Here is a 555,664-nt window from a genome sequence, read left to right on the forward strand (position 1 = left end):
TGATATCAGTGATATATATATACCAGTTCTGTATGATATCAGTGATATATACCAGTTCTGTATGATATCAGTGATATATAATATCAGTTCTGTATGATATCAGTGATATATATATACCAGTTCTGTATGATATCAGTGATATATGTACCAGTTCTGTATGATGTCAGTGATATATATACCAGTTCTGTATGGTGTCAGTGATATATAATACCAGTACTGTATGATATCAGTGATATATATACCAGTTCTGTATGATATCAGTGATATATAATACCAGTTCTGTATGATATCAGTGATATATATACCAGTTCTGTATGATATCAGTGATATATATACCAGTTCTGTATGATGTCAGTGATATATATACCAGTTCTGTATGATATCAGTGATATATATACCAGTTCTGTATGATATCAGTGATATATAATACCAGTCCTGTATGATATCAGTGATATATATACCAGTTCTGTATGATGTCAGTGATATATATACCAGTTCTGTATGATATCAGTGATATATATACCAGTTCTGTATGATATCAGTGATATATAATACCAGTCCTGTATGATATCAGTGATATATATACCAGTTCTGTATGATATCAGTGATATATAATACCAGTTCTGTATGATATCAGTGATATATATACCAGTTCTGTATGATGTCAGTAATATATAATACCAGTTCTGTATGATATCAGTGATATATAATACCAGTTCTGTATGATATCAGTGATATATATACCAGTTCTGTATGATATCAGTGATATATATACCAGTCCTGTATGATATCAGTGATATATATACCAGTTCTGTATGATATCAGTGATATATATACCAGTTCTGTATGATATCAGTGATATATATACCAGTTCTGTATGATATCAGTGATATATATACCAGTTCTGTATGATATCAGTGATATATATACCAGTTCTGTATGATATCAGTGATATATAATACCAGTTCTGTATGATATCAGTGATATATATACCAGTTCTGTATGATATCAGTGATATATATACCAGTCCTGTATGATATCAGTGATATATAATACCAGTTCTGTATGATATCAGTGATATATATACCAGTTCTGTATGATGTCAGTGATATATATACCAGTTCTGTATGATGTCAGTGATATATATACCAGTTCTGTATGATATCAGTGATATATACCAGTTCTGTATGATATCAGTGATATATACCAGTTCTGTATGATATCAGTGATATATATACCAGTTCTGTATGATGTCAGTGATCTATATACCAGTTCTGTATGATATCAGTGATATATACCAGTTCTGTATGATATCAGTGATATATATACCAGTTCTGTATGATGTCAGTAATATATAATACCAGATCTGTATGATATCAGTGATATATAATACCAGTTCTGTATGATATCAGTGATATATATACCAGTTCTGTATGATATCAGTGATATATATACCAGTTCTGTATGATATCAGTGATATATATACCAGTTCTGTATGATATCAGTGATATATAATATCTGTCCTGTATGATATCAGTGATATATATACCAGTTCTGTATGATATCAGTGATATATATACCAGTTCTGTATGATATCAGTGATATATATACCAGTTCTGTATGATATCAGTGATATATATACCAGTTCTGTATGATGTCAGTAATATATAATACCAGTTCTGTATGATATCAGTGATATATATACCAGTTCTGTATGATGTCAGTGATATATATACCAGTTCTGTATGATGTCAGTGATATATATACCAGTTCTGTATGATATCAGTGATATATATACCAGTTCTGTATGATATCAGTGATATATAATACAGTCCTGTATGATATCAGTGATATATATACCAGTTCTGTATGATGTCAGTGATATATATACCAGTTCTGTATGATATCAGTGATATATATACCAGTTCTGTATGATATCAGTGATATATATACCAGTTCTGTATGATATCAGTGATATATATACCAGTTCTGTATGATGTCAGTGATATATATACCAGTTCTGTATGATATCAGTGATATATATACCAGTTATGTATGATATCAGTGATATATAATATCTGTCCTGTATGATATCAGTGATATATATACCAGTTCTGTATGATATCCGTGATATATATACCAGTCCTGTATGATATCAGTGATATATATACCAGTTCTGTATGATGTCAGTGATATATATACCAGTTCTGTATGATATCAGTGATATATATATAGAAGTTCTGTATGATATCAGTGATATATATACCAGTTCTGTATGATAGCAGTGATATTTATACCAGTTCTGTATGATGTCAGTGATATATATACCAGTTCTGTATGATGTCAGTGATATATATACCAGTTCTGTATGATATCAGTAATATATAATACCAGTTCTGTATGATATCAGTGATATATATACCAGTTCTGTATGATATCAGTGATATATATACCAGTTCTGTATGATATCAGTGATATATACCAGTTCTGTATGATGTCAGTGATATATATACCAGTTCTGTATGATGTCAGTGATATATATACCAGTTCTGTATGATGTCAGTGATATATAATACCAGTCCTGTATGATATCAGTGATATATATACCAGTTCTGTATGATATCAGTGATATATATACCAGTCCTGTATGATATCAGTGATATATATACCAGTTCTGTATGATAGCAGTGATATATATACCAGTTCTGTATGATATCAGTGATATATATACCAGTCCTGTATGATATCAGTGATATATATACCAGTTCTGTATGATATCAGTGATATATATACCAGTCCTGTATGATATCAGTGATATATATACCAGTTCTGTATGATATCAGTGATATATATACCAGTTCTGTATGATATCAGTGATATATAATACCAGTTCTGTATGATGTCAGTAATATATATACCAGTTCTGTATGATATCAGTGATATATATACCAGTTCTGTATGATGTCAGTGATATATATACCAGTTCTGTATGATATCAGTGATATATATACCAGTTCTGTATGATATCAGTGATATATATACCAGTTCTGTATGATATCAGTGATATATATATATATACCAGTTCTGTATGATATCAGTGATATATATACCAGTTCTGTATGATATCAGTGATATATATACCAGTTCTGTATGATATCAGTGATATATATACCAGTTCTGTATGATATCAGTGATATATACCAGTTCTGTATGATGTCAGTGATATATATACCAGTTCTGTATGATATCAGTGATATATATACCAGTTCTGTATGATATCAGTGATATATAATACCAGTTCTGTATGATGTCAGTAATATATATACCAGTTCTGTATGATATCAGTGATATATATACCAGTTCTGTATGATGTCAGTGATATATATACCAGTTCTGTATGATGTCAGTGATATATATACCAGTTCTGTATGATATCAGTGATATATATACCAGTTCTGTATGATGTCAGTGATATATATACCAGTTCTGTATGATATCAGTGATATATATACCAGTTCTGTATGATATCAGTGATATATATACCAGTTCTGTATGATATCAGTGATATATATACCAGTCCTGTATGATATCAGTAATATATATACCAGTTCTGTATGGTGTCAGTAATATATAATACCAGTCCTGAATGATGTCAGTGATATATATACCAGTTCTGTATGATATCAGTGATCTATATACCAGTTCTGTATGATGTCAGTGATATATAATACCAGTTCTGTATGATATCAGTGATATATATACCAGTTCTGTATGATATCAGTGATATATATACCAGTTCTGTATGATATCAGTGATATATATACCAGTTCTGTATGATATCAGTGATATATATACCAGTTCTGTATGATATCAGTGATATATACCAGTTCTGTATGATGTCAGTGATATATATACCAGTTCTGTATGATGTCAGTGATATATATACCAGTTCTATATGATATCAGTGATATATATACCAGTTCTGTATGATATCAGTGATATATAATACCAGTTCTGTATGATATCAGTGATATATATACCAGTTCTGTATGATATCAGTGATATATATATACCAGTTCTGTATGATATCAGTGATATATATACCAGTTCTGTATGATATCAGTGATATATATACCAGTTCTGTATGATATCAGTGATATATATACCAGTTCTGTATGATATCAGTGATATATATTCCAGTTCTGTATGATATCAGTGATATATATACCAGTTCTGTATGATGTCAGTGATATATAATACCAGTCCTGTATGATATCAGTGATATATATACCAGTTCTGTATGATATCAGTGATATATAATACCAGTCCTGTATGATATCAGTGATATATATACCAGTTCTGTATGATGTCAGTGATATATATACTAGTTCTGTATGATATCAGTGATATATAACACAGTCCTGTATTATGTAAATTGTATATAATACCAGTTCTGTATGATGTCAGTAATATATAATACCAGTCCTATATCGTGTCAGTGATATATAACACACTCCTGTATGGTGTCAGTGGTATAAGATACTGAATCTATATTATATCAATGATTCCAGTTCGCATGATATCATATCAGTCAAATCATGTAAAAATACCCATTCTGTATGACAGCTATGATATATAATACTGGTACTGTAACATATAAGTGAAATATAACACCAGCATTGTATGTTACTGCTTCTTTATGATACATACCAGTATTAAATATATCCTTTATGATACCAGAGCTATATAAGTGAAGTTCTGTATGATATCATTCATTAACACCAGTACTGTATGATATAAGTGACATATGATATCGATCCGGTGTGAAATCAATTATCTATGAAACCAGGCCTGTATGATACCATTGGTGAACATAACTCGAGCATTGTATGATATAAGTGATATATAATATCAATCCGGCGTGAAATCAATTATATATAATACCAGGCCTGTATGATATCATTGGTGAACATAACAACAGTACTGTATGATATAAGTGATATATGATATCAATCCGGCGTGAAATCAATTATATATAATACCAGGCCTGTATGATACCATTGGTGAACATAACAACAGTACTGTATGATATAAGTGATATACGATATCAATCCGACGTGAAATCAATTATATATAATACCAGGCCTGTATGATATCAGTGCTTTAAAAGGCCAGTTCTAAATGGCGGTGGCTCTTTGATACCATCAGTCCTGTATTATACCGATTTTGTAGGATATCAGAGATAAATAATATCATTCTGGTATGGTATTGGTAATGTATATTACCCCTCCAGTATAGTATCAGTAATATATACAATACCAGTCCTGTATAATAACAATGATACATAAAGCCAGTCCTGTATGATATCAGTGACATGATACAAGTCCTGACTGATATCTGTAATGTCAGTGATATATACTGACGGTCCGGTATGATAACAGTGATATATAATATCAGTGCTATGTAATGTCAGTGATTTATACAGTACTGACGGTCCTGTATGATAACAGTGATATATAACACTAGTGCTATGTAATGTCAGTGATGTATACAGTACTGACGGTCCTGTATGATAACAGTGATATATAATACCAGTGCTGTGTAATGTCAGTGATGTATACAGTACTGACGGTCCTGTATGATAACAGTGATATATAACACTAGTGCTATGTAATGTCAGTGATGTATACAGTACTGACGGTCCTGTATGATAACAGTGATATATAACACCAATGCTGTGTAATGTCAGTGATATATACTGACGGTCCTGTATGATAACAGTGATATATAATACCACTGCTGTGTAATGTCAGTGATATATACTGACGGTCCTGTATGATATCAGTGATATATAACACCAGTAATGTGTAATGTCAGTGATATATATTCTGATGGTCCTGTATGATATCAGTGATATATAACACCACTGCTGTGTTATGTCAGTGATATATATACTGACGGTCCTGTATGATATCAGTGATATATAACACCAATGCTGTGTAATGTCAGTGATATATATTAATGACGGTCCTGTATGATATCAGTGATATATAACACCACTGCAGTGTAATGTCAGTGATATATAATGACGCTTCTATATGATATCAGTGATATATAACACCAGTGCTGTGTAATGTCAGTGCTATATATACTGATGGTCCTGTATGATAACAGTGATATATAACACCAGTGCTGTGTAATGTCAGTGATGTATACAGTACTGATGGTCCTGTATGATATCAGTGATATATAACACCAGTCTTGTGTAATGTCAGAGATATATAATGACGCTCTTGTATGATAACAGTGATATATAACACTAGTGCTATGTAATGTCAGTGATGTATACAGTACTGACAGTCCTCCTGTATGATATCAGTGATATATAACACCACTGCTGTGTAATGTCAGTAATATATAATGACGGTCCTGTATGATAACAGTGATATATTACACCAGTGCTGTGTAATGTCAGTAATATATACAGTACTGACGGTCCTGTATGATATCAGTGATATATAACACCAATGCTGTGTAATGTCAGTAATATATACAGTACTGACGGTCCTGTATGATATCAGTGATATATAACACCAATGCTGTGTAATGTCAGTGATATATACAGTACTGACGGTCCTGTATGATATCAGTGATATATAACACCAATGCTGTGTAATGTCAGTAATATATACAGTACTGACGGTACTGTATGATAACAGTGATATATAACACCAATGCTGTGTAATGTCAGTAATATATACAGTACTGACGGTCCTGTATGATAACAGTGATATATAACACCAGTGCTGTGTAATGTCAGTAATATATACAGTACTGACGGTCCTGTATGATATCAGTGATATATAACACCAGTGCTGTGTAATGTCAGTAATATATACAGTACTGACGGTCCTGTATGATATCAGTGATATATAACACCAGTGCTGTGTAATGTCAGTGATGTATACAGTACTGACGGTCCTGTATGATAACAGTGATATATAACACCACTTCTGTGTAATGTCAGTGATGTATACAGTACTGACGGTCCTGTATGATAACAGTGATATATAACACCACTTCTGTGTAATGTCAGCAATATATAATGACGCTCCTGTATGATATCAGTGATATATAACACTAGTGCTGTGTAATGTCATTGATATATTCAGTACTGATGGTCCTGTATGATAACATAACAGTGATATATAACACGACTGTTGTTTAGTGTCAGTGATATACAGTATATAGTACTGACATTCCTGTATAATATCAGTTATATATAACACTATTGTTGCGTAATGTCAGTGATATGTAATGACGATCTTGTATGATAACAGTGATATATAACACAAGTGCAGAGTAATATCAGTAATATATACAGTACTGACGGTCCTGCATGATATCAGTGATGTCCCCATCCTGCCCACTTCACTAGGAAGTGGGCGGTATGCGGGAGATCCACCCACTGTTCCAGGGGACCCGAAAAATTGTGAGTCTTCTGGACCTTCCAGGAGAGAAAATAAGTATGCTTATATGATATCTGTGATAAATGTGTTATTAGTGTTATATAATACTGACCCAATACAATTCCGCTGATTCATAATATTACCCCTGTGTGATATCAGTGTCATATAATATTGGACCTGTGTAATATAAATCATGCTTAAAAACAATCCTTTACAATGTTGTGAAATCAGGATGACAGTATGATAACAGGCCAGGATATCTAATACCTCTTCTGTTTGGTATTAGTGATATGTAATATTGGTTCTGTATGTAATCAGTGAAATGTAATACTGGGTTTGCATTTGTTTTAGAAAACTAGCACAATGTATAAATACATTGACTGAGCTCATAGGGAAATTGGTTTGTTTAGGCTCATTAGTATTATTTGCCATCTGTAACTGATTAACCAAATTTCTATTTTAATTATAAAATATTGACGCCTAAATTTGGCATGCCACTTAAAACTGTTTGGCTTGCCGCACCTGGCACACGTGGCTGGTATCGCTGGCCATTGATATACACTAACAGTACTGATCAGGGATATTTCTGTTAATTTGTTTGTTACATGGATAATCTATAATGTACGATGTTTGCACTTTATCATTTCAGCAAATATAGGATATAGGGCCTGATTCAGACCCTTTCGCGAGCGGCTGTCCACTCGCAAGTGGGTCGATGTTATGCACTGAGCATGCGCACGACGGAGGGAGCTCCGTCGTGCGCATGCGCCAGACGCGACGAGCGAAGGAAAGTCCTTCGCTCGTTGTGTCTGCTCAAAGGGGGCGTGCTGTCAATGTTGATTGACAGCACGCCCCCTTTGGTGGGCGTGCCGGGGGCGTGCCTCCCTGACGGGGCGTTCCCACGGGAACGCCTCCCGTCAGAAGCCGGCCCACTGACATCACTAGTGATGTCAGTGGGAGTGATTTTGGCTCTGATAGAGCCAAAATCACTCCGGAGCTTGCGGTTGAAAACCTCAACCGCAGGCTCCGGCTCGCAATTTCGATGGTCGCGATGGTCTCGACCATCGCGGCCATCAAAAAGCACGCTCGTATAGCCTGTGGGTGGTGACTCACAGCTATACGAGCGTCCAGGAGGACGCTCCATGAAAATGGAGCCCAGCCCTCATTCAGAGCGTGCGCTCTGCTCAGAGCGTACGGCTCTGAATGAAGGCCATTGTCTGTAAAGTGGATCTGTCCTATCAGCCCTTTAATACGGGACACATATGAATTACACAGGTTCTGTGGCTGGCTGATTTCAAGTATCCGGTCCAGCCACAGAACCTGTGTAATACATATGTGTCCCCAATTAAAGGGATAATCTGGTAACCCTACATGTAAGTAATGTAAATACTGTATGATATTATTATGTGTATCTACTAATCTGTACTAATATAGTAAGAACGTTGGCACAAAAACTACTGAACCAATTTTCATGATTTGTTTTTTTTAGTGGAATCTCCCAGGAATAACCTGAACTTTGTTTCCTCTCAATCCGTCAAGTTAAAGCCGACCAATAACAAAAACATATAATGTATTGACATCATCAATAAGAGATAGGTGTAGCACCGTGCACGCCGCTGATAGGGGCTGGAGGGAGAAGGGCTTTGGGCCCGCGGTCACTTGAATAGAATAGGCTAGATAGGCTAAAATGTTGGCAGACCCGATTCATCGTGGGCGAAGCCGCCGGCAACAGCAAGTATATATATAATATTGATGGTGAATTATATCAATAGTATATGATGTAACTGTGTACTGTATGATATATATTGTATATAATATATGTTATACATATCTGAACTGTGTAATAAATAATATCAGCAGTATACAACATATGATATAAATTACACTGTACAACAAATTAATACTTTTAATTTATTTTTAGAAAGGAAATAGTCAGACATTACTAATTAGAGGTAAAAAAAACCCTAAAATGATTTCAGAATGTTTTTACTAGCTCTATATTTTGAGCTACACTACTTGCACTATACTGTATGTACATTAGTAATATAGTCATAGTGAAAAGCTATTTTAAAATAATCTGATATTTTCTTGATAGAAAGTAAATAACAGTTGTTTTAATTCAATCAATCACAAATAAGAACACAAAACAAAACAAACATACAGCATAGGAAACAAACATACAGCACACGATACAGACATACAGCATAGGAAACAAACATACAGCATACGAAACAAACATACAGCATAGGAAACAAACATACAGCATACGATACAGACATACAGCATAGGAAACAAACATACAGCATACGAAACAAACATACAGCATAGGAAACAAACATACAGCATAGGAAACAAACATACAGCATACGAAACAAACATACAGCATACGAAACAGACATACAGCATAGGAAACACACATACAGCATAGGAAACAAACATACAGCATAGGAAACAAACATACAGCATAGGAAACAAACATACAGCATAGAAAACACACATACAGCATAGGAAAGTACTATGTAATATAGTGGCCTATACATGGGGGTGCTTTCGCTTTGCTTGTGGCTTGTACTCCTCTTCTGGGGCGTCTCTTGTCACTGTCACCTACCCTGATATCTTTGTCCCATTGCTGAGATGTCTTGGTGGAATCGCTCCCTATGCTGTCACTCAGTGCACCACAGTTATCTTGTGTGGGTAATCCCGTGAATCTCATATATAGGAATAGGGGAGGGGACAAATAACTGATTAACTTAATTGGGTCATTAGGCCCCGCCCCCTCTGCGCGGAACGCAGATTGCTGGTAAGATTCTCTCCATTCTGCCCACGTCACTAGGAATACCCCGACATCGTCATACATGGGCTATATCTCGGCACTCAGAGCTAACTGAGAGTTTTACATGTCATATTCATTCTTTGCATGCTGACATCAATTAGAAGTAACTATTTTCACATCGGGAACATTTTCATTGTTGTGCAGTGTTATCAGTACTATGGGTCATATTTATCAATTATTAGGTTTTAGACCCAATAATTATAATTATATGGCAGTTTCTAGTATCAGTACTATGATATATGTTGTGTATGATATTAGTACAGTATGACATAAGCTGTGTATATTTAGTGCTATTGTATATTATATAGCAGTTTCTATTAGTATTATGATACAAGCTGTGTATGATATTCGTTCAGTATGACATACTGTAAGCTGTGTATATTTAGTGCTACTGTATATTATATAGCAGTTTATATTCTCAGAACTATGATATAAGCTGTGTATACTGTATTTAGTGCTACTGTATATTATATAGCAGTTTATATTATCAGAACTATGATATAAGCTGTGTATGATATTAGTACAGAATGACATAAGCTGTGTATATATAGTGCTACTGTATATTATATAGCAGTTTATATTATCAGAACTATGATATAAACTGCTATATATGATATTAGTACAGTATGACATAAGCTGTGTATATATAGTGCTACTGTATATTATATAGCAGTTTATATTATCAGAACTATGATATAAGCTGTGTATGATATTAGTACAGTATGACATAAGCTGTGTATATATAGTGCTACTGTATATTATATAGCAGTTTCTATTATCAGAACTATGATATAAGCTGTGTATGATATTAGTACAGTAGGACATAAGCTGTGTATATATAGTGCTACTGTATATTATATAGCAGTTTATATTATCAGAACTATGATATAAGCTGTGTATGATATTAGTACAGAATGACATAAGCTGTGTATATATAGTGCTACTGTATATTATATAGCAGTTTATATTATCAGAACTATGATATAAGCTGTGTATGATATTAGTACAGTATGACATAAGCTGTGTATATATAGTGCTACTGTATATTATATAGCAGTTTATATTATCAGAACTATGATATAAGCTGTATATGATATTAGTACAGTATGACATAAGCTGTGTATATATAGTGCTACTGTATATTATATAGCAGTTTATATTATCAGAAATATGATATAAACTGCTATATATGATATTAGTACAGTATGACATAAGCTGTGTATATATAGTGCTACTGTATATTATATAGCAGTTTATATTATCAGAACTATGATATAAGCTGTGTATGATATTAGTACAGTATGACATAAGCTGTGTATATATAGTGCTACTGTATATTATATAGCAGTTTCTATTATCAGAACTATGATATAAGCTGTGTATGATATTAGTACAGTAGGACATAAGCTGTGTATATATAGTGCTACTGTATATTATATAGCAGTTTATATTATCAGAACTATGATATAAGCTGTGTATGATATTAGTACAGTAGGACATAAGCTGTGTATATATAGTGCTACTGTATATTATATAGCAGTTTATATTATCAGAACTATGATATAAACTGCTATATATGATATTAGTACAGTATGACATAAGCTGTGTATATATAGTGCTACTGTATATTATATAGCAGTTTATATTATCAGAACTATGATATAAGCTGTGTATGATATTAGTACAGTATGACATAAGCTGTGTATATATAGTGCTACTGTATATTATATAGCAGTTTCTATTATCAGAACTATGATATAAGCTGTGTATGATATTAGTACAGTAGGACATAAGCTGTGTATATATAGTGCTACTGTATATTATATAGCAGTTTATATTATCAGAACTATGATATAAGCTGTGTATGATATTAGTACAGAATGACATAAGCTGTGTATATATAGTGCTACTGTATATTATATAGCAGTTTATATTATCAGAACTATGATATAAGCTGTGTATGATATTAGTACAGTATGACATAAGCTGTGTATATATAGTGCTACTGTATATTATATAGCAGTTTATATTATCAGAACTATGATATAAGCTGTATATGATATTAGTACAGTATGACATAAGCTGTGTATATATAGTGCTACTGTATATTATATAGCAGTTTATATTATCAGAAATATGATATAAACTGCTATATATGATATTAGTACAGTATGACATAAGCTGTGTATATATAGTGCTACTGTATATTATATAGCAGTTTATATTATCAGAACTATGATATAAGCTGTGTATGATATTAGTACAGTATGACATAAGCTGTGTATATATAGTGCTACTGTATATTATATAGCAGTTTCTATTATCAGAACTATGATATAAGCTGTGTATGATATTAGTACAGTAGGACATAAGCTGTGTATATATAGTGCTACTGTATATTATATAGCAGTTTATATTATCAGAACTATGATATAAGCTGTGTATGATATTAGTACAGTAGGACATAAGCTGTGTATATATAGTGCTACTGTATATTATATAGCAGTTTATATTATCAGAACTATGATATAAGCTGTGTATGATATTAGTACAGTATGACATAAGCTGTGTATATATAGTGCTACTGTATATTATATAGCAGTTTATATTATCAGAACTATGATATGAGCTGTATATGATATTAGTACAGTATGACATAAGCTGTGTATATATAGTGCTACTGTATATTATATAGCAGTTTATATTATCAGAACTATGATATAAGCTGTGTATGATATTAGTACAGTATGACATAAGCTGTGTATATATAGTGCTACTGTATATTATATAGCAGTTTATATTATCAGAACTATGATATAAACTGCTATATATGATATTAGTACAGTATGACATAAGCTGTGTATATATAGTGCTACTGTATATTATATAGCAGTTTATATTATCAGAACTATGATATAAGCTGTGTATGATATTAGTACAGTAGGACATAAGCTGTGTATATATAGTGCTACTGTATATTATATAGCAGTTTATATTATCAGAACTATGATATAAGCTGTGTATGATATTAGTACAGTATGACATAAGCTGTGTATATATAGTGCTACTGTATATTATATAGCAGTTTCTATTATCAGAACTATGATATAAGCTGTGTATGATATTAGTACAGTATGACATAAGCTGTGTATATATAGTGCTACTGTATATTATATAGCAGTTTATATTATCAGAACTATGATATAAGCTGTGTATGATATTAGTACAGTATGACATAAGCTGTGTATATATAGTGCTACTGTATATTATATAGCAGTTTCTATTATCATAACTATGATATAAGCTGTGTATGATATTAGTACAGTAGGACATAAGTTGTGTATATTTAGTGCTACTGTATATTATATAGCAGTTTATATTATCAGAACTATGATATAAGCTGTGTATGATATTAGTACAGTATGACATAAGCTGTGTATATATAGTGCTACTGTATATTATATAGCAGTTTATATTATCAGAACTATGATATAAGCTGTGTATGATATTAGTACAGTATGACATAAGCTGTGTATATATAGTGCTACTGTATATTATATAGCAGTTTCTATTATCAGAACTATGATATAAGCTGTGTATGATATTAGTACAGTAGGACATAAGCTGTGTATATATAGTGCTACTGTATATTATATAGCAGTTTATATTATCAGAACTATGATATAAGCTGTGTATGGTATTAGTACAGTAGGACATAAGCTGTGTATATATAGTGCTACTGTATATTATATAGCAGTTTATATTATCAGAACTATGATATAAGCTGTGTATGATATTAGTACAGTATGACATAAGCTGTGTATATATAGTGCTACTGTATATTATATAGCAGTTTATATTATCAGAACTATGGTATAAGCTGTGTATGATATTAGTACAGTATGACATAAGCTGTGTATATATAGTGCTACTGTATATTATATAGCAGTTTCTATTATCAGAACTATGATATAAGCTGTGTATGATATTAGTACAGTATGACATAAGCTGTGTATATATAGTGCTACTGTATATTATATAGCAGTTTATATTATCAGAACTATGATATGAGCTGTATATGATATTAGTACAGTAAGACATAAGTTGTGTATATTTAGTGCTACTGTACTGACTAGCCTATAGCAGTTTATAATTTATATTATCAGTTTTATATAATATATTTCTACTCTATGATATAAGCTGTATACTATCAGTAATTTTTTTTTTAATAATTTGCGTATAATATCAGCACTGTATTTAATAAGCTCTGTACAGCATATTATCAGTTCTGTATGCTATAAGATGTTTATAATAAGAGTACTGTATATAAGATTAGTATATGATGTGTATTGTGTTTAATATCTTTACTGTATGATATAAGCTGTATCATTATTGTATTATATGAAGTGTATATCAGCCCTGTATAATACACCTTGTATACAGTATGTGAGTACTATATGATATACAGATGTGTCCTTATACCATGTGGCTTCAGTCGTGCCATACAGCCCCTCTAGGCCTGCCAGAACCCGTGCAACTCCTCCGCATGTCTACACGGATGACATGTCGACATGATAGAATGTTGACCTAACGACCCTGGTGGCCCAGTGGTCACTTACCTGTATGCTGTACACTGTGTATAAATGTACAGTACTTTTTAAGATGTACATGGTGTATATTATCAGTATTGTATGATGTACACTGTACAATTGTCCTGATTCGGCAAGAAACTAATACGCACGCAATCGGACGATTGTTGCGTACTGCGTATGCATCGCAGTGTGTGCGTGCAAACTGGCCATTGTGATCGGGACTGGGATGGCCGTGACTGTGCAGACCCATCGCAGAGCAGAAAGTACCGTTTGTGGGTGGTGACGGGAGGGAGGTTAGCCGAACGCAGGCATGCCAGTGCGTTTCAATACCGTTGCAGGGGCGTGCATAAATTATCCGCTGCAATGCCCTGCGTAGCCTCATAGCATGCGTGGAAGTTAGCAATTTTTGAGTAAGGTCTGACCTTGTGCAAGTGTGCGTGAGGCTGCGATGGTCCTCGATTATACCGATGGGTTCGCAGTCTTGCTAAGCATTACGGATATGTGTAAGGTAAAGTGGGCGTCCTTATGTAGTGCAATGGATTAGCATACTATTCCAGTTGAACTGCGTACGTAAGCGCTATTGCATTCGCAGTTGCGTTCTGTAATGAATCAGGCCCAATATCAGTACTGTATAATATAAGTGTACTGTATGCTATACACTGTTTATAGTCTACATAGTGTATGATATTCACTGTGTATAATATCACTACTGTATAATAAAAGTATATTGTATGCTATACACTGTGTATAGTATCTGATATACACTGTGTACAATATCACTACTGTATACTATAAGTGTACTGTATGCTATACACTGTTTATAGTCTCCATAGTGTATGATATTCACTGTGTATAATATCACTATTGTATAATATAAGTGTACTGTATGCTATACACTGTGTATAATATCACTACTGTATAATATAAGTGTACTGTATGCTATACACTGTGTATAGTATCCGATATACACTGTGTACAATATCACTATTGTATAATATAAGTGTACTGTATGCTGTACAGTGTGTATAATATCACTACTGTATAATATAAGTGTACTGTATGCTATACACTGTTTATAGTCTCCATAGTGTATGATATTCACTGTGTATAATATCACTATTGTATAATATAAGTGTACTGTATGCTATACACTGTGTATAATATCACTACTGTATAATATAAGTGTACTGTATGCTATACACTGTGTATAATATCTGATATACACTGTGTACCATATCACTATTGTATAATATAAGTGTACTGTATGCTGTACACTGTGTATAATATCCATACTGTATGATATGCACTGTGTACAATATTAGTACTGTATAATATAAGTGTATTGTATGCTGTACGCTGTATAATATCCGTACTGTATGATATGCACTGTGTACAATATCAGTACTGTATAATATGTGTACTGTATGCTGTACACTGTGTATAATATCTGTACTGTATGACATACACTGTGTACAATATCACAACTGTATAATATAAGTGCACTGTATGCTGTACACTGTATAATATCTGTACTGTATGATATACACTGTGTACAATATCAGTACTGTATAATATAAGTGTACTGTATGCTGTACACTGTGTACAATATCAGTACTGTATAATATAAGTGTACTGTATGCTGTACACTGTGTATAGTATCTGATATATGCACTGTGTACAATATCAGTACTGTATAATATAAGTGTACTGTATGCTGTACACTGTGTACAATATCAGTACTGTGTAATATAAGTGTACTGTATGCTATACACTGTGTACAATAACAGTACTGTTTAATATAAGTGTACTGTATGATATGCAATATAAATATCAGTAATGTATAATGTAAGTGTACTGCATGCTGTACGCTGTATATAATCTTCATAATGTATGATATATACTGTTTACAATATCAGTACTGTATAATATAAGTGTACTGTATGCTATACACTGTGTACAATAGCGGTACTGTATAATATAAGTGTACTGTATGCTATACACTGTGTACAATAGCGGTACTGTAGAATATAAGTGTACTGTATCCTATACACTGTGTATAATATCCGTACTGTATGATACAGTATAAATTGTATGTACTATTAATGCTGTATTATATGAGCTGTGTATAAGTACTGTATAATGTGTGTACACTGGGCCTGATTCAGACCCGATCGCAAGCGAGTCGATTGTTAGACAGTGCGCACGAGTGAGCGCAAAAAGCACCTGCTCCGGCGCTCGCATCCAAAAGGGGCGGCAGGAACGCCTGCCGTTTGTGGGCGGCCCTACTGACATCACTCATGATGTCAGTAGGTGGACTTCCTGTTAGATCAGGAAGTCCACTGGGGCTTGTGGCAACGAGACCCTGCCGCAAGAGTCTCGTCGCAAGCCCGATGGTCGCGATGGTCTTGACCATCGCAACCATTACCTGGCCGCTCGCATAAGCTATGGGTGGTAACCCACAGCTATGCGAGCAGCCAAGAGGCCGCAACTAAAAGAACAAACGCCCGCCCTGATTCAGAGCGAGCGCTCGCTTTTTGCGAGCTCCTCTGAATCAGGCCCTGTATGCTATACAATGTGTATAATATCCGTACTGTATGATACTGTATAAATTGTATGTACTATTAATGCTGTATTATATGAGCTGTGTTTAAGTACTGAATAATATGTGTACTATATGCTATGCACTGCGTATAATATCCGTACTGCATGATACAGTATGCATTGTATGTACAATTAATGCTGTATTATATGAGCTGTGTATATGTACTGTATAATGTGTACTGTATTCTATACACTGTGTATAATATCCGTACTGTATGATACAGTATACATTCTATGTACATATTATATGAGCTGTGTATATGTACTGTATAATATGTGTACTGTATGCTATACACTGTGTATAACATCTGTACTGTATAATACAGTATACATTGTATGTACTATTAATGCTGTATTATGGGCTATGCATATGTACTGTATAATATCTGTATGCTGTACACTGTGTATAATATATGTACTGTAGGCTATATGTGTATAATATCTGTACTGTATGATACAGTATACATTCTATGTACATATTATATGAGCTGTGTATATGTACTGTATAATATGTGTACTGTATGCTATACACTGTGTATAACATCTGTACTGTATGATACAGTATACATTGTATGTACTATTAATGCTGTATTATGGGATATGCATATGTACTGTATAATATCTGTATGCTGTACACTGTGTATAATATCTGTACTGTATGATACAGTATACATTGTATGTACATATTATATGAGCTTTGTATATGTACTGTATGCTATACACTGTGTATAATATCCGTACTGTATGATACAGTATACATTGTATGTGCATATTATATGAGCTGTATATATGTACTGTATAATATGTGTACTATATGCTATACACTGTGTATAATATATGTACTGTATGATACAATATACATTGTATGTACATATTATATGAACTTTGTATATGTACTGTATGCTATACACTGTGTATAATATCCGTACTGTATGATACAGTATACATTGTATGTACAATAAACTCCCCATCGCCTGATGGGTGTTCCCTCGTAACAGTGCAGGGTAAACCATCAACCATAATCATAATGAAATAACGACACAGAGACGTGTATAAGGGGAAAGGAAGGTCAGCTTTATTTATTTTTAAACTAATTAAACTATTTAATATATCACTGAACTAACTAATAGAAGAAGAAAGAAAGACAGATAAAGTATGGTGGTGCTGAGAGAATGGCCCCACAATCACCAGCTGCATACTCACACCGACCTTCTGGGAGGCGAGCAGCCAGCCCATTACCACGCCCAGTGTACCCACCTCCCACCCCAATGACACGACGTGAGGCCCACCTGGTTAGGTGGTTGCCGCTGACCCCTGTAGGGTAGAATCAGCCTAAGCCATGTATTAGAAGGAGAGAGCACCACAAGCCCCAAAGACAGATGGCGACTACTACCGTTTTCTCCCGACACAAGAAAAGCCGACACCAAACAACTCTATGAATAAGGGAGGGAGGGCGGGAAACAACCGACCAGAGACATTTCTATGAACCGGCTGCCAAGCAGCAACTCTGAAATAGCACTGACCCGCCCTCTGCCCAATCCTATAGGCTAACCAAACCTAACCCCACCCCCTGCCAATCCTATAGGCTAACCAAACCTAACCCCACCCCCTGCCAATCCTATAGGCTAACCAAACCTAAGCCCACCCCCTGCCTAATCCTATAGGCTAACCAAACCTAACCCCATCCCCTGCCCAATCCTATAGGCTAACCAAACCTAACCCCACCCCCTGCCCAATCCTATAGGCTAACCAAAACTAACCGCACCCCCTGCCCAATCCTATAGGCTAACCAAACCTAACCCCATCCCCTGCCCAATCCTATAGGCTAACTAAACCTAACCCACCCCACAACGCTACCTCACTAAACAACTAGCCCCTTCCTGTCCAGAGGCCGTCACCCACAGACTCGGGTCTTTAATAAACTCCTTGCATATGAAATGCACTCCATCTTACTTAATACTGTATTATATAAGCTGTGTATAAGTACTGTATAATATCTGTACTGTATTCTATACACTGTGTATAATATCCGTACTGCATAATACAGTATACATTGTCTGTACAATTAATGCTGTATTATATGAGCTGTGTATAAGTACTGTATGCTATACACTGTGTATAATATACGTACTGTATGATATAGTATACATTGTATGTACTATTAATGCTGTATTATATGAGCTGTGTATATGTACTGTATGCTATACACTGTGTATAATATCTGTACTGTATGCTATACACTGTATAATATCTACTGTATGCTATACACTGTGTATAATATCTGTACTGTATGCTATACACTGTATAATATCTACTGTATGCTATACCCTGTGTATAATATCTGTTCTGTATGCTATACACTGTATAATATCTGTACTGTATGCTGTACACTGTGTATAATATCTGTACTGTATGCTGTACACTGTGTATAATATGTGTACTGTATGCTATATGTGTATAATATCTGTAGTGTATGCTATACACTGTGTATAATATCTGTACTGTATGCTGTACACTGTGTATAATATCTGTACTGTATGCTGTACACTGTGTATAATATGTGTACTGTATGCTATACACTGTGTATAATATCTGTACTGTATGCTATACACTGTATATCTACTGTATGCTATACACTGTGTATAATATCTGTACTGTATGCTATACACTGTGTATAATATCTACTGTATGCTGTACACTGTGTATAATATCTGTACTGTATGCTGTACACTGTGTATAATATCCGTACCGTATGATACGTATACAGTGTACTGTATGTACTATTTATTAATGCTGTATTATATGAGCTGTGTATATGTACTGTATAATAGGTGTACTGTATGCTATACACTGTGTATAATATCTGTACTGTATGACACAGTATACAGTGTATGTACTATTTTAATGCTGTATTATATGAGCTGTGTGTTAGTACTGTATAATAGGTGTACTGTATGCTATACACGGTGTATAATATCTGTACCGTATGATACAGTATACAGTGTACTGTATGTACTATTAATGCTGTATTATATGAGCTGTGTGTTAGTACTGTATAATAGGTGTACTGTATGCTATACACTGTGCATAATATCCGTACCGTATGATACAGTATACAGTGTATGTACTATTAATGCTGTATTATATGAGCTGTGTGTTAGTACTGTATAATAGGTGTACTGTATGCTATACACGGTGTATAATATCCGTACCGTATGATATAGTATACAGTGTACTGTATGTACTATTAATGCTGTATTATATGAGCTGTGTATATGTACTGTATAATAGGTGTACTGTATGCTATACACTGTGTATAATATCCGTACCGTATGATACAGTATACAGTGTACTGTATGTACTATTAATGCTGTATTATATGAGCTGTGTAAATGTACTGTATAATAGGTGTACTGTATGCTATACACTGTGTATAATATCCGTACCGTATGATACAGTATACAGTGTACTGTATGTACTATTAATGCTGTATTATATGAGCTGTGTATATGTACTGTATAATAGGTGTACTGTATGCTATACACTGTGTATAATATCCGTACCGTATGATACAGTATACAGTGTACTGTATGTACTATTAATGCTGTATTATATGAGTTGCTCCTGATGCAGAGGAGGACACAGCCGTGTATGTCTCTTTATGCTAATGCTACAACCAATTCTGTTAATAGTGAGACGCCCGCTTGCAGTGACGCTAATCCGCCTTTTGCGCCGTTATACGCACCATCGGTCTCACCATCAAAGCTAGCCCCAGACCTATTTCTCAGTTTAAAGTAAACCTGGCGTACTGTGTCAGCGCTGCGTCGTCTTTAGACGCAATCGCTGTCAGCCTAACCACCCTGTTACTTACAAGGAAACCCCCCACTGAAATCTATGGCTCTTGCGTTCAGATTCGCTCTGCAGCTCCCGGCAATAACCATCGGGAAGCGTGCACAGGGCGACTGGGACACATGAGCAGACTACAACCATCAGCCGCTTGCGTGCGGCTTTGATACGGCAATCACTTCTGAATGAGGACCACAATAAGGATGGATGTATATGGGAGTTCTCAGCTCTGGACATCAGGACAACTTCCTGCCGTCCAGCTAGCTATCATTGCTGGGGTTCCCTCAGATCGGCTGGGGACTTTCAAAGCACCCCACACTACTAATACAGTACTTATCATGTATCTAGCACGTCGATATCTAGAAGATAATAGCTAGAATATGGTTGCTATGGGCAACAACTCCGCTTCTAAAAACCCTCACTTTAGTAAATATACCCCCTGGTGTCGTCAGATGAGAGAAAATATTTAGCATATCACGTTATGTAGCGGCCAGAGAGACCGGCGATCCGGCAGTGATATAGTCTTTAAGCTCCGATTTTGCTCCCACATTCGGTGGAATTCTGCTCGGAGCTTTGTAAATTCACATCATGGAAATTCTATGAGTAGAGCTGAACACTGAAGAGCGATTTATTCTGCCGCGTGCGGTGGTTGGGACCGTGAACAATTTTACCTGTGAAACATGAAAACTGTGCTCATCTGTACATCAGTCTCCCGCAAATTAGGGGGTCTCCTGTATGTTTTCATGTGAGTCTCCTGCAACTGTGGTTTTATTTTATGCAGCTCTCTCTATAAAGCTGACATATGTGTGACATGCTCGGGCTGCGCTTATCCCATTTCTGCCATGGAAGATTTAGCGCTGATTCTGAGTTGCACACCGCTGCGACCTGTATAGCGTCTTTGGCTGTCGTCGCACCTGCAGCTTTCTGCTAATGCTATTAAAAGCCCTTCCTCTGGTGTACCTCCATGTGTCTTCTCTGGTGTACCTCCATGTGTCTCCTCTGGTGTACCTCCATGTGTCTCCTCTGGTGTACCTCCATGTGTCTCCCCTGGTGTACCGCCATGTGTCTTCTCTGGTGTACCTCCATGTGTCTCCACTGGTGTACCTCCATGTGTCTCCTCTGGTGTACCGCCATGTGTCTTCCTCTGGTGTACCTCCACGTGTCTTCCTCTGGTGTACCTCCATGTGTCTTCCTCTGGTGTACCTCCATGTGTCTCCCCTGGTGTACCTCCATGTGTCTTCCTCTGGTGTACCTCCATGTGTCTCCCCTGGTGTACCTCCATGTGTCTTCCTCTGGTGTACCTCCATGTGTCTTCCTCTGGTGTACCTCCATGTGTCTTCCTCTGGTGTACCTCCATATGTCTCCCCTAGTGTACCGCCATGTGTCTCCCCTGGTGTACCGCTATGTGTCTCCTCTGGTGTACCTCCATGTGTCTGACTGTGCAAGGGCTGAGACATCAACTTTGAGTGTCTGTAGCTGCAGCCACCAGACGCACCATAAGAACTTGCACCAGCCCCATGTTAGGCGCAGGAATGTGAGCGGTTAAGCGCATGAGTTTTCAACCAATTCAGCGACACCCCCACAACGCGCCCATCTCCATGCGTCGTCTGAATAGTCATCTCCCAGTCACCGCTCAGGACATTTCCAGTACAATTCTGAGACCGAGCGTCTCAATTGTTTCTGCAACTTCGCAGGACGGTTGCGCTGTGCGACTTTTTAGCTGCTTAGAACGAAGCACGCACATTGAGCATTTGTACAAATCCCTGCATTGCCTGCGACTAGGAATCAGTGTATGTATTTCGAAATCAATAGAAACGCTTTCATTGTATATCGGTGAATCCCAATTAACTAATTAACAGCTGATTAATAGTGGGCTTTTGTCAGACTACGTTTAATACTCATCCAATTAATTATTGACTTTTTTATTTGTAATTATTGATTGTTTTTGTAATTATTTGTATTCACAGGAGAATTCCCAGACAAAGCCATTTTGATACATTATGTAAAATGGTAACATGGAGACACGTTGCCGAGTCTGTGCCGCGGTACGGTATGCACGGGGACGCTGACTGCGCATGCAGACAGTAAAACCGCTGATGGCTCATCCATTGGTGGTTTCCAACCGGTGGTTCAAAGCCGCTGACCAGCGATGACGGAGCGGTTGATGGTTAATCCTATCCTAGGGCGTTTCCTGAGGCACCTGTAATGAGGCCCTGGGAGTCCTATTGGCTGCCCTGTAGCGTTACTGTTATTACAGCAATAAATCTGCGCTGAATGTGTAACAATGCGGTTATAGCGCTTCAGTGTTCAGTGTTAAGGGGCGTTTGGTTAGGGTCAGAACATTTGGTTTTATTCAGTCTAAACTGGCTACACACTGGGCGACATATTGGCCGATTTCTCATTTTAAGGCGAATCGGAAGGACAAATTGTCCAGTGTGTGCGCAGTGGCATTTGTCGTATCTCCTAACCTGGCCACCGACATTATGCTTCTGGATACGGCGGGGGAACGATATATCGCGCCATCGCTGGGTCCGCACATAAGGCCTGATTCAGCATTGCTTGTATGTGCAACGCTAAGCGCAGATTCCCCGATTATCGGGAATCTGCGCACGCGCAGGACCCGTTCTGCTCATATGCAGAACTGGGTCCAGTATGATCGCACGCAGACCCATCAATTGTTATATACCCAGTTTATTAGGCAACCAGCAGAATATTCACAGCAGCTCAGAGTATTTCAGGAAAGTAGAATACTGTTATTGTCGGCGTCACTGGCCAGCTCACTTGTGTAATTGTGCAAGTAAATGATAATAATTGTTTATAAATAATAGCAGATAAACTGTCGACAATGGCCCTCATTCTGAGCAGAGTGCACGCTCTGAATGAGGGCCGCCCTCCATAAAAATGGAGCGTCCTCCTGGACGCTCGTATAGCTGTGGGTCACCACCCACAGCCTATACGAGCGTGCAGTTTGATGGCCGCGATGGTCGTGACCATCGCGACCATCAAAACTGCGAGCCGAAGCCTGCGGTTGAGGTTTTCAACCGCAAGCCCCGGAGTGATTTTGGCTCTATCAGAGCCAAAATCACTCCCACTGACATCACTAGTGATGTCAGTGGGCCGGCTTCTGACGGGAGGCGTTCCCGTGGGAACGCCCCCGTCAGGGAGGCACGCCCACCAAAGGGGGCGTGCTGTCAATCAACATCGACAGCACGCCCCCTTTGATCAGACACAACGAGCGAAGGACTTTCCTTTGCTCGTCGCCTCTGGCGCATGCGCACGACGGAGCTCCCTCCATCGTGCGCATGCTCAGTGCAGACCATCGACCCACTTGCGAGCGGACAGCCGCTTGCGAGTGGGTCTGAATCAGGGCCAATGTGCGATGTGGTTATGTGAGATGGGGAAAATAAGATTCCACAGACCGAGGGGCAATATGACAATGAGGCTATAATACCAAGTGTGTAATGATACATTGTATCCAGGCCTGCCGAGGAGGCTCATCCACACCCCCATGATAACATAACCATGCCCCATCAGCGCAGCTTGTGAAGGGGCACCTGGTATTTAGAAGGGGATATGGTCATACCCCGACATGCTGCCTTGTACCAGGGGCGCCTAGATCTCCCAACGGCCCTGCTGGGTATTAATAATGTATAATGACATTGTAACACCCCAGTGCCTTCACCTCTGCAACTGGGATACAGAGAAGAGTAATGTAGCATAATGTAGGAGATTTCCCAGAACTCTCAGACAAAATGCTAATTAGCGCTGCAGATCGCAGTCCCCATTATTATCAATAGGGGCTACGATCTGATGACCGCTATGTAGTAAACTCCAGAAAGCAAAGCTTTTCGGAGTTTAGCACCAGTAGTTTATACCATCTTCAGATGGTGTATACTACTGTAACCTATGGGAGCTCCAGGGGCAGGAGAGAGATCTTTCGATCCCCGTGCAACCCCCGGCCAGTCCTGAAGCTGACGCTGTGAATATGCGTAGTGTCAGCTTCCCCAGGGAAAGTCACTTCTGTGAAAAACTTCTCTGAAATGCCGGGGATATAACTCACAGGGACAGCGGTTACTGCAACCACTGTCCCTGCGAGTTCCCCGTAGTACATAGCCGTGATATGGACCGTTAATAGTCGTGGCAGTGCCGCGATTATTAATACACAGATCCCTAAATATCCAATGTGTTATTACAACCATGTCTACATTCTCATGTCGACCTAATAAATGACAGACACAATGACCTAAAACCCTGTGTTTCTGGTTTTCACAATCATTTGGCAATAACCTGGTTTAAATTAATTAACTGATGCTAAATATTGTACTTTAATGCCAGATCCTGATCTCCAGCCTGATATTTGGACTATAGAAAGGAGGTGGACAGATAGTTTTATGCCTTACGTACATTGTAAATGAATAGGTAATGTCAGCCTTACACGATTTTATTATTAGAATTGATACAGTAATTGCTGCTGTGTTGTCTGTTATCAGCTCAGTACATGATCACTGCTGCTTTTTGTCTCAGCTTTGTAATATAATCCCACATAGGCTATAACCCCCAAAGGTTCACCGCAGACTAACGGATCCCACATAGGCTATAACCCCCAAAGGTTCACCGCAGACTAACGGATCCCACATAGGCTATAACCCCCAAAGGATCACCGCAGACTAACGGATCCCACATATGCTATAACCCCCAAAGGTTCACCGCAGACTAATGGATCCCACATAGGCTATAACCCCCAAAGGTTCACCGCAGACTAACAGATCCCACATAGGCTATAACCCCCAAAGGATCACCGCAGACTAACGGATCCCACATAGGCTATAACCCCCAAAGGATCACCGCAGACTAACGGATCCCACATAGGCTATAACCCCCAAAGGTTCCTGGCAGACTAACGGATCCCACATAGGCTATAACCCCCAAAGGTTCCTGGCAGACTAACGGATCCCACATAGGCTATAACCCCCAAAGGATCACCGCAGACTAACGGATCCCACATAGGCTATAACCCCAAAGGTTCACCGCAGACTAACGGATCCCACATAGGCTATAACCCCCAAAGGTTCACCGCAGACTAACGGATCCCACATAGGCTATAACCCCCAAAGGTTCCTGGCAGACTAACGGATCCCACATAGGCTATAACCCCCAAAGGTTCCCCGCAGACTAACGGATCCCACATAGGCTATAACCCCCAAAGGTTCCTGGCAGACTAACGGATCCCACATAGGCTATAACCCCCAAAGGTTCCCCGCAGACTAACGGATCCCACATAGGCTATAACCCCCAAAGGTTCACCGCAGACTAACGGATCCCACATAGGCTATAACCCCCAAAGGTTCACCGCAGACTAACGGATCCCACATAGGCTATAACCCCCAAAGGTTCCCGGCAGACTAACGGATCCCACATAGGCTATAACCCCCAAAGGTTCATCGCAGACTAACGGATCCCACATAGGCTATAACCCCCAAAGGTTCACCGCAGACTAACGGATCCCACATAGGCTATAACCCCCAAAGGTTCACCGCAGACTAACGGATCCCACATAGGCTATAACCCCCAAAGGTTCACCGCAGACTAACGGATCCCACATAGGCTATAACCCCCAAAGGTTCACCGCAGACTAACGGATAGGTGAGAGAAACCCACTTATATAAATGCTGCCTCCGTCCTCGTGTTATATCTGTGACATATAATAACATCGTGTCAGACTGTGGCCATTCTCTCACAGGATCTTTGTTCGGCTGAATGGATTTATGTTATAATCTATGCAATAATGAGTCACTCTTATTTCCCCCTGTACCTGTCTGACACGATAGCGAAACATCATGTTACAGCCATAGGGAGGTGCATTACAGCTGACGTTAGCTCAGTGTCCCAGCCCATATATTATTTACAGTTGTTCTGTACATTATATTCTTTGTGAGTGTGAGAGATACAAGGACTGCTCCAATTGGTGTACCTTATATTTTATTTTTACATTTTCTTCTACAATAACTATTATTTATTAAATAAGCCCCCTCCTCTTGCTGCAGCTCTTCTTCGCCTGTTCCCCAAGCCTCTGTGCAGATAATCTGGCTTGCAGCGGTTGTCAGCATTGCTCACTGGGGGTCTCGTGGTGCTGGGGGGATACACAAATTGCTCCTTTTTTGGAGCAAATGCTGTTGATTTTTTTATTTGTATGGGATGGGAGAGTTTCCTACACAACCTTTCCCATGCTAAGCTTCCTACACAGCCTTTCCCATGCTAAGTTTCCTACACAGCCTTTCCCATGCTAAGTTTCCTACACAACCTTTCCCATGCTGAGCTTCCTACACAAATTTTCCCATGCTAAGCTTCCTACACAACCTTTCCCATGCTGAGCTTCCTACACAGCCTTTCCCATGCTGAGCTTCCTACACAGCCTTTCCCATACTAAGCTTCCTACACAGCCTTTCCCATGCTGAGCTTCCTACACAGCCTTTCCCATGCTGAGCTTCCTACACAACCTTTCCCATGCTAAGTTTCCTACACAACCTTTCCCATGCTAAGTTTCCTACACAGCCTTTCCCATGCTAAGTTTCCTACACAACCTTTCCCATGCTAAGCTTCCTACACAGCCTTTCCCATGCTAAGCTTCCTACGCAACCTTTCCCATGCTAAGCTTCCTACACAACCTTTCCCATACTAAGCTTCCTACATAACCTTTCCCATACTAAGCTTCCTACATAACCTTTCCCATACTAAGCTTCCTACACAGCCTTTCCCATGCTAAGCTTCCTACACAGCCTTTCCCATGCTAAGCTTCCTACACAACCTTTCCCATGCTAAGTTTCCTACACAACCTTTCCCATGCTAAGCTTCCTACACAACCTTTCTCATGCTAAGTTTCCTACACAACCTTTCCCATGCTAAGCTTCCTACACAACCTTTCCCATGCTAATCTTCCTACACAACCTTTCCCATGCTAAGCTTCCTACACAACCTTTCCCATGCTAAGTTTCCTACACAACCTTTCTCATGCTAAGTTTCCTACACAACCTTTCTCATGCTAAGTTTCCTACACAACCTTTCCCATGCTAAGTTTCCTACACAACCTTTCCCATGCTGAGTTTCCTACACAACCTTTCCCATGCTAAGCTTCCTACACAACCTTTCCCATGCTAAGTTTCCTACACAACCTTTCTCATGCTAAGTTTCCTACACAACCTTTCCCATGCTGAGTTTCCTACACAACCTTTCCCATGCTGAGTTTCCTACACAACCTCTCCCATGCTAAGTTTCCTGCTCAACCTTTCCCATGCTGAGCTTCCTACACAACCTTTCCCATGCTGAGCTTCCTACACAGCCTTTCCCATGCTGAGTTTCCTACACAACCTTTCTCATGCTAAGTTTCCTACACAACCTTTCCCATGCTAAGTTTCCTACACAACCTTTCTCATGCTGAGTTTCCTACACAATCTTTCCCATGCTGAGTTTCCTACACAACCTTTCCCATGCTAAGCTTCCTACACAACCTTTTCCATGCTAAGCTTCCTACACAACCTTTCCCATGCTAATCTTCCTACACAACCTTTCCCATGCTAAGCTTCCTACACAACCTTTCCCATGCTGAGCTTCCCACACAACCTTTCCCATGCTGAGTTTCCCACACAACCTTTCCCATGCTAAGTTTCCTACACAACCTTTCCCATGCTGAGCTTCCTACACAACCTTTCCCATGCTAAGTTTCCTACACAACCTTTCCCATGCTGTTTCGTACTCAACCTTTCCCATGCTAAGTTTCCTACACAACCTTTCCCATGCTGAGTTTCCTACACAACCTTTCCCATGCTGAGTTTCCTACACAACCTTTCCCATGCTAAGGTTCCTGCTCAACCTTTCCCATGCTGAGCTTCCTACACAACCTTTCCCATGCTGAGCTTCCTACACAGCCTTTCCCATGCTGAGTTTCCTACACAACCTTTCCCATGCTGAGTTTCCTACACAGCCTTTCCCATGCTAAGCTTCCTACACAGCCTTTCCTACACAACCTTTCCCATGCTGAGTTTCCTAAACAGCCTTTCTCATGCTAAGCTTCCTACACGGCCTTTCCCATGCTGAGTTTCCTACACAACCTTTCCCATGCTAAGCTTCCTACACAGCCTTTCCCATGCTAAGCTTCCTACACAGCCTTTCCTACACAACCTTTCCCATGCTGAGTTTCCTAAACAGCCTTTCTCATGCTAAGCTTCCTACACAGCCTTTCCCATGCTGAGTTTCCTACACAACCTTTCCCATGTTGAGTTTCCTACACAACCTTTCCCATGCTAAGCTTCCTACACAACCTTTCCCATGCTAATCTTCCTACACAACCTTTCCCATGCTAATCTTCCTACACAGCCTTTCCCATGCTGAGCTTCCTACACAACCTTTCCCATGAATAGTTTCCCACACAACCTTTCCCATGCTAAGTTTCCTACACAACCTTTCCCATGCTGAGCTTCCTACACAACCTTTCCCATGCTAAGTTTCCTACACAACCTTTCCCATGCTGTTTCGTTCTCAACCTTTCCCATGCTAAGTTTCCTACACAACCTTTCCCATGCTGAGTTTCCTACACAACCTTTCCCATGCTGAGTTTCCTACACAACCTTTCCCATGCTAAGTTTCCTACACAACCTTTCCCATGCTGAGCTTCCTACACAACCTTTCCCATGCTAAGTTTCCTACACAACCTTTCCCTTGCTGAGTTTCCTACACAACCTTTCCCATGCTAAGTTTCCTGCTCAACCTTTCCCATGCTAATCTTTCTACACAGCCTTTCCCATGCTGAGTTTCCTACACAGCCTTTCCCATGCTAAGTTTCCTACACAACCTTTCCCATGCTGTTTCGTACTCAACCTTTCCCATGCTAAGTTTCCTACACAACCTTTCCCATGCTGAGTTTCCTACACAACCTTTCCCATGCTGAGTTTCCTACACAACCTTTCCCATGCTAAGTTTCCTGCTCAACCTTTCCATTGCTGACTGAGACACAAATTGCTCTTGCGACTCCTTCCTTTAAGGTGGATGGATCAGGGGTTGGAGGCGGTGTGTAAGTGCAACCAAAGTACAATCAGGGTGTGGTCACGCAAAACCCGTCCAGTTGCTGACCACAACTACAACTCATAGGCTTTAGTTTGGAGGCGGATTGTTTGCTGGCACTGAGCTCCTGCTGTAATAAGCGATATGATGGTGATCTGTGGGAGCTTCTGACTGGCTGAATGCATCAGATCCCTCCTATTTATTTTTATAATATAATAATGTTGCTCTTGCGATCCAGTCATGTGATCACAGTGATATGTGCAATCGGTTGGCAGCAATAAGGCAAATGTCTATTTGATTCTATAAAGGGGAGGGCGATGGATCTGTGTACTGATTGGAACTTAACGTTTTTATGCTTAATGTGACTTTATGCATTATTAAAAAACACTGTACTTTATGTACTATATTATGTATGTTATGTGTACTATAACTTTAGCACTTACTACTACCACCAGTACCGTAGCAGGACTTTAACTCGCCCTGTTCCAGCCTCAAACATGTGATATCATGACATCCTGTAGAGGGGCGAGGCCACTTGGACAGGGATGCAGATCTGCGGTAGCTCTACCGGTGGCAGGGTGCCATTCCCGGCACCCTACAGCCAAAAGCAGTTGACATGGGGCAGTGATGGTACCACCTCCCTGCTATTCTCTCCTGGAATAATCTAGGCACATATCAGAAACGTGCAGTCAGGGTAGGTGGCGTTGGCAGAGCCTCCCCTGTCACACTCCTGAGATTTTATATTATAAACAACTTCTTTGGTTATTGTAATTATTTGTATAGTTACACTCACCAGCTTTGTGGAGGTCCCTGGGACTGCAGGGAGACGAGAGATGAGGCAGCAACAGCTCAGCCTCTATTCTGTATAGTCAGACACTGCTTGCAGAGCTAGGGGTGGGGCCACACGATGGGCAGTAAGCTGCACAGAAAGAGAGCTAATAGAGGCATGCCTCTGAGTATAGGGGCGTGCTTTGAACACTGATGGACACCTTGCATGTGTCATGTATCCAGGAAGTGCACTGCAGTGCTCAGCAGCAAGAGAAGACAGTAGTGCAGGGTGGAGAATCAATAAACACTGAAGCTTAGTGTAGTGAGGGGAAAGTTACAGTGTGTAGGGGATGAGACAAGCTCCCAGCTCTCAGACCCATCTCCATGTGTGCCTCCCCAGCCACTGACCTCACTGCACGTGACTGGCCCATATACTACTGTTGTATTCTGGTTACCAGATGCATATACTACTATTCCGTCCTGAGTGCCTGTTCATCATTCAGCCACCCAACTCCCCGTTCACACAGAGTCAATACACACAGAGAAGTCACTAAAGCGTCTTACAGCTCTCTGTATAACACTGCGTCTCTCAGCTGTAAAACACCAGAAGAACCAATGAGATCTTCACCCCAATGCAAACCAAAAATATATACACCCTATGGCACTACACTCCGGTGCTGCAGAGGTTAATGATAAGTCACCAACTTATATCTAATAGCACATAACAAAACTTATATCTAATAGCACATAACAAAACTTATATCTAATAGCACATAACAAAACAAATCAACCTCACTTCCGCTCTGAATTGTTACAAGAAGTCAGCAATTAGTCCATCAAAGGAATTTTCCAGTGTCATCCGGTATCTGGTAACTCTCCGGTATATGGTAATTCTATGATATCTGGTAACTCTCCGGTATATGGTAATTCTATGATATCTGGTAACTCTCCGGTATATGGTAATTCTATGATATATGGTAACTCTCCAGTATATGGTAATTCTATGATATATGGTAACTCTCCAGTATATGGTAATTCTACGATATATGGTAACTCTCCGGTATCTGGTAATTCTACGATATATGGTAACTCTCCGGTATCTGGTAACTCTCCGGTATATGGTAACTCTCCGGTATCTGGTAACTCTCCAGTATATGGTAACTCTCCGGTATCTGGTAACTCTCCAGTATATGATAATTCTACGATATATGGTAACTCTCCAGTATATGGTAATTCTACGATATATGGTAATTCTACGATATATGGTAACTCTCCGGTATCTGGTAACTCTCCGGTATATGGTAATTCTACGATATATGGTAACTCTCCAGTATATGGTAATTCTACGATATATGGTAACTCCCCGGTATCTGGTAACTCTCCAGTATATGGTAACTCTCCGGTATATGGTAACTCTCCGGTATCTGGTAACTCTCCGGTATATGGTAATTCTACGATATATGGTAACTCTCCAGTATATGGTAACTCTCCGGTATCTGGTAACTCTCCAGTATATGGTAACTCTCCAGTATATGGTAACTCTCCGGTATATGGTAACTCTCCAGTATATGGTAACTCTCCGGTATGGTAACTCTCCAGTATACGGTAATTCTACGATATATGGTAATTCTACGATATATGGTAACTCTCCAGTATATGGTAATTCTACGTTATATGGTAACTCCCCGGTATATGGTAATTCTATGATATATGGTAACTCTCCGGTATCTGGTAATTCTACGATATATGGTAACTCTCCAGTATATGGTAATTCTACAATATATGGTTACTCTCCAGTATATGGTAATTCTACGATATATGGTAACTCTCCAGTATATGGTAACTCTCCGGTATCTGGTAACTCTCCGGTATCTGGTAACTCTCCAGTATATGGTAACTCTCCGGTATCTGGTAACTCTCCGGTATCTGGTAACTCTCCAGTATATGGTAACTCTCCGGTATCTGGTAACTCTCCAGTATATGGTAACTCTCCGGTATCTGGTAACTCTCCAGTATATGGTAACTCTCCAGTATATGGTAACTCTCCGGTATCTGGTAACTCTCCAGTATATGGTAACGCTACGATATATGGTAACTCTCCGGTATCTAGTAATTCTCCAGTATATGGTAACGCTACGATATATGGTAACTCTCCAGTATATGGTAATTCTCCAGTATATGGTAACGCTACGATATATGGTAACTCTCCAGTATATGGTAACGCTACGGTATATGGTAACTCTCCGGTATCTAGTAATTCTCCAGTATAAAAAATAAAGGGGAAACACAAGAATAGTGTAATAACGTCACTGTATGATGTAGCCACCTGGGGATGTGAATATGAGAAGAATATGGTGGACTATGAAGATCTCCCGGGTTAGTACGGTCCAAACTCCTGTAAGAATCACCCAGATGTGAATGAGGATAAGTCTCGAGTGGAGTTTCTCACATGTAGTGTATGCTTACTTGTAAGGGTGATATATGGGCACATAACGGAAAGCTCTGTTTTTAGCCTAGGCATCAGGTCCATGTGCTGTGATGCTCTGCTCAGGTCTGGTGATACGATGGGAATTTACTCTGCAATGCTCTGCAGGCATTTTATTATTTTCTCATATTCACAAGGGACAATGCTCTGCGAATGAATGCTCGTGGAATCTATCCATTGTGTAACTATATGCCAAGTTCCTATTGAGTGTGGTATACTGTACCTCCATCCATAGTACCCATGGGCACAGGCTTCTGCAGATGTCTTCCTGGCTGCGATGCTCTGCAGGGTTCCACGGCAGAGACAATTCATGTGTTCCTTTTTCCACGCAGAATGTCTTTTTGAGTTTTTTCTTTGTATTATTCTTTAACTTTTATATTTTATTTGTATTTATTTTGCATTGTTGCTTCTTTGGGCTCCTATTTTCTAAATATATATGATATGTATGTATATACACACACGCACACACAAACATGCATATATATATATACACGCACACATACATACGCACGCAGGAGTACATATATACGGGGTGATCCTCAGACAGCATGTGGGAGGGTGCACGGAATAAAGCCTGGAGAAGTGACAGATGTGTGTCAGTGCCTTATTGCCTCATTGGATGTATAATGTGCTTAGCTGGGAAGGAATCAGCGGTGATCGCTTGGAGGACTCATCGTAACAGCTCAAAGGTGTCTACACTTAAAATGTTTCATATAGTTTTTTGTGGAACTAAGGTTATTCTTACATGGGATGGTATGGCGCTCGCCCAACCCAGCATAGGTATTAACATTGGAAGCCCATCACCAAATAGTGGGTGGGCTTCAGACATCAAATCTTGCAATGTACTGATTACTTACCTTTGTATAAAAACCAACACGATGGTCCGCGCATGTGCGAGAGGTCCTGCGGCTGCGGCAGAGATGAGCTCACAGGAAGAATACAAGGGTCTCACATGGGAAGACCATCACTTATACACCATTTGATGGCAGCAAACATCAGAAAGACGCCGTTGATTAGAAAAACCGCTAACAATGGAGAAAAAAATGATGGATGTAAACCATCAAATATCAATGTCCTTCCCTAACCCAACGGGACCTACAATGCTCCCTTATTACCTGCTGCAAGCACTGATGTTGTCAATGCTCCTCCCAGCAAAACTTCCTAGTCATAGAGATTTATGTGGGGGTGGAGCATTGACAACACTACTGTGTGATTGACACAAGCCTGTCTTGGTAGCAGGGGAGGAGCAGGACTGTGCAATTGGATTCTTTTATAGGCCCAGCCAGCTGGAGTGAACATTGCCTCCCAAAACTAGATTTTGAGTTACTGGAGGATCTCTGGTGGGGGCGGAGCTTATCGTGTCAGGTGCACAATTTATTGATATTGCACCTGTTCTACACAGGTGACCTAAAAAGTCCGATCCTCTCCCTAAATGAGCAAATTTTTTTTATAACAGCGTAAAATATAACCTGACAGTTCAATGCATTGTAATTTATTAGACACAGACAGGTTTAGCTGTATGTGTGACGGACATTTTAAGACAGGAAATTATCCGTGTGCTGGCCCACTCCTCTCTGGCAGCGCAGTAGATTCCGGCTTGGTGCCAGAATGTACTGCGCATGTGCGGATGTCCAGGAAAATGTTGCCCATGCCTTATATCTATCTATCATCTCATATCTATCTCATCTATCGTCTCATCTATCTATCATCTCATCTATCATCTCATATCTCTCTATCATCTCATCTATCTCATATCTATCAATCTCATAACTATCATATCTAGCTATCATCTCATCTATCTATCTAATATCTATCAATCTCATAACTATCATATCTAGCTATCATTTCATCTATCTATCTCATATCTATCAATCTCATATCTATCAATCTCATATCTATCTATCTATCATCTATCTATCTCATATCTATCTATCATCTCATATCTATTTCATTTATCATCTCATCTATCTATCATCTCATCTATCATATCTATCATCTCATATCTCTCCATCATCTCATCTATCTATCAATCTCATAACTATCATCTCATATCTATCATCTCATCTATCTATCAATCTCATATCTATCATCTCATATCTCTCTATCATCTCATCTATAATCTCATATATATCTATCTCATATCTATCATCTCATTATCTATCATCTCATATCTCTATCATCTCATCTATATCTCATATCTATCTATCATCTCATCTATCTCATATCTAGCTATCTATCATCTATCTCATCTCTATTTTTCATCTCATATCTATCATCTCATCTATCTATCTCATATCTATCATCTCATTTTTATCTGTGTATCTATCATCTCATATCTATCTCGTATCTATCTATCATCTCATCTATCTCAAATCTATCATCTCATATCTATCTCATATCTATCTATTATCTCATATCTATCATCTCATCTATCTCATATCTATCATCTCATCTATCTATCATTTCATATCTATCTATCATCTCATCTATCTCATATCTATCATCATCTCATATCTATCTCATATCTATCTATCTATCTATTATCTCATATCTATCTCATATCTATCATCTCATATCTACCATCTCATCTATCGATCTATCTCATATCTATCTATCATCTATCTATCATCTCATATACAGTACATCTATCATCTCATCTATAATCTATCTCATATCTATGATATCTATCATCTCATCTATCTCATATCTATCATGTCATATCTATCATCTTATCTATCATCTCATCTATCTCATATCTATCATCTCATATCTATCTATCATCTCATCTATCTCATATCTATCTATCTATCTATCATCTCATCTCATATATATCTACTCCTATCTATCTCATATCTATCTATCATCTCCTATCTCATATCTGTATATCTAATATCTATTTATCATCGCATATCTATTTATAGTATATATCTATCTATCTAATCTATCAATGTATCTAGTATCTATCTATCTCATATCTATATATATCTATCATCTCATATATATATATATATATATATATATATATATATATATATCTATCTCATATCTGTCTATCATCTCATCTATATATATCATCTCATATATATCTATCTAGCTCATATTTATCTATCTTATACATATCTATCTATCTCATATCTATCTGTCTCATATCTATAATATCTATCATCTCATCTATCTCATATCTATCATCTCATATCTATCATCTTATATCTATCTGTGTATCTATCATCTCATATCTATCTCATATCTATCTATCATCTCATCTATCTCATATCTATCATCTCATATCTGTCTTCTCATCCATCTCATATCTATCATCTCATCTATCTATCTATCATCTCATATCTATCATCTCATTATCTATAATCTCATATCTCTCTATCATCTCATCTATATATCATATCTATCATCTCATATCATCTCATATCTAGCTATCTATCTCATATCTATCTTTCATCTCATATCTATCTATGATATCTATCTATCATCTCATATCTATAAACTCATATATCTATCTCGTATCTATCATCTCATTATCTATCATCTCATATCTCTATCATCTCATCTATATCTCATATCTATCTATCATCTCATCTATCTCATATCTAGCTATCTATCATCTATCTCATCTCTATCTTTCATCTCATATCTATCATCTCATCTATCTATCTCATATCTATCATCTCATTTCTATCTGTGTATCTATCATCTCATATCTATCTCGTATCTATCTATCATCTCATCTATCTCAAATCTATCATCTCATATCTATCTCATATCTATCTATTATCTCATATCTATCATCTCATCTATCTCATATCTATCATCTCATCTATCTATCATTTCATATCTATCTATCATCTCATCTATCTCATATCTATCATCTCATATCTATCTCATATCTATCTATCTATCTATCTATCTATCTATTATCTCATATCTATCTCATATCTATCATCTCATATCTACCATCTCATCTATCGATCTATCTCATATCTATCTATCATCTATCTATCATCTCATATACAGTACATCTATCATCTCATCTATAATCTATCTCATATCTATGATATCTATCATCTCATCTATCTCATATCTATCATGTCATATCTATCATCTTATCTATCATCTCATCTATCTCATATCTATCATCTCATATCTATCTATCATCTCATCTATCTCATATCTATCTATCTATCTATCATCTCATCTCATATATATCTACTCCTATCTATCTCATATCTATCTATCATCTCCTATCTCATATCTGTATATCTAATATCTATTTATCATCGCATATCTATCTATAGTATATATCTATCTATCTAATCTATCAATGTATCTAGTATCTATCTATCTCATATCTATATATATCTATCATCTCATATATATATATATATATATATATCTGATATCTGTCTATCATCTCATCTATATATATCATCTCATATATATCTATCTAGCTCATATTTATCTATCTTATACATATCTATCTATCTCATATCTATCTGTCTCATATCTATAATATCTATCATCTCATCTATCTCATATATATCATCTCATATCTATCATCTCATATCTATCATCTTATATCTATCTGTGTATCTATCATCTCATATCTATCTCATATTTATCTATCATCTCATCTATCTCATATCTATCATCTCATATCTGTCTTCTCATCCATCTCATATCTATCATCTCATCTATCTATCTATCTATCTATCATCTCATATCTATCATCTCATTATCTATAATCTCATATCTCTCTATCATCTCATCTATATATCATATCTATCATCTCATATCATCTCATATCTAGCTATCTATCTCATATCTATCTTTCATCTCATATCTATCTATGATATCTATCTATCATCTCATATCTATAAACTCATATATCTATCTCGTATCTATCATCTCATTATCTATCATCTCATATCTCTATCATCTCATCTATATCTCATATCTATCTATCATCTCATCTATCTCATATCTAGCTATCTATCATCTATCTCATCTCTATCTTTCATCTCATATCTATCATCTCATCTATCTATCTCATATCTATCATCTCATTTCTATCTGTGTATCTATCATCTCATATCTATCTCGTATCTATCTATCATCTCATCTATCTCAAATCTATCATCTCATATCTATCTCATATCTATCTATTATCTCATATCTATCATCTCATCTATCTCATATCTATCATCTCATCTATCTATCATTTCATATCTATCTATCATCTCATCTATCTCATATCTATCATCTCATATCTATCTCATATCTATCTATCTATTATCTCATATCTATCTCATATCTATCATCTCATATCTACCATCTCATCTATCGATCTATCTCATATCTATCTATCATCTATCTATCATGTCATATACAGTACATCTATCATCTCATCTATAATCTATCTCATATCTATGATATCTATCATCTCATCTATCTCATATCTATCATCTCATATCTATCATCTTATCTATCATCTCATCTATCTCATATCTATCATCTCATATCTATCTATCATCTCATCTATCTCATATCTATCTATCTATCTATCATCTCATCTCATATATATCTACTCCTATCTATCTCATATCTATCTATCATCTATCTCATATCTGTATATCTAATATCTATTTATCATCGCATATCTATCTATAGTATATATCTATCTATCTAATCTATCAATGTATCTAGTATCTATCTATCTCATATCTATATATATCTATCATCTCATATATATATATATATATATATATATATATATATATCTCATATCTGTCTATCATCCCATCTATATATATCATCTCATATATATCTATCTAGCTCATATTTATCTATCTTATACATATCTATCTATCTCATATCTATCTGTCTCATATCTATAATATCTATCATCTCATCTATCTCATATCTATCATCTCATATCTATCATCTTATATCTATCTGTGTATCTATCATCTCATATCTATCTCATATCTATCTATCATCTCATCTATCTCATATCTATCATCTCATATCTGTCTTCTCATCCATCTCATATCTATCATCTCATCTATCTATCTATCATCTCATATCTATCATCTCATTATCTATAATCTCATATCTCTCTATCATCTCATCTATATATCATATCTATCATCTCATATCATCTCATATCTAGCTATCTATCTCATATCTATCTTTCATCTCATATCTATCTATGATATCTATCTGTCATCTCATATCTATAAACTCATATATCTATCTCGTATCTATCATCTCATCTATCTCATATCTATCATCTCATATCTATCTATTATCTCATATCTATCTCATATCTATCATCTCATCTATCTATCTCACATCTATCTATCATCTCATCTATCCATCATCTCATATCTATCTATCATCTCATATCTATCATTTCATCTATCTCATATCTATCTATCTCATATCTATTATCATATATCTATATCTAATATCTATCATCTCATCAATATCATATCTATTATCATATCTATTATCATCTCATATCTATCATCTCATATCTATCATCTCATCTATCTCATATCTATCTATCTATCATCTCATCTCATATATATCTACTCCTATCTATCTCATATCTATCTATCATCTCCTATCTCATATCTGTATATCTAATATCTATTTATCATCGCATATCTATCTATAGTATATATCTATCTATCTAATCTATCAATGTATCTAGTATCTATCTATCTCATATCTATATATATCTATCATCTCATATATATATATATATATATATATATATCTATCTCATATCTGTCTATCATCTCATCTATATATATCATCTCATATATATCTATCTAGCTCATATTTATCTATCTTATACATATCTATCTATCTCATATCTATCTGTCTCATATCTATGATATCTATCATCTCATCTATCTCATATCTATCATCTCATATCTATCATCTTATATCTATCTGTGTATCTATCATCTCATATCTATCTCATATCTATCTATTATCTCATATCTATCATCTCATCTATCTCATATCTATCATCTCATCTATCTATCATTTCATATCTATCTATCTATCATCTCATCTATCTCATATCTATCATCTCATATCTATCTCATATCTATCTATCTATTATCTCATATCTATCTCATATCTATCATCTCATATCTACCATCTCATCTATCGATCTATCTCATATCTATCTATCATCTATCTATCATGTCATATACAGTACATCTATCATCTCATCTATAATCTATCTCATATCTATGATATCTATCATCTCATCTATCTCATATCTATCATCTCATATCTATCATCTTATCTATCATCTCATCTATCTCATATCTATCATCTCATATCTATCTATCATCTCATCTATCTCATATCTATCTATCTATCATCTCATCTCATATATATCTACTCCTATCTATCTCATATCTATCTATCATCTATCTCATATCTGTATATCTAATATCTATTTATCATCGCATATCTATCTATAGTATATATCTATCTATCTAATCTATCAATGTATCTAGTATCTATCTATCTCATATCTATATATATCTATCATCTCATATATATATATATATATATATATATATATATATCTCATATCTGTCTATCATCCCATCTATATATATCATCTCATATATATCTATCTAGCTCATATTTATCTATCTTATACATATCTATCTATCTCATATCTATCTGTCTCATATCTATAATATCTATCATCTCATCTATCTCATATCTATCATCTCATATCTATCATCTTATATCTATCTGTGTATCTATCATCTCATATCTATCTCATATCTATCTATCATCTCATCTATCTCATATCTATCATCTCATATCTGTCTTCTCATCCATCTCATATCTATCATCTCATCTATCTATCTATCATCTCATATCTATCATCTCATTATCTATAATCTCATATCTCTCTATCATCTCATCTATATATCATATCTATCATCTCATATCATCTCATATCTAGCTATCTATCTCATATCTATCTTTCATCTCATATCTATCTATGATATCTATCTGTCATCTCATATCTATAAACTCATATATCTATCTCGTATCTATCATCTCATCTATCTCATATCTATCATCTCATATCTATCTATTATCTCATATCTATCTCATATCTATCATCTCATCTATCTATCTCACATCTATCTATCATCTCATCTATCCATCATCTCATATCTATCTATCATCTCATATCTATCATTTCATCTATCTCATATCTATCTATCTCATATCTATTATCATATATCTATATCTAATATCTATCATCTCATCAATATCATATCTATTATCATATCTATTATCATCTCATATCTATCATCTCATATCTATCATCTCATCTATCTCATATCTATCTATCTATCATCTCATCTCATATATATCTACTCCTATCTATCTCATATCTATCTATCATCTCCTATCTCATATCTGTATATCTAATATCTATTTATCATCGCATATCTATCTATAGTATATATCTATCTATCTAATCTATCAATGTATCTAGTATCTATCTATCTCATATCTATATATATCTATCATCTCATATATATATATATATATATATATATATATATATATATATATATCTATCTCATATCTGTCTATCATCTCATCTATATATATCATCTCATATATATCTATCTAGCTCATATTTATCTATCTTATACATATCTATCTATCTCATATCTATCTGTCTCATATCTATAATATCTATCATCTCATCTATCTCATATCTATCATCTCATATCTATCATCTTATATCTATCTGTGTATCTATCATCTCATATCTATCTCATATCTATCTATCATCTCATCTATCTCATATCTATCATCTCATATCTGTCTTCTCATCCATCTCATATCTATCATCTCATCTATCTATCTATCATCTCATATCTATCATCTCATTATCTATAATCTCATATCTCTCTATCATCTCATCTATATATCATATCTATCATCTCATATCATCTCATATCTAGCTATCTATCTCATATCTATCTTTCATCTCATATCTATCTATGATATCTATCTATCATCTCATATCTATAAACTCATATATCTATCTCGTATCTATCATCTCATTATCTATCATCTCATATCTCTATCATCTCATCTATATCTCATATCTATCTATCATCTCATCTATCTCATATCTAGCTATCTATCATCTATCTCATCTCTATCTTTCATCTCATATCTATCATCTCATCTATCTATCTCATATCTATCATCTCATTTCTATCTGTGTATCTATCATCGCATATCTATCTCGTATCTATCTATCATCTCATCTATCTCAAATCTATCATCTCATATCTATCTCATATCTATCTATTATCTCATATCTATCATCTCATCTATCTCATATCTATCATCTCATCTATCTATCATTTCATATCTATCTATCATCTCATCTATCTCATATCTATCATCTCATATCTATCTCATATCTATCTATCTATTATCTCATATCTATCTCATATCTATCATCTCATATCTACCATCTCATCTATCGATCTATCTCATATCTATCTATCATCTATCTATCATCTCATATACAGTACATCTATCGTCTCATCTAAAATTTCTATCTCATATCTATGATATCTATCATCTCATCTATCTCATATCTATCATCTCATATCTATCATCTTATCTATCATCTCATCTATCTCATATCTATCATCTCATATCTATCTATCATCTCATCTATCTCATATCTATCTATCTATCATCTCATCTCATATATATCTACTCCTATCTATCTCATATCTATCTATCATCTCCTATCTCATATCTGTATATCTAATATCTATTTATCATCGCATATCTATCTATAGTATATATCTATCTATCTAATCTATCAATGTATCTAGTATCTATCTATCTCATATCTATATATATCTATCATCTCATATATATATATATATATATATATATCTCATATCTGTCTATCATCTCATCTATATATATCATCTCATATATATCTATCTAGCTCATATTTATCTATCTTATACATATCTATCTATCTCATATCTATCTGTCTCATATCTATAATATCTATCATCTCATCTATCTCATATCTATCATCTCATATCTATCATCTTATATCTATCTGTGTATCTATCATCTCATATCTATCTCATACCTATCTATCATCTCATCTATCTCATATCTATCATCTCATATCTGTCTTCTCATCCATATCATATCTATCATCTCATCTATCTATCTATCATCTCATATCTATCATCTCATTATCTATAATCTCATATCTCTCTATCATCTCATCTATATATCATATCTATCATCTCATATCATCTCATATCTAGCTATCTATCTCATATCTATCTTTCATCTCATATCTATAAACTCATATATCTATCTCGTATCTATCATCTCATCTATCTCATATCTATCATCTCATATCTATCTATTATCTCATCTATCTCATATCTATCATCTCATCTATCTATCTCACATCTATCTATCATCTCATCTATCCATCATCTCATATCTATCTATCATCTCATATCTATCATTTCATCTATCTCATATCTATCTATCTCATATCTATTATCATATATCTATATCTCATATCTATCATCTCATCAATATCATATCTATTATCATATCTATTATCATCTCATATCTATCATCTCATATCTATCATCTCATATCTATTATCATCTCATATCTATCATCCCATATCTATCTCATATCTCATCTCATGTCTATCTATCATCTCATATCTATCTCATATCTATCTATGTATCTATCATCTCATATCTATCTCATATCTATCTATCATCTCATCTATCTCATATCTATCATCTCATATCTATCTCATATCTTTCTATCATCTCATCTATCTCATATCTATCATCTCATCTATCTATCTCATATCTATTATCATCTCATATCTATCATCTCATCTATCTCATATCTATTATCTCATATCTATCTCATATCTTTCTATCTTCTCATCTATCTCATATCTATCATCTCATCTATCTAACTCATATCTATTATCATCTCATATCTATCATCTGATCTATCTCATATCTATTATCATCTCATATCTATCATCTCATATCTATCTCATATCTATCTCATATCTATCTATCTATCTATCTCATATCTATCTCATATCTATCTATCTCATATCTATCATCTCATATCTATCTCATATCTATCTATTATCTCATATCTATCTCATATCTATCATCTCATCTATCCATCATCTCATATCTATCTATCATCTCATCTATCTCCTATCTATCTATCTCATATCTATTATCATATATCTATCTCATATCTATCATCTCATATCTATCATCTTATATCTATCTGTGTATCTATCATCTCATATCTATCTCATATCTATCTATCATCTCATCTATCTCATATCTATCATCTCATATCTGTCTTCTCATCCATCTCATATCTATCATCTCATCTATCTATCTATCATCTCATATCTATCATCTCATTATCTATAAACTCATATCTCTCTATCATCTCATCTATATATCATATCTATCATATCATCTCATATCTAGCTATCTATCTCATATATATCTTTCATCTCATATCTATCTATGATATCTATCTATCATCTCATATCTATAAACTCATATATCTATCTCGTATCTATCATCTCATCTATCTCATATCTATCATCTCATATCTATCTATTATCTCATATCTATCTCATATCTATCATCTCATCTATCTATCTCACATCTATCTATCATCTCATCTATCCATCATCTCATATCTATCTATCATATCATATCTATCATTTCATCTATCTCATATCTATCTATCTCATATCTATTATCATATATCTATATCTCATATCTATCATCTCATCAATATCATATCTATTATCATATCTATTATCATCTCATATCTATCATCTCATATCTATCATCTCATATCTATTATCATCTCATATCTATCATCCCATATCTATCTCATATCTCATCTCATGTCTATCTATCATCTCATATCTATCTCATATCTATCTATGTATCTATCATCTCATATCTATCTCATATCTATCTATCATCTCATCTATCTCATATCTATCATCTCATATCTATCTCATTTCTTTCTATCATCTCATCTATCTCATATCTATCATCTCATCTATCTATCTCATATCTATTATCATCTCATATCTATCATCTCATCTATCTCATATCTATTATCTCATATCTATCTCATATCTTTCTATCATCTCATCTATCTCATATCTATCATCTCATCTATCTAACTCATATCTATTATCATCTCATATCTATCATCTGATCTATCTCATATCTATTATCATCTCATATCTATCATCTCATATCTATCTCATATCTATCTCATATCTATCTATCTATCTCATATCTATCTCATATCTATCTATCTCATATCTATCATCTCATATCTATCTCATATCTATCTATTATCTCATATCTATCTCATATCTATCATCTCATCTATCCATCATCTCATATCTATCTATCATCTCATCTATCTCCTATCTATCTATCTCATATCTATTATCATATATCTATCTCATATCTATCATCTCATCTATATCATATCTATTATCATCTCATATCAATCATCTCATATCTATTATCATCTCATATCTATCTATCATCCCATATCTATCTCATATCTCATCTCATATCTATCTATCATCTCATCTATATCATATCTATCTATGTATCTATCATCTCATATCTATCTCATATCTATCTATCATCTCATCTATCTCATATCTATCTCATATCTTTCTATCATCTCATCTATCTCATATCTATCATCTCATCTATCTATCTCATATCTATTATCATCTCATATCTATCATCTCATCTATCTCATATCTATTATCATCTCATATCTATCTATCTCATATCTATCATCTCATATCTATCTCATATCTATCTATTATTGCATATCTATCTCATATCTATCATCTCATCTATCTATCTCATAGCTATCTATCATCTCATCTATCTATCATCCCATATCTATCTATTTATCATCTCATATCTATCATCTCATCTATCTCATCTATAATCTCATATCTATGATATCTATCATCTCATCTATCACATATCTATCTATCATCTCATATCTATCTACTCCTATCTATCTATCTATCTATCTATCTATCTATCATCTCCTATCTGTATATCTAATATCTATATATCATCTCATATCTATCTACTCCTATCTATCTATCTATCTATCTATCTATCTATCTATCTATCTATCTATCTATCTCATCTATGTATCTATCTCATCTATGTATCTAGTATCTATCTATCTCATCTATATATATATCATCTCATATATATCTATCTAATATCTGTCTATCTATCATCTCATATATATATCTAGCTCATATCTATCTCATACATATCTATCTGTCTCATATCTATAATATCTATCATCTCATATCTATAATATCTATCATCTCCTATCTATATATCTATCTCATCTATCTATATATCTATCATCTCATATATATCTATGTATCTCATATCTGTCTATCATCTCATCTATATATATCATCTCATATATATCTCATACATATCTATCTATCTCATATCTATCTCTCATATCTATAATATCTATCATCTCATATCTATAATATCTATCTATCTATCATCTCATATCTATATATATATATATATCTAATTTCTATAATCTCATATCTATCATCTATCAATCTCATAACTATCTATCATCTATCTATCTCATCTCTATCATCTCATATCAATCTATCATCTATCTATCATCTCATACCTATCATCTCATCTATCTATCTCATATCTATCATCTCATCTATCTATCTCATATCTATCGATCATCTCATAACTATCTGTGTATCTATCATCTCATATCTATCTCGTATCTATCTATCATCTCATCTGTCTCATATCTATCTATCTCATATCTATCATCTCATATCTATCATATATATCTATCATCTCATATCTATCTATTTCATATCTATCACCTCATATCTATCTATGTATCTATCATCTCATACTGTATCTATCATCTCATCTATCTCATATCTATCATTTCATCTGTCTCATATCTATCATCTCATCTATCTATCTCATATCGATTATCAGATATCTATCATCTCATCTATCTCATCTCTATCATCTCATATCTATCTCATATCTATCTATTATCTCATATCTATAATCTATCTATCATCTCATATCTATCATCTCATCTATCTCATATCTATTATCATCTCATATCTATCATCTCATATCTATCTATTATCTCATATCTATCTCATATCTATCATATCATATCTATCATCTCATCTATCATCTCATATCTAGCTATCATCTCATCTATCTCATATCTATCATCTCATCTATCTCATATCTATCATCTCATATCTATCTATCTATCATCTCATCTATCTCATATCTATCATCTCATATCTATCATCTCATTATCTATAATCTCATATCTCTCTTTCATCTCATCTATATCTCATATCTATCTATCATCTCATATCATCTCATATCTAGCTATCTATCTCATATCTATCTATGATATCTATCTATCATCTCATATCTATCAACTCATATATCTATCTCGTATCTATCATCTCATCTATCTCATATCTATCATCTCATATCTATCTATTATCTCATATCTATCTCATATCTATCATCTCATCTATCTATCTCATATCTATCTATCATCTCATCTATCCATCATCTCAATATCTATCTATCATCTCATCTATCTCCTATCTATCTATCTCATATCTATTATCATATATCTATCTCATATCTATCATCTCATCTATATCATATCTATTATCATCTCATATCAATCATCTCATATCTATCATCTCATTATCTATAATCTCATATCTCTCTATCATCTCATCTATATCTCATATCTATCTATCATCTCATATCATCTCATATCTAGCTATCTATCTCATATCTATCTATGATATCTATCTATCATCTCATATCTATCAACTCATATATCTATCTCGTATCTATCATCTCATCTATCTCATATCTATCATCTCATATCTATCTATTATCTCATATCTATCTCATATCTATCATCTCATTTATCTATCTCATATCAATCTATCATCTCATCTATCCATCATCTCATATCTATCTATCATCTCATCTATCTCCTATCTATCTATCTCATATCTATTATCATATATCTATCTCATATCTATCATCTCATCTATATCATATCTATTATCATCTCATATCAATCATCTCATATCTATTATCATCTCATATCTATCTATCTATCATCCCATATCTATCTCATATCTCATCTCATATCTATCTATCATCTCATCTATATCATATCTATCTATGTATCTAGCATCTCATATCTATCTCATATCTATCTATCATCTCATCTATCTCATATCTATCATCTCATATCTATCTCATATCTTTCTATCATCTCATCTATCTCATATCTATCATCTCATCTATCTATCTCATATCTATTATCATCTCATATCTATCATCTCATCTATCTCATATCTATTATCATCTCATATCTATCTCATATCTATCATCTCATATCTATCTCATATCTATCTATTATCTCATATCTATCTCATATCTATCGTCTCATCTATCTATCTCATATCTATCTATCATCTCATCTATCTATCATCCCATATCTATCTATCATCTCATATCTATCATCTCATCTATCTCATCTATAATCTCATATCTATGATATCTATCATCTCATCTATCTCATATCTATCTATCATCTCATATCTATCTACTCCTATCTATCTCATATCTATCTATCTATCTATCTATCTATCATCTCCTATCTGTATATCTAATATCTATCTATCATCTCATATCTATCTACAGTATCTATCTATCTCATCTATGTATCTATCTCATCTATGTATCTATCTAGTATCTATCTATCTCATCTATATATCTATCATCTCATATATATCTATCTAATATCTGTCTATCTATCATCTCATATATATCTATCTAGCTCATATCTATCTCATACATATCTATCTCATATCTATCTGTCTCATATCTATAATATCTATCATCTCATATCTATCTATCTCATCTATCTATATATCTATCATCTCATATATATCTATGTATCTCATATCTGTCTATCATCTCATCTATATATATCATCTCATATATATCTCATACATATCTATCTATCTCATATCTATCTGTCTCATATCTATAATATCTATCATCTCATATCTATAATATCTATCTATCATCTCATATCTATATATATATATATATCTAATTTCTAGAATCTCATATCTATCATCTATCTATCTCATCTCTATCATCTCATATCAATCTATCATCTATCTATCATCTCATAACTATCATCTCATCTATCTATCTCATATCTATCATCTCATATCTATCTATCATCTCATATCTATCTGTGTATCTATCATATCATATCTATCTCGTATCTATCTATCATCTCATCTATCTCATATCTATCTATCATCTCATCTATCTCATATCTATATCTCATATCTATCTATCTATCTATCTATATATCTATTATCATCTCATATCTATCATCTCATCTATCTATCTATCTCATATCTATTATCTCATATATATCTATCATCTCATCTATCTCATATCTATCTATCTCATATCTATCATCTCATATCTATCATATATATCTATCATCTCATCTATCTCATATCTATCTATTTCATATCTATCACCTCATATCTATCTATGTATCTGTCATCTCATACTGTATCTATCATCTCATCTATCTATCTCATATCTATCATCTCATCTGTCTCATATCTATCATCTCATCTATCTATCTCATATCTATTATCAGATATCTATCATCTCATCTATCTCATCTCATATCTATCTCATATCTATCTATCATCTCATATCTATCATCTCATCTATCTCATATCTATCTATTATCTCATATCTATCATATCATATCTATCATCTCATCTATCTATCTATCTCATATCTATCTATCATCTCATATCTATCTATCATCTCATCTATCTCATATCTATCATCTCATATCTGTCTCATATCTATCATCTCATCTGTCTATCTCATATCTATCATCTATCTATCATCATATATATATATATATATATATATATATATCTTTCTATCTATCTCATATCTATCTATTATCTCATATCTATCATCTCATGTATCATCTATCTCATATCTATCTATATATCGCATATCTATCTACATATCCCATATCTATCATCTCATATCTATCTACTCCTATCTATCTATCTATCTATCATATCTATCTACTATCTATCTACTCCTATCTATCTACAGTATATATCATTCTATCTCATATATGAGATGATAGATATATAGATAGATGAGATAGAATGATATATACTGTAGATAGATAGGAGTAGATAGATAGTAGATAGATATGATAGATAGATAGATAGGAGTAGATAGATATGAGATGATAGATATGGGATATGTAGATAGATATGCGATATATAGATAGATATGAGATAGATGATACATGTGATGATAGATATGAGATAGATATGAGATAATAGATAGATATGAGACATATATGAGATGAGAGATATGAGATAGATAGAAAGATATATATATATATATATATATATATATATGAGATGATAGATAGATGATAGATATGAGATAGATATGAGATGATAGATAGATATGAGACAGATATGAGATGATAGATATGAGATAGATGAGATGATATATAGATATGAGATGATAGATAGATAGATAGATAGATAGATATTAGATGATAGATATGAGATAGATGAGATGATAGATATGAGATAGATGAGATGATAGCTAGATATGAGATGATAGATAGATATGAGATAGATAGATGAGATGATAGATATGATATGATAGATAGATATGAGATAGATGAGATGATAGATATGAGATGATAGATAGATGATAGATATGAGATAATAGATAGATATGAGATAGATATGAGATGAGATAGATGAGATGATAGATATCTGATAATAGTTATGAGATAGATAGATGAGATGATAGATATGAGACAGATGAGATGATAGATACAGTATGAGACGACAGATACATAGATAGATATAAGGTGATAGATATGAAATAGATAGATATGAGATAGATGAGATGATAGATATATATGATAGATATGAGATGATAGATATGAGATAGATAGATATGAGATAGATGAGATGATAGATATATATTATAGATATGAGATAGATAGATATGAGATGATAGATATTATAGATATGAGATGATAGATACTAGATATGAGATAGATAGATAGGAATAGATATGTTTTAGATAGATATTAGATAGATTGATATATATGAGATGATAGATATAGATGAGATGATAGATAGACAGATATGAGCTAGATAGATATCTATCTATATATCTATCTGTCTATCTATCATCTCATCTATATCTATCATCTCATATATATCAATCTATCTAATATCTATCTAAAACATATCTACTCCTATCTATCTATCTATCTATCTCATATCTAGTATCTATCATCTCATATCTATAATATCTATCATCTCATATCCAGCTATCTCATATCTATAATATCTATCATCTCATATCTATATATCTATATAATATCTATCATCTAATATCTATCTATCTCATATCTATCATCTATCTATTTATCTGTCTCATCTATCTATCATCTATATATCTATATATTGCATATCTATATGATATCTATCTGTATCTATCTATATATCTCATATCTTTCTATCTATTTATCTATCTGTTTATCAGTCTATCACATATCTATGTTTCATATCTATCTATGTCATATATATCCCATTTCTATATATCTATCTATCTCATATCTTTCTCCTCTCTCATATCTATCTATCTATCTATCTATCTCATATGTATCTCATAGCTTTCTCCTCTCTCATATCTATCTATCTATCTATCTATCTATCTATCTATCTATCTATCTATCTATCTATCTATCTATCTCATATGTATCTCATAGCTTTCTATCTCATATCTATCGCATATCTATCTATCTACCTATTTATCAGTCTATCTATATATCTCATCTATCTATCTACTGTATATTTATCTATCGATCTACTTTTTGTTATGCGCTATTGCTATAATACCGTAGGATGTAAACAATAAGCATTAGCAGAATGTGAATATGGCATTTCTGTCAGTGTTTGCAGGTTTATTGTAAGATACAGCGGTACAGACAGTAATGGCGGTAACAGAGGTATAAGCAGTGAGAGCGGAGTTAAGTGACAGACTATTCAGTCATGTAATACAGCAGTATAACAGGTACTCACACCCAGAGCTAAGAGCTACACGTCCATATAGCACTGTGACGATCAGCTACACTGGGTCATCAGTGCTAATCTCTGAGCCATAGGTGTAACTATAGGTGACTCTGGATCATCAGTGCTAATCTCTGAGCCATAGGTGTAACTATAGGTAACTCTGGGTCATCAGTGCTAATCTCTGAGCCATAGGTGTAACTATAGGTGACTCTGGGTCCTCAGTGCTAATCTCTGAGCCATAGGTGTAACTATAGGTGACTCTGGGTCCTCAGTGCTAATCTCTGAGCCATAGGTGTAACTATAGGTGACTCTGGGTCCTCAGTGCTAATCTCTGAGCCATAGGTGTAACTATAGGTAACTCTGGGTCATCAGTGCTAAACACTGAGCCATAGGTGTAACTATAGGTAACTCTGGGTCATCAGTGCTAAACACTGAGCCATAGGTGTAACTATAGGTAACTCTGGGTCCTCAGTGCTTAACACTGAGCCATAGGTGTAACTATAGGTAACTCTGGGTCCTCAGTGCTTAACACTGAGCAATAGTTGTAAGTATAAGTAAGTCTGGGTCATCAGTGCTAAACACTGAGCCATACATGTAAGTACTGTATAGGTACTGTAACTCTGGGTCATCAGTGCTAAACAATGAGCCATAGGTGTAAGTATAGGTAACTCTGGGTCATCAATGCTAAACACTGAGCCATACATGTAAGTACTGTATAGGTACTGTAACTCTGGGTCATCAGTGCTAAACAATGAGCCATAGGTGTAAGTACTGTATAGGTACTGTAACTCTGGGTCTTCAATGCTAAACACTGAGCCATAGGTGTAACTATAGGTAACTCTGGATCATCAGAGCTAAACACTGAGCCATAGGTGTAACTATAGGTAACTCTGGGTCATCAATGCTAAACACTGAGCCATAGGTGTAACTATAGGTAACTCTGGGTCATCAGTGCTAAACACTGAGCCATAGGTGTAACTATAGGTAACTCTGGGTCCTCAGTGCTTAACACTGAGCAATAGTTGTAAGTATAAGTAAGTCTGGGTCATCAGTGCTAAACACTGAGCCATACATGTAAGTACTGTATAGGTACTGTAACTCTGGGTCATCAGTGCTAAACAATGAGCCATAGGTGTAAGTATAGGTAACTCTGGGTCATCAATGCTAAACACTGAGCCATACATGTAAGTACTGTATAGGTACTGTAACTCTGGGTCATCAGTGCTAAACAATGAGCCATAGGTGTAAGTACTGTATAGGTACTGTAACTCTGGGTCTTCAATGCTAAACACTGAGCCATAGGTGTAACTATAGGTAACTCTGGATCATCAGAGCTAAACACTGAGCCATAGGTGTAACTATAGGCAGTGGCGTCTCTCCCCGTGGTGACACCCGGTGCGGGGAGAGACGCCATGTGCGCGGCACCTGACAAAAAGGGGGCGTGGCCTTCGGGTGGGGCGTGACAATAGGCGAGGGGCGTGACATCACGGCCCTGGTCTTCAAGGAAGGGGCGTGACACTGAGCGAGGGGCGTGGTCCTGCGGCCCGAACCCGGCCCGTGGCCGTGGTAACCAAAATCTATCAATGGGGTGGTGCCGGTGGGGGATGCAGGAGGCGCGGGCATGTGCGGTGCCGGCTCCCTCACTGACAGGAACCGAGTGCTGCACTTAATACTAAAGTGCAGCACCCGGCTCCTGTCACTGAGGGGGAGCCTGCACCTTGGTGTCACCCCTCGGCGGGTGACACCCGGGTGCGGGCCGCACCTCCCGCACCCCCCTTGTGACGCCACTGACTATAGGTAACTCTGGGTCATCAGTGCTAAACACTGAGCCATAGGTGTAACTATAGGTAACTGTGTCATCAGTGCTAAACACTGAGCCATACATGTAAGTACTGTATAGATACTGTAACTCTGGGTCATCAGTGCTAAACAATGAGCCATAGGTGTAAGTATAGGTAACTCTGGATCATCAGAGCTAAACACTGAGCCATAGGTGTAACTATAGGTAACTCTGGATCATCAGAGCTAAACACTGAGCCATAGGTGTAACTATAGGTAACTCTGGGTCTTCAATGCTAAACACGGAGCAATACGAGTAACTATAGGTAACTCTGGATCATCAGAGCTAAACACTGAGCCATAGGTGTAAATATAGGTAACTCTGGGCCATCAGTGCTAAACACTGAGCCATAGGTGTAACTATAGGTAACTCTGGATCATCAGTGCTAAACACTGAGCCATATGTGTCTATAAGTTCCTCTGGGTCATCAGTGCTAAACACTGAGCCATAGGTGTAACTATAGGTGACTCTGAGTCAACAATGCTAAACACTGAGTCACACATTTCAGTATAGATAACTCTATGTTAGGATTTAGCATGTACAAAGACCATTACTGGATACAGAAACAGATTACGGTGTGTAATAAAGGTCTATGTATTTTTAGCACATGTGTACGGAGCCCCCAAGGCAGGAGAGCACAAAAACAAACTCTGGATACAGTCTGTGGCATGAAGGCTGAATACGTAGGAAACAATATAGAATTGTGAGTTAGGAGCAGGCAGCAAACAAACACAGTCCACCTTCCGGGCAAAGATCAGGGCAGGAAATCCAGGCAGAAGTCATTTACAGACAGCAGAGAAATATAATTTAGGAGACAAAACCAAGGGTCAGAACCACAAACAATAGACATACTGTAAAAACACTGGCAGCAATAGGTACGGGGAACTACAGTGACCAGCAACGAGCTGTGCCAGAGATGGAATAAAAGACTTGATGAACAGGTGCAGCTGATGAGGAAGAGGTTACCTCCTCGCAGGTAAGATCACCATCAGTCCAGGATAAGAGAGCAGAGTCCAGGCAGCAGCCCCCGCTGGTGAACCACAGTACTGCTCAGACCAAGGTGTGCAAGACAGAGTCATAAGTGAATGCCCCCCTTTGAAAGTCGGAACCCAGACACCTTAGGGAACATCAAAAATATGAGGAAGTTTGTAGACTGGGTCAAACAAATTTTCTCTTCCAAATGCAAAACAATATATTTCTTTTCCTTTCTCTTGTTATGTCCCTGTTCAGCTTGTATGACAGAGCAAGATGTGGATAACCCTGAAGACGTAGACTTTCTCAATGTAGGTTCATGCTGAGGTTTGGCCAACCATTAGAAACTAAATGCAAAGATCAGGGCCCTTTTATAAAGAAAGAGACACAATTGTCTTAGGACCACTGACTTTGATTGGCAGGAGGGCTAATCTTGGTCTAGTTTCCACTCACTTTGATTGGCAGGAGGGCTAGTCTTGGTGGAGTTTCCACTCACTTTGATTGGCAGGAGGGCTAGTCTTGGTGGAGTTTCCACTCACTTTGATTGGCAGGAGGGCTAGTCTTCGTGGAGTTGCCACTCACTTTGATAGGTAGGAGGGCTAATCTTGGTGGAGTTTCCACTCACTTTGATTGGCAGGAGGGCTAGTCTTGGTGGAGTTTCCACTCACTTTGTTTGGCAGGAGGGCTAGTCTTGGTGTAGTTTCCACTCACTTTGATTGGCATGAGGGCTAGTCTTGGTGGAGTTTCCACTCACTTTGATTGGCAGGAGGGCTAATCTTGGTGTAGTTTCCACTCACTTTGATTGGCATGAGGGCTAGTCTTGGTGGAGTTTCCATAGAAACCAAGCACCCAAGTTCTTCCATGATTCTGAAACAAGAAATGTACAACCTGCGTGTAAATCACAGCAGCTTCGTCCTTTCCTTGAGCTTACACTAAACCCGAAATACAATATTTATACAACAAATGGAAAGTCCAAAATAAGTGTTGTTACTCCTATGTACATCCCGTTATCCTGTATGTATTGCAAATGGAATCGGAAACATCTGTCCACACTAGGCGGTGTCTTCCTCGCCGTTTACACAGTACATGGAATGAAATGGTAAGTCTTCACGATCTCAATGCACAGTCAACGAGATCCCTCTGGCACACTCACCCATGGTAAGTATTAGACAGTCACATAAAGGTATCTTTTTTGTAGTGATGGTCACACCTCCGCCAAATCAGCAAATACCCTTCTGATAGTCCAAAGCTGATGGATTTCACTGAAATGTCTGTTAGGACTCTCACTTAACTGATGTCTTACTCAGTTGGAGAGTAAATAAAAAATAGGTATTCCACAAAATATTAAATTTATTTGGTATAACAGACACCACAAAAACACATAAAAAACCATAAAATTATCAATAAAAAGGTAAAATTTGTTCCCTTTTCCATATAGGGACACACTCCTATACCCACACCGAAAAAAAATGTATGGTATCGTATACTTGCATAATCCATATCCATACAAGTCCTTTAGGATGAAATGAATGTGTCATCTGCAAGATATTCCAGCATGGTAGTGGAGGGTCGCCTATAGGGAACACACTGACGCGTTTCGGATCAACATCCTTTCTCCAAGTGTAGGAAACAACAGTGTTGGGGGCCATATTTATACCCCTTAAGATCAGGTCACATGACCATAATCACATAAAACATGGAATACCTATCTAATACAACAATCACACTCCTATACTAATTATATCCGTGACACTTCCTATTAGGTGCCATTACACATTATACATTAAAACAACATTATAATGCATAAAATAAATGTATTTCATAATGGTGATGTCACCGAGGGGCGGAGTTATCGCTCTGATTCCAGAACAAGCTTTTCACAGTAGTAAAAGATTCTTCAAATATATGACTACTTGTGTTTGGTGAATGCACTTCTATACACATCTTTTTAGAGTCACCAAAAGATGTTACAAAGTTATTTCCCGATCGCTGCAGCTAGCGTCTCACTTCAGGTCTTTGGAACACCTGCCGGAAGTGTGTGGTGACCCGCAATCGTCACTTCCATCAGAGATACTGACAATATTGATCTCCTCTATCCCGGTGTTATGCACAGGCTTTGCAGATAATAAAGCACCTCCCAGTGGTAAGCGGAGGAATCCTCCACATCTCATTGAAAGTTGGATATATTTCTCCCACAGAGAAGGATCTTTAAGTAATTCACATCCTCCATTTTTATGGTATACAAGTCAGAAAAAAGAGAAAATAGGGAGATTAAGATATCACGTGGAAAAGGTCACTTTATACATAGAATTTACAAGAACTCAAGAGAAATATTACAAAAACCACCTAACTTCAAAATCTACATTCAGACCTCGAGGCTTTATGGTTCTGAGCAAATAAATACTCTTCATCTCCATTTTAGCTAAGTCCTCCTCAATGGTATTAGTCCTCCACTTAGGTTTCACACTATGTATCCCACAAACTGAGGTCAAATGTTTTGGGTCACACTTATGAACATCTTTAAAATGTGATGAAACGTGTGGTTATCACTTTACGGATATTTCTAACATGTTCAGTTAGTCTCTCCTTTAATTGGCGTATAGTTTTGCCAACATATTGACTCCCACAGGCGCATTCTAATAAATAAATGACATTACGACTATGGGACATATTCAATTGGGTGGGAGAATAGCAAAAAACCCGCACAGCGCTTCACTCTTTCCAAATTTTGTTACAGTATGTTACAGCCTTATTCCAAAATGGAATAAATTAATTTTTGTCCTCAAAATTCGACACACAATACCCCATAATGACAACGTGTAAAAAGTTTTTTTGAGATTTTTGCAAATTTAATAAAAAAAAAAAAACACTAAGAAATCACATGTACATAAGTATTCACAGCCTTTGCCATGATGCTCAAAATTGAGTTCAGGTGCATCCTGTTTCCACTGATCATCCTTGAGATGTTCCTACCGCTTAATTGGAGTCTTCCTGTGGTAAATTCAGTTGTTTGCACATGATTTTGAAAGGCATACACCTGTCTATATAAGGTCCCACACTTGACAGTGCATGCCAGGGCACAAACCAAGCATGAAGTCCAAGGAATTGTCTGTAGACCTCCGAGACAGGATTGTCTCGAGGCACAAATCTGGGGAAGGGTACAGAAAAATATCTGCTGCTTTGAAGGTCCCAATGAGCACAGTGGCCTCCATCATCTGTAAGTGGAAGAAGTTCAGAACCACCAGGATTCTTCCTAGAGTTGGTCGGCCGTCTAAACTGAGCGATCATGGGAGAAGGGCCCTAGTCAGGGAGGTGTCCAAGAACACGATGGTCACTCTGTCAGAGCTACAGCATTACTCTGTGGAGAGAGGAGAACCTTCCAGAAGGACAACCATCTCTGCAGCAACCCACCAATCAGGCCTGTATGGTAGAGTGGCCAGACGGAAGCCACTCCTTAGTAAAAAGCACATGGCAGCCCACCTGGAGTTTGACAAAATGCACCTGAAGGACTCTTAAACCATGAGACACAAAATTTTCTGGTCTGACGAGACAAAGATTGAACTCTTTGGCGTGAATGCCAGGCGTTATGTTTGGGGGAAATCAGGCACCGCTCATAACCAGGCCAATACCATCCCTACAGTGAAGCATGGTGGTGGCAGCATCATGCTGTGGGGATGTTTTTCAGCGGCAGGAACTGGGAGACTAGTCAGGATAGAGGGAAAGATGAATGCAGCTATGTACAGAGACATCCTGGATGAAAACCTGCTCCAGAGTGCTCGACCTCAGACTAGGGCGACGGTTCATCTTTCAGCAGGACAACGACCCTAAGCACACAGCCAAGATATCAAAGGAGTGGCTTCAGGACAACTCTGTGAATGTCCTTGAGTGGCCCAGCCAGAGCCCAGGCTTGAATCCGATTGAACATCTCTGGACAGATATGAAAATGGCTGTGCACCGATGCTTCACATCCAACCTGATAGAGCTTGAGAGGTGCTGCAAAGAGGAATGGACAGAACTGCCCAAAGATAGTGGTGCCAAGATTGAGGCATCATATTCAAAAAGACTTGAGGCTGTAATTGCTGCCAAAGGTGCATCAACAAAGTATTGAGCAAAGGCTGTGAATACTTATGTACATGTGATTTCTTAGGGGTTTTTTTCAATTAAATCTGCAAAAATCTCAAAAAACTTTTTACACGTTGTCATTATGTGGTATTGAGTGTAGAATTTTAAGGACAAAAATGAAATATAATTAATTCTGTTTTAGAAATATTAAGTTTCAGATGGCGAGATGACATCCAAGATGAAATGGCAGAAAGACATTCAGTGACACGGACCAATACAGATGGTGATAAATCTGGGAAGGATGGGTAGATTTGAGTATCATCCGCATACAAATGGTACTGAAATCCAAAAGAGCGGATTAGTTTGCAAAGAGAGGTGGTATAGATTGAGAATAGCAGAGGACCTAAGACAGAGCCTTGCAGTACTCCAACTGATAGAGGTAGCGAAGAGGAGGCAGAATCAGAAAAACGAACAGTAAAAGCGATTAGATAGGTAGGAAGAGAACCAAGACCTAGGGATTGTAGTGTTTGTATGAGAAGAGAGTGGTCAACAGTGTCAAAAGCAGCAGAGAGATCTAGAAGAATTAGAAGTGAGTAATGGGCTTTAGCCTTGGCAGTGACCAGATCATTTGCTACCTTAGTCAGTGCTATCTCTGTGGAGTTTTGGGAATGAAAGCCAGACTGATGTGGGTCCAATAAGTTGTATGAGTTAAGAAAGTGTGTGAGGCGGGTGTAGACAAGTCTCTCAAGTAGCTTGGAGTGGCATGGAAGCTGGGAGATAGGATAGTAATTTGAGAGAGTGTTAGGGTCAGAATTTCGTTTTTTCAGAATGGGAGTAATCCCCACATGCTAGTAGAGAGAGAGATTACAGATTTTAGTTAGGGTTGGGATGACCACAGGACACAGAGCTTTACTGATTTGTGAGGGTATAGGATCTAGAGGAGAGGTAATAGAGTAGGAGGATGAGAAGAGTGTAGATACTCATCTTCATTTGGGGTATAATGAAGAGAATGTGCCAGAGGGTTCAGGTAGGGAATTGAGCAGGTCACTAGCTGAGGAAGAGTCTACCATTTCATTATGGATCTTATCAATCTTGTCCTTAGAATAGGAAGCAAGATCTTGTGCACAGATAGTAGCAGGTGGGTTGGGTGAGGGAGGGGTAAGAAGCAGTTTAAATGTATTAAAAAGTAGCTTGGGATTAGAGGCTTGAGCAGGAATTAGAGATTGGAAATATCTTTGTTTGGCAGCATCCAAAGCAGTTTGATAAGAGTGGTAGATAGTCTTATATGTGAGGAAGTCACTTGGAGTACGAGACATTCGCCACTGATGTTCTACTTCACGTGAAAGATTTTCTAGATGCCTTGTTAAGTTAGAATGCCACGGTTGACATCTAAGTCTACACAGAGTGTGATGGGTAGCTGGAGCTACTTCATCGAGGGCTTTGTCTAGAAGCTGGTTTAGGTGTGATGCAGCAGTCTCAGGAGAAGTGAATGTAGAAATTGGTGAGAGTCGTTGTTGTAGAGAGGTAGATAGTTGTTGGAAGTTAATAGCATTAATATATCTGCAGATTTTAGTAGGTTTGGTTGATTTAAATGGCACTGAGGTTAATGTACTGGAGGAGAGTGTGCAGGTGATAAGATTGTGATCTGAGAGAGGGAAAGGAGCATTAGTGACATCAGAGACTAAGCATAGTCTGGTAAATACAAGATCAAGGCAGTGGCCCTCCTGATGAGTAGAGGAGTGCAGGGTTGCCAAGAGAAATCCTGGGCCCCGATACAGCAACCTCCAAGGGCCCCCCCATGGAGGGTGTGTGTGTGGAGAGAGAGAGAATGAGAATTAATATATCAGGATTTTTACATTGTTCTAGGGTATTTATGGCCTCTTCATTCTGCCCAGTTATATTTTATTATCTGTGTGCTGCTGTAAGATCCCAATCTCACTTTCACGTTTGTACTGGGACACATGTACACTGGTGGTCGCAGCAGCACCCTACACAAAGAGACAACCACTGACCCAGCCACGGGGAAACAGGAGGCTGCTGGGAGCATGCAGCTGGAATTGGGGGCCTTGCCCTTGTTTCTCCTCTCTTTCTTGGGTGCACAGTCTCTGGCTGCTGTTTTGTAGTTGCTGTTCCTACTTTGAGCCGATTCTCCGGCAGCCATACGCAGCCCATGACATTTTCGCTGGATATAGGAGGGGGAGACAGGACAGAATTTTTTGGGCTGCAGTGCATAGCAGCTGGATGCAGGGGCAGAACTATGGGAGACAATGGAGGCGCCTGCCGCCGGGCTCCAGCTCTGAGGACTGTAACTATCTAACCAGGGTGTCCCGTCATGGCCGCCCAATACATGGCACACCTTCCCGCCACCTGAGAATCCACCATACACTAGTGGAGAGCTCCATGTCAGACTATCAGCTGCCGCCTTCCTCTATCTATAGACTGTCTGCATGCAAATTGCAATATTACAGTGTCAGCGGTACCAAATTATAGATTGGCGCCGGGGATCTGGAATGAACTTACGCCACTGGCTGCATGCTATTTTCTGCAGTGCATCTAAGCTGTCATCAGTTGCAGAGCGCATCCCCCAAGACACCATTATTTTGTGTACATAAATATATATATATATATACATACTATATATTGCACACACTCACATATATATCACACATATATATATACAGTCAGGTCCATAAATATTGGGACATTGACAGAATTTTCAGATTTTGGCCTCTATTCACCACCACAATGGTTTTGAAATGAAACAAACAAGATGTGCTTTAACTGCAGACTTTCAGATTTAATTTGATGGTAATTACATCCAAATCGGGTGAACGGTGTAGGAATTACAACAGTTTCAATATTTGCCTCCCACTTTTTAAGGGGCCAAAAGTAATGGGACTATCAACTCAAAAGCTATTTCATGGACAGGTGTGGGCTATTCCCTCATTATTTCATTATCAATTAAGCAGGTAAAAGGTCTGGAGTTGATTCTAGGTGTGACATTTGCATTTGGAATCAGTTGCTGTCAACTCTCAATATGAGATCCAAAGAGCTGTCACTATCTGTGAAGCAAGCCATCATTAGGCTGAAAAATCAAAACAAACCCATCAGAGAAATAGCAAAAACATTAGGTGTGGCCAAATCAACTGTTTGGAACATTCTTAAAAAGAAAGAACGCATCGGAGAGCTCAGCAACACCAAAAGACCCGGAAGACCACGGAAAACAACTGTGGTGGATGACAAAAGAATTATTTCCCTGGTGAAGAAAAACCCCTTCACAACAGTTGGCCAAATCAAGAACACTCTCCAGGAGGTAGATGTATATGTGTCAAAGTTAACAATCAAGAGAAGACTTCACAAGAGTGAATATAGATTGTTCACCACAAGATGTAAACCATTGGTGAACCACAAAAACAGGAAGACCAGATTAGAGTTTGCCAAACAACATCTAAAAAAGCCATTACAGTTCTGGAACAACATCCTATTGACAGATGAGACAAAGATCAACTTGTACCAGAGTGATGGGAAGAGAAGAGAAGGAAAGGAACTGCTCATGATTCAAAACATACCACCTCATCAGTGAAGCATGGTGGTGGTAGTGTCATGGCGTGGGCATGTATGGCTGCCAATGGAACTGGTTCCCTTGTATTTATTGATGATGTGACTGCTGACAAAAGCAGCAGAATGAATTCTGAAGTGTTTCGGGCAATATTATATGCTCATATTCAGTCAAATGCTTCAGAACTCATTGGACAGCGCTTCACAGTGCAGATGGACAATGACCCAAAGCATACTGCAAAAGCAACCAAAGAGTTTTGTAATGCTAAAAAGTGGAATGTTATGCAATGGCCAAGTCAATCCCCTGACCTGAATCCGATTGAGCATGCATTTCACTTGATGAAGACAAAATTGAATGAAAAATGCCCCAAGAACAAGCAGGAACTGAAGACATTTGCAGTAGAGGCCTGGCAGAGCATCACCAGGGATGAAACCCAGTGTCTGGTGATGTCTATGCGTTCCAGACTTCAGGCTGTAATTGTCTGCAAAGGATTTGCAACAAAGTATTAAAAAGTGAAAGTTAGATTTAGGATTGTTTAGTTTGTCCCATTACTTTTGACCCCTTAAAAAGTGGGAGGCACATATAGAAACCATTGTAATTCCTACACCGTTCACCTGATTTGGATGTAATTACCCTCAAATTAAATCTGAAAGTCTGCAGTTAAATCACATCTTGTTTGTTTCATTTCAAAGCCATTGTGGTGGTGAATAGAGGCCAAAATCTGAAAATTCTGTCAATGTCCCAATATCTATGGACCTGACTGTATATTATATATTTGAGTGTGTGTAAAATATATATATATATATATATATATATATATGTATATATAAAAATAACACACATTTTTAGATATACCTATTATATAAATATGATATATTAAATATATAGGGGCCTATTCATTAAACCTAAAAATTCTCTAGAGATAATTAGCTTTAGAATCATGGAGTTCTAGCTAATTATAGGTGGAATTCATCATTCCACCTCTCCATAAGTATCTATTCCGAAAAGCTGTCATTTTTGCGATGACAGCTTTTCGGGAAATAGATACTTTCCCTGCCTACACTACCTTATCGCATCTGGAAACAGTGCTGCGCATGCGCTGTTACATCTGTAAAACCAGCGCATGCGCAGAACTGCCTACAGATGCGTTAAGTTTGTGTACCCCCCCGACCCCCCCCCCTCCACCCCCCTCCGCTCACCTTCCCCCTCCCCCCGACTTACCTGTCCGCGCAGCAGCCTCCGGCTCCGTTCTGCTGGTCTGTCATGTGGTTTCCCAGCAGACCACATGACAGATTAGAAAAAAAAACAAAACTTTCTTTTTCTAAACTTTCTTGTGCTCTGCTGGGGAGCACACATGTCCGACCAGCCTCCGGAGCCTGAGGACGGAGCAGAGCGCCGGTGGGATTCGTCGGGGGACCTGCACCTGGAGCTGGTGCCTGCCGAGAGAGCCTCGCGAGACGATGACGTCATCATATTGCGAGGCTCTCTCTCAGCCGGCACCAGCACCGCAGCGGCGTGGCTACAGCCTGCATTTGTAAGTGAGTGACACGCACTGATTGTGACACTGACAGTCACACAGACAGTGCGGTTAAACCCTTCCCCCCCACCACCGAACTGACACCCGCCACCGCCCACGGTGAATTAGTGAAGGAGAATTAAAATAGAAAATAAGTTGGACAAAAAAACAGTGAAGTGCTGCTGGCGGCCCGGGCCCCCTGCTTTGCCCGGACCCGGGTCATCTGTACCCGCTCCCCACTCCTCTCGGTGCCCCTGGAGGAGTGAGTCCATTGGGAGAGGCCAAGAAAAGGAGGTTAAAGAGAGTAGTTTAGAGGCATGAGGAGATTGTGGACTGTCAATGAGGATATTGAAATCACCCATAATGATGGTGGAGATGTCTGAAGAAAGGAAGTGAGGGAGCCAGGCAGAAGAGTGTTCCAGAAATTGTTGAGGTGGCCCAGGCGGGCGATAGATAACTGCAATGGGCAGAGAGAAAGGGGTGAAAGTCCTAATAGAATGTACTTCAAATGATGTAAATGTGAGTGAAGGTACCTGTGGGAGAACTGTGTATGCGAAAGATTGGGAGAGTAATATTCCTACCCCACCTCCTTTACAATTACCAGGCCTGGAGGTGTGTGAGAAGTGTAGGTTACCATGTGAGAGTGCTGCAGGGGAGACAGTGTCTGATTGTGTGAGCCATGTTTCTGTTATTGCCAGAAGGTTGAGGTTAGTTGAAATAAAGAGGTCATGGATGGATGTTAGCTTATTGCAGACAGCGTGCATTCCATAGGGCACATTTTAGTGACTTGGATGGTGAAGGGAGGCACGCAATGTTTATGAGGTTAGCTGGATTTATAGTCCCTTGTAGGTGTGGCATGTGGATCGGGCCTGGATTTGGTGATATGTCACCAGCTAATAGAAGCTGCAGGAGAGAGATATAAATATATTTGTGGGATTTGTTTGAAAGATTTTTATGGTGACAGGTTGTGGATGTTATTGCTAATGTATATGTAAGCCAGAAGGCTGATATTTAAGCATGAGGGACATTAAACCACGAGTGTTTTGAGTGTTGCCAGTTTAATAACGTGTTGGCTATTGCCCCTTTAAGTTTAGCTGGTCTTATGCAGCCAATGAATGTTCATGGGGAGTGGTCTAGGGGTATATAATGGAGTGATGTATGTAAATCTGCCTCTTTGTTCCAGTTACTGTCAGGACAGGGAAGTGCATTTTGTCAGTTGGTTTTAATCTTCTGAATACATTTCCTTTTGCTGTTTTCTCTTTCTCCTGATCTCTTCCCTCCTATTATTCTGTTGTTCTCTTCCCCATATTCTTTTATTCTTTCCCCATATCAATCTTCTTTCCCTCACTGTGATTCTTTCCTTTCTTTCCCTGTCTCGCTCTCTTGCCCTACTTAATGTCTTGCCTTTGTTCCTCCGCCCGGCTGCCGGTTTATGTGCTGCCAGGGAACTCTGCAACTGGAGGGGGGTGTTACCACCCCCCCATGACCACAGCGTTTCGCTGCGGGCTAGGCCTGAGGCGGCGGCTGTTCATGCGCAGTTGGCTCTGCCCTTGGCTCTGGCATACGCTATCCACCTCCGATCCCACCTCTCTGCTGCGCGGCGCGGCCATCATGCCTCAGCACAGGCTAGGCCTGAGGTGACGCGCACCCGCGATTTGGACCTGTGAAGAGGGCGTGGCTTGCAGCGTGTCCGCCATTTTTTATACTGGGGCTGCTGCTGCCTGTTCTAAGCACAGTGTGCTGCCCTCCCAGGTACCGCAGATTGCCCCCAGTTGTGCCCCAGTACATAAGGGGCTGTAATTTTACTGTATAAGGTCTATGCTATTTGGCAGCCAGTTCAAGTGCCTGTTGCCCTAGGAAATGTGCCCACTGCTTTTGATCACAGCCAGCCCTCTTTAGTGTCTAAGGCAAGAGTGGGTAGGCAGACAGGTAACAGGGTTAGGTCCCCTCTGTCCCGGCCAGCTGTGCAACTGCATCGGTCCAGGGTGTTGGCCCTTCTGCGCTTGTGACCCCGTTGACCCAACTTTGTCTGGTGGCAATCCTGGGGAGGTGCTCCTTCAGGACCCCTCTGTCGCTACTCTCAGCCAGGCAGTATTACTGCCTGTCGCCAAGTGTACTGCAGCCCCTACATCCATGTCTGCCCCCACGGCTTTGGCTGTAGTGCGTAGGGGTGCGCAGGCATCTGACAGGGTTAGGCCGCCAAGGTCTGTGGCAGTTGTGGTGTTTTGCCTAGGGGTTGGTCCGTCGCCACCTGTGTCGACCCTGCGTAGAGCCAGGTGGTCCTCTTTACAACGGGCTCGGTTGCTCCCTAGGCGGCTGTCCACCCAGGCCATCTCGGTTTCACCTACATCACCCACAGTAGCCCCAGCATTGTGTGCTGGATCCTCTGATTCTGACGAGGCCATGACTGCGCTACAGTCGCTGGCGTCTTTGGTGGGCATGCTGACATCTTTGCTATCAGTAGCGTCAGTCTCTCCTAGTGCTCCTGCTGCACTGTACACATCTGCGCCCCCTCAGGTTCCTGCACAGCTTGGTCCTTTGGCTGCCCAGCTCCTCTCTGCTTTGCGCATCCAGGCCCCAATTTTCATGCCTCCTCCGGTTGTTCCTACACCTGTACCTGTTATATCTATTGCAGCCCCTATGTCTGCTGGTGTTGCTGCTGTTCCCGCAGGTACCCTGCGCCTGCTAGTAAGGGTGGTAAACGGGCATGTTCTTCGTCCTCTTTGTCTGGCATGGACACTCATAAGTCAGGGGATAGTGGCTGGAAGTTGTCGCGTAGACACCGCCACCATTCTTGCCGTTAGTCTAGGAGGTCACACTCGTCTAACAAGGATGGTTCGGTTTCCTCTGGGGTGTCTAAGGGTGGTGGGGTGCGCTGTGCCAATACAGCTGTGCTTAGAGGGCTGCATAGGAGGATCCGTGTCAAGATTCATAGGTAAAATATGTCAATGTTTTTACCCTTACATAAAAGCTAGGAAGGATATTAAGGTGGCTAAACGTCGTGGCGGTATGGGGGAGTTGGCGTATTGCTCACACTATAATTGTCAGGCAGGTTTCTTTATACAGTATTTGCAGCTTGCTATCTAGAATCCTGCCTCCAGGAAAACTTTAATGTCATCCGTTATCTTCCCCTGATGCATTCTGCGTTTCATTCTATGAGTAACTCCTCCTGGAGAATATAATGACGAGTACCTCAGACGTAAGCAGTCGGAATCCTTGGTCATTGATTTTGTTTGCAAGGACGTAGTAGGTTTGGCAGGAAGTAACTCTACCTGCCCCCACCCCCTTCGGCCACTGCTAATAGGCGTCAGCAAAATCCTCCCCCCCCTTTTCCCCCTCTTCCTCTCCGGTGGGCGTCGTCCCTGAGTAGGAACCAGGTAAAATTTAGGCTCATTCAACACCTGTCTTGCCCACATGGATCATCGGTCGATGACGCTATTCCTTCGGAATTCTGTCATGTGCAGTATCAGTCCCTTGATCAGGCTTTGTAACTGGTTCAGGCATCTGGCCCGGGATTCTTGTTGGTTAAGATTGATGTGGAATTGACTTTCCGCCTATTGCCCCTACACCTGGATTCTTTTAGATTCATGATTTTTCACCTGCAGGGTGGTTTCTACGCAACAATGTTTGCCTGTGGGCTGTTCCATATCATGCGTCTTTTTGCGCATTTTATTTTCAGCACAGTCCTGCATTGGCGTGTCGTTGCTGGCACAGTGGAGGCCGGGGTGGCGCATTACTTAAAAAATTTCCTGTGCATTGGTCCAGCTGATTCCCCTCACTGCTGTAACCTTCTATTTTCAATGCAGTTTTTTTCCTTTTCAGGGTCCCCATTGCGTCACAGGCCCCTCCTATGTGGGGGCCTGTGACGCAGCTCTCCTTCCTGGGTATCGTGATTCGATACCTTGGCAGGTTGCTGTGTCTTTCCCTGGACAAGTTCGCGGGTCGATCGTGGTTGTGTTAGGCATGTAAATTCCATGCTGTAATTTTCCACTTTGCCTGCAGGGTCATTCCCATGGGGAGGATCTTATGTCGGAGATTGTAAGGGTCTATTGCAGGCGTCCTCATCCCCCAGTATTTTTTGTAGATTTGACGGCCCAGTTCCAGCGCCACTCGCGAGTTTGGAAGGTGTTCCTTCCCCAGTTCAATGGAGTGTGTCTCTATCCTGCCCCATCCTGCAGTAACACTCAGCTACAACTTTTTACTGATGCTGCTAGCGTGACTGGCTTGTACTGTAGCTTACCTCAATGGTTTGTGGTGCGTTGTACCTTGACCGTTGACGTGGGCTGCGTAGGGGTTCACTAAGAACATGCTGTTGATTGATATGTTCCCCATTGTGCTTGCTTTAGAACTCTAGGAGGACCGTTTGTGAAACCCTAGTATAATTTTGGTGCAACAACCTGGGTGTAGTGCATGCGATTCCCCACCTGAGTTCGTCCTCTCTTCCGATTGTTAATTTGCTAGTGAGACCTGTTCTGCGTTGCCTGCTGCTTAATGTCCATTTTGTTGCCAGGTATGTGCAGAATGTACAGAATTGGGATTGCGGATGCACAGTCGCGTATCCACTGGCTTCGGTTGTTTAGGGAATTAGCCCCTCAGGCCAATCTGTCCGGTGACCAGTGTGTTTGGCGGGTCATCAGGCCGGTATGTAGGAATTAGCTTTGAGGGACATTGCCCCAGGACTTTGCGCTGTTATCAAGTGGGTTGGCTGTAATGGAAGCGTTTCTGTTTTTTTGGGAGGGGGCTCAGGCACGTAAGAGCTTGCAGCAAGTAATGCTGGCTTTTCTTTGGGTTCTTTTGGATTTTCAAGGGCGCTCGCTTGCTGTGTTGAGGCGTACTTTAGCGGTTTGTTTTTTCTTTGCGTTATATGACAGGCCCAACCTCTCCAGGTCCTTCATAATGTCGGGGGGCCTGGAGTGGTTGGGCCAGGTAAACCCCTACGCTGGTTGACTGCAGGAGTCCCATTGATATTTCCATGTTGCTTTACTTGGTGGCTGCGGTCCCTTCAGTTTGTTATTTTGAGTTGTCAATGCTGGCTGGTACAATTAGGTTTTGCCATGTCACTTCTTGGTGCGTTTTGGGTCTGCAAATTATTTGCCCCCTCTAAGAGGGCTGACCCACCACTCACTATTGCGGTCATAACTGTACGCACCAATGCAATGTTACGCAATATTATGCTTTCTACGGCGCTCCTGGATGGACCACGCTGGTAGAGGGTGCTGGCTTTCGCTTCGACCATATCCCATTCCTGCAGTATGTCCGGTGGCGCTGGCGCGCGCCTTTGGGCAGATGCATGGCTATCGGGATGGGGCATGGTTGATGCACTAGGATGGATCCCCGGTTACGAAATACCAGTTTTGTCATGTTTTGAAGCGTTGCTTGTCATCTTTAGGGCTCGAGCTGGGTGAGTTCGGTAATCACTCATCTAGAATAGGAGATGCTACATCTGCGGCTTCTGCTGGCTTATTCGAGGGGGATATCCAATCCCTTGGTCATTGATGTTCTGCTGCATTCCGACGTTATATTTGTCCGGGTTTAGCTATTTTGCTCCAACGTAGCTCACCGGAGGCCTAACTACTCGCCGACCTACTGCCGGAGTCTATGGGGAATTTTTTTTTTTTTCCCCCGTTGGCTCAATTGGCTTCTGAATTATATATAATGGTGTGATGGTTAGTTTACTTCGGGAGTTTTTTATGTTTTTTGCCTCAAGTTTGGTTAGCTAAGTTCTTCCCCTCCTCCTTCCCCTCTCTTTGTTACGTTTCCATGTCTTGTTAATATGGTGTGTCTGCGGTTCGCTGTTTTGTTCGTGTCTTTTCTTTCAGTGTTATAAAGTGCTGCATCTGCGTGTGAATGATTAGTTCAGCATACTGCGTTGGATTTGTGCTCTATTGTCATTAGACCCATTTGATAGCGGAAGCCCTGCCTTCTTGCAGGTTGTTGTGGTCTTTCTTTGTCCATAGGAGTGTTTGAGGTATGCTGGTTCTGGAGCGGTTGGATGTGGGTAGGAGGGAGGTCAATACTGCAGTGGTGAGGTACATGTTGGAGAATGTTGGTGGTGTAGTGGAACATGTGTTTATTCAATTCCGGGATGCACATTTGTTTCGTGGACATGGCGTGCATTTTAGTCCTGAGGGATTGGCTATTTTTTCTGAGTGGAATTTTTTCTCTGCTGGTTGAGGCGTTTCTTATTACAAAGTTGAGTTATGGTGGCGGCGCGTCGGTTTAGGCCCTGCTTGGTGGAAAAGAACGACACTTGGAGTTACTTTATGTTAATAGTTAGGCTTAGTGGGTGCGCTCTCATTGAAGTGGAGCAAGGCGACAGCCAATTGTCCTGGACGGGAAATGGCTATACCACCTGGACCGGTGGTTGAAGGTAAAGGAGAGTTGCTCACCAATGCTTGGCTTGTGTGTGTTTGTTTCAGCTGTTTGGTTGTTATTGTCCTGTGAGTTCTTTTTGTGCCGTCATCATTATTATTAGTATTAACTTATAGTCTAAAATTTAATGACTTGTCAAAAATAAATTTGACAAAATATTTAAATGCCAACACTGTTGTCTGTGTCTTTATTTTTGAAGTTAAGTTACATTGTATTTAAGAAGGCTGTTATATGGTAACACGATAATACACGTTCGTGCGTTTAAGATAAGTTAAAAGCTCATGTGTGTTTGTAAGAGGAGAGTCCGGCCAACATGAAGCCACTTTCAGATTTTTAGCAAAGGTCACTTTAAGTTTCCATCCGGCTCCTGTTCTCATGTTCGGAGCCAATTTTGAACAAATTCTGTCTGAATCAAAGCAAACAGACTTTAAGGTGCTTTATGCAACCTTAGTAACAATAACACACACATCTAAGATGTTTTATGTCCACTCATGTACCAGTAATCATCTTGAATTGGAATAAAATGTCTCATTGTACTCTGTATAGATTGGGTGTGGTGTGTGCACATTAATAACTGGTTGGTTTGAGATAGATTAAACTTCTTCCTTAATAGAGCATAAAATATATCAGAACAAACACATAGCATTAGCAACACATTTATTGTCCCTAGAATTATGGGCAACGGTCAAACCTCTGATTTACAATTGGGGTTGTTCATTATTCCAGTATTGCATCCTCTGGGCCCCAGGGAATAGCATCTCAGCACACAGGTATCAAAAGTGATTCAAATGTAAGAGGGGATTTCAGGGCAACTGGATATCCCTCCTAAGTGCACCCCTGCTGGTTGATGCGTGTTACTTCATTTGCTAGAGATCCAGTCACGTAGTGGTAACTTCTTGCATTGATGTATCAGATGAACTGCGATGTATTTTCTGAAATGTCTGACCAAACAGTAGCAACACACAGCTGTTCATAATCTGTTGAATGAGAAAATGTTATTGTAACAGATGCACCTTGATATTATATTGAGCAGCTGAGATTACTGTTGCAGACAATTCTAATTAAGTCAGGTATCAGTCATGACCAGTACAGCGATGAATAATGTAAGAGTACAGAGAGCAATGAGTGTTCTAATATTAGCATAGAGAGGAGACAATGCGGAATGCAAGAGGGAGAATGATTTATCCCTGATAATTACAGTTAATAAAAGCAGCCTGGTTCGCCTCACGGCTGTCAGGGACCATCGTATGACAATCCAGCAGGCAGGAATCTTAGCTGTCATCTGGGCATTGCTCTTAGGAGGTACAGAATAGAAAAAACAATCTTTCTATCACGTAATTTGGGGACAGACTTTTACAGATGTTTTCTTGTTGAAAGAAAAAAAAATATTTAATTAATGTTTGAAATTCATTGCAAAGAAATCCATATTGTGTAATGTTACCCCCTGCACTTAGTATCTTGGTTGGGTTATTGGTCGGCGACTTCTTTCTATAACACTTGCGCATTACGCAGATATCCGCAAGATTCAGGCCCATAAACTGCAGCTGTGTAACAGGCAGGGCTTACATAAATAGGGAAACATATAGTCACAGGTGCACGCAGCACCGATGTTGTTGGAGTTGAGCGATTATTTGCTACAGTGCATGCACAAAAAGTCTAGAAGGGCCTTACTGCGCATGCACCAACCAATGTGTGTGATGGAACATGCATTTGTGTACATATATACCAGAGATGAACGGTTCGGATTCCTTGGAATCCGAACCCGCCCAAACATCAGGAATCCGAGTCAATCCAAGCGGCGGCTCAGGTTTTCCTGTCTGATTCGGATTTCTCTTCCAGGCAAAACGTCCCTCACGACATCGGATTCTCAAAGGTTTTGGATCCTATATAAGGTGCCGTGGACGGGACTCTGCTCCATTTCCTAGTCAGGCACGCCGCTGTATGCTGTGCTTAACTCTGCTGTATAGGCTGTGCTGTGTCCAGACTTACAAGTGTCTGTGCTGCTTACTAACTGAATGTGTATAGGGGGGTGCACACTTCTGTAAGCTGTGCTGTATAGGCTGTGCTGTGTCCAGACACACAAGTCGCTGTGCTGCTTAGTGAAAGTGTGTAGGGGGTGCATGCTTCTGTATGCTGTGCCTTACTCTGCTGTATAGGCTGTGTCCAGACTCACAAGTAGCTGTGCTGCTTAGTCAATGGGGCAGACTAGATGGGCCAAGTGGTTCTTATCTGCCATCAAATTCAATGTTTCTATGTTTCAATGTGTATAGGGGGTGCATGCTTCTTTATGCTGTTCTGTACTCTACTGTATAGGCTGAGTCCAAACTCACAAGTGGCTGTGCTGTTTAGTCAATGTGTATAGAGGGTGCATGCTCCTGTATGCTGTGCTGTACTCTGCTGTATAGGCTGTGTCCAAACTCACAAGTGGTTGCTCTTCTTAGTCTATGTGTATAAGGGGTGCGCACTTCTGTATGCTGTTCTATACTCTGCTGTATAGGCTGTGTCCAAACTCACAAGTGGCTATGCTGCTTAGTCAATATGTATAGGGGTGCACGCTTCTGTATGCTGTGCTGTACTCTGCTGTATAGGCTGTCCAAACTCATAAGTGGTTGTGCTGCTTAGTCAATGTGTATAGGGAGTGCATGCTTCTGTATGCTGTGCTGTACTTTGCTGTATAGGCTGTGCTGTGTCCATCAGTAAGACATTCACGTGCATATATAAGCCCTGTGATTCCACACAGTTTGAATAGAGCTGTGCTGGCCACATAAAAAATTTTTGTTAAATAATTGCATTGTTTGTACTGTTTGGTGCACTTTGTTCACATGCATATATAAGCCCTGTGGCTGCAGTCCATGCAGAAATAGAGCTGCAACATCAAAAAAATTAATTGAATAATTGTATTGTTTGTACTGTTTGTTGTACTTTGTTCACATGCATATATAAGCCACGCAGTGATCTGCGAATTGAAAAATGGATAATGTTCCATTTAGAGAAGAGCATCCAAATACTGTTGTTGCTGCAGCCGCTGCTACCAGTCATGATGACGATGCTAGTCCTTCAACATCATCTAATAAGCCTATGCTCAAGGGTATAGAGAGTCTGTCAGGGTATCTAAAATAAAAAAAATATACAGTGCTAAAGAAAAAAACACATCTAATAAAAGGAAAGTGTGGTGTAGAAAAACATAAAATTGCCCACATGCCATTAACCACACGCAGTGTCAGTGAGACATCTTCCTCTGCCTTTCATAACGATGCAAGACCTTAGCACTAAGAGTTTAGAAAAGGTGTGAGAAAAATGAAAGCCACTAAGCAGTAGAACAAACTGTGCATTCAGAAACAAAAATGTCACAAATCTCTGAGGAGAGTCTAAGGGCCTGATTCTGACCCACTCGCAAGCGGCTGTCCGCTCGCAAGTGGGTCGATGGTGTGCACTGCGCATGCGCACGATGGCGGGAGCTCCGTCGTGCACATGCGCCAGACGTGACGAGCGAAGGACTTTCCTTCGCTTGTTGTGTCTGATCAAAGGGGGCGTGCTGTCGATGTTGATTGACAGCACGCCCCCTTTGATGGGCGTGCCGGGGGCGTGCCTCCCAGACGGGGGCGTTCCCAAGGGAACGCCTCCCGTCAGAAGCCGGCCCACTGACATCACTAGTGATGTCAGTGGGAGTGATTTTGGCTCTGATAGAGCCAAAATCACTCCAGGCCTTGCGGTTGAGAAACTCAACCGCAGGCCCCGGCTCGCAGTGGCGATGGTCGCGATGGTCAAGACCATCGCGGCCATCAACCTGCACGCTCGTATAGGCTGTGGGTGGTGACCCACAGCTATATGAGCATCCAGGAGGACGCTCCATAATTATGGAGGACGGCCCTCATTCAGAGCGTGCGCTCAGCTCAGAGCGTCCGGCTCTGAATGAGGGCCTAAGTGTGTCCATTAGTGTGATGTGTGAGCCTGACCTTCCTTATACCGTTGTACTGGCAGATAAGCTGCCTTCCACCATTTCTGCTCCCTTTGCAAATGTGGGGATGAGCAGCACAAATATAGCTGATGACATAGAAATTGAGGATGCCACCGAGGAAGTGCAAGAAAATAAGAGGGAAATTTGTGTAGCTGATGCCGGTGCTAATGAGGATGTTGAGGATGCCGTTTGTGTAAGTCAGGTACCAGTGGAAGCAGCTCTTGGCCATTATAAGAGGAAGGCCATTGTCATGTCTGGGCATAGGACCAACAAATGCTCCTCTTATGTGTGGAATTATTCTTACCCAAGTCCTGACAATTGTCAAGCCATCTGTAGCATTTGTAAAACCACGATAAGTAGAGGTAGGAATGTTAACCATCTAGGAGCCTCTTACCTGTACGTCATTTGCAGCTAACTCATGAAAAGTTTTTGACATCAGACAATGGTGCTAAAAAAATAACAATAAGGAGTCCAGCATCAGCTAGCTCCCTTCTCTCCATTTCAACTAGATCCCAGCACATGCAATCTCTGCCGCCAACACCTTTATCCTCAAGTAGGTTATAGGCCTGTTACAAGGCTGCATAGGTTTTTATTTCAAAGTGTTTTTTTTTTAAGTGGTATTACAAGTGCAGCATAACTTAAACAGTTAGACAAGATACCTTACCAGCTTTATCCTCTGCAATCAGTGAGGGATGATGATTTGACTGATTTTCCTATTCTTACATTGCAGGTAAAAAGTCTATTTGCACCAGGCATCTGTTATAGAAATACCAATGCTGTCTGGAATACACTGATTTTCTAGGTATATTGTCATTAATTAATATCTGCAAACTCCAGAGTGACTTAAGATCTGACCATATCAGTGTTGGCTAACCTTGACACTCCAGCTGTTGTGGAACTATATATCCCAGCATGCCCTGCCACAGTTTTAGCATGCCCTAATAGCAAAACTGTAGCAGTGCATGCTGGGTTATGTAGTTCCATAACAGCTGGAGTGTCAAGGTTAGCCAACACTGGACTATATAAATATATATAATCTCCTAGCATGGGATGCTGTTTAGGCTCAGTTTGTTTGTATTAGAATTTTATGACTTGCATTTGGTGTGGGGTGAGGTTATTGGGGGTGGGTTCAATTAGTAAGTACACATTTATGCTTCACAATAGATTGAGTAGGTTACAGGCTGCAGTCCTGTTACAAGGCTGCAAAGATTTTTAAGTCAAAGTGGTTTTTTTTCTAAGGGGTATTACATGTACAGCATAACTTAAAGAGTTAGACAGGAGTTAAACAGGAGGAACACAGGTGGAAAACGTTTTAAAAGAACTCTCTATACTTTGGAAAAGAATGAAAAAGATCTTCGAAGCTTCTGGATACCCTGCAACTCAGCCACCTGCTTTCATTATAACCTGGACACACTTTTTGCCAACACTTTGCTTCAGCATTGCAGGCAACTCACAATCTGCTGCACATTTAATATTTGTATGTATGTTTTTCTACTCTACACTGTTTAAATCATTCCAGTACCACTGTCTATTTATGTCTATACCACTGTAGTATCTACCATTGTTTCACACCTATACATTTTAGTATACTTTATCCTAATTCTAAAGACCTGCAACTTTAACAGCTCTAAACTCCTTGTGTTTATAATATACTATTGTAGTTGTTCCTTTTCATCTTCCAGCACTGTTCTTCCTTTTATCTGATTTTGACATTTGAACTGTACTGTTCCTGTATCTCACGCTCATTACTACTACTAACGTTTCCCACCATCCAACTATGGGCCTGATTCAGAGCCGGACGCTCTGACCAGAGAGCTCGCTCTGAATCAGGGCCCTCCTACATGAAAATGGAGCGGCCTCTTGGATGCTCGCATAGCTGTGGGTGACCACCCACAGCTTATGCGAGCGTCCATGATGATGGTCGCGATGGTCAAGACCATCGCGACCATCAGGCTTGCGATGAGACCTTTGCGGTAGGGTCTCGCTGCCGCAAGCCCTGGAGTGATTTTGGGTCTATCAGAGGCGGGGCCGGAGTGATTTTGGGTCTATCAGAGTGGGGCCGGCTTCAGACGGTAGGCGTTCCCATGGGAACGCCTCCGTCTGGCAGTCACGCCCTCGGCACGCCCACCAAAGGGGGCGTGCTGTCAATCAACATCGACAGCACGCCCCCTTTGCTGCGAGACCCGGAGCGACGGCTATCCCGTCGCTAGCTGGGTCTCGCGCTCCCTCCGTCGTGCGCATGCGCAGTAGGGCACCATCGACCCGCTTGCGAGCGTCCTGTGCTCGCGAGCGGGTCTGAATAACCCCCTATGTCTCTTTTCTTCTACTCCTCCCTCACTCAGCAGCTACATTATTCTCTCCTCTACCACAAATTCCCACCTCTTTCCTCCACCCATAGTCTCCTTCTCTCCCTCCTTCCTCTCCTCTGTCTTCATCCCATCTAATACTCTCCACTGCATCTCCCATAACTCCAGTATTATTCTCTTCTCTTCCACCATGGTCCTGCTGCACCACCACTAAACCCTGCACCCTCTCTTTTCTCCAAGTCACCTCTCCTCTTCTCCACCCACACCACACTAAACCTCCACCTTACTCACCACCTGCTGTCACCCTTCCTTATTCGGAAGCCTGCCACATACCCACACTCTCTTCATCCCCCCGCTCTAAATGAATCTCACCTCCACACTACATTAACCCTAATAATCTCATTCGCCTCTCGCCCATATAGTAATGCCCCTGTAGTAGTGCCCATATGGTAATGCTCCTGTAGTAGTGCCCATAAAGTAATGCCCCTGTAGTAGTGCCCATATAGTAATTCTCCCATAGTAATGCCCCTGTAGTAGTGCCCATATAGTAAATACCCCTGTAGTAGTGCCCATATTGTAATGCCCCTGTAGTAGTGCCCATATGGTAATGCTGCCATAGTAATGCCCTTGTAGTAGTGCCCATATGGTAATGCCTCTGTAGTAGTGCCCATATTGTAATGCCCCTGTAGTAGTGCCAATATGGTAATGCCCCCATAGTAATGCCAATATGGTAATGCCCCTGTAGTAGTGCCCATATGGTAATGCCCCTGTAGTAGTGCCCATATGGTAATGCCCCTGTAGTGCCGCTTACAGAAAAAAAAACACATTACTTACCTTAAACCCCGCTCTGACGTCCACCAACGTCCAGTCTGGCCGGCTGTTCCTCGGAACTATGAGAGAGACATAATGACATCTCTCCCGTAGTGCCCGTGGGGAGAGCTGGAGGCTGGAGTTCAGAAGGGAACTCCAGCCTCCGACTAGCGCTGCAGGGAAGGAGCCGGGCGCCCGCTGGTAATAACATCTCAGCGGGCGTCCAGCTAGGAGCCCCCCTGCGGCGCCGGGCTGGAGGACACTGGCGGCGGGTGCAGCAGAGCACGTGCACCTCCAGCTCCCCTCCCTGGTTGCGGCCGTGACCTGTGTAATTCCCTGTGTCACACGCTACTGCTGTTCTACCTGATTACTATTATTATGATCATTTATTTATATGGCGCCACAAGTGTTCCGCAGCGCCTTACACAGTACATAAACCAATAGGTGACCAGTGACTTATAGTACAATACAATACAGGACATGGATAATATACATTGTTACATTAGCGACCATAACACCCAGATAAGCAACAGAACATAAGCACCAAGTGTTAGGTGCCCTAGTGGGGAGTATGAATGAAGTAGATGAAAGTAAAGTAAGGAGAAGCACAAGAGGGTAGAGGGCCCTGCTCGTAAGATATATAACAAATCTAAGAACTGACGAAGCTGCACCACGTGTGGCCTAAGCGTTACCAGTATTATTGTCTGAACCTGCACAGCGTACAGTGAGCGCAACGTTTCGTGTCTTGGGTCTTCTGTAATGAATGACGTATTTAAACATAATTTCACTACTAAACAACCAAACGGAACAATCCAATTATATTATAAAATATTTTATTGTTACATAAATAATGTACTGAAGATTAGCAGAGGGTAAGGCAGGCCAAAATATGACCGGGAGACAGTAAGTGATGCTAACATTTGTGCAAGTGCGTTTCATTGTCATATATATGCTGTAAAGAGCAAGTACACCTAAAATACATTGATCCAAAATTCACAATGTTATGTATAAAAGCATCCGTACAGAGTCCGATTTTACATGTACAAAACGGTGGAGTGAGATTTACAAAACCGTTGTGTGATATATTCACAATCACACATTTCACAGCAAACCCTGACGCGTTTCACTGCACAGCTCTCTCCCCACCCTTTGTGTTGAGGGGCAGAGAGCCCACTACATGGCATACGGGCACAGGACTGCATTGGGTCACGCTAATCATCCTCCACAACCGCTAAACAAATGCACAGATGCATCAATAGGATCATAACATCAAAATGAAAAAGCAATAATTGTCTGCACCTGCTCTGCAATTACACATTGCCCCGACGTTTCATCTCTGTGTAGGGACATTACATTTGGCGTGGGATCACTCACAGCTCATTGGACAATGCTCAATCATTTTCTGTCTCGGTTATATAATAAGCCACGTGTGGTCGCGCAAACCTACGTATCGGTTTATCTCACACAATTCAGTCAGTGCAAGACTCCATAAAACCTCATTGTATCTTAGTAGAAAAATAAGAGCCTACAGATTATATAAATTACATAGACATATACAGTGTCCTTCAAGGTATCAGCTTTGCTTGTCATTTTCTTCGGTTTGCAGATGTAATGTAATGGCTGCTACCACCAGTGAGGTGCAGTTGGGTCAGGGAGGCACACATGGAGATGAGTCTGAGTGCTGGGAGCCTGTCTCACCCCGTACTCACTGTAACTCTCCCCTCACTACACTAAGCTTCAGTGTCCATTGATTCTGCTACCTGAATCACTGTGTCTTATTTTGCTGCTGCTGACTGGGCATCGATCTCTAAACACTTACAGTGTACTTCCTGGTCACATGACACTCTCCTACCCGCATCACTGTGTCTTCTCTTGCTACTGCTGACTGAAGTTCGATCTCTAAACACTGCAGTGCCCTTCCAAGGTGTGCATTAGTGCTCAAGGCACGCCCCCCATACTCAGAGGCATGCCTCTATTAGCTCTCTTTCTGTGCAGCTTACTGCCCATGGTGTGGCCCCATCCCCAGCTCTGCAAGCAGTGTCTGACTATACAGAAGTGAGGCTGAGCCGTTGCTGTCTCATCTCTCGTCTCCCTGCAATCCCCGCGTGCTCCACAAAGCTGGTGAGTGTTAACTATAAAAATTACAAAGTGGATGTTTATAATTTATAAATATCTTCTTTGTACTATTCTAATCAGTTCTACATCAAATCTTAGGTATGACAGGGGAGGCTCTGCCTCCCCTGACTGCACGTTCCTGGCTGTCACTGCATTAAGACTCAGTATGTGACTAAAATGAAAACTGGCAATGAGCAAAGTACAGTAGGAACTCCTTAATATATAATATTCTATATAATATGTATAAAATATGTAACATTTAGAAACAGCTTTACACACTGGGTATCAGTCAGCCATGAAACTGTATCAGATGATGATACAATGGTTTCCGTACCATAATAAGTGTTACAATCCATAAGCCAGTGGCTAGCTGTCATATCTTGTCATTGTCAGTGTAAATCTCAGACTGTAAAGTGTCCCCCATTTTGTGGGATGAACCAATACCGCCCTATGACATAATGCCTCATGCCTCCGCGTCGCGGCTGATTCCTAGTCATGTGATTGGCTGGATTTGCCTGGCTCAGCCCGGAAAAAGTCTGTTCCCTCGGTACACACCGTAGGTAGGGGTCTAACACATCATGGTTTCGTCAGGGTAAACCCCTCTTATTCAGTCCAAATCTCAATCTTACAATGTTTATTTTCCAAAGAATTCAGGCTCCGGCTGCACCCTGGTGTATAGGATACGTAGGATTTGGTGCTTATTACTCTTTCACTTTATCTGGCGCCTAACATGATATACATGGCGGATATTATATCCTGAGCAAGCTTCAGGTCACATGGGATTCCTGGACTGCAATTTCCAAATGACGGCGGCCCAATTATAGTACAAGGGCGCAACGCACTATTGCGTAGTCACTATTTTTCGTCATGTAATGTGGGACTTTGCAGTAAGCATTGGGTGGTGCGTTAGGTCTTCTGCGCAGTCACATAGGAGCTTCGGTGCTAAGCACACAGGTTATGGAGAGAAAAAGCCTGGTCAGAAATAACCACCTTCCTACAGGTAGTCTTGGGCGCAGAAGGAACCGCTGTGAGAGACATTATGATGTGTAATGTAAGGCACACAGGGGGAGAGGTAGAGAGAGAAGTCGCAAAGTAACCAATCAGCATCTAGCAGTTATTTATCTAGCACAGTTTTTGAAATGACGGTTAGATGCTGATTGGTTGCTGTTCCACCTTCTCTCTCTCCAAGCTTTGATAAATCTCCCCCATTATCTTCTAGTCTGCTCAACGATACATTAGAGATGATAAGGATTCCGTAATCATTGTGGTCACTGGCATCAGAACGCTGGGAGCCAGGGTCTTCTCAGGGAATGCAGAGTATTAAGATAGCTGAGAAGCTTTGAGACTGTTCCTTCAAATACTTGGTTGAAGTTCTTGTTGTACCGCAATACGGAGGCTCATTTTAGCGTCACAGGTTAGGTCATTATGTACATGTTCAGTAGCAGTATAAATGGCACGTACTTAATGTAAGTATGTAAAGCAGGTATAGGGATGACGGGGCAAACGGGACAGGAGATCACCGATGCCCACTCCGAGAAGCCTGTAGCCTACATAACATTCTTGGTGTGCTCAGATCCCCCGTTGGATACACTGTAGCCTCGCTCATAGATAGTGGAAGCCATATCATGCCCCATGGCATCTTGGCTTTACGTTACAGTGGCACCTCGTCTTCACTGTGCTCGGGAAACACCTGAAAGTCCCTCAGGATCTGCGACACGTTCTCTGATCCCTGACCGGAAAGGTCGTCTAGCTCGGAGTCTGGCGTCACTTCCGGCGTGGCTAGGATGGTGGGCTCGTCGGGGAGCATGGAAGGGTCGGGAGATGGAGGAGCCTTGGGAACCGTTCTCTGGGAATTCTTGTGAGACAGGGAGCGGCTGGCATCACGGAAGCTAGCAAATGGGGGGCGCAGACGGACGCCTGACTGGGCAGTGCCCTCTATGGCCTTTTGCAGCTGATGGAAAAAAAGAGACATACATTATTAATTAAAGTTCCTACAGACGATTTGTATTTGCTACTTGTATATCAGTATTCATACCTGATAAATGTGCATTGTATTCTGGATATATACCCAATGCTGTCTGTCCACTATAATGGTATTACAAGTCATTGAGTAGTGTTATATAAAGCACAAGGGCGCAGGCCCATAAACTAAGTGCTTCCATACAGGACAAATAACATCATTATTATATTACAGCAGGGGGCACGTTATTCCCTTTATTACCAAATTATTCTATAACAAAACCTTAATGATGACATCACAACTCACCGATTATAAGTCACAATCAAAACTCATCATTTATACTGAACTAAACAGACCCTATATTAGTTTCATTGTGCTGTAAATTAATATACATTGCCGCACTGACCTAAAATTCCTTTCTCCTGGCTGTGGTCCTCCTACATACTGTATATAAATATTATTATGATCATCCTCATCCTTCATTCATATACAGTAGCTCCGCAGCGCTTTACAGAGGATGTTTATTCAGCCACAACAAACCTCGCACCAATGGGTCACGTCGTCCCAATCATACTTGCAGGCTATAACCCACTCCCCCAGGAGGTGCTGGTGTCAGAAGTGGGAGGTGCGTCATTGTAACATTGGGGCCATTGGACCACACGGGAAGCAGGGTCAGTGTACGTTATGTTGCCAGATTAGTTGTAGGTGTTTCAGCCCCACATAAGCTAAGTGCGTGTGCCGGTAATATATATGAACAATGTGCAGTGATTTGCATAAACATAAAATATACAATAGATGCTGGATATAATCAGCCTGTTGTGTGTATAACACCTTATACTGTAACAAGGAGAACCTGATTCTTGAGGAAGTAAATGCTGATTTTTTTTTTCTATTATAGCTACAGATAAGGAAGGGCTCAGGCAGAGGGAATGTGGCCTAAGGTGCCATAGCAGTGGTGGATTGACCACTAGGCACATGAGGCATGTGTCTAGGGGCGCCACCTGCTGGGATGGCACACAATTCTGCTTACCTGCGTCAAAGCCGGTGATGCTTTTTTTTATGCAGCACCAGTGGTGGGAGGAGAGGCTGCCATGAGGGAATGGGTATGTAATGCTGGCGGTCGGGATGTCTCCTGCCACAATACCAACAGTGGCATCCTGATGGTTGGTATACCGACAGGGGCCAGTTAAGTATACTTACCCTCCTCCTTCTGCCCTTAACCCTCCCTTCTTGTAGCCTAACCCTAACCCTCCGCACCCCGCACCCTAACCCTCCCTGTTAGTGCCTAAACTTAAGTTACCCCCTTCGAGCCTAAACCTAACCCCCCTGCCTTAGTGCCTAACGGCCCCCATACATCAGCAATTGATTCCAGCAATTGTGCAATTTGCAATCAATTGTGTATAAAAATCTTTCCCTTTTTCAATCGATTGCAGAATTGCTGCAATCAATTGCTGATGTATGGGGACCTTAACCCTAACCGGCCCCCCAGTGATGTCTAACCCTCCCCCCTAGGGGTGACTAATCCTAATCTCCCCCCCAAGACCTAACACTAACCCATACTTGCCTACTCACTCGAGACCTGTGGGAGGCTCCCGATTTTTCGTAGTGAAGTGGGCAAAATAGGGAGAATTTTCATTTGGATCGGCGAGTTGGCTAGTAGGGGGCGTGGTCTAATGACATCATTTGGGGTTTGCTGTATTTTACCGCAAGGGGACGAGGCTTAATGACGCAGATTGTCTGGCGTCACCGCCACCCACCAGTATCTCATCTCTGACCAACTCCCGCAGAGGTAAATATTAAAGTCGGCAAGTATGTGCTAACCCCGCTAACTTACCTAAACCTAATCCTACCCTTCCCCCACGGCTAATGTTAAGGGTGCTCCGGCTTACCTTTGTTCGGGCACACGTCCTCCTGGATTCCGGCGTCGGGATGAAGATAGGCGTCGGTATTTCGATGCCTATTTTAACTCCATTGTCGGGACTCCAGCGTCGGGATTTAGACCGACGGCCGGTCTCATAATTACATCCCGTTGCGAGGGGGGTTCGACAATAATGTAGCGCCTAGGGGCGGCCTGAGCCGTAAGTCTGCCTCTGGGCAACAGGATGATAACACCAGACCTAGCTAATACCTGGAAATTCCATGTTCTATGTCCCAAAGGCCAAATTCATGTAGACTTCATGGTACAACATAAAATTAAGTGACAACAGTTTATTTAATTATGTCCTAGTGTGGAAAAGAACAAGTACAGTTATTATATAAGACATAGGTCTCATGAGCTGGGCGGTATTTGTAACCAGTGATGGCTCCAGAGAAATTTAAATAGGGGCGGGCCACACCAACTGCCACTCCAAACGCTGCCAAACACTACCAGCCGCACCGCAGCCCCACCCCTGGAGCCGCCGCTGTCTGTAACTGTGTTTACGTTCCGAGTCTCTGTTACTGGTCTCGGTGTCACTGCTGTTCCACTCACCTCTTTCAGGGCTATGACTCCTCTCAGCTTCCCCCCGCTGGTGACATAGACCTGGCTCAGACCCAGGAGTGAGAAGAGAGTGTGAGTCTGTAGGGGAGAAGGACAGGGCATAAGACTTCTCATGACAGAAAGTACCCCCAAAAAAGGTTCAATACTTTATAGAGGATAGCGGTCTGTCTCATCTTACCGTTATCTGATTGTCAGAAAAGAGTGTAAGCAGAAAAAAAAAAAACACAACATGTTGTTCAATGCATACTGCCATATATCTGTGGATGTCTGTACCACCTCACAAGTAATTGGCCAAAATGTGGTCAGCGGTTTTATTGTACTACCTCATTTACCTGTATAAACATGAAACTTTAAATATAGACAACCAGATAAGTCCCCCCGGCATACTGCGCCTTTAGCCTCCGGGGACACATCTCGGTCTGTAATCGCTATTGCATTCGCATTTGCGTTCCTTGCTGAATCAGGCCCTCTGTCCATATTCGGATACCTGATCCGGCAGAAGCCAGTTTGTTTCTTTGGCACCTGTGCAGTATTCTGTAGTCCACGAGATTCATGCACACTGCCCCATATGTGAGACTTAGGGGTACATTTACTAAAGGGAGTGTTTTTAGAAGTGAGTTTTAGAAGCGGAGATGTTGCCCATGGCAACCAATCAGATTCTACTAAACATTTAACTAGCACCTTCTAGAAGATAATAGCTAGAACCTGATTGGTTGATATGGGTAACATCTCTTATAAAACTCACTTCTAAAAACTCTCACTTTAGTACATGTACCCCTTAGATTCCGCCCCAATGACTGGATGTCACTTACAGGGGACACTCACATGTCTGCTATCTGCCTGGGCCGTGTTCCAGGTAACGCTGAGCAATGAGCACGTGACGCACCTTATGGAGTGACGTCCTCTCCACCAGCTGGAATGGTGATGGGTCTATTAGGCAGCTGTCAAATGAGGCCTTCTTCCCCAGCTCCTGCTGCTCCCAGACTGCGCTCTGTAAATGTCAAAGCTGTATAAATGATCTGTTCTGCCATTACCCTGCAGGGCATTACACAGTGCCAAACAGCGGCCTTGCAGCGCAGAAGCACAGGGGGAACGGCCATGAGTCTTAACTGGCGCAAGTGTGTCTAGATTTTCCCATCTTCCACAAGCAAGATGAGCGTACTTAGCAGGGCATACAGTGGCGGGAGCATGCTGCAAGTGGGGCACACAGTAGAGGTGGCACGGGTGGCACGCAGTGAAGTTGGCACACAGTAGAGGTGGTATGCAGTGGAGGAGGCACACAGTGAGTGGGGTACACAGCAGAGGGGGCATACAGTGGATGGGACACATAGTGAAGGGTGCGGCACACAGCAATGGAGAGCACACAGCTGAGGGGGCACACAGTGAGTGGGGTACACAGCAGAGGGGGCATGCAGCGGATGGGGCACACAACAAAGGGGGCACACAGCGGATGGGGCATGCAGCGACTGGGGTGTGCAGAGATGGGGTCACACAGCGGATGGAGCAGTTGGTGGAGGGGCAAACACAGTGGAGGGAGCACGCAGCAGAGGGGTTTCCGAGAACTCTCCACTGCTCTGAGGTCTCCTGAAGTGAAAGTGTCTATTGTATTGTATCATATTGTTACATGTCTCATGCACAAGAGCCAGCTCTGTAGGGTCCTGGGTAAGACCCTCCAACATGACCCCGTCCACCATGTACAAAACTCCCCGCACATGGAATTCCCACTTCATTTATAATTGCAGTCACCTGTGTTATACTAATTAATGGAGGAGAAGGCTGCTTAGACACAGGTGACTACAATCATGAATTAAGTGATCAGTTCAAGAGCGTAGAATTGTGTGCCTAGAGGGGAGGGGTCATATTGGATGCCATTTCTCAGTCATTGGGCGGGGGGTACCCCAAATCACATTGAAAAGTTGGCTCCAATGGTTTATTGGAGGGGAATTCAAACCCCAAAACTAATTCAATTCCCCCCATGGAGTTTCAGACTGTGAGGACACCGCTAATACTCCATTGTCTGCACAGGCTCATGGTCTGGAAGAATGTTCCCAACTACAATTACTGTCAGAGGAGCTCCATTATCATGGAAACAACTTTCTTCTCCCGGTACCGTGTTGCTGTCCATCAGCACCGACCATACGTGTCCCTTCGTGTCTCACTCATAGCAATTTATCTACTGCTGTCTCCCATCCCTACAGCCTCTCACCTCCTCTGGTGTCATCGTGTCCTCAGGTTCCAATTCCTGCGGGGAGACAAGAAGTTACCGTCCTGTGACTTCACGTGAATCCCTCTCATGCAGACTGTGGGGTTTGTACAATTCGCGATCATCGGCAGCTTTGGCTGATAATTTTACATTGGCAATAGGAATAAACCAGCACAGTTCATCATTTGTTCCTAGTGCCCTTTTATAACTATTAGTCACAGCTGCCGATGACCAGCGACTTTGACAAACCGCGTCTTGGTAAATCTAGCCCACTGCACCTATCTGACACCAGCAACACAACTCTGCGCACCTGTGGGGGGTCTTTGGGTTTGGCATCCTCAGTACGGAAGATTCTTGCAAAAGAAGATCGAAACCTCTGACAGCAACTGGCTGAAATGTGACGTTTACAATTAATACATCTAATGAGGAGAGATGCAAATTACATAAATACATAGATAAAAAAATACATAAGAAATATCATTAAATGCATTAGTGCTTACTTTGGGTACAATTCAATCTGGCACAATGAGTAAAAATGTTTGTTAGTGCAAATATAGTGTCCCCCTATTACACCCAAATTGTCACTTCTATGCTACCCAAAATTTAACTGCACCCTGCATAAAACCTCTGGGGTTTGGCGAGTGACAAACTAACAATCTGGCATCCAATGTTCCGCAGTTAATTGTCAGTACGGTATGCAGTCGGGAATCTGGTGGACCTAATTCCGACAGCCAGCTTCCGACTGTCATATCCCGGCAAGGGTCTAAAGACAGGTGTCGATATGCCGACGACTGTCATTAGACATATGCCGGGAGCCCGACGCCGGCATCCCGATGGAAGGGACGCCGGGCGCCGAGAGCGGATAGCCGCGCAGGGGGGGGGGCTTAGGGTCATGCACCCCTCCCCGGGAGGTTAGGTTTAGGCTAGGGGAAGGGAGGGTTAGATTTAGGCACCCCCGGGGGGGACTTAGGGTTAGGCACCCCCCAGGGGACTTAGGTTTAAGCGGCGGGGAAGGGGGGGTTAGGTTTAGGCACTTAGAGGGGGGATTAGGGTGAGGCACTGGGGGGGAAGGGAAGGTTAGGGTTAGGCACCCCTAAGGGAGGGTTAGGGTTAGGGGGTAGAAATAGTTTTTCTGGTACCCCTGATTTCCATGATGACCCCAATGCTCAGGATTGTACATAGCATAATGGCCGTGTCATCTCCCAAATGCAGCATTACTTAACCTGAGCAATCCTGGGCCCCTGCCTAGCTGTACTAACACTGTGTAACTTGTAGCCAAGCCGGAGACCTGTGACTGCACTTATTAGTGGAAGTGTTATAAGGGAGCTGGCGCCAGTACTGCGCCATGAAGAAGCCATTACCAGCCATTGCGGCGTTCCTTGTGGTGTGACGGGATCACAGTAATGACATCTCTATATGATGGGACTGATATGCAATGTGGCATTTCTGACCTGATTCTCACCCACACACTGATTTTCACGTATTGAGCAATTATTTGTAACTTTGCAAACTTTTCTGAAAACCGCGACGGCACAAGCTTTACACCGTTACTAAACAAATAAATACCTGGTTGTGGTGCGGTCGTCGCCTCCTCCGCTGATCTATGTGGGGTGATGGGGCCGTTGCATTCCTCAAGCTGCAGTAAAGAGTCACATAGAGAAATTGGTCTTTCTGGGTATTTTCTTATAGCGGCAAATCGCTTGTTATAGTATTATTGCTGTCTGCCCTGCCTGTTACTGCAGTATTATTGCTGTCTGCCCTGCCTGTTACTACAGTATTATTGCTGACTGCCCTGCCTGTTGCTACAGTATTATTGCTGACTGCCCTGCCTGTTGCTATAGTATTATTGCTGTCTGCCCTGCCTGTTGCTATAGTATTATTGCTGTCTGTCCTGCCCCTTGCCATAGTATTATTGTTGTCTGCCCTGCCCCTTGCCATAGTATTATTGCTCTCTGCCCTGCCTGTTGCTATAGTATTATTGCTCTCTGCCCTGCCCCTTGCCATAGTATTATTGTTGTCTGCCCTGCCTGTTACTACAGTATTATTGCTGTCTGCCCTGCCTGTTACTACAGTATTATTGCTGTCTGCCCTGCCTGTTACTACAGTATTATTTTTGTCTGCCCTGCCCCTTGCCATAGTATTATTGCTCTCTGCCCTGCCTGTTGCTATAGTATTATTGCTCTCTGCCCTGCCTGTTACTACAGTATTATTGCTGTCTGTCCTGCCTGTTACTACAGTATTATTGTTGTCTGCCCTGCCCCTTGCCATAGTATTATTGCTCTCTGTCCTGCCTGTTGTTATAGTTTTATTGCTGTCTGCCCTGCCTGTTACTACAGTATTATTGCTGTCTGCCCTGCCTGTTGCTATAGTAGTATTGCTCTCTGCCCTGCCTGTTACTACAGTATTATTGCTCTCTGCCCTGCCTGTTACTACAGTATTATTGCTGTCTGCCCTGCCTGTTACTACAGTATTATTGTTGTCTGCCCTGCCCCTTGCCATAGTATTATTGCTCTCTGTCCTGCCTGTTGTTATAGTTTTATTGCTGTCTGCCCTGCCTGTTACTACAGTATTATTGCTGTCTGCCCTGCCTGTTGCTATAGTAGTATTGCTCTCTGCCCTGCCTGTTGCTATAGTATTATTGCTCTCTGCCCTGCCTGTTACTACAGTATTATTGCTGTCTGTCCTGCCTGTTACTACAGTATTATTGTTGTCTGCCCTGCCCCTTGCCATAGTATTATTGCTCTCTGTCCTGCCTGTTGTTATAGTTTTATTGCTGTCTGCCCTGCCTGTTGCTATAGTATTATTGCTGTCTGCCCTGCCTGTTGTTATAGTATTATTGCTGTCTGCCCTGCCTGTTACTACAGTATTATTGCTGTCTGCCCTGCCTGTTACTACAGTATTATTGTTGTCTGCCCTGCCCCTTGCCATAGTATTATTGCTCTCTGTCCTGCCTGTTGCTATAGTATTATTGCTGTCTGCCCTGCCTGTTGTTATAGTTTTATTGCTCTCTGCCCTGCCTGTTACTACAGTATTATTGCTGTCTGCCCTGCCTGTTACTATAGTATTATTGCTGTCTGCCCTGCCCCTTGCCATAGTATTATTGCTCTCTGCCCTGCCTGTTACTACAGTATTATTGCTGTCTGCCCTGCCTGTTACTACAGTATTATTGCTGACTGCCCTGCCTGTTACTATAGTTATATTGCTCTCTGCCCTGCCTGTTACTACAGTATTATTGCTGTCTGCCCTGCCTGTCGCTATAGTATTATTGCTGACTGCCCTGCCTGTTACTATAGTTATATTGCTCTCTGCCCTGCCTGTTACTACAGTATTATTGCTGTCTGCCCTGCATGTTGCTATAGTATTATTGCTCTCTGCCCTGCCTGTTGCTATAGTATTATTGCTGTCTGCCCTGCCCCTTGCCATAGTATTATTGTTGTCTGCCCTGCCTGTTACTACAGTATTATTGCTCTCTGCCCTGCCTGTTACCAGTGGCAGGCTGGGCCGGGGGGCAGGGTGCCATGTGCCCCCCGGGCAGCGGGCCGTCTGTGTCACTGTAACACAGATTGCACCGCGTGTGTAGCGCTGACCGGACAGAGTTCGGTCAGCGCTACACAAGTGACAAACACACAGCCGCCGGCTGCAGCAGCTGTGTGTTTGTTGTGAGCAGCAGCCAATGAGAGTCTGACAGACTCTCATCGGCTGCTGCTCCCACTGCCAGAGCCGGACACTCCCATGACGCGTCACTCCCATAATGCAAAGCGTCGGACGGAGGAGCTGATCTCGGCGGCGGCACCAGGAGCAGGAGCGGGTGTCAGGTAAGTGGGTTTTTTTTAATGTTATGTGTGTCTACTGCGGGGGTCTGGCACTATAAGGAAGAGACCACTACTGGGGGCACTACAAAGGGGGGGACTACTACTACTGGGGCGCTACAAGGGGGGGAGGACTACTACTACTGGGGGCACTACAAGGAGGGGGGAATACTACTACTGGGGGCGCTACAAGGGGGGGGGACTACTACTACTGGGGGCACTACAAGGAGGGGGGAATACTACTACTGGTGGCACTACAAAGGGGGGACTACTATTACTGGGGGCACTACAAGGGGGGGGACTACTACTACTGGGGGCACTACAAGGGGGGTACTACTACTGGGGGCACTATAAGGAGGAGACCACTACTGGGGGCACTACAAAGGGGGGGACTACTACTACTGGGGCGCTACAAGGGGGGGAGGACTACTACTACAGGGGCGCTACAAGGGGGGGAGGACTACTACTACTGGGGGCACTACAAGGAGGGGGGAATACTACTACTGGGGGCGCTACAAGGGGGGGGACTACTACAACTGGGGGCACTACAAGGAGGGGGGAATACTACTACTGGTGGCACTACAAGGGGGGGACTACTACTACTGGGGGCACTACAAGGGGGGGACTACTACTGGGGGTACTACAAGGGGGGTACTACTACTGGGGGGGACTACTACAAGGGGACTACTACTAGGGGCATTGCATAGGGGGGAGGGGACTACTACTAGGGGCACTACATAGGGGGGAGGGGATTACCACTGGGGGCACTGCATCGAGGGATCACTGCTGGGGGCTCTATATAAAGGGCAATAGTGGGGGTATTGCATAGGGGGAAGACTACAACTGGGGCCACTATTTAAGGGGCACTGCATAAGGATTACCACTACTGGGGGCACTATATAAGGGGCTTACTACTGGGGTCACAAGGGGCACTGCATAGGGGGGATCACTACTGGGGGCACTACTCGAGGCCTGCATAAAGGTGTCCTCTCCAGAGGGGGGGGGCGCCGTAGCACGCAGGTTCTTTCGGGCACCCTGGCTACACGCTACTCCTCTGCCAGGGCCGCCTGCATGCATTTGCCCCCCAGGCTAAAAGTTGCCAGCCAGCCCCTGCCTGTTACTATAGTTATATTGCTCTCTGTCCTGCCTGCTGCTATAGTATTATTGCTGTCTGCCCTGTCTGATGCTATAGTATTATTGCTCTCTGCCCTGCCTGTTGCTATAGTTATATTACTCTCTGCCCTGCCTGTTACTATAGTTATATTGCTGTCTGCCCTGCCTGTTGCTATAGTTATATTGCTCTCTGTCCTTCCTGTTGCTATAGTTATATCGCTGTCTGCCCTGCCTGTTACTATAGTCATATTGCTCTCTGTCCTGCCTGCTACTATAGTATTATTGCTCTCTGCCCTGCCTGTTGCTATAGTTATATTACTCTCTGCCCTGCCTGTTACTATAGTTATATTGCTGTCTGCCCTGCCTGTTGCTATAGTTATATTGCTCTCTGTCCTTCCTGTTGCTATAGTTATATCGCTGTCTGCCCTGCCTGTTACTATAGTCATATTGCTCTCTGTCCTGCCTGCTACTATAGTTATATTGCTCTCTGCCCTGCCTGTTACTATAGTTATATTGCTTTCTGCCCTGCCTGTTACTATAGTTATATTGCTCTCTGCCCTGCCTGTTACTATAGTTATATTGCTCTCTGCCCTGCCTGTTACTATAGTTATATTGCTTTCTGCCCTTCCTGTTACTATAGTTATATTGCTCTCTGCCCTTCCTGTTGCTATAGTTATATTGTTCGCTGCCCTGCCTGTGACTAGAGTTATATTGTTCTCTGCCCTGCCTGTTACTATAGTTATATTGTTCGCTGCCCTGCCTGTGACTAGAGTTATATTGCTCTCTGTCATGCATGTTGCTATAGTTATATTGCTTTCTGCCCTGCCTGTTACTATAGTTATAATGCTCTCTGCCCTGCCTGTTACTACAGTTATATTGCTGTCTGCCCTGCCTCTTGCTATAGTATTATTGCTGTCTGCCCTGCCTGTTACTATAGTTATATCGCTCTCTGCCCTGCCTGTTGCTATAGTTATATTGCTCTCTGCCCTGCCTGTTACTATAGTTATATTGCTCTCTGTCCTGCCTGTTACTATGGTTATATTGGCTCTGCCATGCATGTTGCTATAGTTATATTGCTCTCTGCCCTGCCTGCTACTATAGTTATATCGCTCTCTGCCCTGCCTGTTACTATAGTTATATTGCTCTCTGCCCTTCCTGTTATTATAGTTATATTGCTCTCTGCCCTGCCTGTTACTATAGTTATATTGCTCTCTGCCCTTCCTGTTATTATAGTTATATTGCTCTCTGCCCTTCCTGTTACTATAGTTATATCGCTCTCTGCCCTGCCTGTTACTATAGTTATATTGCTCTCTGCCCTGCCTGTTACTATAGTTATATCGCTCTCTGCCCTGCCTGTTACTATAGTTATATCGCTCTCTGCCCTGCCTGTTATTATAGTTATATTGCTCTCTGCCCTTCCTGTTACTATAGTTATATTGCTCTCTGCCCTGCCTGTTACTATAGTTATATTGCTCTCTGCCCTTCCTGTTACTATAGTTATATTTCTCTCTGCCCTTCCTGTTACTATAATTATATTGCTCTCTGCCCTTCCTGTTACTATAGTTATATTTCTCTCTGCCCTTCCTGTTACTATAGTTATATTGCTCTCTGCCCTGCCTGTTACTATAGTTATATTGCTCTCTGCCCTGCCTGTTACTATAGTTATATTGCTCTCTGCCCTGCATGTTATTATAGTTATATTGCTCTCTGCCCTTCCTGTTCTAATCTGCCTTTTCATTTTAATTTCAGTGTTGTTGTTGCCGCTGTACTGAGGAATAGTCGGGAGACTTATAAACACACAGTGGTAATTATCATATATTGATCCCCATATGTCACTGATGTCTGTTTATCAGATGCTGCAGTCAGAGCCTCTTAGTTATTCCACTTATCAGCTACTCGCCCGGGATGACAGTACTATTTATGCTTAGCAAGTAAAACCATTATTGTACATTATTAAATATGGAGAAGGGAAGATCCTGCACCAAACTCAAACATATAGCACACGGCAATAATCAGTCAATATGTACCAACAATACTGTTACAGCATGAAGTGGCTCATTACCCAGTGTTACGTACTCAGTGTTGCTGGTGCTCCCCAGGGCTAATGTTTCTAGGCTATACGAGTAGGTTATGACAAGAAAGTAAAACAAAGGAAGTAACATCTTTTTGAGGGATCTCTTATTTGTAATTTTGTTTCAAATATTATTTTTATTAGGTATACATTATAATAGAAAAGTGAAAAATATTATAATCGTCTTTCTGGTGATCAAAAAGACACACAGAGGCCTTATCAGTATCCTCCTTAAAAAAACAAAAAACAAAACAATTAAGCAAATAAGTTTTCTATAATAATGGAGATAATTTCCCAATATTGCTCTGTATATGGGCGAAAATATTTATTAACACCAACGCTATAATGCAGGTGTTTTTATATAGTGATACTTAGGCGCATATCATTTATTTATTTGTTAATACATACAGTAGTACATTACCACAGGTAACCAGGTTTTCTCCAGCAAGGACCTAAAGCAAAGACCTCAGAAAAGCCTGAGAGAGACTGAAAAAAGGCCAATAAATATATAAAATAATAGAACACTAATATACACAATCCTGTCAGATATCACATCCGTTACCATCATGTGTTACATTCTCAGAGACAGCATATTACGTTTGCACATCATTGTTTCTGAGGCAGATAGCGAGCAGCTGTAATGTTCCTATCCTGATTAATAGTTTCATGCAGTGTCAGACAGACAGGCTCCTGCTTATAGACATAGTATACACACATAACAGGTACGTCATAGTGTATGAATAACGCAGGGTCAAAGAGACAGGTTCCTGCTTATAGAAATAGTATACACACATAACAGGTACATCATAGTGTATGAATAACGCAGGGTCAGCGAGACAGGCTCCTGCTTATAGAAATAGTATACACACATTACAGGTACGTCATAGTGTATGAATAACGCAGGGTCAGAGAGACAGGCTCCTGCTTATAGAAATAGTATACACACATAACAGGTACGTCATAGTGTATGAATAACGCAGGGTCAGAGAGACAGGCTCCTGCTTATAGACATAGTATACACACATAACAGGTACGTCATAGTGTATGAATAACTCAGGGTCAGAGAAACAGGCTCCTGCTTATAGACATAGTATACACACATAACAGGTACGTCATAGTGTATGAATAACGCAGGGTCAGAGAGACAGGCTCCTGCTTATAGACATAGTATACACACATAACAGGTACGTCATAGTGTATGAATAACGCAGGGTCAGAGAGACAGTCTCCTTCTTATAGACATAGTATACACACATAACAGGTACGTCATAGTGTATGAATAACGCAGGGTCAGAGAGACAGGCTTCTGCTTATAGAAATAGTATACACACATAACAGGTACGTCATAGTGTATGAATAACGCAGGGTCAGCGAGACAGGTTCCTGCTTATAGAAATAGTATACACACATTACAGGTACGTCATAGTGTATGAATAACGCAGGGTCAGAGAGACAGGTTCCTGCTTATAGACATAGTATACACACATAACAGGTACGTCATAGTGTATGAATAATGCAGTGTCAGAGAGACAGGCTCCTGCTTATAGACATAGTATATACACATAACAGGTACGTCATAGTGTATGAATAACGCAGAGTCAGAGAGACAGTCTCCTTCTTATAGACATAGTATACACACATAACAGGTACGTCATAGTGTATGAATAACGCAGGGTCAGAGAGACAGGCTCCTGCTTATAGACATAGTATACACACATAACAGGTACGTCATAGTGTATGAATAACGCAGGGTCAGAGAGACAGGCTCCTGCTTATAGACATAGTATACACACATAACAGGTACGTCATAGTGTATGAATAACGCAGGGTCAGAGAGACAGGCTCCTGCTTATAGACATAGTATACACACATAACAGGTACGTCATAGTGTATGAATAACGCAGGGTCAGAGAGACAGGTTCCTGCTTATAGACATAGTATACACACATAACAGGTACGTCATAGTGTATGAATAACGCAGGGTCAGAGAGACAGGTTCCTGCTTATAGACATAGTATACACACATTACAGGTGCGTCATAGTGTATGAATACAGCAGTGTCAGAGAGACAGGCTCCTGCTTATAGACGTAGTATACACACATGACAGGTACATCATAGTGTATGAATAACGCAGGGTCAGAGAGACAGGCTCCTGCTTATAGACATAGTATACACACATAACAGGTACGTCATAGTGTATGAATAACGCAGGGTCAGAGAGACAGGCTCCTGCTTATAGACATAGTATACACACATAACAGGTACGTCATAGTGTATGAATAACGCAGGGTCAGAGAGACAGGTTCCTGCTTATAGACATAGTATACACACATAACAGGTACGTCATAGTGTATGAATAACGCAGGGTCAGAGAGACAGGCTCCTGCTTATAGACATAGTATACACACATAACAGGTACGTCATAGTGTATGAATAATGCAGTGTCAGAGAGACAGGCTCCTGCTTATAGAAATAGTATACACACATAACAGGTACGTCATAGTGTATGAATAACGCAGGGTCAGAGAGACAGGCTCCTGCTTATAGACGTAGTATACACACATGACAGGTACATCATTGTGTGAATAACGCAGGGTCAGAGAGACAGGCTCCTGCTTATAGACATAGTATACACACATAACAGGTACGTCATAGTGTATGAATACAGCAGTGTCAGAGAGACAGGCTCCTGCTTATAGACGTAGTATACACACATGACAGGTACATCATAGTGTATGAATAACGCAGGGTCAGAGAGACAGGCTCCTGCTTATAGACATAGTATACACACATAACAGGTACGTCATAGTGTATGAATAACGCAGTGTCAGAGAGACAGGTTCCTGCTTATAGACATAGTATACACACATAACAGGTACGTCATAGTATATGAATACAGCAGGGTCAGAGAGACAGGCTTCTGCTTATAGACATAGTATACACACATAACAGGTACGTCATAGTGTATGAATAACGCAGGGTCAGAGAGACAGGCTCCTGCTTATAGACATAGTATACACACATAACAGGTACGTCATAGTGTATGAATAACGCAGGGTCAGAGAGACAGGCTCCTGCTTATAGAAATAGTATACACACATAACAGGTACGTCATAGTGTATGAATAACGCAGGGTCAGAGAGACAGGTTCCTGCTTATAGACATAGTATACACACATAACAGGTACGTCATAGTGTATGAATAACGCAGGGTCAGAGAGACAGGTTCCTGCTTATAGACATAGTATACACACATAACAGGTACATCATAGTGTATGAATAACTCAGGGTCAGAGAGACAGGTTCCTGCTTATAGACATAGTATATACACATAACAGGTACGTCATAGTGTATGAATAACGCAGGGTCAGAGAGACAGGTTCCTGCTTATAGACATAGTATACACACATAACAGGTACATCATAGTGTATGAATAATGCAGTGTCAGAGAGACAGGCTCCTGCTTATAGAAATAGTATACACACATAACAGGTACGTCATAGTGTATGAATAACGCAGGGTCAGAGAGACAGGCTCCTGCTTATAGACGTAGTATACACACATGACAGGTACATCATAGTGTATGAATAACGCAGGGTCAGAGAGACAGGTTCCTGCTTATAGACATAGTATACACACATGACAGGTACGTCATAGTGTATGAATACAGCAGTGTCAGAGAGACAGGCTCCTGCTTATAGACGTAGTATACACACATGACAGGTACATCATAGTGTATGAATAACGCAGGGTCAGAGAGACAGGTTCCTGCTTATAGACATAGTATATACACATAACAGGTACGTCATAGTGTATGAATAACGCAGGGTCAGAGAGACAGGCTCCTGCTTATAGACATAGTATACACACATAACAGGTACGTCATAGTGTATGAATAACGCAGGGTCAGAGAGACAGGTTCCTGCTTATAGACATAGTATACACACATAACAGGTACGTCATAGTGTATAGCTTGATGCAGTGACATGTTTTCAGGTCTCAAGAGATCTCAGATTTTTCCATATCCTGTAATGACAGCAGTGGTGATTGTAGTATTATTCCATATAATTGGTAATCTCATACAGCTTCAGAAGCACAACGTCCTGCTTTATTATAAATGAATGTATGCATGTCAGGTTTGTCACATTGTACGGTAAACAACACCACCGATAACGCCATAATTTAGCAACCCGATACAGTGGTCTCAGTAGTATCAGGTTTTGTCATATCATATAAATAGAAGAACAACCACAGACATATACAGTATTTCCATCTGATCAGCAGCCTGATATTCTGGCAGCGATACAAAAAGAGCCAGTAACAGTATTATTCCTATACACCTAATAGCTTCATGCGGAATGATTCTAGGATTGCCAGCAGTAGTGTTATTCCATATACTAAGTAGCCTGATATCCTCACAAAGATACAGGGGTCTATTTACTAAGTAGTGTTAGGAGACAGAGGGGGTCATTCAGACCCGCTCGCGAGCGGCAGTACGCTCGCAAGCGGGTCGATGTTCCCCACTGCGCATGCACACGACGGAGGGAGCTCCATCGTGCGCATGCGCGAGACCCGGGGAGCGACGGGCTTTCCATCGCTCCAGGTCTCGCACCAAAGGGGGCGTGCTGTCGATGATGATTGACAGCACGCCCCCTTTGGTGGGGGTGCCGGGGGCGTGCCTGCCAGACGGAGGCGTTCCCATGGGAACGCCTACCGTCTGAAGCCGGCCCCACTGACATCACTAGTGATGTCAGTGGGAGTGATTTTGGCTCTGATAGAGCCAAAATCACTCCAGGTCTTGTGGCAAGGAGACCCTACCGCAGGGGCTCCGTCGCAAGTCCGATAGTCGCGATGGTCAAGACCATCGCGACCATCATCATGGACGCTCGCTATAGCTGTGGGTGGTCACCCACAGCTATACGAGCGTGCAGGAGGCCGCTCCATTTTCATGGAGGAGGGCCCTGATTCAGAGCGAGCTCTCTGGTCAGAGCGTTCAGCTCTGAATCAGGCCCAGAGTGAAAAGTGATAAGAAAGTGATAAGGTGCCAGCCAATCAGCTCCCAACTGTCATCTCACAGGCTGTGTTTGAAAAATGACAGATGGGAGCTGATTGGCTGGTACCTTATCACTTTCTTATAATTTTTCACTCTGTCTCCTCACACAGCTTAGTAAATAGACCCCACAGTGTAGCGTGAGCGTTGGCTTTTACTCATCGTGGAGAAAGAATACCTGACACCTATAATCCAGTTACCTCTGCGTCCTTACCGTGTGGAAACCAGTCCAGAGAACAGGAGGTGGGAGAGTAACTGGTAGGGAGGATAGAAGGGAAAGATAAGAGACCCGCTCCCTCCTCCAACTCTATTGTTCTAAGACATTGCAGGGAGTTAAGATTAAAATGATAGTGTTACTGACACTGCGTTATTCATACACTATGACGTACCTGTTATGTGTATATACTATGTCTATAAGCAGGAGCCTGTCTCTCTGACCCTGCGTTATTCATACACTATGACGTACCTGTTATGTGTATATACTATGTCTATAAGCAGGAACGTGTCTCTCTGACCCTGCGTTATTCATACACTATGACGTACCTGTTATGTGTATATACTATTTCTATAAGCAGGAGCCTGTCTCTCTGACCCTGCGTTATTCATACACTATGACGTACCTGTTATGTGTGTATACTATGTCTATAAGCAGGAACCTGTCTCTCTGACCCTGCGTTATTCATACACTATGACGTACCTGTTATGTGTGTATACTATGTCTATAAGCAGGAGCCTGTCTTTCTGACCCTGCGTTATTCATACACTATGACGTACCTGTTATGTGTATATACTATATCTATAAGCAGGAGCCTGTCTCTCTGACCCTGCGTTATTCATACACTATGACGTACCTGTTATGTGTGTATACTATGTCTATAAGCAGGAGCCTGTCTCTCTGACACTGCGTTATTCATACACTATGACGTACCTGTTATGTGTGTATACTATGTCTATAAGCAGGAGCCTGTCTCTCTGACCCTGCATTATTCATACACTATGACGTACCTGTTATGTGTGTATACTATGTCTATAAGCAGGAACCTGTCTCTCTGACCCTGCGTTATTCATACACTATGACGTACCTGTTATGTGTGTATACTATGTCTATAAGCAGGAGCCTGTCTCTCTGACCCTGCGTTATTCATACACTATGACGTACCTGTTATGTGTATATACTATGTCTATAAGCAGGAGCCTGTCTCTCTGACCCTGCGTTATTCATACACTATGACGTACCTGTTATGTGTATATACTATATCTATAAGCAGGAGCCTGTCTCTCTGACCCTGCGTTATTCATACACTATGACGTACCTGTTATGTGTGTATACTATGTCTATAAGCAGGAGCCTGTCTCTCTGACACTGCGTTATTCATACACTATGACGTACCTGTTATGTGTGTATACTATGTCTATAAGCAGGAACCTGTCTCTCTGACCCTGCGTTATTCATACACTATGACGTACCTGTTATGTGTGTATACTATGTCTATAAGCAGGAACCTGTCTCTCTGACACTGCGTTATTCATACACTATGACGTACCTGTTATGTGTATATACTATATCTATAAGCAGGAGCCTGTCTCTCTGACCCTGCGTTATTCATACACTATGACGTACCTGTTATGTGTGTATACTATGTCTATAAGCAGGAGCCTGTCTCTCTGACCCTGCATTATTCATACACTATGACGTACCTGTTATGTGTGTATACTATGTCTATAAGCAGGAACCTGTCTCTCTGACCCTGCGTTATTCATACACTATGACGTACCTGTTATGTGTGTATACTATGTCTATAAGCAGGAGCCTGTCTCTCTGACCCTGCGTTATTCATACACTATGACGTACCTGTTATGTGTATATACTATGTCTATAAGCAGGAGCCTGTCTCTCTGACCCTGCGTTATTCATACACTATGACGTACCTGTTATGTGTGTATACTATGTCTATAAGCAGGAACCTGTCTCTCTGACCCTGCGTTATTCATACACTATGACGTACCTGTTATGTGTGTATACTATGTCTATAAGCAGGAGCCTGTCTCTCTGACCCTGCGTTATTCATACACTATGACGTACCTGTTATGTGTATATACTATATCTATAAGCAGGAGCCTGTCTCTCTGACCCTGCGTTATTCATACACTATGACGTACCTGTTATGTGTGTATACTATGTCTATAAGCAGGAGCCTGTCTCTCTGACACTGCGTTATTCATACACTATGACGTACCTGTTATGTGTGTATACTATGTCTATAAGCAGGAGCCTGTCTCTCTGACCCTGCGTTATTCATACACTATGACGTACCTGTTATGTGTATATACTATATCTATAAGCAGGAGCCTGTCTCTCTGACCCTGCGTTATTCATACACTATGACGTACCTGTTATGTGTGTATACTATGTCTATAAGCAGGAGCCTGTCTCTCTGACACTGCGTTATTCATACACTATGACGTACCTGTTATGTGTGTATACTATGTCTATAAGCAGGAGCCTGTCTCTCTGACCCTGCGTTATTCATACACTATGACGTACCTGTTATGTGTGTATACTATGTCTATAAGCAGGAACCTGTCTCTCTGACCCTGCGTTATTCATACACTATGACGTACCTGTTATGTGTGTATACTATGGCTATAAGCAGGAACCTGTCTCTCTGACACTGCGTTATTCATACACTATGACGTACCTGTTATGTGTATATACTATATCTATAAGCAGGAGCCTGTCTCTCTGACCCTGCGTTATTCATACACTATGACGTACCTGTTATGTGTGTATACTATGTCTATAAGCAGGAGCCTGTCTCTCTGACACTGCGTTATTCATACACTATGACGTACCTGTTATGTGTGTATACTATGTCTATAAGCAGGAGCCTGTCTCTCTGACCCTGCGTTATTCATACACTATGACGTACCTGTTATGTGTGTATACTATGTCTATAAGCAGGAACCTGTCTCTCTGACCCTGCGTTATTCATACACTATGACGTACCTATTATGTGTGTATACTATGTCTATAAGCAGGAACCTGTCTCTCTGACACTGCATGAAACTATTAATCAGGATAGGAACATTACAGCTGCTCGCTATCTGCCTCAGAAACAATGATGTGCAAACGTAATATGCTGTCTCTAAGAATGTAACACATGATGGTAACGGATGTGATATCTGACAGGATTGTGTATATTAGTGTTCTATTATTTTATATATTTATTGGCCTTTTTTCAGTCTCTCTCAGGCTTTTCTGAGGTCTTTGCTGTTTGTCCTTGCTGAAGAAAACCTGGTTACCTGTGGTAATGTACTACTGTATGTATTAACAAATAAATAAATGATATGCGCCTAAGTATCACTATATAAGAACACCTGCATTATAGCGTTGGTGTTAATAAATATTTTCGCCCATTTACAGAGCAATATTGGGAAATTATCTCCATTATTATAGAAAACTTATTTGCTTAATTGTTTTGTTTTTTGTTTTTTTAAGGAGGATACTGATAAGGCCTCTGTGTGTCTTTTTGATCGCCAGAAAGACGATTATACATTTTTTCACTTTTCTATTATAATGTATACCTAATAAAAATAACATTTTAAACAAAATGACAAATAAGAGAGCCCCCAAAAAGAGGTTTTTACATTATTAAATATCGCAATCTGCACTGTTACCTTAATTAATAATATTTAAATATTACAGTGTACAGAAGTCCAGAGCGTCATAAAGATAAGTGACTGGTTTCCAGTCTACTTGGTAATAGAAAAGTTCTATACAGATGGGGTGATTTAAACATAAGTGAGTGCTTGGCGATTTGAGCTTTTTACCTCAGAAGCAATGTCAGAATACTGATATACATAATGTAGTACTTCTAATAGAAATACTCTAAAAGTGCAAAAGAATATGCTGCGTTATAAGAGAAACTGTTAATAATAATAATAATAATAATACTGAAATGAAGATCACAATAAGACCACATTTATATTCACCTTACGCTTCATCTAACAAGAAGTAGGATGAATGGATCACAGGTTAGTCCTGAAAGCTTAATAAAGCGATGATTGTATACAGATTGGTCTATCCATGAGAGCACTCCAATGCTCAGATTGGCTACTGATTGGTCTAGCCATGAGAACTTTAGAAATCTGATTGGCTACTGATTGGTCTATCCAACGTTATAAAGCTCTGATTGGATACATTCTGTTTTCGTCTGCCCTGCCACTTTAGAATGTAAGCTCTTACGAGCAGGGCCCTCCTCCCTCTTGTGCTTCTCCCTACTTTACTTTCATCTGCTTCTTACTCCCCACTAGGGCACCTAACACTTGGCTGCTTACGCTCTGCTGCTTATGTGGGTGTTATGGTCGCTAATGTAGCAATGTATATTATCCATGTCCTTGTTCTGCATTCTATTGTATTGTGCTGTAAGCCTTTGGCCACGTAATTGTTTATGTACTGTGTAAGGTGCTGCGGAACACTTGTGGCGCCAGATAAATAAATGATAATAATAATGGCGTTAACGTGGGGAGTGAATGAGAGAACAGAGTTGGGGATGATTCACAGACAGCAGACTTGGGGCATAGAAGAGAGGGTGATACTATTAACAGAGAGACATGGGAAGAGCTGGAGGGGGATTAGTTCTGTCTTGGCCATGTTAAGTTTCAGGAATCGATGGTGTTGATGGTGGGAGAGAGGTCAGGGGAGGAGAGGATGTTCTCATACACTAATTGGCTGCAGGTTGGTCCAGTCCTGTGCGTGCCTTGTGACATAGTCCTCTCACCTCTTTCTTCTCTTCCTCCTCACCACCTGTCTCTTCTTCATCCACGTACCGGAACGAGTCCCGTTTATCCCCAGACACGGCAGACCTCTGACCTTTGTACGGGGGCGAAGCCATACGCAATCGTCTCTCTCTACTTAGGACTCTGTCCAGCAAAGCCATAATCTCTGTTCTCTCAACTGACCCCAGAAGAACCATACACTCTGCAAGAAAGGAACGTCTCTTAGGCGGGTGGGCAACAAAGACCCTGACCCATTTACTTTTATATATACATGTGTGATTCTATGGATGGAGAACTGTTGCATGCCCAAGCACTGTATGGCTGCCATGGCTTGCTGGAACCAGTAGTACCACATATGCCAATGCTATCTTTTTACTTTAAAACACATTTTTACCCTAACCCATGCTGAACAGGTTGGGGTGCGTCTCGTTGTTACAGTGTGACAAGCTGAGACTGGCACTGCCTGGAGCTGGCTGTGGCTTTGGCAGGGGACCCCATGCTGTTCACCCTCTGGCATTAATGACAATCAGACCAGGCTATAGGCGTGATGTACTAAGGTCTAAAATGCAGTAAACCCCCCCAAAAAATTTACTTTACGGGGGTTTTATCGCATTTCTCATGTACCATAGTCCGGAATACGATACATTCTGGAGTTTTACCCGGTGGGTAACGCCATCTTTATATGGCGATACCCAGTAGAAGCCTATGGGCTTCTTTTCGCGATGCCCGCATGGCACGCCTCCAAATAACGTCAGGCTGGGGGGAGCCTCACTAGCTGGCCTTCCCCCAGCCCTCTCTCGTCACTGAATGGATGCCGCGAGCATGTGCGCAGCATCCATTCAGACTCCGAGGTTCCGGCGCCACTGCACAGTTGCGGCGGTGGGGGACCCCAACCTCCCGATTTTACCACCCGCGGGCCACGCAGTACTGTCCCGCTGAAATCGGGATGTTGGGGAGGGGTGGGCCCTCTATGGGTGGCACCCCTGTGCGACCGCACTGGTCGAACACCCCTAGAGCCGGCCCTGCACATACCAGCGATATTATCGCCAGTATGTGCCCAATAATAGGCGGTATGTACGGATGCGAAGTTTAGTACATTCCTCTTCTATGAGCATTGGTGGTTCACTAACTTTTGCGGAGGGACGTGCAGGTTTTCTATTTTTTGTTTATTGAATTAGATTTTGTTAACACTGCAGAGATCTGGGCTGTTGTACCACAAATAGGTTAATACACCCTTAATTTACTGGGCCTGTGGCGTAATTTTGCGCACGCAGGTCCAGGTGTGTCGCATTCCAGATTTTGGTACATATGAGAAATGCGGTAAAACCCCTGAAAACTGCATTTTTGACCTTATTACATTCCACCTATATAATATAACATATAATATAACATAAAAATTACCAATTAAGTTGGCAAACACCAGAATTTGAACCATGGATGTTTGGTTGTCTTACCTGCTGACTCCACTAGGGGCAAAGATTTGTGCGTGCAATTCCTCAGGACATCAAGGAGGTCTTTATAAGTGCAGTGGGATGATATATAGCAGACGTCCCGCACCATAATATCCTCCACAAAGATGTTGTACTTGCTATAAGAGCAAAGGACAGGTTTACACAGGAACAGGGGTATTTATGCCATGCAACAAAGGATAATCACACTCATGTACAAAAAGTAAAGTGATATCTTTTGTGGATGCCGTTACTACAGACAGTGGGCCTGATTCAGAGCCGAACGCTCTGACCAGAGCGCTCGCTCTGAATCAGGGCCCTCCTCCATGAAAATGGAGCGTCCTCCTGGATGCTCGCATAGCTGTGGGTGACCACCCACAGCTTATGCGAGCGTCCATGATGATGGTCGCGATGGTCAAGACCATCGCGACCATCGGGCTTGCGACAGAGACCCTGCTGTAGGGTCTCGCTGCCGCAAGCCCTGGAGTGATTTTGGCTCTATCAGAGCCAAAATCACTGCCACTGACATCACTAGTGATGTCAGTGGGGCCGGCTTCAGACAGTAGGCGTCCCCAATCAACATCGACAGCACGCCCCCTTTGGTGCGAGACCCGGAGCGATGGAGAGCCCATCGCTATCCGGGTCTCGCGCATGCACGCGACTGAGCTCCCTCCGTCATGCGCATGCGCAGTGGGGCAACATCGACCCGCTTGTGAGCGTCCTGCGCTCGCGAGTGGGTCTGAATGACCCCCAGAGTCCTGCTGGGTACAACAGCGCAGGACTCAGCTGGGCGTAAAAGCCTCCATGAGAGTACCTGGAAGAAGATGAGCAGTTGGTTAGGAGACCAGAGGGCCATGAATGAGTCAGGACACTACGAGAAGGGTCAAACTCGCGTTTCGCCATGTGCGAGGTTTGTTCACTGAAAGATACCACTTTACTTTCCTCCATATGGCTGGGTCTCTGGTGGGGTACTCTCATCCTGCGTTCACTGCTGTACAGCATCCACAGGAAAGCAGAAGCCCCCTTCATGTTTCCCAACCATATACTTTAACTTCAACTTTGCAGATAATTACTCTTTAGCAGACTGGTGTGTTTTTCTCATTTGTAATCCTAGGACAATTACACCTTTAGGGGGAACTTCATATTTGTGGGTTCCCCCCGAAAATGGGTGTTTTGGGGGATAATCTGCAAATATTATTTGTGAAATAGGCCAGTAAGTGTCTTGTACCAGAAAAAAAGATATATTTGCAAGTTTACCTAACCTGAAAAATACTCATAGTTCTGTCACAATTTTGCACCCACCACAATTGCCCTTACTCTATTACATGTGCTTCCAGTACACATAACAGTGGCATAAAGCAAAATCTATAACTGCGGATATGCATTTTTGCAGCATCATAATAACTATTAGTGCACTTGACAAAAAGTTTAAAAAAACTTTTTTTAAATGAATTAAAGTGTCTGTGTAAGATTCTTGCAATATTGCATGTTAAGCAGTTTTCCCTCACATCATCGCATATCTCGCAGAAGATACCACGGAGTATTTATAGATGCAGATGAAATAATTCCTGGCATGCGGAACGCCTGGGACCCATCTAATTAACGGATGTATGTCCCTCAGAGGCACACTTCTAGAATAACTACTTTTTAGAAAATCAGACAAGGCTGTGAGTGACAGGCGTGCTGTAATAAATCCTTCTTTCTTGTGGGTATACATTGTGTGACAGCAGCCTAGTTACATTTCAATCATTGTGGCCTCTCTTACAGCACAACGTCAGACAGAATCTTACTATTGAGCATATAGAAAATAGCTGGACCCACGCTGCCTGGTGCGGGCAATTATCCAGATCAGTGCAGACATTAGTTGTTTCCTGATAATGATACTGGATACAGACTGTGACGTATAAATGAGACTGTGCTCAGGAATGGCTACATTAATAAAAGTATTAAAAACAACAGCCTGGAGGAAACGGCAAGTTCCAGGCGATACCTGAGTGGGGTCCATATCTACATTTAGGGGCTTATTCATTACCGGCGATGGATACTACTACAAAATGCAGCCGTCCCCGCGATACTCGCCACAGATGATTCCACCATTAGTTAGTAGCAGCGGGATTGTACACGGCTGGGACCGACCTAGCAGTGTTTGTGCACATGCATGACCTGGCTTTACACATGCACGCTACCGGATGGGATGCCGACCCGGAGGGGGAGGGAGCTGAACGGATCCCTCTTCGCAAACCCAAACCTCCATCCCGCAGGAAGAAGAGAGGCTCGGGGATCCGCAGGTGTCATAGGTTCCCAAAGGCAAACTTTCAGTTTCTGGAGTTTGCTGAACACTGAATGGTCACATCGGGCCCCTGATAATGAATGACCCATTACTGCGGAAGCGTGTAACAGGCCCCTTAGTGGTCATGTGTAGGCCTGTTAGTCTTACTGATCATGTGGGGTCGGGATGCACTAAAGCAAGAAATGTGGTCAAACTCCGAAAATGCTGTTTTCAGGCGTTTGATTGCATCTCTCATATGCACCAGGCCTTGGCGTGTGATGCCATCCGGGGCCTGGCTACAGTAAGTAATGCCATCTTCTGACGACATTACCCTATTGAAGCCTATGGGCTTCTTTTCGCAGAGTGCTGTGAAAGGGACCCAATCAAATGCCTCCCAGCACCTCCCGCGGCACGTGCCTCCTTCTGCGCATGCGCAGAATGACAACAGAGGGACTTCTGGGTCATAGACCGGGAAATCCCTCATTCGCAAAGGACAGCGCTTACCGAGAGAGATGTCCGCTGGGTTTTAGTTCATGCATACCGGAGTAACTACGCATACATGCGGAGAGCGGCGGGATACCATTCTGTGTGCGCTTTCTTCCTATTTCCTTGCTCATCATCCTATCAGACAGATCTATAACCAGAATCAGGAGAAGCGAGGGAAGACGGAGAAGCAGCGCACGTGGCTGCCGTTACAAAGTGGATGAAAGAGCCGGGACGTCGAAAATAGAGATGGGTCTATGTTTTCCTGTCCATGCTCCGACATCCAACTTCCTAACATGGCTGTGTGCGCTCTGCGGGTATCACAACATACAGTTCTCCGCCCGTCACCTGTGACACACGGGATGGTGGATACTTTCCCATGATAACGGTGGTAGATGACCAGAAGAGTACAGATATACGTAGTGACCAGGGGAGTTTTCTAGAGAGGAGGGGGCCTGTGTACAGTCTCCGACACGGGCCCCCTCCTCTCTATCCGGCGGCCGGCAGCGTACTGAGCTGTGCGCGGCCAGCGCCGGAGTTATAGACTCTGGGCACTATAGAGCGCCCAGAGTCTACAGAGTATGCACAGGTCACTGCGGTGGCCATTTTCCCTGTACTGAGCATGCGCAAACGACAGGAAAATGGCCACGGCACCCATTTTCCAGTCGTTTTTTACAGCGCCGGACCCCCGCACCGACGTGGGAATCTGGAGAGGTATGTAATACTGTGGGTACAGAGTGTGCGGTGCAGGGCCCCCCTGGACTCAGGGGCCCATGTTCCCCGCACACCCTGCACCCATTATAGATACGCCCCTGGTAGTGACTGAGGGCCTGATTACGAGTATCACGGGAAACAGTAGCAGTTGTGACAGTCTACATTTACTCAGAATGGGCGACGCCATGGCCAGGAAATCTGAGTCAGGAAGACGCAGACCCTAGCAACGCCTACAACACAGAGGCGACACCCCCCATTTTGTAGAACGTTCCCTGTGGGGCACTGCGAGCGAGAAAGCAAATCAGGATCTGCACATGCGCAGTGTGAACCCCTGCGCATCCGCAGATCAAAAAACATTGCGGTATTGCCAAAAACATCTGAATACCGTAATACCGCGAGTCACGCCCTGAGATGAAATAGAGGTCTGTAAATAGAAATGGTCGCTGCTGGGCTGTTATTACCCGGGTATAATCGGGAAACCGGCTTCCCGACTGTCATATCCTGGCGAGGGATGAAATGCCGGGCGTCTAGATGTAGACGCCTGGCATTTCCCCGACGCTGGGAGACCGGTCCCGATCGAAGCGATGCCGGGCGCCGCGACCGGACAGCCGTGGGGGGAGAGGGTTAGGTTTAGGCCTCCCGGGGGGCACTTAGGGCTAGGCACCCCCCCCGGGAGGGTTAGGCTAGAGGGAGGGAGGGTTAGGCACCCCCCCGGGGGGTGGACTTAGGGCTAGGCACCCCCCTCGGGAGGGTTAGGGTTAGGCTAGAGGGAGGGAGGGTTAGGCACCCCCCCGGCTGGCAGTATTTCATACCGATTCCAATTACCCGTTAGACTGTAGAGCTGTGGAATCTGGAAATTATAATGTTAAAAATTAGATTTCGGTACTTTGCTGGTAGTTCATAGGGGGACACTGGCACATCATGGGGAACAGAGAGCAGTTCATGTTCACTTTATATTGTAAATGTAACAGGAAAAAGCAAACGCTCTCCCCCCTCTATACCCCAGAGGCTGCTGGGAACTTCAGTTTTGTCTAACAAAGCCCCAAAGGACAGAGCAGAAGGTACAGAGCAAGGCAGAGGAGAAAAATAACACTATAACCAGAACACTCAGCCTACGGAGGAGAATAGGGAAAGAGACATTGCACAAGGGCACAACACAAACAAAGGGCCTCATTCATTACACATCGCTACTGCGATAGCGGCTGCGATTACACACACAGGTCTGCTGAGAGAATATGCTAATGAATGCAATTGCAAAGACGTCACACAGCCATGACAGAGACGCCCACTGCCGCTATCTGACATCCGTAACACCCCGCAGACCTGCGTATACATCGGGAACATCGAGCAACATCGGCCCCTCACCCACAATTACAACAGGTCTGATCTTACTCAGAAATTGATAACCTCGTCGCACGCAGTGAGTACTCGGGCTGCGTATGCCGTCGCAGTGGCTAATTTATGCACGCCCATGAAACGTCGTTCAAACGGACAATCACGCCTATGTTTCTCCAACCTCTTCCCCCGTCACCACCCCCAAACGCTGACGTCTCGTCCCTTGATCTGCGATGGCTTTATATCTGCCAACTCACGCACTCGCTCTGCGATGCACGTGCACTTGCAGTACGCACCATCGGACGTGGACGCAGTGCCTATATTTACGCAGATTGAGCAATTGTTAGCCATTGCGCATGTGTTTAAATAATTGCTTTGCAGTTCCGCTGACACAGAGGATTAATTTGCAAAGTGCAGTGTTTGGTGGAGGTAACGAGGGGGGGGGGGCGGGTTAGAGAAACGCAGGCGCGTCACACCATTTAAACACTGTTTTCTGGGCGTCCATAGCCCCTGCGTACTTGCTGACAGCCGAGAGGGGTTATAAAGAGAGGAGGGAGCCCGTGTGCATTCCCCTTCCGGGGCCTCCTCCTCTCTCCAGCAGACGCAGTAGACTTTGGGCACTAGTCTGAGCCCAGGGACTACTGCGCATGTGGCCGGAAAAATGGCGCAGTCACCATTTTCCCGGTGATTTCCTCACTGCGCATGCACAAAACACGGGACCTCGGAGAGGTAAGTATTAGAAAATATGGGTCCAGGTTATTCGGTGTGGGTCCCCCTGGTCACAGGGGCCCGTGTGCACCGCCCACCCTGCGCTATTATAAATACGCCCCTGTGTCTGCGTGTCTGGAGACCCGCTATGTCTGCGATGGACCTGCAGCTGCGATGGCATTTCTGTCCACAATTGAATCAGGGCCTATGAGAGCAGTCTGTAACGTAATTACAAAGATCCCGTTTTCTCAGCCTGGCACTGGGGGAGCATTGGAAGTACCACAGAGACTTGGTGGTTGCCTTGCACCACTGCTCACTATAGGCCACGTGCAGTGCCACACAGGAGGCTCCCACCCACCTGGAGGAATGTGAACTCACCAGTACAGAAATGAGCAGTTGTGTCTCTAGATAAACATGAGGAATTACCAAATTACCGGCCCCTCCTATGGACAACCACCCACAGTGCCCTGACAATAAACAGTGCCCTCATGGTAACATCTGGTGTCAGGCGCCTCCTGCTGCATTTTAGATGCTTGTGGGCGGCTTTGCGATTCCGTCCCCTGCTGAATCACGCCCTATGACATCGCATGAGAACACATGACATCATATGACATCGCATGACAGCACATGACAGCGCATGACAACACATGACAACACATGACAACACATGACAACACATGACAGCACATGACAGCACATGACAACGCATGACAACGCATGACAGCACATGACAACGCATGACAGCGCATGACAGCGCATGACAGCTAGGCTACTCTTAATGGGGCCTACACACAGACCAATTGGATCCTTCTATACAAAGTCAAAATTTTTAATAATTTCAGTCTACCACCGAGAATTGAGCGGTTCCCCTGCGCTGTATAGGGCGCCCCCTTTGGTCACTATTAGCCCTGACCAGCTCTTACGCCAGATGGAATTAGGGGTGATAGGTGAGAGGCTGTGACCCTGGCTTTCTCTCCTCCCCATTTTATATTTTTAGTTATTAATATTGCTGACTTCCTTTGGAATCGGTATGAAATCCCGGCAGCGGTAGCCCGACATCAGCAGAGTTCCCGGCAGCGGAAGCCCGACAGCACTGGAAATCCCGATCGTGGATAGGTAAGTATTGTCTAACCTAACCTAACTCCCCTAACCCTAAACCTCCTTAGGGGTGCCTAACCCTAACCTCCCCCCCAAGTGCCTAACCCTAATCCCCCCTCTAAGTGCCTAACCCTAACCACCCCCTTCCCTGCTGCCTAAACCTAGGTCCCCCGGGGGGGTGCCTAACCCTAAGTCCCCCCCGGGTGGCCTAAACCTAACCCTCCCCCCCTGCGGCATACATCTAGACGCCCGGCATTTCACCCTCGCCGGGTTATGACAGTCGGGAAGCCGGCTGCCGGTATTAAGGTAGCCGGCTTCCCGATTGCATACCCTTCCTTTGTATGCTGGATGCATTAGGGGAGATGTACCAAGTCTTGGGGAGTGATAAAGTGTAGAAGTGGCCCAAATCTTCCAATCAGCTTATGTCCACTTTATCTCCCTCCAAGGTTTGGTACACTTCCCCCTGTATGTGAGATGTAGCCTCGTGTTCCTTCCCAATTCAAGACTTGTGTTATTCTTCTCCAGTATTATGGTCCATTTATTCATGAGGTATTTGCCTGCAGTACATTGGTAGCTCATATATACGAGTTTGTGTATTTCTGCTAGTGTATATTCTACTCCTATATGTTCTCTCTCTTATTTATATTATACACGCGTTACAATGGGAAGCCCGGCTTTACCGCGCCACCGGATTTCTGTTGTTCTCTTGATTTGAGAACGCTATAAATCTTTGATTGCGATGCCAGTGTGTACACGACCCCCAGGACGGGGACGCCCGGCTCTCACCTCACATGGCACGAGGACAGGTCCGGCAGGTACGGCAATCTCTTCGTTTGGATGATGGAGTCGTACAGACTGGGCTGCAGGTTCTGAGCCACCACGTTTGCCATGATGACGGAGATCAGCATCGGGAGGATGTGAGAAATCTGACCCGTCAACTCAAAGCAGATGACGGCGGTGGAGACGGTGTGCGTGACAGCGCCCGTGAGAGCAGCCGCACCTGGAAGACAGATGAGGAGAACGGACAGCTCAGCACCAACACGGGAAAAGCGGCGTAAGGACATATCACTGACACTCTGACACCATACATAGCGCGCTATTTATTATCATTATATTTACTAAAATAAAGTGATAAAGGCGGTTTTGTGTTATCACACCCTTTTCACATTATTTTAGTATCACCTACAGTTACTAAATGGCAATTCGTAAAATTCTACTCCAACCCCTAACTATCACTTATATTTAGTAATCAGATCGCATTTCCCATAATTGTAATGGGAAATGTGATCTGTCTGGTAGTTACTAAAAATAAAATTGTGAAAAAATACTGGGGAAAGACCTGTGATAATAACGTCACCTGGAGGTGGCGTTATCCAGGGTCTCCCCCGGTTACCGGGCTCCTGCTCTAATGGGCAGAGCAGAGCCCGGAGCCGGCCCCAGTGATCAGCTCTGTGGTCTAAGCAGACCCCACACTGATCACTGCTAAAAGAAAAAAAAAATATATATATCCATGGACCGGTGACCGGGGCTCCGTTGAGGTCCTCCCTCCGGTCAGCTGGTCTCCCATCCTGCACTGGGGCCCGGTCAGCTGACTGGGTCCCAGTGCAGGATGGGAGATCAGCTGACCAGAGCCACGGAGGACATCACCGGAACCCCGATCACCGGAGGTATGTGCAATTAAGGGAGGGGGGGAGTCGCGATCACAGGGGGGCAGGGCTTAGCGGCAAGGGTGGGGCAATGCAAATTCAGTCGGTAATATCACACTACAATCTGCATTCCAAATGCGGATTGTAGTAAATAGAGCCCATAGAAGTTTAACTAAATGGGAGAGTGAGATTAAAATATTATTTACTATAAACCAACAAATACTTCTATAGCTTCTACTGCACAGTGACGTCTCAGTACAGCTCTGTACAAAGGTGATTACAGGTTATTTGCTATACAGGTTTGAATCACCAACTAGAGAGAAACTATTCACATTTCCATGCACAGTATGCAATAAAATATGTAATAGAAAGAGAATATGCATCTCAATATATACATATATAGCAGCACCTTAAGTTTTCTTTGTTAGTTATGTGCACTTTGCGTTTTGCACATCGCATCTAAGATTACCGCTGTTTGTCCCAGCATCGCTCTCACCATCTTCAGCAAAGCCTTCCAGGCACTGCCGGGTCCCCGTGTCATGCACATGCGCAAGACGGACCGACGTGCCAGCAGCCGAGCGGAGGACCTCGCTGGCGAGGATGACTTCCCGGGCCCTCGCCGGAAGGGATAACTATTGATGAATACCACTGGCCTATTCCTTTGTATCACTGTGATACTAAACAAAAAATGCAGCTGGTATATAAGTTCATTCATAAATGGGGCTTGTGTTTAAAAATGACAGCTAGGAGCTGATTGGTTGGTAGTTTATTATTCTCCAATGTCTCACTTTTCCAGAGCTTAGTACATCTCCCCCTTTATGTATTTATGATGTATGGTTGCAAGTTTTTGAATAAAACGAAGCCTTTTATGACTGAGGGGCCTATTCATCAACACTAAAATAACGTTTTTAAGGACATTTTCCTTAAATAACGTTATTTTGGTATTCATGAACAGACTTAGCACAGGAGATATCACAGATATCTCCTTGCTAAGTTCCCCTGCGTTAATTTCCACTCTCCCCATACATTATTACATTAGTACATTAGTACATTAGTATGGGGATATTAGTACATTAGTACATTAGTATGGGGATATTATTACATTAGTACATTAGAATGGGGATGTGGAAATTGTGGTATTCATCAAATTCCGAAAATTATGAATTTTCGGAATTTGATGCAGTTACTATTCGCCACTGTGAGGTGGCGAATAGCGGAATCGACTTACCTGTACCCGCGTGTGCAGGTCCCCCGACGAGTCCCTCCGGCGCTCTGCTCCGTCCTCAGGCTCCGGAGGCTGGTCTGTCATGTGTGCTCCCCAGCAGAGCACAAGAAAGTTTAGACAGAAAAAAAAAAGTTTTGTTTTTTTTCTAATCTGTCATGTGGTCTGCTGGGAAACCACATGACAGACCAGCAGGACGGAGCCGGAGGCTGCTGCGCGGACAGGTAAGTCGGGGGGGGGGGGGGAGGTGAGCGGAGGGGGGAGGTCGGGGGGGGTACACAAACTTACCGCATCTGTAGGCAGTGCTGCGCATGCGCTGGTTTTACAGATGTAACAGCGCATGCGCAGCACTGTTACCAGATGCGATAAGGTAGTGTAGGCAGGAAAAGTATCTATTTCCCGAAAAGCTGTCATCGCAAAAATGACAGGTACCGGAATAGATACTTATGGAGAGGAGGAATGATGAATTCCACCTATAATTAGCTAGAACTCCATGCCAGTTCTAAACCTAATTATCTCCATCGAATTTTTAGGTTTAATGAATAGGCCCCTGAATCAGGGTTTCATAGTAACCCGCACAGGACAAATGTCATTCTCACCGACTCCACACTGGGGTCTTGGTTAATGTGGGTAATGCCATCACCCTATGGGCTTTTAAGGGGGGTGTGCTGTGAAAGGGATCCCTCCCAGCTCCCCCCGCGACACATGCGTACTTACCGAGAGAGAGCGGTCCTTTGCGGTGATCTCTATGCATACTGGCGTTGCCAACGCCATCATACATGTGAAGGGTGGCGGGATGTATCACATCCCGAATGCCATGTGTCGTGCACCCTGCCCCCAATGTATAAAGACTGCCTGTGCTTATTATTTATAACTGGGTTTTTATTTACAATAAGAATGAGAAAAAGTAAAACTTTGCCAGAAAACAGGGTCTTAGGTGTCTCCAAAGATGGGATCTGCCAAACGGTAGAGTTTCTGGCGTGTTTCGTTGTGGAGTAACCCAAGACCTCATCAGATAAAGTTGTGGGTTAGTCCCCCAAACGTCAGGCATACTGTACTGCTGTCCCACCGTATGGATCTGCACAAAACCCCCAACTTACTCTTTACAATCAGGATCTTATATGACAGTATTAGTATGACCATGTCACAGGGCAGAGCCGTGCTTCCCGGTGCTGGTGACCCGGCAGTGCTGCCCTGTTACGACACTGTCTGCATGTCACCACCTGTGCGGTCGGACGCAGCGTGGAGGGGCAGCCCTGGGGGTCCTCTCTCCAGAGTCTCCGCTAAGTGGGACCAATGGCGTCATAAGGGAGGTGTGGGGGGTGCGTACCGCACTCGGGTGTCACCAAAGTGCATTACGTGCAGCACGCGGCTCCTGACACAGTTAGGGATCCGGCACTGCACACACTATGGGCGCCAGGGGCAGTCCGTATCTCCGGGACCCCCACAAGGCCATGCCCCCTTTTTTGCCAGTGCTCCGCCATGCGCACACTACAAGCTGTGCCCACCCCTACCCGCCCCGTGTTTCATAAGAAGTAGGAACACCACTGCCTGGGACTGAAGTGTGGTCGAGCTGCCTAAGTCACCGCTCACTTCAGGTAGTTGTTAAGAGCGCCCTCTGCTGGTTGGTGCTCTATGTACCAGTGTAGTCGGCGTATCGGTCGGCCTGCCCCTGTGCTATATAGGTGTATTGAGTAATAATATTGGTGTACTCAAGATGTACTTAGTAGCCCAGAGACTTGTGGTTATGAAATAAATTGATACATTTCAGCAGCTGGGTTTTTGGATAGCCAATAAGATTCGGTAAAAAGAACCGAACGGAACCGAGTAGAACCGAGCCTGCACATCCCTAGTAACTACGATACATTTCTATCAGCGAGGAGATAATTACCGATCACAGCGTAACCCCCAGGTAGGATCTGGTACACAATTCCATCAAACAGGATTCCATTGGGGAAGAGATAGGCCATTAGCTCTCCGACCGTCCTCCCGAAGGCAGCACCTACATGGCAGGGATAGTATAGGCTGAGACAAGGTCATTTCATGCTGTATTTCTGCATTGTCAGCAGTCATTCTGAACTCCTTTCATGAGCGGAAGTGGCTTTAATGCAGGGTCAGATGAAGTGTGTAACTAATGGGTGTTATGCCTGAGTCAGTGTAAGTACTCCCAGTTCATGTGCCCCTGTCATTACACCACCCGCACCCATAGCAGATTAGTTCCTTACATCTCTATGTAATTAGGACATTAGCTGTATGCAAATGTGCGTGTTATATAATAGTTAAAGTTCTAACAGGATGGCATAGTAGCATGGTGGCATACTGGTTAGCATTGCTAACTTAAGCTGGGTACACACTAGGATGACGGATCGGCCGTCCTATCTGACGATTGTTAAGTGCATACAAACTTACCAATCGTCAGCCCGATTTGTTGTACCGGACGTCACAACTTGCCGGGAATTTACATGTGCCCGCCCACTTGCGATGCCAGTCACTGGTGACCTGTACAGCAAGTGTATGGGAGGTCGGCTGACCACCCGTACCCACAGCACGATGAGCAGATATATCAGCCAACAGCTGTGCTGCACACCCGGCACCGTATGTCTGTGAATGATGTGTGCGTGTGTGTGCGCCTGTAGCATGGAGAATAGAGTGTAAGCTCCAGTGACTCAGGGAAGGATGTGAATGATCGCCCAATTCAGACCCGTTCACTAAGCCGCGGATGCACACTATGGGCAATTGTTACCTGTCTGCGCATGCGTATTTGGCAAAATATGCATGCGCGAACCAGTGACTGCGTCCGGGAATCGTGCGCTCATAGTACACAGACTGGACGCTACTTTGAGTAACAGATAGCGCCGTTTGTGGGTGGTGACAGGGAAAGGTGATTGTGAACGGAGGAATGGATTTGTGAACGCAGGCATGCTTGGGCGTCTTAACGGCGTTTTATGGGTGTGCATAATTAGCAAAGATGCGTCATTGTACACGTCACCTGGTTGTATTTCAGCCAGCAGTGATCGCAGTGCTTGCAGTGAGGTAGGATCTACCTCAAGCGCTGCGAACGCATCCGATGGTACCCAATGTACTGATGGTTACATACACTTCCTGGAGATGACGTGCGCCAGTGGGCGTCTTAAGACAGGCTGGTTGGTGTCTACATACACAAAGCGATCACACGCCAAGACATAGTGGGCGTGCTTATGCCTTGCCGCGCGATCACCTGCCATACCGTCACTTTGCCGAATTTGAATATGCTGGGAGCGAGCTTACGCAGAGAGCGGGTCTGAATGTGCTCCATGGTCTGATTGTACAGTGCTGCAGAATATGTTGGTGATACATAAACAGATACAATAACTATAGATTACGAGACACCTATACATCTGTTACCAGTCCTGAGACCCCAGAACTGATGTCATACAGCCTTATACCCTGCACTAAGGGACTGGCTGGATCCTTTTAGTACATTCCATCAATCTCTGCATCATACATAAAGGACGGAGTATATCTCCTATCTGCCATCTCACCGAGTATAAAGACGGGCATGAAGGCACCACATGGTATTGGCATTGTAGTGGCAATGACAGACATCAGGAACTGGAAGAGAGAGAGCAGAGAGACAGCCATTATATAACGTTCCATGGGGGGACTCTCGCTGCAAATCATACCTTGCCCATTACACTTCTCCAACTCTTCCTCCCAACGCCCGCCCCACCCACTGGCGCCATCTTAGGGGTCACAGAAATCCATGAGAGACATGGGGCATTTTCTCTCAAGCTTCCTTTTGGGAGCCAGATACTGCGACACAATGATACCAGCAGAACAAAGTCACCCCAGAATAAGCGCCAGGCGGGACAATTATAGACGTCCAACATCTGTCACCTGTTTATATCCTGGGGGGGAGGGAGGGAGGGGGTTCTGTTGTTTCATGACCTGGTCACCTGGTTCCCCGGGAGAGCCCCAGCACACAGGTGACACGGGAGAGCCCCAGCACACAGGTGACACGGGAGAGCCCCAGCACACAGGTGACACGGGAGAGCCCCAGCACACAGGAGACACGGGAGAGCCCCAGCACACAGGAGACACGGGAGAGCCCCAGCACACAGGTGACACGGGAGAGCCCCAGCACACAGGTGACACGGGAGAGCCCCAGCACACAGGTGACACGGGAGAGCCCCAGCACACAGGTGACACGGGAGAGCCCCAGCACACAGGTGACACGGGAGAGCCCCAGCACACAGGTGACACGGGAGAGCCCCAGCACACAGGTGACACGGGAGAGCCCCAGCACACAGGTGACACGGGAGAGCCCCAGCACACAGGTGACACGGGAGAGCCCCAGCACACAGGTGACACGGGAGAGCCCCAGCACACAGGTGACACGGGAGAGCCCCAGCACACAGGTGACACGGGAGAGCCCCAGCACACAGGTGACACGGGAGAGCCCCAGCACACATGACACGGGAGAGCCCCAGCACACATGACACAGGAGAGCCCCAGCACACATGACACAGGAGAGCCCCAGCACACGTGTCACAGGAGAGACCCAGCACACAGGTGACACAGGAGGAGAGCCCCAGCACACAGGTGACACAGGAGGAGAGCCCCAGCACACATGTGACACAGGAGAGCCCCAGCACACATGTGACACAGGAGAGACCCAGCACACATGTGACACAGGAGAGCCCCAGCACACATGTGACACGGGAAAGCCCCAGCACACATGTGACACGGGAGAGCCCCACCACACGTGACACAGGAGAGCCCCAGCACACATGTGACACAGGAGAGCCCCAGCACACATGTAACACGGGAGAGCCCCAGCACATACAGTATGTGACATGGTAGAGAATCTGCGGGATGTTACCTTCATGATGAAGAAGAGGGGCAGGGTGACGAATACACTGACGGTCGGGTGGATGAAGGCAGCTGAGCGTCCCAGGACTGAGAGGTTCCCCATAGGCTTTGTCCAGGTGTGATTATCAAACAGGACGCTGATGCTTTCCCGAGGCATGAGCTGCGAGAGGGCCCAGGTAGTGGGAGACAGCCAAGACAGAGAGCGTCAGTGAGAGCAGGACAGCCTTACACAGAGAGAGACAGAAGCGGCCTCTTCCATTCATCTATACACCATAGAGGGCTCACTAGCTGCTATGTATTATCTACAGTATGACTGGCTGAGAGTTACTGAGCTGGATCACTTACTGTACCTGGAATAACAGGTGTACTGTACATACTGTACCTGGAATAACAGGTGTACTGTACATACTGTACCTGGAATAACAGGTGTACTGTACATACTGTACCTGGAATAACAGGTGTACTGTACATACTGTACCTGGAATAACAGGTGTACTGTACATACTGGAATAACAGGTGTCTGTAATAATCATGCCTAATATCTTAACTGAATGGAAATTTAGAATTTTTTATTTTTACCTTTATCTCATCAGGATACTTCCTCACTACATGGATTACTGTGATATAAGTTGTCTGCTATGGAGTGGAAGGGGGGTAACATGATTGTTGTTTGTTTTAGCAGAACTGCAGCGGAATATTAGACGGACACTGAACATTGGCCCTGATTCAGAGCCGGACGCTCTGACCAGAGCGCTCGCTCTGAATCAGGGTCCACCTCCATTAATATGGAGCGTCCTCCTGGACGCTCGTATAGCTGTGGGTCACCACCCACAGCATATACGAGTGTGCAGGATGATGGTCGCGACGGTCAAGACCATCGCGACCATCGAAACTGCGAGCAAAAGCCTGCGGTTGAGTTTTTCAACCGCAAGGCCAGGAGTGATTTTGGCTCTATCAGAGCCAAAATCACTCCCACTGACATCACTAGTGATGTCAGTGGGGCCGGCTTCAGACGGTAGGCGTTCCCTTGGGAACGCCTCCGTCTGGCAGGCACGCCCCTGACACGCCCACCAAAGGGGGCATGCTGTCAGTCAACATCGACAGCACGCCCCCTTTGATGAGACACTCCGAGCGAAGGAAAGTCCTTCGCTCGTCGTGTCTCGCACATGTGCACGACGGAGCTCCCTCCGTCGTGCGCATGCGCAGTGCAGACCATCGACCCACTTGCGAGCGGACAGCCGCTCGCGAGTGTGTCTGAATGAGGGCCATTGTGTTTTAGGAATTTCCTGTGTACATGTACACACACATATGGGGCTCAGCAGTCCTTGAATTTAGGAAATGATTGAGGGCCATATTCAATCAGGGAGCGAAAAGTCAGTGCTGGACTTTTCGCACCACATCGGAGCTTTTCTGGAGATAAAGTATCAGGCGCGCGCCTGCTTTATCCCTGTATTCAAATTAAAAGGAGTGAAAACAGGACATGGCGAATTTGGATCTATGAAAAAAAAACGGGAATTTTTGGGAAATGTGCCTGGGACCCCCCTAAAGATGTCCAGCCGTGGGGGATCACTATATGTACCCCCATTTTTGCCTGCTGAAGGAAGTTGGGGTTTGTAATAGCTGCGGCAGGTGCATATTTGCGGCTATGAAGAAGTGATGAAGAATAACTATTCCTATTAAATTTGGGGTACATGGAAATGGGGGTAAGCATTTTTTTAAGTCCCAAAAGTGATTTTTAAAAATTCTGCAAAAATGCACCTGCCTCTTGTCCCCGCAATGAAGAATACACCTGCCGCATACATGGGAACCCCTCTGAATTTATTTTTGGCTATTTTAGAAGTGTGTCCCCTATTTTTTTTTACCACCAAAATTAAAGTTAATTGTTTGGGGTGTCCCGATTTTTTTTGTTACTTTTTTTGACACAGTTTATTTTTAAATGACACTCCCAGGGGTGCAGGCTATTTTTTTTAAGCCTGCACCCTTAAACCCCAATTCTGCACTTTTTTTCGCCACCTATTTCAGTGGTGAAAAGTTATCCCCGTTTTATTTCAAAGACTTTTCGAACCTGCGAAAAGTCTTTAGGTGCATACACACACAACGATTTTTTGAACGATTATCGTTAAATAACATCGTTTAACGATAATCGTTTGAAAAAAATCGGTCACTTTCTGAGTCAAACGATGAACGATTACTGTTCATGCGCGTTCACGTTTGTAGTTCAGTCAGACTTGTCAACTCAACGATTTTCATTAAGTTAATATGCAAAAATCGTTTGTAGTTCATAAAAATCGTTCATTACCTTTAAATGAACATAGTAAATGAACAACTTTAGTAAACGATTTTAGTTCATTTTTTCAAGGTAGAAAGTCGTTTACTAAAATCGTTCATTAACTCAATCGTTGTGTGTGTATACAGCTTTAGAGATTGAATACGGGGATAATTGAAATAGGCGAAAATGACGTCATTGCCGATTCCGACATTTTGCACCAAATTGAATATGGCCCTTAATATCACAGTGCTCTAATGGGTGTAATTTGTGTAAATTCCCCATCAAATCTTACTGACAAAGAATAACAGCCGGGAGCAAAGCAGAGAACTCAACACAAAGTCTCACTCATCCCTGCAGCAGGGTCACAGTCACATTCATGTAACCAATCAGGACAGGGGACAACAGGTGACAGTGCTGACAAGGAACCACCGCTAATTACTAATGCTGGAACTGAATGCAGTACATCTAAACAGGCTTCAAACACACTCAGGGACTTCGCTGTACTCTCCCTATAATCAGAGATCATATACAGTAGGTACAGAAATCATACATACAATGCATCCGAAAAGTATTCACAGAGCTTCACTTTTTTCACATTTTGTTATGTTACAGCCTTATTCCAAAAATAAATTCATTTTTGTCCTCAAAATTCTGCACACAATGGGGTAGATGTACGAAGCCCAGAAGCGGTACCAGCGCACGTTATGTGCGCTGGTAGTGCTTCTCCCCGATGTATGATCGAGGGTCTGGGCGGTAAATGGCAGTATGCGCCCCTGTCATTATCGGCGCTGCTATCTACAAGATAGCAGCGCCGAGTGGCAGGGCCATGTACGAACGGTCATACCGCATGACCGTTCGGCCGGCTGTAGCTGTCGTTATGGACAGCTACAGCCTGGCGCTAGCCTATCCCCACAGCAGGGACAGCGCTGTCCCTGCTGCGATGGCTGCCGGCTCCAGGCTGCGCGTGGGGATCTCTCGATACTGGCGAGATCCCGCGCACGCTCAGTGGAGCCGGTCGGGACAGAGACACAGCGCATCAGCACTAGGCTGATACGCTGCTGTCTCTAACGGGCAGGGCTGCCATCAGAAATTATGGGGCCCAGGACTGACAGAATAGACAGGGCCCCCCTTCTGTGTTTCCCCAGCCAGACCTCCTTCTGTCTCTCCCCTGTCACCCCCCTCCTCTCAGCATAGCGGCGCGGCGTGAAGTCATACACGTCGGGCTGAGTCTCAGAGGTGGATTAAGACCCTGTGGAGACCTAGATAAAGTACTGGCATGGACTCCCCTCCTCTGTGTGTGTATAATTGTATATATAAGCTATATGTGTGTGGACCTATACTACAACCACTAACTGCTTGCCTTTCAAAACAATGATCTCTTTTTCTGGACAACTACTTCATTCACCCCCCCCCCCACCGCCTGATTCATTGCTATACCCCACCCAACCCACCTCACTCCCCAGGATATTAATGTTTACACTTCTCTTAATACATTACATCCCTCTCCCCACCCATTAATACAAGTATACACCCCCACCTCACCCACATAGCATGAATAAGTATGGTGATCCATAATTATGGGGTCACCTCACTTGGTTATGAGCACCCCCTTTGTCCAGGGATATTGTAAATGATATGCTGCCCTTGTATAAATATAGGAGACACCCCACAGTTTTCTAGGTGTCCCCTTGATCCCCTAATTCTCACCGCTGTTTTTTTTTAAATCAGGGAGCTAACCTATAGGAGTGCCCTATGGACATGTTTAGAAGCCCCTATATTTTTGTAATGTGGTGCCCCACAGTTATAGGGTCACCCCTTTGTTAGGGAAAATTTCTTTGAGTAATGGCTCAGCCCTGTCCCCAGGGATATTGTAAGTTATATGCTGACCTTGTATAAGTACAAGGGGACACCTGGAAAAACATACCCTCCAACATTTCTCATACAGAATCCGGTACAGGGGCGTGACAAAGGATAAAGGGGGCGTGACAAAGGATAAAGGGGGTGTGACAAAGGATAAAGGGGGCGTGACAAAGGATAAAGGGGGCGTGACAACGGCTAAAGGGGGCGTGACAAAGGATAAAGGGGACGTGACAAAGGATAAAGGGGGCGTGACAAAGGATAAAGGGGGCGTGACAAAGGATAAAGGGGGCGTGACAAAGGATAAAGGGGGTGTGACAAAGGATAAAGGGGGCATGTCCACGGGTAGTGTACCTGGGGTCCGGAGGTACAGCGGCGCTGGAGTGATTATGGCAGCATCGGTACAGACTGCAATTGCATTGCAGAGATCCATGGGGGGAGATGCAGAACCGCCTATCACTCAGCAGCGCTGCGGGAGTCCTGTGTCCCAGCAGCGCTGCTAAAAGAACCAGGAACTCGGTACAAACGGTACAGCCCCTGTTTGCCGGTACAGACCATTAAGAAACGGTACTGTACCGGCTAAAACGGTAGAGTTGGAGGGTATGGAAAAAATGTATACTTATACAAGGGCAGCACATACTTTACAATATCCCCGGGGGCAGGGTTGAGCCACTAGGGAAAGGTGGTTTCCCTAACTAACAGAGCTTAGTCCGGGACACCATAACTCACCACATAAGTACAGAGCCCCCCTAAGGTACTTACCTCTGCTAGCAGCATCGCAGGAGGCTCTGTGTCCCTCACACAACGGCTGCAGACACATGCAGGCCAGGAAGAGCATGAGGGGGCGGGGACTCAGGGAGGGGGCGGGGACTCTAGAAAGGGACAGGGAGGGACCTAACACTCCATCTGAAGGGGAGATGGACAGGTAATACAGAGCAGGGGAGAAAGAGGGGCTGGGACTCGGGTAGGGGGCGGGGAAAGTGTTACACATCCGTCGGCATGGAGGATAGTCGGGCAGAGTGAGAGACACTAATGGTGGGTACACACTAGACGATATGCTCCCTGAGCGATATCGTGTAGTGTTGTCCCCGGCAGGCTGTGCTCAATGTCGTTCATGACATTGAGCACAGCCGCTGAACGATATCATTAACGATATCGTTCAGCGCCGGGCTCTCTCCCCCATTCCCTGACATGCAGCAACCTGATGACATCGTCAGGTTGGCCTGCATGTCAGCCCGATGAACGATGATGACGAACGACCCGCGGGAACACGTGTCATCGTCATCGTTCATCTTTTTGGGGTTAAAAATGGACGATAAAGTGGACGACTGAACGATAACGATATCGTTATCATTCAGTCGTCCACTTTATCGCCCAGTGTGTATGCACCATAATAAGCAGTGCTAAATGCAAAGCCTCAGTTCTGCCCTCCTATGAGAAGGGGCCCTGCAGCTGCTGGTAGCCACATAGTGACTGACACTGACAGGGGGCCCTGCAGAGTACCGATCCTTCAGCAAACTGCTTTGTACTCACAGGCAGTCATCTGCCTGTGACTGGATCATCTGCACTCTGCGGGCCCCCTCTGAGCCCGGGCCCGGTACAATAGTACCGGCTGCACCCCCCTGATGGCGGCCCTGCTAACGGGTAGCGCCGGAGGGGGGAGTTAACGCTCCCCCTCTCCAGCCGATGAGAGTGCTTCTCATCGGTAGTGCTTCCTGCTTCGCATCGGTAAAGAGGCGTAGCGGGAAGCGGTATAGCGGCACGTTAAGTGCCGCTATAATACATCTACCCCATTACCCCATAATGACAATGTGTAAAAAGTTTTTTGAGATTTTTGCAAATTTAATTGAAAAAAAAACCTAAGAAATCACATGTACATAAGTAGTCACAGCCTTTGCTGAATACTTTGTTGATGCACCTTTGGCAGCAATTACAGCCTCAAGTCTTTTTGAATATGATGCCACAAGCTTGGCACACCTATCTTTGGGCACATGCCTCTAAGATACTGTAGAACATTCTACACTACGTGACGCAAGTATTATTATTTACCTAACTATGGGCCTCATTTATCAACGAGCCAACCAATCAGCTCCTGACTGACATGCTTGAAAAATGACAGTGATTGGTTGGTGCACCATATAAGATTAGTAACAAGTGATAACAAGAATATCACTTGTTGAACCGTCCATAACTCTAACCGTACACCGTGACAGCCTTATTTTATAGATTCAATAAACACACATAATATAAGCGCAGCATCCAGAGACCACACCCACAGCGCTCACCTCTCCTGCCATGAACTGGCCGAATCCTGGGGGAAATGTCAGGGTCGCTATACAGAAGGTGATCACAGCCGGGTAAATGAAGCGACTGTCAGGGAAGAGAATAAACGGGGGAGAGAAATAAGATGATTTGCAAACGATAAATGTTGGAAAATAATAATTCCTGAAGAAAGCAGCGTATTAGGCGTCTTCACTTAATTTGTCCAACTCGTACAAATGTCCCTACAGTACTGTAATGAGCTCGCTAAGATAAGGACAGAGTAGTTATACAATGAGACTGGCTGCGCTAGGCTCGCCCATCTCTTCCTACACTGGGCTACATATGGACACCGGAAGATACTCGGATCATCATCAAATGCATCTGATTAGACATAATTACTATCACTGTAAAGCTGCATACACATGCAGCGATCAGATAACCAGCACACCACCAACAAGCCAACCACTATAACAACCCGCATTCAACGATCGCGGGTCCCTATAGTAAACCGGTCAATAGCGACCAAGTTGACCTGCATGCACGGGCGATGGATGATATCGCTATCGTCCATACGTTCCCGCGCATCGCTGGTCGATTGTGAGTTGGTAGAGACCATTTCAATGACCGATTTGAACGATAATGGTAATGATAACGATATCGGTATCGTTCAAATCACTCTTTTATATCGCTACGTGTGTATGCACTATTAGCAGGTATTATTTAAACAACCTATAGGTGTATGCACACGTGTGTACAGGAACATTACTGCCTACACTCCCGATATGTCCAGGAGACTCCCGAATGCTGGGGAGTTCCCTGCACTTCCGGAAGAGCAAATCACCCTCCTGCATCTCATCTGCTTCCTAGCAAAATAGGCGGGGCAGAGGGCGTGTCTCAGCAAATGGCGCCACCGTGGCTGTTGGATGAGAAGCACTCTGGCGCTGCCCCCCATCCCAGTGCAGACAGGTAAGCTGAGCAGGCGCTCTCTAGGACAGGTCTGACCTCTCTCATGTGCTGTGCTGCGGCGTCTCCGAGCAACTTTCCCCCTGGTATTTATGCCGACGAGACGTGACTGCAAGACTCTCCAACATACTAACTTATACAGACACCGCAAGTACTCTATAGGGTTCATTTATCAATAATCACATACTCACGATGTATCACAAAGCACATGCAGGGGAACCTAACGGAGCTCGTCCCGGTGATGTGCTCGGAGTGAAATGACCGTATCAGACGTCTCTTCACTCCACTATCGGGACTCCTCCGCATGCGCGGTCTACAGACGACACATGTGCGGCAGCCATTGCTGGGGAGGGTTCTCACTCTCCCAGCAAATATTGTAAAGTGAAGCCTATAGACTAAAGCGGATAATGCCGTCTTCTGGAGCTTAGTAATTCTGACAGCATCGCATCCCCCATAGAAACCTGCGGGGGTTGCAGCTGCTATCAGAAATGGAAAGACCGCAACACACACACACACACACACACACACACACACACACACACACACACACACACACACACACACACACACACACACACACACACACACACACACACACACACACACACACACACACACACACACACACACACACACACACACACACACACACACACACACACACACACACACACACACTACCTGTCATTATGTTGCTCTACCTGGTTTGATAAAGTTAAACTAGATAAGCTGCACCAAACAGCTGCACAACACACTCTACATGATATATACTTTGGCCAAGTGTATTCCCGCCTGTGGGTAAATTGTCTGGGGGGCTACTTCATCCAGAAAAACCTGGTAATGTATGGGAGAAAATGACAATGGTCCATTTGCTCACAAACACTGGAAAATAGCCAAAAAATGGTCGTTCAGACAAATTGGATAAAACACAGAAATATAACCAATTTGAACAATTTTTTTGTCCTTTTTTCAGTGATTAAAACCATATGATGGACTGTCATTGGCTCCCATACATTACCAGGTTTTCATTCCAACCAGCCAGATTGGACAGATATCTGACAGATAATTGTATAGTGGATGCCCAGCATTACTGTCACCAGGGAGTATAGGATTTTGGTGAAGGCCAAGAAGTAAAGATCAAATACATAAAAAGAATGGATTTGCCTAGCTGCCGTATACGGTGAATGTGACTGTTATCCTTGTCCTGCACAAATGATGTACGTTTTCCTGAAACGCAGATTGTGGTGACAGAAGGCAATTACTATGTTCCCCGTCTGTCCGCGTCGTACTTACTAACGGCTCAGGAAGCCGCTCAGGGTCTGGTTCCTGCGGATCCCAAGCACCACCTGTCGGTTCAGGTACACAAAGAAAGCCCCAAGGAAGCCGCAACAGATTCTGCAGAGGAAGAAACGTTGTTATAGCGCCAGGATCTAACCGCAGCCAGCGACTTCTTCCTCCTGAGAATGGGAGATCTTACCCGATAACCGCAAACGCTGGTAACTCCTGGAGATCGAAGGGAAACTCCATCCGGAAGTTTGTGCGGAAGAGAGCGGTGATGGTGACTGGAAGAGACAACAAGGGAATTACCTGCGGCCGCCATATCCATTTCATGCTCAGCCGGGAAACCATAGCTATTTATTTATCGGGGAGTCTCCGAAATTAGGCAGAGATCTACCCTACATCCAATTCTCCTGACAGGCCGGTTACCTGCCTGCAGGGCAGGCGGAGACATTGGTACGATTACACAAATTGCGCCATCCAGCCACGCCCACCTCAATGACCAATGAGTGGGTGGTGGTGTGATGATGTCATCTATAGCATCATACATATTGCCCCGCCCATTTTTGATAATTAAAATAAATGATTGCGCTCCCAGTTAGGGTTTTAAGCAGCTGTCTATTATTTTATTCTATTCTTTACACATCACTATCACCTTTTTTCCCCTTTTCGTGTGATGCCCTGGGGATGGTCCCTGGCTGGAATTTTTTGGGGTACCTTGCTTCTCGGACGTGAACCCCTTAATGTTAGGGACGCCAGTATAGAGGAGCCTTGATGATGACCTGGCGCTTATTCATATATTTGCAAATGTATGTAACTAATACCTCTGAATCTCTATTATCATGTAGGATTTAAGTATTTTTTCTTGTTGATATTGCTGCAGTGAGCTGGGGGGCTAATCCCTTTTTTCTGTGCTCAGTGTGAACCCCGCCCTTTACAAGCACCTGTAGTATGTCATTAAGCTGATATGAGCGACCACCATATTTTTTGCTTGCAGTTTGGAGGCATGAAGGGAGCCAGCATTAGGAGGAAGTGCTGGTCCTTATAGTGCCATGTGGAGGTTTCTGGGGTACCTCCAAGGTGAGTCAGCTCTCAGCTCATATATGTACTGTTATCATGCAGTACATCAATTGTAATTATATGACCCAGAGTGGGTGCTACTATTATGTAGCAATAATTATTTTGGGGTGAGCGTTTGGAAGTGGGGCCCCCGGGGTTGTTCTGACTGGACCTTTCTCAGGGCATCACCACTTAATTCACATAGAATATTTGTATCACTTTTCTAATTGTTTGTTTATTATTTATGTCATTTTAATCCTTTCACATTTCATTAACTCTTATTGATTTATCCTTACACATCTATATATATATGCTGTTTTGTTTATGTTTAAATGTGAGTGCAATTTATATAAATAAATGTTATATCTGTGTGATGGCAATATTGCACTATTAGTTTCTCTCTTTTATATTGAGATATCAAACATCTGGAAAGAACAAGTTATTCCGTGACAACTCCAATTGAAAAATAGAGACGTTTTTCTGGTGAACTGACTACAGAAATCATATCTTGAAATCCAAAAGGAGGTGTTCCTTGTAGGTGCGGACTTGGTTATTATCTGAGCGCCATTTTGTGTCACTACTTGTGTGTAATGTTTGAAATACAACGCACTCAATACATAAACGCAGACACAAAATGCTTATAGCGCTTTCTGAGACAATTCTATGGCTTGTGTTAAAAAGGTGCCACTGATATGCTCACGACCGTCACTAACAAGACTATTCATGAAACCTAAAACTTCTCTGGAGATAATTAGGTTTAGAACTGGCATGGAGTTCTAGCTAATTGTAGGTGGAATTCATCATTCCACCTCTCCATAAGTATCTATTCCGGTACCTGTCATTTTTGCGATGACAGCTTTTCGGGAAATAGATACATTTCCAGCCTACACTACCTTATCGCATCTGGTAACAGTGCTGCGCATGCGCTGTTATATCTGTAAAACCAGCGCATGCGCAGCACTGCCTACAGATGCGATAAGTTTGTGTACCCCCCCCCGACCTCCCCCCTCCGCTCACCTCCCCCCCCCCCCCGACTTACCTGTCCGCGCAGCAGCCTCCGGCTCCGTCCTGCTGGTCTGTCATGTGGTTTCCCAGCAGACCACATGACAGATTAGAAAAAAAAAAAACTTTTTTTTTTTTCCTAAACTTTCTTGTGCTCTGCTGGGAAACCACATGACAGACCAGCAGGACGGAGCCGGAGGACGGAGCAGAGTGCCGGAGGGACTCGTCGGGGGACTTGCACACGTGGATACAGGTAAGTCGATTCTGCTATTCGCCACCTAACAGTGGCGAATAGTAACTGCATCAAATTCCGAAAATTCCTAATTTTCGGAATTTGATGAATACCACAATTTCCACATCCCCATACTAATGTACTAATGTACTAATGTACCCATACTAATATACTAATGTACCCATACTAATGTACTAATGTACCCATACTAATGTACTAATGTACGGGGAGTGTGGAAATTAACGCAGGGGGACTTAGCAAGGAGATATCTGTGATTTCTCCTGTGCTAAGTCTGTTCATGAATACCAAAATAATGTTATTTAAGGAAAATGTCCTTAAAAACGTTATTTTAGTGTTGATGAATAGGCCCCTAAATCTTTTGAGCCATTCAAACACATGTGCGCGTGACATACAATCTGCCCCCTAAGCCTCGGTTAGCATACGGAAGGGTTCGGTTGTCGTTTTGTTCATTTTTAAATTAACATGTTGCTCTAGTTTTAAACTAGGCATTTGTATGACGCACAGGAAAAACACAACTTCTTTGAACGCTGTGTGACAGCAAACTATCTGTGCGAGAGGGGTGACCAGGGCCGGCCCGCCCATTACGCCATGTATGCTGCTGCGTACGGCGCCAAGCTGTAAGGGCGTTATTTCCTGGGTGAGTCCCGCTGCTGTGCTGTCCCCCACAGCCGCCGGCATTACAATGAGTCAGACTGACTCAGTGTATGTGCTGCGCAGCCACCCGCCAGTGACGCAGCCGCTACCTGAACATCTCACAGGCTCAGCCTCACACATGAATTAAAGTCCGGGGACGGAACGGCCGGAGGGGGAGGAGTGGCCGCTCTCTACTCAGCTCCGCCCCCCCAAATGACACAGCTTACAAGTGGCTGGAGGGGGAGGAGGGGGTCACGCTCTCCCCTTTCCTTAGCTCCTCCCCTTTCCACATCCAACCCCATCAGCCTCTCTCTCTCTCTCTGATGCTGTGATTGGGCACCGGCATTACGTCCAAGGAGGAGCCACCTGCGATCCACGCGCTGCATTTCTGGCACCAGGTGACAACTGAAATACTCTGCTTTTGTCATACACTGGCTGTCACCCAACCCCTGTCACTCATAGGTCACCCTGTCCCTGTCACCCAGTGCTGTCACCCTCTCCCTGTCACTCATAGGTCACCCTCTCCCTGTCACCCTCTCCCTGTCACTCATAGGTCACCCTCTCCCTGTCACCCAGTGCTGTCACCCTCTCCCTGTCACTCATAGGTCATTCTCTCCCCGTCACCCAATGCTGTTACCCTCTTCCTATCACTCATAGGTCACTCTCTCCCTGTCACCCAGTGCTTTCACCCTCTCCCTGTCACTCATAGGTCACCCTCTCCCTGTCACCCAGTGCTGTCACCCTCTCCCTGTCACCCAGTGCTGTCACCCTCTCCCTGTCACCCTCTCCCTGTCACTCATAGGTCACCCTCTCCCTGTCACCCTCTCCCTGTCGTCACCCTCTCTCTGTCACCCAGTGCTGTCACCCTCTCCCTGTAGTCACCCTCTCTCTGTCACCCAGTGCTGTCACCCTCTCCCTGTCGTCACCCTCTCTCTGTCACCCACTGCTGTCACCCAGTGCTGTCACCCTCTCCCTGTCACCCAGTGCTGTCACCCTCTCCCTGTCACTCATAGGTCACCCTCTCCCTGTCACCCAGTGCTTTGACCCTCTCCCTGTCACCCAGTGCTTTCACCCTCTCTCTGTCACCCTCTCCCTGTCACCCAGTGCTTTCACCCTCTCCCTGTTACCCAGTGCTTTCACCCTCTCCCTGTAGTCACCCTCTCTCTGTCACCCAGTGCTTTCATCCTCTCCCTGTCGTCACCCTCTCTCTGTCACCCAGTGTTGTCACCCTCTCTCTGTCACCCAGTGCTTTCACCCTCTCCCTGTCGTCACCCTCTCTCTGTCACCCAGTGCTGTCACCCTCTCCCTGTCGTCACCCTCTCTCTGTCACCCAGTGCTGTCACCCTCTCCCTGTCGTCACCCTCTCTCTGTCACCCAGTGCTGTCACCCTCTCCCTGTCACCCAGTGCTTTCACCCTCTCCCTGTAGTCACCCTCTCCCTGTCACCCAGTGCTTTCACCCTCTCTCTGTCACCCAGTGCTTTCACCCTCTCCTTGTCACCCAGTGCTTTCACCCTCTCCCTGTAGTCACCCTCTCCCTGTAGTCACCCTCTCCCTGTCACGGGGTGGGTGGGTCGACAAGGGCGGTCGTCCCTGGGCCCCTACACAATGTGATCTTGCCGAGAACAGGTGTCGAGCGGCACCTGTTCCCGGGTAGAGGCTCTGGAGCCGCGCTGTTCGACAGACTGCATGCAGCAGCACAGTGAGTGCTGCTGCATCAGATGTCTAATAGAGAGAGAGGGCCAGCTTTACTGTGATTAAATCCATCCGATCCCCGCCGATGCCTCAGCTGACCGTATTGGGGGTGGAGCCAATACGGCAAGCCCCGTCCCCGTATCCCGGCGAATCGCGTCATTACTCGCGAGGGGCGGAGCCTAACGAACTGAGGAGGTGCCGGCCAGGTCCTTTTGCAACCTGCTGCTGCTTCAAGTGTAAGTGCACTGTTTTCATGTGTGTATGTATGTACAGTATGTACGTATGTATGTGTGTATGTATGTGATATTGTGTATATGCCTTGGTGTGCATACTGTGTATGTATGTGTTAATGTGTATATATGTGTTAGTGTGTGAATACTGTTTATGTGTATGTGTGAGTGGTGCCTTTGTGTGTGGTTTTCGGGGGGGGGGGGAGGGGGGGTGTGCTAGGTTCTGTGTGGCTTGAAGGGGGCCCCCACAGCTAAGTTGCCCTGGGGTCCACGCAAGCCTTAATCCGGCCCTGTCTGTCACCCAGTGCTTTCACCCTCTCCCTGTTGCCACCCTATCCGTGTCATCACCCTCTCCCGGTCACCCAGTGCTGTCATCATCTCCCTGTCACCCTCTCCCTGTCACCTAGTGCTGTCACCTCTCTCTGTCACCTAGTGCTGTCACCCTCTCCCTGTCACCTCTCTCTGTCACTCTCTCCCTGTCACCCAGTGCTCTCACCCTCTCTCTGTCACCTAGTGCTGTCACCCTCTCCCTGCCACCTCTCTGTCACCTAGTGCTGTGACCTCTCTGTCACCCAGTGCTCTCACTCTCTCTCTGTCACCTAGTGCTGTCACCCTCTCCCTGCCACCTCTCTCTGTCACCTAGTGCTGTCACCCTCTCCCTGTCACCTCTCCCTATCACCCTCTCCCTGTCACTCTCTCCCTGTCACCTAGTGCTGTCACCCTCTCCCTGTCACCTCTCTCTGTCACTTAGTGCTGTCACCCTCTCCCTGTCACCCTCTCCCTGTCACCTCTCTCTGTCACTTAGTGCTGTCACCCTCTCCCTGTCACCCTCTCCCTGTCACTCTCTCTGTCACCCAGTGCTCTCACTCTCTCTCTGTCACCTAGTGCAGTCACCCTCTCCCTGCCACCTCTCTCTGTCACCTAGTGCTGTCACCCTCTCCCTGTCACCTCTCTCTGTCACTTAGTGCTGTCACCCTCTCCCTGTCACTCTCTCTGTCACCTAGTGCTGTCACCTCTCTCTGTCACCCAGTGCTCTCACTCTCTCTCTGTCACCTAGTGCTGTCACCCTCTCCCTGTCACCTCTCCCTGTCACTCTCTCCCTGTCACTCTCTCCCTGTCACCTAGTGCTGTCACCCTCTCCCTGTCACCTCTCTGTCACTTAGTGCTGTCACCCTCTCCCTGTCACCCTCTCCCTGTAACCTCTCTCTGTCACCTAGTGCTGTCACCCTCTCCCTGTCACCTCTCCCTGTCACTCTCTCCCTGTCACTCTCTCCCTGTCACTCTCTCCCTGTCACCTAGTGCTGTCACCCTCTCCCTGTCACCTCTCTCTGTCACTCTCTCCCTGTCACTCTCTCCCTGTCACCTCTCCCTGTCACTCTCTCCCTGTCACTCTCTCCCTGTCACTCTCTCCCTGTCACTCTCTCTGTCACCTAGTGCTGTCACCCTCTCCCTGTCACCCTCTCCCAGTCACCTAGTGCTCTCACCCTCTCCCTGTCACCCTCTCCCTGTCACTCTCTCCCTGTCACTCTCTCCCTGTCACTCTCTCCCTGTCACTCTCTCCCTGCCACCCAGTGCTCTCACCCTCTCCCTGTCACCTCTCTGTCACCCTCTCCCTGTCACTCTCTCCCTGTCACCTAGTGCTGTCACCTCTCTCTGTCACCCAGTGGTTTCACCCTCTCCCTGCCACCTCTCTCTGTCACCCAGTGGTTTCACCCTCTCCCTGCCACCTCTCTCTGTCACCTAGTGCTGTCACTCTTTCCCTGTCACCTCTCTCTGTCACCTAGTGCTGTCACTCTTTCCCTGTCACCTCTCTCTGTCACCTAGTGCTGTCACTCTTTCCCTGTCACCTCTCTCTGTCACCTAGTGCTGTCACCCTCTCCCTGTCACCCTCTCCCTGTCTTTACCCTCTTGCTGTCACCCACTGGCTGTCTCCCTCTCCCTGAATACGTATCTTAGGGTATAATTGTAGCTTAGCACCCACGGTGGTCCTGATGTATAGGAGCCCTATAACACTTAATACATTTTCATGTGGGCTCTATGTGTGTGCTTAATTATTTTTCATGTAGGGGCCTATGTGTGTGCTTAATTATCTTCATGTAGGGGCCTATGTGTGTGCTTAATTATCTTCATGTAGGGGCCTATGTGTGTGCTTAATTATCTTCATGTAGGGGCCTATGTGTGTGCTTAATTATCTTCATGTAGGGGCCTATGTGTGTGCTTAATTATCTTCCTGTAGGGGCCTATGTGTGTGCTTAATTATCTTCCTGTAGAGGCCTATGTGTGTGCTTAATTATCTTCATGTAGGGGCCTATGTGTGTGCTTAATTATCTTCCTGTAGGGGCCTATGTGTGTGCTTAATTATCTTCATGTAGGGGCCTATGTGTGTGCTTAATTATCTTCCTGTAGGGGCCTATGTGTGTGCTTAATTATCTTCCTGTAGGGGCCTATGTGTGTGCTTAATTATCTTCCTGTAGAGGCCTATGTGTGTGCTTAATTATCTTCATGTAGGGGCCTATGTGTGTGCTTAATTATCTTCATGTAGGGGCCTATGTGTGTGCTTAATTATCTTCATGTAGGGGCCTATGTGTGTGCTTAATTATCTTCCTGTAGAGGCCTATGTGTGTGCTTAATTATCTTCATGTAGGGGCCTATGTGTGTGCTTAATTATCTTCATGTAGAGGCCTATGTGTGTGCTTAATTATCTTCATGTAGAGGCCTATGTGTGTGCTTAATTATCTTCATGTGGGGGCCTATGTGTGTGCTTAATTATCTTCATGTAGGGGCCTAAGTGTGTGCTTAATTATCTTCATGTAGGGGCCTATGTGTGTGCTTAATTATCTTCATGTAGAGGCCTATGTGTGTGCTTAATTATCTTCATGTAGGGGCCTATGTGTGTGCTTAATTATCTTCCTGTAGAGGCCTATGTGTGTGCTTAATTATCTTCATGTAGGGGCCTATGTGTGTGCTTAATTATTTTCATGTGGGGGCCTTTGTGTGTGCTTAATTATCTTCATGTAGAGGCCTATGTGTGTGCTTAATTATCTTCATGTAGGGGCCTATGTGTGTGCTTAATTATCTTCATGTAGGGGCCTATGTGTGTGCTTAATTATCTTCATGTAGGGGCCTATGTGTGTGCTTAATTATCTTCCTGTAGAGGCCTATGTGTGTGCTTAATTATCTTCCTGTAGCGGCCTATGTGTGTGCTTAATTATCTTCCTGTAGAGGCCTATGTGTGTGCTTAATTATCTTCATGTAGGGGCCTATGTGTGTGCTTAATTATCTTCATGTGGGGGCCTATGTGTGTGCTTAATTATTTTCATGTGGGGGCCTTTGTGTGTGCTTAATTATCTTCCTGTAGAGGCCTATGTGTGTGCTTAATTATCTTCCTGTAGAGGCCTATGTGTGTGCTTAATTATCTTCATGTAGGGGTCTATGTGTGTGCTTAATTATCTTCATGTAGGGGCTTATGTGTGTACTTAATTATCTTCATGTAGGGGTCTATGTGTGTGCTTAATTATCTTCATGTGGGGGCCTATGTGTGTGCTTAATTATCTTCCAGTAGAGGCCTATGTGTGTGCTTAATTATCTTCCTGTAGAGGCCTATGTGTGTGCTTAATTATCTTCATGTAGGGGCCTATGTGTGTGCTTAGTTATCTTCATGTGGGGGCCTATGTGTGTGCTTAATTATCTTCCTGTAGAGGCCTATGTGTGTGCTTAATTATCTTCATGTAGGGGCCTATGTGTGTGCTTAATTATCTTCATGTGGGGGCCTGTGTGTGTGCTTAATTATCTTCCTGTAGGGGCCTATGTGTGTGCTTAATTATCTTCCTGTAGAGGCCTATGTGTGTGCTTAATTATCTTCATGTAGGGGCCTATGTGTGTGCTTAATTATCTTCCTGTAGAGGCCTATGTGTGTGCTTAATTATCTTCATGTAGGGGCCTATGTGTGTGCTTAGTTATCTTCATGTGGGGGCCTATGTGTGTGCTTAATTATCTTCCTGTAGAGGCCTATGTGTGTGCTTAATTATCTTCATGTAGGGGCCTATGTGTGTGCTTAATTATCTTCATGTAGGGGCCTATGTGTGTGCTTAATTATTTTTCATGTAGGGGCCTATGTGTGTGCTTAATTATCTTCATGTGGGGTCCTATGTGTGTGCTTAATTATTTTCATGTGGGGGCCTATGTGTGTGCTTAATTATTTTTCATGTAGGGGCCTATGTGTGTGCTTAATTATTTTTCATGTAGGGGCCTATGTGTGTGCTTAATTATCTTCATGTAGGTGCCTATGTGTGTGCTTAATTATCTTCATGTAGAGGCCTATGTGTGTGCTTAATTATCTTCATGTAGGGGCCTATGTGTGTGCTTAATTATCTTCATGTAGGGGCCTATGTGTGTGCTTAATTATCTTCATGTAGAGGCCTATGTGTGTGCTTAATTATCTTCATGTAGGGGCCTATGTGTGTGCTTAATTATCTTCCTGTAGAGGCCTATGTGTGTGCTTAATTATCTTCATGTAGGGGCCTATGTGTGTGCTTAATTATCTTCATGTGGAGGCCTATGTGTGTGCTTAATTATCTTCATGTGGAGGCCTATGTGTGTGCTTAATTGTTTTCATGTAGCGGCCTGTGTGTGTTTTGTTTCATGCAAATCCTATGTGTATATTACTTTTATGTCCATGCTAATGTGTGTATTTTTCTCTCATGTGGGGGTCTATGTGGGGTTTTTTCCTGCAAAGCTTATGTGTTTTCTTTTCACGTGGGGACTAGTGTGTTTTTTTTTCATGCACAGTTTATGTGTTTTATTATTTTCATGCGTGGGCCTATTTGTTTGTTTTTTCATGTTGTGGCCTATGTATGTGTTTTATTTATCATGTGGGGCCCCTACAGTGGAGGTTAATGTGCATGTTGTTTTCCCGTTCAGTCCATTGTATATTATTACTAAGGATTCTGTATGGTCTGATGCAGGAGAAGGGCCATATGGGGTGACACCATGAGTTACTGCTCTCGGTTAAACCAACCATAGTTACGCCACTGAGTATAGTATTATATTATAACCATATGTATATATAAATCTGGTCTTTTGATCTTCAAATTCCCTTTTGTCATTGTTACATTATCACATGTACTCCTGATATTTCACACATCGAAATATGAGGTTTTAGTTCAACAGGGGGTGCCAAAATCTATATCCTATTACCAAAAAAATGAGGCTCAGGCAGGCCCTGGGGGTGACACTTGCTAAACCGTTGTCGGATAGTCCAAGGTCAATGTTAACCCACTCCCTTTTACCTCACGCAGTATGGTTTATTTTTTACAAGCATAGTCTGGTTATTTGATAGCCTCAACTCGCATGTCATTGGTGCCAGTGGGACTCTGTAAACTATTATTTCTTATAACAGTGATAGCAAATTATTTTAGGTGCCAATTTATCGAAATCCTCTTGATGGGACTGTGGGCCTGATTCAGAGCCGCTCGTAAGCGGCTGCTCGTTCGTTCCGAGCGATGTTTGCCCAACTGCGCATGCGTACGGATCGTAATACGCATGCGCGAACCAGTCAGTGCGGCCGAAAATCGTTTGTTCGCTAAATAGCGAATGCCTGCTATTTTGAGTGACAGGAGGAGGCGTATGTGGGTGGCAACAGGGGAAGGTGCTTGAAGACGGGGAGTGGAGATCAGAACGCAGGCGTGCTTAAAGGTCAAAACGGGCGTTTTATGGGTGTGCATAATTAATACAGCAGCGTCATTGACAACGTCACTGGGTTATTTTGTAGTCAGAACTGCTCGCAAGATTGCGGTAGGAAAAACCAACCACAAGAATAGCGAGCAGTTCATACGCTGGTCGATGTACTCGATTAATCTAATAAATAGCGGACATGACGTATGATGCGAGCGGCCAGGGGGCGTAGTTTTCCAAAAAACGACCGCATGTTTTGTACGCTCGTTCAGACCTAGAGGCGTGAACAGACCGCAAAGAGCGAACGGTTCATTTGAATAGCCACCCCTTTTTTTCTGAACGAGCGAGCGCAAATAGTGTCCGGCTCTGAATCAGGCCCTGTGACTTGGATAACAGCGTGCACCAGTGAAAAGTATAGTGAAAGCTTGCTGGGAATAGTCATGTTCTGCAGGTCCTTACTAAATGCAGGAGATATATATGATGACTCCAAAATATATATATACTGTATATTATTAATGATAAATAGGACCCAATGCCCTTACAGGTCATTAGCAGCTAGACAATACGCACTAACGTCCGTGGTGACGTTAGGAGTCTATTGTGAAGCTAGAGATGTACGGACTGTACACAAAGCACATTGTCAGCAAAAACAACTGACTAGAAGAATAGTGTATTATCGGGCTAAACAAGTCACGCAGCTCTGCGAGGTTCCACCATTTAGTAAATGACCCCTCCTGGCAGTATAAAGGCTTGTTGATTCTTTAATAATATGTGGATCATTTATCTATGTAAATATGATTTTTTAATTTTTTTAAATAAATTCTTTGTTACTGTACATTTTTAAAACAATACATTAAAACACAGAAATATAGACACTATGGACACTACTGGCAGCATTTGTACTGTCTACGGGAGAGCAAAATACTCAACCTACCTGCATCTTTGTTCCACACAGCGAGAACGCGGAAGATGAATGCGCTGAAAGTCGCGGCAAAGAATCCACGCCAGTAGTTCCTCACCGCAAAGTAGGAGGAGGTGACCTCAATGCTGAACAAGACACCTGTACGACAACATACATCAACAACACTGACACTAAGACATAATATCACACCAAGACGGACACTACGCTACGAACTACAGCTACAGCACTATGTTCATTCACCCACATTGGGGCAGATGTACTAAGCTCTGGAAAGTGATAAATTGGATAGTGATAAACTACCAACCAATCAGCTCCTGACTGGCAATTTTCAAACACAGCCTGTAACATGGCAGGAGCGGAGTGGCTGGTACTTTATCACTCACCAATTTATCACTTTCCAGAGCTTAGTAAATCTCCCCCATGTATGGTAAGTAAAGTGGATTGCTGACTGTGCCAATTGATTTTGAAGTTGGATTGTCACAAGGATAGGTGACGTGTGAAATGGAAAAATTATTGAAAAAAAAATAAATATGGAAAATGTATTAATTAATTACAAATAAAAATTAGACTCTTTCCCAAAACTTACGCACAGCTATGCAACTGAGTATTCCAGTAAATACATAAGTGGCATATCATGAAATCACTATGGTACTATCGATGTCATAGGTCAGTGAAGGGTAACAAGTGGCCCGAAGGCCACATTACAGCCCCCTGAGCCTTTACTTAGAGTACAACCGGATCCTTTTTGCTTTTTTTTGTCATATTTGTTTGTTATAGCTTGTAATACTTGTTTACAATGCCCTCTGCTATGCTATTACAGATAGGTGCCTCTTTTTTAGATTACATTTATTTTTTAATTTATTACTGAGATTGGGGGTAATGTGAGACCCTTTTCAAGGTTAGAGAGCCACCAGTGGGTCTACTGAAGTGTATCAGTTGGGGCCGTAACTAAGGGTGTGACTTCTTTGGTCTGCTCTTCTTTCTGGTCTCGGCAGTCCCACCCCCTCACCATGACATCATTATGACATCACGATTTTCTGCCATGTTACGGAACTGGTGTCAGGTTGCCTATCACTGCCATTGGTAGTGTTGGAATGTATTATTATAAGGTCCTTGTGCTGTTTTTGGTTCAGATATGACTACGATAGACCTTTGGCCACATTCTTCAAACATCATATTTTAAATATGTGCAATATGCTAGAAATCTCTAAGAGGTCATTTTGTTAACCAAAAATATGTATACAGTGACTACTGTATAAGCGATCAACAGGCCCACAGCAATGATCTTCTGACTGCCACAATGGTTCTATGAGTTCTGATGATCTCTATCAGGATTGACAGTCGTGCCTATTCCAATAACATTGTCCTCATGTGGTGTTTTTGTTTGAGAACACAGATAGTTCTCAGACAGCAGCTAAGTTTTTGACCAGCCTAAGGGCTCAATTCCAAATGGAGAAGAGCTATTGATGGATATAGAACATCAATGTAAGCCCATCTTTCTCCTGCATTTCTGGTTGGCCTCATCCGCTACTTGTCCCACTGGATGCTTTATCGATGCTTCAAGCAGGATGCCCAGGAAATGCTACTGCCCATCTTATTCCAAAATAAGAAGATGCAGGGCTTACTAACTTCCATGGTAAACTGACCAATTCTGATATACATTTTGGAATATACGCATCAAATTTCTAACCATAGATTAGTTAGCAAATGAATGACAATAATGTTTGAGTACACAGCCAGCAATTCTTTAGACAGATTAGAGCCACACTTGCCTCCTAGCGGGGTCCCAAAGCAACAGCCGACACCAACAGCACATCCCACCGTGAGAACATCAGTGTAATAATACGCCTGCTACTGATAGGCCATGGGCGACCACAGGACACAGCCAGAAGAAAGCAAGACCACCAAGACGTGGAGGACCACCACCGAGGAATTAGGTAGGAAGGATACAATGAGCCAAACGTTGGGGAGGAAGATGTTGGTGATGTGAATAAAGGCATTATCGATGAAATGAGGGAATCAGAAAGAGCAGAAGACAAGGTGGATGTTGGAGGTAAGAAATGGACAGGTATCAATGGTATTATCAGTTGACATTAAACATATGAGTTGAGGTTAAGCATGAACATGCATGAATTCAAAAGAGCACAACATGAGATACACGGTAGACAGTCGTGTGCACACGCACAAATATGACAACACAAACATTAAAAACAAAGGAGAAAAAAAATCAAAATGTGAGTGAAATACCTTCAACCCAACCCTGATTATCACAGACCCACATCTGCATGCTGCTACATCCCTTTTTCTAGCCCGAGTAGATGTCAGCTCCAAATGAATGAGGCTGAGATGTCCTCCAGCAGAGGAATATTAAAGAGCTCAGTTGTGTCAACCAAAATGACCACCGTTAGTAAGTAGGGAAATATTAGACTGGACAAAAGGCAAAATGCATTGGGCTCCAGTGGAGTTAGACAGGCAGGATGATGATGGAAAGAAAGAAACCACTCAAGTGACTGACAGACAAAGAGTTGATCAGTTAGAAAGACGTCATTCTGAAGGAATCTACACAAGATGGAACCAGAATAAGCAGCTGGTGGCCCTGATGGTCCAGAACTGCAGAGTTTAGTGGCAACTCACTGTGAAATCATTGCCTGGTGCAGGCCATGATATCAAACTTTGCCCAAAGACTACAATAGCTTTCAAAATCATATATTTAATAAAATATAATTTGCCTATCAGCGAAAGATTTCTGAGGACTATTGTGGCAGAATATATGGACTTTTTTTTGGAAGATTACATTACATTTTAATATAAAGAGAGCATACACAAAAGTTTAACAAATACTAAATGATTATAGTTCATATGGTTTACAAACCCTACACGATGAATGTAGAATGTTTGACTGGAAGGTCTCCACGTCCTGGTCATTATATGATACAGTCATTATATTGCATCATTTTCTTTCATTTGCTTTTGAGCAGCATTCCTTGGCTTGGCCATGGGGCCTGATTCATAGAAGGACACTAATGCGATCGTCATAAAGACGACCACTGCAGCCTACCTGTGTGCGGCGATGCATACCTGCGTAAATATCGTTACCATTGACACATATCAAGAGGCCATCTTGCCCTTGCGGAAGGTCTGACCAGTTGATCATGTAGTTCCCTCAGAGTGACAGGAAGCGACAGGAGGAAACAGGAAGTGACAGGGGGGACAGGAAGTGACAGGAGGAAACAGGAAGTGACAGGAGGCAACAGGAAGTGATAGGTGGGAACAGGTCAGAGGAAGCCATCATAGATGCAGGTAGACAGAAGTTAATATACAAAGGCAGCACTTGCCTCCAAGTGGTGCAGCAAAGCAGCATCCAACCCCCACAGCACAGGCAGCGGCCAAAAGATCCAGTCGTCGATAGGGGTCCTGAGTAAGGGCATTATATATGTGAGGGTATGCAATATTTCACAGATGGAATCTAGTAGTTACATCTTGGCTTTACACAGTAGTTGACATCTTCCAGAATCTTTACTAGCTCAAGGTACCCTAACGTCTGGTGCACATACTGTATGTACTATGATCTCACCATGAAGCGGCTCACACCAATATAAATACTTCGGAGTTAGCATGTCAGCAGTGTTTATATATAAAATATGAAAGCAATGTATTGCTTAATGTGGGGGGCAGCTGTCATGCATGTAATGCACGTCCCCCCACCCCCCCCAGTGGCCGAAGTATGATCTACAACTTGCTTGTATGAGGTGATGCTCATACAATATCTCAAATCTAGGTGTATTTTGCCTTCACTGCCAGTTATATATTCCAACATGGCGCATGTTCAGTCTGTTTCCTATAGCGTACCTGTCAGATAAACGCTGCGAGAGCAGCCATGTTGTGGGCCGGGCTAATTTTCAGCTCCTAACTGCCATGTCGCAGGCTGTGTTTATAAAATGACATTTAGGAGCTGATTGGTTGGTACTTTACCTCCGTTCACTTTATCTCCACCCAAGGCTTAGTAAATAGACCCCATAAAACCAGTGTACATTCCAGAGTTTAGCAAACAATTGCTGCTGAAGAAAAGACTGAAATATTGGGCCTAACAATAACTAGTGTGATAAGGCTCCGTTATAGAGTGCATGAGGCACGTCCGTTTGATATTGAGGAAAATGTGACAACCTACAATACAGACATACGTTATTTAGTTAATACAGTAGCTTTCAGGCATCAGAGAATGAGTAAGATTTGGATAAGGGCCCTTCGGTGACGCTCTTCCCTTCCAGGCCACAAACTATCCTGATTGTTACTGATCTGCTCACCGCCGCCCCAGCAGCACCACACAGTCATTGTTCTGTCTTCAAACAACGCACCTGACCTAGCACTGACCGACATCTGAGGACCAGCAGCACCACACAGTCATTGTTCTGTCTTCAAACAACGCACCTGACCTAGCACTGACCGACATCTGAGGACCAGCAGCACCACACAGTCATTGTTCTGTCTTCAAACAACGCACCTGACCTAACACTGACCGTCATCTGAGGACCAGCAGCACCACACAGTCATTGTTCTGTCTTCAAACAACGCACCTGACCTAGCACTGACCGACATCTGAGGACCAGCAGCACCACACAGTCATTGTTCTGTCTTCAAACAACGCACCTGACCTAGCACCAACCGACATCTGAGGACCAGCAGCACCACACAGTCATTGTTCTGTCTTCAAACAACGCACCTGACCTAGCACTGACCGACATCTGAGGACCAGCAGCACCACACAGTCATTGTTCTGTCTTCAAACAACGCACCTAACCTAGCACTGACCGACATCTGAGGACCAGCAGCACCACACAGTCATTGTTCTGTCTTCAAACAACGCACCTGACCTAGCACTGACCGACATCTGAGGATCAGCAGCACCACACAGTCATTGTTCTGTCTTCAAACAACGCACCTAACCTAGCACTGACCGACATCTGAGGACCAGCAGCACCACACAGTCATTGTTCTGTCTTCAAACAACGCACCTGACCTAGCACTGACCGACATCTGAGGACCAGCAGCACCACACAGTCATTGTTCTGTCTTCAAACAACGCACCTAACCTAGCACTGACCGACATCTGAGGACCAGCAGCACCACACAGTCATTGTTCTGTCTTCAAACAACGCACCTGACCTAGCACTGACCGACATCTGAGGACCAGCAGCACCACACAGTCATTGTTCTGTCTTCAAACAACGCACCTGACCTAGCACTGACCGACATCTGAGGACCAGCAGCACCACACAGTCATTGTTCTGTCTTCAAACAACGCACCTGACCTAGCACTGACCGACATCTGAGGACCAGCAGCACCACACAGTCATTGTTCTGTCTTCAAACAATGCACCTGACCTAGCACTGACCGACATCTGAGGACCAGCAGCACCACACAGTCATTGTTCTGTCTTCAAACAACGCACCTAACCTAGCACTGACCGACATCTGAGGACCAGCAGCACCACACAGTCATTGTTCTGTCTTCAAACAACGCACATGACCTAGCACTGACCGACATCTGAGGACCAGCAGCACCACACAGTCATTGTTCTGTCTTCAAACAACGCACCTGACCTAGCACTGACCGACATCTGAGGACCAGCAGCACCACACAGTCATTGTTCTGTCTTCAAACAACGCACCTGACCTAGCACTGACCGACATCTGAGGACCAGCAGCACCACACAGTCATTGTTCTGTCTTCAAACAACGCACCTAACCTAGCACTGACCGACATCTGAGGACCAGCAGCACCACACAGTCATTGTTCTGTCTTCAAACAACGCACCTGACCTAGCACTGACCGACATCTGAGGATCAGCAGCACCACACAGTCATTGTTCTGTCTTCAAACAACGCACCTGACCTAGCACTGACCGACATCTGAGGACCAGCAGCAACAGCTGCTACATCCAGAGAGTGTGTTTCTTCTCTCACTACCCTGGACGAGGTCATTTGCTGATTTGCCCCCTCTCTACTCTACTGTCCTCTTATTAACACTCAGGAAGTTATTTGCTGCCTTCACTCTGTAACTGCAATAGCCCCAAATCTGTCAGGACAAGTAGGATCTTTTACACCTTCTCTTCTAGTCCTCAGTCCTTCCCATCATTTAAGTCTGCCCCAAGGAACACACTCTCTGCTTGTATCAAACTATCCTCCATCCATGACCTCTTCTTAACCATCATCATCAACCATCAGTTACAGAGACATGGGGGGTCTATTTACTAAGCCTTGGCTGGAGATAAAGTTGACAGAGATAAGGTACCAACCAACCAGCTCCTAACTGTCATTTTTCAAACACAGCCTGTGACATGACAGTTAGGAGCTGATTGTCTGGTACTTTATCTCTGTTCACTTTACTCCAACCAGGGCTTAGTAAATAGACCCCCTGATTCCCACAGTGAGGCTCGTCCTCTCCTGCAGCCCTTTCACATGATGGTCTCAGATCTGGCTACAGCTCCCGGCCAGGAAGAAGACAGTAAGTTGTGTGTGGACTCCTCCGCTCTCCCTGCTGCACAGTCCTAACAATTGTTCAGTCCATCTTTTAACCAACATATAATCTGGAATTTCAATACTTTTCTTTCTGCCTTTTGCTTTGATCTATAATTCCCCACAATGACCATTTACCTGTCTGGTGCCCTCATCTCTTATCATCAGTGAATTAAACATCTGATTTGTTATTCACATTACAGTTACGCTTCCTAAAGCTGGGTACACACTGGAGTGATGTCCGGCCGAATCCAAACGACATATAATGGCCGGATCACGTATGGCCAATCTGCGCGGTCCCGTGATCGTAATGATATCTTCCGGTCAGCCACACTGCACGGGCAACCGGACGATATCGCATGCGGCCGTGCAAGGTAATGAAGGATGGAATGAGGGATCGTGCCCTCCTTCGTTACATCGTTATGATGTGTACCGCGGATACGATATGTTGGCCGCCAGATGGTTCTGCTACACATCGTCTAGTGTGTACCCAGCATTGTTCTCTAACCTTAGTGGAACGCCTCTTCTGATCACAGTGATTGCCAATTCCCTGTAAATCAATTTTGTGTCTTTTTTCTTTACAATGTCCCTCTGTCTGTCAGACCTTGTCACGCGCCGGCTCTCCTGCGCCACCTGAACCGCCTTCCGCTCAGTCATGTCGCTTCATGCTCTCAGAAGTATCAGTTATACATTTGGGACTACTTTCCACTTCTCGCCCATCTGGGCAATAGTAACCACATGGTCTTGTCTTGTCCCACACCAGCTCCATCACTCCCCAAAGACTAAACATTTTGCTATCTGAATTTTTACACTGAATTAAAATATTCTATAATATACTACTTATTTCTTCGGCATTTGTTTTTATCAGCTGACATCGGGCGTGATTCAGACCCGGTCACAAGCGCTGAGCGCTCGCAACCGGGTCGATGTTTGCCCACTGGGCATGCGCACAACGGAGCCGGCTCCACTGTGCGCATGCGCGAGACCCGGCTAGCGACGTGCGCTCAGTCGCTCCGGGTCTCGCGCCAAAGGGGGCGAGTTGTCGATGGTGGTTGACAGCTCGCCCCGTTTGGTAGGCGTGGCCGGTGGAGTGGCTTCACAAATGGGCGGCCCCACTGACATCACCAGTGATGTCAGTGGGAGAGCTTCCAGCTCTATTACCACAAGGGTCTCGTCGCAAGCCCGATGGTCGCGATGGTCTTGACCAGGAGGCCGCACAAAAAAAAAAAACGCTCAGAGTCAGAGCGAGCGCTCTTTCAGAGCGTCTGTCTCTGAATCAGGGCCACCCAGCGGTGCCCAATGTTGCTGTAAGAGGGGGCGGTGGGGGATCAGGCGCTATGCGCAGTGTGAGCGAGGTAGCGTCTGACTGAGGTAAATTTGCTGGAGAATGAAATGAATGAGGTAGAAAAGCTGTAAGTATTGTGCAAGAACAGTGTATAAGCAGCTGTGACCTGTATTTATCATTGTCACTGTCTGATATGGGTAAGATGCGTCCTAAAATTGTCACTATAGTGAAATATATTGTTATCTTTGGCTAGTGACGCCATTTACAAAAGCGTTTGCCGTCACTGTTTCTGCCTACTCCCGTACCAAGTGCATTTCAAGGTCCACACCTGCGTAATAGTCTTAGTAACCTCCCATCGGGGTAGGTGCCTGACCCTAACCCTCCCTTCTAGTGCCTAATCCTAACCCTCTGGTAAGTGCCTAACCATCCCTCCTAGTGCCTAACCTTAACCCTCCGGTAAGTGCCTAACCCTAACAAATGTGTCAACCATTTTTATGTCGACTATCTGCATGTTGACCGTTTGACGCTGTCGACCATCTGTACATGTCGACCCCTTTACACGTCGACCTTTAGTGTGTCGACTTTTTATCCCCATCGACGTTTTGTCCCTGTCGACCTATTGCCTGTCTAACATCTGGTGTCTATCTAGACATTGTCTACCTTTTTATCGTAGATCTTTAGACCGGATACCTTCTGCGTCAGACACAATCTGTAACCTGAGTCACCATCAATCTACACTAGGTGGCGCTAGATGCCATACTGTATATGTATATAAACTGCACTGCAAATGACGGACCTGTTTCATTTCATTTTACATTAAATGCTAAAAAGTTACATAAAGTACATAAAGCTAAATAGATCTGAGTTTTCAAACTGAGTTTATGAAAATGTAGAAAGGAACTCTGTGCTACAGTATAACGGGATTAGTAACCAGCTCAATTCATTCTAAACATTCTCCTGGCACACACACAGGAGCCACAGCCAACTGGTACGACCATCCAAGTAAGACGCCAACGCAGGCAGCCCAAGCCAGTCCAAGGCATTGTGGGTATTCAGTCATTGGCAGCCAAAAGGGCAAGAAGCCGATCGCAGTAAGACAAGCAAGGGTCCATTAACTCCAGCTCCTTACCTCATAGACGTCGCTGAACACGGACATGAAGTTGCTGAGGACGGCGGCGCAGATGCTGGCGATGTGCACGAAGGGTCCCTGGAAGACAAGCAGACACAGGCGCGTGAATACAGCATACAATCAGGGGAAGGGGGGGGATCGGACAAGGGAATTCAGGTCACAGTTTATACAGTATATAAAGCAGGCTTCAGCGCATATTGTTGCACGGAGAACCAGCCGCGCTGGGAGGTGTAATTAGAGCCGTGATGGGTATCAGGCCTCAATTAAAGTTAGAAACAAATCCAACTGGTGCAAGTTTGCTCCTCTGTAAAACCGTCTAGCGCAGCGGCGGCCATTTTAATCACACGGACAGCATTAGGAGTCAGAAGGAGGCAGTGGGCCTGATTCACAGTCATAAGCAAGTTCAAATGCGGCTGTATCTATCGCTTTGCGCCAGACTGTGCAGGTGGTGTCGCGAGGCTGAATGCACACCATTAAGAACCTAACAGAGGTGTGCGCTCCGTAGTCATTTCTCAGCTCTGAGTAACAAGTCAACAGTAGGGATGGCCATCGACCATCGATAGTTACCAAACTACAGATGGTCGATGGTTTTGCCATCGATGGCAAAGTGGAATACTATGGGGGGGGGGGGGGTTTCAGCTCCCGACAATGAGCTTAGCCCAGCCCCCTCATTTTTGATTGGTCCTCAGCCCGCCGTGCACCCAGCAGTGGTGGCCGTTGAGTGGTGCAAACCATCCGTGGAAACAGTTATTGTACCATCAATGGTTATCATCGATGGTGACCATTGATGGAAAACCACGAAAGGCCTATCCTAGTCAACAGCAACAGGGCATTCCCGCATTAGAGAAACGTTCTGGGGGGGTGTCCTGGGGCGTGTACATTCCGAGTCCTGCGTACGCACACTGCACGGCATTTTTAGTTATGGGGGGAGGAATAAGCGCAGATGATAGTGATAATGGCTGATCTAGTGGACGGACGACCGTATACATGCATGAGACTCAGAATACTGGTGTATAGTCGTATTAACATGCTGTTTACTATAGGCGTCCGGAACTGCAGTCACAAGACGTTTGAGTCATAATCAGGGCCAGCGTGTTCAACTCTAATGGCCCCCATACAAGGTGCGATATAGCAGCCGTTCCGACGGATTGGTACGATATCACTGCTGTATCAGACCGTGTGTGGGCGTGATATCGGACAGAGGGCCTGATTCAGAGCCGCTCGTAAGCGGCTGCTCGTTCGCTCCGAGCGATGTTCGCACAACTGCGCATGCGTATGGGTTGTAATACGCATGCGCGAACCAGTCATTGCGGTCGGAAATTGTGTGCTCGCAAAATAGCGAGTGCCTGCTAATTTGAGTGACAGGATGAGGCGTTTGTGGGTGGTAACAGGGGAAGGTGCTTGAAAACGGGGAGTGGAGATCCGAACGCAGGCGTGCCAAACGGTCAAAACGGGCGTTTTAAGGGTGTGCATAATTAACAAAGCAGCGTCATCGACCACGTCACTTGGTTGTCTTTTAGTCTGAACTGCTCGCATGATTGTGGTAGGAAAATCCAACCAGAAGCACTGCGAGCAGTTCATAGCCTTTCGATGTACTCGATTAATCTAATAAATAGCGGAGATGACGTAGGATGCGAGCGGCCAGGGGGCGTTTTAAAGAAAATAGGGAGCGCATGTTTCGTTCGCTCGTTCAGACATAGAGGCGTCAACAGACCGCAAAGAGCGAGCGCTCTATTTAAATACCCGGCCCCTTTTTCTGACCGAGCGAGCGCAAATAGCTTCCGGCTCTGAATCATGCCCAGTGGGCGCTCCCATGGGGTCGTACATCGCACCTCCAGATCATACTGCATGTCCACTTGATCTGGGGATGCGATGTACGATCCCATGCCACGCTATACGGGTGGGGGAGGGGGGGTGTCGGCATATCAGGCGGTCGGGCAGCGGTTTGCTCCGTGTGTGGGAACTGCCCAACATGTTGGCCATTGGATCGGCCGTCGCGTCGCAAGGTGCATATTGCACCATGTATGGGGGCCTGACAAGTACAAAGTACATTTAAATATTCAGTCCAAGTATTTGTGTAACGCAGCACAAGAGCAGCCAGTGTTCTCCCTGCATGATCACATGTGCACCACTTCTATCGCAAAATGGTTTGTCAAGGGGCAACTAAGCCCCCATTTGCTGGCAGGGACGTGCAGTCATGGTAGCCGAGCCTCCCCTCTATTAGTCCACTTGGCATTGCGAGTGCTGAGACCCTACCACAAGGGTCTCCTCGCAATGCCGATGGTCACGATAATCGCGACCATCACCAGGCCGCACGCGCAAGCTATGGGTGTTCACCCACAGCTGTGCGAGCGGCCTGGAGGCCAGAATTAAAAAAAAAAGGACGCCCTAATTCAGAGCGAGCGCACGCAAATAGCGTGCGCCTCTGAATCAGGCCCTGTGTTTTTATACATCTGTGCCTCCCCAGCCATTCACCTCACCATACGTCACTGTGTGCTGGATGTGCTCCTAGCTCTAAGGGAGGCGTATAAGGGCTTCATTCTGAGGCGGCCGTACGGTCTACGACCGCACGGCCGCCTCGATGTTTGTCCAGTGCGCATGCGCACGAGGGAGCCGGGTCCTTCGTGCGCATGCGTGAGACCCGCTACAACCGACAGCGCCGCTCGTAGCGGGTCTTTTTCCAAAGGGGGCGAGCTGTCGATGTTGATTGACAGCTCGCCCCGTTTGGAAGGCGGGCCGGGGGGGTGGCAGCCCAAACGGAGGCGTTCCCATCGGAGCCAGAAGCTCTCCGGGGCTTACAACAAGTGAGACCCTACCCTAGGGTCTCGTCGTAAGCCCCGATGGTCGCGATGGTCTATGACCATCGCGACCATCACCCTAGCGGTCGTTAGAGCTGTGGGTATAAACCCACAGCCTAACGACCGAAACAGAGGCGGCTGGTCAGGATGCAAGCGGCCGCCCAGTTTCTGAGCAACCGCTTGCATCCTCCGACCGCCTCTGAATGAGGGCCATAGTCCCACTGGGGGGACCTAACTGCTGTGTGAGTCTCTTGTAGAGACCCATATCGCCTCATAGCGTGGAAGGCGTTAGCGTTAGAGCGTAGAACATACACAAAACGTATATAAATCTGACATGGAACATGCGCCGTTGTGGCGTGTAACACTTGTCGCTCCTGCTAGTGTCGCAGAGCTGCACGCATGACGAGATGCTTCGTTCTCCGTGAAACATACGCACATTAATGCGCTTTACATGCGTGTGTCTTTTGCTGCCCAAATGGCGTCACCTGTACATAGGTAATCCTCGTCCCTTATAGAACATTTTTGCATATGTAACATATTGATGTGGCCGTCCTCCAGCCAGTATAACGGTGATGCCAGCTCGTTATGTTATTTGCAGAATAGAATTTCGCGGAGTCTGGGGGAATCCCGACTGACTCAGGCCGATCTGCTGATCTATTAAAACCATCACAACTTATCAAGTGACTAACCTGCTGAACAGTAAACTATTTATAGATGTAATTATCGTGAAAACGAAATGAAGAGCCCCTTCTGCCGCGTGTTTCTTATGGCCTGGTGCAGATTGTGTCATAACCTCTTGTATCATATTACCCCCAATTAATGTGATATTAGTAATCCCTGGCCGCACTTAAAGAGACACCATGTTTCTGCCATGTTGTGCGCAGTTCTGGTTCAGTAAATGTGGTACTAGGGCTTGAATAATTGGGACCAAGGAAAAGCTGCTCGGAGGGACTGTATATAGGCAGTTTGTTCTACAACAGCCTAAAGTGTAAAGCTGGGTACACACTATACAATGTATCGTACGATATACAGTTCTGACGCGGATTGGAATGAGATATAGTACAAATCATATAGTGTGTTCCGCACGGCAGATGGGACGATGAAATGAACAACGCATTACTGTTACATGTAACGACGCATCACGCCATCGTACACCAGATCGTGCGGTGTGCACGGTGCGTTCGATGTATCGTTACATCACATCACACCATTTCTGTGTCGCACCATTGTATGGTGTGTACCTAGCGTTACAGTTGTGTCTGATTGCTAGTCTGTTGCTGGTAATAAGGGGAACTTTGAGGGAAAGGGGGACCCAAATAAGTGTAGCCATTCTCGTCAGGGCCGGATTAATAATGGGGCTGATGGAGCTACAGCTCCAGGCCCACCACCAGAATAGGCCCACAGCAGCATCTTACAGGATAAAAAAAAAAATTAGCTTCATCCTTCATTAGCCTGCCAGTTCGATGCCCCGCCCCCACAACCCCGGCCGAGACCAACCCTCCTCCCCAGACTCGGACTGAGCTGCCCGGGAGGTAATTCCCTGGTGAGTCCCGTTCTGTGAGGGGGCGGGGCTTAGCGGGCCACGAAAGGGGGGGCTCGCTGCCATCAGGGCTGGATTAACAGCTGTGTGGGCAGCTGTGTTAAGATCCAGCCCCCTGCCCATACAGCCCCCTGCCGCCCGAAGCCCCGCCCATGGTCAATGTAGCTCCGCCCACCGGCGCCATCCAAAGCTCCGCCCACTCGCGGGTAGGCAACTCAAAGTTTCATCCCTTTACCTCAGCAAATGAGTCAGGTGGACTGGAGACTGTACTGTAGTGGGCACTGATGGTATGAAAATAAGTGGGGCCGCAGAGGCTGAGCTGTCTTCAGAAGTAGGACAAGGAAAATACCGACCATCCCTACTGGTCAGTGTAATATGATCTGGTGCTGCTTTGTGTTCTCTGAGTTCTAGAGTGTGAACTTTCCTGGGGCCATGTGTACTGTATGTTTTAGTATGTGTGTGTGTATATATATATATATATATATATATATATATATATATATGTAACTGCAGTCTAAAATTAAGGTAAGTGCAATCTAAAATTAAGTGGAAGTCCAGGAACAGAGCATTTTGTCCGCCAACACTGACCACTCGCTCACTGCCCACAAGGTTTGCCTATTAGTGCTATACAGAGCACGGAACCAGCGTTAAGTGCCGCTATATCGCTTCCTGCTTCGCCTCTTTACCGAGGCGAAGCAGGAAGCACTAACAATGAGATGTATGAACATCTCATCGGCCGGAGTGGGGGACTCCTGCCTGAATACACAGCACATCAGCCTAGTGCTGATGCGCTGTGTCTCAGTCCCGCCCGGCTCCACTGAGCATGCGCGGGATCTTGCAAGTATCGCAAAATCCTGCGTGCAACCCTGGAGCCGGCAGCCACTGCAGCAGTGACAGCGCTGTCCCTGCTTTGGGGATAGGGCATTGCCAGGTTGTAGCTGTTGATATCGACAGCTGCAGCGAGCGGAATGGTCAGGCGAACTGACCGTTCATACATTGCCCAGGCTATAGGCACTGCTATCTTCTAGATACCAGCGCCGATAATGACGGGTGCATAGCGCCCCTGTCATTTACCGCCAAACCCCCCATCATACATTGGGGAAAAGCAATAGCAGCGCGATACCGATTTGGCGCTTAATACATCTCCTCCACTGTCTCTGAAGCACTGGAAGTTTCTGACGTGTGTTTGACTACTGCATATCTTCAATAAATGATTCCCGCAGCAGCATCAGGGGACGTGGCTGGGTAGAGCTCCGAAGAAGGTGGAAGGAACAGTAAAGACACAGGCGGCCTAGCAGAAGCGTCTTAAGAGAGGAGGGGGCCCGTGTGCACTCCCCGTGTGGGGCCCCCTCCTCTCTCCTTGGTGGCCGGCAGCCGACTGACACGGCTGGCCAGCCACCGGTGCATTAGTAGACTCCGGGCACTAGAGTGTGCCTGGAGTCTACTGCGCATGCGCAGAACACCAGAAAAATGGGCGTGGCGGACATTTTCCGGTGTTCTGAGCAGCACTGACAACTGACGCGGGACCACGGACAGGTGAGTGTAAAATAATATGGGTCCAGGGTGTGCGGTGTGGGGCCCCCCTGGACCACACTGCACCCATTATAGATACGCTACTGCGGCCTAGATAAAACAGTGTCTCAAGTTTAATTAGAGTTGGGGACTAATTATGGGTACACACTGCACAGATATATCTGTAGATTGAGTGATCTGCAGATATTCCTGTAGATGATGGTCATTCAAATACACTAGAATGACCATCATCTTCCAAGCAGCTGCAGGTTCTGCTGGCCGGGGACGCTTCGCGACCCCCTCCTCACGTCTGTCGCTGCTTGAGTATGGGCGATCGGGTGATCACTCGTACTCACTTGCCGATGGACAGATATATCTGCAGATATGTGGCTATCGACTGTGCAGCACAGCTGACACGATGTGTCTGTGAACTATGTCATTTACAGACATATAGCTGGTGCACACTGGCCAACGGGCACCCAATATATTGGCCGATCAATTGATCGGCGAATATATCTGCCAGTGTGTACCCAGCTAAGGGAAATGTTTAAGACCAGCCTGGCCAAAGGGACAACTATCGCAACAGATGGTCGGGATTGCTCCGATGTGATTCCAGGCTGTGACTTCGGTCACAGCGCTGGAATCACGCAGGTGCAGCAAGGAGGTGACTGACACCTCCTTCTGCATTTGCATTTTAGATTGATGGAATTACACAGACGCTTTTTCTTTTAATCTAAACTATTCTAGCACTCAAGGAAAGGCAGACTATACAGTACATAGCCTTTCACAAAAACAACAATTTTTTTTTTGTTATAGCTTCAGTACTGGGCAGATACAATTAGCTGCAGGATTGCTAAAGCTCCATCCTGCTATTCATTTGAAGGGTCACTACCCTGCAGGTTAAGCCCAGAGGGTGCACTTAATGTAGAAAACTCTGAGTTAAATGCACCCTCTGGGGCTTAACGCTCAGGATAACCATAGATTCCAGACACCTAATGCGGAATCTATGGGCTAATAACACAAGTTAGCCACAGGTTTACCGCGCATGTAAAATGCATAATTGAATAGTGCCGGCCGTTAAATCCGGACCTTTACCTGCACTGTAAACACTGTGGCTGATGAATCTACCCCTATAAATTAAGGTAGTTGAAGGTAGACGCTAGCTATGCCCCATGAAACTAGACACACCCCATAGCAGAAACTACACACCCTGTGCTGACCATACCCACACAGCTCTGGTCACGCTCCCACATCACTAGTCACATCCCCTGTAGTGGCACACAATAGGCCCTTAATAAATTTCAGCTCCAGGCCTATGTGGACCTTAATCTGGCACTGATTCTCGTGCAGTATAAGTAAACACATACACATGACATCTCTATGGCAATTCCCCATCAGCTGGGTTTTAGCCACGTAGAGCGAGTAGGCAAATCTGTCAGTCACTCTGAGCCTGATTCAGAGCGCGCACGCTAATGCAATATTTGCGCTAACATGTGGCATTGACTTAGCGCGCATTTCTAAATCAGGCCCTCTGTGTCAACTCTATCTGGGCTCTGAGGCCCTGATTCAGAGCCGGACGCTCTGACAGAGCGCTCGCTCGGAATCAGGGCCGGCCTTCTGTTTTTTTAGAACGGCCTCCTGGCCGCTCGCATAGCTGCTACAGCGAGCGGCCAGGAAGATGGTCGCGATGGTCAATACCATCGCGACCATTGGGCTTGCGACGAGACCCTTGTGGTAGGGTCTCGTGGCCGCAAGCCCCAGAGAGATTTCGGCTCTAACAGAGCCGAAAGCTCTCCCACTGACATCACTCGTGATGTCGGTGTGGCCGCCCCCAAACGGAGGCGTTCACATGGGAACGCCTCCGTTTGGGCAGCCACTCCCCTGGACCGCCCACCAAAGGGGGCGCTGTCACTCAACATCGACAGCTCACCCCCTTTGTTGCGAGACCCGGAGCGACGGAGTGCCCATCGCTATCCGGGTCTCGCGCATGCGCACGACGGAGCCGGCTGAATCAGGCCCTTAGTACGACAGCCAGCTGCACTGGAGCGGCAGAGAGCATGGCGACTGCATTACGTATAAACACGTCAGGTGTTACTTGTATCATTCATCTTGGTAATACCCAGCATTTATAATGTTTTCATGGCTTTAGTTGCTCGTTTAGGACTGTTATATAATAATAACGCTGCCCGCATTCTGCATTGGTGTAGATTGTATATTCGGTTATTTCTTACTAGTCTTTGTACGCCTTATTGGATTGGCCATAGGAATTTCCTGCAGTTGCGTCTCACCTCTTTCCCTAAGGGCATCCCACTCCCCAAGGAGGCTGTCAGTCCAATCACTTTGGCTATAAACGCTTTGAGGGTCAAATATTCTTTCAGCACAACCCCTCGGAGGATGACCTTCAGCTCCGGAATGCCAGAACCTCGGAAAACAATAATCATGTTAGTAAAACCGCTGAGGACGCCATACCGTCTGCAAGTCCGGCAGGCGAGAGAGAGCAATCGGATTAGCTAAACATATATATATAAATTAATAATCAATGAATCAATATTCTATTCCGACAGCTCTGACTTGGCCGGTTCATGCATTAACAATAAAATACAGGCTTAGTATGTACATGAGATGGGGACACAATGCACAGATGGTTTAAATCAAAAAGTCAATGCGCTCAAGCACGGATATCTTACATATTGGAGCATTAGTGAGCATCGAGGACCAAGTTTGGGAACCACTGGTCTATTACATAAAGTATACCCCTAAAACGCTCAGATTGGGAACACCATGACCCATTTGGAACTTTCCCTGCAGCCGTATACCCTGGCTCTGCCCGTGCTGACATACTGCAGCCGTATACCCTGGCTCAGCCTGTGCTGACATACTGCAGCCGTATACCCTGGATCTGCCCGTGCTGACATACTGCAGCCGTATACCCCGGATCTGCCTGTGCTGACATACTGCAGCCGTATACCCTGGCTCAGCCTGTGCTGACATACTGCAGCCGTATACCCTGGATCTGCCCGTGCTGACATACTGCAGCCGTATACCCTGGCTCTGCCTGTGCTGACATACTGCAGCCGTATACCCTGGATCTGCCTGTGCTGACATACTGCACCCGTATACCCTGGAGCTGCCTGTGCTGACATACTGCAGCCGTATACCCTGGCTCTGCCTGTGCTGACATACTGCAGCCGTATACCCTGGATCGGCCTGTGCTGACATACTGCAGCCGTATACCCTGGCTCTGCCTGTGCTGACATACTGCAGCCGTATACCCTGGCTCTGCCTGTGCTGACATACTGCAGCCGTATACCCCGGATCGGCCTGTGCTGACATACTCTGTGCTGACAGTGTAATATTCTGATTGGGTACCGGATGTTCGTCCAGGCATAAACCAGCTTTACAGGTATTATACGGCAATTACACTGGTTGTCTTACAGAAATGAGAATGGGCCTGATTCAGCAAGGAGCGCAACTGCGATTTTACACGCAATCGGCCAATTGTTGCGTTCTGCGCATGCGTATGCATCACAGTGCTCGTGCGCGAACCGCCCCCTGCGATCGGGACTGCGATCGCAGTGAGTGCGCAGACCCATTGCAGAGTGATTGACAGGAAATACTGTTTAGGGGAGGTGACGGGGGGGGTGGTCGGCGAAACGCAGGCGTGCCAGTGCGTTTGAATGCTGTTGCAGGGACGTGCATAGATTAAGCACTGCAATGCCATACGCAGCTTGGTCTTACACTGCGTGCACTGAGGTTAGCAATTCCTGAGTCAGACCTAGTGCAAGTTTCCGTGAGGTTCCGATTGTACTCCATGTTACCGATGTTTTTGCAGTCTTGCAGAGTATTACGGATGTGTGTAAGGTAAAGTGGGCGTCCTTATGTTGTGCTGTGACGGCAGTGGATTAGCATATCTTTGCAGTAAGACTGCGCGCGTAATCGCTATTGCAATCGCAGTTGCGATCCATGCTGATTCAGGCCCAATGATTGTGCAACCCTCCAGCCATCTCTGCAGGATACCGTCAGTATCAGGCGCACATAGGACATAATACTGTATATAGAGGAACAGGGCAGATAACGGCCATCTCTGCAGGATAATGTCAGTATCAGGCACACATAGGAGATAATACTGTATATAGAGGAATAGGGCAGATAACGGCCATCTCTGCAGGATACTGTCAGTATCAGGCACACATAGGACATAATACTGTATATAGAGGAATAGGGCAGATAACGGCCATCTCTGCAGGATACTGTCAGTATCAGGCACACATAGGACATAATACTGTATATAGAGGAATAGGGCAGATAACGGCCATCTCTGCAGGATACTGTCAGTATCAGGCTCACATAGAACATAATACTGTATATAGAGGAATAGGGCAGATAACGGCCATCTCTGCAGGATACTGTCAGTATCAGACACACATAGGACATAATACTGTATATTAGGGATGTGCGCCGGACCATTTTTGCCGGATTTGGATTTGGTTCTAATTCGTCGTCCGGCTTTGGATATGGATTTGGATTTGCCAAACTGCGGTGACTGTCTTTGGATTTGGATTTGGATTTGGATTTTTTTACAAAAATTGACAAAAAAAGCTAAAATCACATAAATTGTTCTTTTTTTTCTTCCTAGAGTATTATTAACCTCAATAACATTAATTTCCAGTCAATTTAGACCATATCACAGCTTATAATATTGTTTTCAACATTATTGGCCAAAGGTTGCAGTGAGCTGACTGGTTACTAAGCGACAGAGCAGCGGCACAACGACACAGACACCACAGTATAAAGCACATCTATGACACATTGCCACACAGCAGTGGCAGAAATGAAAAGTAGTGCACCCACCCAGTGGGGTACGGCCAGCAGAGTCACAGTACTTGTTTACATAGTGGGCTACGGCCCAAGGAGTCACAGTGCACAATCTTATTAGCATTACACCGCACATAGGGCCTGATTCACATTACACCATAAAGTAGTGTCTCTTATTTATGTTACGACACACAGTAGTGCCCCTTTTACACAATGCCCACAGTAGCGGTGTCCCTTACACAATGTCCCCCAGCAGTGGTGCCCCCTATGCAGTCCCCTTAGTAGTAGGGTCCACTATGCAGTGCCCCCAGTAGAATGCCCCCCATTAGCAGGCCCCCCCAGTAGTATGCCCCCCATTAGCATGCCACCCAGCAGTATGCCCCCCATTAGCAGGCCCACCCAGTAGTATGCCCCCCATTAGCATGCCACCCAGTAGTATGCCCCCCCAGTAGTATGGCCCCCCCAGTAGTATGGCCCCCCCAGTAGTAGGCTACCCCAGTAGCAGGCCCCCTCCAGTAGTAGGCTGCCCCAGTAGTAGCCCCCTTTGTAGTATGGGCCCCCCCTGTAGTATGGCCCCCCTATAGTAGGCTGCCCCAGTAGCAGCCCCCCCCAGTAGTAGTAAGCCCCCCCAGTAGTATGGCCCCCCCCAGTAGCAGGCCCCTCAGTAGTATGGCCCCCCCAGTAGCAGACCCCCCCAGTAGTATAGCCCCCCCCCCAGTAGCAGGCCCCTCTGTAGTATGGCCCCCCCAGTAGTATAGCCCCCCCAGTAGCAGACCCCCCCCAGTAGTGCAGACCCCCCCAGTAGTATAGCCCCCCCCAGTAGCAGACCCCCCCCCAGTAGTATAGCCCCCCCCAGTAGCAGACCCCCCCCCCAGTAGTGCAGATCCCCCCCAGTAGTATGGCCCCCCCAGTAGCAGACCCCCCCCCAGTAGTATAGCCCCCCCCCAGTAGCAGGCCCCTCTGTAGTATGGCCCCCCCAGTAGTATAGCCCCCCCCCAGTAGCAGACCCCCCCCAGTAGTGCAGACCCCCCCCAGTAGCAGGCCCCTCTGTAGTATGGCCCCCCCAGTAGCAGACCCCCCCCAGTAGTGCAGACCCCCCCCCAGTAGTGCCCCCGGCCCTTGCACAAATAAAAAAATAAAAAATAAAAACTTACCTGTATCCCCGCTCCCACGCCGTCCGCTCTGTCACACGCTGAGGAGGGAGCCGGAAGACGGAGCTCATGTGTGAGCTCCAGCCGGCTCCCTCCGTGCAGCAGCCAATGAGAGTCTGTGTGACTCTCATTGGCTGCTGTAACAAACACACAGCTGCCGCTGGCGGCTGTGTGTCTGTGTCTGTGTAGGGCAGAGCGCTATCACAGCGCTCTGCCCTACACGCGAGGAGACCTGATGTCGGATTCTCTAGTGAGAATCCGACATCAGGCGGCCGCCGTTCGGCCCCGAACGGGGATCCGAGTCAGGCGGTGAACACCCGAACAGGGTTCGGGTGGATTCAGATCCCCAATGTTCGGAGCGGTTCGGATTCCACAGAATCCGAACCGCTCATCTCTACTGTATATAGAGGAACAGGGCAGATAACGGCCATCTCTGCAGGATACTGTCAGTATCAGGCACACATAGGACATAATACTGTATATAGAGGAACACGGCAGATAACGGCCATCTCTGCAGGATACTGTCAGTATCAGGCACACATAGGACATAATACTGTATATAGAGGAACAGGGCAGATAACGGCCATCTCTGCAGGATACTGTCAGTATCAGGCACACATAGGACATAATACTGTATATAGAGGAACAGGGCAGATAACGGCAGAGGGTGCCATGAGTGATAGCTACTTACCAATGGCCTGAGGCGACACTAGGTGGCAGAAGACTGCGGCAAATAGTATGAGGATGAGTGGGTACGTCACCCAGGCCATATACTGGTACCAGACATTGTGGGACGCGCCCTGATACATCCACTTGTATGCTGGGAAGATAGAGAGGGACACAGGTATAGGATCCATACATTACTTGTTTTTATTATTATTGTTTATATGTTTATTTCATCTGCAGTTTTGCTAAAATTGCAATATAATGGGCGTGATTCTGATTTGGACGCCAGAGGAAATACAAACACGTGTCCCATGGATATTTGTAAACTGCACATACGGCGTACATAGCAATGGCCAATGGCGCTTGTTCCGCCACACTGTGCCCACAGACGGAGATTGCAAGTGTGGACGGATCGACCCGTTCCGCCAATGGACCACCTTTCCGTGAAATTGGCGTTTCCGGTCGGGAACCGGGCACAGACCATGTGATCGCACAGAACTGATCGGTTTATCGGGAGTGTCGCCGGCGTGTAGGCAGACTTCCGCGCTCATTCGTAGTTTTAGGCAGATGTTTTGCACCCAGCTTGCACCCAACTCAGTATCAGGGCTGATGTGTACAGAAAGGGGTCGCTTACCATCATTACACTTAGGTATAAATGTGCAACTAATCAGCAATGTACCTACAGCAGGACAGACAGCGCAGCCACTTTCTGGATGACGCGGTTTAATTCAAGGTTTTCGTCTAAGTGCAGTGTTAGTAAATGAGCCCTAAATAGCCCATGCAGCATGATATGTATATTGTGTTGTTCATGCTGATGGGTCCCACAAGGCCAATCATGCCTCATACTGTAGCTGGAAGGTTGGTAGATCCAAGCTACAAATCAGTTTGGGTCAGGTTATATTATAATTATATTGGCCACCTCGGTGGAAGAGCCGGACAAAGACCATCCATGTGGCTTCTCCTACTGAGCTCCCACCTTACGCCTGGCTGGGGCCTTGTAGTGCGGTCAGACGATGGCTGTGTGGACATCTCAAGTCACCTTCTGACCACATGTCCAGCAGTGATCCATATGACTTCAGATGGATCATTAATGCACATCAACATTGTTTTTGGGTCTCAAGGGCTACAGTATGGGGTCATTTGCTGGATATCAGCTGCAATCCTGCAGCATGCATGGCCAATGTATTGATCCATGGCATTTATATTGCTTCCTGGAGGTAAACAGACGCGTTGCGTTCCAGTGTTTTCAGAGTTCCTCTCCGCAGGTAGATTTTCCTTCCATAGAGGACAGACTAGATACAATAAGCAGTCATAGGAGTTACCCTGTAAACTTTTTGCACTGGCGTAATCCATGCTCCAGCTGACCAGCGCCATGACCAGACCGAGCAGAACAAGGAAGATCCAGTCTTCTCCCAACTTTTTGATGAGATACTTCTTCACCCGCTGCAAACAGACTGCAAGACAACACAAAGGTATAAGGCCCAAGGGCGCAACCAACACAAGACTTACAACAAGAGACACCAAAACATTGTTCCACTTTGCATCCAAAAAGGGTCATTTATGAAGCAGCCAAACTGCATTCCTGTGTGCAAATGTTTCAGCTCTAGCACCATTGTTTAACACATCAGAGCCCCTGTCCCTGCGTACGATCAATGACACATCTGAGTGGTACAAAGAGCAGCCATAAGAAATTATAATTATAGGGTCAAAAAATAGATAATAAATGGGCCCCTTAGAAACGCAAATCTAAGCTGCAGTGTAAAAATAAAGCTGCCCAGCATGTGTGGGCTACATGTAACAGCCGCCTGTATTTACCCTGCATGCAAACATAATAAATAATGGAACATGGTTTGTGCAGGTGCAAAGTTACTTTTTTATTTGCTTTGAGCCCATCTCAGAACCAGCCCCTCAATGGCCGCTGGCTCCTGGGCAGGAGCCTAGATTGCCTAATGCACGTTCCAGCTGTGAGTGGGACAGTAACTGATTGTGACCTACGGACTGCGAATCGGCTGCGATAAATGATTTCTCACCGTGGCACTTGGAATAACACTGTCGCTGGACATCGGGGGGTTTGCTCACACTCACTCTCTGCTTTTCCTGCTGTAATTTTGCAGTTTCTTTTCGGGCAAACTGCGAGAGTTCCTCGGTGTAGTGGCCATAAGTCTATAATGAGAACACAAAGACACAACAACCAAACCGGGTTAACGCACAAATGACCAATGCTCCAAAAACATTCACATCGTCATTTTCATTGGCCCCAAACCACATTCATCATTCAGACCTAATAGAGGAATATAGAGGAATGTGCCGGGCTGTACGAGTGCATGGGACTGAGCGAATGTGAGACCATCTCAGGGAAATCGGTCAAATCATTTCAGAATGACATCAAATAATCGGTAACTTTTGTGCCGACAAACAAAAAATGAAGCATAAAAACGCAGAAATTCTAGAAGATTCACCCGATCCTCCAACACATAGTGACCCCAAAACTTCAGCTACACGTACATAGGAGGATGGCTGCTAACAGACACCATCATTACTTATTTATTAACAATTTCTTATATAGCGCAACATATTCCGTTGCGCTTTACAATTGGGAACATTAATAGAGCAAAACTGGGTAATAACAGACAGATTTATAGATAGGAAGGTAGGAAGGCCCTGCTCGCAAGCTTACAATCTGCTACAGTGTACGCAAACAGTGAGCAGGGATCACACAAAACTAAAAGTGCCTCTGAAGAAGGCCTAGGGCTACCGTTAGGCAGTTTTAGGCAGTTGCCTAGGGTGCCAGGACCGAGGGTCACTACTGAGTCACTCCCCCTTGGACTCCCTCCTCCGTCCCCGCTGTGATCCACAGCAATATTGAATTGTCAGGCCGGCATCTGTACAGTCAAAGGATGCTTCCAGCATGACAGCAGGGGTGTTCTATATCTGTATCGTAAAGGTATACAGGCATTTCAGTATAATACAATAGTAATTTAATGATATAGCACTCACCTTTTCTATTTACCTTAGTCTATCGGAGATATTTATTTTAAAACAGACTCACTTGTATAGATTTAAGTATTCATTTTATTTAAATTACAGCAGTGTGCATAGAATGGCACCTATGGGTGTATGATATACAGGGAGATGATAAAACACGATGGGATATGGGTGTACAGTAGGTTAGTGTATCCTATCCTACACATCTCCCTGTATATCATACACCCATAGGTGCCATTCTATGCACACTGCTGTAATTTAAATAAAATGAATACTTAAATCTATACAAGTGAGTCTGTTTTAAAATAAATATCTCCGATAGACTAAGGTAAATAGAAAAGGTGAGCGCTATATCATTTAATTTGTACTGTGTTATACTGATAACAGACGTGGTGATCTTCTTAAATGTGGCAGATCCCGGACTATCGCCCCAATAAGTTGACATAAGCGCAACGTAAATCCATTAAATACAGGCATTTCAGATTGCCTTTTAATAAGTGCATAATACTGTACATAGACAAAAGACTCAAATCTAATCATCAAATTGCATCAATTTTTTTTTCCTCTGGGCAGCAGTGAAGCCTGGACAGAGTTCTGTATCAGACATCAGTGCATCTGGACAGCTGCCTCGCCGGCCATCTACTGTACAAGAAGTGTTAATATGTTTTACAAAAATCAAGTATGTGAGCTGCTGGGTTGTGGGTTTTGGGTGAAGGGGGAGAAAGGGGCTGAAGCTTTGACTAGGGCACCAAGAAGACCTGGTACAATGACTGGTCCTGAGGGGTTTATGTATCAAGCGTGGAGAAGTTGCCCATAGCACAGTACAGTCTACAAAATAATAGGTAGGAGCTGATTGGTTGCTATGGGCAACTTCTCCACTGCTCCACGCTTTCACTACTTGATACTAGGGGTGAGCGGGTTCGGATTTCTGAAATCCGAACCCCCCCGAGCCCCCCCGATCCGAGTCCGATCCGAGTCAGGCTCGACTTTTCCCGCCTGACTCGGATCTGACATCGAGGCAAAACGTCATCATCCCGCCTTCCGAGTCTCGCGGGTTTTGGATCCTATATAAGGTACCCGCGTCGGCGCCATTTTCTCACTCGGCTGTGGACAGTGAAGAGGGAGGGTGGGAGTTAGTGCTGTGTAGTGTAGTGTAGTGTAGTGCTGCTGTTGTCCACTACTTCAAAGTCCATAGGGGCTGGCTGTGTTGTGCTGTGCTGCTGTTGTTAATAGGGGCTGTGTCCACTACTTCAAAGTCCATAGGGGCTGGCTGGACTGTGTTGTGCAGTCAGTTCTCCATAGGGGCTGTGTCCACTCCAAAGTCCTGTGCAGTGTCCCAGTCCTAAAGGGGTGCTGTAGTGTTGTCCAGGGGGTGCTCTGTCCATCAGGGGTGCTCCCCCCAAGTGCTAAAAAAATAATATATTTTCTGTGTTTGTGAATTGTGTGCGCAGTAGCCGCACGTGCATCAACAAAGTAGTGCCAAGCGTGCGCCTGTGTCATAAGTAAAGGGCCGGCTGGCTTGACCGTTAAGGGTGCTGTAACCCCCGAAAGTACACTCCAGTCCAAACCTAAAAAAAAATTATTTTCTGTGTTTGTGAATTGTGTGCGCAGTAGCCGCACGTGCATCAACAAAGTAGTGCCAAGCGTGCGCCTGTGTCATAAGTAAAGGGCCGGCTGGCTTGACCGTTAAGGGTGCTGTAACCCCCGAAAGTACACTCCAGTCCAAACCAAAAAAAAAATTATTTTCTGTGTTTGTGAATTGTGTGCGCAGTAGCCGCACGTGCATCAACAAAGTAGTGCCAAGCGTGCGCCTGTGTCATAAGTAAAGGGCCGGCTGGCTTGACCGTTAAGGGTGCTGTAACCCCCGAAAGTACACTCCAGTCCAAACCTAAAAAAAAATTATTTTCTGTGTTTGTGAATTGTGTGCGCAGTAGCCGCACGTGCATCAACAAAGTAGTGCCAAGCGTGCGCCTGTGTCATAAGTAAAGGGCCGGCTGGCTTGACCGTTAAAGGGTGCTGTAACCCCCGAAAGTACACTCCAGTCCAAACCAAAAAAAAATTATTTTCTGTGTTTGTGAATTGTGTGCGCAGTAGCCGCACGTGCATCAACAAAGTAGTGCCAAGCGTGCGCCTGTGTCATAAGTAAAGGGCCGGCTGGCTTGACCGTTAAGGGTGCTGTAACCCCCGAAAGTACACTCCAGTCCAAACCTAAAAAAAAATTATTTTCTGTGTTTGTGAATTGTGTGCGCAGTAGCCGCACGTGCATCAACAAAGTAGTGCCAAGAGTGCCCCTGTGTCATAAGTAAAGGGCCGGCTGGCTTGACCGTTAAAGGGTGCTGTAACCCCCGAAAGTACACTCCAGTCCAAACCAAAAAAAAATTATTTTCTGTGTTTGTGAATTGTGTGCGCAGTAGCCGCACGTGCATCAACAAAGTAGTGCCAAGCGTGCGCCTGTGTCATAAGTAAAGGGCCGGCTGGCTTGACCGTTAAAGGGTGCTGTAACCCCTGAAAGTACACTCCAGTCCAAACCAAAAAAAAATTATTTTCTGTGTTTGTGAATTGTGTGCGCAGTAGCCGCACGTGCATCAACAAAGTAGTGTCAAGCGTTCGCCTGTGTCATAAGTAAAGGGCCGGCTGGCTTGACCGTTAAGGGTGCTGTAACCCCCGAAAGTACACTCCAGTCCAAACCAAAAAAAAAATTATTTTCTGTGTTTGTGAATTGTGTGCGCAGTAGCCGCACGTGCATCAACAAAGTAGTGCCAAGCGTGCGCCTGTGTCATAAGTAAAGGGCCGGCTGGCTTGACCGTTAAGGGTGCTGTAACCCCCGAAAGTACACTCCAGTCCAAACCAAAAAAAAAATTATTTTCTGTGTTTGTGAATTGTGTGCGCAGTAGCCGCACGTGCATCAACAAAGTAGTGCCAAGCGTGCGCCTGTGTCATAAGTAAAGGGCCGGCTGGCTTGACCGTTAAGGGTGCTGTAACCCCCGAAAGTACACTCCAGTCCAAACCTAAAAAAAAATTATTTTCTGTGTTTGTGAATTGTGTGCGCAGTAGCCGCACGTGCATCAACAAAGTAGTGCCAAGCGTGCGCCTGTGTCATAAGTAAAGGGCCGGCTGGCTTGACCGTTAAAGGGTGCTGTAACCCCCGAAAGTACACTCCAGTCCAAACCAAAAAAAAATTATTTTCTGTGTTTGTGAATTGTGTGCGCAGTAGCCGCACGTGCATCAACAAAGTAGTGCCAAGCGTGCGCCTGTGTCATAAGTAAAGGGCCGGCTGGCTTGACCGTTAAGGGTGCTGTAACCCCCGAAAGTACACTCCAGTCCAAACCTAAAAAAAAATTATTTTCTGTGTTTGTGAATTGTGTGCGCAGTAGCCGCACGTGCATCAACAAAGTAGTGCCAAGAGTGCGCCTGTGTCATAAGTAAAGGGCCGGCTGGCTTGACCGTTAAAGGGTGCTGTAACCCCCGAAAGTACACTCCAGTCCAAACCAAAAAAAAATTATTTTCTGTGTTTGTGAATTGTGTGCGCAGTAGCCGCACGTGCATCAACAAAGTAGTGCCAAGCGTGCGCCTGTGTCATAAGTAAAGGGCCGGCTGGCTTGACCGTTAAAGGGTGCTGTAACCCCTGAAAGTACACTCCAGTCCAAACCAAAAAAAAATTATTTTCTGTGTTTGTGAATTGTGTGCGCAGTAGCCGCACGTGCATCAACAAAGTAGTGTCAAGCGTGCGCCTGTGTCATAAGTAAAGGGCCGGCTGGCTTGACCGTTAAGGGTGCTGTAACCCCCGAAAGTACACTCCAGTCCAAACCAAAAAAAAAATTATTTTCTGTGTTTGTGAATTGTGTGCGCAGTAGCCGCACGTGCATCAACAAAGTAGTGCCAAGAGTGCGCCTGTGTCATAAGTAAAGGGCCTGCTGGCTTGACCGTTAAAGGGTGCTGTAACCCACAAAGTACACTCCAGTCCGAACCAAAAAAAAATTTATTTTCTGTGTTTAGCCGCACGTATATATCAAATCGATATAACATAAATGGAGGACCAAACTTTCTCCGATAAAAATAAAATAGAGAAAGATCAAGAACCACTTCCTCCTAGTGCTGAAGCTGCTGCCACTAGTCATGACATAGACGATAACATGCCATCAACGTCGTCTGCCAAGGCCGATGCCCAATGTCATAGTAGAGGGCACATACAATCCCAAATGGCAAAGTTCAGGAAAATGACCTTGAAAAAGACATTTAAATCAGCTGAAGAGAAACGTAAACTTGCCAATATGCCATTTACGACACGGAGTGGCAAGGAACGGCTAAGGTCGATCCCTAGTATGTTCATGACTAGTGGTTCAGCTTCACATGACGATGGAAGCACTCCTCCCACTAAAAAAATCAAAAGAGTTAAGCTGGCAAAAGCACAGCGAAGAACTGTGCTTTCTAAGAAGATATCACAAATCCCCAAAGAGAGTCCAAGTGTGGTGGTGGTTGCGATGCCTGACCTTCCCAGCACTGGACGGGAAGAGGTGGCTCTTTCCACCATTTGCACGCCCCCTGCAAGTGCTGAAAGGAGCACCCACAGTCCACTTGCTGATATGCAAATTGAAGATGTCACTGTTGAAGTACAACAGGATGAGGATACTGGTGTAGCTGGCGCTGAGGAGGAAGTTGGCGAGGAGGATTCTGATGGTGATGTGGTTTGTTTAAATCAGGCTCCGGGGGAGACAGTTGTTGTCCGTGGGATGAAAAAGCCCATCACGGTCATGCCTGGGCAGAAGACCAAACATTCCACCTCTTTGGTCTGGCAATATTTCTATCCAAATCCGGACAACAACTGTCTTGCCATATGTACCATATGTAAAGGTGAAATAAGTAGGGGTAGGGACGTCAACCACCTAGGAACATCCTCCCTTATACGGCACCTGCAGCGCGTTCATAAAAAGTTACTGTCAAGTTCAGAAACTTTGGCTCAGACCGTAAGCAGTCCAGGGACACCTAAATCCCGTTGTCCTGTTGTATCCAAGCGCCTGCAAACCACACCGTCAACTCCCTCCTCGTCAATTTCCTCCTTAGTCAGGATCGGAAGTAGTCCTGCAGGCCATATCACTGGCATGACTGACTCTCCTATCCGGGATTCCTCCGGAGGATCCTGCATTGCTACGCCTACTGCTGCCGCTGCTGCTGTTGCTGCTGCTGCTGGGAGTCGTTCATCATCCCAGAGAGGAAGTAGGAACACCACTACTTTTACTAAACAATTGACCCTCCAACAGTCCTTAGCGAGGAGGATGAAGTACGACAGCAGTCATCCTGAAGCAAAACGTATAACTGAGGCCTTGACTGCTATGTTGGTGTTAGACGTGCGTCCGGTATCCGCCATTAGTGCAGTGGGATTTAGACAATTGATGGAGGTAGTGTGTCCCCGGTTCCAAATCCCGTCTAGATTCCACTTCACTAGGCAGGCGATACCGAGACTGTACAGAAACGTCAGAAAAAGTGTCCTCAGTGTCCTGAAAAATGCCGTTGTACACAATGTCCACTTAACCACGGACATGTGGACAAGTGGAACAGGGCAGACTAAGGACTATATGACTGTGACAGCCCACTGGGTAGATGTATCACCTTACGCAGCAACAGCAGCAGCGTCACCAGTAGCAGCATCTCAGAAACGCCAGCTCGTTACAAGGCAGGCTACGCTGTGTATCACCGGTTTCAGTAAGAGGCACACCGCCGACAACCTCTTAGAGAAACTGAGGGAAATCATCGCCCAGTGGCTTACCCCACTTAGACTCTCCTGGGGATTTGTGATATCTGACAACGCCACCAATATTGTGCGGGCATTACATCTGGGCAAATTCCAGCACGTCCCATGTTTTGCTCACACAATAAACTTGGTGGTGCAGAATTTTCTGAAAAGCGACAGGGGCGTGCAGGAGACGCTTTGGGTGGCCCGAAAAATTTCTGGCCACTTTCGCCATTCAGCGACTGCGTACCGAAGACTGGAGCGCCAGCAAACACTCTTGAACCTGCCCCGCCATCACCTGAAGCAAGAGGTTGTGACGCGGTGGAACTCAACCCTCTATATGCTTCAGAGGATGGAGGAGCAGCAAAAGGCCATACAAGCCTATACATCCACCTATGACATAGGCAAAGGAGGGGGTATGCACCTGACTCAAGCGCAGTGGAGAATGATTTCCGTGTTGTGCAAGGTTCTTCAGCCCTTCGAACTTGCCACACGTGAAGTCAGTTCAGACACTGCCAGCTTGAGTCAGGTCATTCCCCTCATCAGGCTTTTGCAGAAGCAGCTGGAGAAAGTGAAGGAGGAGCTAAGACGGAGCGATTCCGCTCGGCATGTGGGACTTGTGGATGAAGCCCTTCATTCGCTTTGCCAGGATTCCAGGGTGGTCAATCTGTTGAAATCAGACCACTACATTTTGGCCACCGTGCTCGATCCTAGGTTTAAAGCCTATGTGGTGTCTCTCTTTCCGGCCGACACAAGCCTGCAGAGGTGCAAAGACCTGCTGGTGAACACACTGTCAGCTGAAGCGGAACGTGACACGTCAACGGCTCCTTCTTCATTTTCTCCCGCAACTGGGGCTGCCAGGAAAAAACTTAGGTATCCTAAGCAACCCGCTGGCGGTGATGCAGGGCAGGCAGGACCAAGTTTGGACATCTGGTCCGGACTGAAGGACCTGGCAACAATTTCTGACATGTCTACTGTCACTGCATATGATACTGTCACCATTGACAGAATGGTGGAGGATTACATCGGTGACAGCATCCAAGTAGGCATGTCAGACAGTCCATACCTGTACTGGCAGGAAAAAGAGGCAATTTGGAGGCCCCTGTACAAACTGGCTCTATTTTACCTGAGTTGCCCCCCCTCCAGTGTGTACTCCGAAAGAGTGTTTAGTGCAGCCGGGAACCTTGTCAGCGAAAGGCGTAGGAGGTTGCTTCCACAGAATGTGGAGAAGATGATGTTCATCAAAATGAATTATCAGATCTTCCAGGGAGACCAGCCTCCAGAAGGTACAGAGGGACCTGTGGTGGTGGATTCAAGTGGGGACGAGTTAATACTTTGTGAGGATGAGGATGTACACACTGAAGAGGGTGAGGAATCGGTGGATGAGGAGGATGAGGATGACATCTTGCCTCCGTAGAGCCAGTTTGTGCAGGGACACATTAATTGCCAGCTTGTTTTGTGGGGGCCCAAACGAACCAATCATTTCAGCCACAGTTGTGTGGCAGACCCTGGCGCTGAAATGATTGATTTGTTAAAGTGTGCATGTCCTGTTTATACAACATAAGGGTGGGTGGGAGGGCCCAAGGACAATTCCATCTTGCACCTCTTTTTTTCTTTGCATTATGTACAGTTTGGGGCCTAGTTTTTCTAACTGCCATCCTGCCTGCCACTGCAGTGTCACTCCTAGATGGGTCACGTGTTTGTGCCGCCCACTCGTGTCGCTTAGCATAGTCATCCAGCTACCTCGGTGCAACCTTTTGGACATAAAAACACTATTGTGAGGTGTGAGGTGTTCAGAATAGACTGGAAATGAGTGGAAATTAAGGTTATTGAGGTTAATAATAGCATAGGAGCAGAAAAACCTACAAATTCTGTGATTTTAGCTGTTTTTATGCTTTTTTTCAAAAAAATACAGATCCAAAACACAAAACCCAGAACCCAAAACACGGAAGGGTGGTTTTGGCAAAACCAATCCAGATCCAAAACACGAAGAAAGATCCAGATCCAAAACCAAAACACAAAACACGAAAAGTGGCCGGTGCACACCCCTACTTGATACATAAACCCCTGACTATGGAAACTACTACGTATAAATCTTGCAACTACAGCAGAGTACCAGTACCTATTGCCATAGAAAAAAGCATTGGTAAGAATGAATCACCCCACTCAGCCAAACATTTAACCCAGTGTGGTCCTTGTATGTTGGAGCAGATGCAGGACAGCACGCAGACGCACGTGGATGACGTTTGAAAGTGCAGATGACTCGTGCTGGATCACTCCTTCTGTGAAACGAGCACGTAGGGCGTCTTCTGCAGTGGTATCGCTAAGGGGGTGCGGACTGCATCGGCTGACACCGTCTGAGGGGGTGACACCAAAATGCACGATATCGTCACAGTGCAGCGCCTGGCTCCTGGTCACTGAGGAGGAGCCGGCAAAGTGGGGAAAGTCTCTGGGGGCAGCCTGGCACCCTCCCAGAGTGATGAAGATGGCAGACTCCATTTCCATTTTCGTGGGTGACACCCACCATAGTGACGCTACTGTGTTTCTGACAGATCTTTTGCACCCAGCAAGTCCAGCTACTGATGACGGCTACAGCTGCAGAGGGAAGAACAATGGGCGTCCCGCCATCCGCGTGCAGACGCTCAGATATGCGGCATAGACTCAGGATAAGCCCCTTTATGTCTTCTTATGTTTCCACTGTATCTATTTGCCCTTTTGTTTAGCACTGAAGACCCCTTGTGCGATGCCTGATAAATAAAGATAAGTATAAGTTACGCACCTCTGTCTGGATATTAAAATATTGATTAATTATGGCGATAAATAAATAATTTGTAGCCATTATTAACCATTATGATAATTTGAGTTCTAATTCTCATTTATGAAGCTGACGTGACAGTTTGTGGTGCCATGCGCCTCCGCTGGCAAATATGCCTACACACATACAGGCTAGACGGGCACATTGGCACTGTGTATCATCTGATGGCAGAAGCGGTAATGGATCCCGTCATAATCGGTACCCGGAGCTGTGCCCACATGTGCCAATGAAAGTTTGTAGGACAAGAAGTTTTAATGACATAGACATGGCGGTGGGGCAGCCAAATAGACACACGTTTGTGTAAAATTAAATCTACGGCACTTCAGGACGCATCACTTCAGCGCTTCTTTGTGGCTCATTACGTCATCGTATTTTTACAGGAGGATGAAACTATTGTAAGAATAAAGCATAATGGCAGGAAAGCAAATAAAAAGTACGTAGTAAGAAATATAGATGTACCATTTACCCAGGACCAAATAATCCCTGCCCCTAAAACTGCCCATACTATTCACTAAACCCTGCCCAATACGCCAAATCGCGCCCACTTCCTGACAACTCCCCATCCTCTTACTTACTTACCCAATCACTACTTCTGGGGGGGGAGGAAATGTCTGCGTAGTACAGACTGAAGCCCATCAATCATTGCTCTATTATAGTTTTGGTAATCAATAAAAATTCAGAACAAGTTCCCAGCAACACAGCCCCCCTTTTATCCTTACAGGGGGGGTTAAGTAATTTATGACACCACAATGGCAACCGGATGAATTTCTTGGATCAATCATCCCAGCAATGCTATTTACTAATAATAGCCACAAAGAGCATTTCTTGTATGAAAGGCATCTAATCCATGTTTATATCCAATTAGTGAATGTGTTACCACCACGTCCCTCATAGGAATTCCTCAGCCTGATCCCTCTCCTGAGATTGTCCCTTCGCTGCTGATGGTGAGAACACTTTCTTACTTGGTCCCAGGACTCTTCCCTTTGTCTATAAAGTCCTGGGGAGCAGAAGCTCATATGACAGCTCGTTGGGGTGTATTCACTAATGGTCGATTTTATCGATTTTAATCAATTCACAATTGATGAAATTCGACCTTTAGTAAATATACCCCTTAGTATGGACTGTGAACATATTTGCTCATATTATTATATACTATAAATGTCTTTTTTAAATTGTTTCACCCCCTAAATAAAGTCCCCAAGGGCACGGATCTATTTGAGGTGCTCAAGGCCGTACCATATATGAGACGTAGACTAACCAGTTATTTACATGGCGGGAAAAAGCATATTTGTAGACATGACGGCATTGTATGAGCTACCTGACGCTGGTACTCCCAAATACCTTACGTTTCCCTCATTTACAGTCCATTATACTCTGTTATACTATGCCCAGGTAATATAGGCTCTTGTCTGCTGTTTAATAAGGGCTGCAATATGTGTATCTTTAGGTGCTGCTATAACGTATGCTCTTTCTAAAGCCGGGTATCCACTACCAGACTGTGAAACGACAGCACGGTAACGACATTGTAATCGTGCAGTCGTTTCACAGTCTGTGATGTGCCTACGCTGAACGCTCAGTCACTCAGTGTAGGCACATAAGTCATCCCCGAACATGGTCAACATGGCGATGGTTGACCAGCATGTTCGGGCGATGATAGATGTCAAAAATGACCAGTGGGCGCGCGCATTGCTGGTCATTTTTGACATTTAAATGCCCGATTTGCGGCCGATTACTGAGTGATTGCACGATTACGATGTCGTAATCGTGCAATCGCTCAGTAACGTCGCGTAGTGGATACGCACCTTTAGTTCTCACAAACAAAATCTCACCATAAAACATATGTCACCAACTGAAGGGCTTGGCTCTACATACAAAGCAATGCAAAAGTATACATAAATCCACACAGCATTTTGGGCCTGATTCAGTCCCGCTCGCAAGCGGGTCGATGTTGCCCAAGTGGGCATGCGCACGACGGAGGCGGCTCCGTCGTGCGCTTGCACGGGACCCGAATAACGACAGACAAGCCGTCGTTATGGGTCTCGCACCAAAGGGGTGTGCTGTCGATGGTGATTGACAGCATGCCCCCTTTGGTGGGCATGTCAGGGGCGTGGCTACCCAGACGGAGGCGTTCCCATGGGAACGCCTACCATCTGGGGCCGGCCCCACTGACATCACTAGTGACATCACTAGTGATGTCAGTGGGAGTGCTCTCGGCTCTGATAGAGCCAAAAGCACTCCAGGGCTTGCGGCAGCGAGACCCTACCGCAAGGGTCTTGTCACAAGCCCGATGGTCGCAATGGTCTTGACCATCGCGACCATCATTTTGGCCGCTCGCTATAGCTGTGGGTGGTAACCCACAGCTATGCGAGCGGCCAGGAGGCCGCTACAAAAGGTAGGAGGGACGGCCCTGATTGAGAGCGGGCGCTCTGTCAGATCGTCCGGATCCGAATCAGGGCCTTTGTTCTAATTTCTCATTGAAAGCGTTTAATGTGCTACATGCACAGCGCCGCCAACAAAAATAAAAATCATGAAAGACTTGGAGGGGATTCTGCTTCCTTTGCATTTTTTTCCTACATAGGGCCATATTCAATTAGCCGTGAAAAGCCTTAATTGGCGAAAAAGTTTTGCCTATTGCCGCTTTTCGCCTGTTTGTGTCTTATCTCCAAATTCAATTCCGGGACCAATTTGCCTAAGCGGAAACTCAATGCACTGAAAAAGTTTCTCCATTGAATGTCAGGTGGAAAATAGTGTAAAATCTCTATTTTGGGGTGCAAATGTGGGGAATTGATTCAGAACCCTTTGGACACCCCCCCCAAAGGACAAATCTGAAAAGTTTTTCAGAGTTTGCTGGCGAGAACAAGCGCCATCTTCAGACGGCGCTTGTCCTCGGATCCCAGCTCCTTCCAATGGGAAGCAGTACCGGGGATGCGAAGAGGAATCCGAGCGGATCACTCCGCCGCCTCCTCACTCCCTCCCGGCGGCTTTGCGCATACATGACCTGAGGTCACGCATGCGTTGCCGGGACGACGGGGAGTAGGTAAGTAGCGCAGCTACAGATGTAGCTGTGATACTTTCCACGGGGACAACTGCTTTTCGGAGCACTGATGAATTGCTCCGGTGTCAGGCTGTGATTTGCATACTAAAGTATCCCTCGCAGCGACTTCTAATCATCATCATCGGAGGCCATCGATGATGAATAGGCCCTCGTCACAGAAATATGCAGTAACCTCAGTTGACTTCATAAAACAGGCATAGAACAGTCTGTGTGTGTCTAAATTAAATAGGAAAATGATTTTCCTTTTGTTCCAGTCCTTCCCTTTACAGGACTTCCCCCTGACCCCAGTGTTACTTGTTCTCTCTGGACCAGTGTACATGGGTTATTGCACCCCAGATGTATAGTGTATAAGCCTCACCCAGCCATAAGTCATCATCCAGAAACACGCGAGATAAAAAAAAAAAAATCCCATTAAAGTTCCATTAATAAAATAATATGAGAAAGTATTGAGTGAAAGGAGCGAGGTTTCTGGGTTAAGGTGGAAATGAGTCAGGAGAAAATACATTTTGGTATGTACAGTACAGAGGTCAATGCCCAGGACGGCAGACAGTAGCTCAGTCAGAAGTAGGCAAATGCCTGTGATAGCTTTTTGTCCTCCTATCTTCCGAGTTATTAAATGCCATTCACCAAAGTGCCGGAGCGCAGTGCAAACAAACTTCTGTGACATTAAACGCCCTATCATCTGATATGTCACCGCCCCCTACCTCTGCTAGGTAAACGTACACATATCTATAATAAAATAATAACACAGAGGCGCATATATGGGGAAAAGAAAGGTCAGCGCTTTTTTTTAGAGTAAATCAATAAGTAACTAAATAATTGGGCAAAAGGGGGAAAAGGATAAAGTATGATGACAAAGAAAGAACGGTCCCACAAAGCAAGATCACCATCTGCACCAACTCCATAGGCCTAGAAGGCAACTGCCAACCCACCACCACCACTCAAGGTGTCCACCTCCCGCACCAATGACATAACATGATGCCCACCTGGACCAGTGCCAACCCACCGCCACCACTCAAAGTGTCCACCTCCTGCACCAATTACACAACATGATGCCCACCTGGACCAGTGCCAATCCACCATCACCACTCAAGGTGTCCACCTCCCGCACCAATGGCACAACATGATGCCCACCTGGACCAGTGCCACCCCATCACCACCACTCAAGGTGTCCACCTTCCACACCAATGACACAACATGATGCCCACCAGGACCAGTGTCAACCCATCACCTCCACTCAAGGTGTCCACCTCCCACACCAATAACACAACATGATGCCCACATGGACCAGTGCCAACCCATCACCACCAATCAAGGTGTCCACCTCCCACACCAATGACACAACATGAGGCCTACTTGGACCAGTGGTGCACCTGACCCCAGTATGGTAGAATCAGTCTAGGCCATGTATTGGTGGAGAGAGCAACTAAAGTTCTAAAGGCAGACAGCGACTGCTACCGTTCTTTCCCGCCACGGATAAAGCCGACACGAACTGACACACAGCCCAAGCGAGAGTGGATGGGAAATGACACAGACAAAGATGTTGAAACCAAAATCTGTACTACATTAGAAGCATAAAATGGCCCTGAGAACCCTCCCATAGACCACATTTATAGGCTGACCTCCCCTAAGCTGCACCTACCAAACACCTCACAAACAATTGCAACCCTTGCCTGTCTAGTAACCACCAGGCAACGAGTATGAAACTCCCTGGCAATGAGCATGAAACTCCCTGGCAATGAGCATGAAACCACCTGGCAATGAGCATGAAACCCCCTGCCAATGAGCAGGAAACCCCCTGGCAACGAGCATGAAACCCCCTGGCAACGAGCATGAAACCCCCTGGCAATGAGCATGAAACCCCCTGGCAACGAGCATGGAACCCCTGGTAATGACCATAAAACCCCTGACAACGAGCAGCTAATTTTAAAAGTAATTAGAAGCCTTACTGTGGGGCATAAAATGGTGTCGGGCAAATATGTAAGTGGCACTTTGGTAATAGGCATTACAGTGTGTGGCATAATGTGTAATGGGTATTATGGTGTGTGGAATAATGTAAGTCACTATACCAGGGGGCGTCTGACTAGTGCTCTGCCTTATGGAGAAGCAAGGACAAAATCTAGGTACGAGAAAGGAGGGGGCGTAAAATTTCTGCCTTGCACCGGGTGACAGATATCCTAGTTTCGGCCCTGGTGTTGAAATCATCCGTATAGTCCATATAAAATGTATGTTTTCGGCTCTTGCAGTTTTTCCCAGTGGATATGAGGAACGGCGAGGGCCACCAGCTTGTACGGCACCTGATAAAGCCGGCAGCCGGGGAGACTCAGGGATAATGCTGCAATGGATCTTCCAGGGCAGTTGAGGCCTCTAAGTTCACACAAATCTCAGGGCTAAATATAGTAGTGGAAGCTGAGGCAGAGGAATGGGGAGAGCCGCGTGTTATTACAATCCGATCCGCAGCACACAGCCAGCTCTGGTTTGGGAAGTTCCTGTTTATGCCAAATCCCCAGGAGACAAGAAAAATACATAAAACTTTAATTACTACGCTGCCTAATGCCGTCTGCCATAGTGCGCACGGAGCATCCATTGTACGGACTGAACCAGCGGTCAGGAGACTGCATTGTTCCACAGTGGGCGGTACGGGGGCTTGATTACGTAATTTGCGGTAAATCACATAATTATGGCTGTGGCGGGGCCGAAATGGTACAATTCGCACACCACGACCCCCACACTTCCCGCCATAACCTCCCCTCCATAAACGCCATGGGGCGAGAAAATCCAATATCGCCAATTATGCGCAGTCTTAAGATGGGCTTTTGGAGGAATCAACGAATACAGTATCGGTGAGCACTGATCATCTGCATTCCAGAGAAATAGGTACAAGTTATACCATAACAACATGGAGCCCAGGTACAGTATGGGGAGAGGCATCCAGAGAAATAGGTACAAGTTATACCATAACATGGAGCCCAGGTACAGTATGGGGAGAGGCATCCAGAGAAATAGGTACAAGTTATACCATAACATGGAGCCCAGGTACAGTATGGGGAGAGGCATCCAGAGAAATAGGTACAAGTTATACCATAACATGGAGCCCAGGTACAGTATGGGGAGAGGCATCCAGAGAAATAGGTACAAGTTATAACATAACATGGAGCCCAGGTGCAGTATGGGGAGAGGCATCCAGAGAAATAGGTACAAGTTATACTATAACATGGAGCCCAGGTACAGTATGGGAGAGGCATCCAGAGAAATAGGTACAAGTTATACTATAACATGGAGCCCAGGTACAGTATGGGGAGAGGCATCCAGAGAAATAGGTATAAGTTATACCATAACATGGAGCCCAGGTACAGTATGAGGAGAGGCATCCAGAGAAATAGGTACAAGTTATACCATAACATGGAGCCCAGGTACAGTATGGGGACTGTCATCCAGAGAAATAGGTACAAGTTATACCATAACATGGAGCCCAGGTACAGTATGAGGAGAGGCATCCAGAGAAATAGGTACAAGTTATACTATAACATGGAGCCCAGGTACAGTATGGGGAGAGGCATCCAGAGAAATAGGTACAAGTTATACCATAACATGGAGCCCAGGTACAGTATGGGAGAGGCATCCAGAGAAATAGGTACAAGTTATACTATAACATGGAGCCCAGGTACAGTATGGGGACTGTCATCCAGAGAAATAGGTATAAGTTATACCATAACACGGAGCCCAGGTACAGTATGGGGAGAGGCATCCAGAGAAATAGGTACAAATTATACCATAACATGGAGCTCAGGTACAGTATGGGGAGAGCATCCAGAGAAATAGGTACAAGTTATACCATAACATGGAGCCCAGGTACAGTATGGGGACTGACATCCAGAGAAATAGGTACAAGTTATACCATAACATGGAGCCCAGGTACAGTATGGGGAGAGGCATCCAGAGAAATAGGTACAATTATACCATAACATGGAGCCCAGGTACAGTATGGGGAGAGGCATCCAGAGAAATAGGTATAAGTTATACCATAACATGGAGCCCAGGTACAGTATGAGGAGAGGCATCCAGAGAAATAGGTACAAGTTATACCATAACATGGAGCCCAGGTACAGTATGGGGACTGTCATCCAGAGAAATAGGTACAAGTTATACCATAACATGGAGCCCAGGTACAGTATGGGGAGAGGCATCCAGAGAAATAGGTACAAGTTATACTATAACATGGAGCCCAGGTACAGTATGGGGAGAGGCATCCAGAGAAATAGGTACAAGTTATACCATAACATGGAGCCCAGGTACAGTATGGGAGAGGCATCCAGAGAAATAGGTACAAGTTATACTATAACATGGAGCCCAGGTACAGTATGGGGACTGTCATCCAGAGAAATAGGTATAAGTTATACCATAACACGGAGCCCAGGTACAGTATGGGGAGAGGCATCCAGAGAAATAGGTACAAATTATACCATAACATGGAGCCCAGGTACAGTATGGGGAGAGGCATCCAGAGATATAGGTACAAGTTATACCATAACATGGAGCCCAGGTACAGTATGGGGAGAGCATCCAGAGAAATAGGTACAAGTTATACCATAACATGGAGCCCAGGTACAGTATGGGGACTGACATCCAGAGAAATAGGTACAAGTTATACCATAACATGGAGCCCAGGTACAGTATGGGGACTGTCATCCAGAGAAATAGGTACAAGTTATACCATAACATGGAGCCCAGGTACAGTATGAGGAGAGGCATCCAGAGAAATAGGTACAAGTTATACTATAACATGGAGCCCAGGTACAGTATGGGGAGAGGCATCCAGAGAAATAGGTACAAGTTATACCATAACATGGAGCCCAGGTACAGTATGGGAGAGGCATCCAGAGAAATAGGTACAAGTTATACTATAACATGGAGCCCAGGTACAGTATGGGGAGAGGCATCCAGAGAAATAGGTACAAGTTATACCATAACATGGAGCCCAGGTACAGTATGGGGAGAGGCATCCAGAGAAATAGGTACAAGTTATACTATAACACGGAGCCCAGGTACAGTATGGGGACTGTCATCCAGAGAAATAGGTATAAGTTATACCATAACACGGAGCCCAGGTACAGTATGGGGAGAGGCATCCAGAGAAATAGGTACAAATTATACCATAACATGGAGCCCAGGTACAGTATGGGGAGAGGCATCCAGAGATATAGGTACAAGTTATACCATAACATGGAGCCCAGGTACAGTATGGGGAGAGCATCCAGAGAAATAGGTACAAGTTATACCATAACATGGAGCCCAGGTACAGTATGGGGACTGACATCCAGAGAAATAGGTACAATTATACCATAACATGGAGCCCAGGTACAGTATGGGGAGAGGCATCCAGAGAACTAAGTACAAGTTATACTATAACATGGAGCCCAGGTACAGTATGGGGAGAGCATTGAGAGAAATAGGTACAAGTTATACCATAACATGGAGCCCAGGTACAGTATGGGGATTGACATCCAGAGAAATAGGTACAAGTTATACCATAACATGGAGCCAGGTACAGTATGGGGACAGGCATCCAGAGATATAGGTACAAGTTATACCATAACATGGAGCCCAGGTACAGTATGGGGAGAGGCATCCAGAGAAATAGGTACAAGTTATACCATAACATGGAGCCCAGGTACAGTATGGGGAGAGGCATCCAGAGAAATAGGTACAAGTTATACCATAACATGGAGCCCCGGTACAGTATGGGGAGAGGCATCCAGAGAAATAGGTACAAGTTATACCATAACATGGAGCCCAGGTACAGTATGGGACTGACATCCAGAGAAATAGGTTCAAGTTATACCATAACATGGAGCCCAGGTACAGTATGGGGACTGACATCCAGAGAAATAGGTACAAGTTATACCATAACATGGAGCCTGTCAGGTTTGACGTACTGGAATCTCCTAGTGAGGGGTTGTGATGGTAGTTTGGAAGAATTCGGGGAACTGGCCTGGACATCAGGACTCCTCATCCACAGGTCTTGGACGTTGACGAGACCTGGTCAAAGGTGCGGAGTCTAACCTGCAGGGAGGTGTTCACCAGTGACCCCTCCAAGTGGGATATGGGCTTAGCTGCACCCTGCAGGCATGTCGCGGTCCTTTGACCAGGTATCCAAGCCCCGTGGGAATAGAGACTCGAATGTCAGTGGCCCAAGGGAAGTGCCTAACCAAGGCACTATTGCACCGGGAGATTCACCAGGAGATGCTGTTTGTGAGGTACTTGTAAATAGCACTTGATCTGCGGGGTGGCACACAAAGGATGCACAGGGAACGGTGTGTGGACACACTTAGCCACACGGAATGGCACTGGTAATATACACAGGTTGAGATGGAATGGTACTGTAGCTCACAGGAGACACTGGTAACTTTAATGTTCAGGCAGAGATGGAATTGCACTGTAGCTCACAGGAGACACTGGTAGCAAATATTCAGGCAGAGATGGAATTGCAGTGTCACTGAAAACAAAGCTCTCAGGCTGGGATGTAATCAGCACTGTTGCTCACAGGAACACTTGCAGCTTGTAATTGGTGCAGCTGTGAAACACTGAGGATAACCTTGTAGCTGGGAATCACAAAACAGCATGCACAGGTAGAGATATAAATCACCCTGGTGCTGAAAGGAGACACTTGAACTCCAACACACACAGAGCTATAAAAGCACTGTAGCTCGCTGGAGCCTAGATACACAGGCCAGGAGTGTTATAGCTCTGTGGCTCACAGGAATACACAGGAGACTGGGAACACAGGCCGGAATGTTATAGCTCTGTGGCTCACAGGATAATACACAGGAGACTTGGAACACAGGCAGGAATGTTATAGCTCTGTGGCTCACAGGATAATACACAGGAGACTGGGAACACAGGCAGGAATGTTATAGCTCTGTAGCTCACAGGAATAATACACAGGAGACTTGGAACACAGGCAGGAATGTTATAGCTCTGTGGCTCACAGGATAATACACAGGAGACTGGGAACACAGGCAGGAATGTTATAGCTCTGTGGCTCACAGGATAATACACAGGAGACTGGGAACACAGGCAGGAATGTTATAGCTCTGTAGCTCACAGGATAATACACAGGAGACTGGGAACACAGGCAGGAATGTTATAGCTCTGTGGCTCACAGGATAATACACAGGAGACTGGGTACACAGGCAGGAATGTTATAGCTCTGTGGCTCACAGGATAATACACAGGAGACTGGGTACACAGGCAGGAATGTTATAGCTCTGTGGCTCACAGGATAATACACAGGAGACTGGGTACACAGGCAGGAATGTTATAGCTCTGTGGCTCACAGGATAATACACAGGAGACTGGGAACACAGGCAGGAATGTTATAGCTCTGTGGCTCACAGGATAATACACAGGAGACTTGGAACACAGGCAGGAATGTTATAGCTCTGTGGCTCACAGGATAATACACAGGAGACTGGGAACACAGGCAGGAATGTTATAGCTCTGTAGCTCACAGGAATAATACACAGGAGACTGGGAACACAGGCAGGAATGTTATAGCTCTGTGGCTCACAGGATAATACACAGGAGACTGGGAACACAGGCAGGAATGTTATAGCTCTGTGGCTCACAGGATAATACACAGGAGACTTGGAACACAGGCAGGAATGTTATAGCTCTGTGGCTCACAGGATAATACACAGGAGACTGGGAACACAGGCAGGAATGTTATAGCTCTGTGGCTCACAGGATAATACACAGGAGACTTGGAACACAGGCAGGAATGTTATAGCTCTGTGGCTCACAGGATAATACACAGGAGACTGGGAACACAGGCAGGAATGTTATAGCTCTGTAGCTCACAGGAATAATACACAGGAGACTTGGAACACAGGCAGGAATGTTATAGCTCTGTGGCTCACAGGATAATACACAGGAGACTGGGTACACAGGCAGGAATGTTATAGCTCTGTGGCTCACAGGATAATACACAGGAGACTGGGAACACAGGCAGGAATGTTATAGCTCTGCTGCTCGCTGGAAAGCACTGGAACAAAGGCTTGGAATCTGAGGGAACCTGAAACAAAACTCAACTAGTAAACTAGGATTGACAACTGTTGATCACGCAACTTCCTGGAGTTTTGGAGGCGGATTTATACCCAGGGGTAGCAGATTACTGGAGCACAGCGTCAGCTGACTGAGATCATGCTACCATTGGTTAGGAGGACTATCACATGAGAGGAACTGTCATGGCGGCGCCCATGATGGGAACTCCGATCCCCAAAACACACAGCCAACACTGGAAGTCCGCAAAAGCGCCTAAGGTAGAATACTCAGCATCACACCCCTCATTGCACCAGGCGTCTGACCACAAGGAAGTCAGGGGAAGCCGGCACAGAGGTAAGAGATAACCGATCCTAGGCTGAACCCTGACAGTGCCCAGGTACAGTATGGGGAGAGTCATCCAGAGAAATAGGTACAAGTTATACCATAACATGGAGCCCAGGTACAGTATGGGGACTGACATCCAGAGAAATAGGTACAAGTTATACCATAACATGGAGCCCAGGTACAGTATGGGGACTGACATCCAGAGAAATAGGTACAAGTTATACCATAACATGGAGCCCAGGTACAGTATGGGGAGAGTCATCCAGAGAAATAGGTACAAGTTATACCATAACATGGAGCCCAGGTACAGTATGGGGACTGACATCCAGAGAAATAGGTACAAGTTATACCATAACATGGAGCCCAGGTACAGTATGGGGAGAGGCATCCAGAGAAATAGGTACAAGTTATACCATAACATGGAGCCCAGGTACAGTATGGGGAGAGGCATCCAGAGAAATAGGTACAAGTTATACCATAACATGGAGCCCAGGTACAGTATGGGGAGAGGCATCCAGAGAAATAGGTACAAGTTATACCATAACATGGAGCCCAGGTACAGTATGGGGAGAGGCATCCAGAGAAATAGGTACAAGTTATACCATAACATGGAGCCCAGGTACAGTATGGGGGGTGTCATCCAGAGAAATAGGTACAAGTTATACCATAACATGGAGCCCAGGTGCAGTATGGGGAGAGGCATCCAGAGAAATAGGTACAAGTTATACCATAACATGGAGCCCAGGTACAGTATGGGGACTGACATCCAGAGAAATAGGTACAAGTTATACCATAACATGGAGCCCAGGTACAGTATGGGGAGAGTCATCCAGAGAAATAGGTACAAGTTATACCATAACATGGAGCCCAGGTACAGTATGGGGAGAGTCATCCAGAGAAATAGGTATAAGTTATACCACAACATGGAGCCCAGGTACAGTATGGGGAGAGGCATCCAGAGAAATGGGTATAAGTTATACCACAACATGGAGCCCAGGTACAGTATGGGGAGAGGCATCCAGAGAAATAGGTACACGTTATACGATAACATGGAGCCCAGGCACAGTATGGAGAGAGGCATCCAGAGAAATAGATACAAGTTATACCATAACATGGAGCCCAGGTACAGTATGGAGACTGACATCCAGAGAAATAGGTACAAGTTATACCATAACATGGAGCCCAGATACAGTATGGGGACTGACATCCAGAGAAATAGGTACAAGTTATATCATAACATGGAGCCCAGGTACAGTATGGGGACTGTCATCCAGAGAAATAGGTACAAGTTATACCATAACATGGATCCCAGGTACAGTATGGGGAGAGGCATCCAGAGAAATAGGTACAAGTTATACCATAACATGGAGCCCAGGTACAGTATGGGGAGAGGCATCCAGAGAAATAGGTACAAGTTATACTATAACACGGAGCCCAGGTACAGTATGGGGACTGTCATCCAGAGAAATAGGTATAAGTTATACCATAACACGGAGCCCAGGTACAGTATGGGGAGAGGCATCCAGAGAAATAGGTACAAATTATACCATAACATGGAGCCCAGGTACAGTATGGGGAGAGGCATCCAGAGATATAGGTACAAGTTATACCATAACATGGAGCCCAGGTACAGTATGGGGAGAGCATCCAGAGAAATAGGTACAAGTTATACCATAACATGGAGCCCAGGTACAGTATGGGGACTGACATCCAGAGAAATAGGTACAATTATACCATAACATGGAGCCCAGGTACAGTATGGGGAGAGGCATCCAGAGAACTAAGTACAAGTTATACTATAACATGGAGCCCAGGTACAGTATGGGGAGAGCATTGAGAGAAATAGGTACAAGTTATACCATAACATGGAGCCCAGGTACAGTATGGGGATTGACATCCAGAGAAATAGGTACAAGTTATACCATAACATGGAGCCAGGTACAGTATGGGGACAGGCATCCAGAGATATAGGTACAAGTTATACCATAACATGGAGCCCAGGTACAGTATGGGGAGAGGCATCCAGAGAAATAGGTACAAGTTATACCATAACATGGAGCCCAGGTACAGTATGGGGAGAGGCATCCAGAGAAATAGGTACAAGTTATACCATAACATGGAGCCCCGGTACAGTATGGGGAGAGGCATCCAGAGAAATAGGTACAAGTTATACCATAACATGGAGCCCAGGTACAGTATGGGACTGACATCCAGAGAAATAGGTTCAAGTTATACCATAACATGGAGCCCAGGTACAGTATGGGGACTGACATCCAGAGAAATAGGTACAAGTTATACCATAACATGGAGCCTGTCAGGTTTGACGTACTGGAATCTCCTAGTGAGGGGTTGTGATGGTAGTTTGGAAGAATTCGGGGAACTGGCCTGGACATCAGGACTCCTCATCCACAGGTCTTGGACGTTGACGAGACCTGGTCAAAGGTGCGGAGTCTAACCTGCAGGGAGGTGTTCACCAGTGACCCCTCCAAGTGGGATATGGGCTTAGCTGCACCCTGCAGGCATGTCGCGGTCCTTTGACCAGGTATCCAAGCCCCGTGGGAATAGAGACTCGAATGTCAGTGGCCCAAGGGAAGTGCCTAACCAAGGCACTATTGCACCGGGAGATTCACCAGGAGATGCTGTTTGTGAGGTACTTGTAAATAGCACTTGATCTGCGGGGTGGCACACAAAGGATGCACAGGGAACGGTGTGTGGACACACTTAGCCACACGGAATGGCACTGGTAATATACACAGGTTGAGATGGAATGGTACTGTAGCTCACAGGAGACACTGGTAACTTTAATGTTCAGGCAGAGATGGAATTGCACTGTAGCTCACAGGAGACACTGGTAGCAAATATTCAGGCAGAGATGGAATTGCAGTGTCACTGAAAACAAAGCTCTCAGGCTGGGATGTAATCAGCACTGTTGCTCACAGGAACACTTGCAGCTTGTAATTGGTGCAGCTGTGAAACACTGAGGATAACCTTGTAGCTGGGAATCACAAAACAGCATGCACAGGTAGAGATATAAATCACCCTGGTGCTGAAAGGAGACACTTGAACTCCAACACACACAGAGCTATAAAAGCACTGTAGCTCGCTGGAGCCTAGATACACAGGCCAGGAGTGTTATAGCTCTGTGGCTCACAGGAATACACAGGAGACTGGGAACACAGGCCGGAATGTTATAGCTCTGTGGCTCACAGGATAATACACAGGAGACTTGGAACACAGGCAGGAATGTTATAGCTCTGTGGCTCACAGGATAATACACAGGAGACTGGGAACACAGGCAGGAATGTTATAGCTCTGTAGCTCACAGGAATAATACACAGGAGACTTGGAACACAGGCAGGAATGTTATAGCTCTGTGGCTCACAGGATAATACACAGGAGACTGGGAACACAGGCAGGAATGTTATAGCTCTGTGGCTCACAGGATAATACACAGGAGACTGGGAACACAGGCAGGAATGTTATAGCTCTGTAGCTCACAGGATAATACACAGGAGACTGGGAACACAGGCAGGAATGTTATAGCTCTGTGGCTCACAGGATAATACACAGGAGACTGGGTACACAGGCAGGAATGTTATAGCTCTGTGGCTCACAGGATAATACACAGGAGACTGGGTACATAGGCAGGAATGTTATAGCTCTGTGGCTCACAGGATAATACACAGGAGACTGGGTACACAGGCAGGAATGTTATAGCTCTGTGGCTCACAGGATAATACACAGGAGACTGGGAACACAGGCAGGAATGTTATAGCTCTGTGGCTCACAGGATAATACACAGGAGACTTGGAACACAGGCAGGAATGTTATAGCTCTGTGGCTCACAGGATAATACACAGGAGACTGGGAACACAGGCAGGAATGTTATAGCTCTGTAGCTCACAGGAATAATACACAGGAGACTGGGAACACAGGCAGGAATGTTATAGCTCTGTGGCTCACAGGATAATACACAGGAGACTGGGAACACAGGCAGGAATGTTATAGCTCTGTGGCTCACAGGATAATACACAGGAGACTTGGAACACAGGCAGGAATGTTATAGCTCTGTGGCTCACAGGATAATACACAGGAGACTGGGAACACAGGCAGGAATGTTATAGCTCTGTGGCTCACAGGATAATACACAGGAGACTTGGAACACAGGCAGGAATGTTATAGCTCTGTGGCTCACAGGATAATACACAGGAGACTGGGAACACAGGCAGGAATGTTATAGCTCTGTAGCTCACAGGAATAATACACAGGAGACTTGGAACACAGGCAGGAATGTTATAGCTCTGTGGCTCACAGGATAATACACAGGAGACTGGGTACACAGGCAGGAATGTTATAGCTCTGTGGCTCACAGGATAATACACAGGAGACTGGGAACACAGGCAGGAATGTTATAGCTCTGCTGCTCGCTGGAAAGCACTGGAACAAAGGCTTGGAATCTGAGGGAACCTGAAACAAAACTCAACTAGTAAACTAGGATTGACAACTGTTGATCACGCAACTTCCTGGAGTTTTGGAGGCGGATTTATACCCAGGGGTAGCAGATTACTGGAGCACAGCATCAGCTGACTGAGATCATGCTACCATTGGTTAGGAGGACTATCACATGAGAGGAACTGTCATGGCGGCGCCCATGATGGGAACTCCGATCCCCAAAACACACAGCCAACACTGGAAGTCCGCAAAAGCGCCTAAGGTAGAATACTCAGCATCACACCCCTCATTGCACCAGGCGTCTGACCACAAGGAAGTCAGGGGAAGCCGGCACAGAGGTAAGAGATAACCGATCCTAGGCTGAACCCTGACAGTGCCCAGGTACAGTATGGGGAGAGTCATCCAGAGAAATAGGTACAAGTTATACCATAACATGGAGCCCAGGTACAGTATGGGGACTGACATCCAGAGAAATAGGTACAAGTTATACCATAACATGGAGCCCAGGTACAGTATGGGGACTGACATCCAGAGAAATAGGTACAAGTTATACCATAACATGGAGCCCAGGTACAGTATGGGGAGAGTCATCCAGAGAAATAGGTACAAGTTATACCATAACATGGAGCCCAGGTACAGTATGGGGAGAGGCATCCAGAGAAATAGGTACAAGTTATACCATAACATGGAGCCCAGGTACAGTATGGGGAGAGGCATCCAGAGAAATAGGTACAAGTTATACCATAACATGGAGCCCAGGTACAGTATGGGGAGAGGCATCCAGAGAAATAGGTACAAGTTATACCATAACATGGAGCCCAGGTACAGTATGGGGAGAGGCATCCAGAGAAATAGGTACAAGTTATACCATAACATGGAGCCCAGGTACAGTATGGGGGGTGTCATCCAGAGAAATAGGTACAAGTTATACCATAACATGGAGCCCAGGTGCAGTATGGGGAGAGGCATCCAGAGAAATAGGTACAAGTTATACCATAACATGGAGCCCAGGTACAGTATGGGGACTGACATCCAGAGAAATAGGTACAAGTTATACCATAACATGGAGCCCAGGTACAGTATGGGGAGAGTCATCCAGAGAAATAGGTACAAGTTATACCATAACATGGAGCCCAGGTACAGTATGGGGAGAGTCATCCAGAGAAATAGGTATAAGTTATACCACAACATGGAGCCCAGGTACAGTATGGGGAGAGGCATCCAGAGAAATGGGTATAAGTTATACCACAACATGGAGCCCAGGTACAGTATGGGGAGAGGCATCCAGAGAAATAGGTACACGTTATACGATAACATGGAGCCCAGGCACAGTATGGAGAGAGGCATCCAGAGAAATAGATACAAGTTATACCATAACATGGAGCCCAGGTACAGTATGGAGACTGACATCCAGAGAAATAGGTACAAGTTATACCATAACATGGAGCCCAGATACAGTATGGGGACTGACATCCAGAGAAATAGGTACAAGTTATATCATAACATGGAGCCCAGGTACAGTATGGGGACTGTCATCCAGAGAAATAGGTACAAGTTATACCATAACATGGATCCCAGGTACAGTATGGGGAGAGGCATCCAGAGAAATAGGTACAAGTTATACCATAACATGGAGCCCAGGTACAGTATGGGGAGTGGCATCCAGAGAAATAGGTACAAGTTATACCATAACATGGAGCCCCGGTACAGTATGGGGACTGTCATCCAGAGAAATAGGTACAAGTTATACCATAACATGGAGCCCCGGTACAGTATGGGGACTGACATCCAGAGAAATAGGTACAAGTTATACCATAACATGGAGCCCAGGTACAGTATGGGGAGAGGCATCCAGAGAAATAGTTACAAGTTATACCATAACATGGAGCCCAGGTACAGTATGGGGAGAGGCATCCAGAGAAATAGGTACAAGTTATACCATAACATGGAGCCCAGGTACAGTATGGGGACTGACATCCAGAGAAATAGGTACAAGTTATACCATAACATGGAGCCCAGGTACAGTATGGGGAGAGGCATCCAGAGAAATAGGTACACATTATACCATAACATGGAGCCCAGGTGCAGTATGGGGAGAGGCATCCAGAGAAATAGGTACAAGTTATACCATAACATGGAGCCCAGATACAGTATGGAGAGAGGCATCCAGAGAAATAGGTACAAGTTATACCATAACATGGAGCCCAGGTACAGTATGGAGACTGACATCCAGAGAAATAGGTACAAGTTATACCATAACATGGAGCCCAGGTACAGTATGGGGACTGACATCCAGAGAAATAGGTACAAGTTATACCATAACATGGAGCCCAGGTACAGTATGGGGACTGACATCCAGAGAAATAGGTACAAGTTATACCATAATATGGAGCCCAGGTACAGTATGGGGAGAGGCATCCAGAGAAATAGGTACAAGTTATACCATAACATGGAGCCCAGGTACAGTATGGGGAGAGGCATCCAGAGAAATAGGTACAAGCTATACCATAACATGGAGCCCAGGTACAGTATGGGGACTGACATCCAGAGAAATAGGTACAAGTTATACCATAACATGGAGCCCAGGTACAGTATGGGGACTGACATCCAGAGAAATAGGTACAAGTTATACCATAACATGGAGCCCAGGTACAGTATGGAGACTGACATCCAGAGAAATAGGTACAAGTTATACCATAACATGGAGCCCAGGTACAGTATGGGGAGAGGCATCCGAGAAATAGGTACAAGTTATTCCATAACATGGAGCCCAGGTACAGTATGGGGACTGACATCCAGAGAAATAGGTACAAGTTATACCATAACATGGAGCCCAGGTACAGTATGGGGAGAGGCATCCAGAGAAATAGGTACACATTATACCATAACATGGAGCCCAGGTGCAGTATGGGGAGAGGCATCCAGAGAAATAGGTACAAGTTATACCATAACATGGAGCCCAGATACAGTATGGAGAGAGGCATCCAGAGAAATAGGTACAAGTTATACCATAACATGGAGCCCAGGTACAGTATGGAGACTGACATCCAGAGAAATAGGTACAAGTTATACCATAACATGGAGCCCAGGTACAGTATGGGGACTGACATCCAGAGAAATAGGTACAAGTTATACCATAACATGGAGCCCAGGTACAGTATGGGGACTGACATCCAGAGAAATAGGTACAAGTTATACCATAATATGGAGCCCAGGTACAGTATGGGGAGAGGCATCCAGAGAAATAGGTACAAGTTATACCATAACATGGAGCCCAGGTACAGTATGGGGAGAGGCATCCAGAGAAATAGGTACAAGCTATACCATAACATGGAGCCCAGGTACAGTATGGGGACTGACATCCAGAGAAATAGGTACAAGTTATACCATAACATGGAGCCCAGGTACAGTATGGGGACTGACATCCAGAGAAATAGGTACAAGTTATACCATAACATGGAGCCCAGGTACAGTATGGAGACTGACATCCAGAGAAATAGGTACAAGTTATACCATAACATGGAGCCCAGGTACAGTATGGGGAGAGGCATCCGAGAAATAGGTACAAGTTATTCCATAACATGGAGCCCAGGTACAGTATGGGGACTGACATCCAGAGAAATAGGTACAAGTTATACCATAACATGGAGCCCAGGTACAGTATGGGGACAGGCCTAGAATAGAACAGTGCTGTCATTTAGAAACCGCTGCAAAACCGCCACCAAACTCCCGGGGTTTAGAACAGAATAGAAAGCGCCACCAAAACGCCGGGGTTTGGAATAGAAGCCGCAGTCAAACCGCCGCTTAGTAAATTTTGCCCAATGTGTCAGTATTACAGGGACCCATCTGATGCTGGTCACCATGTCTTGATAGGTGTGCACACATTTTTGGCCCAGCATGTTCTAAGAATCTCCTTTATAATCCATGTTAATTTTAGAGTTTATTATAATTGTTTTAGTGCTTGGCGTGTGCACCTGTATTTTCCTGAATGCTCCATACTTGACCAGAGCCAGACATAGTTAGTGACTTGCAGCATACTGGGAGGGGGAAGGGGAAGAAGCATACTGGTAGGGGGAGGGAGAAGGGTCCCTTTCTTCCAGTTGCGCTCACAGTGGCAGGCTCAGCACATGTGCATAATTATAATGTGGGATAATAGTGCAAAGTAGAAAGTTAGGAAGGCAGAGGGTGAGAGTTAGCCCTGTAACACTGGTGATGAGCGTAGTCACATTACGCCAACATGACCGCCATATATAAAGGAAGTTTCCCCACTGCATACTTGCTGACATTCAGCTACCTCCTTCTGGGGGCGTGGCCAATCACTGACTAAGTATTGGGGGTGCGCGATCACGTCATCGATGACACAATTCTGCGCAAATCGCATCACCGCCCCCCCCTTGTAAGGGTTTCTACCATTAGTGCAGGGGGGGGTCAGACGGGTCTGCGGCTCCCGGGGGGCTTGCCTGCCTTTCCAGGGGGCTGGGAGCAGCACCCAATATTTGGGAGGCTCTCGGCCAAATCGGGAGGGTAGGCAAGCCTGCCTCAATGCGCACAATGCCTCCAGCACTGGTCCGAAGATTGAAGATAAATGCATTGGTCCTTTAGATAGAAGGTGGGACCCTTACGGGACAATATCTCCCACATTCTTGCAACCGCCCTCCTAGAGGAGGGGGCTAAAGACTTGAGTCCCCAGCCTTAGGAAAAGTGGCCACCTGAGTCACGTGGCATCCAGCATTCCAAGCAGACAGTCGTGACTCGTGAGAAACGTCCTTGGGAAGGTGGGGGCTCTTCTCCAGAATAGGGACTGCCCTGCCTTGTTAGGAACTGTTGTAAGAAATGGCCCAATAGTGGTGTGTCACCCCCAGTCTTGGGCTTTCATAGGTCTGTCTTGGAGGACCAGCTTGCTGTGGAGATCGATCATGGGGCAGCGGAGAGTAACTAATAGTAATATGGCAGAGGGCATTATTACAGGGAGTGCGCCTGAGAGGATGTTTAATATATTGGGGGGATATTATGGCAGAGGAGGTGTAATAGAGGGGAGTATAGCCGTGGGTGTATAATACATTGGGGTATTAAGGCAGAGGGAGTGTAATATGCCCTCCCGGGCCGGTACACTTTTCCTTCAGTGAGGGCCGGTGTCACTGCACATGCAGGACTGACGGCCGGGTGACAGGCAGGAAGTGCTCTGCTGTCGCTCCGACAATAGAACCATCAGAGCGGCTGGGCAGCATTCTCTGCCTGTTACCCGGCTGTCTGTCACATCCATGGAGCTTGTAGCTGCACACTGAGCGCTCCTTCCGCGTCCGCTCCGCAGCAGGGGCTGTGCACTGTGCATTGGTACACTACCTGCTTCCTGTCTGAGACGAGACTGTGTCAGTCCCTCCCGGAATGAGATAGATCCCCTTCCGTTTGTGCACGATGACATCCTCAGCCAGTGTCCAATGTCATTCCCTACCATCTAAGTGGGCATAGAGGGGGAATATCACCATGTGGCAAGCGTAGCATGGTGAGCGAAGCGAGCCCGCAAGGGGACAAATTTCTTATTTTCCTGGAGAGTCTGAGCAAAAACATGCACATCCGCCCTCGCTCACGTCACTTCCAGGTACAGCTACCGAAGGGGTTTTATACTCTTCCAGTCCCTCCCTGCTTGAAACCCCTGAGTCTCCACCCCTGCTATCCCCTGCTACTGAAACTACTCCCGTCACCTGTCAGTGTTCGGGCAAGACCCCACCCCCTCCTCTACCCTCTCTAACCTGTTTCCTGTCCCCGGCTAATCCTCCGCCCCTCACAGGAAACCCCGCCCTCTCTGCTACCCTGTCTATTTTAATCCACCTCCTCCTGTCCCTGCCCAAGACCCTGCCCCCTCACCCGCGTCTCCGCCTCCTCTCAAATCTATCTTGTCTTTTTTATTTCTTCCTGTACCTGCCAGGTTTACCCGGAGCTCTGCAGGGACCAGACAGATCCTTCCACACAGGTAAGTGACAGTGGAGATATGAAATGTTTCAATTATATTTGAGGGGGGTGGGGGGAGGGTGGAATACTTGCAATGGGGAGAGGTGTTTTTTCTTTTTTTGTGGGGAGAAGGGTGTTTTAATAGTGTCTGTGCTGGGGTTGGTGTAATAATGTGTGTTTATGGGGGGTATTATTATTTTGTGTTAGGGGATAATTAAAATATCTGTGTTATATGTGGGTCTCTGTTGGTTTCTGCATTATTTGGCAGGCACTGTGATGCTCCCAGATCTAGCAGCTACTGCAAGCCTCTCTGCATTATATGGCACATCACTGTGACGCTCCCTGATCTGTCGGTCACTGCGAGCCTCTCTGCATTATATGGCACATCACTGCACTGCTCCCTGATCTGATGGTCACTGCGAGTCTCTCTGCATTATATGGCACATCACAACACTGCTCTCTGATCTGATGGTCATTGCAAACCTCTCTGCATTATATGGCACATCACAGCGACGCTCCCTGATCTGGCGGTCATTGCAAGCCTCTCTGCATTATATGGCACATGACTGTGACGCTCCCTGATCTGACGGTCACTGCGAGCCTCTCTGCATTATATGGCACATCACTGTGATGCTCCCTGATCTGACAGTCACTGCGAGCCTCTCTGCATTGTATGGCACATCACTGTGACGCTCCCTGATCTGACTGTCACTGTGAGCCTCTCTGTATTATATGGCACATCACTGTGACGCTCCCTGATCTGACGATCACTGCGAGTCTCTCTGTATTATATGGTACATCACTGTGATGCTCCCTAATCTGATGGTCACTGTGAACCTCTCTGTATTATATGGCACATCACTGTGACGCTCCCTGATCTGACTGTTACTGCGAGCCTCTCTGTATTATATGGCACATCACTGTGACCCTCCCTGATCTGACGATCACTGCGAGTCTCTCTGTATTATATGGTACATCACAGTGATGCTCCCTAATCTGATGGTCACTGTGAACCTCTCTGCATTATATGGCACATCACTGCGACGCTCCCTGATCTGACGGTCACTGCAAAGCTCTCTGTATTATATGGCACATCACAACACTGCTCCCTGATCTGATGGTCACTGCGAACCTCTCTGCATTATATGGCACATCAGTGCGACGCTCCCTGATCTGACAGTCACTGCGAACCTCTCTGTATTATATGGCACATCACTGCGATGCTCCCTGATCTGATGGTCACTGCAAACCTCTCTGCATTATATGGCACATCACTGCGATGCTCCCTGATCTGACAGTCACTGGGAAACTCTGCATTATATGGCACATCACTGCGACGCTCCCTGATCTGATGGTCACTGCGAGCCTCTCTGCATTATATGGCACATCACTGTGACGCTCCCTGATCTGACAGCCACTGGGAACCTCTCTGCATTATATGGCACATCACTGCACTGCTCCCTGATCTGATGGTCACTGCGAGTCTCTCTGCATTATATGGCACATCACAACACTGCTCTCTGATCTGATGGTCACTGCAAACCTCTCTGCATTATATGGCACATCACAGTGACGCTCCCTGATCTGGCAGTCACTGCAAGCCTCTCTGCATTATATGGCACATCACTGCGACGCTCACTGATCTGATGGTCACAGCGAGTCTCTCTGCATTATATGGCACATCACTGTGACGCTCCCTGATCTGACAACCATTGGGAACCTCTCTGCTTTATATGGCACATCAGTGAGATGCTCCCTGATCTGATGGTCACTGGGAACCTCTCTGTATTATATGGCACATCACAACACTACTCTCTGATCTGATGGTCACTGCGAACCTCTCTGCATTATATGGCACATCACTGTGACGCTCCCTGATCTGACGGTCACTGCAAGCCTCTCTGCATTATATGGCACATCACTGTGAGGCTCACTGTTCTGATGGTCACTGGGAACCTCTCTGTATTATATGGCACATCACTGTGACGCTCCCTGATCTGATGGTCACTGTGAACCTCTCTGCATTATATGGCACATCACTGCGATGCTCCCTGATCTGAAGGTCACTGGGAACCTCTCTGTATTATATGGCACATCACTGTGACACTCCCTGATCTGATGGTCACTGCAAACCTCTCTGCATTATATGGCACATCACTGCGATGCTCCCTGATCTGACGGTCACTGCGAGCCTCTCTGTATTATATGGCACATCACTGTATCGCTCCCTGATCTAGCAGCTACTGCAAATCTCTCTGCATTATATGGCACATCACTGCGACGCTCCCTGATCTGACGATCACTGCGAGCCTCTCTGTACTATATGGCACATCACTGTGACCCTCCCTGATCTGACGATCACTGTGAGTCTCTCTGTATTATATGGCACATCACTGTGATGCTCCCTGATCTGACGATCACTGCAAACCTCTCATTATCATATGGCACATCACTGCGACGCTCCCTGATCTAGCGGCTACTGCAAACCTCCCTGCATTATATGGTACATCACTGTGATTCTCCCTGATATAGCAGCTACTGCAAACCTCTCTGTATTATATGGCACATCACTGTGATGCTCCCTAATCTGATGGTCACTGCGAACCTCTCTGCATTATATGGCACATCACTGCGACGCTCCAAGATCTAGCGGCTACTGCAAACCTCCCTGCATTATATGGCACATCACTGCGATGCTCCCTGATCTGATGGTCACTGCAAACCTCTCTGTATTATATGGCACATCACTGCGATGCTCCCTGATCTAGTGGCTACTGCAAACTTCCCTGCATTATATGGCACATCACTGCGATGCTCCCTGATCTGATGGTCACTGCAAACCTCTCTGTATTATATGGCACATCAGTGTGAAACTCCCTGATCTGACGGTCACTGCGAGCCTCTCTGCATTATATGGCACATCACAACACTGCTCCCTGATCTGATGGTCACTGCGAACCTCTCTGCATTATATGGCACATCAGTGCGACGCTCCCTGATCTGATGGTCACTGCAAGCCTCTCTGCATTATATGGCACATCACTGCGATGCTCCCTGATCTGATAGTCACTGGGAACCTCTCTGCATTATATGGCACATCACTATGATGCTCTCTGATCTGATGGTCACTGCGAACCTCTCTGTATTATATGGCACATCACAACACTGCTCCCTGATCTGATGGTCACTTCGAACCTCTCTGCATTATATGGCACATCACTGCGATGCTCCCTGATCTGATGGTCACTGCAAACCTCACTGTATTATATGGCACATCACTGTGACACTCCCTGATCTAGCAGCTACTGCAAATCTCTCTGCATTATATGACACATTACTGTGATGCTCCCTGATCTGACGGTCACTGCAAGCCTCTCTGCATTATATGACACATCACTGTGATGCTCCCTGATCTGGTGGTCACTGTGACCTCTCTGCATTATATGGCACATCACTGTGACGCTCCCTGATCTGGTGGTCACTGTGACCTCTCTGCATTATATGGTACATCACTGTGATGCTCCCTGATCTGATGGTCACTGCGAACCTCCCTGCATTATATGGCACATCACTGTGACGCTCCCTGATCTGACGGTCACTGTGAGCCTCTCTGTATTATATGAAACATCACTGTGATGATCCCTGATCTGGTGGTCACTGTGACCTCTATGCATTATATGGCACATCACCGCGACTCTCCCTGATCTTACGGTCACTGCGAACCTCTCTGCATTATATGGCACATCACTGCGACGCTCCCTGATCTGATTGTCACTGGGAACCTCTCTGCATTATGTGGCACATCACTGTTATGCTCCCTGATCTGACAGTCTCTGCAAACCTCTCAGCATTATATGGCACATCACTGCGACGCTCCCTGATCTGGTGATCACTGGGAACCTCCCTGCATTATATGGCACATCACTGCGGTGCTCCCTGATCTGGTAGTCACTTGGAACCTCTCTGCATTATATGGCACATCACTGCACTGCTCCCTGATCTGATGGTCACTGCGAGCCTCTCTGCATTATATGGCACATCACTGCCATGCTCCCTGATCTGATAGTCACTGTGAGCCTCTCTGTATTATATGGCACATCACTGCACTACTCCCTGATCTGATGGTCACTGGGAACCTCTCTGTATTATATGGCACATCACTGCGACGCTCCCTGATCTGATTGTCACTGGGAACCTCTCTGCATTATATGGCACATCACTGCTATGTTCCCTGATCTGATGGTCACTGCGAGCCTCTCTGTATTATATGGCACATCACTATGATGCTCCCTGATCTGATGGTCACTGCGAGCCTCTCTGCATTATACAGCACATCACTACACTGCTCGCTGATCTGACAGTCACTGCGATCCTCTCTGCATTATATGGCACATCACTGCGACACTCCCTGATCTGATGGTCATTGGGAACCTCTCTGCATTATATGGCACATCACTGCAACGCTCCCTGATCTGATGGTCACTGGGAACCTCTCTGCATTATGTGGCACATCACTGTTATGCTCCCTGATCTGACAGTCACTGCGAACCTCTCAGCATTATATGGCACATCACTGCAACGCTCCCTGATCTGGTGATCACTGGGAACCTCCCTGCATTATATGGCACATCACTGCGATGCTCCCTGATCTGATAGTCACTGGGAACCTCTCTGCTTTATATGGCACATCACTGCACTGCTCCCTGATCTGATGGTCACTGCGAACCTCTCTGCATTATATGGCACATCACTGCGATGCTCCCTGATCTGATAGTCACTGTGAGCCTCTCTGTATTATATGGCACATCACTGCACTGCTCCCTGATCTGATGGTCACTGGGAACCTCTCTGTATTATATGGCACATCACTGCGACGCTCCCTGATCTGATAGTCACTGGGAACCTCTCTGCATTATATGGCACATCACTGCTATGCTCCCTGATCTGATGGTCACTGCGAGCCTCTCTGTATTATATGGCACATCACTGTGATGCTCCCTGATCTGATGGTCACTGTGAGCCTCTCTGCATTATATGGCACATCACTGCAACGCTCCCTGATCTGATTGTCACTGCAGGCTCTCTGCATTATATGGCACATCATTGCGATGCTCCCTGATCTGATTGTCACTGCGAGCCTCTCTGCATTATATGGCACATCACTGCACTGCTCCCTGATCTGATGGGCATTGGGAACCTCTCTGCATTATATGGCACATCACTGCGATGCTCCCTGATCTGATTGTCACTGCGACCTCTCTGCATTATATGGCACATCACTGTGACGCTCCCTGATCTGATTGTCACTGCGACCTCTCTGCATTATATGGCACATCACTGCGATGCTCCCTGATCTGATGGTCACTGGGAACCTCTCTGTATTATATGGCACATCACTGTGACGCTACCTAATCTGACGGTCACTGCGAACCTCTCTGCATTATATAAATATGGTTTACTGTCTGTTAATAAAAATCAGGCTCAGATAAAATATATAATTTTAATAATCTATAGATCACATATCCATTAGATGGACATATAGAACACAGACAAACAATATGAAAATGTAGAATATAAAAATGACATAAACAAAAATGATGCAATGATAAAAATTGAGGTGTGATCACAAGATGCTAATGACAGGTAGCCATCACTGGCTGAAAAAAACTATAATCTGATACTCATGTATCTGTATCATGCAGAGGTCCCAACACACTATGTAACTGTATGGTTGTTACTTTGTAGCAGCACTTCCGCTGTCAGTATGAATTCATTGTATCCTGTTTATCTACTTTTCCAGTGGGCCGGGACCACCACCTGATTTTTCAGAAGCTCCCGGCCAAATCGGGAGATTAGGTAAGTATGATTATGGGGTAAGTATGATTATGGGGTGCATGTAAGAGAATGTGCAATACAGGGGGTGTATGGCAAAGGGTGTATAAAATATATAAATATGGGGGCACATAGAAGAAACAGTGTGATATAGGCAATATAGTGCCTGATTCAGAGTCGGACGCTCTGATCAGAGCTCTCGCTCTGAATCAGGGCCCTCCTCCATTAAAATGGAACGTCCTCCTGGACGCTCGTATAGCTGTGGGTCACCACCCACAGCATATACGAGCGTCCAAAAAGATGGTCGCGATGGTCTTAACAGTTATTACAGGGCAATTGGAGTAGAATTAGTAAAATTCTACTCCAACCCCTAGTATCACTTATTTTTAGTAAAGCAGATCGCATTTCCCATAATTGTAATGGGAAATGTGATCGACCATAGTTACTAAAAATAAATTGTAAAAAAATACCGGGGGAAGCCCTGTGATAATAACGCCACCTGGAGGTGGTGTTGTCCAGGGTCTCCCCCGGTTACCGGCGGGAGCCGGTACCAGTAATCAGCTGTGTGGTCTAAACAGACCGCAAGCTGATTGTTGTAAAAAAAAGAAAAAAAAAATGTAAACATTTTTTTTTACTTACCTGAATCCAGGGACCGGTGATCGGGCCTCCGGTGATGGCTCCTCACCGATCACCGGTCCCTGGAGTCAGGTAAGTTATTTTTTTTTTTTTTACTATTTTTTTTTCTTTTTTTTACAGTAATCAGCTTGCGGTCTGTTTAGACCACACAGCTGATTACTGGGGCCGGCTCCCGGCTCTGCTCTCCCCGTTAGAGCAGGGCAGGAGTCCGGTAACCGGGGGAGACCCTGGATAACGCGACCTCCCTATGGGCTCTATTTATTAACATTATTTTTACTAAAATAATGTGAAAAAGGGTGTTTTCACACCCTTTGCACATTATTTTAGTATCACCTATAGTTATTACAGGGCAATTGGAGTAGAATTTCGTAAAATTCTACTCCAACCCCTAAGTATCACTTATTTTTAGTAAGCAGATCGCATTTCCCATAATTGTAATGGGAAATGTGATCCGACCAGAGTTACTAAAAATAAAATGTGAAAAAATACCGGGGAAAGCCCTGTGATAATAACGCCACCTGGAAGTGGTGTTATCCAGGGTCTCCCCCGGTTACCGGACTCCTACTGCGCTCTAACGGGGAGAGCAGAGCCCGGAGTCGGTCCCAGTAATCAACTGTGTGGTCTAAACAGACCACACCCTGATACACTGCTAAACAGATCACACGCTGATTCACTGTAGAAAAAAAAAATTAAAAAAAAAACAACCTTACCTGAGTCCAGGGACCGGAGTTCGGGGCTCCGGTGATGTCCTCCCTCCGGTCAGCTGGTCTCCCATGGTGCGCTGGGGCCCGGTCATCACCTGACAGGGTCCCAGTGCAATATGGGACATCACCGGAGGCCCGATAACTGCATGTAAGTGTATTTAAGGGAAGAGGGGGTCGCGGGGGATCCGCAATTGCGAGGGCGGGGCTTAGTGATGGCGGCGGGGCTTGGCGACAGGGGGGGTAGCAGCGGCGGCCGGTCGGCGCATGCACGGGGCACTTGTCATGGTATTTTTTGCAAAAATACCGTGATAAGGCTCCAGAGGGAATTCACAGGGACAGAGCTTTATTGCAAGCTCTGTCCCTGCAAGGGATTTGTAGTAAAGGTATAAAATCGTGAAACCAGCTGCCTTAATACCGGCAGCCAGCTTCCCGACTGTCATATCCCGGCGAGGGTGAAATGCCGGGCATCTAGATATAGACGCCTGACGTTTCCCCGACGCCGGGCGCCGCGAGCGGACAGCCACGGGGGGGAGAGGGTTAGGTTTAGGGCACCCGGAGGGGACTTAGGGTTAGGCACCACCCTGGGAGGGTTAGGGTTAGGCTAGGGGGAGGGAGGGCTAGGGTTAGGCACCCCCCCCCCGGGGGTTTAGGCAGCGGGGAAGGGGGGGTTATGGTTAGGTCATACCGATTCCGTAGTAAATCCCTGTGATATTGCCTGAATTCCCAATGCAAATTCACTCGGTAATATCACACTACAATCTGCATTACTAATACAGGTTATAGTAAATAGAGCCCTATAGGAGTGAGAATTTAACAGCTCTGTATGCATACAAGGTTTTCTATATAAGTCCACTTCAAAAAGGCAATTTTATTATACTAGAATCAACACTTTTTTATATGCTGTTACATTAATTGTGAAATTATTAATTGTATTTTACTTTTAGGTTGTTTATTGTTTAGATTTGATTAAAATCATTGATGTTCAGTTATACATAAGCCTCCTGTGTATAAAAGATCTCTTCACTTTTTGAGATTCCCTGAAATAGCAGCAATCTCCCTGCAAAGTCCAATAACCTCCCTTATTGCATCTTACCCCCATTATGAAGCTGTTATATATAAAAATAAAAAACAGATATAGACACATTCAAATGGGATCATTAGTATCATTTCCCTGCACTGGGTATAGGGCACAATGATCCCTATGGCTACATGTATTGTCTGATAAGTATCAGTGTGTTCTCATCAACAGATACAGTAGATCTTACTGACTGCTTTTGGGCAAATTTACATTTGGATGTAAGTCAGTTATATGACACGTCTCTCAGATGTAGCAGTACACGCCTATCACATGTATGACACGCCTCTCAGATGTAGCAGTACACGACCATCACATGTATGACACGCCTCTCAGATGTAGCAGTACACGACCATCACATGTATGACACGCCTCTCAGATGTAGCAGTACACGCCCATCACATGTATGACACGCCTCTCAGATGTAGCAGTACACGACCATCACATGTATGACACGCCTCTCAGATGTAGCAGTACACGACCATCACATGTATGACACGTCTCTCAGATGTAGCAGTACACGACCATCACATGTATGACACGTCTCTCAGATGTAGCAGTACACGACCATCACATGTATGACACGCCTCTCAGATGTAGCAGTACACGACCATCACATGTATGACACGCCTCTCAGATGTAGCAGTACACGACCATCACATGTATGACACGCCTCTCAGATGTAGCAGTACACGCCCATCACATGTATGACACGCCTCTCAGATGTAGCAGTACACGCCCATCACATGTATGACACGCCTCTCAGATGTAGCAGTACACGACCATCACATGTATGACACGCCTCTCAGATGTAGCAGTACACGACCATCACATGTATGACACGCCTCTCAGATGTAGCAGTACACGACCATCACATGTATGACACGCCTCTCAGATGTAGCAGTACACGACCATCACATGTATGACACGCCTCTCAGATGTAGCAGTACACGACCATCACATGTATGACACGCCTCTCAGATGTAGCAGTACACGACCATCACATGTATGACACGCCTCTCAGATGTAGCAGTACACGACCATCACATGTATGACACGCCTCTCAGATGTAGCAGTACACGACCATCACATGTATGACACGCCTCTCAGATGTAGCAGTACACGACCATCACATGTATGACACGCCTCTCAGATGTAGCAGTACACGCCCATCACATGTATGACACGCCTCTCAGATGTAGCAGTACACGACCATCACATGTATGACACGCCTCTCAGATGTAGCAGTACACGACCATCACATGTATGACACGCCTCTCAGATGTAGCAGTACACGACCATCACATGTATGACACGCCTCTCAGATGTAGCAGTACACGACCATCACATGTATGACACGCCTCTCAGATGTAGCAGTACACGACCATCACATGTATGACACGCCTCTCAGATGTAGCAGTACACGACCATCACATGTATGACACGCCTCTCAGATGTAGCAGTACACGACCATCACATGTATGACACGCCTCTCAGATGTAGCAGTACACGACCATCACATGTATGACACGCCTCTCAGATGTAGCAGTACACGACCATCACATGTATGACACGCCTCTCAGATGTAGCAGTACACGACCATCACATGTATGACACGCCTCTCAGATGTAGCAGTACACGACCATCACATGTATGACACGTCTCTCAGATGTAGCAGTACACGACCATCACATGTATGACACGCCTCTCAGATGTAGCAGGACACGCCCATGACATGTATGACACACCTCTCAGATGTAGCAGAACACGCCCATCACATGTATGACACACCTCTCAGATGTAGCAGGACATGCCCATCACATGCATGACACGCCTCTCAGATGTAGCAGTACATGCCTACTTTACCGCCGCGCTCATAGGTGCTGCTTTCACAATCTCCCTGACATGCTTTTTAAAAAGTAGGCAAGTATGGGATGCATGGATGAGAGCAATGCTGGTGGGTTATGGCAGAGGGTGTATAATACAGGGGGGTGCATGGAGGAGAATGTGTATTTAGGGTGAGTATGGCAGAGGGTGTATAATACAGGGGGGTGCATGGAGGAGACTGTGTAATCAGGGGGAGTATGGCAGAGGGTGTATAATACAGGGGGTGCATGGAGGAGACTGTGTAATCAGTGGGAGTATGGCAGAGGGTGTATAATACAGGGGGTGCATGGAGGAGACTGTGTAATCAGTGGGAGTATGGCAGAGGGTGTATAATACAGGGGGGTGCATGGAGGAGAATGTGTAATCAGGGGGAGTATGGCAGAGGGTGTATAATACAGGGGGTGCATGGAGGAGAATGTGTAATCAGGGGGAGTATGGCAGAGGGTGTATAATACAGGGGGTGCATGGAGGAGAATGTGTAATCAGGGGGAGTATGGCAGAGGGTGTATAATACAGGGGGTGTATGGAGGAGAATGTGTAATCAGGGGGAGTATGGCAGAGGGTGTATAATACAGGGGGGTGCATGGAGGAGAATGTGTAATCAGGGGGAGTATGGCAGAGGGTGTATAATACAGGGGGGTGCATGGAGGAGAATGTGTAATCAGGGGAAGTATGGCAGAGGGTGTATAATACAGGGGGTGTATGGAGGAGAATGTGTAATCAGGGGGAGTATGGCAAAGGGTGTATAATACAGGGGGGTGCATGGAGGAGAATGTGTAATCAGGGGGAGTATGGCAGAGGGTGTATAATATAGGGGGTGTATGGAGGAGAATGTGTAATCAGGGGGAGTATGGCAGAGGGTGTATAATACAGGGGGGTGCATGGAGGAGAATGTGTAATCAGGGGGAGTATGGCAGAGGGTGTATAATACAGGGGGTGCATGGAGGAGAATGTGTAATCAGGGGGAGTATGGCAGAGGGTGTATAATACAGGGGGGTGCATGGAGGAGAATGTGTAATCAGGGGGAGTATGGCAGAGGGTATATAATACAGGGGGTGCATGGAGGAGAATGTGTAATCAGGGGGAGTATGGCAGAGGGTGTATAATACAGGGGGTGTATGGAGGAGAATGTGTAATCAGGGGGAGTATGGCAAAGGGTGTATAATACAGGGGGGTGCATGGAGGAGAATGTGTTATCAGGGGAAGTATGGCAGAGGGTGTATAATACAGGGGGAGCATGGAGGAGAATCTGTAATCAGGGGGAGTATGGCAGAGGGTGTATAATACAGGGGGTGCATGGAGGAGACTGTGTAATCAGGGGGAGTATGGCAGAGGGTGTATAATACAGGGGGTGCATGGAGGAGACTGTGTAATCAGGGGGATTATGGCAGAGGATGTATAATACAGGGCGTGCATGGAGGAGAATGTGTAATCAGGGGAAGTATAGCAGAGGGTGTATAATACAGGGGGTGCATGGAGGAGAATGTGCAATCAGGGGGAGTATGGCAGAGGGTGCATGGGGGAGTATGGCAGAGGGTGTATAATACAGGGGGTGCATGGAGGAGACTGTGTAATCATGGGGGGTATGGCAGAGGGTGTATAATACAGGGGGTGCATGGAGGAGACTGTGTAATCAATGGGAGTATGGCAGAGGGTGTATAATACAGGGGGGTGCATGGAGGAGAATGTGTAATCAGGGGGAGTATGGCAAAGGGTGTATAATACAGGGGGGTGCATGGAGGAGAATGTGTTATCAGGGGAAGTATGGCAGAGGGTGTATAATACAGGGGGAGCATGGAGGAGAATGTGTAATCAGGGGGAGTATGGCAGAGGGTGTATAATACAGGGGGTGCATGGAGGAGACTGTGTAATCAGGGGGAGTATGGCAGAGGGTGTATAATACAGGGGGAGCATGGAGGAGAATCTGTAATCAGGGGGAGTATGGCAGAGGGTGTATAATACAGGGGGTGCATGGAGGAGACTGTGTAATCAGGGGGAGTATGGCAGAGGGTGTATAATACAGGGGGTGCATGGAGGAGACTGTGTAATCAGGGGGATTATGGCAGAGGATGTACAATACAGGGGGTTCATGGAGGAGAATGTGTAATCAGGGGAAGTATAGCAGAGGGTGTATAATACAGGGGGTGCATGGAGGAGAATGTGCAATCAGGGGGAGTATGGCATAGGATGTATAATACAGGGGGTGCATGGAGAAGAATGTGTAATCAGGGGAAGTATAGCAGAGGGTGTATAATACAGGGGGTGCATGGAGGACAATGTGCAATCAGGGGGAGTATGGCAGAGGGTGCATGGGGGAGTATGGCAGAGGGTGTATAATACAGAGGGTGCATGGAGGAGAATGTGTAATCAGGGGGAGTATGGCAGAGGGTGTATAATACAGGGGGGTGCATGGAGGAGACTGTGTAATCAGGGGGAGTATGGCAGAGGGTGTATAATACAGGGGGGTGCATGGAGGAGACTGTGTAATCAGGGGGAGTATGGCAGAGGGTGTATAATACAGGCGGTGCATGGAGGAGACTGTGTAATCAGTGGGAGTATGGCAGAGGGTGTATAATACAGGGGGGTGCATGGAGGAGAATGTGTAATCAGGGGGCGTATGGCAGAGGGTGTATAATACAGGGGGGTGCATGGAGGAGAATGTGTAATCGGGGGGAGTATGGCAGAGGGTATATAATACAGGGGGTGCATGGAGGAGAATGTGTAATCAGGGGGCGTATGGCAGAGGGTGTATAATACAGGGGGGTGCATGGAGGAGAATGTGTAATCAGGGGGAGTATGGCAGAGGGTGTATAATACAGGGGGTGTATGGAGGAGAATGTGTAATCAGGGGGAGTATGGCAAAGGGTGTATAATACAGGGGGGTGCATGGAGGAGAATGTGTTATCAGGGGAAGTATGGCAGAGGGTGTATAATACAGGGGGAGCATGGAGGAGAATCTGTAATCAGGGGGAGTATGGCAGAGGGTGTATAATACAGGGGGTGCATGGAGGAGACTGTGTAATCAGGGGGAGTATGGCAGAGGGTGTATAATACAGGGGGTGCATGGAGGAGACTGTGTAATCAGGGGGATTATGGCAGAGGATGTATAATACAGGGGGTGCATGGAGGAGAATGTGTAATCAGGGGAAGTATAGCAGAGGGTGTATAATACAGGGGGTGCATGGAGGAGAATGTGCAATCAGGGGGAGTATGGCAGAGGGTGCATGGGGGAGTATGGCAGAGGGTGTATAATACAGGGGGTGCATGGAGGAGACTGTGTAATCATGGGGGGTATGGCAGAGGGTGTATAATACAGGGGGTGCATGGAGGAGACTGTGTAATCAATGGGAGTATGGCAGAGGGTGTATAATACAGGGGGGTGCATGGAGGAGAATGTGTAATCAGGGGGAGTATGGCAAAGGGTGTATAATACAGGGGGGTGCATGGAGGAGAATGTGTTATCAGGGGAAGTATGGCAGAGGGTGTATAATACAGGGGGAGCATGGAGGAGAATCTGTAATCAGGGGGAGTATGGCAGAGGGTGTATAATACAGGGGGTGCATGGAGGAGACTGTGTAATCAGGGGGAGTATGGCAGAGGGTGTATAATACAGGGGGAGCATGGAGGAGAATCTGTAATCAGGGGGAGTATGGCAGAGGGTGTATAATACAGGGGGTGCATGGAGGAGACTGTGTAATCAGGGGGAGTATGGCAGAGGGTGTATAATACAGGGGGTGCATGGAGGAGACTGTGTAATCAGGGGGATTATGGCAGAGGATGTATAATACAGGGGGTTCATGGAGGAGAATGTGTAATCAGGGGAAGTATAGCAGAGGGTGTATAATACAGGGGGTGCATGGAGGAGAATGTGCAATCAGGGGGAGTATGGCAGAGGGTGTATAATACAGGGGGTGCATGGAGGAGAATGTGCAATCAGGGGGAGTATGGCAGAGGGTGTATAATACAGGGGGGTGCATGGAGGAGAATGTGTAATCAGGGGGAGTATGGCAGAGGGTGTATAATACAGAGGGTGCATGGAGGAGAATGTGTAATCAGGGGGAGTATGGCAGAGGGTGTATAATACAGGGGGGTGCATGGAGGAGACTGTGTAATCAGGGGGAGTATGGCAGAGGGTGTATAATACAGGGGGGTGCATGGAGGAGACTGTGTAATCAGGGGGAGTATGGCAGAGGGTGTATAATACAGGGGGTGCATGGAGGAGACTGTGTAATCAGTGGGAGTATGGCAGAGGGTGTATAATACAGGGGGGTGCAAGGAGGAGAATGTGTAATCAGGGGGAGTATGGCAGAGGGTGTATAATACAGGGGGGTGCATGGAGGAGAATGTGTAATCAGGGGGAGTATGGCTGAGGGTATATAATACAGGGGGTGCATGGAGGAGAATGTGTAATCAGGGGGAGCATGGTAGAGGGTGTATAATACAGGGGGTGTATGGAGGAGAATGTGTAATCAGGGGGAGTATGGCAAAGGGTGTATAATACAGGGGGGTGCATGGAGGAGAATGTGTAATCAGGGGAAGTATGGCAGAGGGTGTATAATACAGGGGGTGCATGGAGGAGAATGTGTAATCAGGGGGAGTATGGCAGAGGGTGTATAATACAGGGGGTGCATGGAGGAGACTGTGTAATCAGGGGGAGTATGGCAGAGGGTGTATAATACAGGGGGTGCATGGAGGAGACTGTGTAATCAGGGGGATTATGGCAGAGGATGTATAATACAGGGGGTGCATGGAGGAGAATGTGTAATCAGGGGGAGTATAGCAGAGGGTGTATAATACAGGGGGTGCATGGAGGAGAATGTGCAATCAGGGGGAGTATGGCAGAGGGTGCATGGGGGAGTATGGCAGAGGGTGTATAATACAGGGGGTGCATGGAGGAGAATGTGCAATCAGGGGGAGTATGGCAGAGGGTGTATAATACAGGGGGGTGCATGTAGGAGACTGTGTAATCAGGGGGAGTATGGCAGAGGGTGTGTAATACAGGGGGGTGCATGGAGGAGACTGTAATCATGGGGAGTATGGCAGAGGGTGTATAATACAGGGGGTGCATGGAGGAGACTGTGTAATCAGTGGGAGTATGGCAGAGGGTGTATAATACAGGGGGGTGCATGGAGGAGAATGTGTAATCAGGGGGAGTATGGCAGAGGGTGTATAATACAGGGGGTGTATGGAGGAGAATGTGTAATCAGGGGGAGTATGGCAGAGGGTGTATAATACAGGGGGTGCATGGAGGAGAATGTGTAATCAGGGGAAGTATGGCAGAGGGTGTATAATACAGGGGGGTGTATGGTGGAGAATGTGTAATCAGGGGGAGTATGGCAGAGGGTGTATAATACAGGGGGTGCATGGAGGAGAATGTGTAATCAGGGGGAGTATGGCAGAGAGTGTATAATACAGGGGGTGCATGGAGGAGAATGTGTAATCATGGGGAGTATGGCAGAGGGTATATAATACAGGGGGTGCATGGAGGAGAATGTGTAATCAGGGGGAGTATGGCAGAGGGTGTATAATACAGGGGGTGTATGGAGGAGAATGTGTAATCAGGGGGAGTATGGCAGAGGGTGTATAATACAGGGTGCATGGAGGAGAATGTGTAATCAGGGGGAGTATGGCAGAGGGTGTATAATACAGGGGGTGCATGGAGGAGAATGTGCAGTCAGGGGGAGTATGGCAGAGGGTGCATGGAGGAGAATGTGTAATCAGGGGGAGTATGGCAGAGGGTGTATAATACAGGGGGGTGCATGGAGGAGAATGTGCAATCAGGGGGATATGGCAGAGGGTGTATAATACAGGGGGGTGCATGGAGGAGAATGTGTAATCAGGGGGAGTATGGCAGAGGGTGTATAATACAGGGGGTGCATGGAGGAGAATGTGTAATCAGGGGGAGTATGGCAGAGGGTATATAATACAGGGGGGTGCATGGAGGAGAATGTGTAATCAGGGGGAGTATGGCAGAGGGTGTATAATACAGGGGGTGCATGGAGGAGACTGTGTAATCAGGGGTAGTATGGCAGAGGGTGTATAATACAGGGGGTGCATGGAGGAGACTGTGTAATCAGGGGGATTATGGCAGAGGATGTATAATACAGGGGGTGCATGGAGGAGAATGTGTAATCAGGGGGAGTATACCAGAGGGTGTATAATACAGGGGGTGCATGGAGGAGAATGTGCAATCAGGGGGAGTATGGCAGAGGGTGCATGGGGGAGTATGGCAGAGGGTGTGTAATACAGGGGGTGCATGGAGGAGAATGTGCAATCAGGGGGAGTATGGCAGAGGGTGTATAATACAGGGGGGTGCATGTAGGAGACTGTGTAATCAGGGGGAGTATGGCAGAGGGTGTATAATACAGGGGGGTGCATGGAGGAGACTGTGTAATCAGGGGGATTATGGCAGAGGATGTATAATACAGGGGGTGCATGGAGGAGAATGTGTAATCAGGGGGAGTATAGCAGAGGGTGTATAATACAGGGGGTGCATGGAGGAGAATGTGCAATCAGGGGGAGTATGGCAGAGGGTGCATGGGGGAGTATGGCAGAGGGTGTATAATACAGGGGGTGCATGGAGGAGAATGTGCAATCAGGGGGAGTATGGCAGAGGGTGTATAATACAGGGGGGTGCATGTAGGAGACTGTGTAATCAGGGGGAGTATGGCAGAGGGTGTATAATACAGGGGGGAGCATGGAGGAGACTGTGTAATCATGGGGAGTATGGCAGAGGGTGTATAATACAGGGGGTGCATGGAGGAGACTGTGTAATCAGTGGGAGTATGGTAGAGGGTGTATAATACAGGGGGGTGCATGGAGGAGAATGTGTAATCAGGGGGAGTATGGCAGAGGGTGTATAATACAGGGGGTGTATGGAGGAGAATGTGTAATCAGGGGGAGTATGGCAGAGGGTGTATAATACAGGGGGTGCATGGAGGAGAATGTGTAATCAGGGGAAGTATGGCAGAGGGTGTATAATACAGGGGGGTGTATGGTGGAGAATGTGTAATCAGGGGGAGTATGGCAGAGGGTGTATAATACAGGGGGTGCATGGAGGAGAATGTGTAATCAAGGGGAGTATGGCAGAGAGTGTATAATACAGGGGGTGCATGGAGGAGAATGTGCAATCAGGGGGAGTATGGCAGAGGGTGCATGGGGGAGTATGGCAGAGGGTGTATAAAACAGGGGGTGCATGGAGGAGAATGTGCAATCAGGGGGAGTATGGCAGAGGGTGTATAATACAGGGGGGTGCATGGAGGAGGATGTGTTATCAGGGGGAGTATGGCAGAGGGTGTATAATACAGGGGGTGCGTATGGAGGAGAAGAGGGTGTATAATAACTGCGTTACAACACATGAACAGAACAACAAACGCGTCATGAACAAATCTCTCCAAGTCTGTTCTACCAGGAACTGAAAACCGCAGCTTAGACTGAATGAATTGATTGAGCATGAGCTACTATATTTATTCAAGTGACAAGTGCTGTAATGAGGGTGATGAATGACGGACACGTTACACAACTAATGATTTGTATGTGAGAGCATCATAAATGTTAAATCAATTTAGATTACGTTAATAAATGTTAGAATATTTCTTCCGGATAATGTCCATCAATGACTTAGTTATTATTAGAGGTGTGCGCCTGTTACCATGTTTTGGTTTTGGTTCTAATTCATCTTCTGGTTTCGGTTTTGCCAAAACCACCCTCACGTGTTTTGGATCTGTCATAAAATTGATAAAAACAGCTAACATTGTGTAATTTGGGCCTGCTTTTTTTTCTGCACTATTACTAACCTCAATAACATTAATTTCCAGTCAATTTTGATCACCTTACAGCTCACAACATTGTTTTCACACAGTTTAGGCCAAAAAGTTGCACCAAGCTAGCTGGCTGACTAACCTAACTGTCAGCAGTGGGTGGCACAAGCATGTGGCAGTTCAATTTCAAACATAGTACATCTAGGAAAAAGAGTGGCACTGCAGTGTCAGACAAGATAGCAGTTTAATAAACTATACGACCCCATGGAAGCTTGAAAGCAAAAATGTTTTGTTTAATCAAGAACAAGATCAGAGGTCTGAGGGAGGTTGAGCATGTATGTAGTGGAAAGCAGGTAAAGGAAGGAAGGGTTGATTCATTAGTTAATTTAATTGTTTGATTCAGAAAAATGTATCATTGGAGACCTTAGCGATGGTCTGTGTTGCATTAACCAACATTTGTATTGGCTATTATTGCTCTTATCTATTACTAATTTGCAATATATTTTTTTAAACCAAAAAAATGATCCAACTTTAAAGTCTAGGATTTCTGACAAGGCTTACAATGTCAAGACAATTAATAGCTGCACTGCAGAGCTGCAAATATTAAAAAATTCCCCAACCCCCCCCCCCACATAAATATAGCCCATACAGCCTACCCTCACCCAAATGAAGAATACCAGAATGATTGGTAGATTTTGAACAATTAGTTAAAATATCCATCCATCAAAATCACTTTAATAGGCATTGCCTTCCCTACCCCTTTTCCCTCTGGCATTTCCGTTCTGAGGCCAAGAGTGCCAATGATGACCTTCCACTCACCCTAGTGGAGGTCATCCTGTTTTAGTCCATGTCCATCAGAGGTTCCAGGACTGTCGACCTTGAGGGCAGTGACGACCTTGAAGGTGTGACCACATGGCAGACCTGCACCGCAGCAGAGTTTTTGCAACACCCCCTTGCCACCCCTCCACCTTTAAGTAGCGTACTAGAATGATCAATTGTTTGCTTGACTAATAGATTAATTAATTAAAAAAATAAGATGTGAGGCACATTATTTTTGTTTAAAAATCTTTTGCAAGTGGTGCTACGGTGGATACAATAGCTTTGTACGCAGATGATATGCTTCTGTTCTTGGCTCATGCTGACTCCCTGCACAATTTTCTAAGCATGGTAGATACATTTTGACTGATCTTTTGATTAATTGGAGCAAATCCACTATTTTGTCTCTTAAGGGCTCCATTGGGTCTGCTCGGGCTTTAGCTCACTCTCTGCAAAATAGACCATCATCAATGGCCCCAAACAGACCATAATTAAAATAAAAGCGGTGCAAATGGAACTGTCCTAGGGCCCTCCCACCCACCCTTATGTTGTATATTAAAAAGGACATGCACAGTTTAGCAAACCAAGCACTTCAGCAACAGGGACTGCCACTTTTGTGGCTATAGTGTCTGGTTTGTTTGGGCCTCCACAACACAAGCTACCAAATGGGCTTAAGGCAGCTAACAGTGTTGTTAGTGATGGGCTAAAGGCAGCTAACAGTGGGGCCTATTCATCAAACGATAAATGGCCCGGTAACCATGCAGAAACGCTTGTTTCCCAATTTTTAAGTTACCATTCATCATTAGGGGTCCTATCAGATCCCCCCCCCTCCCCCGGTATTCAGCAAACTACGAAAACTGAAAGTTTTAGGAGTTTGCTGCCGAGAACAAGCGCCATCTTCAGACGGCGCTTGTTTTTGGATCCCCGCTCCTTCCTATAGGAAGGAGTTCTGGGGAAGCGAAGAGAGTTCTGAGCAGATCCTTCCGCCACCTCCTCACCAGCGGCTGTGCGCATGCGTGACCCGAGCTCACGCATGTGTTGCCGGGACGACGGGGAGCAGGTAAGAAATGCAGCTACAGAAGTAACTGCGATACTTTCCACAGGGACAACTGCTTTTCGGAGCAGTTGTCCCCTCACCAGAGCAATGATGAATTGCTCCGGTGTCAGGCTTCCCCCGCTGCGAGTTGGATACTAAAGTATCCCTCGCAGCGAGTTCTAGACTTCATCATCGGAGGCCATACAGCCTTCAATGATGAATAGGCCCCTGTGTTGTTAATCATGGGCTTAAGGCAGCTAACAGTGATGTCATTGATCTCTACAGTGATAAGATATCAATGTCATTATCATTCTCATCAGTGTTTACAGATGTGCTCACATACATCTATCTTTCATGCGCTACACGTCGCACCACACATAACGCGGAAGCTCATTATAACTCGGTAGCGCCGTGCTTCTTTTCATGCGTCTTTTTACCTTCAAATGCGTCTGATTCGCACAACAATGCTAATAGATAGCTTCTGCTGAGTAAAATGATATGCAGCATGCCTATGTTCTCTGAGCGAGTGCGGGGGGATCTGCATGCGAAATGCTACGTTACACTGCCAGCGGCTGTAACATTGTAACATAGTGTTTAGCATGCAGATACAGCCGCAGTCACGCGCAGAGAACTTAGGCATGCTGCATATCATTTTAATCAGCAGAAGCTGTATTATTCATCTTTATACGGTATGGTACTATAAGTTTTGGCTATCTCCTAACAAATGAGCAAAACAATAAAACAGCTACTGTACAGTAAAAGACAATGCAGGACAAGTACTGCAGAGTACATGGTACAGTATACAGTCTAAACATTGCTACACCAAAGGTCATGACACTGTATTAAGCATCAGGGTGGCAGACACAGAGGGTTACTGTAGGTGTGGAGTAGATAATAGTCATTAAATTGTGGGAGGTTACTGTATGTGGGAAGATGATCAGCTACAGTAAGTCAGAGACACGTACTGTAAAGTGTAAGAATACCTGTATACAGTATATATTTAACTCTTTAATTACTGTACATCCAAAATACCGATATACAGTACTGTAAAGTGTAAGAATACCTGTATACAGTATATATTTAACTCTTTAATTACTGTACATCCAAAATACCGATATACAGTACTGTAAAGTGTAAGAATACCTGTATGTAAACAGTATGTATTTAACTCTTTAATTACGGTACATCCAAAATACCGATATACAGTACTATTAAGCTAGTGTTTTACAAAATGAAGTGGCCATTTTGTCCCTCCTGCGTAGGCTTATAGTGCTGTATTTTATAAAAATGTACCATTAAGCTCATGCAGATGTACTATGGAGATTGGTTGCTGCAGTAATATACCCCCAAAAATTAAGCAGGAACAAGAGATACTGTAATGTAGAATACAGTAGAAGTGCTGGAGCATGGTATTGGATAATATCCCTGTGTATAAATTATGAGATTAGTGGTGTACTCTCATATTTTATTTATGCAATTCATCAATAAAATGTATCTACAGTATAATTATCTTAAAATATAAACAATGAGACACTCTAGTTATTCCGGGAGAGGAAGGTAAGCAGGAGATATCTGTTATACTAGTGTATGGGGACAGCGGGCCATTCCAGGAGAGGAAGGTAAGCAGGAGATAGCTGTGATACTAGTGTATGGGGACAGCGGGACATTCCGGGAGAGGAAGGTAAGCAGGAGATATCTGTGATACTAGTGTATGGGGACAGCGGTACATTCCGGGAGAGGAAGGTAAGTAGGAGATATCTGTGATACTAGTGTATGGGATAGCGGCCATTCCAGGAGAGGAAGGTAAGCAGGAGATAGCTGTGATACTAGTGTATGGGGACAGCGGGACATTCCGGGAGAGGAAGGTAAGCAGGAGATATCTGTGATACTAGTGTATGGGTGCAGCGGGCCATTCCGGGAGAGGAAGGTAAGCAGGAGATATCTGTGATACTAGTGTATGGGGACAGCGGGATATTGTGGGAGAGGAAGGTAAGCAGGAAATATCTGTGATACTAGTGTATGGGGACAGCGGGCCATTCCAGGAGAGGAAGGTAAGCAGGAGATAGCTGTGATACTAGTGTATGGGGACAGCGGGACATTCCGGGAGAGGAAGGTAAGCAGGAGATATCTGTGATACTAGTGTATGGGGACAGCGGTACATTCCGGGAGAGGAAGGTAAGTAGGAGATATCTGTGATACTAGTGTATGGGATAGCGGCCATTCCGGGAGAGGAAGGTAAGCAGGAGATATCTGTGATACTAGTGTATGGGGACAGCGGGACATTCCAGGAGAGGAAGGTAAGCAGGAGATAGCTGTGATACTAGTCTATGGGGACAGCGGGACATTCCGGGAGAGGAAGGTAAGCAGGAGATATCTGTGATACTAGTGTATGGGTGCAGCGGGCCATTCCGGGAGAGGAAGGTAAGCAGGAGATATCTGTGATACTAGTGTATGGGGACAGCGGGATATTGTGGGAGAGGAAGGTAAGCAGGAAATATCTGTGATACTAGTGTATGGGGACAGCAGCCATTCCAGGAGAGGAAGGTAAGCAGGAGATAGCTGTGATACTAGTGTATGGGGACAGCGGCCATTCCAGGAGAGGAAGGTAAGCAGGAGATATCTGTGATACTAGTGTATGGGGACAGCGGCCATTCCGGGAGAGGAAGGTAAGCAGGAGATATCTGTGATACTAGTGTATGGGGACAGCGGCCATTCCGGGAGAGGAAGGTAAGCAGGAGATATCTGTGATACTAGTGTATGGGGACAGCGGCCATTCCGGGAGAGGAATGTAAGCAGGAGATATCTGTGATACTAATGTATGGGGACAGCCATTCCGGGAGAGAAAGGTAAGCAGGAGATATCAGTGATACTAGTGTATGGGGACAGCGGGCCATTCCGGGAGAGGAAGGTAAGTAGGATATATCTGTGATACTAGTGTATGGGGACAGCAGCCTTTCCGGGAGAAGAAGGTAAGCAGGAGATATCTGTGATACTAGTGTATGGGGACAGGGGGACATTCCAGGAGAGGAAGGTAAGCAGGAGATATCTGTGATACTAGTGTATGGGGACAGCGAGCCATTCTGGGAGAGGAAGGTAAGCAGGAGATATCTGTGATACTAGTGTATGGGGACAGCGAGCCATTCCGGGAGAGGAAGGTAAGCAGGAGATAGCTGTGATACTAGTGTATGGGGACAGCGGGATATTCTGGGAGAGGAAGGTAAGCAGGAGATATCTGTGATAATAGTGTATGGGGACAGTGGGCCATTCCGGGAGAGAAAGGTAAGCAGGAGATATCTGTTATACTAGTGTATGGGGACAGCGAGCCATTCCGGGAGAGGAAGGTAAGCAGGAGATATCTGTGATACTAGTGTATGGGGACAGCGGGATATTCTGGGAGAGGAAGGTAAGCAGGAGATATCTGTGATACTAGTGTATGGGGACAGCAGCCATTCCAGGAGAGGAAGGTAAGCAGGAGATAGCTGTGATACTAGTGTATGGGGAGAGTGGGCCATTCCGGGAGAGGAAGGTAAGCAGGAGATATCTGTGATACTAGTGTATGGGGACAGCGGCCATTCCGGGAGAGGAAGGTAAGCAGGAGATATCTGTGATACTAGTGTATGGGGACAGCGGCCATTCCGGGAGAGAAAGGTAAGCAGGAGATATCTGTGATACTAGTGTATGGGGACAGCCATTCCGGGAGAGAAAGGTAAGCAGGAGATATCAGTGATACTAGTGTATGGGGACAGCGGGCCATTCCGGGAGAAGAAGGTAAGCAGGAGATATCTGTGATACTAGTGTATGGGGACAGGGGGACATTCCGGGAGAGGAAGGTTAGCAGGAGATATCTGTGATACTAGTGTATGGGGACAGCGGCCATTCCGGGAGAAGAAGGTAAGCAGGAGATATCTGTGATAATAGTGTATGGGGACAGGGGGACATTCCGGGAGAGGAAGGTAAGCAGGAGAAATCTGTGATACTAGTGTATGGGGACAGCGAGCCATTCTGGGAGAGGAAGGTAAGCAGGAGATATCTGTGATACTAGTGTATGGGGACAGCGAGCCATTCCGGGAGAGGAAGGTAAGCAGGAGATATCTGTGATACTAGTGTATGGGGACAGCGGGATATTCTGGGAGAGGAAGGTAAGCAGGAAATATCTGTGATAATAGTGTATGGGGACAGCGGGCCATTCCGGGAGAGAAAGGTAAGCAGGAGATATCTGTGATACTAGTGTATGGGTACAGCGGGCCATTCCAGGAGGGGAAGGTAGGCAGGAGATATCTGTGATAATAGTGTATGGGGACAGCGGCCATTCCGGGAGAGGAAGGTAAGCAGGAGATATCTGTGATACTAGTGTATGGGGACAACCATTCCGGGAGAGAAAGGTAAGCAGGAGATATCTGTGATACTAGTGTATGGGGACAGGGGGACATTCCGGGAGAGGAAGGTAAGCAGGAGATATCTGTGATACTAGTGTATGGGGACAACGAGCCATTCTGGGAGAGGAAGGTAAGCAGGAGATATCTGTGATACTAGTGTATGGGGACAGCGAGCCATTCCGGGAGAGGAAGGTAAGCAGGAGATATCTGTGATACTAGTGTATGGGGACAGCGGGATATTCTGGGAGAGGAAGGTAAGCAGGAGATATCTGTGATACTAGTGTATGGGGACAGTGGGCCATTCCAGGAGAGAAAGTTAAGCAGGAGATATCTGTGATACTAGTGTACGGGGACAGCGGCCATTCCGGGAGAGAAAGGTAAGCAGGAGATATCTGTGATACTAGTGTATGGGGACAGCGGCTATTCCGGGAGAGGAAGGTAAGTAGGAGATATCTGTGATACTAGTGTATGGGGATAGCGCCATTCCGGGAGAGGAAGGTAAGTAGGAGATATCTGTGATACTAGTGTATGGGGATAGCGGCCATTCCGGGAGAGGAAGGTAAGCAGGAGATATCTGTGACACTAATGTATGGGGACAGCGGCCATTCCAGGAGAGGAAGGTAAGCAGGAGATATCTGTGATACTAGTGTATGGGGACAGCGGGCCATTCCGGGAGAGGATGGTAAGCAGGAGATATCTGTGATACTAGTGTATGGGGACAGCGGGCCATTCCGGGAGAGGAAGGTAAGTAGGATATATTTGTGATACCAGTGTATGGGGACAGCGGCCATTCCGGGAGAGGAAGGTAAGCAGGAGATATCTGTGATAATAGTGTATGGAAACAGCGGGCCATTCCGGGAGAGTAAGGTAAGCAGGAGATATCTGTGATACTAGTGTATGGGGATAGCAGCCATTCCGGGAGAGGAAGGTAAGTAGGAGATATCTGTGATACTAGTGTATGGGGACAGCGGGCCTTTCCGGGAGAGAAAGGTAAGCAGGAGATATCTGTGATACTAGTGTATGGGGACAGCGGGACATTCTGGGAGAGGAAGGTAAGCAGGAGATATCTGTGATACTAGTGTATGGGGACAGCGGGCCCTTCCGGGAGAGGAAGGTAAGTAGGATATATCTGTGATACTAGTGTATGGAAACAGCGGGCCATTCCGGGAGAGTAAGGTAAGCAGGAGATATCTGTGATACTAGTGTACGGGGACAGCGGGCTATTCCGGGAGAGGAAGGTAAGCAGGAGATATCTGTGACACTAATATATGGGGACAGCCGCCATTCCGGGAGAGGAAGGTAAGCAGGAGATATCTGTGATACTAGTGTATGGGGACAGCGGGCTATTCCGGGAGAGAAAGGTAAGCAGGAGATATTTGTGATACTAGTGTATGGGGACAGTGGGCCATTCCGGGAGAGAAAGGTAAGCAGGAGATATCTGTGATACCAGTGTATGGGGATAGCGGGCCATTTCCGGGAGAGGAAGGTAAGCAGGAGATATCTGTGATACTAGTGTATGGGGACAGCGGGATATTCTGGGAGAGGAAGGTAAGCAGGAAATATCTGTGATAATAGTGTATGGGGACAGCGGGCCATTCCGGGAGAGAAAGGTAAGCAGGAGATATCTGTGATACTAGTGTATGGGTACAGCGGGCCATTCCAGGAGGGGAAGGTAGGCAGGAGATATCTGTGATAATAGTGTATGGGGACAGCGGCCATTCCGGGAGAGGAAGGTAAGCAGGAGATATCTGTGATACTAGTGTATGGGGACAGCGGCCATTCCAGGAGAGAAAGGTAAGCAGGAGATATCTGTGATACTAGTGTATGGGATAGCGGCCATTCCAGGAGAGGAAGGTAAGCAGGAGATATCTGTGATACTAGTGTATGGGGACAGCGGGCCATTCCGGGAGAGGATGGTAAGCAGGAGATATCTGTGATACTAGTGTATGGGGACAGCGGGCCATTCCGGGAGAGGAAGGTAAGTAGGATATATTTGTGATACCAGTGTATGGGGACAGCGGCCATTCCGGGAGAGGAAGGTAAGCAGGAGATATCTGTGATAATAGTGTATGGAAACAGCGGGCCATTCCGGGAGAGTAAGGTAAGCAGGAGATATCTGTGATACTAGTGTATGGGGATAGCAGCCATTCCGGGAGAGGAAGGTAAGTAGGAGATATCTGTGATACTAGTGTATGGGGACAGCGGGCCTTTCCGGGAGAGAAAGGTAAGCAGGAGATATCTGTGATACTAGTGTATGGGGACAGCGGGACATTCTGGGAGAGGAAGGTAAGCAGGAGATATCTGTGATACTAGTGTATGGGGACAGCGGGCCCTTCCGGGAGAGGAAGGTAAGTAGGATATATCTGTGATACTAGTGTATGGAAACAGCGGGCCATTCCGGGAGAGTAAGGTAAGCAGGAGATATCTGTGATACTAGTGTACGGGGACAGCGGGCTATTCCGGGAGAGGAAGGTAAGCAGGAGATATCTGTGACACTAATATATGGGGACAGCCGCCATTCCGGGAGAGGAAGGTAAGCAGGAGATATCTGTGATACTAGTGTATGGGGACAGCGGGCTATTCCGGGAGAGAAAGGTAAGCAGGAGATATTTGTGATACTAGTGTATGGGGACAGTGGGCCATTCCGGGAGAGAAAGGTAAGCAGGAGATATCTGTGATACCAGTGTATGGGGATAGCGGGCCATTTCCGGGAGAGGAAGGTAAGCAGGAGATATCTGTGATACTAGTGTATGGGGACAGCGGGATATTCTGGGAGAGGAAGGTAAGCAGGAAATATCTGTGATAATAGTGTATGGGGACAGCGGGCCATTCCGGGAGAGAAAGGTAAGCAGGAGATATCTGTGATACTAGTGTATGGGTACAGCGGGCCATTCCAGGAGGGGAAGGTAGGCAGGAGATATCTGTGATAATAGTGTATGGGGACAGCGGCCATTCCGGGAGAGGAAGGTAAGCAGGAGATATCTGTGATACTAGTGTATGGGGACAGCGGCCATTCCAGGAGAGAAAGGTAAGCAGGAGATATCTGTGATACTAGTGTATGGGATAGCGGCCATTCCGGGAGAGGAAGGTAAGTAGGAGATATCTGTGATACTAGTGTATGGGGACAACCATTCCGGGAGAGAAAGGTAAGCAGGAGATATCTGTGATACTAGTGTATGGGGACAGGGGGACATTCCGGGAGAGGAAGGTAAGCAGGAGATATCTGTGATACTAGTGTATGGGGACAACGAGCCATTCTGGGAGAGGAAGGTAAGCAGGAGATATCTGTGATACTAGTGTATGGGGACAGCGAGCCATTCCGGGAGAGGAAGGTAAGCAGGAGATATCTGTGATACTAGTGTATGGGGACAGCGGGATATTCTGGGAGAGGAAGGTAAGCAGGAGATATCTGTGATACTAGTGTACGGGGACAGCGGCCATTCCGGGAGAGAAAGGTAAGCAGGAGATATCTGTGATACTAGTGTATGGGGACAGCGGCTATTCCGGGAGAGGAAGGTAAGTAGGAGATATCTGTGATACTAGTGTATGGGGATAGCGCCATTCCGGGAGAGGAAGGTAAGTAGGAGATATCTGTGATACTAGTGTATGGGGATAGCGGCCATTCCGGGAGAGGAAGGTAAGCAGGAGATATCTGTGACACTAATGTATGGGGACAGCGGCCATTCCAGGAGAGGAAGGTAAGCAGGAGATATCTGTGATACTAGTGTATGGGGACAGCGGGCCATTCCGGGAGAGGATGGTAAGCAGGAGATATCTGTGATACTAGTGTATGGGGACAGCGGGCCATTCCGGGAGAGGAAGGTAAGTAGGATATATTTGTGATACCAGTGTATGGGGACAGCGGCCATTCCGGGAGAGGAAGGTAAGCAGGAGATATCTGTGATAATAGTGTATGGAAACAGCGGGCCATTCCGGGAGAGTAAGGTAAGCAGGAGATATCTGTGATACTAGTGTATGGGGATAGCAGCCATTCCGGGAGAGGAAGGTAAGTAGGAGATATCTGTGATACTAGTGTATGGGGACAGCGGGCCTTTCCGGGAGAGAAAGGTAAGCAGGAGATATCTGTGATACTAGTGTATGGGGACAGCGGGACATTCTGGGAGAGGAAGGTAAGCAGGAGATATCTGTGATACTAGTGTATGGGGACAGCGGGCCCTTCCGGGAGAGGAAGGTAAGTAGGATATATCTGTGATACTAGTGTATGGAAACAGCGGGCCATTCCGGGAGAGTAAGGTAAGCAGGAGATATCTGTGATACTAGTGTACGGGGACAGCGGGCTATTCCGGGAGAGGAAGGTAAGCAGGAGATATCTGTGACACTAATATATGGGGACAGCCGCCATTCCGGGAGAGGAAGGTAAGCAGGAGATATCTGTGATACTAGTGTATGGGGACAGCGGGCTATTCCGGGAGAGAAAGGTAAGCAGGAGATATTTGTGATACTAGTGTATGGGGACAGTGGGCCATTCCGGGAGAGAAAGGTAAGCAGGAGATATCTGTGATACCAGTGTATGGGGATAGCGGGCCATTTCCGGGAGAGGAAGGTAAGCAGGAGATATCTGTGATACTAGTGTATGGAAACAGCGGGCCATTCCGGGAGATTAAGGTAAGCAGGAGATATCTGTAATACTAGTGTATGGGGAGAGGAATGTAAGTAGGAGATATCTGTGATACTAGTGTATGGGGATAGCGGCCATTCCGGGAAAGGAAGGTAAGTAGGAGATATCTGTGATACTAGTGTGTGGGGACAGCGGGACATTCTGGGAGAGGAAGGTAAGCAGGAGATATCTGTGATACTAGTGTATGGGGACAGTTGGCCATTCCGGGAGAGAAAAGTAAGCAGGAGATATCTGTGATACTAGTGTACGGGGACAGCGGGCTATTCCGGGAGAGGAAGGTAAGCAGGAGATATCTGTGACACAAATGTATGGGGAAAGCGGCCATTCCGGGAGAGGAAGGTAAGCAGGAGATATCTGTTATACTAGTGTATGGGGACAGCGGGCCATTCCGGGAGAGAAAGGTAAGCAGGAGATATCTGTGATACTAGTGTATGGGGACAGCGGGCCATTTCGGGAAAGGAAGGTAAGCAGGAGATATCTGTGATACTAGTGTATAGGGACAGCGGGCCATTCCGGGAGAGGAAGGTAAGTAGGAGATATCTGTGGTACTAGTGTATGGGGACAGCGGGCCATTCCGGGAGAGGAAGGTAAGCAGGAGATATCTGTGATACTAGTGTATGGGGACAGCGGGCCATTCCTGGAGAGGAAGGTAAGCAGGAGATATCTGTGATACTAGTGTATGGGGACAGCGGGCCGTTCCGGGAGAAAAACGTAAGCAGGAGATAGCTGTGATACTAGTGTATGGAAACAGCGGGCCATTCCGGGAGAGTAAGGTAAGCAGGAGATATCTGTGATACTAGTGCATGAGGACAGCGGCCATTCCGGGAGAGAAAGGTAAGCAGGAGATATCTGTGATACTAGTGTATGGAAACAGCGGGCCATTCCGGGAGAGTAAAAGAAGCAGGAGATATCTGTGATACTAGTGTATGGAAACAGCGGGCCATTCCGGGAGAGTAAGGTAAGCAGGAGATATCTGTGATACTAGTGTATGAGGACAGCGGGCCATTCCGGGAGAGAAAGGTAAGCAGGAGATATCTGTGATACTAGTGTATGGGGATAGCGGCCATTCCGGGAGAGAAAGGTAAGCAGGAGATATCTGTGATACTAGTGTGTGGGGATAGCGGGCCATTCCGGGAGAGGAAGGAAAGCAGGAGATATCTGTGATACTAGTGTTTGGGGACAGCGGGACATTCCGGGAGAGGAAGGTAAGCAGGAGATATCTGTGATACTAGTGTATGGGGACAGCAGGCCATTCCGGTAGAGGCAGGTAAGCAGGAGATATCTGTGATACTAGTGTGTGGGGACAGCGGGCCATTCCTGGAGAGGAAGGAAAGCAGGAGATATCTGTGATACTAGTGTTTGGGGACAGCGGGACATTCCGGGAGAGGAAGGTAAGCAGGAGATATCTGTGATACTAGTGTATGGGGACAGCAGGCCATTCCGGTAGAGAAAGGAAAGCAGGAGATATCTGTGATACTAGTGTATGGGGACAGCAGGACATTCCAGGAGAGGAAGGTAAGCAGGAGATATATGTGATACTAGTTTATGAGGACAGCTGGCTATTCCGCATCGGACACCCGCGGGGTGGGAAGCCGCATCAGACACCTGCGAGGGGGATGCATCTGACACCCGCAGGGGGGGGAATGGGGCGCCGCATCAGACACCCGCAGAGGGAAGGGGGGCCGCACTGGACACCCGCGGGGGGAGGCCTGATTGGACACCAGAGGAGGCAGTGGGTGTTAGTCAGTGGGGAATAGAGAGGGAGGGGGGGATACACGCAGCAGTGAGTAAATCCTTGTGGATACCTCACTTACATGGGGAAAAGCATCACTTTTCTGATAAGCTGACTCCGCAAAAAGAGCAGCTTTTCGAAGTGATACTTTTGTGAGGGAGGAATGATGAATGCCTCCAAAACATCTTTTAAACTCACGGCGAGTTTAAAACATAATCATCACTAATGATAATTATGTCATGACGAATAGGCTCCTAAGTGATGATAAATATAGCCATAGCTCTCTTCAATCTTTCCTTTCTCTCTCCCCAAACTATCTCTTCTCTGTCTTACAACCCTCTTTCCACCCACTGACCCTACCCTCTTTCTCTACCCTCTCAAAACCCACCCTCCATCTCTCTCTCCACCTTCTCCCTTCAACCTCAATCTACCATCTCTCTTCACTCTCTCTCCACCCTCTCAGCCTCTACCCTCTTCTTCCTTCCTCCACCCTCTCTCCCCACAACCTCTCTTCACTCTTTTCCTCCTCACTCTGGCCCTGATTCAGAGCCGGATGCTCTGACCAGAGCGCTCGCTCTGAATCAGGGCCATCTTAGTAAAATTTGGACCATCCTCCTGGACGCTCGCATAGCTGTGGGTTACCACCCACAGCTTATGCGAGCGTCCATGATGATGGTCAAGACCATCACGACCATCGGGCTTGCGACGGAGACCCTGCGGTAGGGTCTCGCTACCGCAAGCCCTGGAGTGATTTTGGCTCTATCAGAGCCAAAATCACTCCCACTGACATCACTAGTGATGTCAGTGGGGCTGGCCCCAGACGGTAGGCGTTCCCATGGGAACGCCTCCGTCTGGCAGCCACGCCCCTGGCACGCCCACCAAAGGGGGCATGCTGTCAGTCACCATCGACAGCACGCCCCCTTTGGTGCGAGACCCGGAGCGACAGCTTGGCTGTCGTTGTCCGGGTCTCGCGCATGCGCACGACGGAGCTCCCTCCGTCGTGCGCATGTGCAGTGCGAGCGGGTCTGAATGACCCCCTCTGTCTCCACCATCTCTCCTCACCCTGTCTCTCCAAACTTTCTTCCCAACTTGTCTTTTCTACTCTTCCTTTCCACCATCTCTCCTCCCCCTAAGTGATGCTCCTCCATCTTTGCACAACAATCATTTATGAACAAATCATCCTTTGCTACAAGAGAAGATTAGGAACCTCAGGCCACAAGTACAATAGCCCGATCAGACTCTTGCTTTCTTTTTCTAAACTGTCCTAGAAAACAAAAAGATCAACTCTTGTCTTAGTGGTTGCTGTGGGCAGATCACATTTGTGCAATCCATACTCTGCAGTTCTACATTGTTCCTATGTAATGAAATTAGAATGGAATATTTTAGCATTCTATAAGTAAGTTTGGAAGTTCCAATATACAAAATTTACTATTTCACAATAGTAACAAGATTGACCCCCTGATTACCTCCTGTCCTGGAATAAGAAGCTTCAAATGGCCCATTGTCCTTTCTTAAGGGGAAGATATTAAACATAATAAATCAGGGGATGGTGATAACGTGTTGGTAAATTGGTCTTTCCTGGGACGTTTTCACTGTTTATACTCAGCTCATTTGATGGAGCATTCACCTCAGGGGCGTTTTAAGAGAGGAGGGGGCCTGTGTGCAACCTCCGTTCATGCCCCCTCCCCTGTGTTAGCGCAGTAGATTCTGGCTTAATGCCAGAACTATCTACTGCACATACATGGGTCTCCGGGAAAATGGCGCCTGCACCTTATGCCCAGGGACATCTTTTCTATGCATGCACGAGTCACCAGGAAAATGGCCGCCATCTGGAGACTGTGGAAAAGGTAAACTAACTAAATATGGCTGCACCCATTATAGATATGCCCCTGATTCACCTGTAAAACTAAGCATATTGATTTTACTATGGTGTTTGCGAAAACCAGGATTAAGTGTTGTCAGGAGGGGCAGTGAGTGTAAAGTGTTGGGGCCTTGCCCAGCCAGAGAGCAGCCAAGCACCCCATGGTGTGGCCATATGCCCTTTTGTTCCTGGGCCCCATATTTCTCATGGTGGCCCTGTGGGCGGTTGCACCTGTCCGGATTAGGAAGCATCACAGTTTAGTAATTTTTCCCTCAGCCTTCCATCTAAGGTGCACATTCATTATGTTAATTATCGGTGGCCAGGTGGCACCCGATATTCTCCAACTCGCTGCAAGTAGCAGCGTGGATACAAAATCACCAGAGCAATTCAACAATGCTCTGGTTGAAGGGAGTTGATCCGAAAAACATCTCTCTCCGAGACCCCTTCACTGCTACTGTACTTCCTTAGCAATGATACTTAGGGCGGCCGAGTCTGACTCGGCAGGGTTAGTGCATATGTGTGAACTGGGCTCCATGCAGGCGCACAAAACCCCGGCGTCCAGCGGAAGGAACCGACGGGTGGAGGTATCTGCATGGACTTCACAACCCAGGACTCCTTCTCATAGGGAAGGAGCAGGAGTATGGGAGCAAATTTGGGGAGCATGAAGAATTTAGGGCCCCATACTAGTGTATGGGGACAGCGGGACAGATAGGGACTGAATAGTAAGCAGGAGATATCTGTGATATCTTCTGCATTACTTTGATAATGAATAGCCCCGATAATTAATTTCTACAAAAGTAGGTAAAAAAGTGACGATGAATTAACCCCTAAGTGTATGTAAGGAAATAGCTTTAACAATAGTTTAAATTGTTTTTTAGGGGGGGTTGGGTACTGGAGACTGACAGTCGGGATGCCCGCCGTCAAAACACAGACAGCGGCATTCCAATGCTCAGAATCCCAACAGGAGCTCCGTAAGTATGCTAACCCTCCCCCCTTCACCCTCTAAATCTAGCCCTCCCTTCCTGCATCCTAACCCTCCCTGTTAGTGCCTAAACCTAACTCTCTCCCTTAGGCCCGTATTCAATTTGAAGCGTTAAGTCCGGATCGGCGTTAAGTTATCGCTGATGACGTCATTATCGCCTGTTTTGGTTTTACCCCGTATTCAATTTGAAAGACTTTCCGCCTAGGCGGAAATTCAATGCAATGTAATAGGCGGTGAAGTTTTGCCTATGAATGGCAGGCGGAAAAAAAAAAATGTTGGGGTACAAAGTTAAAAACTAGCGAACTTGACTCTGGGGGGGGGGTCCCCAAGTATGCCCCAAGTGTTTATTTCATTGCAGGTGTTTGCAGCAGGTGGATTTTTCATGATTTTTCAACTTCACTTTAGCAAGTTAAGCTATTTAGCAGCTATTGACCCCGTTTAAAAACACCAAATACCTTCAGCAAGCCAAATCGGGGGGTAGCCCCATGTCAGAGCATCATTTAGGGGGTGACAGGCTGATTTCCCCAAAAATGACAGTACTTTCCACTTGTTACAGTATCGCCGGGTGCCGTTTACGCGTACTTTCAATTTGAATACGGGGTAAAGCGTGCACGCGCACGATACTTTAACGCCTACAAAACAGGCGAAGTCGGTGTTAAGTCCGGGCGGCATTAACTTAACGCGGCTCGGCTCAAATTGAATATGGGCCTTAGTGCCTAACCCACCCCAGGTGGTGCCTAACCTTAACCCTCCCTGTCTGCAGCCTAACCTTAACATCTTCCCGGAGCCTAACCCCCCTCGTGGTGCCTAAACCTTACCCCCTCTCCCACGGCTAAAAGTTAACCCGGCCCGCTATACTCTCTTTCGGCATGCCGGCTGTTGGGATTCTGGTGTCGGCATCTCAACTAATTTTCGTGTTTCACTACATCCCGTATTTTTGGATGTGTACATCCAAAATGTATGGTTTCACCCCCGTCGGGCCAGTTACTACACATAGTGGCAGCTGCCATATTGAGTGATGAACTAATATTTTTTTGACACTGTTGTCTATCAATTCATTATTAACTAGGGACATCACAAAGCCATAAAGCATTTGGTACTGTACCTCGTGCCTCAGTGAGGTTACTAGTTCTTGGTGAATTAAATATTGGCTGATCCATAAAAATGCTGTTCTATATCGTGCAACAGGGGCGTACCTATAATAAGTGCAGGGTGTGCGCTGAACACGGGCCCCCCTGGGTCCAGGGGGGCCCACACCGTACACCCTGCACCCATACTTCCTAATACTCACCCCTCCGCAGTCCCACATCGGCTGGAGAGGCGCTACACAAAATTCCTGGAAAAAGGCAGTGGCGGCCATTTTCCCGGCTTTCTGCGCATGTGCAGTAGGAAAATTGCTGGAAAATTGGCTGCTGCGCCATTTTCCCGATCTCCTGCGCCATTTTCCCGATCTCCTGCGCCCGGATCTCCTGTGCCCGGAGTCTACTGAAACTATAAGTGCGCAGCGGCCGCCGGAGAGAGGAAGGGGCCCTGGACGATGAGTGAACACGGGCCCCTGCCGTGCAATATAGGCCCACCATGTCAGTCCAGAAATGACAGCTTTATGCTACATGCTAATAGGAGACAGCTTTAAGGCTGGTTTTATCTTTAAACTTATTGCTGCTTTAAATCTAGTGACTATCTCACCGGGATCGCGCCAGCTCCTGCAAATCGCCGCATTTTACATTTGGCCCATGGAACTGGTACATTTACGCTGATTAATATAGGGACGTATTCAATTAGAAGCAAAAAGTCCGTTTCCGCGATACTTTTTCGCAGATGACGTCATTTTCGCCGATTCCACTTTCCCTGTATTCAAATAGTCGGACGTTTCGCCGCTGCGAAAAGTTTGCGCCTTGCAACCAGTGGATAAGTTTCGCCTATGAAGACCCAGCGGAAAAAAGTGCAGTATTGGGGTTTTGGGGTGCAATATTTCGGAAACCACCCTGCACCTTTTGGATATCCCCCTGACGCTAACTGCGTCAAAAACCCCCACAAAGTACACCCCAAAAAAGCACTTTGAAAAGTGGGTGAAAAAAAATCAAAGTGGGGGTACAAATTCAAAAACTAGCGAAATAGACTCTGGGGGGTCCCCAAGTATGCCCCATGTTTTTTTTTGTTTTAGCTGATTGCTGAAGGTACGTTTTTAGCGCTATTTAACACTTCACTTTAGGCATTTAAAAACATGCTTGCACCCATTTTCATGTACCCCAAATTTGATGGGAGTTGTCATTTTCACCAAAAAAAACCCCTCAAAATGCTATTCTTCACCACTTATACAAAGATGCTATTTAGCACCTATTGAGCCCGTTTAAATTCCCCAAATACCTTCAGCCGGGCAATTCGGGGGTACCCATAGTGATCCCCCATGTCAGAGCATCTTTTGGGGGGTGTCAGGCTGATTTCCCCAAAAATGACAGCACTTTTCACTCATTTACTTTTCGCCGGGTCCCGTTTTTGCCGATTTGGAATTGAATACGGGGATACGCGGGGACGAGTGCAATACTTATTCGCGCAGAAAAGTGGCGAAGACGGCAAAAATTCTAATTGAATACGGCCCATGGAGGTGAATCTTTAGATATTAGTAAATTGTTAGGGTACAGAATGTTGGAATCTATGTGTACACACCAGCGGATACCCTGAGCCCAACCAATAGCCCAGATTGCCTAACCAGTGGGGTGATTTATTGATAGCAATGGCAGTACAGCCATACTCACTGTTATACACACTGATTATGGAGCGGTTGCAGGATGTCATACAGCTAACCTGCCGGTGAGAATATGTGGGTAGCAGTGCAGTCAGAACCAGACAGTGGATGGGATGCATCAATGAGAAAAATGCGGTCAAACCCCGAAAATGCGGGTTTGACTACATTTCTTACATGCAGCAAGCTTGGTTGTGGTGGATAACGCCATCTTTCTGATGGTGTTACCCACAGAAGCCTATGGGATCCCTCCCAGCACCCACCGCGGCACGCGCTTCCTTCTGCGCATACGGATGTCCCTCCATCCCAAAGGGCCGCTCAAACCGACAGAGCGGTCCTTTGCGGTGATCGCCAAGCATCCCGCCCTTTGTGGTAGCAGAGGATGGTTGTATCGGGCATTATATCACAGGTCTCATGGTGCTAAGTGGTAGACTTGCGTCATCAGCTCTGGTGCACGAACGCAGCATAGAAGATGGCGCTGCGCACGCGCAGTACTAGGTTCAGAAGCCATCTTGGTAAGGGAGTGAAGACTCCGGTTCCAATATGGAGTCTGCGCAGTAGTGCTCCTCCTCATCTTCAACACAAAACACGTGGAATTGTACATTAGGATCTGAAACGTTAGAAAAATAAAATTTCAAACTATCATGGCATATTAATTAGAAGAGACCTTTGAGTTTTCCAGGCGCCCTGAGGTACAGGGTAATCTCAGTTTATCAAATGTTTCCATAAAGCCTAGTGGTTGGCAGCGAGCTGGCAGCGGGGGTGATGGCTGTGGTAACAGCTGCTGCTAAGCCCTCACATACTGATCCCAGGTGTCCTCCGCTCATTAATATGTGCAGTCACCAGTGTGAGACATGCGTCCCCTTCTGTACTCACAGCTAGTTACACAGTGTCCCCCCGAGTAATGTGAGCAGCACTGCCAGCCTGCAGGATCTCTCCTCTGTCCTCCTGCACCTCACTGCTGGTGGTTATATTATCTCACCTCCCTCCTATATAATACAGGTGCCAGTCTGCAGGATCTCTCCTCTGTCCTCCTGCACCTCACTGCTGGGGGTTATATTATCTCACCTCCCTCCTATATAATACAGGTGCCAGTCTGCAGGATCTCTCCTCTGTCCTCCTGCACCTCACTGCTGGGGGTTATATTATCTCACCTCCCTCCTATATAATACAGGTGCCAGCCTGCAGGATCTCTCCTCTGTCCTCCTGCACCTCACTGCTGGGGGTTATATTATCTCACCTCCCTCCTATATAATACAGGTGCCAGTCTGCAGGATCTTTCCTCTGTCCTCCTGCACCTCACTGCTGGGGGTTATATTATCTCACCTCCCTCCTATATAATACAGGTGCCAGTCTGCAGGATCTCTCCTCTGTCCTCCTGCACCTCACTGCTGGGGGTTATATTATCTCACCTCCCTCCTATATAATACAGGTGCCAGTCTGCAGGATCTCTCCTCTGTCCTCCTGCACCTCACTGCTGGGGGTTATATTATCTCACCTCCCTCCTATATAATACAGGTGCCAGCCTGCAGGATCTCTCCTCTGTCCTCCTGCACCTCACTGCTGGTGGTTATATTATCTCACCTCCCTCCTATATAATACAGGTGCCAGTCTGCAGGATCTCTCCTCTGTCCTCCTGCACCTCACTGCTGGTGGTTATATTATCTCACCTCCCTCCTATATAATACAGGTGCCAGCCTGCAGGATCTCTCCTCTGTCCTCCTGCACCTCACTGCTGGGGGTTATATTATCTCACCTCCCTCCTATATAATACAGGTGCCAGTCTGCAGGATCTCTCCTCTGTCCTCCTGCACCTCACTGCTGGGGGTTATATTATCTCACCTCCCTCCTATATAATACAGGTGCCAGTCTGCAGGATCTTTCCTCTGCCTCTCCTGCACCTCACTGCTGGGGGTTATATTATCTCACCTCCCTCCTATATAATACAGGGGTCTAGTTACTACATACTTGCCTACTTTTGAAAAAGCATTTCAGGGAGATTGTGAAAGCAGCACCTATGAGCGCGTGTTACAGTGGGCGTGTACTGATATATCTGAGAGGCGTGTCCTACATGTGATGGGCGTGTACTGATATATCTGAGAGGCGTGTCATACATGTGATGGGCGTATACTGATATATCTGAGAGGCGTGTCATACATGTGATGGGCGTGTACTGATAAATCTGAGAGGCGTGTCCTAAACCTGACTTACATCCAAATGTAAACCCAGCCCAAAAGCAGTCAGTAAGATCTGTTTGCTGATGAAAACACACTGATACTTCTCAGAAATTCATAGGGAACATGGGGCCTGATTCAGAGCCGTTCGCTATTTGCGGTCGTTCGTTCAAAAACAAGGGGTGGCTATTCAAATGATCCGTTCGCAAATTGCAGTCTGTTCACACCTCTAAGTCTGAACGAGCGAGCAAAACATACGCTCGTTTATTTGATAAAAACGCCCCCTGGCCGCTCGCACCATACGTCATGTCCGCTATTTAATAGATTAATCGAGTACATCGTACAGCGTATGAACTGCTCGCTATTCTTGTGGTTGGTTTTTTCAACCGCTATTTTGCGAGCAGTTCTGAGTTAAAAAAAACCAAGTGACGTGGTCAATGACGCTGCTGTATTAATTATGCACTCCCTTAAAACGCCCGTTTTGACCTTTAAGCACGCCTGCGTTCGAATTCCACTCCCCCGTTTTCAAGCACCTTCCCCTGTTACCACCCACATACGCCTCATTCTGTCACTCAAAATAGCAGGCACTCGCTATCTAGCGTACAAACGATTTTCGGCCGCACTGACTGGTTCGCGCATGCGTACTAAAAACCGTACGCATGCGCAGATGTGCGAACATCGCTTGGAACGAGCATACTGCCGCTAGCGAGCGGCTCTGAATGAGGGCCATTGTGCCTTATAATAACCAATGCAAGGAAATGACACTAATGATCCCATTTGAATGTATATATCTCTGTTTTTTAATATAACAGCTTCATAATGGGGGTAAGGTGAAATGAGGGAGATTAGTAGGCTCTTCAGGGAATCAGGGAGATTGCTACTATTTTAGGGAGTCTCCCTGACAATGAGGGAGAGTTGGCAAGTATGAGTTACTAAGCACTGCTAGGAGACAGAGGGCCTGATTCAGACCCGCTCGCATGTTGCGGCCGCTCGCATCCTGGGTATGCTCATTTTTAAAATTGACGTAATGGGATGCGATCGCTCGCCAAGACAAAAGCACACCCACTTTGGCTATGCGGGCCATCGCCCTGCGTATGCAGCCGCCCATCAGAGCGCACGTCATCTCATGGAAGTGTCTTAAAACACTGGTACATCGAGCACCATCGGAAGCTAACGCAGCACTTGCGGTTGCCTTACCCTACCGCAATCACTGCGAGGACTTCAGTGTAAAAAACAGCCAAGTGACGTGGTCTATGACGCTGCCTGTTAATTATGCACGCCTTAAAAACGGCCTTGAAACACTCTGGCACGCCTGCGTTCGCACCTCCTGTTACCACCCACAAACGGCCTCTCCTGTCACTCACTCTGCTGGGCTGTCTTTGCTGGTTGAGCGGTCGGTATGCAATCGCAATGTGTATTTCGCACACTGCGGTGCCTGCGTATGCGCGGACGCCGACCATCGGGCCGCTTGCGAGAGCAAGCATATAGTGACCGGGTCTGAATCGGGCCCAGAGTGAAAAGTGATAAGAAAGTGATAAGGTGCCAGCCAATCAGCTCCCAACTGTCATTTTTCAAACACAGCCTGTGAGATGGTAGTTGGGAGCTGATTGGCTGGCACCTTATCACTTTCTTATCACTTTTCACTCTGTCTCCTAACACTGCTTAGTAAATTGACCCCACAGTCTGACTGGGCCGACGTTAAACTCGCGTGCTATCATCTACAGATGTGCCCTTCTGTACTGTGGCTCTTCACGCGCCAGGCCCCATGTGACTGGGAAGTGCCAAGCGTCTTTTACGCTCAAAATATGCATCTGATGCGCAGAAATAAAGCAAATGGAAGTAACATAGCTGCGTTGCTAGCATACACAGACCACCGGGGCTTGTGACATTTGTATGTCTGTGCAAAAGGGGGTCCGATGTGAGCGACCGCAGATCTTCCACACACCAAATTCCATAGTGCCTCATCTGCGACTGTGTTCGTGAGTTATACCAATTACTGCGCGGTTAAAGCCACAGCCCGGCGTGTCTGGAACACTGTGAGCGCCTGTTTGCTGCATCTGTGATGCAAATAAAATGCGAAGGAATGTAGGGAGCGCTACTTCTCAGTCACTTTAAGGGGTCTTGCGCCATATGGCGTACAGGCGTCCAGTGTATGAGGACACATCTGTACCCCATGTATTTCCAGAGAATCCTTTTCTGTTATTATTCCATGATAAACGTTCTCTTTATCCTCCAAATATTATTGTATTAGATCTGCTCACTCTGGGGCTAATTCAGCTTTACCCTCAGCGCAGATTCCTGATCATCGGAAGCAGATGTGCAGACCGCGTCCTGCATGATTGCACGCTGCTCCTTCTTTGCCTCTGTCTGATTGACAGGCGCGGGCATGGATTGCCGGTGCTCCTGGAAACGCTCTCCCCCATTTTCCGGGAGTGGCAAGGCTAGGGGCTACGTCCCTTGACGCAGTTTCCTGGCCTCGCAAGCCGGCCAGCTTGAGTAGGTTGAGGCTTATTCAGCTGGCCAGTGACCTGGTGCCATCCACCATTTCGACTGATGGTCTCGATGGTTATCCCAGCAGGCGACCTTAGTCACAGTGCTGGGATCGCAAATGCAGAAGGGGGTGTCATATAGGGGGGTGTCATACACAGCACAGGGTGTCATATAGGGGGTGTCATACACAGCACAGGGTGTCATATAGGGGGTGTCATACACAGCACAGGGTGTCATACAGGGGGTGTCATACACAGCACAGGGTGTCATATAGGGGGTGTCATACACAGCAGAGGGTGTCATATAGGGGGTGTCATACACAGCAGGGGGTGTCATATAGGGGGTGTCATACACAGCACAGGGTGTCATACAGGGGGTGTCATACACAGCACAGGGTGTCATATAGGGGGTGTCATACACAGCACAGGGTGTTATATAGGGGGTGTCATACACAGAAGAGGGTGTCATACACAGCACAGGGTGTCATATAGGGAGTGTCATACACAGCAGGGGGTGTCATTTAGGGGGTGTCATACACAGCACAGGGTGTCATATAGGGGGTGTCATACACAGAAGAGGGTGTCATACACAGAAGAGGGTGTCATATAGGGGGTGTCATACGCAGAAGAGGGTGTCATATAGGGGGTGTCATACACAGAAGAGGGTGTCATATAGGGGGTGTCATACACAGAAGAGGGTGTCATATAGGGGGTGTCATACACAGCACAGGGTGTCATACACAGCACAGGGTGTCATATAGGGGGTGTCATACACGGCAGAGGGTGTCATATAGGGGGTGTCATACACAGCAGAGGGTGTCATATAGGGGGTGTCATACACAGAAGAGGGTGTCATATAGGGGGTGTCATACACAGCACAGGGTGTCATACACAGCACAGGGTGTTATATAGGGGGTGTCATACACAGCAGAGGGTGTCATATAGGGGGTGTCATACACAGCAGAGGGTGTCATATAGGGGGTGTCATACACCTCCTGCATTTGCATGTTTGCAAGGTCAGAATTGCAAAGCTGCCTGCGTGCATAAATCATATATCTATAGCCTGCGTGTATACATCATATCTATAGCCTGCGTGCATACATCATATCTATAGCCTGCGTGTATACATCATATCTATAGCCTGCGTGCATACATCATATATCTATAGCCTGCGTGTATACATTATATCTATAGCCTGCATGCATACATCATATCTATAGCCTGCGTGTATACATCATATATCTATAGCCTGCGTACATACATCATATATCTATAGCCTGCATGCATACATCATGTATCTATAGCCTGCGTACATACATCATATATGTATAGCCTGCGTGTATACATCATATATCTATAGCCTGCGTGCATACATCATATATCTATAGCCTGCATAAATCATATATCTATAGTCTGCGTGCAGCTTTGCATTTCCGTCCAGTACTGAATCACCCCCTCTGTGCATATACCTCAAGTTTTTTGCTAGAACCAATTTAACAAGTATCATTCGCTCTGCAAAATAAGATTTCTCATTTGCGCTGCTCTGCAGAACTAGGCTCACATAGGAGACTGCTCCGTGCTTTGTGCTGAAGACTCATACAGTACTCTGCCCAACCCCCCAACTGGCCGGTGCAGTTTCTCCAAACCTTCCAACATGACCCATTCCACCAGGTACACAATGCTCTGGTCCTGAACTTCCCTCTTCATTTATGCATAGTTGCCGACATTCAGCTCCCTCCTTCCGGGAGGGAGCTGAATGCCTGCACACAGCGGGGGGCGTGGCCGGGTGCTGACTCCTCATGGGGGCAGGGCCGCACGATCGCATCATCATGGCCCCGCCCCCTCTTCACAATGCCGAAAATAAAGGCATTGTGAAGCAGGGGGCGGAGCCACGATGACGCAATTTAGCGCAAATCGCGTCATCGTGCCCCCCCGCTGCAGGGGGTTTCTAGCTGTAGTCAGGGGGTCAGGCGGCAGCCGAGAGGCTTGCCTGTCTTTCCGTGGGGTCAGGAGCGGCACACGATATTCGGGAGGCTCCCGACCAAAATGGGAGGGTAGGCAAGCCTGCATTTATGATTGTCATCACCTGTGTTAAATTAGTTAATTGGTGAGAGTTGTGTTTAAACACAGGTGGCTGCAATCATAAATCAATGGGAAGTCCAGGACCAGATCATGTTGTACCTTGTGGAAGGGGTCATGTTGGAGAGTCTGCGTCTCCTCTACAAAAACTGCCACCTTTCCCCATACCCCCGGGCATTTCAAATCTAGATGAACCTGCCCAAACTGAGGGGCCTATTCATCAACCGATAAACTACCCGGTAACCATGCGGAAACGTTAAGTTACCGGGCCATTCATGTTTAGGGGTCCTATCGTACCCCCCGGTATTCAGCAAACTCTGAAAACTGAAAGTTTTCTGAGTTTGCTGCCGAGAACAAGCGCCATCCTCAGACAGCGCTTTTTCTCGGATCCCTGATCCTTCATATGGGAAGGAGTTCCGGGGATGCGAAGAGGGATCCGATCGGAACCCTCTGCCGCCTCCTCACCAGCTCCCCGGCGGCTATGCATTGCCGGCGACGGGGAGCAGGTAAGTAACGCAGCTATAGAAGTAGCTCCAGTACTTTCCACGGGGACAATTGCTTTTCGGAGCAGTTGTCCCCTCACCGGAGCAATGATGAATTGCTCCGGTGTCAGGCTTCCCCGGCTGCGAGTTGGATACTAAAGTATCCCTCGCAGCGAGTTCTAGACTTCATCATCGGAGGCCATCCGGCCTTCAATGATGAATAGGACCCACAGGTATATGGCATTACCAAAGAGGATGTAGCAAAATTCACTCAGGGCCCGATTCAGAGGAGTATATTTACTAAAGTGAGAGTTTTTAGAAGTGTAGATTTTGCTCACAGCAACCAATCAGATTCTACTTAACATTTAACTGGCACCTTCTAGAAGATAATAGCTAGCATCTGATTGGTTGCTATGGGCAACATCTCCACTTCTATAAACTCTCACTTTAGTTAATATACCCCAGAGTGTCACACAGGACCCAATGTGGCTGCATCTAGCAACCATTAGCAAAGCGCGTTAATCGCGGGCGGCATACGGGCATATGGCCAACATCTCAGACTTTTCCCTGTGACAGCTGAGTGGGCGATACTGGGTGACTACACAGGACGCAGCAGAAACGTCGTCCGGATAAATAGCGTTAAATTCATTCATGTTCAATTCGTGTGTATGCACAACGCACGCCAATTTCAGTCGCATCTTCTAGTACGTAAGCGCCAATGATAGTGATGACGGCTGCGGATCCCACATGAGGCATATTGCATCATTTGCCGCAACGAGAAAACAGCGAGGGGGACTGTAACCGGCCACAACGGCAGATTCCCCGCTGTCTCTCACTGTCAGATGTCGCCACATCGGTAACAAGAATTATACATCCCCTATAAATCACCGCACATACTCCAGAGCGGAAAGCTCAGTTTACTGACGCACTTCTCTGTACATATTCGCCATCTCTGGATGGCGTAATGAGATGAAAACACCCCCGTTATTCCCTGCCTCCTCCCCGTACTGGGCGCTCACGGCCAGCGCTGCCTGTGTGTACATTAGCGTCCAGCTCTAGATCAGGCCCAGCGATGTACAAACCTGGAGGTGTGTGTGTGCACTATCCATCATTCTGTGCAATGCGTCTGCCGCTGACGGCTACAAGAGAAGAGGTGCAGCACAGACCGTGTAATGCTTAGCAATAGCATCACTGCCTCACTGCACCAGGATCAGCTATTTCCTTCCTAGGTTACTATAAAGTAGTTATCTATGGTCCCCCATCCCGATAACCCATCACCGGCACTACAGTATTATACATTTATAGTCTCAGGGCCTGATACTGACAGAGGTCTCGTTACTCCCGCATTGTGTGCACGGAAATAAATGCGCATATTCTCGTGTTTGTGTGCATCTTTGTGGTCCGCCCGGCCCCTATCTGTACCCCTGGGCCCATACTCATCATTCCTAGGACGTACTTTGCAGGTATGCTGGTATGCCCTCACTACAGGTACGCCGATATGCCCTCACTGCAAGTACGCCGATATGCCCTCACTGCAGGTACCCCAATATGCCCTCACTGCAGGTACGCCGATATGCTCTCACTGCAGGTACGCCGATATGCCCTCACTACAGGTACGCCGATATGCCCTCACTGCAGGTACCCCGATATGCCCTCACTACAGGTACGCCGATATGCCCTCACTGCAAGTACGCCAATATGCCCTCACTGCAGGTACCCCGATATGCCCTCACTGCAGGTACGCCGGTATGCCCTCACTACAGGTACGCCGATATGCCCTCACTGCAGGTACGCCGATATGCCCTCACTGCAGGTACGCCATTATGCCCTCACTGCAGGTACGCCGGTATGCCCTCACTGCAGGTACGCTATTATGCCCTCACTGCAGGTACGCCGGTATACCCTCACTGCAGGTACGCCATTATGCCCTCACTGCAGGTATGCCGATATGCCGTCATTGCAGGTACGCCGGTATGCCCTCACTGCAGGTACGCCATTATGCCCTCACTGCAGGTACGCCGGTATGCTCTCACTGCAGGTACGCCATTATGCTCTCACTGCAGGTACGCCGATATGCCCTCACTGCAGGTACGCCGATATGCCCTTACTGCAGGTACGCGGATATGCCCTCACTGCAGGTACGCCGGTATGCCCTCACTACAGGTACGCCGGTATGCCCTCACTGCAGGTACCCCGATTTGCCCTCACTGCAGATACGCCGATATGCCCTCACTGCAGGTACGCCATTATGCCCTCACTGCAGGTATGCCGGTATGCCCTCACTGCAGGTACGCCATTATGCCCTCACTGCAGGTACGCCGGTATGCCCTCACTGCAGGTACGCCGGTATGCCCTCACTGCAGGTACCCCGATTTGCCCTCACTGCAGGTACGCCATTATGCCCTCACTGCAGGTACGCCGGTATGCCGTCACTGCAGGTACGCCGATATGCCCTCACTGCAGGTATGCCGATGTGCCCTCACTGCAGGTACGCCGATATGCCGTCACTGCAGGTACGCCGATATGCCCTCACTGCAGGTACGCTGATATGCCCTCACTGAATTGTGCCTAAGTGCAGATGCCCCGTTATAGCCCAGTTACCGTTCTTCAGTCGTGAGCGAAGATGCAACTGAGGAGAGTAAACTGCCTGTATCTGCGCAGCCCGGGTTCTGGAGTCTGCTCAGTGCAATACATGCAGCATATACACTGCAATACACAGGCTTAGGTCCAGTATCACACCCATAATGATTCATTCCCATCGGGCGATGACTGGGTCACTGAATAACATGTGGAGCGCAGACACGAACGGTGGAATAACGTCTAAGCAGCAATGGTTCTCTTGGAATAATAATGGCTGTGTGCGTAGGGGAAAGGGATTTCATGGAAATACTGGGGCAGAGCCCCCTCCCCACTCCCCTTCATGTTAACCGGCCCCAAAATTGTATCCTTGCACCCTGTTATTTCTCTATTCCCCCAATATCACTTCATGGTAACCCTTCCTGGAGTCCTGCCTATGGGCCCATGTTTCTCTCCCAAACACATGTCAGAATCCCACACACAGCTATAAATAGCACCACATGCTCGGGCCAGGGGTATGTATCCTGGGACCCCGTGTTCCCCCATTCTGCTTGTTTGCACCATACCTTTGCTTGGGTTGGAGGGTGCTCCCCTGACGTCTCCTGCAGGGGAGGCATTGCCTGGCTGGGAATCCCATAACTGGAGCAGTCTCGCAGCTGCATGTACTGATACTGAGGGTCATCTCCCCACCAACCAGACTTGCAGGCATTATTTTGTGACTCCTTGGGTGCTTCCATATTCTGGAGTATCTCTCGCCCCTGAGTCTGACGCTTATCTCCTGCTCTCTGCCTCTCACTGACTGACCCTTGTTCCAAGAGGTCTAATAGATAAAGGCTGTCTCCTGTACTTGCTTGTGACCGTGTCTCTTTCATGAGCTGTTTCTTTTCTTCATCTGGAAATGTTGAGTCCTTCATTAAATGACTTTTGCCCTTCACAAGCTGCTTCCAGGGTCCTTCATTGCCTCTGTCCCCTGGTATAAAGTCTGCTCTCTGCCCTTGGCTGTCTCCTAATAAATATTCCCGGTCGCTCTCACAGGTCTCCGTACTTTAGGTCTGTGTCTTCCTCAGGGGCTTCTGGAGAGGGAGCTGGGTTACGGCGGAAGCACAGGTATATAGATATATAGATATATATAGAATGTCACGTGACTAGTTACAGAACCTGAGATATTAAATATCAGTGAGGTGGCCAGGGAGTAAGTGTCAGTCTGTGAGGAAGGAGAGGCAGGGGAACCGGAGAAAGCAGAGAAGGAAATTCATGGTACGTGGAAGTGAGTGAGAGGACTATAACACATGTTTATAATGTGACCGAAGGGGATGAACAGCGTTGACATCAAATTTTTATTAAGTCGAAAAATAATCAAATAGTAAAAAAAAAATAAAGGGTTGGGATGATTTACTAACAATGTAGTGTGCGATATAACATAACCTCACCCAATCAGCAATTAGGGGCAGATTTATCATAGGGCCGCAAAACCCATATTGCCTCAAATTTCATCCCAAACCTCCTCGGGAGAGAGCGCTGCCATCACTGTGACTGGGGAAAGATAATCAGCTTATTATATGGATAACACCATAGTTTTTGTTTTTCATTCATGCAGATTTTATAATATGGTTTACATTTCCTAAATGTACATTCTGTATACAGCAGCTGTGCGAAAATATGCAAATGTCGCAGGCGCCGGGATGCGTATTGAGATGCCCACTGACGGAATCGCAAATCCAAGAGACTGCGTAAAAGAATGCAGCATGGATCACCGACGGGCGTATTTATAATGGGTGCAGATATGAGTGCACACCCGGCACCCATATTATCTAAAAATTACCTCTCCAAGGCCCCACATCAGGTCTCGCAGCGTTGCTCAAAATGCCGGAAAATGGCCGCCGGGGACGTTTTTTTCTGGAAATTTGCACATGCGCTGTGAGGAAATCGTGGAGAAAATGGCGTCTGCGCCATTTCCTCGGCGATCTGTGCATGTGCAATAGACTCTGGTAACACTCTAGTGCCGCCGAGGTGAGAGGAGGGGGCCTGTGACAGGGGATGCACACGGGCCCCCTCCTCTATAAAGATGCCTCTGGTCACAGATCCTTTGATAAGTGACCTATGATCGCTCAGAATGGTCGCCTGTACTCAGAGGTGTTGGGGCCATTTTTATTGCATACAAAAGGCGCAGACTGTGACACACGGTTGCGACAGGCCTACACGGCATTGCGGAGATCTCTCATCAGGCCCGCGCTGCCTCAGTACACCGACTTTTGCAGTAAAGTACAGAAACAAGATTTTATATTTTGGCATTGCATTATTTTAATGAAATATAGGGGCAAGCAAGGAGCATTTACAGGAGTTACCCCAGGAAAAAGGGTGATACGTGTATATAGTACCTGGGTCTGGGCTGCTAAGGGCATGCAGACCGGCCCCTAAGACGTCATGACCACATCCTTTTCAGCATGTTCCGGGGGGCGCCTGGTACTCACTATGGGGCCTATTCATCAACACTAATGGACGGACACAGAGTTACCGCAGCTCTAATCTGTGCTGCGCTTGCACCGATTTTGTGAATTTAACAGTGCATGCGCAGCACAGATTACAGCTGCGGTAAGTTAGTGTAGAGAGGGAAAAGTATCTATTTCCCGAAAAGCTGTCATCGCAAAAATGACAGGTACCGGAATAGATAGTTATAGGGAGGAGGAATGATGAATTCCTCCGGTATATGTACAACTCCATGCGAGCTCTAAACCTAATTACCTCATACTTGCCAACTCTCCCTCATTGTCAGGGAGACTCCCTGAAATAGTAGCAATCTCCCTGTCTCCCTGAAGAGTCTAGCTATCTCCCTGATTGCATCTTACCCCCATTATGAAGCTGTTATATAATAAAAAAACAGAGATAAATACATTCAAATGGGATCATTAGTGTCATTTCCTTGCATTGGTTATTATAAGGCACAATGATCCCTATGAATTTATGAGAAGTATCAGTGTGTTTTCATCAACAAACAGATCTTACTGACTGCTTTTGGGCTGGGTTTACATTTGGATGTAAGTCAGGTTTAGGACACGCCTCTCAGATTTATCAGTACACGCCCATCACATGTAGGACACGCCTCTCAGATTTATCAGTACACGCCCATCACATGTAGGACACGCCTCTCAGATATATCAGTACACGCCCACTGTAACACGCGCTCATAGGTGCTGCTTTCACAATCTCCCTGAAATGCTTTTTCAAAAGTAAGCAAGTATGTATTACCTCCATCAAGTTTTTTATTAATAATGAATAGGCCCCTATGCCGTAACATACTTGGCCAAGCCCCTAGCACCGGGGTCCGATATTTCTCGCAGCAGCCCTGCAGGTAACAGACAGTCCCGAGGTCACCTCACTCATCATCATCACTGTGAGAGATCATGTAGGCTAAGCTGTATTATTATAGGAGGGAAAATAACAGTGATATGAATACAGCGAGTGGTCAGGGATTGGTTGTAGTGGATGAAATATAGAGTGCGCTACTGCGTTGTCTCTGTGTGGATCTTCCATCATACTAATTACTCTGCATACCATCGCCAAGCACTACACACAACCGCTGCGGAATATGTGTGCGCTATATAAATAACTAGTAATAAATAAATAAATAAAATACCAACAGTAGTCTGAGACCTTTATGTGGCTTATTTACCGCTTACACTCTCTGCATTTTCTGAAACCAGCACATTGATGTTACAGGGTGTTTACAAAGGCTGCGAAGTGGGCGTGCACCTGGAAATACAGAAGGCGGATAAGGGAATAGAGAAATATCACAGGTGCGCAGATTTTGCAGCGCAGAGATCAATCTACAAACACATTTCCAAAATCATTTGTATTGTTATTATTTGTATTATTATTATTTGTATTATTACTCGTATTATTATTTGTATTATTACTTGTACTATTATTTGTATTATTATTATTTGTATTATTATTATTATTTGTATTATTATTTGTATTATTATTATTTGTATTATTACTTGTATTATTATTTTATATTATTATTATTATTTGTATTATTACTTGTATTATTATTTGTATTATTATTATTTGTATTATTACTTGTATTATTATTTGTATTATTATTATTTGTATTATTACTTGTATTATTATTTGTATTATTATTATTTGTATTATTACTTGAATTATTATTATTTGTATTATTATTATTTGTATTATTACTTGTATTATTATTTTATATTATCATTATTATTATTTGTATTATTACTTGTATTATTATTTGTATTATTATTATTTGTATTATTACTTGTATTATTATTTGTTTTATTATTACCATGAGGGCACGTCTTTATGTAGCCAGCACTATAATAACATATATTAGTGACGCATGGCAAAGTGGAAGGAAGTCTGTAATAGGTGTAATATTTAATAGACTATTAATGGTTTTATGACAGCTAATAAAAGACAGGAAGATTAATAATGACCACTCCACACCTAGAAAGGGCACAAGACTGGCTCGTGCCAGGCATCACGCAGATCAGCAGAATCATTACTGAGAGCTTCAGATTGAGTTAGGCGCATCCAGTGATGGACAAGCCATGGCGCGACTCAGGGGCGAATAGGTAATTTGTCTGCTTGCAGGGGTAATACTGGCCATGACTGCTTGTGGTGCACAGATACTGGCCAGCATCATAATCTAGAGATGACCAGGGATGTGCATACAGCAATGCAACAGGATTGTCTGTACGCTAATGCCCCGGCTGACGGCTTCAAATCTGAGGCACCCACGTGCAGCCTCTTAGCATCTGTTGAAATCTATCTCTGTTAAATCGCCGGAACGCCAACTAAAATCTGTGATAGCCCAAAGTTTGGGGTCTCCCATTTAATTATTAGGAACTGATTTGCTGTTTGGGCAGCAGTTGCTGTTTTTTTAAAAGCAGTGATAGATAGCCTTATAGATAGGACTGGCAGGTTACAGTGACCTTTTCCCTGTCAGTCCCTACTGAGCATGTGCAGACAGGGGGAAGACTTCATCTCTTGGCCAGTAACCCCTTTTTGCGGGAAAAATACCCCCCATTCATTGGTAGCCTGGTTGACTAGGCAGAGAACCCTGAGGGCGGTCTGTTGCTGGGGGTCCTCTGTCCACTCAGAGAATCTGGACAAGCAGGGAGGAGAAAGAGGGGAAGTTTATAAAAGGTTGGCTGTATTTCCCCTTCTTGCTAAGGACCTGGAAGTGACGTCAGTGAGGGCGGAAGTGCAGTTCCTGCCCATGAAGGCCAGCTAACCAAGTAAGTTGTCCCCAGTTAAAAAAAACTCGGCCCCTCTCAGACTCGCTGCGCTCGCCACTCTTCGGGCACGGCGGCTCGCCAGTTATATTCCCCTTCTATGCCCACTTGGCTGGTAGGGAATGACGCTGGACACTGGGAATGAAGCTGGACACCGGCTGATGACGTCAGGGTCCTCTCCGTGAAGGGGATTTAGACACTACCGTTTATAAAATAGCAATACCCTGAGGGCCCGGAGAGGAGAGCCCTCATGGGAAGGAGCTGGGCAGCAGGTGATGCCATGTAGTTAATATGGAGTTTAGAGATCCTGCAGTTGGGGAAAGACTGCCTGGCCCCGGAGAAATAGCTGTCACTAAAGGAGAGTCCACATAGGGGAAAATACTGTGCAGCAACCCCGTTATGTCGCTGAGAAAAATCAAAAGTGTGCGACTGATGACACAGATAGATGCCTCAGTGAAGGGAATCCCGGCTGCGCTATGCCGGCGCAAGACCCCCCCTTGCAGGATACTGACTTCTGGGATGGTACTGCTAATCAGCTGCTGGAGAAAGTGCCCGGACCATGGCTGTTATGGGCTGCTGCTGTATGAGTGGAGAGGTGCCTGCCCCTGCCAGTTACCGGTCAGGAGATCTGACCACATTGATTCCCTTACTGCCGGAGGACAGAAGCTGAGAGGACCCCAGGGATTGTCTACTTACCGCTGCAGGAGATACACCACCGTATACCTGTCCCAGGGAAAGCTGCTGTGCTGCCCGGCTGTAGAAAGAGACAGCCACAGGAATCCTTGGGAGTGCTGAAGGACCCGGAGGACGACCCCATCAACAGCCGGCTGCCCAGGGGAGTGCCTGTGCACCAGCAGACCTACATCGAGGAGCCTGCTGCAGGACCAGAGGGAGGAGGCCTGCACTGCAAGGGTGCCCATCACTGCTGCTGACCTGGGAGATGCCTGCAAGAAGAAGACCCCGTCCTGGAACCCAGGAGAGAGCATCCGACAGTAACAGGGTAAAGAAGGGACAGCCCTTGAAGAGAGCCTGTGAGGACCCCTGGAGGCAAGCAGGGCCCTGGAAGAGACAGAGTGCCCCATTTACAAATGAAAAAAAATAACCCTTTAGCGCTCGCTAAAGCGGTTATGCCGCTTTTCTGTGTTTGTACGGACATCGTTCTCGCCATCTTTTAGATGGACGAGAGCGATTCAGGCTCCATTGCCGGCTGTGGAGACCCAGCGGTGCCTTTCCGGCTTCAGCGAATCCTTCCAGGCACTGCCGGGACTCCCTGTCATGTACATGCGCAGACAGACCGTCGCGCATGCGCATAACACTGGAGCCCTGTCGCTGGCAGCGTTAGGCTGCCAGCAGCCCAGCTGAGGACCTTGCCGAGGACGAGGATTCCGCTGGCCTTCGCGGGTCCTCGCCGGAGGGGTAAGTATTACTAAATACCAGTGGAATTTTCATTTGTATCACAGTGATACTAAACGAAAATTCCCGCTGGTATTTTGTTTCGTTTGTAAATGGGGCCCAGAGTGCCCGGATCCAGGGATTATATAGTTGTGCCTGGCCTGGAGGAGGGAGCAGCAGTGGAATATCCGGACCCTAGTCCCACTTAGCACAGCCTGGCAACGCTAGAGATCATAGGTGGCAGAAGCGTCGCAGCTTGTGGTGAGCCTGCTTAGTTAAACCACTTACCCCTCTAGTGTTAGTGCCTCTGTATTATCTCCTGCCCTCCCTTAGGAGTAGGGCAGACTTGCTTGTTCCTAGTGGATTGCTGTTGCATAGTGGGGTTATTAGGGGTTAAATCTGAGTAGCCCTGAGGTATCTAAAGGTGCATACACATGTAAAGATTTTCTGTCCAACCATCCAACTAGTTGATTGGTTGGAATGAAAATCTGGTAAGGTATGAAAGCAAATGACAATCAGCAATTTGCTCCCAAACGCCGGAAAACAGATGAAAATGGCGTCAGATAAGTTTGTTAAATGTTTGATCTAAACAATTTGTTCAAACAACAGTTTTTGTCCATTTTACGGAGTTTGGGAGCAAATTGCTGATCATCAGTTACTCCCATACGTTACCAGATTTCCATTCCAACCAATCAACTAGTTGGATGGTTGGACAGAAAATCTGTACGTGTGTACCCAGCCTTTGCCTCTGCTAGGTGTCCCTTAGGCACCTGAGGGGTGGAGTTAATGGAGTAGAAGTGAATCCTAATTTGATTGAAGTTTTATATTACATTTAAATGCTGTGTAATACCCCTTTTCCACCTAAATTCCGGGTCTGACCCGGAGTTGGAACAAAGTTCCTATCCAGATCAGACCCGGAATTTTGCCGGCGCCGACTCGGGATATTCCCGAGTCAGCGCCGCTCACACCGCAGTCGGGTCTGCATAGACCCGGCTTTTGCGGAGTGAAAGTGGTCGCTTGGAGATGACGTCATCTCCAAGTGCCACTGAAGCCGGACCAATCGGCCGGCTAGCAGCGCACTCCAGGTCATCGTGACCCGGAGTGTGCTGTTCTCACAGCAGGGTTTCACGGGCTACGCCCGTGTTACACCCTGCTAGTTACCTGGGTTGGATTGCCGGGTCACTCGACCCGGCGATCCAACTCTCTCCCCTTTTACACCAGGGAGCTGCCCGGGTTAACCCTTCAAAAACCCGGATTTTAGCTCCGGTGTAAAAGGGGTATAAGTGTCATATCTGTGCTCATGCTGATTGGTAACTGTATTGATGTAGTTGGTAAATGCTCTTCAATGGGGTTCTGAAGTGTAAACAGTTCTCATATTAAAACAGTTTTTGGTGAGACGATACCCGCCGTGGCATTCACTGTTTTAAATGCTCAGTTGATTTAATTTACCTTTGTGTGGCTGACATTGTAACTGTACAATCACCTGATGAGTTATAAATGCTTCCCTGATTTTATTCCGCAAAAAATGTATGCAATCCCTATTTCTCTCATGCTGGACTGTGCTTGCTAAAGCCACAAAACGTATGCAATCCCTATCTTCTCTGTAATTCTGCATGATGTTTGTTATAACCAGAAATGTGGTGGGTTTTTTTGCATAAAAGAGTTGTTTTAATAGTTGCAATTGAGTTTCAAGTGTTGTAACAAGTCACATATAAGGAAAGCTGAGCTAATATAACAAATGTACTGTTATGTGTTGTACCCTCTTTAGGCATACATGCCGACATTTCACTCCCTCCTTCCGGGAGGGAGCTGTCAGGCTTTCTCGGCGGGGGACGGGTCACGGCGAAAAGGGTGTGTGGCCTGGTGGTGACAAGCATTTTTAAAAGGCATTGTGAGGCATGGGGCTGGGCCGTGTGATGACGCGATTCATGAGTTATAATGGGTCCCTGAGTTATAATGGGATATCACAAATCCACAATCCCTGCGTCCATATTTGCTCTGCGCCGTAACAATTGGGACGCATGCGCCCTTCGACTTTGCATCGGGATTTATATAGAGCTGCACTGAGCGTCAACATTTTTCGTTAAGAAGCCATTTTCTGTAATGCGCGTGCACGCAGGAAATGCAGACACAGGTGTTACTTACATCCCTTACACCTGGTCAGGGGCTGGCACAGCGGCCATGATAAATCCCAGGCGGTATATGTCTTACTGCTGCTGGTGCAATGACACGCCATAATGACCATGCGCATGAGTAGCGCCATATAGCTGCTTCTGATTGGCCAAATTGATCCCACCAGCTGACAGCAGTTAAGTCATTAGTGTGTCACTTATATTATATCACGTTGCAGCTGTCAATTCTCATTATTTATCATTTCCATTTGGATTACTGCATGTGTCTGGACTTCTTGAAACCAGCGCTTCAAAAGACACAATGGCCCTCATTCAGAGGCGGTCGGAGGATGCAAGCGGTCGCTCAGAAACTGGGCGGCCGCTTGCATCCTGACCGCCCGCCTCTGTTTCGGTCGTTAGGCTGTGGGTTTACACCCACAGCTCTAACGACCGCCAGGGTGATGGTCGCGATGGTCAGAAGACCATCGCGACCATCGGGGCTTACGACGAGACCCTAGGGTAGTGTCTCACTTGTCGTAAGCCCCGGAGAGCTTCTGGCTCTGTCAGAGCTGGAAGCTCTCCACTGACATCACTAGTGATGTCAGTGGGGCCTCCCCCAAACGGGGCAAGCCCCCCCCCAGCCCGCCTTCCAAACGGGGCAAGCTGTCAATCAATATTGACAGCTCGCCCCCTTTGGAAAGAGACCCACTACGACCGGCGCTGTCGGTCGTAGCGGGTCTCACGCATGCGCACTGGCCAAACATCGAGGCGGCCGTGCGGTTGTAGACCTTACGGCCGCCTCTGAATAAGGTCCACAGCGCCTTACTGACCCTGGTGTTACCAAGACCAGCTAATAAACGGAGATTGTCTCTACCCTACTGGGGACATTACTGCCTATTACAGCCTCCACACGCAGATCCAGGCTCCCTTCCAAACAGGGGAGAGCCTTGAATAGTGACACCGTGATCCAGACTGTACAAACTTACTACAGGTATAACTCTACTACTAAAGCCTGTTAATTCACACAGGACCGTTGTGCCGCTTAGATTCTGTTTGCAGCTGGCAAACATTACAATATCCTGAATTATTGAAAATTATTAAATTAGTATATTTTGGAGATCATTGTCTGTGCAGGTTACAGGACCTCATGCTAATTCTTTGTATGTATATATATATATATATATATTTTTTTTATTATTATTTTTTTTTAAATGTTTCAAATATGTAACATGTGCAAATAAGGACTAATGCATATTGAATTCTATTGGTATTTCATTTAATAAAAATAACCTTTTAGAAATTCGAACCTTGTTATATTGTATTCACCCTCTGAATAACCAGCTGCTTTTGTAACATATTATATATTTAATTTGGGATTGACTACCCCAACCAGCTGAAGCATTGAGGGTGTGGCATTAACTCGTCAAGCGCCTAGGTATTTTTCTTGAGGATGACTGCAGGAAAGACTATTCTCCAATCATTTTTAAAAGGAAAAACAACAGACGCGTAGGTGTTTGAATTTAATTACATTTTAAATGGAAATTGTGACTTTCCCATATAATAACCACCCCCCCTCCCCGCGCCACTGAGGCTTCTCTCACCCCTGTGCTGAGTCTATATTGGTGCTCTGCGGACTGCTCACATTCCAACATCCATATCAGTAATTGTTTTATGCAGTAATAGAAATGATACCTTGAGATTTTCAGAATTATGAGTCTAAGAAAATACCATTATTTGGCTCGTACCGCAAACACAATCTACCCAAGATGGGCAAAAACGTTTTAATAAAATTGCAAGTAAAGTAAACTAAAACCAGTTGTATGCATCTATTTATTTATTCTAACTACCATCAAAAAAACCCTGTGAGGCCCCTACCTCGGCACTAATCCACCTATACTAAAAGCGGTGCGATTTGCTAGTTTGCAACGTGTGATAATAATATGAAGAGCTCAAAATAACATTACTAAAAAATACACAACATAATGCATAAAATGAGAGCGCCCCTGAGATCAGTGACGACATTCACCGCCGCTCGCTGCTGCACACTTTCTGAGTGAAGTGGGTGTTTCGGGCAGCTTGAATTGCGTCATCCGTGCCCTGTCCCCTGCTTTACAATGTCATAATCGTGTCTTCATATAGCGTGCGGCGAGGCCACGGTGATGGTGCCACGCCCCTCCTTTCCTCGCGCACCTCACACCTGGCTGCCTCTTCCTAGAAATATCAGCAAGTGTGGTGCAAATGCTACAGGTTTGTAGCTAAACTTGAAGAGCTCAACAAGCGCGCGTAACTATGCATTTATTCCTATGTTCTTTCAGCGCACAAATGCGTCCACGTGTCCCGTATACAGTACTTCAGTTATCTTAGGAATCTCCTATTGTCCAAGGAAAGGTTCATCTCCCATTGACCGTGAGCTCTTTAAGGTCGACAGAGAACTGAAATTAAAACAGTTTTATAAAGACGTCAAGGGGTTCATTTACTAAGTGTCGCGTTCTAAAACGCGAAGCTTCCGATCGTGTTTATGCCCAAAATGGAAAAAGGGCAATAATTTTACTAACCAAGCATGGCTAGCAAAACCATCACCCTATTACATTTTGGACATAATAAACCCCAAGTCCACAAACCATACAGCTCATCTTTATATAGAACCTGCACTTTGTGTCATGCGCTGCCTGTATAACCCCTGCCTGTATAACCCCTGCCTGTATAACCCTGCCTGTATAACCCCTGCCTGTATAACCCCTGCCTGTATAACCCTGCCTGTATAACCCCTGCCTGTATAACCCTGCCTGTATAACCCTGCCTGTATAACCCCTGCCTGAATGACCCCTGCCTGTATGACCCCTGCCTGTATAACCCCTGCCTGTATAACCCCTGCCTGTATAACCCTGCCTGTATAACCCCTGCCTGTATAACCCCTGCCTGTATAACCCCTGCCTGTATAACCCTGCCTGTATAACCCCTGCCTGAATGACCCCTGCCTGTATAACCCCTGCCTGTATAACCCCTGCCTGTATAACCCTGCCTGTATAACCCCTGCCTGTATAACCCTGCCTGTATAACCCCTGCCTGTATAACCCTGCCTGTATAACCCCTGCCTGTATAACCCTGCCTGTATAACCCTGCCTGTATAACCCCTGCCTGAATGACCCCTGCCTGTATGACCCCTGCCTGTATAACCCCTGCCTGTATAACCCCTGCCTGTATAACCCCTGCCTGTATAACCCTGCCTGGTAATCGGACTTCAGTCACAGCAAATTAGTCTGTAATTGGCTCTGTTCCATAGTATTTATCTCAATTTGTAGATGTTTTATTTACAGATTGCGGTGATATAATTAGTTACCTCCATGCCTTCCAGGGTTTGGTGATTTTTATTACAAATCGAATTCTCCCGACTTGCGGAGAACTGAGGTGAACATGAGAACGTTGGGTATTATTTATTATCGCTCCCGTATCTGTTATAACTTGTAGTGATATTTCACAAACATTAAATGTCTCCCTTTCCCATCGTGCTACACTAATAATATAAGAACGTTGCGTCCGCCTGTTTGTTCCAATTTGGTGCAGAAATTACTGAGCCAATTTTCAGGAAAACTGCATCATTTTGTAGCGGAAACTCAGAGACATAATCTGCACTTTGTTATTCTGTATTTACGCCTGATTTGGTTTTGCACCATAGGTATTCATCTAGTGCTAATTATATTTATTAATCATGGTCTTACCCTGATAAAGGTGCATTTGTAAAGCAGCGGAAAAGCTATCCCTGTTGCAGGGCTGGCGCAATGCAGTCCGCGGGGTGAGCATTGGAGGGGGCACAGGGCTGGAGAGGCCCCCTCCCCGCTACTTGCTTTCTGAGCACATTTACTGCTGCGTCTGTGACAGACAGGCTACGGCAGCCAGTGTCATGGGCGGGCCTGGCAGGGAGAAACTAAGGGGTGGTCCGCCGGTGGACCTGGCGCCCGCGGTCTTAAATTATATTTAAATTATGGCGGATTGGTAATCTGGCTAATGGGTGGGCCTGATTGTGATCCATTTGAAATTAAATGTAATTTATGTCCGCTGCCGCCCGGTCAGGAACTTATATCACTGCCCGGCATTGCCCGCCCTTGAGCGAGAGGAGCTAGTTTGTTCCCCTGCCTTGTGACGTTCTTATAAGCAGCGCCATTGCCAGCAATAGCATGCAGACTGGGAGTTTACATGTGTGACGTATGTGATGATGTCACGCCGCACACGCGCACAACCAGTCTCTCTGTGTGTGCTGTGCCCAGAAAGAGGAGAAATGGAAGAGCTGCCTCAGCTGCACACCACAACGCCAGGAGGAGCACCCACCGAGCAGTGAGTGAGAGAGAGAGACAGCTGCCCGTCACTGACGGAGGTAACGAGGGCGCAAATTTACAGTTTGCAGGGGGGGCGTCGAACACCCTAGCACCGGCCCTGTGATAAGTATTCCTACACACTATACATTATTCTCTAATGGAAATTCATGAGACAGATACCTCATCTGCCCAAACCCCCCTCCTGCCTGCCCAAACCATACCCCAGCCTGCCCAAACCACACCCCAGCCTGCCCAAACCATACCCCAGCCTGCCCAAACCACACCCCAGCCTGCCCAAACCACACCCCATCCTGCCCAAACCATACCCCAGCCTGCTCAAACCCAACTCCAGCCTGCCCATGCCACACCTCATCCAGCCCCAAAAATATGCAAAATTGCCCATACCATACCCCAGTTCCCCAAACCATACCCCAGTCTGCACAAACCATACCCTGATTTCCCCTAACCATAACCCCACTTGCACAAACCACACCCATGCCTGCCCACACCATACCCAGCCCTGCCCCAACAACCAACACCCCCCCCCTTTTGAAATAGAAGATCTATACAGAGCTATACATTAGGCCTAGGTGAGGGGCTTTCGGAGACAGACAAAACACTGTTAATGTAAAGGCACCTACACACAGAAGCCGTTTCACATTATGCTGTTATATTGTATCAACCTTACACTATTGCTCCCTGTATAGCACATGATGGACGTTAATAGAAAAAAACATAATTGGAATGATTTATATTTAGTACTTGAAATCATTTGTATTTGTCAAAATATTAATTGCCAAAAGATATTTGAGTCCATATAACCAGCTGGGAAGTATGCTCATATCTGCTGTATATTGTACATAGTTGTATCTTACACATACAGTACTTATCAACTATTTAGAGGAGATTGAGAGGACTGTCCTGTCATGCTGTGGATCAGTATATTAGCGGCTGTGACATGTGCCATGGTAATGGGGGCCCCTCCATTGCTAATCTTACAAGTTGAAGGCATGTTTTTAGGGGAGGTATAGCGGAGGAGGGGGGGCACATTGTCCTGCTTAGTTACATATACAACTTGAGAGTTATGTCTCATAGTTAAAATTTGCGTATTTCACACATAGACACGACTCCTATATCTCTGTACATCCTGCTGGTGGCTCCTTCATACAGCAGCACAACACTTGTTACATAGCTATGTCTCATGCATACAGGGCTGGCCTGAAACTATTTTTTTTGTTAAGCGGATATAGATTTTGGCGCACAGCTACCTCATCCCCCCATGGAGCACCTCACAGGACTCCACATCACAGCCCCTCACAATACCCACCCATCATAGCCCCTCTCATCCCCCTCACAGCACCCCTCTTCACAGCCCCTCATCCCTCTCATCACAGCCCCTCACAGCACCCCTCTTCACAGCCCCCCTCATCACAGCACCCCTCATCACATCCCCCTTCATCACAGCACCCATCACTGCCCCTCTCATCCCCCTCATCACATCCCCTCACAGTACCCCTGTGAGGGGGCCCATCAAAGCCCCCCTCATCACAGCCCCTCATCACAGCCCATCACAGTACCCCTCATCACAGTCTCTCTTATCCCCCTCATCACAGCTCCTCAAAACACCCCTCATCACAGCCCCTCTCATAGCACCCTCATCACAGTCCCTCTCATTCCCCTCACAGCTCCCTCATCACAGCCCCTCACAGCACCCCTCATCACAGCCCCACAGCACCCCTCATCACAGCACCTCACAGCACCCTCATCAGAGCCTCTCTCATCCCCCTCATCACAGCTCCTCTCATCCCCCTCATCACAGCCCCTCTCATCCCACTCATTACAGTCCATCTCACCCCCTCATCACAGCCCCTCACATCCCCCTCATCACAACCCCTCTCATCCCCTTTATCACAGCCCCTCACAGCACCCCTCTTCACAGCCCCTCATCCCCCTCATCACAGCCCCTCACAGCACCCCTCATCACAGCTCCTCTCACCCCCCTCATCACAGCCCCTCTCACCCCCCTCATCACAGCCCCTCACAGCACCCCTCATCACAGCCCCTCACAGCAACCTCATCACAGCCCCTGTCATCCCCCTCATCACAGCACCCGTCATCACAGCCCCTCACAGCACCCCTCTTCACAGCCCCTCATCCCCCTCATCACAGCCCCTCACAGCACCCCTCATCACAGCTCCTCTCACCCCCCTCATCACAGCCCCTCTCACCCCCCTCATCACAGCCCCTCACAGCACCCTAATCACAGTCCCTCTCATCCCCCTCATCACAGCCCCTCACAGCCCTCTCATCCCCTCACAGCACCCTCATCACTACCCCTCATCGCAGCCTCTCTCATCCACTTCATCACATCCCCTCACAGTACCCCTGTGACGGGGCCCATCACAGCCCCTCACAGCACCCCTCATCACAGCCTCTCATCTCCCTCATCACAGCCCATCACAGTACCCCTCATCACAGCCTCTCTTATCCCCCTCATCACAGCCCCTCTCAGTACCCCTCATCACAGCTGCTATCACCCCCCTCAACACAGCCCATCTCATCCCCCTCATCACAGCTCCTCACAGCACCCCTCATCACAGCCCCTCTCATCCCCCTCACAGCACCCTCATCACAGTCCCTCTCATTCCCCTCACAGCACCCTCATCACAGCACCCTCATCACAGCCCCTCTCATCCCAATCATCACAGTCCCTCTCATCCCTCTCATCACAGCCCCTCACAGCTTCCATCACAGCACCCTCATCAGAGCCTCTCTCATCCCCTTCATCACAGCCCCTCACAGCACCCCTCATCACAGCCCCTCACTGCACCCCTCAACGCAGCCCCTCTCATCCCCTCCATCACAGCCCCTCTCATCCCCCTCATTACAGCCCATCTCACCCCCTCATCACAGCCCCTCACATCCCTCTCATCACAACCCCTCTCATCCCCTTCATCACAGCCCCTCACAGCCCCCCTCATCACAGCCCCTCATCCCCCTCATCACAGTCCCTCACAGCACCCCTCATCACAGCCCCTCACAGCCCCCTCATCACAGCTCTCTCATCCCCCTCATCACTGCCCCTCACAGCACCCTCATCACTGCCCCTCACACCCCTCATCACTGCCCCCCACACCCCTCATCACAGCCCCTCTCATCCCCTTCATCACAGCCCCTCACAGCACCCCTCTTCACAGCCCCTCTCATCCCCCTCATCACAGACCCTCACAGCACCCCTCATCACATCCCCTCACAGCACCCCTCATCACAGCCTCTCTCATCACCCTCATCACAGCCCATCACAGTACCCCTCATCACAGCCTCTCTTATCCCCCTCATCACAGCCCCACTCATCCCTCTCACAGCACCCTCATCACAGTCCCTCTCATTCCCCTCACAGCACCCTCATCACAGCCCCTCACAGCACCCCTCATCACAGCCCCTCACAGCACCCCACATCACAGCCCCACAGCACCCCTCATCACAGCCCCCCACAGCTCCCATCACAGCACCCTCATCAGAGCCTCTCTCATACCCTTCATCACAGCCCCTCACAGCACAACTCATCACAGCCCCTCACAGCACCCCTCATCACAGCCTCTCATCCCCCTCATCACAGCAACCCTCATCACAGCCCCTCACAGCACCCCTCATCACAGCCTCTCATCTCCCTCATCACAGCCCATCACAGTACCCCTCATCACAGCCTCTCTTATCCCCCTCATCACAGCCCCTCTCAGTACCCCTCATCACAGCTGCTATCACCCCCCTCAACACAGCCCATCTCATCCCCCTCATCACAGCTCCTCACAGCACCCCTCATCACAGCCCCTCTCATCCCCCTCACAGCACCCTCATCACAGTCCCTCTCATTCCCCTCACAGCACCCTCATCACAGCACCCTCATCACAGCCCCTCTCATCCCAATCATCACAGTCCCTCTCATCCCTCTCATCACAGCCCCTCACAGCTTCCATCACAGCACCCTCATCAGAGCCTCTCTCATCCCCTTCATCACAGCCCCTCACAGCACCCCTCATCACAGCCCCTCACTGCACCCCTCAACGCAGCCCCTCTCATCCCCTCCATCACAGCCCCTCTCATCCCCCTCATTACAGCCCATCTCACCCCCTCATCACAGCCCCTCACATCCCTCTCATCACAACCCCTCTCATCCCCTTCATCACAGCCCCTCACAGCCCCCCTCATCACAGCCCCTCATCCCCCTCATCACAGTCCCTCACAGCACCCCTCATCACAGCCCCTCACAGCCCCCTCATCACAGCTCTCTCATCCCCCTCATCACTGCCCCTCACAGCACCCTCATCACTGCCCCTCACACCCCTCATCACTGCCCCCCACACCCCTCATCACAGCCCCTCTCATCCCCTTCATCACAGCCCCTCACAGCACCCCTCTTCACAGCCCCTCTCATCCCCCTCATCACAGACCCTCACAGCACCCCTCATCACATCCCCTCACAGCACCCCTCATCACAGCCTCTCTCATCACCCTCATCACAGCCCATCACAGTACCCCTCATCACAGCCTCTCTTATCCCCCTCATCACAGCCCCACTCATCCCTCTCACAGCACCCTCATCACAGTCCCTCTCATTCCCCTCACAGCACCCTCATCACAGCCCCTCACAGCACCCCTCATCACAGCCCCTCACAGCACCCCACATCACAGCCCCACAGCACCCCTCATCACAGCCCCCCACAGCTCCCATCACAGCACCCTCATCAGAGCCTCTCTCATACCCTTCATCACAGCCCCTCACAGCACAACTCATCACAGCCCCTCACAGCACCCCTCATCACAGCCTCTCATCCCCCTCATCACAGCAACCCTCATCACAGCCCCTCACAGCAACCCTCTTCACAGCCCCTCATCCCCCTCATCACAGCCCCTCACAGCACCCCTCATCACAGCTCCTCTCACCCCCCTCATCACAGCCCCTCTCACCCCCCTAATCACAGTCCCTCTCATCCCCCTCATCACAGCCCTCTCATCCCCTCACAGCACCCTCATCACTACCCCTCATCGCAGCCTCTCTCATCCACTTCATCACATCCCCTCACAGTACCCCTGTGACGGGGCCCATCACAGCCCCTCACAGCACCCCTCATCACAGCCTCTCATCTCCCTCATCACAGCCCATCACAGTACCCCTCATCACAGCCTCTCTTATCCCCCTCATCACAGCCCCTCTCAGTACCTCTCATCACAGCTGCTATCACCCCCCTCAACACAGCCCATCTCATCCCCCTCATCACAGCTCCTCACAGCACCCCTCATCACAGCCCCTCTCATCCCCCTCACAGCACCCTCATCACAGTCCCTCTCATTCCCCTCACAGCACCCTCATCACAGCCCCTCTCATCCCAATCATCACAGTCCCTCTCATCCCTCTCATCACAGCCCCTCACAGCTTCCATCACAGCACCCTCATCAGAGCCTCTCTCATCCCCTTCATCACAGCCCCTCACAGCACCCCTCATCACAGCCCCTCACTGCACCCCTCAACGCAGCCCCTCTCATCCCCTCCATCACAGCCCCTCTCATCCCCCTCATTACAGCCCATCTCACCCCCTCATCACAGCCCCTCACATCCCTCTCATCACAACCCCTCTCATCCCCTTCATCACAGCCCCTCACAGCCCCCCTCATCACAGCCCCTCATCCCCCTCATCACAGTCCCTCACAGCACCCCTCATCACAGCCCCCTCATCACAGCTCTCTCATCCCCCTCATCACTGCCCCTCACAGCACCCTCATCACTGCCCCTCACACCCGTCATCACTGCCCCTCACACCCCTCATCACAGCCCCTCTCATCCCCCTCATAACAGCCCCTCTCATCCCCTTCATCACAGCCCCTCACAGCGCCCTTCTTCACAGCCCCTCTCATCCCCCTCATCACAGACCCTCACAGCACCCCTCATCACATCCCCTCACAGCACCCCTCATCACAGCCTCTCTCATCACCGTCATCACAGCCCATCACAGTACCCCTCATCACAGCCTCTCTTATCCCCCTCATCACAGCCCCACTCATCCCTCTCACAGCACCCTCATCACAGTCCCTCATTCCCCTCACAGCACCCTCATCACAGCCCCTCACATCACCCCTCATCACAGCCCCACAGCACCCCTCATCACAGCCCCTCTCATCCCCCTCATCACAGCCCCTCACAGCTCCCATCACAGCACCCTCATCAGAGCCTCTCTCTCTCATACCCTTCATCACAGCCCCTCACAGCACACCTCATCACAGCCCCTCACAGCACCCCTCATCACAGCCTCTCATCCCCCTCATCACAGCCCATCACATTACCCCTCATCACAGCCTCTCTTATCCCCCTCATCACAGCCCCTCTCAGTACCCCTCATCACAGCTGCTATCACCCCCCTCAACACAGCCCATCTCATCACAGCTCCTCACAGCACCCCTCATCACAGCCCCTCTCATCCCCCTCACAGCACCCTCATCACAGTCCCTCTCATTCCCCTCACAGCACCCTCATCACAGCACCCTCATCACAGCCCCTCTCATCCCAATCATCACAGTCCCTCTCATCCCCCTCATCACAGCCCCTCACAGCTTCCATCACAGCACCCTCATCAGAGCCTCTCTCATCCCCTTCATCACAGCCCCTCACAGCACCCCTCATCACAGCCCCTCACTGCACCCCTCAACGCAGCCCCTCTCATCCCCTCCATCACAGCCCCTCTCATCCCCCTCATTACAGCCCATCTCACCCCCTCATCACAGCCCCTCACATCCCCCTCATCACAACCCCTCTCATCCCCTTCATCACAGCCCCTCACAGCCCCCCTCATCACAGCCCCTCATCCCCCTCATCACAGTCCCTCACAGCACCCCTCATCACAGCCCCTCACAGCCCCCTCATCACAGCTCTCTCATCCCCCTCATCACAGCCCCTCACAGCACCCTCATCACTGCCCCTCACAACCCTCATCACAGCCCCTCTCATCCCCCTCATAACAGCCCCTCTCATCCCCTTCATCATAGCCCCTCACAGCACCCCTCTTCACAGCCCCTCTCATCCCCCTCATCACAGACCCTCACAGCACCCCTCATCACATCCCCTCACAGCACCCCTCATCACAGCCCCTCACAGCACCCCTCATCATAGCCTCTCTCATCACCCTCATCACAGCCCATCACAGTACCCCTCATCACAGCCTCTCTTATCCCCCTCATCACAGCCCCTCTCATCCCTCTCACAGCACCCTCATCACAGTCCCTCTCATTCCCCTCACAGCACCCTCATCACAGCCCCTCACAGCACCCCTTATCACAGCCCCTCACAGCACACCTCATCACAGCCCCACAGCACCCCTCATCACAGCCCCACAGCACCCCTCATCACAGCCCCTCTCATCCCCCTCATCACAGCCCCTCACAGCTCCCATCACAGCACCCTCATCAGAGCCTCTCTCATACCCTTCATCACAGCCCCTCACAGCACACCTCATCACAGCCCCACACAGTACCCCTCATCACAGACCCTTTCATCCCCCTCATTACAGCCCATCTCACACCCCTCATCACAGCCCCTCACATCCCCCTCATCACAACCCCTCTCATCCCCTTCATCACGGCCTCTCACAGCACCCGTCTTCACAGCCCCTCATCCCCTTCATCACAGCCCCTCACAGCACCCTTCATCACAGCCCCTCTCATCCCCCTCATCACAGCACCCCTCATCACAGTCCCTCTCAGCACCCTCATCACAGTCCCTCTCATCCCTCTCATCACAGCCCCTCACAGTACCCCTTGTCACTGCCCCTCACAGCACCCTCATCACAGCCCCTCACAGCACCCCTCATCACAGCCTCATCACCCTCATCACAGCCCATCACAGTACCCCTCATCACAGCCTCTCTTATCCCCCTCATCACAGCCCCTCTCAGTACCCCTCATCACAGCCGCTATCACCCCCCTCATCACAGCTCCTCACAGCACCCCTCATCACAGCCCCTCTCATCCCCCTCACAGAATCCTCATCAAAGCCCCTCACAGCACCCTCATCACAGCCCCTCACAGCACCCCTCATCACAGCCCCTCACAGCACCCCTCATCACAGCCCCTCACAGCACCCCTCATCACAGCCCCACAGCACCCCTCATCACAGCACCCCTCATCACAGCCCCTCTCATCCCCATCATCACAGCCCCTCTCATCCCCCTCATCACAGCCCCTCACAGCTCCCATCACAGCACCCTCATCAGAGCCTCTCTCATCTCCTTCATCACAGCCCCTCTCATCTCCCTCATCACAGCCCCTCACAGTACCCCTCATCACAGCCCCTCTCATCCCCCTCATTACAGCCCATCTCAACCCCCTCATCACAGCCCCTCACATCCCCCTCATCACAACCCCTCTCATCCCCCTCATCACAGCCCCTCTCATCCCCCTCATCACAACCCCTCATCCCCCTCATCACAGCCCCTCTCATCCCCCTCATCACAGCCCCTCTCACCCCCCCTCCCCCTCATCACAGCCCCTCACATCCCCCTCATCACAACCCCTCACAGCTCCCATCACAGCACCCTCATCAGAGCCTCTCTCATCCCTTTCATCACAGCCCCTCACAGCACCTCTCATCACAGCCCCTCTCATCCCCCTCATTACAGCCCATCTCACCCACCTCATCACAGCCCCTCTCATCCCCCTCATCACAGCCCCTCTCATCCCCCTCATCACAGCATCCCCCTCATCACAGCACCCCATCACAACCCCTCTCATCCCCCTCATCACAGACCCTCTTATCCCCCTCATCACAGCCCCTCTCACCCCCCTCACCCCCTCATCACAGCCCCTCACATCCCCCTCATCACAACCCCTCTCATCCCCCTCATCACAGACCCTCACATCCCCTCTCATCCCCCTCACAGCACCCCTCTTCACATCCCCCTCATCACAGCCCCTCTCATCCCCCTCATCACAACCCCCTCTTCACATCCCCTCATCACAGCCCCTCTCATTCCCCTCACAGCACCCCTCATCACAGACCCTCTCATTCCCCTCATCACAGCCCCTCATAGCACCCTCATCACAGCCCCTCTCATCCCCCTCATCACAGCCCCTCTCATTGCCCTCATCACAGCCCCTCTCATCCTTCTCATCACAGCCCCCCACTCACACTTACCTGCCAGCTCCTGTCGAGAACAGCGGCAGCAGAGGGCTACTTTATATGTCGCTGGTGTGGCCAGGCCTGGGCGCCCTCCTCTATGTGGCGCCCTACTTGGCCGTGTAACCAGCATATATGTAAAACGGCTCTGCATACATATGAACACTAAACGAATCCTTATACATCATTATATACAGTAAAGGCATCTATGGGGTCTATTCAGCATCAGTGTCGATATTTGCCCGAATATATCCAGACAACATCGACACAATGTTATTCTATGTCTCAATACTTATGTATCACATGGAAATGTTCAGCGACTGTAATCTATAACTGGAAGCACATTCATTAAACCTGTTTCATTTACACTAATGCTCCCGACGTCCATCTGTCCTCATGCACTCACATTCCCAATAGCATTCAGCTTATTCCTACTGACTTACTAAGTATAACTCTTCATTCCAGCCAAGATACATTTACTGACATGGGACAAATGCAGTGATATAAAAGTTCTGTAACCCACAGTAACCAATCGGGCGCAGAATTACTTTTAATGTACCTTATCAAAACTCTTATCTGATTGGCCGCACTGTATGTAAGTAAATCAGTATAACTGCAATGGTTATTTGTCCTGTACATGTGAGAAGCTGTATTCTCTGTTTCTTCCAATATACATCCCAAGTTATTACTGTTTTATATACTAGGAAAAGCGTCTATGAGCACTTACCCAGACCTGTGGTAGCAGAGCTCTCATAGACATCCCTGCAGTCTCTGTATACAGTATGCTGTCTCTCTCTCTCTCTGGATGTCTCCTCAGTGATCCCTCTGCTCTTTATACTCAGGTGGCATAAACTTTTAACTTACCTGTAACTCCCCTCAGCCCTTATTTATCGCATAGTGACCGCTCCCTCCCAGGAGAGACCGATCCTCATTCTCCCAGCAGTTGCCTTATGACCTAAATTTGATTTATGGCCTTATTTTACCTGTAGCCTTGAACGAGCCGTTTACATCATTCTACATCCGACTGGCACAGTTGTAGTATGTTTATAACATTATCCCACATTGTGACAGTTACCTCATCGTCACTGAGTAGAAACCAGCCAGCTCCATACACTGCACTAAATGCCCCACACTGGCTGATGTGAAGCTACACTGTACCTACTGTACCTCACATGTAACCTGTGATATGCTTCACTGTACAAAGAAGGGCAACTAAAATGGTGAAAGGTCTACACCACAAAACATACCAGGAAAGACGAAAAGTTCTTAATATGTAGATTATAGTTTGGAGCAGAGAAGAGAAAGGGGGGACCTAATGATCTTTATACCCAAATGTCGCTATTTAGCGTTGTAAGTCGCACAAGAAATAATTGCTTTCCAGACTTTCATTGTGGTTCCAAAGCACAAAAAAGATATTATTCACATAAAAGCATATAGTTACACGCCTTGATCTATAATACAATTAGCGCAAAGGTTATACAATCACAAGGTACAGTCGATACATATGCAGGTGCTCTGGATCCAGATTTCCCGGCATCAAAGGTGAAGCCTCTGTCATAAGCTGACTGCCTTCTGGAAATAGAGTGTCTGTATATATACCAGTACACAGAGAGTGGCAATACAATGGAAACGAGTTGGCATAATCCCATTGGTTCTTCTTCTTGGTTATTCTGTTACGATGTAGTTCATAGGTCAGTTTGTACAGTTGTAGTTCAGCCCTCCAACGGCTCTGTGTATTTTTCCCGCCGAAGAACAAGTCTAAACTGGCTAATAAACATTACATTACAGAGTACATTTCAATACCTAACTCTCTATAATTCATAATTTGCGGACGCATGTTGCGATCTCCTTGCTGATGGAACTGGAGATCTGCAAATAAATAGTGTATTAGAATAGCACCAAACACGGTCTGCTTATCATGTACTAAACCCTAGATATCAAATACCTGCATTTCACAACATAATTGATAACAAATAAAACTTCTAATATTAACCTTAATGCTAGGGAACCTTTATGTGTAAGTATGCAGTGTGTCGGTGTGGGGATATTAAGAAAAGACACTAGTATGCGTTGTGCGTCTACGTGTTTGTGGAGTACACCATGGTACATGCTTTGCTGGGTTGTTCATATTATACGTAGTAATAAATTTACGTATTTGTATAATGAGGACTTTTAACCTAGGTCAGTGACAGACGCACAACGCTAATAATCATAATAGCGCTGTACACGGATACTATGTGGGATTCGCAAAATGTCGTTGTGCTACCATTCACAAAATGTCGTCATGCCGATATTAATTTTTACAAATTAGGTCTCAGCCAATCATCCGGCTTCAACAGTCCACCCTTTGATAGCAAACAATACGCTATCACACTCTTGTCTTAAAGTTTTATTCAGGCTTACATTTTGAAATATTATTTAATGTTATATTATGGGATGGCACAATTTGGTCATTAAACCATCAATAATGTGTCTCTAGGAAGGACATAAAACTACCCTTATATGCACACCACGGATCTTGGGAGATCATGGGAAAGATGTGGGGATGCACCTAACCTATAATGGAAGTCTTGAAGGGGATAGGGACTTACATTACTTAGGATGTTAAAATAACATCTAATAATACATTTCATACATGGCTAAATCCTATACATCATCTGATGGTACATTCTAGTTCAGGGTTGTAATGCAGTTATTCATTTACCTTGGTATTCATATTATCATTGCTTACCACCATCATGATTTAATTCTCACGGTTTACTTTAGCATTACATTTTCCACATTTCAACACAATATGAACACACCTGACACATATGCCAATTACTATGATGACACCCAGTATGAGGATCAGGAGTTTACCTATACTCGCAATCATTTCCTGGACCCACTCTCCTAGACCTGAGAACCATTTCACTGGGTTCAACCAAGAGAACCACTCTTCTACCCTTTCCTCTACTTCAACCACTGAAGCATTATGGTTCTTCCAATATTCCCACTTCAGCTGCAGAATTTCGTCCATCTTCCGGTCTATCACCTCCTTGGGGTCACTAGTATTATTTGTGATGTATGTGCAACACTATACACCTAATTGGGTGGCTAAAGTCACACAGTACCCTCCAGTGACAGTTGTTAAATAATTTAACACTAGTCTATGTTGCACCAGTTCTTTTTTATAAGTCTGTAACTCCTTACCTGTATATCTGACTGTGTCATCATACATTTGGTGATATTGTCTATTCATTTAGCAAGATCTTGGATATACCTAATATTTAAAGTACCACGAGCGATCCTGGTGGGATCCAATGCTACTGAAACTTGAAAGCCAGTTGTCTCACTAATCAACTGTGTGGCTTTATGTACATCACCAGGTATCATATTTATTTTGTCTCTGTGTTCATACTGTGTCTGAAGATATGGTGATGGTGTATTTTTATGAATACCAAGCATTTCACCATGTGTACGGGTCATAACCTCTGGGAGTACCCTTCCCAGGTAACCTAAACCTTCGGAGCTCAGAGAGAGCCACTTATACGCTTTCCTTCCACATATAAAATACACATCATCGGGGAGAACGTAAGGGATAGAATGCATCATAATCATTAAACACATTTCCCTAGCAAATGTTTCTCTCTCAGGTTCGCCCATCTGACTAACATACATTTCTGGCTGTATAACCCTGGCACAATACCCTTCTGGTACCCTACCAACCATTTCTTTGGTGTCACTAAGTGTATACCGATACTGGAAGTGTCTCCCACCTAGTCTAATTGAGCGTAAAAGTTCAAAATTTATAGGTTCATTATCAGCTCTTAGTGCGAAGGTCATTGTCTGGTTATTCCCAGTCACCTCCCAACTTCCAGGTTTGTTGAATTTGGTGATGTTCAAACACAAAAGTGATCTATCTACCTGGTACTGGTGGAGTTTAAAATGAGGTGGCTTGGACATAAGAAATTTTCCATCCAGTGTCTTCTCTTGTTGCAATTCTAAGACCTCAGAGACATTTAATGGAAATTGCACTAACCCTACATTATGTTGTCCCTGAGGCACATGAAAGGACACCCAACAGTCAGTCTGGTTTAAAACTTTACCCACCATGGTATGATAATCTTCTAAAGGATACCCACCCCAATACTGGTTATACTTAGGTTGTTACCGTTGGGTGCATCTCTCATCAATTAGGGACCCACAAAAAAATCACAAATACATTATTCCTCATACGATAAACCTTCACACTGTCTACAAGTTTCCAGGCTAACAGATCTCTTAACAATTACTGTATTGAGTTTGGTCAGATACTCCCCGATTGGTCTAGCACTTATTCTCCTAACTCCACTCCATCGATATCACCATCAGCTCCCCTCTCCATCATCTGTCCTCCATCACAGAAACCAGAAATCCCGAAACAAACTAGGATGATGAAAACTCTGGAAGAAGACACAAACATAACCCCAGCACACCACTCCACTCCATTGCTGGAACAGTAATCTACAAATATCTTTAGCTCAGGTGTCTCACTGCAAATCTTAACCCTCCCGGAACAGGCTTGCAATTGACAGGTTTAGGTTATCTGCCTCGACTCCACCTCGTATCTCCACCGGTTGGTTGACCCTTTTGCAGTGAGTGGAATGGACCCAGGTATCTCTCTCTGCCACTTTCAAGGAAGTTGTACTCATCAGCAACACTTGATACAGGCCTTCCCACCGATGTGTCAGACAACCTGAACGTAAGAAATTTCTGATCATAACAAATTCTCCAGGTTCAACATCATGACAGTTTCTTTCAGGCATATCAGGTGACAACAATTTCAGTTTCTGTTGCTGCTGCTTCAACTGTTTACTCATTGTTATAAGATAATTTACAGTAACCTCGTTGTTACTCTTCAAGTCTTCCTACAGACTTATAATCAAATGAGGTTGTCTACCAAACAGTACTTCAAAAGGAGACAGATTGAGAGGGGGTCTGGGAGTTGTCCTGATGCTACGAAGGACTAGCGGTAGGGCTTCTGGCCATCCTAGTCCAGTTTCTGCCATGATCTTACTCAGTTTATTTTTAATAGTACCATTCATCCTCTCCACCTTGGCGCTGGCTTGTGGTCGGTAAGGGGTGTGAAGTCTACTATTAATACCCATCAACTTACACATGTTCTGGAAGACATCATCTGTGAAATGAGTACCCCTATCACTTTCAATAATTCTAGGGATACCGTATCTGCATACAAATTCCTGAACAATCTTTTTAGCAGTAAACGCAGCAGTATTAGTGGCAGCTGGATATGCCTCAACCCACTTAGAAAACACATCTGTATAAACTAATACATGCTTGAGATTCCTGCAGGGTGGTAATTGGATGAAATCAATTTGTATTACCTGAAAGGGTCCGTCTGTCAGAGGGATGTGGGATGGCTCGGTTGGTATTGTTTTTCCAACGTTCTTCCTCAAGCATGTCAAGCAGGACATTGCCCTCTTTTCAGCTTGGGAAGAGAAACCTGGTGCACACCAATATGCCCTGGCCAACTTGCACATACCTTGCTTTTTCAGGTGAGTCAGACCGTGCGCTGCCTCAGACAAGCTTGGGTAGTATGCCTTGGGTGCCACCGGCTTACCTTGTCCATCTTCCCAGAGTCCAGAGGACTCTTGCTCACATCCCTTGGATCTCCTGATGGTATTTCCTGAATGGAACACAAATTTTGCATCTCAATTAATTTCTGCATATCAATCATTTGGAACATCATCATTTGGTTAATTGGCATGTTAAATTTTAAACTTGCTGCCCATTTGGCAGCTTCATCTGCCCTATTATTGCCCAGTGACACCGGATCGTCCTCACATGTATGGGCTTTACACTTAATGACGGCTACTGCCTTTGGCATTTGAATCACTGCCAATAGTCCTTTTATATGTTTTGAATGTGCAACTGGTGTGCCTGCTGCTGTCATAAAATTTCTTAGACGCCACAGAGCACCAAAATCATGTACTACCCCGAAGGCGTACCTAGAGTAAGTGTAGACATTAGCAGATTTGCCTTTTGCTAATTCACATGCTCTTCTTAGTTCCAAACTAACTAGGATGATGAAAACTCTGGAAGAAGACACAAACATAACCCCAGCACACCACTCCACTCCATTGCTGGAACAGTAATCTACAAATATCTTTAGCTCAGGTGTCTCACTGCAAATCTTAACCCTCCCGGAACAGGCTTGCAATTGACAGGTTTAGGTTATCTGCCTCGACTCCACCTCATATCTCCACCGGTTGGTTGACCCTTTTGCAGTGAGTGGAATGGACCCAGGTATCTCTCTCTGCCACTTTCAAGGAAGTTGTATTCATCAGCAACACTTGATACAGGCCTTCCCACCGATGTGTCAGACAACCTGAACGTAAGAGATTTCTGATCATAACAAATTCTCCAGGTTCAACATCATGACAGTTTCTTTCAGGCATATCAGGTGACAACAATTTCAATTTCTGTTGCTGCTGCTTCAACTGTTTACTCATTGTTATAAGATAATTTACAGTAACCTCGTTGTTACTCTTCAAGTCTTCCTACAGACTTATAATCAAATGAGGTTGTCTACCAAACAGTACTTCAAAAGGAGACAGATTGAGAGGGGGTCTGGGAGTTGTCCTGATGCTACGAAGGACTAGCGATAGGGCTTCTGGCCATCCTAGTCCAGTTTCTGCCATGATCTTACTCAGTTTATTTTTAATAGTACCATTCATCCTCTCCACCTTGGCGCTGGCTTGTGGTCGGTAAGGGGTGTGAAGTCTACTATTAATACCCATCAACTTACACATGTTCTGGAAGACATCATCTGTGACATGAGTACCCCTATCACTTTCAATAATTCTAGGGATACCGTATCTGCATACAAATTCCTGAACAATCTTTTTAGCAGTAAATGCAGCAGTATTAGTGGCAGCTGGATATGCCTCAACCCACTTAGAAAACACATCTGTATAAACTAATACATGCTTGAGATTCCTGCAGGGTGGTAATTGGATGAAATCAATTTGTATTACCTGAAAGGGTCCGTCTGTCAGAGGGATGTGGGATGGCTCGGTTGGTATTGTTTTTCCAACGTTCTTCCTCAAGCATGTCAAGCAGGACATTGCCCTCTTTTCAGCTTGGGAAGAGAAACCTGGTGCACACCAATATGCCCTGGCCAACTTGCACATACCTTGCTTTTTCAGGTGAGTCAGACCGTGCGCTGCCTCAGACAAGCTTGGGTAGTATGCCTTGGGTGCCACCGGCTTACCTTGTCCATCTTCCCAGAGTCCAGAGGACTCTTGCTCACATCCCTTGGATCTCCTGATGGTATTTCCTGAATGGAACACAAATTTTGCATCTCAATTAATTTCTGCATATCAATCATTTGGAACATCATCATTTGGTTAATTGGCATGTTAAATTTTAAACTTGCTGCCCATTTGGCAGCTTCATCTGCCCTATTATTGCCCAGTGACACCGGATCGTCCTCACATGTATGGGCTTTACACTTAATGACGGCTACTGCCTTTGGCATTTGAATCACTGCCAATAGTCCTTTTATATGTTTTGAATGTGCAACTGGTGTGCCTGCTGCTGTCATAAAATTTCTTAGATGCCACAGAGCACCAAAATCATGTACTACCCCGAAGGCGTACCTAGAGTAAGTGTAGACATTAGCAGATTTGCCTTTTGCTAATTCACATGCTCTTCTTAGTTCCACCAACTCCGCCACTTGGGCCGAGTGAGGTGGACCAAGGTGTTCGGCTTCTATGATCTCTTTGTCATTTACAACAGCATAACCTGTACATAACTCTCCACGGAATGGGTATGAAATACCGCCGGCGGTTCAATTCCTGTCAGCGGCAGCCCGACATGAGCAGAGTTCGAAGCAGCGGAAGCCCGACAGCGCTGGAAATCCCGATTGTGGATAGGTGAGTATCTACTAACCTAACCCCCCTAACCCTAACCCTCCTTAGGGGTGCTTAACCCTAACTTCCCCCCCAAGTGCCTAACCCTAATCCCCCCTCTAAGTGCCTAACCCTAACCACCCCCTTCCCCGCTGCATAACCCTAAGTCCCCCGGGGGGGTGCCTAACCCTAAGTCCCCCCCGGGGGTGCCTAACCCTAACCCTCCCTCCCCCTAGCCTAGCCCTAACCCTCCCGGGGGGTGCCTAACCCGAAGTCCCCCTCGGGAGCCCTAAACCTAACCCTCCCCCCCGCGGCTGTCCACTCGTGGCGCCCGGCATCACTATGATCAGGATGCCGGGCGCCGGTCTCCTGGCATCAGGGAAATGCGGGCATCTACATCTAGATGCCCGGCATTTCACCCTTGCCGGGATATGACAGTCGGGAAGCCGGCTGACGGTATTTAGGCAGTCGGCTTCCCGATTGCATACCCTCTCCACTGTCAGTTCGGCTTCCCGATTGCATACCCTCTCCACTGTCAGTTTGTCTATGATAACTTCCATCTGTGTAAAATGTCACATCTACATTTTCTAAAGGTGTATCACGTTAGTCAGGTCTTGCAGTAAAGGTCTGATTCAGATATTCCATACAATCATGTGCATCAATATACCTGCAGAACTCACCTTCCGCCAGTGACTCGCCTCTCTCCACCCTTTGTGCATCCTGAGGCAAATATGGTAAATACGTTGCTGGATTTAACGTACTGCACCGTTTAATGGTGATGTTTGCAGGTGCAATTAGAGCTAGTTCCCATTTTGTGAATCTAGCTGAGGAGACATGTCTGGTTTGGGCAGAATTCAGCTAAGCAGATACAGCATGTGGTGTATAAACAATCATATCATGGCCTAATACTACATCCTCACTCTTGCTGACCAATAGAGCAGTAGCTGCTACACTTCTTAAACACGTTGGTCCAATTGTGCACTGTACTATGCTACTGGCCTACTGGCATCACCATGTTTTTGTGTGAGGACACCTGCTGCGCAACCATTAGCTTCCGTACAATACAAATCAAAAGGTTTTTCATAATCAGGTATTCCCAATGCAGGTGCTCTTGTCAGACTGTCCTTAAGGTTAAGGAAAGCCTGCTCTGTTTCCTCTGTGTATACGACACGATCGAGCTTTGAGGAAGAGACTAAGGCCTTCATTCAGAGGCAGCCGTACGGTCTACGACCGCACGGCCACCTCGATGTTTGTCTAGTGCGCATGCGCACGAGGGAGCCGGCTCCTTCGTGCGCATGCGTGACACCCGCTACGACCGACAGCGCCGGTCGTAGCGGGTCTCTTTCCACAGGGGGCGAGCTGTCGATGTTGATTGACAGCTCGCCCCGTTTGAAAGGTGGGCCGGGGGGGGCAGCCCAAATGGAGGTGTTCCCATGGGAACGCCTGCCGTTTGGGGGAGGCCCCACTGACATCACTAGTGATGTCAGTGGAGAGCTTCCGGCTCTGACAGAGCCAGAAGCTCTCCGGGGCTTACGACAAGTGAGACCTTACCCTAGGGTCTCGTCGTAAGCCCCGATGGTCGCGATGGTCAATGACCATCGCGACCATCACCCTAGTGGTCGTTAGAGCCTAACGACCGAAACAGAGGCGGGTGGTCAGGATGCATGCGGCCGCCCAGTTTCTGAGCGACCGCTTGCATCCTCCGACCGCCTCTGAATGAGGCCCTAAGTCCTGTAATGGTAAAGCCAAAATTGAAAAACCTGGGATCCACATTCTGCAGTATCCACAAATTCCCAAGAATGTACGGATTTACTTTTGGTTCTGCGGCAGTGTCATGGTCTGTATGGCCTGGATTCTGTCAGTAGTCAGATGTCATAATCCCTGGGTTAGACAGTGTCCCAAGTATTTAACCCTGGACGGGCATGGCTGTAATTTGTCCTTAGCAACCTTATGCCCTGTCTGTGAGAGATGAAGCAACAGTAGTTTAGTATCATTTAAACATGACATAAATGAATCAGAACACAACAATAAATCATCTACATATTGTATTAGAACATATCTATTGGCAGGTTGAAAAGATTATAAACAGTCATGTAAGGCCTGGGAGAAGATACTGGGGCTGCTCTACCACAGCCTGTATACCCAAACGGTGTATCCTGAGAATGCTCTAGGCACTGCTCTACCACAGCCTGTATACCCAACCGGTGTATCCTGAGAATGCTCCAGGCACTGCTCTACCACAGCCTGTATACCCAACCAGTGTATCCTGAGAATGCTCCAGGCACTGCTGTACCACAGCCTATATACCCAACCAATGTATCCTGAGAATGCTCCAGGCACTGCTCTACCACAGCCTGTATACCCAACCGGTGCATCCTGAGAATGCTCCAGGCACTGCTGTACCACAGCCTGTATACCCAACCGGTGCATCCTGAGAATGCTCCAGGCACTGCTGTACGACAGCCTGTATACCCAACCGGTGTATCCTGAGAATGCTCCAGGCACCGCTGTACCACAGCCTGTATACCCAACCGGTGTATCCTGAGAATGCTCCAGGCACCGCTGTACCACAGCTTGTATACCCAACTGGTGTATCCTGAGAATGCTCCAGGCACCGCTGTACCACAGCCTGTATACCCAACCGGTGTATCCTGAGAATGCTCCAGGCACTGCTGTACCACAGCCTGTATACCCAACCGGTGCATCCTGAGAATGCTCCAGGCACTGCTGTACCACAGCCTGTATACCCAACCGGTGTATACTGAGAATACTCCAGGCACTGCTGTACCACAGCCTGTATACCCAACCGGTGTATCCTGAGAATGCTCCAGGCACTGCTGTTCCACAACCTGTATACCCAACCGGTGTATCCTGAGAATGCTCCAGGCACTGCTGTACCACAGCCTGTATACCCAACCGGTGTATCCTGAGAATGCTCCAGGCACCGCTGTACCACAGCCTGTATACCGAACCGGTGTATCCTGAGAATGCTCCAGGCACCGCTGTACCACAGCCTATATACCCAACCGGTGTATCCTGAGAATGCACCAGGCACCGCTGTACCACAGCCTATATACCCAACCGGTGCATCCTGAGAATGCTCCAGGCACCGCTGTACCACAGCCTATATACCCAACCGGTGTATCCTGAGAATGCTCCAGGCACCGCTGTATCACAGCCTGTATACCCAACCGGTGTATCCTGAGAATGCTCCAGGCACTGCTGTACCACAACCTGTATACCCAACCGGTGTATCCTGAGAATGCTCCAGGCACTGCTGTACCACCACCTGTATACCCAACCGGTGTATCCTGAGAATGCTCCAGGCACTGCTGTACCACAGCCTGTATACCCAACCGGTGCATCCTGAGAATGCTCCAGGCACTGCTGTACCACAACCTGTATGCCCAACCGGTGTATCCTGAGAATGCTCCAGGCACTGCTGTACCACAGCCTGTATACCCAACCGGTGCATCCTGAGAATGCTCCAGGCACTGCTGTACCACAACCTGTATGCCCAACCGGTGTATCCTGAGAATGCTCCAGGCACTGCTGTACCACAGCCTGTATACCCAACCGGTGTATCCTGAGAATACTCCAGGCACTGCTGTACCACAGCCTGTATACCCAACTGGTGTATCCTGAGAATGCTCCAGGCACTGCTGTACCACAAACTGTATACCCAACTGGTGTATCCTGAGAATGCTCCAGGCACTGCTGTACCACAGCCTGTATACCCAACCGATGTATCCTGAGAATGCTCCAGGCACTGCTGTACCACAGCCTATATACCCAACCGATGTATCCTGAGAATGCTCCAGTCATTGCTCTACCACAGCCTATATACCCAACCGGTGTATCCTGAGAATGCTCCAGGCACTGCTTTACCACAGCCTGTATACCCAACCGGTGTATCCTGAGAATGCTCCAGGCACTGCTGTACCACAACCTATATACCCAACCGGTGTATCCTGAGAATGCTCCAGGCACTGCACTACCACAGCCTGTATACCCAAACGGTGTATCCTGAGAATGCTCCAGGCACTGCTCTACCACAGCCTGTATACCCAACCGGTGTATCCTGAGAATGCTCCAGGAAATGCTGTACCACAGCCTATATACCCAACCGGTGTATCCTGAGAATGCTCTAGGCACTGCTCTACCACAGCCTGTATACCCAAACGGTGTATCCTGAGAATGCTCCAGGCACTGCTCTTTCACAGCCTGTATACCCAACCGGTGTATCCTGACAATGCTCCAGGCACTGCTGTACCACAGCCTATATACCCAACCAATGTATCCTGAGAATGCTCCAGGCACTGCTGTACCACAGCCTGTATACCCAACCGGTGCATCCTGAGAATGCTCCAGGCACTGCAGTACCACAGCCTGTATACCCAAACGGTGTATCCTGAGAATGCTCCAGGCACCGCTGTACCACAGCCTGTATACCCAACCGGTGTATCCTGAGAATGCTCCAGGCACCGCTGTACCACAGCTTGTATACCCAACCGGTGTATCCTGAGAATGCTCCAGGCACTGCTGTACCACAGCTTGTATACCCAACCGGTGTATCCTGAGAATGCTCCAGGCACTGCTGTACCACAGCCTGTATACCCAACCGGTGCATCCTGAGAATGCTCCAGGCACTGCTGTACCACAGCCTGTATACCCAACCGGTGTATCCTGAGAATGCTCCAGGCACTGCTGTACCACAGCCTGTATACCCAACCGGTGTATCCTGAGAATGCTCCAGGCACTGCTGTTCCACAGCCTGTATACCCAACCGATGTATCCTGAGAATGCTCCAGTCATTGCTCTACCACAGCCTATATACCCAACCGGTGTATCCTGAGAATGCTCCAGGCACTGCTTTACCACAGCCTGTATACCCAACCGGTGTATCCTGAGAATGCTCCAGGCACTGCTGTACCACAACCTATATACCCAACCGGTGTATCCTGAGAATGCTCCAGGCACTGCACTACCACAGCCTGTATACCCAAACGGTGTATCCTGAGAATGCTCCAGGCACTGCTCTACCACAGCCTGTATACCCAACCGGTGTATCCTGAGAATGCTCCAGGAAATGCTGTACCACAGCCTATATACCCAACCGGTGTATCCTGAGAATGCTCTAGGCACTGCTCTACCACAGCCTGTATACCCAAACGGTGTATCCTGAGAATGCTCCAGGCACTGCTCTTTCACAGCCTGTATACCCAACCGGTGTATCCTGACAATGCTCCAGGCACTGCTGTACCACAGCCTATATACCCAACCAATGTATCCTGAGAATGCTCCAGGCACTGCTGTACCACAGCCTGTATACCCAACCGGTGCATCCTGAGAATGCTCCAGGCACTGCAGTACCACAGCCTGTATACCCAAACGGTGTATCCTGAGAATGCTCCAGGCACCGCTGTACCACAGCCTGTATACCCAACCGGTGTATCCTGAGAATGCTCCAGGCACCGCTGTACCACAGCTTGTATACCCAACCGGTGTATCCTGAGAATGCTCCAGGCACTGCTGTACCACAGCTTGTATACCCAACCGGTGTATCCTGAGAATGCTCCAGGCACTGCTGTACCACAGCCTGTATACCCAACCGGTGCATCCTGAGAATGCTCCAGGCACTGCTGTACCACAGCCTGTATACCCAACCGGTGTATCCTGAGAATGCTCCAGGCACTGCTGTACCACAGCCTGTATACCCAACCGGTGTATCCTGAGAATGCTCCAGGCACTGCTGTTCCACAGCCTGTATACCCAACCAGTGTATCCTGAGAATGCTCCAGGCACTGCTGTACCACAACCTATATACCCAACCGGTGTATCCTGAGAATGCTCCAGGCACTGCACTACCACAGCCTGTATACCCAAACGGTGTATCCTGAGAATGCTCCAGGCACTGCTCTACCACAGCCTGTATACCCAACCGGTGTATCCTGAGAATGCTCCAGGAAATGCTGTACCACAGCCTATATACCCAACCGGTGTATCCTGAGAATGCTCTAGGCACTGCTCTACCACAGCCTGTACACCCAAACGGTGTATCCTGAGAAAGCTCCAGGCACTGCTGTACCACAGGCTTTATACACAACCGGTGCATCCTGAGAAAGCTCCAGGCACTGCTGTACCACAGCCTATATACCCAACCAGTGTATCCTGAGAATGCTCCAGGCACTGCTGTACCACAGCCTGTATACCCCACCGGTGTATCCTGAGAATGCTCCAGGCACTGCTGTACCACAGCCTGTATACCCAACCAGTGCATCCTGAGAATACTCCAGGCACTGCTGTACCACAGCCTGTATACCCCACCGGTGTATCCTGAGAATGCTCCAGGCACTGCTGTACCACAGCCTGTATACCCAACCAGTGCATCCTGAGAATACTCCAGGCACTGCTGTACCTCAGCCTGTATACCCAACCGGTTTATCCTGAGAATGCTCCAGGCACTGCTGTACCACAGCCTGTATACCCAACCGGTGTATCCTGAGAATGCTCCAGGCACTGCTGTTCCACAGCCTGTATACCCAACCAGTGTATCCTGAGAATGCTCCAGGCACTGCTGTACCACAGCCTATATACCCAACCAGTGTATCCTGAGAATGCTCCAGGCACTGCTGTACCACAGCCTATATACCCAACCGGTGCATCCTGAGAATGCTCCAGGCACTGCTGTACCACAGCCTGTATACCCAACCGGTGTATCCTGAGAATGCTCCATGCACTGCAGTACCTGGATACCCAACCGGTACATCCTGAGAATGCTCCAGGCACAGCTGTACCACAGCCTGTATACCCAACCGGTGTATCCTGAGAATGCTCCAGGCACTGCTGTACCACAGCATATATACCCAACCAGTGTATCCTGAGAATGCTCCAGGCACTGCTGTACCTCAGCCAGTATACCCAACCGGTGCATCCTGAGAATGCTCCAGGCACTGCTGTACCACAGCCTATATACCCAACTGGTGTATCCTGAGAATGCTCCAGGCACTGCTGTACCACAGCCTGTATACCCAACCGGTGTATCCTGAGAATGTACCCGGCACTGCTGTACCACATCCTGTATACCCAACGGGTGTATCCTGAGAATGCTCCAGGCACTGCTGTACCAAAGCCTGTATACCCAACCGGTGTATCCTGAGAATGCTCCAGGCACCGCTGTACCACAGCCTGTATACCCAACCGGTGCATCCTAAAAATGCTCCAGGCACCGCTGTACCACAGCCTGTATACCCAACCGATGTATCCTGAGAATGCTCCAGGCACCGCTGTACCACAGCCTGTATACCCAACCGGTGTATCCTGAGAATGCTCCAGGCACCGTTGTACCACAGCCTGTATACCCAACCGGTGTATCCTGAGAATGCTCCAGGCACTGCTGTACCACAGCCTGTATACCCAACCGGTGTATCCTGAGAATGCTCCAGGCACCTCTGTACCACAGCCTGTATACCCAACCGGTGCATCCTAAAAATGCTCCAGGCACCGCTGTACCACAGCCTGTATACCCAACCGGTGTATCCTGAGAATGCTCCAGGCACCGCTGTACCACAGCCTGTATACCCAACCGGTGTATCCTGAGAATGCTCCAGGCACCGCTGTACCACAGCCTGTATACTCAACCGGTGTATACTGAGAATGACCAGGCACTGCTGTACCACAGCCTGTATACCCAACCGGTGCATCCTGAGAATACTCCAGGCACTGCTGTACCACAGCCTATATACCCAACCGGTGTATCCTGAGAATGCTCCAGGCACTGCTGTACCACAGCCTGTATACCCAACCGATGTATGCTGAGAATGCTCCAGGCACTGCTGTACCACAGCCTGTATACCCAACCGGTGTATCCTGAGAATGCTCCAGGCACTGCTGTACCACAGCCTGTATACCCAACCGGTGTATCCTGAGAATGCTCCAGGCACTGCTGTACCACAGCCTGTATACCCAACCGGTGTATCCTGAGAATGCTCCAGGCACTGCTGTACCACAGCCTGTATACCCAACCGGTGTATCCTGAGAATGCTCCAGGCACTGCTGTTCCACAGCCTGTATACCCAACCAGTGTATCCTGAGAATGCTCCAGGCACTGCTGTACCACAGCCTATATACCCAACCAGTGTATCCTGAGAATGCTCCAGGCACTGCTGTAGCACAGCCTATATACCCAACCGGTGCATCCTGAGAATGCTCCAGGCACTGCTGTACCACAGCCTGTATACCCAACCGGTATATCCTGAGAATGCTCCAGGCACTGCAGTACCTGGATACCCAACCGGTACATCCTGAGAATGCTCCAGGCACTGCTGTACCACAGCCAGTATACCCAACTGGTGTATCCTGAGAATGCTCCAGGCACTGCTGTACCACAGCATATATACCCAACCAGTGTATCCTGAGAATGCTCCAGGCACTGCTGTACCTCAGCCAGTATACCCAACCGGTGCATCCTGAGAATGCTCCAGGCACTGCTGTACCACAGCCTATATACCCAACCGGTGTATCCTGAGAATGCTCCAGGCACTGCTGTACCACAGCCTGTATACCCAACCGGTGTATCCTGAGAATGCTCCAGGCACTGCTGTATCACAGCCTGTATACCCAACCGGTGTATCCTGAGAATGTAGCCGGCACTGCTGTACCACAGCCTGTATACCCAACCGGTGTATCCTGAGAATGCTCCAGGCACTGCTGTACCAAAGCCTGTATACCCAACCGGTGTATCCTGAGAATGCTCCAGGCACCGCTGTACCACAGCCTGTATACCCAACCGGTGCATCCTAAAAATGCTCCAGGCACTGCTGTACCACAGCCTGTATACCCAACCGGTGTATCCTGAGAATGCTCCAGGCACCGCTGTACCACAGCCTGTATACCCAACCGGTGTATCCTGAGAATGCTCCAGGCACTGCTGTACCACAGCCTGTATACCCAACCGGTGTACCCTGAGAATGCTCCAGGCACTGCTGTACCACAGCCTGTATACCCAACCGGTGTATCCTGAGAATGCTCCAGGCACTGCTGTACCACAGCCTGTATACCCAACAGGTGCATCCTGAGAATGCTCCAGGCACTGCTGTACCACAGCCTGTATACCCAACCGGTGCATCCTGAGAATGCTCCAGGCAGTGCTGTACCACAGCCTGTATACCCAACCGGTGCATCCTGAGAATGCTCCAGGCAGTGCTGTACCACAGCCTGTATACCCAACCGGTGCATCCTGAGAATGCTCCAGGCACTGCTGTACCACAGCCTGTATACCCAACCGGTGCATCCTGAGAATGCTCCAGGCACTGCTGTACCACAGCCTGTATACCCAACCGGTGCATCCTGAGAATGCTCCAGGCACTGCTGTACCACAGCCTGTATACCCAACCGGTGCATCCTGAGAATGCTCCAGGCACCGCTGTACCACAGCCTGTATACCCAACCGGTGCATCCTGAGAATGCTCCAGGCACCGCTGTACCACAGCCTGTATACCCAACCGGTGCATCCTGAGAATGCTCCAGGCACCGCTGTACCACAGCCTGTATACCCAACCGGTGTCTCCTGAGAATGCTCCAGGCACCGCTGTACCACAGCCTGTATACCCAACCGGTGTCTCCTGAGAATGCTCCAGGCACCGCTGTACCACAGCCTGTATACCCAACCGGTGTATCCTGAGAATGCTCCAGGCACTGCTGTACCACAGCCTGTATACCCAACCTGTGTATCCTGAGAATGCTCCAGGCACTGCTGTACCACAGCCTGTATACCCAACCGGTGTACCCTGAGAATGCTCCAGGCACTGCTGTACCACAGCCTGTATACCCAACCGGTGTATCCTGAGAATGCTCCAGGCACTGCTGTACCACAGCCTGTATACCCAACCGGTGCATCCTGAGAATGCTCCAGGCACTGCTGTACCACAGCCTATATACCCAACCGGTGTAACCTGAGAATGCTCCAAGTACTGATGTACCACAGCCTGTATACCCTACCAGTGTATCCTGAGAATGCTCCAGGCACTGCTGTACCACAGCCTGTATACCCATCCGATGCATCCTGAGAATGCTCCAGGCACTGCTGTACCACAGCCTGTATACCCAACCGATGTATCCTGAGAATGCTCCAGGCACTGCTGTACCACAGCCTGTATACCGAACCGGTGTATCCTGAGAATGCTCCAGGCACTGCTGTACCACAGCCTATATACCCAACTGGTTCATCCTGAGAATGTTCCTTGCACTGCTGTACCACAGCCTGTATACCGAACCGGTGTATCCTGAGAATGCTCCAGGCACTGCTGTACCACAGCCTATATACCCAACCAGTGTATCCTGAGAATGCTCCAGGCACTGCTGTTCTTCTGGACGCTGATGGCCCCATCCCCGTGTGGCCATCACAGATATCTCCTGCTTACCTTTCACTCCTGATCTAGCCCGCTGTCCCCCCGCACTAGTATGAGGACCTAAATTCATCAAGCTCCTGCTATCTCGCTTCTTTCCTTTGGGAAGGAGTTCCAGGTTACGTAGGGGGACCCTAACACCTAGCACCAGAGCCGCAACTAGACATTTTAGTGCCCTGTGCCAGAAAGAGCATTGGTGCCCCTACCCATATCATAAACAGGGACAAATCCCCCTCCCCTTACATATAATGGAACGCAGTACAAATCTTCCCCCCCCCCTCCACCTCACAATGTCTCTCTCCTAAATGCAGCCCTTACGGTCACTATGTGAGCCAGTCTCTGCCTCCGCCTCTTCTGCAGCCCCATGTTGTAGGAATGGCTGCTCGGCACAGGGCACTATGGGGTCCGTACCTGAAGACACTACAGGAGACGGGGGGAGCACATGGGGCAGGCAACACTGCCCGCTGTAATGTGTATAGGTAGTGGTGTAGCAGGTGGTCTGTGACCACGGGTGGAGACAGCCGGGTTCCGCCCACAGGGAATGTGCGCTCTGTGCGGGCACACCGGCCTCACCACCCTACTTATGGCCCTGGCTAGCACCCTTCCTGCCTTGCTTCCTCTTTCTCCAGCAATGCATCAGCAGTCTGCATACCCTTCCTGTCTGCCCTTCTCCTTTCTAACCCTAACCTCTCTGCTCTTTGTAAGTGCTCACACCCTGTAATTATGTTATTTGAATTATTTCGTTACCTTGCATGGTGCTGCATATATTTTGTGGCACCATAAAAAGTAAAAAAAATAAAATAAAATAAAATATATATATATATATATATATACTGTATACAATACTGTGCAAAAGTTTTAGGCAGGTGTGGAAATAATGCTGCAAAGTAAGAATGATTTAAATAAGGTAGAAGTGTTAATAGTTTATTTTTATCAATTCACATAATGAAAAGTGAATGAACAGAACAGAAATCTAAATCAAATCAATATTTGGTGTGACCACCCTTTGCCTTCACAACAGCATCAATTCTTCTAGGTACACTTGCACACAGTTTGTGAAGGAACTCGGCAGGGAGGTTGTTCCAAACATCTTGGAGTAGTAACCACAGATCTTCTGTGGATGTAGCTTGCTCATATCCTTCTGTCTCTTCATGTAATCCCAGACAGACTGGATGATGGTGAGATCAGGGCTCTGTGGGGGCCATATCATCACTTCCAGGACTCCTTGTTCTTCTTGACGCTGAATATTGGTTCCTAATGACATTGGTTGTATGTTTGGGGTCATAGTCCTGCTGCAGAATAAATTTGGAGCCAATCAGACGCCTTCCTGCTGGTATTACATGATGGATAACTACTTATACATATATCAAACCGACAGGGCCGGATTAACAATGGGGCGGGTGGAGCTCCAGCCCCCCCCCTCTCCCCCATGAAAATAGGAGCAGACAGGACCGGGTGCCTTGTAAATGATTTGGGTCGGTGTTCAGCCAGTTAAGTGGTCTTGGATACGGCCACATGCTTGTAATACCCGGCAGAGCCAGGCTTAAGCTCCGCCCCCGCAATTAAGCCCCGCCTCCTGGTGACATCATCTGTCAATCACCAGGAGGAAGCACGCTGCAAAGGGGGCATGGCCTCATGGGGAAAAGGGGGCGTGGCCTCGCGGGAGCGCTAAAAGCTCCTTAGGGAGAAGAAGGAGTGTGGCCATCTTAGGCTGGCGCCGCGGGACGGGAGGAGGGAGGTCCAGCGGTTCCCTGAGATTCAGGGGATGGTGCATGGCAAGCTGCCATGAGCCACATGTTATATGTACAGGGGAATGCCCCTGTAATACAGTAAGGACCCCCTGCGAGAAGCAGTTAGGCTATAAGGAGCCTTAGAGAAGCCCCTGGGTACAGACAAGGGGGGGAGTCACCCTTCCCCACAGTCCTGCAAGGGAGCTGCGGATAAAAGCAGTCCCACTGATACTGAGCCCCTTTTAAGAAGAGGATTGGGGAGTGCTGCAGAGGTAGCAGCTGGAAGCAGAGCGCCTGTTAGAGTGAGGAAGTCACTGCAGAGGATCTCAGGGGAAGTGCTGCCTGGTGCCACAGTGGAGGATGAGAGATCTCCTGTGAAGAGACAGCCCATGTGATGAGAGGGTGAGTGTCTGTCATGCATAGTGCTGGATCCCTGGTTGATAGTCCCTGGAGAAGTGCCCCATAGTGAGGGAGGGCTCAGTGCAAAATGGCAGCGTGACTAGAGGGGAGTCCTATAGAAGAATTCTGTGTAACCATGTGTTGAAGTAGAGAAGCCCAGCAGTGAAAGGGTTAATGGTCTGCATGAAGTTGCCAGCATGTCAGATGAACGGTCCCTGGATAGTGGGACTTGTACTAGAGGCAGAGTCCTGGGATACACAGGACCTCAGTATGTCTGAAGAAGGTGTATGCGGGATGATGGAAGGAGAGAGGGTCCCTGTGTAATGGGATGTGCCGCACGTTAGCAGTCTCTCGTGAGGATAGAGATGAGTGCGATGAACTTCGAATCTGGAGTCCCCTGTATGCTGTATGAAGTTTTTGTTGGACTGACATGCGTAGAACTACTGAGCCCAGCAACTCCAGGTATGTGCTACTATTTCACTGCTGTGTCATATGTTTAAGTCTGCGCTGGAGGTGTTCGTTTGGAGTGGAACGTAACTAATCTTCTGTAACCATTAAGCATAAAATACAGCATTTACCATCTGCTGCAAGAATTGTGCTGGAGGAAGTTGGTGAAGTAGAGCTTGTAACCGTTACGCGTACTGTGCTGGAGGATATGGAGGAGTGTAAATAAAGTTTTCCTGTTATTGCATTATGAGATGGTCTGGGCCCAACATTTCTTTATTGCACCGCACCTGTTGTCCACATGTGTTCCCTCCATCAGGTACTTTGTGCTAAGCACCCGAGTATTCGGGGGCCCTGCTGGTCATGGATGCCATACCCACGCCATAGCCGGAGCAAAGAAGAGGTGAGAGACAGTATTCAGGTACTCCATGTAAGTGTACCCCAGTACCAGTAGGGTTTCACATGCTGCTGGTTCAAATCCCAACAGTGACAGGCCGACAGGTGAAGATCCCAACGCCCAGTGGTAAAAATGCTAACCCTCTTCTCTCCCCCCTAACCCTCCCTTAGAGGTGCCAACGCCCGGTGGTAAGTATGCTAACCCTCCCCTCTCCCCCCTAACCCTCCCTTAGAGGTGCCAACGCCCAGTGGTAAGTATGCTAACCCTCCCCTCTCCCCCCCTAACCCTCCCTTAGGGGTGCCTAACCCTAACCTCCCCCCTTAGTGCCTAACCCTAATCCCCCTTCCCCTAACCTAACCCCCCAAAGTCCCCCCCGGGGTTCCCTAAACCTAACCCCCCAATCCCCGGGCTAAGTGTATACTTACCCGGCAGAGAGGACGATCGGTCCGGCGTCCTCGGCATTTCGGAGTTGGGATTAACATAGGTGTCAGTATTTTGACGCCTATGTTAAATCCCTTGCTGGGATTACGCTGTCGGGATTGAGACCGGCGGCCTCTCATAACAGCATCCCGTGTGTGGCTACGTCCCAGACTGTGCTGTAGGGAAACTATTAGCTGACAGTGCACCCAGCAGTCACCAGGGGGCGCTGTACAGATTTTTTTTACATTTTTTTGGGATTTGTCATGATCCGCGCTGGCACCCACCGCCCACTATGTTTCTGGAGCTCTTCAGCTGCAGAGGGGGTTATGCAGTGGTTTTCGTGACTCCACCTCCTCTCCTGCTCCACTAGCTTGCAGCATCTAAGGACACTCCTGTACTCCCCTGTGCATGGAACAAGGCAAAGGAAAGTATATGATAGCCGAAGCTTCCTTCCCCTTTTCTATGTCTCTCCTTTCTGTGCCATCCCCTCTGCCCGTTTCCAGCCTATGTCAGCTCCTCTGCCCCTTTCCAGCATGCTAGACTCCCTGCAATTTTACTTACTATGCCAGCCTCTCTGCCCTTTTCCTGCCTATGCCAGCCTCTCTGCCCTTTTCCTGTCTATGCCAGCCTCTCTGCCCTTTTCCTGCCTATGCCAGCCTCCTGTCCATTTCCTGCATCTGGTAGTCTCTGCCCTTTTCCTGCCTATGCCAGCCTCTCTGCCCTTTTCCTGTCTATGCCAGCCTCTCTGCCCTTTTCCTGCCTATGCCAGCCTCCTGTCCATTTCCTGCATCTGGTAGTCTCTGACCTTTTCCTGCCTATGCCAGCCTCCTGTCCATTTCCTGCATCTGGTAGTCTCTGACCTTTTCCTGCCTATTCCAGCCTCTTTGCCCCTTTCCTGCATATGCCAGCCTCTCTGTCCTATTCCTGCCTATTCCAGCCTCCTGCCCATTTCCTGCATATGCCAGCCTCCTGTCCATTTCCTGCATCTAGTAGTCTCTGTCCTTTTCCTGCCTATGCCAGCCTCTCTGCCCTTTTCCTGTCTATGCCAACCTCTCTGCCCTTTTCCTGCCTATGCCAGCCTCCTGTCCATTTCCTGCATCTGGTAGTCTCTGCCCTTTTCCTGCGTATGCCAGCCTCTCTGCCCTTTTCCTGCCTATGCCAGCCTCCTGTCCATTTCCTGCATCTGGTAGTCTCTGACCTTTTCCTGCCTCTTTGCCCCTTTCCTGCATATGCCAGCCTGTCCTTTCCCTGTCTATGCCAGCCTCTGCCCTTTCCCTGCCTATGCCAGCCTCTCTGCCCTTTCCCTGTCTATGCCAGCCTCTGTCCTTTTCCTGCCTATACCAGCCTCTGTCCTTTCCCTGCATATGCCAGCCTCCTGTCCTTTTCCTGCATGACAGCCTCTGCACATTTCTTGCATATGCCAGCCTCTGTCCTTTCCCTGTCTATGCCAGCCTCTGTCCTTTTCCTGCCTATGCCAGCCTCTGTCCTTTTCCTGCCTATGCCAGCCTCTGTCCTTTCCCTGCATATGCCAGCCTCTCTGCCCTTTTCCTGTCTATTCCAGCCTCTCTGTCCTTTTCCTGCATCTGGTAGTCTCTGTCCTTTTCCTGCCTATGCTGGCCTCTCTGCCCTTTTCCTGCCTATGCCAGCCCCTCAGCCCTTTTCCTGCCTATGCCAGCCTCTCTGTCCTTTTTCTGCCTATAACAGACTCTCTGTCCTTTTCCTGCATATGCCAGCCTCTCTGTCCTTTTCCTGCCTATGCCAGCCTCCCGACCCCCCAGAAAGGCAGGCAAGCCTCCCGGCTGCCGACTGCCCCTGGGTACTAATAGAAACCACCGCAGCTGGGGAGGCCGGAGACGCGATTCGTGCTGAATCGCGTCATCGTGGCCCTGCCCCCTGCTTCACAATGCCGTCATTTTTGGCATTGTGAATAGGGGATGGGGCCACGATGACGCGATCCTGCCCCCAATGCATCATCATAGCCCAGCCACGCCCCCCGCACTATGCAGACATTCAGCTCCCTCCCGGAAGGAGGGAGCTGAATGTGACAGAATGAGCTCCACTGTGCCTGATTCAGCAAGGATTCGCTATTCTGCTTATACGCCCCGCAATGCAGTATATCAGCAGTGATATGTAAATGTTTGCATTCGCAATGCGATCGCAGGCTGACATAAGGACGCACACTTCCCTTTACTCACATCCGTATACTTGGGCAATACAGCAAAACAATCGGTAACATCGAGAAACATCGGACCCATACGCACAGGTAAGGCAGGTCAGACCTCACTCAGGAATTGCTCATTTAAGTGCACGCTATGAGGCCTCAGGCAGTGTATGGTATCACAGTGACTAATTTATGCACGCCCATGCAACGCCGTCCCAACGCACTGACACGCCTGCGTTCGACCGACCATCCTCCCTGTCACCACCCCAAAACGGTACTTCCTGTCCATCACTCTGCACGCTGCATTGGGTCTGCGTACACACTGCGCTCTAATTCCCGATCGCAGAGGCTAGTTCATGCACGCGCACTGCGATGCATACGCAGATGGCGAAAATTGCCTCCTAGCACTTGCGACCCTTGCTGAATCAGGCCCCCAGTATATAAGAATTAATGCTTGAGCATAAAAGTATGATGATGAAAATGTTGGCTTTTATTTAGTTTTTCCCATACATGAGAGGGTTATTACTGGTGATTGCACTGTTATGACTGGTGTTATGTACGCTTCCTCATGGTAAAGACTATTTAACAAGTGTAGTGGCAGCGCTAGTTCTACGCATCTTTGCGGTACACCTGCCACCTTTGCATACACTTGCTTTGCTACCAGTCATCGCCATTAGCGCAAATGATATGCCTGGAAACTCACGTAGTTGTGCTGCATAGTTTTGCGTAAGCTTAAATACGCCGTTCTGACAACGCGCCCTACATATTACATTACCACGCCTCGTTATGTCTCTGCTCGTGAGGTGCGATTGAAACGCATACAGCTCTGTACGTCCCATACTGGCGTTCAATCCCAGATATTGTGCAGTGCGAAAACACGCCAGATACCTGTATGCTCGGCACACAGGCATACATTTACAGGTGCTCTGAGTGCTGTATAACTACAAGTCCCAGCATGCACTGACAGAAATACATGGGAAAGAGGAAATAGGATAAGATGAGATTGACAACTGTTGGCTCTCCATCTGTTGTGTAACTACAAATCCCGCATACACTGGCAGATAGAGGCTGGGACTTCTAGTTGCCCAGGAGCTGGAGACTGACAGGCTGCACACCACTAAGGTAGAGAGACTGGAGACTGACAGGCTGCACACCACTGAGGTAGAGAGACATTGAGAGACTGACAGGCTGCACACCACTGAGGTAGAGAGACTGGAGACTGACAGGCTGCACACCACTGAGGTAGAGAGACTGGAGACTGACAGGCTGCACACCACTAAGGTAGAGAGACTGGAGACTGACAGGCTGCACACCACTGAGGTAGAGAGACATTGAGAGACTGACAGGCTGCACACCACTGAGGTAGAGAGACTGGAGACTGACAGGCTGCACACCACTGAGGTAGAGAGACTGGAGACTGACAGGCTGCACACCACTAAGATAGAGAGACTGGAGACTGACAGGCTGCACACCACTGAGGTAGAGAGACTGGAGACTGACAGGATGCACACCACTGAGGTAGAGAGACTGGAGACTGACAGGATGCACACCACTGAGGTAGAGAGACTGACAGGCTGCGCACCACTGAGGTAGAGAGACATTGAGAGACTGACAGGCTGCACTCCACTGAGGTAGAGAGACTGACAGACTGCACACCACTCAGGTAGAGAGACTGGAGATTGACAGGCTGCACACCACTGAGGTAGAGAGACTGGAGACTGACAGGCTGCGCACCACTGAGGTAGAAGACATTGAGAGACTGACAGGCTGCACACCACTGAGGTAGAGACACTGGAGACTGACAGGCTGCACACCACTGAGGTAGAGAGACTGGAAACTGACAGGCTGCGCACCACTGAGGTAGAGAGACTGGAGACTGACAGGCTGCACATCACTGAGGTAGAGAGACTGGAGACTGACAGGCTGCGCACCACTGAGGTAGAGAGATTGGAGACTGACAGGCTGCACACCACTGAGGTAGAGAGACATTGAGAGGCTGCACACCACTGAGGTAGAGAGACTGGAGACTGACAGGCTGCACACCACTGAGGTAGAGAGACTGGAGACTGACAGGCTGCACACCACTGAGGTAGAGAGACTGACAGCCTGCACACCACTGAGGTAGAGAGACTGGAGACTGACAGGCTGTGCACCACTGAGGTAGAGAGACTGGAGACTGACAGGCTGCACACCACTGAGGTAGAGAGACTGGAGACTGACAGGCTGCGCACCACTGAGGTAGAGAGACTGGAGACTGACAGGCTGCGCACCACTGAGGTAGAGAGACTGGAGACTGACAGGCTGCACACCACTGAGGTAGAGAGACTGGAGACTGACAGGCTGTACACCACTGAGGTAGAGATACTGGTGGAGACTGACAGGCTGCACACCACTGAGGTAGAGAGACTGACAGGCTGCACACCACTGAGGTAGAGAGACTGGAGACTGACAGGATGCACACCACTGAGGTAGAGAGACTGACAGGCTGCGCACCACTGAGGTAGAGAGACATTGAGAGACTCAGGCTGCACACCACTGAGGTAGAGAGACTGGAGACTAACAGGCTGCACACCACTCAGGTAGAGAGACTGGAGATTGACAGGCTGCACACCACTGAAGTAGAGAGATGGGAGACTGACAGGCTGCGCAACACTGAGGTAGAGAGACATTGAGAGACTGACAGGCTGCACACCACTGAGGTAGAGAGACTGGAGACTGACAGGCTGCACACCACTGAGGTAGAGAGACATTGAGAGACTGACAGGCTGCACACCACTGAGGTAGAGAGACTGGAGACTGACAGGCTGCGCATCACTGAGGTAGAGAGACTGGAGACTGACAGGCTGCGCACCACTGAGGTAGAGAGACTGGAGACTGACAGGCTGCGCACCACTGAGGTAGAGAGACTGGAGACTGACAGGCTGCGCACCACTGAGGTAGAGAGACTGGAGACTGACAGGCTGCACACCACTGAGGTAGAGAGACTGGAGACTGACAGGCTGCACACCACTGAGGTAGAGAGACTGACAGGCTGCACACCACTGAGGTAGAGAGACTGGAGACTGACAGGCTGCACACCACTGAGGTAGAGAGACTGGAGACTGACAGGCTGCACACCACTGAGGTAGAGAGACTGGAGACTGACAGGCTGCACACCACTGAGGTAGAGAGACTGGAGACTGACAGGATGCACACCACTGAGGTAGAGAGACTGGAGACTGACAGGCTGCACGCCACTGAGGTAGAGAGACATTGAGAGACTGACAGGCTGCACACCACTGAGGTAGAGAGACTGGAGACTGACAGGCTGCACACCACTGAGGTAGAGAGACTGGAGACTGACAGGCTGCACACCACTGAGGTAGAGAGACTGGAGACTGACAGGCTGCACACCACTGAGGTAGAGAGACTGGAGACTGACAGGCTGCACACCACTGAGGTAGAGAGACTGGAGACTGACAGGATGCACACCACTGAGGTAGAGAGACTGGAGACTGACAGGCTGCACGCCACTGAGGTAGAGAGACATTGAGAGACTGACAGGCTGCACACCACTGAGGTAGAGAGACTGGAGACTGACAGGCTGCACACCACTGAGGTAGAGAGACTGGAGACTGACAGGCTGCACACCACTGAGGTAGAGAGACTGGAGACTGACAGGCTGCACACCACTGAGGTAGAGAGACTGGAGAAGTTATACAAAGGGGAAGTGATAAAGGAAAGAGAGAGGGACGCTGGAAATAGCAAAAGGGAAAGCACGGAATAATCTGAGTGCCTGGGGAGAGCACGCTCTACCAGCAGCCTGGAATATGAGACCCTCTGTTATACTACACGGACTGCCCAACGTGAGCAGTGAGACCCCCATAGGTCAAATCCCTGGGGATGAGGGAACGCTCAGGAGATGACGGCATCTCGCTCCAGGAGATCCCCCAAAAACAGAACAGCCCCAAAGTATTTGACAGGTGTAAGACAGAGATCCCCTCATAGCCTGCACACCCAAAATACAACACATACTGCAACTATAACAGGCGTATGGTCATACTGACTACAGCCATGCCACAGCGATCTCCAGGCAGCAATATATGCAGGGAGCAAAGAACACATCATAATAATAATAATAATAATAATAATAATCAGGTTGAAGGGAAAAAAACACAAATTAAGATGCAGCTTTATGAATGGGTGAATCGCCGGGAAGCAGCGGCTTCGTACAGTATATACAGCTAAATGTCTCATTATGGGGCCTATTCATTAAACCTAAAAATTCTCTAGAGATAATTAGGTTTAGAACTCTCATGGAGTTCTAGCTAATTATAGGTGGAATTCATCATTCCACCTCTCCATAAGTATCTATTCCGGTACCTGTCATTTTTGCGATGACAGCTTTTCGGGAAATAGATACTTTTCCTGCCTACACTACCTTATCGCATCTGGAAACAGTGCTGCGCATGCGCTGTTACATCTGTAAAACCAGCGCATGCGCAGCACTGCCTACAGAGGCGGTAAGTTTGTGTACCCACCCCGACCCCCCTCCCCCCACCTCCCCCCCCCCAACTTACCTGTCCGCGCAGCAGCCTCCGGCTCCGCCCTGCTGCTCTGTCATGTGGTTTCCCAGCAGACCACATGACAGATTAGAAAAAAAAAAAACTTTTTTTTTTTTTCTAAACTTTCTTGTGCTCTGCTGGGGAGCACACATGACAGAGCAGTAGGACGGAGCCTGAGGACGGAGCAGAGCGCCGGAGGGACTCGTCGGGGGACCTGCACACGCGGATACAGGTAAGTCGATTCAGCTATTCGCCACCTCACAGTGGCGAATAGTAACTGCATCAAATTCCGAAAATTCATAATTTTCGGAATTTGATGAATACCACAATTTCCACATCCCCATACTAATGTACTAATATATGGGGAGTGTGGAAATTAACGCAGGGGGACTTAGCAAGGAGATATCTGTGATATCTCCTGTGCTAAGTCTGTTCATGAATACCAAAATAACGTTATTTAAGGAAAATGTCCTTAAAAACTTTATTTTAGTGTTGATGAATAGGCCCCTATATCTAATTTCTGTGCAATGTTTCCACATATTTGGTTGATAATTCTCTGTGATTCCATGAATCGCATCATCAAACCCCCAGGTCGCCCTCTACACATGGGAGCTGGAGACTGGAGCACTCTTACGTTAGTCTGGGAGAGTCCCAAATTCTGGGGGGGGAGAGTTGGTGATCAATGCGATATACTAACACGTGAGCCGGAAATCATTGTAATGACAAATGTTTCATATTCTGTCCATTGTTCATCTTTCTTCTACCAATATCCCTGTATCGTTTTTATTAGAATAGATTTTGGGGGGGATTTGGTAACCCTGTTTGGTGATGGATTGGTGATAAGTATTTATTATGATCAGTTATTTATAAAGCACACACATTCTGCAGTCTCTGTCGCTGTGGCGCTTACAATCTATATTCCCTATCACATGTACAGTACACACACATACACACTAGGGTAATTTTTTTGTCAGCAGCCAAATAACCTACCAGAGAGGAAACCCATACAAACATGGAGAAAACATACAAACTCCACACATATGGATATTATGTTCATTACCATGGACATGCAGTTGGAAGGACGAATGTTGATGTATGGTAAAAAAATTTCAGCTCTAAAAAGCTGCGCCTAAAACTTTTGCAGGAGCGCTCAGTGCTGCCTCTTAGCGACATTAGCCGACGGGCACTAGTACCTTGGTAATATCTAAATCCCCTTCACGGAGAGGACCCTGACGTCATCAGCCAGTGTCCAGCGTCATTCCCTGCCATCCAAGTGGGCATAGAGGGGGAATATAACCATTTGGCGAGCGCACCGTGCCCGAAGCGAGGCGAGCGCAGCGAGCCTGCGAGGTGACAACAAACTTGTTTAAGTGGGGACAAAGTACTTCTGTAACTGCACTTCCGCCCTCACTCACGTCACTTCCAGGTCCCTAGCGCAAAGGGGAAACACAGACAACCCTAATACCTTCTAGCAGTTACCAGCGCTTTATCCAACCCGCTGTACTGCACACGCGTGGCTTCCACCACGCCATTCTCCTCGTCCGCCCACATAAATGACCATGCCACTGAGTAATCTCCACAGCAGAGGACATACAGCACAGTATACACAGACCCCACAGTTCCACTGTGCCACCACCCGCTTACTATATGAAGCATTCCGCTGCCTCCACTGCATAAAGCCACGTACAGTGAGTGCGCCGGGTGCACCACAACGCCCAGCTATATCCTAACGCTCCTGGCTGCAACTGGGAACTCCTGATATGATGTGCCTGCTGTTAGCCCATACCTGCCTACCCTCCCGCATTCCGCGGGAGCCTCCCGCTATGAGCTGGGAGCTCCCGCTACCCCGGAAAGAATGAAGAATCCCCCGGTTTTCCACACTGCCCAGTTTAACTCCATACTGCGCTTGCGCAAGTCTGCTATGGCAGGGACGCGTCCAAGGCGTGAGGACGTCGCAAAGTGTGACATCATTACGTGTAATACGATGGGCCGGCCACCGCGGGGTTGCAAGTAGCGGTGGCCGACTAGCCCTGCCCCTGTGACTTACTGTCATTCAGTGAGTCACTGCCCTCCGAATCTGAGTGATGGCAGCGGCTGTAGCTTCTCTCCTCCCCGGCAGCCGGCCCACTGTGAAGGATTTGGGGCTGCGGCTAGGAGTCAGGCAGAGGACGCTCCCCAACCGCGATTGCAGCAGCCAAACAACATTCTCTGCCTCCCAGGGTCCTGCCATTACCACAGTCCTCCTGCCATGCAGCGTTACAGGGCCAGGCTGCTAGCATATAGATTGGTGGATTGCTCTGGACATCCACCAATCACAGTGTTCGGAGCATCTAAACGCTGATTGGTGGATAGCTGGAGCTATCCACCAATTAGTGAAAGCTGCAGTGCAAGCAGCCACATTGACTGGGAGAGTGCCGGAGTCAGAGAGATAGGAGGGAGGAGTCAGAGAGATAGGAGGGAGGAGTCAGAGAGATAGGAGGGAGGAGTCAGAGATATAGGAGGGAGGAGTCAGAGAGATAGGAGGGAGGAGTCAGAGAGATAGGAGGGAGGAGTCAGAGAGAGGAGGGAGGAGTCAGAGATATAGGAGGGAGGAGTCAGAGCGATAGGAGGGAGGAGTCAGAGAGATAGGAGGGAGGAGTCAGATATATAGGAGGGAGGAGTCAGAGCGATAGGAGGGAGGAGTCAGAGAGATAGGAGGGAGGAGTCAGAGAGATAGGAGGGAGGAGTCAGAGACATAGGAGGGAGGAGTCAGGCCACTGCAGCAACAGAAAGATGGTGAGTACTGAGGTCTCATTTAAAATGTCATTTTCAATCATTTAAAGCACTTGTAACATGATTTTAATTGAGGGTGAAAGGGGAGGTGTGGCAGGTAAGGGAAGGACACTGCTGGGACATGCTATTAGGTGAGGGAGAAGGGGGGGTTGTCAGGTATGAGGGGGCACTGCTGGGACATGCTATTAGTTGAGGGAGAAGGGGGGGGTTGTCAAGTGTGGGGTATGAACATAATTGAGGGAGGCTGATGTGGGGTCTGATTTGAGTAGGAAGGGGATGTCAGATCTGGAAACTGATTTTTAATGAAGAGGGGAGGGGGCATGCGTCAGATTTGAGATTACCACAGTTGCAATGACTTAGGTGAGACTTCCAATTCCCGGGACTCCGTTTCATATGCTATTATTCTGCTGACTTTGGGTTGGTACACCCGTGTTACTGGTTGTGTACAAACTGCTGTTAGATCGCAGGTGTAAAGCTGAGTACACACTAGACGATTATTTAAACAATTTGCCATTTTCCAACAGATCGTAACGCCAAATTGTTCATGCACTATGCGCACTCCTGTGTCATCCTTTGCATCTTCAGATATGCGGTACATGTGTCAACTATTTCCCGCAAATCGTGCAGTATGTACACACTACCGGACAGCCAGGAAATATGTTAACTTTATATACTGTAGTTAACGATCTAAAGACCAAACAATGCAAGATATATCGTTTGGTCGTTTTGAAGATGGCTCAGTGTGTATGTACTATTGTTTGTCTCTCAGAATGCTCAGTTCAAGGGAAATCGGTATGTCCATCACATCGTTTGCACATCATTTAATGTGTACCCAGCTGTTTTTATTGTTGAGCACTTGTACAAAACCAGAGCCACTTGCTTGTATCAGACTATAGGCTTATATGATTTGATACCAGTTGATGTATATACTGTAGCAGAGTTGTGGTTGGAACCTATTGCATACACATATTCTAATATGCTTATGACTTTAATATTCCTGATGTATAAATTCCAGGTTTTTATATGTCCTTAGTTACAACCCATACACACACCTGTTCTGGCAGCATGCTGCTCATAGTACTATAGTTTTCAACTTCCACTACAGGACACACCCCTTAGTGGAAATGGATACGCCCATAGGTGGAGCTAGACACACCCTTTGGGCAGAGCTGATCACGCCCCCTTGGTGGCGCGCTGCGCATTCTACTACCATCTACAATCTCCCTGAAAGTAGTTTTCAAAAGTAGGCAAGTATGTGTTAGCCCTGTGTTGACCAGTGGCTGTTTCTACCTGACTAATAAACCCATACATGCCTACCCTCCCGGTTTTCGCGGGAGGCTCCCGATTTTTCGGGTAACCCCCCGCACCCCCGGAAGGGTAGGCATCTCTCCCGCTTTCTGCCCACTTCCTAGTGAAGTGGGCAGAATGCGGAGAACTTCCGCAGCACTCGCGGGTCTCTGTGTAGGGGGCGGGGCTTAATGACGCGATTCTGTGGGAATCGCGTCATTTAGCCCCGCCCCTTATGCAAATCTACGCCAATCGCGGCAATTTGCCGCGAAGGGGCGGGGCCTAATGATGCAAGATGTCAGGCCCCGCCCCCATCACGACCCGATCTTTCTCCTCTCTCCAAGTCTCCCGCAAAAGAGTACTACAATGTAGGCAAGTATGAATAAACCTTCTCCTTAAGCTGACCTGTCGTGTGGGCTAACCTCTGTACATCGCTGCCACCTACCCCCATAGTGCCTACTAATAGCAATATAAGCTGAGGTATCTCCATCCAGCTGGCCATCAGTCACATATACATCAGTCACATATACATCAGTCATATATACATCAGTCACATATACATCAGTCACATATACATCAGTCACATATACATCAGTCACATATACATCAGTCATACATACATCAGTCACATATACATCAGTCATACATACATCAGTCACATATACATCAGTCACATATACATCAGTCATACATACATCAGTCACATATACATCAGTCACATATACATCAGTCACATATACATCAGTCATACATACATCAGTCACATATACATCAGTCATACATACATCAGTCACATATACATCAGTCACATATACATCAGTCATACATACATCAGTCATACATACATCAGTCATACATACATCAGTCATACATACATCAGTCACATATACATCAGTCATACATACATCAGTCACATATACATCAGTCATACATACATCAGTCATACATACATCAGTCATACATACATCAGTCACATATACATCAGTCACATATACATCAGTCATACATACATCAGTCATACATACATCAGTCATACATACATCAGTCACATATACATCAGTCATACATACATCAGTCACATATACATCAGTCACATATACATCAGTCATACATACATCAGTCACATATACATCAGTCATACATACATCAGTCACATATACATCAGTCACACATACATCAGTCACATATACATCAGTCACATATACATCAGTCACATATACATCAGTCATACATACATCAGTCACATCTACATCAGTCACATATACATCAGTCATACATACATCAGTCACATATACATCAGTCATACATACATCAGTCACATATACATCAGTCACATATACATCAGTCATACATACATCAGTCATACATACATCAGTCACATATACATCAGTCATACATACATCAGTCACATATACATCAGTCACATATACATCAGTCATACATACATCAGTCACATATACATCAGTCATACATACATCAGTCACATATACATCAGTCACATATACATCAGTCACATATACATCAGTCACATATACATCAGTCATACATACATCAGTCACATATACATCAGTCACATATACATCAGTCACATATACATCAGTCATACATACATCAGTCACATATACATCAGTCATACATACATCAGTCACATATACATCAGTCACATATACATCAGTCATACATACATCAGTCACATATACATCAGTCATACATACATCAGTCACATATACATCAGTCACATATACATCAGTCATACATACATCAGTCACATATACATCAGTCATACATACATCAGTCACATATACATCAGTCATACATACATCAGTCACATATACATCAGTCACATATACATCAGTCACATATACATCAGTCATACATACATCAGTCACATATACATCAGTCATACATACATCAGTCACATATACATCAGTCACATATACATCAGTCATACATACATCAGTCACATATACATCAGTCACATATACATCAGTCATACATACATCAGTCACATATACATCAGTCATACATACATCAGTCACATATACATCAGTCACATATACATCAGTCATACATACATCAGTCATACATACATCAGTCACATATACATCAGTCATACATACATCAGTCACATATACATCAGTCACATATACATCAGTCATACATACATCAGTCACACATACATCAGTCACATATACATCAGTCATACATACATCAGTCACATATACATCAGTCATACATACATCAGTCACATATACATCAGTCACATATACATCAGTCATACATACATCAGTCACATATACATCAGTCACACATACATCAGTCACATATACATCAGTCATACATACATCAGTCACATATACATCAGTCATACATACATCAGTCACATATACATCAGTCACATATACATCAGTCACATATACATCAGTCATACATACATCAGTCACATATACATCAGTCATACATACATCAGTCACATATACATCAGTCATACATACATCAGTCACATATACATCAGTCACATATACATCAGTCATACATACTGTACACCCAATCAGGTCATAAGCACAAGGACAGATTGCTGTTGTGATAGCGGGAACATGCATTAGATATTTGGTTTGAATTAAATAAAAGATCCCTCAATAGGATTTTTCTTTAAAATGTTCTCATATAACGTGTACAATCAATGACGATCAGCTTCCCAGGCCAATCAGCCAATCAGAAGCGGCCATCTAGTACTCTGCGCCGTCATAATTGTCACAGTGTATTCGCACAAATCCTCAGCCACCGTTCAGTGGCAAACGCAGGATTTCTAGAGGGGGGTTTCCAAATGCTTGATTTTATTGTGAGTGTGGCCAGTCCATGAAGAGGACATAATTATCAATTATCCAACTTTAATATGCGTCATACATAGTGTATTGTGTGTCATAATTCCAGCATATACAGGACCAGTGATCACAGTAACCCATTATATGTGTCATACATAGTGTATTGTGTGTCATAATTCCAGCATATACAGGACCAGTGATCACAGTAACCCATTATATGTGTCATACATAGTGTATTGTGTGTCATAATTCCAGCATATACAGGACCAGTGATCACAGTAACCCATTATATGTGTCATACATAGTGTATTGTGTGTCATAATTCCAGCATATACAGGACCAATGATCACAGTAACCCATTATATGTGTCATACATAGTGTATTGTGTGTCATAATTCCAGCATATACAGGACCAGTGACCACAGTAACCCATTATATGTGTCATACATAGTGTATTGTGTGTCATAATTCCAGCATATACAGGACCAATGATCACAGTAACCCATTATATGTGTCATACATAGTGTATTGTGTGTCATAATTCCAGCATATACAGGACCAGCAATCACAGTAACCCATTATATGTGTCATAATTCCAGCATATACAGGACCAGTTATCACAGTAACTCATTATATGTGTCATATATAGTGTATTGTGTGTCATAATTCCAGCATATACAGGAGCAGTGATCACAGTAAGCCATTATATGTGTCATATATAGTGTATTGTGTGTCATAATTCCACCATATACAGGACCAGTGATCACAGTAACCCATTATATGTGTCATACATAGTGTATTGTGTGTCATAATTCCAGCATATACAGGACCAATGATCACAGTAACCCATTATATGTGTCATACATAGTGTATTGTGTGTCATAATTCCAGCATATACAGGACCAGTGATCACAGTAACTCATTATATGTGTCATACATAGTGTATTGTGTGTCATAATTCCAGCATATACAGGAGTAGCGATCACAGTAACCCATTATATGTGTCATAATTCCAGCATATACAGGACCAATGATCACGGTAACCCATTATAAGTGTCATACATTGTGTATTGTGTGTCATAATCCCAGCATATACAGGACCAGTGACCACAGTAACCCATTATATGTGTCATATATAGTGTATTGTGTGTCATAATTCCAGCATATACAGGACCAGTGATCACAGTAACCCATTATATGTGTCATACATAGTGTATTGTGTGTCATAATTCCAGCATATACAGGACCAATGATCACAGTAACCCATTATATGTGTCATACATAGTGTATTGTGTGTCATAATTCCAGCATATACAGGACCAGTGATCACAGTAACTCATTATATGTGTCATACATAGTGTATTGTCTGTCATAATTCCAGCATATACAGGACTAGCGATCACAGTAACCCATTATATGTGTCATAATTCCAGCATATACAGGACCAATGATCACAGTAACCCATTATATGTGTCATACATAGTGTATTGTCTGTCATAATCCCAGCATATACAGGACCAGTGATCACAGTAACCCATTATATGTGTCATACATAGTGTATTGTGTGTCATAATTCCAGTATATACAGGACCAATGATCACAGTAACCCATTATATGTGTCATACATAGTGTATTGTGTGTCATAATTCCAGGATATACAGGACCAGTGATCACAGTAACCCATTATATGTGTCATACATAGTGTATTGTGTGTCACAATTCCAGCATATACAGTACCAGTGATCACAGTAACCCATTATATGTGTCATACATAGTGTATTGTGTGTCATACATAGTGTATTGTGTGTCATACATAGTGTATTGTGTGTCATACATAGTGTATTGTGTGTCATAATTCCAGCATATACAGGACCAGTGATCACAGTAACCCATTGTATGTGTCATACATAGTGTATTGTGTGTCATAATTCCATCATATACAGGACCAGCGATCACAGTAACCCATTATATGTGTCATACATAGTGTATTGTGTGTCATAATTCCAGCATATACAGGACCAGTGACCACAGTAACCCATTATATGTGTCATACATAGTGTATTGTGTGTCATAATTCCAGCATATACAGGACCAATGATCACAGTAACCCATTATATGTGTCATACATAGTGTATTGTGTGTCATAATTCCAGCATATACAGGACCAGCAATCACAGTAACCCATTATATGTGTCATAATTCCAGCATATACAGGACCAGTTATCACAGTAACTCATTATATGTGTCATATATAGTGTATTGTGTGTCATAATTCCAGCATATACAGGAGCAGTGATCACAGTAAGCCATTATATGTGTCATATATAGTGTATTGTGTGTCATAATTCCACCATATACAGGACCAGTGATCACAGTAACCCATTATATGTGTCATACATAGTGTATTGTGTGTCATAATTCCAGCATATACAGGACCAATGATCACAGTAACCCATTATATGTGTCATACATAGTGTATTGTGTGTCATAATTCCAGCATATACAGGACCAGTGATCACAGTAACTCATTATATGTGTCATACATAGTGTATTGTGTGTCATAATTCCAGCATATACAGGAGTAGCGATCACAGTAACCCATTATATGTGTCATAATTCCAGCATATACAGGACCAATGATCACGGTAACCCATTATAAGTGTCATACATTGTGTATTGTGTGTCATAATCCCAGCATATACAGGACCAGTGACCACAGTAACCCATTATATGTGTCATATATAGTGTATTGTGTGTCATAATTCCAGCATATACAGGACCAGTGATCACAGTAACCCATTATATGTGTCATACATAGTGTATTGTGTGTCATAATTCCAGCATATACAGGACCAATGATCACAGTAACCCATTATATGTGTCATACATAGTGTATTGTGTGTCATAATTCCAGCATATACAGGACCAGTGATCACAGTAACTCATTATATGTGTCATACATAGTGTATTGTGTGTCATAATTCCAGCATATACAGGACTAGCGATCACAGTAACCCATTATATGTGTCATAATTCCAGCATATACAGGACCAATGATCACAGTAACCCATTATATGTGTCATACATAGTGTATTGTCTGTCATAATCCCAGCATATACAGGACCAGTGATCACAGTAACCCATTATATGTGTCATACATAGTGTATTGTGTGTCATAATTCCAGTATATACAGGACCAATGATCACAGTAACCCATTATATGTGTCATACATAGTGTATTGTGTGTCATAATTCCAGGATATACAGGACCAGTGATCACAGTAACCCATTATATGTGTCATACATAGTGTATTGTGTGTCATAATTCCAGCATATACAGTACCAGTGATCACAGTAACCCATTATATGTGTCATACATAGTGTATTGTGTGTCATACATAGTGTATTGTGTGTCATACATAGTGTATTGTGTGTCATAATTCCAGCATATACAGGACCAGTGATCACAGTAACCCATTGTATGTGTCATACATAGTGTATTGTGTGTCATAATTCCATCATATACAGGACCAGCGATCACAGTAACCCATTATATGTGTCATACATAGTGTATTGTGTGTCATAATTCCAGCATATACAGGACCAGTGATCACAGTAACCCATTATATGTGTCATACATAGTGTATTGTGTGTCATAATTCCAGCATATACAGGACCAGTGATCACAGTAACCCATTATATGTGTCATACATAGTGTATTGTGTGTCATAATTCCAGCATATACAGGACCAATGATCACAGTAACCCATTATATGTGTCATACATAGTGTATTGTGTGTCATAATTCCAGCATATACAGGACCAGTGACCACAGTAACCCATTATATGTGTCATACATAGTGTATTGTGTGTCATAATTCCAGCATATACAGGACCAATGATCACAGTAACCCATTATATGTGTCATACATAGTGTATTGTGTGTCATAATTCCAGCATATACAGGACCAGCAATCACAGTAACCCATTATATGTGTCATAATTCCAGCATATACAGGACCAGTTATCACAGTAACTCATTATATGTGTCATATATAGTGTATTGTGTGTCATAATTCCAGCATATACAGGAGCAGTGATCACAGTAAGCCATTATATGTGTCATATATAGTGTATTGTGTGTCATAATTCCAGCATATACAGGACCAGTGATCACAGTAACCCATTATATGTGTCATACATAGTGTATTGTGTGTCATAATTCCAGCATATACAGGACCAATGATCACAGTAACCCATTATATGTGTCATACATAGTGTATTGTGTGTCATAATTCCAGCATATACAGGACCAGTGATCACAGTAACTCATTATATGTGTCATACATAGTGTATTGTGTGTCATAATTCCAGCATATACTGGACTAGCGATCACAGTAACCCATTATATGTGTCATATATAGTGTATTGTGTGTCATAATTCCAGCATATACAGGACCAATGATCACAGTAACCCATTATAAGTGTCATACATTGTGTATTGTGTGTCATAATCCCAGCATATACAGGACCAGTGACCACAGTAACCCATTATATGTGTCATATATAGTGTATTGTGTGTCATAATTCCAGCATATACAGGACCAGTGATCACAGTAACCCATTATATGTGTCATACATAGTGTATTGTGTGTCATAATTCCAGCATATACAGGACCAATGATCACAGTAACCCATTATATGTGTCATACATAGTGTATTGTGTGTCATAATTCCAGCATATACAGGACCAGTGATCACAGTAACTCATTATATGTGTCATACATAGTGTATTGTGTGTCATAATTCCAGCATATACAGGACTAGCGATCACAGTAACCCATTATATGTGTCATAATTCCAGCATATACAGGACCAATGATCACAGTAACCCATTATATGTGTCATACATAGTGTATTGTCTGTCATAATCCCAGCATATACAGGACCAGTGATCACAGTAACCCATTATATGTGTCATACATAGTGTATTGTGTGTCATAATTCCAGTATATACAGGACCAATGATCACAGTAACCCATTATATGTGTCATACATAGTGTATTGTGTGTCATAATTCCAGGATATACAGGACCAGTGATCACAGTAACCCATTATATGTGTCATACATAGTGTATTGTGTGTCATAATTCCAGCATATACAGTACCAGTGATCACAGTAACCCATTATATGTGTCATATATAGTGTATTGTGTGTCATACATAGTGTATTGTGTGTCATACATAGTGTATTGTGTGTCATACATAGTGTATTGTGTGTAATAATTCCAGCATATACAGGACCAGTGATCAGAGTAACCCATTGTATGTGTCATACATAGTGTATTGTGTGTCATAATTCCAGCATATACAGGACCAGCGATCACAGTAACCCATTATATGTGTCATACATAGTGTATTGTGTGTCATAATTCCAGCATATACAGGACCAGCGATCACAGTAACCCATTATATGTGTCATACATAGTGTATTGTGTGTCATACATAGTGTATTGTGTGTCATACATAATGTATTGTGTGTCATAATTCCAGCATATACAGGACCAGCGATCACAGTAACCCATTAAATGTGTCATACATAGTGTATTGTGTGTCATAATTCCAGCATATACAGGACCAGTGATCACAGTAAACCATTATATGTGTCATACATAGTGTATTGTGTGTCATAATTCCAGCATGTACAGGACCAGCGATCACAGTAACACATTATATGTGTCATACATAGTGTATTGTGTGTCATAATTCCAGGATATACAGGACCAGTGATCACAGTAACCCATTATATGTGTCATACATAGTGTATTGTGTGTCATAATTCCAGGATATACAGGACCAGTGATCACAGTAACCCATTATATGTGTCATACATAGTGTATTGTGTGTCATAATTCCAGCATATACAGTACCAGTGATCACAGTAACCCATTATATACATCATACATAGTGTATTGTGTGTCATAATTCCACCATATACAGGACCAGTGATCACAGTAACCCATTATATGTCATACATAGTGTATTGTGTGTCATAATTCCAGCATATACAGGACCAGCGATCACAGTAACCCATTATATGTGTCATGCATAGTGTACTGTGTGTCATAATTCCAGCATATACAGGACCAGTGATCACAGTAACCCATTATATGTGTCATACATAGTGTATTGTGTGTCATAATTCCAGCATATACAGGACCAGTGATCACAGTAACCCATTGTATGTGTCATACATAGTGTATTGTGTGTCATAATTCCAGCATATACAGGACCAGAGATCACACTAACCCATTATACGTGTCATACATAGTGTATTGTGTGTCATAATTCCAGCATATACAGGACCAGTGATCACAGTAACCCATTATATACATCATACATAGTGTATTGTGTGTCATAATTCCAGCATATAGAGGACCAGCGCTCACAGTAACCCATTATATGTGTCATACATAGTGTATTGCATGTCATAATTCCAGCATATACAGAACCAGCGATCACAGTAACCCATTATATGTGTCATACATAGTGTATTGTGTGTCATAATTCCAGCATATACAGTACCAGCGATCACAGTAACCCATTATATGTGTAATAGATAGTGTATTGTGTGTCATAATTCCAGCATATACAGGACCAGCGATCACAGTAACCCATTATATGCGTCATACATAGTGTATTGTGTGTCATAATTCCAGCATATACAGGACCAGAGATCACAGTAACCCATTATATACATCATACATAGTGTATTGAGTGTCATAATTTCAGCATATAGAGGACCAGCGATCACAGTAACCCATTATATGTGTCATACATAGTGTATTGTGTGTCATACATAGTGTATTGTGTGTCATACATAGTGTATTGTGTGTCATACATAGTGTATTGTGTGTCATAATTCCAGCATATACAGGACCAGCGATCACAGTAACCCATTAAATGTGTCATACATAGTGTATTGTGTGTCATAATTCCAGCATATACAGGACCAGTGATCACAGTAACCCATTATATGTGTCATACATAGTGTATTGTGTGTCATAATTCCAGCATATACAGGACCAGTGATCACAGTAACCCATTATATGTGTCATACATAGTGTATTGTGTGTCATAATTCCAGCATATACAGGACCAGCGATCACAGTAACCATTATATGTGTCATACATAGTGTATTGTGTGTCATAATTCCAGCATATACAGGACCAGTGATCACAGTAACCCATTATATGTGTCATACATAGTGTATTGTGTGTCATAATTCCAGCATATACAGGACCAGTGATCACAGTAACCCATTGTATGTGTCATACATAGTGTATTGTGTGTCATAATTCCAGCAAATACAGGACCAGTGATCACAGTAACCCATTATATGTGTCATACATAGTGTATTGTGTGTCATAATTCCAGCATATACAGGACCAGAGATCACAGTAACCCATTATATGTGTAATAGATAGTGTATTGTGTGTCATAATTCCAGCATATACAGGACCAGTGATCACAGTAACCCATTATATGTGTCATACATAGTGTATTGTGTGTCATCATTCCAGCATATACAGGACCAGAGATCACAGTAACCCATTATATACATCATACATAGTGTATTGTGTGTCATAATTCCACCATATAGAGGACCAGTGATCACAGTAACCCATTATATGTGTAATAGATAGTGTATTGTGTGTCATAATTCCAGCATATACAGGACCAGTGATCACAGTAACGCATTGTATGTGTCATACATAGTGTATTGTGTGTGATAATTCCAGCATATACAGGACCAGAGATCACACTAACCCATTATACGTGTCATACATAGTGTATTGTGTGTCATAATTCCAGCATATACAGGACCAGTGATCACAGTAACCCATTATATGTGTCATACATAGTGTATTGTGTGTCATACATAGTGTATTGTGTGTCATACATAGTGTATTGTGTGTCATAATTCCAGCATAGACAGGACCAGTGATCACAGTAACCCATTGTATGTGTCATACATAGTGTATTGTGTGTCATAATTCCAGCATATACAGGACCAGCGATCACAGTAACCCATTATATGTGTCATACATAGTGTATTGTGTGTCATAATTCCAGCATATACAGGACCAGCGATCACAGTAACCCATTATATGTGTCATACATAGTGTATTGTGTGTCATACATACTGTATTGTGTGTCATAATTCCAGCATATACAGGACCAGTGATCACAGTAACCCATTATATGTGTCATACATAGTGTATTGTGTGTCATAATTCCAGGATATACAGGACCAGTGATCACAGTAACCCATTATATGTGTCATACATAGTGTATTGTGTGTCATAATTCCAGCATATACAGTACCAGTGATCACAGTAACCCATTATATACATCATACATAGTGTATTGTGTGTCATAATTCCACCATATACAGGACCAGTGATCACAGTAACCCATTATATGTGTCATACATAGTGTATTGTGTGTCATAATTCCAGCATATACAGGACCAGTGATCACAGTAACCCATTGTATGTGTCATACATAGTGTATTGTGTGTCATAATTCCAGCATATACAGGACCAGAGATCACACTAACCCATTATACGTGTCATACATAGTGTATTGTGTGTCATAATTCCAGCATATACAGGACCAGTGATCACAGTAACCCATTATATACATCATACATAGTGTATTGTGTGTCATAATTCCAGCATATAGAGGACCAGCGCTCACAGTAACCCATTATATGTGTCATACATAGTGTATTGCATGTCATAATTCCAGCATATACAGAACCAGCGATCACAGTAACCCATTATATGTGTCATACATAGTGTATTGTGTGTCATAATTCCAGCATATACAGGACCAGCGATCACAGTAACCCATTATATGCGTCATACATAGTGTATTGTGTGTCATAATTCCAGCATATACAGGACCAGAGATCACAGTAACCCATTATATACATCATACATAGTGTATTGCGTGTCATAATTTCAGCATATAGAGGACCAGCGATCACAGTAACCCATTATATGTGTCATACATAGTGTATTGTGTGTCATACATAGTGTATTGTGTGTCATACATAGTGTATTGTGTGTCATACATAGTGTATTGTGTGTCATAATTCCAGCATATACAGGACCAGCGATCACAGTAACCCATTAAATGTGTCATACATAGTGTATTGTGTGTCATAATTCCAGCATATACAGGACCAGTGATCACAGTAACCCATTATATGTGTCATACATAGTGTATTGTGTGTCATAATTCCAGCATATACAGGACCAGTGATCACAGTAACCCATTATATGTGTCATACATAGTGTATTGTGTGTCATAATTCCAGCATATACAGGACCAGCGATCAAAGTAACCATTATATGTGTCATACATAGTGTATTGTGTGTCATAATTCCAGCATATACAGGACCAGTGATCACAGTAACCCATTATATGTGTCATACATAGTGTATTGTGTGTCATAATTCCAGCATATACAGGACCAGTGATCACAGTAACCCATTGTATGTGTCATACATAGTGTATTGTGTGTCATAATTCCAGCATATACAGGACCAGTGATCACAGTAACCCATTATATGTTTCATACATAGTGTATTGTGTGTCATAATTCCAGCATATACAGGACCAGAGATCACAGTAACCCATTATATGTGTAATAGATAGTGTATTGTGTGTCATAATTCCAGCATATACAGGACCAGTGATCACAGTAACCCATTGTATGTGTCATACATAGTGTATTGTGTGTCATAATTCCAGCATATACAGGACCAGAGATCACACTAACCCATTATACGTGTCATACATAGTGTATTGTGTGTCATAATTCCAGCATATACAGGACCAGTGATCACAGTAACCCATTATATACATCATACATAGTGTATTGTGTGTCATAATTCCAGCATATAGAGGACCAGCGCTCACAGTAACCCATTATATGTGTCATACATAGTGTATTGCATGTCATAATTCCAGCATATACAGAACCAGCGATCACAGTAACCCATTATATGTGTCATACATAGTGTATTGTGTGTCATAATTCCAGCATATACAGGACCAGCGATCACAGTAACCCATTATATGCGTCATACATAGTGTATTGTGTGTCATAATTCCAGCATATACAGGACCAGAGATCACAGTAACCCATTATATACATCATACATAGTGTATTGCGTGTCATAATTTCAGCATATAGAGGACCAGCGATCACAGTAACCCATTATATGTGTCATACATAGTGTATTGTGTGTCATACATAGTGTATTGTGTGTCATACATAGTGTATTGTGTGTCATACATAGTGTATTGTGTGTCATAATTCCAGCATATACAGGACCAGCGATCACAGTAACCCATTAAATGTGTCATACATAGTGTATTGTGTGTCATAATTCCAGCATATACAGGACCAGTGATCACAGTAACCCATTATATGTGTCATACATAGTGTATTGTGTGTCATAATTCCAGCATATACAGGACCAGTGATCACAGTAACCCATTATATGTGTCATACATAGTGTATTGTGTGTCATAATTCCAGCATATACAGGACCAGCGATCAAAGTAACCATTATATGTGTCATACATAGTGTATTGTGTGTCATAATTCCAGCATATACAGGACCAGTGATCACAGTAACCCATTATATGTGTCATACATAGTGTATTGTGTGTCATAATTCCAGCATATACAGGACCAGTGATCACAGTAACCCATTGTATGTGTCATACATAGTGTATTGTGTGTCATAATTCCAGCATATACAGGACCAGTGATCACAGTAACCCATTATATGTTTCATACATAGTGTATTGTGTGTCATAATTCCAGCATATACAGGACCAGAGATCACAGTAACCCATTATATGTGTAATAGATAGTGTATTGTGTGTCATAATTCCAGCATATACAGGACCAGTGATCACAGTAACCCATTATATGTGTCATACATAGTGTATTGTGTGTCATCATTCCAGCATATACAGGACCAGAGATCACAGTAACCCATTATATACATCATACATAGTGTATTGTGTGTCATAATTCCACCATATAGAGGACCAGTGATCACAGTAACCCATTATATGTGTAATAGATAGTGTATTGTGTGTCATAATTCCAGCATATACAGGACCAGTGATCACAGTAACGCATTGTATGTGTCATACATAGTGTATTGTGTGTCATAATTCCAGCATATACAGGACCAGAGATCACACTAACCCATTATACGTGTCATACATAGTGTATTGTGTGTCATAATTCCAGCATATACAGGACCAGTGATCACAGTAACCCATTATATACATCATACATAGTGTATTGTGTGTCATAATTCCAGCATATACAGAACCAGTGATCACAGTAACCCATTATATGTGTCATACATAGTGTATTGTGTGTCATAATTCCAGCATATACAGGACCAGTGATCACAGTAACCCATTATATACATCATACATAGTGTATTGTGTGTCATAATTCCAGCATATACAGAACCAGCGATCACAGTAACCCATTATATGTGTCATACATAGTGTATTGTGTGTCATAATTCCAGCATATACAGTACCAGCGATCACAGTAACCCATTATATGTGTAATAGATAGTGTATTGTGTGTCATAATTCCAGCATATACAGGACCAGCGATCACAGTAACCCATTATATACATCATACATAGTGTATTGTGTGTCATAATTCCAGCATATACAGGACCAGAGATCACAGTAACCCATTATATACATCATACATAGTGTATTGTGTGTCATAATTTCAGCATATAGAGGACCAGCGATCACAGTAACCCATTATATGTGTCATACATAGTGTATTGTATGTCATAATCCCAGCATATACAGGACCAGCGATCACAGTAACCCATTATATGTGTCATACATAGTGTATTGTGTGTCATAATTCCAGCATATACAGGACCAGTGATCACAGTAACCCATTATATGTGTCATACATAGTGTATTGTGTGTCATAATTCCAGCATATACAGGACCAGTGATCACAGTAACCCATTATATGTGTCATACATAGTGTATTGTGCGTCATAATTCCAGCATATACAGGACCAGCGATCACAGTAACCCATTATATGTGTCATACATAGTGTATTGTGTGTCATAATTTCAGCATATACAGGACCAGTGATCACAGTAACCCATTATATGTGTCATACATAGTGTATTGTGTATCATAATTCCAGCATATACAGGACCAGTGATCACAGTAACCCATTATATGTGTCATACATAGTGTATTGTGTATCATAATTCCAGCATATACAGGACCAGTGATCACAGTAACCCATTATATGTGTCATACGTAGTGTATTGTGTGTCATAATTCCAGCATATACAGGACCAGTGATCACAGTAACCCATTATGTGTCATACATAGTGTATTGTGTGTCATAATTCCAGCATATACAGGACCAGTGATCACAGTAACCCATTATATGTGTCATACATAGTGTACTGTGTGTCATAATTCCAGCATATACAGGACCAGTGATCACAGTAACCCATTATATGTGTCATACATAGTGTATTGTGTGTCATAATTCCAGCATATACAGGACCAGTGATCACAGTAACCCATTATATGTGTCATACATAGTGTATTGTGCGTCATAATTCCAGCATATACAGGACCAGAGATCACAGTAACCCATTATATGTGTCATACATAGTGTATTGTGTGTCATAATTTCAGCATATACAGGACCAGTGATCACAGTAACCCATTATATGTGTCATACATAGTGTATTGTGTGTCATAATTCCAGCATATACAGGACCAGAGATCACAGTAACCCATTATATGTGTCATACATAGTGTATTGTGTGTCATAATTTCAGCATATACAGGACCAGTGATCACAGTAACCCATTATATGTGTCATACATAGTGTATTGTGTGTCATAATTTCAGCATATACAGGACCAGTGATCACAGTAACCCATTATATGTGTCATACATAGTGTATTGTGTATCATAATTCCAGGATATACAGGACCAGTGATCACAGTAACCCATTATATGTGTCATACATAGTGTATTGTGTATCATAATTCCAGCATATACAGGACCAGTGATCACAGTAACCCATTATATGTGTCATACGTAGTGTATTGTGTGTCATAATTCCAGCATATACAGGACCAGTGATCACAGTAACCCATTATATGTGTCATACGTAGTGTATTGTGTGTCATAATTCCAGCATATACAGGACCAGTGATCACAGTAACCCATTATATGTGTCATACATAGTGTATTGTGTGTCATAATTCCAGCATATACAGGACCAGTGATCACAGTAACCCATTATGTGTCATACATAGTGTATTGTGTGTCATAATTCCAGCATATATAGGACCAGTGATCACAGTAACCCATTATATGTCATACATAGTGTATTGTGTGTCATAATTCCAGCATATATAGGACCAGTGATCACAGTAACCCATTATATGTGTCATACATAGTGTATTGTGTGTCATAATTCCAGCATATACAGGACCAGTGATCACAGTAACCCATTATATGTGTCATACATAGTGTATTGTGTGTCATAATTCCAGCATATACAGGACCAGTGATCACAGTAACCCATTATATGTGTCATACATAGTGTATTGTGTGTCATAATTCCAGCATATACAGGACCAGTGATCACAGTAACCCATTATATGTGTCATACATAGTGTATTGTGTGTCATGCATAGTGTATTGTGTGTCATAATTCCAGCATATATAGGACCAGTGATCACAGTAACCCATTATATGTGTCATACATAGTGTATTGTGTGTCATAATTTCAGCATATACAGGACCAGTGATCACAGTAACCCATTATATGTGTCATACATAGTGTATTGTGTATCATAATTCCAGGATATACAGGACCAGTGATCACAGTAACCCATTATATGTGTCATACATAGTGTATTGTGTATCATAATTCCAGCATATACAGGACCAGTGATCACAGTAACCCATTATATGTGTCATACGTAGTGTATTGTGTGTCATAATTCCAGCATATACAGGACCAGTGATCACAGTAACCCATTATATGTGTCATACGTAGTGTATTGTGTGTCATAATTCCAGCATATACAGGACCAGTGATCACAGTAACCCATTATATGTGTCATACATAGTGTATTGTGTGTCATAATTCCAGCATATACAGGACCAGTGATCACAGTAACCCATTATGTGTCATACATAGTGTATTGTGTGTCATAATTCCAGCATATATAGGACCAGTGATCACAGTAACCCATTATATGTGTCATACATAGTGTATTGTGTGTCATAATTCCAGCATATATAGGACCAGTGATCACAGTAACCCATTATATGTGTCATACATAGTGTATTGTGTGTCATAATTCCAGCATATACAGGACCAGTGATCACAGTAACCCATTATATGTGTCATACATAGTGTATTGTGTGTCATAATTCCAGCATATACAGGACCAGTGATCACAGTAACCCATTATATGTGTCATACATAGTGTATTGTGTGTCATAATTCCAGCATATACAGGACCAGTGATCACAGTAACCCATTATATGTGTCATACATAGTGTATTGTGTGTCATGCATAGTGTATTGTGTGTCATAATTCCAGCATATATAGGACCAGTGATCACAGTAACCCATTATATGTGTCATACATAGTGTATTGTGTGTCATAATTTCAGCATATACAGGACCAGTGATCACAGTAACCCATTATATGTGTCATACATAGTGTATTGTGTATCATAATTCCAGGATATACAGGACCAGTGATCACAGTAACCCATTATATGTGTCATACATAGTGTATTGTGTATCATAATTCCAGCATATACAGGACCAGTGATCACAGTAACCCATTATATGTGTCATACGTAGTGTATTGTGTGTCATAATTCCAGCATATACAGGACCAGTGATCACAGTAACCCATTATATGTGTCATACGTAGTGTATTGTGTGTCATAATTCCAGCATATACAGGACCAGTGATCACAGTAACCCATTATATGTGTCATACATAGTGTATTGTGTGTCATAATTCCAGCATATACAGGACCAGTGATCACAGTAACCCATTATGTGTCATACATAGTGTATTGTGTGTCATAATTCCAGCATATATAGGACCAGTGATCACAGTAACCCATTATATGTGTCATACATAGTGTATTGTGTGTCATAATTCCAGCATATATAGGACCAGTGATCACAGTAACCCATTATATGTGTCATACATAGTGTATTGTGTGTCATAATTCCAGCATATACAGGACCAGTGATCACAGTAACCCATTATATGTGTCATACATAGTGTATTGTGTGTCATAATTCCAGCATATACAGGACCAGTGATCACAGTAACCTATTATATGTGTCATACATAGTGTATTGTGTGTCATGCATAGTGTATTGTGTGTCATAATTCCAGCATATATAGGACCAGTGATCACAGTAACCCATTATATGTGTCATACATAGTGTATTGTGTGTCATAATTTCAGCATATACAGGACCAGTGATCACAGTAACCCATTATATGTGTCATACATAGTGTATTGTGTATCATAATTCCAGGATATACAGGACCAGTGATCACAGTAACCCATTATATGTGTCATACATAGTGTATTGTGTATCATAATTCCAGCATATACAGGACCAGTGATCACAGTAACCCATTATATGTGTCATACGTAGTGTATTGTGTGTCATAATTCCAGCATATACAGGACCAGTGATCACAGTAACCCATTATATGTGTCATACGTAGTGTATTGTGTGTCATAATTCCAGCATATACAGGACCAGTGATCACAGTAACCCATTATATGTGTCATACATAGTGTATTGTGTGTCATAATTCCAGCATATACAGGACCAGTGATCACAGTAACCCATTATTTGTCATACATAGTGTATTGTGTGTCATAATTCCAGCATATATAGGACCAGTGATCACAGTAACCCATTATATGTGTCATACATAGTGTATTGTGTGTCATAATTCCAGCATATATAGGACCAGTGATCACAGTAACCCATTATATGTGTCATACATAGTGTATTGTGTGTCATAATTCCAGCATATACAGGACCAGTGATCACAGTAACCCATTATATGTGTCATACATAGTGTATTGTGTGTCATAATTCCAGCATATATAGGACCAGTGATCACAGTAACCCATTATATGTGTCATACATAGTGTATTGTGTGTCATAATTTCAGCATATACAGGACCAGTGATCACAGTAACCCATTATATGTGTCATACATAGTGTATTGTGTATCATAATTCCAGGATATACAGGACCAGTGATCACAGTAACCCATTATATGTGTCATACGTAGTGTATTGTGTATCATAATTCCAGCATATACAGGACCAGTGATCACAGTAACCCATTATATGTGTCATACGTAGTGTATTGTGTGTCATAATTCCAGCATATACAGGACCAGTGATCACAGTAACCCATTATATGTGTCATACGTAGTGTATTGTGTGTCATAATTCCAGCATATACAGGACCAGCGATCACAGTAACCCATTATATGTGTTATACATAGTGTATTGTGTGTCATAATTCCAGCATATACAGGACCAGTGATCACAGTAACCCATTATGTGTCATACATAGTGTATTGTGTGTCATAATTCCAGCATATATAGGACCAGTGATCACAGTAACCCATTATATGTGTCATACATAGTGTATTGTGTGTCATAATTCCAGCATATATAGGACCAGTGATCACAGTAACCCATTATATGTGTCATACATAGTGTATTGTGTGTCATAATTCCAGCATATACAGGACCAGTGATCACAGTAACCCATTATATGTGTCATACATAGTGTATTGTGTGTCATAATTCCAGCATATACAGGACCAGTGATCACAGTAACCCATTATATGTGTCATACATAGTGTATTGTGTGTCATAATTCCAGCATATACAGGACCAGTGATCACAGTAACCCATTATATGTGTCATACATAGTGTATTGTGTGTCATGCATAGTGTATTGTGTGTCATAATTCCAGCATATATAGGACCAGTGATCACAGTAACCCATTATATGTGTCATACATAGTGTATTGTGTGTCATAATTTCAGCATATACAGGACCAGTGATCACAGTAACCCATTATATGTGTCATACATAGTGTATTGTGTATCATAATTCCAGGATATACAGGACCAGTGATCACAGTAACCCATTATATGTGTCATACATAGTGTATTGTGTATCATAATTCCAGCATATACAGGACCAGTGATCACAGTAACCCATTATATGTGTCATACGTAGTGTATTGTGTGTCATAATTCCAGCATATACAGGACCAGTGATCACAGTAACCCATTATGTGTGTCATACGTAGTGTATTGTGTGTCATAATTCCAGCATATACAGGACCAGTGATCACAGTAACCCATTATATGTGTCATACATAGTGTATTGTGTGTCATAATTCCAGCATATACAGGACCAGTGATCACAGTAACCCATTATGTGTCATACATAGTGTATTGTGTGTCATAATTCCAGCATATATAGGACCAGTGATCACAGTAACCCATTATATGTGTCATACATAGTGTATTGTGTGTCATAATTCCAGCATATATAGGACCAGTGATCACAGTAACCATTATATGTGTCATACATAGTGTATTGTGTGTCATAATTCCAGCATATACAGGACCAGTGATCACAGTAACCCATTATATGTGTCATACATAGTGTATTGTGTGTCATAATTCCAGCATATACAGGACCAGTGATCACAGTAACCCATTATGTGTCATACATAGTGTATTGTGTGTCATAATTCCAGCATATATAGGACCAGTGATCACAGTAACCCATTATATGTGTCATACATAGTGTATTGTGTGTCATAATTCCAGCATATACAGGACCAGTGATCACAGTAACCCATTATATGTGTCATACATAGTGTATTGTGTGTCATAATTCCAGCATATACAGGACCAGTGATCACAGTAACCCATTATGTGTCATACATAGTGTATTGTGTGTCATAATTCCAGCATATATAGGACCAGTGATCACAGTAACCCATTATATGTGTCATACATAGTGTATTGTGTGTCATAATTCCAGCATATACAGGACCAGTGATCACAGTAACCCATTATATGTGTCATACATAGTGTATTGTGTGTCATAATTCCAGCATATATAGGACCAGTGATCACAGTAACCCATTATATGTGTCATACATAGTGTATTGTGTGTCATAATTTCAGCATATACAGGACCAGTGATCACAGTAACCCATTATATGTGTCATACATAGTGTATTGTGTATCATAATTCCAGGATATACAGGACCAGTGATCACAGTAACCCATTATATGTGTCATACATAGTGTATTGTGTATCATAATTCCAGCATATACAGGACCAGTGATCACAGTAACCCATTATATGTGTCATACGTAGTGTATTGTGTGTCATAATTCCAGCATATACAGGACCAGCGATCACAGTAACCCATTATATGTGTCATACATAGTGTATTGTGTGTCATAATTCCAGCATATACAGGACCAGTGATCACAGTAACCCATTATATGTGTCATACATAGTGTATTGTGTGTCATAATTCCAGCATATACAGGACCAGTGATCACAGTAACCCATTATGTGTCATACATAGTGTATTGTGTGTCATAATTCCAGCATATATAGGACCAGTGATCACAGTAACCCATTATATGTGTCATACATAGTGTATTGTGTGTCATAATTCCAGCATATATAGGACCAGTGATCACAGTAACCATTATATGTGTCATACATAGTGTATTGTGTGTCATAATTCCAGCATATACAGGACCAGTGATCACAGTAACCCATTATATGTGTCATACATAGTGTATTGTGTGTCATAATTCCAGCATATACAGGACCAGTGATCACAGTAACCCATTATGTGTCATACATAGTGTATTGTGTGTCATAATTCCAGCATATATAGGACCAGTGATCACAGTAACCCATTATATGTGTCATACATAGTGTATTGTGTGTCATAATTCCAGCATATACAGGACCAGTGATCACAGTAACCCATTATATGTGTCATACATAGTGTATTGTGTGTCATAATTCCAGCATATACAGGACCAGTGATCACAGTAACCCATTATGTGTCATACATAGTGTATTGTGTGTCATAATTCCAGCATATATAGGACCAGTGATCACAGTAACCCATTATATGTGTCATACATAGTGTATTGTGTGTCATAATTCCAGCATATACAGGACCAGTGATCACAGTAACCCATTATATGTGTCATACATAGTGTATTGTGTGTCATAATTCCAGCATATATAGGACCAGTGATCACAGTAACCCATTATATGTGTCATACATAGTGTATTGTGTGTCATAATTTCAGCATATACAGGACCAGTGATCACAGTAACCCATTATATGTGTCATACATAGTGTATTGTGTATCATAATTCCAGGATATACAGGACCAGTGATCACAGTAACCCATTATATGTGTCATACATAGTGTATTGTGTATCATAATTCCAGCATATACAGGACCAGTGATCACAGTAACCCATTATATGTGTCATACGTAGTGTATTGTGTGTCATAATTCCAGCATATACAGGACCAGTGATCACAGTAACCCATTATATGTGTCATACGTAGTGTATTGTGTGTCATAATTCCAGCATATACAGGACCAGTGATCACAGTAACCCATTATATGTGTCATACGTAGTGTATTGTGTGTCATAATTCCAGCATATACAGGACCAGTGATCACAGTAACCCATTATATGTGTCATACATAGTGTATTGTGTGTCATAATTCCAGCATATACAGGACCAGTGATCACAGTAACCCATTATATGTGTCATACATAGTGTATTGTGTGTCATAATTCCAGCATATACAGGACCAGTGATCACAGTAACCCATTATGTGTCATACATAGTGTATTGTGTGTCATAATTCCAGCATATATAGGACCAGTGATCACAGTAACCCATTATATGTGTCATACATAGTGTATTGTGTGTCATAATTCCAGCATATATAGGACCAGTGATCACAGTAACCATTATATGTGTCATACATAGTGTATTGTGTGTCATAATTCCAGCATATATAGGACCAGTGATCATAGTAACCCATTATATGTGTCATACATAGTGTATTGTGTGTCATAATTCCAGCATATATAGGACCAGTGATCACAGTAACCCATTATATGTGTCATACATAGTGTATTGTGTGTCATAATTCCAGCATATACAGGACCAGCGATCACAGTAACCTATTATATGTGTCATACGTAGTGTATTGTGTGTCATAATTCCAGCATATACAGGACCAGTGATCACAGTAACCCATTATATGTGTCATACATAGTGTATTGTGTGTCATAATTCCAGCATATACAGGACCAGCGATCACAGTAACCCATTATATGTGTCATACATAGTGTATTGTGTGTCATAATTCCAGCATATACAGGACCAGCGATCACAGTAACCCATTATATGTGTCATACATAGTGTATTGTGTGTCATAATTCCAGCATATACAGGACCAGCGATCACAGTAACCCATTATATGTGTCATACATAGTGTATTGTGTGTCATAATCCCAGCATATACCGGACCAGTGATCACAGTAACCCATTATATGTGTCATACATAGTGTATTGTGTGTCATAATTCCAGCATATACAGGACCAGTGATCACAGTAACCCATTATATGTGTCATACATAGTGTATTGTGTGTCATAATTCCAGCATATACAGGACCAGTGATCACAGTAACCCATTATATGTGTCATACATAGTGTATTGTGTGTCATAATTCCAGCATATACCGGACCAGTGATCACAGTAACCCATTATATGTGTCATACATAGTGTATTGTGTGTCATAATTCCAGCATATACAGGACCAGTGATCACAGTAACCCATTATATGTGTCATACATAGTGTATTGTGTGTCATAATTCCAGCATATACAGGACCAGTGATCACAGTAACCCATTATATGTGTCATACATAGTGTATTGTGTGTCATAATTCCAGCATATACAGGACCAGTGATCACAGTAACCCATTATATGTGTCATACATAGTGTATTGTGTGTCATAATTCCAGCATATACAGGACCAGTGATCACAGTAACCCATTATATGTGTCATACATAGTGTATTGTGTGTCATAATTCCAGCATATACAGGACCAGTGATCACAGTAACCCATTATATGTGTCAGTAGGGCCATCCTGCCTGAGCTGAATGTTTTTATTTTAGATGTGGGCACCATTCCAGGGCATTAGAGCAAGTCCGGGAGTCTGGGGGAGCAGCAGAATAACCTAGCACTGCCCTGGACATATATGTACATATTGGGCTCTATAGCAGTGCATCCCTAACAGTGCATGTTTTCCAGATCTCCTAGTTGGTGCACAGGTTATTTATTACTGACTGATACATGTTAAAAGATCCACAGGTGGTGCTAATTATTTCATTTGTGGTACTGAGAAGAACATGCAGCGCCAGTAATATTCTTTTACATTACTATTTCTATTGTGGTCATTTTGTGGGCTGGGGAGGGGGGTTTCCAGGCAGACAGAAACCCCCCTGCGTTTGCCTATGCCGTTCCCACCCCAGGGCCATCTCTCCCAACATTAGGAGGCGCAAGTCCCAAAACCGCATAGAACTAACTTGTATATTTTATGCTGCGACCAGGTCATAGTTGCTGACCTTTCGGCTGACCCTTCCAGGTCGGGGTTGTGGGAGGTCATGGCACAGCCAAGTGGGCGTAGAGGAGAGCCATCTGAGATTCGAACGGCTCCTGGATGTACCGGGAGAGTATGAAAGTGTGATACCACAATGCGACACTAGGTCTCTTGTGGCTTCCTCGTACAGCATCCAGAAGGGGACCAACTACAGGCGAGTCCACACAGTGCCTAGGTCTGCCTAGGATCATCCCACCTGTCCCAGGGCCAGGGACTCTTTATATTCTGACCCTCGTCAGACCCCCGTAGCCGGGTACAGTGGCAGATTCCCTGGTGTAAGGAAACTGCGTAAAGTAACATATCACTGTGATGGGTGAGAATAGCAAGAACAATGAAACCAACAAGCCGGTGAGCCACCAACACATAACTGCATCCCTCATATATTAATAAGCAGGGCCGGCAGATAGGCACACTTGTATAATGAGACCTTGAGTATGTATAACCTCGATTAACAAGGGAGCAGAGAGACCGCCAGAGAGTCACCGAACAGATCCGGAGACAGCAAAACGTTAAGAACAGCGACAGCCCAGAGACGGCCCCCCCCCCCCATATCTTACCTCTATTAATGTTCGAAATTCGGAGGCTTCATTCTTTTTACCCATCGCACTTTTGTCCGAAGGAGACAATGGCAGGTGGGATAAAAAAAGAGAAATATTTGGAGGAAGAAGACGGGAGAATTGAGGAATTTGGACCGTCATATAAGTAGGATAACGTCTCTGTCAGCACGTCCTCATTCAGAAGATAATCTCCATATTATTATTACCTGCTCCAGGTCGCAGATACAGACACAAAGGATGAGGAATGGAGGAGGTAAAGTGATCCCATTGTGATAACACAGAGACCGTTCTAACGTCATGGTCGTTACAAATCAGCAGCCGTAGGAGCCCCAATCTCAGCCTAAGCAGGGGGCACCCCAATTCTGCACCCCCCCCCAAAACCTTCCACTGGAACCTCTCACGATGCAAATTGTGATAATAGTTCAAAGCCCACCCTGCTACCACTTTACGTTCACCCCAAATACTCATTTCAACTTTCCCAAGCTTGATTTTGTTTTTAAATTGAGTATTTAATTTTTTTTATTGGAGTTTTCACAAAACCAACACTAAATACAAACAGTAACAATAATAATTGCATATTTCAGTAAAAAACATATACATCATCGTATCAAATAAGGGTATATTTACAACGTAATATGGTACATAAATATTCAGTATTTTAAATAACCCTAACATGTCTTCAAATTTTAAACATCATCTCGACTTTATAAAAATGTTGCATATATTACAAACATATCCAATTGGTACCACTCAGTCCTAAACACAAAATATTCTAATACAATGGGCTCTATTTATTAACATTATTTTTACTAAAATAAAGTGAAAAAGGGTGTTTTCACACCCTTTTCACATTATTTTAGTTTCACCTGTAGTTATTACAGGGCAATTGGAGTAGAATTAGTAAAATTCTACTCCAACCCCCAGTATCACTTATTTTTAGTAAAGCAGATCGCATTTCCCATAATTGTAATGGGAAATGTGATCTGTGTGCAAGTTACTAAAAATAAATTGTAAAAAAATATCGGGGGAAGCCCTGTGATAATAACGCCACCTGGAGGTGGCGTTATCCAGGGTCTCCCCCGGTTACCGGGCTCCCACTCAGCTCTAACGAGGAGAGCAGAGGCGGGAGCCGGTACCAGTAATCAGCAATGTGGTCTAAGCAGACCGCAAGCTGATTACTGTAAAAAAAAAGAAACTTTTTTTTTCCTTACCTGAATCCAGGGACCGGTGATCGGGCCTCCGGTGATGGCTCCTCTCCGGTCAGCTGGTCTCCCACAGTGCACTGGGGCCCGGTCATCAGGTGATCGGGTCCCAGTGCAGTATGGGAGATCACCTGATCGGGAAGCCCGGAGAAGATCACCGGAGGCCAGGAGGTGCAGGTAAGTGTAATGAAGGGGGGGGTCGCGGGGGGGGGGAGGGGGGGTCGCGGGGTCCGCGATCGCGGGGGGCGGGGCATAGCGCCAGGGGCGGGGCTTAGCGTCGGTGGGGGGGTAGTAGCGACGGTGGGTCGGCGCATGCGCGGGCTCTTAGTCGCGGTGTTTTTTCCGAAAATACCGCGACTAGAGTGCGGATGGGATCCGCAGGGACAGAGCTTTATCGCAAGCTCTGTCCCTGCAAGGGATTTATAGTAAATCCCTGTGATATTGCCGGAATTCGCAATGCGAATTCACTCGGTAATATCACACTACAATCCGCATTCAATATGCGGATTGTAGTAAATAGAGCCCTATATCACAATTAGGACATCTATTCCACCATATTATTTAATACACACACCCATATCCTACGGTAAACAAAACCTACTTTTATTATAGAAAAAACGATATCTTATATATTGTATATATAAAAAATAAAATAAAAAAATAATAAAATAATAGAGAGAAGAGGAGCTTCTCCCAAGCCTGCGGTAAATCACACAATCATTTAAACAATAATTGGCCATTACACTTCAGGGAGAGCATAACTGGACCTGTACCAACTACCCCAAATACGGTCATATTTAAATTCAGCCTTTCGAGTTAAATACAGATATTTCTCTTGTCTGGCGGTGGGGCGAACCAGCGCCAGCCAAGCACGGAAGTCCGGACCCTGAGAGGCCAACCAATTGCGAGCTATACTGACTTTAGCTAAACTACACAAGTTGATAACCAACTGCCTTTCATATTTATCAAGAGTGGTATCGTCCAGAACACCCAAACAGCATACCAACGGGGTGAAGAGAGGGGCTTGAATCCCAATCTTGGAAAGAACCTGTATAACCCTGCGCCAAAATGTCTGAACTGTGGGGCACTCCCAGAGTAAGTGCCAGAATGTACCAACAGCCATCCGGCATCTTGGACAAACATTAGAGGCAAGGCCCCCAAATTTCACCAGCCTAGTTGGAGTTAGATAGACTCTATGCAAGATATATAGCTGGATTTGCCGGAATCTCACGGAGGCAGTGGAGATTCGGGAGACTCAAAGCCATATCCCAGTGTTTGTCATCTATTAAGCCCACATCTGCCTCTCATTTTCCTTTAAGATCAAGTAGCCTGGATTCATGTTGAAAAGACAACAGATATGAATAAATAAAGGACAAAGACCTACGGGGACCCAATGAAGTAAGTACTGTCTTGATGGGAAAAGGCTGAATATCAGGCGGACTAGCACCAAACTGAACACTTAGGGCATGCCGCAGTTGCAGATATCTGTAAAAATGAGTTCTCTGTAAGGAAAACTCCTCCTGTAATTGAATAAAGGATTTAAGTGTAGAGCCGTCATATAACTGACCCAGTGAGTTAATACCTTTGGTGCCCCACACTTGTCTAACCTCAAGTGAACTCAATTCAGATAATGCCCTGGAGTTCCATAAGGGTACATCAGGATCCAGTCCAGAAGAGTGCGTGATATTAATGGTAGCCCGCCAGACCTTAACAGCCTATATTAGTATCTGAGAAAGAGGTTTATTAACCCTGTCACTCAACAAGGCCTGTAAGGGTGTGTGACCAGGGGAGGCCCGAGACACCAACAGTGAGTGTAATGCATTAGGGGAGTTATCTTGAAGCCATTCTCTCACATACGTTAGTTGTGTCGCGTAATAGTTTAGTCGAAAATTAGGGAGCGCTAACCCACCGGCAGACTTAGGTCTCATCAGTATTTTAAGTCTAACTCGAGGTCGTCCGTTCACCCATATCAAGGAAGATAGCCTGTTGTCCAGTCTACGGAATACTGAGGCTGGAATAAACACTGGGGACTGTTGAGGTATATACACTATCTTAGGTTTATCCTGCCTGTAACCGTGAGGGGCAGCTTACTCCAAATTTGAATTTTGACTTTTAGGTAGTCAAATAGTGGATCCAGATTGAGCCTTATAAAGTCAAGCGGGGAGTTTGTAATGTAGACGCCCAAATATTTAAATTGGGATACCCATCGCAGGGGGAAGAGGTATGGGAGGAAGTACAGGTGGTGGTCCTCTAAGAGGAAGGATATAGGATTTATTCCAATTAATTTTTAACCCAGAGTAAACACCAAATATATTAATAACCTGTAAAACTATAGGCACTTTCCCAAGCTTCTAAAACACTGCTGGCTTTCCTTAAATGTGCATATAGAGGGTGGACACAGTGTTATGCCAAAAACGTAGGCGTGCATGGCGTCCTAAATATATATATATATATAAATATATATATATAGGCATATAGCAGAGTAAGATACGGGACAGTGGCAGGTGGGGAGTCTGACTGGGGCACTACACCTGTAAAGCCGTAATGCAGGTGTCCTCAGAGGGAGAAGGGGGCTCTGGTCATTTTTAAAATTTTTAAATTTATTTCTGTTTTTACAGATACACGCGATATGCGCTGGCGATCATCATACACCGTATGGATCTTGCACAAGGGGGTCAGCAGCTGCAACAGATACCCCTCCTACTGCTGCATTCTCTGTACATAATACGTAGGGTGCGAGTCACCCCACCCTCCCCTCCGATAGGCGTGTCTGTGCAACGAGGGGCGGAACCCACTGAGCTGTGATTCATTCTGCTACACGTGCGCAGTACATAAAAGCGTTTGCTCTTAACTGTCAGACGCACATTCAGCTCTACATGAGCCCAAGAAAGTGGAAAATTGGAAGAAGCAAATGAATCCCAATGGGGGATACGCACTGAGGAGCTTTATAGGGAGGGACATGCTGTAACTATAAGTGTAGCAGCCCTTTCCCGGGGTCTGCTGGGTAATGTTGTGTAGAGATTTACCACTTGTAATGTGTCTCACCTTGGGGTTCTCTTAGCTTCATCTCCTCCATACGGGACCCTGACACAATGTGCTGGGAGTGTTCAAGGTCAGGAACCCCAGAGGGAGATTCGGGGAGCCCCCTGCCCAACACGTACTCAGACCACAAACACCACAAGACTGTATCACACAGATATGTCACAAAAGTTACAAACAGACAAAAAAGAAAAAAAAATACATGTAGAAGCAGCTGCTCCTATCTATCTAACACCTTTTACATTTCACCTTTCCTCACTGGAGTGATGCCCTGGGGTGGCTCAGCCGGGCTGGTTTGGGCTGCGCTCTGGATTTCAACCCCAGTATGTTGGGGACCTACCCTTAGAGATTACCTGGGTGCGGTGGGTAGGCCCATAACCATGGCCACGATTATGCCAAAACCTCTATCTATTTATTGCAAAGTGTATTATTATATATAATGAGTAATGTTGGAGTTGTGCATCTGTAACTCTTTTTTGTATGTTTGCAACATTAGTCTCCACAGGTAGCACCTCCCATTATATATATGTTCAGGGTGTGCAGTGTAAGGCCCCCTTCCCACATGTTACAAAAGTCACCCTGGCACATTATTATTATTATTATTATTATTATTATTATTATTTGGATAGCGCCTGTTTTTATGGGTTTTATGTCAAAAGTAACTTTGCAAGATCAATACAAGAAAACATATATACAAAATGGACTTAGAAAGATAAACTGAACAGTCGGTAATGTACACAAAACCGCTAAGGGGCAAATAATGCATTAATCACAAAACAGACACAGCACATGTACCTGGCCTCACCTGTCATTCCTTCCTAGAACCGCTCTTCTGAGTACAAATAACACTGAGGGGCCTATTCATCATACCTAAACTTTCTCTGGAGGTAATTAGGTTTAGCACTTGCATGGAGTTCTACCTAATTACCAGAGGAGTTCATCATTCCTCCTCCCTATAACTATCTATTCCGGTAGCTGTCATTTTTGCGATGACAACTTCTCAGGAAATAGATACTTATCCTTGTCTACACTAACTTACCGCAGCTGTAATCCGTGCTGCGCATGCGCTGTTATATCCGTAAAAGCAGCGCATGTACAGCACTGCCTACAGATGCGGTAAGTTTGTGTGTCCTCCGCTCCCCTCCCCCCCGTCCCTGACTTACCTGCCCGCGCAACAGCCTCTGGCTCCGTCTGCTATGCTGTCATGTGTTCTCCCCAGCAGACCTCAGTAGTTTAGGAAAAAAAACAAAAAATGTTTTTTTTTTCTAAACTTTATTGTGTTCTGCTGGGGAGAACACATGACAGCATAGCAGACGGAGCCAGAGGAGAGTCCAGAGCGCCGGAGGGAGACGCCGGGGGACCTCACCAGCTGGAAGCAGGTAGGTGTTACCTACTATACGCCACCTCACAGTGGTGTTTAGTGACACCATCAAATTCTGAAAATACATAATTTTTGGAATTTGATGAATACCATAATTTCCATATCCCCATACTAATGTACTAATGTATGGGGAGTGTGGAAATTAACGTAGGGGGACTTAGCAAGTAGATATGAATATAAATACTAAAATAATGGTAATTAAGGAAAATGTACTTAAAAACGTTATTTTAGTGTTGATGAATAGACCCCATAGACATTTACAATCACAGGCTGGGTAATAACAAGTATCACATATACAGATACGTCCTTTTGCATCTTTGTCGCAAACAGGTACGCATGCTGCATAGGATTGCATGGTGCAAACACAGCGAGCGAAATGGCGGAGCGTTGCGCGCGAGGCTAATCGCATGGTGCGATGCGTGCGCACGTTTGCAGCGTGATCGGCATAGATGCAATAGGACACGTCTGTAACTTCTACACACCACACTCAGCACCAGACAATACCAAAAAACATGGATCCAAAATGTCGATGTTTTGTTCCCCGAGCCACTTTATCACTTTAGCCTTATGGCAAGGTTCTCCATCATGCTGGAGAAGGCATTGTTCCTCACCAAACTGTTCTTGGATGGTTGGGAGAAGTTGCTCTTGGAGGATGTTTTGGTACCATTCATGGCTGTGTTCTTAGGCAAAACTGTGAGTGATCCCACTCCCTTGGCTGAGAACTAACCCCACACATGAATGGTCTCAGGATGCTTTACTGTTGGCATGACACAGGACGAAGACTATTGGAGGATGGCCTGGTGTCAAGAAGGGCAGCAAAGAAGCCACTTCTCTCCACGAAAAACAACAGAGACAGACTGATATTCTGCAATAGGTACAGGGACTGGGGTAAAGTTATTTTCTCTGATGAATCCCATTTCAGATTGTTTGGGGCATCTGTAAAAACGCTTGTCCGGAGAAGGAAAGGTGAGCGCTACCATCAGTCCTGTGTCATCCAACAGTAAAGCGTCCTGAGACCATTCATGTGTGTTGTTGCTTCTCAGACAAGGGAGTGGGCTCACTCACAATTTGGCCTAAGAACACAGCCATGAATATAGAGCAGCACTGAGCAGCAGCCACAGCAGTCTCCTATGCCAGTGGGGGGGAGCGATCACACTGATCGCGCCCCCCCTGGCTTTGCGCCAGGCTGAGGGGCTCAGCGCCCCCCCTCCCCAGTGCGCAGCCCCGCTGCAAATTTTTTCTCTCTCTTGGCAAGGGGGCATGGCCACGCCTACAGTGATTAGGCCACACCCCCTATTACCGGGGCCTGCCATGGCTCTTGGCGGGCCTGGGTGTACAAACAATAACCCACAGATTCTGACAAACTCCAAGCATTGATTAGGCAAGAATGGGGGCGGCCATCAGTCAGGATGTGGCCCAGAAGGTGAGTGACAGCATGCCAGGGCGAATTGCAGAGGTCTTGAAAAAGAAGGGTCAACACTGCAAATATTGTCTCTTTGCATAAATTTAATGTAATTGTCAATAAATGACTATGGGCTCTATTTACTACAATCCGCATTGCGAATTCAGGCAATATCACAGGGATTTACTACAAATCCCTTGCAGGAACAGAGCTTACTATCTCCCCAGTGTGCCACGGCCATGCCTTCATCCCCATTACTATCTCCCCAATGTGCCACGGCCATGCCTTCATCCCCATTACTATCTCCCCAGTGTGCCACAGCCATGCCTTCATCCCCATTACTATCTCCCCAGTGTGCCACGCCTTCATCCGCATTACTATCTCCCCAGTGTGCCACGGCCATGCCTTCATCCCCATTACTATCTCCCCAGTGTGCCACGGCCATGCCTTCATCCCCATTACTATCTCCCCAGTGTGCCACGGCCATGCCTTCATCCCCATTACTATCTCCCCAGTGTGCCATGGCCATGCCTTCATCCCCATTGCTATCTCCCCAGTGTGCCATGGCCATGCCTTCATCCCCATTACTATCTCCCCAGTGTGCCACGGCCATGCCTTCATCCCCATTGCTATCTCCCCAGTGTGCCACGGCCATGTCTTCATCCCCATTACTATCTCCCCAGTGTGCCACGGTCATGCCTTCATCCCCATTACTATCTCCCCAGTGTGCCACGGCCATGCCTTCATCCCCATTACTATCTCCCCAGTGTGCCACGGCCATGCCTTCATCCCCATTACTATCTCCCCAGTGTGCCACGGCCATGCCTTCATCCCCATTACTATCTCCCCAGTGTTGAGAGCTATGGCGATAGTGAAAGCTGTCCCTGTGCTGGAATAGCATCTTATTGGATGGGATGTCCCAGGTGGAGTTTCTCTCTCATAGGACGGGATGTATTAACAGGGAAAATGCGGTAATGCCCCCAAAAATGCTGTTTTCGGGGGGGGGGGTGCTTAGCACATCCCGCCCTTACACGTATAGAATAAGGTGTTTTTAGGTTTTCTTACACGTATAGAATTGAGGTGTTTTTAGGTTTTCTTACACGTATAGAATTGAGGTGTTTTTAGGTTTTCTTGCACGTATAGATTTGAGGTGTTTTTAGGTTTTCTTGCACATATAGAATTGGGGTGTTTTTAGGTTTTCTTACACGTATAGAATTGAGGTGTTTTTAGGTTTTCTTACACGTATAGAATTGAGGTGTTTTTAGGTTTTCTTGCACGTATAGAATTGAGGTGTTTTTAGGTTTTCTTGCACATATAGAATTGGGGTGTTTTTAGGTTTTCTTACACGTATAGAATTGAGGTGTTTTTAGGTTTTCTTGCACGTAAAGAATTGAGGTGTTTTTAGGTTTTCTTGCACATATAGAATTGAGGTGTTTTTAGGTTTTCTTGTACATATAGAATTGAGGTGTTTTTAGGTTTTCTTGCACATATAGAATTGGGGTGTTTTTAGGTTTTCTTAAATGTATAGAATTGGGGTGTTTTTAGGTTTTCTTGCACATATAGAATTGAGGTGTTTTTAGGTTTTCTTACACGTATAGAATTGAGGTGTTTTTAGGTTTTCTTGCACGTAAAGAATTGAGGTGTTTTTAGGTTTTCTTGCACATATAGAATTGAGGTGTTTTTAGGTTTTCTTGTACATATAGAATTGAGGTGTTTTTAGGTTTTCTTGCACATATAGAATTGGGGTGTTTTTAGGTTTTCTTAAATGTATAGAATTGGGGTGTTTTTAGGTTTTCTTGCACATATAGAATTGAGGTGTTTTTAGGTTTTCTTGCACGTATAGAATTGTGGTGTTTTTAGATTTTCCTGCACGTATAGAATTAAGGTGTTTTTTCCATGGCAACTGAACGGGTAGCTCACCAACACACACTTACCCCCATAGATAGAATGGTGTCTATGAAGTTTATATAATAATAAGCTGCCTGTGTAACATGTAGAAGGGGTGAGTGATACATACTGTATGTGGGTAATAATTACACAATATCATGTTTATGTGGCTGCACAGATAATGTGCACACAATCCTTCCCTTACAGAACTGCATAAAACATGTATTTATTCCACTAAACCATCTGTGACATTTATATTAGACAGTAACAGCCTTATTTATAGACGTTTCATCACTGAAGAAGAAGCATAAATCTGGCATAAATAAGCACATAGAAATGGCTCGGAAATAATAACACATTTTGTTAAAGCTCAACAGCTTTAATTAGCCAGGATGTGACTACATATAGGGGCATGCTTGGACTTGTAGTTCCACATCTGCTATTCATCAATGATACAAACAAGTCAATGTTGTCTTAAAATAACAATATTATAACAAGAGATCCTAACCATATTGCAGTCCATCCCCACTCATCATTACATTATTATCATTATTATTATTATTATTTATATGATAACTTCCTGAGTATCTGAATAACCACAAACTCTGCCTCCTAACACAACTGAATAAAAAATCAGGACAGAATAGGCAGCAGCCCAATCAGCACAGCCTCGGCAATCCCAGCCACGTGCATATATAATATATCTCCAACACGGGTGTGCGCAGAAAAATGGGAACTCCCGTAAACCTAAAACCTGGGGCCAGAGTACTGTAGATATCAGACGGCTTCTCCTGACATGCAAATGCTGGACAAAGAGGCTGACAGGTCTCCAAACGTTACTGCTGCAAGTGATTAGAGTGTCCCCCTTTTTTTTCCTTTTGCTAATAGGTCCATTGCACCATTTCTCTATACAGTGTGTTTACAGTAACGCTACTCAGAGCCTTATAGCAAATGATCTATAGGTTGGATTTCAGCAAAAGTTGCAGGATATATAATGAAAGCATACAGAGGAGATTTATGGAAGAAACACAATTGTGACAATTTCCCATAATAAAATAACACAAAATCATACAAAAGCTGAGATTAGGCATAAAGTACTACTAATTGCTACAAATGACCTATTCTCCCATTAGATTCTCAATAGCGCTGAAAATTGTTACTCATTTCTATAAATCTTTTCCGCATACTTTCATTTATACACTACAGTTCATACTTTCATTTATACACTACAGTTCAAAAGTTAAAAATTCTTATTTTTGAAAGAAAAGCACTGTTTTTTTCAATGAAGATAACATTAAATTAATCAAGGTGCGTACACACACACACAACGATTTTTGAACGATTTAACTATAACGACGTCGTTATCGTTCAGTCGTTCCAAAAATCGTTCATTGTAAAACGATGAACGATTATGGTTCATGCGCGTTCACGTTTGTCGATTGTAGTTTGTAGTTCAGTCAGACTGGCCAACTGAACGATTTTCAATAGAAGTTGCAACATTTTTCCTTCAACACACAGAAAAAAGTTAATTATGTAAAGTAAAACCAACTACATTGTAAACTGATTTTCGTTCACTTTTTCAAGGGAAAAACTGAACGAAAACCATTCAATAAAAAACGTTCATTACTTACATCGTTGTGTGTGTACGCACCTTCAGAAATACACTCTATACATTGTTAATGTTGTAAATGACTATACTAGCTGCAAACGTCTGGTTTATAAAGGAATATCTACATACTGTAGGTGTATAGAGCCCATTTCAAGCAACCATCACTCCAGTGTTCTAATGGTACATTGTGTTTGCTAAGTGCGTTAGAAGACTAGTGGATGATTAGAAAACCCTTGAAAACCCTTGTGCAATTATGTTAGCACAGCTGAAAACGGGTTTGCTCGTTAGAGAAGCTGTAAAACTGGCCTTCCTTTGAGCTAGTTGAGTATCTGGAGCATCATATTTGTGGGTTCGATTATACTCTCCAAATGGCCAGAAAAAGAGAACTTTCATGTGAAACTCAACAGTCTATTCTTGTTCTTAGAAATGAAGGCTATTCCATGCGAGAAATTGCCAAGAAACTGAACATATCCTACAACGGTGTGTACTACTCCCTTCAGAGAATAGCACAAACAGGCCCTAACCAGAGTAGAAAGAGAAGTGGGAGGCCCCGGTGCACAACTGTGCAAGAAGACAAGTACATTTGAGTCTCTAGTTTGAGAAATAGACGCCTCACAGGTCCTCAACTGGCAGCTTCATTAAATGGTACCCGCAAAATACCAGTGTCAAAGTCTACAGTGAAGAGGCGACTCCGTGATTGCTGGCCTTCTGGGCAGAGTGGCAAAGGAAAAGCCATATCTGAGACTGACCAATAAAAGGAAATGATTAATATGAGCAAAAGAACACAGACATTGGACAGAGGAAGATTGGAAAAAGTGCTATGGACAGACGAATCGAAGTTTGAGGTGTTTGGATCACACAGAAGAACATTTGTGAGATGCAGAACAAGTGAAAAGATGCTGGAAGAGTGCCTGACGCCATCTGACAGGCATGGTGGAGGTAATGTGATGGTCTGGGGCTGCTTTGGTGCTGGTAAAGTGGGAGATTTTTACAAGATAAAAGGGATTTTGAATAAGGAAGGCTATCACTACATTTTGCAACGCCATGCCATACCCTGTGAACAGCGCTTGATTGGAGCCAATTTACTCCTCCAACAGGACAATGACCCAAAGCACACCTCCAAATTATGCAAGAACTATTTAAGGAAGAAGCAGGCAGCTGGTATTCTGTATGTAATGGAGTGGTCAGCGCAGTCACCAGATCTCAACCCCATTGAGCTGTTGTGGGTGCAGCTTGACCGTATGGTACGCAAGAAGTGCCCATCAAGCCAATCCAACTTGTGGGAGGTGCTTCAGGAAGCGTGGGGTGACATTTCTTCAGGTTGCCTCAACAAATGAACAGCTAGAATGCCAAAGGTCTGCAATGCTGTAATTGCTGCAAAAGGAGCATTCTTTGACGAAAGCAAAGTTTGAAGGACAAAGTTATTATTTCAAATAAAAATCATTATTTCTAACCTTGCCAATGTCTTAACTATATGTTCTATTCATTATGCAACTCATTTGATAAATAAAGTCAGTTTTCATGTAAAACACGATATTGTCTGGGTGACCTCAAACTTTTGAATGGTAGTGTATATCCTGCAAATGTTGCTGTAATCCAGTTTATACAGCATTTGCTATACTGCTCTCAGTAGTGTCAGTTATTTTATGAACACACTGTATATACATAATTCATAGAAAAATGGGAACTCACCAGAACACACTTACTGAAAATCCAGGTGCCAGAAAAGCTAATGTAATATATTCCATGGAAGAGATGGCCTCAGGTATATTGCTATAAACCCAGATGCTTATTAATGCAAACAGCTACAAAACACCTGACTATAAATAAATCTATACATAAGCCCGGGATCCACAGGCCATAAAGAAACACCCTCATTAAATGAATGAACAACTAATATAATAAAAGATAAACTCCCAGGATCTGTGTGTATGACAGACACAGATATACCCAGGCTGAAGGAAATACTACACCGGATTGCAGCAGCGATTACACTGTGTAACATATAAGGGTATATTAATAACCAGTTCTGATTTGTAACTCTGCATATATAGACACATTGTCTCCAGCCATGGACGGCTACACAGGAACATGGTGCCACCACCTAAAGTTAGGAGGTGACACAAGAGTAATAGTAACTCTGTATAAGTGCGGAGTAATAGAAACTCTGTATAAGTGCACAGTAATAGTAACTCTGTATAAGTGTGCAGTAATAGTAACTCTGTATAAGTGCGCAGTAATAGTAACTCTGTAAAAGTGCACTGTAATAGTAACTCTGTATAAGTGTGCAGTAATAGTAACTCTGTATAAATGTGCAGTAATAGTAACTCTGTATAATTGCGCAGTAATAGTAACTCTGTATAAGTGCGCAGTAATAGTAACTCTGTATAAGTACGCAGTAATAGTAACTCTGTATAAGTATGCAGTAATAGTAACTCTGTATAAGTACGCAGTAATAGTAACTCTGTATAAATGTGCAGTAATAGTAACTCTGTATAAGTACGCAGTAATAGTAACTCTGTATAAGTATGCAGTAATAGTAACTCTGTATAAGTACGCAGTAATAGTAACTCTGTATAAATGTGCAGTAATAGTAACTCTGTATAAGTGCGCAGTAATAGTAACTCTGTAAAAGTGCGCAGTAATAGTAACTCTGTATAAGTGTGCAGTAATAGTAACTCTGTATAAGTGTGCAGTAATAGTAACTCTGTATAATTGCGCAGTAATAGTAACTCTGTATAAGTGCGCAGTAATAGTAACTCTGTATAAGTATGCAGTAATAGTAACTCTGTATAAGTACGCAGTAATAGTAACTCTGTATAAGTACGCAGTAATAGTAACTCTGTATAAGTGCGCAGTAATAGTAACTCTGTATAAGTGCGCAGTAATAGTAACTCTGTATAAGTGCGCAGTAATAGTAACTCTGTATAAGTGCGCAGTAACAGTAACTCTGTATAATTGCGCAGTAACAGTAACTCTGTATAATTGCGCAGTAATAGTAACTCTGTATAAGTGCGCAGTAATAGTAACTCTGTATAAGTGCGCAGTAATAGTAACTCTGTATAAGTGCGCAGTAATAGTAACTCTGTATAATTGCGCAGTAATAGTAACTCTGTATAAGTGCGCAGTAATAGTAACTCTGTATAATTGCGCAGTAATAGTAACTCTGTATAAGTGCGCAGTAATAGTAACTCTGTATAAGTGCGCAGTAATAGTAACTCTGTATAAGTGCGCAGTAATAGTAACTCTGTATAAGTGCGCAGTAATAGTAACTCTGTATAATTGCGCAGTAATAGTAACTCTGTATAAGTGCGCAGTAATAGTAACTCTGTATAAGTGCGCAGTAATAGTAACTCTGTATAAGTGTGCAGTAATAGTAACTCTGTATAAGTGCGCAGTAATAGTAACTCTGTATAAGTACGCAGTAATAGTAACTCTGTATAAGTGCGCAGTAATAGTAACTCTGTATAAGTGCGCAGTAATAGTAACTCTGTATAAGTGTGCAGTAATAGTAACTCTGTATAAGTACGCAGTAATAGTAACTCTGTATAAGTGCGCAGTAATAGTAACTCTGTATAAGTGCGCAGTAATAGTAACTCTGTATAAGTGTGCAGTAATAGTAACTCTGTATAAGTGCGCAGTAATAGTAACTCTGTATAAGTGTGCAGTAATAGTAACTCTGTATAAGTGCGCAGTAATAGTAACTCTGTATAAGTACGCAGTAATAGTATCTCTGTATAAGTGCGCAGATGCTTCTTATATTCATTTCTGAAATTATGTCACTGATTTATTAAAAGAATGTAAAATTAGACCATAAAAGGTGCCAGTACTGCATATCCTGAGTACCAGCACAGATAAAGCACTGTGGGCCAGATGTATTAAGCTCTGAAAAGTGATAAACCACCAGCCAATCAGCTCTCAACGGTCAATTTTCAATCACAGCCTGTGACATGACAGTTGGGAGCTGAGTGGCTGCTGGTTTATCACTTTTCAGAGCTTAGTACATCTCCCCCTGTATATATAAATGTCTCAGCACACGGCCTGGTGTAGTAGAACAACTTCTCACCTCTAGGGAATTCCCAATACCTGTAACCACCTCTAATAACACATATGGGGCTGATTCACATTTGGAAGCAAAGAAAAATGAAGCTGTAACTTTGCACCTGGGTAACGCCAAGCTGCACTGCATGTGGGGCAGATGTAACGGGTTGGGTACAGGATGCCGGCACACGCATGACCGGTGACCGGAATGCCGATGCCAGAATCCCGAATGGTTCGCAAAACCGACACCTGCAGGTAAGTTGTCTACCCTAACCCTCCACCGCATCCTAACCCCCCCTAATGCTTAACCCCTTCCCGTAGCCTATCTCTAAACTCTCCACCCCGCAGCTTAACCCTCCCCCTAATACCTAACCATAATAATTGCCGTCGGGATGTCATTGGCCGGGATTCTGACTCCTATCGGGAATCCGGTGCCGGCATTCTGAGCGCCGACCTACGGGATGCCAACTACATCCCAACGTAACATGTGGATATAGAGTTATATGTGGGAGGGGCGTGTCCTAGCTCAAATCTAAATTGCAGCGTAAGAATAAACCTGCCCAAAATGTGTGGGCTGCATGCAGAAGCCGTCAGTATTTACCCTGCATGCAAACATAATACATGTATTTGCATCCCGTGCATTGCATTATGGTTAGCTTCAGGTGCAAAATGACTGGCTTTTTTCGTTTTGCTCCCAACTCACGATCAGTTAGATAGAAAGATAGATAGATAGATAGATAGATAGATAGATAGATAGATATGAGATAGATAGATAGATAGATAGATAGATAGATAGATAGATATGAGATAGATAGATAGATAGATATGAGATAGAGAGATAAATAGATAGATAGACAGATAGATATGAGATAGATAGATAGATATGAGATAGATAGATAGATATTAGATAGATATGAGATGATAGATAGATAGATAGATAGATAGATAGATAGATAGATAGATAGATAGATAGATAGATAGATAGATATGAGATGATAGATAGATAGATAGATATGAGATGATAGATAGATAGATAGATAGATAGATAGATAGATAGATAGATAGATAGATAGATATGAGATGATAGATAGATAGATAGATAAATAAATAGATAGATAGATATGAGATGATAGATATGAGATAGATAGATAAATAGATAGATAGATGGATATGAGATAGATATATAGATTTAAGATAGATAGATAGATATGAGATAAATATGAGATAGATAGACAGATATATTTGGAGCAGTGGTTCCTAGTAGCGATATAATGCTGATCCCGGTAAGGTCTCGGTCCTGCAGTGAGTATCTAGGATTAGCAGAATAGGCTTCTCCTAATCACAAGTACAGTTTACAACACTTCAGGGTCTCAGCGCCCAAGGGGTAAATGATTCCAGCTCTCCCATTCCCAGGACACTGCCCCCCTCCGCACTGCTCACCATAGAGGGGTGACCACCTTTTGGCACTCACCAGAGTATGTTGGTATGTGAAGGTTTTGCTAGGCAGATCCACCCCAGGCATAACCAGCAGTCACAGGAGGGAGAGGCAGGCGGAGGGTAGCAGCACTGGCAGTGCCGTCTTCAGCTCAGCCCCCTGCCTGACTCTCAGACCCTCTGTACACATTACTCATTAAGAGCCTGTCTCTAGGGGGCTAGCACATTGGTAGTGTAGGGAAACATCCGGTTGTCACACGAGACATCACCTGCTGCTCGAGACATCACCTGTAACTTGAGACATCCGTCCCGTCACATGGAAACCCAGGAATAACCGTGCATTACTGTGTCCATTGCTCTATACACAGTTCCAATGGGCCAAATGCTGGTGGGGTGTATTATATACCAGATATCCATTGTCAGATTGGGGCACTTTCTGGCCACTAAAAGATGGGGATAATAATAGTTGCAGTCAGCATGATAGTTTCTGCATCTGTATAAAGACTTTTGCATTGTTCCTTGTAATGTAATTATTACTGCATTGTGGTGTGAATCTGTGTTTCATACAGTACATAGGGTTATCACCTCAGCCCTTTAATAAGGGACACATATGAATTACACAGATACTATGGCTGGCTAACTTCTTTTCATCTGGTTTTAATTAGGGGTGTGCACCGGCCACTTTTCGTGTTTTGTGTTTTGGATCTGGATCTTTCTTTGTGTTTTGGATCTGGATTTGTTTTGCCAAAACCACCCTTCCGTGTTTTGGGCTCTGGGTTTTGTATCTGTATTTTTTTGGAAAAAAACATAAAAACAGCTAAAATCACAGAATTTGTGGGTTTTTCTGCTCCTATGCTATTATTAACCTCAATAACATTAATTTCCACTCATTTCCAGTCTATTCTGAATCTGAACACCTCACACCTCACAATGTTGTTTTTAGTCCAAAAGGTTGCACAAAGGTAGCTGGATGACTACGCTAAGCGACACGAGTGGGCGGCACAAACACGTGGCACATCTAGGAGTGGCACTGCAGTGGCAGACAGGATGGCAGTTTGAAAAATTAGGCCCCAAACAGTACATAATGCAAAGAAAAAAAAGAGGTGCAAGATGGAATTGTCCTTGGGCCCTCTCACCCACCCTTATGTTGTATAAACAGGACATGCACACTTTATCAAACCAATCATTTCAGCGCCAGGGTCTGCCACATGACTGTGGCTGAAATGATTGGTTCGTTTGGGCCCCCACAAAACAAGCTGGCAATTAATCTGTCCCTGCACAAACTGGCTCTACGGAGGCAAGATGTCGTCCTCATCCTCCTCATCCACCGATTCCTCACCCTCTTCAGTGTAGTGTACATCCTCATCCTCACAGAGTATTAATTCGTCCCCGCTGGAATCCACCACCACAGATCCCTCTGTACGTTCTGGAGGCTGGTCTCCCTGGAAGAATTGATCATTCATTTTGATGAACATCATCTTCTCCACATTTTGTGGAAGCAACCCCCTACGCCTTTTGCTGACAAGGTTCCCGGCTGAACTAAACACTCTTTCGGAGTACACACTGGAGGGGGGGCAACTTAGGTAAAATAGAGCCAGTTTGTACAGGGGTCTCCAAATTGCCTCTTTTTCCTGCCAGTACAGGTACGGACTGTGACTTGCCTACTTGGATGCTGTCACCGACGTAATCCTCCACCATTCTGTCAATGGTGACAGTATCATATGCAGTGACAGTAGACATGTCAGAAATTGTTGCCAGGTCCTTCAGTCCGGACCAGATGTCCAAATTTGTTCCTGTCTGCCCTGCATCACCGCCAGCAGGTTGCTTAGGATACCTAAGTTGTTTCCTGGCAGCCCCAGTTGCGGGAGAAAATGAAGAAGGAGCTGTTGACGTGTCACGTTCCGCTTCAGCTGACAGTGTTTTCACCAGCAGGTCTTTGCACCTCTGCAGGCTTGTGTCGGACGGAAAGAGAGACACCACATAGGCTTTAAACCTAGTATCAAGCACGGTGGCCAAAATGTAGTGGTCTGATTTCAATAGATTGACCACCCTCGAATCCTGGGAAAGCGAATGAAGGGATTCATCCACAAGTCCCACATGCCAAGCGGAATCGCTCCGTCTTAGCTCCTCCTTCACTTTCTCCAGCTGCTTCTGCAAAAGCATGAGGGGAATGACCTGACTCAAGCTGGCAGTGTCTGAACTGACTTCACATGTGGCAAGTTCGAAGGGCTGGAGAACCTTGCACAACATGGAAATCATTCTCCACTGCGCTTGAGTCAGGTGCATATCCCCTCCTTTGCCTATGTCATAGGTGGATGTATAGGTTTGAATGACTTTTTGCTGCTCCTCCATCCTCTGAAGCATATAGAGGGTTGAGTTCCACCACTTCACAACCTCTTGTTTCAGGTGATGGTGGGGCAGGTTCAAGACTGTTTGCTCGCTCTCCAGTCTTCGGCACACAGTTGCTGAATGGCGAAAGTGGGCAGAAATTTTTTGGGCCACCCAAAGCGTCTCCTGCACGTCCTTGTGTTTCAGAAAATTCTGCACCACCAAATTTATTCTGTGAGCAAAACATGGGACGTGCTGGAATTTGCCCAGATGTAATGCCTGCACAATATTGGTGGCGTTGTCAGATATCACAAATCCCCAGGAGAGTCTAATTGGGGTAAGCCATTGGGCGATGATTGGTCACTAGCATGCTCTGTGTATTGTATAGCAGTCACTGTAATGCTCTCTGATTTATGTATCAGTCATTACAATGGTCACTGTGTTGTATATTGGTCACTAGCATGATCTGTGTATTGTATAGCAGTCACTGTAATGCTCTCTGATTTGTGTATTGGTCATTACAATGGTCACTGTGTTGTGTATTGGTCACTAGCATGCTCTGTGTATTGTATAACAGTCACTGTAATGCTCTCTGATTTATGTATCAGTCATTACAATGGTCACTGTGTTGTATATTGGTCACTAGCATGCTCTGAGTATTGTATAACAGTCACTGTAATGCTCTCTGATTTATGTATCAGTCATTACAATGGTCACTGTGTTGTATATTGGTCACTAGCATGCTCTGTGTATTGTATAGCAGTCACTGTAATGCTCTCTGATTTGTGTATTGGTCATTACAATGGTCACTGTGTTGTATATTGGTCACTTGCATGCTCTGTGTATTGTATAGCAGTCACCGTAATGCTCTCTGACTTGTGTATTGGTCATTACAATGGTCCCCATGTTGTATATTGGTCACTAGCATGCTCTGTGTATTGTATAGCAGTCACTGTAATGCTCTCTGATTTGTCAGATGGGGCTGGTAAATGTTGTTTTTGTTTATAGCTCTTTGACATAAATTATTTATTGGACTATTTAATTCACATTAGACAAACCACACACAGGGGTTTTTGACATCCATTTTTCCTTCGCAGTGTCCTGGTATAAATGCCAGGACCATATGCTTGTGTTTGCCCCCTGGGCTAAAGATTTCGAGCCAGCCCCTCCATGGGTGTGACCGACAGTGGCTTCTAAAGATGCAGAAAGCGGTATTTCAGTGCATACGGGCGCTGACAGTGGGCGTCTCAGCCCTTGCACAGTCAGACACACGGCTGTACACCAGGGAAGATCCTCTGCAATGCAATTTACATAAAGTGGCAGACATGTGACCAGCAGCTGACGCAGTCAGGGACGCGGCTGGGCCCAACTCAGAATCAGGCTCTCTGTGTGCGGCCCTCAGCACTTCCCTGACTATGTGGCCCCTGTGCTATATGGGCCTGGTTCTCGCTAATCCTGATATTTATATTTCCCTCAGGAAACGGCTTCTGAGAGGATTCGGTCCACATCTACCACCGTGATGCCAGGGTAACTGGGTTAATGTTTGTGTGACCATCGCCATGGGTTACGGCGTTTCAGCAAAGCCACGTGTCATGACTGCATGTATTTTGTGTGCCATGGGTAAAATGTATTATTATAATTCCCCATAAGTATATATTTCAGAAATGGCTGCTTGCTATGAATGGGCACAGTATGTTAAAACTGGATTGCATAAGCTAATCAGAACAAGTGGCCAGGTGACGCCTAGCCTTTGAAGACAAAGCTTCATGGATGTAACGTCTGCTCTCACCCTAGGTGGCCATGGCTGAAGACCAGCGCACAGACACACTGGCTGCTAAGAGGATCAGTTGTAGCACCTTACATTACCTGGCTTCCTACAATAAAATATCTTCAAAGCCCAGTGTTATATGAGGTTTAGGTCTTGTAGCTGTGCTAATTTACATCTACACAGACCCTGGGAGAACAAAGGACAGTCCTTTTGAGCCTGGGAAGAATGGGGACTACTGAGGGAAAGGGGCTGTAGAACCATAAGTGTCAGCTACTCCTGCCTGTCTGTGATCACTCTGTAAGGGAGTAGCTGCGTGCTAATAGTGCTCCCCATCTGCGTTTATCGCGGTCTCCCTACACACAGGTCCCCTAAAGATCTCTGCGTAAGACAACTTAAGATTCTGATTCTTTATCATTTTCTTTTATCTGAATCATACCTGTGCATTTATATATGTATGTATTGTTTATTTACCTGTTTTTTTGTAACTTAACCCTGGAGAGATTTTCTCAATAAATCCTAAAACCTTATCAGCGTTTTCTCTGTGCTCTAATGAATTCATGGCCTGGAGAGGCCCATGCTATATTTGTGTAATAATAGTGAGTTTAAGGGCTCTATTTATTAACATTATTTTGACTAAAATAAAGTGAAAAACCTACAGTTATTACAGGGCAATTGGAGTAGAACTCGTAAAATTCTACTCCAACCCCTAATTATCACTTATTTTTAGTAATCAGATCGCATTTCCCATAATTGTAATGGGAAATGTGATCTGTCTGGTAGTTACTAAAAATAAATTGTGAAAAAAATACCTAGGGAGGCCATGTGATAATAACGTCACCTGGAGGTGGCGTTATCCAGGGTCTCCCCCGGTTACCGGACTCCTACCCTGCTCTAACGGGGAGAGCAGAGCCGGGAGTCGGTCCCAGTAATCAGCTGTGTGGTCTAAACAGACCACCCACTGATCTCTGCTACACACACCGCAAGCTGATCTCTGCTAAAAAAAAAAAAAAAAAAAAAATAGTAATAAAAAAAAAATTTACTTACCTGACTCCATGGACCGGTGATCGGGCTTCCGGTGATGTCCTCCCTCCGGTCAGCTGGTCTCCCATGCTGCACTGCGTTCCAGTCATCAGGTGTTCGGGTCACAGTGCAGTATGGGATATCACCTAACCGGAGGCATGGAGGACATCACCGGAGGCCCGGATCATGCAGGTAAGGGGGGGAGCGCGATCACGGGGGGCGGGGCCAAGCGCCGAGGGGGAGTAGCAGCGGCGACCGGTTAGCGCATGCGCGGACACTTTGTCACAGTATTTTTTCCGAAAATACCGTGACTAGTGTGCGGAGGGGATTTGCAGGGACAGAGCTTAATCACAAGCTCTGTCCCTGCAAGGGATTTGTAGTAAATCCCTGTGATATTGCCTGAATTCGCAATGCGAAATCAGTCAGTGATATCACACTACAATCCGCATTCAATATGCGGATTGTAGTAAAAAGAGCCCTAAGTGAGATTTCGTGATGGCAGCTTAAAAAAAATCCCACATCACAACCACCCAGCTGCATCAGGTTGGCGTATCTGAGCGTAGGTTGGGGCACGGTGTCGTGACAGTTTGATGTGGGAAATATTGTGGGAACCGGCTGTGATGATGTCACAGAGGAATGTTTGGAGGTGACGAGTGACATCACTGTACTTCTTCTCACCTCGGAATGTTCTGTGTTGCAGAGCTGGGATCAAACATTAACAGATGACCCTACACACTTCCGAATATCTGAGAGCGTATTGTAAAGCTGTTCACACACTAGTACATTGTCCCCGTCCTGCTGCATAAAGGATACAAATCAACGTGTTTTACTCTGCGCTTTCAACGTGACAGAACAATGACAGAACCAATACAGATATGGTTCAGAATAAATCTGTTTCTGCTTATTGTCTCTTGGCAGAATAATGCAATAATTGAAGCCATGGATGCAGCATGAAATCATCGGGATCCACAGCGACATTTTCCAGGGGGTCTAGCAATACGGCCCAATAACTCTGGGGGTTCCTCTCTATTCCCCTGAACATGCGCTGCCTGAGACTGGTGCAGAAATAAACAGCGTAGCCAGGCGTAGGGGCATAGACCAGCAGTGCCGCATCCGCGTGCTCGGCTTTATTTTTGTTTTACTGTTATGGTCACTGGGAATCCTCTGACAGAATGAAACACCCTAAAAGGTGACACTCATACCCCTTTCAGACATACTGAGATTCCCGGGATTTTGGCCTGCCTCGGCCAAAATTCCCGGGTCTCATGTCTGTGTTCCCGGGTAGCCGCCCCTGCAATCGACCAGGGTTTTTCCCGGGACTTAAGTCCTGGGAAATTACCCTGCTTCTGTCTGAATGGTGCTACCCGGGAATTTACTACTCCCTGGCAGCACCAAGCAGCTTTTGCATGTAGCTGACAGCGCAGAGCGTCCTATAGGACGCTCAGCGCTGCTGCTCACAACCCCCGCACTCCCGCTGGACCACCAGAGAATTAAAATAAATGTTAAAATAATAATAATAATAATAATAATAAAAAAAAAAAAAACTGCATTACGATTGGCCGGCTTTTGGCTGCTGAATGATGACATCATCATCATCAGCAAGAGAGGGGATAGGCTAGGAGGAGCAGATGGCAGAGAAGAGGCAGGTAAGCAGAAAAACCCTGCTCTTGTCTGAAAGGGGTCTACCTGGGAATTTCCCGGGTAGACACTGTAGTGTGAAAGGGGGGTCTCCACCAAATACCCGGGAATTTGCACAGGAGAAATTCCTGGGTCTGAGCAGGAAATTTCCCGGGTTGTATGTCTGAAAGGGGTATAAATTGCCAAAATAAAAACACCTTAAAGATCCAGATTAGTAGCATCTATACGGAACTAATAAATTGTATTTTACAATGACTGACTTCAGTTCTACAGTCTTACCCTATGCTGACGGGATCCAGTCATATTGTGGACAGTTTCTGTGTCGACATTCATGGTGTAAATACCACAATATCGGCATCCTCAGAATGTCGACATTTTCACAATGTTGACATCTAAAATGTCGCCATGTGAAATATAAACATTCTCTGAATGCCGGTGGTTAGGGTTAGGATGTGCCGGGAGATTTAGGCTGCAGGGGGAGGTTAGGGTTAGCCTGGGAAAGGGAGGGAGTTAGGGTTAGGCCCCGCCAGGTGGGTTAGGCTGCAGGGGGAGTAGAGGGTTAGGCTGTGGAGGGGAGGGAGTTAAGGTTAGGCGCCGCCGGGAGGGTTAGGCTGCAGGGGGATGTGAGGGTTAGGCTCGGCCGGGAGGGTTAGGCTGCAGGGGGAGGTTAGCGATAGACTGCGGAGGGCAGGGAGTCAGGCATAGGCGCTGCCAGGAGGGTTAGGCTGCGGAGGGGAGGGGGTTAGGTACCACCGGGAGGGTTAGGCTGCGGAGGGGAGGGAGTTAGGGCTAGGCACCGCTGGGAGGGTTAGACTGCAGGGGGATGTGAGGGTTAGGCCCGGCCGGGAGGGTTAGGCTGCAGGGGGAGGTTAGGGATAGACTTCAGAGGGCAGGGAGTCAGGCATAGGCGCTGCCAGGAGGGTTAGGCTGCGGAGGGGAGGGGGTTAGGTACCACCGGGAGGGTTAGGCTGCAGGGGGAGGTTAGGGTTAGGCTGTGGAGGGGAGGGAGTTAGGGCTAGGCGCCACCGGGAGGGTTAGGCTGCAGGGGGAGGTTAGGGTTAGGCTGCGGAGGGGAGGGAGTTAGGGCTAGGCACCGCTGGGAGGGTTAGACTGCAGGGGGAGGTTAGGGTTAGGCTGCGGAGGGGAGGGAGTTAGGGTTAAACACTAGGGGGAGGGTTAGGGATAGGTAGGGTAGAGGTAAGGGTTAGGGATAGACAGCGGAGGGCAGGGAGTTAGGCATAGGCGCTGCTAGGAGGGTTAGGCTGCGGAGGGGAGGAGGTTAGGTACCACCGGGAGGGTTAGGCTGCAGGGGACGTTAGGGTTAGGCTGCGAAGGGGAGGGAGTTAGGGTTAGGCACCGCCGGGAGGGTTAGGCTGCAGGGGGAGGTTAGGATTAGGCTGCGGAGGGGAGGAGGTTAGGTACCACCGGGAGGGTTAGGCTGCAGGGGACGTTAGGGTTAGGCTGCGAAGGGGAGGGAGTTAGGGTTAGGCACCGCCGGGAGGGTTAGGCTGCAGGGGGAGGTTAGGATTAGGCTGCGGAGGGGAGGGAGTTAGGGGCTAGGCACCGTTGGGAGAGTTAGACAGCAGGGGGAGGTTAGGGTTAGGCTGCGGGGGGGAGGGAGTTAGGGTTAGGCACCGCTGGGAGGGTTAGGCTGCAGGGGGAGGTTAGGGTTAGGCTGCGGAGGGGAGGGAGTTAGGGTTAGACACTAGGAGGAGGGTTAGGGATAGGTAGAAATTACTTATCGAAACTGATGCTCCATTAGATGTTTGCGCCAGAAGTGATGGGCTGGAAACCGCGCTGGAGCCACTGCATCCGTTGAGACCTAGCAAGTGATCTTTGGGCCAGCAAGGTCGTTAGGTTGACATTCTATCATTGCGACATGTCATCCGTGTACACGTAATAAATGTTGTGAGGATACGGGGTTCTCTCAATAACCCAGACACCGAGCAGATGAAACTAAAGGGGTGGTTTATTTTTCATGGCACAGATAAATAGATGTTCCACATGGACAATAGGTAAATACAGCGAACAGTCAATATGCAGATAGCAGTCCAGATAGAGCCAGTCCCTTGAGAGGGTAAAGTTCCATCACAATTCCGCAAAATAGTTGGGAGACACTCAGGGGGTCATTCAGACCCAGTCCTTAGCGCCGATGCGCTCGGACCGGGTTGATGGCCCCCCACAGAGCATGCGCACGACGGCGACGGCGCCGTCGTGCGCATGCGTGAGACCCGCTAATACCGACAGCGCCGGTCGTAGCGGGTCTCGATCCAAAGGGGGCGAGCTGTCGATGTTGATTGACAGCTTGCCCCATTTGGAAGGCGGGCCTGAGGGGTGGCAGCCCAAACGCGGGCGTTCCCATGGGAACGCCTACCATTTGGGGGCGGCTCCACTGACATCACTAGTGATGTTATTGGAGAGCTTCCGGCTAAGACAGAGCCGAAAGCTCTCCGGGGCTTACGACAAAGGAGACCCTACCCTAGGGTCCGTCGTAAGCCCCGATGGTCGCGATGGTCTTGACCATAGCAACCATCACCTTAGGCGGTCGTAAGGCTGTGGGTGTTACGTTGGATAGAATACATTTTGGAATGAAAATGGGAGGCAAAATCAAAAAGGGAGGCTGGAAGTGGGAGTGGATGAGTTAAAGGTGGTGAAAAGGCCATGAGGGTTGGAGGATTGGGGGAAATGATGGACATACAATAGGATTGTTTAGCTAGTGAGAGGGCATCTTAGCTAGTGAGAGGGCCGTTTAGCTAGTGAGAGGGCCGTTTAGCTAGTGAGAGGGCATCTTAGCTAGTGAGAGGGCATCTTAGCTAGTGAGAGAACCGTTTAGTTTGTGAGGGCAGTTTTAGCTAGTGAGAGGGCCGTTTAGCTAGTAAGAGGGCATCTTAGCTAGTGAGAGGGCCGTTTAGCTAGTGAGAGGGCTGTTTAGCTAGTCAGAGGACCTTTAGCTAGTCAGAGGGCCGTTTAGCTAGTCAGAGGACCGCTTAGCTAGTCAGAGGGCCGTTTAGCTAGTGAGAGGGCCGTTTAGCTAGTGAGAGGGCCGTTTAGCTAGTGAGAGGGCATTTTAGCTAGTGAGAGGGCATCTTAGCTAGTGAGAGGGCATCTTAGCTAGTGAGAGGGCATCTTAGCTAGTGAGAGGGCCGTTTAGCTAGTGAGAGGGCCGTTTAGCTAGTGAGAGGGCCATTTAGCTAGTGAGAGGGCCATTTAGCTAGTGAGAGGGCATCTTAGCTAGTGAGAAGGCATCTTAGCTAGTGAGAGGGCCATTTAGCTAGTGAGAAGGCATCTTAGCTAGTGAGAGGGCATCTTAGCTAGTGAGAGGGCCATTTAGCTAGTGAGAGGCCATCTTAGCTAGTGAGAGGGCATCTTAGCTAGTGAGAGGGCATCTTAGCTAGTGAGAGGGCCATTTAGCTTGTGAGAGGGCCATTTAGCTAGTGAAAGGACATCTTAGCTAGTGAGAGGGCCGTTTAGCTAGTGAGAGGGCCGTTTAGCTACTGAGAGGGCCGCTTAGCTAGTGAGAGGGCCGCTTAGTTTGTGAGGGCCGTTTAGCTAGTGAGAGGGCCATTTAGCTAGTGAAAGGGCATCTTAGCTAGTGAGAGGGCCATTTAGCTAGTGAGAGGGCATCTTAGCTAGTGAAAGGGCATCTTAGCTAGTGAAAGGGCATCTTAGCTAGTGAGAGGGCATCTTAGCTAGTGAGAGGGCCGTTTAGTTTGTGAGGGCAGTTTTAGCTAGTGAGAGGGCCGTTTAGCTAGTAAGAGGGCATCTTAGCTAGTGAGAGGGCCGTTTAGCTAGTGAGAGGGCTGTTTAGCTAGTCAGAGGACCTTTAGCTAGTCAGAGGACCGTTTAGCTAGTCAGAGGACCGCTTAGCTAGTCAGAGGGCCGTTTAGCTAGTGAGAGGGCCGTTTAGCTAGTGAGAGGGCCGTTTAGCTAGTCAGAGGGCCGCTTAGCTAGTCAGAGGGCCGCTTAGCTAGTCAGAGGGCCGTTTAGCTAGTGAGAGGGCCGTTCTGTAGAACAAGAGGTAAAATAGAAGAATCCAGCAAGAGAGCGGGATTTGCTCCAAGGTGCTCATGTTACTCTTACATGAAAGTTTTGGGAGAAAAGACTGATACCTCTCCACTGTAATAGTGTAATTCTAGAGCAGCCCCATTGGATTGCAGCCAGTGCAGAGATGGAGGAGTCCAGTTGCCCCTCATGGCAAAATAATGGACAGAACGTCTCTTAGTGCAGGTGTACAGAGACAAAGAAGAATTACAGTATAGTGTTGTTCGTTCTGAGGGCCTGATTCAGAGCCGCTCGTAAGCGGCCGCTCGTTCGCACTGAGCAATGTTCGCACAACTGCGCATGCGTACGGATTGTAATACGCATGCGCAAACCAGTCAGTGCGGCCGAAAATCGTTTGTTCGCTATATAGCAAATGCCTGCTACTTTGAGTGACAGGAGGAGGCGTATGTGGGTGGAAACAGGGGAAGGTGCTTGAAAACGGGGAGTGGAATTCAGAACACAGGCGTGCTTAAAGGTCAAAACGGGCGTTTTAAGGGAGTGCATAATTAATACAGCAGCGTCATTGACCACGTCACTTGGTTTTTTATTAGTCAGAACTGCTCGCAAAACAGCGGTTGAAAAAACCAACCACAAGAATAGCGAGCAGTTCATACGCTGGTCGATGTACTTGATTAATCTAATTAATAGCGGACATGACGTATGGTGCGAGCGGCAAGGGGGCGTATTTTTCTAAATTTCGACCGCAAGTTTTGCTCGCTCGTTCAGACTTAGAGGCGTGAACAGACCGCAAAGTGCGAACGGTTCTTTTGAATAGCCACCCCTTTTTTTAAAACGAATGACCGCAAATAGCGAGCGGCTCTGAATCAGGCCCTGAGTGTGAGCGACTCACCTAATGCAATGAGGTGAGATGTGAGAGGAGTGAGATTGCCGCTTTGTTGGTGATAACTCTTTCTGACCAGGAAATAAAGGGAATTCTTCCAGCAACAATCTTTTGTTTTTCACTTTATTTCATCGCAATTATTGAATGACTCAGAAATGCCATATTGGTGGGGCTTGCCGTATACTAGCATAATTTCTCACAAGCTCCCAGATACAGCAGGCAGGAAAGTAATCGCTGCAGATACTAAATCCTTAGTAAGATTCTCTGGATCAGACAATGGAAATCCAAGGGACAGAGGCAAATGGCGTAATTGTGAGGCGGCACGCAATAGCGATGTTGATGAAGTTGAGCAATTGTTTGCAACTGCGCTGTTGCAATCAAGACAGACGGTATTAGAATAGTTGTAGAACAGTGAAGGGCGTTCCTGGCCGGTGACTGGGGAGTGGCTAGTAATGCAATAATGGGCTGTTTAGGGGGGGTGTTATGGGAGTTTTGTGGGCGTGTCAGTGGAAGGAACTTGTAGTGGCATTTGCATAAATTTGCAGACGGGCAACCACCAAGCGATGCTGCTGCGGGCACTTTTGTGTCAGAATTGGGACGAATGTTTTAAAGCGCATCAAATACTTCACATAGTAACAGCCGATCAGGCGCCACTGTAGTAGATGACATAATATTGTTAGGCCTCCCTCACCTCTAGGGCCCCATAGCCACCACACATGCTGCAACCAATATAGCTCCAACCTTGTACCCACAGTGATTAAGCGGCATGCGGCGGGGACAGCATCACGCACTCTAGTAACATGCTGGCTGTAGTACAATACAACACGTGGCCTTTAGCATACGTACAGTCAATTCAATCAGATGCGAGTTTGGGAATGCGAGTGAAACATGTACACACGAATGCAAGCACCACGAAATGCGAGATTCATTTAGAAATACCAATTTGCGGTACTCAAGGCGGGCAGGGGGTGCAACCTGGGAGAAGGGCATGAACAAGTGGGGAAACAATCCTGTAACCCCAGAAACTTGCAACTGAGATAGCAGAACCATATTGAAGGCTGCTAGTGGCCATTTGGAGATTCTTACATGGTGTCACATAGCTGATATCTGCACTTTTTATTATAGGTGGAAAAGTTTTTTACAGCAAATTAAATGTACAGTGATTTTCCAGTGTTTTTATACTAGTTTGTAAAAAGTTGAAACAAACACTTTTATCTCTCATCTGTAAGTTCAAAAATCCCTCTCACAACACCTCCACATACCTATTCGACATAATTTACCCCTTAACATACCTGTCCCACATCATTTACACCTCCACATACCTGTCTCACATCATTTACACCTCCACATACCTGTCCCACATCATTACACCTCCACATACCTGTCCCACGTCATTTACACCTCCACATACCTGTCCCACGTCATTTACACCTCCACATACCTGTCCCACATCATTTACACCTCCTCATACCTGTCCCACATCATTTACACCTCCACACCTGTCCCACATCATTTACACCTCAACATACCTGTCCCACATCACTTACACCTCCACATATATGTCCCACATCACTTACACCTTTACATACCTGTCACACATCATTTACACCTCCACATACCTGTCCCACATCACTTACACCTTCACACACCTGTTCCACATCATTTACACCTCAACATACCTGTCCCACATCACTTACACCTCCACATATCTGTCCCACATCACATATACCTTTACATACCTGTCACACATCATTTACACCTCCACATACCTGTCCCTCACCACTTACACCTCCACACACCTGTCCTACATCATTTACACCTCCACATACCTGTCCCATATCATTTACACCACCACATACCTGTCCTACATAATTTACACCTCCACATACCTGTCCCACATCATTTACATCTCCACATACCTATACTACATCATTCACACCTCCACATACCTGTCCCACATCATTCACACCTCCACATACCTGTCCCACATCACTTACACCTGTACATACCTGTCCCACATCATTTACACCTCCACATACCTGTCCTACATCATCTACACCTCCACATACGTGTCCCACATCATTTACATCTCCACATACCTGTCCCACTTCATATATATTCCTCCAAATACCTGTCCCACGTCATTTACACCTCCACATACCTGTCCAACATCATTTACACCTCCACATACATGTCCCTCATCATTTACATCTCCACATACCTGTCCACCATCATTTCCAACTCCACATACCTGTCCCACATCATTTACACCTCCACATACATGTCCACCATCATTTACACCACCAAATACCTGTGCTACATTGTGTGTACCTCCACATACTTGTCCCACATTAATTACATCTCACCATACCTGTCCCATTTCATTTACACCTCCACATACCTGTCCCACATGATTTACACCTCACCATACCTGTCCCACATCATTTACACCTCCACATACCTGTCCCTCATCATGTACACCACCACTTACCTGTCCCACATCATTTACACCACCACGTACCTGTCCCACATCATTTACACCACCAAATACCTGTCCCTCATCATTTACACCTCCAAATACCTGTCCCACATCATTTACACCTCCACATACCTGTCCCCCATAATTTACACCTTCACATACATGTCTTACATTATTTACACCTTCACATACCTGTCCCCCATCATTTACACCCCCCACATACCTGTCCCCCATCATTTACACCTCCACATACCTGTCCCCCATCATTTACACCTCCACATACATGTCCTACATCATTTACACCTCCACATACCTGTCCTACATCATTTACACTAAGGGCCATATTCAATATGGGAGCAAAAAGTCAGTGCTGGACACATCTGAGCTTTTCTGGGGATAAAGTATCGGGCGCGTGCCCGCTTTATCCCCATATTCAATTTGGAGCCGGCGAAAACAGGAGCCTGCGGAAAGATAAGCATCGGGAAAATAGGGGGATTTTCGGGAATTCATCCTAGGATCCCCCTAATGAAGTACTGACGTGGGGGATCACTGTGGGTACCCCCGCTTTTCCCTGCTCAAGATAATTAGGGTTTTTAACTAGCTGTGGCAGGTGTTTTTTTGTCGCTATGAAGAAATGATGAAGAATAGCACTTAGGAATAACTAATTAAAAAAAAAAAATCTATCAAATTTGGGGTACGTGAAATGGGGGTAAGAATATGATATGCAATATCAGCTGTACCCGTGAGCGCCTTTTTGGAGCAGTGACGGGACTGTGCATGCACAACCTACAGGTCATGCAGGTGCACAAGTGCTCTGACGTCCGGCGGAAGGAGCCGGACTGGGGCGGAGGAATCCGAAAAGGATCCCTAATTGCAACCTGGACCTCTTTCCCATTGGGAAGGAGTGGCTTGTGATCCCGGAGCAGGAGCCAACTGAAGATGACGAATGCTCCCGCAGTAGAGCTTGATGAATTATGTCACCATATTAGTGTATGGGGACAGAGGGACATTCCGGGAGAGAAAGGCAAGCAGGAGATATCTGTGATACTAGTGTATGGGGACAGCAGGCCATTCCGGGAGAGGAAGGTAAGCAGGAGATATCTGTGATACTAGTGTATGGGGACAGAGGCCATTCCGGGAGAGGAAGGTAAGCTGGAGATATCTGTGATACTAGTGTATGGGGACAGCGGCCATTCCGGGAGAGGAAGGTAAGCAGGAGATATCTGTGACACTAATATATGGGGACAGAGGCCATTCTGGGAGAGGAAGGTAAGCAGGAGATATCTGTGATACTAGTGTATGGGGACAGAGGCCATTCCGGGAGAGGAAGGTAAGCAGGAGATATCTGTGATACTAGTGTATGGGGACAGCGGGCCATTCCTCCAGGGGAAGGTAAGTAGGAGATATCAGTGATATTTCCTGCTTTACCTTCTTGATGAATGGCCCGATAACTTATTCATTGTCACTTTAAAGCAGGTGAAAATGCTAATTTTCACCTGCTTTTGTGAAAATTAAGTGATGATGAATAGGCCCCTCAGTGAGTAATTAATATACCTGGAAAATGTGAACTGTGTGGGGTCCGCAGGTACGAGTTCGAGAACCACTTACTTAACGGAAGTGGGATGACAGTCAGTGGACTGAAACTGACCACCAGTCCCCTCCACAGACTGTATGGGGCAAATTTACTAAAGTGAGAGTTTTTAGAAGTGAGTTTTAAAAGTGATGTTGCCTATAGCAACCAATCAGCTTCTACTTAACATGTAACTAGCACCTTCTAGAACAGGGGTCTTCAAACTTGGCCCTCCAGATGCTGTGGAACTACACATCCCAGCAAGCACATAGTTTTAGCATGCTGTTATATCAAAAAGGTGGCAGTGCATGCTGGGATGTGTAGTTCCACAGCAGCTGGAGGGCCAAGTTTGAAGACCCCTGTTCTAGAAGATAATAGCTACAATCTGATTGGTTGCTATGGGCAACATCACTTTTAAAACTCACTTCTAAAAACTCTCACTTTAGTAAATTTACACCTTTGACTCTCCAGTGGCTGCGCAAAGCATATGTCCCCAAATTTAATTTGAAAACTAAATTATCTGCTTACTTTAGAGCAGAATGCTGTGCAATGTGCTGCTGCTCCAGAAGGGAAAGGGTTAAATGTCGGCATGCTGTGCAGACAATCTGCGTGAAGAAATAGAAATTCCAATGAGTTTTTAAGTGTTCACAAGGGCAAATGCTGGGTAAGAACTGCAGTGATTTACAGATCTATAGGAGGCCAATTACCACAATAAATCAGGCCCACTTCACAAATGTGTCACACACACAGATAAGGGTGCAGGAACTCAGACAGAGCTCCCACCGGCCCACAACAGACCTTCAGTGAAAAGAGGAAGGAAGATGACATAGATACTCAATCTCTGACATCACTACTGGAGTCAGCAATGTGCGCTGCCCAGCCTGGTGCTGGAGCACATTAACTGCTTGTGTCCTAGATAAATACATAAAATATTCCTGTATTACACTGTATACTGCACCAGGAACCTACTATGCCTCGCAATGTTAGGCTGCACACATCGCCATATATTATGGTAGCCAAACATCGCTAATTTCCCTGCGCATATATATCAAGGGGGGAGGGAAAATTAGCGTTGCTACTTTCCGCAAAGCGCCTTTGTTCGACCGATCTGGAAGGCACCTTACGGCCATGACGGAAAATTGAATCTCCCCTTTAGTATATCCCTGATTTAATTGATGTAGTTATATCTTAAGGGACAAGTAAATAAAGAAATACAGCGCTCATCCTCTGCGTATGGTATTAGGGATAAAGTGATTGATCCACCGTTGATATGCAAATGAGGGACACGCTGCAGTCTGAGTATCATGCAGAAAAATCTTTACTAAACACTTCTTAAAGTACATACATTTACATGTCTCATATCAATAGTCATAAATGAAACAAAATAGGATGCTGTATTAATTGGTGCAAGTATCACAACAGCAGACTGTGAAGTCCTCTGTCTGCAGAATTAGCGCATGGTTAGCGCAGATTTCCAATTGTTAGAGGACTGCGCATGCACAGGATGTATACTGCAGGGGATACGTTCACAATGCCGACACTGTATTCTCCACACTTATCAGAATACCGGCGCTAGCATTCCGACCGCTGGCATCCTGAAGGTATGTATGGGTTAGGGGGAGGGTTAGGCACTCTGGGGAGGGGAAGGTTAGGGTTAGGAACCGGGGGGGAGGTTAGGTTTAGACAACATGGTGGGAGGGTTAGGTTAGGGTTACTTACCAACAGCCGTCAGGATTGTAACCTGGTCGGGACGCCGTCATCAGGATGCTGACCGCTGGGATCCCGAGCACCGGCATCACGTACTGCGCATGTGCCTCCCAGCCGCAGCCTGATAGGCAGGCTGCAGTGTTTGGGAGGCAGAGCAGGGGTGTTCCCGGAAGGACAAGGACGTTTCCGGGAGGTACAAGGCCGAGGTCTGCATCAATGGACACAGATTTCCTGGCCCCGCCAACTGCCGGTCAGGCTGTGGTAAGCTTTAGCTAATGCAGCCTGGCCAATGGGGGAACCATGGATACTAGGCTGTGACCTCGGCTGCAGTGCTGTGACCGCAGATGCAGCAAGGATATGCCAGTTTCCTACAGGCACCTGCTGCAATTGCATTTTAGATGGACAGAATTGCACAGATGCTTGTGTGCGGCTCTGCGATTCTGCCCATCTCTGAATCAGGCCCTCAGATCGCTGCTTCTGGTGTCCTAGAACCGTAAGTGCCCAGATAGGTTTACAGGGGTCAGGAGAACTTCCAACCACTTTAGAGAAAGTCTATCTATACTATCGGATCCTTTGCATCAGAAAATTTGTATCATTTTGTTACTCCAGGGCGATTCCTAAACTTGAGCATTTATTATATGAATACGTGTACAGAGAAAGACTTCGTTCCTTAGGGCACAGGCCTGGTGAGGATTATTGTGCTGTGTTCAGGCGATGGTTACTTTTCACAGCTGCTACATTGTTTCCTGTTGCAATATTCAGCTCCTGGGAGTTTGGAGACCTTCATGCCTTATTGATCAATTGATAGACCTATAAAAGGAGAGACTTTATTGTGCTTCCAACTCCACTACATCCCCGTACAGTCCCTCTCCGGTGCAGACTATGCACACTGAGGGCTTCCTGTTGTCGGCTTAGGAGTAACTGAGGCAAAGAACCTGAGGCCTTTCCTGTGGAAATACGGGTCACTAGGCACATCCTGCCTTAAGAAGCCTAGTTGTGTACAGCGAGGTCCACACTGCAGGTATCTACGTACACACAGAGGGCCTAAAGCTGAGTTGGATACATCTGTGGTGACCATCCCTTATGGCCGCAGCAGCCTGCTCCCTAACACTAATGCCAGTATCACCCGTCTATGCCGAATATCTGTCCATCTTTATGCGGAACGCCGGGTCATCCACTTTTATGCCATCTGCAGCCGTCATCATTAGTACCGAGACTTACACCCACCCCATGCTGGGTTCAATAGATCCATCAGAAACCGGCGCCCAAATGAGCACGAAAGTCTGTCTACATGCCCATGGCACTCCCACGGATCAACTCACATGGCAGCTGTCCAGCTGGCACCCAGAAATGCCCATTTCACAGAAAGAGTTGATCCATCAAGCCGTCTGTATTACCCATCCCCGTCCGTGTGTGAATGGAGCAACACATGCCCAGTCGCCAATTGCTTTCTATGGCGCATGCCCAGCTTGCAGATATCTGCGGTTCTTGTCCACATTTGGACTTGGCGTCCAGCTCTGAATCACGCCCAGAATAAGCCATTGCTATGTCACGTTACGTTTTGGGGAGTTGTCTATGGGCAATGATAGTGACTCCGCACAAAGCTCATGGACATAGAGTTACAGATACTAAAAATACCCAATTTACCACCTGAGACGGGTATAGAATCATCGGAAGGTAGCCCATTATCAGGGGTTCTATTGGTTGTTATACTCCTCCTGATGTAATACGTGTTGGTTCTCTGCACAAGGAAACCCTCTCCTTTCCCTCATTACCTGCTGTGTCTGGATTTCCACGTGTGAGTACACGAGATCCTGAGTGAGACTGGAAGGGAGCCTGTAAAGTGGGAGCACGGAACGTAAAGAAGTCTTTGTCCGGGCCCATCCAGATGGCTACTACATGTCCAGTATAAAAAATGTTGCTGCCAAAAATACTATGATGTGTTTTACAATACAAAATCTGCATATAGGCTGTCTCCGCATTGAGGCTCTGATTCAGCCGGTGCACCCCCAGTACTAGATGGTCGGGAATCTGAGCAGAGGCCTGATCCATCCTGCGTGAATGCCCAGTGCCTAAACCTAACCTCCCCCTCCCAGCACCCTAAACCGAACCCTCCCCCTAAACCCCGCTATTTACTTTCGGGGAGCCACCGGCATTCTGAGCGCCAAAATCCCCACGGTCGGTATTATGACCGCATCCCACAGGTTCTGTGGCTGGCTGGCTTTAAGTCTCCATTTCACCTGGCTTTAGTCAGCCACAGAAGCTGTGTATTTATTGACGGGATGACCTGGCATATATATAACAATGGTTATATAACAATACACAGAAATAATCTAGCACTCACCTTTTTTGTGTATGGTGTAGTATGTTATTCTCATATTTCTATGTTTATTTTTATATATGTTCGTACAAATAAAATCCAATAACGTGTTATATATTATTTATCTATGCCTGCAGAATGTAACCCTCTTGCACACCCTTTAAGGGTATGTGCAGTTATTATGTCTATAATGTAACCCTAATGGAAATAATCCAATGGACAAATTATTTTAATTTTTACTTCTAAATGTTTCTTAGTTTTTATGAATGTAATAAGACAGACATGACAACATAGACAACACAGGGAAAGCAGAATGTGAAGGGAACAGGGTCAAAGGGTGGGGTGGGAAAATATAATAAAAATACAGATGCTTTAAAAATCCATTTAAAAATGATGCAGTTCAATGAAAAAATATTGCTTGTAATCCTAGATACATTCTTAGTTCCCACTTGTTACAAGGTTGCCAATGCAGGATTGCGGTACAATGTATCAAGTAGTGTCCTGATATGAAGGAATAAAGGTGTTCCAAATGTATCCACACAGTAAATCCTATCTATGGTAGGTACACTTGATATTTGTTGGTAGAGTAAAGTTGTGTTTAGGAGGATCGGTTTCACCCACTTGTGATGTAACCGAGATGCCAGCCCTGCAGTGGCGGACAGTTTCTTTTGATGACGGTTAGTGAGGAGGTAAGTAGCGGGCTAGCGCTAATACATGCTGTAATCGCTGCAGCCTATATAACGGTCCCTATGTTTGGGGCTCGGAGGGGTCACTGACGGCGTGCTGCATGGAGTGCCGGAGAGCCCAGGCAGGGGTGTATCTAGGGGTCCGAGCGCCCCTGGCAAAGTAATAGACTGGCGCCCCCTCCCCCCCATATTTTCGGAATAATTCTCTGTACTTCCTTGTGTCTGTCCGTGCTTCTCTTTTCATCCGTCTGCCTCTCTGTGTCTCTATATGTACCCCCCACTGACTCTATACGCCATATTCGTCTCTGTGCTCCATTCTGCCTCTCTGTGCCTCTATATGTATCCCCAATTCATCTCTGTGCCTCTATCTGTATCCCCAATTCATCTTTGTGCCTCTATCTGTGCTCCATTCTGCCTCTCTGTACCCCCTATTCTTTCTGTGCCTTTAACTGTACCCTCTTCAGCCTGTCTGTACCCTGTATTCCTCTCAGTGTCATATGTGCACCCTTCTGCCTCCATCTGTGCCCCCTTCCCCCTTGCTAAATTCCCAGCTGCCTGCTGAATGCAGCTTACCTGCTCCAGTAGTGCAGCAGTGCCCAACTTGTGGATTACTTGATCCTGATGGATAGCGCCCTCCACGGTGGGTAGGTGCGTCCCGGGAACCTCATCTCTCCAGTCCAATCTCCTCCACCCGTCTGAAGTCATATGCGCGTGGGTATGACGTCACACGCATGACTCTTGTTGGGAGCGCGGAGGGGGGAAGCTTACGTGGCTCAGGCGGCTGTCTGATTAGACAGCTGTGACCTGTATACGGCCATGCAGTATCTGTTGTAGCAGAGTCGAGCTCCGACACACCCTCTATTCTTTACGGTGCCTGGAGCTACGCCCCTGACTGTACCAGGCAGCCGTCGGAAAGTGATGGCGGCTGCCCGGACCTTGACATCTAGGAACTTCCATTGCGGCTGCCTTGTACAATAGAATAAATAAAGTTTTTTTTTTAACAAGGCGCTCTTGACGTTGTGACGTCATGTGCGTCTCATCGATGCTGTTGCTGCACTAAGGAGCCGCCGAGCCACAGGGGCATACACGGGACTGCAGCCCTGGCAGCCCTATTTTCATTCTACCCCTTGGCCACAGGTGGCACCCCGGATGGCGTCCCCCCTTGGCTGGCGCCCCTGGCGAGTGCCATCCTGGCCATCAGGTAGATACGCCCCTGAGCCCAGGCGGCGGGTCCGCCGCTGACTCTTAGCCCTCCGTCACACTCACAGCGCCGACAGTTCTCCCTGCTGATGCACGCAAAACTCCTTACCTTCACTCGCAGCTTGAACTTGAGTGTCGGTCGTCCTGCACAGGCCGCTTTCGTCTCTCTATGGGCTGGGTGATGCCAATATTCTCCGGTTGCTCATACGGGAAGCTATAGAGGCCAACGCGTTTCTGCCGTCTTCTGCAGCCTTTTTCAAGGATGTATGATTTCTTAGTGTGTCCTCAGGATATACCCTGTATAGTCCCGACCCTTGGCTCCTATTGGTTCAAACTCCTTGGGTTTTGATATGTCCCAATTATATTAAAAAGAATAAATATATAAGGTTTTAATTGTTTATATATACTTAGCATATTAAAAAGAAGAGGGAATTTTTAACTGCTGTGTATTGTCTATTTTGTACAAAATATGCTGAATATAGTAGTTCCTACACAAATTCAACAGAACTGTGTACACTTTTTAATTAAATCATATTTATTGTCTGAAAGATTCTATAGCCAAATTAATATTAAAATTATATTTACTCACGCTTAAACTATGGCTGTAGTTAAGTGGAATCAAGTTAGAACCATAAGTTAGTGTTCACTAATTGTGCTTATGCTCATTGAATTATTACTTTGCCCTAGTTATATAACTCTTCCCAGGCACTTCTGTATACATTATGTCACAGTACAAGCCTACTGTATATTGATTATCTATTACCCGGCAACCTCTAAGCCATCCAAAGATTCCTAGGGTTTCCCTATGCAGACATTTCACCAAGTCCTTTCCCACCATTGTGGTTAATATCACAGCCGTTACATGTCAGAGAGCCAGTCCATCTGTTGGGTCATCTGAGGCTTCCAGACTGTTGAAAATCAGTTTGATCTCAGGACTTATCTGGAAGGATTCAGGCAGGGTGAGGTGCGACCACTGAATAGTAGTGTAGATGACAAACTACATCCTTGAGCCTTCATGTCTAGAGAGTTTGCATCAGCAGACATGAATTGTGATGTGGGTATGAGGGTGCACTATTGTGGTGTCACAAATATCTACCACATATTGAGCCAGTTATAATAAGTAATCTCTGGGCCGTGTTCTTTTCTGGATTTTATTTCACCATCTATGTCAGACCAGGGCGTAACAAGGCTGGGGCTCTTTCCTGTAACTTTTTAGAAGAGCGTGCCGAGGGCATTAGAAAGTGTAAAGAAAAGAAGGAGTTTGGAAATCGCACAGGACTAATATACAGTGTATGCTACCACACTGAGATCAAGAAATCGCAGTTGGTAACTTCCAAAATATTAGGACCAACTATATCAGTAGGGTACCCACAAATAGTGGATCAGTAATTACGTTGGTGATGCTCCCAGGAGTCAATATAGGGTTTGTAAATAGGCAAAAAGAGAAGAAGACTCTTGGGTGGGGGCACAACTTAGTAGTATCAAATTAAATTAAAAATGAGCTTTTAATTGATTACTTGATAAAATACAAGATAATACAGATACAAAAAAACACATAAATCACATGTGACAAAAATCACTAATCTGGGATCTAAGCCCAGTTATGACGCTATAGATACCCAGAATCAATCTGTTAGTGCGAATGAGAAGGAGGAATTTTCAATTGTTATATTAGCCTAATTGGCTTGATACTAGTATACACAGCTCTGTGATTAAATACCAGTAATCTCTACATAGTCCCAATACATAGTCCCAATACATAGTCCCAATACATAGTCCCAATAGTCAGTACATATTACATCACCTGATTTTTAACATGTGTGGAATATTTCTCCATAGTCAACAGATATATGGATGTACCAGAATGTCAACTCCGCACATAATTCATCACCGCCATAGAGGCATACATATAGTCTATTACTGAATTATGCACAGATATTATCTAAACAGCAGACATATATATCTATATCTGCACTATAGAATCATGCATACACCTTCAAAAATAATAAGCAATGAATTGTGCATAATCCCTAGTCATTCGTTATGTAATTAAACACACATATTCTCTGCAATCGTGAATAAATATGCCCCTTGCTCCACACATGAATAGCAGTGGTCTCACGCGTAATTATCAATCGGCTCAATACATAATTACCAACATATTTGTGCAGTGTGAAACTAAATGTCATATGACAATTAAGACAGTACAAATATTAATGTCCCAAATAGTAGTCACAAACAGCTGCATATGTGAGAGGCGCAATCATATGTAAGTTAATTGTGTGTTAAAAACACCTTTAATCATATTATAGAGTATTATTGACCACACTGTAAAAATATTTTTTTCATCAATGTTACAAGTATATATACCATTTACAATAACACAGCAAGCTCTAGTATATATCAGTCAAGGTTTAATATATACAACGATCTCTTAGCTCAGATCTGCATATTGTTTCACGAGAGCTATAAATGTAAATATACTTATATTGTATTTATATCACATGTACTTATACCCAGTATACCATACATAATAGCAAGTGTTATGTCCTCCGGACATCGCCTCCAGTAAAAATGTAATACAGTGGTCTCAAATGGCAACACTATTGCACGTTCCGCACAGAAAGCATGTAACAGTGTAAGAATTTTGCTATAAGATACTTAGTGTATCCGTGTAATACTGGTCACCCGGCACTTATATAGCTGTTCATTCTCTGAGTGTGCCCATCATTCTTATATGATGTATCATTTTTGCATTAACTTAATATTTGTACTGACAGGAACCAGGTAACCAATTACTCATAACTGAAGATCTTAGGCAGGCTATTTTGTCTGGGGTTCCATGATGGAAACATTTAATTTTTTGCTCTTCTCTCTCAAGAAGTATGATGGCCGTTTATTCAGAAAGGCACACAGGAATATATGTAGCTGCATGTCGTACAGTACTCCAGGAATAATTTTGGCAGTAGACCATTAGAATAGCCTTTGCCGTTATGTGCCCTACAGACCTTGGACACATTTATTTAGAGTCTGTCGTACAGTTCCAACACCCTATCAATACCATAGCGATCATTGTAGACTTTTCAGGAACCTGAGTATTTTTTGGTAAATTTAGGAGGTTTACCATCGGCTAAGACATTGGAATCTATATTCTTCCATAAATTAGTTAGACTTTGTAACATTCCAGTCAATATAGTGTCTGATAGAAGCTCAAGATTTGGGAAATAATTTTTTCTTAAATAGGGTATTCCTTGTCAGCCTATCACCCTAAATCAACAGAACAAACCAACCAGAATCTTGCCAGTACTGTACCTGAGATGTTTCATCTCTAATACACAAGATTAGTCATTTGCAATTGTAGCATGGGATGAGTACGCTTATAACAATCTGGCACATTGGTTGATAGCCATACACACAGAGGGATGAGAAAAAGAACTTGTTAGAAAGTCTTGCTCGTTTTCTCCGGTATGACCTTCAGATTTGCCTGAGTTGCCTCTCACAACCGTTGAGTACTGTTTGTAGGAAAGATATAAACTTCTCTGTTTCCTAATGCTAAATATTTTCCGACAGATATACAGGTTTGTGGTAACAGATCGAGAGAGGTCCAAGATATGTTGGTCTGTTTAAATGAAATTGGTATGAAATACCGCCGGCCGCCGTAAGTATCCACTAACCTTACCCCCCTAACCCTCCTCAGGGGTGCCTAACCCTAACTTCCCCCACAAGTGCCTGACCCTAATCCTCCCTCTAAGTGCCTAACCCTAACCACCCCCTTCCCCGCTGCCTAAACCTAAGTCCCCCGGGGGGGTGCCTAACCCTAAGTCCCCCCCGGGGGTGGCTAACCCTAACCCTCCCTCCCCCTAGCCTCACCCTAACCCTCCAGGGGGGGTGCCTAACCCTAAGTCCCCCCTGGGAGCCCTAAACCTAACCCTCCCCCCTGCGGCTGTCCGCTCGCGGCGCCCGGCATCACTACGATCGTGATGCCAGGCGCCGGTCTCCTGGCGTTGGGGAAATGCGGGCGTCTACATCTAGACGCCCGGCATTTCACCCTTGCCGGGATAAGACAGTCGGGAAGCCGGCTGCCGGTATTTAGGAAGTCGGCTTCCCGATTGCCTCCCGTTTAAATACTCTAGGATTATCACAGTGGCTTTACATCTAAAATGACCTATGCATGAGAATACCCGGTTTGTGACCCGGCCTAATCTGTTTAGCCATCTGCCACGTATTTGGACCGTACCTGATTATTTTACTTTGGTATTTACTGTGTATTGGTTCAGGGTTCTAGTTTTCAGTATAAACCTGTACTACAGCACTATAAAACCTGGTACTGGTGAGTACTGTGACACAGTTAGGTTAGGGGGTCCCTCTCCTGGGTAGAGGACTCCTTCCTTTCACACACAGCAGCTGGGAAACAGTACGCCAGACTGGATGCAAGTACAAGCTGGTCGGCGCCAGTCTTTATTGTACAATGTCAGAAATAACGTAAAGAAAACATAAACATAAATCCTAGCCCTGGCCGGGCTCTAACTTCACAGGTAGTTCCCTCACTACCAGAACCTGGCAGGGCCTAATGCCCTCACCAGCAACAAAGGCACAGCACAACACTCAGGTAGGTTTTCAAGTGTCTCTGAGCAAACTCCCTGTCTGCTCTCCCAGGTGAGACCATCAGCCCTAAACACACTAGGCTTATATTGGCTACTCTCAGGTGGGAACCCTAACAAGCCTGTTACCAGGCTGCGAGAACCAAAACCTGGAGTGGCCGTGGGTGGAGCCCTCCCTCTCCTCTCACCCACAACCCCCAGGTCTAAAACCGGCTTTTCAAAAAGCCGAGACTCAAGCCTGCTTCACTGCAGACTTTCTCCTGGGGATTTTAAACACATAGGACAGGAATCTGGGATAAATGACCCTGTCACAGACCACTTTACCAGTGATCCTATCACAGTACATACTCCTTTATAGGAAAAAGTCCAGATGCGGATCTATAGGTGTAACAGGAAGTAGTGTCATACAGAATATTGCAGAACTTATTTTGGGTATGACACTACACAGTGTTTGCAAAGCAGACTGACTCCTGGTATTGGTCTGACGTCTGATGTAGATAACCACAATTGCATTGTCTGAGTGTATGGAGGTAGGAGAGTCATGCAGACGTTCCATACACTGCATTAGTACAAGGTAGTCTACGTGCAGTGTAAGGGCATTAATAGTTGGAAGACATTGAGCCAATGGTCAGTCTGTGGGTGCATCACTGGTTTCCATCCATCCAATCTCACATTTAATAAAGCATTTGACCTACAGTATAGATTAGGTGTGATAAAGGAGTCTGTTAATTTGTCATCTTTAAGCCATTAGAGAATGTGAAAGGTGAAGGCTGTGTATGTAATAACATACATAGAGACTCAATCGGCAAAGGGAAGTCATGCGAACGCACATACAGTAGGTGGCAAAAAAAAAAAGAAAGCACATATTGCCTTTCGTGGAGCAGAGAGGATGACTTAGCGGGACTTGCAGCCATGGCGTTTTCATCTATAGGCCGGCAGGTATAATAAACAGATAAGAGGTCAAAGCCGAAACAGACAGAGGTCAGAGCACCCCAACCCCATGCTGGGTTCTATAGATCCATCTGAAACAGGCGTCCAACTGAGCACAAAAGTCTGTCTACATGCCCACGGCACTCCCACGCATCAACTCTGCGCCATCACTTGGCAGCTGTCCAGCTGGCACCCAGAAATGCCCATATTACAGAAAGAGTGATCCATTAAGCCGTCTGTATTACCCATCCCCGTCCGTGTGAGAATGGAGCAGCACATGCCCAGTCGCCAATTGCTTGCTATGGCGCATGCCCAGCTTGCAGATATCTGCGGTTCTTGTCCACATTTGGAATTGGCATTAAGCTCTGAATCACGCCCAGAATACACCATTACTATCTGTCACGTTATGTTTTGGGGAGGTGTCTATGGGCAATAGCGCTTTCACTGGCAGGGACTCCGCACAAAGCTCATGGACATAGAGTTACAGACACTAAAAATACCCAATTTACCACCTGAGACGGGTATACAATTATTGGAAGGTAGCTACAGCCAGTATATGCCCTGTGGAGGCCCCTAGGCAGTCGAAATCTTGGGGTCCCTTCTGAAATGATTTCCTCCTAATACATTTTTTTATTTTACCAACCAACAATTTTAATAAACCGTACGTAGGTTGCACTAATATTATTTTACACACTGACAGCTGACACGAGATGAGCTTATAAGAGACAAACTGTAATGTGATCTGATGTCTATGGTTTATGTACTGTAAGTTGTTATTGGGTACATTACATGAATACAGTATTTTATCTATAGAGTCTTTAATGTAAAGTTTTTGTTTCTTTGAGTTGATTATTTTTTTTCTATCTTTTGGAAATAATCTAAGAAAGCTTGATAGGAATTTTCTTTCAACATCAAATCAATATTATTTTTAACCATTGTTGTGGGGCCCCTAAAAGGCGCGGGGCCCATGGGCCGGTGCCTACTCTGCTTATTTGGTAATCCAGCACTGTAGGTAGCCCATTATCAGGGGGTTTTATTGGATGTTATACTCCTCCTATTGTAATACGTGTTGGTTCTCTGCATAAGGAAACCCTAAAAGTTACATTTGGCAACCTTGAATCTCAGGCCATGGAGCCAGATCCCATAGAGCAGGGGTTCCCAACCAGTCAGAGGCAAAGAGACAAAAAACAACTGTAGTCTAGTTAATGAGCCCATAGCAATAACGTGCCGAAGGTGTAGGCGCAAAAAATGGGGCGTGGCCAAGCTGTCACAAAGCCACACCCCATTTCTGTGCGCACGCCTTTCCCATGACATTCGCAAGAGCATGACCTTGGCTTTAGTTACACTGGGGGTGAGCCCAGCACATTGAAAATACACAATTACATAAACTGTTGAAGTGAAAGAAAACGCTGGAGCAATATAGAAAACATTGAAATAGCCACGTTCATATAACATACACAGAAACAAGCCAGATCCACGTAAATACACAGAAACAAGCCAGATCCACATAAATACACAGAAACAAGCCAGATCCACATAAACTACACAGAAACAAGCCAGATCCACATAAATACACAGAAACAAGCCAGATCCACATAAACTACACAGAAACAAGCCAGATCCACATAAACTACACAGAAACAAGCCAGATCCACATAAATACACAGAAACAAGCCAGATCCACATAAATACACAGAAACAAGCCAGATCCACATAAAATACACAGAAACAAGCCAGATCCACATAAATATACAGAAACAAGCCAGATCCACATAAACAACACAGAAACAAGCCAGATCCACATAAAATACATAGAAACAAGCCAGATCCACATAAACTACACAGAAACAAGCCAGATCCACATAAATACACAGAAACAAGCCAGATCCACATAAAATACACAGAAACAAGCCAGATCCACATAAATACACAGAAACAAGCCAGATCCACATAAACTACAAAGAAACAATCCAGATCCACATATATCCACAGAAACAATCCAGATCCACATAAAACACAAAGAAACAAGCCAGATCCACATAAACTACACAGAAACAATCCAGATCCACATAAAATACACAGAAACAAGCCAGATCCACATAAATACACAGAAACAAGCCAGATCCACATAAACTACACAGAAACAAGCCAGATCCACATAAAATACACAGAAACAAGCCAGATCCACATAAATATACAGAAACAAGCCAGATCCACATAAACAACACAGAAACAAGCCAGATCCACATAAAATACACAGAAACAAGCCAGATCCACATAAACTACACAGAAACAAGCCAGATCCACATAAATACACAGAAACAAGCCAGATCCACATAAAATACACAGAAACAAGCCATATCCACATAAATACACAGAAACAAGCCAGATCCACATAAAATACACAGAAACAAGCCATATCCACATAAATACACAGAAACAAGCCATATCCACATAAATACACAGAAACAAGCCAGATCCACATAAACTACAAAGAAACAATCCAGATCCACATATATCCACAGAAACAAGCCAGATCCACATAAAACACAAAGAAACAAGCCAGATCCACATAAACTACACAGAAACAAGCCAGATCCACATAAAATACACAGAAACAAGCCAGATCCACATAAATACACAGAAACAAGCCAGATCCACGTAAATACACAGAAACAAGCCAGATCCACATAAATACACAGAAACAAGCCAGATCCACATAAACTACAAAGAAACAAGCCAGATCCACATAAAATACATAGAAACAAGCCAGATCCACATAAATACACAGAAACAAGCCAGATCCACATAAAATACACAGAAACAAGCCAGATCCACATAAATACACAGAAACAAGCCAGATTCACATAAATACACAGAAACAAGCCAGATCCACATAAAATACACAGAAACAAGCCAGATCCACATACATATACAGAAACAAGCCAGATCCACATAAACAACACAGAAACAAGCCAGATCCACATAAAATACACAGAAACAAGCCAGATCCACATAAATACACAGAAACAAGCCAGATCCACATAAACTACACAGAAACAAGCCAGATCCACATATATACACAGAAACAAGTCAGATCCACATAAACTACACAGAAACAAGCCAGATCCGCATAAACTACACACAAACAAGTCAGATCCACATATATACACAGAAACAAGCCATATCCACATAAATACACAGAAACAAGCCAGATCCACATAAATACACAGAAACAAGCCAGATCCACATAAATACACAGAAACAAGCCAGATCCACATAAATACACAGAAACAAGCCAGAGCCACATAAATACACAGAAACAAGTCAGATCCACAAAAATTACACAGAAACAAGCCAGATCCACATAAATACACAGAAACAAGCCAGATCCACATAAATACACAGAAACAAGTCAGATCCACATAAACTACACAGAAACAAGCCAGATCCACATATATACACAGAAACAAGCCATATCCACAAAAATTACACAGAAACAAGCCAGATCCACATAAACTACACAGAAACAAGCCAGATCCACATATATACACAGAAACAAGCCATATCCACATAAATTACACAGAAACAAGCCAGATCTGCATAAATACACAGAAACAAGCCAGATCCGCATAAACTACAAAGAAACAATCCAGATCCACATATATCCACAGAAACAAGCCAGATCCACATAAAACACAAAGAAACAAGCCAGATCCACATAAATACACAGAAACAAGCCAGATCCACATAAAACACAAAGAAACAAGCCAGATCCACATAAACTACACAGAAACAAGCCAGATCCACATAAAATACACAGAAACAAGCCAGATCCACATAAACTACACAGAAACAATCAAGATCCATATAAATACACAGACAAGCCAGATCCACATATATACACTGAAACAAGCCAGATCCACATAAAATACACAGAAACAAGCCAGATCTACATAAAATACACAGAAACAAGCCAGATCCAAATAAATACACAGAACAAGCCAGATCCACATAAACTACACAGAAACAAGCCAGATCCACATAAATACACAGAGACAAGCCAGATCCACATAAATACACAGAGACAAGCCAGATCCACATAAACTGCACAGAAACAAGCCAGATCCACATAAATACACAGAAACAAGCCAGATCCACATAAACTACACAGAAACAAGCCAGATCCATATAAATACACAGAGACAAGCCAGATCCACATAAACTACACAGAAACAAGCCAGATCCACATAAATACACAGAAACAAGCCAGATCCACATAAACTATACAGAAACAAGCCAGATCCATATAAATACACAGAGACAAGCCAGATCCACATAAACTACACAGAAACAAGCCAGATCCACATAAATACACAGAAACAAGCCAGATCCACATAAATACACAGAAACAAGTCAGATCCACATAAACTACACAGAAACAAGCCAGATCCACATATATACACAGAAACAAGCCATATCCACAAAAATTACACAGAAACAAGCCAGATCCACATAAACTACACAGAAACAAGCCAGATCCACATATATACACAGAAACAAGCCATATCCACATAAATTACACAGAAACAAGCCAGATCTGCATAAATACACAGAAACAAGCCAGATCCGCATAAACTACAAAGAAACAATCCAGATCCACATATATCCACAGAAACAAGCCAGATCCACATAAAACACAAAGAAACAAGCCAGATCCACATAAATACACAGAAACAAGCCAGATCCACATAAATTACACAGAAACAAGCCAGATCCACATAAATACACAGAAACAAGCCAGATCCAAATAAATACACAGAAACAAGCCAGATCCACATAAACTACACAGAAACAAGCCAGATCCACATAAATACACAGAAACAAGCCAGATCCAAATAAATACACAGAAACAAGCCAGATCCACATAAACTACACAGAAACAAGCCAGATCCACATATATACACAGAAACAAGCCAGATCCACATATATACACAGAAACGAGCCAGATCCACATAAAATACACAGAAACAAGCCACATCTACATAAAATACACAGAAACAAGCCAGATCCAAATAAATACACAGAAACAAGCCAGATCCACATAAACTACACAGAAACAAGCCAGATCCATATAAATACGCAGAGACAAGCCAGATCCACATAAAATACACAGAAACAAGCCAGATCCACATAAACTACACAGAAACAATCCAGATCCATATAAATACACAGACAAGCCAGATCCACATATATACACTGAAACAAGCCAGATCCACATAAAATACACAGAAACAAGCCAGATCTACATAAAATACACAGAAACAAGCCAGATCCAAATAAATACACAGAACAAGCCAGATCCACATAAACTACACAGAAACAAGCCAGATCCACATAAATACACAGAGACAAGCCAGATCCACATAAACTGCACAGAAACAAGCCAGATCCACATAAATACACAGAAACAAGCCAGATCCACATAAACTACACAGAAACAAGCCAGATCCATATAAATACACAGAGACAAGCCAGATCCACATAAACTACACAGAAACAAGCCAGATCCACATAAATACACAGAAACAAGCCAGATCCACATAAACTACACAGAAACAAGCCAGATCCACATATATACACAGAAACAAGCCAGATCCACATATATACACAGAAACAAGCCATATCCACATAAATACACGGAAACAAGCCAGATCCACATAAACTACAAAGAAACAAGCCAGATCCATATAAATACACAGAGACAAGCCAGATCCACATAAATACACAGAAACAAGCCAGATCCACATAAACTACACAGAAACAAGCCAGATCCATATAAATACACAGAGACAAGCCAGATCCACATAAACTACACAGAAACAAGCCAGATCCACATAAAATACACAGAAACAAGCCAGATCCACATAAATACACAGAAACAAGCCAGATCCACATAACTACACAGAAGCAAGCTAGATCCACACAACTACACAGAAACAAGCTAGATCCACATAAAAACATATTGTAATCCAGAACCACATAAAACACATTAAAAAAGTCAGATCCACATAAAATGTTTTAAAAACCACATCCACATAAAATACTTTGAAATCCAGAACCATATAAAATACATTGAAAAAGCCAGATTCACATAATACACACTTCAGCTCCTCCATGTGTCGCTCCAGCCCACATTCATGTTTCATTGCAGCCCCTCATGTGTCACTCCAGCCAGCACCCAGTCCCCCCCACCCCCCAGAGTTATCGCAACAGCCCCACTCTGCCCCCATAAGCATGAAAGGAGGCATCATCCCCCCAGCTATCAGGCTGCCACCGCCCCACTGGTTCTCAGGTAGTGCCCATTATGCTGTGTCCCCTGTAGTTGTGCCTATTAAGCAAGCCCCCAGTAGTTGTGGCCCTTATGCAATACCCCCTGTATTTCTGCCCATTAACCAATGCTCCCTGTAGTCGTGCCCCCTAAGGTAGTACCCCCAATACTAGCTCCCCCTCCCCGCCCACACCCCTATGAAGAAACTTACCTGTCATCATGCTGGCACCGCTCCATGCCGTCAGGGCTCCCGAGTCCCGCCGTCACTGATGCTGCTTCAGTTGCCTGTTGGATCTGACTGGATCCAGCATGAGCGCACTGCATCACTGGGAATGCTGGCCTCTGAATTGATTAGAGGCTTCTTTAGTCTCTGATCGCTTCAGAGACCAGCATTCTCAGTACCACTGGGGCATGGTGGGAGCCACAAGGGAGACACAAAAGAGCCGTATGCGCCTTGAGAGCCGCGGGTTGGCCTCCCCTGCCATAGAGGATTTGGAAAGGTCGTTCTTGAGACCATCCATGTCCCTAATAGGGCAGATGGGGTGGGGGCTTGGATTGCACAACCTAATTTTAAGCATAAGAAGAGGTGCTGCCATGCTGAGACTTGTAGTACAATACAGAGGACATAGAATGCAGATGCACACTCTAGGTACAGTACTAAGAACAATGATAATCAAAATAATTCTGATAAACGCTGCAATTCATATGGAGTATAAGTGAGGTTCTTAGTACATGTTTGCCCATTCACCAAATCAAGGTAAAGCCCATAAGATGGGATCCTAACTCACACATTTAGTCAATTTATCCAGGACTTCCCTGTAATAATGGCCATTCTCATATGTAGACAGCAATTAAGTAACCTGGGCTGAAGATTAAAAACACCTTAGGGCAGATGGGTGGGGTGCAAACACCAAACAGAAAGAGCCTCAGCCTTCAGGGGTACTATATACACACATATAGTGGAAAGGGGGGGGGGCTTGGACTGCACACCCTAATCTGTGTCATTCCCACCTGTTCATGCTAAAATTTCCAGCATGAAGCACATCTATTATTTTGGGAATTTGGTAATAGATTTGGACATGGGCATGAAAAGAAATCACTATTCAAACTCAAACCAAATCTAATTTTAGTAAATGTGGGAATTTGACAGGGATTTCTACATTCAATTTGATTCGATTTCGGGTGAGCTAAATCGAACATAAAATCGAACTTTAATAAATATACCCCCTGCTATTGGTCTGATGTAAATAACCACAATTGCATTGTCTGAGTGTATGGAGGTAGGAGAGTCGTGCAGGAGTTCCGTACACTGCATTAGTACAAGGTAGTCGCCATGCAGTGTAAGGGCATTAACAGTTAGTAGACATTGATCCAATGGTCAATAACCTCTGTGGGTGCATCACTGGTTCACATCCATCCAATCTCAGGAGGTTTAAAGCATTTGACCTACAGTATATAGATTAGGTGTTATAAAGGAGTCTGTTGATTTGTCATCTTTAAGCCATTAGAGAATGTGAAAGGCAAACGGAAGTCACGCGAACGCACATACAGTAGGTGACAAAAATAAAAGCATCACATATTGGCTCTTGTGGAGCAGAGAGGATGACTTAGCAGGACTTGCAGCCATGGAGTTTTCATCTATAGGCCGGCAGGTATAATGAATCACTGATATGTGCTGCAGGCCAAGCATTACACTTACATTACATATAGACTATGGTGCTGCAGGCCAAGCATTACACTTACATTACATATAGACTATGGTGCTGCAGGCCAAGCATTACACTTACATTACATATAGGCTATGGTGCTGCAGGCCAAGCATTACACTTACATTACATATTACAGTATTCTATGGTGCTGCAGGCCAAGCATTACACTTACATTACATATAGTAGCGTTCCCGCTAGGCTGTTTTAGCGCGGCGCGGCGCCCTGCCCTCCTTCTGGAGGGCAAAAAGCACCCTGCCCTCCAGGAGGAGGGCAAAAAGCGCCCTGCCCTCACAGCTTGCGGGAGCCGTTCTCACCCGCGGGACGCAGTGTCCCGCGGGTGGAGAAACATGCGGTGACCCGGTCACCGCCGGAGAATAGACGCCGGGCGCATGCGCCCGGCATCTATTCTCCCTGTCTGCAGGGCTTGGGGGCTGCCCGGCGTGTCCGTAAGTGCCGGGCACGCCCCCAAGAGTGACGAAAAGGGGACGCGTCTTATAGACACGCCCCCTTTTCCGATGACCGCGCCCCCTTCTCGGACGCGCGCGCGGGCATGCCCTCTCTAGCTCCGGCGCCCTGCCTCCCGCCGGAGCTAGAAGGAACACTATATAGGCTATGGTGCTGCAGGACAAGCATTACACTTACATTACATATATTCTATGGTGCTGCAGGCCAAGCATTACACTGACATTACATATAGGCTATGGTGCTGCAGGCCAAGCATTACACTTACATTACCTATATATTCTATGGTGCTGCAGGCCAAGCATTACACTGACATTACATATAGGCTATGGTGCTGCAGGCCAAGCATTACACTTACATTACATGTATTCTATGGTGCTGCAGGCCAAGCATTTCACTTACATTACATATAGACTGTGGTGCTGCAGGACAAGCATTACACTTACATTACATATTACAGTATTCTATGGTGCTGCAGGCCAAGCATTACACTTACATTACATGTACTCTATGGTGCTGCAGGCCAAGCATTACACTTACATTACATATAGGCTATGGTGCTGCAGGCCAAGCATTACACTTACATTACATATAGACTATGGTGCTGCAGGACAAGCATTACACTTACATTACATATATTCTATGGTGCTGCAGGCCAAGCATTACACTTACATTACATATATTGTATGGTGCTGCAAGACAAGCATTTCACTTACATTACATATAGACTATGGTGCTGCAGGACAAGCATAACACTTACATTACATATATTCTATGGTGCTGCAAGACAAGCATTACACTTACATTACATATATTCTATGGTGCTGCAGGCCAAGCATTACACTTACATTACATATATTCTATGGTGCTGCAGGACAAGCATTACACTTACATTACATATATTCTATGGTGCTGCAGGACAAGCATTACACTTACATTACATATAGGCTATGGTGCTGCAGGTCAAGCATTACACTTACATTACATATAGGCTATGGTGCTGCAGGCCAAGCATTACACTTCCATTACATATAGGCTATGGTGCTGCAGGCCAAGCATTAAACTTACATTACATATAGGCTATGGTGCTGCAGGCCAAGCATTACACTTACATTACATATTACAGTATTCTATGGTGCTGCAGGACAAGCATTACACTTATATTACATATTACAGTATTCTATGGTGCTGCAGGACAAGCATTACACTTACATTACATATTACAGTATTCTATGGTGCTGCAGGCCAAGCATTACACTTACATTACATATAGGCTATGGTGCTGCAGGACAAGCATTACACTTACATTACATATTACAGTATTCTATGGTGCTGCAGGACAAGCATTACACTTACATTACATATTACAGTATTCTATGGTGCTGTAGGACAAGCATTACACTTACATTACATATTACAGTATTCTATGGTGCTGCAGGATAAATATTACACTTACATTACATATTACAATATTCTATGGTGCTGCAGGACAAATATTACACTTACATTACATATTACAGTATTCTATGGTGCTGCAGGACAAGCATTACACTTACATTACATATTACAGTATTCTATGGTGCTGCAGGACAAATATTACACTTACATTACATATTACAGTATTCTATGGTTCTGCAGAACAAGCATTACACTTACATTACATATGACAGTATTCTATGGTGCTGCAGGCCAAGCATTACACTTATATTACATATTACAGTATTCTATGGTGCTGCAGGACAAGCATTACACTTACATTACATATTACAGTATTGTATGGTGCTGCTGGCCAATCATTACACTTACATTACATATGACAGTATTCTATGGTGCTGCAGGTCAAGCATTACACTTATATTACATATTACAGTATTCTATGGTGCTGCAGGACAAGCATTACACTTACATTACATATTACAGTATTCTATGGTGCTGCAGGCCAAGCATTACACTTACATTACATATTACAGTATTCTATGGTGCTGCAGGACAAGCATTACACTTACATTACATATTACAGTATTCTATGGTGCTGCAGGTCAAGCATTACACTTATATTACATATGACAGTATTCTATGGTGCTGCAGGTCAAGCATTACACTTATATTACATATGACAGTATTCTATGGTGCTGCAGGACAAGCATTACACTTACATTACATATGACAGTATTCTATGGTGCTGCAGGACAAGCATTACACTTACATTACATATTACAGTATTCTATGGTTCTGCAGGACAAGCATTACACTTACATTACATATTACAGTATTCTATGGTGCTGCAGGACAAGCATTACACTTACATTACATATTACAGTATTCTATGGTGCTGCAGGACAAATATTACACTTACATTACATATTACAGTATTCTATGGTTCTGCAGAACAAGCATTACACTTACATTACATATTACAGTATTCTATGGTGCTGCAGGACAAGCATTACACTTACATTACATATTACAGTATTCTATGGTGCTGCAGGACAAGCATTACACTTACATTACATATTACAGTATTCTATGGTGCTGCAGGACAAGCATTACACTTACATTACATATTACAGTATTCTATGGTGCTCCAGGCCAAGCGTTACACTTACATTACATATTACAGTATTCTATGGTGCTGCAGGACAAGCGTTACACTTACATTACATATTACAGTATTCTATGGTGCTGCAGGACAAGCGTTACACTTACATTACATATGACAGTATTCTATGGTGCTGCAGGACAAGCGTTACACTTACATTACATATTACAGTATTCTATGGTGCTGCAGGCCAATCATTACACTTACATTACATATGAAAGTATTCTATGGTGCTGCAGGCCAAGCATTACACTTATATTACATATTACAGTATTCTATGGTGCTGCAGGACAAGCATTACACTTACATTACATATTACAGTATTCTATGGTGCTGCAGGACAAGCATTACACTTACATTACATATTACAGTATTCTATGGTGCTGCAGGCCAATCATTACACTTACATTACATATTACAGTATTCTATGATGCTGCAGGACAAGCATTACACTTACATTACATATTACAGTATTCTATGGTGCTGCAGGTCAAGCATTACACTTACATTACATATTACAGTATTCTATGGTGCTGCAGGTCAAGCATTACACTTACATTACATATTACAGTATTATATGGTGCTGCAGGACAAGCATTACACTTACATTACATATTACAGTATTCTATGGTGCTGCAGGACAAGCATTACACTTACATTACATATTACAGTATTCTATGGTGCTGCAGGACAAGCATTACACTTACATTACATATTACAGTATTCTATGGTGCTGCTGGCCAATCATTACACTTACATTACATTTGACAGTATTCTATGGTGCTGCAGGTCAAGCATTACACTTACATTACATATTACAGTATTCTATGGTGCTGCAGGACAAGCATTACACTTACATTACATATTACAGTATTCTATGGTGCTGCAGGACAAGCATTACACTTATATTACATATTACAGTATTCTATGGTGCTGCAGGCCAATCATTACACTTACATTACATATTACAGTATTCTATGGTGCTGCAGGACAAGCATTACACTTACATTACATATGACAGTATTCTATGGTGCTGCAGGCCAAGCATTACACTTACATTACATATTACAGTATTCTATGGTGCTGCAGGACAAGCATTACACTTACATTACATATTACAGTATTCTATGGTGCTGCAGGACAAGCATTACACTTACATTACATATTACAGTATTCTATGGTGCTGCAGGCCAAGCATTACACTTACATTACATATTACAGTATTCTATGGTGCTGCAGGCCAAGCATTACACTTACATTACATATTACAGTATTCTATGGTGCTGCAGGACAAGCATTACACTTACATTACATATTACAGTATTCTATGGTGCTGCAGGCCAAGCATTACACTTACATTACATATTACAGTATTCTATGGTGCTGCAGGACAAGCATTACACTTACATTACATATTACAGTATTCTATGGTGCTGCAGGACAAGCATTACACTTACATTACATATAGGCTATGGTGCTGCAGGCCAAGCATTACACTTACATTACATATAGGCTATGGTGCTGCAGGCCAAGCATTACACTTACATTACATATAGGCTATGGTGCTGCAGGACAAGCATTACACTTACATTACATATTACAGTATTCTATGGTGCTGCAGGACAAGCATTACACTTACATTACATATAGGCTATGGTGCTGCAGGACAAGCATTACACTTACATTACATATAGGCTATGGTGCTGCAGGACAAGCATTACACTTACATTACATATAGGCTATGGTGCTGCAGGCCAAGCATTACACTTACATTACATATTACAGTATTCTATGGTGCTGCAGGTCAAGCATTACACTTACATTACATATTACAGTATTCTACGGTGCTGCAGGACAAGCATTACACTTATATTACATATTACAGTATTCTATGGTGCTGCAGGACAAGCATTACACTTATATTACATACAGGCTATGGTGCTGCAGGCCAAGCATTACACTTACATTACATATTACAGTATTCTATGGTGCTGCAGGACAAGCATTACACTTACATTACATATTACAGTATTCTATGGTGCTGCAGGCCAAGCATTACACTTACATTACATATTACAGTATTCTATGGTGCTGCAGGACAAGCATTACACTTACATTACATATTACAGTATTCTATGGTGCTGCAGGCCAAGCATTACACTTACATTACATATTACAGTATTCTATGGTGCTGCAGGACAAGCATTACACTTACATTACATATTACAGTATTCTATGGTGCTGCAGGACAAGCATTACACTTACATTACATATAGGCTATGGTGCTGCAGGCCAAGCATTACACTTACATTACATATAGGCTATGGTGCTGCAGGCCAAGCATTACACTTACATTACATATAGGCTATGGTGCTGCAGGACAAGCATTACACTTACATTACATATTACAGTATTCTATGGTGCTGCAGGACAAGCATTACACTTACATTACATATAGGCTATGGTGCTGCAGGACAAGCATTACACTTACATTACATATAGGCTATGGTGCTGCAGGACAAGCATTACACTTACATTACATATAGGCTATGGTGCTGCAGGCCAAGCATTACACTTACATTACATATTACAGTATTCTATGGTGCTGCAGGTCAAGCATTACACTTACATTACATATTACAGTATTCTATGGTGCTGCAGGCCAAGCATTACACTTACATTACATATTACAGTATTCTATGGTGCTGCTGGCCAATCATTACACTTACATTACATATTACAGTATTCTATGGTGCTGCAGGTCAAGCATTACACTTACATTACATATAGGCTATGGTGCTGCAGGCCAAGCATTACACTTACATTACATATTACAGTATTCTATGGTGCTGCAGGACAAGCATTACACTTATATTACATATTACAGTATTCTATGGTGCTGCTGGCCAATCATTACACTTACATTACATATGACAGTATTCTATGGTGCTGCAGGCCAAGCATTACACTTATATTACATATTACAGTATTCTATGGTGCTGCAGGACAAGCATTACACTTACATTACATATGACAGTATTCTATGGTGCTGCAGGCCAAGCATTACACTTACATTACATATAGGCTATGGTGCTGCAGGACAAGCATTACACTTACATTACATATAGGCTATGGTGCTGCAGGCCAAGCATTACACTTACATTACATATTACTGTATTCTATGGTGCTGCAGGACAAGCATTACACTTACATTACATATTACAGTATTCTATGGTGCTGCAGGACAAGCATTACACTTACATTACATATTACAGTATTCTATGGTGCTGCAGGACAAGCATTACACTTACATTACATATATGCTATGGTGCTGCAGGCCAAGCATTACACTTACATTACATATAGGCTATGGTGCTGCAGGACAAGCATTACACTTACATTACCTATATATTCTAGGGTGCTGCAGGCCAAGCATTACACTTACATTACATATAGGCTATGGTGCTGCAGGCCAAGCATTACACTTACATTACATATAGGCTATGGTGCTGCAGGCCAAGCATTACACTTACATTATATATAGGCTATGGTGCTGCAGGACAAGCATTACACTTACATTACCTATATATTCTATGGTGCTGCAGGCCAAGCATTACACTGACATTACATATTACAGTATTCTATGGTGCTGCAGGCCAAGCATTACACTTACATTACATATTACAGTATTCTATGGTGCTGCAGGCCAAGCATTACACTTACATTACATATTACAGTATTCTATGGTGCTGCAGGACAAGCATTACACTTACATTACATATTACAGTATTCTATGGTGCTGCAGGACAAGCATTACACTTACATTACATATTACAGTATTCTATGGTGCTGCAGGACAAGCATTACACTTACATTACATATTACAGTATTCTATGGTTCTGCAGGACAAGCATTACACTTACATTACATATTACAGTATTCTATGGTGCTGCAGGCCAAGCATTACACTTACATTACATATTACAGTATTCTATGGTTCTGCAGGACAAGCATTACACTTACATTACATATTACAGTATTCTATGGTGCTGCAGGACAAGCATTACACTTACATTACATATTACAGTATTCTATGGTGCTGCAGGACAAGCATTACACTTACATTACATATGACAGTATTCTATGGTTCTGCAGGACAAGCATTACACTTACATTACATATTACAGTATTCTATGGTGCTGCAGGACAAGCATTACACTTACATTACATATTACAGTATTCTATGGTGGTGCAGGACAAGCGTTACACTTACATTACATATTACAGTATTCTATGGTGGTGCAGGACAAGCGTTACACTTACATTACATATTACAGTATTCTATGGTGCTGCAGGACAAGCATTACACTTACATTACATATTACAGTATTCTATGGTGCTGCAGGACAAGCATTACACTTACATTACATATTACAGTATTCTATGGTGCTGCAGGACAAGCATTACACTTACATTACATATTACAGTATTCTATGGTGCTGCAGGACAAGCATTACACTTACATTACATATTACAGTATTCTATGGTGCTGCAGGACAAGCATTACACTTACATTACATATAGGCTATGGTGCTGCAGGCCAAGCATTACACTTACATTACATATATGCTATGGTGCTGCAGGCCAAGCATTACACTTACATTACATATATGCTATGGTGCTGCAGGCCAAGCATTACACTTACATTAGATATAGGCTATGGTGCTGCAGGCCAAGCATTACACTTACATTACATATTACAGTATTCTATGGTGCTGCAGGACAAGCATTACACTTACATTACATATTACAGTATTCTATGGTGCTGCAGGCCAAGCATTACACTTACATTACATATTACAGTATTCTATGGTGCTGCAGGACAAGCATTACACTTACATTACATATTACAGTATTCTATGGTGCTGCAGGACAAGCATTACACTTACATTACATATTACAGTATTCTATGGTGCTGCAGGACAAGCATTACACTTACATTACATATATTCTATGGTGCTGCAGGCCAAGCATTACACTTACATTAGATATAGGCTATGGTGCTGCAGGCCAAGCATTACACTTACATTACATATTACAGTATTCTATGGTGCTGCAGGACAAGCATTACACTTACATTACATATTACAGTATTCTATGGTGCTGCAGGACAAGCATTACACTTACATTACATATTACAGTATTCTATCGTGCTGCAGGACAAGCGTTACACTTACATTACATATGACAGTATTCTATGGTGCTGCAGGACAAGCGTTACACTTACATTACATATTACAGTATTCTATGGTGCTGCAGGACAAGCATTACACTTACATTACATATTACAGTATTCTATGGTGCTGCAGGACAAGCATTACACTTACATTACATATTACAGTATTCTATGGTGCTGCAGGACAGGCATTACACTTACATTACATATTACAGTATTCTATGGTGCTGCAGGACAAGCATTACACTTACATTACATATTACAGTATTCTATGGTGCTGCAGGACAAGCATTACACTTACATTACATATTACAGTATTCTATGGTGCTGCAGGACAAATATTACACTTACATTACATATTACAGTATTCTATGGTGCTGCAGGACAAGCATTACACTTACATTACATATTACAGTATTCTATGGTGCTGCAGGACAAATATTACACTTACATTACATATTACAGTATTCTATGGTGCTGCAGGACAAGCATTACACTTACATTACATATTACAGTATTCTATGGTGCTGCAGGACAAGCATTACACTTACATTACATATTACAGTATTCTATGGTTCTGCAGGACAAGCATTACACTTACATTACATATTACAGTATTCTATGGTGCTGCAGGACAAGCATTACACTTACATTACATATTACAGTATTCTATGGTGCTGCAGGACAAGCATTACACTTACATTACATATTACAGTATTCTATGGTGCTGCAGGACAAGCATTACACTTACATTACATATTACAGTATTCTATGGTGCTGCAGGACAAATATTACACTTACATTACATATTACAGTATTCTATGGTGCTGCAGGACAAGCATTACACTTACATTACATATTACAGTATTCTATGGTGCTGCAGGACAAATATTACACTTACATTACATATTACAGTATTCTATGGTGCTGCAGGACAAGCATTACACTTACATTACATATTACAGTATTCTATGGTGCTGCAGGACAAGCATTACACTTACATTACATATTACAGTATTCTATGGTGCTGCAGGACAAGCATTACACTTACATTACATATATTCTATGGTGCTGCAGGCAGAGGAACAAGATCGCTGTCAAAGCCAAAATAGATATAGGCCAGAGTGCAGCGAGGTTATAATATAAAGGCATTAAGGTAGCACAGTAGGGTCATGGGTTAAATGCTGACCAGCAATCTATATGTATGGAGTTTGTATGTGCTCTTTCTGTGTTTGTGCTGGGATTACACGGTCTCTCTATAGTTGCTGAGCTATATAAAAAATAATAATACAGAAGGAGTAAGAGTTAATTTCCTGCATACTAGTAAAAATCTAAAAACGTTCCCTAAAAGAAACAGAATTAAAGAAATAACCGAAACGCCAATGAAAGGAAGACACGAGTTTTGTACAACTTGACACCCGACAGACAGCTTCCGTGGGTTTCGTAGCGCAGGTAAAGCGTAGATTAAAGCACAACACTTCCAGACTTCTACATTCTTAGAGTCCGTGCGCCTCATAAATAATCTCCAGGAAAAATATAAGTGTTGTGTGTCCCCAATTAGTAGAAATGCAGATATCGGATGTAAGGGACGGGTGCGCCTGGCATAGGAGCATGAAGAAGATGTAAAATATAGGCCGCAGAGAACCGCTGATGGTGCATGAAGGACCTGAACGGCAGGAAAATAACGGATATATATATAAGAGCATACATACATAGATTATCCCACTCACTGTAACCTATGCAGTGCGCCCAAGATGGCTGCCTCACACGGTACTTTTGCGGTGGGATGAAGAATCCGCGGAGGAACTAAATGATTCTGCGGGTCCTTGTGCCTTGCGCACAGCCCGCCATGGTTAATATTCTCCCGCCGTAACCTTTGTGGTGCGGCCAAGGTGGCTGCCTCCTTGGTAATGTTTCTTTGCCTGCAAATGTAAAAGCACTTTCAGTCATTTTGGAGCAATGCGCTATAAAAATATTACTCTTATTATAATTCTCAGATGGAGAAATAAGCTGAACAGATATAATGTCAGTGATGCATTTTACAACATCTACGAGTCACTGCGTCCATAAAAAAGAAAAATAATGCAGGCGCCCAGCAATACATAGTGCCGCCCATCTCCCTTTACTCAATGCTCAATTAGTACGGAGGATAGCGCAAACATCGGTAACATCGAGAAGCATCGGACCCAGACGCACAATAGAGGATGACCCGAACCTGGTGCAGGATTTTGGCCACTTCCTGCGTGCATCAAGTCGTCTGGCTGCGTATGCCGCCTCACTGCCTTAATTATGCATGCCCCTATAACGGCGTCCCGACACACAGGCACGCCTGATTCGCCCGACCACCCCCCCATCACCACCCACAAACGGCATTTCCTGTCAATCAATATCAGAAGGGTCTGCATATGCACTGCGCGTAGTCTGCATACCCTAACCCGATCGCACTGGCTAGTTCGTGCATGCGCAGTGCGATTCATACGCAGTGCATAAACATCGTCCGAGTGCGTGCGTTCCCTCACTTGTATTCCTTGCTGAATCAGGCCCTCTGTCATGCCCCTATTCTCTATCATGAATGTGACACTTCCGTCCATTATTATATTGTGTACGAATAGGTTAAAGTCACTTTCACATTTCCTTGTAATACTGCCCAGCCACATCTACAGTACTACTACACTACCATCAGGCTGACGTGCACACGGCTGCTCATGTAGAAATACTGGGGCGGAATTCAATTCAGTGCGAAGTTATATAGCCGTGGGAGGGAGGTCCCGCAGCTATTCAATACGACGCGCTGTTTGGGCGGGCTAAGGATTTCTTCTCGCACCCCCCTGGGGATGCGAGGAAAAATCCGACCAAAGTACTTTGCTCAGTGAATGCCAATGCTGGTTGGAATGAAAACCTGGTAATATATGGGAGCAAAGGATAGTCGATCATATGGTCTTAAACATTGGAAAACGGAAAAAAAAAAAAAAAAATTGTTCAAATAGGTTAAATTTGTGTGTTTTCACCAATTTGTCTGAACGACCATGTTTGTCTGTTTTCCAGTGTTAGTGAGCAAATGGACCATTGTCGTTTGCTCCCATACATTACCAGGTTTTCATTCCAACCAGCCAGATTGGACAGATAATTGTATATTGCACAGGTTCTCAAACTCGGTCCTCAGGACCCCAAACAGTGCATGTTTTCTAGGTCTCCTCACAAAATCACAAGTGAAATAATTAGCTCCACCTGTGGATCTTTTCAAATGTGTCAGTGAGTAATGAATACACCTGTGCACCTGCCGGGTCACCTGGAAAATGTGATCTGTGTGGGGTCCTGAGGACCTGATTCAGAGCCGGACGCTTTGACCAGAGCGCTCGTTCTGAATCAGGGCCCTCCTACTTTAAATTGGAGCGGCCTCCTGGCCGCTCGCATAGCTGTGGGTGACTACCCACAGCTTATGCGAGCGGCCAAAAAGATGGTCGCGATGGTCAAAACCATTGCGACCATCGGGCTTGTGACGAGACCCTTGCGGTAGGGTCTCGCTGCCGCAAGCCCAGGATAATTGTATATTGCACAGGTTCTCAAACTCGGTCCTCAGGACCCCATGGGAACGCCTCCGTCTGGGCAGCAACGCCCCCGGCACGCCCACCAAAGGGGGCGTGCTGTCACTCACCATCGACAGCACGCCCCCTTTGGTGCGAGACCCGTAGTGGCGGCTGGCCGTCGCTATGCGGGTCTCGCGCATGCGCACGACGGAGCTCCCTCCATCGTGCGCATGCGCATTAGGGCACCATGGAACCACTTGCGAGCGCTCAGCGCTCGCGAGCAGGTCTGAATCAGGCCCTGAGTTTGAGAACCACAGCATTATACTTTCACTTACTCCTCACCCCACTAGGGCCCCTAACATTTGATTGCTGACTCCCAGCTGCTTATTTTGAGTGTAATAATTGCTAATGCAGCAATGTGTATAAACCATGTCCTTGTCCTGCATTGTATTGCACAGTAACACTAGGTACACACTGGCAGATATGTTGGCCGATATATCGGGTGCCAGTCGGCCAGTGTGTACCAGCGATATGTCTGAACGACGTACTTCACAGAGTGTCGGCTGTGCTGCACAGCCGATGGCAGATACATCTGCACACTGCCCAGACACTTGATGCAGAGTCCACGGCAAGCGAGACTCGCACCCAGATGATGGATGGTCAGTGTGTATGAACAACCATCATCTGCAGATATAGCTGACTGGTGTGTACCCAGCTTAAATCACTGGTTTCTTGTGTACTTGTTTATGTACTTTGTAAGGCGCTGTGGAACACTTGTGGCACCATATAAAATAAGAGCTATAGTAAGAACTTACCCTTGTTATCTATGTTTCTACGAAGTCCATAGGGTTCCACAGGATACCTTGGGGTATAGGCGATGGCGGTAGTCATCGGGCACCACAGAGTTAATTTTTTCCAGCCTCCCAGGATGCACTGGGGTCCCTCTCCTATACCCCGCCCCAAGGCAAATCAATTACGTGACAAGCCCAAGGCCAGAGGAGGAGAAAAAAAAAAAAAAAAGAGAGACGAAAGTCTGGAACACACAAGAATCACATTCTCACCAGAAGGAGATGGAAAAACCAGTGACCAGATCAAAGCCCATCTGCAGTACAGGTGCGACAGGGCGGGAGTCCTGTGGAACCCTATGGACTTCGTAGAAATAGAGATAACCAAGGTAAGTTATTACTATCTCTCTTATTTTCTACATCAGGGTCCATAGGATATCACAGGATACCTTGGGGATGTCCCAAAGCAGTATCCTTCAAGGGTGGGGACGCTCCTGTGCAGGAAGGAGAATCCGCCGCCCGAAGGAAGCATACTGAGAGGTGAAGGTATCGAATTCCTAATACCTTACAAAGGTATGGACAGAAGACCTCATGGCTGCCTTGCAAAGCTGAACAGCAGAGGCGCAACGGCGAGCTGCCCACAAAGGACGCACAGACCGAGTTGAATGAGCTTTAACAGAGGATGGTACAGGAAGGCCTTCATGAATGTAAGCCTCAGAAATCGCCATGCGAATCCATCCTGCCAAAGTCTGCTTAGTGGCAGGCCAACCCTTCTTACAGAAACCATAGAGGACAAACAAGGAGTCCGACTTCGAAATGAATTGGTACGGTCAACATAAATCCTTAGAGCACGTACCACATCCAAGGAGGCCTCACTAGCTGAGAGGTCTGGGGAATTAAAGACCGGTACTATAATTTCTTCATTAATGTGGAAACTAGATAGCACCTTAGGTAGGAAACCAGGGCGAGTGCGAAGCACCGCCCTATCCCTATGAAAAATCAGAAAGGAAGGGGGACATGAGAGAGCCCCCAAATCTGACACCCTTCTGGCCGAAGCAATGGCCAGAAGAAACACAGTCTTATCTGTAAGCCATTTTAAATCCACTGAGCCCAGCGGTTGAAATGGCGGTCCTTGGAGAGCCCTCAGGACCACAGCCAGATCCCAAGGAGCCACTTGTGGAACAAAGGGAAGCTGAATGCGAAGTACACCTTGCACAAAGGTGCGGACATCAGGAAGTGTAGCAATCCTATGCTGAAACCATACGGACAGGGCAGAAACCTGCACCTTCAGGGAAGTAAGGCAAAGACCGTGATCTAAGCCCGCCTGTAGGAAAGCCAAAACCCTGGATCATAGCCTCTAGGGCGACACCATTCGAAGAAAGTAAGCCACACTCGGTGGTAAATTCTTGCAGAAGCCGGCTTCCGAGCTCTAAGCATGGTGTTAACTACAGAGCTGGGAAAACCCCTGGACCTTAAGAGGGCAGTCTCAACAGTCACGCCGTCAAAGACAGACGACCCAGGTCCGGGTAATGGCAAGGACCTTGAGACAACAGGTCCGGACGTAGAGGCAACAGCATCAGAGTGTCTATGGAGAGACTTTGAAGATCTGAGTACCACTGTCATCTGGGCCACGCTGCAGCTATCAGCAGGAGCATGCCGCCTTCTTGCTTGAATTTGCGAATTACTTGAGGAAGAAGGGAGAACGGCAGGAAGAGGTAGGCAAACTGGAAGGTCCACCGGACCGACAGAGCGTCCACCAGAAGTGCCTCGGAGTCTCTTGTTCTTGACCAGTACACAGGTAGCTTGTTGTTGTTGTGTCGGGGGGCCATGAGGTCTATTTCTGGAAGGCCCCACTTGTTCACCAGTAGCTGAAACACCTCCTGGTGAAGAGACCACTCTCCTGGATGCACGTCTTGACGGCAGAGAAAGTCTGCTTCCCAGTTGAGGACACTGCCGAGATGGCATGGAGATTGCCTTCCGCCCACGCTAGAATGCGGGACACCTCTGTCAGGGCCGCCTGACTGTGTGTTCCTCCTTGGCGGTTTATGTAAAACACTGTGGTGGCGTTGTCCGACTGCACCTGCACAGACATGTCTTGCTTGTTGGAGAGCTTTGAATACTGCCCGAAGTTCCAAGATGTTTATTGGAAGCGCAGATTCTGCTGGCATCCACCTTCCCTGGAAGTGCGGACCCATCACTGCTCCCCAGCCTCGGAGACTGGCGTCCGTTGTCAGAAGAACCCAGTCCGCAATCCAAAAGGGGCGCCCCCTGTTCAGGTGAGCAGTCTGCAACCACCAGGCCAGAGACAGACGCACCTCCGGAGAAAGCACCATTGTCTGTGTCTTTATCCGATGGGGCAACCCATTCCATCTGGAGAGGATCAACTTCTGCAGAGGTCTGGAGTGAAACTGGGCATATTCCATGTCGAACATCGACACCATGGATCCCAGTAACCTCACTGCCGAGTGAATAGACACCCGGCGACTCTGCAGGCAACTGCGTACCTTTGGCTGCAATGCAGAGATCTTTTCCTCCTTCACAAAGATCCTCTGATGTTGGGAGTCCAACAGGGCTCCGAGATGGAGCATCCTCTGTGAGGGGACCAGGGAGGACTTCTTCAAGTTTATCAGCCACCCTTGAGTCTGCAACACAAAGACTGTCAGTTGCAGATGGGACTGAAGTATCTCTGGAGACCCTGCCAACAATAGGAGGTCATCCAGATAGGGCAACAAGCGGACCCCCTGCATCCGTAGGTGGGCTGCCATAACTGCCATGACCTTGGTAAACACTTGAGGCGCCGTGACCAGACCAAAGGGCAGTGCCTGAAACTGGAAATGTCGGTCGACCACTGCAAACATGAGGAAACGCTGGTGTCCTAAAACAATGGGGATATACAGGTAGTCATCCTGAATATCTAGCGATTATTATACAAACCACACACATAAAACTGTAATAAATTAGTTGATATAATCTGGTCTCAAATTTTGGTCAAAGTTTGTTCAACTGTTTGATTAACGGTTATGTATATCACACTTAATACTTGCCACACTTTATATCTTTCCACATGCAGCTGACCCTTCTAATTCTAAAGAAATAGTTTGTCTGATTATGGCAAACTACAGCTGGCCGCTATTGGTCAGCTGATCAAAGCAGATAAATTGCATTCTGTTAAGTAAACACATGCTCAATAAACTATGCTACCCTCAAGAATATGCACAGAGCAAGTAAGACCAATTACAAGCACATTATGACATCCCATACATTTAAATACACAGATTATTTGCATGAGGGTGAATGCAGATTTGAGTGTAATAATCATGCAGGATGGAAATCACATACCTTTTGATTAACTGTTATGCATATCACACTTAATACTTGCCACACTTTATATTTTTCCACATGCAGCTGACCCAAGGGCCACAGCTGACCCTTCTAATTCCAAAGAAATAGTTTGTCTGATTATGGCAAACTACAGCTGTCCTCTATTGGTCAGCTGATCAAAGCAGATAAATTGCACTCTGTTAAGAATACATAAAATCCCCAGGCTCCATCGCCAAAATGATGGAACGTAGGGTCTCCATCCTGAACCGAGGAACCCTCAAGGATTTGTTGAGGGATTTGAGGTTGAGGATGGGCCGGTAAGACCCATTGGGTATCTGTACCAGAAAGAGATTGGAGTAATTCCCCGATCCCCTCTGGGACAATGGAACCAGCACTATAACTCCAGCCTGGAGCATAGAGTGTAACACTTTCCGGAATTCCAGGGCCTTGTCTTGATTTGACTGAAGGTCCGTGGTGAAAAACCAGCAGGGAGACCTCCGCCGGAAGGAGAGGGCGTACCCCAGAGAGACCACTTCTCTTACCCAAGTGTCCGTGGTGGTCAGACACCAGCACCGGGCGAACTGAAGGAGCGGGCCTCGCACTTTGCGGTCCCCGAAGGAGAGGCCCGTCCCGTCAGGCTGAAGGCTTATCGTCCGACTTGGGAGTAGGGCGTCTTGTACTGCTAGCCTGCTTCTTTGGCTTGGCAGCTTTCTTGGCCCCTGACTGTCTCAGAAAGGACTGTACTTTGGGCACCCTGGGCCCTATAGGGCCGAAAGGATGAAGAACCCGACCCTGATGGGACTGTAGCCCATGGCAGACACGCAGACTTAGCTGCCGTCAGAGTGGCAACAATTTTATACAGATCAGGGCCAAAAAGGACCTGCCCATTAAAGGGCAAGCATTCCAATCCCTTTTTGGAATATGCGTCTGCTTTCCAAGCGCGCAACCATAGGGCGCGGCGAGCCGCCACTGTTGCCGAGGAGATTCTGGAAGTGAGGAGACCTATATCCAAGGCTGCCTCATTAATGTACGTGGCTGAGTCTCTGAGATTGCCCACTAACTCCACCTGCTCAGTTGAAGAGTCTAGAGACGCCTCCAAGCTATCAGCCCAGCGCTCCATGGTTCTGGCCACCCAGCACATGGCCATAGCCGGTCTGGACGCCCCACCAGCAAGGGAATAAATGGATTTCAGGCATATTTCCACCATGCGATCCGTAGCATCCTTTAAGGAGGACATGGAGGGCAAGGGTAATGTAGCACTCCTCACCAGGCGTGTTACATGAGAATCCACTTGAGGGGTTTCCCACTTGGAATAATAATTATCCGCAAAAGAGTATGCAAAGGCCAAGCGTTTTTGAGGCTGGAACCGCTTACCCGGATTTTTCCAAGCCTCTAAATGATCCATTAACTGACCATATAGAGGGATACAGTGGCATCTTCCTTAATATCCTTAAATAAGGCGTATTTGGATTTGGCCACGGGGGATCCTCATCCTCAATAACCAAGACCGCACGGACTACCCGTATAATGCCAGGTATATAGGCTTTAGAGACTTTGACTCCGCCTCCTTAGTACTGTCGAAATCAAATAATTGGTTATGATCATCGTGCAAATTATTATCTGAACGATTTAGTCTGATGACGATGACTATTTAGTCTGATGACGAATTGCTTGGATGCTGCTCTGTGTTAGTGCATTTCCGATGTGCTCAAATACAAAGTTTAGTGTGGAAAACAGGTTTGGTGTGTATGTCTGTGGGTGTTTGCATATGTTTTGAGAGACTCCGCATGCTAATACAGTATGCCTGTAACAATTTAATTAAAATGTACACAGAGACTAGTATGCTCAAAAGAAGTGGTCTAAATGTAAAGTTACGAATTACTGTCATGGACCTGCAAGAACTTGGTAATTGTGTGCCTATTGTCCGATGCTGTTTTGGTTCATAGGAACTGACATCTACATCCTAATTAAGTGAAGAATAGCCTGTCCCAGGCTACGAGACTATGTGGCACCTACAAGCAGCTGTGGGTCTCTCCCCCCCCGTTTAGAAATAAAACTTCCATTTACACCTTTGGTCCAGGCAATGCTTGGATGTTAAAATATGTTAGAAATGGATAATATATATTACTCCATCACAAATACCCTAAATTACATAACACACACATAGACTTACACATATACACACATTAAATAAAACATATAAATATACAAGACGCACAGCGCACAGTTGCGATGTTTATCAAAGCACAAAACACAAACGCACCACACATATTAGTGAAACTACGCAATATTCTTACACTTACACATTGCACACTTGCATAAAAAGGTTCCCTAGCATTAAGGTTAATATTCAAGGTTTTATTCATTATTAATTATGTAATGAAGCGACTGTATATAAGATCTCAGGTTTAGTACATGATAAGCAGACCGTGTTTGGTGCTATTCTAAACCACTGTTTATTTGCAGACTTCTGGTTCCATCGGCAAGGAGATCGCAGCAGGCATTCGCAAGATATGAATTATAGGATGGAATCTACCTCTGTATGTAGTGTTTCTTTATTAGTTCTTCTGAGGGAAACCTACACAAAGAAGCAGTTGGAAAGCTGATCCATAGCTCTGATGACACCATATGAACTAACCAGTGAACAGAGTGACAAGGAGCAAGAACCAATGAAATCATGCCAGCTCATCTCTATTGTTGTATATGTGATCTGTGTGGTATATAGGCTATGGCTCTGTGAATTGTAAGGGAGTCATATTCCCTTACAAGATGACTGCAGGCTTTAGGATTGATGGCTGAGTACTGGATTCCAGAGCGCTAGCGTTTATATCGGTTTGTACCTTCTGTATTTACTTGCTTCTTTGCACTAATTGTTTTAGATCAAAGCTCGTATTATCCTTTATGTGAATAATATTACTTTTGTGTTTTGGAACCACAGTTGGGCTGGAAAGCAATTATTTCATATGCGTACGCTACGCTAAAATAGCAACATTTTGGGTATAAAGGTTTATTAGGAATTCATAAATGGGGGCTCATTCAGTGAAATCACGCTACCACTCACACGGTAACACACGGTTATCGGTCTCTCACCAAAAGGGTGGACGGCGCCATAAGCAGGAAAGAATGCTTTGCCTTCGAATACCTGCTACCACTTTGTTGCTGAGAGACCACTACCCGTTATTGTGTGAGTTCAAGGAGCACTGATTAGAATCCAGGGATAAGGAAGGAAAACGTTTGTTTTCCTTCGTTGATAAATTTCATGTTAAAGGGGTAGTCGCACAATAGCGTATACGTGTTTCCTGTATTGCTGCCATGTGTTTAAACAAAGCCGTTGAGATTGCATTGTGATATTGATAGCGTGATAGCGCTGTTTTAAATATCTTAGTTGCTGCTACCATATCTGGGAAAACGTTTATTTTTCTGCGCAGAAAAAGGTGTGTAACAGTGAACATGTGTTGGTAGGGGTAACATGTTCCCTAGCTAGGGGTATTGTAGGACTCTTAGGGGCTAGGCGCCTGGTGTCGGCCTAGTGGTTCGGTAGTAGATACCGGAGTCTATACACACAGCCGGTGTAGTTGTTGTTGTTTGTGTTAGGTATCGGCTCTCAGTGTGATCGCAGCATCCAGTGATCTGTTAGGGTTATTGGGCATTGTGATTGAACCACACCGTTGTGGCATATCGTGATTGTGACCTGAGTTGTGGTGGACGAAATCACTGAAAAGGGTAAGTGTTATTGGAATGCTTACATTCTAGCAGTGCAAAGTACTCAAAAAGGGCTTAGGTGCATGGAAGCAACCTGGTTATTCTTCCATAGGTGTGTGGGCACGGCCTGTTAAATCGTCCACAGGTAAGTGAAAGTAGCCTTGACATTCTTTCACCGATTTAAATCTCTATTGAAAAGTTTAGTGTTTTACTTTCCCAAGATGGGAGCCAAGCAAATGGTAGAGATGTTAGATGATGTGCTGCTCTTGGAAGTGCCGATTGGTTCGGCACGGCATATAATGCATACTAAGTATGGTACGTATGCAACTGCGTACTGTGATGTATGGGTTAAGATGACGAAAACGAATGTGAAACCTTTTACCAACATTGGCAGCTGTGATAAGGAGGATCTGAACAATCTCAGACAGTATATGTTTAGTGAAGTCTCTGAAGAAAAGGGTAAAGTTTAATGATTGTTTAAAGTTGTGACAGCACGAGGGGAACACGTGTTTAAGGTAGCGTTCGATGCAAGATGGCGCAAGCATACTTCTATCCCCCTATGTGATGGAAGTTAATGGTACAAGCCGATAATTAAAATAATAATAAAAATGTAACAAGTAATTTTTTTTTTCTCCCGTGTTAAGGCACTTTAAGGTAATGTTTCTAAGGAAGAAAATAAACCCACTATAAAATCAGTCATGACTGAAATTGATGAGATTAATGTAGAAATGGTTTAAAGGCAAAATTTGTGTTGTTAAGCAAAATAATTTATCATTGCTACAAAAGAGCAATTATTACCATTTTAGATACTTAAGTATTTTTATCAGTGTGCATTTATATGCTAATAAGAACAGTTTTTTTCCCCTTAGAAGACTAGACAATAGATTCTTTTGTTGTGTTTATAAGATATTTACTTTGATCTAGTATTAACAAAAATTTTGATTCTAAATTACAATAGATAGAATGTTAACTCAAGTTATAAGTTGACCGTCTCAATAAGAATATCACTCCAGCGTTGAATTCTCATAGTACTCCCTATAAACTTACGTATGTTCATTTTTTTTACGGTTATTCAAGATAATAGTTTCCTTCCAAAAAGGAGTGTTTGTACAGGACTGCAGTCACACGAAAAAAACAAAAAACTGGCTCTATTGTTGAAGAAATGGTAATTCCTGGTTATTCAAACGGTATCTTCTATTAACCCTGTCTATAGGAGCCTATATCATATCTGTAATAACACACTCCCACTTACAATAGACCTCTTTATACCTTCATGGCTGCATTGCCGTGGGGCCTTACCATTCCATTCATACAACACAAATCCATGCGCATCCATACACCAATGATTATTTTCTCTGATAGTCTATAGATACATTTTGGAAAAAAATCTAACAGTCAGGCCGGAAGAGCAGATGAATAATTTACAGTACCTTATACATGTACATACAGCATTTATCCCCCATACATACACGCATGTACACTTCTCACGCAGTCATTCACAGTATATCACTACATTTATTCTGTTTAGGTCACCTGGCAGCATATGTACAGTGAAAATTGGGCATTAAAGTCACACATGTACAATGTTAGTTTTAAAGTACTGGGGAATTCATAAGTAAGGGCAGCCAATGCAGATATGACTATTATATATATATATATTTGAAGCAAAAGAATGTAGCTGGAAATGTATTTTTTTTAGTGATGATAATATTATTTTGTTTTACATATTAGAATGTGATATATATTTAGGGATTGTTCCGATGTGGGGTGTTCTGGGGATGTCAGGGACATTATAGTTGGCAAGTTGGGATGTTTGTTGTGAGTGGCCATGGTTTGTGCCGGAGATGGGAGTACAGCACTGGTGTGAGTTGTGATTTGTATGGGTTTGCGCGAAGTCTTGGAGGATAGGCATCTGTGTGATGTGTGGAGTGTCGGCGCCAGGGCCATTTCTAGGGGCAATCGCACGGGGCGCTCCGCCCTGACCAATGATCGCAAAATACGCGCTGCGTTACAGGCAGCGTGGGACTCAAACTTTAAAAATTACCGGCTCCTGCAACAGCGCTGTCAGCATGTCCCTAACCAATCATCACGGCGGCAGTAACCTCGCATCCAATCGCCGCCTTCCCACCTCTCCTCCTGGGTGTCACATGACAGGAAGGGCCCTAGCTCTCCGCTCTATCCGCTTGGCACTCACATCCATTGCACTGACACTCCGGACGCTGGCTGAGACCTCCGTCCTTCACTTTTGCCCTCTACACTTCACGGTCGCACTACGGATGCCGCTCGAGATTAAGTTCTGTCCCCTCTGGTCTCACATAGTGGTAGGGGCCCCGGCTGTCCGCTCCCAACTGCTGCACTCCGGACTGGGCACTGGGCAAGGGACAAGCAGAGATGTGCTTCACCAGGTAACTGCACCTCTGCGGGGGGGAGTGCAGCATGTGCTATGTCAGTTGGGGGGTGCAGCATGTGCAATGTCAGTTGGGGGGTGCAGCATGTGCTATGTCAGTTGGGGGGTGCAGCATGTGCTATGTCAGTTCTGGGGTGCAGCATGTGCTATGTCAGTTGGGGGGTGCAGCATGTGCTATGTCAGTTGGGGGGTGCAGCATGTGCTATGTCAGTTGGGGGGTGCAGCATGTGCTGTCAGTTGGGGGGTGCAGCATGTGCTATGTCAGTTGGGGGGTGCAGCATGTGCTGTCAGTTGGGGGGTGCAGCATGTGCAATGTCAGTTGGGGGATGCAGCATGTGCTATGTCAGTTGGGGGGTGCAGCATGTGCTATGTCAGTTGGGGGGTGCAGCATGTGCTATGTCAGTTGGGGGATGCAGCATGTGCAATGTCAGTTGGGGGGTGCAGCATGTGCTGTCAGTTGGGGGGTGCAGCATGTGCTGTCAGGTGGGGGGTGCAGCATGTGCAATGTCAGTTGGGGGATGCAGCATGTGCTATGTCAGTTGGGGGGTGCAGCATGTGCTATGTCAGTTGGGGGGTGCAGCATGTGCTATGTCAGTTGGGGGGTGCAGCATGTGCTGTCAGTTGGGGGGTGCAGCATGTGCTGTCAGTTGGGGGGTGCAGCATATGTAATATCAGTTGGGGGGTGCAGCATGTGCTATGTCAGTTGGGGGGTGCAGCATGTGCTGTCAGTTGGGGGGTGCAGCATGTGCTGTCAGTTGGGGGGTGCAGCATATGTAATATCAGTTGGGGGGTGCAGCATGTGCTATGTCAGTTGGGGGGTGCAGCATGTGCTATGTCAGTTGGGGGGTGCAGCATGTGCTATGTCAGTTGGGGGGTGCAGCATGTGCTGTCAGTTGGGGGATGCAGCATGTGCTGTCAGTTGGGGGATGCAGCATGTGCTGTCAGTTGGGGGGTGCAGCATATGTAATATCAGTTGGGGGGTGCAGCATGTGCTATGTCAGTTGGGGGGTGCAGCATGTGCTGTCAGTTGGGGGGTGCAGCATGTGCTATGTCAATTGGGGGGTGCAGCATGTGCTATGTCAGTTGGGGGGTGCAGCATGTGCTGTCAGTTGGGGGATGCAGCATGTGTAATGTCAGTTGGGGGATGCAGCATATGTAATATCAGTTGGGGGGTGCAGCATGTGCTGTCAGTTGGGGGGGTGAGGCATGTGCTATGTCAGTTGGGGGGTGCAGCATGTGCTGTCAGTTGGGGGGTGCAGCATGTGCTATGTCAGTTGGGGGATGCAGCATGTGCTATGTCAGTTGGGGGGTGCAGCATGTGCTATGTCAGTTGGGGGGTGCAGCATGTGCTGTCAGTTGGGGGGTGCAGCATGTGCTATGTCAGTTGGGGGGTGCAGCATGTGCTGTCAGTTGGGGGGTGCAGCATGTGCAATGTCAGTTGGGGGATGCAGCATGTGCTATGTCAGTTGGGGGGTGCAGCATGTGCTATGTCAGTTGGGGGGTGCAGCATGTGCTATGTCAGTTGGGGGATGCAGCATGTGCAATGTCAGTTGGGGGGTGCAGCATGTGCTGTCAGTTGGGGGGTGCAGCATGTGCTGTCAGGTGGGGGGTGCAGCATGTGCAATGTCAGTTGGGGGATGCAGCATGTGCTATGTCAGTTGGGGGGTGCAGCATGTGCTATGTCAGTTGGGGGGTGCAGCATGTGCTATGTCAGTTGGGGGGTGCAGCATGTGCTGTCAGTTGGGGGGTGCAGCATGTGCTGTCAGTTGGGGGGTGCAGCATATGTAATATCAGTTGGGGGGTGCAGCATGTGCTATGTCAGTTGGGGGGTGCAGCATGTGCTGTCAGTTGGGGGGTGCAGCATGTGCTGTCAGTTGGGGGGTGCAGCATATGTGCTGTCAGTTGGGGGGTGCAGCATGTGCTATGTCAGTTGGGGGGTGCAGCATGTGCTATGTCAGTTGGGGGGTGCAGCATGTGCTATGTCAGTTGGGGGGTGCAGCATGTGCTGTCAGTTGGGGGATGCAGCATGTGCTGTCAGTTGGGGGATGCAGCATGTGCTGTCAGTTGGGGGGTGCAGCATATGTAATATCAGTTGGGGGGTGCAGCATGTGCTATGTCAGTTGGGGGGTGCAGCATGTGCTGTCAGTTGGGGGGTGCAGCATGTGCTATGTCAATTGGGGGGTGCAGCATGTGCTATGTCAGTTGGGGGGTGCAGCATGTGCTGTCAGTTGGGGGATGCAGCATGTGTAATGTCAGTTGGGGGATGCAGCATATGTAATATCAGTTGGGGGGTGCAGCATGTGCTATGTCAGTTGGGGGGTGCAGCATGTGCTATGTCAGTTGGGGGGTGCAGCATGTGCTGTCAGTTGGGGGGTGCAGCATGTGCTGTCAGTTGGGGGGTGCAGCATATGTAATATCAGTTGGGGGGTGCAGCATGTGCTATGTCAGTTGGGGGGTGCAGCATGTGCTATGTCAGTTGGGGGGTGCAGCATGTGCTATGTCAGTTGGGGGGTGCAGCATGTGCTGTCAGTTGGGGGATGCAGCATGTGCTGTCAGTTGGGGGATGCAGCATGTGCTGTCAGTTGGGGGGTGCAGCATATGTAATATCAGTTGGGGGGTGCAGCATGTGCTATGTCAGTTGGGGGGTGCAGCATGTGCTGTCAGTTGGGGGGTGCAGCATGTGCTATGTCAATTGGGGGGTGCAGCATGTGCTATGTCAGTTGGGGGGTGCAGCATGTGCTGTCAGTTGGGGGATGCAGCATGTGTAATGTCAGTTGGGGGATGCAGCATATGTAATATCAGTTGGGGGGTGCAGCATGTGCTGTCAGTTGGGGGGGTGAGGCATGTGCTATGTCAGTAGGGGAAGGTGAAGCATGTTATTACAGTCAGGGTGTGTGTATAGCATGCTGTGTCAGGGGGGTATGGAGCATACCATGCCAGGTGGGGGATAGAGCATGCTATGCAAGGGGGTGTGGAGCACACAATGACAGGTGGTGTGGAACATGTTATGCCAGGTGGGTATGGACAATGTTATGTCTGGGGAATGTAAGGTTCTTTGTGGAGCATGTTATGACAGTAGGGGCAAAACAGAATTTTTTGTGAAAATATTATAACGGGGGGGGGGGCGCATTTTGAATGCTCGCACTGGGAACCGGATTGGCTAGAAACTGCCCTGGTCGGCACACACACATACAGTGCAGAGGTTTGCGGTTTGTTTGTGGTAACATGATCTTGGTTTTCTGTGTATGTGATTGTATGTGCTCATGTGTGCGGAGTTTGTATGTACTTCTGAGGGTTTCCTTGTAAATACAGCAGTTTGTAGATTTGTTTTAGGTTAGGGAATTCAGTTCTGAGGATGATTTGAGGGTTTGCTGAATATGATTAGTATATTGTTTAAAGATGATCAGGTTACTGGATGTATTTTTTTCTCTCCCAAGGAAATAAGCGAGGTTATGGGCCTTGTGAAGGCTGACAGGTTTGGTTTGTGGGAGGCTTTGATTGCTGTACACATGTAGTGCAACGGGGACGACCCGGTGTCTGGGGTCTGTGGTGATGCAGGATATCTAAGCTGTAGCGGTAGAAGCACTTATTGTTATGTAGGATGTTATGTTGTTTCAGTTCTAACCAGGGCCGATGTTACCATTAGGCAACCACCTAAGGGCGCCAGTCACTGGAGGCCGCCGCCGCCGTTGAGTCCACAGAAAAAAAAAATGAATAGCATAATTCATGGCTGAGTGGCATATAATGAATTTGCGGCAGTGTTGTGAGGTACATTATGATTTTGGCGCTCTGCTGTGTGTAATATTCTATATAGTATATTGTGAATTTGGGACACTGCTGTGTGGCATGTTATTTAACTGGGGAGACTGACACGTGGCATATTATGAATTGGAGGGAGCAGGGGCGGTTGGTGAAATGTTGCCTAGAACGCCCAGAAACCTTGCACCAGCCCTGGTTCTAACCCTGACTTCCTATAGAGGCACGTCTTTCATAGTTTGTATACACTCATAATATAGTACAGTTAAGTCAAGGATAGACTGTTGTTAGTAATTGATAATATGAAACAGATTTAAGCATATGGGCAAAAATAGCTATAAGATCCTTAAGAATATCTGAAATATCACGGGTCTCATATTTTTTTTCGACGTGATGAATATTGCGGTAATCAGAAATTATTATTTTTTTCTTATTTATTATTGGAGGCATTCTATTGTTATGCAAATTTTTGAACAGGTTCAGATACTTGATTTTTTTTTTATATTAAGAGTGTGTGATATCTGGATAAAAGGCTCGGTCAAAGGGTGGAGTCGCGTGGGTCGCTCCTACGGATTCCTGGTTGGGACGCATCATGTGTAACAACTGGGACTCTGTCTAGTTACAATGGTAGAAGGCATAACTTATAGATCACAGATTCTTGAGAATATCTGAGGAAGTTACGGGTTTGTGTACTCACCTTGGCTGGGATTGTGGTGATTAACAATTATTTTTCTCTCGTTGAAGGTATTCTGTTATTTAAATATGTCTTTAAAAGATGTCTTGCTGGTTACTTGCTTTGGCGACGCAGTAAGAACTATGAGCAGACCATGCGCAACGGTTGCCTGGTAACACCGGAAGTAGTGATTTTGGCGGGGTCAGAAAACCAGGTCTGTAAGACGAGTTCACCAGTCCTGTAAGGTTTGAGGACATCCCCATGTAACAGGTAGAGGGATATCACACAGATTACTAACAGTCAATGTACATCATAACGTCACACTAAAATGTGAATTTTTCCCTAGTTTAACCAACTTGCAAAAGGAGGTATAAGTGTTTAACCCATTTGTTCAGTTCTGTAACAAATATAGGTGACACCGGTGTGAAGCTTAAAGGTGATGTATGCTGGTGGGCAGAATGGAGTTGGAAAAGACTGTACCGCAGGTCAGCAAACAAGGTAAAAATGGATAATTTAATTTCAGATACCACAGAATAATTGTTTTTCTATAGGTAAACCGGTCAGGTGGTAAGTATAGATGACTATGGCCCTCATTCAGAGCCACTCGCTAGCGGCAGTACGCTCGTTCCGAGCGATGTTCGCACATCTGCGCATGCGTACGGATCGTTATACGCATGCGCGAACCAGTCAGTGCGGCCGAAATTCATGTGCTCGCAATATAGCGAATGCCTGCTATTTTGAGTGACAGAATGAGGCGTATGTGGGTGGTAACAGGGGAAGGTGCTTGAAAATGGGGAGTGGAGATCCGAACGCAGGCGTGCTTAAAGGTCAAAACGGGCGTTTTATGGGTGTGCATAATTAATACAGCAGCGTCATTGACCACGTCACAGGGTTATTTTATAGCCAGAACTGCTCGCAAGATTGCGGTAGCAAAAACCAACCACAAGAATAGCGAGCAGTTCATACGCTGGTCGATGTACTCGATTAATCTAATAAATAGCGGACATGACGTATGGTGCGTGCGGCCAGGGGGCGTTTTTAACAAATAAACGAGCGTATGTTTTGCTCGCTCATTCAGACTTAGAGGTGTGAACAGACTGCAATTTGCGAACTGATCATTTGAATAGCCACCCCTTGTTTTTGAACGAACGACCGCAAATAGCGAACGGCTCTGAATCAGGCCCTATGACTGCGAGAAGTATGATGTTAAAACAGCACTATATGTAATATTATAGATAGTGGGAAACAATGTGATATGTGTAATGTTGGACATGAGATATTCCTTAGAAGTAGAGATATCATATGAAAAGCAGAGGTAAGGAAATCTAGGTTTGTCATTTCTGCAGTACATACGGAGACATCTTTATGTTTTCTGATTACAGGTGATAATGGATTTTAACTTTTATGCTTATAACAATGTTTACGGTATATGCCATTGTTCTCAACGCTGTGTACAGGTAAAGGTATAATAATGTATATTGGAGAGAAGGGGATTCTAAAATTACATAGTAGTGATAAGTAAGTATTGCAATCCCTGCCCAAATTCATAGGAATTGGAAGTTGGATGTACAAGGTTTGCTTTGTAGGATATTGGAAAGATTAATGACTAAACATAATGTGTATATCTCATGACGTAATGTATGTGTTAAATGACACCGAAGTTGTTATAGGTGGTTACAATTCATATGGAATGGTTTTAGAGCTCTCCAGTGATTGTTGGTAGCAGATACAAACGTGATATCTTTATGTATGTATATCCCTGTAAAACCTAGTGTGACCGGACACCTTTCGCCTAGGTCACGGGTTAGCGCTTTTGGACTCCCACTCACCATCAGTGACCGCCTGTCACTGACTCTGCCCACTGCGCCGTGGGCGTTTACTGAAGCTGCCACCACCAAATTCTACCATCGGCGTTTGGAATCGCTTATTAGGTACACTCAGGCTCCTACCGCCGGTGCCTGGAACTGCTCTGCTGCATATGCGTCGACTAACTGCGGACACACCTCCTGTTTGGTGTCGGCTGTTCCCACCTGATCCTTCGCAATGGACCAGGTCTGCACGGTAGCTGGCAGAGGGCTTGAACTTGGAGACGCTGAGCTCTTACCCAGAACAGCAGGAAAACGGAATAGCGTTTTGGCGCAATTCTGTTGGTCGCAGGGTACAGATATAGGCGAAGTGAAGGCAAGATGTTTATTGCTCAATGGTCTTTAAAAAGACCCATCCCTTCGGATGAAGGGGTACATTTAGCATACAGGAATTTTAACAGCAGTTCTTCTCCACAAAGGATTTTTCAAGATGTACACCATACATGTCTCACAGTGCCTCTTTTTATCTCATTCTTACACATAATATCACAGGGGGGTAAATCCGCCCAGTGTTCGACTCAACCAATCATGCTGTCTCACATAATATAATTTAACCACATATTACATTTCAAAGGAGTCACCCAAACCTAAACAAAACTGATTTATCATACATTATACTGTCTCCTAAAATGTTGATATAACATTTCACAGGAAATAGTAAAATGACATTCATCCTTCCCAATGGAAGTATCTATCAGTTTGGCATTCCCAACCTTAACACATTCAGTGACATCCAAAAGGTTCTTAAAAACAAATTGTCTTTTTAAAGGAATTTCTGTAACTGAAGGGTTTGGCTATATGACACCATGACACAGAAACCTTCCAGCCAGAGTTCACTGACCACAACAGGTCTTCCTATTCATCAGACCTCCTGCTAGGAAATCACAATCCGCAACTAGTTTCTGCAGACACAGAGGCTGGTCATGTCATATACAAAAAGTGCATAAAACCCCATTTACATTTAAAATCATACATTTTAAATACATGTCCTGGCTCAGTGCTGCACATACCATTTTGAATACGTTTTTATGTTTAAACACTCGGCGCCTAGCACAGAGTACACATTTACAATGGGTATCTGGCGCCTTTTGTCCTTTTAAAAATAGCGCAACGGCATGAGGGTTAATCCCCTCAATGCCTTGGCAGCCATTTTAATCACGTGTGGTCGGCCTCCGGCCACACCTAGTTAAATTGTAATGTAAGTATTATGGATAACCAAAGGGTGGAGGTCTCATCCACCAGAACAGGAGGATTGTCATAGATCATAAAAATATGCATATGATCGTACGGTTTTGAAAGTGTTGTAGTGACAATAACTCACCGGAATGTAAGTTTTTCTCAAAACACCTGTTGTAATTTTGATGTTTTACCTCTTGTAACTAGTAGTGACTCTCACATGTCCTAGGAGGAATAGTAGTGGAAGGGAAAATATACATCCATTTGCCAGCAGAGGTGGTAATTACTAGGGGTTTTCAATGAGAAAAATACGTTCAGGATTGTTCCAAAATTAGTCTTATATTTAAACAGGTTTCACAGGATAATTTTCTGTTATTGCTAAATGAACTGGGTATATCTATTAACAGTTTGTATGTCTAGAATAGATAAGAATTAGTTACATATTGACATACATGTATGATGCATACTAACATTTCTTTCTAGTTCTCCGGAACATCGGAATACAGAGTGTATTTAGAATTTCCTAGATTATTGATAAGTGGATGGAGATTTTCATAGAAAGGGAGAAAGGAAAAGGCATTGTAGGATCTTGACTGCCACCTCGTTGAGAAAATGAGGTAAAGTTGAGTCTGTAAACACTTGTAAATGTCAATAAGTTGTGTTTTTTTTTGGAAACTCCAATATGGAGCCGACAAAATTCTAAATTGTCACAGTGGGGTGGGGACTACTAACGCTCGACTAATCTGTTTTTCGTCCATGTAGGCAAATCAAGTCAACAGCAGGATATCTGAAGACTGCAGACGGATCGGGTGGAAGGCGTCAGATTGGGTAGGAAAGATGGAGATATTCTAGAGGACCGATATCTCAAATTTCCTATTCTAGATGCTGACAAGGCCCAGCTGCGGACAGATAATATTCTTGGTAGATGACGAAGATAGCCGGACGAGACACAGATTGAAATAATCGGGATCATCCAGAAGCGTGCCCTCACCCCATTGGGCGAAGATAACATAATAAGAACAATCATGTTTTTTTTTAATTTTTAGAACTGTGAAAAATGACATTGTTATGATTTTCTCCCAATTGAATTTTCTCTCGTATCTTCTGTAAGATCAACATACATTAACACATACCCTAATATAGTGAAGGATTGCATTACAACCCTGACATTGAATGTGCCTACAGCTAATAATATGTGAACAGGCAAAGTCATGTATAATAATAATTATTGTAAATGTTCCTTTAAGCATCCTAGATAATGTAGTCTCATTTCCCCAGACTTCCTTTATAGGTTCGATGAGATCCCACATCCTACCCATGGTCCCTTATAGATCCGCTGAATGCATATAAGGGTTGTTTTACCCTCTTGAAATGCATTATCCTCGGTCCAGTGACCTTCTTGTGTCACACCAGTTAGAACATTGAGTAATACATTATTATGCATGACAGGAAAGGTTAAAATCAGAATAGGATAGCGTCTTGTTTGCTATCAAAGGGTGGACTGTCGAAATCAAATAATTGGTTATGATCATCATGCAAATTATTATCTGAACAATTTAGTCATTTATGGTCTGATGACGAATTGCTTGGACGCTGCTCTGTGTCAGCGCATTTCCAATGTGCACAAATACAAGGTTTAATGTGGAAAACAGGTTTGGTGTGTATGTCTGTGGGTGTTTGCATATGTTTTGAAAGACTCTGCATGCTAATACAATATGCCTGTAACAAATTAATTAAAATGTACGCCAGAGACTAGTATGCTCAAAAGAAGTGGTCTAAATGTAAAGTTACGAATTACTGTCATGGACCTGCAAATCATTGGCAGTTGTGTGCCTATTGTCCGGTGCTGTTTTGGTTCATAGGAACTGACATCTACATCCTAATTAGGTGAAGAATAGCCTGTCCCAGGCTATGAGACTATGTGGCACCTATAAGCAGCTGTGGGTCTCTCTCCCCCTCCCCCGTTTAGAAATAAAACTTCAATTTACACCTTAGAATTGGTCCAGGGAATGCTTGGATGTTAAAATACAGTAAGTACAGTCAATATTGGGACATTGACAGAATTTTCATATTTTCGCCTCTATTCACCACCACAATGGCTTTGAAATGAAACAAACAAGATGTGCTTTAAATGCAGACTTTCAGATTTAATTTGAGGGTAATTACATCCAAATCAGGTGAACGGTGTAGGAATTACAACGGTTTCTATATGTGCCTCCAACTTTTTAAGAGGCCAAAAGTAATGGGACAAACTAAACAATCCTAAATCTAACTTTCACTTTTTAATACTTTGTTGCAACTCCTTTGCAGGCAATTACAGCCTGAAGTCTGGAATGCATAGACATCACCAGACGCTGGGTTTCATCCCTGGTGAAGCTCTGCAAGGCCTCTACTGCAAATGTCTTCAGTTCCTGCTTGTTCTTGGGGCATTTTCCCTTCAGTTTTGTCTTCATCAAGTGAAATGCATGCTCAATCGGATTTAGGTCAGGGGACTGACTTGGCCATTGCATAGCATTCCACTTTTTAGCCTTAAAAAACTCTTTGGTTGCTTTTGCAGTATGCTTCGCACTGTGAAGCGCCGTCCAATGAGTTCTGAAGCATTTGACTAAATATGAGCATATAATATTGCCCGAAACACTTCAGAATTCATTCTGCTGCTTTTGTCAGCAGTCACATCATCAATAAATACAAGAGAACCAGTTCCATTGGCAGCCATACATGCCACGCCATGACACTACCACCACCATGCTTCACTGATGAGGTGGTATGTTTTGGATCATGAGCAGTTCCTTTCCTTCTCCATACTCTTCTCTTCCCATCACTCTGGTACAAGTTGATCTTTGTCTCATCTGTCCATAGGATGTTGTTCCAGAACTGTAATGGCTTTTTAGATGTTGTTTGGCAAACTCTAATCTGGTCTTCCTGTTTTTGTGGCTCAACAATGGTTTACATCTTGTGGTGAACCCTCTATATTCCCTCTTGGGAAGTCTTCTCTTGATTGTTGACTTTGACACATATACACCTACCTCCTGGAGAGTGTTCTTCATTTGGCCAACTGTTGTGAAGGGGTTTTTCTTCTCCAGGGAAATAATTCTTCTGTCATCCACCACAGTTGTTTTCCGTGGTCTTCCGGGTCTTTTGGTGTTGCTGAGCTCTCCGATGCGTTTCTTTTTAAGAATGTTCCAAACAGATGATTTGGCCACATCTAATGTTTTTGCTATCTCTCTGATGGGTTTCTTTTGATTTTTCAGCCTAATGATGGCTTGCTTCACTGATAGTGACAGCTCTTTGGATCTCATATTGAGAGTCGACAGCAAAAGATTCCAAATGCAAATGTCACACCTAGAATCAACTCCAGACCTTTTACCTGCTTAATTGATAATGAAATAACGAAGGAATAGCCCACAACTGTCCATGAAATAGCTTTTGAGTTGATAGTCCCATTACTTTTGGCCCCTTAAAAAGTGGGAGGCACATATAGAAACCGTTGTAATTCCTACACCGTTTACCTGATTTGGATGTAATTACCCTCGAATTAAATCTGAAAGTCTGCAGTTAAAGCACATCTTGTTTGTTTCATTTCAAAGCCATTGTGGTGGTGAATAGAGGTCAAAATATGAAAATTCTGTCAATGTCCCAATATTTATGCACCTGACTATATGTTAGAAATGGATAATATATATTAATCCATCACAAATACCCTAAATTACATAACACACACATAGACTTGCATGCATACACACATTAAATAAAACATAAATATACAAGACGCACAGCTGCGATGTTTAACAAAGAACAAAACACAAACGCACCACACATATTAGCGAAACTACGCAATATTCTTACACTTACACATTGCACACTTACATAAAAAGGTTCCCTAGCATTAAGGTTAATATTCAAGGTTTTATTCATTATTATGTAATGAAGCGACTGTATTTAAAATCTCAGGTTTAGTACATGATAAGCAGACCGTGTTTGGTGCTATTCTAAACCACTGTGTATTTGCAGACTTCCGGTTCCATCGGCAAGGAGATCGCAGCAGGCATTCGCAAGATATGAATTATAGGTTAGAATGTACCTCTGTATGTATTGTTTCTTTATTAGTTCTTCTGAGGGAAACCTACCCAAAGAAGCAGTTGGAAAGCTGATCCATAGCTCTGATGACACCATATGAACTAACCAGTGAAATCATGCCAGCTCGTCTCTATTGTTGTATATGTGATCTTTGTGGTATATAGGCTATGGCTCTGTGAACTGTAAGGGAGTCATACTCCCTTACAAGATGACTGCAGGCTTCAGGATTGATGGCTGAGTACTGGATTCCAGAGCGCTAGCGTTTATATCGGTGTGTACCTTCTGTATTTATTTGCTTCTTTGCGCTAATTGTTTTAAATCAAAGCGCATATTATCCTTTATGTGAATAATATTACTTTTGTGTTTTGGAACCACAGTTGGGCTGGAAAGCAATTATTTCATATGCGTACGCTACGCTAAAATAGCGACATTTTGGGTATAAAGGTTATTAGGAATTCATAGTACGAAGAGGCTCTTGGTCCGAAAAGTAAAAAATCTCACCATCATCAGACATCACGTCATCCTCGAACCATCTGAGACACTAAAGGCCGCTTAGGAGGCCGTAATGAGGACTCCCCCTGTAAAACGTCCATCAGGTGTTGTACCGTATTGGACAATGAAGTCACCCACGCAGGCTCCTGCGAGACCTGGGGGGCGAAAGCGGGAGACACTGGGGTACCATCAACTGCCTGGGGAACCCCTGCATGGGTGATGAAACTACCGACTGCTGCGATAACCCCACCTGGGGAAACGCAGGGGGCGTCGCCAGCTGGCCCACAAGGGTTGTAAGTGCCTTCGCAAAACAAGCCCAGGGCGGTTCCTGCACAGGCGCAGTAACTGAGATCGAGTGTGATAGGAGGTAACATGCCCTACATAACCCCTCAGTGTTCCCATCACCCTCCGCTAATGGTACATTACATGTGGTACACTTTAGCTGAAGAGGATATTCTCGTTCACTCTCAGACATGATGAGTGTAATGTAGTGTATGTGACTCCCCACACAATAAAATACTGTTACTTTTACTATGAGGCAATGAACACCCTGCAACACTGCACCGCAAGGGCTTTAGCAGAGAAAGAACAGGGATAGTAAAATGGCTGACAGTCAGAAGTGAAAGTACAGGCAGAAAGCGCTAGCATTAAGTCACATACAATGCAAAAATAAATCCCTGCACTACCAGCACTATGATCAACTATGCAGACCAGAGTCTGGTAGGAAACAGCGCTGCATACGCTGACCTTAACGGAGGAGAGGTATCGGGGCACCCGGACCACGATGCCACCTGTATCACCAGCCAGCAGCGTTTGCACACTTCACAGAAAATGGCCACCGAAGAGCTGAGGGGAGGCAGGCCCGGGGGAGGAGCGCTGACACAGCCCACCAGACCGTAATGGAAGGGCACTGTGCAGCAAGGGAGGCGCCGGCTGTGAGACAGGGAAGGCGCGCTCCCCTGGCATGCAATTAACCCCTGGGACGCTGGAGCATTACCGCTCTGCTGCAGCCCGCTGTCCCTGGTGATCTAGTGGAAGCGCAGGTTAATACCTGGCTCAACACGCAGCCCGTCCCCAGGGAGCTCCCTGCCTAAGGACCGAGGACTGTGTATCGCCTGGTACCCTCCGCGGGACCCCACCGCATACCTGACCCCTTGAATCCGGCCACAGTCCGGGTAATTCGGGGTCACCGCTAGCTGTGACCCCAGACACACACCAGCATCCCCGAATCAGTACAGGCGTTCTGGTCCAGCGAGGTGGAGGAGCGACAGCATAGACGTCAGCACTGACTGTCTATGCTGTGCAGCTCATCTTGTGCAGTCACAGCTGCCAACAACTTCAGGGGCTGAGAACAGCCCCCCTCTGAAAATGGTGACCCGACTCCGAGCCGGGCACCGATAAACTGATTAGCTTTGGCTCGGGGGCGGGGTATAGGAGAGGGACCCCAGTGCATCCTGGGAGGCTGGAAAATATTAACTCTGTGGTGTATCCTGTGGATACCCTATGGACCCTGATTTAGAAATAACAGATTCGCAAATGTATGTACTTTATTTATCTAACTGAAAAAAAAAATGTGCGGACCTGAACTCTAGGAATCCACGAGACACAGCTCACTTTGCTCATACCACTACTTAGCAAGCTGGGGCCTGTATTCAGTAGCTATTAAGACTTCAACACACACACAAGCACACTCCCACACACATGACTATTTAATGAGTTGCTGTGTTAAATTTTTGTTGCAGAGCTGGCACTGCTCACGTTATTATGTGTTTTACTATGCTAGGTCTCCCTCTCCTGGTAAGCAGTAAGTACTGCAGGCAGTAATTACATACATTGCTCATTGATATGTTTATATAATAATGTAGCATTTAATCAATGTGTGCCCCATGCCTGACATATATAACTCTTTTATCAGTAACATTTCATTACAGTCATAATCTGCAACTGCTTGTGACTGCACCCTTACCATGTATTGATCTTTACTTCATTTCAATGATGCCGTATTGCTAAATGAGTTAACATAGGCTATCATTGTAGTCTATTTAAATACCGAAAGCATATTACGGAGCACTGTACAAAAAATAGTTAAACATTCAAATTAGTCCCTGCCCCATTATTACTTAGTCTAAAATGTCTACCACACTAGAGGCCACTTCTGTCAGCGGTCCAACCAGATAAACTAACCAGTGCGCGTGGAGAACATACAAACTCCATACAGATATGGCCTTGCTTGGAATCAAAATGTCAGGCAGCAAAGCCAGCCATCGTACTGCTAATGAGATCATTTAATTGCAAAACAAAAACCCCTTCTGAACAGACATCGCGCACTGCTCTGATCAACCTTCACACATTTACTTTGCTGCAAGTTGAACAGTATATGGAGAGTCCTTCTGTTTTGTAGTCCTGCAATGTCAGTGACACACGTACAGTTCAGATCTAATTACACCTACAAATATATACTGTCTACAACCTCTCATTTACCTACAGGAAATACACCCAACTGCAGAATTTCAGGTAAATGTTTAAACCGCACCTATTTAGTGCTATCAAACTAGACTTCTCAATAAACATTCTATTAATATTGATTACAAGTAATAAAAACTTTTATTACTTGGTTTTTATCACAGCATGTACAGAAACTTCCATCACATAACTAAAGGCCCCCATACATCAGAGATTGATTGCAGCAATCGTGCAATTTGCAATCGATTGTGTATAAAAATCTTTCCCTTGCTGATTGCAGAGATGTCACAATCGATTGAAAAAGGGAAAGATTTTTATACACAATCGATTGCAAATTGCTCCAATCAATCTCTGATGTATGGGGGCCTTTACATATCCTAGTCCCACCACTAGTACTCACACTACACCATCACACCAACCCCACTCCAGCCTATACTACGTAAACTGGTACACCCTCACACCAACCCTACTCCTACCTATACTACTCCCACTGGTACACCCTCACACCTACCCTTTTCCCACCTATACTACTCACACTGGTACACCCTCACACCTACCCTACTCCCACCCATACTACTCACACTGGTACACCCTCACACCTACCCTACTCCCACCTATACTACTCACACTGGTACACCCTCACACCTACCCTACTCACACCTATACTACTCACACTGGTATACCCTCACACCTACCATACTCCCACCTATACTACTCACACTGGTACACCCTCACACCTACCCTCCTCCCACCTATACTACTCACACTGGTACACCCTCACACCTACCCTCTTCCCACCCATACTACTCACACTGGTACACCCTCACACCTACCCTCTTCACACCTATACTACTCACACTGGTACACCCTCACACCTACCCTACTCACACCTATACTACTCACACTGGTACACCCTCACACCTACCATACTCCCACCTATACTACTCACACTGGTACACCCTCACACCTACCCTCCTCCCACCTATACTACTCACACTGGTACACCCTCACACCTACCCTACTCCCACCCATACTACTCCCACTGGTACACCCTCACACCTACCCTCTTCCCACCTATACTACTCACACTGGTACACCCTCACACCAACCCTACTCCCACCCATACTACTCACACTGGTACACCCTCACACCTACCATACTCCCACCTATACTACTCACACTGGTACACCCTCACACCTACCCTACTCCCACCTATACTACTCACACTGGTACACCCTCACACCTACCCTCCTCCCACCTATACTACTCACACTGGTACATCCTCACACCTACCCTCCTCCCACCTATACTACTCACACTGGTACACCCTCACACCTACCCTACTCCCACCCATACTACTCACACTGGTACACCCTCACACCTACCCTACTCAACTGGTACACCCTCACACCTACCCTACTCACACCTATACTACTCACACTGGTACACCCTCACACCTACCCTACTCCCACCTATACTACTCACACTGGTACACCCTCACACCTACCCTACTCCCACCCATACTACTCACACTGGTACACCCTCACACCTACCCTCCTCCCACCTATACTACTCACACTGGTACACCCTCACACCTACCCTACTCCCACCCATACTACTCACACTGGTACACCCTCACACCTACCCTACTCCCACCTATACTACTCACACTGGTACACCCTCACACCTACCCTACTCCCACCTATACTACTCACACAGGTACACCCTCACACCTACCCTACACCCACCTATACTACTCACATTGGTGCACCCTCACACCTACCCTACTCCCACCTATACTACTCACACTGGTGCACCCTCACACCTACCCTACTCCCACCTATACTACTCACACTGGTACACCCTCACACCTCCCCTACTCCCACCTATACTACTCACATTGGTACACCCTCACACCTACCCTACTCCCACCTATACTACTCACACTGGTACACCCTCACACCGGCCCTACTCCCACCCATACTACTCACACTGGTACACCCTCACACCTACCCTCTTCCCACCTATACTACTCACACTGGTACACCCTCACACCTACCCTACTCACACCCATACTACTCACACTGGTACACCCTCACACCTCTCCTACTCACACTGGTACACCCTCACACCTACCCTACACCTACCTATACTACTCACACTGATACACCCTAACACCTCCCCTACTCACACCTACACTACTCCCACCCATACTACTCACACTGGTACACCCTCACACCTACCCTACTCCCACCTATACTACTCACACTGGTACACCCTCACACCTACCCTACTCAAACCTATACTACTGACACTGGTACACCCTCACACCTCCCCTACTCCCACCTATACTACTCACACTAATGCACCCTCACACCTACCCTACTCCCACCTATACTACTCACACTGGTACACCCTCACACCTCCCCTACTCCCACCTATACTACTCACACTAATGCACCCTCACACTTACCCTACTCACACCTTCCCTACTGCCACCTATACTACTCACACCTCCCCTACTCTCACCTATACTACTCACACTGGTACACCCTCACACTTACCCTACTCCCACCTATATTACTCACACTGATACACCCTCACACCTACCCTACTCCCACATATACTACTCACACTGGTACACCCTCACACCTACACTACTCCCACCTATACTACTCACACTGGTACACCCTCACACCTCCCCTACTCCCACCTATACTACTCAGACTAATACACCCTCACACCTACCCTACTCCCACCTATCCTGGGGGCGGAGACTCTGCAGTGTGTGCTGTCTGAGCTGTAAGGTGTGGAGGAGAGCTCTAGCTGCTGCAGGTGTGTCCCGTGTCTGCAGGGAGACTCCCTGCTGGCTTCCCCAGGGGGATGGATCCTCCTGGGGGAGAGTGCTCCCGACGTTCAGCCCGTGGCTCGGGCTCTAAAGCAAAAGCCAAAGCAAAGACTCCTGGTGTCCGGAGAACTAGTGCGGCAGGCCAGTCCGGATCATCAGGAAGCAGCATGAGTGACAGTGGAGGCAATATCATCAGCCCGGCTTCTGTGCAGTTGGAACCACAGCTTGTTCCCCCTATGTATGAGGGTGCTCCCCTATGTGATGGAACAAAGGGGCGAGCAGTGCTGGAAGCTACCTACCCTGTCGGTGTGGCCCCAGTGAAGAAACTGGAGCCACAGTCGGATTCCCACAAACTCTCCCTGGGTGCTCCCCTGTGTGATGTAACACAGGGTGGAGTGACAGCAGCTACTGTCTGCCCAGGGGGTAGTGAAGTATGTGGGGGGGTGAAGCCCCTTGATGCCTTGGAGAATGTTCCTGGATCCCCTGGTGATACTGGGGATGAAGAGGAAGATGAGGAGGAGGAGGAGGAGGAGGAGGAATCATTTGATAGCTTCTCTATTGAGGAATTACAAAGAGAGGCAAAGCGTATACAGACCAGAATTAATGATAAAAAGAAAAAAAGAAATACCTGCTATAAATGGGAGAAACCGGTGTTAAAAGAAGTGATTGAAACCCTTTCTGTAACTCTGGGATGGGTTAAAAGTAAATTGCAAGAAAAGCGCTTGGAAAAAAAGGAAAAGCAGATGCAAGCAGCAGTGAAAGGGTTACCAGTTCATGCAAAGGTCCAATCAGGGCCGACACCCATGGAGACAGGTGTTATCAGTGTACCTGGTGATTGCAGCAGCAGCACCCCACAGCCTGTCTGTGCAACTGAAAGTAAAACAAACCTACCAGCTGATGTCCAGGCAGAGTGTATGCAGCTGGAGGCAGCAGCAGTAACGGAGTCTAATACAGCTGAAGATGCAGCAAATATGGAGGATAAAGTTATGACAGAGGTGTCTGGTGCTGTGATTGCTGATTCCCAGTAGAAGTCCGTGGCAGGGGACACAGTGGAGACGTCTTGCGAGCCTGAGGTGGAGGATGTTGCGGAAAAGGACGCTTTCGGTGAGCCGCCTGTCCTGCAGGTGAGTAACAGTGTGCCGGGTGCTGGGGGTAAGGCAGGTACGAAGTGGCCGGTGACGGCTGAGCCTGACAGTGCCCGGCATGGACTATTTCCACCTGTAGTGATGGCAGATGGCGGAGCCAGGAACACAGAGGGCGTGGTGTTCCAGGCTCAAATGGAGGTTGTTATGGCGGAATTAAGGCTTGAGGAAGCTTTACAGAAAAGTGGCACTGAGGGGGGATCTCCAGGTGAATCTGCAGTGGCAGGTGAATTACCTGTTGCTGGGGAGGCTCTGGGCATTGTACCCGGAGACGTGCAGGGCGAGAAGGTTATAGGTACAAGGAGGTTGCCGCATGGTACTGGTTTAGGAGGGCACATAAAGGAAAGACAATTTGCACAAGGAATGCCTGCATTAGAAAAGACTGGGCTGCCGGAGGAGCAGATTAAAGTAATAGAAACTGTTTATGGAGATAAAATGCTTGTACCAGCCAGGGCTGCAGAGGCAGCTAAAATAATTTGTGATGATGTAAGAAGGAGAGAGGGTGGGGGGAGTGTGGTAACAAACGTATCGGACAAACAGACTGTTCCTGGAAGTATATCGTATGCTAAAATGGTGACAAGATCTAATGCTTTCAATATGAATGTGAATAATGCTGGTCCACAAATGCCGGGTGCAGCAGGCCAGGTTGGAAAAAGGAGAAATTTAATCCAGTTCCGATGGGCAGGAGAGGGGGAAGTTCCTACAAAGGAGACTTTCTTAAAGATGATTTTTGGTCTGGGGTTTAAACCCTCAGATTTATATGCTTGCATACACCCGGTCAAATCTGCAGAATTTGATTTGAGTTTTTTATCCTACCAGGGACTACAAGTGTTCTGGACAAAATGGCAGGCATGTAAAATGTCAAAACCATATGATATGTACAGAGTAAATTTGGTTACAAAGCATGATAAAGTGAAGGTGCATATTCTAGTGAGGAATGAGTCCATTCCTGTCCAAGATATTGCGTACTGGTTGTCCAGATATTGTGATATACAGTCTGACCTAAGCAAATCTGGATATACAATGGGGGTATGGGGGGGAGCTTGGGAGGCCCTGGTAAAGCTGCGTCATTCTGACAGAGGATTCATCCATGTACCATCCGCTGCATACATTGGCAGGGATCGAGTACAATGCTTCTACCAGGGTCAACCAAGAACCTGCTTTAAGTGCGGGGATTTCAGGCATCTGAGCAGCGAATGTAATGTGATAAAATGTTCATTGTGTAATAAGATTGGTCATGTATCCAGAGAATGTGGGGTGGTCAAATGTAATTTATGCGGGGAAGAAGGCCACCCGTATAGTAGGTGTCCTCGGGCCAGCCATAATAGTGGGCAGGAGGTTAGGCCAGAACCAACAAGGGAGGAGGAGGTGGTGAGACAAAAAGAACCACTAGGTGTAGATGAACGGGATGGGCATGTAAAGCAGGTGCAAGGGAAACAGATAGAGGAGGCACCTTTTCAGGAGGTAAGGAGAGGAAATAAGAAAAAGAGGAAAGGTGAAGATGTGCTAAGCAACAAATTTGATGTATTTTCCTCTGATGAGGAGGAAGTAATGAGGAGTGGGGGTGAATTGATTTTGGTAACGGAAGGATAAGAAGCAAGCAAGGAAAGTGACAAAGAAAGTTAATAAAATTGAAGGTGGGGGAGGAAAGGAATAAAAGGAGGAGAAAGAGATCAGATCAGGAGGAAGGTGATGGGGAGGGATTAGAGTGTGACCCTGCTGGAACTCAGCTGGAAGAGGAAAATATGTGCAGTTTAGGGAGTGTGCTGGAGGAAGTGACGGTGATAGAGGAGACCCAGGGTATGGAGGAGGATAGGGTGGCTCAAGGTGTGTCCCAAAGCTCCTGTGTAGGGCCAAGTCAGGTACAGGTACCTGGTACTGAGCACCAGGTTATCAAGTTTGTACCCAAACCTCCTGATCCTGGGCCTTCTCGTACGGGGGAGAAGGTCCCTGTAGATTGTCAGGGAGTAAGGGAGGAACGGGTAGTGACAGTTGTCGCTATGGAAGAGAAGGCTGGCCCGAGTAGGGTTAGCTTGTAGTTTTGTGGTGGATTTGGTGCTGGGAATTGTGCAAGGTAAAAGTAAGCAAGGTCTTGCATTTAATAATCTATACATCATGGATCCCCAACCTATACGATGTGCCACGATTAATGTGGCTTCCGTAGTTTCTGAACGTGCTCGTATAATGGCCTTTGATTTTTTCAACACGGTTGAGGTTGATTTTTTGTTTTTGCAGGAGACTAGGATTAGTAAGTTGGATCTCCTCCACAAAGCGAAGCGTGAGTGGAGGAGGGGTCCTTCTTACTGGTCTCTTGCGGCCGAGCCGTACGGTGGGGTGGCAGTGCTTTTTACTGACATGGTAACTGTGTACAAGGTTATAGAGTTGCAAGCAGGTAGATGTATGATTTTGGATATCAACATGAAGGGACAGGACCTTAGGTTAATCAATATTTATGGTCCTCAGTCACAGTGGGATAGGAAATGTCTCTTCATGGAGATAAAACCTTTTCTTTTTACGGCCCAGCAAGTTATCTTTGGTGGTGATTTTAATACCATAATTAGGCCAAAAGATAGGGGAGGCTCAAAGAAAACTCTGGGCTATGACTCCAATTTTTTAGTTAGCATGATTAGACAGGCGGGTCTGGTAGATGTGCATATTCGGCATTTCCCAGACCTCACAGGTTTCACCTTTTTTAGTGGTAGTCATAGATCTAGAATAGATAGGTTTTTTGTTAAGGAATCTTCAAAGACCTCATCTTTAGGGGTGAGGTTAGTGGAGTTTTCCGATCACGCTTTTCTCTCAGTGACTTTGAATGCCTCAGAAACCCCTCAGAAAGGACGGGGCCTGTGGCGATTGAACTCAGAGCTTCTGGAAGAAGAGAGCGTTAGACAATCCTTTAGGCTCTTCTTTCAATCTCAGGAGACACTTTTGGAGGCGGGTTGGAGTAGATCTGAGTGGTGGGAGGTGATTAAAAAGAGAATCCGGAAGTTTTTCCGTGGGTCTATTGCCAAAAAAAACTTGTTAAGACGTAACATCTACCATAGCCTGAGAAAGAAATTGGATCTCTTGATCTCTGAGGAGGGAGATAGTGGGGAAATCTCCCGGGTGAAGGCTCGGATGAAGGAGTTTCAGTACAACCGACTGGCATCCTTAGTTCTGGAGAGGGATTATGGAACATACCACTCGCCAGATCCCTACCAGAGCTGTAGGAGGTCAGTTGATGCCAAAGAGATCAGGGGACTGAAGGATGGACAGGGTGTTCTTCATATTGATAAGAAGGGCATTCTGGAAGTGATTGAGTCCTATTATTCAGATCTTTTATCTGAGCATTCACTCATCAGGGAGAGGATGGAGGAATTTCTGAGGAGGACACCAGGTTTGGGTTCTCAGGTTGTTTCTTCTGAATCTTTGGAGAGTGATATAATGGCAGAGGAAGTTAAGATAGCGAGAGGGGTTAAACTCCAAAAAATCCCCAGGACCGGATGGTTTAACATCTGAATTCTATAAGACCTTTTCAGACCTCTTAATTCCTCGCCTTGTGGAAGTATTTAATGAGAGACTGGACGAGGGAGTCCTCCCTCCTTCCATGAGGTTATCTGCCCTTATACTACTGTCTAAAGGAAAGGATCCGTCCCGTATTGAGAACTGGCGCCCCATAGCCCTTCTTAATACAGACAGGAAGATTTTGGTAAAGGTACTGTTCAATAGGCTATCGGAATTTTCTGAGCTGTTGCTTTCCCCCTCTCAGCACTGTACGGTGAAGGGCCGTAGCACCTTTAGTGCTGTCCTAGGTGTCCGGGAGGTCATTGAGCGGTGCAGGGCTGAGAAGTGTGGAAAGTATTTACTGGCATTGGATCAATCTAAGGCTTTTGATCTGGTAAACCATAAGTACCTTTGGGCTCTACTGAAAAGGTATGGTCTTCCAGAGCGGGTGGTGAATTGGCTGCAGGCTATTTATCGTCAGGCCGAGAGCTTCCCACTTGTAAATGGTTGGGTGGGTCCCACTTTTGGGGTAGGCTCTGGTGTTCGTCAGGGATGCCCCCTGAGCCCCCTCCTATATGTTTTTGCGATTGACCCCTTCGTCAGAAGGGTAGAGAGCGGAACTGTGGGTGGGGTGCAGCTGAGCCCAGAGTTTCCGCTAAAGGTGGTGGCCTACGCAGATGATGTCACGGTGGTTCTCTCCTCACGGATAGAGGCCCGTGATGTGGAACATCTTATCTGTGAATACTCTGAAGCCTCGTGCTCCAGGGTAAACCATGAAAAGTGTGAAGTTTTCTGGATGGGGGAGGAGGGTGATGAATTTTGCCTTCCGGACAGCTTCCCTCGGGCCAGTCAGCAGATTAGAATTCTAGGCATAACATTTGACCATGGTGACTATGCCTCCCTAAATTGGGATAAGAAGCTGGAAGATGCTACCAAGAAGGTAGAGAGCTGGAAGAGATGGAAGTTATCTCTGAGGGAAAGGGTTGACTTGTGTAAGACTTACTTGATTCCGATTTTTTTATATGTCAGTTATGTGTGATTTTTGCCTCAATCTATGTGGTCCAGATTGAATTCCTTGTTTTTCCTTCTTTTGTGGGGAAACGGGGTCAATATTGTCAGGAGAAACATCACCTACAGACCGAGGAAAGACGGGGGTTTAAATATGGTAAACCCCGTTGTTTTTTTTTGTAACAGCCTTTTTAAAATTTAATCTTGGGAGTTTGATTTTAGATGCTCCCCCTCGGTGGGTAGAGGGATTTAGATTCTGGATGTTCCCCTTCCTCAGGTTGTGGCTAGAGGGTGGCCAGGTGAAAAGCTTTCGGATTCGGTGTGGTTACCTCCCGATCTACGTCATCCAGAGTTTGAAAGTGATGAGGCGTTTTGGCATGGTGGTGAGTGAAGTCAAAAACTTCTCTAGAAGGGAGTTGGAGGGAAGAATTTTGCAGACTCACTTCCATGACCAGCTGTCCCTGAGGGACTGTCCGAGTGATGTCGCTTCGGCCGGGTTAGCTCTGTTAAATTCACAGAGGATACCGCAGAAGTTTAGAGACATTGCTTGGCTCTCTTTTCACGGAAGACTTTATGTTGGGGAGAATCTCAGGTGGAAGAGTGTCAATGATCGTGGTTGCCCACGGGAGGAGTGTCCAGGGGTGGTGGAGACGATGGACCACTTTCTGCTTGAGTGTCCCTTTAATGTAAAGGTTTATGAGGAGGTGTCAAAAGCCATTGGTATTCCCTGCCTTTCGGGGCTTAGTTACCCTGAGTGGGTTTATGGGGTAGTCAGAAGATACGGTGGATTTAATTTAGTCACGATTTATTTAGTTAGTTTAGCAGTTAGATTTCACACGTGGAGCGCACGGTGTCAGGTGTCCATAAGGAAAAAGGTCCTCCCCTATAGGAATGTGGTGGGTTTGATTCTTCAAGAGGTGAGAAGGATGATGGATCTGGATAGGGAGGGGTTGGATGCTGTCGGCTGGTCTCGTCGGTGGGGCCAGTTGAAACCCCCTTGAGTGGGTGGCAAACAGTCTCTTTGAATTCCAGCTTTGGGTTTTCTTTTCTCTTTTTTCACTCCCTTGTAGATGGTTTTTTGAAGTATTTTGTTTTATTTATGGAAAGGTTTGCATACATCTGCCTGTAGGTGTTGGTGATGGGTAATATAGTTTAGGGTTTGATGTATGATTTAGATAGTTTCCTTTTACTTGAAGTGGTTTCTAAATCCTTGCTTAGTTTTCCCTTGCAGGTGGGGGATTGTATATAGGTAGTAGGGTAGATAAGTGTTTGTATTAGTATAGGAAAAGTATAATATGAAGTAATATTATGTATTTTTTTTTGCCTTTTTTTATTAAGTTTTTGATTTTATGTAATTATTTATTTACATTTTATGTATTTATTATTATTATACTTGTTGCAAGTTTTAATAAAACGAAGCATGACCTATACTACTCACACCTCCCCTACTCTCACCTATACTACTCACACTGGTACACCCTCACACTTACCCTACTCCCACCTATACTACTCACACTGATACACCCTCACACCTACCCTACTCCCACATATACTACTCACACTGGTACACCCTCACACCTACACTACTCCCACCTATACTACTCACACTGGTACACCCTCACACATCCCCTACTCCCACCTATACTACTCACACTAATACACCCTCACACCTACCCTACTCCCACCTATCCTGGGGGCGGAGACTCTGCAGTGTGTGCTGTCTGAGCTGTGAGGAGGTTGTGTGGAGGAGAGCTCTAGCTGCTGCAGGTGTGTCCCGTGTCTGCAGGGAGACTCCCTGCTGGCTTCCCCAGGGGGATGGATCCTCCTGGGGGAGAGTGCTCCCGACGTTCAGCCCGTGGCTCGGGCTCTAAAGCAAAAGCCAAAGCAAAGACTGTTGGTGTCCGGAGAACTAGTGCGGCAGGCCAGTCCGGATCATCAGGAAGCAGCATGAGTGACAGTGGAGGCAATATCATCAGCCCGGCTTCTGTGCAGTTGGAACCACAGCTTGTTCCCCCTATGTCTGAGGGTGCTCCCCTATGTGATGGAACAAAGGGTCGAGCAGTGCTAGAAGCTACCTACCCTGTCGGTGTGGGCCCAGTGAAGAAACTGGAGCCACAGTCGGATTCCCACAAACTCTCCCTGGGTGCTCCCCTGTGTGATGTAACACAGGGTGGAGTGACAGCAGCTACTGTCTGCCCAGGGGGTAGTGAAGTATGTGGGGGGGTGAAGCCCCTTGATGCCTTGGAGAATGTTCCTGGATCCCCTGGTGATACTGGGGATGAAGAGGAAGATGAGGAGGAGGAATCATTTGATAGCTTCTCTATTGAGGAATTACAAAGAGAGGCAAAGTGTATACAGACCAGAATTAATGATAAGAAGAAAAAAAGAAATACCTGCTATAAATGGGAGAAACCGGTGTTAAAAGAAGTGATTGAAACCCTTTCTGTGACTCTGGGAAGGGTTAAAAGTAAATTGCAAGAAAAGCGCTTGGAAAAAAAGGAAAAGCAGATGCAAGCAGCAGTGAAAGGGTTACCAGTTCATGCAAAGGTCCAATCAAGGCCGACACCCATGGAGACAGGTGTTATCAGTGTACCTGGTGATTGCAGCAGCAGCACCCCACAGCCTGTCTGTGCAACTGAAAGTAAAACAAACCTACCAGCTGATGTCCAGGCAGAGTGTATGCAGCTGGAGGCAGCAGCAGTAACGGAGTCTAATACAGCTGAAGATGCAGTAAATATGGAGGATAAAGTTATGTCAGAGGTGTCTGGTGCTGTGATTGCTGATTCCCAGGAGAAGTCCGTGGCAGGGGACACAGTGGAGACGTCTTGCGAGCCTGAGGTGGAGGATGTTGCGGAAAAGGGCGCTTTTGGTGAGCCGGCTGTCCTGCAGGTGAGTAACAGTGTGCCGGGTGCTGGGGGTAAGGCAGGTAAGAAGTGGCCGGTGACGGCTGAGCCTGACAGTGCCCGGCATGGACTATTTCCACCTGTAGTGATGGCAGATGGCGGAGCCAGGAACACAGAGGGCGTGGTGTTCCAGGCTCAAATGGAGGTTGTTATGGCGGAATTAAGGCTTGAGGAAGCTTTACAGAAAAGTGGCACTGAGGGGGGATCTCCAGCCATAATAGTGGGCAGAAGGTTAGGCCAGAACCAAGAAGGGAGGAGGAGGTGGTGAGACAAAAAGAACCACTAGGAGTATATGAACAGGATGGGCATGTAAAGCAGGTGCAAGGGAAACAGGTAGAGGAGGCACCTTTTCAGGAGGTAAGGAGAGGAAATAAGAAAAAGAGGAAAGGTGAAGATGTGCAAGTTGTGCTAAGCAACAAATTTGATGTATTTTCCTCTGATGAGGAGGAAGTAATGAGGAGTGGGGGTGAATTGAGTTTGGTAACAGGGAAGGATAAGAAGCAAGCAAGGAAAGTGACAAAGAAAGTTAATAAAATTGAAGGTGGGGGAGGAAAGGAATAAAAGGAGGAGAAAGAGATCAGATCAGGAGGAAGGTGATGGGGAGGAATTAGAGTGTGACCCTGCTGGAACTCAGCTGGAAGAGGAAAATATGTGCAGTTTAGGGAGTGTGGTGGAGGAAGTGACGGTGATAGAGGAGACTCAGGGTATGGAGGAGGATAGGGTGGCTCAAGGTTTGTCCCAAGGCTCCTGTGTAGGGCCGAGTCAGGTACAGGTACCTGGTACTGAGCATCAGGTTATCAAGTTTGTACCCAAACCTCCTGATCCTGGGCCTTCTCGTACGGGGGAGAAGGTCCCTGTAGATTGTCAGGGAGTAAGGGAGGAACGGGTAGTGACAGTTGTTGCTATGGAAGAGAAGGCTGGCCCGAGTAGGGTTAGCTTGTAGTTTTGTGGTGGATTTGGTGCTGGGAATTGTGCAAGGTAAAAGTAAGCAAGGTCTTGCATTTAATAATCTATACATCATGGATCCCCAACCCATACGATGTGCCACGATTAATGTGGCTTCCGTAGTTTCTGAACGTGCTTGTATAATGGCCTTTGATTTTTTTCAACACGGTTGAGGTTGATTTTTTGTTTTTGCAGGAGACTTGGATTAGTAAGTTGGATCTCCTCCACAAAGCGAAGCGTGAGTGGAGGAGGGGTCCTTCTTACTGGTCTCTTGTGGCCGAGCCGTACGGTGGGGTGGCAGTGCTTTTTACTGACATGGTAACTGTGTACAAGGTTATAGAGTTGCAAGCAGGTAGATGTATGATTTTGGATATCAACATGAAGGGACAGGACCTTAGGTTAATTAATATTTATGGTCCTCAGTCACAGTGGGATAGGAAATGTCTCTTCATGGAGATAAAACCTTTTCTTTTCATGGCTCAGCAAGTTATCTTTGGTGGTGATTTTAATACCATAATTAGGCCAAAAGATAGGGGAGGCTCAAAGAAAACTCTGGGCTATGACTCCAATTTTTTAGTTAGCATGATTAGACAGGCGGGTCTGGTAGATGTGCATATTCGGCATTTCCCAGACCTCACAGGTTTCACCTTTTTTAGTGGTAGTCATAGATCTAGAATAGATAGGTTTTTTGTTAAGGAATCTTCAAAGACCTCATCTTTAGGGGTGAGGTTAGTGGAGTTTTCCGATCACGCTTTTCTCTCAGTGACTTTGAATGCCTCAGAAACCCCTCAGAAAGGGCGGGGCCTGTGGCGATTGAACTCAGAGCTTCTGGAAGAAGAGAGCGTTAGACAATCCTTTAGGGTCTTCTTTCAATCTCAGGAGACACTTTTGGAGGTGGGTTGGAGTAGATCTGAGTGGTGGGAGGTGATTAAAAAGAGAATCCGGAAGTTTTTCCGTGGGTCTATTGCTAAAAAAACAAGAGATATGGTAAGAACTTACCTTTGCTATCTCTGTTTCTACGAAGTCCATAGGGTCCACAGGGTTGACCTTGGGGTATAGCTGGATCTGGATCCATGGGCACCACGCAGTTAAAGCTTTGCTGCTCCCAGGATGCACTTGGGTCCGTCCTCCTCTATACCCCGCCTCCGGCCACAGGCACCTCAGTTGGTAAGCAGCTAAGGCCGGAGGAGGAGACTAAACAGAGAGAAGGAAGACTGGAACACACAAGAAACCATACTCACAGAAATGGGAGACGGAAAACCGGTGACCAGCCACACAGCCCATTTGAAGCCAGGTGTGTCAGGGCGGGCGCCCTGTGGACCCTATGGATTTCGTAGAAACAGAGATAACAAAGGTAAGTTCTTACCATATCTCTTGTTTTCTACTTCAGGGTCCATAGGGGGTCCACAGGGTTGACCTTGGGGATGTCCCAATGCAGTTCAACTAAGGGCGGGGACGCTCCTGTGCTGAAAGGAGTACCCGGCGCCCAAAGGATGCATCCTGAGAGGCGAAGGTGTCAAACGCATAGAACCTCAAAAACGTTTGAATTGAAGACCAAGTGGCCGCCTTACACAGCTGAACAGCGGAGGCGCCACGTCTAGCAGCCCAAGAGGGACCCACAGAACGAGTGGAATGAGCCTTAACAGAGGCTGGCACAGGTAAACTCTCCTGTGCATAAGCCTCACAAATAATGGAACGAAGCCAACGGGCTAACGTTTGCTTGTTGGCAGGCCAACCCCTCTTGTGAAAACCGAAGAGGACAAACAAAGAATCAGACTTCCTAACCGAAGCAGTCCGGTCCAGATAGATTCTAAGTGCCCGGACTACATCTAAGGAAGCCTCACCAGCTGAAAGATCAGGTGACTGAAAAGCTGGCACAACAAGTTCCTGATTAATGTGGAACTTTGAGACCACTTTGGGCAAAAACTCAGGACGCGTGCGGAGCACCGCCCTGTCCTGGTGAAAAATCAGAAAAGGAGGGCGACAGGAAAGCGCCCCCAATTCAGATACCCTCCTGGCAGAAGCAATTGCCAGGAGAAAAATGGTCTTAAACGTCAGCCACTTGAGCTCCACCGACTCAAGCGGCTCAAAAGGAGGACCCTGCAAGACCCGCAGTACCACCGCCAAGTCCCAAGGAGCCACCGGAGGCACGAAGGGAGGCTGGATCCTGAGAACACCTTGGAAAAAGGTGTGAACATCTGGCAGTGTAGCAATCCGTCGCTGAAACCACACGGACAAAGCAGACACATGAACCTTCAGAGAGGCCAGGCGTAAGCCGAGGTCCAAACCCGATTGAAGAAACTCCAAGATTTCGGAAACCCGGAACACCTGCGGATCATAGTTTCTGGATTCACACCACTGAAAATAAGTGCGCCACACCCTGTGGTAAATCCGCGCGGAAGCAGGCTTGCGTGCCCTAAGCATGGTACCAATGACCGAACTGGAGAAACCCCAAGACCTGAAGACGGCTGTCTCAAGAGCCACGCCGTCAAAGACAGCCGACCCAGATCCGGGTAAAGGCAGGGCCCTTGAGACAACAGGTCCCGACGCTGAGGGAGAAGGTACGGAGCGTCGATGGAGTGGCACCTCAGATCGGAGTACCAAGGACGTCTGGGCCACGCAGGAGCTACCAGCACGAGCGTGCCGCCGTCCTGCTTGAATTTCCGCAGAACCCGAGGAAGCAGGGATATCGGAGGAAACAGATACGCCAGGTGAAACGTCCATTTCACCGACAGTGCGTCTACCAGACAGGCGCCTGCGTCTCTTGTCCTTGACCCGTAAACGGGCAACTTGTGATTGTGACGGGAGGCCATCAAGTCCAGCTCCGGCAGCCCCCACCTGTCCACGAGTAGCTGAAACACCTCTGGGTGAAGCGACCATTCCCCGGGATGCACGTCGTGACGGCTGAGGAAGTCCGCCTCCCAATTGAGGACTCCGGGAATGAATACTGCCAAGATCGCTGGAATGTGACACTCCGCCCAAGCAAGAATGCGAGACACCTCCGACATTGCTGCCCGACTGCGAGTCCCCCCTTGGTGGTTGATGTACGCCACCGTGGTGGCGTTGTCGGACTGCACCTGAACCGCCCTTCCGTGAAGAGCGGGGCCGGACGACTGCAGGGCCCTGTATACCGCCCGCAGTTCCAGGATGTTGATAGGGAGAAGTGCTTCTTCCGCGGACCAATGACCCTGAAGCGATAATGAGCCGGTCACTGCCCCCCAACCCCGGAGACTGGCATCCGTCGTGAGCAGGACCCAGTCCGGGATCCAAAAGGGGCGGCCCTCGACCAGACGCGCTGTCTGAAGCCACCAAGCCAAAGACTGCCGAACCACCGGGGACAACACCAGCATCTGAGAGCGGATCCGGTGAGGTAACCCGTTCCATTCCGATAGAATCAGCCCCTGCAGGGGCCGGGAATGGAACTGGGCAAATTCCACCATGTCGAATGTCGACACCATGGACCCCAGAACTCTCATAGCCGAATGGACCGACAGGCGGCAACTGCTCAGGTAACTGTGTATCCGCAGCTGCAGGGAGGAGACCTTCTCCGGAGTCAGGAAAATCCGTTGCTGACGAGAATCCAGCAGGGCTCCCAAATGAACCATCCGCTGTGATGGAATCAGGGAGGACTTCTTCCAATTTATCAACCACCCGTGTGCTTGAAGACAAGCAATGGTCAGGTGGAGATGTCGAAGAAGCACCTCCGGGGAGATCGCCAGCAGCAGAAGATCTTCCAGGTACGGCAACAGACATAGACCCTGACCCCGAAGGTGGGCAGCCATAACTGCCATCACCTTGGTGAACACCCTCTGAGCTGTGGAAAGGCTGAAAGGCAACGCCCGAACTTGGTAGTGATGGTTCAGGATAGCAAACCTCAGATACCGCTGATGTGCCGGTGCTATGGGCACATGGAGATAGGCGTCCTGGATATCGAGGGAGACCATATAATCCCCGGGTTCCATCGCCAGAATGATGGAACGTAACGTTTCCATCCTGAACCTGGGAACCCTGAGGTATCTGTTCAGAGACTTCAAATTCAGGATAGGGCGATGAGAACCATTGGGTTTCTGTACCAGAAAGAGTAGAATAGTACCCCGTCCCGCGCTGAGACTGCGGAACGGGAACAATGACCCCTGCTTGTAGCAAGGATTCTATAGCTATCTGAATCTGGCCAGCTTTGGTCTTGTCCAGAGAAGGACTCGTGCAGAAAAACTGGTGGGGCGGCCTGAACCGAAAAGACAGGGCGTACCCATGAGAGACTACTTCTCGAACCCAGGCATCCGTGGTGGTATTGTGCCAACACTGGGCGAATTGGAGAAGTCGGCCTCCCACTCTGGGGTCCCCCAGAGAGTGGCCCGTCCCATCAGGCAGCAGGCTTATCCTCCTGCTTGGAAGAAGGGCGCCGAGCACTCTATGCCTGCTTCTTGGGCTTGGGTGCGGCCTTGGTTGCCGAATGTCTCGGGAAAGACTGGCCCTTGGCCTTACCCTGAACCCGAAAGGACCGAAAGGCAGAGCTCCTCACTTTAGCGGGCGCAGAGGCCGAAGGGAGGAAAGCCGACTTGGACTTAGCCAAAGTATCCACTATTTTGTCCAAATCCGGACCAAATAGTAAATCACTATTAAAAGGCAAGGCCTCCAGACCCTTTTTGGAATCTGCATCAGCCCTCCAGGACCTCAGCCACAGGGAGCGCCGAGCAGACACCGCTGCAGCCGACACCCTAGAAGTGAGCAGGCTGGCATCCAAAGACGCTTCCCCGATATAGGAAGCTGCATCCCGCATCTGTCCCACTAACGCTCTCTGGATATCCGGAGCCTCATCAGGAAAGGTATCCTCCAAGGCATTGGCCCAGGCCTCAATGGCTTTAGCCACCCAGGAGATAGCCATGGACGGGCGAGCCACCGCCCCGGAAAGAGAATAAATGGACTTTAAACAAGTCTCCACCTTCCTGTCCGTGGGATCCTTCAAAGAGGAGATAGACGGCAACGGCAGCGTCACGCTTTTGATCAAGCGGGTAACGTGGGAATCCACCGCCGGCGGAGTCTCCCATTTCCTGCAATGAGCTTCAGGAAAAGGATAGTTCGCCGCCAACCTCTTCTGTGGATGGAACCTCTTACTGGGTAATTGCCAGGCCGCCGCCATATGATCCGTTAATTGATCAGACAGGGGGAAACACAGTTGAAGTCACCTTGGCCTTTTTAAAAGTAGGAAACTTCGACCTACGAGCCGGCGCATCATCCTCAACATGTAGGATAGCCCGCACCGCCCTAACTAAGGCTGGAACATTAATGGAGGACTTAGCTTCCACCTCCTGCCCCATGGCATCAGAGTCAGTCCTCATGGATTTCTCCATCATCTGAGGACACTTCCGAGTCCGACAACTGCGCAGCTAGTGAACTCACAACCGGACGTTTAGACGCCCTTGGTGGCACATCACTTTGCAACATCGACTGAAACGCCGAGGATGAAGCCGCCAGACTCTGTACGGAGCTGGAGAGAACATCCACCCAAGGCGGAGGAGCCGTCAGAGCAAAACTCTGCAAAGGCACTACAGACTGACGCGTCACTGGGGGAGACTGCACATACACAGGCAGTCCCGAGTAAGGACCCACAGTCTGGGCCCCGGGGGGAGACCGCAATATTTGCGGAACACCCGGGGAATGGGGGATGGTGGGCTGAGGCAACGCCCTAGAAGGGACCTCTGATGGGACCGATAACCGGTCCGCAATAGACGCCAGCACCTGTGAAAACATCGCCCAAGGAGGGTCCTGTGACACAGGGGGGTTGGAGGGGCCCGGTACCAGCTGGCACCGCCCGCATAGACCATCCTGAGATAAGTCCTCCCCATCAAGTCCAGCAGCACAGCGTCTGCAGGAAAATAGCACAGGAGCCACAGAGCGCTCAGTCTCCTCATCAGCCATGATACCGTAAATACACAAGAAATACCTATCACCCGAGGAATTATGGTTTTAACACCCGCGCACTCACCAGTATGCGACACAACAGCCCAGATATGGTACTGTGTAGCACACAACAGTATGTGACTGACCCCACAAATACGTGATTTATATAAGTGAGGGTCTCAGAAAAACGCCCTTCCCCCACACACCTGCCGGGCCGTAGGAGAAGGAAAGGGATAGTTATAAGCTGACAGTAAGGAGAATAAGTCACAGACAGGCAGCACTAGCAATAGTCACATACAATGCAGAAAAGTTAGTACTCACTGCACCTTCCGCTACAATCAACCGCCCAGATTCAGTGTCTGGGAGGGCTATAGCGCTGTGTACACTGTCCTTTAGCAGGGGAGAGGTACACAGGGGGACCGGTCCACTTGATACCGCCTGGGAGTCTGCGATGCCTGCCAGTAAAGATGGCCGCCGGAGACCTCAGAGGAGGAGTGGCCGTAAGATAAGAGCAGCTCAGCGACGCCAGACTGCTAGTGGAAAGGCGCGCTGAGCTGAGGGGAGGAGTCGCTAGACAGGGAAGGCTGCCTCCCCTGGCTAGCAATTAACCCCCGGGTTGCCGGTCCAGCTACCAGCCTGTTACCCTGGTGGTCTAGCGGACACGCGGGGTATTCCTCTATAGAGGGGGAGTCCGCCGCCGCTGCTAGCGCCTCCGGTCTGTCCCCAGAGACTTCTGACTGCATAGAAAGTATCCGCGGGGAGAAGGAGCGGCAGTGTGGACGTCCTAAAGGACAGTATGATGCTGCCGCTCTAAAAGTGTAAAAAAAAGTAGAAAAAAATAAAAAAATTCTCTTTTAAAATAAAGCTTAGGGGCTGCTCCTGCAGCCCCACTGCGACAGGGTGACCCGACTCCGGCCGGGCACCAACTAAAACTGAGGTGCCTGTGGCCGGGGTATAGAGGAGGACGGACCCAAGTGCATCCTGAGAGCAGCAAAGCTTTAACTGCGTGGTGCCCGTGGATCCAGATCCAGCTATACCCCAAGGTCAACCCTGTGGACCCCCTATGGACCCTTCTGACTGCATAGAAGACTTCTGACTGCATAGAAAGTATCCGCGGGCCGCCGCACGCGGCGACCCGCGGCTTACATGATCCCCGTCGCGTCCGGCAGCAGTCAAGGGAGTCCCCAGAGCCCGGCTAGTACAGGCTCTGGGGTCCCGCCGCGATCCCCAGAGCTGTACTGGCGTCGCGGCGCCAGCGGGGAGAAGGAGCGGCAGTGTGGACGTCCTAAAGGACAGTCTGATGCTGCCGCTCTAAAAGTGTAAAAAAAAGTAGAAAAAAATAAAAAAATTCTCTTTTAAAATAAAGCTTAGGGGCTGCTCCTGCAGCCCCACTGCGACAGGGTGACCCGACTCCGGCGGGGCACCAACTAAAACTGAGGTGCCTGTGGCCGGGGTATAGAGGAGGACGGACCCAAGTGCATCCTGAGAGCAGCAAAGCTTTAACTGCGTGGTGCCCGTGGATCCAGATCCAGCTATACCCCAAGGTCAACCCTGTGGACCCCCTATGGACCCTGAAGTAGAAAAACTTGTTAAGACGTAACATCTACCATAGCCTGAGAAAGAAATTGGATCTCTTGATCTCTGAGGAGGGAGATAGTGGGGAAATCTCCCGGGTGAAGGCTCGGATGAAGGAGTTTCAGTACAACCGACTGGCATCCTTAGTTCTGGAGAGGGATTATGGAACATACCACTCGCCAGATCCCTACCAGAGCTGTAAGAGGTCAGTTGATGCCAAAGAGATCAGGGGACTGAAGGATGGACAGGGTGTTCTTCATATTGATAAGAAGGGCATTCTGGAAGTGATTGAGTCCTATTATTCAGATCTTTTATCTGAGCATTCACTCATCAGGGAGAGGATGGAGGAATTTCTGAGGAGGACACCAGGTTTGGGTTCTCAGGTTGTTTCTTCTGAATCTTTGGAGAGTGATATAACGGCAGAGGAAGATAAGATAGCGATAGAGGGGTTAAACTCCAAAAAATCTCCGGGACCGGATGGTTTAACATCTGAATTCTATAAAACCTTTTCAGACCTCTTAATTCCTCACCTTGTGGAAGTATTTAATGAGAGCCTGGATGAGGGAGTCCTCCCTCCTTCCATGAGGTTATCTGCCCTTATTCTACTGTCTAAAGGAAAGGATCCGTCCCGTATTGAGAACTGGCGCCCCATAGCCCGTCTTAATACAGACAGGAAGATTTTGGCAAAGGTACTGTTCAATAGGCTATCGGAATTTTCTGAGCTGTTGCTTTCCCCCTCTCAGCACTGTACGGTGAAGGGCCGTAGCACCTTTGGTGCTGTCCTAGGTGTCCGGGAGGTCATTGAGCGGTGCAGGGCTGAGAAGTGTGGAAAGTATTTACTGGCATTGGATCAATCTAAGGCTTTTGATCGGGTAAACCATGAGTACCTTTGGGCCCTACTGAAAAGGTATGGTCTTCCAGAGCGGGTGGTGAATTGGCTGCAGGCTATTTATCGTCAGGCCGAGAGCTTCCCACTTGTAAATGGTTGGGTGGGTCCCACTTTTGGGGTAGGCTCTGGTGTTCGTCAGGGATGCCCCCTGAGCCCCCTCCTATATGTTTTTGCGATTGACCCCTTCGTCAGAAGGGTAGAGAGCGGAACTGTGGGTGGGGTGCAGCTGAGCCCAGAGTTTCCGCTAAAGGTGGTGGCCTACGCAGATGATGTCACGGTGGTTCTCTCCTCACGGATGGAGGCCCGTGATGTGGAACATCTTATCTGTGAATACTCTGAAGCCTCGTGCTCCAGGGTAAACCGTGAAAAGTGTGAAGTTTTCTGGATGGGGGAGGAGGGTGATGAATTTTGCCTTCCGGACAGCTTCCCTCGGGCCAGTCAGCAGATTAAAATTCTAGGCATAAAATTTGACCATGGTGACTATGCCTCCCTAAATTGGGATAAGAAGCTGGAAGATGCTACCAAGAAGGTAGAGAGCTGGAAGAGATGGAAGTTATCTCTGAGGGAAAGGGTTGACTTGTGTAAGACTTACTTGATTCCGATTTTTTTATATGTCAGTTATGTGGGCTTTTTGCCTCAATCTATGTGGCCCAGATTGAATTCCTTGTTTTTCCTTCTTTTGTGGGGAAACGGGGTCAATATTGTCAGGAGAAACATCACCTACAGACCGAGGAAAGACGGGGGTTTAAATATGGTAAACCCTGTTGTCTTTTTTGTAACAGCCTTTTTAAAATGTAATCTTGGGAGTTTGATTTTAGATGCTCCCCCTCAGTGGGTAGAGGGATTTAGATTCTGGATGTTCCCCTTCCTCAGGTTGTGGCTAGAGAGTGGCCAGGTGAAAAGCTTTCGGATTCGGTGTGGTTACCTCCCGATCTACATCATCCAGAGTTTGAAGGTGATGAGGCGTTTTGGCATGGTGGTGAGTGAAGTCAAAAACTTCTCTAGAAGGGAGTTGGAGAGAAGAATTTTGCAGACTCACTTCCATGACCAGCTGTCCCTGAGGGACTGTCCGAGTGATGTTGCTTCGGCCGGGTTAGCTCTGTTAAATTCACAGAGGATACTGCAGAAGTTTAGAGACATTACTTGGCTCTCTTTTCACGGAAGACTTTATGTTGGGGAGAATCTCAGGTGGAAGAGTGTCAATGATCGTGGTTGCCCACGGGAGGAGTGTCCAGGGGTGGTGGAGACGATGGACCACTTTCTGCTTGAGTGTCCCTTTAATGTAAAGGTTTATGAGGTGTCAAAAGCCATTGGTATTCCGTGCCTTTCGGGGCTTAGTTACCCTGAGTGGGTTTATGGGGTAGTCAGAAGATACGGTGGATTTAATTTAGTCACGATTTATTTAGTTAGTTTAGCAGTTAGATTTCACACGTGGAGCGCACGGTGTCAGGTGTCCATAAGGAAAAAGGTCCTCCCCTATAGGAATGTGGTGGGTTTGATTCTTCAAGAGGTGAGAAGGATGATGGATCTGGATAGGGAGGGGTTGGATGCTATCGGCTGGTCTCGTCGGTGGGGCCAGTTGAAACCCCCTTGAGTGGGTGGCAAACAGTCTCTGAATTCCAGCTTTGGGTTTTCTTTTCTCTTTTTTCACTCCCTTGTAGATGGTTTTTTGATGTGTTTTGTTTTATTTATGGAAAGGTTTGCATACATCTGCCTGTAGGTGTTGGTGATGGGTAATAGTTTAGGGTTTGATGTATGGATGTATGATTTAGATTGTTTCCTTAGGTGGTTTCTAAATCCTTGCTTAGTTTTCCCTTGCAGGTGGTGGATTGTATATAGGTAGTAGGGTAGATAAGTGTTTGTATTAGGTTAGGAAAAGTATAATATGAAGTAATATTATGTATTTTTTTTTGCCTTTTTTACTAAGTTTTTGATTTTATGTAATTATTTATTTACATTTTATGTATTTATTATTATTATACTTGTTGCAAGTTTTAATAAAACGAAGCATGACCTATACTACTCACACTGATACACCCTCACACCTACCCTACTCCCACCTATGCTACTCACACTGGTACACCCTTACACCTCCCTTACTCCCCCACCTATACTACTCCCACTTGTACACCCCACACCTATACTACTCACACTGGCACCCCACACCTATACTACTCACACTGGTACACCCTCACATCTACCCTACTCCCACCTATACTACTCACACTGGTACACCCTCACATCTACCCTACTTCCACCTATACTACTCAAACTGGTCCACCCTCACATCTACCCTACTCCCACCTACACTACTCACACTGCTACACCCTCATACCTACCCTACTCCCACCTATACTACTCACACTGGTACACCCTCACACCTACCCTACTACCTATACTACTCACACTGGTACACCCTCACACCTACCCTACTACCTATACTACTCACACTGGTACACCCTCACACCTACCCTACTCCCATCTATACTACTCACACTGGTACACCCTCACACCTCCCCTACTCACACCTATACTACTCACACTGGTACACCCTCACGTCTACCCTACTCCTACCTACTCTACTCACACTGATACACCCTCACATCTACCCTACTCCCACCTACACTACTCACACTGCTACACCCTCATACCTACCCTACTCACACTGATACACCCTCACACCTACCCTACTCCCACCTACACTACTCACACTGCTACACCCTCACACCTACCCTACTCCCACCTATACTACTCACACTGGTACACCCTCACATCTACCCTACTCCCACCTATACTACTCACACTGGTACACCCTCACACCTCCCCTACTCCCTATACTACTCACACTGGTACACCCCTCACACCTACCCTACTCCCACCTATACTACTCACACTGGTACACCCTCACACCTACCCTACTCCCACCTATACTACTCACACTGGTTCACCCTCACACCTACCCTACTCCCACCTATACTACTCACACTGGTACACCCTCACACCTACCCTACTCCCACCTATACTACTCACACTGGTTCACCCTCACACCTACCCTACTCCCACCTATATTACTCACACTGGTACACCCTCACACCTACCCTACTCACACCTATACTACTCACACTGGTACACCCTCACACCTACCCTACTCCCACCCATACTACTCACACTGGTACACCCTCACACCTACCCTACTCCCACCTATACTACTCACACTGGTTCACCCTCACACCTACCCTACTCCCATCTATACTACTCACACTGGTTCACCCTCACACCTACCCTACTCCCACCTATACTACTCACACTGGTACACCCTCACACCTCCCCTACTCCCTATACTACTCACACTGGTACACCCCTCACATCTACCCTACTCCCACCTATACTACTCACACTGGTACACCCTCACACCTCCCCTACTCCCTATACTACTCACACTGGTACACCCCTCACACCTACCCTACTCCCACCTATACTACTCACACTGGTACACCCTCACACCTACCCTACTCCCACCTATACTACTCACACTGGTTCACCCTCACACCTACCCTACTCCCACCTATACTACTCACACTGGTACACCCTCACATCTACCCTACTCCCACCTATACTACTCACACTGGTACACCCTCACACCTCCCCTACTCCCTATACTACTCACACTGGTACACCCCTCACACCTACCCTACTCCCACCTATACTACTCACACTGGTACACCCTCACACCTACCCTACTCCCACCTATACTACTCACACTGGTACACCCTCACACCTACCCTACACCTACCTATACTACTCACACTGATACACCCTAACACCTCCCCTACTCACACCGGTACACCCTCACACCTACACTACTCCCACCCATACTACTCACACTGGTACACCCTCACACCTACCCTACTCCCACCTATACTACTCACACTGGTACACCCTCACATCTACCCTACTCCCACCTATACTACTCACACTGGTACACCCTCACACCTCCCCTACTCCCTATACTACTCACACTGGTACACCCTCACACCTACCCTACTCACACCTATACTACTCACACTGGTACACCCTCACACCTACCCTACTCCCACCCATACTACTCACACTGGTACACCCTCACACCTACCCTACTCCCACCTATACTACTCACACTGGTTCACCCTCACACCTACCCTACTCCCATCTATACTACTCACACTGGTTCACCCTCACACCTACCCTACTCCCACCTATACTACTCACACTGGTACACCCTCACACCTCCCCTACTCCCTATACTACTCATACTGGTACACCCCTCACATCTACCCTACTCCCACCTATACTACTCACACTGGTACACCCTCACACCTCCCCTACTCCCTATACTACTCACACTGGTACACCCCTCACACCTACCCTACTCCCACCTATACTACTCACACTGGTACACCCTCACACCTACCCTACTCCCACCTATACTACTCACACTGGTTCACCCTCACACCTACCCTACTCCCACCTATACTACTCACACTGGTACACCCTCACATCTACCCTACTCCCACCTATACTACTCACACTGGTACACCCTCACACCTCCCCTACTCCCTATACTACTCACACTGGTACACCCCTCACACCTACCCTACTCCCACCTATACTACTCACACTGGTACACCCTCACACCTACCCTACTCCCACCTATACTACTCACACTGGTTCACCCTCACACCTACCCTACACCTACCTATACTACTCACACTGATACACCCTAACACCTCCCCTACTCACACCGGTACACCCTCACACCTACACTACTCCCACCCATACTACTCACACTGGTACACCCTCACACCTACCCTACTCCCACCTATACTACTCACACTGGTACACCCTCACATCTACCCTACTCCCACCTATACTACTCACACTGGTACACCCTCACACCTCCCCTACTCCCTATACTACTCACACTGGTACACCCCTCACACCTACCCTACTCCCACCTATACTACTCACACTGGTACACCCTCACACCTACCCTACTCCCACCTATACTACTCACACTGGTTCACCCTCACACCTACCCTACACCTACCTATACTACTCACACTGATACACCCTAACACCTCCCCTACTCACACCGGTACACCCTCACACCTACACTACTCCCACCCATACTATTCACACTGGTACACCCTCACACCTACCCTACTCCCACCTATACTACTCACACTGGTACACCCTCACATCTACCCTACTCCCACCTATACTACTCACACTGGTACACCCTCACACCTCCCCTACTCCCTATACTACTCACACTGGTACACCCTCACACCTACCCTACTCACACCTATACTACTCACACTGGTACACCCTCACACCTACCCTACTCCCACCCATACTACTCACACTGGTACACCCTCACACCTACCCTACTCCCACCTATACTACTCACACTGGTTCACCCTCACACCTACCCTACTCCCATCTATACTACTCACACTGGTTCACCCTCACACCTACCCTACTCCCACCTATACTACTCACACTGGTACACCCTCACACCTCCCCTACTCCCTATACTACTCACACTGGTACACCCCTCACATCTACCCTACTCCCACCTATACTACTCACACTGGTACACCCTCACACCTCCCCTACTCCCTATACTACTCACACTGGTACACCCCTCACACCTACCCTACTCCCACCTATACTACTCACACTGGTACACCCTCACACCTACCCTACTCCCACCTATACTACTCACACTGGTTCACCCTCACACCTACCCTACTCCCACCTATACTACTCACACTGGTACACCCTCACATCTACCCTACTCCCACCTATACTACTCACACTGGTACACCCTCACACCTCCCCTACTCCCTATACTACTCACACTGGTACACCCCTCACACCTACCCTACTCCCACCTATACTACTCACACTGGTACACCCTCACACCTACCCTACTCCCACCTATACTACTCACACTGGTTCACCCTCACACCTACCTATACTACTCACACTGATACACCCTAACACCTCCCCTACTCACACCGGTACACCCTCACACCTACACTACTCCCACCCATACTACTCACACTGGTACACCCTCACACCTACCCTACTCCCACCTATACTACTCACACTGGTACACCCTCACATCTACCCTACTCCCACCTATACTACTCACACTGGTACACCCTCACACCTCCCCTACTCCCTATACTACTCACACTGGTACACCCCTCACACCTACCCTACTCCCACCTATACTACTCACACTGGTACACCCTCACACCTACCCTACTCCCACCTATACTACTCACACTGGTTCACCCTCACACCTACCCTACACCTACCTATACTACTCACACTGATACACCCTAACACCTCCCCTACTCACACCGGTACACCCTCACACCTACACTACTCCCACCCATACTACTCACACTGGTACACCCTCACACCTACCCTACTCCCACCTATACTACTCACACTGGTTCACCCTCACACCTACCCTACTCACACCTATACTACTCACACTGGTACACCCTCACACCTACCCTACTCCCACCCATACTACTCACACTGGTACACCCTCACACCTAACCTACTCCCACCTATACTACTCACACTGGTACACCCTCACACCTACCCTACTCCCACCTATACTACTCACACTGGTACACCCTCACACCTACCCTACTCCCACCTATACTACTCACACTGGTACACCCTCACACCTACCCTACTCCCATCTATACTACTCACACTGGTACACCCTCACACCTACCCTACTCCCACCTATACTACTCACACTGGTACACCCTCACACCTACCCTACTCACACCTATACTACTCACACTGGTACACCCTCACACCTACCCTACTCCCACCTATACTACTCACACTGGTACACCCTCACATCTACCCTACTCCCACCTATACTACTCACTGGTACACCCTCACACCTCCCCTACTCCCTATACTACTCACACTGGTACACCCCTCACACCTACCCTACTCCCACCTATACTACTCACACTGGTACACCCTCACACCTACCCTACTCCCACCTATACTACTCACACTGGTTCACCCTCACACCTACCCTACACCTACCTATACTACTCACACTGATACACCCTAACACCTCCCCTACTCACACCGGTACACCCTCACACCTACACTACTCCCACCCATACTACTCACACTGGTACACCCTCACACCTACCCTACTCCCACCTATACTACTCACACTGGTTCACCCTCACACCTACCCTACTCACACCTATACTACTCACACTGGTACACCCTCACACCTACCCTACTCCCACCCATACTACTCACACTGGTACACCCTCACACCTAACCTACTCCCACCTATACTACTCACACTGGTACACCCTCACACCTACCCTACTCCCACCTATACTACTCACACTGGTACACCCTCACACCTACCCTACTCCCACCTATACTACTCACACTGGTACACCCTCACACCTACCCTACTCCCATCTATACTACTCACACTGGTACACCCTCACACCTACCCTACTCCCACCTATACTACTCACACTGGTACACCCTCACACCTACCCTACTCACACCTATACTACTCACACTGGTACACCCTCACACCTACCCTACTCCCATCTATACTACTCACACTGGTACACCCTCACACCTACCCTACTCACACCTATACTACTCACACTGGTACACCCTCACACCTACCCTACTCACACCTATACTACTCACACTGGTACACCCTCACACCTATACTACTCACACTGGTACACCCTCACACCTACCCTACTCCCACCTATACTACTCACACTGGTACACCCTCACACCTATACTACTCACACTGGTTCACCCTCACACCTACCCTACTCACACCTATACTACTCACACTGGTACACCCTCACACCTATACTACTCACACTGATACAATGCAAAAACGATCTATTTCCACTCTGAGCCACGCATACGCCTCAGAGTATGAGCTGTGCCCTCATCTTAGATTGTAAGCTTTCAGGAGCAGCGCCATCCCTTCCCTTTGATTTCATGTCTGAATTTTATTTGTATACTGTACATTGCGGAACACAAATCCCAGACAATAATAAGAACATATAAAAAAAGATTTATTAAACGCAAACATCATTGCACATTTTTAACGGAGATTTACTCTGACACGTCCAGGCGTGCGGCAATGTAGTATTTGGCAGAGAGTAAGGTAATACAGAATGCGGCAGTGTCTAAAAAGCGATAAAGTCCTGAGATAAAGAGCTGGAGAGGGCCGCAGAGCCACGCGTGATGCCCAGACCTCTGGCAGTTTGGAATGTTCACATATATGTCCGGTGTTTATATTCATTCCTCTTCACAAACGTGTCCTCGTTAAGGTCCCAAGCATCCAATATACGCTACAAATGTATTTTTTCTTATTAAAAGCTTAGGTCTTGGGGTTTTGCTTAAAAAGTTAACGATGTACAGTAACTCCCATTACCAAGAGATGACAACAACATTCCACTAGGAATAATAAAATAAGTAAATTGGGTGCGTTTAGCTAGATAGGCCTAGCAAAATTACATTTAGGAGCTGTGGGCAAAACTTAACAGGAGCAATTTGTTAATGAACAATTGGTGAAACGCGCACATTATTTTTTTTTGTAGGTGAATGAAGAAACGCATTGAAAGAACAGAACACTGCTCCGTACATTAAACTGTGTGATGGGTCATATTATATCAGGCTGTTGCCCCTGGTTTAGCTGCCAGCTTGTCACTGGTTTCAGCTACATTGTAACCTTAGAATAGCTGTTCAGGTCCATGTGTGAGATGCTTAATGATGGCATTGAGGAGCTGTATCTGGTATAATACCGTGTGAAGTATAAATCGGCCCAAACGATGAATGAAACTTATGGTCAACAGCGAACACAGCCCACCATGGATATTTGCCGTTACCAAGCCCATGAGGCCAATGACAGGGTTGGTCCTAACTCCCTATTTCATTTAAGGCCAGTGGGAGAGAAAAAGTGCAAAAGCTGAGGCACAAAGCAAACTTCCCGCTGCCTCTAAAAGCGTTAAACCATGAAACCCCCAAACACTAAGGAATGTACTGGACTTAAAACAATAAAATAAAAACAAGAAATACACCCCCCCCCCCCCTTTCATGAAGCGGCCTGTTAGGCAGCACAGCACCTGTTTATGTTTCACACGTCAGGGGAGAAGATGGATCCTGGTAATGGGACCCCCAGACACCAGGAGAGAATGTGTCTCTTTACTCTGCGATCATGGGTAGCAGAGATCTATTCCCAGGCACCGCAACACTTCTGTTAATGCTGAAGTTGGCAAGGACGAGTACAAAAAGTGACATGAGACCATATATAAACTTGGAAGACGTGAATAAAGTTTGTAAAGTATTTTTCTTTCCATTGAAAAAAACGGATAATCATGTATAAATTAGAAGTGCTGGCTTCTGGAGGTGCCGGGTATCACAGGGAGACACCCGGGAACAGGTAGAGGTCTCGGCAGAGAGTGCTGCTATACTCTGACATCTCTTTGCAGCGGTGGTATTCGGTCCCTGGGGCATGTCCCTCCCGTTTCTTTATGCAAGCGTTCACCTGCGGGAGAGATTGGAACCCTAACATTACAACCATGTGACTTGTTGGAGGGTAATTTGCCGTTAATACACAGTAACAATCCACAGATGGCTATTCCTGTCCTTGACGGCAACATACTGCCTTTATTTAGCTGTAGGCAAATTTCATAAGCTCCCTACTAGTTAAATACTTGTGAATCCAAATACTAGAAACACAAAAGGAGTCCATTCTGCGGAATCTATGCTGGAAGGGCAGACAATATCCTGCCACTCTTTGTATCACTACAACACTGACGTTTCAATCATAGACCTGCAGTAGGTGCGTTGTTAGTTGATTTCAGAAAGGGTGAATTGACAATCGTCTAATATTTTCCTCTAAACTGAGGTCTCCATCCAGCTTTTGAGGATCTTCTTGTCCCAGCAGATTTGATCTTTCTAGCACCCTTTGGATATGACAATAGATGAGACCAAGGGCCTGATTCAGACCCGTTCGCGGGCGCATAGCGCGTGCAAGCGGGTCGATGGCCGGGCCGAGCGTTCGCGAGCCCCGGAGCGAGTGAGAACTTCACTCGCTCGGGGCTCGCAGCAAAACGGGGCGGCTGTTGATGTTGATTGACAGCTCGCCCCCGTTTTGTAGGCAGGTCGGGGGGGTGGCTGGCCAAACGGAGGCGTTCCCTAAGGAAGGCCTGCCGTTTGCGGGCGGCCCTACTGACATCACACGTGATGTCAGTAGTGAACTTCCTGCTCTATTAGAGCAGGAAGTTCACTGGGGTTTGCAGTGGACAAGACCCTACCACAAGGGTCTCGTTGCAAGCGCAATGGTCGCGACCATCGCCAGGCCGCCCACTAAAGCTGTGGGTGGTCACCCACATCTTAGCGATCGGTCTGGAGGGCGGTAAAAAAAAAAAAAAAAACAGGCCCGTCCTGATTAAGAGCGAGCGCCTCTGAATGAGGGCCCAAATGTATCCTGTTGATATAATAGTATCTACACAGGAGTATATTGCATAACACATGATGATACCAGCTCTATTTTGGGGGGGGGGGGGGGGGTGGCTTTATATATATATATATATATATATATATATATCGTTTCCATGCGTACTGGAGTGAAAGACAAACTGTGAGGCACAAGAAAGATCATTTACCGAGCGCAGCACAAGCGAATTGCGCAATTGTGTCCACAATGTTTTTATCATGTGCTCTATCAATCTGTTAATCTTCAGTGGGCGAGGAAGGGTTACCTGGTGGTACAATGATGGTGACCAAATGCACTCAGTTTACAGACTGAAGTGTCCACTGTGACCAGTCGCATTGCCTCCTAATTGACAACAAGAGAATATGTGCCTGCGCTTGGAAATGAGTAGATGTATAAATGAATCTTCTTATAAATGATGATAACTAAGTATTGTATGTTCTTTATAGATTTATTTATTGCTGTTTTAGAGAATTACGTGGAGTCACAATGCTCCTCTCTGTAATCAATAAATAACAGGAAAATGCTGGGGTGGGGCAGGGCAAAAATAGGGAGGGGAGAGACTGATAATAGCCCTGATAAAGTTACTATGGAGGAAGAATAGAATAGAATCAAAAATTCAGGATAATAAAAATTATGTACATGCAAAAGCAACAATAGTCTTGGGGGGGGGGAGGAAAAAAAATCTGGCAATTAGAAAACAAGGTGCTGTCCAGAGTCTTTGGTAGTTGCGCCCTGGAGGGTCGGCGTCCTGTACCCTCTGGTCCGTCAACTTGCCCGGTGTCCCGCAGGTGCCGAGGTCCTCCATAGTAACTTTATCAAGGCTATTATCCTTTAAAAAACACTTATTTATTGATTACAGAGAGGAGTATTGTGACTCCACTTAATTCTCTAAAACAGCAATAAATAAATCTATACAGAACATACAGTACTTAGTCATCATCACTTACAAGAAGATTCATTTCTACATTTACTCATTTTCAAGTGCAGGCACATAGGACCTCATTCAGAGTCGGTCGAAGCGGCCGCACGGTCGTACGCCACCGATGTTCGCTATACTGCGCATGCGTAAAGTTCGCAATGCGCGTGCGCAAACTAGCCGATACGATCAGAAATTTCTCTCTCCTTGAACACAGCCAGGTCGGTAGTTTGAGTGACAGATTGAGGCGTTTGTGGGTGGTAACAGGGGAAAGTGCTTGAAAACGGGGGAGTGGAGATCCGCACGCAGGCGTGCCTAATTATGCGAACGGCGTTTTATGGGAGTGCATACGGTTTATGGGAGTGCATAATTAACAAAGTAGCGTCATGGCATATGTGACATGGGAGGTTTTTACACTGACATGATCGTAGAGCTTAAGAGAGGGTATGGTCAACCTTAAGCTCTACGACTAGTTCCATTGGTTCCCGATGGTCTCGATTAATTCTTATTTGCCCGGAGATGACGTGCAATGCGTACGAGAAGGGGGCGTATTTTTTTGAATTCCGGCCGCTTCCTCCCCTTGGTCGGCCAGCTACCGATCCAAACTTAGGGACGCAACTTGCGAGGGAATCATTTGCATATCCGGCCCCTATTCCCGTAAGACCGTGCGGCCGCTTCAACCGACTCTGAATGAGGTCCATATTCTCTTGTTGTCAAATGTAATCTAGGGGTCTGGATTACCCCCAGGTGCCCGCTGCTGATTTACTTCTTAGAGAGTAAGCGCAGGTTCTACTCATTTAATTACGCATTGTTCTCCTAATATCCCCGGCACCACAGTGTAACTGGGCAGGAATAATATCCAATACCCAAACAAGATAGCAAATTATTGCAGCCCAGGATTAGTTTGCTATTGGTTATTAAATAATGAGCTCCCAAGACATTTAACTCCCTTACTGGAGGCGGCAGAAGAATCATCTTAAGAGACCATAGTTGGCATCAAACTACTACATCTTGACACAATTTTGTTTTCACTTTTGTCCCAACTTCTCTGCTCCGGCTGATTGATTTAAAAAACAAAACAAAAACCGTAATATCATTGTATAGGAGGAGAGTGGCATAGGACACTGCTAGCAGCTTTTCTAGTGTTGTAGGGCACTAAATCCAATCTCAGTCTAGCTGGTTATTTAGCTCTGTTGGTCCAGCCACCACCCATTGGATTGTGTAGACTGTGATAAGGGCGGCTGGGATTATACTGTAGGAGAAGCATCTGAGACTGGAGCTGCTGCCACAGGAGCTGGATAGATCTGGACAGCGAATGTAAGAGGACAGTGTTAAGGTGCCCACACACATACCGATGTGCTCACGATCTGACGATGTGTCCAATTTCCCTTGAAACTCTCCCCGGCAGCTCTGAACACGATATGCATACGATATGCTGTCCAATCTTCATCCGATCTCCTGCAGCCAGAGTTTTTAACAGTGCATTTGTGTCTAGATTGTCAGATCTGCGGTACTGCACGGCACATCTGAAGATGCGATGTGCGACCTGCGGGGGCGCGCATCGCATCATTATCGTGAGTGGGGACTCACGATTTGAGCATTTTTTCCCCAATCTGTCGTTCCAATGTGTTGGAATCGGCTAGATCGTGAAAAAAATCGCTATGTGTGTGGGCACCTTTGTGTGGAAATGATCGCACACAACTCCAATGACCAGAACACCATTTTATACGATGCCCGACCCAATCTTTAGTAGTTAAGTAGTGAATACCAGTCATTGTGTGTATAGATGATTCCTGGTCCTCCTCTGTCACATACTACCGTCTCAGGAACAATCACGTCACTCATGTGGGGTCAACTGCAGATCTAACGATTTAGCGCTACACTCTAAAGCGCTATTAGTCTTTTGTACCGAGAGCGGTCAGTTCTTATTTCTAGGGTTAATAACTATGGTGACTGGGACTAAGAAAAAGTGTATGGTTTGGGGATATATTTCCCAGTTTTTTTATTAAAATGTTACAAAGATATTACAACAGTTACTTATGTAAATGCTGCTCTTACCTTCACCAACATGTCAGCTACATGTGTGTCCTTGGCATGTTTGGAGAACACTTCAGTAAGGTCCTGAATGAACCATGAGCCCCGTTTTGTATTGCGAAGTGATACCGTACCTGAAAGAGATGGCGACAGATGTCATAAACTTACTCCACGATGACGAACGGGGCTTCTAGAATCGAGAAAACCGCCACCTCTAATACAACATCCTGACGTTAGCTCACCCAATAAGGCATTTTGCAAAAGCAAGTTTGAAACAAATAGAAAGTTGTATATTAAAACTTGAATCCTGCACTAAACATAAAGGATGTTCAAAGTCACCGCAGCGTTTGTGACCATTATAACCAGCGACTAATAAAGTTGTGAAATGTAATTATGCAGAGTCCCCTGATGTAGGGAAGAGACTAACACACATCCAATAGCGCTGCCAGTCCAAGCACTATGTAAATAAGCTGATTAGTATTAATGACGGGTCTGTGCCCCACACTCACCCCTTAGACATGACTAGTATTAATGCCAGGGGTCTGTACCCCGCACTCACCCCTTAGACATGACTAGTATTAATGCCAGGGGTCTGTACCCCGCACTCACCCCTTAGACATGACTAGTATTAATGCCAGGGGTCTGTACACCGCACTCACCCCTTAGACATGACTAGTATTAATGACAGGGGTCTGTGCCCCGCACTCACCCCTTAGACATGACTAGTATTAATGACAGGGGTCTGTGCCCCGCACTCACCCCTTAGACATGACTAGTATTAATGACAGGGGTCTGTGCCCCGCACTCACCCCTTAGACATGACTAGTATTAATGACAGGGGTCTGTGCCCCACACTCACCCCTTAGACATGACTAGTATTAATGACAGTGGTCTGTGCCCCGCACTCACCCCTTAGACATGACTAGTATTAATGACAGGGGTCTGTGCCCCGCACTCACCCCTTAGACATGACTAGTATTAATGACAGGGGTCTGTGCCCCGCACTCACCCCTTAGACATGATTAGTATAAATGACAGGGGTCTGTGCCCCGCACTCACCCCTTAGACATGATTAGTATTAATGACAGGGGTCTGTGCCCCGCACTCACCCCTTAGACATGATTAGTATTAATGACAGGGGTCTGTGCCCCACACTCACCCCTTAGACATGACTAGTATTAATGACAGGGGTCTGTGCCCCGCACTCACCCCTTAGACATGCATAGGCGCAGATCATGTCAGACTGGGTTGGCAGGCGGACTTTCCCGTCTTCTCTTCCTGCATCGCTCTGCTCGCACCCTGGAGATCCAGCTTGTTCTCGCCCATCTTGCTGGTCTACCCCTCGGTCTGCATCGTCTGTCATACATACGGCATAAGGAACAAATCAAGAAAAAGAGAAAACTTATACAAGAAGAATACAGAACTCTGTACAACATTTCTGCATCCTTCCGTTAGAAAAATAGCCGTACATTAGAAGTTGTTTCTAACATATCTACATGTGAGTTGATTTCCGCTGACATTTATCAACTCTGTTTGAAACATCAATAATCACATTCTGCTTTACTGCTCAATCACTATAATAAAGTTTTGCAGGAGTGAGGACGCGCACAATCCCGGGCCCTGACAGCAGCGGCTTCTGGTGCGTCTCTGGCACCAGAAGCAAGGCCAGCCACATGCGATTCCCCGTTAGCGAGGAATCGCCTTACCTGACATCTCCGTGCATCCGCTAGCAGTCCAGGCCGCAGCATTGCGGCTAGTAAGCTAAGACGTGACCCGCTGAAATAATCAGCCTAGTTACTGGTGTTGCGGCCCGGCAGAGGTAGTTGGAGTCGCAGTATAAGCGTCTTAATTCAGACGCTTAGTACTGCCAACCCAAAAACAAACATAAAATAAAAGCTCAGGACTGCCTGAGAAGTCCCGTTACAAAGGTGTGTCTTGATCCTGCCGCACCAAACAAACAACTGAAGTCCTATGGCTAGGGGCGGGGTATATATGGAGGAGGAGGACCCCGAGGCATCCTGGGAGCTGAAGCTTTAATTGTTTGGTGCCTGGTCTCCAGCCATAATATCCCCCATGGCATCCCTGTGGACCTGAAGAAGAAAAAAAAATGATTGCTGCAAGACAGAAAAACTATTACGCAGAGCATCAGTGCCCCTGTGACATGCAGTCCTCATTAGAACATCACTCATCTCCTGATATTCTCTGTGCTGATATCGATCGTTAACGATATCGTTCAGTGTGTATGCTCAATGTCGTTTGCCCGGGAGATCAAGACCAAACATTAACAATATCGCTCATGGAGCATATCCCGTCTAGTGTGTATGCCCCTTTAGGGAAAAACAGAATAAAACTAATATGACCAATTTGCAGATAAGAGTCTTATATGCCAATACTGTTATAGTGGAGAGCCATGGGACAGATCTATAGTATAACCATCTTTGTATAAATGTTTAATAATGCCAACGCATGAATTAATCAGATTCAATTCCTTTAGCCTGATTACCCCTGGTCTTTGGAAGATACCAATAACGTACCAGTGTGTACTAACGCCAGTAACAAAATCAGGCAACGTACAAAAAACCAAGCTCCCAATCACAAGTGGGTATAGACTCAGCGAGACCACTAGATTCTCCTCCCATACCCGTTTGCATACCTTTCCAAATGTTACCAAAGGCACGAGTGTGACGCCAGTTGGTGCGCATTCAAGGTGTCTGTGGTCCTCTGCACTGTAGTCTGTGATAACACATATGTGAGCACACAGAGTAATAGGCTTCATTAATGCGATTGGTAAACGTACTCTCGGCACATACAGGCTCCCACTGTGATCTCAGGGCGGTCATTGCATATGGGAAGGTGTCAGGCTTCAGTCACACCCTACCCATCTCTGTGCCCAGTGTACCCAACACCGTGCAGGACCGGCACTGTTTAGCCATAAGCAATGGCAAGGGTATGGTCACTAGGACACAACAAATCTCCATCAGTTTCTGCATTGCTGATAGATACTGTTAGAATGAGGGAAATGATACATAGAAGAACAGCAGTGGAGCCTTAGAGCAGTGGCGCAGATGGAGCATTTGCGCCTGATAATGGCGTCCTTCCACTTTGAATATTTTTTATGTAACTTTTTTTGTGCAATCCTGATCTCCTGTTCTTGGTTCTATTACATATTTTAACATTTTATTCATTTTGGAATCACAACTCACATCCAAAGGCATCGTGAAGCAGCGTCTGTTCTAAAAACAAGAGATATGGTAAGAACTTACCTTTGTTATCTCTGTTTCTACGGAGTCCATAGGGTCCACAGGGTTGACCTTGGGGTATAGGTTGGGAACCAAATCCGGGCACCACGCAGTTAAAGCTTTTAGCTCCCAGGATGCACTGGGTCCACTCTCCCTATAACCCCACCCCCAAGCCAGAGGCACCTCAGTTTGTAAGTAGCCAAAGGCCGGAGGAGGAGAGAAAAAGAGAGAGAAAACTGGAACACTCAATAACCATACTCACCGAAATGGGAGACGGAAAACCGGTGACCAGCCACACAGCCCATATGAAGCCAGGTGCGTCAGGGCGGGCGCCCTGTGGACCCTATGGACTTCGTAGAAACAGAGATAACAAAGGTAAGTTCTTACCATATCTCTTGTTTTCTACTTCAGGGTCCATAGGGGGTCCACAGGGTTGACCTTGGGGATGTCCCAAAGCAGTTCAACCAAGGGTGGGGACGCTCCTGTGCTGAGAGGAGAATCCGTCGCCAAAAAGGAAGCATCCTGAGAGGCAAAGGAAACCAATGCCTAGAACCTTAAAAAGGTGTGGACAGAAGACCACGTGGCCACCTAGTAAGGCAAAACAGCCGAGGCGCCACAGCGAGCCGCACACGAGGGTCACATGGCCCGAGAAAAAACAAGCATCAACAACAGGAAGGCCTACCCATGGGTAGGCCCCTGAGGAAGACCTACGAGGCCATCCAAGCCAACATTTGGTTATAGGCCGGCCATCCTTTCCTGTGAAAACCAGAAATCTCAGACCACCAATAAGGAGTCCGATTTCCGTAAGGAACCTGAACGGATCACATAAATCCAAAGAGGCCAGACCACAGTCAATGAGGCCACACCAGCCGAGAGGACTGGGGACAGAATGGCCGTACCATAAGTTCCAGAATAATATGGAACCTGAAAACCACTAAGAAGAAACACAGGGCGAGAGCAACTCCCACCCTGACATGATGCCCTCCAGAAGAGGGAGCCACATGAGAACGCTCCCAATTCAGACACTCTCCTGGTTGATATAAACACCCTGAGAGAAAGAGAGAGCCTAAGCAATAGACCATGTAATGGCTATCACAACCAGCGGTTCCATTGACTGTCCCCGGAGGTAACGAAGAACCACTACTTACTCCCAAGGAGTCCCTAGGGAGGACAAATGGAGGCATAATCAAGAAAACACTCCAAAGGATGAACTGGATACCAGAGTGAAGCAATTCCATATCTTAACCATACTGACAGTGTAGAGATCCGCACTGTCAGGAAGACCAGGCCAAGTGTGAAACCCAAGCCAGCCGGAAGGAATGCCAGAATATCTGGAAATCCTGGGCACCGGAGGATTGTATCGACAGGTACAATACCATAAGATTTATGGCTGCCACAGTTTGTGGTAGGTCCCAGCAAAAGCTGATCCATGTGCTCTAATCATTCCAACGATGACAAAGCCAGGGAAGCCGTAAGACCACTGTAAGGACACAGTCAAAGACAAATGACCCAGGTCCAAGGCAAAACCAAGGACCCTGAGACAACAGGTCCGGGCAGTGAAGCATCAGGGATGGAGTATCGATGTAGAGACTCCGAAGATCCAAGTACCCCTGACATCTGGGGCAATCAGGAGCCACCAGCAGGAAAGCATCTCCGTCTCAATTGAAAACACTTCCAAAGACCTCGAGGAAGAAGGGAGACCGGAGAACACAGGTACACAAAGTGGAAGGACCACTTCACCGACAAAGAGTCGCTGAAGTTTGCTTCAGAATCCCCAGAGCTGAACTGTAACACCATAGTGTGATAAAGTCAGAAGGCCATGAGGGTCACCTCAGGGGGCCCCCCCCTGCTCACCAGGAGATGAAACCTCTCTTGGGGAAGAGACTAGTCCCCGGGATGCACGTCGTGACGGCTGAGGACTCCCGCTTCCCAATGGAGAGCTCCTGAAATGAACGCTGCCGAGATGGTCGGGAGGAGACCCTCGGACTATGTCCGAATATGTGACATACCTGTCATTGCCACCCAACGAACAGTGTTGCTAAAAAGGAAGCCACTGTCCTGACCCTGTCGGACTGAACCTTTTCAGGTTCACCGGGAAACAAGAGTTATGCCAGAGTAAGTTAATTGACAGGGTGGAATCGACAGACGTCCAACTGCACTGAAAAGGATTCGATCCAGACACTGTCCCTAGCAAAGAAAACCCTGGACGAGATGGCCATAGCCACCCGGACAGGGACCGACTTGCCTCCGGAGAGAGCATCATCGTTTGAACAGTTATCCGACAGAAAAAACTCATTCCATCTGGAGATGAGCCAATTATGGAAAGGCCTGGAATGGAACTGAGCCCATTCCACCATGCATCCCAGAGTGTAAAGACATCTGTCGACTGCGCAGACAACCATGTACTCCTAATGGAAGAGAGGAGATTCCATCTTACGCCAGAAGAATTCTCAGATTCTGAGAATCCAGCAGGGATCCTAGATGAAGAATACCCAGAGAGGGATGCAGGGAGGACTTTTTCCCCGTTGATTAAACGTCTGCACCCTGAAGAAGCCACAGTCATCCTGACCTGGCCGTAAAGTACCCCGGTGATCCCGCTAAGAGCAGGAGGCCGTCCAGGTACAGGAGCATTGGGATATACTGAACAGAAGAACTGTCAGAAAATCCAAAACGCTGGTAAACCCCTGTGGGGCTGAGGACAGTCCCAACAGGCAGAGCCCGAAAAATTGTAAGTGTTGCTGTGATACAGCAAACCTCAGCCCATGCTGAGGAAAGGTCTCTGTAAGTACCCGTAGGCGCGCGTCCTGTATATCCAGTGATACCCTAAAGTCCCCAGGTTCCAAACATCGTATGATGGAGCATAGGGATTTCCTCCTGAGCCCAGGTAGCTTTAGGAACTGGTTCAGGGAATTGAGACAGAGAATAGGCCAAAGAGGACCATTCAGCCACCGCACCAGAAAGAAAACAGAACAACCAGTCCCTCACTGAGATAGTGGGGATGGCCTAATTAGCTCCGCTTACCGCAACAACTGCATAGCTTTCTGGATCTGTAAGGCCCTTGTAAAGAGGGCGTACCCTCCTACCCACGTAGCTGCGGCAACTTGACACTAATACCGGGCGAACTGAGAAAATCGGTATCTCCCAGTTGTAGGCCTGTCCCGTCAGACTGAAGAGATATCCGTAGGTTCAGAAGCAGGATCGGCTGGCAGTCCAGGCCTGCTCGGTACTGGATATGTCGGCCCTTGTAGATGCCGACAGTCTACGAAGAAACAGACCTTTAGGCTGACCCAGAGGACAAAAAAGACTTAACAGACTTAGTCTGAGGCCTTGTAGTGGGCATAGCTGAAAGCGGTAAACTTGTCGTTAGTAATACTGCCAATGTTACTACAATCTTGTCAAGGTCAGGACCAAACAATATCAACCCTAAAGATGGTATCTGCACCTCTGCATTCCCAGAGCGCAGCCATAGGGTATTACGGAGGATACAGTCGCAGCCGGAACTCTGAAAGTTAGGAGACTGGTATCCAATATAGGCATTTCCACCTATGACAACAGCATATATTACGTGAGCGACCAAATACATTTGAACCCCCGACGTGTTGGAGGGGAAAAAACGTTACAAATGCATCAACCCAATATGCAATAGTATTAACCAACCATGCTATAGCCATGGTAGGATGGGTAACAACTCCTGAAAGCAAGTATACTGATTTCAGGCAGAGTTACCACCTACGGATCCGAAGAATCCGACCACGCAGGAATGGGAGGCGTAGTAACGTCTGTAATCAGACGAGTAACACGCCCATCCCCCCCAGGAGGGGCTCGTGATGACCCTCAGGGAATTTGGGACAGGAGGCCAAACACTGTTGTAACACCTCGTATCTGGCAACAGCCAGAGTCCCGCTATGCGATCCACCCGCTAGTCAGCAACAGGTAACCCGAAGGCACGCAATACTGAGGGTGTATGATACAGGTGCAGGTCAACATTCACTCTAACCAGAATGGACCTGCTACCAGCCCTAAAGCAGGGATAATAATACCTGAAATAGGCTTCCCCCTGTGTAAGAGGGAAAGAGCCCCGAACAGTACCCAGTTCACGGCAGAGCCAACTGGGAAGTAACCACAGGGCGTCAACCACGCCAATTAGCGTTTCGTAGAAAACGACATCCACCCAGGGTGGCTGTTGTGGTAATCCCTGCAAGGGGAATGACAGACTATTGTGGCACCAGGGGGAATTCATATACTGCGAAAAACCCCTGCAGGGAGCGGTAGTCTGTGTCACAGGGGAAGAGTGCAAGAAGCTGCGAGATACCCTGAGATGAAAAGGGCAGTATGGTGAAGTAACCCCAAGTGAGGTACAACAATGGGGCCCGCCCGGCGATCCGCAATTGAGAGGATCCCGAGAAAACAAACCGCCCAAGGGGGTCGTGAAAGAGGCCGGCACCAGATGACGCCACATACAGAACCCTTTATGAGTCAAATCCTCCGCACTAACACCTGCAGCACATGACTTGCAGGATAGTAAAAATGGGTGCAGTATAACGCTCTATCTCCTGGTCAGACATATCTGACCAATCTTGGCGGAAATATTAAGCAGCACTATACTGGTCCTGACTGATGCCAAAAATTAGCTGCAGGGACCCATTTTCAGCGTATGCAACACACAGTTCCATCTAAAATATGGCAACGTGCAGCACGCAACAGTATGTGACAAACCACACAAATATTAACAAGTATATAAATGTGAGGTCTCAGAACCACCCTAAGTACAGGTGTATTAGGGCAGATAAAGAAAAGGGATAGATATACACTGACAGGTGAGAGAATAAAGTACAGTCAGCACTAGCATAAGTCACATACAATGCAGATATATACATATATACATAAACATGTCATATAATATACTGCACTATTACACTGCATTCAACTGCCCAGATTCAGTGTCTGGGAAGGCTACAGCGCTGTGTACACTGACCTGATGGTGAGGTACGCAGGGGGACTGGACTCACTGCCATCCTGAGAGATTTCTGCTGCACCACAGAGAAAATGGCCGCTGGAGACCTCAGAAGAAGCGTGGCCCGCGGAGGAAGCAGCTCAGCGACGCCAGACTATGGATACTGAAAGGCGCGCTGAGCTGAGGGGAGGAGCCGCTGTAACAGGGAAGGCTGCCTCCCCTGGCCGGCTATTAACCCCCGGGACGCCGGCTCCCTGCACCGATCGTTAAGTCCCTGGTGGTCTAGTGGACACACGGGGTATGGGGGGCCCGCCGCCACTGCCGGCACCTCCGGTCTGTCCCCTGAGACCGGAGGCACAGGACTGCATTTGAAATGCGCGGATCACCGCAAGCGGTGATCCGCGACCTTACCTGCTCCCCGTGGATCCGGCAGCAGTCCTGGGCGCCTGCAGAGTCCGGCTAGTACAGACTCTGGGGTCCCGCTGAGATCCCCAGATCTGTACTGGCGTCTCAGCGCCAGCGGGGTGACGGAGCGGCAGCTTAGACGTCCTATGGACAGTCCGACGCTGCCGCTCTGAAGAGTCCAAAGTCCATGAAAAAACTTTGTCCCTAAAAAAATAAAATAAGCTTAGGGGCTGCTAATCAGCTCCCCCTGCGCTAACGGTGACCCGACTCCGGCCGGGCACCAACTTAAACTAAGGTGCCTCTGGCTTGGGGGTGGGGTTATAGGGAGAGTGGACCCAGTGCATCCTGGGAGCTAAAAGCTTTAACTGCGTGGTGCCCGGATTTGGTTCCCAACCTATACCCCAAGGTCAACCCTGTGGACCCCCTATGGACCCTGAAGTAGAAATATGCAAAAGCTGCAGGAGTGTCTTGTGTATAAAGACGCAAACTGATGGCTTCTCTGATCCGCTGCTGCGTCCGATGTCGCAGGGCCAGATCTGTGCATACACAGATAAATATATCTATCTATCTGTCTAATTGGAGATTTAGGTGAATATCACTTCAATGCAAATCTATGATGCAGGCCCTCTGTTTGGTCATGCTTGGAGGATTTCTCTATGGGAACATGCAGGATAATTCCATTTGCCAATATATGCATAATCAGGGAAATTTGGTTATGCGTCCTACTAGGGATCCGATGCAATGACTGAATACTGTATACGTATGAGGAGAGAGAAGCATGAGAATGGGGCAGGTATCTGAGTGATATGATGTAGAGCCCGGGGATAGAGACATGGTGCCAGGGCAGAGGGGCAGCATGCAGGGTGTATGACAAGAGGCTGAATGACTTGTGCAGTATTATAGGAGATCAGCACAGAGACTATGGGCCGAATTCAATTAGAAGCGAAAAGTCCGTTTCAGCGAAACTTTTTCGTCTATGTCATTTTGCCGATTTCATTTAACCCCGTATTCAATTTGTCTGACTTTTCACCGGTGTGAAAAGTTTGCGCATTGTAACCAGCGGAAAAGATTCCCCTATGAATACCCGGCGGGAAAAAGTGCAGAATCGGGGTTTTGGGGTGCAAAATTGCAGCAAACCCCCTAAATCCTTTTTGCAACTCCCTTGACGGTAATTTTGTCAAAAAACGCTAAAAAAAAAAACAACAACACACAGAACACCCCAAAAAAGCACTTTGAAAAAATGGGCGAAAAAAACAAAGTGGGGGTACATCTCCAAAAACTAGCGAAATAGCTTTTGGGGGTGTCTGGAAGTACGGGTGAGGTGTTTTTTGGATTGCAGGTGATTGCTGAAGGTGCGTTTTTGGCGCTATTTAATGGTTTACTTTAGCAACTTTAAAGTATGCTTGCGCCCATTTTCATGTACCCCAAATTTGATGGGAATGCTTATTTTGGCCAAAAACAGTTGCTAAATGCTATTCTTCACCACTCTCCCAAAGACGCTAAATAGCACCCCCTATTGAGACCATTCAAAGACCCCCAAATACCTTCAGCAGGGCTAATCGGGGGTACCCATAGTGATCCCCATGTCAGAGCATCTTTTGGGGGGGATGTCAGGCTGATTTCCCCAAATATGACACCACTTTTCGCCTGTTTGCGTTTCGCCGGGTCCCGTTTTCGCAGTTTGGAATTGAATACGGGGATAAGCGGGGACGCGATCGATACGTTTTCGCAGACAAAACCTCAGATAACGGCGAAAAGTCCGGCCTCTGACTTTTCGCTTCTAATTGAATACGGGCCTAAGTAAGAGTGTGGCAGAGATAGGAGACCTGCAGCAGGGAGAGGAGGTTGTGTAATACCAATTACAAAGCCCATTCTGACATTAACGACATGGCTTAGGCTGGCAGGGCATGTTAGCGTGGCACAGGTTTCCCACCTCTGCTGTAAGGCACACATATTAGGAAAGTGAAGATGAGAGGACAGAGGAAATAATGAAGGAGAACGGATACAGGGTACTTTGACACTCACCGCCCCGGCACGACTGGAAAATGAACATTTTAGGCTTGTTCTGCAGCTGTGGGCAGTGAGCGTTATCCAACTTTGTGAATACATCCTGCAACTATGACACAAGAAGACTGTTACTGGACTCACAACAGCATATGGTCTGGCTATTATTTTACACATATGTAAGCTAAGTAAGGGGTTAACTTCAAATGACTCCATAGTGACACTAGGCAGATAATGCAAGGGCGCAATTTAAGATCATCTCTGCAGAGTGAGCACAAAAACCCCTACTCCGCACTGAGGAGCCTCAATAAAGGTGAAATACACTGTTTGTAGAAGGGACTCTGGCCCTGATTCAGAGCCGGACGCTCTGACCAGAGCGCTCGCTCTGAATCAGGGCCGTCCTAGTTAAATTTGGAGCGGCCTTTATTTTGACGCTCGCATAGCTGTGGGTTACCACCCACAGCTTATGCGAGCGTCAATGATGATGGTCGCGATGGTCAAGACCATCGCGACCATCAGGCTTGCGACGAAACCCGGTGGTAGGGTCTCGCTGCCGCAAGCCCTGGAGTGATTTTGGCTCTATCAGAGCCAAAATCACTCCCACTGACATCACTAGTGGCTCCCTCCGTCGTGCGCATGCGCATTTGGGTACCATTGACCCGCTTGCGAGCGTCCAGCGCTTGCGAGCGGGTCTGAATGAGACCCTCTGTCTCAGCACTGGCTTTATGTACCCAGTGACAAAGTGCTGCCATTCCGAGAACCCCATAATATTGTAAAAGCAGTTACACTGTATTAGTAATAGCCCTTTCATAGCTCGTCACTTGCTTAACGCCCCCTTCAGCACTGGTGAGCCCCAATAAGGGCAAAACCATCTGCAGGTGGTTCTCCTCTACAGCATAGGTCTGTAGTAACTGACACAAGGGGCTGGGACATCTACCAGAAGCGGAGCTGCACATCGGGAAGGGTCCTACGTCTTACTTACTTGAAGGAGTCTTCCATCAGCTCCATACACGGCACCGTCTACCCCATGAGACAAAATACAGACAATGCAGGAGTCCAGGCGTGCGTGCTCAGGCAGCGCAGAGAACAAGTCCAGCTCGGATATCATTTTCTGTAACAGGAGAAGAGAGGCTGAAGGTAACGGTGTCCTTTATGACATGCCACAACATGGTGTATACATTGTATAACAGTGTTACACTGTAATGTGAGAGAGGAGACCAGCAGCAGCAGTAACACAGCCATAGTACAGTGTGTGATATCACTGCTTGTCCTCCCAGTGTCACCGTACAATAACATTACACTGGGAAACACACATGTATCTGATTCCTGGGGGATAGCACCTGCCACAACATGATGTATACATTGTATAACAGTGTTACATTGTAATGTGAGAGAGGAGACCAGCAGCAGTAACACAGCCATAGTACAGTGTGTGATATCACTGCTTGTCCTCCCAGTGTCACCGTACAATAACATTACACTGGGAAACACACATGTATCTGATTCCTGAGGGATCACACCTGCCACAACATGGTGTATACATTGTATAACAGTGTTACACTGTAATGTGAGAGAGGAGACCAGCAGCAGCAGTAACACAGCCATAGTACAGTGTGTGATATCACTGCTTGTCCTCCCAGTGTCACCGTACAATAACATTACACTGGGAAACACACATGTATCTGATTCCTGGGGGATCACACCTGCCACAACATGGTGTATACATTGTATAACAGTGTTACACTGTAATGTGAGAGAGGAGACCAGCAGCAGTAACACAGCCATAGTACAGTGTGTGATATCACTGCTTGTTCTCCCAGTGTCACCGTACAATAACATTACACTGGGAAACACACATGTATCTGATTCCTGGGGGATCACACCTGCCACAACATGGTGTATACATTGTATAACAGTGTTACACTGTAATGTGAGAGGAGACCAGCAGCAGCAGTAACACAGCCATAGTACAGTGTGTGATATCACTGCTTGTCCTCCCAGTGTCACCGTACAATAACATTACACTGGGAAACACACATGTATCTGATTCCTGGGGGATCACACCTGCCACAACATGGTGTATACATTGTATAACAGTGTTACACTGTAATGTGAGAGAGGAGACCAGCAGCAGCAGTAACACAGCCATAGTACAGTGTGTGATATCACTGCTTGTCCTCCCAGTGTCACCGTACAATAACATTACACTGGGAAACACACATGTATCTGATTCCTGGGGGATCACACCTGCCGCAACATGGTGTATACATTGTATAACAGTGTTACACTGTAATGTGAGAGGAGACCAGCAGCAGCAGTAACACAGCCATAGTACAGTGTGTGATATCACTGCTTGTTCTCCCAGTGTCACCGTACAATAACATTACACTGGGAAACACACATGTATCTGATCCCTGGGGGATAGCATCTGCCACAACATGGTGTATACATTGTATAACAGTGTTACACTGTAATGTGAGAGAGGAGACCAGCAGCAGTAACACAGCCATAGTACAGTGTGTGATATCACTGCTTGTTCTCCCAGTGTCACCGTACAATAACATTACACTGGGAAACACACATGTATCTGATTCCTGGGGGATAGCACCTGCCACAACATGGTGTATACATTGTATAACAGTGTTACACTGTAATGTGAGAGAGGAGACCAGCAGCAGCAGTAACACAGCCATAGTACAGTGTGTGATATCACTGCTTGTCCTCCCAGTGTCACCGTACAATAACATTACACTGGGAAACACACATGTATCTGATTCCTGGGGGATAGCACCTGCCACAACATGGTGTATACATTGTATAACAGTGTTACACTGTAATAAGAGAGAGGAGACCAGCAGCAGCAGTAACACAGCCATAGTACAGTGTGTGATATCACTGCTTGTCCTCCCAGTGTCACCGTACAATAACATTACACTGGGAAACACACATGTATCTGATTCCTGGGGGATAGCACCTGCCACAACATGGTGTATACATTGTATAACAGTGTTACACTGTAATGTGAGAGAGGAGACCAGCAGCAGCAGTAACACAGCCATAGTACAGTGTGTGATATCACTGCTTGTCCTCCCAGTGTCACCGTACAATAACATTACACTGGGAAACACACATGTATCTGATTCCTGGGGGATCACACCTGCCACAACATGGTGTATACATTGTATAACAGTGTTACACTGTAATGTGAGAGAGGAGACCAGCAGCAGCAGTAACACAGCCATAGTACAGTGTGTGATATCACTGCTTGTCCTCCCAGTGTCACCGTACAATAACATTACACTGGGAAACACACATGTATCTGATTCCTGGGGGATAGCACCTGCCACAACATGATGTATACATTGTATAACAGTGTTACATTGTAATGTGAGAGAGGAGACCAGCAGCAGTAACACAGCCATAGTACAGTGTGTGATATCACTGCTTGTCCTCCCAGTGTCACCGTACAATAACATTACACTGGGAAACACACATGTATCTGATTCCTGAGGGATCACACCTGCCACAACATGGTGTATACATTGTATAACAGTGTTACACTGTAATGTGAGAGGAGACCAGCAGCAGCAGTAACACAGCCATAGTACAGTGTGTGATATCACTGCTTGTCCTCCCAGTGTCACCGTACAATAACATTACACTGGGAAACACACATGTATCTGATTCCTGGGGGATCACACCTGCCACAACATGGTGTATACATTGTATAACAGTGTTACACTGTAATGTGAGAGAGGAGACCAGCAGCAGCAGTAACACAGCCATAGTACAGTGTGTGATATCACTGCTTGTCCTCCCAGTGTCACCGTACAATAACATTACACTGGGAAACACACATGTATCTGATTCCTGGGGGATAGCACCTGCCACAACATGGTGTATACATTGTATAACAGTGTTACACTGTAATGTGAGAGAGGAGACCAGCAGCAGTAACACAGCCATAGTACAGTGTGTGATATCACTGCTTGTTCTCCCAGTGTCACCGTACAATAACATTACACTGGGAAACACACATGTATCTGATTCCTGGGGGATCACACCTGCCACAACATGGTGTATACATTGTATAACAGTGTTACACTGTAATGTGAGAGGAGACCAGCAGCAGCAGTAACACAGCCATAGTACAGTGTGTGATATCACTGCTTGTTCTCCCAGTGTCACCGTACAATAACATTACACTGGGAAACACACATGTATCTGATCCCTGGGGGATAGCATCTGCCACAACATGGTGTATACATTGTATAACAGTGTTACACTGTAATGTGAGAGAGGAGACCAGCAGCAGTAACACAGCCATAGTACAGTGTGTGATATAACTGCTTGTTCTCCCAGTGTCACCGTACAATAACATTACACTGGGAAACACACATGTATCTGATTCCTGGGGGATAGCACCTGCCACAACATGGTGTATACATTGTATAACAGTGTTACACTGTAATGTGAGAGAGGAGACCAGCAGCAGCAGTAACACAGCCATAGTACAGTGTGTGATATCACTGCTTGTCCTCCCAGTGTCACCGTACAATAACATTACACTGGGAAACACACATGTATCTGATCCCTGGGGGATAGCACCTGCCACAACATGGTGTATACATTGTATAACAGTGTTACACTGTAATGTGAGAGAGGAGACCAGCAGCAGCAGTAACACAGCCATAGTACAGTGTGTGATATCACTGCTTGTCCTCCCAGTGTCACCGTACAATAACATTACACTGGGAAACACACATGTATCTGATTCCTGGGGGATAGCACCTGCCACAACATGGTGTATACATTGTATAACAGTGTTACACTGTAATGTGAGAGAGGAGACCAGCAGCAGCAGTAACACAGCCATAGTACAGTGTGTGATATCACTGCTTGTCCTCCCAGTGTCACCGTACAATAACATTACACTGGGAAACACACATGTATCTGATTCCTGGGGGATAGCACCTGCCACAACATGGTGTATACATTGTATAACAGTGTTACACTGTAATAAGAGAGAGGAGACCAGCAGCAGCAGTAACACAGCCATAGTACAGTGTGTGATATCACTGCTTGTCCTCCCAGTGTCACCGTACAATAACATTACACTGGGAAACACACATGTATCTGATTCCTGGGGGATAGCACCTGCCACAACATGGTGTATACATTGTATAACAGTGTTACACTGTAATGTGAGAGAGGAGACCAGCAGCAGCAGTAACACAGCCATAGTACAGTGTGTGATATCACTGCTTGTCCTCCCAGTGTCACCGTACAATAACATTACACTGGGAAACACACATGTATCTGATTCCTGGGGGATCACACCTGCCACAACATGGTGTATACATTGTATAACAGTGTTACACTGTAATAAGAGAGAGGAGACCAGCAGCAGCAGTAACACAGCCACCTCCCCTAACATGACACAAACTATGCACATACGCATCATCATAAATCAGCAACCATGGAAATATCTTTGGTTAAAGCAAAAATGATAGATGTATATGTTATACATATATTATATTTATGTAACAGTGAAAGTCACCATTTCAGTGTCTATCCATGATGGATATAAAGTCGGGAACATCAGAAACACAATATCATTTTAAGACGTAGTCAATAATTGGATAAACATATTATCAGATGTGTAACTCATTTGTTCTATAAGGTTTTATCAAAACCTACAAACAGAAAATCTAATTTCTAGAGGCCTAATAACCCATTTGCCTTTCTTATAATGCTTGTTAGACACTTTCTGTACTAGAGTATCTAAAAGAATCTTCTAAATAAACATTTTATATTCCCTACACATATATGGCTGCCCTCACCATAGCGCCATTTTCTGTTCCCTACACATACATGGCTGCCCTCACCATAGCGCCATTTTCTGTTCCCTACATATACATGGCAGCCCTCACCATAGCGCCATTTTCTGTTCCCTACACATACATGGCTGCCCGCACCATAGCACCATTTTCTGTTCCTTACACATACATGGTTGCCCGCACCATAGCACCATTTTCTGTTCCCTACACATACATGGCTGCCCGCACCATAGCGCCATTATCTGTTCCTTACACATACATGGCTGCCCGCACCATAGCACCATTTTCTGTTCCCTACACATACATGGCTGCCCGCACCATAGCGCCATTTTTTGTTCCCTACACATACATGGTTGCCCGCACCATAGCACCATTTTCTGTTCCCTACACATACATGGTTGCCCGCACCATAGCACCATTTTCTGTTCCCTACACATACATGGCTGCCCGCATCATTTTCTGTTCCCTACACATACATGGCTGCCCGCACCATAGCGCCATTATCTGTTCCTTACACATGCATGGCTGCACGCGCCATTTTCTGTATCCTACACATACATGGCTGCCCCCACCATAGCGCCATTTTCTGTTCCCTACACATACATGGCTGCCCGCACCATAGCGCCATTTTCTGTATCCTACACATACATGGCTGCCCGCACCATAGCGCCATTTTCTGTTCCCTAAACATACATGGCTGCCCGCACCATAGGGCCATTTTCTGTTCCCTACATATACATGGCTGCCCCCACCATAGCGCCATTTTCTGTTCCCTACATATACATGGCTGCCCCCACCATAGCGCCATTTTCTGTTCCGTACACATACATGGCTGCCCTAACCATAGCGCCATTTTCTGTTCCCTACACTTATATGGCTGCCCACACCATAGCACCATTTTCTGTTCCCGAACATACATACATGGCTGCACGCACCAGTGCCATTTTCTGTTCCCTACACATACATCGCTGTCCGCACCATAGCGCCATTTTGTGTTCCCTACACATACATGGCTGCCCGCACCATAGCGCCATTTTCTGACATCATCAGGAAAAGCTACTCTAACAACTGTTAGAAGATCCAAGTCATCAAATCCAACACATTAGTAACCAAGGGTCAGATGATGGAGAAGCCAGGCTGTGTGCTCAGTAAAGGCTGGTGAGGTAGGAATATTATTCCACCTGGATGGAGAGACACTGAAAGGACGGCAGACTGACTAGGAGAACAATCTCCTCTGAAGGGAACAGCGTGTTCCTGTATTTTATGAGGGTGGCAATTACATTTAGACGCATTACACTAAGGTGTGGGTGCCTATTGTATTCACTTTTTCAATTTGTATTTGAATGATAATTGGATTAGGTCAACATGTTTCCAAACTAAGAATGATAACATTCACAACAGAAAGAATAACACAAAATGGTTGCTTCCATCCTGTTTTGTCCATCATCTGGTGTCTTTTAATTGGGTTACACAAGAAATATCCATGCCAAATAAACATCTCATGTGTAGTTACCTGAGCTGTGATGTTACTCCGAACAACAACTCGATAGTTCAAGTGAGAAAACAACTGCTTCAGAGAGACCAGATCCACCTCCCCTCCATGGCGGTAATCCAGTTCCGGTGCAGAAAACAGGACATTACTGATGACCAGGGCGATGCCGCGAGGGCGTGTGTTCATCTTGTAGGCCTGAGAGGGACGCAATGATGAATAAGCGAATAACGCACAGCACAAGTGGTGTATGTCAGAACCAGTTACGGCATTCATTGTCCTCCAAAGAAAATATATAAACGTAGCAAATCGAGGCGCCAGATTCAACCACGCAAATCGGCTGGTGGGACTGATTCAGAGTTGCAACTGCAACCAATACTTCCGCCTAATTACCAACAACATTCGCCCAGTACACTTATCCTACGCATGACCACCCCGTTGTCGCAGTTACACCCATTTAGCCGCACATGGAGTGCAAAATCTGCAAGATCCATCAGCAAAAGTAACCTGCATGCAACTATGAATCAGGCCCAGTATGTGTGACATATACAAGCCCTGTGCTAGGTCCCAGCTCAGAGCAGAGACGTATAGGGCTGTGATGTATTGTCGTGGGACTCTCAGATAGATTACTGACCTGTTTTTGGTGTGATAGGTAGAAGTCCACACTGGTCATAGCTACGTTTCCTGGGCCGTCCCCATCATCTATACATCTCTCACAGAGCTCTGAGAATGGCCGATAAAAGACATTACAAGGACGTGATACACAAAGGTTCACTGCTTCACTACTGTGTGTCATATAGATGGAACTTTATAGGATACGCTTTCTAGGAGATACCCACCCACTGCAAACAGCCCCCGGAGCAGGGGCAGCTGCCTAATCCGCTCTACTGATCCTGCAATGCATGTCATTTACATACTCGTATATCAGACACGGAGTATAATATACATGAAATATCGGGAGTGGTTTCCCCGGAATTGGCCGGACTGGACTCTAGAGAGAACAGACATTTCTCCCATGTTCTCTGCAGCAGCCTGGTACGTTAGGAGGGAGGGGGCTTCTCGAACAGAGTGAATGACACTTGGCATATTCAAGCCCATTTATCATATTAACTATTTGCGGCATATTTTCGGGGGAAATCCCCAAATAATTAGTATCCCTGCAATGTATCTGCTGCTGTACCTCCCTTTCCGACAGCAGCCACAACCCCCTTTAGGTTTCTATGGGGGATACAAAGCGGTCAGATTTACCAAGCTGTTTGGCCCCCGCAACTAACTAAAGATGGCGCTGAGCAATACTAGCAGCGCAAGTGTGGTCTGTAGACCAGGAGTGAAGAAACAGTCTCTTTCGAAGCCCATGCCCCTGTGGGGGCTATTAAATACATGCCGGAGCTAAGATCGCATCTTCCATTGTAAATGCGATTGTTAATAAACGGGCCCCATAGAGAGGTAGCATCTCAGCAACTCAGATGGCTGCTTTACAAACTGCGGAACAACAAGGTATTGTCCTAAAGAGCCGCAATGCAAAGTCAGGATAACCCTGGGCAACGCATTTTACCTTCAGAATTGATTTTCCTGGTTTAGTGGTCCTATAAACTTGTCCCGTGTGACGTCAACCATTACACTGGGGAGTGGAGGCACTGGGAGAGATGGGGGGAGGTGTAATGTAAGCTGTGGGAGCCCCATAGTCCTGCGCCATGGGTGGACATCTTTAAATGGCTGATCTATTTGTTCTATCATTATGAAAGCAGTCTCATTACCAGGAGCAAATGGGAATAAAGGAGTCTCGTAAAAAATGTACTGTCACCTGGAACCTTGTTACTGTATTTGTTACCTTGTATATAGAAACTTACACTTTAAAACACATAAATCAGAATATTCTATAAAACATTCCATAATGTAAAAGACGACCAAACCCCAATAATGCTCAGAAGGAACTGGTATTGCTGGAGAAAAGCTTATATTTTGAATACTAAATAGACCCCTTACTCTTTAAATCCTTGGTAATGAATATTATAAATGGTACTGGGAGATATAACGGTGAGGCATGCTTTCTTGGTAATGAATATTATAAATGGTACTGGGAGATATAATGGTGAGGCGTGCTTTCTTGGTAATGAGTATTATAAACGGTACTGGGAGATATAATGGTGAGGCGTGCTTGGTACTGGGAGATATAATGGTGAGGCATGCTTTCTTGGTAATGAATATTATAAATGGTACAGGGAGATATAACGGTGAGGCATGCTTTCTTGGTAATGAATATTATAAATGGTACTGGGAGATATAATGGTGAGGCGTGCTTTCTTGGTAATGAGTATTATAAACGGTACTGGGAGATATAATGGTGAGGCGTGCTTGGTACTGGGAGATATAACGGTGAGGCATGCTTTCTTGGTAATGAATATTATAATTGGTACTGGGAGATATAATGGTGAGGCATGCTTTCTTAGTAATGATTATTATAAATGGTACAGGGAGATATAACGGTGAGGCATGCTTTCTTGGTAATGAATATTATAAATGGTACTGGGAGATATAACGGTGAGGCGTGCTTTCTTGGTAATGAATATTATAAATGGTACTGGGAGATATAAGGGTGAGGCGTGCTTTCTTGGTAATGAATATTATAAATGGTACTGGGAGATATAACGGTGAGGCGTGCTTTCTTGGTAATGAATATTATAAATGGTACTGGGAGATATAAGGGTGAGGCGTGCTTTCTTGGTAATGAATATTATAAATGGTACTGGGAGATATAACGGTGAGGCGTGCTTTCTTGGTAATGAATATTATAAATGGTTCTGGGAGATATAATGGTGAGGCATGCTTTCTTGGTAATGAATATTAGAAATGGTACTGGGAGATATAAGGGTGAGGCATGCTTTCTTGGTAATGAATATTATAAATGGTACTGGGAGATATAACGGTGAGGCATGCTTTCTTGGTAATGAGTATTATAAACGGTACTGGGAGATATAATGGTGAGGCGTGCTTTCTTGGCAATGAATATTATAAATGGTACTGGGAGATATAACGGTGAGGCGTGCTTTCTTGGTAATGAATATTATAATTGGTACTGGGAGATATAACGGTGAGGCATGCTTTCTTGGTCATGACATATTGAAACACATATATATTTCACACGTCCTGCAGACTCAGGAGACCGAAAACAAAAACCGTTCTGTATGACGTTAGCTATAGGGGAGCGGAGAACATCAAGATATTACGCCATTATACTAAAGTCCAGCTCAGAACAGACAAGCCATCTTGAATACTGTGACATTGGGCCAAATATTGTACAAATCGCAAAGACAAGAAGAAGCTTCACAAAGCGCTCTCACCTCGCCAACGCTGAATTCCGATTTCTTCCACAGATAAAGGAACCTGAAACCAGAAACAGTGAACACTGATTATGTAACAGTACACAAAGAAATGATCAAAAGGAAGGAGAACTTTGAGTATCATTACAGGGCATCAGTGTACTCTGATTGTTACCCAGATAAGCCTTAGAACTGTGACCGAGCTGTGCCATGGACTCCTCTGATCTGGGCACAGTCATTGTTATTGTCACCTGATTGTCTGGAATTACAATTTCCTAATTCACAAAAACTGACAGCTCTGTGGTAATCTGTTGAACCTGTACAAATTTAATCTACTTAAAGGGGTTTTCACCCACCACGGGGAGAGGCCAGCTCAGAAATCATAGGGAGTCCCGAACATACAAATATTATGACATTATTCAACCCAGACCTTACAGTGGTCCTAGAGAAGGACTCCCTCCCCCCCCCCAGTAGTAATGCGCCCTGTAGTAGTAATGCCCCCAAAAGAAATGTCCCCTGCAGTAGTGCCCCCAGTGGTAATGCCCCCTGCAGTATTGACCCCAATAGTGATGCCCCTTTTAGAAGTAATGCCCCCTGCAATAGTGCAGCGCGCACACACAAAAACCCCCACAATATTTACCTTAAGCCCCACTCCTGCATCCGCTGCCGTCCGGTCCGCCTGGCTGCTCCACGGAACTATGGGAGAGACGTCATGACGTCTCTCCCATAGTGCACACTGCGGGAGCCGGAGCTCAGTAGTGAGCTCCAGCCTCCGACCACCACTGTGAGGAAAGAGCCATGTGCCCGGCAAATGGAGCCTCCCTGCGGAATAGGGCTGAGTTGGACCGAAGGAGGCGGAACTGGTTCAGTCTCCAAATAGAAGTGCCTGAACGAAGTTCCGCCCCACTTTAACCCGACTCAACCCATGAAATCACAGAAAGTTTATACATTAGCATTGTGTACAGTTCCTGAGACTCATTTACTAACATTGCTTACAGGTGTTAAAACATTCACTGACCCATAGCAACCAATCATTAATGAGCTGTTATCTGTGTAGTGTAAGCTGAATAATGAAAGCAAACGTATTATTGGTTGCTGCGGTTTTGGTGCAAATGGCCGTGAATTGGGGATAAAACCTAATTGCATTTCTCTGTTAGATACAACGTAATTAGAGGATGATCAGCTGCTAACAAATGATAGGAAACAAGGAGGTGTGATGGGGGGGATTAAGCAGACTAAGGGGGAGATACATGAAGGGGCAATTGGGAAGGAAATGGTACCTGTGCATGTTTATCGCTGTAGTTACTGTTTCCCCACATTTAGTAATGCCGGGAAGCGAGCAGCGCCTGTCATTACTCGCGCTCCTATCTTCATTATAGGGCGTGGAAGTGGGCAGGTAATGTATGAACGGTAAATGGCACTGACCATTTCGGCAGCTGTACCACACAGCACTGTGCCCGTCTGTCTGCCAGGGATTCTGCAAACAAAGAGTAACGCTCTTTTTATTTATTTTTTAAACAAAGCCCTGGGTGCTGCTGGGAGAAAATGACCGGCCCTTATGCAGCATGGATGTAAACCGGCGGTCACTACAGCCGTAAGAGGCAGAATGGACTTCGCCAGACAGGTGAGTTAACACTCTCCCTCCTCTTCGGCAAACATAGGAAGGGTCCACACAAATAACGCCCAGAGCCGGGCGCGTCATACATCTCCCCCTAATTTTCATCTGGTTAGCATACGGTTTTTCTAAGCAACAGAACATAATTTGGTAATTTCTTTAAAAAAAACAAAACCCCTTGATACTGGTATAGTAGTGGATTCAGTCACAATGAATGCTGGGTGTGACCCTGTAGAGTAAATATGCAACATTCATTGTTATCTGAGCCAACAATTTAGCCTGTGTTACATTGCAGCTGTATCTCGTGTAACAATTAACCCTTTGTCCACATCCTGAGCAGGTGATTCAGCAATTTCTTATTGCATCCAGCGGGGGATTCTGTGCATCAACTTCTAGTCTATCTCTGATCTGGCTCTTGGTATATGTCCCTCTCTTCTTGTTACTTTGTTTTGGACCCCTTACACCCCCCCCCCTCATTAGCCCAGTTACTACTGGTTGTAACTTTATTTCGGTCTCCTTACCGGCCTCCTGAGTTCTGCTTAAAGTGGCTATGCATTACTCAATACCTGTATGGCCAAATAGGCCTTCATCTCTTCTGTAAAGAGGTCACACCACTGATACTGGACCCAGTGTGGCGCCAGCTTTCTGCCCGCACCTGCCATGCTAAGATCTTACCTCTAGTTTAGGGCATCTCACTTGCTCCTCCAGCTGCTCCGCTAAGTGCTCCTGCCCGGTGTCTTGGAGAGAGGTACAGAAGATGGCGAACGCTTGAGGGCCACGCTTGGGAAGTAAGTCCAGTAGAGCGCTGTTCTGTCTGAAGCTCACGCCCTTAGACTTGTCAGAGGGAGAAGAGCAAGACAATAGCATTAGGCATCTGCAGGTACAAGAAGTTTCTCTACTGACACAGCACTGGGGCACAACCAGGCACTGTCTGTGTGGAGTACATATGTTCTCCCAAGTGCTTTCATTCCACACCCCAAAAAAAAACATACTGGTAGATTAATTGTTAAATACCGCACTGCATAATTTGGTGGCAGATATAATCCAATAACCCCTGTGTGTGCAGTGAGTATCCTTACAGTGGACGTGTAACTTTGCTTCTTTATGAAAAGTTTATAAAATTCTAGGGGCTCTATCCAAATAGGTGCGAAGGGGGCGAATTGCCGTTGCAAAGGCAAAGAAACGCAGATAATGGCACGGCAATTCACCCTCCGGACTCGTACCTATTTGGAATGATTCCTAAAAATGTATTAATATTTTCAAATTAACCTTTTGAGCTTTTAGTTTTCTACCGACATTAATTTAGTTTCTATTTTGTTTCTGCCCTTTCACATACAAGTACAACACATGGATTAACAGGTAGCATACACATCAAGGAAGCCATGATTACCTACAACAGGTTATGGTAAAAAGAAATCGAGTTATGTCGGCATTAATAAAATGTCAACATTGAACATGTCGCCGTGTGCAGAATGTCGACATATTGTCAATGTCAACATGTGGAACTCTGATATTCCGCATGGGCCGGCAGCGGAGGGTTAGGGTTAGGCTGCGGGAGGGCAGTTTAGGGTTAGGAGTTAGACTCTCACTGCTGGAAGCGCTGCTGGATCTGCTGACAACCAGACCCGGAAGACACTACTGTAGCCGCCCGACCCGCCCTACAAGATAAGTCACCGCTAGACCACTAGTGATGTTTTGTTGGCATTCTAACCATGACGACATTTCATCAGTGTCTACGTGATAAATGTCCACCTGGTCAATGCCGACATTGCGGGTCTGCTGACATTATGAATATACTACACCCAAAGAAATCAACCGAAACTCTCTTACACAAGAGAGGGATCTGAATAAAGCTGTAAGACAGCTGGACAAACCCCAGGAGCCGGGCAGTGGTGTGCCGTCAGTGGGTGCACATCTTACCCAGCTACATAACAGCTGCCGCTGGCAGATAGACCTGACTGCTCGGCTCGTACGTAGTGTCAGACCGTGGTCCCATGACCTGGGCACTGCACACTCTGCTGTCTTCTCAACATCTGTGAATTAAAGACCTGCAAGCCCATTCAGGGTTAATAGAGCAAGTCATTGGAATTCACTGCTCATTATTAATACCCACACGGTGACGGCATAATATTTTAGTGAATAGTAAAGCTGCCCATACACCAGAACGATATCCTTCCAGCCAACTAGTCTGTCAGTCAGACGACAGTAATTAGTGTAAAAGTCAGTTTGTTCTCTATTAGTGGGTCAAATTACGCAGCATTACACAGTCCAATGACAGGGATTAGTCAGTGTACTGTAATAACATTTAGTGTAGTTATCCAGCTAACAGTAGTGTGCCAGGATTGTCATCAGTATGCTAGCACTTAGGTGCTTATGTAATAGCAGCCTCTGGCGAGATTCCGGCGGCTCCAGAGGCAGATTTAGGGGTCAGGCTGCCCCTAGGCACAACATTAGCGGCCGCTCCCTCCCGCGTGTGTCGCCTCCAGCAATATAACAAGATAATTTAATAAGTATGTGGTCTGATACCTAAATACATTATTTATATATGCAATATTTAATTTCCAATAAGGATATATTCTAATCGGGGTAGCCAGTGCCACCAGACCGAGGGATCCATGCTTCAGCATCTCTGGTGACCAAGTGCCTTCACCTGTGACTCCCATGCCAGCACTGCCATTCAGCATAACTGCAGAGCCACCCAGCAGTGACGGGCATCAGCAGGTGGTTATGCTGCCTCTGCCTCCCAAATCATCATGAGCAGGTGTTGCCTTCTAAATGATTGGCACTTTAAAAATTCTGAAGACCTCGCCAGAGCCTGCATCTGGCAGCCCCTTACATCAGCCACTTAGGGGTGTATTTACTAAAGTGTGTGTTTTTAGAAATGGAGATGTTGCCCACAGCAACCAATCATGGGCAACCAATCAGATTTTACTTATCATTTATGTAGCACATTCTAGAAGATAATAAGTAGAATCTGATTGGTTGCTATGGGTAACATCTCCCCTTCTAAATATCCTGCACTTCAGTAACTATACCCCTCTGTGTTTTTCAGTGAAGAGTAATTAGTTAGAATGCCAAATCAACAATCAGTATCTTAGCAGTTGATAGTCAGAAAAAATGATCCTTAAATCAGTAGGATTGAAAAAAGAAACACAGATAAAGGGCTCGAATCAATTGAAAGCAAATGAAATAGCGCCGTGAAGGAGTTCCCGAAACTATTCAATTCAGCGCGCTTTTAGGTTGGAGAATGCCCGTTCACAGGGGCCAATCACTCACTGTGCATTCCCTGACATCACAACTGGGCGTGCATTTGAATTTGAACGCTCAGTTGAGCTGTCAGTCACCGAAAGTCCCTACAGCAAGTGTATGGGCGGTCAGCTGATATATCGGGCATCTGCTGTACTGCGGAGCAGATGTGATAAGTATGTGAACGATGTCGGCCCCGAGTGAACGGATGAAATATTGCCCAGTGTGCACCCAGCTTAAGAAATAGACAATGGACACAGCAGCTGCTACAACCACTGGAAACACAGGAGTTGTCCTCCATGGCTGATCTAGAAGACAGACCAGCGCCACAGCTGCAAGTCTACCGACTACACACAGTGCTTTCAGACCACGGGATAGGATATACATTGATTAGGCCAGCCGGGATGCAATCGGGAAACCGGCTGACATTATACCGACAGCCGGCTTCCCGACTGTCATATCCCGGCGAGGGTGAAATGACCGGCGTCTAGATGTAGACGCCGCTCATTTCACAGACGGCGGTAGACCGGCGCCCGGCATCCCGACCGAAGGGGGGGGGGGGGGGTTGTTAGGTTTAGGGCTCCCGGGGGGAACTTAGGGTTAGGCACCCCCCGGGAGGTCAGGGGTGTTCTGTTCCTGTAATTCACATTACAGGAACAGAACGTATTTCCTTCTGCAGCCCCTGTGACCAACGACATCACTGCCGCAATCGCGCCTCTGAATGCCGTGCGAACACCATTCTGGAGTGCATGCGTGGCGGATCAAAGTGTGAGGAGGGGAACTTAGTACTCCAAACAATATTGGGCTGATCACATGCTCTGCATGTGGGGGGAGGGGGTAATGCCCAGGGGGGATCTACTATCAATGGGGGCGAGGGGAGTACAAAATAAAGTAATACAACGCTGGGGAGGTAAAATAATCCCAAAAAAATGACAATAGGAGGAGGAGTGCAGAAAATAGGGACTTTTTACATCGGACGGTGTGGTTTATAAAACAGGGATTCTTTTACTACTAAGGTTTTACATGACATTTACATTATTTAATCATCTACCAGCAACAGCAAGCCAAACCACTGCCATTGAATAGATAGTTCTAAAATAAGAGATCAAAGAACTATTGTAATTTTAACCTTCATTTTTTATTTTATCTTTATGGCTGATTCAATGGTTTCATTTCTTAGCATTATTATACAAATAAGTCACACTTGTAACTCGCACTCATCTTCAGAGTGTGAGATAAGGGCCTGCCACCTCCAAACGCTACCCATGTAAAGGGAAAAGGCTATTCCAGTGCGTCCCAACACTCTGACAGTGGCCTGAAGTTTATTGCGGAGCCAAGTACTGCTGGTGGCACAAGTCTGCTGTGGGGCACTATGCTCTGCGCTGTGTGCGGTGTGATCCTACCTATATAGAAGCAATGTGATGCAGAGGTAGGTAAGCTACTGGTGACAGGTTGTAGTGTTCCCACGGATCTAGATATGACAGTGCTGCTGGCAAAGTGTCATGTGCAGTATAGCGAGAGCTGCACTTACGTAACAAGGCTGCAAGAACACAAACCTGACGACTTAAGAGTTTTGGAAGAGCTTTTGGGAAAGAAAAGACAGAACTGTACACCGGCCGGCCGTCCCGGAATACTATCTCATGCCTTTATTCTACAGCACAATTACCTGCAAACTTTGCGAACAACATGAAAAACGGGAGATGTTCATTTATATTTATTTTCCTTAAGCATTTGTAATAAAAGGCCAATCACCAGTGCTCACCATGCCATGGGCAGTTTAGTACAGCGTTCCTGTAGTCTGCTCACTACAAGGATACTATAATAGGAAGTAACAAGAGCCCCAGGTAAGTACCCTGCAGCCGCAGCACCAACACATTTATCCCCCGCTCACCTGGATCTTCTCTTGCATAAACGGAGTTAAGATCTTCTTGGAGACGAGATGTTCCACTAGTTCATCAGGTACCATCTCTTGTATCAGGATCATTCTTAGCTTGATGAGGGCGTCTTTGTGGCGCTCTTGCATGCCACCCAGCATCCTATCAAACAAAGGAACATTGCTCAGGACAAAGTCTGCTTTGAAGTAGTTATATAACTATCATAGCTGGGCTCCATCAGAACATGCACAGTGCACATTAAGGTCCCGCAGCTGATAATGTGTTAGCAGTGCCTGAAGGTACACACAGAGGCAGAGCACATATAACAATGGAGAACAGACCTTACAGACGTGTAGTGGTAACCCTGTTTATTTGTGATTGCATTTTAAAGCAATTTACAGTACATGGGTCATCTTTCATAACAACCCAATAATTAAAGATCCCAGCGTCCCAACACTACTTTTCTTATGTATCACAGGATGAATCCACCGTACAGCACATTTAGAGGGGTAAATTCAATTCCAAGTGATGTACATAATAGCCGTCAGTATGGCGTGTGCTCAGCTGCTGGAAAATGCATTGCCCCCACAGATTCAGCATCATTTCTACAAACGTACGCTAGGCATATTTGAAGCATCCTTTCTATTTGGTTGGTGCAAATATTAACCCCTTCAATGCTAAGAATGAGGGGGACTCATCCTCAGCACATACCTCAAAAGTGCTAAGGATGGTCCCAGGCAGCCTCAGCACTGCAGCTCTAATGTGTGTGTGTGTGTGTGTGTGTGTTAGTGTGAGTGTGTGTAGGAAGGGGGGAATCACAATTACCCGTTACTAACTGACATTAACAGCAGGTGGGAGCTAGGGAGGGGCCTGACAACACAACATAATGAAGCCCCGCCCCTCTCTGCAATTACACTAGAGAAAATTGTAGCAAGGAGATACAGTATGTGGCAGATGGTACTAAAAAACATCCTCTCTCCCAAATCCTGGCACCAACACTCATTAGTAGAAAGAGGAGTCCCTGAGAAGTTATTATCTGCTGATCATGAGAATCCATTGCACAAATCATTACGTAGTCCAAGGACATAGGGAGTATCTCTTTCAAAGCATGTGCCCCTAATTATTCACAAGACAATCACACCCTGTACACAAGAAGTCACAACGGAGCCCAGGATGTGTCCATACTTGCGGGACAGAGTGTGTGTAGGGGGGGACACAGGAACAGGTAAGAGAGGGCTGTGGGGCGGAGCAGCAGAGAAGGAGGCATGGTGGGAAGGGGGGGCAAGCCGCGGGCAGATTGACCCAGTGTATGCCGGGTGCCTTTACTAGTATAATATTAATATGGCATGAACTTATACATATACAATGTGTAATTAACCTCACTGGCAAAATGTAAAATGTATTAGACAGATACATTCTCTTCCTTGTTGCATAATGATCCTATATATTCCTAAATATAACGAGCATAATGACTCCCCCTTCCCTACCGAACACAGGACGCCCCAGAGAAAGATTCTTCATGAACTCTATATTTTTTTTTTTTTCATTTCCCCCATGCATATTAATTGTATTAGATACTACATATGTTAATTTGATCTACACCATCATTAGTGTAGATAAAAAAAGAGTTATGGTGAAACTTACCCTTGTTAACTCTCTTTCTTCGAAGTCCATAGGGTCCACAGGGAGACAATGGGTTGTAGGTGGGACTTGGAGGACCGGACACCAACAGCAAAGCTTTTTCAATCCCGGGATGCCCCGTTCCTTTCCCCTATACACCGCCCACAGCCTGAGGGCAACTCAGTTTTGTCAACAAGCCCAAGGCAGGAGCAGGATAGGAGAGAAGGAAGACTGGTACTCTGAGGAATCACACTGTCACACAGAAGAGGAAACATGTGATCAAGACAATAACCCTTAGAAGCCAGGTGCGTCAGGGCGGGTGCCCTGTGGACCCTATGGACTTCGAAGAAAGAGATTTAACAAGGGCAAGTTTTACCATAACTCTCCTTTTCTTCTTCAGGGTTCATATGGCTGCACAGGGGACACAATGGGGATGTCCCAAAGCAGTTGTCAAGGGCGGGGACGCTCCTGAGCTGAGAGGAGAACCCTGCGCCCGAAGGAAACATCCTGAGAGGCAAATGTATCAAAGACATAGAACCTAAGAAAGATGTGGACAGAAGACCACGTGCCGCCTTGCATAGTTGTTCAGCGGAGGCACCACGGCGGGCTGCCCACGAGGGACCCACAGAGCGAGTAGAATGAGTAGATACTGTAGCCGCCACAGGAAGGCAGTCTGCATGTAAGCCTGTGAGATAGTCATGCGAAGCCATATGGCCATCCTTTCCTATGGAATCCATATAGGATGAAGTGGGAAGAGGTATGCCAAATGGAAGGTCCACTACACTGATAATGTGGCCACGAAAGCCGCGTTGGGGTTCTTTGTTCTGGCTCCATACACTGGAAGTTTGTGGTTGTGGAGTGAGGCCATGAGGTCCACATCTGCTAGACCCCATTTGTCCACCATGAGCTGAAAGACTTCTGGATGCAGAGTCCATTCCCCTGCATGCACGTCGTGAAGGCTGAGGAAATCCGCTTACAAATTGAGAATCCCTGGGGTGAACACTGCAGAGATGGCTGGGAGATGGCGTTTAGCCCATGTGAGAATGCGGGACACTTCTGCCATTGCTGCCTGACTTCCGAGTGCCTCCTTGGTGATTGAGGTAAGCCACAGCCGTGGCGTTGTCGGACTGTACTTGTACTGGCCTGCCTTGAAGAACACCCTGAGCCAGCGTGAAGACTCTGTAGATGGCTCGGAGTTCCAGGACATTGATTGGCAAGATCGTACCCAGTCTGGGATCCAAAAGGGGCCGTCTGTGGCCACCAGGCTAGGGACAGGCGAACCTCCCAAGAGATGCCCATCATCTGGGATCTGTGCCTATGGGGCAGCTCATTCCACCTGGAGAGAATCAGGTGTTGTAGGGCCCTGGAGTGAAACTGAGCGAACTCCACCATGTCGAAGATGGTCACCATGGATCCCAGGGTCTGCATTACACTCGGCGACTGTGGAGTAGTCGGCACATCCGATGCTGTAATACAGAGATTTTGTCTGCTGTCAGGAATATTCTCTGAACTTGAGAGTCCAGGAGGGCTCCCAGATGAACCATTCTTTGAGAAGGTGTCAGGGAAGACTTCTTCCAGTTGATCAGCCAACCGTGAGTTTGGAGAAAGGCAATGGCTACCTGTAGATGGCGGTGAAGAACTTCTGGGGAGCTGGCCAACAGCAAGAGATCGTCCAAGTATGGTAGCAGTCTTATCCCTTACCTGTCCTCGAGTCCCGGCTGGGGTCCGGGGAGCCTTGCTAGCTAGGTCCCCCTCAAAGCCCCGCCGGGAGTACCTAGCCGAGGGCTGGTGTCACAGCGCTGCAGAGGGGTGACAAGGACTGTCTAGCGCTGCTGCTCAGTAGTAAAATGAATGAAAATAAAGGTAAATCATAAAAATAAGCTTGGGCTGCTTAATATCAGCCCCACTGTTATAATGGTGATCCAGCTCCTGCCGGACACCAACGAAACTGAGTTGCCCTCAGGCTGTGGGCGGGGTATAGGGTGTCCGGTCCTCCAAGTCCCACCTACAACCCACTGTCTCCCTGTGGAGCCCTATGGACCCTGAAGAAGAAACAATATTATATAAATAAGTTGCTGGCTGTTTAGTGGCATTAAATAACGTAAACAACTTTAAAAAATAATGAATACAATATCAATCTATATTGTATGATAGTTGTGGGATATCAACAAAATATATGAGTATGTGTATGTGCATTAAAAGTGTTTTTACAGTTATCAGAAGAGTGCATTTGTGCCCTGGCAGGTGTATCATGTTCCTATAGATACCTATGTGAGACAGAAGCAATAGAGGAACAGTGTTCCCGCTAGGCTGTTTTAGCGGGGCGCAGCGCCCTGCCCTCCTTCTGGAGGGCAAAAAGCACCCTGCCCTCCAGGAGGAGGGCAAAAAGCGCCCTGCCCTAACAGCCTGCGGGAGCCGTTCTCACCCGCGGGACGCAGTGTCCCGCGGGTGGACAAACATACGGTGATCCGGTCACCGCCGGAGAATAGACACCGGGCGCATGCGCCCGGCATCTATTCTCCCTTTCTGCAGCGCTTGGGGGCAGCCCGGCATGTCCGTAAGCGCCGGGCACGCCCCCAAGTATAACGAAAAGGGGGCGCGTCTTATAGACACGCCCCCTTTTCATAACCACGCCCCCTTTCCGGACGCGCGCACGCTCGCACAAGATTGCTCTCTCTAGCTCCGGCGCCCTGCCTGCCGCCGGAGCTAGAGGGAACACTAAGGATGGTGGCTGAAATTCATACTGCTTACAGTATAATTGGCAGGTGCTTTATAAGGATCCTGCATAAACAATGTAGAAGAGAATGTAACCAATCCCATGCTACGGCGAGTCATTTCTGGACAGATTGTATACAGGTATACAGCGCTCTGTAAGGGCAGATGTACTAGTGCAACAATAACAAGTACCTGAGAAGCGCCTCGGAGGAGTCCTCAATGCCCGATGACCACTTTCATCTACATCCCTTAGCCACAGAAGAGTTTCCCAGGATATAGAGACATGAAGAGCAGAGGAGAAAACAGAAAGGGAACAAAGAGATAGAACTATGAGTGCAAAGAGGAAGCAGAGACATTTAGTAAAAGGAGGGGGAGTAAGGAGGAAAGCAGGGTTAGGGAGGGGATGTGTGGGCTCTCAGTTAAAGTGACTCTGCTCTCACATTGCCTGATTAATAGGGACATGCTGCATACCACACAGAGCCAGCTTTCCCTATTGCGTTACCTGAAATGACTACTACATTTATTTATTAAGTTTTTTATATAGCGCAGCATATTCCATTGCGCTTTACAATAGGAAAGATAAATAGAACAAAACTGGGTAATAACAGACAGATATATAGTACACTGTATTGCTACATTTTACTTAAATGCATCATTTACATCAAAGGGCCATATTTAATAAGGCTGCGAAAAAGGGTTATCGGCAATAATTTATCGCCTATGACGTCATTTTCGTAATTTTTCACTTATCCCCATATTCAATATCAACAACTTTTCACAGGAGCGAAAAGTCTTTGGCAAAAATCAGGGATAAGTTTTCACCACTGAATAGGTGGCAAAAAAAGTGCGGAATTGGGGTTTTGGGGTGCAGACTTAAAAAAAATAGCCTGCAGCCCTTGGAATGTCCCCTAAAAGTAATCTGACAAAAAAAAAAAAAGTCAAATAATTCCTCAGGACACCCCAAAAAAATGTACTCTCATTTTGGGGGCGAAAAAATAAATATTGGGGAACACTATACTAGCAAAATCGACTCCGGGTGGGAGTTTTCCCAAGTATGCGGCAGGTGTTTTCTAGAATGCGGGTGGTTGAGGCAGGTGGATTTTTTAAGAGCGTTTAAAAGTTCTCTTTAGGGTCTTAAAAATATGCTTGCACCCATTTTCATGTACCCCAAATGGATGGGACTAGTTATTTATTTATTTTTTTTAAATAAAGCTAAGTGCTATTCTTCACCATCTTTACAAAGGCGCTTAAAAGCACCTGCCACGGCCGTTTAAAAACCCCAAATACCTTTTTAGGCCAATTCGGGGGTACCTATAGTGATCCCCCATGTCAGACCATCTTTTCGTGGGTGACAGGCAGATTTCCCCAAAACTGATAGGACTTTTCAATACTTACCTTTCTGCCGGGTCCCATTTTCGCGATTCCTAATTGAATATGGGGTTACGCGGACACGCGCCTGATACTTTATCCCCAGGAAAACCTGCGATGACGGCGAAAAGTCGGACCTCTGACTTTTCGCCTCAAATTGAATACGGCCCATTGTCTTTACTATAGGTACTATTTTATGTATACTAGAGGTCACAAAACAAAAAGTAGCTTTGAAGCGGTTACAAACCACGCTGCACTGCAAGGATGCAAATACATGTATTAGGTTTGTATGCAGGGTAAATACTGGCTGCTTCTACATGTAGCCCACACATGCTGGGCAGCTTTATTCTTAAGGGTCCTATCCATTAGCAGATGTATTTCTGAGCGATGAAAGACAAAAGATATCCCTTGAAAATCCTGTGGCTGTGCTGAACGATATCTGTTATGTACATGACAGATTTTGGCTAACAATATCGCATGACATCATTCAGGGAGTGGATATTTTTCTCTCCAGCGCTCTGTAGGTGCTGCTAATATCTTTCATCGTTCACCACATATAAACTGCACGATATTGCTAATATCGTACAGCTATATGCGATAATTGACCAACATGTTGGAGAGATGATAGATGCGATATATCGGCCGCGGGAGTGCGCATCTGTCATCGTTCAGGGCCTATCCATTAGCAGATATAATGAACGATTAATTGTTCATTTTATCTGCTAATGGATAGGCCCCTTAACACTGCCATATAGATCTGAGCTAGGACATGTCCCTCTCTCTCCACACGTTACATCTGCCTCATGGTTTTGCCTAGGTGCAAAGGGCCTGATTCAGACCCACTCGCGAGCGGCTGTCCGCTCGCAAGTGGGTTGATGGTGTGCATTGAGCATGCGCACGACGGAGGGAGCTCCGTCGTGCGCATGCGCCAGACGCGACGAGCGAAGGAAAGTCCTTCGCTCGTTGTGTCTGATCAAAGGGGGCGTGCTGTCGATGTTGATTGACAGCACGCCCCCTTTGGTGGGCATGCCGGGGGCGTGCCTCCCAGACGGGGGCGTTCCCAAGGGAACGCCTACCGTCAGAAGCCGGCCCCACTGACATCACTAGTGATGTCAGTGGGAGTGATTTTGGCTCTGATAGAGCCAAAATCACTCCGGGCCTTGCGGTTGAGAAACTCAACCGCAGGCTCCGGCTCGCAGTGGCGATGGTCGCGATGGTCAAGACCATCGCGACCATCAACCTGCACGCTCGTATAGGCTGTGGGTGGTGACCCGTCCGGCTCTGAATGAGGGCCAAAGTTTCTTGCTTTTTTTTTTCTTGCTCAGCTGACAGCTCTGAATTAGCCCCAATAGCCACAGTAACTAAAACAAGCTGCACTCCATAATATCCCATCAGCACACATTGCTATAGGTGTGGGTACAGGCATGTCGGAGGAGTGAAGCAGCAGTGCAGGGACATGTATGGAAGTGACCAGGAGGTACAGCTTGAGGACATAGACAGACGTTATGACAGTGTAGAAGATAAGGGGCCACTAGCAAAGGTGACTGACAGGAATCTACTTAGCCCATGTCTCCTAACTCTGCTCAAACCACAAAAATCTCTCATTAAGTGGCCTATTTATCAATAATCACATACTCAATACGATTTAGGCGAGATGGTAGCGCCCATGATCGCACTGCAGTATGCGATCATAGCGCCGTGATGTATTAAATAGCACCTGCAGGGACAGGGGCTTCAAAAGGCGCGGTCTACAGTCCACGGAGGCGCAGCAGCCATTGCCGGAGAGGGTCATTTTTGCCATGTGGGCTACAGCAGCCCAACGTCATTTTCAGATGATGTAGACTGCGGGGGCCACACTCTGACAGCATCGCATCCCCCATAGAGAGCTATGGTGGTCCGGGCTGCTGGCGGAAATGGAGTGACTGCAGCAGGTATCAAGAGATATCTGCTGCGATCCCTCCATAATACATCTATGGGATACTTAATATTTGCGAGTATTTCCCGAAAAACTGTGTTTTCGGGGAATATGCCGCAAATGCATTAATGATAAATAGGCCCCTAAGATGTTTCTGTTGCATGGATGTTACAAACAGGTTACGAGCACATTTATTTCTGCTGGAGGTAGACGTGTGTCACTCCTGCATATACTAAACAGGCCATTTCTCTATGCCATTAGTATTGCACACTATCAGTGTCATAAGGAGCAGGAAAAACATAAAAGTAAAACACCTTGTATTTTGTTGCAATTTTACTGATTAAAGAACAAAAACAAAACCCATAAGATCTTTGTGCTTTCTCTTTAATTCTCAAAATGACAAACAGATGGGTTGGTTATTTCCGACCCCCTCTCCCCCCTTTTCTCTATCCCCAAACACACACAGATGCAGAGGGAGAGCTTAGCTGCAAGGCTCCCGCCAGCTGGCCTGCGCCAGGTCTGTGCTAAGCATTTTATTCCACGTTCTCAGAGCCCTGAGCAGTGGGGACCTGGGGGCTTCCTGTTAGAATGGGCTTTGGCTGTAGTTACGTGTTACACAGTAATGATTAGAAAGTCTGCACAGGCCAGAGAAGGGCTCTCAGAGCCCTTATTGTTCTATGGCTACATGCACCATCCGGGCTTTGTGCCAAGGTGAAGGTTAGCTGTGTGGCTGTGATGAAGAGGCATTATCTGGTGCTCAGCATAATTACCGCCTGTCCGCTGCTATGTATGTTGGAAGTTTACTAAAGTGAAGGACACCGCAGCTTATCAGAAAGGAAATAATCTATGATCCTCTTACCATCCCACCTGCCCTCTCCACAAGCAAACCTCCTGTAGATCCCCAATATCTACCCCTAGCCCAAACCCGATTGCTCCTTTGTCACAGTCTACTCAGTTCTCTGCCTTTCCCTGCTCCCTCACTGCTCATGACTTCTTCACCTACATCAAAGGCAAACCTAGCATCATCCTCCGAGAAGCCTCACCTCACCAGATCCATCACCCTACACCCATCACCCTCATACTCTCCTGTTACTGGAGGACACTTCTTTCTTACTCCTGCCTCCTACACACTGTCCCCAACCCCCAATGATCACCTTGTCAACCTGTCCACCTCCACCTGGACATTACCTTCCATCTTCAGACATGCGCTCATCTCTCCATCCTCAAGAATCCATCTGCTGAAATCAGCTCTATCGCCAAGTTCCTCCTCCTCCTCACCAGCAATGGGGCCTCTGCAGCCCTCTACCGTTTATCGCCTACCTTTCTGAATGCTCTACTACTGACACATCCACTCCTCTACTGTCTGATTGGGCCGAATTTAATTCAGTGCAATGTTCAATAGCCGCGGGAGAGAGCTCCTGAAGCTATTCAACACACCGCGCTGTTTGGGCAGCTACAGGATTTCTTCTCACACCCCCCCTGGGGATGCGAGGAGAAATCCGACAAAAGTGCCGGCCATGCAGCTGTTTGCCGGCTTAGTGCGGCGCTAACAGCTGCGCGCCAAGCACTTTAGTTGGAGAATGCCGGTCACCGCGCCTTAACACCCAGGTTAAGTCGCGAGAACCGGCATTCTCAGACTTAACTGTTTCCCGACCAGGCAAACAGTGCGTTTGATTTGAATAGCTGCAGGAGCTCCCTCCCGCGGCTATTCAACATCGCACTGAAATGAATTCGGCCCAGCGTGCGGTCATTCAAGGCTCTGATTTCTCACTGTGAACTAATGTACACATTTAGCCTCCACTAACATCTCCCCTTCTCTGCCATACTAGCCTCACTGCCACTTTAATCTGGATGCCCCAGCGCTACCTAAAGCTCAAACTGTCCATCCTTACACATGCCACTAGAAATCCTTACACATGCCACTACCCTCCTCTAGCCTTCCATCACACCCTCCTCTAATGCCTTGCTGTCGTCTTTGACTCCAACCTCAGCTTCACTCCATACATCCGGCCCCCCGTGCTGCCTTGTCATCTCCCCCCCCGACCACTTCTCACTACGGTAGTTACCAAAACCCTTATCCATATTCTCATTATTTCCCATCTTCACTATTGCAAACCCCTACTATCTGGCATTCACCTAATTTACAGATGTGTCCACATACATCTATCCTCCGCACGCTACAACGTAACGCGTGAGCATCGTGCGACTCTGTAGCACTGAGTGACATTTTGTGCAACTTTTTCCCTTAAAATGCATCTTATTTGCAAAGCGATGCAAATAGGAGGGACGAGCAGCTTCTGGTGATTAAAATGATATGCGGCATGCCTATAATCTGTGTGCGACTGCTGGTGTATCTGCATGCAAAATACTACCTCAGTGTCAGCGTCTGTGACACAGTAACGTAGCGTTTCGCATGCAGATACAGCCGCAATCAGCAAATCATCTCTTTTATATCTCATCATGAGATAAAGACTCAGGGCCTCATTCAGAGTCGCTCGCTGCTGGAGAGCGCTCGCTCTGAATCAGGGCATTTCTTTTTCCCTTCAGGCCGCTCGCAGCTTTTGCGAGCGGCCTGGAGCCGGTCGCGATTATCGGACTTGCTAGGAGACCCTGTGGTAGGGTCTCAGCTCTCGCAAGCCCGAGTGGACTCCCTGCTCTAATAGAGCAGGGAGTCCACTACTGACATCACTAGTGATGTCAGTAGGGCCGCCGACAAACGCCAGGCGTTCCTGAGTTTGTGCAGCCACGCTCCCTCCCCGCCTACAAAACGGAGCGAGCTGTCAATCAACATCGACAGCCGCCCCGTCTTGTAGAGAGACCCGTAGTGACGGAGCAGCCGTCGCTGGACGGGGCTCGCGCATGCTGGAGGCGGCGCATGCGCAGTGGGGGACTATAGACCCGCTTGCAAGCGGGTCTGAATCAGGCCCTCTGCCCAGACCTTCATCCAATCTATCAAGACCCACCTCCATTGCCAACCATGGGGGTAGGCGTGTTTAATGCACAACTGCAGGATTTGTAACTTAAAAGGGGCCAATTCAATTCAGTGAGAAAGTCACCATTTTCCAATGGCTTCACGCGTTACCCGACGAAAGGCAGAAATCAGCCTACAGTAACTGGCCATTATAAGCGCAGTGCGAGCAGCTCGCGTGTAACTGAATCCAGCCCGTAGTCTAGCACCACAGTTATGTGGCATAAACAATAATAATGTGTCTTTTTCACAAAGCTGGAATCATAGGGGGAATTCAATTGTCCTTTGGACGCTCGACATAGCTATTCAATTGCTGTTCCAATCAGGCACAAGTGCCGCGTGGTGTCCCTAATGGTTACGGCTGGGCATCATGACCTTTGCAGGGTAAATACTGGCTGCATTGACCCCAAAACTTCTAAGCATCTGAAGATGCTTTTGCATGTAGCCCACAAATGCCGGACAGCTTTATTCTTAAAGCTTAGATTTCAGTTTGGACACGCACTGGACAAATATACATCTCTCTGCGCATGTTACATCTGCCCTGCCTGCAGCGCAGCATGGTTTTACCCAGGTGCACAGTTTTCTTTTCTGCTTTGCCCCCCACTCAGCCCCATTAAGTTCAGAGTACCTGCTGTTCTTGCACAGCCCAAAACATGAACATTTCTGCAATGGCGAAACCGAAATATTAGGGTTTACGTAGTAGGGTGTGAGATGTGTGAAGCAGCGCAATGACGCCATCTCGGCTGCAAATTTAAAGCGCCTATAAATGAAAAGGCAAAACCAAATCTGATAAATTATTGGCACTTTAAATCTTGCAACAGAGATCTCGGAAATTGCGCTGCGTCACACAACTCGCACCCTGTTACATAAACGCGGCCTTTTTTCCTATCCAGGCCCTATTGTACACAACAAATAATGGTGTTATGCAAAGTACGTTCAGCAGAGTACAGAGGACAGACAGGAGCTTCTAAAGGAACAAAGGGTTTTTCTTATTATTGTACCTCTGATAAACGTGTTCCGTGCTGGAGGCCATATCTCCAGAAGGACATAGATAAATAAGATTATGTAAAGAAAGGCAAATACCATCGGCCATGGTCACACGTTTTACCAGGACAGACCAGAAGGGCCTCAATAGTCTGGAGCGCAGATGGAAGAAGGAATATACAGTATACAGTACAGCTTTCATCTATATAGGGTTATTACAAGGCACAGGAGGGAAGCGTCTGCAGGAAGAGAACAGGAGGACATCTGGGGGTTTAGGGGAAATCTGAGGCAGAATTACTTTACTAAAAATGTAATAAGCTAATGGGATTTACCTATGTTCAGGACAGACAGGCACGATTCAATTCAACATGAACTGGATAGCGCTGGGAAAGAGCTCCCGAAGCTATTCAATTCAGCGCGCTGTTATGAGGGAGAATGCCCGTTCTCGCGCCTTAAACATGGTGTTTAGTCAAGAGAACCGCCATTCTCCAACTAAACTGCCCGGCGCGATGCTGTTTCCGCAGTGCTAAGGTAAGAAAACAGCATCGCGCCTGTAGTTTTGGCGGATTTCTGCTCGCACCCCAGGAAGGGTGCGAGAAGAAATCCTTAGTGGGGCTTAACAGCACGCTGAATTGAATAGCGACGGGAGGTCCTTTCCGGCGCTATTCAATTTGCATTGAATTGAATCGAGACCATTATTTTTGAAAATCTGAAATTAAATAAAAAACCTGAAAAAACAAAATAGGGTGTGAGGTTTCTAGGGAAAGGCAAGCGTAGGCATGTGCGAGTCTTATCTACAGTCAGATCTATATTTCCATGTAAACATTGGGATTTATCACAATTTTTTTTTATTACTAAAGCGGCATAAAAATTATAATAATAAAAAAAAAAAAACAGCCCAGCATTTTTCAGTTACTCTGGGATCCATTTACTATGCTAATTATTGGGGTCCGGGTGCCCCCGGTAATTAGGTATCCAACTCTCTGCGAGCAGCAGCAGTGGATACAAAGCCACCGAAGTAATTCAGGTACGGGGACGGGTGATCTGAAAACCAGCTGTCACCACAATCCCCTTCACTGCTGCTTCCTGACGCACTCAGCAGTGCTACTGAGCAACGGCACATCAACTCGCCCTCATCTCATATATACGCGTCGCAGGATGAGCCACCTCGCAACTAACTGCATCGACCCCAATGCTTCGAAACAGCTATATGGGCAAAGGTCAGTAACCCATCCAGTCATAAAGGGGGCGATTCAATTCAGCGCACCATTAATAGCGACAGGAAGGAGTTCCTGGAGCTATTCAATTCAGCGGGCTGTTTAGTCCGACTAAACTCACTTAAGGGCCGTATTCAATTAGAAGCGAAAACTCAGATTCCGCGGAAAAGTATCGAGGATGATGGCATTTCGCCTGGCGAAAACTTATCCCCATATTCAATTCCAAAGACTTTTCGCGTCAATGCAATGTAATCAGTGGAAAAGTTTTGACTATGAATAGCAGGCAGAAAAAAGTGCAGGATTGCGGTTTTGGGGTGAAAACTTCGGGGAAACCCCCCTGCACCCTTGGGACAGTCCCTCAAAGATAAACGGTGTCAAAATGTATTTATTTATTTTAAAAAAAAAGACTTTAGAACACCCCAAAAAAAGTACTTTCATTTTGGGGGTGAAAAAGTGCAAAGTTGGGGGAAAAACTTAAAAACTATCGAAATATACTTCTGGGGGTCCCCAAGTATGGGGCAGGTGTTTTTATGATTGCAGGTGCTTGCGGCAGGTGGATTTTTTACGTGATTTAAAACTTCACTTTAGCAATTTAAAAATATGCTAGCGCCCATTTGCATGTACCTCAAATTTGCTAGGAGTAATTATTTTCTCATTAAAATATTGCTTAATGCTATTCTTCACCACTTGTGTTAATGCAGTAAATTGAACCAATGGTCACACCTTAAGTACCACAAATACCTTCAGTAGGGCTAATCGGGGGCATCTATAGTGATCCCCAATGTTAGTGCATCTTTTGGAGGGTGTTCCCCATGTTTGACAGGACTTTTCACCTGTTTCAGTTTCGCTGGGTGCAGTTTTCGTGTCCTTTCGAATTGAATGGCATGCGAAAAAGTATCGCGGGTGCGAAACCAATTGAATACGGCCCTAAGTCGGAGAATATCGGTTAGCGCAACTAAAGCTGGGTGTTTGGTCAGAGAATGTTGATTAGCGAGACTAAAGTGCTGCCCGTGAGGCTGTTAGGGCCGCGCTAAGCCGGCAAACAGCCCCGCGGCCGGACTTTGTTCGGATTTCCTAGCAGTGCGAAAAGAAATCCTTCAGTCGGCCTAACGGCGCACTGAACTGAAACAAAAAGATTTTACAGATTCACATTTAACAAAAAATTATTTGCATCTCATACAACACACTGAGGACACAAGGACAGGTGAAAGCAGTGGTGCTTGGTCAGTTGTCAGTACACAGGATTATTAGGAGAATTACATACAGATTATATAACAATTAGTGCTGCTCAGTTCTTACATGAAGGTCAAAATCAGGGAATGAGAATTACATCCTGGGAACGAAATAACTGATGACGTCCAGTTTCCCAGGATCCAAATGCAGATGCAGGACAAGAGAAGTGGTACTGTGCAACACTCCATACACACCAAGCCGAACATCCAGCACACATACCATGGAAGTGGCACTGTGCACATTACATACAGAATAAGAACATATGCTGAGTATAACATCCAGCACACATACCATGGAAGTGGCACTGTGCACATTACATACAGAATAAGAACATATGCTGAGTATAACATCCAGCACACATACCATGGAAGTGGCACTGTGCACATTACATACAGAATAAGAACATATGCTGAGTATAACATCCAGCACACATACCATGGAAGTGGCACTGTGCACATTACATACAGAATAAGAACATATGCTGAGTATAACATCCAGCACACATACCATGGAAGAGGCACTGTGCACATTACATACAGAATAAGAACATATGCTGAGTATAACATCCAGCACACATACCATGGAAGTGGCACTGTGCACATTACATACAGAATAAGAACATATGGTGAGTATAACATCCAGCACACATACCATGGAAGTGGCACTGTGCACATTACATACAGAATAAGAACATATGGTGAGTATAACATCCAGCACACATACCATGGAAGTGGCACTGTGCACATTACATACAAAATAAGAACATATGCTGAGCATAACATCCAGCTCTCAGAACAAGGGCAGTGGCACTGTGCCCGTTACCATATTGAATAAGAACAGATGCTGAGTATGACATCCAGCACACAGAACATTAGAAGTGGCACTGTGCATGATACCATACTGAATAAATAACACCTTTCACACAGAACATGGGCAGTGGCACTGTGCATGAGCAGATGCAGAGTATCACACCCAGCACACAGAACATGGGCAGTGGCACTGTGCATGAGCAGATGCGGAATATCACAGATAACATGGGCAGTGGCACTGTGCATGAGCAGATGCGGAATATCACAGATAACATGGGCAGTGGCACTGTGCATGAGCAGATGCTGAGTATCACACCCAGCACACATAACATGGGCAGTGGCACTGTGCATGAACAGATGCTGAGTATCACACCCAGCACACAGAATACAGGCAGTGGCACTGTGCATGAACAGATGCTGAGTATCACACCCAGCACACAGAATACAGGCAGTGGCACTGTGCATGAACAGATGCTGAGTATCACACCCAGCACACAGAATACAGGCAGTGGCACTGTGCATGAACAGATGCTGAGTATCATACCCAGCACACAGAACATGGGCAGTGGCACTGTGCATGAGCAGATGCTGAGTATCACACCCAGCACACAGAACATGGGCAGTGGCACTGTGCATGAACAGATGCTGAGTATCACACCCAGCACACAGAATACAGGCAGTGGCACTGTGCATGAACAGATGCTGAGTATCATACCCAGCACACAGAACATGGGCAGTGGCACTGTGCATGAGCAGATGCTGAGTATCACACCCAGCACACAGAACATGGGCAGTGGCACTGTGCATGAACAGATGCTGAGTATCACACCCAACACACATAACATGGGCAGTGGCACTGTGCAAGAGCAGATGCTGAGTATCACACCCAGCACACAGAATACAGGCAGTGGCACTGTGCATGAACAGATGCTGAGTATCATACCCAGCACACAGAACATGGGCAGTGGCACTGTGCATGAGCAGATGCTGAGTATCACACCCAGCACACATAACATGGGCAGTGGCACTGTGCATGAACAGATGCTGAGTATCACACCCAGCACACAGAATACAGGCAGTGGCACTGTGCATGAACAGATGCTGAGTATCATACCCAGCACACATAACATGGGCAGTGGCACTGTGCATGAGCAGATGCTGAGTATCACACCCAGCACACAGAACATGGGCAGTGGCACTGTGCATGAGCAGATGCTGAGTATCACACCCAGCACACAGAACATGGGCAGTGGCACTGTGCATGAGCAGATGCGGAATATCACACATAACATGGGCAGTGGCACTGTGCATGAGCAGATGCTGAGTATAACATCCAGCACACATACCATGGAAGTGGCACTGTGCACATTACATACAGAATAAGAACATATGGTGAGTATAACATCCAGCACACATACCATGGAAGTGGCACTGTGCACATTACATACAGAATAAGAACATATGCTGAGTATAACATCCAGCACACATACCATGGAAGTGGCACTGTGCACATTACATACAGAATAAGAACATATGCTGAGTATAAAATCCAGCTCTCAGAACAAGGGCAGTGGCAATGTGCACGTTACCATATTGAATAAGAACGGATGCTGAGTATGACATCCAGCACACAGAACATTAGAAGTGGCACTGTGCATGTTACCATACTGAATAAATAACACCTTTCACACAGAACATGGGCAGTGGCACTGTGCATGAGCAGATGCAGAGTATCACACCCAGCACACAGAACATGGGCAGTGGCACTGTGCATGAGCAGATGCGGAATATCACAGATAACATGGGCAGTGGCACTGTGCATGAGCAGATGCTGAGTATCACACCCAGCACACAGAACATGGGCAGTGGCACTGTGCATGAGCAGATGCGGAATATCACAGATAACATGGGCAGTGGCACTGTGCATGAGCAGATGCTGAGTATCACACCCAGCACACATGACATGGGCAGTGGCACTGTGCATCATGAACAGATGCTGAGTATCACACCCAGCACACATAACATGGGCAGTGGCACTGTGCATGAGCAGATGCGGAATATCACAGATAACATAGGCAGTGGCACTGTGCATGAGCAGATGCTGAGTATCACACCCAGCACACAGAACATGGGCAGTGGCACTGTGCATGAGCAGATGCTGAGTATCACACCCAGCACACAGAACATGGGCAGTGGCACTGTGCACGAACAGATGCTGAGTATCACACCCAGCACACATAATATGGGCAGTGGCACTGTGCATGAACAGATGCTGAGTATCACACCCAGCACACAGAATACAGGCAGTGGCACTGTGCATGAGCAGATGCAGAGTATCACACCCAGCACACATGACATGGGCAGTGGCACTGTGCATCATGAACAGATGCTGAGTATCACACCCAGCACACATAACATGGGCAGTGGCACTGTGCATGAGCAGATGCGGAATATCACAGATAACATAGGCAGTGGCACTGTGCATGAGCAGATGCTGAGTATCACACCCAGCACACAGAACATGGGCAGTGGCACTGTGCATGAGCAGATGCTGAGTATCACACCCAGCACACAGAACATGGGCAGTGGCACTGTGCACGAACAGATGCTGAGTATCACACCCAGCACACATAATATGGGCAGTGGCACTGTGCATGAACAGATGCTGAGTATCACACCCAGCACACAGAATACAGGCAGTGGCACTGTGCATGAGCAGATGCAGAGTATCACACCCAGCACACATGACATGGGCAGTGGCACTGTGCATCATGAACAGATGCTGAGTATCACACCCAGCACACATAACATGGGCAGTGGCACTGTGCATGAGCAGATGCGGAATATCACAGATAACATAGGCAGTGGCACTGTGCATGAGCAGATGCTGAGTATCACACCCAGCACACAGAACATGGGCAGTGGCACTGTGCATGAGCAGATGCTGAGTATCACACCCAGCACACAGAACATGGGCAGTGGCACTGTGCACGAACAGATGCTGAGTATCACACCCAGCACACATAATATGGGCAGTGGCACTGTGCATGAACAGATGCTGAGTATCACACCCAGCACACAGAATACAGGCAGTGGCACTGTGCATGAGCAGATGCAGAGTATCACACCCAGCACACATAACATGGGCAGTGGCACTGTGCATGAGAAGATGCTGAGTATCACACCCAGCACATGGTAAGTGGCACTGTGCATGAGCAGAAGCGGAATATCACACATAACATGGGCAGTGGCACTGTGCATGGGCAGATGCTGAGTATCACACCCAGCACACAGAACATGGGCAGCGGCACTGTGCATGGGCAGATGCTGAGTATCACACCCAGCACATGGGCAGTGGCACTGTGCATAAGCAGATGCGGAATATCACACCCAGCACATGGTAAGTGGCACTGTGCACGTTACCATATTGAATAAGATGCTGAGTATGACATCTAGCACACCCAGCATACTATACAGCACCAGGGACGCCGCATGCGCAGTACATAGTCCGCTCACCTGGAGATGAAGGGAAGCCCCGCCCACCTGCCTGGTCACGTGGTGTAATCAGAACGATAGGATTATCAGGGCAGGTGTGGCAGGAGCGGGTGAGCCTGAGGGGGAGGTGACGGCACCGCACTCTGCATAGATGTCCCCGGGCTGCCTCCCGTTCCCCCAGCACCACCCGCGGTCAGGTGACACCGGGAAACACACAGGAGGATTTCCCCGACGCTCCAGCCACACAGCCAGCCGCGTCCCGGCCAGAGGCGCATGCGCACTGCGCTCGAGCTCCGCCCCTCCTGCCCAGCGACAAGCCTCTGACGTCACGCGGTTTTCGCGGGCTTTCTGCTGATTGGTCCGTTCGTCCCACCTCTTCCCGCGCTTATTATTTATATGACAGGGATGATGCGCGTGAGGAAGGAGGAATAGGGAGAGCACCAGCAGCATGGTGCCCCAGTGTGCCCGGCCTGTGCACTATAACATGGGTGCCCCAGTGTGCAGCCCGGCCTGTGCACTATAACATGGGTGCCCCAGTGTGCAGCCCGGCCTGTGCACTATAACATGGGTGCCCCAGTGTGCAGCCCGGCCTGTGCACTATAACATGGGTGCTGCAGTGTGCCCGGCCTGTGCACTATAACATGGGTGCCCCAGTGTGCCCGGCCTGTGCACTATAACATGGGTGCCCCAGTGTGCAGCCCGGCCTGTGCACTATAACATGGGTGCTGCAGTGTATTACATACATGGTGTCCCTGTGTGCCCGGCCTGTGCACTATAACATGGGTGCCCCAGTGTGGCCGGCCTGTGCACTATAACATGGGTGCCCCAGTGTGCCCGGCCTGTGCACTATAACATGGGTGCTGCAGTGTGCAGCCCGGCCTGTGCACTATAACATGGGTGCCCCAGTGTGCAGCCCGGCCTGTGCACTATAACATGGGTGCTGCAGTGTGCCCAGCCTGTGCACTATAACATGGGTGCTGCAGTGTATTACATACATGGTGTCCCTGTGTGCCCGGCCTGTGCACTATAACATGGGTGCCCCAGTGTGCAGCCCGGCCTGTGCACTATAACATGGGTGCCCCAGTGTGCCCGGCCTGTGCACTATAACATGGGTGCCCCAGTGTGCCCGGCCTGTGCACTATAACATGGGTGTCCCTGTGTGCAGCCCGGCCTGTGCACTATAACATGGGTGCTGCAGTGTATTACATACATGGTGCCCCAGTGTGCCCGGCCTGTGCACTATAACATGGGTGCCCCAGTGTGCCCGGCCTGTGCACTATAACATGGGTGCCCCAGTGTGGCCGGCCTGTGCACTATAACATGGGTGCCCCAGTGTGCAGCCCGGCCTGTGCACTATAACATGGGTGCCCCAGTGTGCCCGGCCTGTGCACTATAACATGGGTGCCCCAGTGTGCCCGGCCTGTGCACTATAACATGGGTGCCCCAGTGTGCAGCCCGGCCTGTGCACTATAACATGGGTGCTGCAGTGTGCAGCCCGGCCTGTGCACTATAACATGGGTGCCCCAGTGTGCAGCCCGGCCTGTGCACTATAACATGGGTGCTGCAGTGTGCCCGGCCTGTGCACTATAACATGGGTGCTGCAGTGTATTACATACATGGTGTCCCTGTGTGCCCGGCCTGTGCACTATAACATGGGTGCCCCAGTGTGCAGCCCGGCCTGTGCACTATAACATGGGTGCCCCAGTGTGCCCGGCCTGTGCACTATAACATGGGTGCCCCAGTGTGCCCGGCCTGTGCACTATAACATGGGTGTCCCTGTGTGCAGCCCGGCCTGTGCACTATAACATGGGTGCTGCAGTGTATTACATACATGGTGCCCCAGTGTGCCCGGCCTGTGCACTATAACATGGGTGCTGCAGTGTATTACATACATGGTGTCCCTGTGTGCCCGGCCTGTGCACTATAACATGGGTGCTGCAGTGTATTACATACATGGTGTCCCTGTGTGCAGCCCGGCCTGTGCACTATAACATGGGTGCTGCAGTGTATTACATACATGGTGTCCCTGTGTGCCCGGCCTGTGCACTATAACATGGGTGCTGCAGTGTATTACATACATGGTGTCCCTGTGTGCCCGGCCTGTGCACTATAACATGGGTGCTGCAGTGTGCCCGGCCTGTGCACTATAACATGGGTGCCCCAGTGTGCAGCCCGGCCTGTGCACTATAACATGGGTGCCCCAGTGTGCCCGGCCTGTGCACTATAACATGGGTGCCCCAGTGTGCAGCCCGGCCTGTGCACTATAACATGGGTGCCCCAGTGTGCCCGGCCTGTGCACTATAACATGGGTGCCCCAGTGTGCCCGGCCTGTGCACTATAACATGGGTGCCCCAGTGTGCAGCCCGGCCTGTGCACTATAACATGGGTGCCCCAGTGTGCAGCCCGGCCTGTGCACTATAACATGGGTGCCCCAGTGTGCCCGGCCTGTGCACTATAACATGGGTGCTGCAGTGTGCCCGGCCTGTGCACTATAACATGGGTGCCCCAGTGTGCAGCCCGGCCTGTGCACTATAACATGGGTGCTGCAGTGTGCCCGGCCTGTGCACTATAACATGGGTGCTGCAGTGTATTACATACATGGTGTCCCTGTGTGCCCGGCCTGTGCACTATAACATGGGTGCTGCAGTGTGCCCGGCCTGTGCACTATAACATGGGTGCCCCAGTGTGCAGCCCGGCCTGTGCACTATAACATGGGTGCTGCAGTGTGCCCGGCCTGTGCACTATAACATGGGTGCCCCAGTGTGCCCGGCCTGTGCACTATAACATGGGTGCCCCAGTGTGCAGCCCGGCCTGTGCACTATAACATGGGTGCTGCAGTGTATTACATACATGGTGCCCCAGTGTGCCCGGCCTGTGCACTATAACATGGGTGCTGCAGTGTATTACATACATGGTGTCCCTGTGTGCCCGGCCTGTGCACTATAACATGGGTGCTGCAGTGTATTACATACATGGTGTCCCTGTGTGCAGCCCGGCCTGTGCACTATAACATGGGTGCTGCAGTGTATTACATACATGGTGTCCCTGTGTGGCCGGCCTGTGCACTATAACATGGGTGCCCCAGTGTGCCCGGCCTGTGCACTATAACATGGGTGCCCCAGTGTGGCCGGCCTGTGCACTATAACATGGGTGCCCCAGTGTGCAGCCCGGCCTGTGCACTATAACATGGGTGCCCCAGTGTGCCCGGCCTGTGCACTATAACATGGGTGCCCCAGTGTGCCCGGCCTGTGCACTATAACATGGGTGCCCCAGTGTGCAGCCCGGCCTGTGCACTATAACATGGGTGCTGCAGTGTGCAGCCCGGCCTGTGCACTATAACATGGGTGCCCCAGTGTGCAGCCCGGCCTGTGCACTATAACATGGGTGCTGCAGTGTGCCCAGCCTGTGCACTATAACATGGGTGCTGCAGTGTATTACATACATGGTGTCCCTGTGTGCCCGGCCTGTGCACTATAACATGGGTGCCCCAGTGTGCAGCCCGGCCTGTGCACTATAACATGGGTGCCCCAGTGTGCCCGGCCTGTGCACTATAACATGGGTGCCCCAGTGTGCCCGGCCTGTGCACTATAACATGGGTGTCCCTGTGTGCAGCCCGGCCTGTGCACTATAACATGGGTGCTGCAGTGTATTACATACATGGTGCCCCAGTGTGCCCGGCCTGTGCACTATAACATGGGTGCCCCAGTGTGCCCGGCCTGTGCACTATAACATGGGTGCCCCAGTGTGGCCGGCCTGTGCACTATAACATGGGTGCCCCAGTGTGCAGCCCGGCCTGTGCACTATAACATGGGTGCCCCAGTGTGCCCGGCCTGTGCACTATAACATGGGTGCCCCAGTGTGCCCGGCCTGTGCACTATAACATGGGTGCCCCAGTGTGCAGCCCGGCCTGTGCACTATAACATGGGTGCTGCAGTGTGCAGCCCGGCCTGTGCACTATAACATGGGTGCCCCAGTGTGCAGCCCGGCCTGTGCACTATAACATGGGTGCTGCAGTGTGCCCGGCCTGTGCACTATAACATGGGTGCTGCAGTGTATTACATACATGGTGTCCCTGTGTGCCCGGCCTGTGCACTATAACATGGGTGCCCCAGTGTGCAGCCCGGCCTGTGCACTATAACATGGGTGCCCCAGTGTGCCCGGCCTGTGCACTATAACATGGGTGCCCCAGTGTGCCCGGCCTGTGCACTATAACATGGGTGTCCCTGTGTGCAGCCCGGCCTGTGCACTATAACATGGGTGCTGCAGTGTATTACATACATGGTGCCCCAGTGTGCCCGGCCTGTGCACTATAACATGGGTGCTGCAGTGTATTACATACATGGTGTCCCTGTGTGCCCGGCCTGTGCACTATAACATGGGTGCTGCAGTGTATTACATACATGGTGTCCCTGTGTGCAGCCCGGCCTGTGCACTATAACATGGGTGCTGCAGTGTATTACATACATGGTGTCCCTGTGTGCCCGGCCTGTGCACTATAACATGGGTGCTGCAGTGTATTACATACATGGTGTCCCTGTGTGCCCGGCCTGTGCACTATAACATGGGTGCTGCAGTGTGCCCGGCCTGTGCACTATAACATGGGTGCCCCAGTGTGCAGCCCGGCCTGTGCACTATAACATGGGTGCCCCAGTGTGCCCGGCCTGTGCACTATAACATGGGTGCCCCAGTGTGCAGCCCGGCCTGTGCACTATAACATGGGTGCCCCAGTGTGCAGCCCGGCCTGTGCACTATAACATGGGTGCTGCAGTGTATTACATACATGGTGCCCCAGTGTGCCCGGCCTGTGCACTATAACATGGGTGCTGCAGTGTATTACATACATGGTGTCCCTGTGTGCCCGGCCTGTGCACTATAACATGGGTGCTGCAGTGTATTACATACATGGTGTCCCTGTGTGCAGCCCGGCCTGTGCACTATAACATGGGTGCTGCAGTGTATTACATACATGGTGTCCCTGTGTGCCCGGCCTGTGCACTATAACATGGGTGCTGCAGTGTATTACATACATGGTGTCCCTGTGTGCCCGGCCTGTGCACTATAACATGGGTGCTGCAGTGTGCCCGGCCTGTGCACTATAACATGGGTGCCCCAGTGTGCAGCCCGGCCTGTGCACTATAACATGGGTGCCCCAGTGTGCCCGGCCTGTGCACTATAACATGGGTGCCCCAGTGTGCAGCCCGGCCTGTGCACTATAACATGGGTGCCCCAGTGTGCCCGGCCTGTGCACTATAACATGGGTGCCCCAGTGTGCCCGGCCTGTGCACTATAACATGGGTGCCCCAGTGTGCAGCCCGGCCTGTGCACTATAACATGGGTGCCCCAGTGTGCAGCCCGGCCTGTGCACTATAACATGGGTGCCCCAGTGTGCCCGGCCTGTGCACTATAACATGGGTGCTGCAGTGTGCCCGGCCTGTGCACTATAACATGGGTGCCCCAGTGTGCAGCCCGGCCTGTGCACTATAACATGGGTGCTGCAGTGTGCCCGGCCTGTGCACTATAACATGGGTGCTGCAGTGTATTACATACATGGTGTCCCTGTGTGCCCGGCCTGTGCACTATAACATGGGTGCTGCAGTGTGCCCGGCCTGTGCACTATAACATGGGTGCCCCAGTGTGCAGCCCGGCCTGTGCACTATAACATGGGTGCTGCAGTGTGCCCGGCCTGTGCACTATAACATGGGTGCCCCAGTGTGCCCGGCCTGTGCACTATAACATGGGTGCCCCAGTGTGCAGCCCGGCCTGTGCACTATAACATGGGTGCTGCAGTGTATTACATACATGGTGCCCCAGTGTGCCCGGCCTGTGCACTATAACATGGGTGCTGCAGTGTATTACATACATGGTGTCCCTGTGTGCCCGGCCTGTGCACTATAACATGGGTGCTGCAGTGTATTACATACATGGTGTCCCTGTGTGCAGCCCGGCCTGTGCACTATAACATGGGTGCTGCAGTGTATTACATACATGGTGTCCCTGTGTGGCCGGCCTGTGCACTATAACATGGGTGCCCCAGTGTGCCCGGCCTGTGCACTATAACATGGGTGCCCCAGTGTGGCCGGCCTGTGCACTATAACATGGGTGCCCCAGTGTGCAGCCCGGCCTGTGCACTATAACATGGGTGCCCCAGTGTGCCCAGCCTGTGCACTATAACATGGGTGCCCCAGTGTGCCCGGCCTGTGCACTATAACATGGGTGCCCCAGTGTGCAGCCCGGCCTGTGCACTATAACATGGGTGCTGCAGTGTGCAGCCCGGCCTGTGCACTATAACATGGGTGCCCCAGTGTGCAGCCCGGCCTGTGCACTATAACATGGGTGCTGCAGTGTGCCCAGCCTGTGCACTATAACATGGGTGCTGCAGTGTATTACATACATGGTGTCCCTGTGTGCCCGGCCTGTGCACTATAACATGGGTGCCCCAGTGTGCAGCCCGGCCTGTGCACTATAACATGGGTGCCCCAGTGTGCCCGGCCTGTGCACTATAACATGGGTGCCCCAGTGTGCCCGGCCTGTGCACTATAACATGGGTGTCCCTGTGTGCAGCCCGGCCTGTGCACTATAACATGGGTGCTGCAGTGTATTACATACATGGTGCCCCAGTGTGCCCGGCCTGTGCACTATAACATGGGTGCCCCAGTGTGCCCGGCCTGTGCACTATAACATGGGTGCCCCAGTGTGGCCGGCCTGTGCACTATAACATGGGTGCCCCAGTGTGCAGCCCGGCCTGTGCACTATAACATGGGTGCCCCAGTGTGCCCGGCCTGTGCACTATAACATGGGTGCCCCAGTGTGCCCGGCCTGTGCACTATAACATGGGTGCCCCAGTGTGCAGCCCGGCCTGTGCACTATAACATGGGTGCTGCAGTGTGCAGCCCGGCCTGTGCACTATAACATGGGTGCCCCAGTGTGCAGCCCGGCCTGTGCACTATAACATGGGTGCTGCAGTGTGCCCGGCCTGTGCACTATAACATGGGTGCTGCAGTGTATTACATACATGGTGTCCCTGTGTGCCCGGCCTGTGCACTATAACATGGGTGCCCCAGTGTGCAGCCCGGCCTGTGCACTATAACATGGGTGCCCCAGTGTGCCCGGCCTGTGCACTATAACATGGGTGCCCCAGTGTGCCCGGCCTGTGCACTATAACATGGGTGTCCCTGTGTGCAGCCCGGCCTGTGCACTATAACATGGGTGCTGCAGTGTATTACATACATGGTGCCCCAGTGTGCCCGGCCTGTGCACTATAACATGGGTGCTGCAGTGTATTACATACATGGTGTCCCTGTGTGCCCGGCCTGTGCACTATAACATGGGTGCTGCAGTGTATTACATACATGGTGTCCCTGTGTGCAGCCCGGCCTGTGCACTATAACATGGGTGCTGCAGTGTATTACATACATGGTGTCCCTGTGTGCCCGGCCTGTGCACTATAACATGGGTGCTGCAGTGTATTACATACATGGTGTCCCTGTGTGCCCGGCCTGTGCACTATAACATGGGTGCTGCAGTGTGCCCGGCCTGTGCACTATAACATGGGTGCCCCAGTGTGCAGCCCGGCCTGTGCACTATAACATGGGTGCCCCAGTGTGCCCGGCCTGTGCACTATAACATGGGTGCCCCAGTGTGCAGCCCGGCCTGTGCACTATAACATGGGTGCCCCAGTGTGCCCGGCCTGTGCACTATAACATGGGTGCCCCAGTGTGCCCGGCCTGTGCACTATAACATGGGTGCCCCAGTGTGCAGCCCGGCCTGTGCACTATAACATGGGTGCCCCAGTGTGCAGCCCGGCCTGTGCACTATAACATGGGTGCCCCAGTGTGCCCGGCCTGTGCACTATAACATGGGTGCTGCAGTGTGCCCGGCCTGTGCACTATAACATGGGTGCCCCAGTGTGCAGCCCGGCCTGTGCACTATAACATGGGTGCTGCAGTGTGCCCGGCCTGTGCACTATAACATGGGTGCTGCAGTGTATTACATACATGGTGTCCCTGTGTGCCCGGCCTGTGCACTATAACATGGGTGCTGCAGTGTGCCCGGCCTGTGCACTATAACATGGGTGCCCCAGTGTGCAGCCCGGCCTGTGCACTATAACATGGGTGCTGCAGTGTGCCCGGCCTGTGCACTATAACATGGGTGCCCCAGTGTGCCCGGCCAGTGCACTATAACATGGGTGCCCCAGTGTGCAGCCCGGCCTGTGCACTATAACATGGGTGCTGCAGTGTATTACATACATGGTGCCCCAGTGTGCCCGGCCTGTGCACTATAACATGGGTGCTGCAGTGTATTACATACATGGTGTCCCTGTGTGCCCGGCCTGTGCACTATAACATGGGTGCTGCAGTGTATTACATACATGGTGTCCCTGTGTGCAGCCCGGCCTGTGCACTATAACATGGGTGCTGCAGTGTATTACATACATGGTGTCCCTGTGTGCCCGGCCTGTGCACTATAACATGGGTGCTGCAGTGTATTACATACATGGTGTCCCTGTGTGCCCGGCCTGTGCACTATAACATGGGTGCTGCGGTGTATTACATACATGGTGCCCCAGTGTGCCCGGCCTGTGCACTATAACATGGGTGCTGCAGTGTATTACATACATGGTGTCCCTGTGTGCCAGGCCTGTGCACTATAACATGGGTGCTGCAGTGTATTACATACATGGTGTCCCTGTGTGCCCGGCCTGTGCACTATAACATGGGTGCTGCAGTGTATTACATACATGGGTGTCCCAGTGTGCCCGGCCTGTGCACTATAACATGGGTGCTGCAGTGTATTACATACATGGTGTCCCTGTGTGCCCGGCCTGTGCACTATAACATGGGTGCTGCAGTGTATTACATACATGGTGCCCCAGTGTGCCCGGCCTGTGCACTATAACATGGGTGCTGCAGTGTATTACATACATGGTGTCCCTGTGTGCAGCCCGGCCTGTGCACTATAACGTGGGTGCTGCGGTGTATTACATACATGGTGCCCCAGTGTGCAGCCCGGCCTGTGCACTATAACATGGGTGCTGCGGTGTATTACATACATGGTGCCCCAGTGTGCAGCCCGGCCTGTGCACTATAACATGGGTGCTGCGGTGTATTACATACATGGTGCCCCAGTGTGCAGCCCGGCCTGTGCACTATAACGTGGGTGCTGCGGTGTATTACATACATGGTGCCCCAGTGTGCAGCCCGGCCTGTGCACTATAACATGGGTGCTGCGGTGTATTACATACATGGTGCCCCAGTGTGCAGCCCGGCCTGTGCACTATAAAGTGGGTGCTGCAGTGTATTACATACATGGTGCCCCAGTGTGCCCGGCCTGTGCACTATAACATGGGTGCTGCAGTGTATTACATACATGGTGTCCCTGTGTGCAGCCCGGCCTGTGCACTATAACATGGGTGCTGCAGTGTATTACATACATGGTGTCCCTGTGTGCAGCCCGGCCTGTGCACTATAACATGGGTGCTGCAGTGTATTACATACATGGTGTCCCTGTGTGCAGCCCGGCCTGTGCACTATAACATGGGTGCTGCGGTGTATTACATACATGGTGCCCCAGTGTGCAGCCCTGCCTGTGCACTATAACATGGGTGCTGCGGTGTATTACATACATGGTGCCCCAGTGTGCCCGGCCTGTGCACTATAACGTGGGTGCTGCGGTGTATTACATACATGGTGCCCCAGTGTGCCCGGCCTGTGCACTATAACATGGGTGCTGCAGTGTATTACATACATGGTGACCCTGTGTGCAGCCCGGCCTGTGCACTATAACGTGGGTGCTGCGGTGTATTACATACATGGTGCCCCAGTGTGCAGCCCGGCCTGTGCACTATAACATGGGTGCTGCAGTGTGCCCTGCCTGTGCACTATAACATGGGTGCTGCAGTGTGCCCTGCCTGTGCACTATAACATGGGTGCTGCAGTGTATTACATACATGGTGTCCCAGTGTGCCCGGCCTGTGCACTATAACGTGGGTGCTGCGGTGTATTACATACATGGTGCCCCAGTGTGCCCGGCCTGTGCACTATAACATGGGTGCTGCAGTGTATTACATACATGGTGTCCCTGTGTGCAGCCCGGCCTGTGCACTATAACATGGGTGCTGCAGTCTATAACATACATGGTGTCCCTGTGTGCCCGGCCTGTGCACTATAACATGGGTGCTGCAGTGTGCCCTGCCTGTGCACTATAACATGGGTGCTGCAGTGTGCCCTGCCTGTGCACTATAACATGGGTGCTGCAGTGTATTACATACATGGTGTCCCTGTGTGCCCGGCCTGTGCACTATAACATGGGTGCTGCGGTGTATTACATACATGGTGCCCCAGTGTGCCCGGCCTGTGCACTATAACATGGGTGCTGCAGTGTATTACATACATGGTGTCCCTGTGTGCAGCCCGGCCTGTGCACTATAACATGGGTGCTGCGGTGTATAACATACATGGTGTCCCTGTGTGCAGCCCGGCCTGTGCACTATAACGTGGATGCTGCAGTGTGCCCGGCCTGTGCACTATAACATGGGTGCTGCAGTGTGCCCTGCCTGTGCACTATAACATGGGTGCTGCAGTGTATTACATACATGGTGTCCCAGTGTGCCCGGCCTGTGCACTATAACGTGGGTGCTGCGGTGTATTACATACATGGTGCCCCAGTGTGCCCGGCCTGTGCACTATAACATGGGTGCTGCAGTGTATTACATACATGGTGTCCCTGTGTGCAGCCCGGCCTGTGCACTATAACATGGGTGCTGCAGTGTATAACATACATGGTGTCCCTGTGTGCCCGGCCTGTGCACTATAACATGGGTGCTGCGGTGTATTACATACATGGTGCCCCAGTGTGCCCGGCCTGTGCACTATAACATGGGTGCTGCAGTGTATTACATACATGGTGTCCCTGTGTGCAGCCCGGCCTGTGCACTATAACATGGGTGCTGCAGTGTATTACATACATGGTGTCCCTGTGTGCCCGGCCTGTGCACTATAACATGGGTGCTGCGGTGTATTACATACATGGTGTCCCTGTGAGCAGCCCGGCCTGTGCACTATAACATGGGTGCTGCAGTGTGCCCGGCCTGTGCACTATAACATGGGTGCTGCAGTGTATTACATACATGGTGTCCCTGAGTGCAGCCCGGCCTGTGCACTATAACATGGGTGCTGCAGTGTATTACATACATGGTGTCCCTGTGTGCAGCCCGGTCTGTGCACTATAACATGGGTGCTGCAGTGTATTACATACATGGTGTCCCTGTGTGCAGCCCGGCCTGTGCACTATAACATGGGTGCTGCAGTGTATTACATACATGGTGTCCCTGTGTGCCCGGCCTGTGCACTATAACATGGGTGCTGCGGTGTATTACATACATGGTGTCCCTGTGTGCAGCCCGGCCTGTGCACTATAACATGGGTGTTGCAGTGTACCCGGCCTGTGCACTATAACATGGGTGCTGCAGTGTGCCCGGTCTGTGCACTATAACATGGGTGCTGCAGTGTGCCCGGTCTGTGCACTATAACATGGGTGCTGCAGTGTATTACATACATGGTGTCCCTGTGTGCAGCCCGGCCTGTGCACTATAACATGGGTGCTGCAGTGTATTACATACATGGTGTCCCTGTGTGCCCGGCCTGTGCACTATAACATGGATGCTGCAGTGTATTACATACATGGTGTCCCTGTGTGCCCGGCCTGTGCACTATAACATGGGTGCTGCGGTGTATTACATACATGGTGTCCCTGTGTGCAGCCCGGCCTGTGCACTATAACATGGGTGCTGCAGTGTGCCCGGCCTGTGCAGTATAACATGGGTGCTGCAGTGTGCCCGGCCTGTGCACTATAACATTGGTGCTGCAGTGTGCCCGGCCTGTGCACTATAACATGGGTGCTGCAGTGTGCCCGGTCTGTGCACTATAACATGGGTGCTGCAGTGTGCCCGGTCTGTGCACTATAACATGGGTGCTGCAGTGTGCCCGGCCTGTGCACTATAACATGGGTGCTGCAGTGTGCCCGGCCTGTGCACTATAACATGGGTGCTGCAGTGTGCCCGGCCTGTGCACTATAACATGGGTGCTGCAGTGTGCCCGGTCTGTGCACTATAACATGGGTGCTGCAGTGTGCCCGGCCTGTGCACTATAACATGGGTGCTGCAGTGTATTACATACATGGTGTCCCTGTGTGCAGCCCGGCCTGTGCACTATAACATGGGTGCTGCGGTGTATAACATACATGGTGTCCCTGTGTGCAGCCCGGCCTGTGCACTATAACGTGGGTGCTGCAGTGTGCCCGGCCTGTGCACTATAACATGGGTGCTGCAGTGTGCCCTGCCTGTGCACTATAACATGGGTGCTGCAGTGTGCCCTGCCTGTGCACTATAACATGGGTGCTGCAGTGTATTACATACATGGTGTCCCAGTGTGCCCGGCCTGTGCACTATAACGTGGGTGCTGCGGTGTATTACATACATGGTGCCCCAGTGTGCCCGGCCTGTGCACTATAACATGGGTGCTGCAGTGTATTACATACATGGTGTCCCTGTGTGCAGCCCGGCCTGTGCACTATAACATGGGTGCTGCAGTGTATAACATACATGGTGTCCCTGTGTGCCCGGCCTGTGCACTATAACATGGATGCTGCGGTGTATTACATACATGGTGCCCCAGTGTGCCCGGCCTGTGCACTATAACATGGGTGCTGCAGTGTATTACATACATGGTGTCCCTGTGTGCAGCCCGGCCTGTGCACTATAACATGGGTGCTGCAGTGTATTACATACATGGTGTCCCTGTGTGCCCGGCCTGTGCACTATAACATGGGTGCTGCGGTGTATTACATACATGGTGTCCCTGTGTGCAGCCCGGCCTGTGCACTATAACATGGGTGCTGCAGTGTGCCCGGCCTGTGCACTATAACATGGGTGCTGCAGTGTATTACATACATGGTGTCCCTGTGTGCAGCCCGGCCTGTGCACTATAACATGGGTGCTGCAGTGTATTACATACATGGTGTCCCTGTGTGCAGCCCGGTCTGTGCACTATAACATGGGTGCTGCAGTGTATTACATACATGGTGTCCCTGTGTGCAGCCCGGCCTGTGCACTATAACATGGGTGCTGCAGTGTATTACATACATGGTGTCCCTGTGTGCCCGGCCTGTGCACTATAACATGGGTGCTGCGGTGTATTACATACATGGTGTCCCTGTGTGCAGCCCGGCCTGTGCACTATAACATGGGTGTTGCAGTGTACCCGGCCTGTGCACTATAACATGGGTGCTGCAGTGTGCCCGGTCTGTGCACTATAACATGGGTGCTGCAGTGTGCCCGGTCTGTGCACTATAACATGGGTGCTGCAGTGTATTACATACATGGTGTCCCTGTGTGCAGCCCGGCCTGTGCACTATAACATGGGTGCTGCAGTGTATTACATACATGGTGTCCCTGTGTGCCCGGCCTGTGCACTATAACATGGATGCTGCAGTGTATTACATACATGGTGTCCCTGTGTGCCCGGCCTGTGCACTATAACATGGGTGCTGCGGTGTATTACATACATGGTGTCCCTGTGTGCAGCCCGGCCTGTGCACTATAACATGGGTGCTGCAGTGTGCCCGGCCTGTGCACTATAACATGGGTGCTGCGGTGTATTACATACATGGTGCCCCAGTGTGCAGCCCGGCCTGTGCACTATAACGTGGGTGCTGCGGTGTATTACATACATGGTGCCCCAGTGTGCAGCCCGGCCTGTGCACTATAACGTGGGTGCTGCGGTGTATTACATACATGGTGCCCCAGTGTGCAGCCCGGCCTGTGCACTATAACGTGGGTGCTGCGGTGTATTACATACATGGTGCCCCAGTGTGCAGCCCGGCCTGTGCACTATAACATGGGTGCTGCGGTGTATTACATACATGGTGCCCCAGTGTGCAGCCCGGCCTGTGCACTATAACGTGGGTGCTGCAGTGTATTACATACATGGTGTCCCTGTGTGCAGCCCGGCCTGTGCACTATAACATGGGTGCTGCAGTCTATAACATACATGGTGTCCCTGTGTGCCCGGCCTGTGCACTATAACATGGGTGCTGCAGTGTGCCCTGCCTGTGCACTATAACATGGGTGCTGCAGTGTATTACATACATGGTGCCCCAGTGTGCCCGGCCTGTGCACTATAACATGGGTGCTGCAGTGTATTACATACATGGTGTCCCTGTGTGCCCGGCCTGTGCACTATAACATGGGTGCTGCAGTGTATTACATACATGGTGTCCCAGTGTGCCCGGCCTGTGCACTATAACATGGGTGCTGCAGTGTATTACATACATGGTGTCCCTGTGTGCCCGGCCTGTGCACTATAACATGGGTGCTGCGGTGTATTACATACATGGTGCCCCAGTGTGCCCGGCCTGTGCACTATAACATGGGTGCTGCAGTGTATTACATACATGGTGTCCCTGTGTGCAGCCCGGCCTGTGCACTATAACATGGGTAATGCAGTGTATTACATACATGGTGTCCCTGTGTGCAGCCCGGCCTGTGCACTATAACATGGGTACTGCAGTGTATTACATACATGGTGTCCCAGTGTGCCTGGCCTGTGCACTATAACGTGGGTGCTGCGGTGTATTACATACATGGTGCCCCAGTGTGCCCGGCCTGTGCACTATAACATGGGTGCTGCAGTGTGCCCGGCCTGTGCACTATAACGTGGGTGCTGCAGTGTGCCCTGCCTGTGCACTATAACATGGGTGCTGCAGTGTATTACATACATGGTGTCCCTGTGTGCAGCCCGGCCTGTGCACTATAACATGGGTGCTGCAGTGTATTACATACATGGTGTCCCTGTGTGCCCGGCCTGTGCACTATAACATGGGTACTGCAGTGTATTACATACATGGTGCCCCAGTGTGCCCGGCCTGTGCACTATAACATGGGTGCTGCAGTGTATTACATACATGGTGTCCCTGTGTGCAGCCCGGCCTGTGCACTATAACATGGGTGCTGCGGTGTATAACATACATGGTGTCCCTGTGTGCAGCCCGGCCTGTGCACTATAACGTGGGTGCTACAGTGTGCCCGGCCTGTGCACTATAACATGGGTGCTGCAGTGTGCCCTGCCTGTGCACTATAACATGGGTGCTGCAGTGTGCCCTGCCTGTGCACTATAACATGGGTGCTGCAGTGTATTACATACATGGTGTCCCAGTGTGCCCGGCCTGTGCACTATAACGTGGGTGCTGCGGTGTATTACATACATGGTGCCCCAGTGTGCCCGGCCTGTGCACTATAACATGGGTGCTGCAGTGTATTACATACATGGTGTCCCTGTGTGCAGCCCGGCCTGTGCACTATAACATGGGTGCTGCAGTCTATAACATACATGGTGTCCCTGTGTGCCCGGCCTGTGCACTATAACATGGGTGCTGCAGTGTGCCCTGCCTGTGCACTATAACATGGGTGCTGCAGTGTGCCCTGCCTGTGCACTATAACATGGGTGCTGCAGTGTATTACATACATGGTGTCCCTGTGTGCCCGGCCTGTGCACTATAACATGGGTGCTGCGGTGTATTACATACATGGTGCCCCAGTGTGCCCGGCCTGTGCACTATAACATGGGTGCTGCAGTGTATTACATACATGGTGTCCCTGTGTGCAGCCCGGCCTGTGCACTATAACATGGGTGCTGCGGTGTATAACATACATGGTGTCCCTGTGTGCAGCCCGGCCTGTGCACTATAACGTGGATGCTGCAGTGTGCCCGGCCTGTGCACTATAACATGGGTGCTGCAGTGTGCCCTGCCTGTGCACTATAACATGGGTGCTGCAGTGTGCCCTGCCTGTGCACTATAACATGGGTGCTGCAGTGTATTACATACATGGTGTCCCAGTGTGCCCGGCCTGTGCACTATAACGTGGGTGCTGCGGTGTATTACATACATGGTGCCCCAGTGTGCCCGGCCTGTGCACTATAACATGGGTGCTGCGGTGTATTACATACATGGTGTCCCTGTGTGCAGCCCGGCCTGTGCACTATAACATGGGTGCTGCAGTGTATAACATACATGGTGTCCCTGTGTGCCCGGCCTGTGCACTATAACATGGGTGCTGCGGTGTATTACATACATGGTGCCCCAGTGTGCCCGGCCTGTGCACTATAACATGGGTGCTGCAGTGTATTACATACATGGTGTCCCTGTGTGCAGCCCGGCCTGTGCACTATAACATGGGTGCTGCAGTGTATTACATACATGGTGTCCCTGTGTGCCCGGCCTGTGCACTATAACATGGGTGCTGCGGTGTATTACATACATGGTGTCCCTGTGTGCAGCCCGGCCTGTGCACTATAACATGGGTGCTGCAGTGTGCCCGGCCTGTGCACTATAACATGGGTGCTGCAGTGTATTACATGCATGGTGTCCCTGTGTGCAGCCCGGCCTGTGCACTATAACATGGGTGCTGCAGTGTATTACATACATGGTGTCCCTGTGTGCAGCCCGGTCTGTGCACTATAACATGGGTGCTGCAGTGTATTACATACATGGTGTCCCTGTGTGCAGCCCGGCCTGTGCACTATAACATGGGTGCTGCAGTGTATTACATACATGGTGTCCCTGTGTGCCCGGCCTGTGCACTATAACATGGGTGCTGCGGTGTATTACATACATGGTGTCCCTGTGTGCAGCCCGGCCTGTGCACTATAACATGGGTGTTGCAGTGTACCCGGCCTGTGCACTATAACATGGGTGCTGCAGTGTGCCCGGTCTGTGCACTATAACATGGGTGCTGCAGTGTGCCCGGTCTGTGCACTATAACATGGGTGCTGCAGTGTATTACATACATGGTGTCCCTGTGTGCAGCCCGGCCTGTGCACTATAACATGGGTGCTGCAGTGTATTACATACATGGTGTCCCTGTGTGCCCGGCCTGTGCACTATAACATGGATGCTGCAGTGTATTACATACATGGTGTCCCTGTGTGCCCGGCCTGTGCACTATAACATGGGTGCTGCGGTGTATTACATACATGGTGTCCCTGTGTGCAGCCCGGCCTGTGCACTATAACATGGGTGCTGCAGTGTATTACATACATGGTGCCCCAGTGTGCCCGGCCTGTGCACTATAACATGGGTGCTGCAGTGTATTACATACATGGTGTCCCTGTGTGCCCGGCCTGTGCACTATAACATGGGTGCTGCAGTGTATTACATACATGGTGTCCCAGTGTGCCCGGCCTGTGCACTATAACATGGGTGCTGCAGTGTATTACATACATGGTGTCCCTGTGTGCCCGGCCTGTGCACTATAACATGGGTGCTGCGGTGTATTACATACATGGTGCCCCAGTGTGCCCGGCCTGTGCACTATAACATGGGTGCTGCAGTGTATTACATACATGGTGTCCCTGTGTGCAGCCCGGCCTGTGCACTATAACATGGGTACTGCAGTGTATTACATACATGGTGTCCCTGTGTGCAGCCCGGCCTGTGCACTATAACATGGGTACTGCAGTGTATTACATACATGGTGTCCCAGTGTGCCCGGCCTGTGCACTATAACGTGGGTGCTGCGGTGTATTACATACATGGTGCCCCAGTGTGCCCGGCCTGTGCACTATAACATGGGTGCTGCAGTGTGCCCGGCCTGTGCACTATAACGTGGGTGCTGCAGTGTGCCCTGCCTGTGCACTATAACATGGGTGCTGCAGTGTATTACATACATGGTGTCCCTGTGTGCAGCCCGGCCTGTGCACTATAACATGGGTGCTGCAGTGTATTACATACATGGTGTCCCTGTGTGCCCGGCCTGTGCACTATAACATGGGTACTGCAGTGTATTACATACATGGTGCCCCAGTGTGCCCGGCCTGTGCACTATAACATGGGTGCTGCAGTGTATTACATACATGGTGTCCCTGTGTGCCCGGCCTGTGCACTATAACGTGGGTGCTGCGGTGTATTACATACATGGTGCCCCAGTGTGCAGCCCGGCCTGTGCACTATAACATGGGTGCTGTGGTGTATTACATACATGGTGCCCCAGTGTGCCCGGCCTGTGCACTATAACATGGGTGCTGCAGTGTATTACATACATGGTGTCCCTGTGTGCAGCCCGGCCTGTGCACTATAACATGGGTGCTGCAGTCTATAACATACATGGTGTCCCTGTGTGCCCGGCCTGTGCAATATAACATGGGTGCTGCAGTGTGCCCTGCCTGTGCACTATAACATGGGTGCTGCAGTGTATTACATACATGGTGTCCCTGTGTGCAGCCCGGCCTGTGCACTATAACATGGGTGCTGCAGTGTATTACATACATGGTGTCCCTGTGTGCCCGGCCTGTGCACTATAACATGGATGCTGCAGTGTATTACATACATGGTGTCCCTGTGTGCCCGGCCTGTGCACTATAACATGGGTGCTGCGGTGTATTACATACATGGTGTCCCTGTGTGCAGCCCGGCCTGTGCACTATAACATGGGTGCTGCAGTGTGCCCGGCCTGTGCACTATAACATGGGTGCTGCGGTGTATTACATACATGGTGCCCCAGTGTGCAGCCCGGCCTGTGCACTATAACGTGGGTGCTGCGGTGTATTACATACATGGTGCCCCAGTGTGCAGCCCGGCCTGTGCACTATAACGTGGGTGCTGCGGTGTATTACATACATGGTGCCCCAGTGTGCAGCCCGGCCTGTGCACTATAACGTGGGTGCTGCGGTGTATTACATACATGGTGCCCCAGTGTGCAGCCCAGCCTGTGCACTATAACATGGGTGCTGCGGTGTATTACATACATGGTGCCCCAGTGTGCAGCCCGGCCTGTGCACTATAACGTGGGTGCTGCAGTGTATTACATACATGGTGTCCCTGTGTGCAGCCCGGCCTGTGCACTATAACATGGGTGCTGCAGTCTATAACATACATGGTGTCCCTGTGTGCCCGGCCTGTGCACTATAACATGGGTGCTGCAGTGTGCCCTGCCTGTGCACTATAACATGGGTGCTGCAGTGTATTACATACATGGTGCCCCAGTGTGCCCGGCCTGTGCACTATAACATGGGTGCTGCAGTGTATTACATACATGGTGTCCCTGTGTGCCCGGCCTGTGCACTATAACATGGGTGCTGCAGTGTATTACATACATGGTGTCCCAGTGTGCCCGGCCTGTGCACTATAACATGGGTGCTGCAGTGTATTACATACATGGTGTCCCTGTGTGCCCGGCCTGTGCACTATAACATGGGTGCTGCGGTGTATTACATACATGGTGCCCCAGTGTGCCCGGCCTGTGCACTATAACATGGGTGCTGCAGTGTATTACATACATGGTGTCCCTGTGTGCAGCCCGGCCTGTGCACTATAACATGGGTACTGCAGTGTATTACATACATGGTGTCCCTGTGTGCAGCCCGGCCTGTGCACTATAACATGGGTACTGCAGTGTATTACATACATGGTGTCCCAGTGTGCCTGGCCTGTGCACTATAACGTGGGTGCTGCGGTGTATTACATACATGGTGCCCCAGTGTGCCCGGCCTGTGCACTATAACATGGGTGCTGCAGTGTGCCCGGCCTGTGCACTATAACGTGGGTGCTGCAGTGTGCCCTGCCTGTGCACTATAACATGGGTGCTGCAGTGTATTACATACATGGTGTCCCTGTGTGCAGCCCGGCCTGTGCACTATAACATGGGTGCTGCAGTGTATTACATACATGGTGTCCCTGTGTGCCCGGCCTGTGCACTATAACATGGGTACTGCAGTGTATTACATACATGGTGCCCCAGTGTGCCCGGCCTGTGCACTATAACATGGGTGCTGCAGTGTATTACATACATGGTGTCCCTGTGTGCAGCCCGGCCTGTGCACTATAACATGGGTGCTGCGGTGTATAACATACATGGTGTCCCTGTGTGCAGCCCGGCCTGTGCACTATAACGTGGGTGCTACAGTGTGCCCGGCCTGTGCACTATAACATGGGTGCTGCAGTGTGCCCTGCCTGTGCACTATAACATGGGTGCTGCAGTGTGCCCTGCCTGTGCACTATAACATGGGTGCTGCAGTGTATTACATACATGGTGTCCCAGTGTGCCCGGCCTGTGCACTATAACGTGGGTGCTGCGGTGTATTACATACATGGTGCCCCAGTGTGCCCGGCCTGTGCACTATAACATGGGTGCTGCAGTGTATTACATACATGGTGTCCCTGTGTGCAGCCCGGCCTGTGCACTATAACATGGGTGCTGCAGTCTATAACATACATGGTGTCCCTGTGTGCCCGGCCTGTGCACTATAACATGGGTGCTGCAGTGTGCCCTGCCTGTGCACTATAACATGGGTGCTGCAGTGTGCCCTGCCTGTGCACTATAACATGGGTGCTGCAGTGTATTACATACATGGTGTCCCTGTGTGCCCGGCCTGTGCACTATAACATGGGTGCTGCGGTGTATTACATACATGGTGCCCCAGTGTGCCCGGCCTGTGCACTATAACATGGGTGCTGCAGTGTATTACATACATGGTGTCCCTGTGTGCAGCCCGGCCTGTGCACTATAACATGGGTGCTGCGGTGTATAACATACATGGTGTCCCTGTGTGCAGCCCGGCCTGGGCACTATAACGTGGATGCTGCAGTGTGCCCGGCCTGTGCACTATAACATGGGTGCTGCAGTGTGCCCTGCCTGTGCACTATAACATGGGTGCTGCAGTGTGCCCTGCCTGTGCACTATAACATGGGTGCTGCAGTGTATTACATACATGGTGTCCCAGTGTGCCCGGCCTGTGCACTATAACGTGGGTGCTGCGGTGTATTACATACATGGTGCCCCAGTGTGCCCGGCCTGTGCACTATAACATGGGTGCTGCGGTGTATTACATACATGGTGTCCCTGTGTGCAGCCCGGCCTGTGCACTATAACATGGGTGCTGCAGTGTATAACATACATGGTGTCCCTGTGTGCCCGGCCTGTGCACTATAACATGGGTGCTGCGGTGTATTACATACATGGTGCCCCAGTGTGCCCGGCCTGTGCACTATAACATGGGTGCTGCAGTGTATTACATACATGGTGTCCCTGTGTGCAGCCCGGCCTGTGCACTATAACATGGGTGCTGCAGTGTATTACATACATGGTGTCCCTGTGTGCCCGGCCTGTGCACTATAACATGGGTGCTGCGGTGTATTACATACATGGTGTCCCTGTGTGCAGCCCGGCCTGTGCACTATAACATGGGTGCTGCAGTGTGCCCGGCCTGTGCACTATAACATGGGTGCTGCAGTGTATTACATGCATGGTGTCCCTGTGTGCAGCCCGGCCTGTGCACTATAACATGGGTGCTGCAGTGTATTACATACATGGTGTCCCTGTGTGCAGCCCGGTCTGTGCACTATAACATGGGTGCTGCAGTGTATTACATACATGGTGTCCCTGTGTGCAGCCCGGCCTGTGCACTATAACATGGGTGCTGCAGTGTATTACATACATGGTGTCCCTGTGTGCCCGGCCTGTGCACTATAACATGGGTGCTGCGGTGTATTACATACATGGTGTCCCTGTGTGCAGCCCGGCCTGTGCACTATAACATGGGTGTTGCAGTGTACCCGGCCTGTGCACTATAACATGGGTGCTGCAGTGTGCCCGGTCTGTGCACTATAACATGGGTGCTGCAGTGTGCCCGGTCTGTGCACTATAACATGGGTGCTGCAGTGTATTACATACATGGTGTCCCTGTGTGCAGCCCGGCCTGTGCACTATAACATGGGTGCTGCAGTGTATTACATACATGGTGTCCCTGTGTGCCCGGCCTGTGCACTATAACATGGATGCTGCAGTGTATTACATACATGGTGTCCCTGTGTGCCCGGCCTGTGCACTATAACATGGGTGCTGCGGTGTATTACATACATGGTGTCCCTGTGTGCAGCCCGGCCTGTGCACTATAACATGGGTGCTGCAGTGTATTACATACATGGTGCCCCAGTGTGCCCGGCCTGTGCACTATAACATGGGTGCTGCAGTGTATTACATACATGGTGTCCCTGTGTGCCCGGCCTGTGCACTATAACATGGGTGCTGCAGTGTATTACATACATGGTGTCCCAGTGTGCCCGGCCTGTGCACTATAACATGGGTGCTGCAGTGTATTACATACATGGTGTCCCTGTGTGCCCGGCCTGTGCACTATAACATGGGTGCTGCGGTGTATTACATACATGGTGCCCCAGTGTGCCCGGCCTGTGCACTATAACATGGGTGCTGCAGTGTATTACATACATGGTGTCCCTGTGTGCAGCCCGGCCTGTGCACTATAACATGGGTGCTGCGGTGTATTACATACATGGTGTCCCTGTGTGCAGCCCGGCCTGTGCACTATAACATGGGTGCTGCAGTGTATTACATACATGGTGCCCCAGTGTGCCCGGCCTGTGCACTATAACATGGGTGCTGCAGTGTATTACATACATGGTGTCCCTGTGTGCCCGGCCTGTGCACTATAACATGGGTGCTGCAGTGTATTACATACATGGTGTCCCAGTGTGCCCGGCCTGTGCACTATAACATGGGTGCTGCAGTGTATTACATACATGGTGTCCCTGTGTGCCCGGCCTGTGCACTATAACATGGGTGCTGCGGTGTATTACATACATGGTGCCCCACTGTGCCCGGCCTGTGCACTATAACATGGGTGCTGCAGTGTATTACATACATGGTGTCCCTGTGTGCAGCCCGGCCTGTGCACTATAACATGGGTACTGCAGTGTATTACATACATGGTGTCCCTGTGTGCAGCCCGGCCTGTGCACTATAACATGGGTGCTGCGGTGTATTACATACATGGTGCCCCAGTGTGCCCGGCCTGTGCACTATAACATGGGTGCTGCAGTGTGCCCGGCCTGTGCACTATAACGTGGGTGCTGCAGTGTGCCCTGCCTGTGCACTATAACATGGGTGCTGCAGTGTATTACATACATGGTGTCCCTGTGTGCAGCCCGGCCTGTGCACTATAACATGGGTGCTGCAGTGTATTACATACATGGTGTCCCTGTGTGCCCGGCCTGTGCACTATAACATGGGTACTGCAGTGTATTACATACATGGTGCCCCAGTGTGCCCGGCCTGTGCACTATAACATGGGTGCTGCAGTGTATTACATACATGGTGTCCCTGTGTGCCCGGCCTGTGCACTATAACGTGGGTGCTGCGGTGTATTACATACATGGTGCCCCAGTGTGCAGCCCGGCCTGTGCACTATAACATGGGTGCTGTGGTGTATTACATACATGGTGCCCCAGTGTGCCCGGCCTGTGCACTATAACATGGGTGCTGCAGTGTATTACATACATGGTGTCCCTGTGTGCAGCCCGGCCTGTGCACTATAACATGGGTGCTGCAGTCTATAACATACATGGTGTCCCTGTGTGCCCGGCCTGTGCACTATAACATGGGTGCTGCAGTGTGCCCTGCCTGTGCACTATAACATGGGTGCTGCAGTGTATTACATACATGGTACCCCAGTGTGCCCGGCCTGTGCACTATAACATGGGTGCTGCAGTGTATTACATACATGGTGTCCCTGTGTGCCCGGCCTGTGCACTATAACATGGGTGCTGCGGTGTATTACATACATGGTGTCCCTGTGTGCAGCCCGGCCTGTGCACTATAACATGGGTGCTGCAGTGTGCCCGGCCTGTGCACTATAACATGGGTGCTGCAGTGTATTACATACATGGTGTCCCTGTGTGCAGCCCGGCCTGTGCACTATAACATGGGTGCTGCAGTGTATTACATACATGGTGTCCCTGTGTGCAGCCCGGTCTGTGCACTATAACATGGGTGCTGCAGTGTATTACATACATGGTGTCCCTGTGTGCAGCCCGGCCTGTGCACTATAACATGGGTGCTGCAGTGTATTACATACATGGTGTCCCTGTGTGCCCGGCCTGTGCACTATAACATGGGTGCTGCGGTGTATTACATACATGGTGTCCCTGTGTGCAGCCCGGCCTGTGCACTATAACATGGGTGTTGCAGTGTACCCGGCCTGTGCACTATAACATGGGTGCTGCAGTGTGCCCGGTCTGTGCACTATAACATGGGTGCTGCAGTGTGCCCGGTCTGTGCACTATAACATGGGTGCTGCAGTGTATTACATACATGGTGTCCCTGTGTGCAGCCCGGCCTGTGCACTATAACATGGGTGCTGCAGTGTATTACATACATGGTGTCCCTGTGTGCCCGGCCTGTGCACTATAACATGGATGCTGCAGTGTATTACATACATGGTGTCCCTGTGTGCCCGGCCTGTGCACTATAACATGGGTGCTGCGGTGTATTACATACATGGTGTCCCTGTGTGCAGCCCGGCCTGTGCACTATAACATGGGTGCTGCAGTGTATTACATACATGGTGCCCCAGTGTGCCCGGCCTGTGCACTATAACATGGGTGCTGCAGTGTATTACATACATGGTGTCCCTGTGTGCCCGGCCTGTGCACTATAACATGGGTGCTGCAGTGTATTACATACATGGTGTCCCAGTGTGCCCGGCCTGTGCACTATAACATGGGTGCTGCAGTGTATTACATACATGGTGTCCCTGTGTGCCCGGCCTGTGCACTATAACATGGGTGCTGCGGTGTATTACATACATGGTGCCCCAGTGTGCCCGGCCTGTGCACTATAACATGGGTGCTGCAGTGTATTACATACATGGTGTCCCTGTGTGCAGCCCGGCCTGTGCACTATAACATGGGTACTGCAGTGTATTACATACATGGTGTCCCTGTGTGCAGCCCGGCCTGTGCACTATAACATGGGTACTGCAGTGTATTACATACATGGTGTCCCAGTGTGCCCGGCCTGTGCACTATAACGTGGGTGCTGCGGTGTATTACATACATGGTGCCCCAGTGTGCCCGGCCTGTGCACTATAACATGGGTGCTGCAGTGTGCCCGGCCTGTGCACTATAACGTGGGTGCTGCAGTGTGCCCTGCCTGTGCACTATAACATGGGTGCTGCAGTGTATTACATACATGGTGTCCCTGTGTGCAGCCCGGCCTGTGCACTATAACATGGGTGCTGCAGTGTATTACATACATGGTGTCCCTGTGTGCCCGGCCTGTGCACTATAACATGGGTACTGCAGTGTATTACATACATGGTGCCCCAGTGTGCCCGGCCTGTGCACTATAACATGGGTGCTGCAGTGTATTACATACATGGTGTCCCTGTGTGCCCGGCCTGTGCACTATAACGTGGGTGCTGCGGTGTATTACATACATGGTGCCCCAGTGTGTGCCCGGCCTGTGCACTATAACATGGGTGCTGTGGTGTATTACATACATGGTGCCCCAGTGTGCCCGGCCTGTGCACTATAACATGGGTGCTGCAGTGTATTACATACATGTTGTCCCTGTGTGCAGCCCGGCCTGTGCACTATAACATGGGTGCTGCAGTCTATAACATACATGGTGTCCCTGTGTGCCCGGCCTGTGCACTATAACATGGGTGCTGCAGTGTGCCCTGCCTGTGCACTATAACATGGGTGCTGCAGTGTATTACATACATGGTGCCCCAGTGTGCCCGGCCTGTGCACTATAACATGGGTGCTGCAGTGTATTACATACATGGTGTCCCTGTGTGCCCGGCCTGTGCACTATAACATGGGTGCTGCAGTGTATTACATACATGGTGTCCCAGTGTGCCCGGCCTGTGCACTATAACATGGGTGCTGCAGTGTATTACATACATGGTGTCCCTGTGTGCCCGGCCTGTGCACTATAACATGGGTGCTGCGGTGTATTACATACATGGTGCCCCAGTGTGCCCGGCCTGTGCACTATAACATGGGTGCTGCAGTGTATTACATACATGGTGTCCCTGTGTGCAGCCCGGCCTGTGCACTATAACATGGGTACTGCAGTGTATTACATACATGGTGTCCCTGTGTGCAGCCCGGCCTGTGCACTATAACATGGGTACTGCAGTGTATTACATACATGGTGTCCCAGTGTGCCCGGCCTGTGCACTATAACGTGGGTGCTGCAGTGTATTACATACATGGTGCCCCAGTGTGCCCGGCCTGTGCACTATAACATGGGTGCTGCAGTGTGCCCGGCCTGTGCACTATAACGTGGGTGCTGCAGTGTGCCCTGCCTGTGCACTATAACATGGGTGCTGCAGTGTATTACATACATGGTGTCCCTGTGTGCAGCCCGGCCTGTGCACTATAACATGGGTGCTGCAGTGTATTACATACATGGTGTCCCTGTGTGCCCGGCCTGTGCACTATAACATGGGTACTGCAGTGTATTACATACATGGTGCCCCAGTGTGCCCGGCCTGTGCACTATAACATGGGTGCTGCAGTGTATTACATACATGGTGTCCCTGTGTGCAGCCCGGCCTGTGCACTATAACATGGGTGCTGCAGTGTATTACATACATGGGTGTCCCTGTGTGCCCGGCCTGTGCACTATAACATGGGTGCTGCAGTGTATTACATACATGAGTGTCCCTGTGTGCCAGGCCTGTGCACTATAACATGGGTGCTGCAGTGTATTACATACATGGGTGTCCCTGTGTGCCAGGCCTGTGCACTATAACATGGGTGCTGCAGTGTATTACATACATGGTGTCCCTGTGTGCAGCCCGGCCTGTGCACTATAACATGGGTGCTGCAGTGTATTACATACATGGTATCCCTGTGTGCCCGGCCTGTGCACTATAACATGGGTACTGCAGTGTATTACATACATGGTGCCCCAGTGTGCCCGGCCTGTGCACTATAACATGGGTGCTGCAGTGTATTACATACATGGTGTCCCTGTGTGCAGCCCGGCCTGTGCACTATAACATGGGTGCTGCAGTGTATTACATACATGGTGTCCCTGTGTGCCCGGCCTGTGCACTATAACATGGGTGCTGCAGTGTATTACATACATGGTGTCCCTGTGTGCCCGGCCTGTGCACTATAACATGGGTGCTGCAGTGTATTACATACATGGTGTCCCTGTGTGCAGCCCGGCCTGTGCACTATAACATGGGTGCTGCAGTGTATTACATACATGGTGTCCCTGTGTGCCCGGCCTGTGCACTATAACATGGGTGCTGCGGTGTATTACATACATGGTGCCCCAGTGTGCCCGGCCTCTGCACTATAACATGGGTGCTGCAGTGTATTACATACATGGTGTCCCTGTGTGCAGCCCGGCCTGTGCACTATAACATGGGTGCTGCAGTGTATTACATACATGGTGTACCTGTGTGCCCGGCCTGTGCACTATAACATGGGTGCTGCGGTGTATTACATACATGGTGTCCCTGTGAGCAGCCCGGCCTGTGCACTATAACATGGGTGCTGCAGTGTGCCCGGCCTGTGCACTATAACATGGGTGCTGCAGTGTATTACATACATGGTGTCCCTGTGTGCAGCCCGGCCTGTGCACTATAACATGGGTGCTGCAGTGTATTACATACATGGTGTCCCTGTGTGCCCGGCCTGTGCACTATAACATGGATGCTGCAGTGTATTACATACATGGTGTCCCTGTGTGCCCGGCCTGTGCACTATAACATGGGTACTGCAGTGTATTACATACATGGTGTCCCTGTGTGCCCGGCCTGTGCACTATAACATGGGTGCTGCAGTGTATTACATACATGGGTGTCCCTGTGTGCCCGGCCTGTGCACTATAACATGGGTGCTGCAGTGTATTACATACATGAGTGTCCCTGTGTGCCAGGCCTGTGCACTATAACATGGGTGCTGCAGTGTATTACATACATGGGTGTCCCTGTGTGCCAGGCCTGTGCACTATAACATGGGTGCTGCAGTGTATTACATACATGGTGTCCCTGTGTGCAGCCCGGCCTGTGCACTATAACATGGGTGCTGCAGTGTATTACATACATGGTGTCCCTGTGTGCCCGGCCTGTGCACTATAACATGGGTACTGCAGTGTATTACATACATGGTGCCCCAGTGTGCCCGGCCTGTGCACTATAACATGGGTGCTGCAGTGTATTACATACATGGTGTCCCTGTGTGCAGCCCGGCCTGTGCACTATAACATGGGTGCTGCAGTGTATTACATACATGGTGTCCCTGTGTGCCCGGCCTGTGCACTATAACATGGGTGCTGCAGTGTATTACATACATGGTGTCCCTGTGTGCCCGGCCTGTGCACTATAACATGGGTGCTGCAGTGTATTACATACATGGTGTCCCTGTGTGCAGCCCGGCCTGTGCACTATAACATGGGTGCTGCAGTGTATTACATACATGGTGTCCCTGTGTGCCCGGCCTGTGCACTATAACATGGGTGCTGCGGTGTATTACATACATGGTGCCCCAGTGTGCCCGGCCTCTGCACTATAACATGGGTGCTGCAGTGTATTACATACATGGTGTCCCTGTGTGCAGCCCGGCCTGTGCACTATAACATGGGTGCTGCAGTGTATTACATACATGGTGTCCCTGTGTGCCCGGCCTGTGCACTATAACATGGGTGCTGCGGTGTATTACATACATGGTGTCCCTGTGAGCAGCCCGGCCTGTGCACTATAACATGGGTGCTGCAGTGTGCCCGGCCTGTGCACTATAACATGGGTGCTGCAGTGTATTACATACATGGTGTCCCTGTGTGCAGCCCGGCCTGTGCACTATAACATGGGTGCTGCAGTGTATTACATACATGGTGTCCCTGTGTGCAGCCCGGTCTGTGCACTATAACATGGGTGCTGCAGTGTATTACATACATGGTGTCCCTGTGTGCAGCCCGGCCTGTGCACTATAACATGGGTGCTGCAGTGTATTACATACATGGTGTCCCTGTGTGCCCGGCCTGTGCACTATAACATGGGTGCTGCGGTGTATTACATACATGGTGTCCCTGTGTGCAGCCCGGCCTGTGCACTATAACATGGGTGTTGCAGTGTACCCGGCCTGTGCACTATAACATGGGTGCTGCAGTGTGCCCGGTCTGTGCACTATAACATGGGTGCTGCAGTGTGCCCGGTCTGTGCACTATAACATGGGTGCTGCAGTGTATTACATACATGGTGTCCCTGTGTGCAGCCCGGCCTGTGCACTATAACATGGGTGCTGCAGTGTATTACATACATGGTGTCCCTGTGTGCCCGGCCTGTGCACTATAACATGGATGCTGCAGTGTATTACATACATGGTGTCCCTGTGTGCCCGGCCTGTGCACTATAACATGGGTGCTGCGGTGTATTACATACATGGTGTCCCTGTGTGCAGCCCGGCCTGTGCACTATAACATGGGTGCTGCAGTGTGCCCGGCCTGTGCAGTATAACATGGGTGCTGCAGTGTGCCCGGCCTGTGCACTATAACATTGGTGCTGCAGTGTGCCCGGCCTGTGCACTATAACATGGGTGCTGCAGTGTGCCCGGTCTGTGCACTATAACATGGGTGCTGCAGTGTGCCCGGTCTGTGCACTATAACATGGGTGCTGCAGTGTGCCCGGCCTGTGCACTATAACATGGGTGCTGCAGTGTGCCCGGCCTGTGCACTATAACATGGGTGCTGCAGTGTGCCCGGCCTGTGCACTATAACATGGGTGCTGCAGTGTGCCCGGTCTGTGCACTATAACATGGGTGCTGCATTGTGCCCGGCCTGTGCACTATAACATGGGTGCTGCAGTGTATTACATACATGGTGTCCCTGTGTGCAGCCCGGCCTGTGCACTATAACATGGGTGCTGCGGTGTATAACATACATGGTGTCCCTGTGTGCAGCCCGGCCTGTGCACTATAACGTGGGTGCTGCAGTGTGCCCGGCCTGTGCACTATAACATGGGTGCTGCAGTGTGCCCTGCCTGTGCACTATAACATGGGTGCTGCAGTGTGCCCTGCCTGTGCACTATAACATGGGTGCTGCAGTGTATTACATACATGGTGTCCCAGTGTGCCCGGCCTGTGCACTATAACGTGGGTGCTGCGGTGTATTACATACATGGTGCCCCAGTGTGCCCGGCCTGTGCACTATAACATGGGTGCTGCAGTGTATTACATACATGGTGTCCCTGTGTGCAGCCCGGCCTGTGCACTATAACATGGGTGCTGCAGTGTATAACATACATGGTGTCCCTGTGTGCCCGGCCTGTGCACTATAACATGGATGCTGCGGTGTATTACATACATGGTGCCCCAGTGTGCCCGGCCTGTGCACTATAACATGGGTGCTGCAGTGTATTACATACATGGTGTCCCTGTGTGCAGCCCGGCCTGTGCACTATAACATGGGTGCTGCAGTGTATTACATACATGGTGTCCCTGTGTGCCCGGCCTGTGCACTATAACATGGGTGCTGCGGTGTATTACATACATGGTGTCCCTGTGTGCAGCCCGGCCTGTGCACTATAACATGGGTGCTGCAGTGTGCCCGGCCTGTGCACTATAACATGGGTGCTGCAGTGTATTACATACATGGTGTCCCTGTGTGCAGCCCGGCCTGTGCACTATAACATGGGTGCTGCAGTGTATTACATACATGGTGTCCCTGTGTGCAGCCCGGTCTGTGCACTATAACATGGGTGCTGCAGTGTATTACATACATGGTGTCCCTGTGTGCAGCCCGGCCTGTGCACTATAACATGGGTGCTGCAGTGTATTACATACATGGTGTCCCTGTGTGCCCGGCCTGTGCACTATAACATGGGTGCTGCGGTGTATTACATACATGGTGTCCCTGTGTGCAGCCCGGCCTGTGCACTATAACATGGGTGCTGCAGTGTGCCCGGCCTGTGCACTATAACATGGGTGCTGCAGTGTATTACATACATGGTGTCCCTGTGTGCAGCCCGGCCTGTGCACTATAACATGGGTGCTGCAGTGTATTACATACATGGTGTCCCTGTGTGCAGCCCGGTCTGTGCACTATAACATGGGTGCTGCAGTGTATTACATACATGGTGTCCCTGTGTGCAGCCCGGCCTGTGCACTATAACATGGGTGCTGCAGTGTATTACATACATGGTGTCCCTGTGTGCCCGGCCTGTGCACTATAACATGGGTGCTGCGGTGTATTACATACATGGTGTCCCTGTGTGCAGCCCGGCCTGTGCACTATAACATGGGTGTTGCAGTGTACCCGGCCTGTGCACTATAACATGGGTGCTGCAGTGTGCCCGGTCTGTGCACTATAACATGGGTGCTGCAGTGTGCCCGGTCTGTGCACTATAACATGGGTGCTGCAGTGTATTACATACATGGTGTCCCTGTGTGCAGCCCGGCCTGTGCACTATAACATGGGTGCTGCAGTGTATTACATACATGGTGTCCCTGTGTGCCCGGCCTGTGCACTATAACATGGATGCTGCAGTGTATTACATACATGGTGTCCCTGTGTGCCCGGCCTGTGCACTATAACATGGGTACTGCAGTGTATTACATACATGGTGTCCCTGTGTGCCCGGCCTGTGCACTATAACATGGGTGCTGCAGTGTATTACATACATGGGTGTCCCTGTGTGCCCGGCCTGTGCACTATAACATGGGTGCTGCAGTGTATTACATACATGAGTGTCCCTGTGTGCCAGGCCTGTGCACTATAACATGGGTGCTGCAGTGTATTACATACATGGGTGTCCCTGTGTGCCAGGCCTGTGCACTATAACATGGGTGCTGCAGTGTATTACATACATGGTGTCCCTGTGTGCAGCCCGGCCTGTGCAGTATAACATGGGTGCTGCAGTGTATTACATACATGGTGTCCCAGTGTGCAGCCCGGCCTGTGCAGTATAACATGGGTGCTGCAGTGTATTACATACATGGTGTCCCAGTGTGCAGCCCGGCCTGTGCAATATAACATGGGTGCTGCGGTGTATAACATACATGGTGTCCCTGTGTGCAGCCCGGCCTGTGCAATATAACATGGGTGCTGCAGTGTATTACATACATGGTGTCCCTGTGTGCAGCCCGGCCTGTGCACTATAACATGGGTGCTGCAGTGTATTACATACATGGTGTCCCTGTGTGCAGCCCGGCTTGTGCAGTATAACATGGGTGCTGCAGTTTATTACATACATGGTGTCCCTGTGTGCCCGGCCTGTGCACTATAACATGGGTGCTGCAGTGTATTACTTACATGGTGTCCCTGTGTGCAGCCCGGCCTGTACACTATAACATGGGTGCTGCAGTGTATTACATACATGGTGTCCCTGTGTGCAGCCTGGCCTGTGCACTATAACATGGGTACTGCGGTGTATAACATACATGGTATCCCTGTGTGCCAGGCCTGTGCACTATAACATGGGTGCTGCAGTGTATTACATACATGGTGTACCTGTGTGCAGCCCGGCCTGTGTACTATAACATGGGTGCTGCAGTGTATTACATACATGGGTGTCCCTGTGTGCCCGGCCTGTGCACTATAACATGGGTGCTGCGGTGTGTAACATACATGGTGTCCCTGTGTGCAGCCCGGCCTGTGCACTATAACATGGGTGCTGCAGTGTATTACTTACATGGTGTCCCTGTGTGCAGCCCGGCCTGTACACTATAACATGGGTGCTGCAGTGTATTACATACATGGTGTCCCTGTGTGCAGCCTGGCCTGTGCACTATAACATGGGTACTGCGGTGTATAACATACATGGTATCCCTGTGTGCCAGGCCTGTGCACTATAACATGGGTGCTGCAGTGTATTACATACATGGTGTACCTGTATGCAGCCCGGCCTGTGCACTATAACATGGGTGCTGCAGTGTATTACATACATGGGTGTCCCTGTGTGCCCGGCCTGTGCACTATAACATGGGTGCTGCGGTGTGTAACATACATGGTGTCCCTGTGTGCAGCCCGGCCTGTGCACTATAACATGGGTGCTGCAGTGTATTACATACATGGTGTCCCTGTGTGCAGCCCGGCCTGTGCAGTATAACATGGGTGCTGCAGTGTATTACATACATGGTGTCCCTGTGTGCAGCCCGGCTTGTGCAGTATAACATGGGTGCTGAAGTGTATTACATACATGGTGTCCCTGTGTGCAGCCCGGCCTGTGCACTATAACATGGGTGCTGCAGTGTATTACTTACATGGTGTCCCTGTGTGCAGCCCGGCCTGTGCAGTATAACATGGGTGCTGCAGTGTACTACATACATGGTGTCCCTGTGTGCAGCCCGGCCTGTGCAGTATAACATGGGTGCTGCAGTGTATTACATACATGGTGTCCCTGTGTGCCCGGCCTGTGCAGTATAACATGGGTGCTGCAGTGTATTACATACATGGTGTCCCTGTGTGCAGCCCGGCCTGTACACTATAACATGGGTGCTGCAGTGTATTACATACATGGTGTCCCAGTGTACAGCCCGGCCTGTGCACTATAACATGGGTGCTGCAGTGTATTACATACATGGTGTCCCTGTGTGCAGCCCGGCCTGTGCACTATATCATGGGTACTGCAGTGTATTACATACATGGTGTCCCTGTGTGCCCGGCCTGTGCACTATAACATGGGTGCTGCAGTGTATTACATGCATGGGTGTCCCTGTGTGCCCGGCCTGTGCACTATAACATGGGTGCTGCAGTGTATTACATAGATGGGTATCCCTGTGTGCCAGGCCTGTGCACTATAACATGGGTGCTGCAGTGTATTACATACATGGGTGTCCCTGTGTGCCAGGCCTGTGCACTATAACATGGGTGCTGCAGTGTATTACATACATGGTGTCCCTGTGTGCCCGGCCTGTGCACTATAACTTGGGTGCTGCAGTGTATTACATACATGGTGTCCCTGTGTGCAGCCCGGCCTTTGCACTATAACATGGGTGCTGCAGTGTATTACATACATGGTGTCCCTGTGTGCAGCCCGGCCAGTGCAGTATAACATGGGTGCTGCAGTGTATTACATACATGGTGTCCCTGTGTGCAGCCCGGCCTGTGCAGTATAACATGGGTGCTGCAGTGTATTACATACATGGTGTCCCTGTGTGCAGCCGGCCTGTGCACTATAACATGGGTGCTGCGGTGTATAACATACATGGTGTCTCTGTGTGCAGCCCGGCCTGTGCACTATAACATGGGTGCTGCAGTGTATTACATACATGGGTGTCCCTGTGTGCCAGGCCTGTGCACTATAACATGGGTGCTGCAGTGTATTACCTACATGGTGTCCCTGTGTGCAGCCCGGCCTGTGCAGTATAACATGGGTGCTGCAGTGTATTACATACATGGTGTCCCTGTGTGCAGCCCGGCCTGTGCAGTATAACATGGGTGCTGCAGTGTATTACATACATGGTGTCCCTGTGTGCAGCCGGCCTGTGCACTATAACATGGGTGCTGCGGTGTATAACATACATGGTGTCTCTGTGTGCAGCCCGGCCTGTGCACTATAACATGGGTGCTGCAGTGTATTACATACATGGTGTCCCTGTGTGCAGCCCGGCCTGTGCACTATAACATGGGTGCTGCAGTGTATTACATACATGGTGTCACTGTGTGCAGCCCGGCCTGTGCAGTAGAACATGGGTGCTGCAGTGTATTACATACATGGTGTCCCTGTGTGCCCGGCCTGTGCACTATAACATGGGTGCTGCGGTGTATAACATACATGGTGTCCCTGTGTGCAGCCCGGCCTGTGCAATATAACATGGGTGCTGCGGTGTATAACATACATGGTGTCCCAGTGTGCAGCCCGGCCTGTGCAGTATAACATGGGTGCTGCAGTGTATTACATACATGGTGTCCCAGTGTGCAGCCCGGCCTCTGCAATATAACATGGGAGCTGCGGTGTATAACATACATGGTGTCCCTGTGTGCAGCCCGGCCTGTGCAATATAACATGGGTGCTGCAGTGTATTACATACATGGTGTCCCTGTGTGCAGCCCGGCCTGTGCACTATAACATGGGTGCTGCAGTGTATTACATACATGGTGTCCCTGTGTGCAGCCCGGCTTGTGCAGTATAACATGGGTGCTGCAGTGTATTACATACATGGTGTCCCTGTGTGCCCGGCCTGTGCACTATAACATGGGTGCTGCAGTGTATTACTTACATGGTGTCCCTGTGTGCAGCCCGGCCTGTGCAGTATAACATGGGTGCTGCAGTGTATTACATACATGGTGTCCCTGTGTGCCCGGCCTGTGCAGTATAACATGGGTGCTGCAGTGTATTACATACATGGTGTCCCTGTGTGCAGCCCGGCCTGTGCACTATAACATGGGTGCTGCAGTGTATTACATACATGGTGTCCCTGTGTGCAGCCCGGCCTGTACACTATAACATGGGTGCTGCAGTGTATTACATACATGGTGTCCCTGTGTGCAGCCCGGCCTGTGCACTATAACATGGGTGCTGCAGTGTATTACATACATGGTGTCCCTGTGTGCAGCCCGGCCTGTGCACTATAACATGGGTGCTGCAGTGTATTACATACATGGTGTCCCTGTGTGCAGCCCGGCCTGTGCACTATAACATGGGTGCTGCAGTGTATTACATACATGGTGTCCCTGTGTGCAGCCCGGCCTGTGCACTATAACATGGGTGCTGCAGTGTATTACATACATGGTGTCCCTGTGTGCAGCCCGGCCTGTGCACTATAACATGGTTGCTGCAGTGTATTACATACATGGTGTCCCTGTGTGCAGCCCGGCCTGTGCACTATAACATGGGTGCTGCAGTGTATTACATACATGGTGTCCCTGTGTGCCAGGCCTGTGCACTATAACATGGGTGCTGCAGTGTATTACATACATGGTGTCCCTGTTTGCCCGGCCTGTGCACTATAACATGGGTGCTGCAGTGTATTACATACATGGTGTCCCTGTTTGCCCGGCCTGTGCACTATAACATGGGTGCTGCTGTGTATTACATACATGGTGTCCCTGTGTGCCCGGCCTGTACACTATAACATGGGTGCTGCAGTGTATTACATACATGGTGTCCCTGTGAGCCCGGCCTGTGCAGTATTTTTTTTTTTTCGCCTCCAAATTCAAAGTTATTTTTTTGGGGTGTTCTTACGTGTTATTTTTTTTCTTTTTGACACAGTTTACCTTTGGGGGACTGTCTGAAAGCTGCACGGGGGTTCCCGCAATGTTGCACCCCCACACCCCAATTCTGCACTTTTTTCCGCCTGCTATTCATCGGCAATACTTTTCCACCTATTACATTGCATTGACTTTCCGCCTAGGCGAAATTGAATACGGAGTAAAATCAAAACAGGCGAAAATGACGTCATCGGCAAAAAGTTTTCGCCAAAAACACGAGAAAACGGCTTTTCGCTCCAAATTGAATACGGGCCAATGTAAGTCACACGGCCTGTAACCATGTCTGTATTCTCAGGTGCTGTGCACACTACTGCAGTGTTAGTCTATGGTGGTTAGTGAGACTATAAACCTGTGTGTTTAGTTGATATAAATACGCCTGGTTCCAGCACTTTCCACTACGTATAGCAAGCTACCTGATATTACTATGCCAAGATGTTACTTCCGAACTTTTAGCAAAAATATGCAAATTCTCCTCCAAAAGCCCCTTTGATACATTTCAGTGATACAAGAGAAGTGTGAAAAGCGCGTTAGAGAAGAACGCCTCGTTTTCAAATGATTTTAGTTAAAAAAAATAAATAAATTGATAAATATGCCCCATAGATTTGGTCCTGCGGAGGTAGACTGTCACACTGTAGGCTTGCCTACCCTCCCGATTTGGTCGGGAGCCTCCCGAATATCGGTTGCTACTCGTGACCCCTCGGAAAGGCAGGCAAGCCTCCCGGCTGCCGCCTGCTCCCCCGACTACCAACTAGAAACCCCCGCAGCGGTGCTTCACAATGCCGAAAATAAAGACATTGTGAAGCAGGGGGCGGAGGCACGATGACACGGCCCCGCCCCCAATACAGACCCATTGCCCGGCCACGCCCCCTGCTGTTTGCAGGCATTCTATATATTCATATATATATATATATATAGTATTTTTATGTAGTATAAAACACCAATAGTGTTACATCACTCTTATGGTGCCCATACACGGTGCGATGCGCCGTGTAGGGCGACTGGCAATCCGTTGGCAGACGGATCGGGCTGTCCCCGCTGACAATCGTGCGGTCCCCGCTGACCGCACGATATGCCGACTCCCCCCTCCTTCATCTGAATGGGATCGTACATCACTTCCCAGATCAGATGAACCTGCAGGAAGATCTGCGGATGCGATGAACGATCCCGCAGGAGCGCGCAGCACAATATCAGGTACAATATTCTGCCCATACGACGGATCGGCACGATATAGTTGCTATATCGTGTCGTGTATGGCCAGCATAAGTAGGCGATTCAATTCACCGTGAGTTGAATACCGCCGGGAGGGAGCGCCCGGAGCTATTCAATGCAACGGGATATTTACTCGAACGGAAAGTCGTTAAGTCGAAGAATGCCGGTTCTCGCGACTTAATCTGGGTGTTTAGTTGCGAGAACCGGCATTCTCCGACTAAAGTGCCGGCCGCACAGCTGTTAGCACCGTGCTAAAGCTGGCAAACAGCCTCGCGGCCGGAACTTTAGTCGGATTTCTCCTCGCACCCTCAGGAGGGTGTGAATGAGAAATCATTAGTCGGACTAAACAACGTGTTCAACTGAACAGCTTCGGGAGCTCTCTCCCGGCACTATTCAATTTACAATGAATTGAAACACCCCCTTAGTGTGCAAAAGACATATAGGTCTGGAGGCTTTTTGTGTTTTTAACTCCATAGCAGAGTGATACGTGCAAGAATGCCTTCTAGTGTGTCCTCATGGTTCTGATTTCTTAAGTTGATGTTGGGGTTCAAAAACACAAAAAGCCTCCAATAGCGTAGTACGTAAACAAACAATTTAATAATACACAATATAAAAATGGACCCGTACATAAAAAAAAAGATAAGTAGTGTTTATCTGAAATTTGCCTCGAGGAGTGAGGTTCCACAGACTGGGCCCCAACGCGTTTTGTTCCCCTGAAAAGGACATTAAGGTCTTCCTAAGGGAAAATACCCAATATGTTTAACTTCTACATAAATTTTGGTGTTGCTGAGCTCTCCGGTTCGTTCTTTCTTTTTAAGAATGTTCCAAACAGTTGATTTGGCCACACCAAATGTTTTTGCTATCTCTCTGATGGGTTTTTTTGATTTTTCAGCCTAATGATGGCTTGCTTCACTGATAGTGACAGCTCTTTGGATCTCATATTGAGAGTCGACAGCAACTGATTCCAAATGCAAATGTCACACCTAGAATCAACTCCAGACCTTTTACCTGCTTCATTGATAATGAAATAACGAGGGAATAGCCCGCATCTGTCCATGAAATAGCTTTTGAGTTGATAGTCCCATTACTTTTGGCCCCTTAAAAAGTGGGAGGCACATATAGAAACCATTGTAATTCCTACACCGTTCACCTGATTTGGATTTAATTACCCTCAAATTAAATCTGAAAGTCTGCAGGTAAAGCACATCTTGTTTGTTTCATTTCAAAGCCATTGTGGTGGTGAATAGAGGCCAAAATATGAAAATTCTGTCAATGTCCCAATATTTATGCACCCGACTGTATGTTTGGATACAGGATGGGTTCTTATTCCATAAATCGAATGTGGAGTGATCTTGTTGTATGACCCACATACTGCAAACCGCATCCACATCCTATCAAATATATCACGAAGGACCACTTACAATCCATGAAATTCTTAATAAGAAATTTCCCTTTAAATACATTAGATTGATACCCTGTATTCTCTCTCTCGGGATCTATGCAACACGCATCCATGTCTCGAACATTGAAAAAATACCAACTGGTTTTGCTGGCTACCATGATAAGGTAGAGTTATTTTTTTGTTGTTGTTATTCATTTTGCCTAATAAAATAACTTGGTACAAATTTGTTTTTTTTTTTTACACATCTGTTTTTCCGAAAATAACTTTACCATCCAGATTAATTTAAGAACTCAGAATCTCATCTAATTTCAGGAGGGAGGAAATGTTTCTTTAAAGTTATCTTTATTTGGTAAGCGTATAGGTGCATACACACACAACGATTTTTTTAACGATTATCGTTTAACGATTTCGTTTAACGATAATCGCTTGAAAAAATCGTTCACTTTCTGAGTCAAACGATGAACGATTATTGTTCATGCGCGTTCACGTTTGTAGTTCAGTCAGACTTGTCAACTCAACGATTTTCATTAAGTTAATATGCAAAAATCGTTTGTAGGTCATAAAAATCGTTCATTACATTTAAATGAACATAGTAAATGAACAACTTTAGTAAACGATGTTAGTTCATTTTTTCAAGGTAGAAAATCGTTTACTAAAATCGTTCATTAACTCAGTCGTTGTGTGTGTATGCAGCTTATGAATTATATTGTGTAATAAATAGAGTAGATCTATCAATTTAAGATGATTACTATTGTAATTTAAGTATTTTTTCTAGTCCACCTTTTTGACAAAAGTATCTGTAGTAAGTGAATCGTCCCTGACCGTAAGTGCAATAACCAAAAAGTTAATTTTATCTAAATGAAATGTACTAGTAAATTTTAACCCAAAAGTATTGTTTTAAAGACTATTAATGAAAGACCAGAAACCAGATCCCCATCGCCCCGTAACGCTCATCTCATCCATATTCCGCCTCAGATCTACCCATACATAGGTTCACAGAACTAGAGGCAAATCTGGTTCCCATTGTGGTGCCCCATGACTGTAAATAATATTCTGAATGAATAAAAAAGAAGTGTTGTAAAATAAAACGTATGGAAAGCAAAACAACATCACGTAACTCTTCTGACATTGAACTATCCTGTCTTAAGTAGTATTCTGTCTTTAGCCCAAGATTGTGAGGTATATTGGAGTACAACGCCTCTACGTCAAAAGTAATCAAATAATAACTTGGATTCCATTTTATGGTATGTATCACACTGAAAAAAAAACTAGTTGTATCTTTTATATATGAATGCTAACTTTTTTGTGTTTTTGTAAAAACGTGTCAACGAAAAAAGATAACTTATTTGTGAATGAACCACCACCGAGAATAATAGGTCTATCCGGGATAGAAGTCATTTGTGCACTTTGGGCCTGATTCACTACTAATCGCAACTGCGATTACGCACGCAGACGGCCGATTGTTGTGTACTGCTCATGCGTATGAATCGCAGTGCGCATGGGCGAAGGCCTCACTGCGATCTCAACGCAGACCCATCGCAGTGTGAGTGACAGGAAGTGGCCTTTTGGGGGTGGTAGGCGTAACGCAGGCGTGTCAGTGCAGTAGAACCCCGTTACAGAGGCGTGCATAAATTAGCCACTGCGATGGCATACACAGCTTGTGCTTTCACTGCGTGCAATCAGTTTAGCAAATTCTAAGTAAGGTCAGACCTGTTGTAATTGTGCGATAGGCTCCGATGGTACTCGATGTTACCGATGGTTTAGCAGACTTGCAATGTATTATGGATGTGAGTAAGGGGATGTGGGTATCCTTATGTTAGGCTGCGACGTCATTGCGATTGCAAACATTAGCATATTTTCGCAGATGTGCAGAAAATAAAATGCGAAGTGTTCTTAGTTATTGCATTATCTTCCGGCTAGGGTTCATTCAAAAGGAGTTTCAATTTTTTCTGAAAAAGGGGTGGTGGGACAGTTTAGTATAATATTTGATGTCATTAAGTTGTCTGTGCGCTTCTGCAACATAATCAGGTGTATTCTGTACCACAATCACACCGCCCTTATCTGCTGGCTGTATCGCTATATCACCATCAAGTCTCCCAAGGTCCTTCCATTCCTGATGTCCAAGATTAGCCCTAAAATAATTCTTGTCCGTTATTTCACAAAGTTCACAAAACTGTTCCAGTGTGGATATGTAAAAACTTTCAATGTACGCTAACGCTCCTCTGTACAGTAGTGGATACTAAGTCGGACTTAGATATACATTTTCTATCCATACTCTAATCCTCATCGTATATGTTTTATATAGTATCACAGTCATGTTCCCCATCCTTTCCTGTATCTAGAGAATCTAATATATTTAATACTTCACTAATTTCATCATGTAGTGTAATTGGTCATCCACTGCTTTGTCATATCTGTTTATAGCAAAGAATCTTATTCTACTGAGAGTGCGAACATAGGTGTTTAGATCTACAAATAGGGTAAAAGGTTCAGTTTAGATGCAGGGGCAAAATGTAGACCCCTCTCAGACACAGTGTCCTGTACAGTATAACATGGGTGCAGCATGATTACGTATATGTGTGACCAGTAGTTACCACAGGATCCGCTGACAGGTTCATAAAACTTACTGGTGTGGTGTTTTCCTTATTCTTCCTAGGTGCCAAGGGCTCGATGTCTCCTGCCAACTTATTACACGTTAGTAACAGCATTAAAAATATAGGGCCTGATTCAGAGCCGGACGCTATTTGCGGTCGTTCGTTCAGAAAAAAGGGTGGCTATTCAAATGAACCGTTCGCTCTTTGTGGTCTGTTGACGCCTTTATGTCTGAACGAGCGAACAAAACTTGCGGTCGTAATTTTGAAATAAACGCCCCCTGGCCGCTCACTTCATATGTCATGTCCGCTATTTATTAGATTAATCGAGTACATTGAACGGCGTATGAACTGCTCGCCATTCTTGTGGTTGGTTTTTCCTACCACAATCTTGCGAGCAGTTCTGACTTAAAAAAAAACAAGTGACGTGGTCAATGACGCTGCTGTAGTAATTATGCACACCCTTAAAACGCCCGTTTTGACCTTTAAGCACGCCTGCGTTCTGATCTCCACTCCCCGTTTTCAAGGACCTTCCCCTGTTACCACCCACATACGCCTCATTCTGTCACTCAAAATAGCAGGCATTCGCTATTTAGCGAACAAACGATTTTCGGCCGCACTGACTGGTTCGCGCATGCGTATTACGATCCGTACGCATGCGCAGTTGTGCAAACATCGCTCGGAACGAACGAGCGGCCGCTTACGAGCGGCTCTGAATCAGGCCCATAGTACGATGGCTGTCAAATTTATATAAATGTATAGAAATGTATAACCACATACTCCCTGTGTCACGTGGCGACATGTTATAAATACGATACATTGTTTTGGTAAAAGGATACCATGGAAAACACGTAACACTCTACATTGACGATCTACGTTGATGGCTTGAACCCACTGGACCGTCAAAGGGCATTACTGCCAAGGCTCACGGGAATGTGGTGGCCAATCTGGGAAGGGGGTGGGGCTAGGTGGCAATAGCCCTGCCCCTCGCTGCGTATAAGATAAAAACATTGCCACATCTCTGCCATCGACAGTGGAGAAGCATTGTACCTCCTCCATCTATGGCAAAACATTCGACAATTGATGGCAAACCGTCAAAGGTCATCTCTAATTATCCCAGCACTAGTGTGCATAATCCGTGCAGATTACTTATTGACATTACATTTAGGTGCCAGTTTGTAACACTCAGCACTTTTCATGGTCTCTTAAATTGCAGTGGGAACAGATTAGTTAACATCCGACATCCCGTCACCATCGCCATTTCTGGTCCTTTTTTATTTCATTCCTCATTGCTGTCCTGTTTTGAAGGGATTGTCCCCCCCCACCATTGGCACAGCAGTTGGACAGGATGTCCCGTTGAGAGTAGGGGTGCACGTATGGAGGTGAATGTGTGGTTGGAGGGGATGGCTGGCAGCCTAGCGCTTTTCAGGGACTCAGGACCTCATTCAGAGCCGGTCGCACAGAGCGTGTGGTCGGTCTGAATGAGGGGAGGACGTCTTGAATTTTCAAGACGTCCTCCTTTGCGGTGGTAAGGCTGTGGGTTAACACCCACAGCCTTACGACCGCCTAAGGTGATGGTCGTGATGGTCAAGACCATCGCGGCTTACGACGAGACCCTAGGGTAGGGTCTCCCTTGTCGTAAGCCCCGGAGAGCTTTCGGCTCTGTGTCAGTGGGGCCGCCCCCAAACGGTAGGCGTTCCCATGGAAACGCCCCCGTTTGGGCCGCCACCCCCCCCGACCTGCCTTCCAAACGGGGCGAGCTGTCAATCAACATCAACAGCTTGTCCCCTTTGGATCGAGACCCGCTACGACCGGCGCTGTCGGTCGTAGCGGTTCTCACTCATGCGCACAGCTGCGCTGTCGTGCGCATGCTCTGTGGGGGGCCATCGACCCGGTGCGAGCGCATCGGCGCTAACGACCGGGTCTGAATGACCCCCTCAATATCTTGCTGAAGAAAATAGCAGAAGACGGAGCTGAGGTAAAAACTATTTATATGTGGAGGTCAAAAAACGCCCTGGTTTCTGCAGCTCTCCATATGGATGTCCCCTGCATTCATGATCCCTATGGGATCCACTCCATCCTGTGGACCAAATATTAATCCATGCTCAATATACCTACAGTACCCTCAGTGGCATGATGTGTCCAGCAGTTCCTTCCTGGGATATATACAAAGTCATATAGACTGTGATGTAAGCACCATTTCAACCACTGGATGATATTTCCATGGATATATTTACCTATAAAATATGACGTCTACTAGGAGGAGCAATGGATTCATGCTCTCAGAAGGACACAGGATAAGGTGGTGCCCCTACAAGACAGGATCCTCTCTAAAGTCATTTCTACCTCTCACTTGAATTGTTTGCTGCGATTTGCATAATGTGAAGTGGGTAGTACATTGTCAAGAGGTTTTATCTGCAGAGAACAGCATAAATTATTAGCATTTTATCTACTGTTCACAGATGCATAAAGGATGGATCCCCTGCATTACTAGACAAGCTGACAAAAGCAGCAATATACTATAGCAATGCTGACATATCAGGTGCTCTGTTATCACCTTCAATTAAACTACAAAAATAAAATAAAAATCATGTGCATATGGATCATCAGCTGGGCCGTATTAAGAGAGGAGGGGGCCCGTGTTCATTCCCTGTCCGGGGGCCCCGTCCTCTCTCCCCGGCGGCCGGTAGCACACTAACGAAGCAGTAGACTCTGGAGCTCATTCAGACCCGCTCGCTAGATAACATTCGCTCACTCCCAGCGTATGCAAATTTAACGCACGCCCAGCAAGGCAGGCGATCGTACGGCAAGACATTAGCACGCCCACTATGTCTTTGTGTGCGATCACTTGCGCACGTCATCTCCAGGAAGGGCATGACACCGTTGGTACATCGGGTACCATCGGATGTGCTCGCAGCGCTTGAGGTTGACTGTAGCTTGCCGCAAGCACTGCGATCACTTCAGTGTGCAATACAACCAGGTGACGTGTACTATGTCGCTGCCTGTTAATTATGCACGCCTCTGAAACGGCATTGGGCACGCTTGCGTTCGTACCTCCACTCCCCCGTCTCTAGTGGCCTGCCCTTGTGACCACCCACAAACGGCCTTTCCTGTCACTCATTCAACTGGGCTGAATATGCTGGGCGAGCGCTTCCCTATCTCTCGCAGTGGTTCGTGCATGCGCATTGCGATGCATGCGCAGATTGCAAATATCGGCCAACTACGAGCGATCGCATACAAGCGAGCGGATCCGAATCATCTTCCCTGGGCATATGAGCAGGTCACTGGGAAAATGGCGCTGCAGCCATTTTCCTGGCGATATCCATACTGCACATGCCGGGGGTGTTTCAAGAGAGGAGGGGGCCCGTGTGCAGTCTCCGCCACAGGCACCCTCCCCTCAGTCCGGCAGCCGGCAGCGCACTGGGCGGAGCGCAGCCAGCACCGCACTGATAGACTCTGGGAAATACAGTGTGCCCAGTGTATATAGAGCATGCGCAAAACAACGGGAAAATGGCCAATTTCCAGGCGTTTTTACAGCGCTGACACCGGCGCCGACGTGGGACTCCGGAGAGGTAAGTATAATATGGGTGCAAGGTGTGCGGTGCGGGCCCCCTGTTTGCACCGCACACCCTGTACCCATTATAACTACGCCCCTGGCGCATGCGCAAAACGCTAGAGAAATGGCCGCCGCGGCCATTTTTCCAGGAATTTTATTTAGCGCTGCTGCAGCCGATGCGGGACTACGGAGAGGTAAGTATAAACAATATGGGTGCAGTGTGGGCCCTCCCTAGACCCAGGGGCCTGTGTGCACCGCACACCCTGCACCCATTATAGATACGCCCCTGATCATCGTATACAGTCCAAGGAGCTCTTATTCTTCATTTCCAAAGCGGTTTGTCAATTTATGCAATGAAAGGAAGAACAAGAAAAATATACATTTCTTCTTCAGGGTCCATAGGGCTCCACAGGGAGACCTTGGGGGTGTAGGACCAGGCACCGAACAGATAAAGCTTTGCTCCCAGGATGCAACGGTCCTTCCCCCTATACCCCACCCCCGAGCCACTTCAGTTTCGTCAGTGCCCGGCCTGAGTCGGGTCACCGTTATAACAGTGGGCTGCTTCAGCAGCCCAAAAGCGTTTATTTTTACGATTTGCCTTATTTTACATTTATGCTTCTGAGCGGGCAGCAGCAGCAGACTGTCCACGGGACGTCTGTGCTGCCGTTCCATCACCCCTCCGGGCACCACAACGCCAGCTGCGCCTGGTGCTCTTGGCGGGCATCCCGGGGACCATGCTAGCCGGCCCTGCGGACAGACTCAGACTGCAGCCCGGTTTCTATGGGGACAGGTAAGGTGGGTCACCGCTTGCGGTGGCCCGCAGATGGGCAGTCTTACCTCTCAGAGGATAGACCGGAGGTGCTGAGGGTGAACACTGGCTCCGACCACGTGATCCACTAGCTCACCAAGAACCTCTGCAGTCTGGCTGGACCAATATGCAATATGTGCCACCTACATATCCTTGTGTATCAATGCCTATGTCCCTATAGATTGTAAGCTTGTGAGCAGGGCCCTCCTACCTCTGTGTCTGTTGGTTATTACCCAGTTGTGTTCTATTACTGTGTGATTTCTAATTGTAAAGCGCAACAGAATGTGCTGCGCTGTATAAGAAACTGTTATTAATAATAATAATAATAATAATATTAATGAGTGTACATTACATCTGCTACAGGCTGTATACAAGCTTCCTGAGGGTCAGGTACAGATCCTGGACTAACAACGTTCTGCAGACATATACAGTAAGTAACTGAAGGAAGAGACTTCCGAACTCAAACAAAACGCGTCTTTATTGAGATGAGCTGCTGGCAATCGTCCGATGCTTAGTGTATAACCTCCTCCCTCACTACCAACATATAACAGGACATCTTAGAACAATCATTTCAACAGGGAATCAAAGAAAAACAAACATAAATCATCTTTACATCTCTTCTCAGCATGGGCTGCTGACTTGTTGCCCATTGGTAGTAAAGCTCGTTCTGCCGGGAGAAAGCCAATCACAGACTCTGGTCAACGGAAGCGGTTACGTCTTTGGCAGCTGCTACAACAAAACACAATAAATGATATAAATACTCACACATGCATATATATGATTACACACACACACACACAATTTCCTTTTAATAGCCAAGCTTGATAATGGGCAGAAGTGTGCCCAGAACGTTGCCACTTTTTCTGGCTGCTATGCTGTAATCCTGGAGTGCCGTGCATCTCTTCACTTTATACTATTATATTATGGCCGGCACCCGAACAAACCAATTGCCAGATGGCTTATTCTCAGTATTCGGCGGTCTTATATATTGGTATGGGTCTCTCTGTTCAGATAACGTGATTGCACACTTCACAAGGTCAGCGAGTGCCCCCCTCGTGGGCATGAAAGTGTGAGATAATGTCTGGGGGCAGTAACAGTACAGGGGGGATGCCACAAGAGGGGGTCAACTGCTATAGGGGGATCTACAAGATGTATGGGACAATTCTAAGAGGGCGGGCAGATAATACCACCAATGTCTTCTAGACAAGCCCACAGGGTGGGGTCTTTGAAAAAAACAAACATATTACTAAATAAATAGATATTAATTCATAAGAAAAGAAAAACAATTTCTGAGACTTTTTTTTGGCAAAATATTTTCCAGTTAAGTAGTTAAAACACCAAAGATCTATGGGCCTGATTCAGAGCCGGACGCTATTTGCGCTCGCTCGTTCAGAAAAAAGGATGGCTATTCAAATGAACCATTCGCTCTTTGCGGTCTGTTCACCCCTCTAGGTCTGAACGAGCGAACAAAACTTGCGGTCGTTTTTGGGAAAACTACGCCCCCTGTCCGCTCGCATCCTACATCATGTCTGCTATTTATTAGATTAATCGAGTACATCGACCAGGGTATGAACTGCTCGCTATTCTTGTGGTTGGTTTTTCCTACCACAATCTTGCGAGCAGTTCTGACTATAAAATAACCCAGTGACGTGGTCAATGACGCTGCTGTATTAATTATGCACACCCATAAAACGCCCGTTTTGACCTTTAAGCACGCCTGCGTTCTGATCTCCACTCCCCGTTTTCAAGCACCTTCCCCTGTTACCACCCACATACGCCTCCTCCTGTCACTCAAAATAGCAGGCATTCGCTATTTAGCGAACAAACGATTTTCGGCCGCACTGACTGGTTCGCGCATGCGTATTACGATCCGTATGCATGCGCAGTTGTGCAAACATCGCTCGGAAACGAACGAGCGGCCGCTTACGAGCGGCTCTGAATCAGGCCCTATGTCCCAAACAAGCCGGCGAGATATACAAACGTGAGAATAGGGATGGATGATTTAGTGAAATGACATACAGGGAAAGTAATCAAACATGCGTTATTTGTCACTGTTACCTATATAGTTGGTATGAAGACCCTTTGATTATACGGCAAGTCCACTCGGTAAGTACGTGACACAATGTAAAATATAATGTATCTGTATCTGTTCATGTATTCAGAGTACTTGGTGGAACGTGTAGCAGGACATTGGTGTGTAATTAGGTGAATGGCTGCACATTGGAGTTGTTCAAGTCGGAGGAGGATCAAACTTCTGATTAATATACTAGTAACAGCCGTCTTTGAGCTGTATTCATTTTGAGCCGAGCCGCGATACTTTTTCGTGACCTGGACTTTTCGCCTGTTTTGTAGGCAGAAAAGTATCGCGTGCATGCCCGCTTTACCCCGTATTCAATTTGAAAGTAGGCGAAAACGGGACTCGGCGAAACTTGAACAGGCGGAAAGTACTGTCAGATTTGGGGAAATCAGCCTGACACCCCACCAAAAGATGCTCTGACATGGGGGTTCCCTATGGTACCCCCGATTTGGCTTACTGAAGGTATTTGGTGTTTTTAAATGGGCTCAATAGCTGCTAAATAGCGTTTTTCTATACGTGGTGCAGAATAGTATTCAGGAGTATTTTTTCCAGAAAATAACTTATCCCAGCAAATTTGGGGTACTTGAAAATGGGGGTCAGTATATTTAAAAGTTGCTAAAGTGAAGTTGAAAAAATTGCGAAAAATCCACATGCAATGAAAAAAACACTTTGGGCATTCTTGGGGACCCCCCAGAGTCAAGTTCGCTAGTTTTTAACTTTGTACCCCAACTTTTTTTTTCCGCCCCCTTTTTCAAAGTCATTTTTTGGGGTGTCCTAAGTTTTTTTGTTTTTTTTTTGGACACAGTTTACTTTTGGGGGGACTGTCTGAAGGCTGCAGGGGGGTTCCCGCAACGTTGCACCCCAAAACCCCAACTCTGCACTTTTTTCGCCTGCTATTCATAGGCGAAACTTTTCCGCCTGTTACATTGCACTGACTTTCCGCCTAGGCGGATGTTCTTTCAAATTGAATACGGGGTAAAAACAAAACAGACATCAAAAGGTGAAAATGACATCATCGGCGAAAAAGTATTGCGGATCCGGACTTTTCGCCTCAAATTGAATACGGGCCTTTGTCTCCTGTATAATAAGCACTGACCTGTGCTGTATGATTATCCTGACTCGCAGTTGTACCTATTTGTGTGCTATACACATATACTTAGTAGCACAATAGGATAGCACATTTCTGCACTGTATTATAAGTACTTTATGTCACGTTTAGTCTTTTGCTTGGCTTACTACTAGTGTTCTTACTGCGCTCACATTCAGCGCTCTCGGTTTCCGCGTCCGGCTGAACATTCGCCATGGGCTTGAGAGGTTGCTGAGCGACACGAGGTGCGGGCGGTGGGAAATGAGGCTGCTCAGGCACACTGCGACTACTGCCAGCCTGAGGGCGAGGAATCGGAAATGGCGCACCTTGTATGTACATATCATTCCAGGGAGACGGATGGAAGGAAAGTCCGCCTGCTGAGAAAGAGAGAGAGAGAGAGAGAGAGAGAGAGAGAGAGAGAGAGGGGCAGTTATGGGGGACCAGCGTCTGGCTGCACGGCAGCATCACACAGGAAATCCGAGCGCAGGAATTGCGTATTACCAACTTCCTTTCTCAAATGAGTTTTTTAATTGAACTGATTAAAAGGAATTTTGTGCGTCGGTCAATATTTAACTGTACAGTAGGCAGAATATAGCATTAGAATATAGCATAAGAATATAGCATTAGAATATAGCATAAGAATATAGCATAAGAATATAGCATTAGAATATAGCACAAGAATATAGCATAAGAATATAGCATAAGAATATAACATAAGAATATAACATAAGAATATAGCATTAGAATATAGCATAAGAATATAACATAAGAATATAGCATTAGAATATAGTATAAGAATATAGCATTAGAATATAGTATAAGAATATAGCATTAGAATATAGCATAAGAATATAACATAAGAATATAACATAAGAATATAGCATTAGAATATAGTATAAGAATATAGCATTAGAATATAGTATAAGAATATAGCATTAGAAAACAGCATAAGAATATAGAATTAGAAAACAGCAAACGCTCCTATAATAATGAAAGATCATTGCTTTGTTTCCTCCCTATTCTTACCATGTGCGGTTCTCTAATTATCCTCCATTGTATTTTTGTCACAACCATCAATATGAAATTTGTACTTTGGCAGCGTAACACAGCAGATTCACAAAAAGGTTTTCGCTCTGATCCATTCCCAAAGATATTGTGAACAAATTTAGAATTATCTCCATTTCAAATATTAATATTCATGTCGCTAAATACAACGTGGCCGTAATCAAAGCCTGTAGACTTAAGACGGCCATACTCGGTGCGGTTTTATGTTGGTAAGATGTGTTGCACGATTGCCCTTGAAATTCTCCATACGATGTGGTGAAATGGTGTATGATTGATTGTTACGATCATACGATACGATGCATACACGTGTATCACATTGTACACCATAGATCGGAATCTTACGGTTTTGCAGTAAGAGCTACGATCCAGCTATACGACTGCGCGCACGCGCATCGGCATCGTAAACACACAGAAGCCACACACGATGTGCACGATTGATCGAAATCGTACACATCATGAAAAAAACCACCGTGTATGGGCTGCATTAGACACGTGCAGTAGAAAAAAAAAAAAATCGCTGAACTGCGTCCGACGTCAACATGGTTTCTAAATGTGGTGGCTCTACTGTCATTAAGGGGCGCATTTTACACTCTATTGATTTATTTTTACTGTGCAATTTTATTGTGTATGTTTCTGAAAATTAAGATATAGGTTATCCTGCTATCAGGCTGTATTACAATGCATTCGATTTCACTTCATAGCGCTGTTACTTTGTTTCTCTCGCATGGCATGGCGAGGAGACATCATGGATGCTGCCTGCTTTCACCAAGTTGGGCAGAGCAGTCAATGCTCCATATGTAGGGTGGCCTGTGTAACAGGTTAACTGTGTCATTCCTAACCTGGGTGCGCCGTACTGTAGCTCCTCCAAGAGGCATTTCACCTACTTGATAGATTATAATAAGTAAAAAAAAAAAAAAAAAAACCAAATGTAATAATTAAGAAAAAGAAAAAGGCCCATAGTATTGTGCATACATCCTATGAGGAGTAGCAGGAGAAAAAAAAATATGTGTGTTAGTGTATGTGAACCAACTGATGTTCAGATAAGTGCGTCCAATGTCCATCCAGTCAGTTATGGCACAGCAAAGGTTAATATATATATATTAACCCTGAGGAAGTCCATGAGATAAGACATTACTCTATCTGGACGAAACGCGTCGGGTGTATCTGCTGATCTAATCTTCTTCAGATAAGCTATTATTTTCTCTAAATTATTGTACGAGCAACCTTATATTCTTATGTGCTAATATTATTTGCAAAAACCATCTGCACTATGTTTGTTTTTTCTTGTATGTATTTTTTGGAGTTCTATTATATCTATGAAAAATATTCGTTATGTGGATGACTTCGTGTGGACCTAAAATACTTTGAGAAAAGCCCAATTCATTTATTCATATTGTACGGGTTAAGTTGCATTTATTCACTCTGGTGGCATTTGCACTTGTTTACGCCTTTGTCATTTATTGTAATATATATATATATATATATACATACACACACACACATAGCAGACAGGTTATTAGCAATTAGAGATTACTCTCAATATGTGTCCCATAGACTGTCATTCAACAAAGCAGTCAGGTGAATAGCGAGTTACTGTTGAAATGGCCAGTAAGAACATATTCTTTGTATAAATGGCTGATGATCATCAGCACATGAATTCGTTTAAAGACTATGGAGTCTACTTCCATTCCTCTGATCTGCTGCTAAAACGTGGTGACAATCTTCTGCTGTCAGGACGCTACTTGTTATTGTCCCAGCACCTCCCAAGTTGGTGCTATTTGGATAGCATGGCCAAGGCAGCGTTGTCCGTATTGTACTGACCGCGCTGCTCACAGTCAGGCTGTTCCACTTGTGGCTCCAGCGATGTCGGGTGTGCCGCCGATCACGCTGTTTGTAGCCGGGCTGCCTGCTGCTAACCTTGACGTTACTTGCTCCAGTGCTCTCGGATGAAAGGACACTAGTGCTGCGCGCTGATTCCTCCGCTTGTCGCCGTCCACCGGCGTGCGTCTCACAATACGTATCACTGGTGACGCGTTTCTCCACCCCTTCCGGCAGTTTCGTCAGAGGATGTTATATACATATCATCTAAATACACAGCATCTATGCAGCGCACTTATTTTCCAAATTTGTAATCCACTTACTACCGGTGTCTGGCCTCCTATCCATTGGTGGGATTTAGCACAGAATCGGTGTCCCCCACTGCACAAGATAAATATGTGTATATGCAGCAATTGGGACAATTACAGACATAATTAGAAACATTAAGACTCATCGCAGAGGTAGCGGAGGAGCGTCGCTGAAGGCGTTTTATTGTTCGGGACAATCAGCCATTGTTTGTGCAGATGACAGCACAGTCTGAGGCAATTACAGAGAATAATCCAGTCTGGCTTCATTATCCACTGTCACGTCTTAAGCAATGTCTGGTGTTTGCTGCAATCTGCGTGTTGTGATCTGTTCTGAGATCAGAGGCTGTCTGATCTTCTCGCACTCACAAGAGATTCCTCCCCATGCTGCAGTTTCTTCCCATAGTCCAAAAATAAATGCTGGTAAGATAACAGGCTTATCACACAAAATTAGATTAAAGTAGTTAATCTTAGAGGAAGCGCTCTGCAGTATCTAAATATATGTCAGTCCCACTAAACGTGTACAATAAGGGGAAATGGGGAACGTTGCCAAATAGGTATTAAGTATTGTTCCGTCTCTAAATATATCCACCAAGGAAAAAATAGTTCAGGTAAGCAATAACTTTAGGCTGGATCTTGTGGTTAATAATCTAATGTTGTATCAAAGGACCAAGAATAAACACTGGGTCTCATTCAGACCCGCTCGCGAGCGCAGGGCGCTCGCAAGCGGGTCGATGTTACCCCAATGCGCATGCGCACGACGGAGGGAGCTCAGTCGTGCGCATGCGCGAGACCCGGACAGCGACAGCCAAGCGGTCGCTCCGGGTCTCGACCCAAAGGGGGCGTGCTGTCGATGGTGACTGACAGCACGCGCCCTTTGGTGGGCGTGGCGGCCAGACGGAGGCGTTCCCATGGGAACGCCTACCGTCTGGGTCCGGCCCCACTGACATCACTAGTGATGTCAGTGGGAGTGATTTTGGCTCTGATAGAGCCAAAATCACTCCTGGGCTTGCGGCAGCGAGACCCTACCGCAGCGTCTCGTCGCAAGCCCGATGGTCGTGATGGTCTTGACCATCGCGACCATCATGGACGCTCGCTATAGCTGTGGGTGGTCACCCACAGCTATGCGAGCGTCCAAGAGGCCGCTCCATTTTCAGGTAGGAGGGCCCTGATTCAGAGCGAGCGCTCTGGTCAGAGCGTCCGGCTCTGAATCAGGCCCACTGTTTGTATCAGTAAATAGTTCAGGTGGGCAACAACTTGAGGCTGAGTCTTGATCATTGTTGATGTTAGGCCACAAATACTTCAGTAAAGTTAATGGATAATCACCAAAGGTAAAGTATATTAGTCCCAACAGAATGGGGGGATAAATCCTATATAAACACGTATCAGCTCGGCAAAAACTTTTGGCAGAGTGTTGTTTAATTATACTGCAACCTTTCCTTCATGAGGGATGGAATAATTAACTCGTCTCAGCTCCCCGTGACCTCAGAAACAGGGAACGCAGTGTCAGGAGAACTTGTGGGCACGATTTGGCAGTGATATAGGTAAGTGGAAAAACACACTTACTCTAGACGTGTAAACTGCTGGTCCAGTTCCTCCTTACGTCCTCTCTGCTATGCAGGTCTGGGCACAGGGCACAATGTCAGGATTCCTCCAAAAAGACTCTGATACTTATTGTACCAATATGTTTATTCAACAATAGACTGTTGTGGTATGTTAGAACCAATAAAAAAAATTATATAAAGGAAAATAAATACAAAAAATAAACAAATATCGGGGATCAAGTCTGTACAGATAAATGTATAGTCCCAACACGTTTCATCCCTATAGGGGACTTTATCAAGGGCAAATGGTGGTGACTAGCTTCTGAAAAAACTTTAAATAGCCCCCGTTCACGCGCCAAAAAAGCCGCACTTCCGGGTTGCCGTCTGTAGCGCATGCGCGAACGTTTGTTATTGTGCACTGTTATAGTAACGGAGCCTTCTGTAGGAGATACAGGGCCTGATTCAGAGCCGGACGCTATTTGCGCTCGCTCGTCCAGAAAAAGGGGCTGGCTATTAAATTGACCGTTCGCTCTTTTCGTTCTGTTGACGCCTCTATGTCTGAACGAGCGAACAAAACATGCGGACGTTTTTTTGTAAAAAACGCCCCGTCCGCTCGCATCATACGTCATCTCCGCTATTTATTTGATTAATTGAGTACATCGAAAGGCAAATGAACTGCTCGCTATTCTTGTGGTTGCATTTTCCTACCGAAATCATGCGAGCAGTTCTGGCTAAAAGACACCCAACTGACGTGGTCGATGACGCTGCTTTGTTAATTATGCACACCCTTAAAACACCCGTTTTGACCTTTTGGCACACCTGCGTTCGGATCACCACTCCCCCGTTTTCAAGCACCTTCCCCGGTTACCACCCACAAACGCCTCATCCTGTCACTCAAATTAGCAGGCATTCGCTATTTTGCGAGCACACGACTTTCGACCGCACTGACTGGTTCGCGCATGCGTACTAAAACCCATACGCATGCGCAGATGTGCGAACATCGCTCGGAGCGAACGAGCGGCCGCTTACGAGCGGCTCTGAATCAGGCCCACAGTGCGGCTAGGTGTTGTGGCTGGGTGTCATGGAGACCAAGCTCTCCGTCGGAAGGTCATTACTGGGACAGGGATCTCCGTTTGTTTTTAATCTAAAACGCCCATCATGTGTATTAACTGATGGCTGGTACACACTGGAAAGTGTCTTTATTAATGGTGGCGGCCATTTTTGATGCTCTATTTCCAATGCGGGTTAGATGTAATTATGCTCCTGTTTCTAAATAGATCCTATGGTCTGGAAGCAGCCATTTTGGGTGGGATCAATTTGGCTACTTATACTGCAGCCATATACACGTTAACAGGGGCTCAAGCCTAAATAAAATAATATATTATTACGCTAATTGCAGAAATAAGGTAACTATTTCCCATTTCTACCTATCATTATTGAATTGACTAAGGTTACATGGAGGATTAAAATTCCTGTGTGATGGTAAATTGATGCAGTAAATACACTTTCAGCAGCATGGAAAATTAATAAAATTGAGAAGGATCAAAGAACAAAATCAAAATTAAGGATATATAAAAAATTAAAATAGAATATGAATAATGATCAACTGACCATAGATATTGATCAGAAGAATAAGAAATGAGTACAGAAGATAAATAAATTAGTGAAAATAATGATGTGTACTAGGAAAGAGGAGTTTTAATGGAAATGAAAAAAAAAGATAAAGAAATTAATGATGTGTCCAAGGAGATTGGAGCTTTAAGGGTCAATATTTAGACCTTCTGGTTGTAATGTCTGTAGATCATAGATCCATCTGCTTTCCACCCTATTTTATCTGATTTACTACCACCTCTCCAGTCGTACTTGATCTTTTCTATAGCTGTAAATTTTAAACCTATCGGGTTGCAGTTATGTATAGTTTTAAAATGTTCAGAGACGCTATGTTTCTCAAAACCTATTGTGAGGTTTCTAATATGTTCGTAGATCGAACTTTCAAGGCTCTGGTTGTGCGTCCTACATATTGTAGCCCACACGGGCATTCCAACAAATAGATAATATCAGTACTATCCCGGGTTATAGTATTTCTAATTTTGTATTCTTTGCTTGTTTGATTGGATATAATGACAGTTGTTGGTTTTGTACTTTTATACCCCAATTTCTTACAATTGCCACTCCTACCACAATGGAAGAACCCCTCCCTTGTTTTGGTTCCCTCTAGTGTCATTTGTGAGGTTTTATTGTGTTGTTTAAGATGATTGTGCAACAATTTTTTTCTGATATCAGGTGCCTTGCGAAAAACTATATCTGGCTGGTCTTGTAGTACGGTATTAAGGTCATCATCCATCCTGAGGATGTGCCAGTGTTTTTTAAAAATATTGTTGACCTTCCTAGAGGCCCCTGTATATTCAGTCACAAAGAAAGTCTTCTCTTTTGCTGTTACAGATTTTTTTGAAGAATGGTTCAAAAGTGATTCTCTAGATGTAGCTTCTAGAGATTTAAATCTTCCTCTTCTTCTCCCATGTGATAATGTTTCTCCTCAAATTTACGTTTGAGATGTGTACCTTGTTTTATGTAATCTGAAAGGTTGGTGCAGTTACGCCTGAGCCTGGTGAACTGTCCTTTGGGAATGCTTTTAATCCAGCTAGGGTGGTGGTTACTTTGTGCCAGGATAGAACTGCTGACATCAACCTTTTTGAGGAATGTTCTGGTATGTATCTGGGATTTCTTAATAAAGATCTCCAGATCTAAAAACTCAACCTTTGTTTTACTGTATGTGGAGCTAAATTTGAGGTTCCTATCGTTGTCTTCAATATAGGCTAGGAAGTGTAGGAGGGAAGCTTCATCCCCTCTCCAGATACATAGCACGTCATCTATGTATCTTTTCCAGAGGACCAAATTCGCCCCAAGTTCCGCATTGGACCAGATGTAATTGTCCTCTCAATAACTCATAAAGAGATTGGCGTAGCTAGGGGCGAACTTGGTCCCCATTGCTGTTCCCCTCTGTTGTAAGTAGAAATTCTCATCATACCACATGTAATTATGCATGAGAATATATTCTATACCTTGAAGAATGAAATCAATTTGTTCCATCTCAAGTACTCCCTCCTTGTTCAGAAAAATGCCCTACACTCTCGAGGCCTTGTTGATGGTTAATCACTGTATGAAGTGAGGCGACGTCACTAGTAATGAGCCATAAATCTTCACCCCACTCCACACCGCGAAGAGCTTGAAGTACTTGGGTGGTATCCCTCAGATAGGACTTCTGCTTTTGGACATAACTTTGCAGAAAATGGTCCATATATTGAGAAAGTGGTGAGGAGATGGAATTAATTCCAGATGTAATTGGCCTGTCTGGTGGATGGGTGGTGTTCTTATGAATTTTTGGAAGATAATAAAAGATGGGAATTACTGGGATTGGGTGTATTGAGAAAATTGTATTCATGTTTGTTTAAGATCCCTATTGTTTTTCCTTCATTTAGTAAGGATTGTGTTCTTTCTGGAAAGTGTTGGTAGGATCACTTTTCAATTTCTGGTATCTCTTTTGTTAAGGATGACTAAACCCCCCCTTTGTTGGCGGGTTTTACAACTATATCCTTAGTCTTCTCAAGCTCTCTCAGGGCCTCCCATTCTCCCTTTGTTAGGTTGGGGTGTCTATAACTAGATTTTGGATCCAATTGTCTTAAATCATTAAGAACGGCTTTTTCAAAGGTCTGAATAAAACAGCCTTTCATATGGCTGGGATTAAATGTAGATTTTGGTCGCAGTTCAGTATGTTTAAATCTCTCATTTTCTGTGTTCTTTTGCATACTTGTATTTTTGTCCATAAAGTATTTTTTCAAATGGAGTTTTCTTGTAAAGTTTTTAATGTCTAGGTATGTATTAAACTTGTTCAGACCATTGGAAGGGGCAAACTTAAGGCCTTTGCTCAGTAAAGTGGTCTGAGATTCAGTTAAATTGATATCGCTTAAATTGAAGATACCTAATGGTTGTTTTCCAACTGGGAGTGTGTGTTTTCTAGCCTACTTTTTTTGCCCTCCCCTACATCCTCGTCTGATATGTCTAATTTCCTTTTTGTTGTAGTCTCTTTTGTTTGGATTGTCCTGTTGTTCCCTAGCTCTAGAAAACAGTCTCCCCATTTTTGAGCTTCTGTTGGTATTGGTCTATTTATGATGTTATCAGTGACCGTATCTCTGGACACTCTAGTATTTCCTATATCAGGCTCTTGTTCAACTGTCTTAATTGGGTTTTTAAATGAATCTTGCCAACCTCTCTCAAATGACTGTCTGGCTATGGCTGTTAGATGATCCTGGTTATCCTCTGGATCATCCAGTGAGTAAACAGAAAAACTATTGTCTGTTAATGAAAGTGAATTATCTGTCAGCTGACTGTAAGTGGATAGGTCAAGGAGATTGATATTGTCTCCGAGATCATGTATTTCTGAAGATGTGTGTAATCTCTTCATATATTCCTGATAGGTAAGATTTAACTTCCTATATATAGGGGTTAGTGGCCCCAGATTTCCACTTAGTGGCAGTTACCTTCTTAGGTGTGGTAATGGTCTTGATTTTGAGGGTCTGTGGAACCTTATTCTTAGTGGTCTTCACTATCTTTAGTGTTTTTGTTTATACTTTTCTTTTTTAGCCCAAATTTGTCTCTTAAGATCTTGGACCTTTTAGTATTAATGATGTGACATTCTTCCCTATCTAAACGTGATTTGATCAGATTTTCAAGATTTGTATATTCTATATCTTTCTTATAAGGTTCTAATTCATGATCCAAGCTCGTAATCTCTTCACCCAAAGCCACCAATTCTGATGGTCTTTCTTTAATGATCAACTCTATTAATCTAGCAGAGCAATCTGATAGAATATTCTCCCATTGTTGCATAAAGGGTATGTTATGAGAGTTGTGTGTCGGAATTTTATGAATTCTTAGACCCTTTGGTATTACATTTTCTTGAAGGTACCACTTCAAAATGTGAATGTCCCACCATACTCTAGTCTCTTTACCAAGAGTTTTTTCTAGTTCAGTGAAAGTTTTACAAAAATCCTGACTGTTGGGTTTCAAAGGTATCCCTATGTCCAAATTGCTAAAAAGTCCCTGCGCCCTATCTAATCTAGATGATCTTGAATCTAATAAACCCATTAATTATAGATCCTACTGGTGCTGCTGACCTAAGGACAATTCGAATATACAATAAAGAGAAAGATATATGCGATCAGCGCTCGCAAAGTAGGTGAAAAAGATGGAAATGAAACAGGCTTGCTTATGTGAAATATGCAAGTTACTTCTAAGCTCTAATAGGGCAGAGAATAAAAGTTACCTTGTTAAACAGAGCTGCAAAATCTATTCATGCTATACAATTAAAGGACAATAATACATGGCGGTGGGTATCAGCTGATCCTCGTCACCTTGTTATAGCTGCAGTTGGCAAATATAATGCTGCAAACAGTCCCTATTGTGAAAACAGTATGACTTCCAGGGTCCGGGTAAAAGAAAAAGTTGAAACACGTTGGAGGTACAATTTGGTAACAACAGACAACATCCGCTGTGAATGTGGTAGGAGGAATTATCACACCTAAGGAGGGGACACTTCAGTAGGATTTATATGTTATTTTCATTTTTAAAGAATGTGAGTGAAATTTTCAAATGTAAAATTTTAGATGGATAATGCACCAGCTGGTTTGTCCATTCTCATTTTTCCTCATGTCCTGACCCGATGAGAATAACTGATATGATAGCTGAATGGAGAGGAACAACTGGAAATTGAAGAGGTCCAAAGAGGAAAGATGCCATAATCCGGAAGCCATTAAAAATATTTAATACTAAAGGTGCCCACACACGTAGCGATCTGCACACGATCAGCCCATGTGTACGATTTCCCTTGAAACTCTCCCCGGCAGCTCTGCACAAGATTTGGTGTCCAATCTTCAAACGTTCTCTCCTGCAGTCAGACTGTCACAGTGCATCATGTCCTAGATTGTCAGATCTGCCCTACTGCATGGCAGATCTGACGATGCGACGTGCAACCAGCGGGGACGCGCATCGCGTCGTGAGTGGGGACTCACGATGTACTCACGATTTGCCCATATTTTACATGATCTGTCGTTCCAATCTATCGGAATCGGCCAGATCGGGTAAAAGATCGCTACGTGTTTGGGCACCTTTACTTCAAGAGCTACTGAATACCATCCTACCTGAATTATAGTAAGCTATAACTTTAGCTGTTAAAGTAGCCTCTGCAGCTGTGGTCTCTGTAGTATCTGTCTCTGATAGAGTGGCCTCTGCAGCTGTGGTCTCTGTAGTATCTGTCTCTGATAGAGTGGCCTCTGTAGCTGTGGTCTCTGTAGTATCTGTCTCTGATAGATTGGCCTCTGCAGCTGTGGTCTCTGTAGTATCTGTCTCTGATAGAGTGGCCTCTGCAGCTGTGGTCTCTGTAGTATCTGTCTCTGATAGAGTGGCCTCTGCAGCTGTGGTCTCTGTAGTATCTGTCTCTGATAGATTGGCCTCTGCAGCTGTGGTCTCTGTAGTATCTGTCTCTGATAGAGTGGCCTCTGCAGCTGTGGTCTCTGTAGTATCTGTCTCTGATAGAGTGGCCTCTGCAGCTGTGGTCTCTGTAGTATCTGTCTCTGATAGAGTGGCCTCTGCAGCTGTGGTCTCTGTAGTATCTGTCTCTGATAGAGTGGCCTCTGTAGCTGTGGTCTCTGTAGTATCTGTCTCTGTTCGAGTCGTCTCTGTAGCTGTGGTCTCTTTAGACCTGTTTCTGTTAGACTCGTTTCTGTAGCTGTGATCTCAATAGTGGATGTCTCTGTTAGCGTGGTCTCTGTAGTATCTGTCTATAGTAGAGTAGTAGCTGTGGCCTCTGTAGTTAGTACCTGTCTCTGTTAGAGTGGTCTCTGTAGCTGTGGTCTCTGTTGCTGATGTCTCTCTAGTGACGGTCTCTTATGTTGCACTTGCTCAGACTGAACGGTTACCAATTATTCTACTGCTGATCTGCTGTCTCTAAGTATCTCTATTTACATCCACTCCTTAACCCATTCACTCTCAGGGACCAATTGAGTTAGGTGCGATATGTAGCAGAACACCCCGCAGTGTTGACATGTGCACAAATTTTGCCCATTACGATAGATTGAACATAGGGCTGGCGCTAGGCTGTGCTGCGCCCAGCCACGTCCTGTGTAGCCGCCCCTTCCCTCCTCTTCTCCCTCTCCATGAGCTTAAATATGTCCTATAGCGCTGGGAGGGAGGTGGGTGTTTCCTGCGCCCTCCGTAAACAGTAGCGCTCCGGGCGACGGACCTGGTTACCCGTGCCTGGAGCCGTAACTGGTTGAACATTGTATCGGCAAGAAATGAATCACCCCCTTATTATAACTCATTATTACTCTGATCACTCTTTCAGTACAAGAATATCCCTCAAGTTTGCCAGTCTGGACTCTGGACCTCATCAGAGTCTCTTGCCAGGGCACGCTCGCTGTGATAATCGCACATCTGCGCATGCGTATAATTCGCAGTGCGCGTGCACAAGTCATTATTTGCGATCTGATTTTGCTAGCTCGCAAGCCACTTTCAGGTCGCTGCTTTGAGTGACAGATAGCGCCATTTGTGGGTAGTAACAGGGGAAGGTGCTTGTGAACGGGGGAGTGGTTGTGTGAACGCAGGCGTGTCTGACCGTCAGAACGGCGTTTAATGGGTGTGCGTAATTAGCAAAGTAGCGTCATTGTATAAGTGACATGGTTGTTTTTTAGCCTGAACTGCTCACAGTGCTTGGGGTAGGTTAGGTCAACCCCAAGCGCTGCGAGCAGCTCCGATGGCCCTCGATGTTCACGATTAATCAGACTCTTCCCGGAGAGGATGTGTGCTGCGAGTGACAGGTGGGAGGTTTTATAGTCCAGCGTACGCTAACTGCCATCGCTCACTAAGACATAGAGGGCGTCTTTACAGCGCAAAGAGCGATCGCTTGATTGCATACCCGGCCCCTTTTTGCAAGCGAGTGATCGCATCTTGCGAAAGACTCTGAATGAAGTCCTCTATCATCAGCTGTCCCTTTCCCCAGTCTGCTTTCTCCTCCTCTAACAGTCTCTTCTCACTTGTCTTCCTGCAGTACTAATGCATCTTCCAGTCTCCTCTCCAGCACAGCACCTGCCCTTCTCCTGCACCAGCACCTGCCCTTCTCCTGCACCAGCACCTGCTCATCTCCTGCACCAGCACCTGCCCATCTCCTGCACCAGCACCTGCCCATCTCCTGCACCAGCACCTGCCCATCTCCTGCACCAGCACCTGCTCTTCTCCTGCACCAGCCCTTCTCCTGCACAAGCACCTGCTCATCTCCTGCACCTGCCCATCTCCTGCACCAGCACCTGCTCATCTCCTGCACCAGCACCTGCCCTTCTCCTGAACCAGCACCTGCCCTTCTCCTGAACCAGCCCCTTTCCTGCACCAGCACCTGCTCTTCTCCTGCACCAGCACCTACCCTTCTCCTGCACCAGCACCTGCCCTTCTCCTGCAGCAGCACCTGCCCTTCTCCTGAACCAGCACCTGCCCTTCTCCTGAACCAGCACCTGCCCTTCTCCTGAACCAGCACCTGCCCTTCTCCTGAACCAGCCCCTTTCCTGCACCTGCTCTTCTCCTACACCAGCCCCTTTCCTGCACCAGCACCTGCTCATCTCCTGCACCAGCACCTGCCCATCTCCTGCACCTGCCCATCTCCTGCACCAGCACCTGCCCATCTCCTGCACCAGCACCTGCTCATCTCCTGCACCAGCACCTGCCCTTTTCCTGAACCAGCCCCTTTCCGGCACCAGCACCTGCTCTTCTCCTGCACCAGCACCTGCCCTTCTCCTGCACCAGCACCTGCTCTTCTCCTGCACCAGCACCTGCCCTTCTCCTGCCCCTTTCCTGCACCTGCTCATCTCCTGCACCAGCACCTGCCCCTCTCCTGCCCCAGCACCTGCCCCTCTCCTGCCCCAGCCCCTGCCCATCTCCTGCACCAGCACCTGCCCATCTCCTGCACCAGCACCTGCCCTTCTCCTGAACCAGCCCCTTTCCTGCACCAGCACCTGCCCTTCTCCTGCACCAGCACCTGCCCTTCTCCTGCACCAGCACCTGCCCCTTTCCTGCACCAGCACCTGCCCTTCTCCTGCACCAGCACCTGCCCCTCTCCTGCTCCAGCCCCTCTCCTGCACCAGCCCCTTTCCTGCACCAGTGCCTACTCATCTCCTGCACCAGCACCTGCCCCTCTCCTGCCCCAGCACCTGCCCCTCTCCTGCACCAGCCCCTCTCCTGCACCAGCCCCTGCCCATCTCCTGCACCAGCACCTGCCCCTCTCCTGCACCAGCACCTGCCCCTCTCCTGCACCAGCCCCTCTCCTGCACCAGCCCCTCTCCTGCACCAGCACCTGCCCATCTCCTGCACCAGCACCTGCCCATCTCCTGCACCAGCACCTGCCCCTCTCCTGCACCAGCTCTTCTCCTGCACCAGCACCTGCCCCTCTCCTGCACCAGCACCTGCCCCTCTCCTGCACCAGCACCTGCCCCTCTCCTGCACCAGCACCAGCTCTTTTCCTGCACCAGCACCTGCTCTTCTCCTGCACCAGCACCTGCCCCTCTCCTGCACCAGCACCTGCCCCTCTCCTGCACCAGCTCTTTTCCTGCACCAGCTCTTCACCTGCTCATCTCCTGCACCAGCACCTGTTCATCTCCTCCTGTACCCCCTTTCTGTCTCTCCTTTCTCTATTTCACTTGATATTCTCTCTCTCCCTCTATATAGAAAGCCCGTTCTGTGGAGGCCGGAGGTAGCTTCGCCTCAAGCTTCCTTCTTATTGGCCATAACAGTACGAGTATCAGAAAGCTCGCTCCCACCACTATGGGGAACTGCGTCTGTATAAAGACCATGTGCCCCAGTTGTACTGAATGTATGGCCGCACTCCGCAGCTTCTTAACCCCTCCAGTGCTGCACCAGCACTCACAGCCCACTCACTGAGCACCAATGAGATAGTTACATTAACAATTTTATTTCTATTACAGTTATGTGATGAACAAATGACAGTTTTAAACATGCAGATAATAAGATATATGGGTGCTTTTATCATTTACAGGGGTAGACAGCACTTTGTAGGGCACTGCAGGCATAATGTCTGCACGAGAACTGCAAAAACGCAAGAGAATTTAATTGTCAAATCAACGTATTGCCTTAATGTAATGGACTGCAGGATCTCTTTACTCAACTCACACTATTAGCCGACTACAGATCCATCATTTATTCACATCTGGGCACCTACCTATAATAGAAACTAAACTCTAAACCGTAATCACTCCAGTGCGTTCCAAGACACATCTGACTACAAACGCTACGCCTTCTGCTGACCCCTCTTTATTTAAGGTCTGCTGAACTTGTAAAGAATTTATTGCTGTTATGCTGCGTACACATTAAACCACCCGTCAACCTTGCCGATGGTCGGGGCGATTACCCTTCATCCCGGACCATGCGCGATTGCCGGTACACACTAGACAAGTAAGACCACGATCACTCGTTCCATCCTTCATTAATATGCACTGCACCACATGCGATATCGTGCGATTGGCCGTACTGCACGGCCAATCACGTGACGATACCGACAACACGCAATAGTGCGTACACGCTAAACAATGTGGACGATTGGTCATTCCAATTCGTCTAAAATCGTCAAATCGTCTTGTGTGTAACCAACTTTAAAACTGTCCCATAAACACTTATAATTCTTTCCAGCTGTTTCCCTGAGATAAGTCCTGTGTTACATAAATGTAGTTTACTTTGTGGGAACAATGTAGCTATACCATGAAATAGATACAGAGAAGTTTCCATTTTCCTTTTACACCCTACATCAGTAGATAAATAAATGGTCATTTACATTGTAAATCGCAGATATAGCAGTTAAAAAAAGGTTAAACGTAAAAAGATTCTCCTGAGGTAACACACAGTACCACACCTATAGTCACACGGATCATTTCCACCTTATAGAGAGTTACCTGCACCCGGCTGAAGCAGAATATGACCGGTCGCGCGCCCCTGCAGGAAGGTTCCGGATTTCCCATACGCCAGCATCCCGGTGTTGTTTGCCGGAACAGCGAGGAAGGCCGTGTCCTCAGGGGAGGTTGGGGTCAGGCTGTGCACTGGGAGGCGCTGGTACTGCGAATACTGGGGCATCTGGAAGTGCCCGAGCTGGTTACTTTGGTGATAATACTGTGCTCCAAACCTCATGGGTGCAGACAGGGAATCCAGCATTGGGGATCTGCAAACAGAAGCACAGGACAGCAATGTATCAGGCGCGCAGCTATAGGTAATCCCATCAAGGCCGACCAAGCTACAACTAGCATCGCCACATACTCCTGCATATTGTAAGTGTACAGGTCACCATCGGTCGATGGGGACGGAGTGCAGGTGCTTTCCGGTGTATCCGGCATCAGCGGAACCATGTGACTGCTAGGGTTAAAGTTCATGGACATGGGCAGGCCAGCACGGCGCAGCGGTGGAGGGCTGTTAAATGTCGGAGGGTATTCCTTGGAGGGTGGTAAGCAGACCGTGTTCGGTGATCCCAGACCGGCTGCCGAAGAAATATTACAATTAATTACGTAAACGTCAGACGAACGGATAACAAGATTTTTACCCGATAAATATATTACATACAAAATAGCGGCGGCGGCAGTGCTACAATATATCGGGCGTACAGAGTAACGCGGACATTTATCTGCATACTGACCTGAGCTGCTGCTATTCGTACTGTAATAGGAGCCGTGTTGGGAAAGATAATCCAGGGGCTGAGATCTCTGAAGGAGGGTCCCGGGGATGAAGGGCAGCCTGTGGCGGATAAGCGAGACGGGGGAGAGAGATATTTGTAGTAATGATGATGGTGCGAGAGCTGGAGAATACAAAGGAGCATTTACGCTATCAGTAAATTGGAGCTTTTACCATGGATATAACCTGCATAACGTACGGAGAGGACGCGTTTGGCTTTCCAGCAGGTCGGGAACTACATCTCCCATCATGCTCAGTGTAATGAGCCATCGGGAAACCTATTCCAGTCCATTTATATTTGTTAAACATTAAACAGAGACATTGCTTTATTTTCCTTGCCTCGCCTTGGTAATGGGTGATTTAGGTACAGACGTTACTCCCCGATAGCCCCCCTTCTTACATCTCCCCCTCAATATTTGACTTTGAGGTACTCGACTCCAAAAGAGAATATGTATTATACTGCAGTACACTATGTGGTTATCGCAGCCGGCGTCTTCCGGCCCACTGACCAGCGAGTGCGTTGCCTACAAATGAGAGACAACCTAGTTCTCTCACCCGTTCCTGATGGCTGGTAATGAGCCATACGGGTGATGACCTGTGGTGACTGCAAACGAAACAGTCTCTGGGCGGGAGAGAGCAGAAGCGGAGAGAACGGTGCTCTCAGAACGAGACAACTCCGCCGAGGAAGCAACCGTTTTTTTGACATCTTTGATGGAGGACTTTTCCACTTTGCGCCATTTGGCCCGGCGGTTTTGAAACCAGACCTGAAATTGAACAGAGCGTTACAAGGCAGCGAGGCGACACGGGAACGTTTATAACAGTCAAAAGTAGCGAAGATCAAAAAATCAAGAAATAGTTTGTGCACATTTCAGACGTAAGATACAAGCTTCACAATGTAAACGATCCTACCGAGACAGAATAGAACTAGTTTAAATGTTGCACCTAGGTCATCGCCTTCCACAAGAGCTAGAGACATAGGCCCTGATTCAGAGCCGGAAGCTCTGACCAGAGCGCTCGCTCTGAATCAGGGCCCTCCTACCTCAACTTGGAGCGGCCTCCTGGCCGCTCGCATAGCTGTGGGTGACCACCACAGCATATGCGAGCGTCCATGATGATGGTCGCGATGGTCAAGACCATCGCGACCATCGGGCTTGCGACGAGACCCTGCGGTAGGGTCTCTGTGACCGCAAGCCCTGGAGTGATTTTGGCTCTATCAGAGCCAAAATCACTCCCACTGACATCACTAGTGATGTCAGTGGGGCCGGACCCAGACGGTAGGCGTTCCCATGGGAACGGCTCCGTCTGGCAGCCACACCCCTGGCACGCCCACCAAAGGGGGCGTGCTGTCAATCAACATCGACAGCAAGCCCCCTTTGGTGCGAGACCCATAACGACGGCTGCCCCGTCGTTATTCGGGTCTCACGCATGCGCACGACGGAGCTCCCTCCGTCGTGCGCATGCGCACTAGGGCACCATCGACCCGCTTGCGAGCGCTCAGCGCTCGCGAGCGG

The 555,664-nt window shown here is 46.1% G+C and overlaps 3 protein-coding genes across 14 annotated transcripts in view; all 3 read right to left on the reverse strand.

Annotated features, from left to right (window-relative positions):
• Nucleotides 1-79,315: 79,315 nt before the first annotated feature.
• On the reverse strand, nt 79,316-336,804 carry CLCN1 (chloride voltage-gated channel 1). 3 transcript variants are annotated; one of them, XM_088479388.1, is made up of 24 exons: nt 242,041-242,098; nt 241,177-241,683; nt 163,389-163,521; nt 162,681-162,812; nt 161,384-161,512; nt 157,015-157,148; nt 148,877-148,954; nt 143,282-143,360; nt 139,959-140,084; nt 128,681-128,765; nt 128,497-128,598; nt 126,264-126,348; nt 119,863-120,012; nt 118,523-118,592; nt 116,893-117,003; nt 112,920-113,133; nt 105,533-105,666; nt 104,081-104,280; nt 88,823-88,892; nt 87,567-87,646; nt 87,260-87,295; nt 85,940-86,044; nt 85,045-85,131; nt 79,316-82,565 (listed from the first exon to the last, which is right to left on the reverse strand). In XM_088479388.1, the coding sequence occupies exons 2-24, from the start codon at nt 241,522-241,524 to the stop codon at nt 82,266-82,268; spliced, it is 2,988 nt and encodes a 995-aa protein (XP_088335514.1). In that variant the 5' UTR covers nt 241,525-241,683; nt 242,041-242,098; the 3' UTR covers nt 79,316-82,265. The 3 variants fall into 3 exon arrangements, with proteins under 3 accessions (XP_088335514.1, XP_088335512.1, XP_088335513.1); XM_088479386.1 differs by lacking the exon at nt 143,282-143,360 and adding an exon at nt 141,719-141,797 and having other exon boundaries at nt 242,041-242,097; XM_088479387.1 differs by lacking the exons at nt 143,282-143,360; nt 241,177-241,683; nt 242,041-242,098 and adding exons at nt 141,719-141,797; nt 336,692-336,804.
• A 100,396-nt stretch (nt 336,805-437,200) lies between these two features.
• On the reverse strand, nt 437,201-489,199 carry CASP2 (caspase 2). 2 transcript variants are annotated; one of them, XM_088479390.1, is made up of 12 exons: nt 488,928-489,199; nt 475,110-475,165; nt 470,600-470,744; nt 466,138-466,296; nt 463,869-463,911; nt 461,162-461,250; nt 460,552-460,725; nt 454,181-454,309; nt 453,220-453,310; nt 443,806-443,952; nt 442,621-442,730; nt 437,201-438,692 (listed from the first exon to the last, which is right to left on the reverse strand). In XM_088479390.1, the coding sequence occupies exons 3-12, from the start codon at nt 470,741-470,743 to the stop codon at nt 438,564-438,566; spliced, it is 1,215 nt and encodes a 404-aa protein (XP_088335516.1). In that variant the 5' UTR covers nt 470,744; nt 475,110-475,165; nt 488,928-489,199; the 3' UTR covers nt 437,201-438,563. The 2 variants fall into 2 exon arrangements, with proteins under 2 accessions (XP_088335516.1, XP_088335515.1); XM_088479389.1 differs by lacking the exon at nt 475,110-475,165.
• Nucleotides 489,200-534,948: 45,749 nt separating this feature from the next.
• Nucleotides 534,949-555,664, reverse strand: part of LOC148516925 (homeobox protein NOBOX-like) — a 44,852-nt gene continuing 24,136 nt past the window's right edge. For 2 of the 9 annotated variants that reach the window (XM_088479413.1, XM_088479412.1), the window contains exons 4-9: nt 554,709-554,917; nt 554,119-554,216; nt 553,746-553,962; nt 553,388-553,650; nt 537,802-538,029; nt 534,949-535,217 (exon numbers count right to left, since the gene is read on the reverse strand). In XM_088479413.1, the coding sequence (XP_088335539.1) occupies nt 535,174-535,217; nt 537,802-538,029; nt 553,388-553,650; nt 553,746-553,962; nt 554,119-554,216; nt 554,709-554,917 (1,059 nt within the window). In that variant the 3' untranslated portion in view covers nt 534,949-535,173. The remainder of the gene's footprint in view (nt 535,218-537,801; nt 538,030-553,387; nt 553,651-553,745; nt 553,963-554,118; nt 554,217-554,708; nt 554,918-555,664) is intronic. The other 7 variants (XM_088479415.1, XM_088479414.1, XM_088479419.1 and 4 more) reach the window with 7 other exon arrangements.

Source organism: Taudactylus pleione, unplaced genomic scaffold (genome assembly GCF_031769625.1).
Source record: "Taudactylus pleione unplaced genomic scaffold, aTauple2 ptg000231l, whole genome shotgun sequence".
Classification (NCBI taxonomy): Eukaryota; Metazoa; Chordata; class Amphibia; order Anura; family Myobatrachidae; genus Taudactylus; species Taudactylus pleione.

Bases quoted from the DNA above. Each gene is read 5' to 3' on its own strand.
- CLCN1 (XM_088479388.1), bottom strand. From the start codon at position 241,524: ATGAAGGACTCAACATTTCCAGATGAAGAAAAGAAACAGCTCATGAAA. The intron at 148,955-157,014 runs GTGAGACGCAAC...CTTGTCTTCCAG, and splicing joins GGATGCCCTTAGGGAAAGAG to GGACCCTTCGTGCACATCGC. The intron at 140,085-143,281 runs GCAAGTGCTGCC...GTTGTCGTACAG, and splicing joins CTTTGCTGCACCACTTGGAG to GTGTCTTGTTCAGCATTGAG.
- CASP2 (XM_088479389.1), bottom strand. From the start codon at position 470,743: ATGCTGGGTGGCATGCAAGAGCGCCACAAAGACGCCCTCATCAAGCTA. The intron at 460,726-461,161 runs GTCAGTAATCTA...CGTCCCTCTCAG, and splicing joins ACCTATCACACCAAAAACAG to GCCTACAAGATGAACACACG. The intron at 454,310-460,551 runs GTAACTACACAT...CTCCTGTTACAG, and splicing joins GGAGTAACATCACAGCTCAG to AAAATGATATCCGAGCTGGA.